We start from the raw sequence: 576,716 nt of genomic DNA, 5'->3' as shown, positions 1-576,716 counted from the left end.
TGTGTGAGTTTGTTCCTCCATTCAGCTGTACGATCAAGAGGTTCCATGTACTTGGAGTGATATTGATTTTTATATTCTATATATTAGCCTTTTCATGGCTTTTTTTAAATACATATGCACTATATCATTTTAATAATTGTATGGAGCAGTATTGTATTGTATGCTTATATGTATTAGGGGACTGTAAATATATATATCTGGTGTGTCCTTTCCTCCCTTGGTCCCCACCCTCCTTAATGCTGGCCACAGATGACCGCGCAGGCGGTCATGTACCTGGTCAAGCCATGTCCCTCCTGGGATGCAGCGGGCCCCTCCACGTCTCTCGGAACTCTCTGGGTCGGCCTGCTCTTCCTCTGCTCGTCCTTAGCTCTCCTTCATTGCCTCGGTCACCTGATCCCAGCCATCTCTCCCTCAGTTCACCTCTTACTTCTCCTTCCTTGTGTCTTGTCCTCCCACCCCACTTTTCATCTACGCGTCCTCTCCTCCTCCTGAAACATCGGCACGCCCTCCTATGCGTGCCGGCAGATCTCTCTGGTTCGTCCCCCTGGGGCATTGGAGGGACAGATTGGGGCTCTTCCGCCCACTTCTGCCCTCTTCCTTCGGTGGCACCCTGGCACATCCACTCTGCTTGAATTCCATAGTCTCTCCTTCCCAACCCTCATCACCTTCAAAACTAGCTGCATCATCTACAAATTCATCAATATTTAGCACCCTTGCCTAATTCGATGAGAAGATTAATCAATCAATCAATCAGGAATTTGTAAAGCGCACTACTCACCTGTGAAAGTATCAAGGCGATAAGAAGGGGAGGGGAGGTGAAGGGGGTGGTGCTGCTACTGCTCGAACAGCCAGGTCTTGAGAAGTTTCCTGAAGGTAAGGAGGTCTTTGGGCTGGCGCAGGTGGGTGGGAAGAGTGTTCCACGTTTTGGTGGCGAGGTGTGAGAATGAGCTACCGCAGGTTGTAGTTCTGCGGATGCGTGGGACGGTTGCGAGGGCGAGGTCGGTGGAGCAGAGATGCCGGGTCGAGGTGTAGAAGGAGAGTCGTCTGCTGAGGTATTCTGGTCTGGTGTTGTGCAGTGCTTTGTGAGCAGGGGTGAGGAGTTTAAAGGTGATTCTCTTGTTGACTTTGACTGGGAGCCAGCGCAGGTTTTTTACGTGGTCTATGATGTGGCAGTGGCGAGGGATGTCCAGGATGAGGCGTGCGGAGGCGTCCTGGATGCGTTGCAGCCTATTCTAGAGTTCGGCCGTGATTCCTGCGTAGAGGACATTGCTGTTGTCCAGCTTGCTGCTTACAAGGGCTTGAGTGACTGTTCTTCTGGTTTTGGTGGGTATCCATTTGTTGAACTTTCGGAGCATGTGGAGGGTGTTGAAGCAGGAGGAGGAGATGGCATTGACTTGCTGGGTCATGGAGAGTGAGGGGTTCAAGATGAATCCTAGGTTGCGTGCGTGGTCAGTGGGAGTCAGAGTGGTTCCGAGAGAGGCAGGACACCAGGAGTCATACCCTGCGGAGGGGATGGAGCCAAAGATGAGGACTTTCATCTTGTCGGATCACTTTCTCAAGTAGCTCTCTGCAATCACTTTCTGATGGAAGATGAACAAGTACAAAAAATAAAAAAGAAGACAAAAGGTTTTTCTTAATGATGCACCAATGATCTAGAGCAATATATCATTATCTATTTGTTCTCCCACAAACCAGCATCTCCAATTTAGGAAATATCTGGATACTCACCCCCTGTAAAGAACGGTTCATCTAGAAACAATAACAATCCACAAACCAGCTTCCCTTTCTATTACAGGTTGCATGAGTCTTTGGCTTTGACCCTGTGCAGCTCTTCAGTGTCTTTTGGCTGGGTTTGCACAATACAAATACCACATACAAAAATACATAATAACAAACTAATCTAGAAACAATTTGTTAACTTTTACTTAAAGATATATACTATGGGGAGACCTTGGCCAAACTATCCCACCCAGTGTTACTAATATGATGTATTTCCACTCAATAGAACATTACATTAATTAGTATTTCATTAGAATTGTTATTTATATATTTTTTTGTTTTGTCATATCCTCAACAGGAAAGTTGATTCTTGCAAAATCACTGCAACATTGCTACAGGATAAATAGTCAGTTCATGGCAGTTCATGTAATGTCACACTGTATGGAAACTAACTGGGCCTCACATATTCTCTTTATGCTTGGGGACCAAAAAATCCTAGAAAAGTCCATGACTGCTAGTTATGAAAGTGAGTGGGAAAAATTGGAGTGATATTTTAAAACTGAAAGGGACCCTAGGGTGGATGTCAGGAGATTTGTAGGAAGACAGAAAGGACTCACGAATGTAACAAGAGTATATATATATGTAGGTTGAAAAATGAACCCTGGAACAAAAAGAAAAGCAGCACAGAGACTAGAAGTACAGCAGAGAAGTAAAATAATACACAGATAGTTGACATTTTGCAGCTAGTGGGCAAAGAGATTGAAAAATGTCCAACTTTTGGGCAAGAGATCAACGAAGGAGGGCCTGAGAAGCAGAAATGTATGCTCGGACTCAATAATCTTTTTTTTAGGGTAACTGCAGCTTTCTGAAGCCAGGTAGACTGTTGTTGTCTCCCATAGACCACCACAATTAGTAGTTGTCATGTACTAGGCTATTTATGTGCAATGGAAGCAACTGCTATTCCTTTCCTGTTTGCCCAGGCCTCTTTCACCATTAAAATTTCATTGAGCAACAACAACAACACACACACACAATCAAAAGACCTAATTGCTATCGAACTTTGGGGTCAGAGCAGACTGTCAATTTAGTTAAGATTTAGTTAAGGGTGATGGAAGGGGGATTAGTATCTACAACACAAAACTCCAAAGATTGAGAATATAGGAGTGATCAGTAGCTGTTATATTTACTGGCTGCCTAAGTTTCCAAAGTGTGGGGGTATTTTATGCCCACAACCTTAGATAAGAGTGGAGGGGATCTTTGGTTTAGCTGTTGGCAGATGGTATGGGTTAAAAATGTTGTGGGTCCACATCACAATCCTATTTTAGGTGAAGTGCAGACGTGGAATTTGCACTGTTTACCAGGAATATATTACTTTGAATGCCCTTACCTGCACAGATTAAGCACTGTGCAGGAGGACGTTTTGATAAACCATGTGTTGGAGGACTTTTGTAGGGTCTTGAGCTCTGCGTGTGGTGCCACTGGCGGGGAGACTCCATCTCCCAGCTCTCCATGCGACCGGAGGCATGAAAACTGCGTGACTGCTAAGTGGGAAGGACTGCCCTCCAGCAAGCAGTCTTAGTGCTGCCGGCTTCCCCACTGCTTGGGACACGCGTGGGCCATGTCCAGGCAAAGCCCGGGCCAAGGGCAGGGCCATCCACACCCTTCAGAGTCTGTAAGAGGCTGGGCTGGGCCACCCCTCTGACATCCTGCTTAAAAAGGTACTGAGAGGCCTTTTGTCTATCTCCTTCTCTCTTTTTATTTTTGTTCCTCTTTTTTTGGGCTCCCTGCACTCCAACCGGTCAAGTAGTAGCACAGGAAAGCGCTTGTTGTTTTCCCCCTCATTGTTCCAATTGAGTCTCATTGTTTGAATAGAAATGGGAAAGAGGAAGGCAGTCGATGAAACCAATGGATCCCACTCTGCAAAAAAAGGCTCCAAAACAGCAGGAGGGAACTGTGTTATGGACAGAATAGATGACCTCCTGGAAGAAATAGAAGAGCTATTAATACAGCTTGTTGACCCTGATTTAATTCCCTCCCCCAAATGGCATCCTTTCCCCGTAAAAAATAAAAGGCAAAAGCAAAAGACGAGGTTCTGGACATGTTTATAAAGAAAATGACTCCAGCTTTACTCTCCCTTAGAACTCCTCCTGGAACATCACAGAACTCATATTCTGTTGATGAGAATAATGGGGATAGCACTGGGTTTGGCCAATCTTGATGTATTATATGGAAATAGGTTTGCCGCTCCCAGCATTCAGGGTGATGGCGAGCCTGAAGGTGAAGAAAGGGCATCTGGTGCCCTTGTTGCACAGACCGGAATGCCCCTAGGCATAGATAAACTTGTAAGGTGATTGAGAGGTTGAGGGACAAGGTTCAGGACCTGAGACTGGTTGTGAAAACTCTGGAAGGGAAAATCAACTAGGCCATAGTACTAAAAAGTGTTTCTAAGATTGTCTGGCCTGCGCAATCCCACGGGGAGAATAAGAACTTAGCACCCCACATGCCTCCTCTAGTGCAGTTGACTATGCCACCCATTTCACCCCTACCAGAACATTAGAAGAATAGACGATTCATCACTCATGCAGCTCTCTCTGTTGGAAAGGAGGTGGGACTCTGGACGGACAGTCATGGCCCAGGCAGGGTTATCCCCAGGAAGTTGTACTTTATGAGGATTGTGTTGAAGATGATAAATCTACAGGCTCTTGTTACCACTCAAAGGGAGGGCTGGAATCCAAAGCACATTAGTCTTGTGGACTCCTATTTTTGAACCAGGGCCAGATTGTACTCTCCGAAGTTCCCAAGTTGCCCAGAGCCCTAGCGAAGATCAGGTTTCCCTTACCAATAAAGTCACCTACCAGCTCTTGAATGTGAAGCAGTGCTGTTCAATTATGGGGAACGATATTTTAAGAGTTGAGCGAACTGAGACCCTGGGCTATTTCTGTGATCTGATAAGAGTGGTTTTGAGGGACAAGACACTAGTTGATGATCTTTAGGACATAGATTCTCATAGAATACATAATGCTAACACCCAAATCTAGATCAAATATAGGGATGGATTGGAAGCTCAATTAGCCCAGGGACCGACGGGGCACTGTTTACTGGGACACGTCAACGACTAAGCATGTAGGAAGCCAGAAATGGAGGGTGGAAAATACAGCAATCAAGGTCTTGGATAGAGCAAGCTCTTGGCTGGTTGGAGCAGGGATAGCTCACCTGACAGGCCATCTAGAGTACACTCACTGGATGGGTGCATCGACCCCCTGTAACCAGGGAGTACACCAAGACTGCACTAAAAAGTTAGTCAAAATTGTACCCTGTAACGTGGCTGGAGTAGAGCTCAAAATGGGGGATGAAGACTGGGGGTAGTTGTTAGATCATCATGACATCTGTCTCCTGAAGGAGACATAGAGTACATTCCTAGTCATTAGAAAAGGGTACTCTTAATTTTTTGTTCAGCCATTTTAGTCACCTAACATAGACCCTCGGGGGGTACTTGGCAATATGGGTAAGGATAGATCTGCCAAGTTCTGTAAGAGTCCTACCAGTCACATCACCAGATGTGCTGGCAGTTAGGGTAGATTTCCATAGCGGCCATTTCTTGGTGTTATTCAATGCGTACAACCAGGAAAGGGGTGGTAACAAGGAAACTAAAGTTATACGTACTGTAGAGGACTTCCTCATAGTTTATAAGGGAAAAGGGGAAGTAATAGTTGCTGATGATTTAAACAGCTGAGCAGGATGCAAAATGGAGAATCCCCTCTTGCCCTCCCCACAGTGAAATGGTCTCTGAGGGCATCTCAGCTATTCACACTAACCTTAAAATTTGACCTCAGAGCAGAAAATGGGAGAACTGTGTCAGACACTGAGGGCAGACATACTTTTAACAGACCAGGCCATACCAGTCATATTGACCAGTTTCTAATCAACTTGAAGGGTGAACCATTTGTCAAGGACATGGTGGTTGTTGAAAGGACTGCTAACGACCACGATGCCCTTACCTTGTCGCTATTGGGTACCCTAGCTAATGTCCCTTATACTCAAAGCTGTCTCCAAGTTGGAGATGTTACCCTTTCTAACATTGGGAAATCCATCAGGTAGGAATGGATTGAAATATATCTGGAGCTGCTAGGATCAGTGGTTGCCATGGTCAAGGAGCAGGCAGAGCTTTTAGATTGACTGTCTCCAGAGGAGAGAAGCCTACCCATGGAAAGGTCCCATGACGTTTACCAACATTAGAGATCTATTTGCACGGGATACCAAGTGAGCTCTGTTGATCCAAAAAGAAGGTCCCTGGTGCACCAAAGCCTGTAGGATGGTTAAAAAAGAGCTCATGATAGCAGCTAAAGCTAAAAACAGGCCCAACATGTGCTGTGTAGGGCAAAATATAAAAAGGAACTGGAAAATGCTGAGAGGGAGTGGAAAAAATGCCCTCGGATGAGCTGTCCTCCGCCATGAGCACTACGGACAATACAAGGCTCTGGTCCATCTTCTCAATGAGAGAAAATGGTGTTAGGAAGGCAGTAGCATTCTTTTTACAACCATGTAACTGGGTTTCCCATTTTAGTAAGTTGTACTCCTGCAGTGGGGCTCCAATATGTATGGGAATTGATCCTTTGTTGGCAGCCAAGCTAAAAGAACACAATACCTTGAAACATGGACAACAGGAGAAAGTACAGTAAATCAGGTCTAGTGCCCCACCAAAAGCACCAGGTTCTGACTGGACCCCAAACAAGCTTTTGAAACCCCATCTGACAGTTTGTGGTCCCTACATGAAACACCTCTCAAAATCCATTCTAAAGGACATGAAGATCCCTACCACTTGGTGCTCCACATAGAGTATTCCAATGTACAAGAAGGGCCAAACTAGTGTGCCAATCAACTATCACCCGATTAGTTTAATAGATGCCTCACAGTAGACCTTTTGAAAGCAGGTTCAAGCACATCATCTGAATTGGATAGAGGGGAACAATGTGATATTCAAACTCCAGGCAGGGTTTTGAAGCAGTGTCAGTACGATAGATCAGATTTTCCATTTTATCTGTCTATTTTGGAAGACTGTAGCAATCAATGGGGGCTGACTTTTTGTTGCTTTCATTGACCTGTTTGTAGCTTTTGATCTAGTCCCCAGTGTAACACTTTGGACAACCATAGATGAGATGGGCATCCTGTCAAACCTGCTGACTATCCTTGTCCGACCCCATGAGGACAACTAAGCAAGGGTCAGATGGGGGGAGAAGGAACAATTCACTGACCCCATAAGAATCTTGTAGGGGGTGAGGCAGGGTCATGTTTTGGCCCTCTCACTGTTCTCACTACACATAAGTGATGTAGTGGAATGTTCGAATAGAGATAGGTGTGATTCTCCCAATGTGGCAGGTAGGAGAGTGCTCACATTACTTTTTGTGGACAACACTCTGCGGATCTCCAAATCACTTAAAAGCCTACAGCAACTTTTGGATGACATTACCAAATTTTACAAGAGTGTGGGTTATAGGTAAATTTTTACAAAACAAAAGTTATGACATTTCAATCACAAACAGTAAAAATATCAAATGTAAGTTGGTTGCTGGAAACAACCCTATCAACCATGTTACCAATTTTGACTCTTTAGAGATAAGATTAACAACTAACCTGGATTGGTCAATGCAGGTAAAAAAATCACACTTCTCCTTGCTTCATTATTTGATAAAATTGCTAAAGATTTATAACAAAACCTGCTGAAAGAGGGTTGTCCTTGCTATTGAGATTTACAATGTGAAGTCTCTAGGAGTCGTCTTGTACTGCTCAGAGATTTAGGGTCATGCTAACTGTAACATCTTAATAATAGCAGAAAATAATTTCCTCAGGTCCCTCCTTCCTCTCCCTAAGAACTCACCTATGACCCCATTGCATCCTTATATGGCCTTTAGGAAAATCTCCAAGAAGATTGACTATAGGCCTTTGCTTGACTGGAATAGACTATGGTCCTTGTCTGCACTGGGAAAGTACAAAGAAGCCTTAAGGGACCTTTTGGTCACACCTGGTGCCCTTAAAGTCCCATGGCTCACGTATATTAGAACTATCCTAAGGACTGTTGGTCTGGAGATGCTCTGGGCAAGGCCGGATGTATCTAATTCCTTTTCTAAAAGGGACTTTAAATTGGCCTACTGGGAATATGTATCTGCAAAAACTATTCACAGTAGTAGAGGCACGCTAACCACATAATTCATTAATCAGAAAATGCTCCCAGCATATGAAAAGACATTTGATTAAATTACACTGCCTTTAGATAGGAAACTGTTCTTACAATTCAGATACCAGTCTCTTCCCACTAAAGCCTTCTGTTCTAAGTGGGCCAATGCACATAATGTGGACGTGTGGACGATGCTTGCCCTATGTGTAGAGGATCTTCGGAAACCATACCCCACATTTAATTATTTTGTCCCTTTTACACCCAACAAAGGAAAAAATGGTTACTCCCTCCGTGTAGGAATCTGGGCACCCAGAGGTTCCTAGAGGTCCTTGGGGTGCTAAGCACAGACTGCTCTAGGTTTGCCATATTAAGATATCTTCTGGCAGTCTGGATTTGGTGTTCAAAGTGTATCTAAACAAATGAATGGGATTTGTTAAGTTAATCACGAGGAAGGTCTCAGTTGAGTACTAGTTATTGTAATAGTGCTGCAATATTTTGCAGACAATCCATTATGAAACATAATTTGTGGTATTGTCACATATTTTACCACAAACCTTAATTACCAAACAAAAGCTTTTAATTGAGTTTTAACACAAATCCAGTGGAATTGTGTCATGTTTGATAAATAGTCCAATCAGAAACTGCACTTTACTCCCTAGGGGACCGCTGCTACCCTCAGCTAAGAGTCTAAATGGTAATTTAGCACATCCTTTTGATTTCAAAAGGCACAACAAGCTGGGGCATTTTGTGGTCACCTCTGTTATTGTGTCTCTATTGTTATTCTTATTAGAGGGTTTACATTTTTACATTTTAAACGTTTTTTTCAGTTTTGCTTAATTTAAACATAGTGGTATTGTGTCTTCATTCCTATGAAGGGTCTAAATGGAAAACTATACCTTAATGTACTATATGATCTTGTACTCTCCTTGAACAGCTATACTGCACTGTGTACAATTGATCCAAGGCCAAGTAGGATGTTTTGTATATAGTGAACTTAGGCCCCACATTACACTGCCTTTTTTGGATGAATAATCAATTTATGCAACTGAATTCTAAGCAATGTTAAATGTAGTAGGCATTGTTTCATTGTGTTATAAGGTTCAGGGCATTGCATAGGATACTCTGTATCAAAAATGCCTAAATTCAAAGTATGTAATATTTGCCCTGATACTTTTCATTTTTACGACACCCATGGATATCGATCAGGATGTTTTAAATCTGTTTTGTATATTTATGATCCTTGGTTGATTGAAATAAAGTCTATAATTAACTGACATTACTTTGAAAGTAAAAAAAAACACAAAAAAGTTACTAGGCTATGGGAACATTTTTAAAATCCCATATAAAAGGGACCTTTTGTCCAAGGATGGTTTAAAAAAAAAATACCCATCAGAACTGACCTCTCATATTACCTGCCAATAGGATCATTCCAAGAATTGAAAGGTACGCCTCACCCACTAAATAGTGGCATGCTTCACGATCAGCTGTCTATCCACACTCCGGTAAGATGATACTACCGGGCGGACTCTAGGAATGATCCTATTGGCTGGTAATTTGAGAGGTCAGTTCTGATGGGTATTTTGTTAAATAGACCTCCTTGGACAAAAGGTCCTGATATAAATGTTTTCTAATAGCCTAGTTACTATTTTGTGGTTTTGTTGTTATATTGGGAGAACATAACTAGGTCTACCCTTACTCTCAAGTTGTGACACCTTAATTTGAAAATACACATGTTAATGTAAAAGCTTGCTTCTCCCTACTTTACCTAATGTCAAAAAGAGTGATTCATGCACCCTACCCTCCCTCACATTGCATAAGGGCAGGGGCGGGCTATTTTCACAATTTGCCTTGCTAAAGTATGGGCAGTATTGGTAGGTGTATGGGTATCTAACAAATAAACTGTGCTCATGGCTGCCTTAGATCCCTGTTTGTTACTGCTGATATTGCAGTGCATTAGCTGTCAGCTACTAGGGCTTCCTTGATCTCCCAAATTGTGCAGGCTACAATAGATTTTAATAGCAGTAATTTGCTAAATTCTGCAGTTTACAATTCCAAATAGGGCACAGGGCACAAGGCACACATCATCTGAGCTTGTCTATTTTCTCCCTCAAGAAAATGAAAGTGACAGAAGTTTGAATCCACTGTCAGTGGGCAAAGCATTCTTTTTACAATTATGAAAAGGGCATTTGCACACAGAGCACAAAGGCAGCTGTCCACTGCACCAGTCCTCTCTGTTTTTTTTCAAGTATAATACTTTCTCCATTTGACAGGATATTCCTGGGGCAAAGTCACATCACTGAATTTCCCATCATCCATCTGCACAGGAAGCAACATCACTGGATTTCCCAAAATCCACCTGCACAGGAAGTGACATCCCTAGTTTCTGGCCCAAGGTACCCTCTGCACCTCCCTTGTCCAAGGACATATTTAAAGGTAGATGCAGCGTGGACACAGAGTGGACACACACAGCAGATGCACTACTGGTGGTCCAAAGGCAAGCCCACCTGAGGCCATCCATGACTGGACCATGCCAATCACCAATATCTTTCTGTGCTCCTCCATGTGCTTAACTCCAGCAGGTGCATGCTGCACTGCTTCCACACTGCACCACCCAACACAGAAGGAGAAATTACTTGCCCCTCATGCAAGTTCACATGCACTCTCCTCCAACCTGCAATCACCATTACGACACCAACAGCATGCAGCACCCAAATCACTCACACTCACAAAAACAAGCCACCCACTTACGATCACACAGGCCAAACATCATTCAAACAACACACCATATTTGTATGCATGTTCCTCAGCACCCGCTTGCTCACCAAGAACAGCACAGAGATATGGGACTTACTACATGTCGATGCTCCAGACCTGCTGTTTCTCACAGAAATATAGCTAAACTCCACATTGGCACTGGGCATTACTACAGCCATCCTGACTGGCTACAATATCATTAGGCAAGACTGTCAGCCCAGGCCCAGAGTGGAGTCACAATCATTTTCAAAGATACCATCAGCACCACCTATGCGGACACCCAACCCACCTCATGTTCAGGAAATGCATCACAGTCAACTTCCCCCTGGATGGAACCCTCGTATACAGACCCCCTGGACCTCACACCAATTATCATCAATGCTAGCACCTTCATCTTCCTCAGAAACCTTTCCTTTAAAGGCTACACTGACCTACATCCTTGGCCCTTCTAGAAAACCTTGCTTCACCCAGCACATTGGCCAACCCTCCCACACTGCTGGTCACCTATTGGACACAATTTTCTCTTCAATCAGCAACATTCACAGTTGACAAACTAGCAACTATGCCTGGCCAGACAAAGTCCTTATCTATTTTAGCATACTCAACCTGCACCATAAGAGACCTACTCCCACCAGAATGGCTTGCTGCAGCTGGAAAAGCATCTCAAAAGAGTAGTGGGATTCCAGCACCTCTAAGTACATGCCTGAGCACACCATTGATTTGCTGAAAACCGCACAAAATCTCAACAGATGTATCACCAAATGCTCCAACACCCTGGCTCCTCTCAAGTGCAACCCAGTGGCAATAGTGTGATCACAGGCCAGCTGGTACACAGAGGAACTCAGCCTGATGAAATGGTACTACAAGCAACAGGAGTGCAAATGGAGAGCAAGGCACTGCAGGTAATGTCATCTTCCAATCAGCCTTAAGATGCTACCACCAGCAGATACAGAACATCAAGCACACAGCTCTTGCAGACTGTATCAATGCCAGCTCTAAAAACATCAAGGAAATCTTTGCCATCATCAAAGATTCCACTGTGTCTCCTGCCACCTCCAGCAAAATTACCCCTCACAGGGCCTTTGCAACAAGCTCTCCGAGTTCTTCAGTTCTATATAGAGCAACTCAACCCTCATCCGGACCCGATCATCATCACAACTCAACTTTCTATCATGGGCAATGAACAAACCCTGAACTTGTGGCCTTCAGTCACCACTGTTGAAATTGCTGATACCATGTATACCGCCCACTGGGGTCTCTATCTGACCCTTGCCCCCACCACACCTTCAACAATGGAGTCCTTCTGATCAGTGAAACACTAACACTCTTTCTCAATGCCTCCATTGACTTAGCCACATTCCTGTGAAACTGGGAACATGCCCCCCATCATGCCCCTGCTCAAGAAATTATCCACAAATCCAGCCATGTTTTCAGACTACAGATGAATATCCTCCTAGCATACCTGGCAAAGGTCGTAGTGAAACAGACACCTCACCAATCACCTCAGAAGCTAGCAGCTCCTTGATGCCATGCAACCCAACCTCAGTACTGAAATAACAATCCTTGCTGCCACAGACAATATCAACATGTTCCTTGACAGAGAAGGCATGCCAGCCCTCATTCTCCTGGACTTCTCTGTAGTAGTTGACATGGTCTCATATTCCGTCCTCATCAGGTACCTTGATCGGATTGGCATTCATTGACCCACTCTCTACTGGATCTGCTCCTTCTCAACGGATAGAACACAAGTTGTCATCCTAACACCTCATTTCTCTGAAGACTACAAAATTATCTGTGGAGTGCCTCAAGGACCATCGCTCAGTCCCTCCCTCTTCAGCTTATACACTCCCCTGGCCAATGTCATCTGTGCACACAATGTCAGCACACTCTCCGAAGCAGATGACATGCAATTATACTTTTCATCTTGACCAAGACCCCCAACACAACAAGCAAGTTCACCACCAGCATCCCCAAAGTTGCTAACTGGATGGAAACTAACTGTTTCAAGCTCAACACAGACAAGACAGAAGTAGTGACCTTCAGCAAAAGCACCTTACCATGGGACTCCTAATGGTGGCCGGCTGAACTTAGATCCACATCCAGCAACCACGCTGGGAACCTAAGAATGGTCATCATCAGCAAACTGGACATGACCACACAAGTCAATGCCATTGCAGCATCCTGTGAAAATACTTTGAAAATGTTGAGGAAGATCTTCAACTGGCTCTCAAACATCATCAAAAAATCCTCACTCATGACCTAGTCAACAACCAGCTGGACTACAGGAACATCCTCTATACTGGGATCATCAAACAACTCACCGAAAGACCACAAAACCATCAAGAACTCTGCAAAATAACATTTTACACAGAACACACACCACACCTCAGGAACCACCACTGATTCCCTATACACAAATGTGCTCATTTCAAACTCCTCACACACACATTCAAGGCAATACACAACTTAGGCACTAACTGCCTGAGCAGTCACATCTCCTTCTGCCAACCATCCAGAAAACTCGGCACCATCTTGCACACATCCCACGCCTACAGAGAATCAGATCAGGAGAACGAGATTTCTCTTACATTTCTCCTAACATGTGGAACAATCTCCCACGCCACATCAGAGCCTCATCATATGATCATTGATGTAATTTGAGTTGTCATCAGTGATGTCATATATGATGTCATAGATTATGTCATGAGGAATGGCATATGTGAGGTCATAAGCAGTTATAGTTAGTGCTCCTAATTAAAATATCTATGTTTTTTTTAGTTAAAAAAATTAACGTTGTCTCTGAGAAATTGACCTAACTATAACGTTCCTTAAACCTTAGTTTTTTCTGTTAATTTCTAAGGATTTTTTTAATGAAAAACATGTATTTTATCACACCTAATTTTAACATTCCTTTAACCTTTGTCTTTGGCAATGAATTTGAAGGTATTTAAAAAAAATATATATATATATAGAATCTAACTACACCAACAATGTTTGCACTGAGAATATTGAGCCTCTTAGTTTTGGTAACTAACATTTTCAGAAGTATTCCTCCCATAGCTTTCTTAGTCTTTGCATCTATATTTAAATAAAAATCATAATTATATTTCAAAAAGACACTGATCCATTTTTCCTAAACTGTAAAGTATGTATTTTTACTATGTACATGCATTTATAAGGTAAGTGGTAGCTCTTGCAAGAGGCTTGCGGGGGTTAGCTGGAGACTTGCGTGATTGTAGAGTTGTACATTTTCTTCTAATCTGTTATACAGAGTTCTTTTTTTCATCTGGTCAGTTATTACTGAATGCTAAGTTTTAACAATAAAGTCTGTACAGTATGTATATTGTAGTAATGATCTTGTTGACAAAAAACAGATCTCGCAAGACTATCGCAGGAGCCAAACACACAATCCCCTGCGTGGACTACGAGCTGGGTGTACTTCTTGTCTGGTTCTCATGAGCCACTTGCGAGATCGTTCATTTGGAACTAAGGTGGTCATTATGAACATGCCGGTAAACACCACACCGATAGTGGTGGCGGTAACTACCGCCAACAGGCTGTCGGTCCGGACCGCCAAATAATGCAGTACATGAGAAACGGGCAGCAGGCCATCCACCCACCACCATTTGGTAGTCCCGTTGACGATGGGGGAGGCCATCTTCAGCCCGGCAGAAAGGCCCTACCTGCCAACCAAATAATGAAGCACCACACAGCCATCAGTTCCGGGGCAGGAACCACTGCCATGCAAAGCTTGGCGGAAACGACCCATGTACAGGGAAACACTCACTGGAGGCAAACAGAACAAGCTGACGCCGCCATGAAGCAAGAGTTGGAAATAATACCAGTGGTTCTCCTTGCCATATTTCTCCAGGACCATGACCAATGACGAAGATTACAACAGTAAGTAACGCAGCCTAGTACACATGGGAGGAAAGGGCACAGTTACTCTAACACCTCAATGCACTCCCAACCCCTCCCAGCATCCAAAGCCATACATACCATAACAAGATGTACTTACCAGACACAAGCCAACAAATACCTGCACCAATGCACACACCTGTGCACACCACCCATCACACAGTGAAATGCCGCACAACGGGTCAATATTGTGATAACAGGATTGCTGGGCACTAACATTTACTCCAACTGGATTAAAAATAAATGTACAAACAAGGCCATAGGCCAGTCCATCTGTACAAGTCCCTGACAGGCAAATATATGCTACACTTGACTTCTACAATGGCAAATGAAACTCCACTGAGAAGGGGCATCTATGGGGCAGCCAGGCACCTCAGTGATCAGGGGCAGAGGCTAGCGGGAGTGGTGAGCCATGTTTGGAAGGGGGGGGCCTTGGGCTTAGGTTTAGGAGGTGGAGAGGGTTTGGGCTTGCCCTTGGAAGGAGGGGGAGTGGGCCTGGACCGGGGGGTGGCAGAGGGACCGGGGGCTACACATGGCTTCTTCCTCCCTGGCAAAGGTGCACGGGAATGGGAAGGGCAGACTGTTGAGGACTTTCAAGAGGAAGGAGGGAGTGGACTGGGCAAGGGCATGGGAATGTGTAGGGACAAGACGAGTTTGGCCAGGGGGTTCAAACAGGTCAACACGGGAGAGGAAAAGCATCTTAGGTGCAGTTGGAGGTGTTTTGGAGCCAGGTCTGGGAGTGGAGGTTGAGGGAGTGGTGGTACGGGGTGTAGGTGTGCTGGATGTGGATGCAGGTGCCTGTTTAGTCTGCTTATGTATGGTGGATGTGTGTGGTGTGGATGAGTGAGAGCGTTTTAGTGTTTTAGGAGGAGGGGGTGGAAACAGTGGGAGAAGACATGCTGCCAGTGTATATGGATGTTGTGTAGGTATCTGCAGGTCTAGTGAGTGTGCTGCAAGTGTCTGTGAATGTAGTCGTGGTGCAGGTGTGGTGTCTGCAGTGCATGACTAAATGTCAGCTGTTGTGGTGACTGCAAGAATGGGGGCAGCAGTAGTGACTGAGGGTGCAGTGCATGTGGGTGTGCATGGTGAGGTGACAGACAGGGAGGTGGAGGAGGTTGACGCAGGGGGCTAGGTGGATGTTGTTGTGTGTGCTTTGGTATGCTGGGTGTGTGCCTGCATGTAGTGGGAAGTGTAGCACTTGTGTTTCTCTGTGTGCTTATTGTGTGTTGCTCTGTGTGCATGGCTGTCTGTATGTGTGCTTGGGGTGGGTGAAGGGAATGGGGTGCTGGAAGGGGTAGAGGTGGTGGGAGGGGGGACGTAAAGACCAGGGACACTGGCTGCCATCAAGGAGGAGGCAAGAGCCTGAATAGATCTCTGTAGGCCAGACATGGCACTGTGAATACCTTCAGGTATGCATTGAATTGCTGCATCTGGGATGCTAGCCCCTGGATGGCATTCACAATGGTTGTCTGCCCTACAGAGATGGTTCTCAGGAGGGCAATAGCCTCCTCTGTGAAGGCAGCAGGGCTGACTGGGGCAGGAGATGAGGTGCCTGGGGCAGAGGAGACAACTACCCTCCTGGGTGAGCGGGCACCGGCAACTTGTTGGGCAGTTACTGGGAGGGCAGTGATGGTATGGGGCTGGCGGGTGGGCCCAGTAGGGTCAGCCACCATGAGGGAGCTGCCATCGGAGGAGGTATGGGAGTCACTACCTCCAGTGGTACTTGCCTCCCCCTTGGTACTCCCCTTGCCCTCCAACCCACTAGTCCCCTTGGCGACGGTGGACTCTGCCACATGGGTCCTGTGGACTGCAGCATCCCGACTCACCGGTGCCTCAGCACCCTTGCCAGATGATGCTAAAGTACACAAGGACACAAGAGCACGGGGTGCACAACAAGAAAGAAGTATGTCAATTCCAGGAAATCTGCATATGTTGGACACCTACACTCCCACCCAGATCAGGCACTAACCCTCAGCAGACACAACACGTCATGAATGTGCCCCTGACTGGTAGGCATGATCCAACAGTACATTACATTCCCATCCTGCCCCACTACTCTGATACACTTTGTAAAATGAACCAACAAGAGACGATTCCAAGCCAGCACATCTGCAAGTCCAGGAGGCTACATTGAATATAATAACCCAAACAGGGGACCCCTCACAGGCCTACATACACAGCCAAAACTACCTAGGACACTATCCCATGCATGTGGAGGGGGGCAGGACTGCAGAGACACACATGTCTATGTGCCTGGCACTACTATGCTTGCACCCCTTAGCACCTAACTACACTCATCATGGTGGCATCACAACTGTGTTGGTACTCACCCCTTGTGGCTGCTATGCTGCCTTCAAGAACCCATCCAAATCCGGATAGGCCACTGCCAGAATGTGGGCCATTGGGGGGGCATCAATAGGCCTTCCCCAGCTGGGCCTCTCCGGTCTTCCTGGCTCAGTGCCTCAGGTCCTCCCACTGCTTCCTGCAGTGGGTGCTCTGCTGATTGTAGACACCCAGGGTCCATACTTCCTTGGCGATAGATTGCCACAGTCCCCTCTTCTGATGGGCGTTGACCTGCATGGGACACACAGAGTTAAGAAACAGATGTCAGTGTGGGTGCCCCATTTACAAATGCCATGCACGTTCAACCTGACATGGCCTATGTCGACATGCATATGGATAATTTTCATGGCAAAAACTGCCAGACACACTAAGGGTGAGCATTCACACAGCAAACAAAAATGCAGACAGGCATCAGCCATATTCACACACATCTAAGGAGGACAAATAGCAACTCACCTGCTCCTCTGGCGCCCATACAGCTTGGTATACAGGGGTAGGACCCCGTCCACCAGCTTCTCCAGCTCCTCCGCGGTGAAGGCCCGGCCCGTTCTGCTGCAACACGTGCCATCTCATGGACCAGAGTCAGGACACAGCAGCACATGCAGTGGAGTTCTTCCCATCTCATAGTGCAGGAGTCAAGTGTCAAGGGCATGTCAAAATGGTGAGAGATACCGCAGCGGTGTGCACCATCATCGCCGGCGGGGATCATGATTGGTCCAGCTTCCCCATTGACAACCATGTTATCCAATGATCAGGTGCACGGTGGTGGACACCGCCTGCCACAATGATGAGTAACGCTAGCAGAATGAAGTCACTTCAACATTACACTACCTATATGGCAGGAGGCTGCCATTTTGCATCCACCAGGCTCCAATAGCCTGGCCAGGGGCCTCATCCATGGCTCCATTCCCTCTCCCCTTCGTCGAGTACTGACATGAGTACTGGTCCTCCACATGTAGTCATGGTGGGAAGTGTGTCTACACTGTGATGCCATTGTGACTGAGACACCCCACCACACAGCCTGACAGGATTACTTCCTTCTTTGTCTGTGTGAGGTATATTTGTGTTGCATTTAAATATGAATTCTGTCACCATGAGATGGAAGTGTATGTCCCAACTCAATGTGTCTTCCTCCCTCCCCCATAGGTTCAGACCCAAGTGGCGAGGGAGAGACCCATCTGTTTACAGATCCCTGGTAGATCTGGTCACCATAGAGGAACGTCACATCATCATAAATTACTGCCTGAATCGAGCTACAATCCTGGAACTCTGTGCAGAAATGGAGCCTGTTCTGAAGCCAGCTAATAGGAATCACTACAACTGTGCAGGTACTATCTGTGCTCCATTTTGTGGCCACAGGCTCATTCCAAGTGACAGTGGGCATGGCTGCTGGGGTATATCAGCCAATGTTCAGCCACAACCTGTCCAATTTCCTGAATGAATTTGTGCAACACCTGCAATGTTATGTCCAGGTTCCCCAAAGGGCTGATCACACCGCCACCAAATCTGGATTTTATGCTTTTGCAAATATCCCCCATGTGATAGGTGCCATTGATGGTAAACACTCCATGAATGTCCAATTGGTGTGTATTACTGATCAGTGCATTTCACATGTTAATGCAAGGTTCCCAGGATCAGTCCATGATTCATTTGTCCTGAGAAACAGCAAGGGGGCACACATGATGGGACAACTACAGGGGGACAGAGCTTGGCTCATAGGTGAGTGTGTATGACACTGGATCAGTTGCATACCTGACAGGCAGACTGTATGAAAGTAGATAGTGTGTCTTTCAACCATCTTTCGCCCACTTTTGCAGGGGATTCTGGCTACCTAAACATGTAATGGCTCCTGGCACCTGTGAGAAATCCCAGGACAGATGCAGAAAGGCATTATAATGAGACACATGGTCAAACTAGGAGGGTGATTGAGCGGACCATAGGACTCCTGAAGGCAATATTGTGTTGCCTGCATCTCTCTGGAAGATCCCTGTGCTATGTCCCTGACAAGATGTGTAAGATAGTGGTGGTCTGCTGCATGCTGCACAACTTGGCTGTGAGAAAAACTATCCCACTTCTGAAAGAGGAGGATGATGTCCAACCAGCTCTGCCACCTCAGAGGAGGGATGAGAGTGATGATGAAGAAGAAGGGAAGACATCAGCTCCAGGACCCAGCTAATCTGGCTATACTTCCAGTGACTCTCAGGTACATTTTCTATGATGCTGATGGCTTCACTGCATTGTTTCAGGATGACTCATGAGGTAAGTGCTGTGGTGTCCCTTACCATGTAATGTAGCAAATTCATGACTGAATTGGCAGATGTGACTTAACACAATGGAGTGTACAGTGTGACATACTTCAGACACTACAGTCTGTTAGACCCCTCCTGCAAAGGAAGAGGCATCATGATGGTAACAGGCTATTGCACACACAATCAAATTTGATTGCTCATAATAAGGACATAGATTTAGGATGCTCAAGTGTATTTATTACAAGTGAAAACATCCATGGGTGATGGGACAGTGGAAGGAAGTGGACACATGGTGAACAACATTCTCAGGTCCATTTGCACAGCTGTTGGAAGCACCGGGGCACAGTCCATAGGGCCATTGGAAGATGGTGAAGTAGCAGTGGCATGTCAACAAGGTTGCTCAGTGACAACCAAGGGAGGCAGTTCAGGGCAGAGTAACTTCCTGGTGGTGTGCTTGGTCTTGGCTGGTGTTTCAGTGGGTTTTCTGGGTCTGAGGCCACATTTGCAAGGGTCAAGCTGGGCTGCAGGGAAGGGGTGCTGGTGTCCTGTGAGTCCTCTGGCAGTGCCACCAGTCCAGTATCTTCTGCAGATGTAGATGGCAGGTCAGTGTCCTGGCTAGTGGAAAGGGCCTGCAGGTAGGTGGAGGAATCAGGCTGGATGTTTGTCTGGCACTGCAGCACCCCTGAAATGGTGGCCATGGTAGGATTGAGCTGTTTCCATTGCTCCATGGACTCCTGGTGGTGTGCTACCTGCAGCCTCTGATTCTCCTCCAATGTGGCCAGGATCTGGTCCATCCTGTACTGGGAATGGTGGTATGCTCCCAGTACTACAGCAATGGCCTCCTGGGCAGCAGCATCCCTCTTGGGGCACCCCCCTGTGCCACTGATACCCTCCCACTGGCCCTAGCCCCCTGTGCCTGTGTCCCCTGCATAGGTCTGTCAGTCCCACTTGCACTGGGCTCTTCATCATCCTGTGTGGTGGTGGGTGGGGACTCAGGTCTCTGTACATGTGGGCAGGCAGTCCGTTGCCTAGGGACACTAGTGTGGGGGTGTTGGGTCAGAGCTGATGGTGGTGGCTTGTTGGTCGGGGTGGTAGTGGTGTCCTGGGTGGTGCTTCCGGAGGGTGACTGTCCAGGGGTGTGGGATGGGCCAGGGATTTCCTCTGTGTCCAGACATCCATCTGTACTCTCCTGGTGGAGGACTGGCACTCCTTAACATCTCTGTCCAGGTGGCCTGGGTGGTGGTACCTATGTGTGAGAGAATTGAGAAGTTGGTGTCCTGCACATTACTGTCATTTGCAGCACTGGTCAGCAGTAATTGGTGGTTGGATTCCCATGAAGTGGCATGCAGGGTCCCTTTGTGTTCTCTTTGATGCATTTATTGTGGGGAGATGGTGCATTGTGGGTGTTGTGGTGCTCCTGAGATTACATGCATTGGTTGGTGACTGTGCACAGATGGTGATTTGTAAGGGGGATTGTGGGCATGCAGGTGACATAGATATGAGTGTGTGGGTGTTGTGGACTGGGTAAGGGATAGGGTCCTGGTAGTAGTGAGAGGGAAGTCCAGTGAGGCCCTCTGGGTACATGATAGCCAAGACCTTATCCTCCCAGTCCGTGTATTCAGGGGAGGAGGGAGGGAGGGGGGACCACCACCAGTCTTCTGTACGGTGATGTTGTGCTTGGATGCCATTGAACGCACCTTCCCCCCTCAGGTCATTCCATCTCTTCCTGATGTCTTTCCTTGTGCATGGATGTTTTCCCACTGCGTTGACCTTGTTGACTATCCTCTGCCATAGCTCCATCTTCCTGGCCAAGGGTGTCTGCTGCACCTGTGCCCCGAATAGTTGTGGTTCAACCCTGAGTATTTCGTCCACCATGGTTCTTAACTCCCTGACAGTGAAGCGGGGGTGCTTAGGGTGTACCATGGTGTGTGTTGTGGGTTGTGTGTTGGTGAAGGTGCTGTTGTGTAGTTGGGTGTGTGGCTTGTGATGGTGGGTGTGCAATGTATGAGTTTTTGTGGTGTTTTTCTGTGTGTGACTTGGGTGATGGTTAGTTCAGTGTATGCGTGTTGTTGTGTCAATATCTGTTGTGCTGTTGGCGGTGCAAATTGATTGTGGGGTGTGTATGTGTGTGTTTTAAAGTTTTGTGGATCTGTGTCAGGAGTGTGCTTTTCAAACTTGCCAATGTGTGCATTTGTTGTTGGCGGGTCCCATTGCTCACTGTGGCGGTCCATACCGCCAATGGTCGTTCGACATTCACTGTCCACTCAGCTGATTTGTGCATCATCATTTGGTGGGTGGGGTATTTGTCTGCATGGCGGTGGCGGGTTGAGGTGTACTGCCTTTCCTCAGTCATTGGCTCTGGCGGTAGGTGGAGGTTGCAACATTTTTGGAGGTTTGTCTTTTTGGCATCATTATACAGTGGTGTGCTGTTCACCGCAACTGGTGCTCTTTTGTTCACCATCAGTAAAGCGGTCAGCAGTGATTGCCGCCAAGTTGATAATGTGGGCCTAAGTTCATAACAGTGTATATTGGTAATTCTGAAGACATGATAAGTGGTGTTTAAAGTAGAAAAACAGTTGTATTTTTGCATTTCAGATGTAAAGAAAATTCTTTGTTTTTACAATCTAACAAAAGGCTTGCGAGACACTGGGGAGGCACCCGGGAGAGGAAGGACATCCCAAGGAAGAATTGTGATTGGTTCATATGAACATCTTCATTTAGCAAAGAAAGATTCCTTCCTTGTTGCTTCATTTGGCTATTGGGTTTTGCTGTGGTTATACCTTTTTGGCAAGCTTTCTGACATTGTTGATTTTCTGTCACCAGAATATCATCCTCTGGTTAAGTTGAAAAAAACACTCCTGCTCCTCTAACTCAGCCAACTCAGCTACCGAAGGAGTCCTTGTTGTGGCAATTTTTTTAAATGAGACCTGGTGGGAACAAAGTATCACTTAAATATGTGCTATGTAAAATATGCAAAAAGGAGTTCAGTAGGGGCAGCAGAGACAAGCAGTACAGCATAAGTACCACTGGGGTGTGACAACATTTGAGGGCTTTGCACCCGCAATGCCTTCCTCGAGCTGAATTTGCCTGTGCACAGAGTTAGGTAAGCCAATAGGGGTATCCACATCTTTTCAATCAGGTGACACTGTACCTTCCCAGGTATTCAACGCTCAAGCAGCTAACACCCTGCTTATTTGAACAAAGCCTGGGTTTCCTGCTTATGCGAGCTGGTCATTATTTTCTTCAGGGACAAGCAGGGCTGCACAGGACAAGATTTTCCCAGGTTCATAAATGCTCACTTGGGCAGTAGTTTGTTTGAACTTTTTCCTAGTTTTTTCTCCACTTTGATTCAAAGAAGATGTTTTTTACTCCCAGTTTCTTGTTGTTGTTGTTGTATCCTTCAGGAAAAAATAGAAAAATGTTAAAAATGTTTAAAAAAAGCCACAAAAACATGCACTTGCTCAAAATTGTTAATTAAAAAAATGTCTTTTCAAAGCTACCCTATACTTTCATTATCTATGATGTTTGTACTATGTTACCCTTTTTTTTCTTATTGATGATTCTCGCGTGACACTTGCAAGCACCAAGATGCTTTTATACATAGCATGGGTGGCTCTAGCGAGCCTCTTGCTAGAGTCAGACATACAGTTCTCCGCATACACTGTGAGAGGACAGTATTTGCTGTATTATGCCCGCAAGCGTCTCATAGGAGCGTACCTTTATAATGAACTTTGCATTGTAACTGAACAAATCCTCTTGTAATATATATATATATATTTATATGCAACTTATTTTAGCTACCTGCCTTTTTTATACAGTCCTGAAGGGTGGAAGTGGTACTCACCTTACATGTAAGATCTCAATATTCCATACTGAGAAGAACAAGTACTAGCCTCCCCACTCAGACCTCTCCCCTGGGAAATAAAAAGAAATATTAGTGCATCGGAATGGATTTCCATGTTCACTCACAGCTGTCCCCAGCATGACAGGCAAATACAGTAGTAGGTAGGGAAACATTGTCTTCGGCACTAACACCTATCTCGAGGACAACTTTGATTTACAGTATGGCATAGTGAACCAATGGACTCTGTCCTTATACCTCTCCTTAGAACAATAGCGATCTGCAGTGCTGTCTGGGAAGAGAGTCATCTCTCTGCTACCACATCTTACCAGGGTAAGAGGTGTTTCTAGTAGGGTTTGAGAGAAATGTATCTCTCTACTCATACCTCGTCTCATGCAGAATAGGCTGTGGGAAGAAACTGTCCTGTTTTCGGACACGTCTCTTACATGATAACTTTGTGTAGTATGGTTGGGGAGAGACTGGCCTATCTCCTGTGATGTGTCTCTTGGATTCTGCTTGTGCAAATTAGGGTATGAAAAGTGGTTTATCTTTCTGATCATACATTTCCCCAATATAATAGAAAGATAAGTGATGTATGGATTTGAATGTACCTTTATTGTCAAAAGTCTTTCTTGCATAATATCTAGAGACTATAATATGAAAACACACCAGCTTCTCAGATGAGACATCTCCCCAGAGTAACATGTGCAAAGTAGGCTGTGGGTAGAAATAGTTATTTCTTCATATTGATGAACGTCCATAGTGGAGTATAAAATGGAGTCTCCTCTCTTTTCAGAATTGTGTCTTTAACCCCTTCGCTGCCAGGCCTTTTCCCCCTCAGGTGCCAGGACTTTTTTTGCCTATTTGGGGCAGGGCGCGCTTAGGCCCTCATAAAGTTTTGTCCACATAAGCTACCCATGCCAAATTTGCGTCCTTTTTTTCCAACATCATAGGGTTTCTAGAGGTACCCAGACGTTGTAGGTTCCCCTGAAGGAGACCAAGAAATTAGCCAAAATACAGTAAAAATTTCGTTTTTTTTTTTAATTTAAAAAAAGGGCTGCAGAAGAAGGCTTGTGGTTTTTTCCCTGAAATTGGCATCAACAAAGGGTTTGCAGTGCTAAAATCACCAGTTTCCCAGCTTTCAGGAACAGGCAGACTTGAATCAGAAAACCCAATTTTTCAACACAATTTTGGCATTTTACTGGGACATACCCCATTTTTACGATTTTTTTGTGCTTTCAGCCTCCTTCCAGTCAGTGACAGAAATTGGTGTGAAACCAATGCTGGATCCCAGAAACCTAAACATTTCTGAAAAGTAGACAAAATTCTGAATTCAGCAATGGGTACTTTGTGTAGATCCTAAAAGGGTTTCCTACAGAAAATAACAACTTAAATAAAAAAAATGTTGAAATTGAAGTGGAAAAAAACAGCCATTTTTCTCAATGTTTTACTCTGTAACTTTTTCCTGCAATGTCAGATTTTTGAAAGCAATATACCGTTACGTTTGATAGACTCTTCTGGTTGTGGGGATATATAGGGCTTGTAGATTTAACAAGAACCCTAGGTACCCAGAGCAAATAAATGAGCTTCACCTTGCAGTGGGTTTTCATTCTATACAGGGTATACAGCAATTAATTTGCTGAAATATAAAGAGTGAAAATTAGGTATCAAGAAAACCTTTGTATTTCCGAAATGGGCACAAGATAGGGTGTTGAGGAGCAGTGGTTATTTGCACATCTCTGAATTCTGGGGTGCCCATACTAGCATGTGAATTACAGGGCATTTCTCAAATAGATGTCTTTTTTACACACTTTCTCATATTTGGAAGGAAAAAATGTAGAGAAAGACAAAGGTAATAACACTTGTTTTGCTATTGTATGTTCCCCCAAGTCTCCCGATACAAATGGTACCTCACTTATGTCGGTAGGCCTAGCGCCCGCGTCAGAAAGTGCCCCAAAACACAACATGAACACATCCAATTTTCCCAAAGAATACAGAGGTGTTTTTTGCAAAGTGCCTACCTGTGGATTTTGGCCTCTAGCTCAGCCGGCACCTAGGGAAACCTACCAAACCTGTATATTTTTGAAAACTAGAGACCAAGGGGAATCCAAGACGGGGTGACTTGTGGGGCTCTCACCTGGTTCTGTTACCCAGAATCCTTTGCAAACCTCAAAATGTGGCTAAAAAAACACTTTTAACTCATATTTCGGTGACAGAAAGTTCTGGAATCTGAGAGGAGCCACAAATTTCCTTCCACCCAGCGTTCCCCCAAGTCTCCCAATAAAAATGTTACCTCAGTTGTGTGGGTAGGCCTAGTGCCCGCAACATGAAATGCCCCAAAACACAAAGTGGACAGATCACATTTTCTCAAAGAAAACAGAGGTGTTTTTTGCAAAGTGCCTACCTGTGGATTTTGGCCTCTAGCTCAGCCGCCACCTAGGAAAACCTGCCAAACCTGTGCATTTTTTTAAACTAGAGACCTAGGGAATCCAAGATGGGGTGACTTGTGGGGCTTTCACCAGGTTCTGTTACCCAGAATCCTTTGAAAACCTCAAAATGTGGCTAAAAAAACACTTTTTCCTCACCTTTCGGTGACAGAAAGTTCTGGAATCTGAGAGGAGCCACAAATTTCCTTCCACCCAGCGTTCCCCTAAGTCTCCCGATAAAAATGGCACCTCACTTGTGTGGGTAGGCCTAGTGCCCGCGACAGGAAATGCCCCAAAACACAGAGTAGACACAACACATTTTCTAAAAGAAAACAGAGGTCTTTTTTGCAAAGTGCCTACCTGTGGATTTTGGCCTCTAGCTCAGCCGCCACCTAGGGAAACCTACCAAACCTGTGCATTTTTTAAAACTAGAGACCTAGGGGAATCGAAGATGGGATGACTTGTGGGGCTCTCACCAGGTTCTGTTACCAAGAATTCTTTGCAAACCTCAAAATGTGTCTAAAAAAACACTTTTTCCTCACATTTTGGTGACAGAGAGTTCTGGAATCTGAGAGGAACCACAAACTTCCTTCCACCCAGTGTTCCCCCAAGTCTCCCGATAAAAATGATACCTCACTTGTGTGGGTAGGCCTTCTGCTCGCAACAGGAAATGCCCCAAAACACTATCTGGACACATCAAAATTATCAAATAGAAAACAATCTGTGTTTGCAGGGGAGGGGGCACCTGCGTTTCTGGTCCTGGGCTCAGCAGCCATCTAGGGAAACCTACTAAACCCAGACATTTCTGAAAACTAGACACCAGAGGGATTTAAGGGAGGTGTGACTTGCGTGGATCCCCCAATGTTTTCTGACCTAGAATCCTCAGCAAACCTCAAATTTAGCTAAAAAAGTCACATTTCTGTGTGGGATCACTGCATCAGGCCACATTTCCTACCACCCAACGTTCCCCTTAGTCTCCCGGTAAAAATGATACCTCACTTGTGTAGGTGGGCCAAGTGTTTGTGACAGGGAAGAGCCAAAACACGTCGAAATTGAGAGGGGACCAAAGTGGGTCCAAAAGGGCAGTTTTAAACAAAACTTTTTTAGGCTGACAAGTGCAGCAGAAGTTTTATGGGTATATATGAGACAATGCTGGGTGATAGGAATTTTGTGGATTCCTGCAGATTCCGGAAGGTTCCATCACAAAAATGTGGGAAAAATGTGTGCTTTCCATCAAAGTTACAGGTTTGCAGGGCACTGTGGGTGAGGAAATGGTTCGGGTTGCATGTGAAGCACACCACCCTGGAATCAACTAGACGTTTAGTTTTCAGATGTGTCTAGGTCTTGTGGATTTTTCTACATGGCAGTGTCTTAAAGTAAAAAAAAAAGTGCAGCCCTCACCATTCAAAGTGGGACGATTTTGAGAGTTACCAAGCTCTCACGGCCCAAATGTAAAACAAAAAAATCAAATGTCCTCTGGCTTGCCATGGGATAAGATGTTTTTGTGTCCAGGGCAGAGCTGAATGACTGTTAGCTCCTTCAGTTTGGGTGAGGGCATAACCAGGCCCATACTGGTTAGTAGCCACCACCCCACTATTTTCTTTTTGTAAATTTCATGGCATCTACTAGACTTTCTGCCCCCCGGGGTGTGGATCGGGGTAATTGCCCCATCTGCCCACTGGTGGGCAGAACAACTTTGGCCCCATTTATTTGGGGTGGGGGTATGGCCATAACCCCACCCTCTTATTTTGAAAAAAAAATCTTTCCTGGTCTCTGGTAAGCCTTCCAAAAATATGCCAATCTGCCCCAAAGGGGCAGATATGGCCAACAGTAATGTGTCCCCATGGGGAGCCACACTTGCCCAAGGGGGCTGCCCTCCAAACAAAACACACACATACACGCACACAATCCCTGGTGTCTAGTGGTTTCTTCTCCCGTTTACGGCAGATTGGCCTAACAAAAATAGGCTGATCTGCCCCCATGGGGGGCAGAAATGGCCTAAATACAATTTGCCCCCCAGGGGAGCGACCCTTGCCTAAGGGGTTGCTCCCCATACATAAAAATATAAAGTAAATAAAAATATATATATATCCCTGCTGTCTAGAGGTTTCTGCCACCCCTGGAGGCAGATCGGCCTAAATATATTAGGCCGATCTGCCTCCAGGGGGGGCAGAAATGGCCTAAAAATAATATGGCCCAATAGGGGGCGACCCTTGCCCAAGGGGCCGCTCCCTTTATTAGAAAACACAAAAAAAAATTCCCTTGTGTCTAGTAGGCATTTCTGCCCCCGCCCGGGGGCAGATCGGCCTAATTATATTAGGCTGATCTTCCCCAGGGGGGGCAGAAATGGCCTAAACACAATTTGGCCCCCCAGGGAGCGACCCTTGTCTAAGGGGTCGCTCCCTGCACATAAAAGAAAAAAAAACAATCCAAAAAAATTCCCTGGTGTCTAGTGGGCCTTTCTGCCCCCCCCCCCGGGGGCAGATCAGCCTAATTATATTAGGGCGATCTGCCCCCAGGGGAGGGCAGAAAGGGCCTAAAAATAATATGGCCCCCTAGGGAGCGACCCTTGCCCAAGGGGCTGCTCCCTTTATGAGAAAACACCAAACAAAAAATCCCTGGCGTCTAGTGGGCATTTCTGCCCCCCCTGGGGGCAGATCGGCCTAATTATATTAGGCTGATGAAATGGCCTAAGCACAATTTGGCCCCCTAGGTAGTGACCCTTGCCTAAGGGGTCGCTCCCCTCATGTAAATAAAAAATAAAAAAAAGTCCCTGGTGTCTAGTGGGCATTTCTGCTGCCCGATCGACATCGCAATCGGGCAGCAGAAATGCTCAGAATGAAATCGAAAGAAAGGAAAAGCCTTTCCTTTTTTCTGTTGTCTCTCCCGCCCCCTCCTCCCGAGCGGAAGAGAAATGCTTAGCATTTCTCTTCCGCATCGAGCTGGAAGCATGCTCCCAGCGCAACGGGAGGCGACCTCTGATGAGGTCAGCATGCGATCGCGTGCTGATGTCATCAGATGTTACTGGGGGGGATGGTGGGTGAAAGCGGAAGCGATTCCTCTTTCATCCTTGATGGGGGGTGGGTGGGGGGCCCACAGGGGGAGCGCTAGCGCTTCCCCCGTGGGCCCGGTGCAGGATGAGGTGGTCTCGTCCCAGGCACACGGGAACCGTATGCTGGGACAAGACCACCTCATCCAAGGCACCGTAGGGGTTAATAACTCAGATCCATATAGACTGTGATCTGACAGGGCATGGCTCATGGAGGGGCCATGACAATGACATCACAAGGTGGAAAATATTACTGTAGTTTGATTCAAACATTTCTTCCTTTATTTGTTGCTAAAGGTCACTGACAAAACATGTTATTAAAGCGTACACCCACATTTAACATTCAGCAAACTGAACATGTACATTTTATATTGCAGTTTCAATGGAAGATGGAAGCCATAAGCATGTTCTGCCTGTAACATTGTTCTTGAGAATATCACAGACTTGTCCTTTATTCTAAATCAGAAATTTCAAAAAGATGCTCATTAAATCCTTCTCCGGTTGTAGATGGGAAAAGAACAGTGGCACACCTGGCTAACCAGATTTTTACTTAGACACCACAAGTTCATCTTCTGCTTGTTGCATTTGATAGCCTTCAATAACATCTCCCAATGCACCTCTAGATTTCAAAGGGTAGGTTATATAGTAAACACCTTTCTTTATGTGTGTCTTTTATTCTTTCTGTCCACTAAATGGAGCATTCACACTTCCAAATGCAGAAAAATATTCTCCATATCTGTCTCTGCAGAATTATGTTCTGCCTTTAGATTTTAGAGTGTACTGTTCATTTTCTCCAGACAAACTAGTTCCTTACACTTTGTTTTTGCTTTTGATTGGCAAACCCTTCACAAGGACAATTGGTTCTAATAAGTGGTTGTCAATACCTAGTGTTTCTATATTTTCTTTCAATTATACCTGCAAGTGAACTACCATTCCTTTGAGACTATTCAATAATTCATTTGGAGGTAATGTTGTGGTCTTTGGATGCATACTGATAACTGTATGAAACCCAATGCACTCTCTTTATTATTATGCATTTGTACTCATTGAGGTCACTTAGGTCTTTTAGTAATGGTTCAATGTCCATGTCATTCAAAATACATCTTGTTTGCACAAAGGTGTCCTTCATTTTGCAAACACAGTGCTTGAATAATACTTGGAAGACACTTATACCAAACCTATATTTGCCCACAAGGCACAATTCTAATTCAAACCACTGACTATCATCATTATTTTCAATCTTTTTATTTAGATCTTGTTTTATTTCTTCTTTACCTTGTGCAAAGACAACATACACAGACATGTATGAGCATTTCTGCACTTTTGATTTGAAACTTATCAATGTGCTTTTGGAACTAGTGCCTTATTAAATAAGCACTGAATGTTTCTACTTTTTATGTTGTCCACTGTGTCTGTATTTCACATAGCTAGCAGCTTGCCAATATATATATTTTGAATCTCTAGAGTTACCTTTTCTATGTCATTAGCAAATCCATTTAGAAGAGGATTACTGAGTACTCAGAGAAACAAAGCTGGAGTAATTTAATTGTACGGTCTATGCTGAAATTTATGCATGAGTTTGTAGAGAACAGAAATCATTCAGATGCAATAAAATGTTCTGTCACACCCTTTTCTATCCGGCTAATGAACAAACCAGCAACTTACTACCTTTTGTTGCTTCGCAAGGGTCTAACTTTTTCAAAGTTGTAATTTTGTGCTTGATGCTTCCAAGTGTGTTTTCTTTCAAACATAGGGGGTCATTATGACCCGACGGTGAGTGATAATGTGGCAGTAGTACAGCCAACAGGCTGGTGGTACATACCGCCACATTATGAGAATGGCAGGTTGGCTGGAGCCAACCCGCCACTTCTCTACTCATACCGCAATGGGGGTATCAACAGCCGGGCTGGAGATATCACCCTCCAGCCCGGCGGCCGGCATTGTACCGCCAGAGGCATTTTGAGCCTTCCCACTCCCATGGGTAGCACCGGCCCGAATACCATGGTGGTAGGCCTTACCGGTGACAGGGAATTCCTTCCCTGTCACCGGTAGGCGGCTCACCCACCCACCAACACACACCTGACACCCCCACCCTCCTTCCATCCAAACTTCTCCCCACCCCCTCCATTCCTCTCACTTCCCTATCCCCTCCTTTCCTCACACTCACCTCACCCCTTCTGATCCTCACACTCACCAACCCCCTCCGATCCTCATGCTCCCCCGCCCCCTCATAAAAGCACACACCCGCAGACTCCCACGACGCATACACCCAATCACTCACACTGGCATACACGCATTCATACACGCATACTTCCAGACATGCTCGCACACATTCTTACACAATCACTCACATGCATACAACCACGCAAACAACACAACACACACAGATGCATTCACACACACTCAACATATTCATGAATACAACCAGACACACACACACACAACACCCCCCACCAACCTCCCCTGTCGGAAGCCCGACTTACCTTGTTCTAGGTGGTCTTCCAACAGGGAAGGGGCTCTGCTTCCACCAGCAGTGCCCGCCATCAGAACACTGCCAGGCTGCATCACAGGTCATGATACAGCTGGCGGCGTTCAACTGGCGTGGTGGTGCTGGTGGTAGCATCGCCACCCTACCACTGTCCGTCAGTATGATCACTGCCGGCTTTCCGCCTTTCTTGTGGTAGAAGTCTGGCAGTGATCATAATATGGCGGACGGTTGGTAGCCGTTGTGACTGTATTTTGGCGGCCGTCACCACGGCAGTAGGCGGTTTTTACTGCCAATGACAAAATGAAGGCCATAGTCTCAATTTTGACCAATGCATTTCATAAAGCAGTGCATTTCCAAAGATAGAACACCTTTGAGCCATCATTGATCAATTGAAAATGTCCTTTGTCACTGATTTTCCATATATTGTTAGATAACCCTGACAATCTGTATCTATGGTGTATCTTGGAACACTTCCCTCTAAATAACTTTCTTCTCCAAAAAAAAACCTCTCTCTTTGAGTTCTGTTTGTATTTTCCTCCAATATTTTGAAAACATGCTTTTACATTTGTCGTATATAAGCATGTATATAGAATTTCTATTGCGTGAACGTAGCCAAAAGGCAGCAGAGCGATGTACATGGTCGAGAGCTTCAAGTTTTGTGACTTGCTTGTCCTTTCAAATAAGACAGTGACAAGTTTATTCATTGTCATTATGAACCACTTTCTTTTTACTAGGAATGTTTAATCAATTACTCCTTCAATATACAGCTTGTGCTTCAATTGTTTTAATCTGTGCTTAGGTTTCATTTCTTTCTTTAGACGATGCTTCATTGCTCCTCACTTGAAAATCTTGGCCTTTATTTGTTGAATTCTGTTTCTGTGTCTTCCTTTTTGATATGTGGAAGTTGTTTTCGGACTCTTGCTTTTCCTATTGTTTTTTGCATGTAGCTGTAGTTCTGTGCTTGCATACGCGGTTATTTTTTTTTTGTTCCTGCTCATGTTGGAACAGAAAAGTACCTCTCATTGTAATGGACGCGTGCCCCTGCCTGGAGTGCCCCTAACTGCAATGATGTCTATATCCCTGGTGCTGATTTTTGTTGTTGTGGACGAACACAGATCATGCATGTGTGTGATGATGTAGATCTGTCTCACAGATTGCAGTCTTTTTGGATCAGGAGGAGCACTCAAAGCGCTACCTTCATAGTGGTGAAAGGCTACAGCCTTTGCCAAGAGTTAAGCAGCACAAGTGCAGTGGTGGCAGCATACTGTATAGTGATCAGTAAAAGTGAACAGCCGTTTTTACTTGTGTCACTGGAGTGAGGAGTAAAGGGTCACTCATGTACAGTTCTACTGCTCTACCCAGTGATGACAGCAACTCAGGAGCTCTGGATCTGGATGAATTCCCTGGCCCATCAGGGACCACTGGTCAGTCGGCTACCCATCCCACAGCCTGTCTACCACAGAGCCCCCCCTCAGAATCTAACACCACAGCAGCCAGCCAACACCCATACACCTCTGTCCCCAGGACATGTCAATCAGTAGTGCGTCCACCTGTACAGGGACCCGAGTCCACACAAAACAGGCAAGACAATGAGGGTCTGGTGTCAGTGGGAGTGGGCACACCATTTAGGGGACACAGGCACAGGGGACCGGGGACAGTCGGAGGACAGCTGTGCACCAGGGGGGAGGACAGGCCCAGGGAATCCACTGCCCAGGAGGCGCTCACAAATGTCCTGTGGGCATACCAACAATCCCTGGGCAGGTTGGGTCAGGTGCTGAAAATCATGCAGGAGAACCAGCAGCTGCAGGGGGAACACCACCAGGAGGTCATGCAATAATTGGAGGCCTTAAATACCACCATGGCCTCCATCGCAGGGGTGATAGGTGACATGGCCAACATCATGCAGGAGTACACAGCACACCAGTGGGCCCCTATCACTAGCCAGTGTACTGACCAGCCCTCCACATCTGGTGCAGCTAGAGGACAGGAAGCCCTGCCACAGGACCAACAGGCCACCAGCAACCCTCCCCCTGCAGAAGGTGACCCACCACACAAATGTTCCCTGTGACCCAGGCTGACACCAGAGACAGTTGCCAAGACCAAGACCACTGCCAGGAAATGAGCCCTTCATGAATGTCCCCCTTGTGTTTCACTGTGTCACCATGTCCACTTTGATCTGCCATTTCTCCCCTTCCGATGGTCCCTTGGACACTGGACCCGTGCAACAAACAAACTGACCCACTATACTGGACTTTTCCAAACCATCACCCCACTCTATTGCACTATGCATTGCATACCTGATTTATCAATAAACACCCTTGGACACAACTTGAGTAATAGCGCTTTATCTGAAGGAAATGTACAATGTATTGAACTGTATTGAACTGCATGATCATGTTCAAATGTCCTGTAATATGTTGATCCATCCTACATATGTCTCTCAGCAGTCTGTACACATCACAGCATTACACTGTTGTAGCCACACCAACATCTGCAATAAGGGAACGCATAGGTGACGGTCAGTTGGGATGCAAAGGTGGTGAGTGGCATTATGCCACAGCCACACAGCACAACACTTAAATGGAGAAATGTATAGTACAACAGTCTAACCTCAGTGTCATTGGAAGTATTGCTGTATCATATGTGACCTGTTGTCCACATTCTCCTCCTCTTCTTCCTCCTCACTGTCCTCACTGTCCACTGCTGCCAAAGGTGCATTGTCACCCCTCTTCTCCTGCAGATAGGGCATGTGGTGTCTAAGGGACACATTGTGCAGCATGCAGCACACAACAACAATCTTGCAGACCTTCTGAGAGGAGTAGCATAGGGATCCACCATTCAGATGGAGACACTGAAAACTGGCCTTCAGAATACTGAAGGTCCTTTCAACAATCCTCCTGGTACGTCCATGAGCATCATTGTACCTATTTCTGTCCCCTGTTCTCGGATTCCCTAACAGGAGTCAAGATCCAGGACAGGTTTTGGTAGAGGCGGTCACCTGCATGAAGTGAGGGACACACACTAGCCATGCACAATGGCATGGGGTGTGACTCCTCAAGCCATAAACTGACATACATTGGGTGGGGACTCACCTATAAGCCATGCTCTGTGCCTCTGTAGTTGGGCCATCAGCTGTGGGATGCTGCTGTTCCTCAGGACAAAGGCATCATGCACTGACCCAGGATACTTGGAAGTGACATGGGAGATGTACTGGTCAGTAAGGCATACCATCTGGACATTGAGTGAGTGGAAACCACTATCTATTCCTGTGCAACTGTTCATTGGCCCTGGGTGTGACTAAGGCAATTTGGGTTCAATCAATGGGCACAATAACATGTAGTATGTGTCCCATTGCATAGAATCAATCAACTAATCAGCAATCAGGAATTTGTAAAGCACACTACTCACCCATGATGGTCTCAAGGCGCTGAGGAGGAGAAAGGGGGAGGGGAGGAGGTGCTGCTACTGCTCGAACAGCCAGGTCTTGAGAAGTTTCCTAAAGGTAAGGAGGTCTTTGGTCTGGCGCCTTCACAGTGGGCACCCATCTACCTGGGGGAATGAGATTTAACTGCACATGTGTTTGACCAAGGCAGTTAAAACCCTTGCAAGCACAATCGAGAACATTGGATGTGACATTCCTGCAGTCAAGCCCACTGTCACTTGGAAAGAGCCTGTTGCCAGGAAATGGAGCACTGATATTACCTGTACAATAGGGGGTATTACTGTGGTGCAACAGATAGCAGGTATCTGATCAGGCTCCAATTGTGCACACAGCTCTGTGATTGAGGCCCTGTCCAGACGATAGGTGAGTGTGATGTGCCTGTCCTCCAGTGTAGCCGTGTCCACATGCGGTCTGTGCACGGGTGCTTGCCTCCTCCTCATATTCCTTCACAGTGGTTGCTACCTAAGGGACCCAAAAGTTGAAAGGGAGTGACAACAGGACCTATGGACACACAACATCAGAGTACACAGAGCATATTTGTATGTTGGACACTGGAATTGTCTAGATGTGTACAATCGACAACAATAATGCACTTTTTAAATCATTACATGTGTTCTAGGAGTAGAATATGGCAACCGTCTGTCCTGTATGCAGGGACAGGTGGAAGTGACCTCACTCCACTGGCGTTGGGCGTCATGGAGGGAAGTGGTCTGCACTGCCTTGCAATTCCTCATTGGCTAACATGGGCCTCTATGGAGTACAGGAACCACAGATAATCAAATCTGGTGGTGACGGTGTTCACCGCCGCGGACGTGACCCCCATTTTCCTGAGACTACTTTACTTGATTCCTAACTTTCCACTGGACTAAATCCCCAATGCATGTGCTGCTGTGTCCTGTGCCTGGTACATGCCATGGCCCGTGTTACAGGGGAAGAGGCCCCAGCCTTCACGTCGGAGGAGTTAGAGAGGCTCGGAGATGGGGTCCTACCCTTGCATGGGCAGTTGTATGGGCCTCCAGACCAACAGGTGAGTACAACATGGGTACGTTGCATGGGACATGGCTGCATGAAGATATGTGTGTGTGCTGGCAGTGTGTCATTGGGGGGTGTTGCTGGTGGCAGTGTTAATGCAGAGGGATGGGTCATGTGTGTGCTTGATGAGGGACAAATGCAGTATGTAGGCCATATGTGTGACAGGCTGGATTGTCCAGTTCATGGTGTCCATCTGTCTGTGTTTCCTCTGCAGGTCAGCTGCCATCCCCAAGGATGTGCGGACCTTGGGGGTCCATAGCCAGCAGAGCACCAGGAAATGGCGGGAGGACCTGAGACGCTGGCCCAGAAGACCACGGAGGCGCAGACTCCCAACAAGTGAGGGGTGCCCATTGGAACTTGACCCCCCCTAAAGGCCCTCATACTGGTGGTGGCCTACCCAGAGCTGGATGGGCGCTAGAGGGCATCAGAGCAGCCACAAGGGGGTAAGAAGAGAGTATGTGATAACCATAATTTGTTGCCTGGCATGGGATTTGGGTGCAGGGTTCTAGTCAGTGGATGCCCCAATATGCCAGTTTAGACATTGCTGCGTGGTCCAGCTTAGGTATTTTGGGTGTAATGCATATTTTTGATAAGCTAGGTAGGTGGCTTTCCATGTCAGACAGGGCTTAGTTGGTCCCAGTAGGTGTGCAGATGGCAGTGTTTGGGTCCTACCTGCTGTAGTACCTAGCCAATGGTATGCCAGTGTGGTCTCTGTGTCTTTGTCTCTGTGAGTGATAGTGATGTGTATGCCATCTGTGCTGTTGGTGCTGTGATTGACCCTGACCTCACTTTCTTTCCCCCCCCTCTCCTTTTGTCATCCTGTCCATGTGTGCATTAGAATCATCTGGCGAAGGAGCAGGGGCATCAGCGAGTGAGGGAGCTGCAGCTCATGGGTCCCAGAAGGCTGAGTCCACCGAGGGAAATAGTGGTAAAGAGAGCGAGGGGAGCACCACGGGTGGGACAGGAGCTGATGCAACTGACTCTGATTCCTCCTCTGATGGGAGATCCCTGGTGGTGGCAGACCCCTTTTCAGACCACCCCAGCTACAGAATCTTTCTTCACCCCGGTACCAGACCCACCCTCCCAGTAGCCTCCCACCCAGGATCCCGTGCCCGCTCACACAGGAGGGTCGGCATCTCCTTAACACCAGGCACCTCAGGCCCTGCCGCAGTCAGCCCTGCTGCCCTCAGTGAGAAGGCTATTGACCTCCTGAGATCCATCTCTGTAGAGCAGTCAACCATGGTGAATGCCATCCAGGGGCTGGCATCCCAGATGCAGCACTGCAATGCCTTCCTGGAAGGCATTTACAGTGACTTGGCAGCCCTACAGAGATCGTTTCAGGCTCTGGCCTCCTCTTGTACTGCAGCCAATGTCTCTGTTTCCTCCGTCCTACCTCCAGCTACCACTTCCCAGTCCCAGTCTCCTCTCCCCAAACCCATCCCATGCACACATTCTGACAAGCATGCACCCAAAACAACGGACAAGACTTGCACAGACAAACACAGGCACTTCAGTCCACAAGCACTCACACAGCCAACACACAGATGCACACATAACATAATCCACTATCTCCACTGTCTCCCCCTCCTCCTCCTCCTTCACAGTCACATCAGCACTCACTCCTGCATGCACTGCATCAACAGTCCCAGAACCTGCCACCTGCACAGCCTTGCTTACAGTCACCAAAACAGCAGACCCGCATTCATGCACTCCACACACCACATGCGCAGTCACCACCACCACCATCACCACCTCATGCAGCACACCCACCTTACTTGCAGACACCACTACAACATCCATCCACACGTCTTGTTTGACGTCCCTCACCCTGTCTGCCCCCCTCCAAAGACACACAAACGCTCACACTCAGACCCCCAACGGCTATCCATCTCACACATGCATACTGTCCATGTATCTGCACCCAAGTCCAGCACACTTCCTCCTCCTACAACCACTCCCTCTACCTCCACTCCTATACCTCCTCCCACTGCCCACCCCACTGGTCCTAAGAAGCTTTTCCTTTCCTGCCTTGACCTCTTCCATACCCCTCCCTCATCCTGCCCATAGGAGGAAAGTCCCACTCCTCCAGCACAGTACCTCCATCACAAATCTAGCCCTGTTCCACCCCCTAAGACTTAAGCTGCCACTAAGGGGCACTTGAGTGGCACTCCGGCCCCCCACCCCAAGCCAGCACCTCAGCCCCAAAACTGAAGGATAAAGACCCACCCCCTCCCAAACCCAATCCCAAGGACCCCCCTCCCAAAAAGGAGCTCCCCCTCCCCCCTGAGGTGCCTGCCTATATCCAACATGATGTTCCCGCACAATGGGGTCTCAGTGTTGTCAGGAGTCAAGTCGGGCCTTGGACTTTTCCCTGTGGGCATTTTCAGACTTTAAACTGGCCAATGGCCCTGCATGTAAATGTGTATTTTTGTATTATTTTGGATTTGGGCTCTTCATCCTACTGGATTACAATGGTTGGGACAGAGGTATGTGTCCTGGCTTTCTTTGCTCCCGGGTCCTGTTACTGTCAATTTACTCTGCAGATAGTTCTGGGTGTGTGGTATGTGTGTATGGTGTGTGTTTTGCATGTGTGTATCACTTTCCCCTCCCTCTCCCTTGTGTGCTAGGAGACTATACTCACCATCATCGTCTTCGTCGGCGGTGGTGCTCCAGAATGGCCATCGGGTGGTACATTATCGGAAAGACTTCCAGTTCTGGTTCCATGGTGGACGCTGACTCCTCTGTGTCCCTGGAGGTGAGTGTCTCCTTTTATATGATGGATTTCCGCCTGGCTGTTTGTGGCGTTGGTACCACCCCAGAAATCCTGGCGGTGTGCTATGTCATAATATGGTAGGTGGCTCCTTTTCTTCCGCCTGCCTCGAGATTGCTACTGCTGTGTTCAGTAGTCATACCACACTGGCGGTTTGGGTGGTACATTAGCTATCTATTGGAGGGATCACTGCCATGGTCATAATTTGGCAGTCATTCCGCCATCACCGTCATAGGAGTCACCTGACCACCAATGTCATAATGACAATCTAAGTGGCTAAGGCAGGAAAATGCCAATTTTCTAAAAGTGTAATTTTCAAAACTGTAATTTAAAATCCAACTTTACAATCAAATAGGGTTTTTCATTACAATTCCAAATACACCAAACATGATACAGCTACCTGCTCCCAATTGGAAATTACAGCCTAGTAAATTTAAGAAGAAATCCACAATGTTATTTTATGGGTGGGGTAGGCCTCACAATAGTGAAACAATTAATTTAGGATTTTTTTAGTGTCAGAACATATGAAACATAAAAGTACATGTCCAACTTTTTAATTACACAGTACCCTGCCCTATTGGCTCCCGAGGGCCTACCTTAGGGGTGACTTATATGTAGTAAGAGGGGAATTTAAGGCTTGGTAAGGGGGTTTTAATGCCAAGTCAATATGGCAATTTAAAACTGCATTCCGGCTGTAGTAGCAGCCCTGGGTCATTTTTAAGGTGCTACTTGAGTGTGCATATGAAGTGCCACTCTATTAGGGGCTTACAATGAAATTTAATATGCCAATTGGGGATAGGCCAATGTTACCATGTTTCAAGGAGGGAGTACATGCACCTTAACAATGATTAGTAGTGGTAAAGTGTGCATAATCCTAAAGCCAGCAAAAATGAGATTGGCAAAAAACAATGGAGGAGAAAGGCATAAAGCATGGGGGAAGACCACCCCAAGTCTAAGTTCTAACACTTGGATAAACTAAAACTTACTTGTAATTAAAACTGACATTGAAAATTAGCAAACAATGAACAAAAACACTCTCCAACTTCTATATATTTATATGTACTCAATAAAAGGAAATATTCAAATTTACAGAAAGTGCTAACCTGGTGAAAAACAACATTAATCACAAACCAGAAAAAGATATAAAAATGCAAATGTATGTACATTATTACATAATAAAAACTCAGAGGAAATGTCTTCAACCTTTACAAACTAACAACAGATAAATATTGAAAATGAAACTAACACTTTCATTTTTGTCCAACAAAAAAGAAAGCACCTGCTCCAAATTACACGGAAAAGCTGCAAAAAAGTGTGAAACACCTAAGAAGAACATACATGAAAGTTTAAATAACAAAACTATTAGCATACTTTTATTTGTAAATAATAAATTTGTAATACTTTATACCATTACACTATTTTCGAATATAATGACAGAAAGAGCAACATACATAACATCCCAGAAAGCAAAACCATTAATAAGTCACATGGATTACACCTAAAAATAAGACAGTACATTGATGGAAAATGTGAAATGTGAATATGCCAAATATTCATCTAATGCTATGGGGGTGCAATACAAAAGCTGACAGTAAGAACACAAACCTGCCTGTGTCATTAAGCTCAACAGATCATTGCGCCATCATCCACATGATATGGGGGTCACACTATGGGTACCAAGTACATGGGTCATTGTGTCACAGTCAGTCATTCACAAAGAAGGACACATTCACAGCTACTACATAGCCCCTTTGGGCAGGTCACTTACACTGCACAGCCACACTCCACAATAATACAAGTCTGCCAATCTCAGACACAGGGACAATGAAGTGTACAGAACATTGGGTCATACAACAGCAATACCACACCAACATCACACATACTTCAAATGACACCCACAAATTGATCACATGCCATGGACTGTCTTTTGACTGAAGATACATATGTAAGGATTTGTCATTTAACACAAACACTCATCCCATGAAACAGCCCTACAATGGACCCACACCTCACCCATATGGCAACATAATGGTAGGTCAATTGGATGCACAAATATCCAAAGCTGACAATGCAAACAGTACCTGCACAATAGGTTTGGGGCATCAGTAGCACTCATGGAAGGATGCTGCTCTGGGATACATTACACTTTGCACATGCCCCTAAAACAACATTCGCACAGGAACTGGCCCTCTGTGTATCTCAGGGAAAAACAATTGTAGAGCCAAGTGACATGCCTAGCTGTATAATGTATAAGTGCAAATCGAGAAAGCACAGACAACAGCAACAGCATAGGCTATGCATCTAGATGAAGTAGTTGGAAGATACACACATCAAAACGGGTACATGCTCAGTGCAATGCAAAGGAAGCTAGCACAATTTAACACCCTCCATGTTTGGACAAACAAAACTTGAGCTTCCACACATGAGACAAATGTACATTCCATATCAGGGGGACACATCTAACACAGTATAAGCTGACATTGGACAACACAAGATGGAATATTTACCATACCAAACATAACACAGTGCAATGCCACCCCAATTGCATTAACACCTACATATCCATGCAGCCAACATCTACCTTCATCTTGGGTGACACCAGCACTGCCCACAAAGTCAGATATTGTAAACAACAGCAAAGGGTTCAGCAATCATAGTGAAACATACACAACTGTAGGCATATCATACAAGTTTCTCAGGAACAGCATAAAGGTAGAAAAGTAATTGTAGTACAAATGTGTACCCAAAAAGACACCAACTTGGGTTTATTCAATCCAAAGGATTTAGAACAAAGGCCATTGGTCAATCCATAGTGTCCATGCACATTACTGTGCCCACACTTGATGCCAATGACTGCCAGGTAACCTCCACAGGAAGGGGTATCAAGTGGGCAGGCATGAACCTCAGGGATCATCCTTTGGTGAGGTGGGGTCAGATTTGGGATGATTAGGTTTTGGATGGTGGTCTTTTTCTTTGGAGAGGTGGGCGTCTTCTTGGTGGAGGGGTATGAGTGCTTGCGGGGAGGAGGTGTGACAATGGAGGGCTTGGATGTGGAAGGGAGTTGGGATGTAGGTGGGGGCCTATTGGGTTTGGGAGGGGGTTTGGAGGAAACAGGGAAAAGGGCAAGCTCAAAAAGAAAACTCTCTTTGGGAAAACAGGTAGGGTCATCAGAAGGGATTAGGGATTTGGAAAATGAGGGAGTGGTCATCTTGCATGTGTGTGTGTGAGGTATGCTTCTGTTTGGGTGGTGTCTGTTGTAAGTGTAAGTGTGGGTGTTTGTGTGTCTTAAGAACTGGGAGGTGGAGGTGCTGGCTGATGTGGGAGTGGTGGATGTGTGTGTTTCTGTTAGGGTGGTGTCTGAGGGTATGCTGGATATGGTGGATGGGTCTATGTGTGTTGGTGTGGTGTCTGCGGGTATGGCTTATGTGGTGGATGTGTCTGTGTGTGTTGGGATGGTGTCTGTGGGTATGGTGGATATGGGGGATGTGTATGTGAGTGCTGTGCTGGTGTTCAGGGTCATGGTGTCTGAGGTGTGTAAGTCCATGGGTCCTGAGCTGTTATCTGGCTGTAAGGTGGGTGTGGTGGAAGTGTCACTGGCTGTGTTGTCGGTGCCCATGGGTATGCTGGATGTGGTGTGTGGCTCAGTGGGGGTGTCTGGTGAAGAGGTGGCTGATGTGGTGTTCGTGGTTGACTATTTGGTGTCTACATGCCGCTGTGTCTTGTGGTGTTGGTGTCGATCTGTGCTGCTTAAATGTGTTGCAATGGGTGCATGTGGATGTGTCTGTGTGCTTCGGACTGGTGGGTGAATAGGGGATTTGGATAGAGAAGTGGAGATGGGGTGGAATGTGGGGTATGACTGGCTTCTGTCAGTGAGGAAGCCAGAGCCCGAAAATATCTCTGGATGCCAGAAATGGCACTATGAATGCCTTCCAGGAAATCACTGGTCTGCTGATGTTAGCTGAACAACCCCAGGATGACATTCACAAAGGCAGTCTTTGCCACACATACACTCCTCAGGAGGTCAATAGCCTCCTCACTCATGGCAGCAGGGGTAACAGGGGCCGGGTCTGAGGTACCTGTGGCATAGGAGATGCCCACCCTCTTGGGTGAGTGGGCACAGCTAAGTGGGTGGGGAGTAACAGGGAGTGTGGCGATGGAATTGGGGGTGGTGAACAAAGATGGTACAGGAGCAGGTCCTGATGGGTCCACCACTACTAAGGACTGGCCACTGTAGTTAGAATCTGATGATGATGATGACATTGATCCTGTCTCCTCTGGTGGCACTACCCTCATCCTCTGGGCCACTGGGTCCCTCTGTGTCGGTGGTGTCATGACTGGAGGTACCATGGCCAGATAATTCCCCACTTGGTTGTGGCCTGTCTCCCTTGCTTGCCTGGGTTGATGCTGCAAATACAAAAAGGATATTAAAGGATACATGTTCATGATCACGTTTTAACAACAGCTGTGATAAGCAGACATTACCATGATGTCAAGTAGGCCCCAGCAACAAACTACATCAAAGTGCCTTCTACATGTACCATGTGCATGCATGCCATCTGAACTTTCGACGGTTGCCCTCAGGATCTCAGACAACCACATTTGCTTGCCTGAAGTTGTGCTATCACAGTAACTATTGAGCAAGTAGGAGACCACATCACCTTCAAAGTTTTGCCTCATGGAGCATACCTCAGCTACCTGTTGTCATACAATAGTAGACCAATGCTAATTTCATTCCCACAGATCCCACACAAGATCATGCAGACATCTATTTGGCACATATACAATAACCCAACAATGGGAAATGATGCTCCAAAAACCTGACATGTTGCTGACAGCAGTTCAGTAGCCTGAAGAAGGAGACATGGAAATACTCATGTTATATTGGAAACATAAGTACAATGCACACTTTGCCATATGTAATTTGTCCTAATGAAGTCATGGAAATAGTACTAATGTTGCTCAGATATGCTACACATTTAGCATGGAAATGTGCACTGTAGACAACATGTGCAAATTGTTGGGGAGATATGTCTCTAAAATCCATAAAACAATGAATCTGCAAGCCCCAGGGAAATCACCACTAATGTCTGGCACCCCTTACAATTACATACTCTTATTGCATCAGTAGATGCCATTAGTCCTTTGTATGTCGGAGAGGCTCAGAAAATTGCAAGTAATTGTAGAAGGCCCCCAATATGTTTCCCAATTGGAAGCCACATCACTGTCTCCATTTTGGTCCTGCATACCCAGATGTCTATGGATGAATGGCTGCACCCAACCATGTGATTCCAACATAACTGCAACTCACTCCATGATGCATGCCAATGGTCAGGTAACAAACCTTTCCCATGACACATATGCAGTGCACTTTTCCATATGATGCCACATTAGTGGCTTGGAAGTGCACATTGCGTGTGAAAACTCTAGTCCTATCGTCATGTCAGTCTTTGCTACTGTATTTGTACATGCCAAATGACATGCTATGACTGGAGACAGTAAGTGTGAGTCAACAATCAATCGTGACACACTCCTGTCTGGGGCACGACATAGAAGGTAGCCCCATAGTAAATGTCCTACTCCAGACACAGGTTGGCATGCACATATATGTGAGGGAATACAGAGATAATCCCATGTACATATGTAGAACATGCATGAAACAGCAGTGTATACATTTTGTCAAACGAGAAGGGACACATGCTAACATGTAGGCAAAAGGAATGTTGACAACAGTGATGGCACATAAATCATTTCAATGGACATTCCCCACTTACCAAGGGAAAGTTTTAATCCATAGCTGCAGCCAAAGAACAATGTGTGCTCTGTCACATGTATGATGGCCACCTTCACATGACAAACAGTAGTAAGGCACCAGAACTCATCACACACTGAAGACAAATAGCATCTGGGTGGCAGATGCCAATTTACTGATTTGACCGGAGACATGGCTGAGGGCAGTGATCTATCACTTCTTTTTCTATGCGTTGTAACCCTGAGGAGTAGTGGTCTGTAGCATAGAATTTATACCCACTACAACAACAAACATTACTTGATTGATCAATGTACACAGTCATGTGTTGTCCATGGAGAGCAAATTGTTTGTGGATTGTACACAGTTGTGTCCTAGGTCCCTGGGCCAATAGGTAAGGCACATCATTATGCAGCCCATTACATATTTAAACAAGCAGATACTCATCTACTGTGGAATACATGGCCCATTACTATTTGTCAGGGGGAGCCGTCAGAACCTAACTCATCTACTTGGCAATGTGACAGGCAGAAATATGCCTTGTACTCACCCCCTTGTGCCTGCTGTGCTCCCCTCAAATGCCTGTAAGAGTCTGGGTTCGCCAGCCCCAGGATTCAACTCATTAATGTGGCCATGGTTTGACATGTTGGGATGACAACCCCAGCTGGACCTCTGCGATCTTCCAGGCCTACCGTCTCAGGTCCTCCCACCTCTTGGGACAGTGGGCGCTTCGCCGGCTGTGGACCCCCAGGATCTGCACCTTCCGGGCAATGGCTGTCCAAATCTCCTTCTTCTGATGGATGTTTACCTGTAAAGATGCAAGAGACAAATCAAGTGATTACAATCACAAGTTTTTGCCCTAATAGTTGTGTCACACACATGTAAGAAACAACGAGCAAAAAATGGTCAGTTTGTCAACACACCACAAGTGTAAAACACATATGCCAATAAGTACGGGGGCATGACTACACACTTTTGTATCCATCTGCAGACCAACCCACTACCATGCTCATGGCTGACAATGACTGAGCAAGCCTACTCACATGGGGTAGTCCAGGATCAAGCAACCCTAGAGGATCTATGACCCCAAAAACAAATCACACAACACAATGTGAATGGACACAACATGTAGTACTGGTAAACAATACCCACACAATGTACATCCAATTGATACATTCAGACTGCAACAACAGGCACATAAGCAGTCTGACTGGCACACAGGGGCACATTGTAGCCTATGAGGAGGGAAAGGATGGGGTTGAACAGAGTCAACGTGCCAATGAGGTTCTTATCTGCTCCTTTGGTGATCCATAGAGCTGTCCATGCAGGGGAAGGACCTCATGCACAAGCCTCTCCAGATTCTCTGAATAGAAGGCAGAGGCCTTTTCCCCTGCTGGGCGTGACATGATTGCTCCCAGATGTGGCCTACGGCAGCTGAGGTGCTGGAGGTGTTGCTGGGAGCAGTGTCAGGAGTCAAGTGACTGATTTTGCACAATGGGTGTACACGTACGCCATGTACGCGGTGATCACCGCCGACAGACAGAGCCATTAAGCTGTGATCGCCGCAGGCACGAACGTTAGCCTATGGTTGTGTGTGCCGCAGTTGGAAGCGCCTACCGCATGGACCATTTACACTGGCCAACACTGGTGTTTCCTGACGTCCAGTGGAGTAGGTCAAGCATCTGCCATTGTAGTGACTTGAAATGCTGCATAAGGCCTGTAAAATGTGCCACAACAACAATATAAGTTTCATAACATTAGAAACATCCTAAATCTATCTTGTTGTGTAGGTCACACTACATAATCTCCAGTGTAGTGTGTTGCAGGGCACAGATAGTATGTGACGGTGGTGCATGGTCCACCACTGCAAATGGTATTTTTGGTGGTCAGAAAGTACAGTCACATTTCAGGGGGAAAATGTGTAGCAGATAGTTGGGTGATGCCTGAATCCATGTTGTAGACATGTGTTAACAACCATGGGGCTCACATTGAACCCTTGGCTCTGTTGCCAGCTGTGATGTGTACTGGGTGTGATGTCTATCCAGTCAAGGATGCTTTGTCACATGATAACCATGGCATGCCTCTTGTATGTTTCTGTGGACACACAGACTAATATTACAAATTATGTCATTTCACACATGGGTACCCTGGGAGAGGGAGGCTGCAACAACCTCCTGTCTACTGTCCACTGCCAGTCATTCAGGTCACGGAGGAGTGCCACACCATCCAATTATACCGTTTGAAAAGGCAAACATTAATGGACCTTTGCCATCAGTTGGAGCCACTTCTGATGTCGGCTAAGAGTAATCCAACCTGTGTACTACGCATTGTACAAGTAAAGTCCATGGTTCCTGAATAATACAGAACATCGCCATACCCCAGCTAATGTCACAACTGCAACCAGAAAGGGCTTGGCTGGTTGGTAAGTCATGACTGTCCTGATAGTGTGTGAGCAATGTCAGGTGCTACAATCATTAAGTAAGTGACTCACTTTTTCACATATGTCCCATTACTTAAAAGGAGACTCACCATAACCAAACCCTCCTTGGTTGTTGACGCTGCTGAGGAATCCAATTACACTGAGGGAAATCCGCTTCAATGAGGCCCATGGATGAACACAGCAGCCAGTGGAGTGGGCTTTTGAGTTCCTGAAGCCAGATTTCGCTGTCACCCGGGAAAGTGTGTCAGATCACTGTGGCACGCTGCATGCTCCACAATATCGCCCTGTGGAGGAATATCCCTTACATCATAGAGGAGAGGGGAGCCTGCAGTGCCACCTGGTGAGAATCCTGACATGCCAACTGAGGATGACAGTGGTGAAGAGGAAGGAACTAAATTGCAAGAAGATCTCACCCACAGCTACTTTTTATGAGTGTAAGTATGTCATGTGATGTTATGACTGTGACTGTACAGTGAACTGTAATTGTGATAATCTGTGGAGTAGAATTTTTGGAAACAGCTAGGGAGCTGATATCCTACAATAATCAAGCAGCCAAAGGTTGCTTGATTACATAGCTTTTGACACATCCCTAACTTGATGATGTTGCTTTGTTTGTGTCAGTTTCCTTGAAATGTACTTTGTTTTCCAGATACCTGCTAAATGACCTGTGTCAGATGTGTGGTTTCAAGCCTATACTCCTAGTTTTGTTTGTTGTAAGTGTCCCTTCACCATCACATCTTCATGTGGGCATTTCAGAGTTGTGACATTGGCAGGTTTGTGATGCTGTTCTGCTATACAAAGTGGACATGGATTCTTCCATGTAATGTAAGTCACAGAGTTTAGGTATATGAGTCCTGTGTCAAGACAGGACAGTGCACAGTGTTTAGGTGAAAGGTCAGAAGTGCCCATTGGACTTCTTTTGTGTACTGTGAAGGGCCTGACACATCATGTGTGTTATCATGTGGTCATAAAATATGTAGTCCTAGACCACAACCCAGTCATTTTCCCTTCACATTGGCTATCAACTCTTTTTGTATGACCTGTATATAGCTGTAGATATATTTTTCCATTGTAGGCCACAGTGCCTGCGCCACAGCACTAACATATGTTTGTGTCATACCACCAGATGCATGATGCATTGTAGTGGACCATGATCAGGGACTGATGTACTGCCACCTGTCTGTATCTTGGATTATGTGCTGTTGAACAACTTTGGTGTGGTATGTGATAAGGCTCAAGCCGGTGAAATTAGCCTCTTCAGTCTACAAGCCTATGTCTGACAAATCCCTTCCTTTTGTTGTCTGAAAGACTGTACCTATAAATATGTTCATTTACTCAGTATGAGTCAATCGGTTATGATTTCAAATAGTTGAGACATGATGACAGCCTATGTGCTGCACAGATCTTAAAATGTTTACTTTGATCAGACACTTGTATGAATGTGTTTGTGTTGGGTGGTTGTAATCCTGAGCTGGACACTGTGTACATGCAACATATCCCATCTTGATAGTAGGGTTCACATGGTCTGACACATCTGGCTAAATATATCAAAATCAACACATAATGAGTCAGTAAAGGGTGATTTTATTGTGAAGTTAAAACTAACAGAAAATTTGTGACATGACTCAAAAACAAATTCACATGTGAAGGGGTCAGTCATCTTGAATGAAATCATTTGAATAGATGCCGCACCACTGAGTCCAGAGTACTACTCCTATTGGATATTGTAGATGGTTCAGTATCAGTCCAGAGTGAATGAGTAACACACAAAGGAGGTCGTTAGGGATGAGGGTTCCGGCTGACAGTGGTGGATGTCTTGCCATCCGCACCTCCTGGATTCTTTGCTGGACATTCTCACTTGTGGGGGGATCAACTGCTACAGAGGCAGGGGTGTCTACGGATTGTTGTTCCTCTGGCAGGGCCTCCCTGCCTGTGGCTGGTGCCGATATTGATGGGTCTGCTGTTGATAAGCCAAAGGAAGGGGCAGACTGGATTTGATAAGCCTTGCTCACGGTGGTATGTATGTCCCTCAACACCCCTGTTAGGGAGGCAATGTTGGAATTTTGGCCATCCATCTGTTCACACATGTCCCTATGCATGTCCCCCTGTATCTGCTTGGTTTCCCTGAGTTTGGTCAACACCTGGCCCATCACACCTTGAGACTCCTGATAGACCCCCAAGACATGGCTGATGGTGCCCTGGCCAAGAGCAGTCCCAGGGGTCTCACCCTGCTGGCCCACAGCATCCCTCCCACGCACCCTACCACAACGGGCCCGTGCCCCTGCAACAGGGTTCCCTCTCCAACTTACTCCTGGACCCTCATTTCATAGTGTTGTGCTGCAACTTGGGATCCAGGACTGGGAGGCACAGGATTGTAGACACTGTGCTAGGGACACAGGTTGGGGGGCGAATACTTGCCTGGAATGTGGAAGCAACAGTGTTAGGAGGTGACGTCGTGGGTACAGTGAGACTCAATGTTGCCGTCTGACCAGGTTGCCCAGATGGGCCAGGACTATTCTCTACATCCAGATGTCCAGTAGTATCATCATCACTGAGGGCTTCATCCAGGGGGGTAGTGGTAGTCGGTTCTGTGGCCTCTATGTGCCCAGTGGCAGATCCACCAGTTTATGTAAAACATACATTGTTACTGGTTGTTTTGTGACATTTACCTCCAAAGGTTTTGTGTTATACAAAGCAGAGACCTTGGACAAAGTTAAGTTGTAGGTAATCCATTTGTGCCAAGCAGCTATGGTATTGGGTGATTTGAGATGCCATGTGTGAAGCATGACAACCCAATTTGCCTCAAGCAGCTCAGCTAATGATGTGCAGATCAGTTGCACTTTGGAGGATGGCCTGCCAATGACATTTTACCACCAGTGCAGCCAACACAGTGGAGAAGCAAGATATGGCTTTGACAATTTAGAGGCCTCGTTGCGTAGGAGTAAGGCAGACCCAGGGCTTTGTTGTGTATGTGACTGGAGTCATCATGTGCACAGTGCTGTGTCATTGTGTCTGCCGCTGCTGCTACAAACCTGGTGATTCATCTTGAGGCCTTAGAAATACTTGTTGTAGACATTTGGTAAGGTGTCATTTCTGTTGTCCATAGTTTAATCTTGGGTTAGCAGGTCAAGGTGAAGCTAGGTAGATGATCTGTGCTTGATCACTCCCAGGTGAGTAAACTTTATTTGGGAGTTGACAAATAGGGGTCTTTGAACAAGAGAACACTTGACTAGTGGTTGGAGTTCTTGAAACAGGACCTGCTGGAAGTTGCAGTCAGGTCACTCTCTTTACCACACACACTATACAAATGTTATCCTCCAAGGTGAGTACACTTCAATTGAGAGTTACGAAACAGGGGTATTTGTACAAGAGAGAACTGGGCTGGTGGTTGGAGTTTAAGAAACAGTGCCTCCTAGGAGTTGCGGTCAGGCCACTCTTTTTACTACACACACTTGACAAATGTTATCCCTCCAGGTGTATAAACATAATTTGGGAGTTGACAAACAGGGGTCTTTGGACAAGAGAACACTAGGATGGTGTTTGGAGTTACAGAAACAGGACTTGCTGGGAGTTACATTCAGGTCACTCCTTCTACTCCCCAACACTTGACAACTGTTGTGTATTACATATGTGTATGCAGGCTTCATTTAGTTTGAGCATACATTTATATTTTGGGACATACCATGGATCCTGGAATCTGTTTTTATTATTGTGAGATTTCCAGGCACCATTTGGACATAGGGCATGTGATGGGCATTTGTAACCGTGATGTTGGGGCCAACCATACAGATTGACAGTGTTGACACTCATATACTCTGGGTATTGGATGTTGGTGAAGTACATGAACAAGACAGTGGCAAAAGGTGAACTGTGAGCATGCATGACATTGCATTTTTGTGACAGTTTTTGTGTTGTAACTTACCAGACTCCACTCCCGCAGGTATTCCTGTCAAGCCCTCAGGATGCAGGATGGCCAAGGCCTTCTTCTCCCAGCAAAGGAGATGTTAAGGGGGTACTGGGAGGGCCACTGCCAGTCTTCTCGGCCTGCAACTAGTACCTGAAGACCAGGGAACAGAACTTGCTCCTGAGGTGGTTTGAGTTAAAGAAACAGTGCCTTCTGAGAGTTGCAGTCAGGTCACTGTCTCTACTGCACACACTTGACAAATGGTATCCCTCTAGCTGTGTAAACGTCATTTGGGAGTGGACAAACAAGGGTCTTTGGACAAGAGAACACTGGGCTGGTGGTTGGAGTTACAGAAACAGCGTCTGCTGGGAGTTGCATTCAGGTCACTCCCTCTACTCCCCAACACTTGACAACTGTTGTGCATTACATATCTGTATGCAGGCTGCATTTGGCTTTGAGCATACCTTTACATTTGGGACATACCATGGATTACAGATTGACAGTTTTGACACTCATATACTCTGGGTATTGGGTGTTGCTGAGGTACATGAACAAGACAATGGCAAAAGGTGAATTGTGAGCATGCATGACATTGCATTTTTGTGGCAGTTTTTGTGTTGTAACTGACCAGACTTCACTCCCCTGGGTATTCCTGTCAATTCCTCAGGATGCAGGCTGGCCAATACCTTCCCTGGCAGCAAACAGTATTAATATGGTATCATGAGGACCAATGCCAGTCTTATTGGCTTGCAGCTAGTGCCTGGAGACCAGGAAACAGAACTTGCCCGTGAGGCCATTCCACCTCTTCCTAATGTCCTCCTTTGTGCAGAGGGTGGTGCCTATAGCATTCATTCTGTCGACAATCCTGTCCCGCATTTCAATTTTCTTACTGAAAGGAGTATTCTAGACATGTTCTCCAAACAATTGTGACTCTACTGTTATGATTTCATCCACCATGACTCTTAACTCATCTTCAGAGAAACGGGGATTTTTTACACATGACATAGTGGATGAAAGAAGAGGGTGACAGGGACTTACTTAACAGGGGAAGTGCAATGGGGTGAATGCACAAAAGTGTGTGCAGGGTGTACTATGGGGTAGTGAAAAAGGGGTGCCTAATCTATGTAACAATTGATATGTGTTGACCGTAGTTGTTTGGCTACGCGTGGCAATGCAAAGGATTGTGGTTTGTGAAGGGGTGTGTTTTATAGTGTACTTTGCAGGTGTGTCCTCTTGGCCAATGTGTGTCAACAGTGTTGTTTTTTAATTCATCCCATGTGTACTTGTGTGTTACTTAGTTAACCGCGAACCACTGTGGTCAACTGCTATTGGCCACGATGGGCCTGCCACAGTGACTGTGTGATTATAATGTGCTCGGTGGTTGGCCGCGGTGCTGACAGCACTGGAGGCTGGACCACCTATATCGAAACTGCTGCACCACTGGCAGTCTGCCTTTTTTGCTTGGATGTCAGCTTTCCTGCTTGTATAGCTCGTAGTATGGTGGTCTGGGGGACCGCCAGTGTGGTGGTCTTTTCTGGACTGTCAACATGACGGTCTGCTGGCCCTACTGCTAAACTCATATTGAGGCCCTAAGTGTAGAATATGCTAACCACTACCATTTACTAATAGAAAGCCCTTTCTGCCAACAAGACTAACACAAACTAAGCCCCCGCCAATAGATTATTTTGTAGGTACTTTAGTTGGCAAACTACATCACTCTGACACCAAAGTCAACCCAAATTTAAAAAATGATAGTGGAATGTCTATGACAGCACCTTGGTACAGATACCCAAAACAAGCCACACAGTAGAAGGATGGCACAGTGTCTTCTAGTTTGCACTAGGGAGAACCCAACCTACTTTATAAATGTATAGAAGCATTACAAAAAAAGAAAGAAGCTATCAACAAGTAGGAGTGGATCAATCTGTAATCCAAATTGTACCTAAACTTACCAAACAAACCAAAAGAACGCATGAGATCCCTAAATTTAAGTTAAAACTCTTCACAAACATCAAAGGAGTAGATTCCATAGAAATAATGGCCTAAAGCATATAATTAAACAAATACTATCCTACAAAACACCCCAAAAGTATAACATAATCTCAGCTAACATGACAAATCAGTTCTTTACATAAATATTAAGTATAATATTTTATTACATAAATCAAAACATAAAATAAAACTCCAATCTTAAATAGGAATTATTTATATTAAAAATCTAAACATCACCTACCAAAAAGCACAAACAACAAACTCAATCCATTTTGTAAAATTATTACAGCACATAAAATAAACATTTTCAAATAACAATCACACAGTACTTATATAGATAATAAAGTATATCATTTCCCACACACAACCAATACATTAAATATGACTTACTGTTCTGTAGTTGTGGATCATCATCTTTATCTATGAAGTCAAAAAGTGTAATCTACCAAAAATTGGAAAATATTTTCATAAAAGCCCACCCAAAAATAAAAAATAAATCCAATAGACATCCATCAAAGCAATCTAAAGTATCTATGAACCATAAAAATATTGGTTTATTATGAAACAAAAGAGGTTTCCTTTAAAGAAAAGTAAATCTAAATGCCCATAGGACAAGTTTGTAGAAAAAACTTGCAGAGGAAAACAGAAAACCCACCTGCAATACATTACATTGCCAAACATTTATATACATTGCACTTAGTCATCACAAAGAAAGTAACATAGCACAATATAACATAACAAATTGATACATTACTAAAAAAGTGGACATATACCCAAACCAACACACTAGTTAAAAACAATACAATTATTACAGCTAAATACGCAAAAAAGCACGAACAATGCTAAAATTAACCTCTAGACCTCTCCCTTCATCCTTCCTATGTTCAAAACCCCCACAAAACTTTCAAAAGGTATTAACTTCTACAGGTTACTGCAACATGGATACCAGAAATAGACTAAAAATGAGACCAATAATAGACTACAAAATAGAAGTTAGCTGTAAAAAAAATGCATTTTAAATACAATAAATACTATGGCCACCATTACGAGTGTGGCGGTCTAAGTACTGCCAACCCCGTGGTGGTGGTCGGCCATCTGTACTCCTGGTGGTCCGACCTCCAGAGGGGACCACCGCTACCACCAGGATCATGGATCCCAGCAGGGAGGTGGCGGACGGAGTCGTGGTCAGCCACGGCAGTAATGAGTTCAGCACCGCCATGCTGATCACAAGAACTGTTTCTGCAAGCTGTTTAATGGCATGGTCTCTGCCATGAAAAGGCTGGTAGAAATGTAGTGCTGAGGTCAACAAAGAGCCACCTGTACTGCCCATGACCATGTCATAGTCAGTGAAGGGGCCCCCCTGCCCAGCACCTCATAATGAGAATTGTGAGGGTGCTGGGGCCCCCCTCTGTGCGACGGCATTGGCCTCAACTCCATTAGGAGCAGAGGCCAATTCAGTTGCACTGTTTCCACTAGGCTGACTGGTGGAAACCTCCTAATATGGAGGTTTCCGCTGGTCAGACCGGTGAAAACATTGTAATTGGGCCGGAGGGAGGCAGCCAGCTCAGAAGCGGTCTTCTCTCCATGGGTCTGGCGGGCTGGAGGTTGGCCTGCCAGTACCCATAATGAGGCCCTATGCCCCCATAGAAATGAAGTGAATAATAAGTAATAAACTGCTGAATATATGTATTAAGAAATGTGGAAAAAATAATAAACATGCAAAACGTAAAAATATTTTGTAAAAATGTTTAAACAATTGTGAAGTATAAATTAAATAATAGTATAAAAAGTATACAATTATTTTATGTATACTGAAAAAACATTACAATATGTTAGGAACATGAAACAATTTAGTAAATGTTTAAAAAATGTTGAACAGTAGATAAGACAACTGGAAAATGTACAACATACAATGCTATTTAAATGTGTTTTTCATTGTTTAAAAATAAAACTTCATTAAATGTACAAATATACGTAAAATAAGATTTGTCAAAATAAATGAAAATTGAAAAATGTGTTATGAAAATATGTAAATAACAATGTTTAAAATAAATATGCAACTATCAACTTTTTAAATAGTCTTCTAAACACCAACAAAAATAATTATATGACATGAACGACTCCTACATAGAAATGCAACTTAACAAAGGTAGTTCACACTAAAATAGCTAAAATAAATATTCATGCTCCAATGTAAACCATTTTGAAGAAAGTGTTAGACACCATTGGGGTGACATTTACTAGTCACACTCCAATCTATACCAATTTGAGTAAGGCGCTGGACACTATAGGGGTGACATTTACTATTCCGACTTTGCTCTAAACCAATTCGGAGAAGCTATTGGATACTAAAGGGATGAGATTTACTTGTCCCAGATCAATCTATATCAATTTAGGGAAGGTTTTGGACACTAAGGTCCTCATTATGAGTTTGCCGTTCTGAGGACCGCAATGTTGGTGATGGTGGTCAGACCACCAGCAGGCTGGCGGAAAGGACCACAAAATTATGAGTTTGGCAGTAAAGACAACAGAATGAAGCCAAAGCAACACTGGCACCCCCAGTGCAGTCAGCCCACCACAGACGATTGGAGCCACCAGCAGTCTGGCAGAGACCATGTTTCCATCTGACTCATTACGAGGTTGCATAATGCCAACATTTCCGCTGCGGTCAGACCATCACAGAAACCCAGGTGGAAGCGCACTGTATAAAGGGGATACTCACTTCCAGGAAGCCATACTCATCGGGAGCCTCCATAGAACCAAAACTAAAAGTCATACCATTGCTCCTGCTCACTGAAAGACAATAGGATAATCGCTGACGACGTCAGCAATCATAAGTATACACACTTACCTGTAACATTTGTATGTTGGCAAATTTTGCATAGTCACAGAACATATCATGGGGAGGCGGGTGCGAGGGCTATACACACACACGTGGCAGTACAGAAACATGCACAATCACATACAGCAACAAATACTCCCACACATACAAAGCACACACATTGTAGTCAGCACACACACACACCACACGTTAATAGCACACAGTTACGCACAGCAACACAGCACAGGCCCAGTCTCACACAATCCCATACAACGTACCACTCAGAACCAACACTGGCCAGGAACTCATCACACATACAACAAAATGTACCACCAACTGGGAATGAACACACACATTTACACCATCATACAACTTAGCTATCAACATACACACAGCATATTGTATCTATCATACAATGCACAATACACGCAGATCCGCACAGTCAAAGTACCAAAGTCATACACTACAACAACAAACACATGTGAACACAAAAATGACACAATACCATGACAACAACATGTCCGTAACATACACATGCCCATCACACAACACACACCCTATCCCTGGGGGACAAAAGCACTACACACACCCTCACATCCTGCTCAAACAATACAGGAGGCACAAGCCCACACACACACACACACTCAAACACTGGCACACAACTAATGTGAGCCAGGAACAACTCAAGCCTAGGAAAGGAGATGCAGGACAAAGATGTAACAAGAAAACCAACAACTGGTTGGTCTAAATATATTAATTCTCAACTTGAATATTACAAGTCTAAGGCCATTGGCCAGTCTACATATACAAATAAATTGTCACCAAAGGCACAAAATGGTGCCCGACTGACTGGCAAGTTAACCCCACAGGCAGGGGCATCAAGGGGGCAGGCAGGTACCACAGGGGTTCTTGGGGAGGTTGGGGGAGGGGGATTGGGCCTAGGCTGGGGAGTTTTTTTTTGGCTTAGACTTGGTTTTGGCTTGGCGGAGGGTTGGGACTTCTTGCAAGGGGTTGACCTCTTGGTGGGAGAGGGGCATTGGTACTGGCAGGCGGGTAGTGGATGCCTTCGAGGTAGAAGAGATGTCCTTGGGGAGGGAAACAGATCTTTTAGGGGTGTCATGGGGGAACGGTAGGGAAAAGGTTAAACTCAGAGAGAAAGGCTTTCTTAGACACATGGGGATGGCCATAACAAAAGGGTTTGAGTGTGGAGGGAGAGGGAGTAGATGTAAGAGGTGCTGCTGTGGATGCCTTTGGTGTGTGTTTGTGCGATGTATGTTTGTGGGTGGTGGGTGTCTGCTGGGTGGGTGAGTGAGGGAGTTTATGTGTCTTGGGCTGAGAGGTGTAGAGGTGCTGGGGGAGGTGTTGGTGGGTGGCTGTCTGTTGGGGTGGTGACTTCAGGTATGGTATATGTGCTGCATGCAAGCATGTCTGTGGTTATGGTTTCTACAGGAGCGGAGACTGGTGTAGATGTCTGAGGGTCGGATCGGATGCTCACTGTGGGTAGGATAGGTGTGGTGGCTGTGTCAATGAATGTTGGTTTGGTGTCCGCAGGTGTGTCAGGTGTTGTGTGTGATGCTAGGGTGGTAGCGGTGTCAGGGCAGGTAGTGACTGTTGCTGTGTATGCAGGAGGATGTTGCTTGTTTGTATGCCAGTGGTATGTCCTGTGGTGCTTATTTTTGTCTGCACTACCCTTGCATGTTGAGGAGGATGCATGCCTGTCTGTTTGTGTGCTTTGACTCGGTAGGTGAAGTGGGGAATCGGATTGGGAAGAGGAAGGTGGAGGGTGGATGCTAGATAAAGGGTGACTGGCTGCTATCAATGTGGAGGCCATAGTCTGAAAATATCTCTGTAGGTCAGCCAGTGTACTGTAAATGGCCTCCAGGAATGGACTACTCTGTTGTATATAAGTTGCCAGTCCCTGGATGGCATTCATGATGGTCGACTGACCCACAGAGATGGACCTAAGGAGGTCAATAGCCTCCTTACTGAAGGCAGCAGGGCTAACAGGGGCTGGGGCAGAGGTGCCTGTGGAAATGGAGACGGCCACCCTCTTGGATGGGTGGGCATGGTCAATTGGGTGGGGAGCTACTAGGAGGGCAGTGAGAGAAAGGGAACTGGCAGACAGAGATGGTGCTGGGGTGGTCCTAGATGGGTCTGCCACTACCAGGGAGTCCTCAATGAAGGAGGAGCCCGATGATGATATACTGGATCCGGACTCCCAGTGGCATTCCCCTTGCCCTACGGGCCACTGGGTTCCTCAGTGTCGGTGTTCTCGTGAATGGAGGTCCTGTGACCAGAAGCTATCCCACTTGGCTGCGCCCCATCTCCTTTGCCTGCTGATGCTGATGTAGCAAAACAAAAAGTGAGGTATGGTCATTACATTCTCTACATATCACTTCTGTCATACTTTACACATCAGTAACATTACATCCTGTTGACCAACACCTCCAGGTAGTACCAGTGTAAGTGCAAACATCATGTCACAACAAGATATAATGTATATCCCTCAATACATACTTTGTTACACACCAGCTTAGCTACCTATCTCACACCTACAATACCATGATGTGAGTAGACCTATCTCAATGATCATTCTACGACAAGGTGACTTTGCCACATGATACAGGGTCCCTAGCCACAGCAACATAGTCAAGCAACAATCAAGCTATAGTCCAGAAATGTAACATTGATTTCCACAAGTCAAATACACAAACTCAACATATACTTATATTTAAGTCTGATGTCATGTACCAAGCAATGAACATATTTTATGGTAAACCCAAGACAGCCTGGTGTACACAAGCCATGCATACTTCATGTCAAATAGTGAACAACATGCACAATGGATATATGCAGTCATCCAACTCCTCTAATTGTCACTGTTTCTGAGATGAAAGAGTCTGAACACATGTCACATGTACCAATAGTGATGTATGAAAGGATTGTACATACATTGTGGAACAAGGCTTCTATGTAATTGTCCTCCTGAAAGCAAAGCATACCTGCCATATTAGGGCCTAATAAGCTCAGAGCATTGACAATCAGATTTAACTCCTCATGCAATTATTCCATCAATAGCCCAATGACTGGATGGCAACATCACTATCTACACATCAGACACGACTAGCCGTGCATCTGTTTATGAACACTTTCTGCAAAAAAATCCCATCTGATGCTACCATGACAAGTACACCCACCATGATGAAAACCAAATGCCTGAATACACCTACCATAATACTCACATCTGTATGTGAATTACGATACCTTTGCCATATTGGTGTCAGTGCAAACAATAGGTTTCCAAACAGCCAGGACTCAGTAAACATTACCTAAATAGCAACACAACATATGTATATGACTCTATAGAATGTGGAATCATGACAGATCCTTTCTAATAATACATGATGTTGCCAAAAAACTGATAAGATTGTAACTGTGAAGTATAAATCTTTGCCTACTTATCATGCCTAATACAGTATGGGTAAGAAAAATGCTGTGTAACCACTTATTACCTACAGAACATGAACATGGTACTAACATTCATAGGCCTGACACCAATGTATGTTGTACAATAGGAGTCTAGGTAAACCTCCATGGTTCCAAACATTTAAGCTGTCCACTCAGATGAGACAGTACAAATTCTATGTACATCCTTCTCTTACCAAGGGGGTTCACCTTGTAACAGGTCTAAAGAAGTCAAGCAAGTATGTCTTGTAAAGTGCCAGATGGACATCACACCCTCACATCATGCTGTCACTCGTTAGAACCCTTTTGAAAAGTAGGAATGACTTCAAATTGTCAGACTTAATGTTGCACGTAAACATGGATCAAGGAACATTACAATGGACAGAGAGCATGGACCTGGACTACTTACCACCATGATATTGGGAGTATTGACCTATAGATGGGAATGAATACCACCATTGTATGAAAAGCATATGACACTGTCACATGTGCACCATCATATGCTTTTGTACAGAGGGGACAACATAGGTGAGTAATATGTCCCTATCCACATTAGAATGTGCACACCTGTGTACCATTTTTGGGGACTGTACATCAATGTGTTGACTGGAGATCTTTGACCCTTTGCACTTACCACATTGTTAGAGCTAACAATATGTCACACCCGACACTAACCTGGTAAAGGGGTGAAATAGTGTTAGGTCTGTACTTCTCCCCTTGTGGCTGCTGTGCTGCCCTCAAACGCCCATCCAACTCCAGGTAGGCCACTGCCAATATGCAGGCGATTAGGGGGGGTCAATGTCTGAAGGGCACCCTGTCCTCCTTGGGAGCACATCCCTAGCTGGGCCTCTGCGATCTTCCGGGCCCAGCGTCTCAGGTCCTCCCCCCTCTTCCTACAGTGGGTGCTCTGCCAGCTCTGGACCCCCAAGGTCCACACTTTCTTGGTGATGGCACACCATATCCCCTTCTTCTGATGGGCGTTTACCTGCACGGATGACACAGATAAGAAGAGAATGTCGTGTCCACATGCACTAAACCAAAACAAGCAGGGTGAAAAACAAGTTAGTGCAATTAGCCACATGCAGACTGTGTTCAACATCCCCTTCAATGATAGATGACATATGTAGTCAGGCCATGTGTGATGCTGAAACAGGCATACAACATGCATATCTAGCAGCAGGTATCAGCTTGTTACATATGACCAGACCACTAGCATATCAGTAAACATGGTATTCCTGGCAAAGTTTGTCATATCACCTTCAGTGATCACGTATTACAGTCAGTAGGTGGGTCAGGGAACATACATCACACACTCTCTACTATGTCTCACGACTCAAAAACTGTCAAAACACATATGCACATGCCCATCTACCCACACATATTACCACAACCCTGCATTCTTCCACATTTCCTAGATATCATCATAAACTTCACCCATCATCCATTGCTTGTCATAACAAATGATAGATGACAAAATATACATATGTGCACATTGTGCAATTACCTCTGGGTACAGAGCTGTGCATACAGGGGTAGCACCTCCTCTACCAGCTTATCAAGCTCCCTTGGGGAGAAGGCAGGGGCCCAGTCACCTGCAGGACATGGCATTTTTTCTCCCAGAGGCAGAACACAGCAGCTCAGGTCATGGAGGTCTTGCTGGCAGCAGGGTCAGGAGTCAATTGAGAGATGAAATATGAGATGGTGGTCACATCCACCATGTAAGAGACCGTCACTGCTGGCGGGAACATTGTCACTGGTGCAAGACTGCCAAAAGCAGCAATGTGTTCCAATGGCAATGTCCACTGCAGTTGTATCTGCCTACCACCATGACAACTTCTGCCATCGGAGTTAGGTCATTTCCTAATGTCCAGCACAGTAGGTCAGAAAGCTGCCATTTTAAGGTTCATAGATGATCAGATGACATTTTGCTCACTGCTGGCTTTCAGCAAACATGTAGGAATATGCAGGTTTAATGTAGAGGTTGTAAAATTGATGACTTATGATAACATTACTTTAGTGGCATAGTCAGCACACCAATGGAAATAAGAAATATGTGAAACATGGTAAGATTGTCAGTATAACAGTGACTTGTATTGAAATTCTTCTCCATCTCAAAATCATGATTGAGGAAAGGGAATGTGATTGTAGTAAGAAGCCATTATTTGCCTAGGTATGTACTGTGTAAAATGTTTCCACATTTTCATATGGCATGCCCGTGCATTATGAGTGACATGTGTTTTTTTGTCATTTATAATGGACAGAATGAGTGATACACATACATCTTGGTTTTATCTCACATAGTTACCCTGGCATGAGAAGAGTGAGAAAACCTCAAGTGTACCATCCACCAGAAGAGCTCCAGACAATAGAGAATGAACATATCATCCAAATCAACTGCACAGATAGGCATACAATTAAGGATCTCTTTCGTCAGTTGGAGCCAGATCTAATGCCTGCCATTCGTAATTCCTATAGCATACCACTCATTGTACAAGTCATGTCAGTGCTGCACTTCGTGGCCATAGGTTCCTTTCAATATACAGTGGCCCTGACTGCAGGGATGTGTTAGTCTATGTTCAGTCTTATTTTGAAGGATGTACTGTCTGCATTGTTGAAACACTTGGACAGCTACATTAGATTTCCAAAGCATGAAGATTTAGCCCATGTGAAGGCTGGTTGTTATGTTTTGGCACACATCCCTCATGTGGTGGGAGCCATTGAAGGCACCCATGTAGCCTTGCTTCCCCCAAATGGCAATGAACAGGTGCATAGGAACAAGAAAATCTTCTACTCCTTAATGCATAAGTAGTCTGTTTTGCTGACCTCTACATTTCACAGGTTTGTGCAAGGTACCCAGGCTCAGTCCATGATGTCTTCATCATACGGAACAGAAATATCCCACTGCTGATGACACAACAGTACACAGAGAGGGCCTGGCTGGTTTGTAAGTCAGATATGTCATGTGTGTCTGTAACTTCTATCTAATAACAAGTGTGTTGATGCCCAAGATGCATGTTTGCATCTTTGTAACTATTCCTTACAGGGGACCCTGGCTACCCTAACTGATCTTGGTTGTTGGTACCTGTCAGGTACCCAACCACTCCAATGGGCGTATACTTCCATGAGGCCCACGGAATGACAAGGTGTGCCATGGAGTGGACTTTTGAGCTCGTAAAGGCACAATTCTGTTGCATGGATAAGTCTGGTGGAGCCCTCCTCTACTCACCTACCAAAGTATGTCAAAATATTGTAGCCTGCTGCATGCTCCACAACTTCGCCCTAAAACAACAAATCCCATTTATACCAGATAAGGGGGGGCCAGCAGTTCCAGTGGGTGAGAATGCAGAATTGCCAAGTATGGATGACAGTGATGAGGATGAAGCCAGAGACATCCAGGCAGATCTCATCAATCAGTACTTCATCTGACTGTAGGTATGTGATATCCTGTAATTTTAGTAACTCAGTTGGGTATTGGGGGATTAGGGATGCTTGATAAGGGTCTTGGTATAACCATCAGGCATAACCATCAACCATAAGTAGCTTCAGAGCACATAGATCAGATGTATATGGACGACAATACATGGAGTAGTATGCAGCTTTTTGATCACCATAGTCTAAGTTTTTCACAATGCACAATCAGAGTTAACATTGTATATAGGACATAACTGTATGATCTTCTACTATTAATACCTGCCTATGCCTTGTGTATGACATGTTTATTGTGCACATTACTTCACAAGGTCATCCTCATTTGTCAATAACCGACAGTGTCACAGGCATGTGGGATTTGCAGATTGACATGTGAAGTGAACATGGATTGAACCAGGTACTCTCAGACATGAGATTTGTGGTGTGTGGGTTCTATGCCCAGACTGTCAGGACAGTGGGATGGTATTGTCCTGTCGCACGCTATAGACCTGTTTGTTATTGGAGGTGTGCCCAATGGTGCCATGTGTGTACTCTTATGTCTCTGACACGTCATCATGTGCAGTCCATAACCTCAATCTTCTTAATGGCTTGATTTTGGTAATACCTTTTTTGTATTGGCTGTCACAGTGTTTCCTCATTTTAGGCCACTGTGCTTGTGTATCATGACTGACATAGGTGTGTAGCCTGCCTATTGATACCTGACCATGGTAAGTGGAATGTTCAGTGACTGGGGGCATTTGTACAGACCTCTGTACTTATTATGGGGCTTGGTCATTAGGGAGGTATGATATGAGTATTTGGTAATGTTTTAGGTGATGATAAGTTGAACTAATCTGTTTGCCTATTTGGATAGTGAAAAACTGACATGTCCCTAACTTCATTGGTCTTTGGTGTGTTAGTAATTCACACCTATGCTGAGTCACTAAAGTGAGCAGCAGTACTTCACTGGGGGATCATTGGCATTTTACCAACCTATATGCTGGAAAGTACAATGAATGTGAATATAAGTTTGTCCTATTAGTATCATCAAATGCAAATTGTACCATGATTAAACAGTACATGTGTGATGGAACTTAACTCAGTTGGTACATTTGTGCATATTTTTTATGTGCAAGAGGAATTACAGTTAACAGTTACATATAGCTGAAAATGACTCTCACGCATGATCTGTGGTTTATTAGTGTTTATTAAGGAGTGCACGTACACATGTGGAAATTGGATCAAATCAAATGCATTTAAACAATGAAGGGTTCAGTCATGGTGGATGCACTCATGAGGGTAGCTGCTGCAACTGTTGGAGTCTCAAGTCCAGTGTTTTTTTTCCACTGGAAAATGGAAACTGGCTGTAGGACAGTCAACAGGGTGTATCAGTGACACACAAGGGGAACCTATCAGTAGAGGTTCACTTCCTGGCAGAGGTTGCAGTCTTGGCATCTGCTCCTCCTGGATGTTTAGGTGGACATCCACGTTTTGCAGGAGAGGTGGAGGGGTTTCATCAGCTACAGAGGCAGGAGTGTCTGAGGCAGTCCTTCCCCTGGCAGGGCCTCCATTACACTGGCTGCCACAGATGTTGAAGGGGCAGATATCACATTGCTAGTGGAATGGGCAGGCTGTTGAGCACATGAACTGCTCAGGGTGGTATTCATGTCTCTCAGCATCCCTGAAATGGAAGCCGAATGGGCATTTTGGGCCTCCCACTGCTGCATCACTTCCTGATGGTTGTCCCTCTGCAGCGACTTAATCGCCTCCATCATGGTAAGTATCTGGCCCATTATGCCTTGGGCTTGTTGGTAAACTCCCAAGACTTGGGAGGTGGTGTCCTGGCCAGTTATATCCCTTCGAGCCTCCATCCTCAGGTTCACACCATTCCTCCTATGCACCCTACCCCATGTGCCTGTGCCCCTGATACTGTTTGCCCACTCCCACTGGTGCCAGGTCTATCATTGTCTAGGTTTATTACTGGTGACTCGGGTACCTGTACTGAAGGGGTACATGATGGTAGATACTGTCCTTGGAATACAGGATTGGGTGTGAATGGTTGCCTGATATGTTGAAGCATCAGGGCTGGGAGGACTCATTGTATGGAGGGTGAGGCTGATAGTTGTTGACTGACCAGGTGTCCCAGATGAGTCAGGGTCATCCTCAATGTCCACACATCCAATGGTGATTCCATCACTGAGGGCTTCATCCAGAGGGGAAGGGTCTGTCTCAGGTGTCCTTTCCATTGTCACAATGGGTAGGTTACCTGTAGAAGAAGTGGAACAACAGTTATTGAAAGTAACAAGTGATATCAAACTTTGACCGGTTGACATGCTATGTGACATGCACACAAAGCCCATATTTGATCCCCTGATATGACAGTGATGCATGCGTCTAAACCTGAGTTAAAGCTAAATAGGAAATTGGGATTTCCTATATCATACCCCTTGCTACAGGATGGAGTATCTTGGTGATTTACTGTCTGTTCATTGACTCATATCTTGTCTGACTTTACATTTGACAGTTATCTCCAAGTTAGGTGTATAGATTAATTGAGTCAACTAACAGCTGCTCAATGTACTATGGAAACACATTGGGCTAACAATATCAGAGTAACCATTATACCTGGGCCGCTGTATGGGTGTACTCCATATACACCCAGTTTTCTATATGTGTGTGCCCCCCAGGGAAGTACATTACATTGTTTGAATGGAGATTTAAAAGCCAGTTTACCAAGGAACATATCTGTAGCTGTGTTTTGGATGGTATTATACTGGCAGATCCCCATTGCATTATTGACATTGCCAGAGACTGTACGATTGTGGAGCGTTCATGTGGGTTGAATTTTTGTTAGTTTGACATGCAAGGCAATTTTGATTGTAGTGTACTGTTATGGTTTTCTTCATGGTGGAATAGTGCATGTTGAGAGTTGTAGTGTATTCAGTCTGTGTATGACTCATGTCATGCCCAGACACTGGGGCAACAGGTGAGTTTAGTTGACATGTGGGATACCAGAGAGTGGTATTTGGACAGTTGGACACGGGGGTGGTAAGTGGGTTGGCTGTTAAGATGCCAAAAGGTGGTCAGTGATCATGCTAGACAAACGTTTAGGGTGACATCATAGGTGTTGTGACTTACACGACTCGACTCCCCACATGTGCTCCTGTCAAGCTCTCAGGATGCAGGATGTCCATGACCTTCTCCTCCCATAATGTGAAAGTAGGTGGAGGAGGTGGAGGCCCATCGCCGGTCTCGAATACTGCCAGCTGGTACCTGGCAGCCATGGAACACACCTCCCCCTGAAGTCATTCCACCTTTTCCTGATGTCCTCCCTTGTGCACGTATAGTTCCTTAAAGAATTTACTCTGTTGACTATTCTTTGCCACATCTCCATTTTCCTGACGATAGATGTTTGCTTGACTTGTGCTCCAAATAGGTGTGGCTCTACTCTGATGATTTCATCCACCATGACACCTCAATTCATCACCTGTGAAACAGGTATATTTTTGTTGGGACATGGTAGTGGGGGTGAGATGGCAAGGTAGTAAAAAGATAGGGAAATAGGAATGGTGGTGCGGTGTCGGTGCTGTGATGTGAGTTGATGACTGGTGATTTTCAATATGTGGGGTACTAATTGCTGTGTTGGGTGTGTTGTGCAGGTGTGTGATATGTGCTATGTGAAGTGTGTGTGTGTGCCTAGTCTATGTGTTCTGATATTTGTCTCTCGGCTTTTTTGAGCTGTGTATGGCGTTCTGGGCGCAAGGGATTGTGGGGTGTGAAGAGGTGTGTTTTATAGTGCAGTGTGTAGGTGTGTCAGATGTGTGGATGTGTGTCAGGTGTAGGGTTTTCAAATTATCCAGTGTGGTGTGGTTTATTACTGTGGTGACCGCTGACCGCCGGGGTTCACACCACCATTGGTCTTCTACCATGGAGGAACCACCATTGTGAATTGTGGGTCGTAACAGGTTTGGTGAATTTTTGGTAGGCTGGCAGTGCTGGTGCTGGAACTGCCTCTTTCCTGCCCTCCCGAGTCCTGGCGATGTAGGAATTTTGGCTGGATTTTGGCAGTCCTGGCTGTGTAACTCATAATACGGTGGTATGCATGACCGCCAACATGGCGGTCTTGTGGCAGCTGCCACCGCAGCAGTCTTACCATCAGACCCCCAAACTCATAATGAGGCCCTAAGGGCCATATTTATAGGCTTTGTGGCACAGGGCAGTGCAGCGAGTCATCTTGTTGCATTGCCCTGTATCACAGGAAAAGGGCAGGAATGCCTCGTATTTAGTCAATATGATGCACTCCCGCCCTTTCCCCCTGTGCTGGCACCCTTGAAGCAGTCTAGCATTAATGTAGGCACCCTTGCACCATGCAGTATTGTTTTTAAGGAGGAAGGGGCACTTTCCTGCACAAAAACAATCCTAAGAGATGTTTTCCTCTTTCTATGTGTTCTGCAGAATGCAGCAAACATAGAAAAGGAAAAAACAAGGCAAAATAAACATATTTCTCTTTGTTGTGCCTCTTCTGGGGAGACATATCTTTTGGCACATTCCCAGGTTTACAAGTTCATGTAAATCTGAGAATGCGTCATAATCCATGGATGATGTATGGAAACACCCACCAAACATCCATGGAAATGCCTCCCTGGCACAGAGTAATGTAACACAGTGATTTGGCCTGCATTACAATGCATTACAATACTTGAGATTTATGCAGCCACACAGGGCTTCATAAATCTCACTTAAGGTTTGTGTCTCTCTTGCACTACATTGCGTGGTGCAACAGCGACCCAAACCAGGTTATAAATATGGCCCTAAATGGGTGATGGTGACTATTCCCACTTTAATCTTAACCAATTTGGGAAAGGTGCAGGACTCTAAAGGGGCTCCGTTTACTATTTCCACTGCAATCAAAAGAATTTTAGGCGAGATGCTGGACATTAGAAAATATATATACACAATGCTCCATTATCACAAATATTTTTGATCTATAAAATGTAATGAAAATTACTTAAAAGACAAAATAACCCAAACTAAAAACCTATATATTTAAATGTAACCATTAACATACAGTATAATATAATTTGTTTATTGTTATTAATATTGAATCTATTTTTATGTATATGTATTGATATTAATACACTTTGAAACAATACATCAAAAAATCTCTATTCAGAAATAAAAATCATTAAAGTGAAAAGACCTATTAAACTAATTTTCCAATTAAATATAACAACTATTCATTATTACATTAAAATTTATACATTTTAGAATATACATTCACCCAAACGAAAATTATTCTAATAATAAACATAATAAAAATGTCATTATTAAAAATGCTGTGTAATACAGTTTTAATAACTAAACGTATAACATATACATATATATGAAAATTTAAATGTATACAATATAAATAACACATATTTGTTTTAGTTTCATAACTGATTTGTACATTTCAACAATTTTTTTAAACAAATATAAATATACATTTTTTAAAATGTTCAAACATTTTATTTATGACATAATAATTTTCCACATTTAAAAGAGAAACACAAAAAAGTTAAACTTAAAAACATTTACTTAAAAATACTAAATATAATGTTTCTACAAAAAGAAATGTACATTTTGACTTTATTAGATCTAAATTTAATACATTTTCATTATCAACATTTCTATAACTTAAATAAATATTTAGTCCAATTATTTTTTACATTTAATATAATGTATGCATACTTTCCAAAATAATTAAAACATATTATTTGGAAAAATTATCAATTTAACAATATTACTTTACATATTTTACAATATTGATAGGGCATACCATTAAATTAATTAACGCTACATTTAAATTAAAATATTCACCTTTTAAAAATCTCCCCACTCAGCCCTTAAAAACCCAACATTCCACTGCTACAAAAAAATTAAAACATTATTTTTACACATCACTACAACAAAAAAGTAAAATTAAAAAAGACATAACTAAATGATCTTATTATACACACAAATAAACAAATATTAATGAGAATCATACTATAATAAAATGCATACAATATAACGCAAAAGATAATATACAAAATGAAATTTTCTAAATCAATATTTTTCACATTAATTTTTAAAACAACACTTGAAAAGTATTCTTACCTTCAATACTACTGTTGTCAATACTTTTAACATCCCAATATTCTTAACACAATATTTTTATATCACAATAATTGTTATTCTTTATATTGTCCAAGAACCATTCATCCAATCTGTCCGATGTAATAGACACAAGGGGCCTAATTCACAAAATGGCCACGCAATTGCAGCGGAGGCCCCGCAGTCATGGTTGGGACCCTCATAGTGGCAGGACTGGTCCCGCAGCTGGGGTGGGACCTCAGCAGTGAAAAAATGCTGTAGAGAGGTCCCGCCATGAATGTGGGACCCCCACCATGACCGTGGGGCCTCCGCAATAACTAAGGGGCCCTTTTGTGACCTAAGCCCACAGGGTATAAAAGGGTTCGTGCTTTCCCTGAGACTGACACCACTTCTTGATCAAGCCTCACCACCTCCATCTCTATATCATGGAGTTCATGTTCTAGCAACATCTTGACTACAATTTGTCATAGAAATTCCCCCGTCAACACGTTGTAAGACTCCCATTCCATTTCCCTAGTATCTGTTGTACTGGGGTTAATTTAAAAAAAAGTGTGTGGTAAAGTCACATATTGGGGACACAGATGAATGATCCATCATTATCTTCACCTTAAATCTCCAAATGGGAATCCTAGGGATTGCTCTCATCTGTTTCAGTGTGAGTACCACTGGGAAGAGGTCGGAGAGGAATCTGTTTAAATTTAAGACTGTACCAAGACCTCTCAAGCAGGTCAGTTTTGTTATAATGTAGTCAAACCTGCTGTACGAGTTATGGATAGATGAATGACATAAAAACTATGTATTCTGATGGGTTCTGAAACCACAAAAGGACCACCATATCCAATTTTAAAAAGATAGCTTTTAGTGCTGCAACCATACCAGGCTTTTCCCTTATCCTAGGAGGGTGTCTGTCCAACACTAATCAAGCGTACAGTTGAAGTCACCCGGCAAAGATATCCTGTATGTATGTGTGGCGTTGCTGGCTGAATAACGTTTTTAAAGAATGCTTTATCATTAATGTTGGGGCCTAGATGTCTATAAACAGGTATTTATGCAATCCAATTAGTCCTGTAAACATACATATTGACCCAGTGGGTCTGAAATAGTTATTTCCATCTGACCCTTGCCTCTATCCAGATCAGCACCCCATCAGCATAGCTTGAGTAGCATGCTGCAGTAATATGTCTCCACCATTTCTTTCACAGTTTATTAATTTCGGGTTTCAGTTAAATATGTCTATGGTAACAATGCAATGCCCCATGTCTTTTAGGATATGGATGTACTCTATATTATTTGGCCTAGTGCTTGAAGCTTCACACATTCCAGGAAATCTATTTTCAGTCGGTCATTCCCTACGTGTTGCTGATTGTTGCATTGGTGTATGAGGCATCAGAGGCTGTGTGACAATACAATATTGGCTTGTATAGTGGATGGTGGTCTCTGATGATTACCAACTAAAAAAACTCTAACCATAGAAACCTAACAAAACAATGATGACAGAGCCTCCCTCTGGCAGACGCTTGAACAAAAAATAAACTAAGCATCCGTTGAATGATTTTATGTGTAGCACCATACCAATAGTGCTGCTCTTATCACAACCTCCCATCTACATTTATTACCTCCCAAAAGTAATTCCTGTTTAGAAAACATAATTGAGAGGATTCAGGGGCATTGCATCTTCCTGTCTCTGACACTTCACGTAACTGAAGGACCCCCATCAAGTCAAACTAGGGTGGGCAGCCCACTTGGGGGCCTCACCTCCTGTGTGGCAAAGATGCATACATCTACTCCAAATCAATTGTCTACAGTATATATGTTTATGTTGCTATTCTCTAAGAAAAAGGACACGACAGTGCTCCCAGGGCCCTCCAGGTCACTGCAACCTCTCTTAAAAATCTTTCAGGCTAAAGACCTCACCATCAGTAAAACTTCAAGGCACACTCATGGGTTCAGCTTGCATTTGTTCAGTTTTCAGTATAGTTTGATCATGTGATCCCAGGTCGGTCTCCGATCAGTCAGTCAACAGGTAAGCAGAAGATGATTCAGGTATATTATTAATTTCCTCCTCTGCAATGGTACCATTGTCTAATACTCAAATTTAGATTTTTCGTTATTATGTTAGGTTAGATCTTGCCTTATGGTTCGTACTCTGGTGCCAGGCTGTGGCCCCACCCGCCCTGTGTGTTTCCTGAAAATCTTATAAATCACATGTTCCCCTGGAGGAACACTATCCTAGCACTCCAACCAGGTCCAAACGTCATCCAGCGTGTCAAAGAAGTGACTTTTTTACATTTACATTTAATATGTACCTTGAGGCAAGCTGGATGTAGGAATATGTACTTCAGGTCGATTGCTTTGCGTTGTGCTTCACTGCAAGGAATGTTTTGGTCTAATCAGTGAAGAGGGCAATGGAGAGATTTTCAAAAGGCCTCTAGTCATGACACTGCGTGAAGTATGTATGGCTTTTCTGTCTTCATAATTAAGAAATCGTACATTGATTCCTCATGCCGAGGTACCCAATGGTGGCCACACCACAGAGTGCACACTCTGTGGGCTCATTCAATGATGAGCAGAGAGGATAGATCCTGGAGTACTTGGATGATCCATTGTTTAAGGAATTCTACTAAAGATGTTCCCTCCGTCCTGTCTGGGAAGCCCAAGAATGGAAGATTATTTATGTGAGCAAGGCCCTCTGCATTCTCATCTCTCTCCTCCAGGGTTGAGGTTTGAGTTGCAAGTGTAGTCATAGTTTTTTTAATCCTTGATACTTCTGTGGGTAACCCTTGGACTTCACCCTCAGTCATGGTAAATCTGTCAACTAATTTCCAAGGGTCTGCTCACAGGATGTTAAATTCAACGGCGGCCTTGTCTATCTTTGTGTCCAAATAACCTGCCGTGTTTTGTATGGCTGCAAGCAAATCTAACATTTTTGGCTCGTGTTGTTGCACAGCGATCCCTACAATGGTCTGTTGAGTTTTCTGCTGCCCTGAGGGCTGGGCAATGGTATATCGTGTACTATAATGTTTTATGTGAGTTAAATAACCTTGTCTTTCCCCCATTTCAGAGGAGAAAATCTCCCTGATTTTGTGCCAAACAAAGTCGCACACATGGTTTCCAGTGTAGTCTATCATGTATTCCACCCTGCAATCCCAACAGTGCTCCCCATTGTCCAGCGTGGGGCAGTTCAACTCCAGGGCACCCCAAAGTCAGCACCCAGCTCAAAGCTGCTAAGGGCCGCAGGGCAGTTTCTTCCTGACCCAGGTCATTGGTTCTCAGCCATTTTGATTTTCAGTTGTTTCCCCTGAATCCATTTCTTTAATAGTCTATCAGGCTCCACACAAGCAACAAGGCCTGCCACCCCTGTGTACCATCCTGGCTACACCTGGCAGCATATCTTCTCACCTCAAGAGCTCAAAGGCTAGTATCAGTACACAAGATCAACTCTGCAGCAAGATCAGCAGTTGGTGACTTTGTAGCCAATTCCACATTGGCCCTGGTACACTAATGTGCAGCTGTTCCCAGCGGTCTTCTCTCTGTGGCCCGACACTCACAGTCGGAGCCCACCTTTTGGCTAGAAGGGAAGGCCAACTGGGGCAGACACTGCATGCCACTAACCCCACCCTTCAGACCCCCGTGAGTCAGTCTGCCCCAGGCAGAGGATATCCACTCCCTGAATCATAAGTGTAGGTGATGGGTCCTCCATTCAGCAGTACCCAACTGTCCCCCTCATTATTGCTGTCAGGCCATTCACTTGGTGTAGACCACTCCTGAGTTGAGGTCAGTGGCATTGCAAGGCACGCCAGGTTTCACATGCCATTGAGCGAAGCAGAAGTGCATTGCCAAGCCAGGCTTCCCACTCACAAATCAATCCGGGGCTCTCCATTTTTCCCATACCCATTTCACGCAGCCTGGGCCCACTTCTCAGCCCAAGGAACAGGCTCTATGGCGTAAATGCTCCTTGGCACCAACCTAGTCCCACAGACCCCCTGGGTCAGCCAGCTCCAATTAGAGAATGTTCTTCGCACCACCAATACAGATGAGGGCACCTGAAGTTGCCACCACCCAAGCAAAGTCTTTCCAAGATCTAAGCCAATGAGGGCCACATCCTGGCTCTCCAACCTCCTCTTGTGTTCCTCAGCTGATTCCAACAGCGCCTCAGAGCTGCCAAGGTCATGATCACACTGCTTTGTAGTGTCCCTTCCATTCCTGCTTTTCTGTTGCCATTGTCTCGAGAATAAGCAGCAGGGTGATGCATTTGTGAAAGGCATGCATAGCTCATGCCTTTTCCGGTGTTTAGCCCACACACACAGCACTGGTAAAGTACCAAAAACATACGAGGCTCGATGTTTTCAGCCTGGAGTCCGGACTACTTTATCTGTTTATTTTCCATGAAGCGCAATCGCGCTGCATTTTACATAGCGCGATCGCGCTGCGTTTTTTTTTTGCTTTACAACACTAATAGCTCTAACTCAAACAAATGCGAGACCCGTCGCATTGAAAATGCTTGTCTATAAGGCCACCATCTTATTGCACACAGACAGCTGGAAGGGAAATACATATGTAAATACGCATAGCACCTGTTTCTAATGTACATCAGCACCACAAACTGCATCAGAAACTGATCTAAATCAGAGCTTAAGAGTGTATTTGGCCTGATTATGAGCACTCCATTAAATTGCCATCGTTGCACAAACATAATTGGACAAAAACAACAATTATAAATGATACCATTTTTATCGCATCTGGTAATTACCAGGTGCCATAAAGTTTGCACCCAGCATTATATTTTGGCAAGTCAAATCTGCTGAAAATTACATGGGAAAGGGAGCGGTTATTACAGGCACATAAGGATTTGGGTTGAAAGAATCAGAATCTGCTTTTTGAGAAATTTAGAACAGATGCTATTTATCACACTCAATACACTCTGAATCCCGTGCTATAGGACTGTCTCCCAAGGCAACTCCTAATCAGGTCCTCAATTCATTGATTAGTAATTTTTCATCTTTGCTTTCCCTTGAAGGAGCAGTTTACTCTACATTTGTAAGTTGTCGCTTTCAAACTAAAGAAGATGGTTTAGAAAAAATGCGTGCCTCGGTTATTTACACAAAAGTGTCAAAAACAATTCAAATGCTAGCATGCTTCCCTGGTCTGGACATCTTTGAACATTGCCTATAATTTTTATCAACTGGTTAGAGACTCACACCTCAAGCACTGCAGCACAGTTTACCAATCTACCTCCTGCTACAGTGAACTCGATACTGCTGAGAAAGGACTTTCCTAGTGCTACTATATATTACAAAGGGTAAAAGGCAACGGCCCATGAACCTATCCCCCGGAGTGCAGTTATTGAAAAGTTATTAACATACAATATCAAACCAAAATTTTGTAGCTGTTCTTTCAAAAGTAATGGCCCTTGCGTTGGGACGTAGGCTTACTGCTCGATAAAATCGGAATATATGGATGCCCCCAATACATGGGCATATGAAACAATCAACAGCTGTTACCTATGAAACTGTAGATTCTTCTACCGGACATGAAAAAGACCAGAAAAAAAATGTAGAATTCATGAAATAGTGAGTTGCAAGGAAGTGCACAATACATTCGCATTAACATCGCTCTACTTTGTCTTGATTAATGACATTACGAAGGCTACAAAATGCATGAGTAATGATTGTCCACTTATTTTTTAAAATACTGTATAATTAAAAAATCATTCTGCGTAAAACATATTTTTACTACCAGAGATATTGGGTGTAGTGGAAAAATATAAAGCAAGATTAATGGTGAGAATACTTTTTCTTTGAGATAAAATGTAAATGAGTAAACTACTGAACTATCTAGATTTAATTTAAAACCCAGGTCATGGAAGCAATCAGCAGTGCCACAACTAGTGCATTAAGACCTGAATAACGTATGTCCTTTCAATGAATTCTGTCCCTGCTTCATCTATTTGTTGTTGCAGAAACAAATCTATGAGATAGCAGGAGATGAAAATGTGCTGCAGCACAACGTGTTAAAAAGCTGGGTGTAAGTTTATAGCGCACATATTGGTGAGATGTCTCAGCCTTTCACCTTTCAGAGGGTAAAATCGTGAGTGTGAAAAATCTATTGTAGCACCTTTTAGATAAATTGAAAACCCCTAGTGGGAATACTGACAACCATAAACTAAGGGCCTCATTACGAGTGTGGTGGTCGGAGGACCGCCACACTCACGTTGATGGTCAGATCGCCGCACTTTGGGCGATCTGACCCCCCAGTTAACACCCTGGCAGACAGACCCACCACAGGACCACCGTCCTAGCCGGGAACATTGTTTCTGATAGGCTCATGGTGGTCTTGGTTGTAGTGAGCTAGGGCGGCTCTGAACTCAGTGCCGCCTGGCTAATTGTAACCTTGTTTTCCACCAGCTTTTTCATGGTGGTTTCCCCACCATGAAAAGGCTGGTGGAGAACAAGTGCAGCGGCCACAGGGGGGACCCTACACTGCGAATGCTCATGGCCTGGGCAGTGCAGTGGTCCCCCTGCCCATCACCATCAGATTGCGCACTGTCTGCTTTGCAGACAGTGCGTATTCCGAGGGTGCTGGTCGGCCCCCTCTGTGCTATGAGATAGCGAGAGCTATCTCATAGAACTGTTTCTGCCAGACTGATGGACAGGAATGCTCTAATAAAATGTACCTGCCAGTTAGACCGGCATAAACATGGTACTAGGGTGGGGGGGTGACACGACTGCCATGGCTGTGGTGTCCTCTTCGCGAGTTAGGTGGTTCTGTTAGGAAGGCCAAACTCGTAATCAGACCACAAGTGTCTGAATTGTTCCTGCACAAATTATAGGGCTTAGTGAGGGATCAGGCTTCTGAAAATATTCAATATAGGCATTAAAAAAAAGCATTGGCCCCAGAGGATTTTGATAATGGTGCATAAGAGGAGATTTTACCACATGGCAGTATATAGCGAAATGAGGACTCTAAGCAACACTAGACCGCATGAAGCTGTAGGAAGATAAACCTATTGCACTGTGCACTATTTCTGTTAATAAAACTGCATAAAACAATTAAACATTGTTCAGTCCTTCTGAAAAAGAAAACTTTGATGTGAGAAATTGGGTTGTCTGTTCACGGGGTGAGTCTTTGTCAACCAACAGACACAATCCCTTGCAAGATGAATCATAAAAAGTCACTAATTAGTCTGTGCTTAACCCTGGGTAGAGTGGCACAAAAAGCAGTCAGGCTTAACTTATAGGCAAGGTGTAAACTATTTATGCAGCACACAAATTGTAATAAAGTGAAAACACAATACTACAAAAAAAACCTACCAACCTAGAAACATGGAGTGCATTTTAATGAATTATTTGACAGTAAAACAACAAATATCAATCAGTAGAATAGTAGTAAAAACTAGGGCTTAAAAGATCAAAACTTTAACTGTGGACATCTAGTCATACAAGCCTGGGATAAAGCAAAAAAATCTGGCAGAACTCAATGGAGTGTGGCCCGGATACAAGAAATGGAATGGGCCAAGTTACAAATGGGGTCTCTAGTTGGCTGTGGTTTGCACTCTGGGACCCTCACTCTAGACAGGGTAGGTGAGTCACACAGCTCAGATAACCCATGCTCAACCTTTTTGGTAGCTTGGCACAATCAGTCAGGCTTATCTCAGTGGCAATGTGTAAAGTATTTGCACACACACTAACACAGTGACAACATCACAAAAGTACTCCACACATGTTTATAAAAATACCCAATATTTATCTTCATAATACAAGACCAAAACAACAAAAATCTACCATACACAAGCAAAGATATGTTTTTAAAAGTTGAGAGGCATATTTACAAGAAAGTGGCACACCAGATCAGATGCGCCACTTTCCTTGCATCGCCCTGCATCCCTCTAATGTCACCACTGTAGCACTGTATTTACTATACAGTACACAATGGGGCATGTTCGCACAATAGCGTCATATTTCATGGTGCTATTGTGGTGCTTTGCTTGATTAGCGCCATAAATGATGGTGCTAGTCCAGCACAGCACAGAGAGGCCCACAGGTTATTATGGGAGTGTCCGTTTAATGCCTGCTCTGAGCAGGTGTTAAAAATGACTGAAAGAATAGCACAGTGAAATCTTGTAAATTTCACTGCACCCTTTATTTGAGCCTCCCTGTGTGGGAATGCCCCCCTTGCATACATTATACCTGGCGCAGGTATAATGTTACGCAAGGGGTTACAAAGTGGCGCAATGCATGCACTGTGCCAATTTGTAAATATGGCGCATGGTGGGGGCCTCCTTAATGCCTCCTTAGTGTAAAAAAAAAGGATTGCTAGGGCACCTCAAGGAGGTGCAAGAAGCTTGTAAATATGCCCCTAAATCGCAGTAAAGCAATTAAAAACACAATAGTTACAACTAGAGTTATCAAGATGTCATGGACGGAGTCATTACCAACAGTCTGGCGCCAGTCACAAGGGAGTGCTGACTGGTCACAGAGTCACATGGACACCAGGTACAGTACCTTTGAAAATGATGAGGAAGTAAAGACATTGTACGGAGTTGGGAAGGAGAGGCGTCGCTGGAGCCTTTGCAGTGTCGGTTGCTTACTGGTACTGTAGAGGTGAGGCATTTGTTTCTTACTGCGAGGCAGGGGAGGTGAGGTGTTGGTTTCTTATGGTTGCAGGGGAGGTGATGTGGTTTCGGCGGCAAGGCATCAGTTCCTTGCAATCTGGTGGGGTCTATCAATTCAGCAGGTCAAGAAGTGAGGTGTCGATTTTGCGGTGTTGCAATCACACCACGGGGCAATAGATGCTGTGGTGGAGTCAGGTGTGCTAGATGTGGGGGACATGGCACTCAGGATTCACACTGTGGTGAGACTTTGTAGGTGCTGCGGCAGCATCAGGCCTGTGGCATCAGCCATTGTCTTTACACTCGATGGGGGGTCACGGCTCCGGTGCAGGCAGCAATGCACAGTAAGACAGTGGCACTGGTTCCAAAGTCGCTCTGGAGTCGATGTACTTGGCTTCTTTTTGGTTTCATCAGAACTCACTCCCAATTGCCCAGGGACTGGACTTGGCACTACTTGGTGAGTCACAGCTCTCAGCAAGAGATACGAGGTGCTGGCAGATGAAGGGGCATATTTATACTCCATTTGCGCCGGAATTGCGTCGTTTTTTTTGACGGAATTTCGACGCAAAACTAACTCCATATTTATACTTTGGCGTTAGACGCGTCTAGCGCCAAAGTCCATGGAGTTAGCGTCATTTTTTTGCGTGGACACCTACTTTGCTTTAATTATATGCAAGGTAGGCGTTCCCGTCTAAAAAATCGACTCCGAAGCACGTGCGTCGGATTTATACTCCCGGGCAAAAATCACGCCCGGGAGTGGGCGGGTCAAAAAAAATGACGTACGGCCGCTTATGCACCGTTTTTAGCGCCTGCAAAAGGCAGGCGTTAAGGGACCTGTGGGCTCTGAAGGAGCCCAGAGGTGCCCCACCATGCCCCCAGGGACACCCCCTGTCACCCATGCCCACCCCGGGAGGACACCCAGGGCTGGAGGGACCCATCCCAGGGACATTAAGGTAAGTTCAGGTAAGTGTTTTTTTTTTTTTTTGTGGCATAGGGGGGCCTGATTTGTGCCCCCCTACATGCCACTATGCCCAATGACCATGGCCAGGGGACAGAAGTCCCCTGGGCATGGCCATTGGGCAAGGGGGCATGACTCCTGTCTTTGCTAAGACAGGAGTCATTTCTATGGGGGTTGGGAGTGAAAAAAAATGGCGCAAATCGGGTTGAGGCGAAAAAATTGCCTCAACCTGACTTGCCCCATTTCTTGACGCCCAAGCCCCATATCCCCCTACGCCGGCGCTGCCTGGTGTACGTCGTTTTTTTTAACGCACACCAGACGGCGCCGGCGGCTAACGCCGGCTAACATCATTCAATAAATACGGCGCCCGCATGGCGCTTCAGAATGGCGTTAGCCGGCGCTAATTTTTTTTACGCAAAACTGCGTTGGCGCAGTTTTGCGTCAAAAAGTATAAATATGGGCCGAAGTCTTTGATATCCCTGAGACTTCTAACAAGAGACAAGCTCAGTCCAAACCCTATGAGATCCTTTTGAAGCAGAAAGCAGAGAGCAAAGTCCAGTTCTTTCACTCTCAGGATAGAAGTAGCAAGCAGTAGGCCAGCACCGCAAAGCAACACGCAGAGTGGCAGTCCCTCCTATGGCTATAAGCTCTTTTTCCTGGCAGAATGTCCTAAGTCCAGAAGGATTCTGAAGTTGTGGTCCTAGAAGTCCAGTACTTGTATTCATTTCTGCCTTTGAAGTACGCAAACGTCAAAGTAAAGTCTTTGTAGTGCAAAAGATCCTGCCTTTCCCCAGAAACACTTCAGGAGGTTGGAGACGGTTTTGTGCAAGGCCTGCACAGCCCTTTTCAGGTGCAAGTGCTAGCTCCTCCCACCACTCTAGCCCAGGAAGACCCATCAGGATATGCAGGGCACACCTCAGCTCCCTTTCTGTGACTGTCTAGAGTAACTTCACAAACAGTCCAACTGTTATCCTGACCCAGAAGGGTATTCCACAGCCAGGCAGAGGCAAAGTATGGCTAAGCAAGAAAATGCCCATTTTCTGAAAGTGGCATTTTCAAACTTACAATTCAAAAACCATCTTCATCAAAAGATGCAATTTTAAATTGTGAGTTCAGAGACCTCAAACTCAATACCTCTATCTGCTCCCAACAGGAAATTACACTTGAAATACATTTCAAGGCAATCCCCATGTTAATGTATGGGTGATATAGGCCTTGCAATAGTGAAAACTGAATTTAGCAGTATTTCACTATCAGGACATGTAAAACATAGAAGTACATGCCCTACCTTTTAAATACACTGCACCCTGCCTATGGGGCTGCCTTGGACTTACCATTGGGTTGATGTACATGTAGTAAAAGGGAAGGTATGGGTCTGGCAAATGTTTGTACCTGCCAGGTCACACTGGCAGAAAAAACTGCACACACAGACACTTCAGTGGCAGGTCTGAGACATGTTTTTCAGGGCCACCCATTTGGGTGGCTCAATCAGTGCTGCAGGCCCACTAGTAGCATTTGATTAACAGGCCCTAGACACACACTGTGTACTATACTAGGGACTTACTAGTAAACCAAATATGCCAACCATGGATAAACTAATCATCAATACCATTTAAACAGGGAGTACTTGAACTTTAGTACTGCTCAGCAGTGGTAAAGTGCTGATTGTACTAAAGCCAGCAAAAACAAAATTCAGCACAGGATCAAACACCGTAGGTCAGAAGCCAAACATACAGGGGAAACATGCCAAGAACTGACATGTCTTACATCCAGATTCATCCAATTCTGCTAAGATAATTTAAGATTAGGATATCTAATAACAGGAGAAGGAAAACTTTGCTTCAAACCTTCAAATATTATATGAGCAGTGGAAGCCCAACCAAATATTTGTCTTTTCTCCAGAAGTCCTGTGATTGGGACTCTTCCCTGTGAAACTTTCTTAATGAAGTGCTTATAAAAATTAGCAAAGCCAAGAAAATATTAGACCTTCTTGATTGTTCGCCACAGGGAAAGGGCAGAAGTGCACCTTATCTACAAGGTACAGTGCATTTCTGTTCTCTCCCCCTGCACTGGTGCCTAATCAATTGAGGGAAATGTCATTTTTCCTCCTAAGAAGACACTAATTATATTTAATAAACTAACCCCAAAGGAAGCCCTCTTAAACTATTTGCAGTTTTACCAGGTTCCCAGAGATATTGAGACACCCACTTATATGGCTGTTCACTTCTGCTGCAATCGGGTCAATCAGAGCTTTTAGTAATACCCCTATTCATGTTTAGTTATTGTGTTTTTGGAACTAATGCTTATCCTTTCTTCTACCTCAAATATTGAACCATGCCTGACAGTAGACACCATATTACAGTGAAAAACCTATTTAACACATTCAACAACTCTTAAGTGGGTGTTCCCTTCTGAAACCACTAGCATCCCCACTAATTATGTGCTCCAGAGTAAATTGACTGATTAGAAAATATTTTTAAAAACACGCTCCAACTAGGCTATACAAGTATTTAATGACAGGGTGTCTTAAATGCAACACAAGAAGGCCCAGAAATAAAAAGACTCCCAAATAATATTTACAGATGATCCTAAACACAGGTGATATTGCAGTTTCATTTAACACTGATGCTCCAGACACTGGAGGGTACTGGGTATCAACAGTGCATTACACATGCTGAAAAAACGAAAAAGGAAATTGAAGAATTAAAAGCAGAAATCTTTGAGAAAATAAGTTTGACTAAAGCAAAGGAAGCAAATAGAGCATTAGACAAATCCATACAAGAATTCTCCAAAAAGATACTGCAGATGAAAATTTTCAAAATCCCGCCAAAGGGCTTCCAAAGATTTGTTATCTTTTTTTAAACTTCAGAAACAAGTGACAGTGCTGTCAGGGGCGTCTCCTCCATTAGGGTGGAGGAGCGTCATCCCCCCTCCACCAGCAGCTGTAAAAACCTTTAAAAGAAAAGGATAATAAACTTTGTTTATTATCCTTTTCTTTTAAAGGGGCGGGGGTGACGAGCAGTGAGGGGGAATGCACAACACTCCCCCTCACTGCGCAAGTATGTTTGGCCGGCCTTCTCGGGCCAGCCAAACATACATACACAGTGTGCTCTCTCCAGCCCAGCAGCATAGTTTCTGGGCTGGAGAGAGCCTGTACAGGCTCCCAGTCTACCTGGGAGTGCCCTGGCTGGGCACTCCCAGCCAGTCCTGATGCTGCTTTGAGAAGAGTCACGATTGGCCACAGGGCAGGCTGAGAGCCTGTGCCTGCAGTGAGACGGAAGAGAGGAGCGCCACAGCGTGGAGCGAGGTAAGTGTTTTTTTTCATGTAATTTATTTTAATGTTCATTCCCTCCCTGCATGCTGCCCCGCCCCTTCCACGCCCCTCGAGTTGCTCCTGAGTGCAGTTGGTATAGACCCCCAGCCAGGTACCAGTGCTAGCACATTACAAGCTTGCTGTCAGTTAGTTACTCATGAATAAGCACTCATTTCTTTTACGACGGGGAAGAGGCAGACACAAAGGATAAGGACGAGGAGAGGTTACCAACAAGACACCTATTAAACAGGAGAAAGGCAAAACATTAATGTAACCAATGAAACCTTATCTGAAACTGGCAACAGTCCCATCTTTAATCTCTCAAGGCATTGACTCATTCCCACCAAGATCTCCATAAAGAGCAGTGAACTGTACTTTGTCATTACGAGAAAACTTGACTTCTTCAATATCAAATCAGAATTACACAGATTTTTTTTAGAAAAGTTAGAGTACATTTCTTTTCCAAACACACAGAACACCTTTCACAAGATAAGACAGATCTATGACTCCCTTCCACTTTCTGTTGCACAGCACATATGAATCCTACAGAAGTGATGCCCTTTAGGAAAATCATTTTAAGTTTTTAAGAGATTTTGACAAAGAGGCAAATAGAAGAGTTATATCAAACTTAACATGAGTAGGGTAAAGAAAGAGCCTTTTCTGTACCATACCAGCAACACTGACATCACTATAAAACTAATAGATAATGGGGAAGCATAGTTACCATGAATACATGTGATTATAAGCCGAACGCTTAGAGACTATCACAAACTCCATCACAATCTGTCAGGAGAAATCGCTAGTCTAATTAGGTACATCACTGACACAGCTAAAGAGCAGGGTTATCTTAGTAGCAATGAACACCCTTTTCTCAATAAAACAGTGCTTAATTTGTGCTTGTTGTTTCCGGTTCAGAGCACCAGCACTTATTTTTGAGGGCCGGGGCTTATTCTTCTGCCTCAAGCATTTACTGCGAGCAAAAGATACAAATTGGAAAGACGGAGGAACGGAAGAATGAAAAAGTGTCACAACGGGAGAAAGCAGAAATCTGCAAGAGTGAGCTAAAGGGGCAGGGAGTGGCTTTAAATGAATTGAAGAGGCCCGAGATGGCTTCAGGATTACGCTGTCTCAGTATTCTGTGTTCCCACATTTTAATTTTTTAATTGCAGCAGCCATGTGTTTAAGAGGAGTGCTGTGGGAACCAGCACATTTTTATTTACAAATTAAGCACTGCAATAAAACATCCATTTACATCCCTGTAATTAACACATTACCAAACATTCACAGTCAGTACTCACCTGAGTGTCTAAGTTTTTCTAGCTATGGATTATTACAAGTTGTTTGTCAATATATTGATCACTTCATAAAACCTTTTGTACCTATTACTCAGTGTCAGTACCAATTTCAATAATAACACTGAGGATAATCCATTTTCCCTTCAAATTAATTGTTGTCACACTATACATTCATTCTTTGTATATGAACATAATTCAGAATCAAGCCATTAAGGTTTTATCCAAGATTCCTGATTCTCGTGCCAATACCAACAGTGTACTCAATTTCATTGTGAAACACTGCGCTTTGGATAATTATGAAAATCTTCACATTTACATTTATAATTGTGACAACTCTTTCCTGTCCAATATATTTCTTTATAAAAATAGAGCAACATTATTTGTTTACCAATTTTTTTGAGTCGTTTAATTATTTGTAGGTTTATATACCACGTAGAAGACCCAGCTGCACCAGAGTACTTTACAAAAAAACAGACATAAAGCATAGATGTGCCAGGAGGAGATATAAGTGCTCAACAAGATGCTGTTGAATGGCAAGGTAATTTAAAATTAGTTTAAGTGGTCAATAACAGCAGCAAGTGTTAGTGTTCAGAAAAAAGTTGGAATTACACAGTAAAATAGCATGTTGCGGTACACCAAAGATTAGTTTAGTAGGTATTTGACAACTAAGAAGTGTTTTAAATTCTTCTTGTTGGCAGCTTTCGAACACTGCAAAGAACAGAAGGAGTTTGTGTGCTTATTAGAGCTTGGTGGTTCAAGGAAGAGAGAATGTCTGCTTTTGAGGAAGCAACTGCATCTGGATAGGACTAATATGTCTGCAAGATATTTTGATGTTTCACAGTGCAAGACTTTGTGAACGATACAGGCAAGTTTAAGAAAGCTTGAAAGTTCACTTGGGAGCCAGTTAAGTAATATCAAAATCAATGTGATATGGGCAATCTGCATGGTTTCCGAGATCATTGGTCCAGACGGAGTACATTGTCAGGTGATGCTTTCAGGTAGAGTTGTATGTCATCAGCGTAAGGGTGAATGTAGAGGTTGAAGAGGGTCATGCAGAGGATGTGTCATTTTGGATAATAGCGAGTTGTTCAGTTTGATTAGTTGAGAGCAGTTGTCAAGGTAAGGGTAGAACCAATTTAGGACAATGTCACTGATCAGTATAGGGAAAGGTGCGGAAGACATTGTGACGCGAAGGGTTAATTAGTTTGAACAGTGTAGATGAGTGTGATGCCTGCTGAAACCTGAAACAACATGGAAAAGTCCACAATGTCATTTTCAAGCTTGTTTTCCAACATTCCATAGATACAATTATCTGCATGTGCATGTGTAAGAAACAGGAAATGTCAGAGAGAGACACGAAGGTCGTTCTAATCCTGAGAAAGGGAGTACAGGAAAAGGACGGAGAAAACAATGGCTAGGAAACAGCAGAGCAGCCAAGGGACATATGCTGATAACATAACTAGAAGATGTGAGAAAGGGATAGACTCCAAGCTTCAGGTTATTTAAGCACTGAAGCGCGGGTGAGGGGATTGAAGCTCGCAGATGGGGTTGTGTAAGCTGCCATCGCCCAGCCCACATCGCTGCCTCCCTGGTTTTGCTGTTCTGAGACCGTGACGCTCGAAGGGGAGAGAGGTCCAAGCAGGCGGTAGAGGGCTTCCCAGCATTTGTGGATAACGTTAAGTTCCACCAAGGGATGAAAGGCCTTTGTTTCTATGCTCTATCATGATTGATTATTATGCTTCCACTATCTTTATGATCTGAAGTATTCTGCTCATTTATATTTTGTTTCCTGAACGTCTCAATGTGAGCATGCTGCAGTAATTGAGATATGCGTTTCGTATACAGTTAACCAATGCATATATCTGTCAATGAACTCTTTGCTCATATATAAATAGATGCTCTTTATTGCTGGTTTTCATTCAACTTCGTTGATGTGCCAAATGCATACATTTTTCTGAAATTCTAGTAAAGCTAAATTGTGTTCATAATTGGCGTGTGGTCCTTCATTGAGCGTCCTTATTGACTTATATCGAAGAGATCAGGTGTCAATCAGTCACCTGTAAAAGACAGTCACTCATTCCCATTTTTTTATTCAGAGTGTGCAGCAGGATATTGTGGTTGACATTATCAAATGCTGCTGATAGGTCATGGTGAACTAGAAGGCATGAGTCTCCTCTGTTCAGGTGACAATGCATTTTCCACAGTTTGTAGCATGGCTATTTCAAGGATGCAGCCCACTCTAAAGCCTGATTGATGGCTTTCAAGTAAGTCATGGCTTTCAATGATTTTTTTCAGCTGGACAGAAACACGCCTTTCCAGGATTCTTGTCAGAAAAGGGAGGTTGGCAGTGGGAGGGAAGTTGTTCAGGTCTTCGGGATCAGTATTAAGATTTTTCAGCCATGTGGTGACTTGTCGCATTTTCAGGCAGTCTGCAACCTCACTGAGTGTGATTGAAGCATTGATTAGATGAGTCCAAAATATGGCGATGTGGCTGTTGACAGATTTTATTAGGGTGGATGGGAGTATGTCAGCAGTGTGAATCTGGTTAGGATTCATAATGATCTCTCTTAGTTCAGAATCAGTAACCATCATGAACTCAGTCCAATTAGCATGACTTTTTGCTTTATATTGTAATTTTTGTCTTCAATAGGATGAGAGTGGTTGTTGAAGTTAATTTGAGTTATTTGTCCTGATTATTGTTTGATGATGTCAAACAGTTTTTTATGGTTTCTGACTTGGTCAGTTGCATTCTGAAAAATGAAGCTTTTGTTTCAAAGAGTTTGTTTTATATTGTCCCCTTCCCTTGATTGATAAAGTAAGAGGAAATTCAAAGCTGACAGGGTTTGTCTCCATTTATGTTCCTGTAGACATACGTGTCCTCTGTTTTCAATTAGTTCAAGGGAAAACAATTTACATTAGTTCTTTATTTTCTGCATCTTAAGCTTTGGGGAGATGGCTCCTCAAATAAAGTAGCCATGGTGATGTTGTAGTGTTGGCCAGTATTGTAGCTGAGTGAATTTGGGTTGGGATTGGAAGATGAACATCACTTTTTTCACATGGGAGTTTATATGCCTTATGTCAATGGTCCATTGTTTTGGTCTAACTGTTTGGCCTTTAGAAGTTGTTCTCCATAAGGACAAGTAGACATGGATGATTTGGTGGTCAGACCAGTCACTGATTATATGGAATTGATATAGATGTTCTTTGTTTCTCCAATCACAGGTTTGACTATTGATCCCTTATTGTGCATTGGTACTTTGTAGAACGGTAAAAGGTGTTCTGGTAAGTTGTCTGGGGATCACTTTGATTGTTCCAGGGTTCACTTTTCCAACAAAGACGGTGAAGCAGGGGATTGGCTTGAGATGAACTCAATTAGTTCTTTGATGAGAGTTTGACTGTCCCCTGTTAGGTGATAGATAACAATAATCTTGTGAGAGTCAGAGTAGGGACCTTGGTGCTCAATATCCAGGGATTCAAATAAAAAGTAGCTCCTAATTTTGAGACAACAGGGCAGGATAGATTTTCTGTAGATGGCAGTGATTCCACCTTTAGGTCTGCTTTCACAGTCCTTGTATAACATGCTCAAGTAAAGGAACCATTTGCCAATAAGCTGGGATATATGTTCAGTGAGCAATGTTCCCATGAGGAAAACAATGTTGGAATCATGTTAGGATACATTCTGCAATCTCTGTGAAATATTTTATAGCAGAATCACAGGTGTGAAATAAAACTTCAGATTTACTTAGTGGAGATAGAGGGGGGCTATATGAAAGTGGATTAGGTTGTTGTGATAGGACCTGGATGATGTCTGGAAGGTGTTCATTTTTCTAAAATTTCCAACTACCTTGATGTTGTATGAGCTTGAGTTAGGGATGAGAAAGAGGAGGTGAGGGAAGAGAGCGAGGAGTGTGAAGGGTGTTTGGGTTGTGTGTGGTAGGTTTGATGGGAGGTTGATATGATGATTGAGTGCTTTGGGAGATTAGGGGCCATTTAGGTTCATTCATCATGTTGGGATCTACAAGTGGTTTTAAGTGTGAAACAGAGGTCTGTTCAGGCTGTGAGTGATAGTTTTCAGAAGAAAAGTTCTGGTAGGACGTTTGGTATAGTCATTTGAGAGGTTACCTGGTGTAAGCAGTTATGAGTGGGTCCCATCTAAGGTAGATTGTGATGTGGCTTATGCATAATTCTGAAGATTAAGGCTAGGATTGGTGTTTTTGATGTGGATAGGTTAAGAAAGTGTAGGTTGAACATTTGATGATTGATGTCAAGGCCTTGGATCATTATGTTACCATTGTTGTAGACTTAGATAGAGACTTCCTTTTTAAGCATAGTTGATGGGCTGTTTGAACATTTGTGACTGTACAGGCTTTCAATGGAGTGAGATATGTCTAGGTGGTTGGTAAAAAAAGTTGTTCCATCAGGTAAGATTGTGATAGAAGAAGATAAACTTGGTTTAAGCATTCTTTATTAGTGCAGAAATATTTGTTGGAAAGGAGGGTTTCTTGGAATTCCTTGAGGAGTCTATGTTTTAATGCCTTGGTGGCATTCTTAAAAAGGTTTGTTGGGTAGATTATTTTGTTGAAGTTTGGAGGTTGGGTTAGTGGACAGATTGGCAAGGATTTCAAGGGTAGGCAGAGAAGTGGGGAGAGGAAAGAAGTGAGAGGGCCGAAGCAGTAGTTTGTCAGAGAGGAGATCCCATATCGGGGTCTCACACTGGGGCTAGAGAGGGGGCAGATGGAAAAATAATCAGTTAGCAAGAGAGATAAGTAAAGAAAGGGTTTGCAAAAACAAAATCAGCATAGTGTACTCTTTAAGGTAGGAGAAAGATGGAACCAAGAATGGAATATTAGTTGATTTTGTGCGTGGGGAGAGCAAGAAAAAAGCATTATTGGTAATGGGGGACACCGTACCCAGGGCAACACATAATGAGTTTAAGTAATGGAAGATGACCGGGGAGAAGCAAAGTTAAGTTGCCGGGGTCTAAGCTAGAGGTGTACTGGATGAAAAGGGATGGTCTATTCATGTAGGTTCAGCTAGTCTGTAGTACAAGTGTAAAAAATGATTGGCCTGAATTTCTAAGGAGGTGGGGCTGAAGCTGTGGTTTAAATGGGCATGTTTTAGACCTCTTTTTATTTTCATTGTTGATGAGATCCTAAATAGGGGCCAGTCAGCTTTGTGTTGGTGAGCTGAGTTGTTAGTCATTCTTTTAAGTCTGTTGGGCTTGTAAAACTGATTCAGTGGGCTAGTCTCCAAGGGCACAATGAGCAAAAATTGCTGCACCTTTGTTAGTGAAGAGGGATAGGAGGCTTTCTATTTAGCTGTGTGCCAATGACTTCAGGAGGTATCCTCTGTGGTGCCTAGCAGAGCCTCAATATCCAGATTAAGGGTGTTGGGACCTGGTCAGGCCAACCAACCAGTTGCGATCCCCAGGTGGCATGACCAGTGCACCTGAGAAGCCCACTGCAGAACTGAGGAACTTCCAGCTTTGTGTTGGGTACAGTGGCCCCACAGAGGCATTCTGTAGCAATAAAATGGCAAGACTCGAAGTAAATCCCCAGGTTCTCTTAAAGTACTCAGATGGAAGTCACCATCACAGGTACTGATGTGCTGAGAAAGCAGTCTCTTTATGGCAGTTGTGGCAAGAGAATGTTGGTTGGAACCTCACTCAGAAGTCCTCCTGCAGAGTCCTGGTGCAGTGGACAGAATCTAGCATTGGTCCTGTGTGCAGTTGCAGGGCTTTCTGTGAAGGTACTTGCAGTGCCCATCCTTGTACGGAGGGATGGTTTACCCAAGCTATGCAGCTCATGGAAGAGGATCCATCATATCAAATATCTTGGGATTGTTTTGACCTCAGTCAACATACCAAGCAATCAACATATTTACGATCTGAACAGAGTGTGTATGAGTGATCAAACATGGGGCATATTTAAGGAAAGTGGAGCTGCACCTATTGCAGCGCCACTTTCCTTGCACCCCTTAGTACCCCCCTCCCACCACCATGTGTGCCTCTAAGATTCGGCACACTATGGCTCAGGGTAGGGGGCAATAGCAACATTTTTATTGACGCTATTGATGTACTCTGCAGGAGTAGCACCAAAATATTGGCACTACTCCTGCAGAGGACATGAAGGCCCATTATAAATAATGGAAGCCCCCTTTTAACGCCTGCTCTAACCATGCGTTAAAAGTACCATAAAAAACTGATGCAAGGAAATCTCTTAGATTTCCTTGCTCCGTCATTTCGGCCCCCCAATGGTGTAACGCCCTTTGCATACATTATGCCTGTTGCAGGCATAATGTAGCGGAAATGGTTACAAAATGGCGCAATGCATTGATTGTGCCACTTTGTAAATATGGTATGATGATTTTTGCCACGTTGGCCCACATTAGCGTAAAAATAAATGACACTAATGTGGCTTATAAATATGTCCCATGGTCTTTAAGCTTTAAAGAAAAGTTGCATAGTCAACTAATATAGCATCACCAGAAGATACAAAGAGAAAAATATGATACAAATGGTATAGCTCAAGTTACACCATTGCCAGAAAAAAAATATTAAGTAGATATCCCCACCATGGACCTGTCAATACTAAATTGGTAAGGATAAGAAGTGAATTTTATAGTACAGGCATTAATTAACGGAATGTTTAGACTGTGGTCATTAGCTGTTTGATGCTGCGCCATTTCAGAGACAGGCAACTCTAACTGTCTTTGGCATTGTAACCTCACAGTAGTAGATCATACTTCCCATTCTTGTTCCTTCTTGTTTGAGGAAGGAGGATACAATTCACTGTTCCCACATGCCACATACATTATCCTGTAGGATGCCTGGGGAAACAAAACAGGGACGCTAAAGAAGATACCAAAAAAATAGTGAAGTGGAGCTACAGAATGGAGCTTCATGCACTAGTATCCTAAGAGAGAAAACACAAATGCGTATAAACCTCTCACAAAAATACACTAGAATTAAAAAATATATATATACTACTCAAAGACTACCTAATACAAAATTACAACACTTCAATATCAACAGCAAAACAATAAAAAGGCAATCAAGAAATCACACACAGAAGAAGGGGAACAAGGTGCTGAGTTGGAAGAGGGAGTGGATTGCTACAAAGATAGAGCTTGCAAGTTGTGATGTAATAGCGGGAGAAAAATACCAGCCTTATTTGACACTGCTGCTGAAGTTGTTTGACATTCCCCTGAAATGCTTCTTAGCCATATTGGATTACTTATATATCCATTACAACAATGGAACCTTCAGAAAGTGTAATATTTCCTTAAACTAGTATGGTTCCTTCTAGCATGGAAGTTCTTATATGATCAGAATGTTCAAAAAACAACTTAAACATAAAGGGGGTTATTCTAACTTTGGAGGAGTGTTAATCCGTCCCAAAAGTGACGGTAAAGTGACGGATATACCACCAGCCGTATTACGAGTTCCATAGGATATAATGGACTCGTAATACGGCTGGTGGTAAATCCGTCACTTTTCTGTCACTTTTGGGATGGATTAACACCTCCTCCAAAGTTAGAATAACCCCCTAAGTTCTGAGACGTTTTCAGTCCTAGCTGTGGTTTGCTCCCTGTGAGTGTCTGAGTACTGTTAGCTTTAAAAGTAGAGGTGGAAGAACTCTAGCTAAAATACCCATGTGTGCTTTCTCTTCCCAGCGTAGGCTGAGGAAAATAAGTATACAACTGCCTTTCTTGTCAGCATTGCACAGAGACATAGAAACATGTCAAGCCCTTACCCTACTGCTGGTTCTCAAGGTACTGTGCCAGGAGCCCTGGCCACTGCCAGTTACAGCCTGTGGTGAGAGACAGAGTTGAAAGGTTGCAAGAAGCGATGCTGCAGTAGAGAGTGGGATTATAACTCTGAACACTGAGAAGCAGGTTGAAGGGGCAAAGCGAGTGGGCTAAAAGTGCAGAGCAGCACCTGCTGATGGGTAGTCAGGCAGTATTAGGGCTCAAGTGATGCGATTAGGTAAAGGACAAATTGAAGTACACTGTTCCAGCTAGGTTAATTCCTCAAGAATCAATTTTATGTTGATGATTAGTTTAAACTAAAACAGAAAATAAAGCTAAAGATTTTGACGAATTCATTGATGACACTGAAAATGCAGAAATTAAAAATGTATCAATCCATCACTGCAGGTACAACAAGAATAAAGGACCATGAGATTACAATTATCATCGACTTTACAGATATGGATCATAATCAAAATACTCAATCATCTTTGCAAATCATTGTGGGCAAGTGGGAGCTAGCTAGCAAGTGATTGCATCTAATTGTTCAAAGCCCAGCAGCTACAAATATTAGTTTAAGAAACAAATGACATCCTTTAAAGGGACCAGGGCAAGGACATTTTTTTTTGTAGGTTTTGCTAAGAGGGTTTCACAATCAACATTTTCAGTTCATAGATTTGTAATAAGGCTAACTATATCTGAACTCAGGCAATCGAACAGTGCTTCTCCCTGCAGCCTCGCCTTCCAGGAACCCCTCTTGGTAAATGTGGGTCTACAATTGTAAAAACTGGGATTTTGGTTGAGGGTGATGTAAGTCCTTCTGAAGCAATTACAACATTTTTTGTCAGTGTACCACAAATGTCACTAAACTAAACTGCGTTTCACCCTCTGGTAGCTTGGCACAAAAGCAGTCAGGCTAAACTTAGAAACACTGTGTTAAGTATTTATGCAGCTCATAAACAGTAATAAAGTGAAAACACAACATTAGCAAAATCCCACACCAACTTAGAAAAACAGAATAAAATGTAATAAATAAAATTAACCAAAACAAATTGTATCTAATCAGTATAACTGAAGTTATGCATTGTTTAAAGTAATAAGTAAAAAATAGTGTCAAAAACATTAAATTGCCTACCGCGGGTATCCAGACAAGCGAGACCAGGGCAAAGTCAAAAGTTATGCATGATTCGGCTACACAAGGTTGATTGGGCCCAGTCTCGGCTTACCTTGAGACTTAGAAGGAATTTCAAAGAAACATTTCTGAGAAGGTGAAGTTCACAGGGGTAAGGCAGCCAAAGCTGTCTGAGAAGGTGGCTTTGTTGTTGGAGAGCCACTGGATGGAGTCATAGTGAAGATTTCTTTGTCAAAAATCTCCAGCAGGACAAGGCTGTAGACTGTAGCTGATAAGCACTCTACCAAGCCGGATTTGTTGCTAAGGAGATAATGTAGCAGGAGCTATGGAGGTGTCAGGCCAACTGGCGATGCACCTAGGGCCGACTGGCAAGCAGGAAGGCCTCTGTCTCCTGTTGGTTCTCAAGCCATGTTTTGGTGACAAATGTTCTATATCCCAAGTTTCAAGTTTTGACAGGAGGAGGACCTTTAGCACCATTTCCAAAGGTCCAGTCCTGTATGGAACCACTTGGGGGCTTAGGACTTACTTAGATAGAGTTAGGGTGAGGGGTTTAAGGTCTCTTGAACTTATTGAGTCCCTGCAACTCACACAGAAGCTCAGTCAGCTAGCCCTTGGAGTCACTCTCATAGTCCTGGGTTCAAGCAGCAAGGAAGTCCTCAAGAGGCAAGGCATCCACTGAGCCTACAAAGCAGGCCTCTGAAGTACAAGGCAGTCCTTCTGAGGGTCCTCCATAGGTCAAGGAGTGTATTGAAGAATTGGTGTGAGGGTCTACTATTTATAAGCAGTGACAGCCTTTGATGTGGGGGAAACATATAGACTACCCTCACAACTAGTTTTGGAGATTTCCTTCCTTCTCCTGCCCAGGCTCCAAGTCGTCTATATTGTCTATGATCTAAACAAGCTAGTATCAGGTACTAATTGCTCTGCCTTAGGGTAAAATTCTTAGACTCTTAGCCAACTGTGAGACAAGAAAGCCTTCATTAATGATGGGCAGCAGCTAGAGTCCTGAATGCTTGGTAGTGAGTAAGGAGTAAGTACCAATATAATGCTGATGGGGCGAGACAGTTATGTCCATTTGCACTTATGAGCAGACACCCTTACTCAGGTATTGCAGTTCTTCTACTGTCAAGAGACAGATTCTGTTAGAACTTGGGTGACAGAAGTGTGCACCCTGTGAGTTTGCTGGAGGCAGCCCTTTGAAATGCTGTGGAACAGGGAAGAGCTCTACCCCAACCATCCTGGCAGGATGGCTCATCCTGCTAATACATACAGTTCTTGGCCTCCCTGTCTGAACACAAAAAGACCAACTGCCAAACGAGTAATAGTCATGTTACACAAAACAAAGGTTGCAAGCACCAAATGGCTAGAAAAAGAAAATGCCAACTTTCTAAAAGTGGCAGTTTCAAAATTGTGACTTTAATTGGACTTCACCATCAAAGAGAATTTTCAATTACAATTCATTTGAGACCAAACATACCATTTCCACCTATTCCCAATCACAAATTAGCAGTTATTAAGTGCCACAAGGTAACCCAAAGTTATGCTATGGGAAGGTCTGCCTGACAGTAGACAACCACAAATTTGGGAGTTTAGCTCTACCTTAGGCGTGACCTATATGTACTAAAAAGGGAGGTTTACGTCTGCCAAAATGTTATTTTGACAGGTCAAATTGGTATTTTAAAACTACACACAGGCTGCAATGACAGTCCTGGCACCTGTTTTAAAGCGCTACGTAAGTTGGTGGCACTAGTGGCAATTAAATTACTCGACTCTTGATAAGGGAGTTATAAGTAAAATGAATCTGCCAATTGAGTGTAAAGCAATTTTACCATGTTGGAAGGAGAGAGCCCAAGCACTTTAGCATTGGTTAGCAGTGGTAAGGTGCACTGTGTCAAAGCCCAGCTCACCTGAGTTCTTGTTCAGTTCTGATGGAGGTTGAAGAGAATCCGACCCCACCCTGAAACTGCTTGTTCCAGCACACTAGTTTTTAAAACAGTGCACTAAGAACAGAAGCTCAAGGGAAGGGGGGAAGTGGATAAAATAAAAAAGAGAGACAACACCGTTCTTGCGTTTCCACTGTTGAAGTGCTGCACAAATCTGCGGCCCTTTCTGACTTCTGTAGAAACTGGAGCCTAATGAAACATAAACAAAGAACAGATAAGTGCAACCTATTCCTAAATGGGTTCCTGACTATCCCTTTATTTATTAGAAATTCTCTTCTAAAAGTACCTCTTGGATCCTGGTCTCTAGTTTCCAGGTTTGGAATGTGTTACTGCTCTGGGATGTGTTTTCTATTACTGTAAAGCTTCTAAAACATTAAACAAATACCGTTATCAGAATTACCAATATCAAACATTCATCATAATATAACTAAAGCCTAAATTCCCAATAGCAGACTCACTTTTCCCATATTTCCAGAATCTTTTATAAAACAAATACTGTACTTTTACATGAAACTACAGCATGTAATTTGTGCAAGTCCTTGATTTACTGTTTGCCTTGCTGTCAATGGCTTCCACTGTTCGATTCTTAAAAGTTCCATGAGAAAAAACAATGTTTGCTTCACGAAGTTCTGCAAAATATTCTTGTAACAAAGAGTTTGAATCACAATGTTCGTGGAAGGTATTTCGTTTCAAATTGTCTATACACGAATCCAGAAATATTTGTCAAAGTTCTTTCAGGTAATAAAAGGTTTTGCACTTACTTGGTGCTGGCAAGAGATACTGATCAGTCTAACCTTGTCTTCTTTCTCTTTTGCAGGTTACTCATAGGAGAGAGGCTGAAGCAAGGAGGAACCGGAAACCGGAAGAAGGAAGAGCCAGAAGCTGCGCCCATTGAAGTCAATGAAAGTCTGTAAAGAGCAGGTGTGCCAGCGCCGAGGGATCTGTTCTCAGGTAAGCGGGAAGTAGACGAGCACAAGCACTGGGTGAGGCTCGGGGGATGCCTTTTATAGACAGGGCTGGGTGTGGTTTGAAGGGCTGGGTGTGGTCCTCACATGCTGCACATGTTCTTGGAAGGTGTGCAGAGATGGGTGTGGTTTGAAGAGCTGGGTGTGGTCCTCACATGCTGCAAATGTTCTTGAAAGGTGTGCAGAGTTTCAGTTATTATACAAATGAGTTGGATTAACACATGGCCTAGGGAGGAGTATTTTAAAGAAGCCTTGGTAAAAGCAAGGCCCAATGTGTAAACAAAACAGCACATTAAACAACATACACAGAAGCCTGGGGGGGGGGGGAAGGTGAGATAACAAGAAAGGCTTTCAATAGTAAGTTTAAAAGGGAGCTATTACAGAACCCACTAGTGCAGTGAGAGGGGACATGCTCTTTGCTGTGTACAAACCCTAACAATTGCCCCCCTCAAAGGCCCTCCCACAGGACGGGGTTTTCCTGGATTTTTTAAATAAAACCGTCTAATCAGCTGTGGGGCATGTACATATGATGCTGGTTCCCATGAATTCTCAGATTCATCATATCCTTTCCATTCTACTAAATAATACAGACGTCCACTAATTCTTTTTGAGTCTTTTATGCTTTTCACTTCATATTCCAGATTTCCCTTAATTGGTATGGGTGGAGGTGGTGGTTCAGGTCGGGTTTTTGAGTTGTACGGCTTAAGCAAGGACACATGGAATGTAGTATGTACTGGATATTCTTTTGGTAAATCTAATTTTACTGTTACCGGGTTTACTATGGCAGTTATACTAAAGGGTCCAATGAAACGTGGTTGCAGCTTTCGGGATCCCTCTATGTTTAGGTTCTTTGTGGAGAGCCATACCTTGTCACCAATTTTATACATTGGGGCCTCAGACCTGTGTTTGTCTGCTTGTCTTTTCATGCTTTCCTTGTACTTTAATAAATGTTTCCTGGCTTTGTCTTGTATGTCACCTAACCCCGTTAGTCTGTCCGTTACTGTAGGCAACAGGGAATCTTCTAACAAAATGGGTATAGCTCTTGGATGATACCCCTGCAAGAAATAGAATGGTGAGCAAAGTAGAGCTGAATGCTCAGTATTATTATAAACAAACTCTGCTACAGGGAGAGCTTCCAACCATTCAGTAGAATAATCAGCCAATAAACAACGTAGCGTTTGAAGTAAGGTTTGGTTCAGTCGTTCAGTCTGTCCATCTGTCTCTGGGTGGAAAGCAGTGGATAAGGCCACATCTATTTTCAGTTTTTCACATAATTGTTTCCAAAATCTGGAGTTGAACTGGCTCCCTCGGTCTGACACCACTTTGCTTGGCAAACCATGTAAACGCACAATTTCCCTTATAAAAATATCGGCAAATTCTGCCGCCGTGGGTAATTTCCGTAATGGTACAAAATGTGCCATTTTAGATAAAAAATCCACTATAACCAACACTGTTGTGAAGGATTTTACAGGTGGTAAACCTACAATAAAGTCTACGCTCACAGTGTGCCAAGGTTGTTTGGGTGTTGGCATTGGTATTAACAAGCCGTCAGGAGCCTTATGAGAAGATTTATGTCTTGCACAAATTGGACAGGTAGTGACAAATTGCTTAATGTCCTTTCTTATAGTGTCCCACCAAAAGTGTTTTTGCACATTTTCCAGGGTTTTTACCCAACCAGGATGACCTGCCAACGGTGAGGCGTGATGCCAAATTATCACCTGTGTTTGTAATTCAGAGGTGGGCACTAACAGCATGTTGTCGTGATACAATAAACCTCGTTGTATTGTGTTATGGGAATCCTTTAACCAATCCTGAGGTGCTATTTGCATGTGTGCATTATATAGATCTGTGATGAAATCCTTCTGTTGTACTGGTGCCAACAACTTTTGGGGAGGAATAATGGGTTCTGCTATTTTATCTTGTTTCATATCTGAGGTATGTCCGTATCTAGATAACACATCAGATTGAATTTGTTGTGCACCTGGTCTATAGGTTATAACAAAGTCAAATGTGCAAAAAAAAATTAACCAGCGCATCTGACGTGGTGTTAGTGCTTTAAGTGATCCAAAAAACTGTAGGTTCTTATGGTCAGAAAAGATTGTAACTGGGTACTTGGCTCCCATTAAATGGTGCCTCCATTCTGAAAAGGCTACTTTGATAGCTAGTAGTTCCCTTTCAGCCACAGTGTAATTTTGTTCAGCTGGCAATAACTTTTTAGAATAGAAGGCTATAGGATGTAACTGGCCATCTACTGCATCTCGTTGAGAGAGAACTCCTCCTAAAGCTACTTGTGAAGCATCCGCTTCAACAAAAAAGGGCAAGTCAGGATCAGGATGTTTCAGAATTGGGGCTGAAGTGAACTTTTGTTTTAGGAGTTGAAAGGCGTGTGCCGCCTCATCAGTCCAAATAAATCGTTGCCCTTTCCGCAACAAGGTAGTTATTGGGGCCGCAATGTCTGCAAAATGTGCAATAAACCTCCTATAAAAATTGGCGAAACCCAGAAATTTCTGAATATCTTTTACAGAGGATGGTTCTGGCCAATCAGCAATAGCACTGATTTTCTTTACATCCATAGTTATTCCTTGAGGTGACAGGCAGTATCCTAAAAAGTCCACCTTGTTGACATTAAAAGTACACTTTTCTAACTTAGCAAAAAGATGATTTTCTTTTAACTTTGATAATACTGCACGAACATGTTGGGTATGTTCTTCTGAGTTCTTAGAGTAAATGAGGATGTCGTCTATGTATACTATGACACAAACGTCCAGGAATTCGTGTAGGACCTCATTTATAAAGAACTGAAAGGCCGCAGGGGCATTACATAACCCAAAGGGCATTACTGTGTACTCAAATAAACCAAACTTTGTCTTGAAAGCTGTCTTCCACTCATCCCCCTCTTTTACTCGGACCAGGTGGTAAGCTCCCCGCAGATCTAGTTTAGTGTATACAGTAGAATGTCTTAATTGATCCAACAACACAGGTATTAGAGGAAGAGGATATTTATTCTTTATTGTAGCCTTATTTAGTACTCTATAATCGATACACGCGCGCAGGGATTTATCCGGCTTCGGGATAAAAAAGAGTGGAGATGACACCGGAGATGTGGAATGACGGATGAACCCAGACTGTAGTAGGTCATCTAGGTAGGTTCTTAAGTATTTGGTTTCTTCGTCAGTCAAAGCGTATACTCTGTTATTAGGTAAAGGGGCCCCTGGGATAAGATCTATACGGCAGTCATAAGACCGATGTGGGGGCAGCACACTAGCCTTTACTGGATCAAAGACGTCTTTAAAGTCAGAATATTCAGGAGGGAGACTTGGTTCATCTTGTGTAACACTAGCACAGTGTAATACTGTGCTCTGTTCTGTACCTGCTTCTTGATAGCAATTGGTTCTACAGAAAGAGGAATCCAAAGTAACAGTTCTATTCACCCAATCAATTTTTGGGTTATGAGTTGTTAACCAGGGTACCCCGAGAATCAAACCAAAATTAGGAGTATCTATCAGATCAAAGCTAATCACCTCTGTGTGCCCGTTCTGACAGACCATAACAAGTGGACTTGTTTGTTTTGTGATTAATCCAGAGGTCAATTCTGACCCATCCACTGCACATACTGCTTCTGGACAAGGCTTTAGGCACACAGGAAGTCCTAAGATTTCAGCTAACTTATTATCCACAAAATTTCCTGTCGCGCCTGAGTCCAGTAGGACAGGGAGAGAATGCCTCACTTGGGTAGTAACAATTAAAACGACCTGAATTATGAAATGTCTAGGTATGTGCGGTACCCTGAAGGCTGCAGCATTAGAGGTTTGATTAAGATGTTTTCTCGAACAAGTAACCTCTCCCCTTGTCGAGCTTAATCGTTTCCCGATTCAGTTGAGGAGGTGGAGGAAACAGCACCCTTTCGTGGAGTTTTAGGCTTTACTGGACATTCTCTGGCAAAGTGACCTGCCCTGCCACAATACAAACATAATTGAAATTTTCTCCTTCTTTCTTTTTCCTCTGATGTGAGTGGACCTCTGAGTGTCCCTATTTGCATAGGCTCTGGTTCAGGGAGTTTATTATCTGTGTCTTTCTTCTCGTGTCTAATAAAAGTTAACCGTGATTCCAGTTTGTATTTATCTCCCTTTCTTTCTCCTAGTCTATGTTCTAATTTCACAACTAAATCTACAAAGTCCGAATAGTCTTTTGGCAAATCAACGATATGAGCCAGCGCGTCTTTTAACTCGTCTCTCAAACCTTTATAAAAAAGGGAGACACGCTTTTCTTCTGGCCACTGTGTCTCGGTGAGTAAACGATTAAAACTAGTGAGATAGGTCAATAAATCCTTGTTACCTTGTTTAAGATTTAAAAGCTCATTATCACTTGCCTGCATGAAAGTGTGTTTTGCAAAAAGGCTGGTCATGGTACGTTTAAATTGATTCCAATTATGGAGGATGGGATCATCTCTATCCACGAAAGGAATTGACCAATTGGCTGCTGTGCCACCCAAATAAGACAAGACGAATGCCACTTTCGTATCATCAGTAGGGAACTGTTGTGGCTTACAAATGAAGTGTAATTGACATTGATTGATAAAAACATGGAATTTGTTACTATCTCCATGAAAACGTTCAGGTGCTGCTAAGGGCACAACATTAGGAACATTAACAGTAACCTCAACTGGGGAAGGCAAAGTTGTATGTTTTGATGGCGCCACTGTCTCTGAGGAGGTTTTAAACAAAGGCGTAGAAGCTGTGTTCCACTGAGATCCCCTAAATTTATACCTGCTTAAATCCTGTTTTAAAGAGGTATTCTCCATCTTTAATCTCTCTATTTCCTCTTGCATATGTTGCAAGATGCCAGACACTGATTCATTATGAGCCAAGTCCTCATTTAGGGCCTGCGCCATATCCGTGACGTCAATGCCCTCTATTTCTTCCCCGGTATTCATCGTCCACCAGAACTGAAATTTTTTAAGGCTTGTGCTTCTGTCAAAGCCCAGCTCACCTGAGTTCTTGTTCAGTTCTGATGGAGGTTGAAGAGAATCCGACCCCACCCTGAAACTGCTTGTTCCAGCACACTAGTTTTTAAAACAGTGCACTAAGAACAGAAGCTCAAGGGAAGGGGGGAAGTGGATAAAATAAAAAAGAGAGACAACACCGTTCTTGCGTTTCCACTGTTGAAGTGCTGCACAAATCTGCGGCCCTTTCTGACTTCTGTAGAAACTGGAGCCTAATGAAACATAAACAAAGAACAGATAAGTGCAACCTATTCCTAAATGGGTTCCTGACTATCCCTTTATTTATTAGAAATTCTCTTCTAAAAGTACCTCTTGGATCCTGGTCTCTAGTTTCCAGGTTTGGAATGTGTTACTGCTCTGGGATGTGTTTTCTATTACTGTAAAGCTTCTAAAACATTAAACAAATACCGTTATCAGAATTACCAATATCAAACATTCATCATAATATAACTAAAGCCTAAATTCCCAATAGCAGACTCACTTTTCCCATATTTCCAGAATCTTTTATAAAACAAATACTGTACTTTTACATCAAACTACAGCATGTAATTTGTGCAAGTCCTTGATTTACTGTTTGCCTTGCTGTCAATGGCTTCCACTGTTCGATTCTTAAAAGTTCCATGAGAAAAAACAATGTTTGCTTCACGAAGTTCTGCAAAATATTCTTGTAACAAAGAGTTTGAATCACAATGTTCGTGGAAGATATTTCGTTTCAAATTGTCTATACACGAATCCAGAAATATTTGTCAAAGTTCTTTCAGGTAATAAAAGGTTTTGCACTTACTTGTTGCTGGCAAGAGATACTGATCAGTCTAACCTTGTCTTCTTTCTCTTTTGCAGGTTACTCATAGGAGAGAGGCTGAAGCAAGGAGGAACCGGAAACCGGAAGAAGGAAGAGCCAGAAGCTGCGCCCATTGAAGTCAATGAAAGTCTGTAAAGAGCAGGTGTGCCAGCGCCGAGGGATCTGTTCTCAGGTAAGCGGGAGGTAGACGAGCACAAGCACTGGGTGAGGCTCGGGGGATGCCTTTTATAGACAGGGCTGGGTGTGGTTTGAAGGGTTGGGTGTGGTCCTCACATGCTGCACATGTTCTTGGAAGGTGTGCAGAGATGGGTGTGGTTTGAAGAGCTGGGTGTGGTCCTCACATGCTGCAAATGTTCTTGAAAGGTGTGCAGAGTTTCAGTTATTATACAAATGAGTTGGATTAACACATGGCCTAGGGAGGAGTATTTTAAAGAAGCCTTGGTAAAAGCAAGGCCCAATGTGTAAACAAAACAGCACATTAAACAACATACACAGAAGCCTGGGGGGGGGGGGAAGGTGAGATAACAAGAAAGGCTTTCAATAGTAAGTTTAAAAGGGAGCTATTACAGAACCCACTAGTGCAGTGAGAGGGGACATGCTCTTTGCTGTGTACAAACCCTAACACACTGAGCCCTAATGCCAATAGAAATGAAGGTGAGAAGGCAAATGGTTTGAGGGAAGACCACACAAAGGATGACAGGTCTAGCATGTGCCTCCTCCTGCTGAAAGTGAGGAGATCTACCTACCATCATCACTATGCCTGGATAGACCATTTGTATTGGAGTGGTCAGTTCTAGAGTGGTGTTCCACTGTAAAGCCCAGTCCATGTAGGGAGAGGTACTGTAGTGTGGTCAGTTTTGCGTATCCTTTGTGCATTAGCTTCAGGCTTTAGGCCTTTGTGCATTTTGCCCTGGATGTATTTTATTCCTTTGCTTGCAGCTTAGAGCCTCTGTGCACTTTGCTCTAAATGCTTTTATTCGGCTTCATACTGTTATTTTTCAAATAGCCAGTTCTACGGTCTTGTTTTATATTTCATATCACACTGTTTAGCCTACTTCAGCGCTGAAGTTCTCCATAACACATTCTGTGCTTCAGTCAAGAATACAGTCTGGTACATTGCCGATAGACGTGGTAGGAGTTTAGTTTTTGGCATTCCTGCGTAGGGACATTTTGTGATCACGCTGACATGTTAGTTATAAAAACACTTCCTTGTCCCAATACACGAGAGAGGGAGATTCCGACCAGGGAACTACAACTAGACGCTGACTGTCTCGTTGCAGATGCTGAACCAGATCACAGGCCTTTGCTCAGGTATGAGGGCTGATGTCTCCCAAGGGATTCAGAAAGGCAAGTTAGAAGCTTAACATGCTGTGCTCGAAATAGAACTAGCTGAGGGAGAGTAGAAATTATTAAACACCATGATAGCGTTGTTCTTATGTTTCACTCTCCTCGTGATTATTTCAATCCTACTGTGTTGTATGGTTCTGGTTATTGCGGCTCACGCCTTATTATCTAAAATGCAGTCGTTTTATTAAAACATTATACAAAACTTATACTGCCTTTGTCATTTGTATATGAGATCATACTGTAAATGAGAGAGTTGGTTTGGATCTGAGTGACCACGATTTCCCTGAGAAGTTCCAAAGATGTCATGCGCTCGGCTGCCCAATCATCTCTTCCTTTTTGGAGAAATGAGGCACTGCTAGTTAGCCGGAGCAAAACCGGGTTTAGGGTGACAGAGGTCCTTCCAAGTGGGTTAGACTCAGTCCCCCACACCGCGAACGATCCTGCTGCCTAGAAATCCAGTAGTCTCATTTAGGATAATGAGAGCCCACGCGACATGGTGCCGCCAACGATTGGTCTGGCTCTAATTTTTGGGTCCGACTGACTCTCTCGGTCTCATATATCTATTGACTCCTCGGTTCCGTAAGCGGAGACGTCCGTGGGGCTGAGGATATCCGCCGCCACGGGATAGGTGCATCCTATTACTTAGTGGTCGGTTATTCAAGCTTGAACTTTGAAAGGAAAACCCCGATATTGGTGTGCCTTCTCTGCCCTAGTACTATTTTATAATGGCGAATCCTCAAGTAGTAAACGTAGCGCTTAATATGCGCCAACCGCTTACGGGACATCTGATAGCACATGGACTGACGGTCCAGGGGGGTCCGGTCACTGCAGCCTATAGAACAGAACTTTTTTATTCTTGGGTCGTATTTCCAGCAGTTGATGGGGGTACAAACACTTTTCAGGAATACACAATTGCGAATGTCCCTGGACAGTACAGGGCTTATGCATACTTAGAGATACCTTTATCTCATCAAGAACACCATAATTAGCTTGATGGTGCCCTCCCACACAGTAGCACAAGTTAGGTTAGGTCCACTGAGTAATAATGGTCCAACCTGGCCTTTATTGGCTACATACACACCATATCCTGCGGTTGCTAACTTGGCAGTGGCTGACGTTCGTCGTTCATATATAGATTTAGCAACTACATACTGGAGACTGGTTCAGTTTGTGATGCAGGCTTTAAATACTAATGCTGCACGTGCTGCTCCGGCTCACCCACAGGCAGTGGTTCCGGGTATTAATCCGGCCACTGTACACTCGGTTATGGGTAAGGTACCGGCTAAACGTGAGGAAACTCCATTTTGGCTGGCGCAAAAAATTAATACGCTGGAAGCAGTGTTTCCCCATACGGGACCTCAGGATAAACATAGAATATTGACGATGTGTTTGCCGTATGGAATGGTTCCCACAGTGGACCATTGTAATACCTGGGGCACGGTATTTGCCGCGCTCTACACTACAGCACACGGTACACCAACATTGGCTAATCTACCGGAAGTGCTTAAACAAATTCAAGATGAATATGGGGCTGCCCCAGCCTTGGATTTAGGCATGCAGTTGATGGGCAATTTTGCTGCAGTTTCTTCTATTATTTTGAGTAATCTCAAGGGAGAAGCAGTGGACTTGGCCGTGCGTATGCGTCTTCGAGACGTTCCGCAGATTAATCAGGAGCGGGAACTCCCGAGAATAATAGCAGAAACATATTCCAGTATTGGTCGAGATAGCTTACAGGCTAGACCACAAAAACGCCAATTACTGGGTAAAAATAATAAAGATAATGCTAAACAACAGCAGCCTGAGGGTACTAAGAAGCGCTGGGAAAAGAAACAACAGACACCTAAGAAAGATGGGGGACAGTCTCCGCAACCGGAGACCCCGCAGAATAGGTATAATCTCAGGAATAGGGATAATTTGAAAACGCCTGATAGATATCAGAATACTGATACACGCCAATCTCGTTTCTTTCAGGACTCCTCGGACAAAAGAAGTGAGAGAGGTGGGCGGTCAGAGCGGAGAACTGAGTACGTGAAACCGAGACAGGAGTCACAACGCTCAACGGAGGTTTCTGTTAAGCAGGAAGAGAAACCGCTCCAACAAAAGCAACAATTTAAAAAGAACAAAATGTGGCAGCAATCTCAGTTAGACATGCCGCTCAAGAAGAGAGTTCTCTTGACGAACAAGACATGGGCGTTAGCACTGTTAGACAGCGCGGCTTAGGTCACAATAGTTCGCCGGAGTCTTCTAGAGCATCTGGAGGTGAAAGCAACTGATGACTTCATACAAGTCGAAACGGCAGATATGCGTGTCTCTGATCCCGATAGAGTATATAAAGTAACTTTGCAATTAGAAGGGGACATTGACCGCATTGTACAGGCCATCTTTTGGGACCATATGGTACAATTGTATGACGTTCTGCTGGACGAACAAGATTGGCCACCTGACTTTGTTCGCAACTGTCCAGTTGGGGAGGAGGTTATTATACCTTCGTTCTCACCACTTGTTCCGAGAGAACTAGTGGAGTCCTATAGTAAATCATGGGCTCTAGCACAGGCCCCCGCCCGATATAGAAATAATGTGGGGTGGGATAGACAATCACCTTATCATGTAATTCCAATAAAGGGCAAACCTCAGCCGCAGCCGCAGTATCCTATCAAATTTGAGGCAAGGGCATCGGTTAGGAATATTCTTACACAATTGGAGTACCAGGGTGTAATTGAACCCTGTGTCTCGCAGATGAATAATCCCTTATTTCCAGTTTCTAAACCGGACCATTCTTATAGGATAGTGGTGGATTACAGACACTTAAATGGACATACACGCACATATGCAATACAGAATTCACACAGGGCAGCACTTACGAATAATATTGTGCGTAAAAAATACAAAACGACATTAGATATCTCGAATGGATTTTTCTGCCAAAATATAGCGCCCGAAAGTCGGGACTATACCAGTTTCAGTGCGTTTGGCTCTCAGAAAAAGTTTTGTCGTTTACCTAAGGGGTATAAGAATAGCCCAGGTCTGTTTTCGGCTCGTGTTACTGAAATTCTGCACGAGTTTGACCCTGAAGCGTTATCATATGTTGATGACATATATTTGACAGACGATGAGATTCTGCAACATCTAAGGCTTGTAGCACGCATTGTTGTGGGGTTAGCTGAAATTGGCTATAAATTTAATTTTAAGAAATCGAAGATTGCCTTCCTTAGCGTCATTTTCCTGGGATATGAGTTGTCGAATGAGGGCAAGAGCTTAGCGCCACATTTTTTGGAGAAATGTGCTCAATTGCAGCCTCCTAATACGGTTCGGAAGCTCCAGTCATTGTTGGGGTTTCTGAATTTTGGCAGAACTTACATTCCTGATTATGCTACGCGTATAAAACCCTTATACGAGTTGATTCGCCCAAATTTTTCGAGTAGACTTTGGACGATTGAGCATACACATATTCTTCGAGATTTACAAACTGATCTCTTAGCAGTTCAACATTTACACACTAGGGACAATAAAACGCATCTGGTCATCAGGGTAATACCTGGTGCCGTTGGGTTTACATATGTCACCTTTAATGAGGGTGAGACGGTCCCGATAGCATACAAGTCCCACTTGTATTCTGCTGCAGAACAACGATTTGCACAAACTGAGAAAATACTCACTGCTGTACAGATGGCTGTGATTAAAGAAAGACCTCTGGCCCAGGGCTAACGCATCATTGTTGTTTCCCCGATTCCGGCCTTAGAGGCTGTTACTAAAGCGAGTGTTCCTAATTCGAAAGCTTTACACCCGCGATGGATACAATGGGCTACGTCTTTGACAGCCACTGATGTAGATTACAAATTTGACCCTAAACTGCAGACTCAAGAATTTCTTCAATATGAAATGGAGTACCCAGTTCCCACTGGCACATTGCCTAATGACCAATATCAGGTGGTCATGTATATTGATGGCTCTGCGCAACCAGCAGTAGGGACTAAACAACAGTATTCTGCTGCATGTGCGGTGGTGAGCGGCACTATGGAGGGGGAAGTGTTCTGCCCCCGACATACTTATACGCAGACCTTGGGTGATTGTACAGCACAGTTGGCTGAGCTCAAAGCTCTATTGTTAGCCTTGGAACACGCGGATCTGGCGATACTAACCTTGCTGGTCTGTGACTCCTACTACTGTGTTCAGTCTTTCAATTAATATTTACACTACTGGAGGTTGAATGGGTTCAGAGATTCTAAAGGCAACACCATTAAACACAAATTGCTGTGGGGGAAGGTTGCGAATCTGAAAGAAACGCTTCCTAAAGTCCATGTTGTACATACACTTGGACACCAGCGCGTTGGGATAAACGTTGCTGGAAATACTTTGGCTGATGAAGCCGCGAAATCAGCAGTGGTGGTTGCCACTGTGGCCGCAGTGACTTCTTCGAGTTCCAAACCGGACACAGAGATTTCGGCTGCCATAAAGGCTACGGCTGATGGCACGCCATTTCCTAAAGGATTCCCTTCTAGATATAGTTACTGCATGGGTGGTATGCTAAATGCTGTGGTTAAAATCCCAGGCGTTGGTGTACGTGAAGTGCCCAATGAAGTTGAGAGACCTCGATTAATATCTGCAGCACATGAGGGGGTGGCATCTGCACATGCTGGTGTGGCTGCCACGATTTCGCTCTTACAGGTTCGTTACTGGTGGCCTGGTCTCTATAAAGAGACAAAGCAGTATGTCCTTTGTTGTGACGTCAAAGTTTCAACGGCTAGACGCCCGCAGCAGACACCCCTTCTGATTTCAAATAAACCTTTACAGTGTGTGTACTTGGATCATTGTGGTCCACTGACGCCAGATAGTGCATACAAATATATATTGGTTGCTGTAGATTCTTGCTCCAGATTTGTGTGGGTCTGGCCACAGCGCTCGGCTGACGCTCGGACTGTTATTAAAGATTTGTGCATCTTTGTCGATACATTTGCAGTTGCGGCTTTTCATTCGGACCAGGGCCCTGCTTTTGCCTCTAAGGCATTCAGGGACACCATGGCTTCGTTGGGGGTCCAACTCCAATTCTCGTCTCCATTTCATCCCGAGGGAAATTCTGTCGTGGAGCGTTTAAATCATGATTTAAAGCAATCCTTAACGGCCAGAGTTATAGGTACGGGTCGTAGTTGGCTAGCCCACCTGTATGGAGTACAGAGAGCACTTAATAACTTGCCTAGAAGGTCCCTGGGGGGTCGTACTTCATATGAGTGCATGTTTGGAACACAAATGTATGTTCCTGATCTACAGTAGATGGTCCTGGTGTGGAGACGGCAGATACGCCCTTTGACATAAATGATCGTGTCACTGTTTTGCTGGATTTACAACATTTCCGTGAAGATAACTCTTCTGCGAGTGCTGCCTCCACAGGAATTAAGGATGAGCCAGTAACGCCTACTGGTTGGATACCCAGGATTGGGGATCTAGTGCGTGAAAAGGTCGCAGTTAAGAAAGAATTTGGTCCTTCTTATCGAGAACCAGTCCCTGTATTAGGGGTTAGCGGCACAAGAACTGTAATTTTACCGCCGCTACACGGGGCCAAAGGAAATCGTTTTGTTTCCATTGATAATGTCAAGTTACAACATGTGCCCGATTCTGCACAGCGGACCAAGAGGGACACCCAGTAGTTCCGGAATCCCTCTCACTACTGGGGAAGAAGTCCCGCTGCAGGTGATTTACACCAATGCTGTTTCCTCTCCGAGCTTGGGGAGGGTGGAAGCTGATCTTGCGATTGTTCCACAGACGACGATTAATTTGGAATCTTTTGATCAAGTTGCTGTACGTTCTACAGATATTTCTGAACATGTGGTTTTTAGCTTGCCAAGGCGAGAACCACCATCTGCTTCTATGTTCACGGTTGCACCTTTTGCAAGAACTGCCTCTGGCTGCTTCAACGACACTGATGATGCTGTGTCAGACTCCTCGTCCTCACTATCTTCAATCCGAGGTCCACGTAAGCTGCTGTGTTGGCTTAAAAACACATATTTTGTTTTTCCTTGGAACTCTTTGTGGCTTTCTATGACTGTAATGACTATTTTCTTGTGGTTGGGATTTGTGGTTACCTTTTTTTTGGTAATACATGGTCATTTTCTTCCTGAACGATCTGACATTGAGCACGTGGAGATGGTGTTTAGACCACATTTTTCGTCTCATATGGTTCGAAGAGACTTGTCCTATGTGAACATTTCTGCAATACTGATTCCGGATGGGATTGTGTGGGATAAAGTGATGTTTGATATATATGGTCCCACTGAATTGATTCAAATACCGTATGTTCTCAAATTATCAATGAATGATATCGTTATACCAGGCATTGTTTCTGATGATTGGGATGTGAAGACAGTAGATTCTATGCTGACAGAATTACAATATTATACTGTCTATGACGATGAAGATGCTTTACTATTTAGAGATAATCATGGTGACATGTTTTGCTGCAATTATTATGGACACCACTTTATTCATAAAGCGAGTAGCCCTAAGTCGATATTTGAATATGTGCAATGGGAACATTGCCCGACTCCTCCACAGGGGAGCTCTAAAACGTATTATGATAAATGTGCATATTTTTCTGGGAATAATCAACAGAATGCTAAGTCTTACTATTTTAAAGTTACTCCATATGCTAATAAGCAACTGTTATTGACCAATACTAAATTACTGTATTCAAATTTGTTTGTATCTAAACTTTCGGTTGAGGGGTATGAATATTGGTCCAAGACTGTTGACTTGAAAAGTGTCTGGGGAACGAAAAATTGGCAAATGCGAGGCAGGGACACTTTATTTAGGGCGTGTATTATTCCTGTCCAAATGATTTTCCTCAATGACACTGTGCAGCAGACTAGCTGTTTGGGCTTAGCAACAATTGGAAATTTGAATTTGCCTGGTATACCTGTCCCTTCCAAATTGAACAATTGGCAGCGATATGTTAATGCCACATTTAGTGAGCTTACACACTGGGTCCAGAATGGTACGCTTAACACTTCATTGATACATCCGGGCGGGTGGTTATTATGGGCCATAGACACTAATGAGTGTCATCAGCGTTTTGTGACCTCTTCAGGGGGGTTCAGGACTAGTAGGGCAGACCCTCACTACATATCACCAGAACATGCTGATATCATTGCTACATACAGCGTGGGGAAGCTTTGTCAGCAATAGTTGAAGTCATCCACGCTGGATGCAGTTAAGTCACATCTCACGTTACTGTCTAATGATACTGACTTACAAGATTTTTTGTCAGGACCACGAATGCCGTGGAAGAAGCGTTTTCTATATGAAGTATAAAATGAGATTTGGAAGCTTTCACAGCAAGAGGCAGCGGCCCGGTTGAGACAAATTGATCAGGAAAATTTGATGCAGGCTTTGTATTTTGTGGATAATGGGATGCATACCCTTTCAGACCCTGTTTACACGATTGACAACATCATTTCCTCTGCTATAGACATTATTAAATCGGATATGTCTTCTTTATATCATGTTCAGAGTCAAACGCGGTCCATCATGCAGCTGGGTGGGACTCTACAGACCTTGAAGGCAGGTTGCGTTCCGTGGCAACACATTTGTGCCAGGGAGATATTTATTTCCTTTAATTTGACTCGTCAACAACAGCTGATGGCTAAAAAGGAAGCAACATATGTTATGTTAAATATTGAAAAACTGGAGAAACTGCCTTTTACGGTTGCTGAGATTCCATCAGCTGAGTGGTTGATTCATGGGGTTATTAATCTGCCTATCTCCACTCTGCAATTTACTTCTTGTTTAAAGCACATTCCGGTGGGTAGATATGAACGGTTGGGAGACAGTTACATACACGAGGTGTGGGAGCTTCCCTTTCGATACAGATGTATTAATGGTTTGAGGGAGGTTTTTCTTAGCGGTAGCGAATGCGAAACTTCTGTCAGCCATTCCATGGTTTGTAAACAGCTGTCCTTGCACGGGGCATGTAATGCCTCGATTGCTAATTTAGCTTGTTATCTGAAGGGAGTTCCAGTCCCAGTAATTAAAAACACTTTCCAGGTGCTTTCAAACGGCAGTTACGTCCTTCTTAACAGTGAACCCTGTTGTGGCCTGCATGCCGGAATAGTTTAGGTGGTCGTTGTCACCAAGGCCCTTACGTGCTGCGGGAATGTGTTGTTTCCCCCACTCAAATTAGGGAGGTAGCAGACATCTGGCCTCATATTGCTACTTCCAAGGTAAATTTCGACAAGTTGAGTCGACTAAAGGCTCTATTGTTTCAAAAGCATGTGGCCCTTACATCTGCTAGCAAGACCTACGCACTTCAGGTGGCAAGGTCATCGGCGGAAAAACAGTCCCTTTTGAATACTAACTTTCCGAGTCACTTTGGTGAACTCGTGGTACGTATATTTAATGCGTCCAGCACTGCTGGAATTGCACATTTTTTCAAAGCCGTTGGTGTTGGTTTTGCTCACACCTTCTCTTCCATATTCGGTTTAATACCTTCGGCTATTCACTCTATTTTCGGAAGCATTTTTGGGGGTTTCCCGATTACTTTGGCTTTATTGGCTGGAGTTTTGCTGTTGCTGCTGTTCTTCCGCAATGGCTGTCCCGCCGCGACGAGATCCTATATTGGCGCTCCCGTCAGCGCAGCTGTGTCGTGAACGCATGATGCAGCATTTTGGAGCGACACTCCTGGGACAATTGGAGCGTGACTGGTCTCTGACATTCCGGCCGGTTTTGGATTGTGTGCAACCCGTGTTTCGGTGCCTCTGGTGCTCATTTGAACATGCACTGGCTCTTTGTCTCTCACTGCAGCGCCCCCCAGTACCACCTCAACAGGTTGGGACCCCTCATTTTCACAACCCATCTGAGGGGACTATGGTCTGTCTGAACCCAGAAGTAAGTTCAAAAGAGGTATGGTCTCAGCTTCTTCAGTGTCCAGACCATAGTAAAAGCTTCCTTTCCAGTACTACTCCACCTCTGTTTCCTGAGCAGCAACCTCCTAATAATGAAGGCTACATGCTGGTTTAGGTCCTCTTCATTCAGCTGTAAGAGCACAGTCCCTATTCCCTGCTATGAACCATGTGTCTGCACTATACACTCCTTGGAGCGGTCAGGCGCTTGAATACGAGTGCTGTACACATGGCATCCTTGAGGGTATCACAAACATTCTAGTAGATCTCTATCCAGATCACCTTTTTGGGCTGCTTCTTGGAAGTCAACTTAGCCAAGAGGGCAAAAATGGCAACATATACTTTGACAAATCTTCTGTTATGGCCAGTGAGGCCCAGGAAGGCCTTCACATCAGTCTGAGTCTTGGTGGAGCTGCAGCTTGAAACTGCCCAGCAGATGTCCCAGATACACCAAGATCCCAGCTATACTTGGCAATTGGTGGCCTGGATAGTCAGGCCTGCCTGCTGTAGGACCTGAAGCATCTCCTGAGGTGGAACTGGTGATCCTCCCAGTTGGAGCTTATGACAGCAATTTAATCTATTCAGGCAGCAACAAAGGCCTCCATCCCAGCCAGGACTCTGTTAGCCAGTCTCTAAAAGCTGGCAAGGGTATTCTTTGATTAAAAGGGTTTCACATTGAATAATAAGTGACCCTCTGGGCTAAATAATCCTAACCTCTCCTTAACCCCCTGGTTACAGTGATTTGCCATTACCCAGAGGTCAAGTCAAAGTGTCTAGGGAACTTGGCAGGCAGGTCTCCCAGGTCAGCAATGTCCTCACCTGTAGCTTCCGGGCCATCACCCTAAGACTCAGCATCCTCCTGAATCATGGGAGTTTCAGCTACTGGGCATTCTTCCCTTAAGAAATGTTTTAGGAGCCTTTAGAGAATGCGAGGTTGTGGGGACTTTGCAGACCACCCATCAAAGCCACCTGCGTACTACATTGTATAGTGCTACAAAGTGTTATACTGATTTCTGGAAGGGCTGTACACAAACCAAAGCAATTACAATTTAAATCCAACTTCACCATAAGTTGTGATTTTTAATTCCAGAGGCATCAAAGGTGAAAAACATGTCTCTTCTAGATTGTGAATTACACATAGGGACTCTCAATGTTATCCCATGGGAGTGATAGGCTTTATTATAGTGAAAAACAGCTTTGAGAGTATTTCACTGCTAGGATATGTAAATCTTCAAAGTACATGTCCTCCTTTTTAAGTACATTTCACCCTGCCCTCTGGGCGGTCCAGGGCCTACATTAGGGGTGACATATGTATAAAAAGCAAAGGTCTGGGCCTGGCAACAGGGTTATTTTCCCAGGTTGACACAGCAGTGTAAACTGAACATACAGGCTCTGTAACGGCATGCCTGAGTCAAAGTTAGAAGGCTACTAAAGTGAGTGCCACAATCAGTGATGCAGGCCCACAAGTAGCATTTAACTTACAGGCCCTCGGCACTTGTAGTGCACTGTACTAGGAAGTTATAAGAAAATTAAATATGCCAACATAGCCATATTTAGGGGAGAGAGCACAAACACTTTAGCACTGGTTAGAAGTCCTAAAGTCATCAAAAACAAGGTAAAAAATGGAGGAGGTAGGCAAAAATGTTGGGGGAAGACCACCATAAGGCTGTCAGGTCTAACAGATTCCAACTATATGAATGAGCACTTCCCATCCAAAATGTTTTTTAGAATATAAATATTAGACTGTCAACAAATATAATTCACTGAAAAAAACAAAGGTTACAGGGTCATTATTACAGTTAGGTATTGAATTTACTAATACAAAACCATAGATATTCAGCAGTTATCGTTAGAGTTCTTTTAAGTAACTATAACTCACACCCTAAGGTGCCCTTGCCATGCAGTTTTCTTATAAATAATTTTATTGGAAATGTGGCAGTGATAATATCAAAGAAGCCATACAAGATCTCATCAATCAATCAATCACGAGCTTGTAGAACGCACTACTCATCCATGTAGTCTCAAGCCGCTGAGGAGCGACCTCAGAGACCATTCAAAGAGCTAGGTCTTGAGGACCTTCCTGAACTGAAGCAGCAATGCCGACTGCCTGAGGTGAGGTGGTAATGTATTCGAGCCTTTTGCCGTGAGGTAAGAAAACGATTTTCCTCCAGCCCAAGAATTCTTTATGTGGGGTTTGTTGGCGAGTGACTATTGGGATGAGTGGAGAGGTCTGGAGGGGGAGTACTAGTTGAAGCAGCTGTTGATTTAGTTGGGTCCATTGTCATGGAGGGCTCTGTAGGCATGTACGAGGACTTTGAAGTTGATCCTCTTCTTGATGGTAAGCAAGTGGCTTTTCTTCAGGTGTTCTGTGATGTGTTCTCGGTGGGGGATGTCCAGGACGAGTCTGGCTGCAGTGTTCTGAATTTGTGGCAGCTGGTTCCAGTTCTTTTTGGAGGTTCCAGCATAGAGGGCATTGCCTTAGTCAAGTCTGCTTTTGATAAGGATGTGTGTCATGGTTTTCTGGCAGTTGGTTGGTATCATTCTGATTATCTTTCATAGGAGTTGAGGGTGTGGAAGCAGGTGGAGGTGATGCAGAGTTGACCTGCCTGGTCATGGTGAGCATTGAGTCGAGAATGACGCCGAGGTTGTGTGCATGATCTGTAGGGATCGGGGTTTTTCCGAGTGTTGAGGGCCACAATGAGTTTTTACAGGCTGACGGTGAGGGTCCCAGGATGAGGATCTCAGTTATGTTGGAGTTCAGCTTGAGTCAACTTTCCCTCCTCCACGTTGATACAGCTTCCATCCCATCTCTAAAATTCTTCTCGGCTGTTGATGGGTTTTCGGTCAGGTAGATGATCAGCTGGGTGTCATCTGCGTAGGAGATGATATTTATCCCATAGTTGCCCACGATGGGGTCGAGTGGGGTCATGTAGATGTTGAAAAGCGTGGGGCTCAGCGACAATCCTTGGAGTACTCCAAAGCTGATGTTGGTTGGTTCTGACCGGTGAGGTGGGAGGCTGACTTTCTGTGTTCTGCCTGTCAGGAAAGGTTGAATCCATTAAAGTGCCTTGCCTTGTCTGCCTACTGCGTGCAGTCTGGCACATAGTGTACTGTGAGATACTGTGTCAAAGGCAGCTGAGAGATCAAGAAGGATGAAGGCTGCTGTACTGTTTGGTTGAGGATGGAGCGTATGTCATCTGTGGCTGTGAGCAGAGCGGTTTCGGTACTGTGGTTGGTTCTGAATTCCGATTGGGAGACATCAAGGATGTTGTTGTCCTTGATGTGTTCGCGTAATTGAGTGTTGATTGATTTCTCTGCGACTGTAGCTGGGAAGGGTAGCAGTGAGATAGAGCAGTAGTTTTTAAGTTCGGTTGGGTCAGCTGTCGGTTTCTTTTGAATTGGGCAAATCTAGGCGTGCTTCCAGTCTTCAGGGTAGGTTGCTGCTTCAAGGAAGCAGTTGATGGTTTTGCAGAGCTCTGGCGCGATATTGTTTCTGGCATTATTGAAGATGTAGTGTGGCCAGGGGTTGGTCGGGGCTCCAGAGTGGATGCTGCTCATGATGGATATGGTGTCGTCTGTCGTGATGGGGGTCCAGGTGTGCAGGAGTCAGGGGGGATTTGGCTGAACCTGATGGGGGTGTTGTTGGAGAGTTCAGAGTCTTGGGGTCCGAAGCTGTCATAAATGTCCTTGTTCTTCCTGTGAAGTAGGTGGCCAGTCTGTCGCAGAGTTCTTGAGATGGAGGGATGTTGGTCGTCTCGGCTTGTGGTTTGGCAAATGTATGGATGATGTTGAATAGTTCTTTAGTGTTGTGGGAGGTGCCAAAGATATAGGCAAGTCAAAAAACGCTTTTCCTGTGGAAACATGGTCCTAACTATAACTACCTAGTAGCGAATATATATATTTCTTCATTTAAAGAAACATAGGTTACAGGGACATTATAGCTAGGCTCACATTTCTCAAGTACACAACCATAGTAATTCAGCAGTTATCATTACCTGAGCTAACCATAACTTTCGTCCCGGCAATGCACTGCTTATGACATATTACATCACTCACGACATGGTCAGTGACTTCACTGATAACATCACTGATGACATCTCAAATGCACCCATCCCACATTCCATCTAATTAGTGCCATGGGGGGATGGTGGGCCTCTGGGCTGTGGGTGGGGCCAGGAGGCCCCCTACATTTTTTAGATTAAGCGCTCTGAGAAGCTGACAGTCCCCAGGGCTGCAGGGGGACCATATCAGACCCCCACATTATTTTGATGAAATGCCCCAGGGAGGTGGCAGTCTCCAGGGCTGCAAGGGGGCCAGGTGCCCCCCCACAATTCTTAAGTGGAGGGGAGGAGGCAACCTTTTGCATAAAAAATGAAACTTTCTCCAGGAGCAGGCCACCCAGGTAGTTATAGTTGTAACCTAATTTCTATATAAAAATAATTTATTTAGCTGCCTATATATTTGGCACCGCTTTATGAATCTTCACAAAACTTTTCAAAACAATTTGCCAGTCCCGTCACCTGCTGCCTGGAAAGTTTTGTGGTGATCCGTCCATGGGGAAAGAGAAAAATGGGGGGTCCCAAAATACGTTTTCCCCATAACTTTTTCCATAAAGATTTTGAACAGCGATAGCACAAAAACTACCGGACATAATTCCTGGTCCAGAAAGAGTGTTTTGAGAAATTAAGGGGAAAACAAATTTGCATATCTAGGGACGCAAAGGATTGGCGACCCCTAACAATCTTGTGCTGAGATCTGATTGGCTGATAACACTTCAGTAACAGAACCTGTTAAAGTGTTGTCCGCCATCTTGGTACTCAGCTGAAGCTGAATCCCAAAAAAGAGTAAAAAAAACAAAAAACGAAAGGGGCCAGGGTACGAGCACCCTGACACCTTAGCTCTGATGATGGAGTCCCAAAAGGACCCCCGAGGGCTAAAAAGCATTTTTTTTTTATTGAACAGAGAGGCGGTTGATCTGCAAATCCGCTCATCTAACAAAGAAAAATAAAGCGCATGGGCTCCCGTGCTTCGTTAGCCGAATTCCCCCGGGTGGGCCAAGTCCCAGGGGATTAAACAAAAGAAAGTGGGGGGCCTTCTGGCCCCCTCGCACTGCCCCAGAGACCGCCACCTCCCTGGGGCGATCTTTTAATTAATGTGGGGGGCCTCTGCCTTCCCACTGCTTCTGGGACCACCACCCCTGGGGCAGCACTATATTTGGATTGGGGGGCCCCATGGCCTCCCCGCTGCCCGAGGAACCACCATCCCCTGGGGCAAATGCTTTAAAAAATAAAGGGGGTCCCTATTTGGCCCCAGGGACCAGCACCTCCGGGGCTCAGTTCTCATTGCCCTCATGAAGCCACAGATGGTCCTGGAGACCACCTTTCCCCATTGCTGGCTCCTGCTACGTCCTGGGGTGCCCACCCCCGGGAAATAGCTGTTTGCTGTGGCTTGCCTGCAGTGCTGTAGCTGCAGCGAAGCCACAGCAAACACTTTGGGTTTTAACAGCAGGACCTTTAAAGCAGGTCCTGCTGTCAAAATTCGAAGTTTTATATGAAATGCTTTGGCAAGCACAGAGCTCCTGTCAAACCAGCTAGGTGCATGCTGAAGCATTGGCACTGCGAGGGAAGCCTTAAGTCTTCCTCTGCAGTGCCAGGTAGCCCATAAGGGCTATGTATTAAAAAACAATTTTTGAAAAGTAGGGACCACTGGGGGAGCCCTTGAGTGCTCCCTCACAGTCCCATAAAGCCCATAAAGGGCCTTCTAATAAAAATGTAAATAAAAATATAAATAAATAAAGTAGGGACCTCAGTGGAGCCACTGAGAGCTCCCTCGCGGTCCCACATAGCCCACAAAGGGCTAAAAAAAAACATAGCTTAGTGTGAAGCTATGAGGGTTCGAGTCCAGCTGGACAACTTTTTTTTTTTAATTAAAAAAATTGTACTTTAAAAAAATATATTAAATACATTGTTTTGTTGAATCCAACAAAAATATCTCATTCTAAGTATATGAGATATTAAAGCCTAAAAAAACCTCTCTCTTTCTCTCTTATTTTCTCTCTTTCTATCTCTCTTTCAATCAATTTCTCCCACTCACATACCCACTTAGACACTAATGCACCCACTCACAGACCCACTCAGACACTCACACACCACTCACAAACCCACTGGCACCCTCATGCAGCCACTCACAGAACCACACACAGACTGACGCACCCACTAAAACACTGATGTATGTACTCTAACACCCAGACAGACAATCTGACAGCCACTCTCACCCCCAGATACACCCTCTCACACCCAGCAAAAGCTGCTGCTAACGCCCGCCGTGCATTGTGAAAAGGCTGTGCACAGCATGGGTTTAGGTAGTTGAGCTGTATTGGCCGCAGGGTCTGGCTGCAGGCCAGGTCTTGCAGTCAATCTTCCCTGCATATGTGTGAAGGACATGCACGGTTGGGTGCTTATATGGCCAGAGGCCAGGGCCTGTGGCTAACTACTGCTGTGCACGGCCTAAGGCCGTGTGCGGTGGTAGTTGGATAAATGTATAGTAATTAAAATTACTATACATTTAAAAAAACATAGAAATTCACTGAAAAAAAGCAAGGTTACAGGGACATCATAGTTACCCGCGCCCTTGCCATGCACTGCAAATTACTCCACAAATTACAGCAATCATGCCATCTGTCATAGCATCATTGATAATATCAATGTAATAATTGCAGTACATTTTTTGACAAAAATATTGTGCATGGCTGGGGTTAGAGTTATAGTTACCTTATGGCAAGAGTTATAGTTACTTGAGGTAACTCTAACTATAACTTATGAATTTCTATGGTTTTGTATGTTTAAAATGTGAGCCTAACTATACCTTCTCTGCAAACTTTGTTTTTTAAGTGAATTTCTATTGTTTTTTATTTATTTTTATTTTGTAACTATATTGTCCCTGTATATATATATATATATATATATATATATATATATATATATATTCACTGGACGTAATAGGTTCTGACTTTACTCTCACAAAACCATAGAACTTCAGCAGTCATAATTACAGTTAACTCAAGTAACTATAACTCGCACCTAAGGTAACTAAAACTTGTGCCCCCTGCCATTAACAGTTTTCTCATCAATAGTTTTATTGCAAATAATGCAGGGACAATATCAATGATGCCATGAAAGTCTCATCAATGATGTAAAATGTGGAGTAATTAGCTTTGCATGGTAAAGGTGTGAGTTATAGTTACCTTAGGGCACAAGTTATAGTTACTTGAGTTAACCATAACTGTAACTGCTGAATTTCCCAGGTTTTGTGTGAGGAAATTCAGAACCTAACTGTAACGTCCCTGTAACCTTTTTTTCAGTAAACTATATTTATTTTAGCAAGCCCTCCGTGTGAGCATGAGGTTGGATGCAGTGGGTGTTTTTTTTTTCAATTTTTCTCTGGATTCGTGGACCCAGCATCCAGATCTGCAGATCAACAGACGGATCTGCAGATTCGTGGATAAGATGAAAAAAATAGGCAATTTTGTGCCCACAAGGGATACCGAAGAGATCCCTCTCAGTGTTCTATGGGGTCAGGATACCTGTATCAGGATCCCTTATGTGTATTTGCACTCTTTTTTTCCCACTCCCCAGCTGATACATCCAGACCCAGGTCCCTGTATATCTATATTTTCAAAACTCCAATATCTCAGAAAATACTGAACAGATTACACCAAATCACAAAAAACATGCTTTATGAACCAAGAGCTAGGTTTCTGTCATATTTGGTGTAATTCCATCCAGCGGTTCAGGTTGTAGTCATGTTCAAATCCCAATGGGAAGATACATGGGTAAAATGCATTTTGGGACATCCTTTTTTCTCTGCCCCTATTTGACAGATCACAAGCAGTAGCTGAACTGACTGACGCATACATTTTGCAAATTTCATCAAGATTTGTCAAGCTGCGCCAAAGTTATTGGCCTAACAAAAACTACTCTTTTAATGGAAACTAGGTCCTAACTATAACTACCTACTGGTAACTGCCTGTCTATACATATATATATATATATATATATATATCCTGATGATTTCACTTGAAATATTGCATTGATATTATCAATGCTGTTATAGGAGATGTCAAATGTGATGTAATATGTGAGACAATTAGGACTGCATGGCGAGGGAGTGAATTATAGTTACCTTAGGGCATGAGTTATAGTTATTTGAAATAGCTGTAAAAAGTTATATAAAAGGTGGGTGGCCCTGTGTCTACCCAGGGCACCCTCCATACTCCTGTTTGGGACAGCCAGGGGAGCCCAAAGGCGTACATGGCCCCAGCCTCCTCCTCACATCCAGCAGAAGCAAACAGTGCTCCCACCAGCAGGGAGCAACTCCGAAAGCTGCGCCCTTAGGGTGGGAGCAATATTTAGATGTAGAGTTAGCTTCAGTGAGCGGGAGCATTTTTGAAGCTCCCGTCTGCTGGGAGCAGACTTGATGTTTGCTCTCTCTTGGAAGGAGATTTGAAAATGCTCCCACCAATCGAAAGCAAACACAGGTATCCATGCCTACCCAGGTGCAGGCGGGGAAACAGCTGTGTCCCAGGGGTTGGCTCCTGAGCCCATTCGTGGCTCAGAGAGGGAGGCTGCTTGGCCCCCCTCCCCATAAAACATGCGGTGGCACCGGGGCTTTACAAATGCAGCTGGGCTATGGGGAATGGGGTCCCTGGGGCAAATGTCAGCCTGGGGAGGAGAACGACGTCCCCACTACCCCTTTACAAATGGAGCCAGGCTTTGGGGGATGCGGTTCCTGGGGTTGAATGCACCCATGGAGATGGGGCGTGTGCCCCTATCCCCCTTTACAAATATGGCTGGGCCCCTGGGGTTGAGGTTCCCGGGGCTGAAAACAACTCGGGAGGCAGATCATGTGCCCCCCTTCCCTCTTTAACAATGAGGCCAGTCCCTGGGTGATGAGGTTCCTGGGACCTAAATCTACCCAGGAAAAGGGTCCATGTACCCCTCTCCTCCAGAAAACTTTGTGGAGATGTGTCAAATGGCACCAAAATTACTAGCAACACCAAAAATGTATTTCCTGTGGGATCTCGATCTTAACTATAACTACCTAGTGAATTATATATATATATATATATATATATATATATATATATATATATATATATATATATGTGTGTATATATATATATATATATATATATATACACACACACACACATATATATTTATATATATATATATATATATATATATATATATATATATATATATATATATATATATATATATATATATATATGTTCAATGTATGTAGATATACTTACATCTCTTTACTATTTTTGGTATTTTCTCCTTTGCATTCCTATACCTCAATATTCCATCTTCGATATTCCTGTTGCACACACACACACACACAGGTCAAATGGAAACATTTTTAGGACATATAATACTAAATAAGGATAAGGGCACTCACAGGGGTATCAGTATATACCAGCTGTTACTTAAAATAGCTCACAGTTGGACATGGTGTCACCTGAAACAAATGGAAATTGCAATTACAAAGTGTATTTGTCCATAGGGGCTGTAACATTTAATCAGTTATGCCTGGCAGAACATTATTTTGCATAAGAGAAACCATTTTAATACTGCAAGCATTCATATTAAGCTATTGTCTTAAGTCTGGATAGTCTCTGTCCCAAGTGATTGGTAATAGATTAATAATACAGGTCCAGATTTATTGTGATTTTGCATAGGGGTTGTGCCATTTTTGTGGTACAGTCTGACGCAAAATAAATGTTTGCTTTTACTGACCCTCCCAAAGCCACTTTGTGTGGCTCTGCGTGGGTTAGTAAATACAAAATCGAGCAAGGCAGGCACAGCACTGGCTTGCTCTACTTTGCATCAAGTAGGAGTTACAAATGTGTTACCATGTATCCACCCATGTATTTTGATGCAAACCCAGATTTACAAAGACTTGTAAACCTGAGTTTTGCACCAAAATTGTGTGCTTTCCTGACAGATGCGTAACGTGGAGAAATATCTTTATTTCTCCTTGTTACTTCCTCTTTCAAATGTGTGCTGCATTCTGCAGGACATATAGAAATAATAATGTTCCTCCAAGGGCTGTTTTTGTGCAGGAAGGTATCCTACCAGTAACACATACACATTTGCAGTATAGTGCAAGGGTGCCTGCTATGATGCTAGGAAGCATATAGTGTGCCAGTGCAAGGCAAAAGCAAAATGTGCCATTTTGTAAATATGGAGCATTTTTGCTGTTTTCCCTTCGCACAACATGGTGCAGCAAGTTCCCTTACTGCTCCGCAATGCATGAAATATTATCAGTAAATGTGCCCCAAAATGTCTTTACAGGGACTATGAGCACTGAAGGGTTATTCTTTATAGGAAAGCATAGACCACCTACCTGTTATTTTACCATCATTCTACAAAAATGTCTATTGGCAACTGCATAAAGCCCTACATGCCTCTTAATGGTTTCATCAAACTGTTCAAAACCTTTAGAAAGGAGGAGTCTGATCAATGAGCCACAAAATATCGATATTCTTCGATAGCGACTTGGATTCCCTGTGCTGCATCTACATCTCATCTATTGATAGCTTTGAAATGTTCCACCTTCGAAAAGATGAAGATACTGCAAATGTAAAACGTTGCTTGGCACAACTGTAGCACGGAAGAGCTAAGGAAGAACCGAAAGCTGTCATAAGTAAGGAAGACCTCTCAAGTTCAGGCAAGCTAAAGATATGCGTTTTCCATCTAGAAAAACTTGTGTTGCAGTCTTGATTCTCATATTGATTTTCAGCGACGTTAAAGCAGTATTGTAACAGGACTCTTGCTTCATTTCATAAGCGCGATGTTGATTGGCACGCACGAAGTAGTCTAGTCAGATCGCCTGTGGGAAAAAGTAATATAAAGCTTTCAGCAATCTTTTGTTAGTGTCTTTTGCTATTCCCAGATTCACAAGGCTACTGGGGCAAACGGCGTATTTTTTAAGACTACCTATAAGAAAGTGAGCCCAGGTAAATGCAATATTTATTAATATTGACAACATGTTCCTGCACTGCGGTTGCCTGCAAAACTTTTCAGTTTGATTTCAGCTGTTCACACTGCAGATGAATTCGACAAGAGAAGAGTGCATAGTCGCACATTGTCCCAGATTTGCAAGAATCTGGCGCATCAGTACTGATGCACCAGATTTCTTGCACCCCCACCGCCACCTGATGACACCATGGGTGCGCTGTATTTACAATACGGCCTGTCCTGGTGCACGTTAGATGACTAGCAGCAACATTTTTATTCTTTTGTGGCACTTTGCTGCACTAGCATCCAAAATGTTGATGCTAGTGCAGCAAAGCGACCCATTGACTTCGATGGGTGCGTTCTTTCAATGCCTGCTTTGAGCAGGCGTTAAAAATGACACCAAAAATGGCGCAATTAAATCTTTTAGATTTCATTGTGTGTCATTTTTGCTGTCATCCTAATGCCTGAACACCCTCCTTGCAAACATAGTGCCTGGCGCAGGCATAATGTGGCAGAGGGGTTCACAAAGTGCCGCAATGCATGCATTGCTCCACTTTGTAAATATGGCGCAGCACTTTTGGCCTCATTGAGCCACATTAGCGTGAACAAAAATACGCTACTGTGGTGCAAGGTGGTGCCAGGGCCTTGTAAATATGGACCATAGCATCCTAAGGGGTGAATTAGCAGCATGTATTATTTTTCTTGTATAAAATGCACACCCTCAGGAACAACAGGTAGGTGGAAGACGGACTGAAAACTGGTATAACGTGGTAATATTTTTAGGATGTGCCTTTCTCAACCCCTATTTCCTAAATGAAAGGGGAAGATCATATGTGACATATTCCTTGTGCGGTAAAGTGTGGTTTACACCGGATTATCCATGCTCTTCTGTTCTACAAAGTTCAAAGCATGGCAGAGAATTCCTTTTATCTCTGTAAGGCGCGTCTCTTTCAGGTTAACCACACCTCAAGATTCACGGTTAATGCACAACTGAAATAACATTATCTGGGACAAGGCTAAAGTTTCTTTTGAAAGAGGACAAAAAGGAAACGTGGATCAGGAAAAAAGACTTAAAAAACGTTTTTAATTACACATTATCTCAGAACAGATTCCCGGGGTAATTGTAATCTTTAAGCATATGAGATACTGAGATTGTTTTACCCAAGGAAGTAAATAATCTAAAAAGCAGTTCCAGCAACTGCATAATGAATTCCCAGACTTTATGTAAAAATGAATCTTGTTTTTAATAACACACGATATTCATTCTAATCTGTTTGTAGTGTATCGTGAATATCAAATCATCAAAATGCCAGGGGCAGCAGAAGTTACAGCACAAGCCATTTGACCTTTACTTTCACTCACACACATGCTTACAAATACACTCACACACACACACACACACACACACACACTCTCTCACATAAACAGATTCTCACATATGCGCTCGACATACATTTAAAATTATTTTTTTCTTACTCCAGCTGCCAGTGAGGGTCATATTCTAGCTAATTGTACTTAATTCTTTATAACACTAAAAGTGAATAAAATATTATTGACTATCAGTGTAATAAAACATTGATAGAAACTAAGGAAAGTGGAGCTCCAACCTAAGGAGAAACTGGCCTTAAGCTGTTCCTGGTATTGATTATGCCACATCTGAGGCCAGGGGTCACAAGGGGCAAAGCAGGGTTCACAGCAGCGACCCCTAAATGACATCCATGTAGTATGTGTGAACTTTTATCACATTCAAAAGAATCATAGTTTCCCAAAAGAAGTGGCAGTCGACTTACTCATTTTTAAAACACCACAGGCAGTCAACAATGCTAATATGTCAACCTATGACACACAGCAGATGCATAAAGGCAAAATAGCTATTTTATAAGCTATCACATCGTAATGTTCATATAATGCTTAATGCACAGCTCCCAAATTTGGAATTTTAAAAGAACAATTGTGACAAATGCACTGTACATTTAAAAGCTAAAATTTATGCAAAAGAGATTAGTTAACTTTAAATAAGAAAATAAAGTGACAGTATATTTGTACATTTTAAGTACAGGAGTCCCATGCTTCTGGTACTAATATTTAAATTTACCTTGCAACAAAATGCAACATGATACGCTATAAGCTTTGTTGGGTCACTCTTTGAAATGGCTCATGGGGTTCATGGCCCTTTCATGCAGCAACTTGGTCCATTTATTTCCCTGCACCACATTATCATGTCTCCCACTGAACATGTTCCCGTGCCTTGCATCTAGTGCTCATCTCTTTCCCACCTCCTGCTTTCCCATGTCTCCTGCACCTCTGCTCACCTGTCTCCTGTCTCCACATCTGGGTCTGCTGGACAGTTAATTTCTCTTTGTTCTCCACTAATCAAGTGTTCATCAGAGACGTTTATCAGTATGTTGACATGCCTCACTGCTCCTGCAGTAATTTTCCTGTCCAGTGCGTTCCGTTTCCCTTTTTTTTCATTGAAGGCTGGTTTATTTACAACATGGTATCCAGGCAACTGCTATTTATTTTCTATGTGATTTCTAAGATGGCTGCCTCACTTGTGACAAATAGGAGCTTCAAACCTAAAACGGTTTATGTTAGGCTTGTTCATGTGATTTGACTGATCTTCTTTATGCTTCAGAAAACATAATTTAGCTTGGTTTCCTTTCGGTGGATAACTCCCTTCTTGCATTTACATCTGTTTCTCTATTTCCTTGCAAGGATGCACCAATGAACCTAAGTGAGCTTAGAATCCACGAATGAAAGAAATAATGTCTCTTAGAAGGCAAAAGGGTAGTAATGCCAATAAATCTACATTACTAGGTTACCGCTGCTGGTAAAATTAGTGTAATTGGTAAATCGAGCTCTCATTATGGTAATTCAGTTACTGCTGGCATTCATAATATTGATGACATTTGCTTTCCAAATTAATATCAGTTCTGAACCGTGTTTTAACACCTAATTCAGGACCAAATACCTTTGCAGGCATTTTGCATACTTTGTTATCTGGTTTTGTATTGTTTTAACTCACAGTTATCCCAAGCTAAGGGCTGGGGATAATTGTAAATCATGGAGCAAGTACAATTTTTCTAAAATGTTTCCCATATTTAAGGCAGATGTTATTGATATTGCAGCATCCCTCAACAACGTCTGATTTTCTTTTCGGACCTATCTATGTTGATCGAGATAGGAGGCCTCAGATATGATTACGTGCTAGTATATTGCCTCTATAGTGTTTGTGAGGACTTGATCTTAGAAATTTGAAAAAACAAATCTGCAATTGAAAGTAGGGGGATACATTGTTCCCTTCTCAAGGGTTAATATTTTAAATGAGAGACCAAGCGCAGCCAATCTGATATATATTTGGGAATTACTATAAAATATTTAGTTAGTGCCACAAACATGGATACAAATACACAAACCCTAAACTTGGCCCATAATCTTTGTCAAGTCACGTTGTCAACGGAATTACTAAAATTCCAGGGCAGACTTTGGAGTGCATTTGTTCACAAGAAATGTACAGAAAAACAGTTGAACATTCTAGAGCGTCCAGCAAGGAAGCCCACTTGGGAACTGCTCAGGACTTTTTAAAGCTCAGCCTTAACCGATTATGGCACCTAGCTAACACTAATAATTATTTGGCATTTGTCTTGAATATGTAAGATGTATTCACGTTGAAATTTACGAATAACATAAAATTTGCTTATTGGCCACCATCCAGTGCGAAACCTTGCACTTTGAAAATAATGTACTAACATTGTATTAGTATTCTTTCTTTTTAGGATGTAAAATTAACAGCTGAAATAATATGAGTATTTCTTGTTTTCTGCTGGGCCTCAAGCAGACAAGGATACAGAGAGAAGTTGTCTATCTGCCAATGTTTTCCTTAAAGAAACATTTAAATGTTCTCATGTCCATTGTAAAACAAACTTCTTCCTTTTAAGTCACAAACTTGTTCTGTGCATGTATTAATGAAATGTATTTCTCTCAAGGAATTAGTGCAACACAAGAATGTTTCCACATCTTTGTAACTACTGTCCAACAACAGCGCATTTGGAATGCTCCGAACAAAAGGGCCTACTGATGGCCGTCGGAAGAAAGACTGGGACAATACATTTAGGGCCAGATGTATGAAATTATTTTGCATTCGCAAACGGTAAAATCGTCCGTTTGCGAGTGCAAAATCGTGGTCTGCGAGGCATGTAATGCATTCGCAGACCACAACTAAGAAATCGCTAAAATAGCGATTTTTTGCATTGAGACCTGGAAATTGCAAGTCGCAATTTGCGATTCGCAATTTCCAGGTTGCAAGGCTATTCAGGAAAAAATCGCAAATTGCGATTTTCCCAAACATGGCATTTTGCACTTGCAAAATACTATGCTTTGCAACCAGGTGGTAACCTGGTGCAAAATTAAAAAATGCAGTTAAACTGCATTTTTAAATTAAACATGTAAAGCACACATGCCCCTTAGGCCCCCAGCACCCTGGCCTTTTGCATTTCCAAAATTGCGATTTCTGGTTCAGAAATCGCAATTTTGGAAATGCAAAAAATTTGCAGCTAATGGCCAACAGGCCCATAGCTGCGAATGGGGCCGGTATCGCAATTTGCGATTCGGTAATAGCATTTGAGATTTTGAAGAAATCCCTATTACCGATTCGCAAATGAAATACATGGCCCTTTGCGAGTCGGTAATAGCGATTTCTTACAAATCGCTATTAACGAATCGCAATGGGCCGTGATCATACATCTGGCCCTTAGTATAGTTTGGAGTAACGTAAATGGAGAAGAACAAATCAACATTTTGCCAATGCAATGCCGATATCCATTGTTTTTGTAATTGGATGTTCTTTCTTCGCATGATGTTTCTGACCAATAGCAAAAGTGTGTGTACTTTAATTTAATGAACTGTTTGCTGAAGGTTTTAGTTGTTGTCTTTGATACTTGCTGACCGATTCTCCTGGTGATCTGTCACTTTGACATTTCATGCTTTACAAGTTAGTCTACTGACATCCTGGTACTTTATTATTTTCTGAGTTTACTATGCCTGTTCAGTACTGAACTAATGCACTGATGGTTCAGTGATTCTATAGTCGAAATTCTAAACCGTTCCCCTTACCCTGCTCCTGCTCTGATGCTGATACTGCTGTCCCCCTGATGTAGATGAAGCTGTACTGCTGACATTCCTTAGGGATAGGTAATAATAAAAGATCTATGCATTGTTATTTGTCTTTTGTTTTTCAGGTACCAACTGTTACTGTTTTAATACTGCTGATGTTTTGATAGCACCATAGTTAGATGTTTTCCAAATTAGTGTTACTAAACTTTTGCATGAAGCCCAACATGCTAATACTAATCCGAAGTTAGTGTGGTGTTCCTTTATGGCTAAGAATTGATGTTAATTATATTATTTCTCTTTCTCAAATATTGCTGCTATTAATGAGTGTTTTCGCTTTTGAAATTATCGTTCTGTTGCATTGTTCAAGTTAGGGTTCTTTAGGCGATTTGGTCAGCCTGTGATGTTTCTTTATCTGTATCATATGGTGTTGAGACAAAATTTTGTGACTTTAGCGTTGCTAATATAGGGAAATAAACATTCTAATTGATACCAAAGGTGTGGTTATTCGCAGTACCAGAGTACCTGCTTGTTTCTGAGAAGTGCCGGAACTCTCTAATTAAAAGTATTACGTTTTTCCAAAGAAGTGCTTTCCCTCTCAAAATAAAAAAAGTGCTGGTACTCAGTACTGGACAGTTATGGCCCATTTAAAGCACTGGTTATTCATGGCCAAATGGGTCATGGTACGTTCTTTGCTAACTCCCTATTGTTTTGAATTGTTTATTATCGATGTGTGTTATAATACGTTACAATAATAATTTAAACGAGTCAAAAGGTTTATCGACCTTTAGCAAGGCTGACTTCTTACTATTACTAACACAAAATAGATGAGCCAAGGCCGCGCTAACATCCCTTATCACTTTTCTCGCAACTACGACTTCACCTCCAGTCTTTCCATGGTCAGTGTACTGGCAGTGTCAAGTGAATACACTAAGCATATAATTTTTGTACCACACAAACACATTTTTAAAAATTGCTCAGAAAGGTGGTTCTTTCAATGAGTTTTTATGAAAAAAAATTCATTTTACCTAATTCTCTGTAATGGAATATTTTTTTCCAGAATGATCAGTATTGCTTGAAAATGTTAAGTTCTGTGGTTCCCTAAACTACAGGCAAATTCTTCTCCAATGTGTGCATTTTAATAAGCAAAACCTTATATATAATCTCTGTTTTTGTGACCATTACTATATATGCCTTAACATTTAGCATAATTGCCAACACCTGCACTATGTTATCAGACTATCGAATTATGGAGTGATTGCTACTATTCTTCTATTATGTCTTGTCCTAATTCTTCTTGAAACATACCACATAAATTTGTTATTTGTGGGAAAAATACTTTCTGATCCATACACGATCTTAAAGTTTCACTGCTATCCCAGTACAATCAATAAATATACATGTTTCTTCTATAACTCTGATATTGGCGGCCGAAAAATCAGCAGGTATTTACCATTCATGAATCTTAGGCCAGTTGATAGTAAAGTAAAAGCCCTTTTATTTAGAATGTCTTTCAAAAGGCAGGTGTCATGATTCCACCAGGTAGTTCAACATGCCCCATTATTAACCCCTACAGTGCCTTGGACGAGGTGATCTCGTCCAAGGCACCGGTTCCCGGGTGCCTTGGACGAGATCACCTTGGCCTGCACCCAGGAACTGGAGGGAGCGCTAGCGCTCCCACCATGGGCTCCCCACCCACTCCCCCCGGTGGTGGATGGAAGAGGAAACCCTTCCCCTTCCAGCCCCAACCCTCCCCACCCCCCCTGTGACGTTAGCGCGCATCGAGCGCTGACAATCACAGAGGGCGATGGAAAGAGAAATGCAAAGCATTTCTCTTTCGATCACGTGGGGGAGGCCCAGAGAGGCTTCAAAGGGAAGGAAAGGAATTTCCTTCCTTTTGAAGTCTCTCTGAGCGTTTCAAAAGCCAGATTGCAAAGCAACCCAGCTTGTGAAACGCCCACTAGACACCAGGGAGTTTGTTTATTTTGAGAAATTAGCATAAGGGAGCGACCCCTTGGGCAAGGCCCAAGGGGGGCAGAAATCACTAGGCACTGGCTTGTTTTTTTTTTTTTACAGGTTGGGAGCGACCCCTTGGGCAAGGGTCGGTGCCCTGGCGGGGAAAATTGTATTTAGGATATTTCTGCTCCCTTTGGTGGCAGATCGGCCGATTTTTGCTGGCCCCCTTTTTGCCAAGGGGGGCAGAAACCACTAGGCAAAGGGGATTTTTTTTTTGCGCCAATATCACGCAGGGGGAGCGACCCCGTAGGCAAGGGTTGCTCCCGGGGGTGGGTTGGAGGGTTGGGGGGGCAAATTTTTTTGGGGCCATTTCTGACCCCCGTGGGGGCAGATCGGCCTATTGTTATTAGGCAGATCTGCCCCCAGGGGGCGCAGAAACTTCTAGGCGTCAGGGCAAATTTTTATTTTGTGTTTTTTTTTTGTTTTTTTTTTTAGAGATGGGGAGCGACCCATTAGGCAAGGGTCGCTCCCCTGGGGAGCAAATTGTATTTAGACCCCCCAGAGGGGGCAGAAACCTCTTGGCGCCTGGGCAATTATTTTTTTTGTGTTTTTTTTTTTGTTTGATTGTTTTTTTAGAGATGGGGAGCGACCATTTAGGCAAGGGTCGCTCCCCTGGGGGGCAAAGTGTATTTCGACCATTTCTGCCCAGCCGAGTTTAGGTCAATCTGCCCCCAACGGGGCAGAAACCACTATGCAACGGGGTTTTTTTTTTTGCGCCAATGTCAAGCAAGGGGAGCGACCCTGTAGGCAAGGGTCGCTCCCGGGGGTGGGTTGGAGGGTTGGGGGGGCAAATATTTTTGGGCCATTTCTGAACCCCGTGGGGGCAGATCGGCCTATTGTTATTAGGCAGATCTGCCCCCAGGGGGCGCAGAAACTTCTAGGCGCCAGGGCAATTTTTTTTTATTTTATTTTTTTTAATTTGTTTTTTTAGAGATGGGGAGCGACCCATTAGGCAAGGGTCGCTCCCCTGGGGGGCAAAGTGTATTTCGACCATTTCTGCCCAGCCGAGTTTAGGTCAATCTGCCCCCAACGGGGCAGAAACCACTATGCAGCGGGGTTTTTTTTTTGCGCCAATGTCAAGCAAGGGGAGCGACCCCGTAGGCAAGGGTCGCTCCCTGGGGTGGGTTGGAGGGTTGGGGGGGCAAATTTTTTTGGGGCCATTTCTGACCCCCGTGGGGGCAGATCGGCCTATTGTTATTAGGCAGATCTGCCCCCAGGGGGCGCAGAAACTTCTAGGCGCCAGGGCAAATTTTTATTTTGTGTTTTTTTTTTTGTTTGTTTTTTTAGAGATGGGGAGCGACCCATTAGGCAAGAGTCGCTCCCCTGGGGGGCAAAGTGTATTTCGACCATTTCTGCCCAGCCGAGTTTAGGTCAATCTGCCCCCAACGGGGCAGAAACCACTATGCAACGGGGTTTTTTTTTTTTGCGCCAATGTCAAGCAAGGGGAGCGACCCCGTAGGCAAGGGTCGCTCCCGGGGGGAGGGTTGGGAGGGCAAATTTATTTTAGGCCCTTTCTGCCCCACCCGGGGCCGGCTGAGCTGGAGGCCAAAATCCACAGGTAGGCACTTTGCAAAAAAAACACCTCTGTTTTCTGTGAAAAAATGTGATGTGTCCACGTTGTGTTTTGGGCCATTTCCTTTCTTGGGCGCTAGGCCTACCCACACAAGTGAGGTACCATTTTTATCGGGAGGCTTGGGGGAATGCTGGGTGGAAGGAAATTTGTGGCTCCTCTCAGATTCCAGAACTTTCTGTCACCGAAATGAGAGGAAAAGTTTTTTTGGGGCCAAATTTTGAGGTTTGCAAAGGATTCTGGGTAACAGAACCTGGTCAGAGCCCCATAAGTCACCCCATCTTGGATTCCTCTAGGTTTCTAGTTTAAAAAAATGCACTGGTTTGATAGGTTTCCCCAGGTGCTGGCTGAGCTAGAGGCCAAAATCCACAGGTAGGCACTGTTTTCTGTGAAAAAATGTGATGTGTCCACGTTGTGTTTTGGGCCATTTCCTTTCGTTCGCGCTAGGCCTACCCACACAAGTGAGGTACCATTTTTATCGGGAGACTTGGGGAAACGCTGGGTGGAAGGAAATTTGTGGCTCCTCTCAGATTCAAGAACTTTCTGTCACCGAAAGCAGTGGAAAACGTGTTTTTTTAGCCAAATGTTGAGGTTTGCAAAGGATTCTGTGTAACAGAACCTGGTCAGAGCCCCACAAGTCACCCCATCTTTGATTCCCCTAGGTTTATAGTTTTATAAAATGCACAGGTTTGGTGAGTTTCCCTATGTGCCGGCTGAGCTAGAGGCCAAAATCCACAGGTAGGCACTTTGCAAAAAACACCTCTGTTTTCTGTCAAAAATTGTGATGTGTCCACGTTGTGTTTTGGGGCACTTCCTGTCGCGGGCGCTAGGCTTACCCACACAAGTGAGGTATCATTTTTATCAGGAGACTTGGAAGAACGCTGGGTGGAAGGAAATTTGTGGCTCCTCTCAGATTCCAGAACTTTATGTCACCGAAATGTGAGGAAAATTTGTTTTTTTAGCCAAATTTTGAGGTTTCCAAAGGATTCTGGGTAACAGAACCTGGCCAGAGCCCCACTAGTCACCCCATTTTGGATTCCCCTAGGTCTCTAGTTTTCAAAAAGGCACAGGTTTGGTAGGTTTCCCTAGGTGCCGGCTGAGCTAGAGGCTAAAATCTACAGGTAGGCACTTTGCAAAAAACACCTCTGTTTTCTGTAAAAAATGTGATGTGGCCACGTTGTGTTTTGGGGCATTTCCTGTCACGGGCGCTAGGCCTACCCACACAAGTGAGGTATCATTTTTATCAGGAGACTTGGGAGAACGCTGGGTGGAAGGAAATTTGTGGCTCCTCTCAGATTCCAGAACTTTATGTCACCGAAATGTGAGGAAAATGTGTTTTTTTAGCCAAATTTTGAGGTTTGCAAAGGATTCTGGGTAACAGAACCTGGCCAGAGCCCCACAAGTCACCCCATTTTGGATTCCCCTAGGTCTCTAGTTTTCAAAAAGGCACAGGTTTGGTAGGTTTCCCTAGGTGCCGGCTGAGCTAGAGGCTAAAATCTACAGGTAGGCACTTTGCAAAAAACACCTCTGTTTTCTGAAAAAATTTGATGTGTCCACGTTGTGTTTTGGGGCATTTCCTGTCACGGGCGCTAGGCCTACCCACACAAGTAAGGTATCATTTTTATCAGGAGACTTGGCAGAACGCTGGGTGGAAGGACATTTGTGGCTCCTCTCAGATTCCAGAACTTTATGTCACCGAAATGTGAGGAAAATATGTTTTTTTAGCCAAATTTTGAGGTTTGCAAAGGATTCTGGGTAACAGAACATGGCCAGAGCCCCACTAGTCACCCTATTTTGGATTCCCCTAGGTCTCTAGTTTTCAAAAAAGGCACAGGTTTGGTAGGTTTCCCTAGGTGCCGGTTGAGCTAGAGGCTAAAATCTACAGGTAGGCACTTTGCAAAAAACACCTCTGTTTTCTGTAAAAAATGTGATGTGTCCACATTTTGTTTTGGGGCATTTCCTGTCACAGGCGCTAGGCCTACCCATACAAGTGATGTATCATTTTTATCGGTAGACTTGGGGGAACACTGGGTGGAAGGAAATTTGTGGCTCCTCTCAGATTCCAGAACTTTCTGTCACTGAAATGTGAGGAAAACGTGTTTTTTTAGCCAAGTTTTGAGGTTTGCAAAAGATTCTGGGCAACAGAACCTGGTCAGAGCCCCACAAGTCACCCCATTTTGGATTCCCCTAGGTCTCTAGTTTTCAAAAAGGCACAGGTTTGCTAGGTTTCTCTAGGTGCCAGCTGAGCTGGAGGCTAAAATCTACAGGTAGGCACTTTGCAAAAAACACCTCTGTTTTCTGTAAAAAATGTGATGTGTCCACGTTGTGTTTTGGGGCATTTCCTGTCACGGGCGCTAGGCCTACCCACACAAGTAAGGTATCATTTTTATTGGGAGACTTTGGAGAACGCTGGGTGGAAGGACATTTGTGGCTCCTCTCAGATTCCAGAACTTTATGTCACCGAAATGTGAGGAAAATGTGTTTTTTTAGCCAAATTTTGAGGTTTGCAAAGGATTCTGGGTAACAGAACCTGGCCAGAGCCCCACAAGTCACCCTATTTTGGATTCCCCTAGGTCTCTAGTTTTCAAAAAGGCACAGGTTTGGTAGGTTTCCCTAGGTGCCGGCTGAGCTAGAGGCTAAAATCTACAGGTAGGCACTTTGCAAAAAACACCTCTGTTTTCTGTAAAAAATGTGATGTGTCCACGTTGTGTTTTGGGGCATTTCCTGTCACGGGCGCTAGGCCTACCCACACAAGTGATGTATCATTTTTATCGGGAGACTTGGGGGAACACTGGGTGGAAGGAAATTTGTGGCTCCTCTCAGATTCCAGAACTTTCTGTCACTGAAATGTGAGGAAAACGTGTTTTTTTAGCCAAGTTTTGAGGTTTGCAAAGGATTCTGGGCAACAGAACCTGGTCAGAGCCCCACAAGTCACCCCATTTTGGATTCCCCTAGGTCTCTAGTTTTCAAAACTGCACAGGTTTGGTAGGTATCCCTAGGTGCCGGCTGAGCTAGAGGCCAAAATCTACAGGTAGGTACTTTGCAAAAAACACGTTTGTTTTCTGTCAAAAAATGTGATGTGTCCACGTTGTGTTTTGGGGCATTTCCTGTCACGGGCGCTAGGGCTACCCACACAAGTGAGGTATCATTTTTATCGGGAGACTTTGGGGAACATAGAATAGCAAAATAAGTGTTATTGCCCCTTGTCTTTCTCTACATTTTTTCCTTCCAAATATAAGAGAGTGTTTAAAAAATATGTCTATTTGCGAAACGCCCTGTAATTCACATGCTAGTATGGTCACCCCGGAATTCAGAGATGTGCAAATAACCACTGCTCCTCAACACCTTATCTTGTGCCCATTTTGGAAATACAAAGGTTTTCTTGATAGCTATTTTTCACTCTTTATATTTCAGCAAATGAATTGCTTTATACCCGTATAGAATGAAAACCCACTGCAGGGTGCAGCTCATTTATTGGCTCTGGGTACCTAGGGTTCTTGATGAACCTACAAGCCCTATATATCCCCACAACCAGAAGAGTCCAACAGACGTAAGGGTATATTTCTTTAAAAGATCTGACATTGAAGGAAAAAGTTACAGAGTAAAACGTAGAGAAAAATTGCTGTTTTTTTCACCTCAATTTCAATATTTTATTTTCAGTTGTTATTTTCTGTAGGAAACCCTTGTGGGATCTACACAAATTACCCCTTGCTGAATTCAGAATTTTGTCTACTTTTCAGAAATGTTTAGGTTTCTGGGATCCAGCATTTGTTTCATGCCCATTTCTGTCACTGACTGGAAGGAGGCTGAAAGCACAAAAAATCATAAAAATGGGGTATGTCCCAGCAAAATGCCAAATTTGTGGTGAAAAATTGGGTTTTCTGATTCAAGTCTGCCTGTTCCTGAAAGCTGGGAAGCTGGTGATTTTAGCACTGCAAACCCTTTGTTGATGCCATTTTCAGGGAAAAAGCCACAAGCCTTCTTCTGCAGTCACTTTTTCAATTTTTTTTGAAAAAAACTAAAATGTCACTGTATTTTGGCTAATTTCCTGCCATACTTCATGGAACCCACAAAGTCTGGGTACCTCTAGAATCCCTAGGATGTTGGAAAAAAAGGACGCAAATTTTGCTTGGCTAGCTTATGTGGTCAAAAAGTTATGAGGGCCTAAGCGCGAACTGCCCCAAATAGCCAAAAAAGGCCTGGCACAGGAGGGGGAAAAGGCCTGGCAGCGAAGGGGTTAATCAGTGAGTTTGTAAGTATGTGTACACAGCAAGTTATAGAAAACCTAGATGGCAAGCAACAGGGCACTGGAAAGAAGGGCAAGAGCCTAAGATATGTTTTAAGAATGTTAAAGATGCGGCACAGAGAAGGGGTAGCTAAATGGTGGGGGGATATTGCTTGTTGAACAGATGAGTCTTATAATGTTTCCTGAATTACAGGGTGGGAGATACGTAGCATGTGAACTGATGATGTTTGGTGAAGAGGTGCAGCTTCAGTTTTATCCTGAATTGCAGGACACTAAGGGCAGTTTTAATGTTAATGGAAATATTGCGCTAGATCCTGGTTGTGTAATGTGACCTCTTATCTTTTACTTGTCTGTAGTTTCTCATATGTAGTCTGTTAGTATCTTGGCACCTAGTGTGGCATTGTTGAACTGTGATGGCTATTTTTCTTGGTCAGGGTTGCTGGGGTTCTGATTGTGGTTACCAGGTAAGTGAGGCTGCTTGTTCTGGAGATTACTTTCCTTGAACTTTGAGCAAGTGAAGTCCCATCATTGTTTTCATAGTCCCTTAGAAGAAAAACCCTTCTCATTCTGTGTATGTGCCTCAATGAAGAGTGAGGTTCACCAGCACCATCATGACTTATTTACCACTAGTAATCTTTGAGATGACTGCAGGGTGCACACCTTTTTTGGAACATTTACGAAATAATGATCAAAATGGATTATGAACACTGATGATCTGTTGAACATGATTGTTTTGCACTAAAAGTGTTTCCCTGAAGAAGCTTTGGCAGGAATGCAAATCACTAGATACGTTTTCAGATGTAATACATCTGTCCACTTGGTTAATAAAATGACAGTAACAAAAATTAATAGATTTGGACACCTGACATGCTGGCATATACTGTAAATCTGAGATCACTTGTGACATCAATTCTATTCTCCTCAGTTCACTTTATCTAGCTTTATCTCAATTTATTCTTCCATCCCCATGTCTCCTAAATGTCCTGTGAACAATATTTGGGGAACGATACACACTGAGGTCAACCCCAAACTTTCCTCTGCAGTCTTGGTGATCTTTATGATATACTGGTACATCCAGATGCTTCAGGGTTGATAAGGGAAAGGCGAGAGAGAGAAAACGAGAGCAGAAGAGAGAGAATGAGAGAGAGAGATCTTGGCATGAACTCATTCTCCCAGACAAGAAGGTTGGGTTTGGCAAGGTTCTTCCTCAGTTTCTGTAGAATGTGGAACATCTTTGCGGGAAAGGTACAGTTTACAATAAGTAAGGAAAAGTATCTTCAATGGTAATATATGAAAGAAGATACAATTACAAGGGCTACTTACCTGACATTCACCCACTGGAGCAGTGTAGATCACCAAAGGTGATTAGAATCCATCCTCCTAGAACCTGAGAGAAACTGCAGTCACCAGCCTCATAGCAAACTATTTTGTATGGAGGGGAGATGAACAGATTATGAAGAATAAACTGTGTAGGAATTCCTAACACCAATGGATGAAACCATCGTAAAATGCAAAATAACAAGAGTGATACACTCAAAGCTTGTTGAAAAATAAATGGTGACAATAGGGAAGCCTTAGCAAATTCAACAGTTGCCAGGCAAAGTCTCAGGGCCTGAGTCACTCACAAATGTAATTTACACTTTTGAGTAAGTTTACACTTTGGAGTAAGTTTACTACTTTTAGTATTCACATTCTCCAAGTGTAACTTACCACAATGTGTTTTCATTTGCCATGAACTGTTTTCTGGATCAACTAAACTGATCAAATTATAGGATTTTAAGAATTTCATCAAAACATTTTGTGGGAAATCAGAGAATGGGGCCATTCATGAGAAGACAGGTGATTTTCATTTATGTGTGCTATCGCCATCTGTGATTATGATCTTAGCTGTGTACTGACTGTCCTTGAGACTGTCCTACTAGGAGCGTTATTTAGCTACTTAAAAGTATTTAAAATCATTGTTAAAAAACTACATAGTAAAAAAAAGTATTTGGGCCTTGTGACCTTGCATCCTATTCTATAATGGGCCTTTTTAAGAGCAAAATTTAGAGAGTGAGGTCTATTAGATGTAAGTCGACCCCCTCCCAAAGCAGATATCTCAAGGTCTGTGATTGACCTACTAAAATGAAAAGCCATGGAGATTGATATCCCCTGTTTGGGAGAAGAGCTACATTTCATTACTAATGTTAAGGTTTTAATCATGGAAATTGATTATTTTAATTAGTCAAGCAGAGCCTGTAGGAGGCTGGACTGGCTTTTAGTGAGTACCAAGGGGTACTTACACCTTGCACCAGGCCCAGGTATCCCTTATTAGTGTATAGGGTGTCTAGCAGCTTAGGCTGATAGATAATGGTAGCTTAGCAGAGCAGCTTAGGCTGAACTAGGAGACGAGTGAAGCTCCTACACTACCACTAGTGTCATATGCTCAATATCATAAGAAAACACAATACACAGATATACTAAAAATAAAGGTACTTTATTTTTATGACAATATGCCAAAGTATCTCAGTGAGTACTCTGAGTATGAGGATAGCAAATATACACAAGATATATGTACACAATACCAAAAATATGCAGTATAGTATTAGAAAACAGTGCAAACAATGTATAGTTACAATAGGATGCAATGGGGACACATAGGGATAGGGGCAACACAAACCATATACTCCAAAAGTGGAATGCGAACCACGAATGGACCCCAAACCTATGTGACCTTGTAGAGGGTCGCTGGGACTGTAAGAAAACAGTGAGGGTTAGAAAAATAGCCCACCCCAAGACCCTGAAAAGTGAGTGCAAAGTGCGCTAAAGTTCCCCAAAGAGCACAGAAGTCGTGATAGGGGAATTCTGCAGGAAAGACACAAACCAGCAATGCAACAATGATGGATTTCCAAACGAGGGTACCTGTGGAACAAGGGGACCAAGTCCAAAAGTCACAAGCAAGTCAGAGATGGGCAGATGCCCAGGAAATGTCAGCTGTGGGTGCAAAGAAGCTGCTACTAGGCAGTAGAAGCTGAGGATTCTGCAGGAACAACAAGGGCTAGAAACTTCCCCTTTGGAGGATGGATGCCCCACGCTGTGGAGAGTCGTACAGAAGTATTTTCCTGAAGAAAGACTGCAAACAAGCCTTGCTACCTGCAAGTCATGCAGTTAAGGTTTTTGGATGCTGCTGTGGCCCAGGACGGACCAGGATGTCGCCAATTGCGTCAGGGGACAGAGGGGGCGCCCAGCAGGATGAGAAGCCCTCTCAGAAGCAGGCAGCACCCGCAGAAGTGCTGGAACAGGCACTACAAAGAGGAGTGAAATGGTGCTCACCCGAAGTTGCACAAAGGATTCCCACGCCGCCGGAGGACAACTCAGGAGGTCGTGCAATGCAGGTTAGAGTGCCGTGGACCCAGGCTTGGCTGTGCACAAAGGATTTCCGCCGGAAGTGCACAGAGGCCGGAGTAGCTGCAAAAGATGCGGTTCCCAGCAATGCAGTCTGGCGTGGGGAGGCAAGGACTTACCTCCACCAAACTTGGACTGAAGAGTCACTGGACTGTGGGAGTCACTTGGACAGAGTTGCTGGATTCAAGGGACCTAGCTCATCGTGCTGAGAGGAGACCTAGGGGACCAGTGATGCAGTTCTTTGGTGCCTGCGGTAGCAGGGGGAAGATTCCGTCGACCCACGGGAGATTTCTTCGGAGCTTCTAGTGCAGAGAGGAGGCAGACTACCCCCACAGCATGCACCACCAGGAAAACAGTCGAGAAGGCGGCAGGATCAGCGTTACAGAGTTGCAGTAGTCGTCTTCGCTACATTGTTGCAGTTATGCAGGTTTCCAGCACGGTCAGCAGTCGATTCCTTGGCAGAAGGTGAAGAGAGAGATGCAGAGGAACTCTGATGAGCTCTTGCATTCGTTATCTAAGGAATTCCCCAAAGCAGAGACCCTAAATAGCCAGAAAAGAGGGTTTGGCTACCTAGGAGAGAGGATAGGATAGCAACACCTGAAGGAGCCTATCAGAAGGAGTCTCTGACGTCACCTGCTGGCACTGGCCACTCAGAGCAGTCCAGTGTGCCAGCAGCACCTCTGTTTCCAAGATGGCAGAGGTCTGGAGCACACTGGAGGAGCTCTGGGCACCTCCCAGGGGAGGCGCAGGTCAGGGGAGTGGTCACTCCCCTTTCCTTTGTCCAGTTTCGTGCCAGAGCAGGGCTGAGGGGTCCCTGAACCGGTGTAGACTGGCTTATGCAGAAATGGGCACCATCTGTGCCCATGAAAGCATTTCCAGAGGATGGGGGAGGCTACTCCTCCCCTGCCTGAACACCTTTTTCCAAAGGGAGAGGGTGTAACACCCTCTCTCTGAGGAAGTCCTTTGTTCTGCCTTCCTGGGCCAAGCCTGGCTGGACCCCAGGAGGGCAGAAACCTGTCTGAGGGGTTGGCAGCAGCAGCAGCTGCAGTGGAACCCCTGAAAAGGCAGTTTGGCAGTACCCGGGTCTGTGCTACAGACCCGTGGGATCATGGGATTGTACCAACAATGCCAGGATGGCATAGAGGGGGCAATTCCATGATCTTAGACATGTTAAATGGCCATATTCGGAGTTACCATTGTGAAGCTACACATAGGTAGTGACCTATATGTAGTGCACGTGTGTAATGGTGTCCCCGCACTCACAAAGTCCGGGGAATTGGCCCTGAACAATGTGGGGGCACCTTGGATAGTGCCAGGGTGCCCACACACTAAGGAGGTTATTACAACTTTGGAGGAGGTGTTAATCCGTCCCAAAAGTGACGGTAAAGTGACGGATATACCACCAGCCGTATTACGAGTCCATTATATCCTATGGAACTTGTAATACGGCTGGTGGTATATCCGTCACTTTACCGTCACTTTTGGGACAGATTAACACCTCCTCCAAAGTTGTAATAACCCCCTAAGTAACTTAGCACCCAACCTTTACCAGGTAAAGGTTAGACATATAGGTGACTTATAAGTTACTTAAGTGCAGTGTAAAATGGCTGTGAAATAACGTGGACGTTATTTCACTCAGGCTGCAGTGGCAGGCCTGTGTAAGAATTGTCAGAGCTCCCTATGGGTGGCAAAAGAAATGCTGCAGCCCATAGGGATCTCCTGGAACCCCAATACCCTGGGTACCTTAGTACCATATACTAGGGAATTATAAGGGTGTTCCAGTATGCCAATGTAAATTGGTAAAATTGGTCACTAGCCTGTTAGTGACAATTTGAAAGAAATGAGAGAGCATAACCACTGAGGTTCTGATTAGCAGAGCCTCAGTGAGACAGTTAGTCATAACACAGGTAACACATACAGGGCACACTTATGAGCATTGGGGCCCTGGCTGGCAGGGTCCCAGTGACACATACAACTAAAACAACATATATAAAGTGAAATATGGGGGTAACATGCCAGGCAAGATGGTACTTTCCTACACAACCCCCCCCCCCAAACGAAGGACAATAAGACTAGCCTTGACCTGATGAGTCTTCATTGTCTAAGTGGAAATATCTGGAGAGTCCATCTGCATTGGAGTGGGTACTCCCAGGTCTATGTTCCACTGTATAGTCCATTCCCTGTAGGGATATAGACCACCTCAACAATTTAGGATTTTCACCTTTCATTTGTTTTAGCCAAAGTAGAGGTTTGTGGTCTGTCTGAACAATGAAGTGAGTGCCAAACAGGTATGGCCTCAACTTCTTCAGTGCCCAGACCACAGCAAAGGCCTCCCTCTCTATGGCAGACCAACGCTTTTCTCTAGGGGTCAACCTCCTGCTGATAAAAGCAACAGGTTGATCCTGGCCCTCAGAATTAAGTTGTGAAAGGACTGCCCCTACCCCTAATTCAGATGCATCAGTTTGGACAATGAATTTTTTGGAGTAACAGGGGCTTTTCAGGACAGGTGCAGAGCACATGGCCTGCTTCAGCTCCTCAAAAGCTTTCTGACAGCTAGCTGTCCACAATACCTTTTTAGGCATTTTCTTGGAGGTGAGGTCATTAAGAGGGGCTGCAATGGAGCCATAGTTCATTATGTACTTCCTGTAATACCCAGTGAGGCCTAAGAAGGCTCTCCCCTGGGTCTGAGTTGTAGGGGGAACCCAATCTATAATAGTTTGGATTTCCCCCTGAAGTGGTGCAATCTGTTCTCCACCTTCCAGGTGTCCCAGATAAACCACCTTCCCCTGCCCTATCTGGCACTTTGAAGCCTTGATAGTGAGGAATGCCTTTTGCAGGGCCTCCAAAACTTTCCATAGGTGGACCAGGTGATCATCCCAACTGGAGCTAAAGACAGCTATATCGTCCAGATATGCTGCACTAAAAGCCTTCAGCCCTTGCAGGACTGTGTTCACCAACCTTTGAAAAGTGGCAAGTGCATTTTTCAATCCAAAAGGCATTACTGTGAATTGGTAATGGCCTCCAATGGTTGAAAATGCAGTTTTTGCTTTTGCATCTTCTGATAATTTGATCTGCCAATACCCTGCAGTCAAGTCAAAAGTGCTTAGATACTTGGCAGATGCCAGTGTATCTATGAGCTCATCTGCCCTGGGTATAGGGTGAGCATCAGTTTTGGTTACTTGGTTGAGACCTCTATAGTCTACACAAAACCGCATTTCCTTCTTTCCATCTTTGGAATGAGGTTTTGGTACAAGTACCACAGGAGAGGCCCATGGACTTTCAGAGTGCTCAACCACTCCTAGTTCAAGCATTTTCTGCACCTCTTGTTTTATGCAGTCTCTGACATGGTCAGGCTGCCTATAGATCTTACTTTTGACAGGCAAGCTGTCTCCAGTATCTATAGTGTGCTCACACCAAGAAGTGGTGCCTGGCACAGTAGAAAAGAGTTCAGAAAACTGACCCAGGAGATTTATGCAGTGGTCTTTCTGCTCAGCACCTTCCACTAGAGCATCTTGTTCTGTGGAAGAGAAGAGATCAGGGAGAGGGTCACACTCTTCTTCCTGTCCCTCATCTGTTGCCATGAGCAGGGTGAGATCAGCCCTGTCATAGTAGGGTTTCAGGCGATTGACATGGAGCACCCTAAGGGGACTCCTGGCAGTGCCTAAGTCAACTAAGCAGGTGACTTCACCCTTTTTCTCAACAATTGTGGGGGGTCCACTCCATTTATCTTGGAGTGCTCTTGGGGCCACAGGCTCCAAGACCCACACTTTCTGCCCTGGTTGGTACTGAACCAAAACAGCCTTCTGGTCATGACATTGCTTTTGGAGCTCTTGGCTGGCCTGAAGGTTTTTACTGGCCTTTTTCATGTACTCAGCCATCCTTGATCTGAGGCCAAGTACATAGTCCACTATGTCTTGCTTTGGAGCTTTTAAAGGTTGTTCCCAACCCTCCTTAACAAGTACTAGAGGACCTCTCACAGGGTGTCCAAATAGGAGTTCAAAGGGGCTGAAGCCCACTCCTTTTTGGGGTACCTCCCTGTAAGCAAAAACGAGTCAAGGTAATAGGATATCCCATCTCCTGCGGAGTTTTTCAGGGAGTCCCATAATCATGCCTTTGAGAGTTTTGTTAAATCTCTCCACCAGTCCATTTGTTAGTGGATGATAGGGTGTGGTGAACTTGTATGTAACACCACACTCCTTCCACATGGCCTTTAAGTAAGCAGACATGAAATTGCTTCCTCTGTCTGATACTACCTCTTTTGGGAAGCCCACCCTGGAAAAGATTCCCAGGAGGGCCTTTGCCACTGCAGGAGCTGTAGTGGTCCTTAGAGGAATTGCTTCAGGATATCTGGTGGCATGGTCCACTACCACCAAGATAAACCTATTGCCTGAAGCAGTAGGAGGGTCAAGGGGGCCAACTATGTCAACCCCTACCTTTTCAAAGGGAACCCCAACCACAGGTAGTGGGATAAGGGGTGCCTTTGGAGTGCCACCTGTCTTGCCACTGGCTTGACAGGTTTCACAGGACTTACAAAATTCCTTGTGTCCTCTGACATTCTAGGCCAATGAAACAAGGGGACAAGCCTGTCCCAAGTTTTCATTTGCCCTAAATGTCCAGCTAGAGGAATGTTGTGGGCTAGAGTTAGGAGGAACTTTCTGTACTCCTGAGGAATCACCAATCTCTTGGCAGCTCCAGGTTTTGGATCCCTTGCTTCAGTGTACAAGAGGTTGTCCTCCCAGTAAACTCTGTGAGAGTCACTGACATCCCCATTTGCTTGTTTGACAGCTTGCTGCCTTAGACCCTCTAGTGTGGGACAGGTTTGCTGTGCCACACTCAGCTCCTCCCAGGCAGGCCCCCCTTCACCCAAAAGCTCAGCAGTGTCTGCTTCCAGCTCCTCTGGTGTAGGTTCTGCACAGGGTGGAAATTCTTCTTCCTCAGAAGAAGAATCCACTGTAGAGGGAGGGATAGTAGGTAGTGCTTTACTTCTACTAGCCCTAGCTTTAGGGAGCACTTGATCCATTCTTCCAGGATCCAAGTCACCCTGTCCTTTTTCCTTTTTGGCCTGAGCCCTTGTCAAAGCAAAAATATGCCCTGGAATGCCCAGCAATGCTGCATGGGCCTCCAACTCCACATCTGACCAAGCTGATGTCTCTAAATAATTTCCAAGTAGACAGTCTACAGGTAAATCTGAGGCAATCACAACTTTCTTTGGACCAGTAATCCCCCCCCCCCAGTTGAGATTTACAACAGCCATGGGGTGGCTAAGTGTGTTGTTGTGAGCATCGGTTACTTGGTACTGGTGACCAAATAGGTGTTGTTCAGGGTGGACCAGTTTCTCTATTACCATTGTAACACTGGCACCTGTGTCCCTGTAGGCCTGAACCTCAACACCATTTATTAGGGGTAGTTGCTTGTACTTATCCATGTTAAGGGGACAAGCAACTAAGGTGGCTAAATCATTAGCCCCCTCAGAGACTAACACAGCCTCTGTGGTCTCCCTAACAAGACCAACCCCAACTAAGTTACCAAAAGTGAGCCCAGCTACTCCCTTGGATTGGCTATTAGTAGGTTTGCTCCCACCACCACTGCTATTAGTAGGGACACTAGGTGTAGCAGTAGGGGTTGTAGTGGTAGGAGGCTTGGTGCTTTTCTTTGGACAACTGGGATCTGTGGTCCAATGGACTTTTATTTTACATAAATAGCACCATGGTTTCTTTTCTTTGTTTTGATTTGAAGAGGATTTGGACCCACCACCCCCACCAGAGTGTTTTTGTGGGCCTGATGAAGACTCATTTTTAGATTTGTCCCCACCCTTGTCAGAAGACTTACCATCCTTCTTCTTGCCATCTTTGTCACCCCCTGTATGAACTTTTCTGTTCACCCTTGTTCTGACCCATTTGTCTGCCTTCTTTCCCAATTCTTGGGGAGAGGTCAGATCAGAGTCCACCAGGTACTGGTGCAACAAATCAGACACACAGTTATTAAGTATATGCTCTCTCAGGATTAAGTTATACAGGCTTTCATAATCAGTAACTTTACTGTCATGTAACCACCCCTTCAAGGCCTTCACTAAATGGTCAACAAAGTCTACCCAGTCTTGTGAAGACTCCTTTTTGGTTTCTCTGAACTTCATCCTGTACTGTTCAGTGGTTAAGCCATAACCATCTAGGAGTGCATTCTTAAGAACTGCAAAATTATTGGCATCACTTTCTTTTACAGTAAGGAGCCTATCCCTACCCTTTGAACTAAATGATAGCCATAGGATAGGAGCCCACTGCCTTTGAGGGACATCCTGTACAACACAGGCCCTCTCAAGTGCAGCAAACCACTTGTTAATGTCATCCCCCTCCTTATAAGGGGGAACTATCTTGTGCAGATTCCTAGAATCATGCTCTTTTGCAGGATGACTATGGGGAATACTGCTGCTGCCACCATGGGTTTCTAAACCCAATTTCTGTCTTTCTATTTCCACTTCTAAGGACTGTCTATCCAAATCCAGCTGTTGCTTCTTGAGCTTCAGTCTGGTTTGTTCCACTCTCAATCTATTGAGCTCCCTTTCTAACACTCTGTCATCAGGGTGGGTGGGTGGATCATTCCTTGAAACAGAAGTATGGTGAGAATGAACAGAAGGAGACCTGTTCCTAACAGATGGCACCCTAACAGCTTGGCTAACAGAAACAGCACTTCTACTATGATGAGAAGGGATACTCTTACTGTGATGTGAGACAACACTATCAGTATGGTGTGACTCTACATCAGTACCAGCTATGCTAGGTGGCTTGCTAGGGGGCAGGCTTCAAATCTTCCCCCCCACATCTTTTGCTAGGGGTGCCCCAGAATCAGAGTGGGAACCATCAGCTAATTTTGCACCAGAAGTGCCACCTCTGGCTTTATCTTGTTCAACAAGCATGTTAACCAACAGTTCTCTAGAGGGATTCTTCCTTACACTTAAACCTCTTTCTATGCAGAGACTCCTTGCTCCTTTCCAGCTAAGGTGATAATAAGCTTGTTTGGACAGATCAACAGTTTGGCCTGTGCCAGACATTTTAGAAAGTGTTTAAGGGATAGAAAAAGGGAGAAAAAAGTTTTTCAGAACTTTTGGAAAGACAGAAAAAAAAACTTTTTTAACTTTTTAAGAACTTTTTAGAAAGTTTAGAGGTACTTTTCAGCACTTTAGAAAAGAAGTGAGAAAAGAAATGCAAAACTTTTTGGTTAGGTGTACATACACTGAACTTGTTTTGTATATTTTTCTCTTATGAAAAGTACAATGACAAAAGTGGTAAGTAGTTACAAAGTACTTATCCCACCGCTGCACAACCAATGTAGGAGGCTGGACTGGCTTGTAGTGAGTACCAAGGGGTACTTACACCTTGCACCAGGCCCAGGTATCCCTTATTAGTGTATAGGGTGTCTAGCAGCTTAGGCTGATAGATAATGGTAGCTTAGCAGAGCAGCTTAGGCTGAACTAGGAGACGAGTGAAGCTCCTACAGTACCACTAGTGTCATATGCACAATATCATAAGAAAACACAATACACAGATATACTAAAAATAAAGGTACTTTATTTTTATGACAATATGCCAAAGTATCTCAGTGAGTACCCTGAGTATGAGGATAGCAAATATACACAAGATATATGTACACAATACCAAAAATATGCAGTATAGTATTAGAAAACAGTGCAAACAATGTATAGTTACAATAGGATGCAATGGGGACACATAGGGATAGGGGCAACACAAACCATATACTCCAAAAGTGGAATGCGAACCACGAATGGACCCCAAACCTATGTGACCTTGTAGAGGGTCGCTGGGACTGTAAGAAAACAGTGAGGGTTAGAAAAATAGCCCACCCCAAGACCCTGAAAAGTGAGTGCAAAGTGCACTAAAGTTCCCCAAAGAGCACAGAAGTCGTGATAGGGGAATTCTGCAGGAAAGACACAAACCAGCAATGCAACAACGATGGATTTCCAAATGAGGGTACCTGTGGAACAAGGGGACCAAGTCCAAAAGTCACAAGCAAGTCGGAGATGGGCAGATGCCCAGGAAATGCCAGCTGTGGGTGCAAAGAAGCTGCTACTAGGCAGTAGAAGCTGAGGATTCTGCAGGAACAACAAGGGCTAGAAACTTCCCCTTTGGAGGATGGATGCACCACGCCGTGGAGAGTCGTGCAGAAGTGTTTTCCTGAAGAAAGACCGCAAACAAGCCTTGCTAGCTGCAAGTCATGCAGTTAAGGTTTTTGGAGGCTGCTGTGGCCCAGGAGGGATCAGGATGTCGCCAATTGCGTCAGGGGACAGAGGGGGCGCCCAACAGTACGACGAGCCCTCTCAAAAGCAGGCAGCCCCTGCAGAAGTGCCAGAACAGGCACTAAGAAGAGGAGTGAAACGGTGCTCACCCAAAGTTGCACAAAGGAGTCCCACGCCACCGGAGGACAACTCAGGAGGTCGTGCAATGCAGGTTAGAGTGCCGTGGACCCAGGCTTGGCTGTGCACAAAGGATTTCCGCCAGAAGTGCACAGAGGCCGGAGTAGCTGCAAAAGACGCGGTTCCCAGCAATGCAGTCTGGCGTGGGGAGGCAAGGACTTACCTCCACCAAACTTGGACTGAAGAGTCACTGGACTATGGGTGTCACTTGGACAGAGTTGCTGGATTCAAGGGGCCTCGCTCATCGTGCTGAGAGGAGACCCAGGGGACCAGTGATGCAGTTCTTTGGTGCCTGCGGTAGCAGGGGGAAGATTCCGTCGACCCACGGGAGATTTCTTCGGAGCTTCTAGTGCAGAGAGGAGGCAGACTACCTCCACAGCATGCACCACCAGGAAAACAGTAAAGAAGGCGGCAGGATCAGCGTTACAGAGTTGCAGTAGTCGTCTTCGCTACTTTGTTGCAGTTTTGCAGGCTTCCAGCGCGGTCAGCAGTCGATTCCTTGGCAGAAGGTGAAGAGAGAGATGCAGAGGAACTCTGATGAGCTCTTGCATTCGTTATCTAAGGAATTCCCCAAAGCAGAGACCCTAAATAGCCAGAAAAGAGGGTTTGGCTACCTAGGAGAGAGGATAGGCTAGCAACACCTGAAGGAGCCTATCAGAAGGAGTGTCTGACGTCACCTGCTGGCACTGGCCACTCAGAGCAGTCCAGTGTGCCAGCAGCACCTCTGTTTCCAAGATGGCAGAGGTCTGGAGCACACTGGAGGAGCTCTGGGCACCTCCCAGGGGAGGTGCAGGTCAGGGGAGTGGTCACTCCCCTTTCCTTTGTCCAGTTTCGTGCCAGAGCAGGGCTGAGGGGTCCCTGAACCAGTGTAGACTGGCTTATGCAGAAATGGGCACCATCTGTGCCCATGAAAGCATTTCCAGAGGCTGGGGGAGGCTACTCCTCCCCTGCCTGAACACCTTTTTCCAAAGGGAGAGGGTGTAACACCCTCTCTCTGAGGAAGTCCTTTGTTCTGCCTTCCTGGGCCAAGCCTGGCTGGACCCCAGGAGGGCAGAAACCTGTCTGAGGGGTTGGCAGCAGCAGCAGCTGCAGTGAAACCCCTGAAAAGGCAGTTTGGCAGTACCCGGGTCTGTGCTACAGACCCGTGGGATCATGGGATTGTACCCACAATGCCAGGATGGCATAGAGGGGGCAATTCCATGATCTTAGACATGTTACATGGCCATATTCGGAGTTACCATTGTGAAGCTACACTAAGGTAGTGACCTATATGTAGTGCACGCGTGTAATGGTGTCCCCGCACTCACAAAGTCCGGGGAATTGGCCCTGAACAATGTGGGGGCACCTTGGCTAGTGCCAGGGTGCCCACACACTAAGTAACTTAGCACCCGACCTTTACCAGGTAAAGGTTAGACATATAGGTGACTTATAAGTTACTTAAGTGCAGTGTAAAATGGCTGTGAAATAATGTGGACGTTATTTCACTCAGGCTGCAGTGGCAGGCCTATGTAAGAATTGTCAGAGCTCCCTATGGGTGGCAAAAGAAATGCTGCAGCCCATAGGGATCTCCTGGAACCCCAACACCCTGGGTACCTTAGTACCATATACTAGGGAATTATAAGGGTGTTCCAGTATGCCAATGTAAATTCGTAAAATTGGTCACTAGCCTGTTAGTGACAATTTGAAAGAAATGAGAGAGCATAACCACTGAGGTTCTGATTAGCAGAGCCTCAGTGAGACAGTTAGTCATAACACAGGTAACACATACAGGGCACACTTATGAGCACTTGGGCCCTGGCTGGCAGGGTCCCAGTGACACATACAACTAAAACAACATATATAAAGTGAAATATGGGGGTAACATGCCAGGCAAGATGGTACTTTCCTACACAACCCCCCCCCAAACGAAGGACAATAAGACTAGCCATGACCTGATGAGTCTTCATTGTCTAAGTGGAAATATCTGGAGAGTCCATCTGCATTGGAGTGGCATCATCAACTCAGAAAGCTATTGTAGCACAGAGTTATGATGAAGCCAGTCAGTGGGAAGGGAATTAGGGAAGGGAACAGTAGGGAGAGAGATCTGAAAAGTAAAGGTTAGAACAAATATGAATTTACTCATTTATCGACTCTTCATAAATGCGTCTCCAAGATATCAAGTGGAGATCTCTTTTGAAATGAGGGCAAAGCCCCTTCTTTGAAACATGGAACAAAAGTAAAAACACGACCTCAGAATCAAGAGATGGCAAGAATTTTGAACTATGATTATACACAGAATATCAATCTTGTTATATCTATGTATTCACAACATAAACCTTTGATCATGACTTAGAAAATCTCAAAGAATTAAATATGCTTTTCACATCTTAAGCTTTTCAAAGAACAATGAAAACTATGATTTGCTTATCTCCAGAAATATCTTCACTTTCACAACCATAAATGTCAAAAGATTTTAATCATTGAACTTAAAACGCTTTACTTAATAATACCAGGAAGCGCTTTTACTCAAGTAACTTGAATCACTTAGATTGTTATGCCAAGAATCTTTTCCTCCTGAGAATTGAAGCGCTTATATCTGTGAACTGAAGCGCCTGAATCATCATGCCCAAAGCACTTTACATCTGTGAACTGAACAGCCTCAATTGTCGTGCCAAGAGCGCTTTACTTCTAAGAACAGAAACACCTTGAATTACTGCGCACCAAAGCGCGTTATATCTGTGAACTGAAACAATTTGAATTACTGTGCCAAAAGAGCGCTTTACATCTGTGAACTGAAACACCTTGAATTACTGTGCTCCAAAGTGCGTTATATCTGTGAACTGAAACGCTTTGAATTACTGTACCAAAAGAGTGCTTTACATCTGTGAACTGAAACACCTTGAATTGCTGTGCAAAAAGCATGTTATATCTGTGAACTGAGACACTTTGAAATACTGTGCCAAAAAAGCGCTTTACATCTGTGAATTAAAACACCTTGAATTACTGTGTACAAAGCGCATTATATCTGTGAACTGAAACGCTTTGAAGTACTGTGCCAAAAGAGCGCTTTACCTCTTGAAAGTAATAACTTCCTCCAAAACTGGGATTCAGCAAGACCTTACAGCTACGAGTACGACCTACTCATTTTTTAATGCACCAGGGACTTTGATTAGACAACACTCTGCCATTCAGGATCTCTGCTCCAGAGAAACCCCCAGGAGGTCTGGCTGCATCGAAGTCTTCAAAATAGTGAGCAACGTGCTTGGGTGTGGCCGGGTATTTATAGGCCTGCCACACCACAAGATGGCTGCTGCCTCTAAAAACATGGGAATTGTAGTCCCTTCATAGAATAGCATTGATAAGTGCATCTTGTCCACCAAAGCCCTGAAACTGCAGGTCTATGAGTTTTGCCACAGGGCAGACGACGCTGATGGTCACCTTTGGAGAAGAGGGGATGACAAGTGGTGCGCATAAAGCGCCGCAGAGTCGCGCAGTGGAATATTGGGCGAGACCTGGACCGCGCCTGGCCTTATTCCTGACAATTGGTTTATGGAACATAATTCAGGTTTGAAGAAGTAGTTCATCAGATTAAAAATCTTAAATGCCAAATTCAGACTTTAGCCATGAATGTTATATGTAGGTAAGGTCTTGCAAATGCAACAAAAAGTGTCTGCTATTGACCCCATAATATTGAATGACAGCAAGGAAAGGGTTAATGCTTATCTTCAAGCAACTACAAGTACTAGACTTTGATTCAGCTCTCGCCCATGGCATTTTCAGTTTTCCTTTGTGCAATGTGGCTACCTTGCCCAAAGAATGATTTGACAGGTAATATCAAAATGATTCCAGAAAGTACCTATATCTATATGAGGGCATGTGACAAGTAATTGTTCTGATGCATTATGTGACTAGTAGCTTAGCTTAATCATTAAATATGCAACAAAATACACATTTCTGATTTGAGATATAGGGGGTCATTACAACTTTGGCGGACGGTGTTAAAGGTGCGGTAATACCGCAAACAGGCCGGTGGACAAAAAAAGGGAATTATGACCCTGGCGGAAACCGCCAACAAAGACAGCCACTTTAACACACCGCCCGCCACGGCGGTACAGACAAGCAGCGCGGCGGTCACCGCCAACAGACAGGCGGAAGACAATGTACCGCCATAGTATCACAACCCGCCAATCCGCCACCTTTTCCGGGGCGGATTCACAGTGGATAAAAACACGGCGGAAACAGCTTTTGCAATGGGAAAACGCTCACCTTAACACATCCCACGAGGAACGAGGACTCCATGGACCCGGAACTCCAAATACTCCCTGCCCTTGTGTTTCTGCTCCTCTACGACCAACATCTACGTAGGCGCCGAAGACAACAGTGAGTACTGCACCTACAACATGGGGGAGGGGGGAGGCAAAAGTTAGGGGGACAACCACCGAACACCCCCACCCCCACCCCCAACCTCGCATAATACAACATACACACCACTGCATTCACAAAAATCACAGTAACCACCCACAGTCCCCCCGGAAGAATGAAAAGACAAAGCGAAATTCGGTCAAACATTGTAATGTGGCAATATACATGTCATACAAAAATATACAGATATATAGGAAAATCAGTCATAATTATATACATTACGAGAAGTAGTGCAGATATGTACATAACAATGTCCGTGCACCAACAGTCCAAAAATGCATGGGCGAGGCCCACAAAGGATACCTGACCACAATCGGAGAGAACACTGCCGGGGCATCAGATAGAAATACTACAGGCACCTCAGGGGGAAGGGAAGGGGGGGGGGGCACCTCAGCCGGATGACTGCAAAGCCAGATCCTCAGACGGGGCTCCATGCCCATTGATGTATCCTGGGGAGTGCAAAGCCACAGTCTCTCAAGTCTCTACAGTGGGTGGCTTGCCCACTGTGCCGTCCTGGGGAGTGCAAAGCCACAGTCTTTCAAGTTACTACAGTGGGTGGGGTGCCCACTGTGCCATCCTGGGGAGTGCAAAGCCACAGTCTCTCAAGTCTCTACAGTGGGTGGCTTTGCCCACTGTGCCATCCTGGGGAGTGCAAAGCCACAGTCTTTCAAGTTACTACAGTGGGTGGGGTGCCCACCGTGCCATCCTGGGGAGTGCAAAGCCACAGTCTCTCAAGTAGATGCAGGTCTCCACTGGTACTGGGGGGGACTGGTGCCCAGAGTGCTTCATCCTGTGCAGGACAGACAGAGTGGATGCAGGTCTCCACTGGTTCAGGAAGAAGACTGTCCCAGCTGCACATGGGATAAGGATGCCTGATGTGGCGTTCTATTCATTCCTACACGGTGCTTGCCCTGTTCAGCAGTGTTTTGCCATGGCGGTCTTTGTCCTGTTCAGCGGTGCTTTGACATGGCGGTTCTGGACTGTTCAGCGGTGCTTTGCCATGGCGGTTCAGGACTGTTCAGCGGTGTTTTGCCATGGCGGTCTTTGCCCTGTTCAGCGGTCTTCACCATGGCGGTGCTTGCCCTGTTCAGCGGTGCTTTGCCATGGCGGTCTTTGCCCTGTTCAGCGGTGCTTTGACATGGCGGTTCTGGTACGGACATTGGTGTGTGGCATGACGTTCCCTACACTGGGCATTGGTGTGTGGCATGACGTTCCATCATAGCCCACCTGGGCTGTGGCAGCCGGGGCCCTCCTGGGCACTGACTCCAGCGGTGGCCTCCTGACCAGTGACAATACTTGGGCCCTCCTGGGCTGTGACTCCGGCGGTGGTCTCCTGACCAGTGACGATACTTGGGCCCTCCTGGGCACTGACTCCGGCGGTCTCCTGACCAGTGACGATATTTGGGCCCTCCTGGGCTGTGACTCCGGCGGTGGTCTCCTGACCAGTGACGATACTTGGGCCCTCCTGGGCTGTGACTCCGGCGGTGGTCTCCTGACCAGTGACAATACTTGGGCCCTCCTGGGCTGTGACTCCGCCGGTGGTCTCCTGACCAGTGACGGTACTTGGGCCCTCCTGGGCACTGACTCCGGCGGTGGTCTCCTGACCAGTGACGATACTTGGGCCCTCCTGGGCTGTGACTCCGGCGGTGGTCTCCTGACCAGTGACAATACTTGGGCCCTCCTGGGCACTGACTCCGGCGGTGGCGGTGGTCTCCTGACCAGTGACGATACTTGGGCCCTCCTGGGCTGTGACTCCGGCGGTGGTCTCCTGACCAGTGATGATACTTGGGCTCTCCTGGGCTGTGACTCCGGCGGTGGTCTCCTGACCAGTGATAATACTTGGGCCCTCCTGGGCTGTGACTCCGGCGGTGGTCTCCTGACCAGTGACGGTGCTTGGGCCCTCCAGGGCACTGACTCCGGCGGTGGCGGTGGTCTCCTGACCAGTGACGATACTTGGGCCCTCCTGGGCTGAGACTCCGGCGGTGGTCTCTGGACCAGTGACGATACTTGGGCCCTCCTGGGCAATGACTCTGGCGGTGGTCTTTGGACCAGTGACGATACTTGGGCCCTCCTGGGCAATGACACTGGCAGTGGTCTCCTGACCAGTGACGATATTTGGGCCCTCCTGGGCTGTGACTCTGGCGGTGGTCTTCTGACCAGTGACGATACTTGGGCCCTCCTGGGCACTGACTCCGGCGGTGGCGGTGGTCTCCTGACCAGTGACGATACTTGGGCCCTCCTGGGCAATGACTCTGGCGGTGGTCTCTGGACTAGTGACGATGGTGCTGGCGGTTGTGTCTCGACCGCCGGAAAGGATGATGCACTTCTCCGCCGTGACACTCACAACAGGCTGGGCAGACTTCCTCTGGCCCTTCCCCACCTTTGGTGGAGTCACAGCTGACTCTCCAATCCCCTTGGAACCCATGTGAGTTGTTTCCCACCAGGAGTCTTCACACGGTCCTGTCATCCACTCTCCAATTTTAGAGCCTTAACAGGGGGTGGGCTGCCAGTGCCTTGGCTCCGGGTCACACTGCCTGCCCTGGTGGCCGGTGCACTCCACAAACCTTGAACAGGCACCACTGGTATTGGAGGCTCTTTGGCTGAGGCGCTACGACGGGACTGATGAATTGGAGGGGGGGGGGGCCAAAAAGGTCAACTTTACAGAGGGACAGTTTCTGACGAACACTGTGATGGGTAGTTGGAGGGGGCCTGGGAGTGGAGGAAGAGGAGGTGGTTGTCGGAGGTGTCACTTTAGGTGTTTTGGGTGCAGGTGCAGGTACTGGAGGCTGTCGTGAGGTGAATGGATGTTGGGTGAGTGATTGCCGGCGTTTGTGTACTTTGGGAGGGGGCGTCACAGACACACTGGGAGAGGACACAGGGGACGTGTAAATGGAAGTGGAGGTGGTGAGTGCAGGTGAGCGGCTTGTGGTGCTGGGTCTCCTTGTGCGATTCATGGTGCCTGTAGATGTGATGCATGCAGGCGTGTGTTTAGACGAGACTGGGAGGGAGGAGGGAGAAGAGGAGGAGGGGGACACAGTGGAGGCAGTGGATGTTGCTGTGTCTGTACGTGGGTGAGGCTTGCGTGAGTGACTGTGGGTTTTGTGGTGCCTATGTTTGCTTGAGCTACCTGTGTGTGCTGACTTGTGTGCATGCTGGTCTGTAGGTGTGCTTGGGATGGGCTGGGGTACAGGAGATTGGGTCTGGGTGGAGGAGGTTGGAGGGGGGAGGCTAGAGACAGGGACAATGGCTGCTATCGGTGCTGAGGCCAGAGATTGCAGGGTTCGCTGAAGGACAGCCTGACCAGAATGAATGCCCTCCAGGAATGCATTATCATGTTGCAAATCTCGTTCTACACCCTGGATGGCATTCACAATGGTAGACTGCCCAACAGTGAGTGACCTGAGGAGGAGGTCAATGGCCTCCTCACTGAGGGCAGCAGGGGTGACTGGGGCAGGGCCTGAGGTGCCTGGGGCGAAGGTGATGCCCACCCTCCTGGGTGAGCGGGCACAGGGCGAACGCTGAGGGGCTGCTTGGAGGGCGGTGCTGGTAGGGGAGGTGGCGGCTGTACCTGTAGAAGTGGGGCGCACAGATGGTGTCGCCACCACAAGGGAGCCCCCATCGGCGAACGAGTCCGTTTCTCTGCTTGGTGATCCGTTGGCCGACGTGAAGCTCCCCTCGCCCTCCGTCCCACTGGTGCATTCAGAGTCCGTGGTGTGGCCCTCCATGGCCATGTGGGATTCAGCTCCCTCGTGCTCTGGTGCCACTGTACCTCGGCCTGATGATGCTGATGTATAAAAGGACAGGGAGAGCAGAAAAAGGGGGGGAGACAGAAGAAAGAGAGTTTTAGTGCATGGCATACCGCTACCGTTGGCGGACAAGACAGACACAGCAGCCGCCTGCATTACGCCGTGCTCCTGCCCTCTGCACATGCAATTTCTGGGATAGGACCTACATGGCAATGGTGGACATCTACGTACATGGATGCCACAGGGGCAACTACACCTCGACTTGGCACTCTGCTGAGGTGGGGTAGAGTGCCACATGGCCTACATTACGGAGGGGCCTGCCTACGGAACTCGCCATGGCCTAGGGACACCCACAGCCCACCTCCCCCACCCAGACACCTCCACTGCACGCAAAGTCCGCAGAATGAGAGTGTACTCACCCCCTTGTGTCTGCTGTGATGCCCTCAAGCGCCCATCCAACTCAGGGTAGGCCACCGCCAGGATCCGGAACATCAGGGGGGTCATGGTGCGACGGGCACCCCTCCCACGTTGGGAGGCCATCCCCAGCGGAGCCTCCGCCGTCTTCTTGCTGCAGCAGCGAATTCCTCCCATCTCTTACAGCAGTGGGTGCCCCGTCTCTGGTGGGCCCCCAGGGTCCGGACCTCCTTGGCGATGGCACGCCAAATGTCCCTCTTCTGGTGGGCGCTGACCTTCATGACATGCACAAGGAAAGAGGAACAGTCATTACCAACTGCACCGTCGTTGTAAGTGGCCCCCTCCCTACTCTGGCCATGTGGCCCATTCATTCCCATGCATTAATGTTCTATGAACTCTGCCCCCTTCCCTCTTCCAACCAGCCCTCTCCACCCAGGCCTAGCCCATACAACGTGCTCCCTGTGTACTAACCTGTTGGTCTGGAGGACCGTAGAGTAGCGTGTACTGGGGGAGACAGAGGTCACAGCAGCACTTGCAGTGTAGGTCCTCTCCTGTCAAAGGCCAGGTATCTAGTGATTGAACAGATAGAAAATGGCGGTGTCGCTCGTGGCGGTGACGTCCGCGGCGGTGCGCATCATCACCGCCGGCGCACCTGTTCATTGGCTCCTGGGACCCATAGGGTCCAATTTTAACCAATGCAGCATTTCGCCGTGGTCTACGACCGCCTACCGCGACGGTGTGCAACGCCAGCGCAGTTACCCCACAATCCCATTGTCCCAGTTTAGAGGTCAGGCAGTCGCCATTTCAGGGGCCCACATGGCTTAATTTACCTCTGCGTCACACATAGCTAGGCCTACACTCAGCACACATACAGGAAGGGTTTTGTGAGTGGTGTAGTCTTGTGTGTAACTGTGGGTACATACCTGGAGGAATAATGACTGATTCGTCGCTGTTGTACTTCGTAGGCACTGTCAGCTAGGACAGTTGAGAAGATGGCGGAATCCTCCGGTGTACCGACCGCTGGTGGACCTGTTGACAATGGAAGAGCGACATGTCATCGTCACCTACCTGTTTGACCGTGCCACAATCCAGGACCTATGTACCCAGTTGGAGCCAGACCTGATGTCACCAATCCGCCATCCCACTGGAATCCCCCCTGACGTGCAGGTGCTGTCAGTGCTCCATTTCCTTGCAAGTGGGTCTTTTCAGACAACAGTGGCCATGGCATCAGGGATGTCCCAGCCTATGTTTTCCAACGTCTTGTCCAAAGTGCTGCCTGCCATGCTGAAACACGTAAGGAGATACATCATTTTCCCTGAGGTGGCAGACTTGCCTACAGTGAAAGGTGACTTTTATGCCCTTGGACATATCCCCAACGTCATAGGTGCCATTGATGGGACCAATGTAGCTCTGGTCCCCCCCAGAGGAGTGAACAGGTGTACAGGAACAGGAAGAGTTATCATTCTATGAATGTCCAGATGGTATGTTTGGCAGACCAGTACATCTCGCAGGAAAATGCTATGTTCCCTGGCTCAGTGCATGACGCCTACATCCTGTGGAATAGCAGCATCCCTGATATGATGGGTCAACTCCAGAGGCACCGTGTATGGCTATTGGGGGACTCTGGTCACCCCAACCTTTCCTGGCTATTGACCCCAGTGAGGAATCCCAGGGCAGAGGAACGGTACAATGAGGCCCATGGGCGGAGTAGGAGGGTGATCGAACGCACCTTCGGCCTCCTGAAGGCCAGGTTCAGATGCCTCCATATGACAGGTGGATCCCTCATCTACTCACCGAAGAAGGTGTGCGAGATCATCATCGCCTGCTCCATGCTCCATAATTTGGCTTTGCGACGCCAGGTGCCTTTTCTGCAGGAGGATGATCCAGATGACGGTGTTGTAGCAGCTGTGGAGCCTGTGGACAGTGATGAGGAGGAATCTGAGGAAGAAGACAATGACAACAGGGAGTCAGTCATACAGCAATATTTCCAGTGACACACAGGTTAGAACATTTTCATGTTTAACATTACATTAACTTTCACACGTCTACCTCTATCCTGTTTGTCGATTTCAATCACTATTTGGTAACTGAGTTGTACCTTTCCATTACGGTTTCACAGGTGTGGTTACCAACGTGTCATCTGCTTGCATACTTCAGGGACTTGTGATGTGTGACATAGGTATGTTAGCCTTACAATGGGAAACGCATTATGACACTGTCATTGATAATACATATTTAGTAAATCACAGACTGACTCAAGATTGTTTTGTGTTTCAAGGGTGTTTATTGAAGTGCTCGGAAATGGGAGGGGGTTGTAAAAAGAGGATGGGTGATGGCGGAGGAATGTCCATGGCAGAGTCCAGTCTATTAGTCTCACAGGTGCACTGCCCATCTGGGCATAGGAAGTGGAGCTGGGGCAGTTTAAGTATGGACAGGGTAACAAAGTCGGACAGTGGGAGGACAATCAGGGTGGTCTCATTTCCTGGCACGGGTCTTGCAATCTTGCTCTGTCCTGTTCCTGGATCTCAGGGACCGCTTGTGTGGTGGTTGTCCATCTGCAGGGGGTGGCGTGCTGGTGTGTTGGTCCTGTGGCGGGGTGTCCTGTCCACTAGCGCCGGCGGAGGTGGTGGGCAGTTCATCATCCTGGCTAGAGTCAGGGGCCCCTTGGAGTGCCACGGTGTCCCTCATGGTCTGCTGTATGTCCTTCAGCACCCCTACGATGGTGCCCAAGGCGGAGCTGATGGTCCTGAGCTCCTCCCTGAACCCCAAATACTGTTCCTCCTGCAGGCGAAGGGTCTCCTGAAACTTGTCCAGGACCGTCGCCATCGTCTCCTGGGAGTGGTGGTATGCTCCCATGATGGAGGATAGGGCCTCGTGGAGAGTGGGTTCCCTTGGCCTGTCCGCCCCCTGTCGCACAGCAGCCCTCTCAGTTCCCCTGTGTTCCTGTGCCTCCGTCCCCTGGACCGTGTGCCCACTACCACTGCCCCCAGGTCCCTGTTGTTGTTGGGGTGGTGGGTCAGCCTGGGTTCCCTGTAGTGGTGGACACACCGCTGATTGACCTGTCCTGGGTAGGGAGGTTTGGGCCCGCTGGGTGGGTGCTGTGCTGGTGTTAACAGAGGGTGGAAGGTCAGTGTTGGGCTGTGCCTGTGCAAGGGGAACCGACTGTCCCGAGGCCCACGATGGTCCGGGCTGGTCATCAGGATCCAGTAGGGCAGAGCTGCTATCGTCACTGTGGGCCTCTTCTGGGGGTGGATTGGTGTTGTCTGGACCCTCTGGTGTTGTGACGGTCCTTCGGGTTCCTGCAGGGGCATAAGAGCATGATTATTGCATGTGTGTGTGTAATGGTGTGCAATGGGTGGGTGTTTGTGTACCCCAGTGCAAGCATTCCTGTGTGTGGGTTTGTGTGATGATGGTTAGGGGGTTGTTCTGGGTATGTGCAGTGAGCATGCTTTAGTGAGGGGTGACCATGCTTAGCTGTGTCATGCAGGGCTTGGTGTTGGGATGGGTGGTTTGTGTTATTAGTACATTAGTGAGGAGTTGTAGTGATAGGGAAGGGTGTGAGGGTGGGGGTGTGTGAGAGCATGCAGGTAGGGTGGGGGATATGATAGTTAAGATTTGACTTACCAGTGTCCCATCCTCCACCGACTCATCCGAGGCCCTCTGGATGCATGATGGTCAAGACTTGCTCCTCCCATGTTGTTAGTTGTGGGGGAGGAGGTGGGGGTCCACCGCCAGTCCGCTGCACCGCGATGTTGTGCCTGGAGACCTTTGAACGCACCTTCCCCCGTAGGTCGTTCCACCTCTTCCTGATGTCCTCCCTATTTCTTGGGTGCTGTCCCACGGCGTTGACCCTGTCCACTATTCTGCGCCATAGCTCCATCTTCCTGGCTATTGATGTGTGCTGTACCTGTGAGCTAAATAGCTGTGGCTCTACCCGGATGATTTCCTCCACCATGACCCTGAGCTCCTCCTCGGAGAAGTGAGGGTGTCTTTGGCGTGACATGGGGTGGTGTGTGTGATGTGTGGGGTGGTGTATGTGTTGATGAGTGTGGTGATGTGTAGTGGTGTGTGGTGTTTGCTGCGTGGATGTTGTGTGGGTGATGGTGTTGTGTGCCTCTGTGTGATGGGGTTGTCTATTCTGTGCTCTCTCTCTGGCCTTCGTTCGTGATTTTATGGTCGTAGGGGTTTGTGGGTGATGTGGGTGTGTGTTTTATATAGTATTGGGTGTGTGGGAGTGGTGTGTGTACGTGTATCAGGTGTGTGTATTTAAAAATGTCCAATGTGGCGGTGTTTTGTAGAAGTGTGTGTATTTTGAGCACAGTGGTGTGTACCGCCAATGGAATACCGCGGATGAAAGACCGCCACATGGATTCATGGGTCGTAATAGCATGGGCATGTTTCTGTTGGCGTGGAGGTGGAGGTTTAGTTATCGCCAGTTTATCACTGACCTTTGGTGTGGCGGACTTGTGTGGGTGTCTGAATTTCGGCGGATTCCGAGCTGTGTGTTATAATAGCTGTGGCGGAAATCCGCGTTACCGGCGGTGTATTGGCGGTCTTCTGCACGGCGGTAAGCGCCTTTTACCGCCAATGTTGTAATGACCACCATAGTGTACTACTTTGGTAGCTTATACTTTATTTATTTTTGATTGATTGATTTGTTATGGAGGTTTACAAAGCATGCAGTATCACCTTTTGGGCTTAGCAGAGAACATACAGCTTGGAGATAGAAGGGGAAGTTGAAGCCCTAGAAGATGGTACAAGAAAATTGAGTTTGTTTTTCACCACTCATGTGCCAATTTTTTTACTGAAATAAAAGGCCAATTTTAATAATTCTGTTTTCTGCTGTTTTCTGAATGACATGTTTTAGAGTACAGATCTGAAGTGCTATTTGAAGACATTCTAGAGCTTGGCCTCTTACGCACCCAGCAATCTGAGTTCATCTTTCATCCTTGTGAATGATTGTTAGGAAATCAAATAGGGGACCTTTCATGCAGAGCTCCAGTTGAGGAATAGCAAGGTGACACTTTCTGCATGTATACAAGACAAGACCTTAAACCTGTAAGCCTTGTGGATGGTGCACAAAACATTAACTAAATCTTGGCATCAAAGGGGAGCCATGGAGTACTTGGGTGCATTTTGGAAGATTTAGGAGATTCTGGCTATATTGCTTTGAGTTCTTTGGAGCCTGACACTGATTGTTATGAAGAAGACAAATTAGATGACATTACAGTAGGCAAGATGAGTCTACACAAGGTACTTATCAGCTCAACTGTGTGGTCAGTGTGAAGAAGTAGACATTGGCTTTTCTGAAGAAGATGAAGCTACATATTACAACTTTTGCCACTTCACTTTGAAAACAAAACTCAGATGGGTGTCAACAATTGTCTTCAGATTGTTAAATAATGTATTCAAAACAGTGTTCATTGACTGGATAGCTTTTTTATGCTACATGAATGCATCAGAGCAGCATTGCACACATTTGTCCCCTTGATGCATTGGCTATTTTACCCAATGTATTATGTGGAAGATGGACAGCAGCATCTTACACTTTTTTTATTCTGAGGCCTTCTGTTGCAAATGCATTGAAGGCTGTTTTCATCAGAATGCCATTCTAAGTGCTGGAGGTGGAGATTTAATGAGATTACCATTGAAACACAATTTACATCTGCAATAACTCCAACAGAAAAGAGTGAATCAGCTTTTAATATGAAATACATATGTACACTTTGTAGATCTGTTGTTCTATTTTATGTGATATATATATGTGTGTATATATATATATAAATATATATATATTATTGAAATATGTTAATGCAGATTATGACTTACGTTTTGCAGTGCCTAAATGTTTAGACCATCATTCTGAGGGATGCAGTAATCTTCCTGCTAAAATTGGCACATATTACTTACTAGAGCTAACGTAAGACGGGGAGTTACTGAAGAAATATTATTGGCACCCTCACTGTCCCCATAGAAAGGAGGAACTGTGTGAAATTACCAGGAACATACGTATTTCTGGGTCCGTTATCTCAGTAATTCCACCTTTCATCCTTGAGTTTCACTTGGAACTTTCGGCTTCTGCATGAAACAAGACAGATAGGGGATGTTTCCTGGAATGTCACACTTTCATTTAGGCAGTAATTTCTGTGACTGGCTCCAGCATAATTAAGAGGGCTCTCATAATGAGGGCCTTAATTGATTCTACACTTATTGCATTTGCTGCAGAACATACAACTTTATTCAAGGGTTTATAAGCTGTAGGACTAAGAGGGGTCTGTTCACATACTGCATTTTGTAGTGTCTTTAGTAGTACTACAGTAGTACTAGTCACATGCTATAAAGTGCTGTTCACTACTCATGTACTAAAAAATAATAGCCACTAACCTACCTACAAAGACTTCACCTCTGTCTCCTCCTTTCTTTTCCTTGCGAAGAAAATAGACACTGTTTGAAGAGAATGATCAACCAGAAGTTTCAGAAAATGGTAACAATGAAAAGACAGGAGGCACCTCAGAAACAGAAAGAGGGAGGATAAAAAAATTATATGATAACCAACTTCTCAATATCAGCAAAACATGTTAAAAAGATAATGCTAATGAATACGAATGTCCTTACAGCTGATGCATCAATTTCAAGTCAGATTGGTGACCATCGCCTTATAAGTTAAAGAAAAGCCAGAAGTCTGAAAAATAAATTGACACACAGTCATTACTGATATGATGGATAAATGGAAAATTAATGGCTGAATCGAAAATGCCTTTGGAAATACATCTATTGCAAGGTGTGCAAAACTGCAAGGAACAAGACACAGGTGGTCATTCCGAGTTTGGCGGTCTTTACCAGTGATGGTGGTGTGAAGACCACCACATTACGAGTCATCCACACAACACCACCCAAAATACAACCAAAAAACGACACAGTTGGCTGAAACGACGGCGTGAAGGAGGCGGCTGCACCACTAACACCTCCACGCAGAGAACATCCCGCCCGGAAAAGTAACGATTCACAAATCAGCACCATGGTCCCAAGACTGTGGCAATCCATTGTCGGTCCGAACCGTCGGGGTAAAAAAACACCACCACCAGAACACTGCACCACATTGGACAATACCGTTACCCAACACCTGAGACACATACACACACTGTGAGAAAACAGGGCTGATTGCAGAGGCCCCCTAACTTTTTACCCCATGTTCCACTTTTTGCTGGTGTTTTCCTGACTCTGATGGTGCCCTGGGTACTGCTAACCAGTCCCAGGGCCTGTGCTCTGTGTAAAATCAATATGCAAATTGGGCTAATTATAATTGGCCAAGTTAACCTACCTATAAGTCCCTAGTGTACGGTAGGGCATGTAGGTTTAGGGACCACAGCATAGGTAGTGCACCAATAGGTGCACTACTGAGGTGCCCAGTGTCATTTTAAAGGCAGGCCTGCCTTGCTGGCTGCTTTTAAATTAAAGTTATCTGCAAATTCGACTTTGGAATTAAAAGTAGTTCCAAAGTCTTAAACTACCTTATTGTTACATATAGGTCACCCCTTAGGTGTGCCCTATGTGCCCCTAGGGCTGGGTGCCATGTAACTATAAGCAGGGACCTTATAAAAGTAGTTTTATAAGCCTTGGTGAGGTAAAAACAGCCAAATTTGTTTTTCCCTCATTGTAGTGAATGGCCTTCAGAGGCTTAACTGGGGAGACTTTATTTTAATTTTTACAAGTCCCCTTAAGTAATGGATACAAAGAGTTTGGTATCAAATTCATTGTTATAATAAATCCCACAACTTCAAGTTGTTGGATTTAATATAACTTGTTCAGGTAAAGAGTTTTAAACTTTACCTGAAAAGTTGCCGGTTTCAGCCCTGCATTGTTTATGCTGCTGTGCTCTGATTGGTCAGGTTCTGGCAGCCTGGCCAGGCTGCCTTGATAAGGTGTGAAGTGGCCTGGCTTCACACAAAGAGATGTGCCTGTGGGAGGGATTTCCCCTCAGCAGATGGTGAGGCAGGAAGGGGGAGGGCTGCCAAACTGGTCTTCCAAGGCAGAGAAGGACAACTGGGGCAACCCAGCAGCACCCCCACATCCTGCAACCCCAGACAACTAGGTCCCCCCTTGATTAGATTAGGAGAGGGCAGGAGAGGGGTGTGTTTATGATTTTTAGCCACACCAGTGGGTGGGCTCAGCCAGATGTAACCTCCAAAAATCAGATTCAGCCATGATGGATTTTTGAAGAATGGTGCCTCCTGGGATTGATTTTTGCCACACTTCCGAGGAAGTGGTCATCACAGGGGGAAGGACCCTGCACCTGATTGGAGAATCAAGACCCCCTGTTTTTCACCCAGGAGCAAGGATAAAACTGGCAGACTTGCACCCACACCTAAGTTCCCTACCACATCCCTATCAAGAAGAACTACATAAGAAGAAAGACTGCCCTGCTGGACCCCTGGTCCGCACCGGCAACCTGCACTCAGAAGGACTGCACCAGCTGCACACTTGGGCTTCACCACAAGAAGGACTTTGCCTGGCTTCAACTGGTTCAAGGAGGGACTCCTTGTTTGCTACAGGTGAAAAATTGCTAACCAGAGTCCCCTGCACCAACTCCTGAAGAAAGCAACCAGCTGACCACTGCCCAGTGGCCAAAAAGGAGTTTGCGCCAGGTGCATTCTGGGAGATGTAGTCCGCAACCCCAAGGATAATCTCAGAGCTTCTCGACCATTGGGGTGAGCTGTGGACCCCAAAAGAACCTTAACAGAACATCTGGGAGAAGGCCAAGAAGTTTGGAGAACTTTTGAAAAAAAGCTCCATAGAGGGACCGACCTGCCGTGGCAACTCTAGCCAGCTTGCCTCAACCACGACCCGGCATGATTTGCAGGTTCGTCCTGGTAAAGAAAATCTCAAAAAAAGAGACTAAGTCCTAAGGTAAAAAGTTGACCGGGACCTCCCAGCCAGCGTATCCGAGGAGGGCTCCAGGGAAGTCGGATCAAGATCCAGGTTTACCCCGGTCGAAGGATTTTCACCTCAAAAAAATGACTACGTCCGAAGGTAAAAATCTCCACTGAGGATTCCCGCGACGCGTATCCGGAGAAGAGTTCCAGGAGGTTGGATTGGACTGGCAGGTATGAGCCGCTGAAGAAAATCTTCAGAAAAGAGACTAAGGGGGTCATTCCGACCCCGGCGGGCAGCAGGCACCGCCCGGCGGGCAGCGGGCACTGCCCGCCGGGAGGAAACCGCCCAAACACCGCACCGTGGTCAAATGACCGCGGCGGTGATCACAACTTTCCCGCTCGGCCGGCGGGCGATCTCAAGCAGATCGCCCGCCATCCCAGCAGGAAAGCCCCAGCAAAGATGAAGCCGGCTCCGAATGGAGCCGTCGGATTTGCTGGGGTGCGACGGGTGCAGTGGCACCTGTCGCGATTTTCAGTGTCTGCTTTGCAGACACTGAAAATCTTAATGGGGTCCTGTTAGGGGGCCCCTGCAGTGCCCATGCTAGTGGCATGGGCACTGCAGGGGCCCCCAGGGGCCCCACGACACCCGTTCCCGCCAGCCTCTTAGGCTGGCGGGAAGGGGGTCGGAATCCCCATGGCGGCGCTGCATGCAGCACCGCCATGGAGGATTCCCTGGGGCAGGGGAAAACCGGCGGGAAACCGCCGGTTCCCCTTTTCTGACTGTGGCTTTACCGCCGCGGTCAGAATTGCCCCGGAAGCACCGCCAGCCTGTTGGCGGTGCTTCCTCTGCCCTCTGCCCTGGCGGTTACAAACCGCCAGGGTCAGAATGAGGGCCTAAGTCCGAAGGTAAACTTTTGACCGAGGCCTCCTGCGAGCTGTAGCCAAGCAGGGCTCAATCGCGGTCGGCCTTAAACTTTGACTTTGCCCCGGTCGAGGTGCAACCAGATGACCTGATTGGCGCTTTTTGTTTCTAGGCGCTAAAAAACAATCATTCTTAAATAATTCATATCTCCGGTTCCCCTTATCCGATTATATTCGTTTTTGTGTCATTTTAAAGATAAAAATATAATCTATATTTATAAATTGATTTTGGATTTTTAAACTGTTTCCTGTGTTTTATTTAATTACTGTTTTGTGATATTTGAATGCTTTACACTCTGTCTCCTAAGTTAAGCCTTGTCGCTCGTTGCCAAGCTACCAAGGGTTGAGCTGGGTTTAATTTACTGAGACCTAACTGGACCTAAGTGGAGGTTAGTGGCCTATTGCTAAGTCTAGGTACCTATCTGCCCTTACCAATAACCCATTTTCCAACACACACCTGTCCACAGAACTACAAAACACACCCCTATACACACCCAGAACCCTTTGCAACCAGAAACTGTGTGAGAGAGAGGCAAGAGCACACTGAAAGGAGGCTCTTCACCTAGATATCACAGGCACTATCACATTGAACACGCATCACACAACACACTACTGCCCACAAACAACACAAACCACACGCACATCCCATTACCCAAACTCACACCAACAAACAGCACACCCAGCATCCCTGCACAACATACACCCCCACCCACAACCCAACTACCATGGCACCACAAAAAAAAACACGATTCACAGATGAGGAGCTGAGTGTAATGGTTGACAAAATCGTCAGAGTGGAGCCATGACTGTTTGGAGCACAGGGCCAACAGACATCCATCCCGGAAGAAAGACTTATGGCAGAGGATAGTCGTTAGGGTGACCTATGGGGGAAGGTACGGCCCATGGCTTCCAGGCACCAAACTGAGGTCATGAGGTCTGGTGGTGGGCTCCCACCGCCTCCCCCAGAATTGTCATCGTGGGAGGAGAAGGTCCTGGCCATACTCATCTAGAAGGGCTGACTGGAATACCCAGTGGACCTGACACTGGTAAGTCAACTGCACTCCCCATGCAAAGCATTTAATCGCACCACCCTCTCACCCCCTCACACCACCCCAATGTGCACAAGCCCACCATGGATCCAATACCAACCCTTGCGTGCCACAGCCTCATACTGACACCATTTCCTCACAGGCCCACCTAGTTCATGGATGCCACACACTGCAGCAAGTACCACAACTACCACAATGCAACACTCCTTACCCTTGAATGACTGCTACATCCACTTCACATCTCTGCAATTGCACGTTAAACCATGTCACTCTCCATCACCAATAAGTATAAGGAATGCACATCAGTACATGGCAATGACAGTAGCAAGACAAACATTAACTATTCTCCAAAATAGGCCCATTGCAACATTCCACTGATGGTAGCACAAACAGTGGACTAGTAACTGTCAATGTCATTACTGCCCTGCAAATCCAGTCAGTCAATAATGGCATACAACCATGTGTGTCACTGCTACAATACCATCATCTGACACAATACATCTCACTCCACAGGTCTCCCAAGTACTGCCACACAGCAGAGGAGGCCAGTGACAGAAAGACCAGCCTAGAAGCAGGTCCAATAGGGGAGGACTCCCCTGGAAGCCTGGATATGGACGACGAACCTGGCCCATCAGGCATGAGTAGTCAGTCCACCACCACCCACCTGACCATGCCCACAACTGAAACCACCTCCCCTGTGGCAGCCAATGCACAGTAGAGCCCACCTTCCCATACCAGTGTCCCAAGGTCACATCAAACATCAGTGTGCTCCACAGGACAGTGGTAGGAGTCAACAGTGCAAACCGAAGACAATGACGGTCCTGATGTCAGTGGGAGGAAGCACACTGCACCAGGGGCACAGCCACAGGGGTCAAGGGCCAATGGGAGGGCAATCGTGGGCCAAAGGACGAGGCACGTACAGGACACAACTGGCCAGGAGGCTGTCTCCAGAGTCCTGGGAGCCTACCAGCAAACACAAAACAAGATGGGCCATGCACTCACCACCTTGCAGGACACCCAAAGGCTGAAGGGGGAATACCACCAGGAGGCCATGCAGCTGTGGCAGGCAGTCAATGCCACCATGGTCTCCATGTTAGGGGAGTACAAGGAATTGAACAATATCCTGCGGGCATCTTCCACCCAACAGCAGGTCCCTTCCAGTAGTCAGGCAACACCACTGGCATCAACATAAACACCTGATACTGGAATGGAGGCCAAGCAGGAGGACCCACAGGCCACCAGCACCCCTACCCCCGCAGCTGAGGGACCCGCCGTAAAATAGGTCACCCATCCAGACATCCTGCAGGACCTAAGGCCAAGACCAATCCCCTCACCAGGAAGTGATCCCTCTTCTAAACTGTCACCCTTGTGTGCCACTGTTACACCCTGTTGGCTGTCCAAAACCAAGTTCACATCATACCGGGCAAATGGATACAGGACCTGTGAGACAAACAGCTGTACCACCTGCTCTGGTCAACACCTAGACCATTACCCCACTCTGTGATGTCATACACTTAATAAACACAAATAAACACAAGTCATGGTTCACGACTCTTCATTGTGTGTAGTGGCAATCCTGTTTCCAAGCAGCAAATATATACACGTTGGCACCACAACAATGTTGAAGTGACAGATGTAGTGGGACACTCCAGGAGGTGTGTAAGTATATCCAAATTGTAATGATATCCAGTGTAAATGATGGCAACAGACAATACAGCAATCAGCTTGCAGACAGAGATGTGACCTGAAGAGGGAAAATTAAATGGAACCAGGCACAATGTTGTAAGGCATGTGAACCACAGTCATACATCCACAGCATTTGAACACATACATAGGATGACTGGCCCACCAGCTATGATACCACATATCTAAGGGCCTGCATAGACATTTACACATGTGTGGGACAGGAAAGATGTAACATAGGTAACATCCTCTATTGTTCACCTCCCTGAGTAGTCAAGAACGGGTACTTGCCACACAGCAGCTGACAATGCAGCATGACATGCCTATGCAGCAGGACAAGACTGATAAGTCCCCCTTACTTTTACCCAAACAGGCAGAATGATAACTCTAAACCTTTGGCAGAACTATAAGGCTGTACCGCAATGGCACCAGCATTCCACACATGTCCATAACAGCAGTGCATTTCCGCTACACCTCTTGGTAAGTCAGCTAACTTTCAGGGTCGGAAACCAAGATGGAATGCTGTAGGCCCCACACACACCTTGATGCATGCAAAAACTGACTACAGACTGGCTTCAACAATACATCTTTCATGTGCAGATGAAATACAAATCACACATACCTGTACACCATTGAAAGTAGTGACAAATCAGGTCAGTCCTGTTGTCATGTGCCTCATCCTCGTCTGCCTACCCCTCAGCATCAGAGTCACCGGCCCCAAACATTTCTCCAGCATCAATGTCCTCCTTCTCTGACAGTGGGATGTGCCTTCTGAGGGCGAGATTATGGAGCATGTATCAATGATCTTGCAGACTTTCTCTGGTCGGTACTGTAGGGCACTCCCGGACACATGGAGGCAACGAAATCTAGCTTTCAAGAGACCAAAAGTCCGCTCAATTGCTCGCCTCCTCCGGCCATGTGCCTCATTGTACCTGTTCTCCCCTGCTGTAGTTGGATGTCTTACAGGTGTCAGGAGCCAGGGCAGGTTGGGGTATCCAGAGTCACCTGGGTGGAAAAGGGAACATGACTATACGTAACAATGCTAGGCAGAGTGCTGATTGTGTTTGCAGGGGTACAAACATCTGACATGGAGCGAAGTACACATACCTATGAGCCAGGCTCTTTCTCCCTGTGGCTATGACATAATTGAATGGACACTGCTGTTCCTCAGGATGTAGGAATCATGTACTGATCCTGGGAAATTGGCGTTCACATGTGTTGTGTACCCTTCTGCAATACACATCACTTGTACATTGAGCAAATATTTAATCTTCCGGCTTCTGTAGACCTGTTCATTGGTGCTTGGAGGTACCAAGGCAATGTGAGTCCCATCAATGGCCTCAATTACATGTGGGACATTTGATATGTTGTAGAAAACTGCTTTTACAGTGGCCAATTTAGGACGTTGTGGGAACCTAATGTACCTGTGCACATGCTTGAGTAGGGCATCCAGCACATCATGTGACGCCTTACTGAACTGGGGCTTTGACAAACCTGTAGCCAGTACCACTGTAACCTGAAAAGAGCCACTCTCCAGAAAATGCAGGACTGACAACACCTGGGCTGTTGGAGTAATGTCACAGGGATCTCTCAAACCCAGCAGGAGGTCTGGCTTCAACTGGGAGACCAGTTCCCTGATGCACGGACGGTTCAGTTGATAGGTCAGGATGATGTGGCACTTGCTATCAAGATCTACGAGTAGCCGGTAAACTGATGCATTCCTCATCACTCCATTGTGGCAATATCTGGGCAGGGACACAAACAACAATCTGGGAACCTCTCACAATGTAGTGTACCAAGTGTGACATACAACAGTCACAAAGTTTTTGTTCATGCAAGTTGGCTGTCATGTTGTGGGAAGACACATAACTCAACAATCCATTCCTAACCAGACGATGGTACATAATCCCTGTGACAATGGACATAAACAGGATATGTAAGCATACACCTTCCATGTGTTCCACTAATACGGATCATATATACTGACAACTGTAGTGAAAAGTGTGGTGATATCACCAGACACTCACTACATATGTCATTATCCACAATGTGTGACCTAATGTATCAATTTGTGATGACATGCAGGTAATTACGGAGTTTGAACAAAGGACGGTCATGTTACAGACTAATATGGCATCCACTTGTCCGGCCAGCGGAAGTCGTCATGGCGGAAGGCGGCCTGAACCACCTTGCAACTCCTCATTGGTTAACATTGACGGCTATGGGAGACTGGGACCAATGACGATCACTGCCGGTGGTGACGGTCATGACTGTTGCGGCTGAAACTGCCATTTTGTATGGGCCAGCTCACTTGTCTACTGGCATTCGGGCAAGACAGACCTCCATATCGTGTGCTGCTGTGAACTGTATCTTGGAGCAACGATGGCACGCACTGCAGGGAATAGGGCCCCCCCACTTCACTACAGGGGATCTTGAGAAACTGTTTAAAGGGGTCCTATCCCTGTATGGGCGGTTGTACGGTACTCTAGGGCAACAGGTCAGTACAACGTCCTTTGTCCCACTTGTCGGGTGGTGTTTGACGATGTATGTGTGTGCACATTGACATGACATGACTGACCTGGTGTTTTGCATGCACATGATCTGTGTGGTATATTGGCAGTATGCATGGTCCGTGTTTATTGTGTGACGGCAAAGGTTTCAGCTGCATTGGTATTAATTACATCATGTTCCCCATTTTCAGAATGTTTCCCATGCAGGCCAGCGCCCACCAGAAAGAAAGGTTATGGAGAGCCATCGCCAAGGAAGTGCAGACTCTGGGGGTCCATAGCCGGCAGAGCACCCACTGCAGGAAGCGGTGGGAGGACCTGAGACGCTGGGCCCAGAGGAGCACAGAGGCCCAGCTGGGAGCAGCCTCCTAATGTGGGAGGGGTGCTTGTCGGACCCTGACCCCCCTAATGTTCAGCATACTTGCGGGGGCAAACCCAGAGTTGGATGGGTACTTGAGGGCAGCACGCAGCCACAAGAGTGTAAGGCCCTCATTCTGACCTTGGCGGTCTTTTCGCGAGACCGCCGAGTTACCGCCGCGGTGAAGACCGCCGACCGCGGCGGTATGCCGCTGTGCGCATTCTGACCGCTGGGAGCGTTCCGCCGGAAAACCGCCAGCAGCCACACTGGCGGTCGGCGGGAAAGTGGAGACTGGTCAACCTCCACCGCCACGCCAGCAGAACACCGCCCACAGAATTACGACCCACATTTCTGTGTGGCGGTCTTTTGTTGGCGGTCTTCTGTTGGCGGTCACCTCCCCATGGCTCCTGTCACCTCCCGGAGGACCAACGCACAAGGTAAGTTGATCGTCCGTGAGGGGAGGGGGTGGGGGGGTGTTGTGTGATGTGTGCGTGCATGGGGGTGTGCGTGTGAGTGTGTAGAGGGGGTGTGTGAGTGCGTGCATGCGGGCGGGGAGTGCTGCTGTGCCTATGGGCAATGTGTGTAGTTCGGCGGGCTCGCATGTCGACATGTATGTGTGCGGGTATGTGTCCCCGTTGTGTATGTGTGTGTGTAGGGGGTGTGTATATGTGCATGTTGGGGGTGTGTGCATGTCGGGGTGCGTGTATGTGCATGTCGGGGTGGGGTGGGGAGGGGGTTCGTACCACCTCTGGGGGGTGGCAGGGGGGTGGAGGGTGTGGGGGGAGGACTCGGGGGGCAGTGGGGGGTGGGGGAGACCCCTATCAGTGCCAGGGAAGGAATTCCCTGGCCCCGATAGTGCCTACCGCCATGGTTCGCATGGCGGGTCCCGAAAGCCAGAAACCGCGGCGGTAAGCAGGGTCATGATACCGTTGGCGGTCTTGGGTCGACCGCCGGACCGGAGTGCGCAGACTCCAGCCCCTCGGTCATGACCGCCGTGGCTGTCGGAGTGGGGAAGTGGCGGTCGGTCGCGGCGGGGACCGCCGCGGTCAGAATGCCATTTTTAATACCGCCGGTCTGTTCGCGGTCCGACCGCCGCCTCTCCGCCGACCGCCAAGGTCAGAATGAGGGCCTAAGTGTTGACTGTTAGGTGACTTCTGCATGGCTGTCTAATGTGACCCTCACTAGATTTGGAATTTACATGGTCAGATGAGATTTATGGAAAATACAGTCCTCATTGTCACACCAATCATCTAGGAGTGTGACAGGTTCGCTATGGTGAGCCATGCAGGAAAAGAAGTGGTGGTACTGTGACACACAGTCACCTGTACATATGGGTCGCTCAAGTATGCTATCATGTCACTGGTTGAATCCTCCATCTCTGCATGTACTGTAGTAGTACAAGGTGATCATATTGGCATTGTATTTGGGTAATGACAGGCATGTTTCGTGAACATAGCAATTGATTTACTTGCTACACCAATGGACCTCTGTACAACATGTACTCCACACATTCCTGTCAGTTAGTTTGTGTGCTCAGCTCCTCTGAGCTCAGATTTGTCACATCCTGTGATGGATGACATGAGGTTTAGTGTGTTCCTGGGCAGGCTTGTTGGATCAGTCATTTAGCTAGTTGATAATCATGTAGTGATCTTCATTCAGGTGTATAGGCTGCAGGATTGAGGTGATCGCTGATGAGTTTGGGTACCGCTTGCATGACTCAATTGTAATTGATTGCAAAATGGTCTCTTGTTTACCTGGCAGGGGCTGAGTATAGTTTGTATTTGAAGTGGATGTGTGCGTTATCACCATTTCCTCCCTTTCTGTTTCTCCCACCTTCCTTCTCTCTCCATCTCTGTTTATGTCTGCATTAGGATAATCTGGCGAAGGAGGAAGGGCACCGGCGAGTGGGGATGCAGCAGCCCACAGGACCCAGGAGACTGGCACCAGCGAAGCCGAGGGGACCAGTGGGATGGAGTGTGAGGGGAGCACCATGGGGGAGACTGGAGCAACCACCACATCTGATACAGATTCCTCCGCCGATGCCAGCTCCCTGGAGGTGGCGGACACATCTGGGACCACCCCAGCACCATCCTTGTCTGCCACCCCCCTTATCTGCACTGCCCTCCCTGCAGCACCCCACCCAGTTGCCTGTGCCCGCTCACCCAGGAGGGTGGGCTTCTCCTTCTCTGCAGGCACCTTTGTCCCTGTCCCCTTCAACCCTGCTTCCCTCAATGAGGAGGTTATTGACCTCCTGAGGTCCATCTCTGCAGGGCAGACCACCATCGTGAATGCCATCCAGGGACTGACATCCCAGATGCAGCAGTCCAATTTGTTCCTGGAAGGCATTCACTGTGCCTTGTCTGTACTACAGAGATTGTTTCAGTCTCAGGCTCTGGCCTCCTCATTGACAGCAGTCAGTGTCCCTTCATCTTCCATCCCCCCCAGCTACCTGTTCCCAATCAACAACCCCTCTCCCTACACCTGTCCGGAGCACACATACAGACCAGCATACACCCACTACAACAGACAAGGTGCACAAAGAAAGACATAGGCATCACAAACATTCCCACAGGCATGCACACACACAACACACATCTCCATACACAACAACAAACACTTCCACCTCCACCTCCTCTCTTACAGTCACATCTCCACACACCTGCCAGCACTGAATCATCACACACTGGTCCTGCTAGCATTCCTGTCATACCGTCAATCAACACAACAGCAGACTCACAGACACACACCCCACACACCACATCCGCATTCACCATGACTACCGTCTCTGCCATCTGCAGTACATCCACCTCATTTGTACACACCACTGCAACATTCCCTCACACATCTCCCATTCCCTCTCCCTGCATCTCTACCCCCTCCTCCCAATGCAAGCACACGCACCCACTCACCCACCTAACATTCACCAACCACACACATGCACAGATTACACACACCAGCATCCATGTGCAGCACACCAACACGTCAGACGAGCACTCCCACTACATCCACTCCCAACCCTTAATCATGTGACTTCCCCGTGTACCTAAGAAAGTTTTCCTTGCCTCCCTTGACCTCTTCTCTACTCCTCTTCAACCCCATGTTCCACGTAAAAGTAGTGTCCCTTGTCCCTCCCAGGCCCTTCCACCTCCCATTCCTTAGGGTCCCCCCTCTGATGTTTTCTCTGCTCCTCCACCCAGCAAAAAATCCACCCCTCCCAATGCCAAAGTAACCCCTTCCAAGCCCAAACCGAAACATGCCCCTTCCAAATCCAAGCCACCCCCACCACCCCACACCCCTGAGGTGCCTGCCTGTTGCATTGATGCCCCTATGACGTGGAGGCCTATTTACTGTCAGGAGTCAAGTTGGGGCCATGATATATGGACATATTGTCCTGCATTTCTGGACATTGGACTTGCCATTTGGCACATATTATATATAGTTTATTTTTATATTTTGTTGTACAATACAACTGCCCACTTTGCTGTGGTGGTGTGACATCTGTGTGAAATGGTGTGTGAGGTCCATGTATGGGTTGTGTCTGTGTTGTTGCATGTACAGGGTAAATTGGTTGTGCCATAGGCATGTTGTAATGTGTCTGACTGCTTGCTTGTGGAATTGTAAGGGGTGTAGTGTGTGTTCGTGTGTATGGTGCTGCATGTGTGGATTTCCTTGATTGTTGGTTGTACATGATGTGTCACCTGTGTCATTGTTTGGATGTGTGTTCGCTGCTATTGATTGTGTGTCATTGCTACATACAGTTGGTGAGCGTGTATGTGAGGTGTTGTACAACATGCCTGTCCATCCCTGCGTTGGGGTGTTTGTGATCTAGTTGTTGTCTGGTTATGGGGTGTGTTGGTGTGCGTTGTGCTGTATGTTTGGCAAGTATCTGCTTGGCTTTGTGTGTGTAGTGGTTACTTGGCATTAACATATTTTGTATGTACTTGTATGTGGCCTTCTCTCTCTGTGCGAGGAATGTGAGTTATGTGTGGGAGTGTATCACTGCCATTTCCTCCACTCTGTGCTAGGCGTACTTATGGTTGTCATCTTCATCATAATTGGTGGCACTGAAGGTGTGTGGTGAGATACAACACTGGGAAGACTAGCAGTTTGTTTGCCATGGTGGCCGCCGACACATCTCTGTGCTTGGAGGTGGGTGTCTCCTTTTATACTTTCTGTTTCCACCGGGTTTTTCATCGCGGCAAACCCGCCCTGGATATCCTGACAGTGTGGTGACTTGGAATATGGTGGGCGGAACATTGGCTTCTGCCAGCCCGAAGTTGGCTTCTGCCACCAGATGCTGCTCGTCGGCGATGGAGGTGCTGGCGGTGAGTTGTCTGTGTTGTGCTGGGTTCAACACCTTACTCATTATGTGGTGGTTTGCACCACCACCCTGGCTGCAGTCAAAACACTGCCACCGGCATGGTGGTCAGGTTACCACCAAACTCAGAATGAGAGCAAGAATTCCTAAATGCAGTGGTACAGACACTATCAGTAATACACCATACAACCTACAAAAGTAAATTTGTGATATAAATCTTGAAATACCCATGTTGTCTCAAATATATTGACAGTACCACTTGCCAACCAAAAAACAGATTTCTGAAAACATTCAATCTAGTGACAGAAGCTTTGCGATTGGTAACAAGCTCAGTACTATGGAATTGACTACATACTGAAATCTGATTGAGGAGATAGGGAGAGGAAACTCCATCAAATGGAGTCAAGATATGTAATTGCTGTGAAAAGCAGAATACCAAGGGGCCTAAATCAAGATGAAGAATTTCATGTACGTTTAACATAGGTGGACTGATGGTAATGAGATGTCAACACTTCCCCAGCAAAGAAACACAGTAAAGAGAGACTGACATACCCTATATGACGCATCTAAGATTGATGAACTGATGACATTGAGATGGCAACATCTAGGGCAACAAAGAAGCATAGGTGAGGATGACTGACACACCCTATGCAGGTACTACGAAATGGCATAAATAAGGAATAATGGGTGAACTCTCCCCGTAGAGAAACATAGCAAAGAGAGAGTAACACAGCCATTTTGGCATATCTAACATAGATGATATGGTGATAATGGGATCTTAGCATCTCCACCAGCAAGGAATCACAGGAAAGGATAGGTGACACACCCCATGCCGTCTTCACCAAACGGCACTAACAAGAAATAAAGTGTGAACTCATGCAGTATGGTCAGGAATGGAAAAAGGGTCCCACTGGTGATCACAATCAGAGGAGATGTGGATATCAGAAATTACACAAATCATATATATTTTATTGAAATCATTGGAATAACAACTTTCTGACCCAACATATTGTGAACAACCATGAGTGCCCAATGATGGATGAAATAATAATATCCAAAATATGATCATGAAGGAAAAATGTTGGGGTGAAAATCGTGTAATTAGTAACTTTGAAAAGATCAACAAGCATGTCTGTTGCAGAGAAAGAGAAGAAAGCTCCACTTCCAGCAAGCAGGAGCATTTTGTCAGCACCCACTTGCTGGAAGCAGAGTGTTTGCTTTTGCTTTGTGGCAGCTGTCAGATCTCCTGACAAGCAAAAGCAAACAGCTACCTCCTGAGGGTGAGTAACTCAGGAGGTAGTAGGAGCAGGCCCTGGGGCGTGGTGGCACTCTGGGCCATATATGGCTCTGGGAGGGGGTGGAACACGGCCTTCTCTTACTTTTCAAAAATCTAACTGGCCCCAGAGAAGTGGTGGTCCCCAGGGCTGGGTGGGTTCTGCACAAATCGTCTCATTCAATTTTATTGTAGCTCAGGAAGGTGGTGGGCCAAATTTGGCATAATTCCATCCAATGGTTCGAGCTGCAGTTGTGTATACATTCCTATGAGAATTAACATGAGAGGTACACTTTTTTGACCCCTTCTTTTTCTTGGCGCCGCTTGAGGGATCACCCTGAAACTTTCCATGCACAACAAGACCCTATCCTAACACTTTTTTGGTGGTTATCAAATGGCGCCAAAGAAATAACCAAGTCAAAAAATGCCTTTTCTATAGAAACAAGGTTCTATATATCTATATATATATATGCAGTGTTGTCTGTGCCATGCCGCCGGGGTGCTGGTCCGGAGAAAGGGCCATGCTTATGAAGAATATATTATATATATATATCAGTTCCACATAGCATATAACAACAGTGATTTCCCAAGGAGAAAGACTGGGATATGGCAAATAGTTGTGTAAAAAACAGAATTGGTGCTTTTGAATTCAATATCCAAAGAGTACGGAATGCGTTTTGGGAGTGAATAATGGAGTGGCTAAGAAGAAAAATGAAATACTTTAGCATTTGAGCAAATAAACTAATCTTTGCCTTTCCATATAACTTATTAATAACATTCATGAGACGCACATATGGCATGAATTTTAAATGGACGAGTATCGGAACTGTTAGGATGAAATAATGACTACAAGTAGCATAATACTTGACAGGACATAAAGGTATGACAATGGAGATCACATGTCTTATAGACTCAGCTACCGTGAACAAGGCCGTAATGGCTGAAAGGCGTTGGTATAATGCTGTTGTCAATTAAATGAATTTGAAAATTTAAAGCCCCCGGGACTGCAGTGTATTAACTTTGGTGTTGCAATCTATTTGGGGAGATTGCCCATATCCCCACCACTGCACCAGCAAAAAGAGCGCACTGTTTTTCATGACCAGTTTTTTTGGAAATATATATATATATCTATATATATATATATATATATATATATATATATATAGATATATATATATATTTTCACTAAAAAACCAAAGGTTGCAGAGACGTTATAGGTAGGTTCAAATCTTACACACACAAAACCATAGAAATCCAGCAGTTATAGTTAGAGTTTTCTCATTTCCTAAGGTAACTATAACTCGTGCCCCTGCTATGCACAGTTTTCTCATCAATAATTTTACAACAAAGTTTGCAGCTGTACTATTAATGATATTATAGAAGATGTTATGAGTGATGTAATAGGTGAGATAATTAGCAGTGCTTGGCGAGGGCACTTAGTTGTAGTTACTTGTGATAACTCTTAATACAGCTGCTGAATTTCTATGTTTTTGTGTGTGTAAAGTCTGAATCTAACTGTAACGTCCTTGCAACCTTTGGTTTTTCATGAATTTCAAAAGTTTTTTAAAATGTTATTTCGTAACTCTAATGACCCCATAGACTTTTTAACAGTGAATTTCTATGGTTCTTTAACGCTATTTCCTTACTGTAACATCCCTGTAACCTTTGTTTTTTCATTGAATTTCGACTTTTTTTTTAACGCAACATAATATTTCATTACCATATGATAATCCAACCGGTGCCTCTCACAACGGGGAGTTGCTGCAGGACCTCGCCTGTGACCAGGTTGTGCGGCCAACCAGTGGTATTCAGCCAACCCAACGCATGGCCTTCTGCTGTGTGAGGTGGCTGGCCAGGCCCTGTGGCTAGCCCCCAAAGACAACCAGCCCAGAGGTCCCCCCTCTGGACTGTTTTTGGCCTTGGCAGCCCTATGTCCTGGAGCCAGGTGTGTTTTTTAGGAAGAGTAAGGCACTGGGACCTGCTCCCCAGGCAGATTTAGTCCAAGGGAACCCCATTTCCCAGAGCCTGGCACTATATTTAATGGGGAGGGCACGCATCCCCGTGCCGATTATGGCCTGAGGAACCCCATCCCCAGGGCCTGGTGCATTGTTTTAGTGAAGAGGGTATGTGAGCCCTCTCCTCTCTCTGTGTTTAACCATGGTGACCCCATCCCCCAGGGCCCATTACTATATTTATGGGGGAAGAGGGAATGCAGCCCCCCTTACCAAGACAATTTCAGACCCAGGGCCCCAATCTACCAGGGCTTGGTCATATTGTAGTAGGGGAGTGGAGTATGCAGCGTGAGATGATTTTGAACTTTGGACCCCAGCCCTTTTTTAAATAGGAAGGGGGCATGCAGCCCCCCTCCCCGGGCCGACATTGGCCTGAGGGACCCATTCAGAAGGGCCCAGCAAATTTCTAATGGAGAAGGGGGGCTGTATGGCCCCTCTCCCGGGTCAAATTCGGTCCTAGAAACACCATTCCTTGGGGCAGAACAAAAAATTAGAGCGGGGGCTACACCCCAGGGACAGCGTCAGATGGGCCCGGTAAACAAAGGACAGGGCACCCATCATGTCATCATTGGGGTCTGGGGGGGATTCCTAATGCCCCCAGAGCCACAGCCAGCTTCCTGCATTCAGCGGAACCTGGCATTGCTCAAGCCCACAGGGAACAGGTAAAAATGCTGCTGCATGCAGGCAGGAGCAATATTCACGTCTGTTCCCCTACCCGCATCACTGAATTTTTAAAGCTGGGACCAGCCTTTGTGTTTGCTGTCACTTGGCAGAAGCTTTAAAATTGTTCCCACCAACCGAGAGCAAACACAGGTTTCCTTGCCCGAGCCGGTGCATGCAGGGAAACAACTATGTCCCAGGGTAGGGAACTGAAACATAGCTGGAGCCAGCCCTGGGGGGTAATGGATCCTGGAAGGGGGCCTCCTCACTGTTTAATGCATGGCCGGACCCCTGACAATGGTACCCCAGGGCCGAATGTGGCCACGCTGCCCCATTCCCCATTTGTGATGATGCCAGGCCCTAGGGGATGCGGCCTCCACTGACCAGGATGAGGGCCACATGGCCTCCTATCCATTTCAAAACCGCCCATGGCCCGGGTGATGTGTCCCCAGGGTCGTAATCAGCCTGGGGATGGGAGCCACATATGCCCCCTCCTCCCAAATCTAATTCCCCCTTTGACATGACCCACCCAGGGGGCATTAATAAATCGAGTGTGAGGAACCACCAATATGTACTTTGCAGGATATGCAGAACCTCTGTGAATCTGCAGCAAACAAAAAAAAAATTCTTTTTGGCTCCAGGTGGGCTCTCTGTGGGTCCCTACCACCAGACCAAGGGGATTAGGGTATTTTTACCCTCCCCCATAGATTTTGTTTTGGCATTTTCTCTTGGGACCCCACTAAGTCTGAGTCCCAGGATGGCTGCCACCACTTCAGTTTGAGATTTGTTGGATCGACAGACCCTCTTCTCCTGTAGATATAGATACATCTTTTTTTTAAATTACTTAAAAACTACTGAACATATTTACACCAACTTACAAAAAGAGATCTTTCTGGACCAAGATCTATCTTTCTGCCAAATTTGGTGTAATTCAGTTCAGAGGATCGGCCTATAGTTGTGTCTAAAATCCGTATGAAAAACTACAGGAGAAAAATGTGTCTTGGGACCCCCCTTTTTCTATGCCCCCACTTGACGAATCACCCTGAAACTTTTCAAACAGTAGCTGGAATGGGTGGCAAGCTAGTTATGAAACTGTTGTGAAGATTCATTAACAGCGCAAAAGTTCTTAGAGAAACAAAAATTACTTTTCGTATGGAAACTAAGTCCTAACTACTGCTTGTAGGTTATATATATATATCTCTATATATATATATATCTCTCTCTATATATATATATATAGAGAGATATGTATATATATATATATTTTATTTTTCTCAGAAAAAAAAAGTTACAGGGACGTTTTAGTTAGGTTCTGAATTTCCTTGCACAAAACTATAGAAATTCAGCAGTTATAGTTATGGTTAACTCAAGTAACTATAACTTGCGCCACACGGTAACTATAACTATCGCGCCCCTGCAATGCAAAGTTTTCTCAGCAATAATTTTACTACAAATGTTGCTGTAATAATATCAATAATGCTATAGAAGGTGTCATCAATGATGTAATATGTGGAGTAATTAGCAGTGCATGCCGAAAGCACACAGTATAGTTACCTTAGGCCGCGTGTTATAGTTATTTGAGCTAACCATAACATTAACTGCTGAATTTCTTTGGTTTTGAGCAAGGAAATTCAGAACCTAACTATAATGTCCCTGTAACCTTTGTATTTTTTAGTGAATTTCTATGGCTTTTTTAGCACGCACACACACAAATGTAACCAGCATTGTTTATGGCCAGGCCTGGCAACCAACCCTCCTGCATGTACTCAAACCTAAGCTGCGCACAGCCTTTGTATTCAATGCAGTGGGTGTCTTTTTAAAATTTTTCTCTGGGTCTGCGGATCCACCCATGGATATACGGATCCACGGATCAGACAAAAAATAAATTGGACTATTTTTTGCCCATGAGAGTCCCTAAGGAAGCACTCTATGTGTCCTATGGGGTCAGGGTGCCAGTAACCTAACCCCTTATGTGTTTTTTTTGTACTCTTCTTTTCCCACCTCCGAGCCGATGCAACAAATAAAATGGCGGCCACAACTTTTCCTTTAGGGTGCAGCCAGCCAATCAGGACCTTGTTTTTCTCTGGGATCCGCATACCCGAATCCGGATTTGCAAATCCGCAGGGGATCCATGGCCCTATACATCTATATTATTTAACCTTTAATATCTCAGAAACTACTGAACAGACTTACATCAAGCTGCTAGATCAAGCACTAGCTTTCTGCCAAATTTGGTGTAATTCCATTCAGGGGTTTGAGCTGTAGTCGTATTAAAAAATTTGAAAAATCCCATTGATGTAGAATATGAAACAAGTTTTTTGGGACACCCCTCCCCTTTTTTCTTGGCCCCCTCTTTACAAATCACCTGAAATCTTTTAAGACAGCAGCTGTACTGACCAAAGTATAAGTATTTGAAAATTACGTGGTGATTCATCAAAAAGTTATTGGCAAAACAAAAAATGCTCCATCTGTGGAAAAAATGGTTCTAACTATAAGTACCTAGTGGCAAACGCCACTAGGTTTTATATATATATATATATATATATATATATATATATATATATATATATATCAGTGTGAAAAATCAAAGGTTACAGGGACATTATAGTTAGGTTCTGTATTTACTTGTACAAAACCATAGAAATTCAGCAGTTATAGCTAGAGTTCTTTCAAGCAACTATAACTCGTGCCCTAAGGTAGCTATAACTCGCACCACTGCCATGCACAGTTTCTCCTTTAATAATTTGAGTGATAATGTTTCATTTATATTTTTAGTGATGTTATAGCAGTTGTCATGAGGGCTGTAATATATGGGGTAATTAGCATTGCATGGCAAGGGCGCAGGTTAGACTTACCTTAGGGCACAAGTTATAGTGAACCTAAATATACCCTCCTTCTAACCTTTGTTTTTTTACTGAATTTCTAAGGATTTTTCAAATTCTATTTCCTAACTATAATGGCCCCGTAATCTTTGTTTTTATCAATTCATTTCTAGGGTTTTTTCAACATTAAGGAATATTTAATTATCTTACGTTAATCCAACCCCCGGTCATGCATTGACTTTGGCCATGAACAGTTAGGGTTGGCAACAGAGCTCTGCACCCAGCCCCCCCACAGACACCCAGCCCCATATTGGGCAACCAGGGAGAGGGGCACAAAGCCCTCCTCCCCGGACCATTTACAGCCCTGGGGACACCATCCCCCAGAGCTACCCAATTATTCAAAGGGGAGAATGACTGTGCGACTCCCTCCCCAGGCTCATTACGCCCCAGGGACCTCATCCCCAGGTCCCAGCCGATTACTGAAAGAGGAGGTGGCCATGAAAACCCTTCCCTCGGTCAATTCTGGCCTCAGGGACCCCATCCCTGGGGCCTGGATAATTTAGAAAAGAAGAGGGGGCAACATGCATCCCTCCCTTGGTTTGATTTTGTCCCCGGGAAACTCATCCCAGGGCCCAGTCAATTAGTGTAAGGGAGGGGACCAGACAGCCCCCTTCTCCAGGTTGATTTTGGCTCCACTTACCCCATCCCCCAGGGCCCAGCCAATTGTTGGAAGGGGAATGGGATCCACACAACCCTCCCTTCCCTGGGCTGATTGTGGCCCTGGGGACCACAACCCTCTATGCCTGGCCTCTTGTTGCTTGGTACCATGGCCCCACCCAGTGTGCACTGTTGGGGACGGGGGGACCTCAGTGCCCCCACTGGCCCTTCTGGTTTCCTGCCTCTAGAAGGAACCAGTATTGCTCCGACATTCAGTGAGCAGCAGAAAATGATGATCCCTGTGTGCAGGATCAATTTTATCATGTGGTTTTCTGCACAGGAAAACAGATGAACAGTCCACTCCCAGTGGACAGGAGCATTTTTTCTGGTCCTGCCCGCTGTCAGCAGACTTACTATATGCTCTTACTTGGTGGGTGCTGGCAAAAGTGAAAACAAACATCTATGTCCTGATTGTGGATACCTCGGGACATAAGGAGCTGACCATTAGGCGTGGTGGTCCTTAGTGCTATTAATGGATACAGGAGGGGGCCGCAGGACCCTCTCTTTGGTTTTTTCCAGTGCCTGCCTCAGGGAGGTGACGATCCCCAGTGCCAAAAGTGGCCAGGAGGTTGTGGTCCATGTGGGTGTAATTGGCCCAGGAGAGTGTTTGCTTGTCCTCCCTCTCATCATAAACATTGGCCTTGTCTTGGGGAGATGATGGTCCCTGGGACCATGAATGATCTTAGGAGGGGGCTGTGTGGTCCCCCTCCACTTTAGAAAATCTTGCCTGCCCCAGGGAGATGGCAGTCCCGGGGGCTGCAATCAGCCATAAGGAGATGGGACGTCTGTGCCCCCCCAACATAATTGTTTAAAACTCCCCCGGGGACCTGGGTCACAACGGGACCAAGGTTAGACAAGCGAGAGAGACCATGTTGTGTTCTTTTTTAATTTGTGCCAGGATCTGTTGATGCTTTTTGGTCATGCGGGGCCCCAACGGGACCCCACCACCAGGCCTTTTCTTTTTTTTTTTTTACTTTTTTTTGGGACTCGGATAAGTCCTGGCCGAAATGCTGGCAGCCAATCAGATCTCAACAACATTTGAATCCACGTCCCCAGATGTACAAATGTATTTTTTCTTTAATAACTCAAAAACTACTGAACATATTTACACCACTTCACAAAAATGACTCTTTCTGGACCAAGAGCTAGCTTTCTGCCAGATTTGGTGTTATTCCATCCATCAGTTCGGACTGTAGTCGTGTCTAAAATCCCTATTGAAAATTCCATGGGATGACATTTTTAGGGACCCCCCCTTTTACTCAGCCCCCACTAAACACATCACCCCAAAAACTTTCAGCACACCAGCTGAACTCAGGTGCATAATAGTTTGGCATATTTTGTGAAGGTTTGTCAAACCGCACCAAAGGTATTAGCATAAAAAAAAATGCTTTTCCTATGGAAAGTAAGTCCTAACTATAACTATATAATATATATATATATATATATATATATATATATAGTACCTAAGTAAAAAACACAACAAAATAAAAATCCAATACCAATTTATAAAACTAGAGAATATTTGTATCTTTGAAGTGACACCAAAACAACAAAAGTCCAATGTAGGGAACCATAGATATGAAATTTCAAACGTTAAATAAAAAATATGCATTCTAGCCCCAAAAATCTTGAAGCACCATTCATGGCCTTCTGGTCATGCTGGACATGAACAAAGTTTTAGGCTGATTGCAATGGAGCGCAGGTCAAATAGGCTGATCCCTGGGTCCCGGTCTAGATTTTACCATCACACTTAGTCACTTTCTTGGAACTTTTCTCTCAATGACAAGCCCTTGGGTTTCTTGGATCCAGAGTTAGCTTCAACAATCCTGGCCTTCTGCAGAGTAGTGCACTGGTGAGCCTCTGGAAGTCTTCATCCTCAACAGCAAGGAGCTCCGGTACTTTCAGTGGGACAAACCAGCATGGTCAGGCCAGATTGTGGTTTGATGATGGTGACTTGACTCTCTTCTGGAACTTTTTACCAAAACTTTGAAAAAAGTTTCCATACTTTCAGAAGATCTTCTGAGTGGTTTCCTTTGTGTTGAAAACTGTCCAACAGCACCAACCAAGAGTTCAGAAGGCCTAGTTTGACTCGGGGTCTGAGACTCAATTGCCCACAGTGCACCTTGTCAGTCCAGGAAAATCCAGCTGTAGCTGGTAGGGTGGAGTTCTCCTCTCTTTGGATGTTGCAGGTGGCTTTTCCAAGCACTTTTCTACTCTTGCTGCCCAGGGAATCTACTCCTTTTCCTCTTGAAGCAGGTACAGTCCTTTCTTTGTGGAGCCTTGAGAGTGCAGCAGGTGCAGTCCTTTTGATTTCAAGCCTTCTGCGGTGCAGTCCAAGGGTCCAGCAGGACAGTCGTTCTTCTAATATTGCTCCAGGTAGTAACTGGAGGTTTCTCATGAAGCTCTGCAACATCTATCCTTCATTCTGGTCTGGCAGAAGGGGGGCACTCCAACCAATGCCAATGAGGAAAACGTTACCTCCCTCATCTTTAACCACTTCATGTGAAGTGCGACATACTGTTGACCCAGAATGCACTGTTCTCACAAAAATAAAAATGGAGACATTCTGTACTTGCAGTGTGTGTATGTGTAACAGAATCCAGAGGTGTGGCTAATGTTTGACTACACTCCCTCTCCAGTTCGACTCCTAATCTAATTAGGGGGACTCCCATCTGGCTGGAGAGCTAGGAAATGGGGTGGGCCTGGGTCCTGTGACCTCTGCTTTTCTGCCTTTGGAGTCAAGCATATCTCCCCAGCCCCCTCCTTCCCCTGCTTCTCTATAAAACAGATATCCTTTCATCAAATGGCTGTGTTGTTTCAGCCCCATGTCTCTTCACACCTACTCAGTGAGCAGCTTGGTTCAGGCTGTAAAAGGCTGACCAATCAGAAGAGGCTGCTTTAGGTAAGGGTAGGATAGTAAATTCTAAAACTACATTCCTGTAATAGTTATAATAAATCTGACCTTGGCAAGTTGTTGAATTTAGTGTGACCATTAATTTGATACTTTGAATGATATTGCTAGCTTACTCCAATTAAAAGTCAGACTTGATTAAAGTTTAATAAAGCTTTCCCATGTTAGCCTATAGGGCTAGCAGTACTACAATAGAAAAACATATTTTCGGCTGTTCTTCCCAAAAATAAGTTTGATATGCCTACCAAGGCATCTACAACATATTTTACGTCGTCCCTGCATTTTATAACATGGCAGCCTACCATTGAAGCCTCTAGGGCTGGCCCTATGCATGACTTATAAATTATTAAAAGGTAATTCCAGTGTCAAATTTGGATACAGATTTATTTTAAAACCTGGCTTTAAAATGACAAAAAACACCACAGCAGTGCACAATTAAGTTCATTAAGACCACTAGGGTACCCAACCCTACGTGTCAAACCATATTCTAGGGACTTACAGGTAGCTTTTCTTGACCAATCAGAATGACACCAATTACCAGTTACTTCTAGAGGAAAAACTCTGGCTCTGGGCCTGGTAAGCAGAGTCCAAGGCACTTTCAGAGTCAGTAACCACCAGCATCAGTCAAAAAATGTGGATGCTCGGGGCAAAAAAAAGACTTTACTATACGTACAGAATGAACACCATATGCAGGATACGCTACCCTGTCATCTATGGTTTATAATCAACATGAATTAGGCTACCCATCAAGTATGTGGTATACGGTCAATGTTGCAAATAACACAAGCTTCCTTTTCCTATGGTGGTATTATGTATGAAAGCACTAAAGATTCTTCATATTATTCTGAGCTATTTTGCTTTTACTTTTATAGCTCTAATGATATACCTGTTTAGAGAGCAATGGGTATAATAGACGTTTGAATGATGTCATCAGTAATGCCATCAGTGATGTCATTTGAGGTGTCATCAGTGATATTATAAATGATGCCTCAGAACATGCCATGAGTGAAGTCATGAGTGAGGTCATAAGCAATGCAAGGCAGGGGTAGTTGTGACTAGTGCTGCTAACTATGAATGGTGAATTTCTGTGTTTTTTCTAATGTTACTTTAGCCTTTGGTTTCTTCAGTACATATATATTCAAACAAAGGAAGGTATTCCGCTCACTCGGCTTGTACAGAATCACCACATGGTTTATTTCAGTATAAAAACACAGCACATTTTGTTCTCCACAGGCCTTGAACACATGACCAACATTTGTGGATTTTCCCCTTTTTACCAAAGGTGATAGTGAAAGAGGAATATACAGAAGTGTGAAAAAAAATGCAAAATTGGCTCCATATTGTATTATTAAACCATTGTTATGATTTAGGTAAAAGGGTCATATAATACATATAGTGCTGTACAAAATGGGGTAAACCAATGTTAAATTAATATATATTAAAAGGCATTATAACATATCCAGAATGGAGTATTAACAGTTATTAAATAGTTCAGGAAGTTTGATCATACTATTACTAAAACGCAATGCAGTGTGTTGAAGATAACCTCATATAGCGAAATAAAGATATTGATCAGCATATATATCTGTTACAATATGTGATAATAACTCCATTGTAGAACATTGTCCCTAATACACTTACCCCATCATATAATATTTAGTATACATAATGCTACTCAGAATAGGGTAAGCAGCTGCCAAATTAAACAGCATTAAAATGCATTATAACATAACTAAGTTGGAATAGCAGTCATCCAACAGACTCAATATATCAGTGGTGCTGCTATAGAAAAGTATTATAATTTGCACTCTTAGATTGTAAAATGAAGATATGGGACTGTATTATAGTATTATATTAAATATCAATAAATCCCTAGTGAAATATTATCTCTAATACAGTTACCACAGTCCTAATTTCATACTCTTGTTGACAATCACCATATTGTTATCTTTATTGTAATCACATATACTGAAATAGTACAAATAACATCATTAGGTAACCCAATATCCAACAGTGATTTATAATACATAATACAAATACAGCCAAAGTGGGCTACTGTTATGCAATTGTCTACCGTGTTACAAGCTGTCTCAATACCCAAGGCATAGTAAAAGATATTTAGATGCAATGCATAATGTAAGAAAAGGGGAACAATATCTTATCTGAGGTAGTGTCCACCAAAGCATGTGCAGAACTGAAGAAAAAGATAGGGAAAACCAGCTCCTTTGGGCCATTGCCACTCCTCACTTGAGATTCCTTACTTCGCTTCCTGTGTGAAAAACAATAAAATACAATTAAAAAGGCATTTAAAAAACAAACTTAGAAACTGTCATAGGCACATTTTCTACATCTACAGTATAAACATCCAAATATTAATTATTATACATCTGCATCAAGATATGATTATTTTCATATTTTTGAATACAAAATAGAATAAAGAAGAAAAAATGGTTGCATGGCAAAGAGTCAGCCCGGTGACTTATCATGAGAGCATCATCTCTCCCCAAGGTGCACTTTGAGTTCTTCTTCTGTGTTCCACCCTCCAGGGCTCTGTTTCCAGGTCTATAATATATCCAGACTTTTTCCTTCTCAGAATGGTGGTTTTATCCCCTCTGCTGATGTTGCAAAGTAAATGTTCTTTGGCACAGTACGCAAGTTTAGGTTTATCACTATAGTGTGATTCTTTGAAATGTCTACCCCTAAGGTAGTGGGGATCATTGTTGTCACTGGTCCGAATGTGTTCAAGTATCCTCTTTAATGGTATGTATAGTACTCCCCAGATATTTTTTATTGCAGGGACATATTAGAAAGTAGATGGCAAATAGCGTACTACAAGTTAAAAACTGTACAATATTGTAAGTGTCATTGCCATGGAGGGAACTTAAAACTTAAAACTACTTCATACTTTTACTGTAGCAGCAAGTCTTGGTGCAAGGGAAAAAGCCTTTAGGTTCTTGGGTTTGGGTATCATCATTATCATCATTATGGACTAAACGGTCGCTGAGTGAGCATCCTTTCCTATATATTTCCTACATGTAACATTATTACTTTTTAGGATATTTTCTAGGGTGGGCTCACATTTTAGTATATACCAGTTGGACTGCAGTATTCTCCTTACTTCCCTGGATTTGTTGGTATAGGTTGTGATTATACGTGTGACCCGATCCTTATCATTTATTTTTTCTGCTCTGGTATCAAACAGAATCTGGTTTCTACTGATAAGTTTAAGCTGTTTAACAGCTTTGTTCTAACCCACCTACGACACCCTCGTTCTTTGAATCTCCTAACCATGTTTTCTTGTGCCTGCAGAAAGTTCTTCTGTGCTACAGTAATGTTTGGCTGATAGGAGTTCCCCAAAAGGGATACTCAGTTTGAGAGTATGGGGATGACTACTACGCACATGAAGCACTGTGTTGCTTGCAGTGTGTTTCCTATGTATACTGGTTTCCAGTATGTTCTCAAAAAACTTGATATTGATCTCTGAGAAGTCAGTATTGTCACTGCTGGTGTAATAAGTGAAGTCTAAATTAAGATCATTCATTTTCAGTTTTTGTACAAATTCTCTAGATGACTTCTCCATAACTCTAATTTCTATATGTGACAAATAGTACAAAAGACGTGCTCTAGGTAAATGTCTACATGCTGAAATACCATAACCATGACCAACAATGGTGTAAAAAAAAACACATCAATAGTTATTGACAAATAAAACCTTACACCACATTAGACCTTGAATACTCCAGTCCTTTAAGTCTTGAATATAAGATTGTAAGCTGGTAACATATTCACATAGGTAAAAATCGATATACTTGGAAGTATTTTGCGGTGCACTCCACACGAGGATACAATTGGCCTACCAGGAGGATTGATGTTGTGTTTATGGATTTTAGGTAGTAAGTATAAAACTAGTAAACAGGGGAATTAATTACGTAAAAACAGTATTCTTCAAATTACAATAGACCTTTGTCTTTCCAGGCCACCAATTTATCCCAGTAATCTGTGATGCTTTTAGTGTAAGTTTGTCTATTAAAGCTTTTATAACAGTTCTTATTACTAAATTGTTTTAGTTGTTTTTCCTTCCTTGACGTACATATCTTTAGGTAATATCCCTATATTTCTACCTCTGCTAGCAGGACGAATGGTTATAGTTTCATCTTTACCTATTGTATCAATAGCTCTGCATGTTAAATTCTCACTTTTAATCCTTTTAAACCTCCTTAATTTTTTTAAATCCTTTATAATTTTATCATGAGAGGTGTCAATTGCACCATAGGCCATTTGGTGTAGAAATTTGGAAATTGGATGAAAATTGCTTCGAGGGGATAAATCATAGATGATACCCAATGTCTCATGGGAGTCTGATAGGGTAGTTTGATCAATCATCTCAATTTCATTAGTGTCTAATTCAAGTAGTGTGATGAGCATATCGATGTCACCTATGTTCAATTTGCTAGCACCTCGTACATTGTGTGGATTCCTACGACGATCAGCAGGAGTATTTTTCATGTAATGCCATTTTTTCAGTTTCAGTTTCCTGATAAGTTTGAATAAATCAATAACTGTTCCTACATAATTAAATCCTGTGCTAGGACAAAAGGATAGACCATAGCTGAGGACTGATTTTTTATGAACAGTTAAATTTCCAGAGGAGAGATTGATGATAGTATTGTTATTATTCTCCCTGCCCATTATTGTTTCCATGACTAGCCCCTTTTGCCTCTTCTTACTGGGGCATGCATCACTCCTCTGTTTTAATTTTTGCCTCTGCCTTAATTGTTTCCTCCTCTATTTGTTCCTCCTCGACCTCTTGTCCTGCTTCCTGTTTCTCCTGGTGCTTGATTTATTGCATTCCAACCCTTTCTTAGTGTCCTTTTAAAAAAAGTAGATGGTTTCTGGGTTGTTGCCATCTCTGATGCCACCACCAAAGTATCTGTTTCATCTCCTGTTTTTGATTGCTTCCAGCAGTGTATTTTCTTGTGGTATTGGTACGAATAATTCTTTCATGTCTGTTCTGTACAACTCATCAAACCTACAACTGTATGTGAGAATCCGCCAGTCTCATAATCCTGGCAATCTCTTAAAAATGAATGTTGTTTCCTTTAAAAATCTACTCTAGTGTCCCACTCATGTGGCCAGTGAGATTTTATCAGGTTGAGCAATTTTTAGCACCTACTGGTCCCTTCAGTGAACTTGAGCTGTAAAGGAACAGGTGTTATGTCCAATTTCAAAATGAATAAGCAATAAAGATGTGTTTAAATTGTGTTTTACCTTGACACATTTGTGTCTGTTCAAGGGCAGAGGTCAAATGTCAGTTTGTTTTTTTACAGAGCACTGCTTATCCTATCCTGAAAAATGGTGTTTATTTTTTTTCTCTTACTACAGGAAGAGGATTCTGTAAACTGAGCTGTCTGACAATCATTCTGAAACAAAAGGCTGAAGAATGTCAGTTTTGTTTCTAAACAACATTTAAACATCTTGTAAATAAACAGTACAAATATTTCAAAATATATCAGGAATTTCAAATGCACTTTTTTTGTAATTCAGAAGTGTGATGCAAATAAGAGCAAAACAAAGCACATGTAGCTATTTCAATGTAAAATTTGTTATTTGGAAATGACAGTACCCTACCACTTCATGCTTTAGTTACATATTCATTAAAAGTGCTAGTTTTGGACCATGATTAGAATAACATTCTTTCCCCGACCTGATGACAATGCTGTTAATGAACTAAGAGCAGGGCCACTGAAATTATGCGGCAGTAAGGTCCATATTATGCAGCTGGGTTGAGAAAAATATGCAGCAAAAAAAGGACAATTATGCATCACAATGTGGCAAACATTTCAATAATACTTCATTATTCTGTCATTTTTAAACTTGTTAAAACTCTGTGGGCATTTGGTGCACATCATTAGTACCAATTTAACATGCAAATATAGCAATAAGCAACAGAAAGGTGAGCAGTCCAGCTTTGCAAAGGGCCTTTCTCTGAGCAGTGTTGTTGCATATTTAGTAACCTTTGAACCATTTGAACTGGCAACACTTTTTTTTGTTAAAATCTGCAGATTATGTGGCAGATAATCGATTAGGTGGCAAATGCAGCAAATCTATAATTATGCGAAAATAGCCACTGCCTCACAATTACATAATTCTAGTGGCCCTGATTAAAAGGTAAGTCAGGGTCATGTATATCCTATAAACTAGATTTGTATTATATATGGAGAAAACATGTAGGGCCTCATTAGTACTTTGCCGGTCTTTTTGCAAGACTGCCACGGTGGCGGCTGCCAAAAGACCTCCATGTTGTTGGTATTCTAACCTCTGTCTTAAGAGTCACACTCTGAAGGCCGCCAAAAAACAGCTATAAATCTGAGACCGCCAGAACACTGGAGGGCAGAAAACAGGCAGTTCTTCTTCTAACACTGCCAGGTTGATAACTTTCCAACCACCAGATTACGACCCACAAATCACCACAGGTGGTTTTACCATGGTGGAAAACCATTGGTGGTCCGAACCGCTGCTCTCAAAAACTCACCTCAGACAGAAGTCAACACCACAGTAGACAGTTTGAATACCCCACACCTGGAAAACACCAGACACACCTACTCACTGCACTGTATAACACCCCCCACACAACCCACAATCCTTTGCAACAAAATCCACATTCAGAAACAGCGAGGACCCAAAAACGTATTACTCAGCACTCATACACCATAGGCACATATACATTTAACACTCAGCACACACAATACAACTGCACGATCAACACTATACACACATCAATACTGCACACAAACACCACAACCAACCAGCACACACAACCAAACACCCCAACCCTACCAAGCACCCTACACTGCACCCTTACACACACAACACTCACCCCACCCACAGCACAAAAACCATGTTCCATCAAAAGCACCCACACTTCACAGACGATGAGTTGAGGGTCATGGTCGATGAAATCGTCAGGGTAGAGCCACAACTATTTGGAGTACAGGTACAGCAAACATCCATTGCCAGGAAAATGTAATTATGGCAGAGAATAGTTGACAGGGTCAACTCAGTGGGCAACCATCCACGCACAATGTAGGACGTCAGGAAGAGGTGGAACAACCTACGGGGAAGGTGCGTTCCATGACATTGAAACACCAAATTGTCGTGCTGAAGACTGGCGGTGGGCCCCCAACTCCTCCCCCAGAGTTCACATCATGGGAAGAGAAGGTCTTGGACATCCTACATCCAGAGGGCCTGACTGGAATACCGGGAGAACTGGACTCTGGTAAGTAACTAACAATCCCCTGGCACAAAATAGTCCGGTCCAACATGCCTCCTCACCACCCAGTCAATCTCCAATTCACCCAATCTTCCACTACACCTCCCACCCAATCACCTAAGTCCTCTCTCCTGCATGCCACACCACCACCTAGACCCAATGTCCACACAGTCCCTGCCAAGTGCACGGACATCACTGACAATCACTACGACTCCCACAATGCACCTGTTCATCACCATCAAAACCTCACATCACATCACATCTCTTGCATGTATGACTATTGCACCAGCTTCATCAAATGGAGGCTTTGACTGAGGACCACTACATGGCAATGACAGCAATGCTATGGTACAACACAGTGCCAAACAATGCCAAACACAGACACAGCCCTGTCACCAAACCTAAGGGGAACTTATCCAGATCAACAACCCTGAAATGGACTGATCATGGGCAAGAAAGTAAGAAGCTATACTCCATGCACAACATGCACATACAGGACAAGCAATCCTGCATACACATGCACCCTCTCTCACTTAGACACCATGCTGCAATGTACAGCCAAACCCACTCACAACTAGTAAGTCTGAATTGCCACCTGCTGACAGGGCACATCTGGCATGTGAACCATCACACAGAAACAGACCACCCACCGAGCTAAAGTTATTATGCCTGACTGACAACAACCCCTATGGAGCATGGTACATATGTCACAATCCATAATCCACAAAGTGTTGCAAGCAGTGCTGTACTTGTGATTGCCATTACTGGGAATCAAGTCGAGCCACTGTATGCATCAGACAAAGACACAACCATTCACACCTCCACCATTTAACCCTCTCTCACTCCATCCACAGGTACCCCATCCAGTGCCACCATAGAGAAGTTAACAGAGACTTCTAGCCCTCCTCAGGATGAAGGCCCCAGTGAAGAAAATGTTGCTTGATGTCTGGACAGTGACGACCTACATCTGGGACCCCTGATCAGTCTACCACTCCCTCCTTTACCCTGTGGACATCAACCCCCCACCACCCTGTGGCACCAACATCACAGCCAACCCTTCATCCCCATACCTGTGTCCCAAGGACTGTTCAAACTACAGTGTGCCCCACACAGCAGGGACCTGAGTCGACCCCTCACACCCAAGACAATGAAGGTCCTGCTGATACTGGGAGTGGGCACACCGTGCCAAGGGCATAGGCACGTGGGGTCAGGGGGCATGGGAGGGAACCTCTTGGCTAGATGACGAGGCACCCAAGGGAGTCACCTGACCAGGAAACCATCTCCCAAGTCTTGGGAGCATATCAACTATCCCAGGACAGGATGGGCCAGATCATTAACATGTTGGTGGAAAACCAAAGGCTGGAGAGGGAATACCACGAGGACACATGCAGCAGTGGCAGGACCACAATGCCACCATGGCCTCCATTGCATGGGTGCTCAGGGACATTAACACCACCCTGCATGCTTCCTCCACCCACCAGCAGGTCCCTTCCACTAGCCACATCACATCAGAGCCTTCAACATCTGCAGCGGCTGGTAGAATGGAGGCCCTGTCAGAGGAACCACAGCCCTCTGGCACCCCTCCCTCTGTAGCTGAAGAACTTCCTCCACAAATGTGGACGTCCTCCCAAACATTCAGCTGGAGCAGATGCCAAGACAAAACCCACTGCCAGGAAGTGACTCTCTCATGATTTTTCTCCCTTGTGTGCCACTGAGACACCCTGTTGACTGTTCAATGACATTTCTCTATTTTCCCTTGGCCCTTGCACACTAGCCCTGTGCTATCTACAGCTGTGCCACTTGCTCTGATGATTTTATCCACCATGACCCCACTCATCACCTGTTGGACAATTAATGCACAATGAACACTGTAGATCTCAACAAATGCATGTGTCTTTATTTGTACATGTACAAATGTTTGCTCAGAAAAATTTTATGTGGGTATGGCCCCCTAAACCAACAGGCAGTGTAATGAACAACAGAGGGAGGCATCCTCTACAGGAGACACAATACAACAGACATGTCCAAAGGCAGATGCAAGGGAGTCACTAGTCCAGCCACACACCAGAGTATATCCACTTGCAAAAAGACCATGACAGAGACTTCCATCAAGATAGTAGGCATTGTGGCACACAAGGTACACATGCAGTTTATAGTTGTCATGCCCAGTGTGGATTGGTAACTAAACAGGGCACAACAGATGTCACTTCTACATCACCAGTCTCAGGAAATACATCACAAAACACTGTAGCTGGCATCAGGCATGGTCAGAACTCTACTCTGTAAACAGTTACCAAAGGCTAATGAACATGAATGTCTCAAGCAATAGGTAGGAGAGGCAAAGATTCACAATACACAGTTACTCACTGAAATGACATTAGAACAGGAGAATACAGGACACACCGCACAATACAGGCCTGTCCATAGGAGACGTGATACTTGCAAGCTGCATAGAGTACACATGTTAGAAATGCGACATTTTAACTCTGCACCTTACATGCAATCAGTCACCTCCCACAACACACATAGGTATAGGACCACATTACACCACCACTGGTGAGCCAAATCAGGAGGACCATTGACACCAATCAATGTGGAAATACAACACTTGCATATACACACACAACATACCTGTATGTTTGTGGAAGTATTGATTGATGAGCTATGTCCTAGAGTAAGCTGCACCTTCTTCCTCTGCTTCCTCATCTATTTCCATGTCTGCATCACCAGCCACTGTTCCAGCTACCTCCTCATCATCAGCTAGTAATGGTATCTGATGTCTCAGGGGTAGATTGTGGAGCATGCAGCAGGCAAGTATGATCTGGCATACCTTTTGGGGACTGTAGAGGCGGGCACCTCCAGTGACCTCCAGTGACCTCCAGGCACCTGAATCTGGCCTGCAGGAGGCCAAATGTCCTTTCAATTCCATGCCTTGTCCTGCCGTGGGCCTCATTGAAATGGAGTTCCCCTTATATGGTAGAGTACCTCACTGGTGTCAACAGCCAGGGAAGGTTAGGATAGACAGAATCACCTGTGTACACAGAAGTGAGGCCTATTACAATACAGGTACATACACAAGGAAGAATGTGATCACAGGTACCATAGTAGAAACACACATCCAAATGCATACATGTCAATGAACCAAATCCTATCTCTCTGTAGACACACGATCATGTAGGGGGCATTGCGGTTCCTCAAAATGTAGGAGTCATGCACAGATCCTGGAAACTTGGCTGTTACTTAGGAGATGTACTGGTCTGCCACACATTACACCTAAACATTGATAGAGTGGTAGTTTTCCTGTTCCTATACACATGTTCATTGGCACTGGGAGGGACCAAAGCTATATGGGTGCTATCTATGGCCCCTATCACATGAGGGATGCATCCCATTTCTTAGAATTCTACCTTCACATAGGCCAAATCTGCACATTGGGAGAACCTGATGTAGCTGTCCAAGTGTGTCAAGAAGACCCACAGTACATTGTTCAAGAAAAGTCTGAACAAGGGCTGTGACATCCCTGCTGCTAAGGCAACTGTATTCTGACAGGAATCTGTGGCAAGAAAGTGTAGCACTGACAGGACTTGGATTGTGGGAGGGATGGCATAGGGATTACGAATGGCAGGCACTAGATCTGGCTCCAACTGGGTACATAGATCCATAATACCTTGCAGTTCAGAGGATAGGTCAGGATGTTATGCCTGTCCTCCAAGGTTGCAAGGTTGAATAGCGGACGATACACTGGTGCATGTCTCAATCTCCTCCTGACAGGGCATCTAGGCTAGGGAGAAGAGAATGTACATATTGAAAGCTGAACATGTCCTTATCATACATACCTAACACTGTAGACATGACTTGCGCTGCTGACACACACTATATTGGGCATGCTGAAGTGGCATTGGCACCTTCCTTGCTGCACAGTGCTGGCCCTAATCAATAATTTGTGACACACATCACATGTTGCAATGTTCCATATGTGGTACACTGAGCTGTCATGCACTGAGCATGTCTGTAGTCATGCTATATACCCATATGGTTACACTGCCTATGAGGCTCTAAGGGGCATATTTATACTCCGTTTGCGCCGAATTAGCGTCGTTTTTTTCGACGCAAATTCGGCGCAAAACTAACGGCATATTTATACTTTGGCGTTAGACGCGTCTAGCGCCAAAGTATGAGGAAAGAGCGTTATTTTTTTGCGTGAACGCCTTCCTTGCGTTAATGAGATGCAAGGTAGGCGTTCCCGTCTAAAAAAATGACTGCGCCGCAAATGCGTCGTATTTATACTCCCGGGCAAAAATGACGCCCGGGAGTGGGCGGGGCAAAAAACCCCACATTTGCGCCGGATTTTAGCGCCTGGGTCAGGGCAGGCGTTAAGGGACCTGTGGGCTCAAAATGAGCCCACAGCTGCCCTCCCATGCCCCCAGGGACCCCCCCTGCCACCCTTGCCCACCCCAGGAGGACACCCAAGGATGGAGGGACCCACCCCAGGGACATTCAGGTAAGTATAATTTTTTTTTTTTTAAATATTTTTTTTTGGCATAGGGGGGCCTGATTTGTGCCCCCCTACATGCCTCAATGCCCAATGACCATGCCCAGGGGACATAAGTCCCCTGGGCATGGCCATTGAGCAAGGGGGCATGACTCCTGTCTTTACTAAGACAGGAGTCATGTAAATGGCGTCTGGGCGTCGTTAAAAATGGCGCAAATCGGGTGGAGGCGATTTTTTGCGTCAACCTGACTTGCACCATTTTTAAGACGCCCTAGCGCCATTTTTCCCAACGCCGGCGCTGCCTGGTGTACGTGGTTTTTTTCCACGCACACCAGGCAGCGCCGGTCTGCTTGCGCCGGCTAACGCCATTCAATAAATACGGCGCCCGCATGGCGCTTCAGAATGCCGTTAGCCGGCGCAAAACTTTTTGACGCTAAACTGCGTTAGCGCAGTTTAGCATCAAAAAGTATAAATACGGGCCTGAGTATCTGGACATGCACATCATCTGACAACTGGCCATATGATGTCACTGTGTTATGCATGTCACATGTATCAGCCTAATCATTCTGGCACAACATAGGCCTGCTCCGCATTCTGCTAAAAAAATGTGTATGGCGCACTTACTTAGCTGCAGCAAGGCATGATATGTGCATAAAATGGCAGCCACCTGTCCTGTAGCACAGGACAGATGGAAGTGACCTACGTCCACCAGCATATGTGGTCATGGCGGAAGGTCGGCGCAACCGCCATGCAACTTTTCATTTGCTAACACTGCTGCCTAAGGGGAACTGGGGCCAATGGCGATCACTGCTGGCTGTGACGGTCCTGTACGCGGCGGCCGTGACCATCAGTTTCTGAAGCCTTGCTCACTTGACACATGTCAAGCAAGACCTCCATGACATGAGCTGCTGTGTACTGTCTCTGGGAACCATCATGCCATATCCTGCAGGTGATAGGGCCCCAGCCTTCACTAAAGAAGAGCTGGAGAAGCTGGTGGAAGGGGTACTACCCCCGTATGAACAGTTGTATGTGGCACCAGAGGAGCAGGTGAGCCCATTGCCACAGTCATGTGTAATAGAGGTGGGTGTGAGGGTGAATGGCGTAAGTGTACCGGTCAAGGAGTACATGCATGCAGGGGGCAAAGAGTTAAGGCATGTGAACCGTCACAATGGGTATGTTTGGTATTTGGTGAGTCTGATGTTTATAGTCCACTGCTGTTGGTATGTTGCCAGTCTACATGACTTTCTCCTTCTGTCTGTGACACCCATGCAGGCCAACGGCCATCAGAAGAAGGGGATATGGCGTGCCATCACCAAGAGAGTGCAGACCCTGGGGGTCCATAGCCAGTGGACCACCCATTGTCGCAAGCAGTGGGAGGACATGAGACGCTGGGCCTGGAGGATCACGGAGGCCCAGCTGCGGATGTCCTCCCAATGAGGGAGGGGTGCCCATCGGATCCTGACCCCCCTAATGGCTAGCATTTTGGTCGTGGCCTACCCTGAGGTGGATGGGCATTCGAGGGCAGCAAAGCAGCCACAAGGAGGTGAGTACTGACTGTATCTTGGAACTTGACTGGCCTTAAATGGGATTGGGTGCTTCACTGCAGGTAAAGTGACATTGTCGTTTATGCTACATGTTTATCGACATTTGGTAATGGGTATTAGGCACCTTGGCAGAGTATCTTTAGTAGATGTGTTTCCCTGCTTTTCTGTAAGTGGATGTACATCTCACATTTCCATACCTCTCCATGTCTGTACTGTTGAGATGCACTGATGACACAGGCATATGTCTGGCCATACAATGGATGTGAGTGTTTGGATAACCCTAAGCATTATGTATGGCCAGCTTCATCCATCAACATTAGTGGCTCTGAGATGTCAGTCCACTACCATCTGTGTAGCCTACCTGTATATGCTCCTTTTATCACTGGGACTATGTATATCATGTACTGTATCTGATATTGACAGATTGTGGGGCTGTGTTAGAAATGGGATTCCTGGTTGGCTAGGCTATGCACCTACGCCAGGCAGAACCCACCCACTCTAGTCAGGGCAAGAGAGTTACATGTCCAAAAAAGACCCTGCTCACCCCCTTGGTAGCTTGACATGAGCAGTCAAGCCTAACCTGGAGGCAATGTGTAAAGCGTTTGCACAACACACATGATGCAATAAATATACCACAAAGGAACGCAACACCAAGTTATGTAAAAATAAACTGTATTGCGCAAACCATAATTAGACCATATGTAACATGTCAGTAATGCCCTGCTACCCAAGCAGTTGACAGAATGTTACACAGTACTATTACTCTGCAGAAATGAGCAGTAGTCACATATACACACAGGTTACTCACTATTCTGCAACATAAGCAGTAGTCAGGAAAGCATTACTAAAGAAACGCACATTTCTTAAAATCATCATAAATGCCCATAAAAAGAACATTAGGAAATACATGGCAAGCAATTCAACATCAAACATAATGCCCATATTAGGAACATCACAAAATATATGGGGCATCAGCAAGATCATACCATATATGTCATGGAAACATATCACCATAAAGGTATGGGTCATAACCAAACATCAAGAATGCATCCATCCTAGTAAAACATATTGTTAGTTATGACAAGGCATCGCTAGGTGAGAGCACAAAGGGAAACACATATGCCTGTATGCAGAAACATAGTCCAGAATACACATGTCTTAGAACCTACCCTTTAATAGCAGGGCTCCATGGTAGAACGTAGGAGCTCCTATACTCCTCCCAAAGAGACCTTTGGTGGTCTCAGGGTGATGGTCTGCTTTACTTCACTGGGGGCCACGACCACAAGAAATACGACCCAAGACTGTGGGGTTCGGGGTGGTGACTCCTGCCAGCCCCATCTCTTCCTGCTGAAGGAGAGAGAGAAATTGCCTGGCACCAACCACCGGTAACCATCCACATCCACACGGACAGCTGCTGGTGCCTCAATTAGGCAGCACCATCAGAATTTTCCCCAGGGCTTCCCCATGGCCATGGCTGACTCCTCTCAGCAGCGGGACAGCTCCTGTCATCTTTTTGGTTCTGCGGGCCCCCTGCCTCCTCCGAGCGAGGCCTTCAGCTCTGGGCTGTGCAGACCAGCTCTCCTGCTCCTCAGGTGGGGGGATTTCCTCTATCCTGCCAGGTCGGCATGCGAAAGGGACTCCCTCCCTGGACTCAGCACACTTCTAGTGGCTGCTTCCAGACCCACCTGGGTCCGGCTTTCACTCCACCAAGAGGTATCTCCTGCTTGTGCCCCAGGGGGCACTGAATTTCTTTAGTCTGCCCGGGTTGAGGCAGTGGGTCTTCTGTGAGGTTAGGGAGAGCGCTCACAATGTGCTAATAACTGAAATGCAAGCACATAAAAGCTAAGCGCTGTCCAGGAGCTTTTGCTCAGACACAGGAGCTCTGAAGCACAGCGCTACCCTAATGCTGAGGAGTCTTGGGGGACAGGGGCCACAGCACTTAGCCTCAGGAGGACACAGAGGGAGCATAGGGCAGCAGGGCCCAACAACAGGCCAGCACAAAGAGAATGCAGTCAGTGGAAGTCTCTCCCAGGGACCCAGCAGGTCACAGGTCAGCACAGCAGCAGCAGTCCAAGACGGTGCCTATTGAGTTTCTCCAGCAGTGTTCTATGTCCAGTGCCATGTATGTTTCTTGTGTCTCCATTGCGTGGAAAAATCCCATGTACTTATGCTTGGTTTGCAAAGCATTTCCAGTCAGGAGGAGAGGAGGTTTCAACCAGTTACAACTGGTTCCAGGAGTGTCCCCTCTTTCCTCCAGCACAGGCTCCAAACATCACTTGGGGGTAAAGTACCACTTTGTGCGAGGTCAGGGCACAGCCTTTACAGATGCATGTGTGCCCTGCCTCTCCCTTCTCTCAACCCAGGAAGGCCATTCAAATTGCAGATGCACCTCTGTGACACCCCCACCCTCCCTGTGCACAGGCTGTCTTAAAAGTATGCACAAAGCCCAACTGCCCGGTCGTGGATTGGAGTCAAGCTGCAAAACACCAGAGTCATAAGCACAGAGAAATGCTCACTTTCAACAAGTGGCATTTCTGTATTAGTAATGAAAAATCCACCTACACCAGTAAGCAGCATTTCTCACTACTATTACAACCATACCAAACATGCTACTTCTCATTAATCAGACAATACCTCCTAGACTTAAAGCAGGGCATTTCTAATGCAATCCTATGAGAAGGCAGCATTCACAGCAGTGAGAAACCAAATAGGCTGTTTGTCACTGCCCGCACAGGCCACGCTACTATGCACATGTCCTGCCTTATACAAAGATAGCACCCTGCCCATAGGGCTAGCTAGGGCCTACCTTATGGGTAAGTTACATTTAATAAAAGGGGAGTTCTGAGCCTGGCAAGTAGATCCCTGTGGCAGCAAAACAAAGCAAGCAGGTCCTGCGCTAGCTGGTCTGAGACAGGTTTGAAAGACTACTCCAGTAGGTGACGCCAGCAGCGTTGCAGGCCCACAAGTAGCATTTAATTTCCAGGCCCTGGGTATTAGGATACCACTGTACATGGAACTTACAGGTAAATTAAATGTGCCAATCAAGTATAAGCCAATCATACCAAGTTTACCAGGGACAGCACATGCACTTTAGCACTGATTAGCAGTGATAAAGTACCCAGAGTAATAACATCAGCCAAAAACGGTAGGAAAAATTACAAGGAGAAGGCAACAAGTTTGGGGAATGACCCTATAGAAAGGGCCAGGTCCAACAGGATGGTGTTACAGTTCCACCACAGAAATGGCCCTCATGAGATTGGAGTATTGCCCAGATAGCTGAATAGGCATATAGAGGTCATATGCTGACTGTGGTGTATGTGTAGATAACCAAACTGGGATACTGAAACATGTGGAATTTATGAGGCCTGATTGTACAAATCACGCATTCCTTGGAGCTATACCTAGGGGGAAGGTGGCCTTTGAACCTATGGGATGTACTAGAGGTCATAACTGCCCTGGGAGATACATTATTTGTCACCATCATGTGTATATGGCATGTATGACAAAGCCCTAGCAATTCCTATGCTTCATTGCTGAGTAACTGCCTACATCATGTCATCATGGATATTTTGGTGCACATCTGATGGCCTGAGAACATTACAGGTTGACTTGGCCAATATTCAGTGGCAGATTAGGAGTGGTTTGGGTATTGCATGACACATGGCGTGTTGATGTGATTGAATATTGGATTCAGTCACCTCAGGCTGCCTTATGTGGTAGTGGGATGTGTAATTGGTGTACAGCCACTAATGAATGCAAACATTTCCCCTGTGAGATTTGTGTTTTATGGGCTTTGTGACAGGTTTTTCAATTTGTGGAATAGTGTGTGTGTGGCTGGAGTTGTCATGGTGTGTGGTCAAACTGGTGTACCTGCATGTGTGGTGGCATTGGAAGTAATCCGTGATGTGAATTGTGTGCTCTAGTGGCACATATGTTGTGACACTGCACAGTGGACGTGTTTGGATGTGTTATATGTGGTGCATGGCCCGTTGTAGATGCATTTAGCAGTATGCTGAGTAGTGATATATATATATATATATATATATATATATATATGTGTATATATATATATATATATATATATATATATATATATATATATATATATATATATATATATATATATATATATATATATATTGGGTGTCAGCTGCACTGGCTCTGTGATAGGGTCTGACTGATCACATGGCTATACCACAGATTCACATAGTACACATCAGATGTGAACTATTTGGGTGTTCGACTTGTATTGGCTAAATTAGAGTTGTTCTCCATAATGGCATCACTGTACTGAGTGGCCAGCCATGTAATATGACAGATTGATGCAGTGTGGTCTGTGAGTGGAGTTGTCTACACTGTGAATGACATGTTACAGATGAAATGGACTAATCAGTTGCTGTTACTATAGAGGCCTGAAGTGTTGTGTTCAGTCAGCTGCACACCCAAAGGGTGAAAGGGGTATGGAAAGGAAAGATGTGTATTTAGGCATACTATTGATACTGCATCCAGAGAATGTTGTACCAGGTAAAAGGGCTTTGGTTGGCATGGTGGGGATGACTCTAGTAGTGCTGTCCTACTTAGGTATTGATGTAAGTGTGAGGGTTTGCATAAAGGTGTGGGTAATAATGATATGTAATGACATGATGTAATGTGTATTGCAAATGCCATTGGCTGGCTATGATATGTATTGTCACAGATTAACATGTTTAGCTGTGTCTATTGGAGGTATATGCTGACCCTTTTCCCTCTATCTGTCTCTCTCACTCTTTGTGTGCATCAGCATCGTCTGGTGCAGGAGAAGTGGCAACGGCAATTGGGGAAGGAGCAGCCCACGTGACCCAGGAAGCTGCTACAAGCGAGAGTGAGAGACCCAGTGGGATGGAAGGCGAGCGGAGTTCCAGGGAGGAGCCTGGATCAACCACCTCTTCTTTGGAATCCTCCTCCGGCGGACACTCCCTGGTGGTGGCAGACCCATCTGGGACCACCCCAACACCACATTTGTCTGCCACTCCCCTTACTACCACCGCCCTCATTGTTGCTCCCCACCCAGTTGCCCATGCCTGCTCACCCAGGAGGGTGGGCATCTCCTTTGCTACAGGCACCTTTGCCCCTGCCCCAGTCAGCCCTGCTGCCCTCAGTGAGGAAGCTATTGAACTCCTGAGGTCCATCTCTGTGGGTCAGTCCACCATTGTTAATGCCATCCAGGGACTGGCAGCTCAAGTGCAACAGAGCAATGCGTTCCTGGAGGGGAATCATTGTGCCATGGCTTCCACTCTGACGGCAGCTGGTCTCCCTTTGTCTCCCATTCCCCCTCCACCTAACTCTTCCCAATCCCAAAACCCTCTTCCCATTCCCATCTAAAGCACACGTACACACAGGCCTGCATCCACCTCAACTGACTGAGGTGCCTGCCTGCCCCCTTGATACCCTTACCCTGTGGAGATCATTTCGCAGTCAGGAGTCAAGTAGGGGCTCAGTGAAGTGCCATTAGTGCATTTGCCACTTTGAACTGTCAACTGGCCAATGGCCTCATTATTGTACATAGTTATTTATTTTTTCCATTTCACATTATTAATACATCTGGACCAACCTGGTGTTGGATTCAATGGGAACATACTTGTCCTGCCTTTCTTTCTAAATGGCTGTTTGGTGTTTATTGGCTTTGGTTTGTGTGTGTGTGACATGTGTGTGTGAGGGTTGTGCTAGCTGTTGTGCCTGGCCTGCATGTGTGTGCGTGGCTCTACCATTTGTCCCGCTTTCATTGCTGTGTATTGTGTGTAGGTTATGTTTGTGTTTTTGTTCTATGCATGTATGTATATGAATTCTGTATTGTTTGTGTAGAGATGTGTAATGGTGGTGTTGTGTGCCCTTGTGTGGTTGTTGTGTGCAGCCGTGTGTGTGGTGGTGGCTATGTCATATGCATTGTGTGTGGTGTGGGCGTAGTGGACATATGCTGTGTTGTATGGCAGTGTGATTGTGTTCATTGGTTGTGTGGTGTTGTTACGTGTTGTTGTAAGTATGTGTTGTCATGTGGAGGTGTGCAGTGAGATAGCTTGCCCTAGCATTTGTGTAGTTGCGGTTGTAGTGTCGCTGTGTGACTCAGTGGAGTTGTATATGATTGTGTTGGACAGTGGCGGTGCTGTGTGTGTGCAGGTTGGTGTGTATATGGCATGTGTGTGTTGGCCGTGGTGTGTGTTGTTTGGGTGTGCATGTGTGTAGTGTGTGTGTGTGTGTAGGTGTGTGTGTTCATATGGGTGTGTAGTTACGTCTGTGTGTGTGTCCGTCGAAAGCCGTATCGGATGTGTGTGTTATAAGTGGGTATATACTAATGCCTTTCCCTCCAGTGTGTGCTAGGTGTGTGTAATCAAGGTTGGTGTCTTTGTCACCTTTGCTGGTTCTGGAGTTGTTGTGCAAGCAGGAGCAGTGGGAGGATTTCGAGTTCAGGCTCCATGATGGGTCCAGGCAGGTATGAGTTCCTGAAGATTAGTATTTACCTTTAAAGAGTTAGTTTCTGCCAGGTTTTCATGGTGATGTAACCGCTGCAGAAACCTTGGTGGTGTGCAGGCTCAAAATGTGCCCGTCGGAAACATGTTCCCCGCCAGTCCGAAGGTGTCTACTGCCGTCCACAGCGGCCTGACCACACTGGCAGAACTGCCAGTAGTTTGGCTGTGTGCTGTTGGGAACAGGCCCATAATTTGACAGCCTTCACTGCCAGGCCATTGGCGGTACGACCGCCGCCGCCAACATGGTGGTCCTGAGACCGCCAAACTCGTAATGACTCCCATAGTCTATTAAACAAGAGTTTTTTGTACATCGGACATGCTGCACTAACATATTTCAAGGTGCTATCATATGTGATAATGAAGAAAATGACAGCTCAGTGAATTAAAATATTTGGCTAGGATTAAATAATTTGAAACCAGATTGTGGGCCAAAGGGCAAGTAGATTATTTAAGTCACTAGACCTATAGGTCTAGTAACAATTGTATGATTTTTAGAGGCCTGCCTTGCCTTTATTTTATCTTCAAGTGCCTCAAGTTTTATTTCCATTTCTCTTAGATTCTTTTCAGTTGTTTCTTTTTCAGGTCTTGATTTTAATTGATCCTGTAAAATGGCGATTTCTTTTACAATTATTTCACAATCAGACTAGGCATATTTTACTAGAATTTCCAGCATAATTTTTTAACTGTTGATGGAGATAGCTGCCCATTTCTCCAACATCATGGGGTTAGGTGACTCGTACTATGGTACAGTGTGTATCTGTAAACCACGTGGTATCATGTTATTCTCCAGAAAGGTCTGCATTGAGGTTCCTTCCCACTACTTTGCTATTTCAGTTTTACTTAATTTCCCCAATTTCCAATTTAGCATATCATGGAAATCATCATATTTGGGACTAGACTATGGCCCTCATTATGAACTTGGTGGCAAACACCGCTGACCGCTGTACTGACGGCCAACAAAAGACCGCCAGTGGTGGGGATTGCATACTGCTGTGTAATGATGCCAAAAAGACAGACCGCCCACAAATTTACAACCTCCACCCACCACCAGGGCCAACAACAGTGGAAACACAGTACACCTCACCCCACCACCACCAGGCATACAAACCCCCTGCCCACCAAACAATGATGCACAAATCAGCACGATGGTCAGTGAATGTAGAACGACCATTGGCGGTACAGATCGCCACGGTCAGCAATGGGACCCGCCAACAAAAAATGCACACATTGACAAATTTGAAAAGCACACACCTGACACACATCTACACACTTCACACACCCACCCACCCACACCACTGTAAAACACACATATGCACACCCCACAGTCCTTTGCAACACCAATAGCACAACAGATATTGACACCTCAACATGCATACACTGAACTAACCATCACACAAGTCACACACACAAAACCACCACCAAAACTTAAACACTGCACACCCACCATCACAAACCACACACCCAGCCACACAACAGCACCGTCACCAACTCACCTACAACATACCACCCAAAGCACACACCATGGCACCCCCTAAGCACCCCCGCTTCACCAACAGGAAGCTAAGGACCATGGTATACGAACTACTCAGGGCCACAGCTATTCGGGGCACAGGTGCAGCAGACACCATTGGACAACAAGATGGAGCTATGACAAAGGGTAGTCAGCAAGGTATATGCTGTGGGAAACCATCCACACACAAGTGGTGACATCAGGAAGAGATGGAACGACCTGCGGGGGAAGGTGCGTTCCATGGTATCATGATACACTATCGCAGTACAGAAGACTGGCGGTGGTCCCCTGCCTCCTTCCCCTGAATGCAACCACTGGGAGGAGAGAGACTTGGCTATCCTGCACCTGGAGGGCATCACTGGACTTCCTGGAGGACTGGACTCATGTAAGTCAACTACAATACCCTAACAGTCCCCACACCTGTAATGCATGTATCACCCCATCCCTCTCACTACCACCATGCCCCAATCCCCTACCCAGCCCACAAAACCCAAACATTCCTATACATGTTTCCTGCATGCCCACAGCCCCCCATACAAATCACTATACAGCCCCCTGTGCACAGTCACCAACCCATGCATGTAATGTCAGGAGCACTACAACACCCCGAATGCACCCCCCTCACTAAATGCATCAAAAAGAACACAAAGGGACCCTGGACGCTTCTACATGGGAATGTCACCACCAATTACTGGTGACCAGTGCTGCAAGGGATATGGCAATGACTGTATAAGGAGCAGTAGACAGGAGACATACAAGTCAAATGCAATCAACCCCCAGACAAATACCCAAACTACCCCTATGAAACCAAGTGACAGTACTGCCAAATCCATATTCCATACAGCACTGCCACTAAACAAACACTCACACCATTATGCACATGAAAGTGCAGGACACCCACATCTCTGTTCTCTCATACACAGGCACCACCACCCATGCCACCTAGATGGAGTCATCAAGGAGTGCCAGTCCTCCACCTGAAGAGGAAGGCCCCACTCAGGAGAGTGCAGAGGGATGTCTGGACACAGAGGAAATCCCTGAGCCATCCCACAGTTCTGGACAGTCACCCTCCAGAAACCCCACCCAGAACACCAGTGACATCCCTACCACTTAGCCACCACCATCAGCTCTGGCCCAACGCCCCCATACCATGTCTCCATGACACAGACTGTCTGCCCACCTGTACAGGGGCCCACGTCTCCACCCACGACCAGGCAGGATGATGAAGTGCCCAGTTTAAGTGGGACTGCCAGACCTGTTCATGGGACACAGGCCCAGGAGGCCATTGCTGAGGTCCTGGGAGCATACCACCATTCCCAGGACAGGATGGCACAGATCCTGGCCATGTTGGAGGAGAATCAGAGGCTGCAGGTAGCACACCACCAGGAGGCCATGGAGCAACGGAAAAAGCTCAATGCTATCATGGCTCCCATTGCAGGGGTGCTTCAGGGCCAGACCAACATCCAGCCTGATTCCTCCACCAACCTGCAGGCCCCTTCCACTAGCCAGGACACTGCCCTGCATCTACATCTACAGCAGCTAGTGGACTGGTGGCACTGCCAGAGGACTCACAGGAAACTAGCACCCCTTCCCCTGCAGCCCATGTTCCCCCTCGCAAACATGGCCTCAGATCCAGACATCCCAGTAAAACACCAGCCAAGACAAAGCCCACCGCAGCAGCTAGTGGACTCACAGGACACTAGCACCCCTTCCCTGCAGCCCATGTTCCCCCTCGCAAACGTGGCCTCAGACCCAGACATCCCAGTGAAACACCAGCCTTTACAAAGCCCACTGCCAGGAAGTAACTCTGCCCTGAACTGTCTACCTTATGTGCCACTGAGCTATCTTGTTGACATGCCACTGCCATTTCACCATCTTCCAATGGCCCCATGGACTCTGCCCCTGTGCTACCAACAGCTGTGGAAATGTACCTGAGTATATAGTTCAGCGTGTGCCCACTCCCTTCCACTGTCCCATCACACGTGTATGTATTTTCTTCAAATAAGTACACTTGCACACACAAAATATCTGTCCTTATTTAACATAATCAATCAAATGTCAATGTGTATGTATTAGTCTGTTTCCATCATAGTGCCACTTTCATTGCAGGAGGGGGTCTAACAGACTGTAGTGTTTGAAATATGTCACACTGTACATTCCATTGCTGTAACACACATCTGTTTCTACATAAAGTTGCCCCATCACTGGTAAGGGACACTACGGCAGCATCTGTCTGCAAGATAAATGTTACAAATCTGTACTGCACTGTCCATACACAATACTTCACAATTCCCATTTCTGATTTACATACACACACTGCACCCATCACCAGACTGTAGACACATGGCAACATGCCAGAAGAATAGTGTACCCCTGCCCAAACAACACTGATGTCTCATAATGACGCATGCAGACCTATTCCAGACAAGTACACTGTATGAGGGATGTTGATTCTAACCACTGTCAACGCTGCAAATAGGTAACTATGAGGTGTCCTTAGTAGCATTTCACACACTACAAAACAGGAATGTGTCCCACGGGTGGTTCCCAAAAAACACCTTAGTGAAACTTACCCAAGGACGCACAGCACTGTGTTGGTACTTAGTCCATAAGTCCCCCTGAAACAATGCAGTAAACCCATTTGCAAAATAGAAAATGTACCTTAGAGTCACTGGAAGTATAGTTGGATTAGCTGGGTTTGGAGTTGATGTCTTCCCCCTCTTCTTCTCCATCACTCTCATCCATCCTCTGAGGTGGCGGGGTGGATGGACAGCATCCTCCTCTTCCAGGAGTGGGATAACTTTCCTCACAGCAAAGTTGTGCAGCATGCAGCAGGCCACCACTATCTGACACACCTTGTCAGGGCCATAGCACAGGGATCCTCCAGAGAGATGCAGGCAACAAAATCTTGCCTTCAGGAGTCCTATGGTCCACTCATTCACCCTCCTACTGTGACCATGTACCTCATTATAACGGATTTCTGCATTTGTCCTGGCATTTCTCACAGGTGTCAGGAGCCACTGCATGTTTGGGTAGCCAAGTGGGTGAAAGAGGGTTAAAACACACACTTTCTACTTGCATACAGCCTGCCTGTCAGGTATGTTACTAATACAGTGTCATACACACTCACATATGAGCCAAGCTCTGTCCCCCTGTAGTTGTCCCATCGTGTGCCACACTGCTGTTTCTCAGGACAAAGGAATCGGGGACTGATCCTGAGAACCTGGTATTGACATGAGAAATGTACTGATCAGCAGGAGACACCAATTAGACATTAATGGAGTGAAAGTTTTTGCCTTTTCTGAACACCTGTTTATTTACTCTTGGGGGTATGAGGGCTATATGGGCACCATCAATGGCACCTATCACATGGGTGGTATTTGCAAAAGGCTAGAATCCTCATTCAATGGTGGTGAGATTAGCCCTTTGGGGAAACTAGACATAACTTTGCAGGTGTTGCACAAATGAATACAAAAAATTAGACAGGATTTGGCTGAACATTGGCTGTAATACACCTGCTGCCATGTCTACTGTCACTTGGAATGAGCCTGTAGCCAGAACATGTAGCACAGATAGTACCTGCACAGTTGTAGGTATGGCATGGCGATGCCTATTAGCTGGCATCAGATCAGACTACATTTGTGCACAGTGTTCCCAGATTGTGGCTCGATTCAGGTGGTAGTTGATAATGATCTGACGTTTCACCATGATGGCCAGATCTACCTGGGGTCTGTAAACAGATGGGGCCCTCCCTCGCCGCACGGGTCTGTAACTTTGGAGGAGGAAGAGGGACACATTGAGTTGGGACATACACTTCCATAACAAGGTTCCTCTATTTATGTTGTATATGCGACACAATTTTCCCTCAAACAGACACAAAGAACATGGTAATCAGGTCAGGGTAATGTGTGGTGAGGTGTGTGTTTTATTGAATCACAGTGTAGGCTCACTTACCACCATGATTCTATGAGGAGGACCAGTAATTGTAACAGGATTTGACAAAGGGGCGAGGGAATGGAGCTATGGACTAGGACCAAGCCCAGACTATGAAGGTGTGGTAGATGCAAAATGACAGCCCCCTGCCTTCAGGTAGTGTAGTGTAGGAAGTGACCTAATTCCACTGGTGTTAGTCATCATGGCGGTAGGCGGTGTTCACTGCCGTGCACCTGATCATGGATAACATCGTTGTCAATGGGGAAGCAGGGCCACTCATGATCACCGCCGGCGGTGACGATGCACACCGCTGCTGTATATACCGCCGTTTTGCCATGCCCTTGCCACTTGGCTCCTGCACCTCAAGTAAGAAATAACTCCACTGCGTGTGCTGCTGTGTCCTGACTCTGGTCTTTGAGATGGCACGTGCTACAGGGGAATGGGCCCCGGCCTTCATACCGAGGAGGTAGAGAAGCTGGTGGACGGGATCCTATTCCTGTATGTAAAGCTGTATGGGTGACCAGAAGACCAGGTGAGTTGCTATTTGTCCTCCTTGAATGTGTGTGAATGTGGCAGATGCTTGCATGCATTTTTGTTGGCTGTGTGAATGCTTACCCATAGTGTGTCTGGCATCTTTTGGTTTGGCTATTGTCTTTATGTATGTCTCCATGGGCTATGGGAGGTTGAACTGGCATGGCATTTGTGTATGGGGCACCCACACTGACATCTGTTTCTTTACTCTATGTGTCCCTTGAAGGGCAGCGCCCATCAGAAGAAATTATTGTGGCAAGCCATTTCCAAGGAAGTGCGGACCCTGGGGGTCTACAACCAGTGGAGGACCCAATGCAGGAAGCCGTGGGAGGACCTGAGGTGCTGGGCCCGGAAGACCGGAAAAGCCCAGCTAGGGATGGCCTCCCACAGAGGGAGGGGTGCCTGTCGGACTCTGACCCCCCTATTGGCCCGCGTTCTGGCAGTGACCTATCTGGATTTGGAAGGGTGCTTGAAGGCAGCACAGCAGCCACAAGGGGGTGAGTACCAACACTGTTGTGATGCTACTATGATGCATGTAGTTAGGTGCTATGGGGTGCATGCATTGTAGGTTTTTTATTAATAGTGCCTGTGTCTCCTTTGCTCTATGGGTTTTGATGGTCTCAGCCATGGTCAAATAATGTATATTATGTGAAAATCAGTGTGTGTTCTACACTAATACTCAAAGATATTGAGTTTGTTCTGCTATAATTCACCAAAGTTGTTAATGGTGAAAAACAAAATATTATGGAAATTTCCATAATTGTACACTATAAGAAGTCAGAATTGAGTAATTAATATTATTGTGTGCACTACTTCCAGAAATAATGCAAACAGTATTGTAATTCTAACTATATCCTAACAGATTCACATATGCCAGGTAACAGGTACATAGAGATGTTTGACTACTTTCCACCTTTGCCCATGGGATCACCTGCCCGTCTTCCAATGCGCTAGGTTAACCAATGGGAAAAGACTTCAAAACACTCTCCTCTATACCTTCTAGTTCACAGGGTCAACCCCTGATAAAAATCTTTAGCTGAAACGCATCAGGTGAAGCCATTAATACATTTTTACTGCTCTTGTAGCAGTCTTGGACTCATTTATATGTGAATACAAAGGACATTTTTGCTAAATCAATCTATCTATCTATCTATCTATCTATCTATCTATCTATCTATCTATCTATCTATCTATCTATCTATCTATCTATCTATCTATATATCTATCTATCTATCTATCTATCTATTTTCATGAAGATTTGTCAAATGGCACCAAATATATAGCAAAGTCAATGGAAAATAGGTCATAAGTATAACTACCCAATGGCCAGTAGACAATAAATATATAGCTCATATCTAGCAGCTTTCCTTTCGGAAAATAAATATATTGCAATCCACAAAAAGAAAGACAGCCAAGGCCACAGTCGTCCTATGACGCAGAAAGATGATTTATTAGTGTGGCAAAAAAAACGGTGTTGCCACACTAATAAATCGTCTTGATGCTTCATAAGACGACTGTGGCCTTGGCTGTCTTCCTTTTTGTGTTTTTGTGAGATATATATATTCTCCAGAAGCTGACATAAAGATTTGATATATATATATATATATATATATATATATATATATATATAGGTGTTCGCCACCAGGTATCTTTAGTTAGGACCCAGTTTCTATAGAAAAAGTGTGTTTTGTTTTGCTATTAACTTTGGCACCATTTGATGAATCTTCACAACATTTTCCAAGAGTATATTACGCTCACTTCAGCATCTGTCTTGGAAGTTTCGGGGTGATCCATCAAGCGGGGCCAAGAAAAAGGGGGGGGTTCCCAAAATGTTTTTTCCCCATGCTTTTTTCCATAGGGATTTTGAACAGCAATAGCTCCTGAACCACTGGACGTTATTACACCAGTTTTAGCAGAAAGGTAGCTCTTGATTCAGAAAGCACCCTTTTTGTTATTTGGTATAAATCCATTCAGTAGTTTTAGTAAAATAACAAAAATTCAAATTTGCATATATTGTGAGGTGAAGGCTCTGTGAACTATCCCAATCTCATGCTGAGATCTGATTGGCTGCCAGCACTTCAACAAGGAAGTATTGGCAGCCATGTTGGGACTTGGCTTCAGCCTAGTCCCAGAAAAAAAGATGAAAAAAAAAGAAAAGGGGCCATAGTAGGGACAACCTGACCCCTTAGCTCTGGTGATGAGGTCCCAGAGGGATCTTCCAGAGCAAAAACACATTTTTTGTTTACATTTTCAGCTGGAGCAATGGCGTATCCATGGATAATTTAAAAAAAAAGTGCGGGCTCTAGTGTTTGTTTAAATGCTTCCCTAGGGTGGGCCAGGTCCCAAGAGTATTAGAATTATCAAAGGCAGGGGGCATCCGGCTCCCTGCAGCTCCAGGCACCAACACCTCCCAGGGGCACTTTAATTTATGAAAAGGCGGCTGGCCACTCGGACCCCCCCCGCAGCCCCGGGAACCGCCAACTCCCTGGAGCACAAATTTGAAATCAAAGTGGGGCTCCCCCCCAAAAATTAATATCTAGGCTGGGCCTTGAAGGGTGAGGTAGTCACGGCTGAGATTGGCCTATGGATGCGCGGCCACGTGTCCCCTCTCCCCAAAATAACAATTAAATATTTAGGACGAGCCCAGAAGTATGAGCTCCTAGGAGCCCAGGTTGACCAGAGGAAGGGGCCTATGTGGCCCCCTTTCTAAAAAAATATTTCAGCCGCACCCTGGGGGATAGGGACCCAGGCCGTGATTGGCCTGGGGAGGGGGAAACAGAACTTTTTTGACCAACCTTTTTCTCAGCCCCCACTAGACAGACTACCTCGAAACTTCCCATGTGCAACAACAATCACCGGCACACCTTTTTTTGGAAACTTTTGTGAAGATTTTTCAAACAGTGCCAAAGATATAGGCAAGTCAAAAAAATAATTTTTATAAGGAAGCTTGGTTCTAACTGTATGTGGCTACAGGCGACCCCTAGAAGGTAATATAGTCATAAAAAAAAAAAGCACTGCACTCCAAGGGATCTTCTTTCAGCAAATTATTCTGCTGCGTGAAACACTACACCACAAACCACCAACACGTTTCAAATATACTAGTCATTGTCACGGTTGGTGAGTCAGTTCTCTATGTTAGCTTATTTAGTTCAGCACTTCATTGCAAACATAAGGCATTATGGGTCATGTAGTCCTTTTTTGTGACCATGATCAGAAATATCAAAGACTTTTATTCTGCACCATGCAATTGTCTGGTGTATTGATAACAGACACATATATTTTACATAAACATTTCAAATATGAATCCGACTACACTTCATTGATATAGCTCAGTTCCATTTATTAGTTTTTACAGAAATAATTGCTTATTGCTGGCACGTTTAGTCTCAGTGCCAATAATATGATTTGTATATGGGCCTCATGCTCCATTTATGTATTCAATATTCAATGTCAGAATGATTTTGTTTCATACAATTATTGTTTAGGTATGTGCTCATGTTTTCTCTATTCTCAGCCCTCTTTTCACCAGTCTTTTTTTAATATTCAGAATGATCTGCTGTATAGTTGGAAACCATGACATCATTGCCTTAATTTGTTCTGCTTAAAGTGCGCCTGTCACCTCCTTATCTCCTGTTTCAGAGGCTCTGTTCCTGGATGCTAGGTTCCAGTTTGTTGTAAGTTTATATTCTAACACAGTACCTACAAATTCGAAAAAGTTCCTCATCCACGTTGAGGCCATGTGGCATGTTAGTACGGAGTCTGATGATGAATTTCGATTTCATTCTGTGGAGTTTTTGAATTCTGTCTTCTCCTCTTTCATCTGTTGGTATACCGTATACTATACCGTAGTAGGGCATCGTTCTTCGATTACCCATGTGATCTTGTGTGTGATCTTGTGTGTAATGTTTTGCTACAGCATAACTGATTTCTTTGTTTCAAACCGTTCTTAGAGGTTCTAAAATACATTTTTAATAGGACAAATGGTGCTCCTCACATATTTAAGTCCACATTTGCATTCCAAAATGTATAGCACAAAGTATGTGTCATACATTTTATTGTTTGTCTTATTAGTATTATTCTGCCCTTGTGTTCTTTATTTCCTTGACGTTTTCACTAATTTTCTATGCTTTACATCGTACAATATGTTGTTTTTCCTGCCAGATTTGATTTGGTTCACTTACAAAGTGACTCTTCACTAATTTGTCTTGAAGTGATGGTACTTTTTTGTACCATCACTTTTATTCGTAATTACAAGATTACAGCTTTGCATCTCCTATTCAAGATAGCCACTTTGATACATCCATAAAAAGTTTGCCATTAATGGGTCTAAAAGCCACTCATACCAATTGTATAAATATATTATGTTCCCATCTATCAGCATCCTTGCCTTGAAAGGCTGGATTGTGAGCAAACCAGGTTTCATTGTAAATATCCAGGTGGCAATCATTAAGTAGAACTCATTACCTTTAGCATTTAGGTCACACCTTACAATAGGTAAATCCCTAGAACATAGTCTAAAAAGTAAGAAATGTCTTTCAACACATGCAATATAATATAATAACATTCAGAGAGCAACCTGGAAAAATGAACAATTTACCATCACACACCCCACCACATTGTCCTCACACCATTCTAACCAGGTTTTCTATTAGTCTTGAGGTTCTGAACCTCTGTGCTAATTCAACTCTCAAAGTCCTGCCTCTTTGCTACTTCTATCTACATTCTCACTCATGAATCATCTTTTTTGATGTGTTAACTTAATTGAACAACCTTAAACACTCGAGTGAGAGAGATTTCCATATCTCCTGCCACCATTAGGCCCTAATTGTACATATATTTCTAAAAGCAACAAATGAAAATGTGAAAGTAAATCAGTAATATCACTGTTGCCTAAGCGTTTTTGTAGATCCCTACCATTCCAATACAACAGATCTAAACTCTTTCCTTCAGAATTATGGGTTCTGGATTGTCTTCTGATAAAGTGAGTTCACTGTGGTAGCCCAGTCATCAAAACTATTATCTAACTCATTGTCTTGACAGAGGTCCAATAACATTTTCTCCTCAGATGGCTACTATCCACTCTCCAAATTCTCTTAATCTGTCATGTTCAGTTTGAGTTTTCATGTTTTGTATGATTTAAATACAATGTAATGTCTATGCCAGAAAGGAAATGCATATGATTCATGTAATGACACCAACTTCACATTGGTTGGAAGAGTAAGCCATCTTGTAAAGATAGATAATATTAGGCTAGGGCCAGTGATAAACTTTGGGTATGTCTCCATGGGACAAGGGGTCCAATTAAAATTTAGTAGTACTTATGAGGGGGAGCGTAGTCCAAGAAGTGTATATGTATATAATACACAAATATGTGTGGCAATAGTAATATTAAATCCCACTAGTTTGGAAGAATATTCCAATACAATATATGGTGACACACATAGACTACGTATCCCGGTAAAGGTGATATGATGGATGAGATAACAAAGATACAAAAGATAAAAAAGTGTTAAGAAGTGGACCCACATGTATCCATGGTGAACAAAGGGGGGAAATATATAGTAAAGAGAACGCAAAGACTATCTAGTAGATGGCCACATTGACAGATTAAGAGAATAATTGTAATTCTAACTGTCAGCTGACATACTTTTAATGAGAAAGCCCTGTATATATAAAATATAAGGTGGGGAAGGATAATATGAACATCAATGTCAGAAAGATATGGGGTACTGCAAGAGTGGTATGCGAAATGGTTTTAGTTGTATTTAGGTTGTATTTTGTTTAGTTGCACTATATTTCCCAGAATGCTGCTTAATGGCAGAGATTGGAAGTACATATAAATAGGCAACATAAACAATGCACTCACTTACCGTGATCTAGACTGTGATAGTCGAAACGCGTTGGTGATAAGGATGGTTGTTCAGAAGAAGAATAAATATTGATACAAAGGGGGTCATTACAACCCTGGCGGACGGTGTTAAAGCGGCGGTAAGACCGCCAACAGGCCGGCGGACAAAAAAAGGGAATTATGACCCTGGCGGAAACCGCCAAAAAAGACAGCCACTTTAACACCCCGACCGCCACGGCGGTACAGACAAGCAGCGCATGGGTCACCGCCAACAGACAGGCGGAAGACAATTGACCGCCCACAGTATTACAACAGGCCAATCCGCCACCTTTTCCGGGGCGGATTCACCGTGGATAAAAACACGGCGGAAACAGTTACTGCAATGGGAAAACGCTCACCTGAACACATCCCACGAGGAACGAGGACTCCATGGAGTCCGATTTACACATTCTACCGGCCCTTGTATTCCAACTCATCTACGAAGACCAACATCGGCGCGGCCGAAGACAACGGTGAGTACTGCACCTATGACATGGGGGAGGCAAAAGGTAGGGGGACACACGCAAACACCCCCACCCCCACCCTCGCATATTACAACATACACACCAATGCATCCACAAAAATCACAGTAACAACCCACAATCCCCACAGAAGAATGCAAAGACAAAGCGAATTCAGTTCAAACATTGTAATGTAGCAATACACATGTCTGTCAAAAATATACGGATCTATAATAATATCAGGCAGAAAATATACATTACGCGAAGTAGTGCAGATATGCACATATCAATGTCCGTGCACCAGTAGTCCAAAAATGCATGGGCGAGGCCCACAAAAGATACCTGTCCACAATCGGAGAGAACACTGCCGGGGCATCAGATAGAAATACTACAGGCACCTCAGGGGGAAGGGAAGGGGGGGCACTTCAGCCGGATGACTGCAAATCCAGATCCACGATGGGGCTCCATGCCCATTGATGTATCCTGGGGAGTGCAAAGCCACAGTCTCTCAAGTCTCTACAGTGGGTGGCTTGCCCACTGTGCCATCCTGGGGAGTGCAAAGCCACAGTCTCTCAAGTCTCTACAGTGGGTGGCTTGCCCACTGTGCCATCCTGGGGAGTGCAAAGCCACAGTCTCTCAAGTCTCTACAGTGGGTGGCTTGCCCACTGTGCCATCCAGGGGAGTGCAAAGCCACAATTTCGCAAGTAGATAACAGCCGCCACTGGCTCTGGAGGGGGACTGGTGCCCAGACTGGATTAGTCTCCCCGTGAAAGTTCCTGTCCTGTCACTGTCCCAGCTGCACATGGGATAACGATGCTTGATGTAGCGGTCTTTTCATTCTTACCCGGTGCATGCCCTGTTCAGCGGTGCTTTGCCATGGCGGTCTCTGGACAGTTCAGCGGTGCTTGCCCTGTTCAGCGGTGCATGCCCTGTTCAGCAGTGCTTTGCCATAGCGGTCTCTGGACAGTTCAGCAGTGCTTGCCCTGTTCAGCGGTGCATGCTCTGTTCAGCGGTGCTTTGCCATGGCGGTCTCTGGACTGTTCAGCGGTGCTTTGCCATGGCAGTTCTGGACAGTTCAGCGGTGCTTGCCCTGTTCAGCGGTGCATGCCCTGTTCAGCGGTGCTTTGCCATGGCGGTCTCTGTTCTGTTCAGCGGTGCTTTGCCATGGCGGTCTCTGGACTGTTCAGCGGTGCTTTCCCATGGCGGTCTCTGGACTGTTCAGCGGTGCTTTGCCATGGCGGTTCTGGACAGTTCAGCGGTGCTTGCCCTGTTCAGCGGTGCATGCCCTGTTCAGCGGTGCTTTGCCATGGCGGTCTCTGGACTGTTCAGCGGTGCTTTGCCATGGTGGTTCTGGACAGTTCAGCGGTGCTTGCCCAGTTCAGCGGTGCATGCCCTGTTCAGCGGTGCTTTGCCATGGCGGTCTCTGGACTGTTCAGCGGTGCTTTGCCATGGCGGTCTCTGGACTGTTCAGTGGTTCTTTGCCATGGCGGTCTCTGGACTGTTCAGCAGTGCTTTGCCATGGCGGTTCACGGTGCTTGCCCTGTTCAGCGGTGCATGCCCTGTTCAACGGTGCTTTCCCTGTTCAGAGGTGCTTTCCCTGTTCAGCGGTGCTTTGCCATGGCAGTCTCTGGACTGTTCAGAGCTGCTTTGCCATGGCGGTTCTGGAACGGGCATTGGTGTGTGGCATGACGTTCCCTAGACTGGGAATTGGTGTGTGGCATGACGTTCCCTAGACTGGGCATTGGTGTGTGGCATGACGTTCCCTCATAGCCCATCTGGGCTGTGACAACCGGGGCCCTCCTGGGCACTGACTCCAGCGGTGGCGGTGGTCTCCTGACCAGTGACGATACTTGGGCCCTCCTGGGCTATGACTCCGGCGGTGGTCTCCTGACCAGTGACGATACTTGGGCCCTCCTGGGCTATGACTCCGGCGGTGGCGGTGGTCTCCTGACCAGTGACGATAATTGGGTCCTCCTGGGCTATGACTCCGGCGGTGGTCTCCTGACCAGTGACTATACTTGGGCCCTCCTGGGCAATGACTCTGGCTGTGGTCTCCTGACCAGTGACGATACTTGGGCCCTCCTGGGCTATGACTCCGGCGGTGGTCTCCTGACCAGTGACGATACTTGGGCCCTCCTGGGCTATGACCAGAATGAATGCCCTCTCCACCCAGGCCTAGCCCATACAACGTGCTCCCTGTGTACTAACCTGTTGGTCTGTAGGACCGTAGAGTAGCGTGTACTGGGGGAGGACCCCGTCTACCAGTTTCTCCAACTCTTGAGCAGTGAAGGCAGGGGCCCTTTCCCCAGACGCAGCAGCCATCGTCGCTTCCAGACCGAGGTCACAGCAGCACTTGCAGTGTAGGTCCTCTCCTGTCGAAGGTCAGGTATCTAGTGATTGAACAGATAGAAAATGGCGGTGATGTCCGCGGCGGTGTGTATCATCACCGCCGGCGCACCTGTTCATTGGCTCCTGGGACCCATAGGGTCCTATGTTAACCAATGCATCATTGCCCCGCGGTCTAAGACCGCCTACCGCGACGGTGTGCAGCGCCAGCGCGGTTACCCCACAATCCCATTGTCCCAGTTTAGAGGTCAGGCAGCCGCCATTTCAGGGGCCCACATGGCTTCATTTACTTCTGCGTCACACATAGCTAGGCCTACACTCAACACACATACAGGAAGGGTTTTGTGTTTGGTGTAGTCTTCTGTGTGACTGTGGGTACATACCTGGAGGACAATTGACTTTATCGTCGCTGTTGTCCTTCATAGCTCCGTCAGCTGGGACATGTGAGAAGATGGCGGAATCCTCCGGTGTACCGACCGCTGGTGTACATGTTGACAATGGAAGAGCGACATGTAATCGTCACCTACAGGTTTGACCGTGCCACAATCCAGGAACTATGTACCCAGTTGGAGCCAGACCTGATGTCACCAATCCGATATCCCGCTGGAATCCCCCCTGACGTGCAGGTGCTGTCATTGCTCCATTTCCTTCCGAGTGGGTCTTTTCAGACAACAGTGGCCATGGCATCAGGGATATCCCAGCCTATGTTTTCCAACGTCTTGTCCAGAGTGTTGTCTGCCCTGCTGAAACACGTAAGGAGAAACATAATTTTCCCTGAGGTGGAAGATTTTCCTACAGTTAAAGGTGACTTCTATGCCCTTGGACATATCCCCAACGTCATAGGTGCCATTGATGGGACCCATGTAGCTCTGGTCCCCCCCCACAGGAGTGAACAGGTGTACAGAAGCAGGAAGAGTTATCATTCCATGATTGTACAGATGGTCTGTTTGGCAGACCAGTACATCTCCCAGGTCAATGCTATGTTCCCTGGCTCAGTGCATGACGCCTACATCCTGCGGAATAGCAGCATCCCTGATATGATGGGGCAACTCCAGAGGCACCGTGTATGGCTATTAGGGGACTCTGGTTACCCCAACCTTTCCTGGCTATTGACCCCAGTGAGGAATCCCAGGACCAGGGCAGAGGAATGGTACAATGAGGCCCATGGGCGGACTAGGAGGGTGATCGAACGTACCTTCGGCCTCCTTAAGGCCAGGTTCAGGTGCCTCCATATGACAGGTGGTTCACTATTCTACTCACCGAAGAAGGTGTCCCAGATCATCATCGCCTGCTCGATGCTTCATAATTTGGCTTTGCGACGCCAGGTGCCTTTTCTGCAGGAGGATGGTCCAGGTGACGGTGTTGTGGCAGCTGTGGAACCTGTGGACAGTGATGAGGAGGAAGCTGAGGAAGAAGACAACGACAACAGGGAGTCAGTCATACAGCAATATTTCCAGTGACACACAGGTGAGAACATTTTCATTTTTGCCATTACATTCACTGTAACACGTGTTCCTCTATCCTGTGTGTAATTTATTGGGATTATATGGTAATTGAGTTGTTTCTTTCCATTACGGTTTCACAGGTGTGGTTACCAATGTGTGTCATCTACTTGCATCCTTCAAGGACTTTTGATGTGTGACATTGGTATGTTGCCTTTACATCTCACAACGCATTTTGACACTGTCATAGATATTACATTTTAACAAATCATAGACTGACTCCAGATTGTTTTGTGTTTCAAGGGTGTTTATTGAAGTGCTCAGAAATGGGAGGGGGTTGTAAAATGAGGATGGGTGATGGCGGAGGAATGTCCATGGCAGAGTCCAGTCTATTAGTCTCACAGGTGCACTGCCCATATGGGCATAGTAAGTGGAGCTGGGGCAGTTCAGGTATGGACAGGGTAACAAAGTGGGACAGTGGGGGGACAATCAGGGTGGTCTCATTTCCTGGTGGGGGTCTTGCCATCTTGCGCTGTCCTGTTCCTGGCTCTCAGGGACCGCTTGCGTGGTGGTTGTCCGTCTGCAGGGGGTGGGGTGCTGGTGTGGTGGTCCTGTGGCGGGGTGTCCTGTCCACTAGCGCCGGCGGAGGTGGTGGGCAGTTCATCGTCCTGGCTAGTGTCAGGGGCCCCTTGGAGTGCCACGGTGTCCCTCGGGGTCTGCTGTATGTCCTTCAGCACCCCTACGATGGTGCCCAAGGCGGAGCTGATGATCCTGAGCTCCTCCCTGAACCCCAAATACTGGTCCTCCTGCAGGCGCTGGGTCTCCTGAAACTTGACCAGGACTGTCGCCATCGTCTCCTGGGAGTGATGGTATGCTCCCATGATGGAGGTGAGGGCCTCGTGGAGAGTGGGTTCCCTTGGCCTGTCCGCCCCCTGTCGCACAGCAGCCCTCCCAGTTACACTGTGTTCCTGTGCCTCTGTCCCCTGGACCGTGTGCCCACTACCACTGCCCCCAGGTCCCTGTTGTTGTTGGGGTGGTGGGTTAGCCTGGGTTCCCTGTAGTGGTGGACACACCCGCTGATTGACCTGTCCTGGGTAGGGAGGTTTGGGCCCGCTGGGTGGGTGCTGGTGTTACCAGAGGGTCGAAGGTCAGTGTTGGACTGTGCCTGTGCAAGGGGAACCGACTGTCCCGAGGCCCACGATGGTCCGGGCTGGTCATCAGGATCCAGTAGGGCAGAGCTGCTATCGTCACTGTGGGCCTCTTCTGGGGGTGTAGTGGTGTTGTCTGGACCCTCTGGTGTGGTGATGGTCCTTCGTGTTCCTGCAGGGGCATAAGAGCATGATTATTGCATGTGTGTGTGTGATGGTGTTCAATGGGTGGGTGTCTGTGTACCCCAGTGCAAGCATTCCTGTATGTGGGCTTGTGTGATGATGGTTAGGGGGTTGTTCTGGGTATGTGCAGTGGGCATGCTTAGGTGATGGGTGTCCATGCTTAGTTGTGTCTTGCAGGGCTTGGTGTTGGGATGTGCAGTTTGTGTTATGAATACATTAGTGAGTAATTGGGGTGATAGGGGAGGGTGTGAGGGTGGGGGTTTGTGATAGCATGCAGGTAGGGTTGGGGATATGATAGTTAAGATTTGACTTACCAGTGTCCCATCCTCCACCGACTCCTCCGAGGCCCTCTGGATGCATGATGGTCAAGACTTGCTCCTCCCATGTTTTTAGTTGTGGTTGAGGAGGTGGGGGTCCGCCGCCAGTCCGCTGAACCGCAAAGTTGTGCCTGGAGACCATTGTACGCACCTTCCCTGTAGGTCGTTCCACCTCTTCCTGATGTCCTCCCTATTTCTTGGGTGCTGTCCCACAGCGTTGACCCTGTCGACTATTCTTCGCCATAGCTCCATCTTCCTGGCTATGGATGTGTGCTGCACCTGTGAGCCAAATAGCTGTGGCTCTACCCGTAGGATTTCCTCCACCATGACCCTGAGCTCCTCCTCGGAAAAGGGGGGGTATCTTTGGCGTGCCATGGGGTGGTGTGTGTGATGTGTGGGGCGGTGTGAGTGTTGATGTGTGTGGTGATGTGTAGTGGTGTGTGGTGTTTTGTGCGTGGATGTTGTGTGGGTGATGGTGTTGTGTGCCTCTGTATGGTGGGGTTGTCTTTGCTGTGCTGTCTCTCTGGCCTTCGTCCGTGAATTGTGGTCTTAGGGGTTTGTGGGTGATGTGGGTGTGTGTTTTATACTGAATTAGGTTTGTGGGAGTGGTGTTTGTATGTGTATCAGGTGTGTGTATTTGGAATTGTCCAATGTGGTGGTGTTTTGGAGATGTGTGTGTATTTTGAGCGCGGCGGTGTGTACCGCCAATGGAATACCGCGGTTGAAAGACCGCCGCGTGGATTCGTGGGTCGTAATAGCATGGGCGTGTTTCTGTTGCCGTGGAGGTGGAGGATTTGTTTTTGCCAGTTTATCACTGACCTTTGGTGTGGCGGACTTGTGTGGGTGTCTGAATTTCGGCAGATTCCGAGATGTGTGTCATAATAGCTGTGGCGGAATTTCGCGGCCGCGGCGGTGTATTGGCGGTCTTCTGTATGGCGGTAAGCGCCTTTTACCGCCAATGTTGTAATGACTCCCAAAGTCTTTTGGAGTGCTGCAAATTATTTTTGGAAGGAATTAATTACAGGGAATTGGTCAATCCCTGACGCAGGCACCAGCCGAGGAGTGCGCCGTGAGAGGGCTTTGCTTCGATATATATATATATATATATATATATATGTATATATATATATATATATATATATATATGTATATTATCTACAGTGGCAGCTGTAAAATGTAAAAGAAAAACACTTACCAGGTCAGGCTGGGTGACGCGTTCATCTCCTCCGTCCTCCTCTTCGTCCAGAACACCCAGGCTTCCAGACTCCTCTCAGCCAATTAGGACGCTGATGTCACTAGCCTGACAGAAGTTCTGTGATTGGTGTGAGTGGCCTGGTTTGGCGCTCACAGAGGGAGATGCACCCTGTGCATTTTCTCCTCCTGACTGCGAAATACAGCCGGGTGGAGAAATGCAAAGAGCGCATGTCTGTTTGGCCCGGCCAACAACGGGAAAGTTTTGGGTGATCTGTTAAGTGACAGCCAAGCAAAAGAAGGGTCCAAAAACACATTTTCCCTGTGCATTTCTTCATAAGAAATTCAGTTACAGCTAAAATCACTCACCAAGTTTACACCAAATTGTTCGAAAAAAAAAAATATATATATATATATATATATATGTATTTCTATATGTATGTGTGTGTGTGTGTGTGTGTGTATATATATATATATATATATATATATATATATATAATTTGTCAATATTTATCATTTAGTTAATCAAAACCGTAACTAATTTATGTGCAAATCATCAGATCATTATGGCCATCATCATCTGTTCAAGACCACCTATTATAGAAAAAACACATAATCATGCTACCAATGAAAATTATTTCTAAAACTCTGAATGCACCTCAGGTACCCCACAATTAAAATTGGTCATAATTAAGTCTTCTAAAGCGCTAAAAGCTAAAATGAGCAAAAATACAAAAAGTGCAGTTATACCAGATACTGGTTTTGTGATTGACTAAGCATTGAAAAGTGCTACATGCGATTAGTGGCCTGTGGTCCATGCAAGCTAAGCTTTCCAAGTATCTAAGTGCAATAGTCACTAATAAGCTTTAGAATATACTTAGTAGGTTGGGAGTCAAAGGTGAGCTCTACGTTATTTGACATATTTACTGCATCTTGAGAGAGATCTTCCATCAGATTGTGAAAAACATATTGAAGAGGCCTCCTGACAATTGCGGGCTCCCTTTGTCAGGAAAACTAGTTTCAGTAAGGACCTCTTTATGGCATTGAGAGAGGGATAGCAGCACAGAAGGTGTAGCCAAGATACGCTCTTGAAGTTACATAGTCTGCAGGCCCCCCCTTTCCTGAATTGACCCATGCCAAATTAAAGTCTGCCACTGGAAGGCCTAGCAGTCGCATAACCATAATATCTCACACGCTTTACTGGGAATGGCCTCCGAAAGCTATGTCTGGGGTCTCCATATCAAATGTGAAGTATTCAGAGGAAGTAGAATGTTTGAGGACTTCAAAGAAGCAGTGTCTTGCTGAAATGAAGCTAAAAGCAGCTGCCTGTTGATTGCCTTTTTCCAAGTTGGAAAGGTGATGGCGTTGATTGTTAGCAGTGATGCTTCTATTTGGAGTGATGTAATTGTATTATGTAGTTGCCAATGCCATGGGTCCCCAGGGCTCTCTAATGTGTCTTTCAAACAAGCTTTGAGTGAGTTGCAAGGTGCTTTTAGTATGTGTATATAGAATTTCAAGATGTCATACTTGCAGGTTAACATTTCAGTTGACAAGCTAAATTCTTAGCGGACCCTGGATCTACAAATATATCTAGGCAGTTGAAATTCTGTCTTGTAACCTAAGGCCTGAGCATGCTTCAAATTAAGAGCACAGGTGCGAGGAAAGATCTGGAGTCCATAGTGTAATGCTGGGAAGAGAGAGGCCTTTATAACTTTAAGGATTTTTGCAGCAGAGGCGCTTTTTAGTTTCTTATTATGGCAGGCAAGACCATGCATGATGGCTGCAGCTTTATGTTTCAGTGAGCCTATGTGGGTCGAGGATTTGGTAATCTTTGTCCCATGTGTCATAAAAGAGATTTCTTATTCTTGTGGCAGCCAAAGACTACGACTTTGGTCTTATCCTGATTGATCATGAGGTAATTCCTTTCATTGTAGGTACGAAGACTACTTAGTGCTTGCCCGCCAGTTTTAGTGTGGTCCAATATAACAATATCATCTGCATATTGAAGAATGTGTAGAGTCATGTGGCAGAGTCGGAGGGGGGAGCAAAGCTTTGCCTAAGTCTGCTGTGTATGGATTGAAAAGCAGGGGTGCAAGTATGCAGCCGTGCTTCAGACCACCTTGAGTGGTAAGTTTGGGCGTGACAGTATGGGGCCCAGTTTTGATGCAGACCCATGTATCTGAGTAAAGAGAAGTTATAGTCCGTAGGAGGTTTGAGGGAATGCCCCACAGAGTTAGTTTCCTCCATAGCTTGGCAAGGTCTACCTTATCAACAACAGCACTGTATTCAATAAAACAGCAGAAGAGTGGAAGCTGTTTTCTTTGGGCTGCTTGATGACTCAGCACAGCAAATGTAGTGATGTTACCTATGGTTGATGCTGCTATCTGGAACTCTGTTTATCTGAATATCTGTTTGAAAGAATAGAAGTTCATCATTGTCCAGAACCCATGCCTCTAACTGTTTGAGCAGTAATCAAGCATAAGCTTTAGCCTTTAGATCTAACAGGGCTATCAAGCAATTATTAGCTGGCTTTGTTGGGTCCCCTTTCTTGAATATGGGGCACAGGATGGAGCCCCTCCATGCTTCTGGGATTTGGGTGGAGAGGAAACGTTGATTGAAAGGAAGAGTTAAAACCTTTGCCCAGGGCGCATTTGCAGAGTCCAGCAGGAAGGCCATTGGGTCCTTCACTCCTTTGTTTTTCATTGTCTTGATGATTTTGCAAACCTGGGTCGGGGTGGCAAGATCCTGCTGCTTCCAAGTGGACTGGTCTGCAGACCCCACTTGTCCATGGGGGCTGGTGCAGCTGGGTGACTAGAGTATTGCGCTGCTACATAAGTTACCCAGGCTTCTTCCGGTACTCCGTGTTTGCTGGTTGAGTTTGGGGCTTTTAGTTTATTGATGTAATTCCAGAAGTGAGCTAAACTTTTTTCCTGGAGCATTTGATGTATCTTTAACCATTCCTTATCTTCTGTGGCTTTGTTTGCTTCCCACGCTACTTTTTTACGTTCCTTGTGCAATTTGGTGATATCCATTGCAGTTTTAACAGTGAGGATAAACTTGTGGTTGCACAGTCTTCTTCTTATCATTCTCCATGTGGTAAGAATGGCCTTGTTTTACTGCCGGTGAGCTGCTCCTTCCCTGTTGCCATTGAAAATTGTGCGCGTCCTCCAGTTGCTAATAAAGTATCCATAGGCTCTGTTGTCAATCTGCCCCACATAATTTGCATGTCACCTCGAGTGATGTTGGGGTCTTTGATCACCTTATGTAGCCACTTAGTCACCATTGAGGTGTCTGTGGCCTTCCAGTTGATCCTTCTGACTAGCTTTGTTGCTTCAGTGCAAAAACCCCACTGTCCGAAGTTTGGCCACATGGGAATTTCTAAGGAGGTTACCACATGCTGACAATCATCTCATTTACTCCTTAGATCACATGCATACACCGTTGCAAGTAAAAAGGCAGCTGCTTTCTATGTGGCAAAGGCACTGTCATGACATTGTGTCACTACCCCTTAGTCCCACATTTTATACCCCAATTACGGAAGACCTTTAAACTCATGTTCCCCCCATGGTCTCCTCCCAGTCCTCTGCAAGTTCACAGTATTCATTGCCTGCACTGGTCCAGTTCCATAATCCCTTGGTCCTACAGCTCAAAATAGCACATGGGCACTGTCAATCAGCATCACCATTCTGACTCTTAGTGGCTTGCAGGTTGGCATTTCCTGTCCAAAAATCAAGGAACCAGTTCACAAACTTTACTGCATGTCTGCAAAATGTGGGATCATGAACTTCGCACAAGAAAGCTGGATTAAGAAACCATCTTCGGCTTGACTACAGTATGTGAGACATGCACCTCCTTGAACATATACTTGCCCCATTGCTCCATCCACTAGGCTCACAAGGAAATTATGGATTTAGGCCTCCATGTATAGCCTGACTGTGAAGTCTCAACCTGCAGGTACACCTGTCCAAATAGCCATTTACTGACAGGAAGGAATGTCATTTTCAAATATTAAGGGCCTCATTACGAGTCTGGCAGTCACTAGACATCCAGACTCCTGGATGCCAGTCGGTCCGCTGCCTATGCGGCGGTTCGAACACCTCATCCCAACCCTGGCGGTCAGGCCACCAGAGATCCCAGTGGTCTGGAGGTGTTGATGGTCCTAATCCACCAGGGCAGTGCTGCAAGCAGCGCTGCTCTGGGGATTATGCCCCCATTCTCTGCCAGCAGTTTCATAGAAGTACCACTGCCATGAAAATGCTGGTGGAGAATGGGTGCAGGGGGGCTCAGGGGGGCACTGAACTGCCCATGCATTTGGCATGGCAGGGCAGGGCCCCTCCTGGCCAGCACCATCACAATGTTCACTGTCTGCTTCCAGCACTCTACAGCATTGCCACCAGAAGATTACGAGCCAGAGACAATGCTGTGGGCTGTTTACCTCTAGGTCAAGGGGCAGAAACTCAGGTTTCCACCCGCTGACCTAATTGGAAACTCAATGGGGCCAGCGTGAAGGTAGCCTGTATGGCAGCAACCTCCCCATCGGAAGTTCGGCGGATGATTTACTCTGTCCGCCAAACTCATAACGATCCCCTAAGTAGGTCACTCCTAACTCCTACTTGTATGTTTGTTAGTACGGCTTGAAGCCCACAAGGAACGTTGCCTAGTGATTGAAAGTGTGACATACTGTATAAGAATTTCATGTTAGCATGTTCCCACAGTGACTAGCTCCCAAAGCTATTTTCACTGTATGCAGTTGTAGCTGTTACTATCAGAAAAACTATAGAACCAATAAAATTATATATTTGCTAGCTTTGGTTTAGAACAAGCTGACAGAAGTCATTCAACTATTGTTTTATATATTTATTTGAAATCCTATTCGATGGTGAACTGACGTCAGACAAACCATTTGTCAGTTCCAGTTGCAATGGGTTCATGGAAATTCTGAGATAGCGTCCTGATGATTTTACTGAGCAGGCTTTTTCTGTATGCTTTTTCTCACTTACTTTCTTAAAGCAAATGAAGAGAGGACCCCTGAAGAGTAGGATTAAAATGTAACTGTTTCCCTACTACTGCTTTCGTAACTAGCTTGCCCAATGTCCAATGGCATTTGTTGTTCTTGAAAAAAGGAAGAGTAATCAAAGGCACTGAAGTCCTTGATGGGTAAGTGGCACAACAGTCTTGAACAAAATACTTGTAACTTGGATCTCAGCACAGGACTGAACGCAAGCAATGGGAGTGTTTCCTTACGCTCCCCTTTATACAGATCAGTCTAAACTGGTCATTGAAATGCCAGGAGTGGAAAGAGTTCACGTGTTAAATGATCAACCTGAGCCTCCCTGGGGAGGAGGGCAATATTTGGTATCTGCTGCTCCACTGATAATCAAAAATACATCAGTGGATTCCAGAGAAACGGGCATAACCACATATCACAAATCATAGACATAGAGTGACACATATGGTCCATGTGAATCGGGCTCCCAGTGTGTGTGTATGTATGGATGTATGGATGTATGTATGTATGTCTATGGTATTTCTACAGTGCAAACCAAGCCAAAAAGGTAGCATTAGTGTATTTATGCATTCACAGATCAGGTACAAAGTGGCTTGGTTCTTAAAACCAGCCTGATTGAGAAAAGGCCTTGCAGGCTTTGACGAGAAATGAAAAACATTAGAGATAAGAGAAGGTCTGTGGAGTGCAACTCCAAATCCTCTTGTTTCCCCCATTGACTGAATCTGTTGTATTCTTAGCCAATCAGAGGATGTGCCATGTTCTTGCTCATCTCAGTGAATAATCCTCATCTATGCTCTGATGGCTTTTTTGGCTTTTACACTGATGATCAATAAAACAAATCAGTCATGCACTGTGTGTGTCTTTAAATGGCTTGCATTTTCAAGCATTTAATTTGGTTCAGAATTGGGTCTTTGATAGAAGTGGCTACACCCCAAATTTCCTAACAAAGCAGCCAACATGATGTGTGAGGATGTTTCTTTTATACTCAGACGGAGCTATTCACAATTTTGATTGTTATACAGAGCCCAACTGCTGTCCAAAGCTTTCTAGGGTTTCTCGTAGTGGTGGCATAGCTTAAAATGTGTTTGTAAGAGCATATAACCTGCATATAGTGCAACCAAGAGTTTGCATCCTCCAATTTCTATTGCCCAGTCGTTCAATTTTGACCACTGCTGGCATGCCAATGCTTTAAATATCCGGGGAAAATGACAGTGGTGATGATGGGCAACACTGTTGTGTGCCCCTTTCTCGTTCCCATTCCATTCTTATTCATGAGAGCGGCTTGGTATATTGCAACTGAACCATAGTTAGAATGCAGGCCCATAATGTATGAGCTCAAATGTCATAAACATATACTGCCATGACACTGTATGAAATGGTTTTCGGTGGCTAAAGACACCAGTGACAGTTTAGCTGCACTATCATTTGTTTTGCCTATAATAAGACATAAGGGTCTAACACTGAGCTCTGTACTTCTGTTTGGTATAAGACTGTGCTGGCCTTTGTGTACTAACTAATGTACTACCTTTTTTTAGTCTTAGCGCTGGTATCTTACTCCTATTTTGTAATTTGTATTTAATAATGAAAGTGGTTGGTAAGCTCTGTCTGTTGGATCCTTCCCTGGCTTCAACAGGATTATACAAATAATTTCAGTTAACATTTTATATAATTCTAGTTCAATTTATTTTTTACTTTTCCCAATAATATACCATAGGGACATCTCCACTCCAGTGGTAGAGCTCTCCATATTGTAAAGTACACTAAGCACCAACATCCATATGTTATTCCCTATAATTTCAAAACGTGCTATTGATGCACCTAATGTGTCGGATTTTATTAACTGTGATAAATATTGAATACCTTTCAAGGGCACCCATAATTAGGGCCTTAGAACCTGATGTTTTGTATTTAATATTTGCAGGTGATCTCTGTTAAGAAAGACATTGAAGTAAATAGGCAAGGATACAAGAAAATGCAATATGCTAATGAAGCAATACCAAGTCCTATAATGTGATGCCTTTGCCTTCTTCACCGAGCACTAATCATAATGTCACCAAAACAGCATGAAACGTCCTAATGATAGCAAAAGCTTGCTGGCTCAAGCTAGACCTAAAATGGTATGGCATTGCATGAGAAGGCATAGATCACTGTGATAGGTTTTCAATGAGCAGTGCATCAGAGTTGGCTCAGTCTTGCTTGCCAGGGCACCTTTATGTTGGAGTTAGCCATAAATATATTCCCTCTGATTATTATTTTCCGTTTCCGGTTACAATATGTCTGATTAGGAATGATAATTATTTACGATGAGCTTTCTTCATAAACAAATGTAGCTCAAGTCAGTGAGGGAACAGGAACTCAAACTACCCATAAGCCTATTCATGATAAAGATACAGGTGGTCATTACAACATTGGCGGTAAAGGCCGCTTACCGCCGTGCAGAAGACCACCAACACACCGCTGCACCCGTGGAAATCTGCCATAGCTATTATGACCCACAGCACGGAATCCGCCAAAATTCAGACACCCACACAAGTCCGCCACACCAAAGGTCAGTGATAAACTGGCGAAAACAAAACCTCCACCGTCATGCCAACAGAAATACGCCCACACTATCACGACACACGAATCCACGTGGTGGTCTTTCAACCGCGGTATTCCATTGGTGGTACACTCCGCCGCGCTCAAAATACACACACATTTACAAAACACAGCCACATTGGACAAATCGAAATACACACACCTGAGACACATACACACACCACTTCCACACACCCAATCCAATATAAAACACACACCCACATCACCCACAAGCCCCTACGACCAGAATCACCGAGAGAAGGCCAGAGAGAGACACCACCATCAAAAAACTAGCATCCACAGGCACACAACACCATCACCCACATAACTTCCATGCACCTCACACTACACACCACTACATATCAGCACACTTATCACCACACACACCACCCCACACACCACCCACACCACCCCATGGCACGGCAAAGACACCCCAGGTTCTCGGAGGACGAGCTCAGGGTCATGGTGAAGGAAATTGTCCGGGTAGAGCCACAGCTATTCGGATCACAGGTGCAGCACACCTCCATTGCTAGGAAGATGGAGCTATGGCGAAGAATAGTGGACAGGGTCAACGCAGTCGGACAGCACCCAAGAAATAGGGATGACATCAGGAAGAGGTGGAACGACCTACGGGGGAAGGTGCGTTCCGTGGTCTCAACCTCCTCCCCCACAACTAACAACATGGGAGGAGCAGGTCTTGGCGATTCTGCATTCTGAGGGCCTCGCAGGAGTAGCAGGAGGAATGGACTCTGGTAAGTCAAATCTCTCACTATTTCATCCCCCACCCAACCTGCATGCCATCACATACCCCCACCCTCACCCTCACCCCCATCACTCCAACTCCTCACAAATGTCCCAATATCACAAACCACACATCCCAACACCAAACCCTGCATGCAACAACAAAGCATGGACAACCAACACCAAAGCATGCCCACTGCACAAACCCATACACCTCCCTAAACCATCCTCACACAAGGTCCCACACATGAATGCAAGTACTGGGAGACACGGTCAACCACCAATTGAATACAATGGCACACACAGATGCAATAATCATGCTTTTACAACCCTGCAGGACCCCTGCCCAACATCACCGCACAGGAGGGTCCAGACATGTCCACACCACCAACAGAAGAAGCCCACAGTGATGACAGCAGCTCTGTCCAACTGGATCTAGATGACCAGCCCAGCCCATCGGGGACCTCAGGACAGTCGGTTCCCATCACACAGTCACAGGCCACTACAGAGCTTCCCCCCTCTGGAAACACAGGCAAAGCACCCACCCAGTGGGTCCATACCTCTGTCCCCAGGACACGTCAATCAGCAGTGTGTCCACCACTACAGGGAACCCAGGCTAACCCACCACCCCAACAACAACAGGGACCTGGGGGCAGTGGTAGTGAGCACACGGTCCAAGAGACAGAGGCCCAGGGAAACAGGGGAACTGGGAGGGCTGCTGTGCGACAGGGGGAGGACAGGCCAAGGGAACCCACTCTCCACGAGGTCCTCTCCAACATCATGGGAGCCTACCTCCACTCCCAGGAGACGATGGCAACGGTACTGGCCAAGTTTCAGGAGACCCAGCGGCTGAAGGATGAACAGTATCTGGGCTTCAGGGAGGAACTCAGAGCCATCAATTCCACCCTGGGCACCATCGTAAGGGTGCTGAAGGAAGTACTCAACACCAGGAGGGACACTGTGGAACAACAAGGGGCGCCTGACACTAGCCTGGACGATGAACTGCCAACCACCTCCGCCGGCGCTAGTGGACATGTGGCACCGCCACAGGACCACCACACCAGCACCCCACCCCCTGCAGAGGGAGAACCAGCCCGCAAACGGTCCCTGAGATCCATGACAAAGACATAGAACGATGCCAAGACCCCCGCCAAGAAATGAGACCACCCTGAATGTCATCTTTCTGTCCCACTTTGTCACCTTGTCCATCCTCAAACTGCCCCAGCTCCACTTCCTATGTCCATTTGGGCAATGCACCTGTGAGACCAATAGACTGGACTCTGCCATTGACATACCTCCACCATCACCCCTCCCCATTTTGCAACCCCCTCCAATATTGAGCACTGAAATAAACACCCTTGAAGCACAAAACAATCTGGAGTCAGTCTGTGATTTCGAATTAGTGTATTATCAATTACTGTGGCAAAAAGGTTTTACAATTGTAATGTCTACATACCTATGTCACAAAGCTCTAGCGCATGAGGAATCAAAGCAGATGTCACACAGTGGGACCCACATCTGTGAAATCGTAAGGGAAAGTGACAACTCAGTGACCATACACTGGTTGAAAACGACAGACAGTAGAGAGGTAGTAATGTTAAAGTACATGTAGTAGGCAGGTTTGTATTCTTACCTGTGTCTCACTGGAAATATTGCAGGATCACCGAGTCCCTGTTGTCGATGTCCTCTTCTTCTGCTTCCTTGTCTTCACTGTCCACAGGCTCCACACGTGCAACAACACCGCCATCTGGACCATCCTCCTGCAGAAAAGGCACCTGTCGTCGCAAAGTTAAGTTGTGAAGCATACAGCAGGCCACGATGATCTGGCACACCTTCTTTGGTGAGTAGAATAGGGATCCAACTGTCATATGAAAGCACCTGAACCTGGCCTTCAGGAGGCCGAAGGTCCACTCGATTATCCGCCGTGTTCGCCCAGGGGCCTCATTGTAGCGTTCCTCTGCCCTTGTCCTGGGATTCCTCACTGGGGTCAGTAGCCATGACAGGTTGGGGTAACCAGAGTCACCTGCAAATGGCGAGGGACAACTGTTAGACCCACACTAACCTGTAGGGATATCCCCAAACCCAGACAACCATTCCCACTGACTTGCTTCCAGGTGCTCACCTAATATCCACACACGATGCCTCTGGAGTTGACCCATCACATAAGGGATGCTGCTATTCCACAGAATGTAGGCATCATGCACTGAGCCAGGGAACTTGGCATTAACATGGGAGATGTACTGGTCGGCCAAACATACCATCTGCACATTCATGGAATGATAACTCTTCCGGTTTCTGTACACCTGTTCACTCCTGTGGGGGGAACCAAAGCCACATGTGTCCCATCAATGGCACCTATCATGTTGGGGATATGTCCCAGGGCATAGAAATCACCTTTCACTATAGGCAAATCCTCCACCTGAGGGAAAACTATGTAGCTCCGCATGTTTTTCAGCAGGGCAGACAATACTCTGGACAACACGTTGGAAAACATAGACTGGGACATCCCTGATGCTATGGCCACTGTAGTTTGAAATGACCCACTTGCAAGGAAATGGAGCACTGACAGCACCGGCACTTGAGGGGGGATTCCTGTGGCATGGAGGATTGCTGACATCAGGTCTGGCTCCAGCTCGGTACACAGTTCATGGATTGTGGCACGGTCAAGCCTGTATGTGATGATCACATGTCTTTCCTCCATTGTCGATAGGTCCACCAGCGGTCTGTTCACCGGAGGATGCCGCCATCTCCTCACATGTCCCAGCGGACGGTGCCTATGAAGGGCAACAGCGAGCACAGAGTCAACCAACTCAGACGTAGGTACCCACAGCTTACACAGAACACGAATCATAATCTGAAAAGTGGCCTGTATGTGTGTTGAGTCTAGGCCTAGGTATGTGTGACGCAGTTACAAATAAAGCCATGTGGGCCCCTGAAATGGCGGCTGCCTGACCTCTAAAGTGGGACAATGGGATGTGAAGTAACTGCACTGGCATTGTACACCGTTGCGGTAGGCGGTCGAAGACCACAGCGCAATGCTGCATTGGTTAACATGGGACCCTATGGGTCCCAGGAGCCAATGACGATGTACGCCGGCGGTGAAGGTAAACACCGCCGTGGACGTGACTGCCATTTTCTATTTGTTCAATCACTCGATACCTGATCTTCGACAGGAGAGGACCTACACTGCAAGTGCTACTGTGACCTCGGTCTGGAAGAGACAATGGCTCGAGTGTCTGGGGAAAGGGCCCCAGCATTCACATCTGAGGAGTTGGAGAAACTCGTGGACGGGGTCCTCCCCCAGTACACGCTACTCTATGGTCCTCCAGACAAACAGGTAAGTACACTGGGAGCATGCTGTATGGGCTATGCCTGTGTGAAGAGGGGTGGATGTAAGAAGGAAGAGGGGAGAGTGTGGCGTGCATGAAACGACGTGAGTGCATGTGCCACATGCCAAGGGTAGGGATGGGGGCCATTGACTGTGACGGTGCAGTTGGTAATACGTTTCTCTTCCTCCTCTACAAATCATGTACTCCCCAGGTCGGCGCCCACCAGAAAAAAGATATTTGGCGTGCCATCGCCAAGGACGTCCGGACCCTGGGGGTCTACCACAGACGGAGCACCCACTGCCGGAAAAGATGGGAGGACATTTGCAGCTGGAACAAGAAGACAGCGGAGGCTCAGCTGGGGATGGCCTCCCAACGTTGGAGGGGTGCCCGTTGCACCATGACCCCCCTGATGTTCAGGATCCTGGCGGTGGCGTACCCGGAGTTGGATGGGCACTTGAGGGCATCGCAGCAGCCACAAAGGAGTGAGTACACTCTCATCCTGCTGATTTAGTGCGCAGTGGAGGTGTCTGGGTGGGGGAGGTGGGCTGTGGGTTTCCCTAGGCCAGGGCGTGTTTAGTAGGCAAGGTCCCTCCGTAAGGCAGGCCATGTGGCACCCCACCCCACCTCTGTAGCGTGCCAAGTACACCTAGTCATGCCCCTGTGTCATCCATGTGTGCAGATGTCGTCCATAGCCTATTAGGCCATGTCCCATGGATTGAACAGTGGAACCCAAGAGCACAGCATAGTGCAGGGGGCTTCTGTGTCGGTCGTGTCTGCCAACGGTAGTGGTAATGCATGCACTCAACATGTGTTTCTTCTGTCGCCCCCCCCCCCTTTTTGTGGTCTCCCTGTTCTTGTGTGCATTAGCATCATCAGGCAGAGGAGCAGTGGCACTGGAGCACAAGGGAGCTGCATCATACATGTCCATGGAAGGCGAAACTACGGACTCGGAGTTCACCAGTGGGACGGAGGGCGAGGGGAGATTCACGGCAGGGACAGGAGCTGACACCAGCGACACAGACTCGTTCTCTGATGGGAGCTCCCTTGTGGTGGCGGCAACATCTGTGCCCCCTGCTTCTATAGGAACAGCCGCCACCCCCCCTACCAGCACTGCCCTCCCAGCAGCCCCTCAGCCTTTGCCCTGTGCCTGCTCACCCAGGAGGGTGGGCATCACCTTTGCCCCAGGCACCTCAGGCCCTGCCCCAGTCACCCCTGCTGCCCTCAGTGAGGAGGCCATTGACCTCCTCAGGTCCCTCACTGTTGGGCAGTCTACCATTTTGAATGCCATCCAGGGTGTAGAAAGGCAGTTGCAACAAACAAATGCATTCCTGGAGGGCATTCATTCTGGTCAGGCGGCCCTTCAGTGAGCTTTTCAGACTCTGGCCTCAGCACTGATGGCAGCCATTGTCCCCGTCTCTAGCCTCCCCCTCCAACTTCCTCCACCCAGACCCAATCCCCCGTACCCCAGCCTATCCCAAGCACATCTTCAGACCAGCATGCACACACGTCAACACACAAGGGAAGCTCAGGCAAACATAAGCACCACACATCCCACAGACACTCACGCAAGCATCATACACATGCAGACACACCAACATCCACTGCCTCCACTGTGCCCCCTCCTCCTCGTCTCCCTCCTCCCTCCCAGTCTCGTCTACACTCACACCTGCATGCACTACATCGACAGCCACTACTGCTATCACCAGCACACACACCACCACACCCCACTCACGTGCAGTCACCACCCCCACTACCATCCACACGTCCCCTGTGTCCTCTCCCAGTGTGTCTGTGACGCCACCTCCCATGATACACAAACGCAGGCACACACCCACCCAACAGCCATCCAGGAGGGTGGGCATCACCTTTGCCCCAGGCACCTCAGGCCCTGCCCCAGTCACCCCTGCTGCCCTCAGTGAGGAGGCCATTGACCTCCTCAGGTCCCTCACTGTTGGGCAGTCTAACATTTTGAATGCCAACTAGGGTGTAGAAAGGCAGTTGCAACAAACAAATGCATTCCTAGAGGGCATTCATTCTGGTCAGGCGCCCCTTCAGTGAGCTTTTCAGACTCTGGCCTCAGCACTGATGGCAGCCATTGTCCCCGTCTCTAGCCTCCCCCTCCAACTTCCTCCACCCAGACCCAATCCCCCGTACCCCAGCCTATCCCAAGCACATCTTCAGACCAGCATGCACACACGTCAACACACAAGGGAAGCTCAGGCAAACATAAGCACCACACATCCCACAGACACTCACGCAAGCATCATACACATGCAGACACACCAACATCCACTGCCTCCACTGTGCCCCCTCCTCCTCGTCTACCTCCTCCCTCCCAGTCTTGTCTACACTCACACCTGCATGCACTACATCTACAGCCACTACTGCCATCACCAGCACACACACCACCACACCCCACTCACGTGCAGTCACCACCACCACTACCATCCACACGTCCCCTGTGTCCTCTCCCAGTGTGTCTGTGACGCCACCTCCCATGATACACAAACGCAGGCACACTCCCACCCAACAGCCATCCAGCTCACGACAGCCTCCAGTGCATGCACCTTCACCCAAAGTCACCAAACGAACACCTCCTACAACCACAACCTCTTCCTCCACTTCCAAACCCCATTCAGCTACCTGTCCCAGTGTCTCCCAAAAACTTTTCCTATCCAACCTTGACCTCTTTCCCACACCTCCCCCACCCCGTCCGTCTCCTAGGTCCCGACTCTCCAGGTCCCAACCTAGCACCTCAGCCACAACATCTCCGGGACCAGTGGTGCCTGTAGTCACCAGAATCTGGAGTGCACCGGCCACCAGGGCAGCCAGTGTGGCACAGAGCCACAGCTCGGACAGTCCCCCACCTGTCAAGCATCAGAAGTTGGCCAGTGCCCGGCGGGAGAGGGGGAAGACTCGAGCCACCAAAGCTGCTCCCAGGCATCCCGGTGGGAGTGTGGAGTCAGCTGTGACACCTTCAAAGGTGGGGAAGGGCCACAAGAAACTCAGCAAGTCTGGGAAGAGCAGCACAGCAGAGGAGACCGCCATCAACCCCGCTGCCCATGAGGCCACCGCCATCATCCCTGCTGCCCAGGAGGCCACCGCCATCATCCCCGCTGCCCAGGAGGCCACCGCCATCATCCCCGCTGGGCTAGAGAGGACCGCCAGCACAAGCCCCGCTGGGCCAGAGAGGACCGCCAGCACAAGCCCCGCTGGGCCAGAGAGGACCGCCAGCACAAGCCCCGCTGGGCTAGAGAGGACCGCCAGCACAAGCCCCGCTGTGCCAGAGAGGACCTCCAGCACAAGCCCCACTGGGCTAGAGAGGACCGCCAGCACAGGCCGCGCTGGGACAGAGAGGACCACCAGCAGCTGAGTCGCTGCAAAGGAGCCCGCCGCCTGATGCACCGCTGAACAGGGCACCGCCGCCTCAAGCACCGCTGAACAGGGCACCGCTGCTCCAAGCACCGCTGATCAGGGCACCGCCGCCTCATGCACTGCTGAACAGGGCACCGCCACCTCATGCACCGCTGAACAGGGCACCGCCGCTCCAAGCACCGCTGCTTTATGCACCGGGCACCGCCGCTTTATGCACCGCTGAACAGGGCACCGCCGCTTTATGCACCGCTGAACAGGGCACCACCGCTCCAAGCACCGCTGAACAGGGCACCGCCGCCTCAAGCACCGCTGAACAGGGCACCGCCGCTCCAAGCACCGCTGAACAGGGCACCGCCACTCCAAGCACCGCTGAACAGGGCACCGCCACCTCATGCACCGCTGAACAGGGCACCGCCGCTCCAGCACCGCTGAACAGGGCACCGCCGCCTCATGCACCGCTGAACAGGGCACCGCCGCTCCAAGCACCGCTGGCCCATCAGCGCCAAGGGCACTGATGCTACTGAGTCAGTCACAAGCAGGATGAAGCACTCTGGGCACCAGGCCTCCTCCAGAACCAGTGGAGAATGTCATCCACTACCTCTGTCCTTAGCAGGATGGAGCACTCTGGGCACCAGGCCCCCTCCAGAACCAGCAGAGACTGTTATCCACTTGAGAGACTGTGGCTTTGCACTGCCCAGGATGGAACAGTGGGCAACCAACCCACTGTATAGACTTAAGAGACTGTGGCTTTGCACTCCCCAGGATTGCACAGTGGGCAACCCACCCACTGTAGAGACTTGAGAGACTGTGGCTTTGCACTCCCCAGGATGGAACAGTGGGCAACCCACCCACTGTATAGACTTGAGAGACTGTGGCTTTGCACTCCCCAGGATTGCACAGTGGGCAACCCACCCACTGTAGAGACTTGAGAGACTGTGGCTTTGCACTCCCCAGGATTGCACAGTGGGCAACCCACCCACTTGTGAGACTTGAGAGACTGTGGCTTTGCACTCCCCAGGATGGAACAGTGGGCAACCCACCCACTGTAGAGACTTGAGAGACTGTGGCTTTGCACTCCCCAGGATGGAACAGTGGGCAGCCCACCCACTGTAGAGACTTGAGAGACTGTGGCTTTGCACTCCCCAGGATGGAACAGTGAGCAACCCACCCACTGTAGAGACTTGAGAGACTGTGGCTTTGCACTTCCAAGTATTGAAAAGTGGGCATGTGGCCCCCTCGTGGATTTGGCATTGTGCACTCAACTGGCTGAGGTGCCCCCCCTTTCCCTCCCCCTGAGGTGCCTGTTTTCTTGCTCTCTGATGCCCCTGCAGTGTTCCCTTCATCATGGTCGGGGATCTTGTGTGGGCCTCGTCCATACCGTGTGGGCCCAGTGTTCCACGGACATCATTGGAGCACTACCTGGACTACTAAGATTGGTGTATATTTTGTTTATGGTGTATATATATATATTTTTGCGTACTTGATTTTAATATATTACAATGGTTACACTAATTTGCTTTTGTCTTTGCATTCTTCCAGAGGGGGTGGGGGTGTGACTATAATGTATAAATATGTATTTGTGTGTGTGTTGTAGTGGGTGAGGGTGGGGGTGGGGGTGGGGGTGTTGCGTGTGTGTGTCCCTGTTTTTTCCCTTCCCCCTCCCCTGTGTCATAGGTGCAGTACTCACCGTGGTCTTCGCCGCCGGCGTTCATGCTCCTGGTAGAGGAGCAAGAAGTTGAGTGCTGGAAAAATGTGCAGCTCTGGTTCCATGGCGTTAGGATTCCTCGTGGGGTGTGTAGAGGTGAGCATTTTCCCTTCGAAGTCCCGTTTCCGCCGTGTTTTTGCCCACGGTGAATCCACCCTGGAAAAGGTGGCAGATTGGTAGGTTGTGATACTGTGGGCGGTACATTGACTTCCGCCTGTCTGTTGGCGGTGACCGCCAAGCTGTTTGTCTGTACCGCCATGGCGGTGTGAGTGTTAAAGTGGCTGTCTTTGTTGGCGGTTTCCGCCACGGTCGTAATTCCCATTTTTTTACTGCCGGCATGTTGTCGGTCTTACCGCCGCTTTATCACCGACCGCCAGGGTTGTAATGACCACCACAGTGTTACCATAAACAGGGCCGCTTTAGCTCTGGGGGGCTCCCAGTGCGACAATCAGTTTTGGCGCCCACCCACCCAATGACATCCTCCTCGTATTCTCTCACTACCACAGGGCAAATGTGCCTTCATATCTCCATAGCCCCTCTCTCAAATACATTTAATTTGTTTTAGAGCACTGGTAAAAGCTGGCTTTACTAATAAAAATGTATATCCAAATGAACTCTTTTTTAGAAACATTAGGAATAGACAATGAAAGACTCGGGCAAAATCGGAATGTACTAACCTATTTTATGTAGTTTGCATGCAGCTCTTTAATGACAGCCCATAACAGTCACTGTTCTTTTTTATGGTTGTATCTTATGAACTGTTAGCAAAAACTCTCTGTGACAAAAGCATTCATCCACTCATCTACCTACATAAGATGTAGATCTGTGATCTGAACAGTGCTCGTTCTTTGCAGCAGGTATATTAACCATGTGCACTACTTTATAGCGAGTCAAAACTGCCACTAGGCAAAACACGGAATATTAATCACAAGAGTTATCTTCAAATGTTTATTGCTGCTTGAAAACTGGACGTACATGGAACTGTTCTTAAATCGTAAGTTATTGCTAATCACAGCGTTCGACCGAGGTAAGCCCCCCTCTCCCCAGGTCAGCGTCCGGTGCAGCGGCACCAGTCACACTGCCCTGAAGCCATTCCTGACCATAAAGCATGCCTCTAGCAGTCATAGGAATATGACGCTTATTTTGCTGGATACATCTTCAGCTGAGAAACGTTTGCATAAATAGAGTGTTTATAAATTATATAAATTGCCAGGCAAAAATGCATTTTGAGAAAAGAGGAAACATTACAGTCAATAAGTGTTATAATTGGCTCCTATAATTGTGTTCATCTCGAAAATGCTCAACAATCATGAACTGTAAAAAAGACATTACATATTTCTTTTTCGCACGTCCCTTAAATTTATTTTGAGAACATCGAGAAACCTGTTCATCATTTGCTGTGCTAGTCTAGCAAAGTTTGCAAGTCTTAAAGAGAAAAATCGATGCTGTCTTGACTGTTTCGACCTTTCAAAACAATGCTATTAATCTGAACAATTTTAATTTAGTTAATTGTAATAATAACAAACATGAAATAAATGCGTATGGAGTTCCGCTACTTAATTCTGCTACTGGCCTAGGTTAAGGTTGAGATGCTGAGTGAATGCGAAGCGTAGCAGGTCACCTATAACATGAGCTAATTCTATGAATAATTTGTTTGCGTCTTTCTTAGGTCAGTCTATAACTAATGTTCTGGTAATCATTTAACCTCTCTTTAATATAGCACTGACAGCATACTATAGGAACAACAGAGGCTAATCATGTTTCCACTGTATCACTCCTAATGATAGTTAGATAGTCTGCTTCAAGTTTTTGTTTATTGTACTACCGGCTGTAGTCCTCGTTCCATCCCCTTTTCTCTCTCTGAAGATGACAATCTGCAATATTTCCACTGCTGTGTGCGAACATTTTTTGCTGTGTACTGATCAACATCTCAAGTTTTATCTCTGTTTCTGGAGAACCTGCTTTGAGATTCTTTTTCTCAAAATGCCATGTCTCCAAGGTCAGAATGGGATAGAGTATGGACCTGAGTACCAAAATAATAGCCTTCCACATTAGCGAATCAGGGGCCACATGTAGGAAAGTATTTGCGACTTTGCAAAAAGCAAAATGGTATGTTCCAATGCCATTTCGGAGTCCCAAATAGTGATACGACCAACTACCGACTCGCAAAAACTGCGACTTGAATTTGCGACTCGCTATTAAGAAATCGCAAATTGCGAGTTCCAAACCGAAGGTACAAGACAGTCACAAATTGCGAGTAGTCGCAAAAAGCCCATTTTGCACACCCAGATTAGCACTGATCCCAAACAGGTGGTAACCAGAACCAAAGTACAAAAGGAGACCCAGAAGGCGTCAGGGTTTCATTCAAAATGGCTGCACTGTACGTGATTGCATGGAGGATACGAGTCCAGGCTGTCCAGCAGAGGAGGAGGAGGCAGAGACAGGAAAGGATATACCGAACCAGGCAGACCCTATTTCAACAACCTGAGGACGAGATTTATGATAAATACAGACTGCGCAGCGAAGTTACCTTAGAGATTATTGAACTGCTGAAACCTCAGCTAGAACGCCAGACAATGGGCGGCTGCTCTATTCCCACACATGTGCAAGTGCTCTACTCACTGCACCTCTTGGCCTCGTGTAGCTACCATGGGGTGATTGCTGTTGCTGGTGGGGTGTCCCAAAGTGCCCTGTCACGATTCTTTAGACGGTTCTTAGATGCCATACTCGCACACATGTCCAGATACATATACCTTCCCAGGAATGAGGAGAAAACTAACAGCACGAAGTTGCACTTCTACAGAATTGCCAACTTCCCCATATAATAGGGTGTGTGGACACATATACCAATTTGCCCACCAGCAAATCTGGAATATGTGTCCCGCAATAGGAAATGTACCCACTCACTAAACATCCACGTGGTATGTGATGCCCATAATGTCATTACTGACATAGTGGCTAAATATCCAGGGAGTACACATGATGCATACATATTCAGGCACAGTGGGATACACTGACGCCTAGAACATGGGGAGTTTGGCGAAGGATATTTATTAGGTACTGTGTAGTACACTCCGATGTCTTAAATACATGTCACTGCATAATCATGTGAAGCCATGCTCATATCTGCTCCTTTGTCACACAGGTGACAGTGCATATGCTCTGAGGCCGTGGTTACTCACCCCATACCTAACACCTGCCAATCTGAATGAGAGGCGCTACAACATAGGACATCGGCGAACCAGAACTATCATTGAGAGGACCTTTGGCTTGTTGAAGTCACGTTTCCGATGCCTGCACAAAAGTGGAGGGACACTCCAGTATGCCCCAGAGCCTTCATGCAAGATTGTGGCAACATGTGCCATCCTCCACAACATCGCCACCAGACGTGAGCTACATCTCACACTTGACTACACAGATTCGGAGGATGAGGAGCAAGAGCTACCACACCGACAGCCTGGGGATGGTAGCATCTCATTGGAGGGCAGACAGAGACAGGACCACATTACAACTCACTACTTTGGCAGGTACGTGGCAACCTTGACAACACTCACAATTGTAAGACACACATAGCCAGGTTGGCAGCACAAAAAATAATCCCTTTAATGTCAGGAGTGTCATAATGAACTGTTGACGTCTAACCAGCAAGAAAAAAGTAAAATGTGATGTCTGACACATTTACATCATGAACCTCAGGCAAATCCCAGATTAGCAAAATCACACACTCCTGCGACTACGGCCACCATGGCCCGATCCTGGTTGGTCCCCTGATCCTTGTCAGGCACTGCTACTCCGCAGGATGCGTGCATCTGAGGCAGAAATGCTGATCACGCTGGAGATGTCCTCACTATCCTGAGGGGTATTGCCAATGCCCCTTGCTGCCTGGGTGGTCTCTATTAGGTCCACTGCATGACTGATGCGCCCTAGTCCCTTTGCTCCATCACCAGCAAAATGCCCAAGTTCCACCTGTTGCTTTACGGTGCGCCTTGACAGGCAGGTAGTAATGGTTGCAAGGCGGCCAATAAACTGACTCAGCCGGTCCAAACGGGCAGCAGTGTTGCGTCCATCACCGGCAAAATGCCCAAGTTCCACCTGTAGGTTTACGGTGCGCCTTGACAGGCAGGTAGTAGTGGTTGCAAGGCAGCCAATAAACTGACTCAGCCGGTCCAAACGGGCAGCAGTGTTGCGTTCTCTGCACCTTGCATGGGCCCTATCTGCCACCATTTCCCTGACCAGGTCATGGATGGAGGTGGTGAGGTTTGCCATGTTGTTGTTCATGGTGGTGAATTGTGTGTCAACACTGGCAAAACCCTGTGAGAGGGTCTGTTGCATTCTTTGCAGGTTCCTGTTCATTAACCGCATATGTTTATTTTGCAGGCGGTGACTGATCAGTAAGGATGCCTCCAGTCCTAGAAATTGTTCAACTGTGACATCCTCCTCACCTCCTGACTGTGTCTGACGTCGCCATCTCCACCCAGACCCAGCTGACCTATGTGGCCGACTCACACTCATCTGTGGCCCCAGTGTTAGGTTGCCTGTCTCAGTGTCCATATCTGTCTCCTCGGTGGTCTCACATGCATGATGGACAATTGGTGTGGTCATGTTACACTGGCTGCCTCGTCTGCTGTGAAGGTGGCAGATTCTTCTTCCTGCACAGTAGGGTCATTGGTGGGTACTTGAGGGAGACCTGTGGGACACAGGGAATACACTGTCAGTGCCTCTCATATGTGTGGTGTACCCAAAAAAATATTCCTCAAAAGTTGGACTACTGTACTACATTGCCCATAAGGCATTGTTCTGTAGGTTGCAATATAGGCATGGAACAAACCTGGAGGATGCATGCTTTTGTGTACTGTGGTTGTGTGCATGCTGCATTGAATGGCGTAAATAAATGATTTTTGCTACGTACTTTTGGATGTTTCCGGTGTAGAACTGTCCAGGTCTACAAATCCTACCACAGCCTCTGGCTCCAGAGTGGTCTCCACATGCTCTCAATGGCTGTAGGAAGTGGTACTGTGAATGGTCCTCCTCCAGTTCCGTGCACCTCTCTCATCTGCTCTGCCACCCTTTCTTTGGTCCTGGACCTGAGGGCGTACCACTTTTTGTGGACCTCATCAATGGTGCGATGGCTGACTCCAATTGCATTGATTTTACTCAGGATGTCCTGCCAGATCTTCTTCTTTTGTGTGTCAGGGACACTCATTGATGCCTTGCCGAACAAGACCTCATGATGCAGGCAGCACTCCTCAGTCAGGACCTCCAGCTCCTTTTCTGAAAAATGTAGTTTCCTCTTCCTCCATGCAGTGGGTGTCTCCTTGTCCTGAGCTGACATAGCTGTAGTTGCTCCTCTCAGCTGGGTGTGCCTCTGCTGTCTGTGCTGGATAGACTCCTCCCTGTTCCATGGGGGGTACTTCCTGGTTCTGATGTCATCATGCAGAACCAGGAAGTGTGTTTTCTCCTATTTTATTTGCACCCTCTCGCAATTTGCGACCCAGTTGCAATTTGCGACTCCGGACCACACCCTTGCGCAATTTGCAGTATCGCAATTTGCGATTTCGCAAATTGCGGTGCGACTCCGCACCGAATCGAAAAAATGGTATTTCGATTTTTACCTACATCCCATTTTGCGAGTTGGAAGTAGCGATTCACAATGAGTCGCTATTTACGACTCGCAATTCTTTAGCTTTGTACATGTGGCCCTAGGTGTTTTGCAAAGTATGGGGGACACCATGTATTTGTGTTTGCCGCAGGCAATGTTTGTGTAAATAGCAAGGAAATCAACAGGAAACACTTACCAACTCGACTATAGAACAGGGTCACAAACAACTGAAAAACACCCTGCACACTGACCCATCTTATCAGTGCTTCTCTCACTCCTGTATTGCTCTACGGGCTAGTCCAATCCTTTATCCACTGTCTTAGACCAATAGTGACAGTGCGTCACATTCACACTTTGTGCATTACCACTTCATCTGCTCCAAGAAAATATACAATTTGTTCTTTAATTATGTTTATTTTTCATTTTGTTGTGTGTATTGCATTGTACTGTTCCTTATGAGAGATGCAATGTCCGCCTTCATTAATTAGAAATCTTGAACCCTCAAAATATCCTACTTGCCTTTACAGTTAAGGGGCCAATTTAAGGCAGTCTAGAGACTGTTAAGAATTGACAAAATGTTCATATGCACTTCTGACGATAGAGACACCCCTTTTAAAGTTCCCTGGACTGGAATTGTCCACAAATAGAGGCTTTTCTGGTTATACTATCTGGTCCAACAATGTTCAGATTTACCTACACAAAACATTGCAAAGAAACACATGTCTGAGTAATGCCCGTTTGGCATCTGTAAGCATTTGTGTTTTGTGATTGATAATTTAACTTGAGTGCAACTAACAATCTGTCTTCATTTCTACAGATACATTTGATATGTGATCGTCATAAGTGGAAAAAAGATATAGGTATCATCAAAAATAGACTGCCACTTAGGACATGGGCTTTGGATCCACAAGGGATGTTTGCTACCAGATAATACTTTTGGCTGACAAATGAAAGACCTGCTTTCAGACATGTTTTGTACATTCCACCTACAATGGTGCGGGTGCTAGCTGATACCACATCTTGATACACTGTCTTTAATTCCCGTTACAGAGAAGAACCGTATCATAAGGTTTAATAATTGTGACCATCCATGCATGTCAGAACATTGCAAGGGGAAAGGGAATGATGACCCAAGGTGACAGTTGCAAACACAGAATCAATTTACTATTGTCAACATCAGGACAGTGAGCCCTCTACAGACGACGAAAATGCAAAAACTCAGCCTTTATGCAAGAGCATAATTCATGCATTGAGTTTATATGCAGTTTGTTAACCTTTTGCATTGCAGACTTTAACCTTGAAGAACACTATTAATGATGTTTGCAATAACTATTCAATTGCAAGGTATTGCTGCAGACTTACTGAGTGTGTTAGGGTGTGGTCCCTTTCTAGGACCTTCTATAAGTTTTCTCTGCAGTGTGACTGGGTGTGGTCTGTGGGCTGGGCCAGACTCTATATAAGGGAGCCAGACCAGCTCCACGTGCTCACTATTCAGAGGTCCCGGTACAGAGCAGCAGCAATTATCTGAGCTCTGGTTCCGGAGGCCTACTTTGAAATTCCAGGCCTGCATGGCATTATCTTGGTAATCCTAGAGCACGGTGGTAAGACGGTGGACGGGCTGGGTCCCCGACCCGCTCTAAAAAGACTCTTGAATTTTTAGGCCTATTCTTGAAAACTTTCAGAGTACGTGAAGCATTGCTTTGATGTGATCTGGTGTTCGGATCAGCAAAGGTTTGCGCGATCATTTCATGGCATTTGCATACTTTGTTAGAATCGGCAGTGCGCGGGATTCATTTCTTGCATGACAAACCTGGTGTACGAATCGGGAAAGGTTTGCGCAATCGTTTCATGGCATTTGCATACTTTGTTAGAATCGGCTGTGGAATGTGTGCAGTGGGCGATTCAGAATAAGATTCATTTGCTAGTTGTGGTCTCATCAGTCATGTCACAGTAGCACTACTGGGTTGAATCCATTTGAAGTCATGAGGGGACGAGCTTCTGTGAGCAAATTGTGTCCTGCATGGATCAGGAAATTTCAACCCCAAATTAATCAGGAGATGAATATGAACAATATCATTAGACTTAAGATTGAAGTGTCCCTGTGTAAATTGAAAAGTCAGCATGATGCTAGACATAGAGTAATAGAACTCACACCTGCATTAAAGATAGGAGATCGGGTCCACATTAAAGACACACGTCACTAAGGGGCTGTCAAAATTCAGAAATCCATTTAGAGTGTAAGATGTGTCTGGAAATGTTGTCCATGTCAAGGGAAATGAAAGGTGAAACTTGGAGAGTGTAGTGAAGACAAAATAGTGTGAAGTCCAATAGTCACATTCAACCCCCAGAGCATCACTTAGATACAAGTAATGAAGTCAGAGAATTATTAGGAAACTAATGGCGTTCTGGGATATTTAATGTACATTGTGTATACTTTTTGTTTTAATAGTTAACAGAATTTTAGGACAGCTATGAGGAATGTATGTTGCTTTAATTTCATGAAAATATGTTTTATGTCTATAGTTATCTGTTTTAATTAGATAGAAGGGAGATGTTGTGGTGATGTTACTTCAACGTTTACTCTTCTTTGTTTCTATGATTCTTTGTATGTGTTGATAGATAGAACATATAGGTGGTCATTACAACGCTGGCGGTCGGTGTTAAAGCAGCGGTAAAACCGACAACAGGCCGGCGGAAAAAAATTTGGAATCACGACCGTGGTGGAAACCGCCAACATAACACTCCGACTGCCAAGGCGGTACAAACAAACACTGCGGCGGTAACTGCCAACAGACAGGCGGGGGACAATGCATCGCCCACAGAATTACAACAGTCCAATCCACCACCTTTTCCGGAACTGGAAATTCAGATTCTCCCTGCCTTTGTCTTCCTGCTCCTCTACCAGGAGCACGAACGCCGGCGGCGAAGACCACAGTGACTACTGCACCTATGACACAGGGGAGAGGGGAAGGAAAAGAGAGTGACACTCACACGCAACACCCCAACCTCCACCCTCACCCACTACAACACACACACTAATACATCATGATACATTACAGTTACACCCCCAACCCCCCTGGAAGAATGCAAGTACAAAAGGAAATGAATCGAATGATTGTAATATATTCAAAGACATGAATCAAAAATATATACATATATAAAGATATTCACACTATACACAAATACATACACCAAGAATACAAGTCCAAGGGATTCCACCATCATAGTCTGTGGACCACTGGGCTCAAAATGCATGGGCGAGGCCCACACAAGATACCTGAACAAGACGGAGAGAACACTGCTGGTGCATCAGATCGAAATAAAACAGGCACCTCAGGGGGAAGGGAAGGGGGGGCACCTCACCCAAATGAGTGCACAACACCATCATGGGGTGTGCCAAGCCACAGTCTCTCAAGTCTCTACAGTGGGCGGTTTGCCCACTGCTGCATCCTGGGGAGTTCAAAGCCACAGTCTCTCAAGTCTCTACAGTGGGTGGGCTGCCCACTGCTTAATCCTGGGGAGTGCAAAGCCACAGTCTCTCAAGTGGATAGCAGTCTCCACTGGTTCTGGAGGGGTCTCTGTGCCCAGAGTGCTTCATCCTGCCAAGGACAGAGGTAGTGGATGTCATTCTCCACTGGTTCTGGAGGGGGCTTTGTGCCCAGAGTGCTTCATCATGTCAAGGACAGAGGTAGTGGATGTATGTCTCTACTGGTTCTGGAGGGGGCATGGTGCCCAGAGTGCTTCATCCTGCCAAGGACTCAGGTAGTGGATGCCTTTCTCCACTGGTTCTGGAGGGGGCTTTGTGCCCATAGTGCTTCATCCTGCCAAGGACTGAGGTAGTGGATGCCTTTCTCCACTGGTTCTGGAGGGGGCTTTGTGCCCAGAGTGCTTCATCCTGCTCGTGGCGGCCTCAGCAGCGCTCACTCGCCGTCAGTGCTTGTTGCAGCGGTGTCCTGTTCAGTGGTGCTGGTGGCGGCGGTGTCCTGTTCAGCGGTGCTGGTGGCGCCAGTGTCCTGTTCAGCGGTGCTGGTGGCGGCGGTGTCCTTGGCAGCGGTGTCCTTTTCAGCGGTGCTGGTGGTGGCTGTGTCCTGTTCAGTGGTGCTGTTGGCGGAGGTGTCCTTGGCAGCGGTGCTGGTGGCGGTGTCCTGTTCAGCGGTGCTGGTGGTGGCACTGTCCTTGGCAGCGGTGCTGGTGGTGGCGGTGTCCTGTTCAGCAGTGCTGGTGGCGGCGGTATCCTTGGCAGCGTTGCTGGTGGCGGCGGTGTCCTTGGGAGCGGTGCTGGTGGCGGTGGTGTACTTGGCAGCGATACTTGTTGCAGTCTTGTCCGCCATGCAGGTTTTCCCAGACTTGCCGGTTTTACTGTGCCCCTTCCCCACCTTGGATGGTGGCGCAGCTGTCTCCACACTCCCAACTGTAACCCTCGGAGTGGCTTTGATGTCAGATTTTTTTCCTCTCTCCCGCCGGGCACCGGCCAACTTTTTCTGCTTTTGAGGTGGGGCACTGTCCGTGCTTTGGCTCCTTGCCACCCTGGCTGCCCTGCTGCCTGGCGTACTCCAGAAGCCGGTTACTACTGGCACCACTGTTCCCGCAGATGTTGTGGCTTAGGCGCTGGGTTGGGACCTGGAGAGGCGGGCCATAGGAGACTGAAGGGGTGGGGGAGGTGAGGGAAAGAGGTCAAGGTTGGACAGTAAAAGTTTTTTGGGAACACTGGGACAGGTAGATGGAGGGGGTTTGGTAGTGGAGGAAGAGGTAGTGGTTGTAGGAGGTGTACGTTTACTGACTTTGGGTGAAGGTGCATGGGCTGGAGGCTGTCATGAGGTGGACGGCTGTTGGGTGTGTGTGTGGCTGCATTTGTGTACCTTGGGAGGTGGGCTCACAGACACACTGGGAGAGGACACAGGGTATGTGTGAATGGTAGTGGGGGTGGTGAGTGCACGTGAGCGGGATGTGGTGGTGGGTGTGCTGGTGATGGAGGTAGTGGCTGACGATGTAGAGCATGCAGGTGTGAGTGGAGATGAGGAGGAGGGAGGAAGGAGGGAGACGAGGAGGAGTGGGACACAGTGGAGGCAGTGAATGTTGGTATGTCTGCATGTGTATGATGCTTGTGTGAGTGCTTGTGGGATGTGTGGTGCTTATGTTTGCCTGAGCTTCCCTTGTGTGTTGAGATGTGTGCGTGCTGGTCTGATGGTGTGCTTGGGATAGGCTGAGGTACAGGGGTTTGGGTCTGGGTGGAGGAAGTTGGAGGGGGGATGCTAGAAACAGGGACAATGGCTGCCATCAGTGCTGAGGCCAGAGTCTGAAAAGCTTGCTGTTGGGCTGCCAGGCCAGAATGAATGCACTCCAGGTATGCATTGGTTTGTTGCAACTGCCTTTCTACACCCTGGATGGCATTCAAAATGGTAGACTGCCCAACAGTGAGGGACCTGAGGTGGTCAATGGCCTACTCACTGAGGGCAGCAGGGGTGACTGGGGCAGGGGCTGAGGTGCCTGGGGTGAAGGAGATGCCCACTCTCCTGGGTGAGCAGCCACGGGGCAAACGCTGAGGGGCTGCTGGGAGGGCAGTGCTGGTAGGGGGGTGGCGGCTGTACCTGTAGATGCGGAGCAGAGATGGGACCGCCACCGCAAGGGAGCTCCCATCAGAGGAGGAGTCCGTATTGCTGGTCTCAGCTCCTGTCCCCGCCATGGAGCTCCCCTCGCCCTCCGTCCCACTCGTGAATTCACACTCCGTTGTGTCGCCCTCAAAAGCCATGTGGGATGCAGCTTCCTCCTGCTCCGGTGCCACTGTTCCTCTGCCAGATGATGCTAATGCACACAAGAAAAGGGAGAACACAAAAAGGGGGGGGGGGCAGAAGAAAGACATGTTGAGTGCATGCAATACCGCTACAGTTGGCGGACACTACAGACACAGCAGCCCTCTGTACTACGCCATGCACTTTGAGGTCCCTAATTGATCACAGGGACATGGGGTACAAGGCCTATGCCCGATTGCTGCACACATGCAAGTCACAGGACCCTGACTAGGTGTAGTTGTCTCTGTACACAGGTGGGGTGGGGTGCCAAAGGGCCTTCCTTCAGAAGGGACCTTGCCTTCTAAACTCGCCCTGGCCTACGGGAACCCGCAGCCCACCTCCCTCACCCAGACACCTACAATGTGTGCTGAATCAGCTGAATGAGAGTGTACTCACCCCCTTGTGGCTGCTGTGATGCCCTCAAGCGCCCATCCAACTCCGGGTACACCACCTCCAGGATCCGGAACATCAGGGGGGTCATGGTGCGATGGGCACCCCTCCCACGTTGGGAGGCCATCCCCAGCTGGGCCTCCGCCGTCTTCTCGCTCCAGCTGCGAATGTCCTCCCATCTTTTCCGGCAGTGGGCGCTCCGTCTGTGGTAGACCCCCTGGGTCTGGACTTCCTTGGCGATGGCACACCAAATATCCTTCTTCTGGTGGGCGCTGATCTACAGGAATAGTACAGGGGAAAAGGAGAAGATATAACCGTCGGCACCGTCACAGTCATTGGCCCGCATCCCTACCCTTGCCATGACGCACATGCACTCACCGTCGTTTCATTCACGCCTCGTTCTCCCCCCATCTTTCATCCACACCACTCCCAACAGCCATTGCCCATACAGCATGCTCACAGTGTACTCACCTGTTTGTCTGGAGGACCGTAGAGTAGCGTGTACTGGGGGAGGACCCCATCCACTAGTTTCTCCAACTCCTCAGTGCTGAAGGCAGGGGCCCTCAGACACACGAGCCATTGTCTCTTCCAGAGGTCACAGCAGCACTTGCAGTGTAGGTCCTCTCCTGTCGAAGATCAGATATCAAGTGATTGAACAGAGAGAAAATGGCGGACACGTCCGCGGCGGTGCTTACCGTCACCTAAGGCGTACATCGTCATTGGCTCCTGGGACCCATAAGGTCCAATGTTAACCAATGCAGGATTGTGCCGCGGTCTTCGACCGCTTACCGCAACGGCGTACAACGCCAGCGCAGTTACTCATATCCCCTTGTCCCACTGTACAGGTCAGGCAGCCGCCATTTCAAGGGCCCACATAGCATTATTTTGGACTGCGTCACACATATCTAGGCCTTGCTTAAACACTAATACAGTCATATGTCGATTTGCAAACATTTTCCGATTAAGTTGCGTTTACGTCCCTCAGAGTTGGTTGACTCTCTGCTCGCTGTTCTCCTCCATAGGCAACGTCCGCTGGGGCAGGTGAGGAGATGGCGGCATCCTCCGGTGTACAGGCCGCTGGTGGACCTGTCGACAATGGAGGAGCGACATGTGATCATCACCTACAGACTTGATCGTACCACAATCCTGGAACTGTGTGCCCATTTGGAGCCAGACCTGATGTCAGCTATCCGCCATCCCACAGGAATCCCCCCTCTAGTGCAGGTGCTGTCAGTACTCCATTTCCTAGCCACTGGGTCTTTTCAAACAACAGTGGCCTTAGCATCAGGGATGTCCCAGCATATGTTTTCCAACTATTTGTCCAGAGTGTTGTCTGCCCTTCTGAAACACATCGGGAGCTAGATCGTTTTCCCTCAGGTGGAGGATTTGCCTACAGTGAAAGGTGACTTCTATGCCCTGGGACATATCCCCAACATCATAGGTGCCATTGATGGGACGCATGTGGCCTTGGTCCCCACACGCAGGAGTGAACAGGTGTACAGAAACCGGAAGAGTTACCATTCGATGAATGTGCAGATGGTGTATTTGGCCGACCAGTACATCTCCCATGTGAACGACAAATTTCCTGGCTCAGTGCATGACGCTTACATTCTGAGGAATAGCAGCATCCCTTATGTGATGGGGCAACTCCAGAGGCACTGTGTGTGGCTATTAGGTGAGGACATGGACCCGATACAGTGTGAATAGGTGTCTGGGTCTGGGGATGTCCCTATGAGTTAGTGTGTGTCTAACAGTTGTCCCTCGCCCTTTGCAGGTGACTCTGGTTACCCCAACCTGTCATGGCTACTGACCCCAGTGATGAATCCCAGGACAAGGGCATAGGAACGCTACAATGAGGCTCATGGGTGAACTAGGAGGATTATAGAGAGGACCTTCGGCCTCATGAAGGCCAGGTTCCGGTGCCACCATATGACAGGTGGTTCCCTATTCTACTCACCAAAGAAGGTGTGCCAGATCATCGTGGCCTGCTGTATGCTTCACAACTTGGCTTTGCGACGTTTCTGCAGGAGGATGGTCCAGATGGAGGTGTTGTGGCAGCTGTGGATCGTGTGGACAGAGAAGACGAGGAAGCAGAAGAAGAGGACATAGACAGTGTGTGTTTTATATTGTATTGGATGTGTGGGAGTGGTGTGTGTATGTGTATCAGGTGTGTGTATTTGGAATTGTCCAGTGTGGTAGTGTTTTGTAAATGTGTGTGTATTTTGAGCGCAGTGGTGTGTACCGTCAATGGAATACCGCGGTTGAAAGACCGCCACGTGGATTCGTGGGTCACGATAGTGTGGGCGTATTCCTGTTGGCGTGACGGTGGAGGTTTTGTTATCGCCAGTTTATCACTGACCTTTGGTGTGGCGGACTTGTGTTGGTGTCTGGATTTGGCGGATTCCGAGCTGTGGGTCATAATGACCGTGGCGGAATTCCAAGGCTGCGGCAGTGTGTTGGCGGTCTTCTGCACGGTGGTAAGCGGCTTTTACCGTCAATGTTGTAATGACTCCCATAATGTTTGGGGGCTTGTTCAACAATTATTCTATTTCTGGTAGTTACTTCTGACAGTGCCTGTGGCTGTGAGTACCGTGTATGTATGGTATTTCTTTATATAAATCACTACAATGATGTTGTGGAACACATATATGGACTAAAATTAAAAATCACATATTTCAGGGTAAGCATACATTTTCATGAAAGGTATACTCTTGTGTGTTATATTGAAGTATATGAATTTTCAGAAAGTGGCAGCTGATGTTCTAGTCAAAGTTGTTGCATTTCTAAAGTTATTGCATTTCTAAAATATAATTAATGTTGATTACTGAGGTAATTCGTGGTAAGGGAATCTTACTGTTGATTATGGTCCCTTGGTATCAGAGGTCACTTACTGCTTTGGATGTTGCTGGTTGACTTGCATTGTGACTATTTCAATACTTATATTTATAACTCTTCCTGTGATAATATCATTACTGTTGTCTAAGACATAGGCACATATGATTGGTGCAAACTATCTGCTGTCTGATCCTGTAATCCTCATTGAATTGAGCACTAGGATTTCTGCATGAACCTGTGTGATTTAACTAACTTTGTTTTCTGTGACTGTGAAATGTATATAACTTTGTCTTGCCCATTCAAGTATATTCTTTTTCACAACATATTGCTGAGAGTTTGGAAAATAAAGTGTAGAAAGATGCTATATACATTTTGAAAAATGATAGCTCATGTAACATTGCCAAATGTGATTTAACTTCCTGCAATACATATGGATATGTGGCCAGTTAATTAGGACATTTTAATGAAAAAACAACTAATGCATTATAAGTGTGCAAGAGTTCTATGGGAAAGATTGTAGGAGGCTGGACTGGCTTGTAGTGAGTACCAAGGGGTACTTACACCTTGCACCAGGCCCAGGTATCCCTTATTAGTGTAGAGGGGTGTCTAGAAGCTTAGGCTGATAGAAAAGGTAGCTTAGCAGAGCAGCTTAGGCTGAACTAGGAGACGAGTGAAGCTCCTACAGTACCACTAATGTCATATGCACAATATCATAAGAAAACACAATACACAGATATACTAAAAATAAAGGTACTTTATTTTTATGACAATATGCCAAAGTATATCAGTGGGTACCCTCAGTATGAGGATAGCAAATATACACAAGATATATGTACACAATACCAAAATATGCAGTAATAGCAATAGAAAACAGTGCAAACAATGTATAGTCACAATAGAACGCAATGGGGGCACATAGGGATAGGGGCAACACAAACCATATACTCTAGAAGTGGAATGCGAACCACGAATGGACCCCAAACCTATGTGACCTTGTAGAAGGTCGCTGGGACTGTAAGAAAACAGTGAGGGTTAGAAAAATAGCCCACCCCAAGACCCTGAAAAGTGGGTGCAAAGTGCACCTAAGTTCCCCAAAGAGCACAGAAGTCGTGATAGGGGAATTCTGCAGGAAAGACCTACACCAGCAAGCCCAAGTCCAAAAGTCACGATCAAGTCGGGATTGGGCAGATGCCCAGGAAATGCCAGCTGTGGGTGCAAAGAAGCTGCCACCGGATAGTAGAAGCTGTGGATTCTGCAAGAACGACAAGGGCTAGAAACTTCCCCTTTGGAGGATGGATGTCCCACGTCATGAAGAGTCGTGCAGAGGTGTTTCCATGCAGAAAGACCTCAAACAAGCCTTGCTAGCTGCAAGGGTCGCGGTTAGGGTTTTTGGATGCTGCTGTGGCCCAGGAGGGACCAGGATGTCGCCAATTGCGTGAGGAGACAGCGGGGCGTCCAGCAAGACAAAGAGCCCACTCAGAAGCAAGCAGCACCCGCATAAGTGCCGGAACAGGCACTACGAAGTGGAGTGAACCAGAGCTCCCCCGAAGTTGCACAAGAGGGTTCCACGAAGCCGGAGGACAACTCAGGAGGTCGTGCAATGCAGGTTAGAGTGCCGGGGACCCAGGCTTGGCTGTGCACAAAGGAAATCCTGGAAGAGTGCACAGGAGCCGGAGTAGCTGCAAAACACGCGGTTCCCAGAAAAGCAGTCTAGCGTGGGGAGGCAAGGACTTACCTCCACCAAACTTGGACTGAAGAGTCACTGGACTGTGGGAGTCACTTGGACAGAGTTGCTGAGTTCAAGGGACCTCGCTCGTCGTGCTGAGAGGAGACCCAGAGGACCGGTGATGCAGTTCTTTGGTGCCTGCGGTTGCAGGGTGAAGATTCCGTCGACCCACGGGAGATTTCTTCGGAGCTTCTAGTGCAGAGAGGAGGCAGACTACCCCCACAGCATGCACCACCAGGAAAACAGTTGAGAAGGCGGCAGGATCAGCATTACAAGGTCGCAGTAGTTGTCTTTGCTACTTTGTTGCAGTTTTGCAGGCTTCCAGCGCGGTCAGCAGTCGATTCCTTGGCAGAAGGTGAAGAGAGAGATTCAGAGGAACTCTGATGAGCTCTTGCATTCGTTATCTAAGGAATTCCCCAAAGCAGAGACCCTAAATAGCCAGCAAAGGAGGTTTGGCTACTTAGGAGAGAGGATAGGCTAGCAACACCTGAAGGAGCCTATCAGAAGGAGTCTCTGACGTCACCTGCTGGCACTGGCCACTCAGAGCAGTCCAGTGTGCCAGCAGCACCTCTGTTTCCAAGATGGCATTCCCCTTTCCTTTGTCCAGTTTCGCACCAGAGCAGGGCTGAGGGATCCCTGAACCGGTGCAGAATGGCTTATGCAGAGATGGGCACCATATGTGCCCATCAAAGCATTTCCAGAGGCTGGGGGAGGCTACTCCTCCCCAGCCCTGACACCTTTTTCCAAAGGGAGAGGGTGTAACACCCTCTCTCTGAGGAAGTCCTCTGTTCTGCCTTCCTGGGCCAAGCCTGGCTGGACCCCAGGAGGGCAGAAACCTGTCTGAGGGGTTGCAGCAGCAGCAGCTGCAGTGAAACCTTGGGAAAGGTAGTTTGGCAGTACCCAGGTCTGAGCTAGAGACTCGGGGGATCATGGAATTGTCTCCCCAATGCCAGAATGGCTTTGGGGTGACAATTCCATGATCCTAGACATGTTACATGGCCATGTTCAGAGTTACCATTGTGACGCTATACATATGTCGTGACATATGTATAGTGCATGCGTGTAATGGTGTCCCCGCACTCACAAGGTCCGGGGAATTTGCCCTGAACAATGTGGGAGCACCTTGGCTAGTGCCAGGGTGCCCACACACTAAGTAACTCAGCTCCCAACCTTTACCAGGTAAAGGTTAGACATATAGGTAACTTATAAGTTACTTAAGTGCAGTGGTAAATGGCTGTGAAATAACGTGGACGTTATTTCACTCAGGCTGCACTGGCAGGCCTGTGTAAGAATTGTCAGATCTCCCTATGGGTGGCACAAGAAATGCTGCAGCCCATAGGGATCTCCTGGAACCCCAATACCCTGGGTATCTCAGTACCATATACTAGGGAATTATAAGGGTGTTCCAGTATGCCAATGTAAATTGGTGAAATTGGTCACTAGCCTGTTAGTGACAATTTGGAAAGAAATGAGAGAGCATAACCACTGAGGTTAGTCATAACACAGGTAACACATACAGGACACACTTATGAGCACTGGGGCCCTGGCTGGCAGGGTCCCAGTGACACTTACAACTAAAACAACATATATACAGTGAAGTAAGGGGGTAACATGCCAGGCAAGATGGTACTTTCCTACAAAGATGAGTCTCATTTGACTTGGAGCTAGTAAGACTTATCCGACACATCCCAAATGTTTTCAAATATTTCATTACTGCCCTCTCAGAGGCTGTAAATTTTAAGTCAATGTATGTAAAAAATGTGTACTGTAAAAGACACTGTGGGGGTCATTCCGACCCTGGCGGTCCATGACCACCAGGGCGGAGGGCAGCGGAAGCACCGCCAACAGGCTGGCGGTGCTTCCTGGGCGATTCTGCCGCGGTCAGAAAAGGGGAGCCGGCGGTTTCCCGCCGGTTTCCCGCCGGTTTCCCGCTGGCCCAGGGAATCCGCCATGGCGCCGCTGCTTGCAGCGCCGCCATGGGGATTCCGACCCCCTTCCCGCCATCCTGTTCCTGGCGGTAATTACCGCCAGGAACAGGATGGCGGGAACGGGTGTCGTGGGGCCCCCTAACAGGGCCCCATAAAGATTTTCAGTGTCTGCTTGGCAGACACTGAAAATCGGGACGGGTGCCACTGCACCCGTCGCACCCCTTCAACTCCGCCGGCTCCATTCGGAGCCGGCTTCATTGTTGAAGGGGCTTTCCCGCTGGGCCGGCCGGCGGTCTTCTGGAGGTCGCCCGCCGGGCCAGCGAGAAAGCCGGAATGGCCGCCGCGGTCTTTCGGCGGGAACTGCTTGGCGGGCGGCGACCGCCGACCGCCGTGGTCAGAATGACCGCCTGTATGTCCTTTGTTTTTCCAATACTTTCAAAAGGATGGGGCCAATTTCAATGTTATTTTTATGTTATAGGACATATTGTTTGATACAAGTTAGCTTAATTATTCATGGACAATGTAATGTACAGCAGCTGCTTCACATTCAAATTCACAATTTATTCACCAGTTTCAGAATGTAACTAAAATACTTTTCAAAGTAAATACTGAACTTTATGACCTTAAGGGACTCAACTATATACCTCTCACATGATCAACATGTGGGATTACTTTATCTATACTTCAGCACAGTCTGGACAATATTATTTGCTTGTGCTTTCAATGATAACTGCTGCTCAGATGGTTTTATATGTTCACGCAGAGGCTAATTCTGTATACCATTATTGATCAATTAATTGAAAGGCTATATTGGTTCATCCATTTTTTTTACTTTGACTGTTCATCTCTGCTTGGCAAACAGTTTACAATGGCCTATTGTCTCTGCTCACGTCCCATCCCTTTAGCCTTTCAAATTGAATACAATGATGAATAACACAGTCTCCCTGAATTTGAACCCTGATATATCATCTTATGCCAAACGACTGATGGGGTTAATGGTCTAATTGCTTTAATGGTGGTGAACAACCATCTTTTTTCTGGCTCCTGCCCAAATTTTGGTGGCAGTTGCCTGAATCAGCTGGTCAAAACACCAAAAATAAGTGATACCCTTCTTATCATTTTTGAACAAACTGCCTAGTCTTGATGGAAAGCTACAGTGACCCAGTACAACCCCATTTCTATAGTTTTTACCTCCACTCTTTAGAGATTAACATGTTGCCTTCTTGGTTATGTCTAAATTGGATCCATTCACACAGTAATATGTCAATTTCTCCACCAACTTTAAATTTGTAGGGTTAAGGTTACATTCTGCATGATATCCCTTATTGAACTTAGCTTTTGTATGCTGATGATTGCACATATAACATTTTTACACCGTTTTACAGATCTTTCAAAGATATGGTGAGTAGAGTTTAAACTTTTTAATCACTCCTCTTTTTTCGAGCATTCTACACACACTATTATGTATAGAGTGGATTTTGTCACATTTTAACAGGTGATAGTCTGACGTGTCTATATTGTACAGATTTGAGATTCAGCCAGCAGCACCTTTTTTGCACTTTTTCTGATCCTTTTTTTTTGCTCTGCACTTTGCTTTTAGTACTAATTTTAGCTTGACTATGGATGTAAATGTCCATGTTGTATATGTAGCCTTTTACAAATAGAAACTAGACAAATTTACAACATCCTTAACAAAGTGGATGTGTTGTCACTAAGGGCCAGATGTATCAAATGATTTTGCACTCGCAAACTGCGAATTCGGCCGTTTGCGAGTGCAAAATTGTGGTCTGCAATGCATCAAAGGCATTCGCAGACCACAAAATGAAAATTGCAAAAATTGCGATTTTCTGCGTTGCGACCTCGATTTTGTGAATCGCAATTTGCGATTCGCAAAATCCAGATCGCAAAGCAATTCTGCAAAAAATTGCAAATTGTGATTTTCCGCAGAATGGTATTTTGCACATGCAAAATACCATTGTCTGCAACCAGGTGGGAACCTGGTGCAAAATTTAAAAATGCAGTAAAACTGCATTTTTAAATTTAATATGTAAAGCACACATACCCTTTTGGCATGTGTGGACTTTACATGTAAAAAAAAAAGATTTTGGGGTGCAGGAGAGGGGGCCTTAGGCCCCCAGCACCCTGGCCTTTTGCATTTCCCAAATTGCGATTTCTGTTTCAGAAATCGCAATTTAGGAAATGCAAAAAATTCACAGCTATGGGCCAACAGGCCCATAGCTGCGAATGGGGCGAGTATTGCAATTTGCGGTTCGGTAATTGCATTTGCGAATTTTAAGAAATCGCAATTACCGAATCGCAAATGTGATACATGGCCCTTTGCGAGTCGGTAATTGCGATTTCTTAAAAATTGCAAATACCGAATCGCAATGGGCCAGATTCATACATCTGGCCCCTAATGCTTTTATTAAAAAGTAAAAATATTTCTTGCTACTTTTAGTTAATTATTTCATAGTAATCCTTTGAACATATTTATGGATGCGTGACCATATGCTGTACAATAATGAACTGAGTTTAATAATCAAATCCTAGAAGGCCACCAAACATATAATTCTCTCATATACCTAGGATCCTATCAGAATAGTGAAAGTGACCTGCTTTACATTTAACATTTCAAGGAAACTATTAATCAATCAATCAATCAATCAGTTTTTGTAAAGAGTGGCTACTCACCCGTGAGGGTCTCAAGGCTCTGGGGGGGAGGGAAGGAGCCTGGTCCAAAGAGACACGCCTTGAGGTTCTTCCTGAAGACGGTGAGCCATGGCCTTTGTCTGAGGTGCAGAGGAAGCTTGTCCCAGCTCTTTGCTTCGATGTAGATGAAGGATCGTCCTCCGGCGAACGTTTTAAAAATTGGGGGGGATGGTGGCCAGTTTCATCTGGGTGGAGCAGAGGGGTCTGGCGGGGGTGTGGAAGGAGATACAGTGGTTCAGGTGGGCTGGTCCTGCATTATGTATGGCTTTGTACATGGGGGTGAGCAGCTTGAAGGTGATTTGTTTCTCGACTGGGAACCAGTTGAGGGTCCTCTGGTGTTTGGGAGATGTGTTCTCGGCATAGGAGGTCCAGGATGAGTCTGGCAGTGACGTTCTGGATGAGTTGTAGTTTTTTTATGTTTTTAGATGAGGTGCTGGTGTAGAGGGCACTGCCGTAGTTGAGCTTGCTTGTGACTAAGGCAAGGGTGACTGTCCTGAGACAGTCTGCTGGGATCCCTCTGAAGATCTTCCAAAGTTTGCAGAGTGTGTGCCAGCAGGAGAAGATGACTGAGTTTACTTGGCGGGTCATGGACAGGGAGGAGTTGAGGATGATGCCTAGGTTGTGGGCATGCTCAGTCAGTGCTGGCAGGCGCTGAGAGATGTGGGCCACCAGGAGTCGTCCCAAGCTGAGGTGGCGTTTCTGAAGATGATGAGCTCAGTCTTGTCGGAGTTGAGCTTGAGGCAGTTTTCTCTCATCCAGGAGGCGACGGCTTCCATTCCTGAGTGGAAGTTTTTGTTGGCCGTGTCCACGTCTTCGGTGAGGAACCTGTGCAGTGAGGGATTCATGCGCTGCCACTTTTAATGGATATTCTAAGTAAGTACATTTTATCACGGTCTCACACTTTTTCTATTTTGCTTGCTGCCACTAGGACTTTGTGTGTCATTACACCCCTAATCTGTGTCACACTGCCTGTGCTTGTATCCTAACTTCTACTTTTACAACTGCTTATTCCTAAATGGCTTATTTAACTTTTCTGTAAGGTCGTGGTATTTTGGCACAGGAAATGTGCCAGTGGTGTGGAAGATAAAGGTAAGTTGTTGACTGTAGCATGTATTTACACCCACATGTATGACTAAAGCGAATGTCTCCAGAAAAAAAACATTGTGCTCTGGCTACGACATAGGTTTAAAACTGCTGTGACACTTGGCATTTTTGCTAGGTCTCCCCTGAAGTGTGCCTTGAAAGGCAAAGGGCTGCATGCTTGATGTGTAAAAGTGGAGCATACAAAATATTAGCGAAAAATATGCCCCTATAGTAAACAACTGCCTAAGGCTGTTTGTTGTTCTGTAGGCCAAACCACATTTTCCGTAAACGGGATTGATTGTGAATAAAAATCTAATTTCATATATGGTAGTGAAATAAATCAAAAATATTTTTCTCTTATCGTTCAGTGATGAAAACATATTTGAAAGTGTAATGGAAAAGAAACATTCAGGATGTGCACCTTGTGCTGACTGAGAGTAAATTGGATTAAAGCCAGCATGCCTGCTAGACTTACTTCAAAGACTGTTATCAACACACCAGAATAGCATTTAAGGACTGGGCTCCTGGAGGATAATGAAGTTGCATCTTGTAACATGAAGGCCGAAGGGGTGTCAAAGTGATCTTCCAGTAAGGATAAGCCATCTGGGATGGGGAAATGAACAGATGGCAACGTAAAACACTTTCACAACAGCTTTTTAATAAAAGTGTAGATACCCTTGAGAAACTGAAACAATCATTCCCAGAGTTTCCTGAAAAATGTGTCTATGTTCCCAGCATGAGAACAAACTTCTTCTAACAAAGTGTTGGGAAAGGTTCCCCTTTTTCAAAAGAGGTGTGTCTGAAAAGTAATATCAGGCTTTTGCAGATTGTAGAAAGCTAGGCCCATGTTGAATAAGGGACTCTGGGAAGGTGTTTAGTATGTTGTGAAGGGATTTGCAGCAAAATGAGTTGGGCTTTCCATGAGAAAATTGACAGAATTGGGAACAGGGATTCTCTTCTAACTGGCTAGTGCAAAAAAGATCAACTCTTCACTACAGTTTCCTCAGTACAGTTCTGCCACTGAAATAACACCAAGAAGTCTCTGCCTAACTGTTGGAGAAAGAAGGTGAATGAAGAATCCATTACTAAAGTCTGCACAGGGACTTCTCTCTAGCAGTCATGCTGTTGGCTGCCTTTTTCTGCTACAGGCAGAGACCCAAAAAACAGAAGGGCTCCCTGCTGTGATGACGACCCAGCTGACCATTTGGTAATGGACCCTAAGGGAGCCTTGCAGGAACAGAGACCTGGTACATGCAAAGCTTCCCTGATGACGGAAGGTTGTAAAAGCGAATTTCCCAGGATTTACCTTTGGCAGATCAGGACAATTTGATGGAGTTATCCCAGTAAACATTTACACTTGGTAAGTAAGACTTCCACATTCATACCGCCTGCAGCTTTTTTCCACAAATAAAAACACTACAGCAGAACCTTGCGGTGAAGGTATCTACCCTCGTGCAGACGAAAAGTAAAGTTTGGAACTGGGTTCTAACATCAAAATTACACCTATAGCACAGTACCTCTGCTACTGCTAAATCGTTATTTCTCCTGCTTGCAGCTTTTAGAAACAAAACTGAAGGTTTCAGCAGGGTGTTTGTGAGGATGTATCTGACCACATGGACCCCCACCTTTTTTCAAGTTACTTCCTTGCTCCACTGGAGAATTTTGAGAAACAAAAAAGTAAAAAAGTCCTTTGACCAGTACGAAACACTTTTTTATTTCTTTCTCTACTTCTCTTTTTTTCTTTCATACTCTTTCTTTCTCAAATGCAAGAGGCTTGCAGCCAATGCCAGAATTAGTGACTTTTTTATATCCGTGTTAGACAAGGCCTTTTCATTTTACTAAAATGTGTATATAGCATAGCTAGAGAACATTCTGCCAGGCTCCTTCCATTGGTCTGTGGTTGGTGTCATTCACATTTATCTCCCACCCACTCAGGCATGCAGTAGTTCACTATGAGTTACATCATTCTGTCCTTCCACAAGGGACACAGCCACACACAAAGTAGTTCCCTTCAGTGCCAGTTGTGCTATAGTAACGTTTGGTATTTTTTTAGATTAAAAAAACAAATATTCACCTGCCACAATTTGACCATATACCCAAGTAAAAAACATGAAAACACAAAACAAGAATTGCCGGAAGCCTGGTGGCTAAGGGTAGACTTAATGGCTATGACAATGCTTGTTGTTTACTTCTACCACAACATTGTCCCTCATGTGCCAATGCATAATACTATAAGCATTTGGGCACACAGGTAACAATGCTTAACATGTCCTCTTCGTTGGATCTGCAATGTTTATGCAGTGGAGGTTTCCTTATGAATCGATTGAAGTGATCGGTAACAACAAAATTGCGATAAAGCATCAGATTAACTCAGAAACTGGGTGAGAGACCTTTCCCTAAAGTCAGATTCAATTGATGTGCTCATAATAATGTTCAAGAAAACAATCAGATAATGAAGTTGTGATACTGGAATATAAAAGGGCATATTTACAAAAAAGTGGTGCATCAGCTCTGATACCCCACTTTTCTTGCATCGCCCTGTGCCCCCTATCATCACCATGGTAGCGCTCTATTTACTATACAGTGACGCTATTGTGGTGCTTTGCTGGACTAGGGTCACACATTTTTCCGCTAGTTCAGCAAACGTCAGGGAAGCTGATCGAATATAGTGGCAGTGTCAATTTATCACCTGCCCTGGGCAGGCGTTAAAAGTAACTGAAAAAATGGTGCAGTGAAATCTTGTAAATTTCACTGCAACATTTTTTTGGGCCTCCCTGCATTGGAACACCCCCCCTTGCATACATTATACCTGGTGCAGGTATAATGTGGTGCAAGGGGTTACAAAGTGGTGCAGTGTATTCAATGTGCCACTTTGTAAATATGGTATACGGTGGAGGCCCCCTTAACGGGTCCCTAGCATAAAAAAATTATGCTAGGGAAGCGCAAGAAGGCACAAGGGGCTTGTAAATATGTAAAGTATGTATTTTAAATAGCAACATGTTTCTAGAAAGCAAGCCCTGGTCAGTGCTACCACTAAAGGTATGTATGTAGAACACTGGGACTCGACAAATGGACCCTTAAAGTGAAGAGTCATACTTCTTGTTTGCTACTGAATATGTATTTATACAGTGTCAGTGTTAGAAATGGGGTATTTGGTTGGCAGTCAGGTTACCCCCTGTCCAAGCAAGAACCCTCACTCTAGTCAGGGTAAGTCACACACAATCCAAATTATCCTGTGCCCACCTTCTGGTACCTTGGCACTGAGCAGTTAGGCTTATCTCAGAAGGCAATGTGTAAAGTATTTGTGAAATAAATCATGCAATAACACAGTAAAACATCACAAAAATACACAACACAGTGTTAAGAAAAATATAGAATGTTTATCTGATTAAATGCAGGTAAAAAATGATCAAAATGTGCTAAGTACACGTTTAAATATCACTTTAGGAAATGATCAAAATAGTCTTAAGTTCTTAAAAGTAACAAGTGTCTCTTGCAAGCACAAAGTACCTGGTTTGCGTCTAAATTATCCAAAAGGGGCCGCAAAGGAGGAAATGCGTGGAAAACGGGGAGGTGTGTGTCAGTTTCTCCAGGAGCACACAGACGATGCGTCAATAATTTTTCACACAGTCAGGGCCTTGCATTGATTTCCGGCATGAACCCTCACTCTAGTCAGGGTAAGTCACACACAATCCAAATTATCCTGTGCCCACCCTCTTGTACCTTGGCACTGAGCAGTTAGGCTTATCTCAGAAGGCAATGTGTAAAGTATTTGTGAAATAAATCATGCAATAACACAGTAAAACATCACAAAAATACACAACACAGTGTTAAGAAAAATATAGAATGTTTATCTGATTAAATGCAGGTAAAAAATGATCAAAATGTGCTAAGTACACGTTGAAATATCACTTTAGGAAATTATAAAAATAGTCTTAAGTTCTTAAAAGTAACAAGTGTCTCTTGCAAGCACAAAGTACCTGGTTTGCGTCTAAATTATCCAAAAGGGGCCGCAAAGGAGGAAATGCGTGGAAAACGGGGAGGTGTGTGTCAGTTTCTCCAGGAGCACACAGACGATGCGTCAATATTTTTTCACACAGTCAGGGCCTTGCATTGATTTCCGGCATGAAGACTTGGATCCTCTTTGGGTTGCAGGGTATTTGGACACCCTGAGGACGATGCAGAGAAATCCTGGGTGTGCAGGATGAAGTCACAGGAGCTGCATTGATCCAGTGGGTGATGCAGGGAAATTTCTGTTGCACGGAAGGTGCTGCATCGATTCTTCTTGCAGGAAGTCGGGCTGCGTCGTTCCATCTCGGTTATGTGTCGATCCAGTGGGCTTTGCGTCGAAGTTTTGGTCACAATGCTGGTGTTGCGTCGATGTCCTCTTGGGGAGCCGAGCCACGTTGTTCCGGTTTGGTGTGCGGTGATGTTCTCACCATGATGCGGGCTATACGTCATTTCTGTCGAATTTTCACCACACAAGGAGTTCTTTACAGGATGAAGTCTTTTTGGCCCTGAGACTTCAAGGAGACTTCAAGCCCTTGGAGAGCCCTTCTCAGCAGATCCAGAGGGGAGCGAGGCAGCAGGGCATCAGCAGGGCAGCAGTCCTTTGCAGAAAAGCAGTCAGGTGAGTCATTTGGGCAGCCAGGCAGCTCCTCTTCTCAGGTTGCAGGGTCTGGTTCCGAGATTCTTCACCAGTGGTACCTTATCCAGAAGTGTTTGAGTTTGTAGGGTCAGAGGCCCTGTTTAAATACTAAAATGTGCCTTTGAAGTGGGGGAGACTTCAAAGAGGGGCTTAGAAGGGCACCAGCTCCCCTTTCAGTTCCATCCGGTCTGCCAGGGTCCCAGTAAAGGGCTTAGCAGTCCATTGTGTGAGGGCAGGCCACTGTCCTTTCAAATTTAAGTGTCAGGCCCTCCACCCTACCAGCCCAGGAAGACCCATTCAGTATGCAGGTGTGTGCAGGTGTGACTGAGCATCCTGTGCTTGGGGCTGTCTGAGTGAAATGCACAAGGGAGCTGTCAACTAATCTAGCCAGACATGGATTGTAAGGCACAGAAGGTTGTAAGTGCAGAAAAATGCACACTTTCTAAAAATATCATTTCTAAAATGGTAATATTAAATCCAACTTCACCAGTCAGCAGGATTTTGTATTACTATTCTGGCCTTACTAAATATGACCTTGTTACTCCTTTCAGATCAGAATCTACCACTCAAACAGTATGTGAGGGTAGACCTAATGTTAGCCTATGAAAGGAGCAGGCCTCACAGCAGTGTAAAATGAATTTAGGAGTTCTACATTACCAGGACATAAAAACTACACAGGTATATGTCCTGCCTTTTGTCTACATAGCACCCTGCCCTAGGTGGTACCTAGGGCCTACCTTAGGTGTGACTTATATGTAGAGAAAGGGGAGTTTAAGGCTTAACAAGTACTTTAAATGCCAAGTCGAATTGGCAGTGAAACTACACACACAGGCCTTGTAATGGCAGGCCTGAGGCATGGTTAAGGGACTACTTATGTGGGTGGCACAATCAGTGCTGCAGGCCTACTAGTAGCATTTAATCTACAGGCCCTGGGCATATGTAGTGCACTTTACTGGGGACTTAGAAGTAGATTAAATAAGCCAATTTGGTAGGAACCAATGTCACCATGTTTTCAGTAAGAGAGCATATGCACCTTAGCACTGGTTAGCAAAAGTAAAGTGCACAGATTCCTAAAACCAGTAAACACAGTGTCCAAAAAGTGGAGGGAGACAGGCAAAACGTTAGGGGTGACCATCCTAAGGCTGTCAAGTCTAACAGTCAGTGTAAGTTGTGGATTCATATTGACCTGTTTAATTTTTGTTAAAAATCTTCAATACAAAGAATTAATGAAAGATTTTAGCCATTGGGTCACAAAGGTGGGCTCTAATTAAGAGTGTGTCATAAAACATCCCAGTAATTCTGCCAGGCCCCAGAATTATTGATACCACAGATACCAGTTTTTCATCATGACTCCAATATTTCACTGGACAATTGCCATGCTATCAGCGGGGAAAGGCCTTGGGGTAAAACACTATACCCATGGTGTTCACGCAGTGATTGTAATCACAATATCTCTGTTAACTCCAGTTACTTATCCCATTAAGATAACCACAGCACTTAGAATGAGGTCCTAAACGTACAAATGGAGTAATTTAAAAAAGTAACAGATGTCGTTCATTGACAAATATGCAAAATAATATGGCTTGCCCACCCAAACTAAGAAAAAAACCCATTAACCCACCACTTCCTTGATGAATCGTGTACATGAGATTCATGGCAACTTTGATTTGTGGGTGTTTTTGTTTTGAAAAACAATATTGAATATTTTACATCATTTTGTTGATTCTGTTGAAGTTGGGGTCAGAGCTATTTCGAGCTCACAAATGGTCCAATTAGCTGGATAGGGCCATTTGCGACTGTTAAAAATATATCTGTCATGTTCCAAATGCAAAGTTGCAATTCGGTGAACTGTTACCGAATCACAATCTGGCATTGCAATTAGGTATTAGGAAGGGGCGTGTTTAGGGTGTTCCTTCTTAAAACTGAATCGCAGTGGTATGATTTAATGTTTTGCAACTGAAATACAGTCACAAAACATTTGCAGGTCACCACCAACTTCAAGTTGGTGGTAACCCATTCGCAAACGAGAAGGAGTCCCCAAGGGACCCCTTCCCCTTTGTGAATGGGTGTAAAAGCATTTTTAAGAGCAGGCAATGGCCCCACGGACCACTGCCTGCTCCAAAAAATTTAAAGTAAAACTTTTCATTTTCTGTTTTTTAAACGCATCCCGTTTTCCTTCAAGGAAAACAGGTCACATTTGAAAAAAAATGATTGCTTTATTTAAAAGCAATCTCAGATATGGTGGTCTGCTGACCCCAGCAGGCCACAAATCCCTGTGATGTTTTGTGATTCCCAGTGGGTTGCAAAGCAAGACCTATCTCATGAATATTCATGAGGTAGGTCTATTTGCGACTCACTGTGAATTGCAAATGAAAATCAGTGGAGTTTTGAACATTTGGAATTGAGATTTCCTAATTGCGATTCACTTCGAATCGCAATTAGGAAGTCACAATTCCAAACGTACGATCATCTGGCCCCTAGGGCCAGATGTATCATTTTATTAAATTGCAATTACCTAATTGAGATTCCCTGTGAATCACAATGAGGTAATTACTATACTAATGTATGAAACTCATGGAGTTCCATTTTGCGTTTCCTTATAGGTGGCAAAGCAACCTACCTCATTAATATTCATGAGTTTGGTCGCAATTTGCGACCCATTAGGAAACGCTAAAACCACAGGGATGGTGGCCTGTTGGGCTCAGGAGACTATCATTATTGTGATTGTATCCCTTGAGGACCCCTTCCCGTTTTCGAATGAGTCACCAACTATTTGAAGTAGGTGATAAGATGCGAATATTTTGTGACCGCATTTCGGTCACAAAACACTGCTGCATACCGCTGCGATTCGGTATTAGGAAAAGACGCCCTTTACACACCCCCTCCAAATACCGAATCGGTGTGTAGGCGCAATTCCAATTTGGGATAGGTAACAAGGTACCCAATCGCAAATTGGAATTCATACATACCAAAATGCATTTTTGCGGTCGCAAACGGCCCGACCTCAAAAATGTATTATACATCTGGCCCTTACCTGTTTGTTTTATCAAAGCTTTCGTTTTCTTTTAAATCGGCGATTCCTAGTTTAGCTCTGTTTTAGGATGTTTTATAACACATTCTGTTGAACGTGGGTGCCTTTTGAGTCCTGTCTTCCAAATTTGTGAACGCCCCAAGCAAGCCTCTGATCCATCTTTACCACGATTATGCAGCCATACTATGCATCAGTCGCTGCGCAAATGAGACTCTAGAAGCGGTTTTCTTTGATAAACAACGTGTTCAGCCATGCTCGATTGATTTTTTCCTGTTGTAATAAAGAACAGATGCCACCATATTGTTCGGTCTTAATTGTGATAAATAATTTGGCGCACAGAACAATCTTATAAGGTGAAACTTGATTCAAAGATCAGAGGAAATAAAAAATACACACTGTCATCTGAGTATACAATTGAAATGTAAAAATAATTATGCAACTCTTTCTACATGATAAATTTTGTTGGTCATAACTGGTAACAAAACAGGTTGTTCACCGACTCCTGTGTTCAGACTGGATTCTCTGCCAATATTCTTGGCAGGAAAAAAGTGCCTTTGATATTAACCTTGTTTACGTTATTGATAGTGTCTGGGAGAACGAGTTTGGACATTGTTCTTCAATCAGACACTCCGAGAGATCACTCGCTTTGTATCAGGTTTTAGCATGGACTAACCATAAAGGAGCGTTGCACGTGCAATTAACTTATTGTTTTTTTTTTTTAGTCAAGTTTTTATTTTCTAAAGGATAAGCGGTGTGGTTAGTTTTGTAGCAGAAATGTTCTTGTCCTAGTGATACATTGTTTATTAGTCACTATATAGACGCTATGCCGGATTTCGGAATACTTCTCTAAAGTAACTGAGAAGCAATCACTGCCAAAGTCAATAGATCTGGTTTGTTTCTGGTGTCTATGATATTTGTTGTAATTGGCCCATGCTCACTTGTGGTATGTTTTATTGCACAAACAGAAAGCAAAAATACTGGAACCCACATTTACACAGAAAAAACTGAGATGTAGGGACATATACAGAAACACTTGCAGACACACAAGTCAAATACGGGCATAGAGACAGATGCAGACATTTGTAGGGTGTAGGATAGATGGAATGATGTCAACAAAGAGAGGGATAGGGAGGTTAAAGGTCCAGTGTACGTTCTCCCAGTAAGACTAATCAACAACAAAAGGTACACTGTTCCATGTATCTAGGGGGACATTTAAAGTTCAGGAGCAAGAGCCCTCACACACCCAGATGGATGTCATGCTTCATCATCGGGAAGCTCCTCGTTAGACCGGCGGTGCAACTCGTAAAGGTCAGACACTAATTATAGCAGGAGAGTAGAAAAATTAAAATTGATTAGTAGCTCCACAGCAATCTACTTTAATTGTTATATCAAGGGGTTGCAATCAAGATTGAAAACGTACAGAAAGTGGAGAATGAGGTTCATGCTCAACCACTTTGAAAATGCCTGGAGATATGGGAAATTGTCACCTGACCCCTAAGGTCTGGTCAACATGTTTCACGTAATGTGGTCATGAAAGATCCTCTAACGCTTCATCAGGACCTACAATCAACTGAACTTCTCCTGACTGTATGGGAAATGAAAGAGACACTATCTATTATGTATATGAAAATGTATAACAGTCACTTACATTTGTGTAAACTGTCTCATCAAAAATTGAATCAAAAAAGGTCGCCCTAGAAAATAATAAATACAATAAGAAAGCAAAATACACGGTTAAATGACCATAACACCCGTGGTAAATCCGTGAGCTAAGTGATGTTCAACTAGTGAATAAAACATCTGCTTACCATCCCTCTTCATGTGGAGGGACCCTTGGGGAATAACACGGTCCAGCCAGTCACTTCTAATGGGGGTTACACATCACAAAATGGGTTAGTGCAATATATGTTGTAAAGAACTCAAGGTGGTGATCAATATGCTGTTTCAGTCAACAGTACATTTTTGTAAAGGCAATCTACATGATTATATAGTACCACAAAAAATGAAAAATGCTCCCCTCCTAATAGCCCTAGCACATACATCATATCCAAAATGCATCGGCAATCAGCTGCCAAACCCTGGGTGTCTGGGTGGGAGATACCCAACCCCCTTACCCCCATGTGTGTAAAGAAGATGGCCTAATTGTCGCTGTTTTTTGAAACATAAATATGCAGCGTTTGCATAGTACCGGCATCTGAAATGTGCATATGACCGAATCACTTAAAGTACAGGCAAACGGAGTGTCGGTCGCCGCGACCTAGGAGAAAAAGTCATGAAGCCAGCATTCAAAATTACAGTATAACCCCTCAAAACTTACTTGGGACTCGGCGGTGTCGGTTAACGTAACCTACCCGCGGCGTGCTCTCCCCGAAATAGAAGTTCGGGAAAGAACTCAAAACATTTAAAGCGTGACGCGGAGGCTACGTTTCTCCGCGTCACATGATGGCTTCGTAGTCGAAATAGAAAGAGGACCAGAAGTCCTGGTTCCAACAATGTTTGAGAAGCAGCTATACCGCATATTGTGGGCGGCCATCTTGGAGTTTATCGCAATGGTAATAAATACAAGAAAAATTAAGACAAGAATGCTCAAGATAAAGGAAAAACCCTGACAGTCTTGGAAAAGAAAATATCACTTGTCATGGTAACAAATATATAACCATGGTGTGGCAGGGCATATGGTCAAAAATACATAAAAATAAAATGTAAAAAAGGGGATGTTCAGTAGAGGTCAAGTTCCAAAAAGGTGCTGGTTATATGGGAAGGGAGGGGGGACCATTGAAACCCCTTCTACAGACCGCGTTAGGTGGAAATGGAAAAACTATAAAAACCCCTGGGACAAGTAAGCATGTACCGTAAAAAGTTAGAGGAGATACGAAGTTATAATAAAAGTAATGTGATGCTGTCATGAGGGGTATTACCGGGATAGTGACACCCAAGGAATGTCATCATTCAAACCATTAATATTGGTGTGAAGTTTGAATACCCATCGTTGTTCAAGTCTGAACAGTGAGTGAGAGGAATCGTTAACAAATCTGGGGGACTCCAAGATCACCCAGCGTAAGTCATCTGGTCTATGGGGTATTTCCAAAAAGTGGGCACATAATTTCGGAGTGACACGTCCACATCTGATGTTGCTTCTATGTTCATTAATCCGTATTTTAAAGGGTCTGGAGGTCATCCCAATATACCGAAGACCACAAGGACATGTAATCATGTAGATGCCGTTCTTGGGATTGCAGTTGGTGTGTCTCGTCAGGTTCCATCGACCTATCGGAGCCAAGTCAAGTGTCTTGACCTGGGAAGTCAAAGAACAAACATTGCACTGTCCACCAGGATAATGCCCTACCACCGGAGGAAGATTCTAGAGTGTCGACTGTGTCTGGACTGTGTTTCTAGGACGTGTGTGTATTATCAAGTCCTTAATGTTCTGTGATCGTTTAAAAGCAAATAAAGGTCTAGGGATTGCATATCCTCCACTAGAAAGGATTGTCCATCTCTTCATAATGAGACTTTTGAGCTTATTTGATAGAGGAGTGAAGGTGGTCACACATGTCAAATCTTGTTGGTGTCCCTGGTATTTGGTGAGAGTAAGGCTTCACGATTATTATTCCTCGCTCTTTTGCGGGCTCGTTTGACAATGTCCTGGGGATAGTTGCGTGCTTACAGTTTAGTTTGAAGATCGTTGGCTTGTGTATTGTATACATGTGTTGAACTGCAATTTCGTCGTAATCTCAAGAATTGGCCAAATGGCAAGTTATCGCGTAAAGATTTAGGGTGATGACTGTCATATGTCAAAAGGCTATTACGATCAGTAGGTTTGTGATATGTACTAGTGGTTAGTTTGCCATTCTGAATAGTGATCAATAAATCCAAGAAACTAATCTCCTTGGTCGACACTGTAGATGTGAATTTCAAAAAGGGATTGAGAGTATTCACCCAATCTGTGAAAACTGCAGCAGTAGTAAGGGAAACCGTGCCATACTACAAAAATGTCATTGATGTAACAATGCCATAGTTTGATGTTGGCAACAAACAGGTTGGTAGACGGTAAAATGAATTGTTTCTCAAAATTGTACATATACAGGCATGCCAAACTGGGAGCAAAAGTGCTTCCCATGCAAGTCCCCCTTATCTGGTGGTAAAATTGATTTTTACCATCTACCAACCCTTTTGTTGCCAACATCAAACTATGGCCTCGTTACATCTATGACATTTTGGTAGTATGGCACGGTTCCCTTACTACTGCTGCAATTTTCACAGATTGGGTGAATACTCTCAATCCCTTTTTGAAATTCACATCTACAGTGTCGACCAAGGAGATTAGTTTCTTGGATTTATTGATCACTATTCAGAATGGCAAACTAACCACTAGTACATATCACAAACCTACTGATCGTAATAGCCTTTTGACATATGACAGTCATCACCCTAAATCTTTACGCGATAACTTGCCATTTGGCCAATTCTTGAGATTACGACGAAATTGCAGTTCAACACATGTATACAATACACAAGCCAACGATCTTCAAACTAAACTGTTAGCACGCTACTATCCCCAGGACATTGTCAAACGAGCCCGCAAAAGAGCGAGGAATAATAATCGTGAAGCCTTACTCTCACCAAATACCAGGGACACCAACAAGATGTTGACATGTGTGACCACCTTCACTCCTCTATCAAATAAGATCAAAAGTCTCATTATTAAGAGATGGACAATCCTTTCTAGCGGAGGATATGCAATCCCTAGACCTTTATTTGCTTTCAAACAATCACAGAACATTAAGGACTTGATAATACACACACATCCTAGTAACACAGTCCAAACACAGTCGACACTTTGGAATCTTCCTCCAGTGGCAGGGCATTATCCTGGTGGACAGTGCAATGTTTGTTCTTTGACTTTCCAGGTCAAGACACTTGACTTGGCTCCGATAGGTCGATGGAACCTGACGAGACACACCAATTGCAATACCAAGAACTGCATCTACATGATTACATGTCCTTGTGGTCTTCGGTATATTGGGATGACCTCCAGACCTGTTAAAATACGGATTAATGAACATAGAAGCAACATCAGATGTGGATGTGTCACTACGCAATTATGTGCCCACTTTTTGGAAATACCCCATAGACCATATGACTTACGCTGGGTGATCTTGGAGTCCCCCAGATTTGTAAACGATTCCTCTCACTCACTGTTCAGACTTGAACAACGATGGGTATTCAAACTTCACACCAATATTAATGGTTTGAATGATGACATTCCTTGGGTGTCACTGTCCCGGTAATACCCCTCATGACAGCATCACCTTACTTTTATTGTAACTTCGTATCTCCTCTAACTTTTCACGGTACATGCTTACTTGTGCCAGGGTTTTTTATAGTTTTTCTATTTCCACCTAACGCGGTCTGTAGAAGGGGTTTCAATGGTCCCCCTCCCTTTCCATATAACCGGCACCTTTTTGGAACTTGACCTCTACTGAACATCCCCTTTTTTAAATTTTATTTTTATGTATTTTTGACCATATGCCCTGCCACACCATGGTTATATATTTGTTACCATGACAAGTGATATTTTCTTTTCCAAGACTGTCAGGGTTTTTCCTTTATCTTGAGCCTTCTTGTCTTCATTTTTCTTGTATTTATTATCATTGCGATAAACTCCAAGATGGCCGCCCGCAATATGCGATATGGCTGCTTCTCAAACATTGTTGGGACCAGGACTTCTGGTCCTCTTTCTATTTCGACTACGAAGCCATCACGTGACGCGGAGAAACATAGCCTCCGCGTTGCGCTTTAAATGTTTTGAGTGCTTTCCCGAACTTCTATTTCGGGGAGAGCACGCCAAGGGTAGGTTACATTAACCGACACCGCCGAGTCCCAAGTAAGTGGTGAGGGGTTATACTGTAATTTTGAATGCTGGCTTCATGACCTTTTCTCCTAGGTCGCGGCGACCGACACTCCGTTTGCCTTTACTTTAAGTAATTCGGTCGTATGCACATTTCAGATGCCGGTACTATGCACACGCTGCATATTTATGTTTCAAAAAACTGTAGACGGCGACAATTAGGCCATCTTCTTTACACGCATGGGGGTAAGGGGGTTGGGTATCTCCCACCCAGACACCCAGGGTTTGGCAGCTGATTGCCGATGCATTTTGGATATGATGTATGTGCTAGGGCTATTAGGAGGGGAGCATTTTTCATTTTTTGTGGTACTATATAATCATGTAGATTGCCTTTACAAAAATGTACTGTCGACTGGAACAGCATATTGATCACCACCTTGAGCTCTTTACAACATATATTGCACTAACCCATTTTGTGATGTGTAACCCCCATTAGAAGTGACTGGCTGGACCGTTTTATTCCCCAAGGGGCCCCCCACATGAAGAGGGATGGTAAGCAGATGTTTTATTCACTAGTTGAATATCACTTAGCTCACGGATTTACCACGGGTGTTATGGTTATTTAACCGTGTATTTTGCTTTCTTATTGTATTTATTATTTTCTAGGGCGACCTTTTTTGATTCAATTTTTGACGAGACAGTTTACACAAATGTAAGTGACTGTTATACATTTTCATATACATAATAGATAGTGTCTCTTTCATTTCCCATACAGTCAGGAGAAGTTCAGTTGATTGTAGGTCCTGATGAAGCGTTAGAGGATCTTTCATGACCACATTACGTGAAACATGTTGAACAGACCTTAGGGGTCAGGTGACAATTTCCCATATCTTCAGGCATTTTCAAAGTGGTTGAGCATGAACCTCATTTTCCACTTTCTGTACGTTTTTAATCTTGTTTGCAACCCCTTGATATAACAATTAAAGTAGATTGCTGTGTGGCTGCTAATCAATTTTAATTTTTCTACTCTCTTGCTATAATGAGTGTCTGGCCTTTACGACCTTAACGGCAGCCACCTCTAAAAGATCTCCGGTAAAGAGCCCCCGAAAGGGGAGCCCGTCAGATATTGCACTGCCAGTCTGACGAGGAGCTTCCCGATGATGAAGCATGACATCCATCTGGGTGTGTGAGGGCTCTTGCTCCTGAACTTTAAATGTCCCCCTAGATACATGGAACAGTGTACCTTTTGTTGTTGATTAGATGGAATGATGGCCATGAAGTATGTAATGTTCAAAAAATGATTGTATGGTTTTGGGTGTATACTTTAGATTGTTGGATGGGGTTGTGTAGGGTGGATGCAAGTATGGATGGATTGCTCAATGCTGGTTGTGGGTTGATGGATGTTGGTGTGTAGATATATACTATAAGGAAACATACTTTTTGCAGATCACCCCCCACACTTTTTGTCCCCATTTGGACTACAAGCTGCTGGTTTTTATATTGTGCACTGAGGCCTGCTAACCAGACCTCAATACCAGCGTTCTGACCCATCACAAATCATGTTAAATTGTCTATGCCCTATTGGCAAGTTCTGACTTACTTATAAGTCTTTAGTATATGGTAACCAGAGTACCCAGGCCATGTAAGTCAGAGGGCCTAGTTTAGATCTCGGGGGATGGAATACTCTGTCACAAATGTAATGGATATCCTTTCTGCCATATTACAATCTCATTAGGATATAATGGGATCATAATATGGCAGGCGGGATATCCATCATGTTTGTGATGAAGTATTCCTCTCTGCCAAGATCTAAATCAGTCCAAGAGTGTCCACCCAGGGCTGCAGCACTGTTTATGCCACCCTGAGTGTGACAAAGGGCAAAATGGCTTCCAGCCTGCCACTGCAGATTGGAAAGGCATCGTTTACACTACTAATTTGACTTTGCCATTTAAACTAGTGGCAAAGCCACTGCAATCCTTAACCTTACATGTAGTTCTTCCCTAAGGAAGGTCTATGGAGCCCTATGTCAGGGAGCTATATATTGTTAATTGAGACATGTATTTTTAATATGTCTTAACAGCAACACTTTAACATTGTCATTTTGCTGGAGAAAAGTCAGTTGCCCCATTGGCTAACACAGGGTTACAGGCTGGCTTCTCAACCTAGCTAACTCCTGAATGGGACCACCTAATGGGGGACTGCAAGGTATAAAATTAATTGTGTAATTAAAGCAGATCTGATAGTCAGATTGCATTTAATGTCACAATTAAAGTTTAGCCCCAGCTGGTCCAGTAACCTCATAAAGGCTCTGGCACACAGATAGCTTTCTACCTACCTTGGGAGATGTGTGAATGACTCCCAGGCTTCAGAACAAAGGCATTTGCTACCAAGTGAGGTTTGCCCGCCTCTCCCAGGATGGCTACTCGGCGTGTTAGTCCAAAAGGTGAGCTTCAAAGGGGAAGCCACCTGTGTTGGGCAAATGGTGATAACACTGCCAAGCAGGCTGCCTTTTGTTGATTTAGGCAAGTTGGAGACGGGGTCAGAGAGGGAACCCAAGTGCCCAAACCAGTATTCCCAGGTTTTTGTTGCCCTCAGGTAACTACACCTCTAGGATGGGCTACCAAGCTCCTGATGACCAAAGAGGGGTGCCAACCTCTTGAGAGTGGCTTGAATAGTACACTCTATGATAGCAAGATGCCACACATTGCAGGAAATATGTTACCAGAAGGGAGTGGACCTAGTAGCCCATTGGCTAGTGACAGCATCATCCCCTCAAGGCATTGTCCTGGGATAAATATGGCACCCCCATCACCCTACCCCTCAGATCAAGTTGGATATGGAGAAAGGACTAAAGAAGGATTGCCAAACTGCCCTTCATTTCTGCACAAAGAGAGACTGCGCCACTAGAAAGACTGCAACTACTGCACTTTGGGCTAGAGAAGTTTGGACTGTGTCTGTGACTCCTGGGAAAAGTTAATTCCTGCTCCCAGATCAAAGCAGTGACTTCAAGGATCAGTTGGCTGATCCCCTGGAACCAGCTCTGGGGACAAAACAGCTGATGGAGCCCAACCCAACAATTTGATAGTCTCTGCAGACGTTTGCTGCTACCAGTTGCAGGGTGCACCAAGAGAAAAATCAGACATAGCCAAAAGTTGCACCCAAGTCTTCTGGACCCGAGATTACTATACAAGTCTGGATTCCTCATCCACAAAGGACACTAGCCCCCAACTAAATGTTTCACCTTAACTGCAGTGCAACGAGACTAGTAGCCCAGCATCAGCTGGCCAATTACAGTAAAGTAGAGGACTTTGAAAGACCCCAACCTCTATTGCCAAAGTTGTCCCACATCACCCATAGCCAAACTAACTCTTTCAAATGTTTCAAGTTTACAAGCTTTTTGTTGACCAATGCTGTTTTTGCGGTTGCATTTAAAAGTATCAATATCTTCTAAAATCCTGTGGATTTTGCTCATCAAGGTCTCTAAAGATTCATAAAAAATATACTCTAGTTTCATATCTTGGTGTCCCTTTTCTTTAGTATTGTGTGACTTTCTTATTCTTTTGTTGGGTAGTGTTAAATGTTTTACACTATGTTCCTGTGTTAAGCTTTGCTGCTCAAAGCAACAACTACCCAGGGTTGAGCTAAAGGTGATACAGACAAGCCTGCCTGGACCCAAGACAGTTTTTGCAAGTAAATTCCACAATAAGGCCCCACAGCTGTATCATAAAATACACCAAATCCGCACATGTACCGAATAAGTCTGAACGATAAGTCCATGGGGTTTAGGAAATACCTGAAAAATGTATAGCTGTGACTAGCTCTGTTTGGATAGGAAGACAAATGTCTGTGGATCGAAGGATAACTGGAGGAATGCATGGGCAGATAAGTGGAGGTAGAAGGGCAAATGGACAGATACTTGGGGTTTGATAAATAGATGCATTTTTGAGAATAGGTGCATGCTTACATGGAATGGGTAATTTATTTCCAGAATGCCAAAAGTGCTCTGATACTTGCTTTAACACAAGTTTGTCACTTGACTACCTGAGCTTTGCCTGAATGGCATTCCAAGCTTTATCACCAGTGGACTAACTGCTCAGTCTTCCAGCTATGTCCTGTGTACTTTCACCTTTCCCACTGACAGCAGGCTGTATTGACATATAAAAAGGTGTTAAAAATTACATGGTGAACTCATAAGATCCACCATCTACTTTCACAAATGAAGATTGTTGTGATTAACTGTCTTCCCATAGTTGGTGATGTTTTGTAAAATACCATGCATATGCACAAGGTGAACTGGGCAAATGGCCCCAATCACCTCCATCTTCTAGAAACTCTGCCCAATCTGCCACAAGAAACTGAGCAGACAAAACTTGTAGTAAGTCCCTTATTAACCCATAAATATTACTTGAGAAATAAGATGAATCCAAACAAACAATCAGAAGTTCAAGACATAGCGAACGACCTATAATTTTCTTTGAAAAAAAAAAGAAACCTTCAACTAGACATGCTGATTGGAGATGCAGGAGCACTTTTCATCCTTCACAGGAATGAAATGCTCACTGATGTCTATTGGTTTTTGGTCCCAGTACAATACAAACCAGATATATTTCACGGTATGGCCAATGTGGCCATACCAGGAAAACTGCAGTCCGAAATCAGGATTAGGGGTTTATTAGAAACTTAGGGGGTCATTCTGACCCTGGCGGTAAAAGGCTCTTACTGCCGGTCAGAAGACCGCCATCATCCCGCCGCGGCCGTGGTAAACCGCCACGGTCATTCTGACCCACAACTGCCAAACCGCCAAAAACCCGACATCTACTGAAGCCCGCCTCATCAGCGGTCAGCGATAAACTGGAGATGACCAAACCTCCACCGTCACGCCAACACAAACACGCCCATGCCATTACGACCCACGAATCCACGCGGCGGTCTTTCAACCGCGGTATTCCATTGGCGGTACACACCGCCGCGCTCAAAATACACACACCTTTGCAAAACACAGCCACATTGGACAATTCGAAATACACACACCTGATACACATACACACACCACACCCACACACCCATCACCATATAAAACACACACCCACATCACCCACAAACCCCCACAAATCGAAATTCAGAGGCAAGGCGCAATACACAGAGAGAGAGCACAGGGAACGCAAACCACAACACACACAGGAACCCAACATCATCACCCACACCACATCTACGCACAAAACACCACACACACCCACACTCATCACCACAAACACCACCCCACACCTCATCCACACCACCCCATGGCACCCCAAAGACACCCCAGGTTCACGGACCAAGAACTCAGGGTCATGGTGGAGGAAATAATCAGGGTAGAGCCCCAGCTCTTCGGCACACAGGTGCAGCACACCACAATATCCAGGAAGGCGGAGCTATGGCAAAGGATCATTGACAGGGTCAACGCTGTGGTACAGCATCCCAGAAATCGGGAAGACATCCGAAAGCGCTGGAACGACCTACGAGGGAAGGTGCGGTTGATGGTGTCAAGATACAACATCGCTGTGCAGAAGACTGGCGGCGGACCCCCACCCACTCCACCTGAATTCACAGCATGGGAGCAAGAGGTCTTGAACATCCTGCATCCTGAGGGCCTCGCTGGAGTAGGCGGAGGAATGGACTCTGGTAAGTCTAATCTCAACTACTACACCCCCCCAACCACCAGCATGCCAACCCACACCCCCACCCTCACCCCTAACCCCCAGCACACATACTCCCTGTTAATGTCTCACCAGCACAACCCACCCAACCCAACCCAAACCCCTGAATGCCAACACAAACCATGGACACCCATCACCTAAGCATGACCACTGCACATACCCATCCCGCCCCCACAAAACACCCTCACAACTCCTCCCACATGGGACTGCCAGCACTGGGGGACAAGGGCACCCACAAATCGCACGCCACGGCACACACAAAATCAATAACCATATTCTTTTACCCCTGCAGGGCCCGAACGCCAACACACCGGCCAGGAGGGTCCAGATTTGTCCATCCCACCCCCAGAACAGGCCCCCAGTGATGACAGCAGCTCTGTCGACCTAGAACCTGATGACCAGCCCGGACCATCGGGGACCTCAGGACAGTCGGTTACCCTCAGTCAGCCCCAGGCCACAGCAGACCTACCCCCCTCAGGAAACACCAGCACAGCACCCACCCAGCGGGCCCATGCTTCTGTCTCCTGGACAGGTCAAGCAGCGGTGTGTCTACCAGTACAGGGCACCCAGGGTAACCCACAACCCCAACAACAACAGGGACCTGGGGGCACTGGTAGTGGGCACACCGTCCAGGGGACAGAGGCCCAGGAACAAAGAGGAACTGGGAGGGCTGCTGTGTGACAGAGGGAGGACAGGCCTAGGGAACCCACTGTCCAAGAGGCCCTCACCACCATCATGGGAGCGTACCACCACTCCCAAGAGACGATGGCGACGGTCCTGGCCAGGTTCCAGGAGATCCAGGCCATGCAGGAGGGCCAGTACATGGGGTTACGGGAAGAACTGCGCAGCATCAGTTCCGCAATGGGTACAATCGTGGTGGCACTCAACCAGATTGTCACCACATTGCGGGACCATGTGGCCCCCCAAAAGGCCCCTGCCACTAGCATGGAGGAAGAACAGCCCACCACCTCCGCCGGCGCTAGTGGTCAGGAGGCCCCGACACAACAGCAACAGCCCTCCCGGACCCCACCCCCTGCAGAACAAGAACCACCCCGCAAGAAAGGCCTGAGATCGAGGAAGAAGACAGAGTAGGATGTCAAGACCCCCGCCATGCACGGAAACCCCCAGATGTCATCCCATTGTCCCACTTGTTTACCCTGTCCAACCTTGAACTGCCCCTGCTCCACCTTCCACAGGCATATGGACAATGGACCTGTAGGAACGACAGTCTGGACACTGCCATGGACATGCCTCCACCATCACCCTTTTTGAACTATACACCTATTTTAAAACTTCAATAACACAATTATTGCACATTAACCAACTGGATTCTGCTATCTATTTATTTAAACCAAATGTATTTGATATAACCAACAAAACATTTCTAGTTACATTGTGATGACAACATACCAGTGTCACACAGCGGTAGTCCATGGGGAAAAAAAACAGAGGGCACTCCGTGGGGATCAGATCACTGAAATAGGAAGTGATATACACAACTAAGTTACCATACATTGGGGTGAAAGGTCAGACAGTAGAGAGCCACTACAGTTACAGATATAATACAATGCAGGAGTAGATTATTACCTGTGTGTCACTGGAAATACTGCAGTATCACTCTGTCCCTGTTGTCTGTGTCATCCTCTTCGTCTTCCTCCTCTTCACTCTCCGCAGGCTCCACAGCGGCCAAAACACCACCATCTGGACCATCCTCCTGCAGGAAAGGCACCTGGCGTCGCAAAGCCAGGTTGTGAAGCATGCAGCAGGCCACGATGATATGACACACCTTCCTTGGTGAGTACATTAGGGATCCACCAGTCATATGCAGGCACCTAAACCTGGCCTTCAGGAGGCCGAAGGTCCGCTCAATCACCCTCCTGGTACGCCCATGGGCCTCATTGTACCGTTCCTCTGCCCTGGTCCTGGGATTCCTCACTGGGGTCAATAGCCAAGGCAGGTTTGGGTAACCAGAGTCACCAATTAGCCACACACGGTGTCTCTGTAGCAGTTCCATCACATAAGGGATGCTGCTATTTCGCATGATGTACGCGTCATGCACTGACCCTGGGAACTTGGCATTTAAATGGGAGATGTACTGGTCAGCCAAACAGACCACCTGGACATTCATCGAATGATAATTTTTTCGGTTCCTGTACACCTGCTCATCGTCTTTTGGGGGAACCAAAGCCACATGGGTACCATCAATGGCACCAATGATATTGGGAATGTGTCCAAGGGCATAGAAATCACCCTTCACTGTAGGCAAGTCACCCACCTCAGGGAAAATGATGTAGCTCCGCATGTATTTCATCAGGGCAGACAACACTCTGGACAACACCTTTGAAAACATAGGCTGAGACATCCCAGATGAAATGGCCACGGTAGTTTGAAATGATCCACTTGCCAAAAAATGCAGTACTGACAGCACCTGCACTAGAGGCGGAATCCCTGTGGGTTGGCGGATGGGTGACATCAGGTCTGGCTCCAGCTGGGCACACAGTTCCTGTATAGTGGCACGGTTGAGTCTGTAGGTGAGTATGACGTGTCTTTCTTCCATTGTCGACAGGTCCACCAGCGGTCTGTACACAGGAAGATTCCTCCGTCTCCTCGCAAGTCCCAGCGGACGATGCCTAGGAAGGACAACATGGAGCACAGAGTCAAGCAACCCAGAGGTAAGTGCCCACAGCATGCCCAGTACACGAATCTCTCGGGATTGAATGGCTAGTATGATTGTCGGTGCAAGGCCTAGCCATGTGTGACGCAGTAGGAATGAAGCCATGTGGGCCCTTGAAATGGCGGCTGCCTGACCTGTGAAGTGTGACAATGTGAAGTGAGGTCATTGCGCAAGCATGGCACACTGTGGCGGTAGGCGGTCGCAGTCTGCGGCGCAAAGCCGCATTGGACAACATTGAACCCTATGGGTTTCAGGAGCCAATGGCGGTGAGCACCGGCGGTCGCGGTACGCACCGCCGCGGTACGCACCACCGCGGCACGCACCGCCGTGGCACGCACCGCCGCGGCCGTAACCGCCATTTTCTCTCTGCTTGATCACACGAGACCTGAGCATCCACAGGAGAGGACCTATGCTGCAAGTGCTGCTGTGACTTCGGTCTGGAAGTGACAATGGCTGCTGCGACTGGGGAAAGGGCCCCCGCCTTCAGTTCCGAGGAGTTGGAGAAGCTCGTGGACGGGGTCCTCCCCCAGTATGCGCTACTCTACGGGCCTCCAGACCAACAGGTGAGTACACGGGGGCAATGCAAAGTGCCCAATGCCTGGGCTGAGTGGGGAGGATGTACGATGGAGGGGAGGGCAGCGAATGACGAATGCATGGCACGACAGATGAGAGCATGTGCCACATGGCAAGGTTGGGGAGGGGGGGCCACTCACATCGAGCATGCAGAAAAGTGATGATGTTTCTCTTTCCCCCTTGTACATGTCACATAGGTCAGCGCCCATCAGAAGATTGACATTTGGCGTGCCATCGCCAAGGACGTCCGGGCCCTGGGGGTCCACACCAGAAGGGGCACCCACTGCCACAAGAGGTGGGAGGACATCCGCCGCGGGAGCAGGAAGACCGCGGAGGCTCTGCTGGGGATGGCCTCCCAATCTTGGAGGGGTGCCAGTCGTACCTTGACCCCCCTGATGTCCCGGATCCTGGCGGTGGCCTACCCCGATTTAGATGGGCGCTTGAGGACATCACTGCAGACACAAGGGGGTGAGTACCAGCACATTCAGCTATTTTGCGCGCAGTGGAGGTGCCTGGGTGGGGGAGGAGGGCTGTGGGTATCCCTAGGCCAAGGCGATTTCTGTAGGATAGGCCCGTCCGTGAGGTATGGTCCTGTGCCCCCGCCCCCCACCTCTGTAGGGTGCCTAGTAACGCGATTCATGGACCAGTGTATACTGTGTGGGCAGTTGTCGCCCATAGGCTTGTAGGGCATGTCCCAGTGAATGAGTAGTGTACCCCAAGTGCGCAGCGTAGTGCAGGGGGCTCCTGTGTCTGTCCTCTCCACCAACGGTGTCCCCAATGCATGCACTCAACTTGTCTTTATGTTTCCACCCCCCCCCCATTTTCTTTGTTTTTCTGTGAATGTGTGCATTAGCATCATCAGGCGGAGGAGAAGTGGCATCGGCGCAAGAGGGAGCTGCATCTATCATGGCCCCGGAGGGCCTTGCAACGGACTCCGACATGACCAGTGAGACGGAGGGCGAGGGGGGCTCCACCACGGGGACCCGTGGAGACGGTAGCGACACCGACACGTCCTCGGAAGGGAGCTCCCTTGCGGTGGCGGCAACATCCGTGCCCACCGATCCTACAGGTACAGCCGCCACCCAGCGCACCAGCTCCGCCCTCCCAGCAGCCCCTCGGCCTTCGGCCCGTGCCCGCAAGGCCAGGAAGCCGGCCATCTCCTTCGCCCCAGGCACCTCAGGCCCTGCCCCAGTCACCCCTGCTGCCCTCAGTGAGGAGGTCATTGACCTCCTGAGGACCATCATTGTTGGGCAGTCTACCCTTTTGAATGCCATCCAGGGTGTGGAGAGGGAGGTGCATCAAAGCAATGCATACCTGGAGGGCCTTCATTCCGGTCAGGTTGCCCATCAATGATCGTTCAACGCTCTGGCCTCAGCACTGACGGCAGCGATTGTCCCTGTCTCCAGCCTCCCTCTTCTGACTCCCTCCACCCAGTCCCACTCCCCTGTTCCTCTGCCTATCCCATCCACACCTACAGACCAGCCTGCACACACCTCAACACCCAAGGGCAGCTCATCCAGACATAAGCACCACAGGACACACAAGCATTCACCCAAGCAACATCCATATGCAGACATGCCAACAGCCACTACCTCCTCTGTGTCCCCCACCTCCTCGTCTCCCTCCTCCCTCCCTGTGACGTCTCCACACACACCTGCAAGCACACCACCATCAGCCATTGCACCCATCACCAGCACACCCTCCAGACCAGTCCGCACACGTGCAGTCACCACCCCCACTGCCATGTACACGTCCCCTGTGTCCTCTCACAGTGTGTCTGTCACCCCCGCTTCCCAACCACACAAGCGCAGGCAGGCACCCAAACAACAGCCATCCACCTCACGTCAGCCTCCTGCCCAAGCACCTGCACCCAAAGACAGCACACTTGACTCTCCTACAACCACATCCTCTTCCTCCACTCCCATACCCACTCCAGCCACCCTTCCCATGGCTCCAAAGAAAATTTTCCTCTCTAAAGTGGACCTCTTTTCCTCACTTGACCCACCCCCTCCATCCCGTAAGAGTTCCACAAACACCTCAGCCACCACCAGCCCAGCAACTCCAAAGAACGTTGTGCCTGGTTTTTGGAGTCCGCCCTTTCCTTGGGCTGGGACATCGTCCAGCAGCAAAGGCACAGCCAGCCCCCCCCCCTGGGAAGAGGACCAAAAAACTGAAGGGCAGGCGCGACAGGCCTGATACGCCTGCCCCCAAGGAGGGTAGCCTTGCACCGTCACCTGCCACATCCGGTAAGGGAGTCAAGGGCCACGGACAGTCTGCCAAGGAGGGCAAGGGCAGCAAGGAGCAAAAGGCAGGGAGCAGCTGACCTGGCCATGAGGGCCCCACCAGCCCCATTCCGGGGGTATCGAAGGAGAGCCCGGGCCCCAGAACTCCATCACAGGAGGGCCCCGCAACGGAAAGGTCCGATGCAGACTGAGCGGCAAGTATTGGCCAGGTGTGGTTCACTGGAAACACAAGACAGGCACCGCTGAACAGGGCCCCGCCGTGAGGAGCACCGCTGAACAGGGCCCCGCCGTGAGGAGCACCGCTGAACAGGGCCCCGCCGTTAGGAGCACCGCTGAACAGGGCCCCGCCGTTAGGAGCACCGCTGAACAGGGCCCCGCCGTGAGAAGCACCGCTGAACAGGGCCCCGCCGTGACCAGAACCACTGAACAGGGCCCCGCCGTGAGAAGCACCGCTGAACAGGGCCCCGCCGTGAGGAGCACCGCTGAACAGGACCCCGCCGTGAGGAGCACCGCTGAACAGGGCCCCGCCGTGAGAAGCACCGCTGAACAGGGCCCCGCCGTGAGAAGCACCACTGAACAGGGCCCCGCCGTGACCAGAATCGCTGAACAGGGCCCCGCCGTGACCAGAACCGCTGAACAGGGCTACGCCGTGAGAAGCACCGCTGAACAGGGCCCCGCCGTGAGGAGCACCGCTGAACAGGGCCCCGCCGTGACCAGAACCGCTGAACAGGGCCCCGCCGTGAAAAGCACCGCTGAAAAGGGCCCTGCCGTGACCAGAACCGCTGAACAGGGCCTGCCGTGACCAGAACCGCTGAACAGGGCCCCGCCGTGAGAAGCACCGCTGAACAGGGCCCCGCCGTGAGGAGCACCGCTGAACAGGGCCCCGCCGTGACCAGAACCGCTGAACAGGGCCCCGCCGTGAGAAGCACCGCTGAACAGGGCCCCACCGTGACCAGAACCGCTGAACAGGGCCCGCCGTGACCAGAACCGCTGAACAGGGCCCCGCCGTGAGAAGCATCGCTGAACAGGGCCCCGCTGTGAGGAGCACCGCTGAACAGGGCCCTTCCTGTCAAGCACCGCTCCGCTGGGCCCTTCCTGTCAAGCACCGCTCCACTGGGCCCTTCCTGTCAAGCACCGCTCCGCTGGGCCCTTCCTGTCAAGCACCACTCCGCTGGGCCCTTCATCTCAAGCACCGCTCCGCTGGGCCCTTCCTGTCAAGCACCGCTCCGCTGGGCCCTTCATCTCAAGCACTGCTCCGCTGGGCCCTTCCTGTCAAGCACCGCTCCGCTGGGCCCTTCCTGTCAAGCGCCGCTCCGCTGGGCCCTTCATCTCAAGCACTGCTCCGCTGGGCCCTTCCTGTCAAGCACCGCTCCGCTGGGCCCTTCCTGTCAAGCACCGCTGGCCCATTGGCAGTCCCGGTTCTGTGTCGGGCAGGCCTTCACGACGCACTCTGCCCACCATGCCTCCTCCATGACCAGTGGTCTCTGTAATCCACCTGATGGACTGTGGCTTTGCACTCCCCAGGATGTAACAGTGGGCAATCCACCCACTGTAGAGACTTGTGAGACTGTGGCTTTGCACTCCCCAGGATGCCACAGTGGGCAATCCACCCACTGTAGAGACTTGTGAGACTGTGGCTTTGCACTCCCCAGTATGGCACCGTGGGCAACCCACCCACTGTAGAGACTTGTGAGACTGTGGCTTTGCACTCCCCAGGATGGCACAGTGGGCAATCCACCCACTGTAGAGACTTTTGAGACTGTGGCTTTGCACTCCCCAGGATGGCACAGTGGGCATGGAGGCCCTTCGTGGATCTGGCGTCGTGGACTCATGTGGCTGAGGTGCCCCCCCTTTCCTTCCCCCTGAGGTGCCTGTCTTTTTATTTTAGTGATGCCCCAGCAGTGTTCTCTCCAATGGACTTGATCTCGTGTGTGGGCTTTGCCCATGTGTTGCTGCACATTGGCCCACGGACATTTGGACTTTGAATGACTGGGCCGGACTTTTGCTACTTGTATGGATAGAGTTCTAGATGTGTATTCATTCTTCATATATTGCTAAGGTCGCTATACTTTATTGTTGCAATAATATGGTTCTACTTTTACATTCATTGCCTTTTGTCTTTGTTTTTTTGGGGGGGGGTTGTGGGTGTCACTCTGACTTTTTTATCTGCATAGGTGTGTAGGTATTTCGGTGGGGGTGAGGGTGGGGGTGGGTGTGTGGCGTATGTGTGTGCCCGTAACCTTTCCTCCTCCCCCCTCCCCTGTGTCATAGGGGCAGTACTCACCGTTGTCGTCTGCGGCGAGGTTCGTGATTCTGGAAGAAGAGCAGGAAGGCAATGGCTGGGAGGATGTGGAGTTCGGGTTCCATGCTGTTCTGATTCCGCGTGGAGTGTGTCGAGGTAAGCGTTTTCCATTGGAGATGTCTGTTTCCGCCGTGTTTTTATCGGCGGGGCTCCCGCCCCGGAAAAGGTGGCGGATTGGTGGGTCGTGATAGGGTGGGCGGTACATTGTCTGCCGCCTGCCTGTTGGCGGTGACCGCCGCGCTGTTTGTTTGTACCGCCGTGGCGGTCGGAGTGTTAAAGCGGCGGCCTGTGTTGGCGGTTCCCACCAGGGTCAGAATTCATATTTTTAGGCCGCCAGCCTGTTGGTGGGTTGGCCGCCGCTTTTACACTGACCGCCAGGGTCAGAATGACCCCCTTAATGCTAAGGACACATTTACAGAAATAAAGAATCACCAAGGGTTGGCCAAGATGGGAGTAAATGCAAACAAAATAACATCAAAATTACAAGACTCTCAATTAAGATCATACACAGCATAAGCAACAAAATCTGTGAATGAGAAAGTAACTATTCCTCATTTCTAAATGCCATTAGTTCAATGTCAAATTACAAAGTCAAAGAACTGAGCATATATGGTAAACCCTACTTCTAACCAAATAAAATAATACATGTGTGGGGACGAACATGTGGGCAAAAGATAAAGAGCACAAAAAGGACAAAAATAATTTTGAAAAAGGTAAGGTCGGTCATCAGATCACTAAGGTTGGCAAAAGATAGGTAAAAAGGGAAGGCTTGAGCATGTCAGAAGCTCAGTCAGGAGTCTTTTGATAGGGCACAAGCGGAAATCTCTCACATCTAGCGGGACATCTCAAGAGCCAAAGGCAGAGGGGAATATACCTCTCCAAGGGACTCAGCAAACATGGTTCTTCATCAGCAATCAGGATCCAAGGGAAGTCTCTCAGGAACTTTTGAGCTTCTTCTTCTTCTTCCTCAAATCCAAAATGCCCATTAATATATCAAAAGGGCCACATTAATCCAATTCATCAAAGCAGTCAAGCAATGTTACCACCCCATGGAATTTGATCACACAACTCCAAAAATGACACTGCCACCTTTTCACATGTATGTCATGAGAACCATGTCTGTCCGTCTAATCCCATGAAAGTTTGCAACAAATGTTTAAACTTTTAGTCCATAGTCCAGGATGTTCTAATTTCAAGGTCAAAACTACACATCTCACTATGTTCAAACAATGCATTATTCTATTACCAACTAGCTTCTCATGGGAATGTTAGACAGCCTTAGGGTGGTCATCCTCCAACTTTTTGTCTGCCTTCCTCCATTTTTCTGACCCTGTTGTTGCTAGTTTTAGGACTCTGCGCACTTTACCACTGCTGACCTGTGCTAAAGTTCATGTGTCCTCTCCCCTAAACATGGTAACATTGGTTCCTACACAATCGGCATAGTTAATGTACTTGTAAGTCCCTAGTAAAGTGCACTAGAGGTACCCAGGGCCTGTAAATTAAGTTCTACTAGTGGGCCTGCAGCACTGATTGTGCCACCCACATAAGTAGCCCCTTAGCCATGTCTCAGGCCTACCATTGCAAGGCCTGTGTGTGCAATTTCACTGCCACTTTGACTTGGCATTTAAAAGTACTTGTCAAGCCTTAAACTCCCCTTTTTCTTCATATACGTTACCCCACAGGTAGGCACTAGGTAACCTAGAGGGCAGGGTGCTATGTAAGTAAAAGACAGGACATGTACTCATCTGTTTTACATGTCCAGGTAGTGAAAAACTCATGAATTCATTCTCCGTTATTGTGAGGCCTGGTCCTCTCATAGACTAGCATTAGAACTTCCCTCATATACTTTTAAGTGGTAGATTCTGATCTGGAAGGAGTAGCATTGTCATGTTTAGTATGGCCAGCATGATCATAGAAAATCCTGCTCACTGGTGAAGTTGGATTTAATATTGCTATTTTAGAAATATCACTTTTAGAAACTGGGCGTTTCTTTGCACTTACTGTCATCTGTGCCTTACATCCCTGTCTCCAATTCACGTCTGGTTTGTGATGGTTGTCAGCTCCCCTTGTGCATTCCTCCCAGCCAGCCATAAAGCACAGGACACTCAGTCACATCTGCATTCATCTACATACTGAATCGATCTCCCTGGGCAGGAAGGTTGGAGGGGCTCGCTCTTACATTTCATAGGCCAGTGGCCTGCCCTCAGACAAAGGACTGATAACTCCCCACAGGGATCCTGGCAGACAGGACTAGTCAGAAAGGGGAGCTTGCGCACTTCAAAACCACTCTGAAGTTTCCCCCGCTTCAAAGGCATTTTGGGGTATATAAACTGCCAGGTCATAAGGAATGAATGGCTCACCACCGACGCCGTACCAGCTCCCTCTGCAATGGGACGGAACCAATGCCTCACCTCCTCTGCCTCCCAGAATGGAACCAGCACCATAAGGGACTGATGCCCCCCGGCTCCAGAGATGTTTCACCTCCAATGTCTCTGTGTGATTTCTTTGTTCCTTCGTTTTCAAAGGTACTGTGCCTAGGGGTCCAAGCGACTCCGTGACCTGCGCCTATGGGGTCAGTTTTTTGGGAACGACTCCATCAACGATGGCGTGATAGCCCCTGTTGGAGCTATTGAGTTTCTAAGCACTTTAGTGAGATTTAATCTTTAAAACTTCATAACTTTGCTTATATGCATTGGATTTTCATTATTTTGACCTTGCTTTAGGCAGATAAAAATTGTCTATTTTTCAAAACATGTGACGTGTAATTTTGTGGTGTTTTCACTGTGTTACTGTATGAGTTATTGCACAAATACTTTACACATTGCCTTCAAATTAAGCCTACCTGCTCAGTGCCAAGCTACCAGAGGGTGGGCACAGGATAATTTAGGTTTCGTTGTGGCTTATTCTGACTAGAATTGTGGTCCCTACTTGGTCAAGTTTGTATACCTCGGCCAACTAGAGACCCAATTTCTAAAGGGAAAGAAAACTAAAAAAAGGTCAGGTTAAACAGAATGACATTGCAATTCCTGCACAATCACAAAATTGAATTAGGCCTCAATTAAGCCAACACAAGAAATAAAATAACACATTTACATTCAATGAAAACATAAATTTTATTATGTGAATTAGACTGTTAACATAAATATGATCTATTAATATTCATGGTACATCAATTCAAAAGGTATTGTTGTTGCTGACACATTTCAATAGGTATGGTGCACTGCTTCATTTTATATGTTTGCACACATAGTTAAAATATAAATCATTAGAAGTTCAAAATCAGTTTCATATATTTCCCCAATGCCACCAAGATTTCTAGTGTTTGGGTAAACATGTGCCCAATTAAATGACTACATGTTGTTAATTCTACATTTCAAACTTATAATTCTACGTCAACCTAATGCATTTTCTACCATGTACAAACGAATGCTATGGCATAAGGGACAATTCAAGCATTTCTGCTTTGTCAAAGACCATCCCATTTTCATTATGACACGCCACGCTGGCGATGGTGATAGTAACATCGCCAGGCTGGGGGTGAAGACCGCCAAACTATGACCATGGCGTTGATCACTCTCATAGACAGCCAATGTACTACCTCAACAGCCAGTGCGGTCTATCCACTGACCACGGCAGTAGCCCCCTTCAGGTATGCGGAAGACAACAACCCACCCACCATTTTATGACATAGCAGACCACCAGGATTTCTGGGGCAGGACTACTGACATCAAGAGTCTGGCGGAAACACATCATATAAAAGGAGACACTCACCTACAGGGACACAGAGGAGTCCCTGGCCGCCATGGAACCTGAGCTGATGCTGTACCATGCAATAGCAGCAACGCCGATGACGACGGTGAGTACAGCTGCCTAGCACACAAGGCAGGGAGGGGAGACTGACACACACATGCTCCACACACACCATACACATACACCACACATCCAGAACAATCTGCAGAGTAAATCAACAGCAACATAAGCTAGAAGTAAAGAAAGCCAGAACACATACCTTTGGTCCAACCTCTGTATTTCTCTAGACCTGCGCCCACAACAACTGAGGCAGCTATATACAAAGGGCCATTGGCCAGTTCAATGTCAGCCATAAGCCACAGGGAAACGTCCAATGCCCAACTTGATTCCTGACAGCCCAGGCACTCCACTGGGTAGGGGAATCATGTTGGAAATAGGCAGGTAACTCAGGGGGTGTTGGGGAGGTTTCTTTTTGGAATGGGGTTCCTTGAGCTTGGGTTTGGGGGGGCAAGTCTTTACCCTTCTGATTAGGACAGAGAAGTGGGCTTGGGGTGGGGGGCCAGAGTGCCACTTTTGTGCCCCTTAGTGGCAATCGTGGTCCTAGGAGGATGGGACAGGAGTTGAATGGGAGGTGGAGGTACTAGGCTGGAAGGAAGGGTTCTTCCTCTTATGGGCAGGATAAGAGGGGAGAGAAGAGGTCAGGGCGGGAAAGGAAAATCTTCTTAGGACCAAGGGGTCAGCTTGTGGGAGGAGGATTGGGAGTGGAGGTAGAGGGAGTGGATGTAGGAGGAGTAGGTGTACTGGACTTGGGTGCAGGTGTATGGACAGTGTGCGTGTGTGAGGTGGATGGCTGTTGGGTGTCTGGGTGGGAGCGTTTATGTGTAATTGGACAGGGGCAGACAGGGTGGGAGAGGACAAGCAGGATGTGTGGTTGTATGTTGTTGTGGTGTCTGCATGTGAGGTGGGTGTGCTGCATGAGGTTGTGACAGTGGTGGTGGTGACTGCGCATGTGGTGTGTGAGATGCATATCTGCGTGTCTACTGTTGTGGTGACTGTGGGCAAGAATGTACAGGTGGCAGGATCTGGCACTGATGATGCAGTGCTTGCAGGTTTAGTTGTTGATGTGACTGTGAGGGAGGAGGAGGAGGGGGAGACAGTGGAGGCAGTGGCTGTTGAAGTATGTGCATGTGTGTGTTGGCTGTGTGTGTGCTTGTGGACTGAAGAGTGGTGCCTGTGTTTTTCTGTACGGGTCCTGTCTGTTGATTTGGGTGCATGCCTGTCAGATTGTGTGCGTGGGATGGGTTGGGGAAGAGGGCTTTGGGACTGGGCACAGGTAGTTGGAGGGGGAATGGAAGAATCAGGGACACTGGCTGCCATCAGAGAGGAGGACAGAGCCAGACATGATCTCTGTAGGCCAGTCAAGCCACCGTGAATGCCCTCTAGGAAGGCATCGCAGTGCTGCTTCTGGGATGCCAGCCCCTGAATGGCATTCACTATTCAGGGCACAAAAATAAAATATTACACAGTCTGTAATCACCCCCTTGTGGCTGCTGTGCTGCCCTCAAGCACCCATCCAACTCAGGATTGGCCCCCGTCAGTATACTGGCCTTTAGGGGTGGTCAGGCTCTGACGGGCACCCCTCCCTCTTTGGGAGGCCGTCCCCAGCTGGGCCTCCACCGTCTTCCGGGCCCAGCGTCTCAGGTCCTCCCATCGTTTCCTGCTGTGGGTGCTACCCCAGGGTCCACACGTCCTTGGTGATGGGACAAAACAACCCTTTCTTTTGATGTGCGCTAACCTGCAGAGGAGACACAGACAGAAGAATACCGTGAACTCAACACTCCATTCTAACACAGGAATGGCTTACAGACTGCATAGAAATCACATTTAGCACACACATTACCCATACCTCTGCATACACATTGAATGCTACCAAACCCCCCCAAATGACACATTGCCAGCACACACATACATCACATGCAGCCATGCAGCATCCAACTTACCCGTGATGTACTCACCTGTTGGTCTGGAAGCCCACACAACTGCCCATACAGGGGTAGGACCCCATCCACAAGCTTCTCCAGCTCCTCTATTGTGAAGGCTGGGACCCTTTCCCCTGTAGCACGGGCCATTGTAGGTTTCAGACAAAGGTCACAGCAGCACAAATAGTGGAGATGTTGATCCAGAGACAGTCAGGAATCAAGTGAAGTGGTACATACAAAATGGCGGTCAGGTCCTTGAGGGTGAACACCGTCACCGCCGGCGTTGATCATCATTGGGCCCTGTACTCCATAGATCTCCATGTTAGCCAATAAGGAGTTCCACGCCCGCCTTCCGCCATGACATCAAGCGCCAGCGGAGGGAGATCACTTCCACCTGTCCCTGAATCCCACTGCTAGAATTCATTAGGGACCAATATATGTGCATCAATGTCATGGATTGTACACACCTATACAATTCCTGTTGCCTACATACATACATGCACTGTGTACTGTGATGTTGTGTGTCCATACTTCCTGTAGTCAAACACATTTTAATTTTGGCTCACTTAGATGCCAACCTCTGTGGAGGATAAGGCTGAGGAGACAAGCACCTGTGTACAGACCCCTAGTGGACTTGGCTACACTAGAGGACTGGCACATCATACTTACCTATCGTCTGGACAGGGCCATAATCACTGAGCTGTGTGCACAATTGGAGCCTGATCTAAATCCTGCTATCCGTAGCACTACAGAAATTCCCCCTGTTGTGCAGGCACTGTCAGTGCTCTATTTCCTGGCAAGTGATTCTTTCCAGGTGACTGTGGGTTTGGCTGCAGGAATGTCACAGCCAATGTTCCTGACTGTGCTTGGAAGGGTTTTGGCTGCCTTGTTCAAACACATGAGCAGCTACATCTCATTCCCCCAGGTTGAAGATTTGCCAACTGTGAGGCTGGAATGTACACCATGGGACACAAACCACATGTGTTTGGTGCCATTGACTGGACCCATATTGCCTTTGTCCCTCCCAGTGCAAATGAGCAGGTCTACAGGAATAGAAAGAGTTACCACTCTCTAAATGCCCAGATGGTGTGCCTTGCTGATCAATACATCCCCCATGTAACTGCCAAGTTTCCTGGATCTGTGCATGATGCCTATGTATTGAGGAATAGCAGTGTCCCACAGGTGATGGCACGACTACAGAGGAACTGAGTATGGCTCATAGGTGAGCTTGAGTCTCCACCCAATGTATGTCAGTGTATGACTACTGGAGTTGTACCCCATGCCATTTACATGGCTAATATGTGTCCCTCACTTCTTCCAGGTGACACTGGCTATCCAAACCTGTCCTGGCTGGTGACCCCTGTTAGGAATCCAAGAAGAGGGGCTAAAAATCGGTACAATGAAGCACATGGCCATACAAGGAGGGTTGTGGAACACACTTTTGGTCTACTAAAAGACAGGTTCAGGTGCCTACGTTTAACAGGAGGATCTCTATGCTATGCCCGTAAGAAGGTCTGCCAGATTGTGGTTGTCTGATGCATGCTGCACAATTTGGCCCTCAGACGCCATGTGCCCTACCTGCAGGAGGAGGAGGGGGTGACAATACACCTGTGGCAGAGGTGGACACTGAGGACAGTGAGGAGGAGGAAACAGAGGAGGATGTGAACAACAGGACACATACCTTTCAGCAGTACTTCCAATTACCCTCTGGTAAGACTGTTGATCTGTTTGTGTCTCCATTTTAGTTGAGTGCTGTCTGCCAGCTGTGTTGTGTCAATCACTACCTTTGCATTACAATTGACTGTCACTTATGCCTTCCCTTTTTGCAGATGCTGGTGTGGTTACAACTGTGTAATAATGTGATGACTACAGAATGCTAAGACACATTTGATGATAGATTGACACATTACAGGATATTTGCACAGGATAATGCAGTTCAATACATTGCACATTTCTGTCTGATGAAGCACTAATACTCCAGTTGTGTTCAAGGGTGTTTATTGAAGTGACAATAATGAAGGTATGGTGCAATAGAATGGGGTGATGGTTGAGGAAAAGTTGAAAGTAGTGGCTTAGGGCCAGATGCAGGAAACGATTAGCGAGTCGCAAACGGCAAAAATTGCCGTTTGCGACTCGCTAATCGCATTTCCCGATGCAGAAATGCATATTTCGAGTCGGGACCCACTTGCAATATGCATTTCAGAATCGCAAATAGGAAGGGGTGTTCCCTTCCTATTTGCGATTCGGAGTGGCATGCAATACCATTTGCAACCGCATATGCGGTCGCATATGGTATCGCAGTTACCATCCACTTCAAGTGGATGGTAACCCACTCGCAAATTGGAAGGGGTCCCCATGGGACCCCTTCCCCTTTGCGAATGGACCCAAAACCATTTTTTCAGGGCAGGTAGTGGTCCAAGGGACCACTACCTGCCCTGAAAAAATACCGAAACTAAATGTTTCGTTTTTTTTTTTAAGTGCAGCTCGTTTTCCTTTAAGGAAAACGGGCTACACTTAAAAAAAAACTGCTTTATTGATAAAGCGGTCACGAACATGGAGGTCCACTGACGACAGCAGGCCTCCATGTTTGCGAGTGCCTAGACTCGCTATGGGGCCGCAATTAGCGACCCACCTCATTAACATTAATGAGGTGGGTCATTGCGACCCCATAGCGACTCGCAGACGGTGTCTGAGACACCGTTCTGCATACCAATTTGCGAGTTGCAAATTGCGAGTCGCAGGGACTCGCAATTTGCAAGTCGCAAATTGTCATTTTCCTACATCTGGCCCTTAGTTTGTTTGTATCACAAGTCCAGTGTCCATGGGGCCGTAGGAAGGGGAGCAATGGCAGTCCAAAATTGAACAAGGTGACTTAGTGGCACACAAGGGGGACATTCTGAAGAGGCTAGTTTCCTGGCATTGGCCTTGGTCTTGGCAACAGTGTCTGGTGTCTCTCTGGGTCACAAGAGAACATTTGTGGGCTGGTTCACCTCTGGAGGAGGGGGTGCTGGTGGCCTGCGGGTCCTGTGGCAGATCCTCCTTTCCACTAGCTGCAGGAGATGTTGTTGGGTGTTGAGTGGACTGGCTAGTGGAAGTAGGCCACTGATGTGCTTTGTTCTTCTGCATGGCATTGGCCACGTCACCCAGCACCCCTTCAATGGAGGCCATGTTGGCATTTAAGTCCTTCAACTGCTGCATGACCTCCTGGTGGTGTACTGCTTACAGCCGCTGGTTCTCCTGCATGATGCTGATCACCTGGCCCATCCTGTCCTGGGATTGTTGGCATGTCCCCAGGACATGTGTGAGTAACTACTGGGCAGTCGGTTCCCTGGCCTGGCCTCCCCCTGGCACACAGCTGTCCTCCCACTGTCCCTGGCCCCCTGTGCCTGTGTTCCCTGAACGGTGTGCCCCCTGTGCCTGTGTTCCCTGAACGGTGTGCCCACTCCCACCTACATCAGGACCTTCATCCCTGTGCCACTGTGTTGTCAACTCTGGTCCCTGTACAGGTGGGCACACTATTGATCAATATGACCTTGAGACAGGGGTCTGGGGACGTTGAGTGGCTCCTGTGGTGTTGGAGCCGGAGGGGGGTGGGCCTGAGGTGGACTGGCTGTGGGATGTGGAAGCCGACTGTCCAGTGGTCCCAGATGGCCCAGGGAGTTCATCCAGCTTGGGACATCCAGAGTTGCTATCATCACTGAGGGCATCTTCTGGTGGAGGATTGGGTTGCTGTGGCTCCTGCTCGCCGCTGACATTGGCAGGGGCACCTGTGGGGATGTAAGTGTAATGTCAGGGTCATTGTCTGTCACACATTATGCATTTCTAGCTTTCCATTTGGGTTTGGTGTTGCCCTGCCACCTTTGGTAGTGTATGGTGATGGATTGTGGGATTGGAAGTTCTACATGCTGTCCTTGCATTGCTGGTGGGTGTGCATGCAGAGCTGGAAGAGACGTGCTTGCAGGGGGTAGGGCATGCAGGGGTAGACATTTAGGTGTGGTCATTAGGGTGGTGCACTGTGTGGGATGGAGTGGGGATAGGGAGTCAGGCCAAGGCAGTGACATACCGTGCAGGTATCGGTGGAGGTAAAGTAGTAATGGTGACTTACCAGTGTCCAGCCCTTCAGTGACTCCAATTGGGCCCTCAGGTTGCAGGATCTCCAAGACATGGTCCTCTCATGTTGTCAACTGTGGCGGAGGAGGGGGGGGTCCACTACCAGTCCTCAAGATGGCGAGCTGGTGCCTTGATGCAATGCAACGCATCTTCCCCCTTTAGGTCGTTCCACCTCTTTCGGATGTTGTCCCTTGTGCAAGGATATTGGAAACATGTAATGAATAAAATCAGTAATGGTCATTTCTATATTTAAGCACTAAAGAAAAGGCCACATGTTCGGAAGCACGTTTTGCCAGTTTTGTTATAGAAGAAGATTCCAAGAGTTACATCTCCAAGTAAAACGGTTTTAGACAAATATTTGTTGCTGTTGCACAGTACTGTATTTTCTAATGTAAAACTAATCCGATGTAAACTGATTTGGAATCTGTTATGTAATAAACGTTATAATTGAACTCTTAACTGCATTTAGACTCTAAAATGAATGTATTCATAGATAAATCCAAAATAAAAATGTAAAAATATATTTAAAACTCCCCACTTAAATGATAGGTATCCTCCATGATATATGTGTTTCTCTGTTTATTATTATGAAATACATTTAAATATATTAAAGCGCAAGCAGGCAGGGAAAAAGCAGTGCAAGTGAACATATGGCTAATATACATGCCTAGCTGACCCTGCCTCCAAAGCCTGCTTTTTGAGCAAAGGGTTCTACAAGGTGTGACCTATTGCATTTGTCGGTGATTGTTTGTGTTAGTCTAGGTTTTATTTGACGTCCAAACCTCTTGCCTGCTGAGTCAGTGGTCCTTATATTTCTTATCTGCTGTTTTTGTGTCCTTTCCACATTTGTGATATTTGTTCAGCTATCCTGTTCTACTTGCTTCTAGAGAAAGGTGTCCAACACAGACCCAGGAGAACTGGATCCATGTCAGGTTTTTCAGGCTATTCGCAAAGATGCATTTACATATAGTGCATTTAAATAGAAATCTTTTGAATAGTCATTAGCTATATTGAAAATTCTCAAAGAATCCATCTCTCCTTGACTTATGTTGGACACCCCTATTCAGGGCCAATTAGGGGGCTGGCAGGAGCTAAGAACATACCTAACAGACTTCATGACATATTTTACTAAATATTTTATTATTATAGCCAAATTCAGTAAGACCTGAGGACTCTACATGTGTGGGAGTAAACTGTGGTATATAACTTTCAGTGGCTTAAAAATATTAGCTGGCTATCTCTTCATGACTTCCATTTTATTTTTTGATTCACACATACACCTGGTTTTTGGTCTTCTACAGGCTTCCTACTAGGTCTCCTTTTGGAATGAAACTGAATAATAAGTGTTTGTGTTCCCCAACTCAATGACACTAATTTTATTGACTTTGGAGAACTTAGCAGACATATAAGGTTTCAAACATACCACCATGGGATCAACCACAGATTCATTGAGGAGTAAAATTGGTTAAGTGATCTGGTCATTGACTGGAGGATTGGTCCATTAAACTACCAGATCCCCTGGTTAAGGTATATTAGATAGGTAGAGAATGACAAAAGGTAAGGAAGAAAACACTAACTGTTAGTTCTAATATGCCACCCACCTCTTTCATGGCCAAAAAAGGTAAAAATACCAAATTGAACACATTTCAAAAAACACATTTACAGAAACTAATAATTATTAGGTAGGCTCAAAATTATTTAAATTAATCTTGATACTATGGGCCTCATTGTGAGTTTGGCAGTCCGTGGACCGCCATGGCTGCACCTCGACCATTGTCAGCTTATCGGTTGGACCACCGTATTAAGATGCAGACAGTTCCATAAAGAAAAGACCCGCCTGGCACCTCCAGGAAGCACAGACTGCCACAATGGCGAGAGAGGCCGATGAGGCTGTCGGAGCCAGTGTTTCCACCAGACACATTATGATGTTGCCTTCCACCAACTTGACTGTGGCAGTCCAACCACCATTTCCTGGCTGGTGGAAATGGAGACCTAAAAGGAAGAAACTTACCTGAAGGCAGCATCACACATCCTGTGTCACCATGGAGCCGATCACACATGTCCTGCCCCTGCTGCTCATGAATGGAGCATAAAATCCGCGCAACCATGGAAGCAACTGAGGGTAAGTCAAAACAGCTATCTGTGTCCCAAAACTCACCAACAGATTGAGGTGCTGTCATTCACCTGGTATGTTGGTTGCTCTATGTGGAACAAGTGCACTTGTCCTTGTGTCCAGGGTCGATGTCGTACACAACGAATGACCCATCCCCAGCCACATGACGCCCCCTTTGGGCAGGTCACTGACATTGCACCTCCACACTCCACAAAAATACATGTATGTTCCTCACCGTTTCAGTGAAGTGTACAGAACATTGTGTCACTCAACAGCTACACCACATCAACATCACACATAATTCAACTGGCACCCTCACATTGATCACATGCTATGGACTATAATGAGATTGAAGACATATATGTAAGGATGTGTCTTTTATCACAAATACCCCTTTCATAAAACATCCCTGTAATGGACCCACTCATATCACCCACATTGTAAGAGAATAGAAGGTAAAGGGGATGCATGATATTTTGAGATACAAACATCCCAAGCTCACAATGAATATAATGCCTGCAAACAGGGATGAGGACATCAGCAGCACTCCTGGGACAAATATCACTTTGCACATGGCTCAAAACACCATTTGCACAGGAAATGGCCCTTTGTGTATCTCAGGGCCAAGCAATAGTATAGTCCAGTGACATGCCTGTCTGCCATTTGTGTATGTGCAAGTCAAGAAAGCAAAACCAGCAGCAACAGCATGGGTCATACATATAGATGGAGTAGATGGAAGATACATACATCAAAATGGACAGTCAGTCAAATGTAAAGGAAGGTAGCACAAGTGAACACTCTTCATGTGTAGACAAACAATACTCAAGCTTGCACACATGAGACAAATGTCCAATCCATACCAGGGGGACAAATGTAACACAATACAGGCTAACATTGGCCAACCCAAGATGAAATTCTTACCATATCAAACAAAACATAATGCAATGGCACCCCAATTGGATTACACCTGCAGATCCATCCAGTGAACTTCTACCCTTGTCCTGGGTAACACAAGCACTGCCCACAAAGTCAGACTTTGACAAACACAACAAATGGTCAGCAATCAGGGCGACGCACACACACACATGTAGGCATACAACACAAATTACTCAGGAACAACAAAAAGGTAGAAAAGTAATGGCGGAACTAAGGTGTACCCAACAAACAACAACTTGGGTTTATTAACAGTAAATACTGAAGAGGAAAGGCAATTGGCCAGCCCAAATTGCAGTCCATGCACATGATTGTGCCCAAGCTTGACTCAAATCAATGCCAGGGAACTGCCAGAGGAAGGGAAATCAAGTGGGCATGCAGGCACCTCAGGGCTCATGCTTGGGTGAGGTGAGGTCAGATTTGGAATGGGGGGTGTTTGAAATGGCCTTTCTGCAGGGCCACCCTCAAACTATTTGCCTCCTTTGTTCTGTTTTTCTGACCTCATTTTTGCTGGCTTTAGGATTCTACTCACTTTACCACTGCTAATCAGTGCTAAAGTGCATGTGCTCTCTCCCTGAAAACATGGTGACATGGGCTTATACCCAATTGGCATATTTAGTTTACTTGTAGGTCCCTAGCAAAGTGCACTACATGTGCCCAGGGCCTGTAAATTAAATAGTACTAGTGGGCCTGCAGCACTGGTTGTGCCACCCATATAAGTAGCCCTTATTCATGTCTCAGGCCTGCCACTGCAAGGCCTGTGTGTGCAGTTTCACTGCCACCTCCGTGTGGCATTTAAAAGTACTTGCCAAGGCTTAAACTCCCCTTTTCCTACATATAAGTTACCCCTAAAATAGGTCCTAAGTAACCTATAGTGCAGGGTGCTATGTAGGTATAAGGCAGGACATGTACCAGTGTCGTTTATATGTCCTGGTAGAGTAATACTCCTAAATGTGTTTTTCACTACTGTGAGGCCTGCTCCTTTCATAGGATAGCATTAGGGATTCCCTCATATACTGTTTGAGTGGTAGATTCTGATCTGAAAGGGGTAACCAGCCCATGTTTATTATGGCCAGAATGCAAATAGAAAATCCTACTTACTGGTGAAGTTGGATTTAATATTGCTATTCTAGAAATGCCACTTTTAGAAAGTGAGCATTTGTCTACACTCAAATCCTTCTGTGCCTTACAGCCTGCCTCCAATCCAGGTCTGGCTGGGCTGGTTGACACCTCCCTTGTGCATTTAACCCAGACACAGGATGTTCAGTCACACCTGCACACATCTGCATACTGAATGGGTCTTCCTGGGCTAGAAGGGTGGAGGGTCTGACACATGTCAAAGGACAATGGCCTGCCCTAACACAATGGACTGCCAAACCCCCATCTTGGACCCTGGCAGACAGGATGGAACTGAAAGGGGATCTTGTGCACTTCTAATCCACTCTTTGAAATCTCCCCCACTACAAAGGCACATTTGGGTATTTAAACTGGGTATCTGACCCTACCAAATCAGACACTTCTTGACAAGATACCGCCTGGGAAAGAAACTCTGAACGAGAACCTGCAACCTGCTGAGAGAAGCTGCCTGGCTTCCCAAATGACTCACCTGGGCTGCTTTGCCGCAAAGAACTGCTGCCTCGATGTTGCCCTGTTGCCTTGCTGGCCTGTGGCTCTGCTAAGAAGTGCTCTTCAAGGGCTTGGATTGAGATTGCCTCCTGTTGCTGAAGTCTCAGGGCCAATAGGACTTCACTTTCTGCAAAGAAATCCTTGTGCACCGAAAATTCGATGCACAGCCTGCTGGATATGATGCACAGCCTGCACAGCAATGAGAAAATCGATGTATCGCTGAACTGGAACGACGCAGCCTGGCTCCCCAAATGGAGATCGACGTAGTGCCAGCACTGCAACCGGAAATTTGATGCACGGCCCACCAAATTGATGCATTGCCGAACTGAAACGACACAGCCTGACTTCCTGCGAGAGAAATCAACCCAGCACCTGCTGTGCGACAGAAATTTCCCTGCATCGCCCACCGGATCGACGCAACTCCTGTGACATGGTCCTGCATGCCCAGGATTTCTCGGCATCGTCCTTGGGGCATCCAAATACCCCGCAACCCGAACAGGATCCAAGCCTGCATGCCGGAAATCATCACAAAGCCCTTGCTGCATAAAAAAGCATTGGTGCCTCGTCTGTGTGTGCCCAGAGAAACCGACACACACTTCCCTGTTTTCCACACAACTCCTCCTCTGCGGTCTTGTGCGGATAATTTAGTCGCAAATCGAGTAATTTGCGCTCACAAGACACCATTGTTGTTTATAAGAACTAAGGACTCTATTTATTATTACAAAAGTGGTATTTCAACTTGTATTTATCAAATCTTGATGATTAGTACCTTAATCCACTCAGATAAATATTCTATATTGTTCTAATCCAGTGTGGATTATTTTTGTGGTGTTATACTGTGTTATTGTATGATTTATTGCACACATACTTTACACACTGCCGTCTAAGTTAAGCCTGACTGCACAGTGCCAAGCTGGCAGAGGGTGGGAACAGGTTTGTTTGGATTGTGTGTGACTTACCCTGACTAGAGTGAGAGTCTTTGCTTGGACAAGGGATAGCCTGACTGCCAACCAAAGTCCCCATTTCTCACAGGGGGTTTTAGAGGCGTTGGCTGTTTCTTTGAAGGGGTCGGCTTTTTCTTTGTCGGGAGGGGTATTGGTGCTTGCAGGGAGCGGGTGTGACAGGGAAGGACTTGGATTTGGAGGGGAAGGGTTGGGATGTGCCTGGGTTTGGGAGGGGTTAGAGGTCATAGGGAAAAGGGCAAGGTCGAAGAGGAAACTTTGCTTGGGAAAACAGGAGAGTTCTTCAGAAGGGATTGGGGTTTTGGGGGTTGAGGGAGTGGTAGTCTTATTTTTGTGTGTTGATTTTGGTGTGTGTGTGTGTATGTGTGAGGTATGCTTGGATTTGGGTGATGTCTGTTGCGTGAGTGTGGGCATTTGCGTGTCTTGGGGCTGTGAGGTGGAGGTGCTGGATGATCTGGGAGTAGTGGATGTGTGTGTGGGTGTTGAGGTGATGTCTGAGGGTATGGTAGATGTGTCACTGGGTGCTGGAGCGGAGTGGAGTGGGGGTTGGATGTCTGAGGTGTGTGGGTCTGTGGATGTGAGGTGTTGTCTTGGGGTATGGTGGATGTGCCACTGGGTGTTGTGGTGGTGTCTGTGCATATGGTGATTGTGGTCTGTATGTCGGTAGGGTAGTGGAGGTGTCTGTGGGAATGGGGGCTGTTGTGATGTCTTGGGTGGGGAAGGGAAATGAACATTTTGGGGGTCATTACAACCTCGGCTGTCTTTTTTGAAGACCGCCGAGGTACCGCCGTGCGGAAGACTGCCAGTAGTGGCGGTTTTCCGCTTGGCCTATTATGACCGTTGGCAGCTCTCCGTCCTTTTACCGACGGAGAGCCGCCAACAGCCATACTGGCGGGAGGCAGGGAAGTGGAGGTTGCTCCACCTCCACCGCCACGCCAACAAAACACTGCCCAGCAAATCACGTCCTGTGATTCGCCGTGGCAGTGTTCTGTTGGCAGTGTGGTGTCGGCGGAGCTGCCCCCATGACTCCCGTCCCCTCCCGGAGGATGGACGGACCAGGTAAGTCGATCGTCCGTTAGGGGAGGGGGTGGGGGGTGTTGTGTGTTGTGTGGGTGCATGGGGGTGTGCGTGTGTGTATGTAGAGGGGGTGTGTGAGTGCGTGTATGCTTGCGGGGGTGTTGTGTGTACGGGAATGAGTTTGTGTATGTCTGTGGGTATGTCTGTATGGATGTGTGCGTGTATGTTTGAATGTGGGTGTGCGTGTCTGACTGTGTGTGTGAATGTTGGCATGTATGTCGGTGTGTGTGCGTGTAAGGGTGTAGGTGGTGCCTGCGTGCGTGTCATGTGGGTATGGGTGATGTGATGTTGGGGGTAGGGGTGGGGAGGGGGGCCCTGCCACCTTTGGGGGGTGGCAGGGGTGGTGGGGGGTGTAGGGGAGGAGTCGGGGTGGGGGTGGGGGGTGGTGGAGACCCCTATCAGTTGATAGCGCTTACAGCCGTGGATTTCATGACGGTTCAAACCGCTGGAAATCCACGGCGGTAAGCCAGGTCCAAATACCGCTGGCGGTCTAGTGATGGCCGCCAGGCTGGAGACCCAGGTCTCCAGCCCAGCGGGCGGAACGGAAAACCGGCAGATGACCATGGCGATAACCGCCATGGTCATAATTCCGCAAAGTAAGACTGCCAGCCTGTTGGCGGTCTTACCGCCGGTTTAACACCGACCGCCAGGGTTGGAATGACCCCTTTTGGGTAAAAACCTGTAGTCCTACCTCTCATGTTCTTCATTGCTACTTTAGTTATACATGCCAAATGATATGCAATGACGGATGAGGGTGTGTGTGAGCAACCAATGAATGGTGACACAGTCCTGTCTGTTGCAAAAAGAACGGTTGATGGACGGAATGCAGAACAACTCAAACATTCACCCCCAGTCACAGATCTGGGTTTAATTCATCATTTTTTTTCCTCACCATTCCATTTTGGACCCAGCCATATTCAAATCAGTCTTTACCCTGTTCCCATGGGAACAGTCCAGCCCGAACTGCCAGACCAGGTCCTCCCTAGACCAGAAACAGACTCCTGTCTGTGGCACCCCATGAAATGTAACCCCATGACATATGTCCTATTCCAAACATATGCTGGCATGCACAAATATGTGAGGGAATCCAGAAATTATCTCATGAAGACAGGTAGACCATTTATGAAACAGCAGTGAAAATTATTTGTTAAAAGTGAAAGGAAGACATGCTAACATGTAGGCACAAGGAATGATGGCAACCGTGATTTCACACAAATCAAGTCTAGGGACATTCCCCACTTACCTTCACATGACAGACAGTAGTGAGGCATCAGCACTCTTGACACACTGAAGACAAGTGGCTTCTGGGGGACAGGTGCCAATATTTTTAAGAAGACACATGGCTGAGGACAGTGATCCAATATGTCATTTTGTTTGGGCTGTCACAATGAAGAGTAGTGGACTGTTGTGTACAGCAACAAACAACATTACCTGATTGATCACTGTTCACACCCAGGTGTTGGCCCTGAAGAGTAAATTGTTTGTGGACTGTACTTGGTTGTGTTCTAGGTCCCTGAGTGAATAGGCAAGGCACAGCAGCATGCACTAACTTCCATTCCTACATAAATAGTTACTCATCTTGTGTGTCACCCATGGTCCATTCTCATTCTTCAGGGAGAGATGGACGAACCGAACACATCAACTTGGTAACGTGACAGGCAGGAATACTCTTGTGGCTGCTGTTCTCCCCTCAAACGCCCATCAAGCTGCAGGAAGGCCACTGCCAGAATGCAGGCCATTAGGGGGGGCCAGTCTCTGGCATGTGCCCTGCCCACATTGGGAGGACAGCCACAGCTAGACCTCTGCCATCTTCTGGGCCCAGAGTCTCAGGTCATCCCACCTCTTTTGACGGTGAAAACTCCACCTGCTATGTACCCCCGGGGCCTGCACCTTTCGGCCAATGGCTCTCCAAATCTTCTTTTTCTGATGGGCATTGACCTGTATGGATGCAAGAGACAAATCAAAATGTTACAAACACAGGTTTTTGCCACAAATGTCACACATGTCAGAAACACTAAGCACAAAAGTTGGAACTTGTCAATACACCACAAGTGTAAAGCACACATGCTCATAAGTACAGGGACATGACTAAACACTTTTTGAGTTATCTGTACACCAACCCACTACCCTGTTCATGGCCTAAACTGACTAAGGAAGACTGCTGACATTATGTAGCCCACGCCCGAGCAACATGTACTGTGATGCGAGTCACAATGAAACTCTACACACCATTGTGGCTTCTGAAGGGTAAATTCCTTGGGCCTGACTGGACTAACACCTTTACACTCTGCAACATCAACTCACTGCATACAGCCCCTACTGGCAATTACTGCAGTACAGACTTTACTCTTAGACTTCAGTGACACTAAAAGGCTTGGCATGATGGGCAGGGAAAGTCTCTTCATTGTGCATGTGTGAACATGTGGGCTACCAAATGCAGACTCGTGTTACTGCAGGGTGGGTTTCTGTGGCAAACCTACAAAGATGGCATCCAACATACAACCTGCAAATGTAACTAAGCTACTGAGACACATGTAATAGTCTCCCTGGAATCTACACACTATTTCCACTGTGGGTTTGTCAATCGTTCAATATGCTTGTACTGGATAAATATGACTTATGTGAAAGTGGAAACATAGCTATGGGAGTAAGGGACCTGTCATGAGTCAAAGGCACAAATTGACAATGATGCAAAATGCACATATGGGCTAGTTCAGAGATTTACCTCAGTACCCAATCCTAATCTAGTCAATGGACTGAGGCATTCAGGACAAGTTTTGCCTTTATAACCTCATATTGGCCACATGACAGGATCTGCAGGTCTACATGGAGTGGGAATGGTGCTACAGTTGCATAGCCACAGAGACTCTCCTATAGCCAGAAGTACTTCCCATACTTGGAGATAAATTTGACAGGACCTGGTCTCTGCAGGCTGAGCATACAGAACTTACACGACACTCATGTTTCCATCACTTTTGTGCATGATAGCACATCATGTGGCCATCATCAATGTGGCTTGTATGGCAACCTGAAGCACACAGAGAGTCATGATATGCCTCTCAAACAGCAGTTTGGCAAGTCCATATGTGGGGCGGAAGATCTGTCATGATATGCCTCTCAAACAGCAGTTTGGCAAGTCCATATGTGGGGCGGAAGATCTGTGGTGCAATACACATTGTTTACAAGATCCTCAAACCACTCAAACAAGATGTTATCTGACATTTATGACCATCATATCTAAAGGTATGACATTGTATGTCAATAAAGTCTTCTTGCCTAGATATATGCTTCCAACACAAGGACGACCTAGGTCTCAAAACACCTTACACCACACAATCTGAATGTCCAAAACACATAGGCCCTTATTACAACCCTGGCGGTTGGTGGAAGAGTGGAGGTATTACCGCCAACAGGCTGGCTGTACCTACGTCCACTATTATGACATTGGCGGTTTGGCCAAAGCCAAACCACCAATGAACCACACCGACCGCCACAGCAGTAATGACCGCCAGGCTGGAGACTACAGTCTCCAGCCCGGCGGCCATCACTAGGCTGCTCATGACATTATGACCCCGTCCACCGCCATGGTTTCAGTGGTTTCTGTACCACCACTGAAACCATGGCGGTAGGTATTATCAGTGCCAGGAAATTCCTTCCCTGGAATTGCCAGCAGCAGGGTCCGCCAGCAAAACACCCCAGGCCGTATCATGGAACATGATACTGTAGGTGGTGTTTTTGGCGCCATAGCTGTCAACAGAATTCCGCCAGCCTTCTGGGGGTATTCCGCCTACAGTCATAATGTCATGGACGGTCGGTAGCCACAGCAACGGTATGTTGGCGGCTGTCGCCATGGCGGTAAGTGGCATTTGCCTCCAATCTCACAATGAGGGCCATAGTACTGTTCTCCAATACCTGCACACTGTACATCCCATTGATGTCACACAAACTGCAACAACAGGCACACAATAAGTCTAACTGGCACACAGGGGCACATTATAGCATGTGAGGAGGTGAATGAAGGTGTTGAACACAGTCAAAGTCAAATGTGCCTATGAGGTTCTTTCCCACTCCTCCTGGGAGCTATAGAGCTGACCATACAGGGGAAGGACCTCATCCTCAAGCTTCTCCAGCTCTTCTGGAGGAAGGCAGATGCCCTTTCACCTGCTGGCCATGGCATGATTGCTCCTAGAGGTGGCACACAGCAGCTGAAGTGGTGGAGGTGTTGATAGCAGCAGTGTCAGGAGTCAAGTGACTTATTTTACAAAATGTGGGATACATGTCTGCCACCTACTCGGTCATCAATGCCGATGGCCACAGCCATTGACCCACAATCATCACAGGCAACATTGTTAGCCTACGGCTGTGTCTGCTGTCGTTGGTCCTGGCCAGAGTGTGGATGACTTCCACCGGTGGCCACGGGCATTTCCTAATGTTCAGTAGAGTAGGTCAGGCATCTGCCATTTTAGCAGTTGGAAATACAGCATATGGCCCTGTTAAATGCATCACAACAACAACATATGTGTGAGATCACCACAAACATCCTAAATCAGTCTTGTTGTGTAGATCCTACTACACAATCACCAGTGTAGTGTGTTGCTGGGCACAGATGGCATATGACAGCAGTGCACTGTCCACCGCTGCGGACAATATTTTTGGCGGTTGGAAAAGGCTGTGAAATTTCAAAGAGCAACAAGAAAAACTTCTATTCTGGTAACATGCAAGTTGTCTGTTAATCTCATCTCTAAATCTCAAACGTCTGTGCCTGTTTCCATGGATCAGCCCATGATTCTTTCATAATGCGGAACAGCACCATACCCCAGCTGATGTCATCACAACTGCAACCAAAGAGGGCCTGGCTGGATGGTAAGTCACATGTGTCTTAATTGTGTGTGAACAATGTCAGGTGTTACAATCATGCAGTGAGTGACTTGTTGTTGCACTTATGTCCCAGTTCTAAACAGTAGACTCAGCATATCCCAACCACTGTTGGTTATTGACGCCACAGAGAAATCCAACTACGCCAGGGAAAGTCTGCTTCAATGAGGCCCATTAAAGAACATGGTGGGTAGTGGAGCATGCACTTTAGCTCCTTAAGGACAGATTTTGAGGTCTGGACAGGAGTGGAGTAACCCTCCTCTACTCACCCTTGAAAGTGTGTCAGATCACTGTGGCATGCTGTATGCTCCACATCACCCTGTGGAGAAATATCTCTTTCATCCTAGAAAAGGGGGAGTCTGCAGTGCTACCGGTAATAATCCTTTAATGCTAAATGAAGATGACAGTGGAAAAGAGGAAGGAACTGGCTTGCAACAAGGTTTCATTGACAGCTTCTTCTTATGAGTATAAGTATGTCATGTGAGGTCATAATTGTGACTGCACTATGTACTGTAGTTGTGAGAATGTGTGGAATTGATTATTTGAAATATTTAGTGAGCTGATAATCAGCCAAAAGTTGTTTGATGAGATAGCTTTTGACACATCCCCACCTTGATAATGTTGCTTTGTTTGTGGCAGATTTATTGCAATGTACTTTGTTTTCCAGATGCTTGCGATGTTGCTTGTGTCATATGTATGGCGTCAAGTCTATACACATTGTTTTGTTTTTATTCAGGTACCTTCACCGTGACATCTTCATGTAGGCATTTCAGAGCTGTAATATGTAGCCATAGGCCACAATCATATCAGTTATCTTTCACATTGGCTAAACAGTATTTTGTATGACCTGTATGTAACTGTTAATATGTTTCATCATTATCGGTCAAAGTGCCTGTGCCAAATCACTGACATATGTTTGTGTCATACCGCCAGATGCATAAGCACTGGATTGTAATAACCCTGTGATCAGACACTGTTGTACTGCCCTCTGTCTGAGTCTTGCATTATACGACATTGGATTACTTTGATGTGGTAGGTAATATGGCTCCAGCTGAAGACATCAACCACTTTAATGTTTGCCTATTCTACAGGACAGTGTCAGACAAATCCCTTCTCTCCATGGTCTGGAGGTCTGTACCTATAAATATGTTCATTTAACCAGTATGATTTAATCATTTAAGATTTGTTGTGTTTCAGACATATTGACAGCCTGTGCGCTGAACAATGTAGTAACATTTCTTCTTTGACAAGACACTTGTATGTATGTCTTTGTATGGAATGCTTGTAATCCTGAGTTGGATTAAATGCAACATATCCCATTGTGAACAAGAACATTGGATCATCATTGTATGGTTCACATGGTCTAACATATCTACATGACTAAATGTGAAATTCAAGACAGCAGACAATGGGGGTCATTCTGACCTTGGCGGTCCATGACCACCATGGCGGAGTGCGGCGGAAGCACCGCCAACAGGCTGGCGGTGCTTCCTTGGCGATTACCGCCGCAGTCGGAAAAGGGGAGCCCGCGGTTTCCCGCCGGTTTCCCGCTGGCCCAGGGAACCCGCCATGGTGGCGCTGCTTGCAGCACCGCCATGGGGATTCCGACCCCCTTACCGCCAGCCTGTTTATGGCGGTGTCCACCGCCGGAACCAGGATGGCGGGAACGGGTGCTGTGGGGCCCCTGGGGGCCCCTGCACTGCCCATGCCACTGGCATGGGCAGTGCAGGGGCCCCCTAACAGGGCCCCACAAAGATTTTCACTGTCTGCTTAGCAGACAGTAAAAATCGCGACGGGTGCCACTGCACCCGTCGCACCCCTTCAACTCCGCCGGCTCCATTCCGAGCCGGCTTCATTGTTGAAGGGGCTGTGCCGCTGGGCCGGCCAGCGGTCTTCTGGCGGTCGCCCGCCGGCCCAGCGGGAAAGCCGGAATGACCGCCGCGGTCTTTTGACCGCGATGCGGTCTTTCGGCGGGAACCGCTTGGCGGGCGGCGAACGCCGACCGCCCATGTGTTTGTGATAAGTGAATTGATTGGGAAGCTAAAACTAACCGAAAATATATGTGACATGACTCACTAAAAATTCAAATGTGAAGGGGACAGTTGTGGTAAATGAAATTACTGGAGTAGATGCTAACCATAGGAAGTCCAAAGTCCAGAGTACTCTCCCTTTGGAAATGGAAAGTGGTTTACGATCAGTCCACAGAGTAAATGTATGACACACAAAGGAGGACATTAAGGAAGAGGACTCTTGCTGCCAATTGTGGGTGTCTTGCCTTCTGCACCTCCTGGATTCTTGCATGGATGTTCCTGCTGGCGGGGGATCAGCTGCTGCAGAGACAGGGGTGTCTGTGGCAGTTTGTTTCCCTGTTAGTGCCTCCCTTCCTGTTTCTGCTACAGATGTAGTTTGGCATGATGTACTTGCCACACAGAAAGGAGAAGATGTCGGGAGTAAAGCCCTGGTCAGTGTGGTATTAATTTCCTGCAGCACACCTCTTAGAGTGTCCATTTCAGTATTATGAGCATCCATTTTGTCAGTCACGACCATCTTCAACTGCTTAGTGTCCCAAGTTCAGTCAACACCTGGCCCATCATGCCTCAGGACTCCTGATAGACCCCCAATAAGTGGCTGATGGTGTCCTGGTCAACAGAAGCCCCAGTGGTCTCACTCTGCTGACTCACAGCATTCCTTCCATTCACTCTACCTGCACAAGCCTGTGCCCTTTTCATAGGGTGCCCCCTCCAACTGGATCCTCGACTCTCCATGTCTGGAGTGTTGAGTTGCATCTCAGGATCTAGGACTGGGGGGCATACTATGGTGGAAACAGTTGGTGGGGTGCATGTGCTGACTGTGATGTTAAAGCAACAGGGTTGAGAGGTGACATTGTGGGCACAGTGAGACTCACTGTTGCCCTCTGACCAGGTTGCCCAAATGGGTCAGGACTTTCCTCCATGTCAAGAAGCCTAGGATAGTAGGGCTTCATCCAGGGGTGTAGTGGTAGCCTATTCTGTGGCCTCCGTGTGCCCAGTAGTAACTACACCTGTTGAAGGAGAACTTACATTGTTACTGGTTGAATTGTGACATCTACCTCCAAAGGTTTTGTGTTTCTGTGAGCAGAGACATTGGGCATACTTACGTTGTAAGTTATCCTATTATGCCAAGTTACCATGGTATTGGGTTATTTGACATGAAATGTGTGAGGCTTGCCTAAACTATTTGACTAAAGCAGTTCATGAGATGTGCAGATCAGTTGCACTTAAGAAGATGGACTGAAAATGACATCTTACCACCAGTGAAGCCAACACAGTGGAGAGGCAATATATGCTTTTGACTAGTTGGAGGCCTAGCTGAGTGGGATGCATGCAAACACAGGACTTTGTTGAATATGTGACTGGAGTCATAATGTGCACAGTGCTGTGTCAATGTGTCTGCTGCCGATATCAATCTGGTGATGCAGCTTGAGGCATTAGGAACACTTGTTGTACCCACTTGGTAAGGTGTCATTCCTGGCCTCAATAGTTTCATCTTGGGTTAGCAGGTCAAGATGGAGCTTCTCTGGACATCTCTGAGTTGAGCATGATCTCCATCTTACTCACTCCCAGGTGAGTAAACGTTAATTGAGAGTTACCAAACAGGGGTATTTGGACAAGTGAACATTGGGCTGGTGTGTGGAGATACAGACTCCAGGCCTCGCAGGAGTTGTAGTCAAGTCATTCTCTGTACTACACACATTATACAAATGTTATACTACCAGGTGAGTTCACTTTAATTGAGAGTTACTAAACAGGGGTATTTGGACAAGTTAACAGGTGGGCTGGTGGTTGGAGTTACAGACACAATACCCCCTGGGAGTTGCAGTCCGGTCATTCCCTCTACTTCCAAACACTTGGCAAATGGCATATTCCCAGGTGAGTGAAGAGCATTACAGAGATGACAAACAGGGGTATATGGACAAGTACCTACTGGGGTGGTGTTTGGAGATACAGACAGAAGGCCTCCTGGGAGTAGCAACCAGGTCACTCTATCTACTACACACACTATACAAATGGTACCCTCTCAGGTCAGGAAAGTTCATTTTGGAGTTACCAAACAGGGGTATTTGGACAAGTGAACACTAGGCTGGTGGTTGGAGTTACAGACACAAAGCCCCCTGGGAGTGGTCATCAAGTCACTCCCTCTACTACACACACTATACAATCCTCCCAGGTGAGAGTCACCAAAGAGGGGTATTTGCACAAGTGAACACTGGGCTGGTGGTTGGAGTTACAGACACAAGGCCTCCTGGGAATTGCAGTCAGGTCACTCCCTCTACTCCCCAAGACTTGACAAATGTTGGGTATTAAATATCTGTATGCTGACCGCATTTATGTTTGAGCATACATTTACGTTTTGGCACGTACCATGTATCCTGGAATAAGTTTTGATATTGTAAGATTTACGGGCACCCTTTGGACAGATGTCACATGATGGGCCTTGGTAGCTGTGATGTTGGGTCCAATAATACACATTAACAGTGTTCCCTGGGTATCGAATGCTAGTGGAGGACATGAACAAGACAGTGGCAAAAACTGAGCTGTGAGCATGCAGAACATTGCAGCTTTGTGACAGTTTTTGTGGTGTAACTTACCAGACTCCACTCCCCCAGGCATTCCTGTCAAGCCCTCAGGATACAAGATGGCTACGACCATCTCCTCCTAGAGAAAGAATCTTAAAGGGCACTAGGAGAGCCACCGTCAGACTTGTTGACCTCCAGCTGCTGCCTGGAGACCAGGAAAAATACCTTGCCCCTGAAGTTATTCCACCTTTTCCTAATGTCCTCCTTTGTGCGCAGGGTGTTGCCAACAGCATTCACTCTGTTTACAACCCTTTGCCACAGTTCCATTTTCCTACTGAGAGGAGTGTGCTGGACTTGGGTTCTAAACAAGTGTGGTTCTACTCTTATGATTCATCCACCATGAGTCTCAACTCGTCAAGTTAAAAACTGATTTTTTGACTGTGACATGGTGAATAACTAAAGTGAGTGACAGGGACTTACTTAACAGGAGACGTGCAATGGGTAGTGAATGGACAAAAGTGTATGCAGGGTGTTCTATAGGATGATGAAAAAGAGGTGCCTAATCTATGTAATATACAAAAAACGGTGGTCGAGGTTCTTTGGCTTCCTGTGGAAATGCAAAGGATTGTGATCTATGAAGGGGTATGTTTTATAGTGGGATTTGTAGGTGTGTCCACTGGACCAATGTGTGTGAGCTATGTTGTTTTTGAATTTATCATGTGCGCTTGACAGTTACTTTGCTGGAAATGTACTGGGTAGTTGACTTCCATTGGCTGCCCGCTGCAAGAAGACTGCCACAGCGACTTTGTGTTTGTAATAGGCTTGTTGGTTGGCCACGGCACTGATGGTGCTGCAGGTCGAACCCCCTAGCTACAAGCTGCTCCATCACTGGCAGTCTGCCTTTTTGCTTGGTGGCCAGCTGCCCTGCCTGTTTGCATCATAATATGGTGGTTCTGGGGACCACTGTCTCAGCAGTCTTTTTAGGACCACCAACATTGTGGTCTGGCAGTCGGACTGACAAACTTGCAATCTGGCTCTATGTTAGGACATGCAACCAAAACCTCTAATGTGAGCCAGCCAAAATTGAATGAACTTTGCAATATTTTTACAGGGACAGCCTGCTACTATTGCTCCCTCAAAATGCAATGAGGCAGCAGATGGCAAAAGTCTGGAAAGTTTGTCCTCTATTGAAAAGTAAAAGAAAACCTGGAGGTTATCATAGATGCTAAATTAAATGAAGTGAGTTGTGCATTCTAGAAGAAACCTCTAGAAGTGTCTTGCTGTACCTTCCTGCACCACTGAGCAAGGGCAGAAATACACCATATCTACAAGATACGGCACATTTCTGTCCTCTCACCCTGTGCTGGCACTCAAATTAGCTGCCTAGCACCAATGCAGGCACCCTTGCACCACTGTGCAAGGGTGCCTGCATTGCAGAGAATGATTGTTTCTGTGCCGAAGGTATGACTTCCTGCACATAAACAATTAGAAATGGTGATTTGTTACTTTTATGTGTGTTGCAGAATGCACCACACATAGAAGTAGCAAACTGTCATTATTTAATGATTGTTTATGTTCAGGAAGGGACACCTTCCTGCTTATAAACAGTCATTAATTGTGTGTTGCTTTTTCTATGTGTGCTGCATTCTGCAGCACACATAGAAAAAGCAAAAGCGAGGAGAAAGAGAAGCATTTCTCCTCATTGCACCACTCTAATGCCACACCAGTCGTGGGGTTAGTTTTTGCCACTGCCTCAGATTTACAATTTCTTGTAAATCTGAGGCTGTGTCAAAAGCAATGGGTTTTGCATGAAAATGCCCACAGCAGCAATCATTGCACACCCCTCTGCTGCAGAAAACTGTGTCAGGGGACGCATATTTACTAGGCTGCGTTAAGCCACGCAAAGTGTCTTAGTGCCAACTTGTAAATGTAGAAATCAGCACAGCGCCACCGTAGCATCGCTGAAAATGGCACTCCTGTGGCACATGTAAATATGGCCCCCCCAATAAAGGTTTCTGTGGCAGAGGGGGCTGCAGTGGGTGTTAAAGTGGGCATTTTTACGCAACAACAATTGCTTTTGACACTTCCCTAGATTTTTGAGAAATTGTAAACCTGAGGCTGCACCAAAAACTAACACCACCCCAGGGGTGGCGTTAGAGTAGCGCAACGAAGAGAACTACTTTTATTTCTCCTCATTTTTGCTTTTTCTATGTGTGCTGCGTTATTCAGCACACATATAAAAAGCAACATGCCATTAATGATTGTTTATGTGCAGGAAGCCGTCCATTCCTGCACATAAACAATCATTAAATAATTACAATTTGCTACTTCTCTGTGTGCTGCATTCTTAGTTGTTCTTCTGGAGAAATGTCCTCATTGACATGGTTGTTGCTGTGTTGAGCTCCAGGCTGGATCCAAGGAGGGGCTCATCAATGTTGTCTAGCAGAAGTGGTAGCCGGAGCTCCAGTGGGAAGTTCAAGAATTTTGAAGTGGAAAGTGGGAAAGGTCAGTGCAGCTGATGTCTTGGTCCAGGAAGGTGTTGGTGGCCAAGTGCTGTGCAGCAACGGTCTCAGTGAAGTTCTCTACGTTTGGATTTGGAAACTTTTCTGGAAGTCAGAATTCTTCCAGCAGTGCAAATCAGGAAATTGAGGAACATATTTATCAAAGGTTTTGTTTGGCTTTGTGCTCCACAAGGAAATGTAGGGTGATGCAGAACCTATAACGAGATTTACCAACCCATGCAATGCCACCTTACACCGCCCTGCGTGGCTTGGTAGCTCTGGAGCAACAAAAGGCAGCGGACGCGTTGTGTGACTTTTTGACAAATCTACCCTTGAGTCCAGCTGCCTCTTCGACGTCAGCAGGTGTGGCTCAGAGACAGTACAGTGCTAGCAGTTTTTTCATTTTGCAAAAACTTCAGAAAACATTCCTCAATGCCCAGTATTGCAATCTTGAAGGGGAAAGAGTACACTCTATCTCCAGCCAAGTGTCCAGGGCCAGCGTTTGTGGCAGTCTGAGTGGATCCTCTAGGTGTGAGTTGCCGTGACCGATCCTGGATGAATGTTTGACTACAGGGCAGCATCTCCCACCAGACATGCATGATTCATGAACTGCCCAATAATAGGGTACTTCTAACTGAAAAGTCTCCTCCAAACCAGGTGAAAGCATTAGGCCTCACAGTTAGGCATGGAGTGCATACTGCTCAGTTATGCATTGAGGGTCGTAGGTCCAGCCATGCTGCACACTCCTTTCCAGGTATTTCTATGTCCTCTGAGTTTCTAGAAGCATGTAAAGATCTCATTCCACATTGTGGTGTCTCTTATCTCTATCCTGTACTGAAGGTCCTTTCTCCTGCCTTAAGTGTAAAGGCATGTTCGGAGCCCTTTAGAGACACTCCTTGTTAGAGCCCTGCCACATGTTGAGAAGTCATTATTAGGTGGCCTCATTAACGCTCATTCTTTGAGCAAACATGCTCAGGAAACCCATGATCTGAAATAAATCTTCAGCTGCACTTTCTCTTCATCACTGAATCCTGGCTGAAATAGTTGTCTAATCCTGACATTGCTCTTGCTGTACCTCCAGAATAAAGCATTCTTAGGCAGGACAGAGTAGCAATGCGAGGAGGTGACCTGGCTATCATTTTTGGGATGCACTTCAACGTAAAGCTTTTGACCTAATCCCCCTGAAAGGGTCAGAAAGCTTGGGTTTTTGTTTTAGGATTAGCCCGTCTCAGTTTTTTGTTGGTGGTTTAATCTACCATCCTCCAGGAATGGGCTGTACTTTCTTAGCCTCCCTGGGAGTAACATTAGCCCCTCTGTTACTCCGTTATACAAATTTGATGATTTTCTGAGATTTCAGTTACCTTCTTGAGTGTATTATTGATCCAAACATAGCCAACTTCATGAAGAATTTAAGTATTGTTGGCCCCCACACACATTGTAGGTCACAGCTTTGATAGGGTGTATTCCAATAACACTAATTTGGAAGTTGATGATCCATTCAGCAGACTTGGTCAGATCATATGCTGATCCCTTTCAGAATTCAGTATGAGTGAGATAGTCCCCTCCCACTCCCTTCAACCATGGGACCCCACACTAAATGAGGCAACTTGTTGACCAACCCCAAACTGTAAGTGTCTATCCACTTCTATTCCCACTCTCACAGGAAATCTGGTGGGAGATCTTGCTTCCTTTAATAATTAGATCACTCACACAGTGAAGAAATGAGCCCCAGAAATTGTCTTCCAGGAGAAGCATAGATCCCAATCTTCTGCCACATGGTTCATTTGGTGATAGCAAATCAGTGCTAGCGCTGTAATCAACTTGAACGGAAATGGTGGAAGGCATACTATCCTGATGACTTTCTTCATTGTAAATCAGCACTGGAACCTTATCATGGGCAGAATAAGGCTGCCAAAAGAGTCTACTTTTCTACTCAGCTCACGAAGCCAAATCCAATCCAGTAAAATGTTTTTAACATTTCCAAATTGTTTTTTTACAACCCAAGGCACTTATAAGGGATATCCCACCCTCTCAAACTTTATGTGATCGAATTTCCCAATTTGTTGATGAGAAAATATGTGCTATCCAATGGGACTTCACAATTAGCTCACCTCAGATGAATGATATTATGGTGAACTCCCTATCAGAAGTAATGACTGAAACCTTGACAGCATTTTGAGGAATCACTTTAGCCCAGTCATATCAGGCCATTTTGTCCTGTAAATTGGGAACCCCTAAGGATCCGTGTCCTCCTACAATTCTGCATAAAGTTGTGGCCATTGACAACCCTGTGATTAATAAAATTCTGAAGACTTCACTAGACAATGTGGAGGTCCCGTCTGATTGGAAATTGGTAGTGGTTAAACCTTAGCAAAAAAAACTCTTATCCAACTCCACAATATATCCAGTCTTCTATTCCATTCTGAGGAAACTGTTTGAAAAAATGGTTAATGGCCAACTAGTCACTTTTGTAGAAGGTTTGAAAATACTCCATTCATTGCAGTCTAGCTCCACCCAAGATACTCTAGAGTCAGCATGTTGAAAGTTGCTGACACGTTGAAATTAGCGTTGGATGCAGGCAAAAATGCATTGTTGACTTTATTAGATTTATCTGCTGCATTATACACCATTTCCCATGACATCCTGCTCCAACGTATCAAAGATTGTGGGATCTGCCAAGATGCCCTGTGTAAGGAAATGCCTCCTTGGCATGGTTGCCCCCTGACTTTTTGCCTTTGCTGATGCTATGTTTACAATTGAAAGTGTTCTGAGGCCTGCTAACCAGGCCCCAGCACCAGTGTTCTTTCCCTAACCTGTACTTTTGTATCCACAATTGGCAGACCCTGGCATCCAGATAAGTCCCTTGTAACTGGTACTTCTAGTACCAAGGGCCCTGATGCCAAGGAAGGTCTCTAAGGGCTGCAGCATGTCTTATGCCACCCTGGAGACCTCTCACTCAGCACAGACACACTGCTTACCAGCTTGTGTGTGCTAGTGAGGACAAAACGAGTAAGTCGACATGGCACTCCCCTCAGGGTGCCATGCCAGCCTCTCACTGCCTATGCAGTATAGGTAAGACACCCCTCTAGCAGGCCTTACAGCCCTAAGGCAGGGGTCACTATACCATAGGTGAGGGTACCAGTGCATGAGCAGGGTACCCCTACAGTGTCTAAACAAAACCTTAGACATTGTAAGTGCAGGGTAGCCATAAGAGTATATGGTCTGGGAGTCTGTCAAACACGAACTCCACAGCACCATAATGGCTACACTGAAAACTGGGAAGTTTGGTATCAAACTTCTCAGCACAATAAATGCACACTGATGCCAGTGTACATTTTATTGTAAAATACACCACAGAGGGCACCTTAGAGGTGCCCCCTGAAACTTAACCGACTATCTGTGTAGGCTGACTAGTTTTAGCAGCCTACCACAAACCGAGACATGTTGCTGGCCCCATGGGGAGAGTGCCTTTGTCACTCTGAGGCCAGTAACAAAGCCTGCACTGGGTGGAGATGCTAACACCTCCCCCAGGCAGGAGCTGTAACACCTGGCGGTGAGCCTCAAAGGCTCACCCCTTTGTCACAGCCCAGCAGGGCACTCCAGCTTAGTGGAGTTGCCCGCCCCCTACGGCCACGGCCCCCACTTTTGGCGGCAAGGCTGGAGGGAACAAAGAAAGCAACAAGGAGGAGTCACTGGCCAGTCAGGACAGCCCCTAAGGTGTCCTGAGCTGAAGTGACTCTAACTTTTAGAAATCCTCCATCTTGCAGATGGAGGATTCCCCCAATAGGGTTAGGATTGTGACCCCCTCCCCTTGGGAGGAGGCACAAAGAGGGTGTACCCACCCTCAGGGCTAGTAGCCATTGGCTACTAACCCCCCAGACCTAAACACGCCCTTAAATTTAGTATTTAAGGGCTACCCTGAACCCTAGAAAATTAGATTCCTGCAACTACAAGAAGAAGGACTGCCTAGCTGAAAAACCCCTGCAGAGGAAGACCAGAAGACGACAACTGCCTTGGCTCCAGAAACTCACCGGCCTGTCTCCTGCCTTCCAAAGATCCTGCTCCAGCGACGCCTTCCAAAGGGACCAGCGACCTCGACATCCTCTGAGGACTGCCCCTGCTTCGAAAAGACAAGAAACTCCCGAGGACAGCGGACCTGCTCCAAGAAAAGCTGCAACTTTGTTTCCAGCAGCTTTAAAGACCCCTGCAAGCTCCCCGCAAGAAGCGTGAGACTTGCAACACTGCACCCGGCGACCCCGACTCGGCTGGTGGCGATCCAACACCTCAGGAGGGACCCCAGGACTACTCTAAGACTGGGAGTACAAAAACCTGTCCCCCCTGAGCCCCCACAGCGCCGCCTGCAGAGGGAATCCCGAGGCTTCCCCTGACCGCGACTCTTTGAACCTAAAGTCCCGACGCCCTTTGAGAGACCCTGCACCCGCAGCCCCCAGGACCTGAAGGACCGGACTTTCACTGGAGGAGTGACCCCCAGGAGTCCCTCTCTCTTGACCAAGTGGAGGTTTCCCCGAGGAACCCCCCCCTTGCCTGCCTGCAGCGCTGAAGAGATCCTTAGATCTCCCATTGACTTCCATTACAAACCCGACGCTTGTTTCTACACTGCACCCGGCCGCCCCCGTGCTGCTGAGGGTGAAATTTCTGTGTGGGCTTGTGTCCCCCCCGGTGCCCTACAAAACCCCCCTGGTCTGCCCTCCGAAGACGCGGGTACTTACCTGCAAGCAGACCGGAACCGGGGCACCCCCTTCTCTCCATTCTAGCCTATGTGTTTTGGGCACCACTTTGAACTCTGCACCTGACCGGCCCTGAGCTGCTGGTGTGGCGACTTTGGGGTTGCTCTGAACCCCCAACGGTGGGCTACCTTGGACCAAGAACTAAGCCCTGTAAGTGTCTTACTTACCTGGTTAACCTAACAAATACTTACCTCCCCTAGGAACTGTGAAAATTGCACTGTGTCCACTTTTAAAACAGCTATTTGTGAATAACTTGAAAAGTATACATGCAATTTTGATGATTTGAAGTTCCTAAAGTACTTACCTGCAATACCTTTCGAATGAGATATTACATGTAGAATTTGAACCTGTGGTTCTTAAAATAAACTAAGAAAAGATATTTTTCTATACAAAAACCTATTGGCTGGATTTGTCTCTGAGTGTGTGTACCTCATTTATTGTCTATGTGTATGTACAACAAATGCTTAACACTACTCCTTGGATAAGCCTACTGCTCGACCACACTACCACAAAATAGAGCATTAGTATTATCTATTTTTACCACTATTTTACCTCTAAGGGGAACCCTTGGACTCTGTGCATGCTATTCCTTACTTTGAAATAGCACATACAGAGCCAACTTCCTACATTGGTGGATCAGCGGTGGGGTACAAGACTTTGCATTTGCTGGACTACTCAGCCAATACCTGATCACACGACAAATTCCAAAATTGTCATTAGAAATTCATTTTTGCAATTTGAAATTTCTCTAAATTCTTAAAAGTCCTGCTAGGGCCTTGTGTGTTAAGTCCCTGTTTAGCATTGTCTTTTAGAGTTTAAAAGTTTGTTTAAAGTTTGAAATTAGATTCTAGAAACAGTTTTAGATTCTTTAAAAAAGTCTTCCAACTCTTAGCAAAATAATGTCTGATACAGAGATGAATGTGGTGGAACTCGACACCACACCTTACCTCCATCTTAAGATGAGGGAGCTAAGGTCTCTCTGTAATATCAAAAAAATAACCATTGGCTCCAGACCTACCAAAATTCAGCTCCAGGAGCTGTTGGCAGAGTTTGAAAAAGCCAACCCCTCTGATGATGACCTCACAGAGGAAGAAATTAGTGACTTGGAGGCCAATGTCCCTCCTCCAGTCCTAAATAGGGAGAACAGGACCACTCAAGTCCTGTCTCCAACTGTGTTAGTCAGAAATAGTGAGTCCCTCACAGGAGGGTCCCACATTTCTGAAATCACTGAGGATGCTCTCAGTGAAGATGACCTCCTGTTAGCCAGGATGGCCAAAAGATTGGCTTTAGAGAGACAGCTCCTAGCCATAGAAAGGGAAAGACAAGAGATGGGCCTAGGACCCATCAATGGTGGCAGCAATATAAATAGGGTCAGAGATTCTCCTGACATGTTAAAAATCCCCAAAGGGATTGTGACAAAATATGAAGATGGTGATGACATCACCAAATGGTTCACAGCTTTTGAGAGGGCTTGTGTAACCAGAAAAGTGAACAGATCTCACTGGGGTGCTCTCCTTTGGGAAATGTTCACTGGAAAGTGTAGGGATAGACTCCTCACACTCTCTGGAAAAGATGCAGAATCTTATGACCTCATGAAGGGTACCCTGATTGAGGGCTTTGGATTCTCCACTGAGGAGTACAGGATTAGGTTCAGGGGGGCTCAAAAATCCTCGAGCCAGACCTGGGTTGACTTTGTTGACTACTCAGTGAAAACACTAGATGGTTGGATTCAAGGCAGTGGTGTAAGTAATTATGATGGGCTGTACAATTTATTTGTGAAAGAACACCTGTTAAGTAATTGTTTCAATGATAAACTGCATCAGCATCTGGTAGACCTAGGACCAATTTCTCCCCAAGAATTGGGAAAGAAGGCGGACCATTGGGTCAAGACAAGGGTGTCCAAGACTTCAACAGGGGGTGACCAAAAGAAAGGGGTCACAAAGACTCCCCAGGGGAAGGGTGATGAGACAACCAAAACTAAAAATAGTAAAGAGTCTTCTACAGGCCCCCAAAAACCTGCTCAGGAGGGTGGGCCCAGAGCCTCTTCACAAAACAATGGGTACAAGGGTAAAAACTTTGATCCCAAAAAGGCCTGGTGTCATAGCTGTAAACAGCATGGACACCAAACTGGAGACAAGGCCTGTCCCAAGAAAGGTTCCACTCCAAACTCCCATCCAGGTAACACTGGTATGGCTAGTCTCCAAGTGGGATCAACAGTGTGCCCAGAGCAAATCAGGGTCCACACTGAAGCTACTCTAGTTTCTGAGGGTGGGGTGGATTTAGCCACACTAGCTGTCTGGCCGCCTAACATGCAAAAATACAGACAGCAACTCTTGATTAATGGGACTAGAATAGAGGGCCTGAGGGATACAGGTGCCAGTGTCACCATGGTGACAGAGAAACTGGTTTCCCCTGGCCAATACCTGACTGGAAAAACTTACACAGTCACCAACGCTGACAATCAGAGAAAAGTACATCCCATGGCAATGGTTACTTTAGAATGGGGAGGGGTCAATGGCCTGAAACAGGTGGTGGTCTCCTCAAATATCCCAGTGGACTGTCTGCTTGGAAATGACCTGGAGTCCTCAGCATGGGCTGAGGTAGAGCTAAAAACCCATGCAGCAATGCTGGGTATCCCTGAACTGGTGTGTGTGAAAACAAGAGCACAGTGCAAGGCACAGGGTGAAAAAGTAGAGCTGGAGTCTGGAAAAATGGCCCAGCCTACCAAGAGAACAGGAAAGTCAGTTGGGAAACCAACTGCAACACAGCAAAAGAAAGGGAACCTCTCTTCTCAGGAAGAAGTTCTGCCCTCTGAGGGAACTGAGCCTTTGGAGCTTGAACCTTATCAGGTTGAGCTCTTAGGCCCAGGGGGACCCTCAAGGGAGGAGCTGTGTAAGGGACAAGAAACCTGTCCCTCTCTTGAAGGCCTTAGGTAGCAAGCTGCTGACGAGTCCAAGGGCAAGAAAACTGGAACCCATAGGGTCTATTGGGAAGATGGACTCCTGTACACTGAGGCCAGAGACCCCAAACCTGGTGCCACTAGGAGAGTGGTAGTGCCTCAGCTGTTCAGAGAGTTCATCCTAACATTGGCCCATGACATTCCCCTTGCTGGACATTTGGGACAAACCAAGACGTGGGAGAGGTTAGTCAACCACTTCTACTGGCCCAATATGTCCAACATGGTTAAGGAGTTTTGCCTCTCCTGCCCCACCTGTCAAGCCAGTGGTAAGACAGGTGGGCACCCAAAGGCCCCCCTCATTCCACTTCCAGTGGTGGGGGTCCCCTTTGAAAGAGTGGGTGTGGACATAGTTGGTCCACTGGAACCTCCCACAGCCTCAGGAAATATGTATATCCTGGTAGTAGTGGATCATGCTACCAGGTATCCTGAAGCTATTCCCCTTAGGTCGACTACTGCCCCTGCAGTAGCCAAGGCCCTCATTGGTATCTTTACCAGAGTGGGTTTCCCTAAGGAGGTGGTGTCTGACAGAGGTACCAACTTCATGTCAGCATACCTAAAGCACATGTGGAATGAGTGTGGGGTGACTTATAAATTCACTACACCATACCATCCACAAACTAATGGCTTAGTTGAGAGATTCAACAAGACATTAAAGGGCATGATCATGGGGCTCCCAGAAAAACTCAAAAGGAGATGGGATGTCCTCTTGCCATGCCTGCTTTTCGCTTACAGAGAGGTGCCACAGAAGGGAGTAGGATTCTCACCCTTTGAACTTCTGTTTGGCCATCCTGTAAGGGGACCACTTGCCCTTGTTAAAGAAGGCTGGGAGAGACCTCTCCATGAGCCTAAACAGGACATAGTGGACTATGTACTTGGCCTTCGCTCTAGAATGGCAGAGTACATGGAAAAGGCAACCAAAAACCTTGAGGCCAGCCAACAGCTCCAGAAGTTTTGGTATGACCAAAAGGCTGCACTGGTTGAGTTCCAACCAGGGCAGAAAGTCTGGGTTCTGGAGCCTGTGGCTCCCAGGGCACTCCAGGACAAATGGAGTGGCCCTTACCCAGTACTAGAGAGGAAGAGTCAGGTCACCTACTTGGTGGACCTGGGCACAAGCAGGAGCCCCAAGAGGGTGATCCATGTAAACCGCCTTAAGCTCTTCCACGACAGGGCTGATGTCAATCTGTTGATGGTAACAGATGAGGATCAGGAGGCAGAGAGTGAACCTCTCCCTGATCTTCTGTCATCAGACCCAAAAGATGGTACAGTAGATGGAGTGATCTACTCAGACACCCTCTCTGGCCAACAGCAAGCTGATTGTAGGAGAGTCCTACAACAGTTTCCTGAACTCTTCTCCTTAACCCCTGGTCAGACACACCTGTGTACCCATGATGTGGACACAGGAGACAGCATGCCTGTCAAGAACAAAATCTTTAGACAATCTGACCATGTTAAGGAAAGCATCAAGGTGGAAGTCCACAAGATGCTGGAATTGGGAGTAATTGAGCGATCTGACAGCCCCTGGGCTAGCCCAGTGGTCTTAGTCCCCAAACCTCACACCAAAGATGGAAAGAAAGAGATGAGGTTTTGTGTGGACTACAGAGGGCTCAATTCTGTCACCAAGACAGATGCTCATCCAATTCCAAGAGCTGATGAGCTCATAGACAAATTAGGTGCTGCCAAATTCTTAAGTACCTTTGACTTGACAGCAGGGTACTGGCAAATAAAAATGGCACCTGGAGCAAAAGAGAAAACAGCATTCTCCACACCTGATGGGCATTATCAGTTTACTGTTATGCCCTTTGGTTTAAAGAATGCCCCTGCCACCTTCCAAAGGTTGGTGAATCAAGTCCTTGCTGGTTTGGAGTCCTTTAGCACAGCTTATCTTGATGATATTGCTGTCTTTAGCTCCACCTGGCAGGATCACCTGGTCCACCTGAAGAAGGTTTTGAAGGCTCTGCAATCTGCAGGCCTCTCTATCAAGGCATCCAAATGCCAGATAGGGCAGGGAACTGTGGTTTACTTGGGCCACCTTGTAGGTGGAGGCCAAGTTCAGCCACTCCAACCCAAGATCCAGACTATTCTGGACTGGGTAGCTCCAAAAACCCAGACTCAAGTCAGGGCATTCCTTGGCTTGACTGGGTATTACAGGAGGTTTGTGAAGGGATATGGATCCATTGTGACAGCCCTCACTGAACTCACCTCCAAGAAAATGCCCAAGAAAGTGAACTGGACTGTGGAATGCCAACAGGCCTTTGACACCCTGAAACAAGCAATGTGCTCAGCACCAGTTCTAAAAGCTCCAGATTATTCTAAGCAGTTCATTGTGCAGACTGATGCCTCTGAACATGGGATAGGGGCAGTTTTGTCCCAAACAAATGATGATGGCCTTGACCAGCCTGTTGCTTTCATTAGCAGGAGGTTACTCCCCAGGGAGCAGCGTTGGAGTGCCATTGAGAGGGAGGCCTTTGCTGTGGTTTGGTCCCTGAAGAAGCTGAGACCATACCTCTTTGGGACTCACTTCCTAGTTCAAACTGACCACAGACCTCTCAAATGGCTGATGCAAATGAAAGGTGAAAATCCTAAACTGTTGAGGTGGTCCATCTCCCTACAGGGAATGGACTTTATAGTGGAACACAGACCTGGGACTGCCCATGCCAATGCAGATGGCCTTTCCAGGTTCTTCCACTTAGAAAATGAAGACTCTCTTGGGAAAGGTTAGTCTCATCCTCTTTCGTTTGGGGGGGGGTTGTGTAAGGAAATGCCTCCTTGGCATGGTTGCCCCCTGACTTTTTGCCTTTGCTGATGCTATGTTTACAATTGAAAGTGTGCTGAGGCCTGCTAACCAGGCCCCAGCACCAGTGTTCTTTCCCTAACCTGTACTTTTGTATCCACAATTGGCAGACCCTGGCATCCAGATAAGTCCCTTGTAACTGGTACTTCTAGTACCAAGGGCCCTGATGCCAAGGAAGGTCTCTAAGGGCTGCAGCATGTCTTATGCCACCCTGGAGACCTCTCACTCAGCACAGACACACTGCTTACCAGCTTGTGTGTGCTAGTGAGGACAAAACGAGTAAGTCGACATGGCACTCCCCTCAGGGTGCCATGCCAGCCTCTCACTGCCTATGCAGTATAGGTAAGACACCCCTCTAGCAGGCCTTACAGCCCTAAGGCAGGGTGCACTATACCATAGGTGAGGGTACCAGTGCATGAGCAGGGTACCCCTACAGTGTCTAAACAAAACCTTAGACATTGTAAGTGCAGGGTAGCCATAAGAGTATATGGTCTGGGAGTCTGTCAAACACGAACTCCACAGCACCATAATGGCTACACTGAAAACTGGGAAGTTTGGTATCAAACTTCTCAGCACAATAAATGCACACTGATGCCAGTGTACATTTTATTGTAAAATACACCACAGAGGGCACCTTAGAGGTGCCCCCTGAAACTTAACCGACTATCTGTGTAGGCTGACTAGTTTTAGCAGCCTACCACAAACCGAGACATGTTGCTGTCCCCATGGGGAGAGTGCCTTTGTCACTCTGAGGCCAGTAACAAAGCCTGCACTGGGTGGAGATGCTAACACCTCCCCCAGGCAGGAGCTGTAACACCTGGCGGTGAGCCTCAAAGGCTCACCCCTTTGTCACAGCCCAGCAGGGCACTCCAGCTTAGTGGAGTTGCCCGCCCCCTACGGCCACGGCCCCCACTTTTGGCGGCAAGGCTGGAGGGAACAAAGAAAGCAACAAGGAGGAGTCACTGGCCAGTCAGGACAGCCCCTAAGGTGTCCTGAGCTGAAGTGACTCTAACTTTTAGAAATCCTCCATCTTGCAGATGGAGGATTCCCCCAATAGGGTTAGGATTGTGACCCCCTCCCCTTGGGAGGAGGCACAAAGAGGGTGTACCCACCCTCAGGGCTAGTAGCCATTGGCTACTAACCCCCCAGACCTAAACACGCCCTTAAATTTAGTATTTAAGGGCTACCCTGAACCCTAGAAAATTAGATTCCTGCAACTACAAGAAGAAGGACTGCCTAGCTGAAAAACCCCTGCAGAGGAAGACCAGAAGACGACAACTGCCTTGGCTCCAGAAACTCACCGGCCTGTCTCCTGCCTTCCAAAGATCCTGCTCCAGCGACGCCTTCCAAAGGGACCAGCGACCTCGACATCCTCTGAGGACTGCCCCTGCTTCGAAAAGACAAGAAACTCCCGAGGACAGCGGACCTGCTCCAAGAAAAGCTGCAACTTTGTTTCCAGCAGCTTTAAAGAACCCTGCAAGCTCCCCGCAAGAAGCGTGAGACTTGCAACACTGCACCCGGCGACCCCGACTCGGCTGGTGGCGATCCAACACCTCAGGAGGGACCCCAGGACTACTCTAAGACTGTGAGTACAAAAACCTGTCCCCCCTGAGCCCCCACAGCGCCGCCTGCAAAGGGAATCCCGAGGCTTCCCCTGACCGCGACTCTTTGAACCTAAAGTCCCGACGCCTGGGAGAGACCCTGCACCCGCAGCCCCCAGGACCTGAAGGACCGGACTTTCACTGGAGGAGTGACCCCCAGGAGTCCCTCTCCCTTGACCAAGTGGAGGTTTCCCCGAGGAACCCCCCCCTTGCCTGCCTGCAGCGCTGAAGAGATCCCTAGATCTCCCATTGACTTCCATTACAAACCCGACGCTTGTTTCTACACTGCACCCGGCCGCCCCCGCGCTGCTGAGGGTGAAATTTCTGTGTGGGCTTGTGTCCCCCCCGGTGCCCTACAAAACCCCCCTGGTCTGCCCTCCGAAGACGCGGGTACTTACCTGCAAGCAGACCGGAACCGGGGCACCCCCTTCTCTCCATTCTAGCCTATGTGTTTTGGGCACCACTTTGAACTCTGCACCTGACCGGCCCTGAGCTGCTGGTGTGGCGACTTTGGGGTTGCTCTGAACCCCCAACGGTGGGCTACCTTGGACCAAGAACTAAGCCCTGTAAGTGTCTTACTTACCTGGTTAACCTAACAAATACTTACCTCCCCTAGGAACTGTGAAAATTGCACTGTGTCCACTTTTAAAACAGCTATTTGTGAATAACTTGAAAAGTATACATGCAATTTTGATGATTTGAAGTTCCTAAAGTACTTACCTGCAATACCTTTCGAATGAGATATTACATGTAGAATTTGAACCTGTGGTTCTTAAAATAAACTAAGAAAAGATATTTTTCTATACAAAAACCTATTGGCTGGATTTGTCTCTGAGTGTGTGTACCTCATTTATTGTCTATGTGTATGTACAACAAATGCTTAACACTACTCCTTGGATAAGCCTACTGCTCGACCACACTACCACAAAATAGAGCATTAGTATTATCTATTTTTACCACTATTTTACCTCTAAGGGGAACCCTTGGACTCTGTGCATGCTATTCCTTACTTTGAAATAGCACATACAGAGCCAACTTCCTACACCCTGGATTAAATCTTTCTTAACAGACCATAGACAATCTCTCTTGTTAGGACCCTTCTTAGCTTCAGAAAGAATTGTGACATCAGGGGTTCCACAGGGCTCATCCCTTAGCCCTGCATTGTTTAATATTTATATGCCCCCCCTGATTTCTTTGATTACATCTTTTGGAATTGAATCCACTTCTTATGTGAATGACATGCAGCTGATACTATCTTTGGACAAAGCATCCTTTGGTTCTGAGCTTAATTCTACAAATTGCCTTAGGAAGTCATCTGGTGGATGCAATTGGATCATTCAAAATGTAATACTGATAAAACTGATATCATACTGCTTGGCAAGTCAAACTGTTTTGCTCCAGTCCATTGCTGGCCTTCCTCAGTGCCACCCCGCCTCCTATTGTTGAGGTGCTAAAAAGTCCAGAGTAAAATGTGATGCTTCCTTGCACCTCCGCCCTCAAGCTCTTGCTGTAGCATGCATGTGTGTTAATCTAATAATATCGCTGAGAATATTTTTTGACCTGCTCCTATTGGCTACAAGGAAGACAGCTGACTTTGTCCTGATAATATTGAGAATGGACTATTGTAACAGCCTGTATGCAGGATCTTCAAAATAAATTATCCCTAAACTCCAGGTTGTGCAACATGTGGCGGCCAGACTTGTATTGCAACTTCCTAGACATGCATCTGCGTTGTATGCTTTGAAAGTACTACTTTAGCTTCCAGTGCATGAATGAATCCTGTTTAAAATTATCCTACTCACATTAAGAGCATATAGGTCTATTGGGCCGAGATAGTTAACACACTACACAACTAAAAAAACTCTGAGATCTTCTTACACCAACCTCCTCAAGCCCCCCTCTTTTAGACTTAAAACCTGAGGAGGTGAATAGTTTTCAGTTCTAGGCACCAAGGAATGGAACCAGCTTCCTGGTGATTTAAGTCTTGTTGATTCTGACGGGTTGTTCAGGAGCCAGCTGAAGACCTGGCTTTTTTCAACCTCCAATGTGTTTTGTTATTCTCTAATTCTTTGATTTAATCTCCTTTTGAGATTTTCTTATGCTTGACCGAGCTGTTTCTTCTGTTTAGCACCAAGATGCTCCTTTGGGAATGGTAGTGTGCTTCACAAGTGCCAGATTCATTCATTCATGTTTAGGTAGGTAGGGATATGTAGACAGCCATGGCAAAGGCCTCAGACCCCTACAGGCTCTTAGTAAGGGCAGAAACATGTTGCCGAATCTGGGGCAATTGAGACATTAGTTCTCAATAAAACCCCATTTTTGTTTTTACTCATACCTTCCGTACCCTGAAATAAAAAGGAATCACCTCAGGGTATACCTGAGGGTATTTTTAGCAGTTTCGTTCTTTCCTAAATCCATGTTTTATCCAGATAAGTACTTCAGATAAGAACTCCAAAATCTGGTTGAGTCCGCCCAGGTGGGAACATCCTACCAGGGTATGGATAAGTGCTGATGATGACGCGTGCCACTATTTAGTGGGTGATGCGTGTAATCCAATTTCTTTTGGATGTCTGAGTTAGACTGTTGAGTGTTTTTTCACCCTTTTTCCTAGTCCCTTCCAGCCTAATTGCCCATTTGAGCAGGAGTCAAGAACCTTTTATCCATTAGTTGGCGGTTATGACTTAAACTGCCATACTTCACCAGCAGGGTCCAGGGCAAATCCAGTTTAAAATGGTGAGCTGGGCTTAGTAGAGATTTGGACTTCTTGCAGCTTTGGTGATCTGGAGCTGAAAGGAAGCTAGCCATTTAACCCTTGGAGTCCACTCTTCTGTCCTGGGTTCCACCTCTTCACAGGTTCAACAAGAGATGCAGTCCTTCATCTGATTTCTACTGTTCCAGAGGTGTTCTGAAGAGGATCCTGGAGGTGCCACACTTATGCTCAGTGCCATCCTGTGGGTGGGGGAAACTCCTGGCCACTCCCTAACCATTGGGGTAAAAGTTCCCAGGGGTACCCCCCCCACTGCTTCAGCACTTCATTTGTATTTTACTATAATCTATCTCACAGTGCTTCTCTGTACCTTAAGCAGGAATGACAGAACCCTTTTTGCCTTGTGCAGAGCTCCTGGTACACCAATGAGGTGTGTTTGGGGAAATATGACAAATCCCACTGAAAACCATCTCTAAACATTTTCCGACGCAATGGTATGTATGCTACTCTGGCTACTTGGACAATGGTAGGAGCAGACCTCAGTGTGAATCATGTCTGCCTTTGACAGGAGAAGCCACTTTGAAGCTTGTGCAGTTGGTGTGTATACCACCTTCCAAGGCCATCTTAGGAAGTCACACACCTCCTCTCAACCAAGCCCTGTTTAATCCCTATCGGGGCAGCCATTCACTCCTCCTTCCAGGGACCCAGCAGGCTGAACAATGAGGAATTCTCATTCCTTAAAGGAAGTATTTAGTATGGGACATGCTAATACAAACACCCACTCACCAGCAAGTAAGATCATTGCTATTCACTTACTGCAATTCTAAGGTACTACAGCCTAAAAGGTCCCAAAGCAGGAGTACATGTTTACTCTAGCTCAGACTTGGAGTAAGCCTAGTGTCACACATGACCACTCACAGGTACTGCAGCTCACTCCCATTGAAAATCATGGAGGGAATGACATAATAATGTACCCCATAATAAATAATATTAAAAAATATATATATATATATATATATTTCAACTATTAAATTAAATAGATATACATTGTTTTAGTGTTACAAGGTTAGATTAAATATAAACAAATTATCTTAAAATAGTGCAAAAGTACATATCTATTAATTACATGTAATGAATATTAATTAAATACTAAGATCCTAGTGAGACTATTTTTATTAATTCTGATTAAAGTAATTATTGTAAATTAAAATAACATACTTTAATTAATTGTTAAACATCTGATTTGATGAAGTAATGTGCCGAAACAATTCTGTGTATTATTTAATGAGTGTTTGTTTGGAACCAGGACATCCTGCGAAGAATACTTACTCCATGAGATTCTTAAGAGATGTCACAGGGATCCCTAAAACCGTAAAACATTGGGGACATTTTTTTGCATTTAAGGTGCCTAAAGTATACATATGACAGAATTTATCTGAGTTAATTCATGAAATACAGAAAATACAAGTCGGAAACTGAGCAGAAATAGCCTATGTTTTTTTCTGACTTGTTCTGTTTAAACTTAATGTAATAACTCAGAGGCATTCCAAATTATTTGAAAACGTCAGACATTTCAAATTCATTAAAAGGTGCTTGACTCGTGCTGACCCAGTGCAACTCTTTATGATATGACTGTGGAGGGGAACATAAGCTCCAGCTAAATGGAACTACTGAAAGAGTATAATGTCAGAGGAAAAGTGGTTAGCTAATTTAATGATAGCCCCACTTTTGAGTTTGTTATTAACGCAGAGATGAGGTATTTCGATTGGAGGCCACTTATGTGAGAGAGGAGTGTAGCTGAACCATAGGGAAAATCACCATTCCTAACAACCAATATACATATGCTTGAAGAGAGGAAACATGAAAGGAAATAACAACATCATGAACAGGAAACCCACTGCCACTGCAGCCTACACCTGCAACCTGAAGCATCAGTTACTCACCCAGGAGCCTGATAGGAACCTAGAAAAGGGGATGTGTCTGTGAGCTCCTTCTCACTCCCATTCCTGAATCAGCATGAGAAGGAATTACCTTTGTGCTAACAATCTCACAACCAAAGTGAGTGCCAACTCATAGCAATAAATGGCCATATTACGTATTGCAAATCTGGGCATACGTTTGTGGACAATATGATTTTTACATCATTTCAGATCTTACAGAAAAAAGGGATTAGTATAGATAATGATAGAAGGATATTTGTGTAGAGTTCACATCCTGCCGCCCTCCTCTGCAAGTTTAGTAGGGAATTCAATAGCACCATCAAATGTTCTTTAGCCACAAGTTAACAGGATGCAGCTTTTGAGGTTTTAGACAGTCATATCTCTTGCAACTCTCACTTCTGGATGATGTAGGATATTGTCCTCCACATGCAGTGTTGGATCATGTCACAGGTGCCTAGGTAAATTCTCCGGTGCCGAGGTAGGATTGGAGATGATGAATGCTGAAGGAGAAGCTTACCCATGCTCTCTTTCCACCTGGAACTCCTCCACAATTAGCCTACAGTGATGTCTCTTTCCATAGAGTACCATCTGTGTTTCAGTTAGGATCTAGTGGATTTTGTCAAAGGCTGGGAGCAGGATGGGATTGCTGATGAATGCTTCATACATTGCATTTATTCTATATATTCCCATGCTGTCTCGGGATTATTGAAGACTGACTTATATTAAATGATTACATTAGACTTTGTAGGGTATAAGAGCATGTAGCATGCACCTGTTGCACATAGTTTATGTTTGACTGTCTCAGGTGACAAATTTTGTGTTTGCACTTGCTGAGTGTAATCTGGAAACACCATGATGTGGTAAGAGTCACAGCATGCTTGATTCATGGTTTGTATTGCCTTTCATGTTTCATCCCAATCTCTGAAGTTGAACAATTAAAAAATTAGCAGTCATAAAATGGAAAGGTGCCTGGTCAGGGAGCTTTTGGATGAGTGTTTAGTGACCTTTGTTAACTAGGTTATGTTATATAATTTGTGGAGTTCACTGTTATTTGAAGGCATCCTGGCAGTAGGTTATCAAAAGGTGAGTAAACAAGTAAAGCAGAACAGATATCAGCATTTAGCAAAAAGCCACATCTCAAGTCCCCTTCCAAAAAGTGAAATTATTAGGCTCAAATTGTGGTCTTAATAGTAGTAGGTTCTACTCCTTTGCTGCCAATAGACTAAAGGATTAACCTCCTACGCTGCCCTTTTTGAAGTGAGGCACCGGAATATGATGAGCTGCGGATGAGCGAAGACGACATAAAGGATGGTACTGGCTGAATTTAACCTGTAAATATATAGGTCCCTGTTGATCCATGGCCCTATAAACAATACAGAGACTTATAAGAATCCTTCCATTAGTACATAGCCAGTTTTGGTGCTTAGGAACTGTGAACTTGTGGGTCCTTTTCGATGGTGACTGTATGGGTTTTGCTGCCAGGTTTTGTACCAGTTGTAGTCTGGCTAATACTTGAGCTGATTCAAGCACAGGCCATTACGATAATCAGATCTAGGAAAGTTGACAGGTTTTATCACACTTTTTTGACTATTGATAAAATGGTAAGATTTTAATGGGAAGCAAGAGGAGATAATTCTATAGATTTGTGAACTAAATGAGAGACATAAACATCAACCCCAATGTTTTGCTTCACACAATGGAATAGGAGAGTTAACAAGTCCTCCTCCAGCCAGTTTCACTAGCCTACCAATTTTGATAATGCTTCAGATCCAGTCCTCAATGTGCAGGTCAGGCTGGGTCCCCTCTACCCCTTCTGTGAACCTAATAAAGTGTGGGTTATTGCGTCAGGAAAAGCAGTCAGCTTCTAAAACAGTCTTCTGAAGTCTTGGATATTATTGTTAGATAATCTACAGATGATTCAAAGGTCCTTTGAATATGTCTTTGAGCTCTGAAATGTGGATATTCACCTTTGTGACCCTGTCTACTGTATTTCCGAGATCTTAGCAGAGAAGCGGTAGGTTCATGCGCACTTCCCTGCTCTTTGGGCCTGATTTAGATATTGGCAGTGTCGGTCCCGCCGTAGACTTCTCGACTGAACACCTGACAGCCGCCGCCATTGTTCACCCTCCATATTTAGATGTTGGTGGTCCCACAGATGAAAGCCCGTATTTGAACTGCTGTCTCCACCAAGAAACACCGCCCACGTCAACTGCACCATAGGGAAAAGTGGCCTACAGTGGAACCGCAGACACATTTCTTGCTGTGCAGATTTGGATGTGCCTTACTGCCAAGAAAAAAGTGGCAGTCCGACAGCCATGCTGGAGTTGACAAAAAACGGACCTTTTTTCCCTATTCCACTCCAGTCTGTGACCGGACACGACTGGACAACACCTGCCATAACTTCAGCCACTAACCCATGGAAAAGACACAATACCTCCATCGCTGGACTCGAAGGTAGGGATGCTGCCAAGGTACATTGGGTGGACATTGCACGGGAGGTCACGACCACTGTAGGCATATACATGTCACAGTAATTTTTTTTATCACTGTGACATGCATATGTCAGGGAGACAATTGTGTCACACATGGCTGGGGACACACTGGCACAACACTCGTATCTCACACATACACATGTCATAGTGGTGTCATTATTAATTACCCAAGTGATTGCTGGCACCATAATTACAGTGCACTCCAACTGGACAAAGGTATCTATGCGTGCACATTGCAAGGGGACCTGTACCGATAGGTTTGTGCTATCCATAGTGCATGTGAGTCAGTATGTGTATGCATGTGTGTGGATTGACTGGTTGGCGTGGAGGGATTTGGAGTGGGTTGTGTCTGTATGTGTGTCACTTCAATGTGAGATCGATGTTGTTGTGTATGTTGTGTTGACCTTTTGACACATTCAGGTGAGTGTTGGTGTGTGGTGGACTTTGCTGTGATAAGTGTAGTTTTCCTTGTGTGTGCTTGTGTAGCTGAGTGTGTAGTTGTGTTGGTTGTTATGGTAGAGTTTTTTTTTAAAGCAATGTCAATGGTGTGTGTGTTTTGTCATGGATGTATGTCAATGTGTGTTTTCAGCATGTAAAGGTTGTGTTGGAATTGTAATGGATGATGGTGTGTATGTGGTGTATTATATAGTGTGTAGTGCAGGAAAACACATGGCTAAGGGACAGTGTTTGTGTGTCACTTACCTCTATTCCATAGCCCCTAACATTGCACAAAGTCCATTAGGTTCCGCCGCCTTCCCCCCCGACAACAATCCGTCGCCAGTCCACTGCTTGCAGAGCTGTAACATCTAAATGCAGCAGGTAGCATACCATTGACTTGACGGTCTTTTCGGGTTCGCTGCTGATGCAGCTTACCAGTAAAATCATCAAGATCTAAACCAGGCCCAAAAGATAAAAAAAATATGTACAATAACTTCAATGCTTTAAACAGATTCAGTACTGAGAGTTCACGAAGAAACAAAAATATATATCACTGCACAGGTTTTGTCTTTGAATATTGACATTTACCCAAGAACAATTTCTCTTGTAATTTAATTCATTTATTGCAAAGGTGTCTGAATCAGAGTTGATAATCTGAATTAAATCTTTTTACAAGAAAACAACTGTTGTCTCCTTCTAACATTTCCTACTCCTAATGCACCCATACATTGATTTATTTTTTTATAACAGAGCAGATGATTATACTTTGCTGTGTCTGAAAGACCAATGCATCTGTTTATCTCGTGCATACAGAATACATCTCATGTCTCTTCAACTCCCAGGATTTCAAAGGCTTTTATTCTGTTTCATATCCTTTGAAGGTAAAGTAATCAAAGAGAAAACATATCAGAGGTACATTTTTGTTTTCCAAACAATGAAACTAACAACGCCTGCCATATGCCTCAGATTTAAAGCCCTTGGAATTACATTTCAGAATCAGAGATGTGTCACACAAATACAACAAACAGTTCTGAAGTATCATATAAATAGACGTGTTTACACAGCGCTATTCAACACAGGCAGCATTTAAATATTAACTGTAGCGTTGAGCATACATAGAACTGCACTGACTTAAAATGTGTGAATATTGTTACTCAATTCACAAAGGAAGACAGGAGAAATCAATCATGGAAGGGCAATGTGCAAAAGTATTAAAAAAATAAATGTTTCCATTATTTGCACCAGGAACTGGATTGTACTTTCGTGCTCATTATCAATCTCATTATCAATATCACTTGACAACCAATGCAGTGATAGGGGGACCACACTTACTAATGTTATCAACTTGTGCGGTTTTACTGCACCATAATGAATTTTTGGCCCTCAGGATCTGGGGTAGCAGAGGAAATTGGTGTTTGCACATTGATTTATGCACGCTTTTCTCTCATTCTTAGTACTTTCCTCCAGGTGTATTCTGCCAACTTTTTACTGGTGAAATATCTCTGGGTTAAATGCAAAATTGTGGATTTTCCAGCAAAACTCGTAATCTTCCTTTTGGACACTAACTTCAGGATTTATGCTAAATAGAGAAATATGGAGTAGCGTATAAATCACATATTTATCGTGTGTGTCTGTGTGTGTGTTTGTGTGTGTGTATGTTTGTGCACGAATGTGCATGCATGTGTGCTTATGAATATATGTATATATATATAAATATATATATATATATAGAGAGAGAGAGAGTATACAATGACTAAAGTTACGTTATTGTTAGGTGTTGCATGAAACACGGGCTAGCATTAAAAATGCACTAAACCACTCAAATGAACCAGTTGTAGTTCAATGAACTAGCTGTAACTTTAGCCGCTATCATGCACTATGTACCGGATCACATATTACATCACTCATAGCATGCACATTTACATCATTTAATGTTCATTGACCTCAACTCCTCCCTTGAATGTTTTGTGGCAATCTATCAAGGGTTTGTTACTAGTATTTTGAGTTCCCAGACAATGTGGGGATAGGGCAGGGAGGAAAGAGATGCCTGACACCTTGGAGGTACTTCCAGAACCTCCAGAACCTATTCCTACTTCAAAGTGGACCGTATGGAAGACCCTGAAGAAGGGCTGCTCTGCTGCAAGAAAGACTGTCACTTTGCTGCCCCACTGTTATGCCCTTCTTCATAAGTGAGAAGGACTGGACCTGCATCTTGAACCCAGGACCACCAGAGTGACTCCAAGTGCCAGTTGGCTGTCCTCCAGATAAGAGCCTCAGGGACAGAACAGGCTCCAGCAACTTTGGACCCAGCAGCTGCACTCTTCTAGCTGTGAGTCCTGCACTACCAAGTGGTGCCGACCCAGTCCTGGACACTTGGAATGTGGCTCGAAGATGCTTTAAAATTCCATTTCTCCAGTTTTACTAATTGGATTTTTGTTGTTTTAGTCTTTAAATATTTACTAGATTTTGCTTTTACTTTCTAAATTGGTTTGGGATTTTTCTTGTGTTGTGTTTCACTTTATTACAGTGTGGATTGTTCCATAAATATTTACACATTGCCTCTAACTTTAGCCTGACTCCTCTAAGCCAAGATACCAGAGGGTTGAGCACAGGTTTATTGTGGGTTTGCTTGTGACTTAACCCTGACAAGGATTGTGGTTAGTGCTTGAGTAGCGATTCACCCCTCTCAATCAGTAACCCAATTTCTTATAATGTCTGAACAGAATTACACCAACTTTGGCAGAAAGTTAACATTTTACTCAGAAAACTCATTTTTTTTGTCATTTAGTGTATATCTGTTTAGCTGTTTTCAAGAAATTGTCAACTGAAGAGGTGCTCAGGCAGTTATGAAGGGGTGTCACCGCCTGGGGCTGATTGTGGTCCCCGGAACCACACCTCCTGGGGGCCAGCCTTACAATTAGAGGGGAGGGGCATGCAGCCCCCCTTGCCAGGCAAATATTGGCACAAGGGTCTCCATCCCCCGGGGCCTGGTCAGTATGTGGAAAAGGAAGGGGGAACACAGTCCCCTTCTGGGCCAATATTTGCCCCGAGGACCCCATCCTCTGGGGCCTACCTAGACACTAAAGGGGGAGGGGACACACAGCCCTCATGCCGTGGGCGTTGGCCACAGGGCTTGGCCCATACTAGTCCATGCAGCCAACCTCTAAAACAACTCAACCCTGCTTGCCCCCCTACCTAAGGCCGCTAGTGGCCCTAGGGAACCCACCCTCTCAGGGCCCATCATAAATATTTATTTTTTTGGGCGAGGGGTGGGCTGCGTGCCCCCCAGGCCCATCTAATCCTCAGGGATCCCATCCCCTGGGACCTTGCCTTATCATTTAAATTTGTTTTTGGTGAGGAGGTCTGCTTGGCCCATCTTGGCCCTGGAGACCCCATTCCTCAGTCTAATTATTTATTTTTTGGGGCAGGGAAGAGGGGGACCACACAGCCCCCCTCCAGACTGATCTAGGCCACAGGGACCCTGTCCCCTGGGTCCCGGCCATGTGTCCTGGGTGCCCCCCAGGGTACATAGTGACAATGTTGGAGAAAGTGGGGGAGCTTGAAGGCCCCCCAAGGCTGCAGTTGGCTCCCCACCTCCTGTGCTGTCACAGAGAACTGGTATAGCATCTCCCTCTCTGTGAGTGCAGGTTCCTCTGTGTTTGTCTGCCTCTTCACAGGTAGGCACACTGAAGAAACCTCTGCTCCAATGAAGGGAGAACTGTTTGACAGCTCTGCCTTCATCTGAGCAGAGTGTTTGCTGTGACTTGGTGGCAGCTGGCAAAGATGCCACCAAGACACAGCAAACAGCTATGTCCCAGGGGTGGGCACCCCGGGACATAGCAGGAGCCACCAGTGGTTCTATGAGGGCCCCCCTCCAACGTGCAGTACCCTGGGTAGGTGATGGTCCCCGGGGCTGCAGGGGGTCTGAAATGGTGGGGCCATGCAACCCTCCCACACACAATGTGATCAATGCCCTGTGGAGATGGTAGTCCCTGGGGCATCCGTTCAGCCCACAATTAAAGAAATGCCCCGGAAAGGTGTTGGTCCCCAGGGCTGCAGGGGGGTCAGGCAGCACCCCTGCATTAACTTTGCTTATTGTCCCGGGACAGTGGCAGTACTTTGAAGCTACAGGGGGGACCATGGGGCCCCCGCACTTAACTAAACAATGCTCCCAGGATATGACCCACCTGGGGGTTCCAAAAAGATGAAGACGTTTTTGTTGGATATGCCGTGAATCATGACAATTTATTTTTTTTAAACGTTTTTTTGCTCTGGAGGGGTCCACCAGAGCTAGGGGGTCAGGGTGACTCTACCCTGGCCCTTTTTGTCTTTTTTTAACACTTTTCGGGACTCGGCCGACACTTCCTTGTTCAAGTGTTGACAGCCAATCAGATCTCAGCACGTGGTCGGAAGACGTTGTGAATCCTTTACATTCATATATATACAAATGTGGGTTTACATCAATTTCTCTAAAACTGTTGAACAGATTTCCACCAAATAACAAAAAGGTCGCTTTCTGAAACAAGAGATACCTTCCTGCCAAATTGGGTGTAATTCCGTTCAATGGTTTAGGTGCTATCACTGTTCAAACTCCCTGTGGAAAACTGTATGGCGAAAATGTGTTTTGGGACCTCCTCTTTTTCTCAGCTTTCTTTTGACAAATCACCCAAAACTTTCCAGAGTTTTGGGGTGATCTATCAATTGGGGGCCAAGAAAGTGGGGGGTCAAAAAAGTTGTGTTTCCCATTTTAATTCACATAGGACCTTTAGAACCAATGGATGGAATTACACCAAATTTGGCAGAAAGCTAGCTTTCAGTATAGAGATTGTGCTTTCACTTATTTGGTTGTAAATCCATCTAGTACTTTTGGAGATATTAAAGGGAAAATAAACTTTTATATATTTGGCCCCAAATCCCACAAAAAAGTGAAAAAAACAACAAGGGGCCAGAGTAAAGTCACACTGATCCTTTAGCTGTGGCACTGTTTTTTTTTTATTTTCACCATGATTCACTGAGCATCCACAGATCTAGTGGAAATAAAAAAAATGAAGTGCAGACTCCCACGCTTCTTTAGTCTGAAGCCCCTGCATGGGTCATTCCATCAAGGAGTCACCTGTGACCTAAATGTTAAGATCACAGACCATCACAGTGACAATTGAAGGTTCTACTCCAGGTGTGTCCATGATCATTTCTCTCCTTTAGTTTGTGTTAAACTTCAAAAGGTTAAGGTTCATAATGAAAGGTGACAAAGGTTACAGGGATGTTATATTTAGGAAATAGAATTAAAAAAACATAGGAATTTACTGAAAAAAAACAAAGGTTACAGAGTTGTTAGGCTCACATTTTAAATGTACAGAACCATAGAATTTCACCTGTTATAGAGTTATCTCAAGTAACTATAACTTGTGCCCTAAGGTAACTATAACTCACAGGAAAAGTGACTACATTGGTGAAATCAACAGGCAACTGTCCGATATTGTGGCTTATCAGAAACTCCACAGGAATCTCATTAGTTTTATTACGAACACCATTAGGGATAATCTTTCCCAATGGCAGGAAGTCTGCCTTATCACAGACTCAGAATACAAATACTTATTCAGCCTCACACAACGGACAACATACATCTCTATTTTGTCAAAAATAAATAAACCTGACCCATTTCCTCCTGGTCGTCCAATTATCGCATCCCCTATGGAACGTATATCTGAATACATAGTTATATTTCTGCAATCTTTTGTATATAATTTGCCATCTTATAAACAAGACACCAAAGACTTACTGATCAAGTTGGAGGACACTGAATGGTCGGACACCTTTCATTTTGTCACTCTGGATGTGGTCTCTTTTTATACTTGTATCCCCATGGAGAGAGGTTTATCTGTTCTAGCTGCTACTTTATATTCCAGAGATGCTAGTTTGGTTGAACACACAGACATGATTGTGGATCTTACTCGATTGGTGCTGGAGAGTAACATATTTCTCCACAATGGTACTTGGTATAAACAGGCACAAGAGGTAGCTATGGGTGCAAAGTTGTTCCCATCATATGCGAACATTTATATGGGCAACTTTGAGAAAGTAAACTTTTTTTTGCTTATTCCTCCTCATCAGACTGAACATGTCCTCTATTGGGGTCTTTACATTGATTATATTTTTTCTTATCTAGACTGATGATACTCTCCTCCTTAATGACTTGTTCACACATCTCAATAACAATGATTACAATCTGAGTTTCACTAGACACACTAATCCTAGAGAGATTGAATTCTTGGACATCATACTATATGTTGAGAACAATAAAATAGCATCCAAACTTTATAAGAAGCCTACGGCATGCAATGCAATTTTGCATGCCCAAGGTGCACATTCGTCCTCCCAAATAAAAGGGATCCCATTGGGTGAAATTACTCGCTTCATAAGGAATTGTAGCAATGATTCAGTGTTTCTAAAAGAACTCTCTGAATTGGAAAATCTCTTCAGGCATAGGGGATACAGTGATGATGTACTTACTACAGCTAGGAAAAGAATTATGACCAAAATTAGGTCATCTCTCCTTACACAATCCAAAAGGAATAAAAAGTTAATGGATAGTAGACTCACGTTAATAGCAACATACACAACACAGAGTTGCAATGTGTATAAAATCTTGAGGCAAAATTGTCAGCTGCTGACATTGGATAGAACCCTTTCTCATCACTTGTCTGAACATCCACGCATTACATATAGTAGAGGAAGGACTTTGAGGGATCAACTGTGTTCCTCACTCTTCTCTGTCAGACCTCCAAACACAAATTGACTCCCCTCAGTCCCAAAGCTTTTTTCAAATGTGTAAAATGTTGTGTCTGTAAATATGCTACAGATCGCATCACTTCTTTCTGTTACAACACCAAAAATTACCGCATACATTGTTTCTTGAATTATGACACTAGATTTGTGGTTTATTGCATCATATGTCAATGTAATATTCATGTGGGCAGTACTACTAGGCCACTTAAGGAAAGGATACACAAGCATATCAGGGCCATTAAAAATCATAATGTCAATTACCCTGTGGCTGTACATTACAATACTCAATACCCACTTTCCGAGATCATCAATATCAGCTTCTATGGCATCTAACTAGCTGAGACTGGACCTCAAGGAGCAAACACACCTTGCTACTGAGAAAAATGGAAACCGGATGGATCATTTACTTACGCGCTGTGGATATGTGACTGAATATTGATAGGGAACTAGGGAACTATGGGCCTGATTCTAACTTTGGAGGACGGTGTTAAACCGTCCCAAAAGTGGCGGATATACCACCTACCGTATTACGAGTCCATTATATCCTATGGAACTCGTAATACGGTAGGTGGTATATCCGCCACTTTTGGGACGGTTTAACACCGTCCTCCAAAGTTAGAATCAGGCCCTATGTGTTTTCCTCACGGAAGGAGATAATAGCACAGATATATTGTGCTGACTAACAGCTTTTAGGGTTGGGTTACTGTGGCTGTTATGGCAGTGTTCCCCACGTGAACTACTTCTAAAATTGGACATGTTAGGTCATATGTCTGAAATATTGGGATCAATATAATGAAAGGACAGTGTTCTCTATAAAATGAGTGAGATACTTAACTTTCAACTGTTTTGTTTATATGTTTGGGTACACATGATTCATGGGTCAGGTCAGAACACCAATGGCAATACGATATATATGTACTTTCCGCTTCTCACTTTGCATGCCATGTACTGTTTCTACCTCATAATGTGTTGGTACCTGTCTCTCTTCATCCTTTTTCTTTTACTTATATCACAATAAGCTTGCCTTAGTATGGATAGTTGCACACTTTGGCCCTCATTCTGACCTTGGCGGGCGGCGGAGGCCGCCCGCCAAAGTCCCGCCGTCAGGTTACCGTTCCGCGGTCGAAAGACCGCGGCGGTAATTCTGACTTTCCCGCTGGGCTGGCGGGCGGTCTCGTTCAGACCGCCAGCCAGCCCAGCGGGAAAGAGGCTTCCACGATGAAGCCGGCTCGGAATCGAGCCGGCGGAGTGGAAGCTGTGCGACGGGTGCAGTTGCACCCGTCGCGTATTTCACTGTCTGCGCAGCAGACAGTGAAATACATGTAGGGGCCCTCTTACGGGGGCCCCTGCAATGCCCATGCCAGTGGCATGGGCACTGCAGGGGCCCCCAGGGGCCCCGCGACCCCCCCTACCGCCATCCGGATCTCGGCGGTCCGACCGCCGGGATCTGGATGGCGGTAGGGGGGGTCAGAATCCCCGCGGCGGTGCAGCAAGCTGCGCCGCCGCGGAGGATTCAATGGGGCCGCGGTACACTGGCGGGACCCCGCCAGTGGTGCCGGTCCGACCGCGGCTTTACCGCCGCGGTCGGAATCCCCATTGAAGCACCGCCGGCTTGTCGGCGGTGCTCCCGCGGTCCTCCGCCCTGGCGGTCAAAGACCGCCAGGGTCAGAATGAGGGCCTTTATGTTGTGGTGGTACCTGTATCTCTTCATCCTTTTTCTTTTACTTATAACAATAAGCTTGTCTCAATGTGGACAGTTGACTTAATCATTGCATGGGTTCTGTTTTCTGTAATATTTTGATATGCTCTTACAGTACGATTCTTTAAAGATATTTTTCTGGTGTTTATGTGGCTGTCCATCTACACCATAATTTGCAGGGGACCACTTGTCCTGGCTTTGTAATTTAGTACAGGTGAGTGTTAGCTAATGTTTCTCTTTACTATTTTTATGTAATATTTTTTTCAGTCCACTTTTGCCGTCTGGGATTTTTTACTATTTTTATCATTCAATGTGGTGGGAGCCTTGAGTTATACTGGCTCCAGGACTCTTGTTTCTCTGACTGTCCTTTTGATATTATGTTGTTCTGTCTAAACATGGCAACTGTTGTAAGTATCTCTAAGTCCATTTTTGCTGTCTGCAACTCCAAATATTTATATCGTATCAATATGGCGGGAGTCTTTGAGCTATACAGACATGTCTCTCCTACATACCAGGTAACCATAGAGCAGTTTCTTCTGCCTTTTGCACATGTAATCACATTTGTCATTGCCCTCTAATATGTTGAACTTTTGTTATTTACAGGGATTGCTTACCAGGGCCTATAAGCAGTAATTGTATGCGGCAATTTGCCTACGCTATTACGGGGTAACACTTTGTTTGTGGTGTAATAGTATGGCTAACAACTAGAACGCTTAGATTTCATCATGCTATACACATGGTTTCACTGGTACTTCTCCATTCTGGGGACCCCGGTAGACGGTTTCATGTTGGATTGGTCTATAGTAGGGATTTGGGGTATTTTTGTGTATTATTAGATCTCATCCTTCAGTATTTTAATAACTGTACACTTTGTACCTCCTTCTTCTTTGGTCACATGCGATAACCAAATGACTCCCTGGTGGCATATTTTGGCTACTACTGCTTTATGGGGATAAGCGATTGTTCTTATGAACACTACGTTTTGTATGAGCCTAACTTAATTGAGCACATGACAAATAGACTATTTGGTGGTTTTGTTCTGGGGATTTTTGTACAGACCTATAATGGCTTTTTTCCAGAATACTTTACCAGTACTTTTCTTTGTGTGTTTAGCTCACACTAAAAAACATTATTTTTGTCATCCTACAGTCTCTACTTTTTGCAGGTATTTTTCACATTTAATAACATTAAGGAAGTGACCCATAGAGACTGTTTAGGTCAGTATCTTGGAGCATAAGTAACCTTATTTGTAACATCTCATACAATTTAATTGTATTCTAAATATATACTCTATGTCTTCCCTTTTTATAATGGGATATGACATCTTTACTGAAATCTTTACTATATTTCATCAGGTCCACAGTGTACGAATAATTCAGACCATGAACCCATTTACTGGCTCTTTAGGCAAGTTTATTTTTTTATACATGGTCTGGGGCTCACGTGGACTTCTTTATATATTCTGGATGGTTTTATTATGTTTCCTCTAATTTCACAAAGTTCTTCTGTCACCTTTTTCTTCTGGGTGTGCATCTGATACACCATTGGCAGAACCATAAACCAAACATTTCCATCACTCCACGCCTTGTGGTGTAACTCAAGTTTTCTCGATCAGGATTAGTTAGGTGAGGGGTCTTCTGTGGTACAATCTTTCATAAAAAAAAATTGTCTGTTCTTGGGCATGTTTATGATAATAATTTGTTAACATGTATATACAAATAATCTTGTTTACAGTCTTGAAAAAGGCATGTTTTCGCGATGAAACACGTGTCGGCTGCTTTGCTCTATTATCATACAACTTTTGGAAATACACAAAGGATTGCACAGCTATGAAATAAATGCCTTTTGTTTGGATATACAACACCCACATATTTGGATCTTTGTATCTATGCTTAATTACTATGTATTTGAACTTGTGTTATGAGTGCTGTGGTATTTTTTGTTTTGATTATTGAGTAGGTTTCTTGGGTAGTAAGGAACTCAATACCATTTTAGCACCTGCATAACAACCTTGTGAATCCTATACTTTGCCCTACACAGCAGACTGATGTGTTTTTTAAACTACTACTATCCTTTTCCATTGTGTGTGTGTGTATATATATATATATATATACATATATATTTATATTTATTTATTTATTTATATCAGGAAACAGAAGACCAATTCTTGGAAGCAACTTGGCATTTAAAGCACTGGTCAAAGAGGCAGCATATTCACCCATCCTGACGCATTTCTGCTGTCATGTTTAGCCTTGATCACAGGTGAGCACGGTCACAGTGAAAAGTACTCGTAAGCTATAACACGTGACTTAATCATACAAGTTCCAGAATGCACCTTAATTATAATCAAATATCTCTCCATGTTGCAATACATTCTAAATCAAGCTGAATAGTGTTTTAAACCCTGCAGTCCTGTTATGTCATCCAATCCAGTGCATATTATTCCCTAAAAATAAAGTGGCCATGTGTATATTTTAAAAATAAATTTGCTGATTTCAAACATCCACGCTCATTTTATGCTGCTAAGAGTGTAATGCCTTCTGAAAGGCCCAGGAGAAGAGATAGGTCCGCCAGTAGTCCAGAATCAATGAGAGAAGGCATATCTGCTGGTAGGTGGGTTTCTGCCAGTCAGCCCAGTGGAAATCTTTAATCGATCTGGGGGGAGACAACCACCTCCATGGTGGTCTCCTCTTCAAAGGGCTGATGGGTTGACAGCCCAACCGCCAACCTCGTAATGAGGCCCTTAGTCATAAATATTTTTAAAATACAATTAAACAAGGTTAAAGCAGCAGTATTAAATCAAATGACTTATTTTGTACCAATGTACTAGAGTAACATTATTAAATCTGAAATATATTTCAACCTGCAGATTCATCAGACGATAAGGAATTCAAAGCTGGAAGTACGTTTCTGCTTCCCATATCTCACAAGTCCCTGGACTCGTTTGAAAGACTGGTTAAGAATATTTTAAAAATGATCAAATATGGCACTCAACATACAAGGAATTTACCAAAGAATTAGTAGAGAATCCTATGAGCTTTGGTGGAAAAGAGAGAAATAACATTTCAACCAGTGGATAAAGGAGGGGCTTTAGCAGTGATCGACACAGAGTTTTATGAAAATTCAGTCAACACTCATGTGAATGATACAAACACATACATGTCTATGTTAGTAAATCCAACTCAGAGTTTTCAGCAAATTCTCAAAGTACTTTTGATGAAGGCATTGGACATGGAATGGATTAATACTATCACTAATAACTACTTATTCACCCAGTATCCACATAGACCAAAGTTCTACATGTTACTTAAAGTGCATAAACATCTCACTAATCCTCTCTTCCAAACTATAGTATCAGCTTGTGGATCCACTCATGAACTCATTGGTTGTTACCTTGATTACTTTCTTCAACTGATTGTTCAAGAATGGCAATTATATATTAAAAGATATTACAGATTTTCTTAATACCATCATTCAATTGTCCAGAGCAGGCATGTCTAAAATGTGGCTGTGCACGACTGATGTCAATTTTTGTAGACATCTATCCCTCACAACAAGGGTAGAGAAGTTGTTGAATGGGCTTTACTTGGGCATGGTGAAATAGGGGCCAACAAAGTGTTTTTGCTTGAATTATGACACTTTTCTTTATTTCACAGTTATTTCCAGTGGCATGAGAAGTTTTTCTTGCAACATAATGGCATATCTATGGGTTTTCCAGGAGCACCATCGGTTGCTAATATTTTCATACCTAGGTTTGAAAATGATTACATGTTTCAGAATATTTGTTAGCAGCAACATTTGATTCTGTACAAACATTTTATTGATGATATTTTTTTTATTTGGAAGTTGCATGTATTACTTTACACATCAGATTCAGTAATATGAAATTGCTTTTTAGAATGTTTTTATTAAGATAAATCAAGAACAAATGACCACTAACGTCTTCACTAAACCAACAAACTGGAATAATTGCTTGAATTATTGCAGCTTTCATCAACCAGCCTTAAAAAAACATTTGCCTTACTCATAGTTCTTCAGACTCAAAAGAATCATTTTGAATCCTCAAGATCTAGCAATTACCAATACAAAATTCAAAAAGAGACTTTAACAGGGGGGTTATCAACTCCCTTTACTGGAAAATACATTAAGCAAAGTGGCACAGAAGATCAGGGAGGCATTGCAAAATGAACCAGATTTTCAGGGCCTATTTGCGGATAAACATATGTTTGTTTACAGCCTTTCTAGGAACACAAGAGATATTTTATTACATAAAAAAGCATCCAAACAAGAAATTCACAAGGGGACATTGTTTTAGCTGCATCCATTGCAATACGTGATTGAAGGCAACACGTTATTGCATCCAACAAAAGATTACATTATTCCTTTAAAGCATTCCTTGTGGGACCTTTATGTAGGAAAAACTGAAAGAAAAGTCAAGATTCGGATTATTGAACATAAAAGCAGTATTCAGAGTCAAGCCACAACTTCAATGGTGGCCATACATTGACTTGAAGCAGGGCACAGTATTGCCCAGCTACACTTCCAAGTACTTGAAGTTATAACCATCTGGCCAGACAGAGATAACCAAAAGAAACTGTCCCAAAGTGAATTCTTCTGGATAATGACATTTGAAACTTTGCATCCATCCGGGATGAATGACAGATTGGAAAATGTCAAGTTTTTTTTATTATATGGTTTACGCATCTTAATTGTTCATTTTATTTTGATTGTTCATGATTCTTTTTTTCATTGTTTTCATGAATTATATCATTTTTTTATGATTGATATTATAATTGTGCTTAATACCATGACATATGGGGGTTGTTAAAAACGTATTTGCACTATACTGATTGTTTTTTATTTATTTTATAAAGGTACTCATAATCTGCAGCAGTACTATAGATTCACCTTCACTATTTTGGGAGCTTTTGACATGACATCACTCCACTTTTGTTGCTAATGCTAAGCGGGGTGGCATTTCACTTTGCAGTATACCTTTAAATCGACGGGTGTCTTTTATTACATCCCACATCAGATTTATAATGATTGGCTCATATAACAGGATATGGAAGTTCAGTAACAAGCGCGTTGTTGAATGTGTTACTGCAAGATTCGGTACACGTTCCTGTTAGTTATCGGCTCGGTTTATTGTTGTATTGGTAAGAAGCACTTGTTTATTTAAAAAAAAAAAAAAACGTTTGGGGTCACACAGGGGCAATGTTCTGGCAAGCATGTGAAGTGTGCACAAGTGTTAGTGTTAACTGTGAACACAGAGATTGCTTTTTAGTTTCTTGCATGTGTTTGCCGGTTTATTCACCTAATAAGCAGTATTTTCACATTTGTGCATGGGTGGCACTATACGGATCGGTTTTATGTTAAGCATGAGGCTCTGGATTCTCACAAGGGTAGTGTAGATCATGGGACTCGCTGAACTGGAATTTTGTTTAGGAGTTTTCTTTTGTGTGCAGAGTTGTCCATTTATACAATACACAAGCTTTTGTTGGTATCAATTCAATTTTGGCTACTAGAGTTATGCTGGGTGTATATGCAGTAAGCAGTAAATACACTGGGACTTGTAGTATGAAATATAGCAAATCATTTTTTTACTGTGCCATTTTTCAGTGCTGATGTAAAGTTTATATTTTCTACAGACTCCTGAAGAAGGGTAAACAGACCCAAAATGCATTGGGTATTTTAATGCAGATGGATATACTGAGTCGTATGGAAGATGTCATGAATGGATTTCATGTTCAATAAAATGGAAGAACCACCAGTGTGTTTTGAGCATTTATACTAACACTTGTACACTGATAAATATAAGGATAAAACAGACTTTTCGAACCACATAATGGAGAAGGAGTAAAAATCAAACAGTTGAAATAGGATCCAAGGGTCTTTAAAGTTATGTGCGACTAGGTGGTAAAGTGAGGATCCACAGCTAACATTAACAAATGATTTGTTTTAACACACTCAAAAACGAATCATATTTAATGGAGACTGAATTTAGGAAATAATGTTGTTAGTATTTCATTAATGTCATTGTAGGTAAACTAGACACATCGCATACGTGCAGGGGTTCGCATTTTACACACTGTTCAGGGGTCCAGCAACTCCTGTTAGTGGGCACTTTGGACATTGCGAGAACTTCTAACAAGGGCCTCACAAAAAAGTTTTCAATAGTAGTAGCAGTGAATGTCAGTGGAGTGATAAGACCCACCTGAGAGTGTCAAAATGAGTGTCAAGGTGTTGTTCAAAATACAAAAAACTTTCTTTAGGTAACCTGAGAAACACATAAGACAGCGGCAAATGTGGTTGATAAAAACAAAGGTCCGATTGTCCGAAATTTTCTATTTTCAGTTCCTAAATAGCAAATCTGAAGAAATCTCTATTTGGGAATCACAAATTGGGATGTACATACATTGTGATTTCCTAATAGCGATTCCCATGGAGTCGCAATCACTATTAAGAAATCGCTATTAAGGAAAAACACAAAATTGTAATTTCCTAAAAGGAAATCACAATCTTGGAAAGACTCCTGGTGAACAATGATGATGTCAGAGTAGGAAGGTTATAAATACATATTTATTTACATTAACTATTTGCGTGCATTTACATAGATCATGGCCAGACTTGTGAGGGCCCATTACAGCCGAAGGTACCTACTGACACTTATGTGGTCATGCAGCACACAACACCACCATCCCCTCCACCCATCACTCCAACTCCTACTGGAAGGAGAGCAACCATCTCACCACTGCCAGATTTTGTGGACAGTGATGAGGGCCAGTCACAGAGCAGGCACACCACAACATCGGAGGCCAGGACATACAGACAGTGCAGAAGACAAAAATCAGCAGTCTGTAATGAGAACATACCCTACAACAGCTTGGATAGTGATCCTGTGTATGATGGGTTGGACAGGTCCATCATCTCTGTGCAGCACCTGCAGAAAAAACAAATACGGACAGCCAGTAGGTAGCTGCAAAGTCTGTCTAAGTCGCTCAGGAACCTGGAGAATGATCAGGGCTATTGGCTAGTGGCAATGGAGTGGGAACAACTTGTGCAGAAAAAGAGGCACAGGCAGTACCTGGCAAATTTTGATTCCTCCCCTTCCCTCAACCGCCTGGCAGTAGCCACAAAACGCTAGCAAGGCGTACTGTGAAAATTCAGACTGACATGGAGCACTGCTGTAAGGACGTTGCATGTGGGCTTGTGCAAGAGCCCACAGACCTATAGAATATCCACACTCACAACCTCTGTGTCCCCAACATCCTGCCCCAACCTGAGAGCGAAGAGGGCTCTAGCCTTAGTGCCACATCCATTCAGGATGCATGCACTACCAGACAGTCACACAAACAAACTTCTGGGACTGACATGTCCCCAGTTCCTCAGTCCAGTGTTGCTGAGAATGCACCCAAACCCAGAAAGACGTGAAGCACTGTACACTAAGAAGAATGAGTTGCCTTTGTTTTGTTTTGCATTTGTTACTTCTGTTGTGCATATATTAACAATTTTACTTACAGCAGGATATGGTCAATCCTTGCATGTTACAATGTTGTTGCTACCTGAATTAAAGGTGGTGTCTTGGTTATGCACCAAGTATTAGCATAATGTGTGATGTGCCATTATTTGATAATCTAATTTATCTTACCTTGTAAATAGTTGTTTGTGTTCTCTGTGCATCATGTACATCCCTCTGCTGCATGTGTTCCCTCCTGCTGCACCTGTAGCGGTGGTAACTCATCATCAGAGTCGATATCTGGCTCTATGGGGATGTCGTGAAGAACCTTCCTCATTGCAGGATTGTACAGTATGACACAAGTGGCAATGAATTTGCAGCATGTATCTGGTCTGTACAACATTGCCCCACCGGTTTTGTGGAGGCAGCGGAAGCAATACTTCAGGAACTGAAAGATCCACTCAATGATGGTGCGCTGTTAGAAGTTGGGTCTCCAGTTGGCAGAAGTTTGCATCCTGTCCAAGTAGGGACCACAATCCTAGTCAGGATATGTGCATTACAGTCTTTAGATTAACCTGTGTTCACTCTCTGGTAGCTTGGCACAGCGAAGTCAGCCTAACTTAAGAGGCCATGTGTAAAGTATTTGTGCAGCACACTTGAAATATAGTAACTCAATGAAAAAAACACAAAAGACTCCACATGAGATTGGAAAAATAGATAGTATTTATCTGATTAAATCAAGACCAAAATGACAACAATCCAATTAATAAGTCACAAGATAGTCACATTTGCATTCATCAAAGCAGTGCTTTAAAAATCAATTGGACTCATATTAAAGGTTTTACAGTAATGTATTTAGACTGACACAGTGAATCGTGTATGTGTTATAGTGGCTCTCTACAGTCTTGAAAGAGACCGAAACATCAATCCCCTTCCTTTACCAATTCCCCAACTTCTCAGGATGTTGGAGGACTGGCAGGGAATCCCACTGACACAGTAAACACAGTACCTGTTGTAGAAAGACTGCCACTGTGTGGCAACCCTGTTCCCGGGGAGAGATGAGGCACACAGTTGTGCGGTTCCACAGAGGCAGTAAAGAGATCACCCATGTCAGTGGCACCCACAGTGAGAAACACCGGTCTTTGGGCACATGGTCGCAGAGAGGCACTCCTCCTTGAGCACTCAGGGGCAAACAGGAGGTTCACATTGACAGCACTGTGCAGGGCTACAATGAAGCACTGCGTTCACTGGGGAAATCCACAAAGGAAGGTCACTCTTGCAGAGCAGTGTGGGGGTTACAATAGAGCACAGCGCTCGCTGGAGAAGTCAGTGAAGGAAGCTAACTCTTGCAGAGTGGTGAGGGGTTACAATGGAGCACCACGCTTGGTGGGGAAATCCACGATGGAAGCTCATTTTTGCAGAGTGTGCAGAAGAGAAATTCATGTTGCTCACAAGGTCTTTGAAGTCCCTGAAACCTCAAAGAAAAATAAAGGGAAAGCAAGCATGCCCTTCGAGTCACTCTGATTGTAGTCTTTAGTTTCTGCTGCAGGAAAGAGGTCATCAGGGCATCTCAAACAGGCAGAACAGCAGTTTCTTGGAACAGTCAAGCCTAGCAAGATGGCAATCCTTCAGCACAGCAGTCTTTACTTCAGTTTAGTTTCATCCAGGTCAGGTTGTCAGAGACCCACTACTTATACCCAAAAGTGTCTTTGCTGTGGGTGATGACTTTATAGGATCTCCCTGAAGTACACAGGTCCCCCTTTCATCCCACCCCTGGCTCCAGACTATCAGTGGGGGGTAATCAGCACTTTGTGTGGGCTCAGGACACTACCCTTTGAAATGTAAATGGGATCCCTTCCCAACCTTCACCCCAGGAAGACCAATCAATATTCAGATTAGTGCAAATGCAGTTGAGTATCCTGTGTTGTGAGTGTCTGAAGGGAATTCATAAATGGAGCTGTCACCCAGCCCCGGCCAGATACTTATTAGACACAGGCTGTCAGGTACACAGAGCAGTAAGGGCAGATAAACACCTGCTTTCTAAAAGTGGTGTTTCTAAAATAGTAATAACAAATCTGTCTTTACCAGTATTGAGGATTTATCACTACCATTCCAATGATATGAAACATGATGCAAATACTCCTATCTGATCAGGAATTACAGCCTATAAGTATATTAAGAAATTTGCAATGCTGGCCTATGAGAGGACATTACACACACCCTGGTGGCCAATGTATACATTGAGTGTGCTAATATCTTACCAAGTAGGAAACCATCACCAAATTCCCACTGTGGCAGTCGGTTGTGGATTCCACTGTTGCAGAACATGAATGAGTTGTGAGTGCTGCCAAGGAATATGGCCTAAAGATCTGTTATGATACAGGCGGTATCACACACTACCTGCACATAAAGTCAGTGTGAGCGTTTCCAGTTCTTGTAGATATTCAGTTGCTGAGGGGGGACATATGGCAATATGTGTACCATCTATATAGCCAATCATTGGGAAACAGTGCTGCCCTCTAGAACAGGAGTTGGTTTGCAGTAATGATTGTGCGTGTAGGGGAACAAGATATATTGGTTGGTCTTGCTCACCATGTTGTCAAGGTACAGGTAAAAAGAATCTCGAAAAGGCACTTTGTGACACCCCCTTGGCCACTTCTATGACCCCCTGGTAACTGCCTAATGCTAGGCACTTTAGGCAACACAGTACCTGCACATGTGGTGGTATTGTGTTGCTTCTGAGTGTTGGGGCCTGTAACTGAGGTTGTAACGCAGCTATTAAATCATGTATTACCTGGCTGCTCAATCTGTACCAAACAATTATCTCATCCTCTGTCTGTTTAAGCAGGGTGACCCTCACCCTAAATATCCTCTCCTGTCCTTGCCTCCTTCTCTGCCTCACTGCCAAAGTATGCGACCGCCTCGCAAAAACATACAGGACCGCCATTGTGAAAAGCCTAGGCATTTTGGGTGCCTTTTTTAAAATTTGCTCCTGGTTACCACCTGCTATAATTCAGTGGTAATAGCATTACCTAAATGTCCATTTCGCAATTAGGAAATGCTACGCACATGCAGTTACGAAAGCACAACTAGGAAACCCCTATTTGCGATTTCCTAATTTGTGAATTGCTAATTGTGATTTCTACTGTGTAGAAATCACATTTTGCGATGCTGTGTAGGCCTTTTGTACATTAGGAAAGGTAATTTTGAATTTCTTAGCAGCCTCCGATTGTGATTCGGTTTGTTAAGAAATGCCAATTCCTTTCGTATATATGGGCCATAATTTTCAACATAGATATTTTTATATTTCGAATAACCAAGCTGGAAATTAAATACAGCTTCTTGTGTTGCAGCTTGTTGTAGTGTTTCCATGGATTAGTCACAAGTAATTCAATATTGCTGAAAGACAAAACAAAGGTGGTGTGTTTCTTCTTCAGAGGAACGCACAAGGAAGGCCTTCCAGTTAATTGAGATTACGTTCGTGTAAAAAACTTAGACCAAATTGCAAGAATTATACAGACTTAAAACATATTTAACTAATATCCAGGACCTTCACAAATTACATTGAGTTTGACTAACTGCTGAAATGCTTTATAGGATTAACACCGAGTACTGCAGGATTATTGTTCTGGAGTTTTTTGGCTGTGTTCTGATTACTAGAAACATGAGGTTAAACAGAGTTTTATTTATGTATTTTAACATTATGTATGGGTATATTCTGGTAAAAGTATCAATGTTTCTGATAGATAAAAGAAAGAGACCATCCAATGACTTTTAAAAAGGTGAATGTCGCTTATTGTCATTAAATGAGAACATCAGGGACGGTCATGGTCGGTTCCAGATAGATATCCCCTGTTGCTCTGTTCCCTTTCATTGCCCCACTCTTCTGCCCTTTCCAGGTGACCACCTACTTGTAGGGCTCAAGGGAAGGACTAGCCACCAAGGCACAAAGGTAGGTACAACATGTGACTGTGGGTATTATTTTGCTGCGTGGTGGCACAGCAGCCATGTGATAGCCTGCTCCACCTCGTAGACGGATCTTCCCCTGTTCTTTGTGCAATGAGCATTGCCTCACTCGCAGGAATATATGGAGAAGGTGACTTCGAACGGACTGTCTGCTCCTTCCTGTCTTTCATTTGTTGAGGCAACTGCCCAATGACTACCTCTTTTTTCAGTTGAAAACCGTCCATATTAGTGCCTGATACACATTTAAAACCAAGTGCCAGATGTTCCAATGGATTTTGTAGTCCAAACCCTGCAATTCTCAAAATCACAGGGTTTGTAACCACAAAATCCTTTCTTATTTACTAAATACATTTTAGGAGACAGTAAAGTTATAACCACCCACAAAATGGTTTTATAATCGCTTAGCTATTCTTCATTTGGAAAGGACATGCTTTTGGGCACCTCTTCCAAACTGCGAGTCAGTACCACATGTCTTAATTATCTGCAACCCTAATTCTGGTTGCAAACTATTGAACTATTTCTAACTCCCTGATTCGGTAGTAAGTTTTCCACACTGTGGAAGAGCTCCACTATGGATCTGTTTTCCTTCACAAATCGGGGTGTCAACTTTGGGGGAATAAGCAGCTCACTGCCAACTTTTACAGACGTTTTCTAAAATTGAAACTTTTTTAAAAAGAAGCAACCATGTTACCTTTAATGAAATCGAGTTGCAATAAAAAAGTTAATTTTCAAATGCAGTCACAGATGTTGGTCTGCTATCCCAGGCCATGTGATTGTATCCAATCAGAGGAAGATGTAAATTGAAACATGTCTAATAAATATGACTTACACTAGGGGTTCTGCGAACCCCTGCAAATGCTCAGTTTGTGAACCCGCCACTTAATACAGAGGTTGGTTCTTCTAATTAAAATATTTACCGCAAAAAGTTAAAGCGCAATTTGCGGAGGATTTCTGTGACTAGATTGTTCTTACATCCGGCCCTAGATTACCTTACTGATTGATATTGGTAACACGTCCCTTTATGATATTTTATTACACATCAGGACTCGTTTTAGGCCAATGAATCTTTTGACCCAGTTGAGAGACACCTTAGGACGAGATAGCTAATCAATATATCAATCAATACATCAATAATGTCATCAATATTTATCACAACAATGCATTTAACTTTAGTCAGTCATTAATCAATTCAAAGACATTACCATGACCTTTCAGCCATGAATAACCACACCTTGTTTAGTACAATTTTATGAATTGTATTCCCTATTAATTATTAATTACAATTTAACAGCAAATGCGTTAATCTCAACACCAAGAAACATAATAGCATAGTCACAATATGACAACTCTGATAAGCTTTCATGTAGGCGAGAATCACAAACATCAGAACATAACATGGCATCAACATAGATCAATTTTAGCAGAGTGTCAATAACACGTCAGTTTCAACAAAGCATAGTTTCGGTTGTTTGTCTATTTGCGTCAGTTTGATGAACACCTGTCCTAACCACTGATTAGCATTCGCATGTTGGGCTTCATGCAAAACAATTTAGAACACTAATTTGGAAAACATCTAGCTAAGGTCTCTGTCAAAAGCAAGCAATTGGTACCTAGAAAGGAAAAGCAAACAGACAAATCACAAATGCATTGTCATAATTACCCTCCAAGGATTAGGGCAGCGCACCGGTTCAGTCTTCATCTTCAGGACATCAGTCGAATCGCCATCAGTCAGAACTCAGCTCTGTGGCAAAAGGGCACTTCCCTCATAAGGAGGTCAAGTGTAAATGGGCAATCTAAGGGCGAGGATGGTTTTAAGTAAACCAAAAAAATCACCAAACAGAGTGACAGAGTTTCTCGATAAAATCAATAGCATTCCCTACCTAATTCTATGACTTCCCGTGACATGGGTTTTTATCCCTTTTTCAATGTACATTCCCCCAAAATTCTATTGGACATTTGCTATACCCCACTATCTTTAACCTACCAAAGTAAGCATTAGGTAATCCTAATCTTCACCCCATATTGTTTTACAAGTTTTTGATTGGTCTTCATAATTGACGTCTTCAGAAGTGGCACGTCCGGTATGATTTCATCTTTTTGTAATTCTTTGCACATCTTTTGGTCAGCAGTTCCATTGTCTTCACCGGTTTGAATGACCTTGTACATTACATTAATCTACACTGTTTCAATTAATTTTAACATTTATTTTGCAAGATGATGAGAAGCGGTGGGAAATGGATTTACATGGTTACATTCATCTTCCAAAAAGAACTTGCAGGGTCATGTACCCTGTAAGTCAGCACACTGAAGAATAGAAAAATGCATTTAATATGAGAACCAAGCAGCTAAACTGCAGTTCATGCTAATTTAAGGCCTATGAGGTTTTCAATACAGATTTAATAACGCAAATGTTAGTATAAGCTCATTTGAATGTAACATAAACATTTTGGTCATCATTATTAGTTTGCGTATACATTGGTGGCCACTCTTCGTGGTCACAATTCAAGCGCACGTCTAAGCAAAATTGCTATTATTATAAAGTCTATGCGGCATCATCATACCTTAATTCATAAACATTTCATGTTAATATAGATTATATAAGCTACGCTCTCTCAGTCCCTCCTCTGATGACGTTTGTCATCACACAAACCTTTCCCTTTGACCTTTCACTTTAAGTTTTCACCTTACGCATAATGCGCATTTCAACATCTTGTCCCTTATGTGAACTTTCCCAAATTCCGTTGAACATTTTCTCCCTTTCACTTTCTTAAATTTTTCCTAGTTCTCTTTGTCCAATTTCTTTTAATTTAATCATTAATTTTGCATGCTCCCCATAATCATAATAGACAGGCCAGAACAATTAATAGACCCCCTAAAATTTTTGCAAGTACCCCATTCCAAATATTGCTAAACCAGCTCCCTACTCTGGCAATTCCTTTTCCAAATTTTTCCCACACTCCAGGTTCCTTCAAATCCTTCAAATCTGTACTATCTCTAGTTAGGTTAGTAAGCATACCTCTAATCTTTTTACTATTATCAAGTATATATGAGCAACAATGACGCTCGTTGAGCATCTTGCAGACTCCCCCACTCTTTGCTAAAAGAATGTCTAAAGCAAGCCGATTTTGAAGAGTCATAGCTTTTTCTGCAGCAAGTTCAGTATCCATCAGAAGTATAGCCCCTGTAAAATTTGTCAGCATGTTATCCACAATAGTAGACAACTTTTGAATCTTCGTGGAGTTTAAGATAACCCCTACTGAAGGAATTATGGCTCCAAATATGTCTCCAACAACAGCAGCCGCTGTCTCGTTTTTGTCTAGCATGTTGAAATTCAGACGTTTTAGGTATTTGCTTTAAGTCATCAATCTGATAAATTTTGGGAAAAACTATTCCCAAATAACATGTCCCATACCATCCCTTAGTGAGACGGTACTAAGCATTGAGTCCACAGATATAATAGATCCCAGGGATCGCTGGATCCTGTCCATTTAACATAAATGTCCATTTACTCTGAAACAAAAACACATGCCTGCATTCACTCGTTCCCACAAATAAAGTGTCTTGCTCAGATTTTGGCCTATATATACAAAGCCGTCCTACATGTAATGCATCTATAGCTAGTTTGCCTTGCGTCTTTACTGCAGTGTAAGCATAATCATCTGCATATGTGCATTTTTCTAACCCTTTTTCTAATCTTTCTTTTAATGCTTTGCATCTATCATCAGTGTGATCTAAGAAGCTTTTCTCTACAGGTGTCAATAAGCAGGTCAGATTGTTGTGGTGTGCATAAGCTGTCCAAAATGTAAGCGTTGGTTCAAAGAAACCTCTCACTAATTTTATACTATGCTCTTTAGCTAGCTTGTTCAGAAACTCAATCACAGGCACAAAAGAAAACACTACATCCAGATTTGAATAAAAGTATTGCACATGCTCTTGATTATAGAATCTTGTTAATAGCAAGCTACAACCTATCCTGTAGGTTAGTGGAAAGCTATGGGAAGTGACCCTTTCTTGTACTGATGAAGGAATCTTTGTGCACACATAACAGTTTTTCGCATCCATGGTCTCAACGTACTCATTCAGCAAGCGATAGAAGACATTAGTAGAAAGTTCCCCTTTGAATTAGTTCTCTCATGCAAGTGTTTTGCATCCTGCTCAAACTTTTCCCACGGTGTTAGTGTTGTAGTCTCAGGTTTTGAAGCAATATTAGTTGCTTTCTGATCCAACCACGACATTCCCACAATCACTCCCACAATTATTATTGCACACACAATACCTCTTATAATACTCAACCAACCACACACTTTACCCTTTTTGTTACTACCTCTATTATAAGCCATGTCTGTAAAGAATCAGATAACAAACAACAATCAATTTGAGGACGATATAAAACTCTTTTGTTTTCTCTTTTTTTTTTCTTTCTTTCTTTGATGCAAAAGTCTCTTTCTCTCTGCGTATATTTACAGCGTTTCACTCACTTCAGGACCCATTTGTCAAATCAGGTTAGCAGTTTGTCATAATCAGGTTCTCAAAGTCAAATCAGGTTGTCAGTGTCTCATCCGGTAATTTATAAGTCTCTTTTCATAAGTTTTCAATTTTCTTTTTAACAAAATCTCTTTCTTTGGATCACTTCAGGTACCGTAGTATTGGCCTGGCACTTCTCGATCACAACAGAATGCTAAGAATTCTTGTTGCCATTCAGATGTTGTTGCATATGCCCATTCAGGACCTGCGTACCTTCTATTTGCGGTTCTCTTTCTTTTCAGTCTGCATTCACCTTGCAATTCTCCTTCACTCAGATCTTCTACTCAGGATGTATCAGTCTCTTCTGTTATTGTTTCACCTGGTACACTCTTTTCTCTTGCAGTCTGTTTTTCTGGCAAGTTATCTCCCTTATGCGTCTTCTTTCTACCTGTTCTTTCAGGACATTGAACAGCACCCTCCTCTTGTACTATGGTGTTTTCTCTTGATGGACCTGCTACTGGCTCAGGGGATGCCGGAGTACTTTGGTCTCTTTCTATTATTTCCCCTTCTTCTTCTTCTTCTTCTTCTGGATCTGTAACAGGTTCAAGTTCTAACCCGTATCCGTCTACTTCTGGGAGAACTTCTCCTTGATTTAGTTCTCCTGCTGCCTCTACTGAGATAGGCACACTGTCACCTCTCTCGAACTCGTTCACTGTTTGAGGAACTAGGCTGTTCTCAGTGGGCTCTCCTGCAGTCTCAGTTCCCTCTTGGCTGTTTTCTGGCGCTGAGACTTCCCTCTCTGGAACTGTTGTGCCGGAAACTTCAGGTTCCTCATCAGTTGGACACGTTACCTTTTTTGTGTGACTGGCATGTATCCAATTTGGAATGCCTGCACATTTCACAGCAGTGGTTGTTGTCAAGATTACTTGATATGGCCCCTTCCAGCACAGCTCCAAACATGACTTTCTCACATGCTTCTTGACAACCACCCAGTCACCAGCTTGTAGGGTGTGACCTGGATCGCCGATCGGTGGCAATGTGTTAGCTTCTACCTGGTGAGAGAAAGAGCGAATCACATCAGCCAAGCCTTTGCAATAGTCCAACACCATATCATCCGTGATATTCACTAGAGCATTTGCAGGTACTGCGGGTAACCTCATAGCTCTGCCCATGAGGATCTCATGGGGTGATAGTCCTGTCTTCTTATCAGGGGTGTTCCTCATTGACATCAGCACTAAAGGTAATGCAACTGGCCATTTCATATTGGTAGCTGCGCACATCTTTGCCATTCTTGATTTCAAGGTACCATTCATTTGCTCTACTAATCCTGATGCTTCAGGGCGGTAGCTACAGTGCAGCTTCTGTCCAATATCTAATGCGGCACACAAGAGGTTAATCTCCAAATTATCGAAGTGTCTGCCCCATATTTGATTCTATAGAGACCGGAAATCCAAACCTAGGTATTAGTTCCCTAAGCAGCAGCTTCGCAACTGTGAGGCTGTCATTTCTACGTGTGGGGTAAGCTTCAATCCAATGGCTGAAAACACACACAATCACCAACACGTATTTTAATCCTCCACAAACAGGCATCTCAATGAAATCCATTTGCATCTTGCTAAATGGACCGCCAGCTCTCCCAATGTGGCTTAGAGTTACCACAGTCCCTTTTCCGGCATTCATCTGTGGGCAGATGATGCACCTGTGACAGGTAACCTTTGCGGCATGTCTGAACTTTGGGTTAAACCAATCGATTTTGAATTACCTGATCATTGCATCTCTCCCGAGGTGAGCCTGTCCATAGTAGAGCCTTGCAAATTGAGATAAAAGACTGGCAAAACTAATTTCCCCTCTTCTGAGGCCCACAAGTCATCAACCCTCTGTATACATTGCATTCTTTGCCAGGAGCGTTTTTCTTCTTTGCTCGCACGACCCTGTAGTGTCCTTAGCTCATCTAGTGTATCGACCACCCTTAATGCAAGGTTCAAGCATGTGTCATTTTCAGTTTGCGGCATCAATTCCCACTGGTCCTTGAACGATATACAGTTCAATGCGCAAAACCTTGCGACTTGATCTGCATAGCCATTTCCCATGGACACAAAGGGGGTTATTCCAACTTTGGAGGAAGTGGTAATCCGTCCCAAAAGTGACGGTAAAGTGACGGATATACCACCAGCCGTATTACAAGTCCATTATATCCTATGGAACTCGTAATACGGCTGGTGGTAAATCCGTCACATTTGGGACGGATTACCACCTCCTCCAAAGTTGGAATAACCCCCAAAGTCTTCTGACTTAACGTGAGCACTGCATTTCACCACGGCAATTTCAAGAGGTAACTGAATCGCATGTAACAAATCCTTAATTTGTTCACCATATTTTACAGGAGAACCAGAAGAGGTCATGAAACCTCTCTGCGACCACAATTGGCCAAATTTATGTACAATTCCAAATCCGTACCTGCTGTCAGTATAGATAGTGACTCTCAAATTTTCAGCTGCGTTGCATGCCTTAGTAAGGGCAATTAGCTCTGCCACTTGTGCGGAATACACTCTCTCGAGCCAGGAAGCTTCAATGATACAGCTATGTTACATACATCGTAACCAGCTCTCAGCATTCCAACTGAGTCTCTCAAACAGGATCCATCAACAAACATAATACAGTCATTTTCTTTTAACTGTGTATCTTGAATATCAGGTCGTGGCTTGACACATAGGTGGTCATTCTGACCTCGGCGGTAAAAGGTGCCTACCGCCGGTCAGAAATCCTCCATAATTCCGCCGCGGTCGCGGTAACCCTCCACGGTCATTCTGACCCGCAGCAGCCAAACCTCCGAAAATCCGACAGCCACAACAGACCGCCAGACCAGCGGTCGGCGGAAAAGTGGAGGTGACCAAACCTCCACCGTCACGCCAACAGAAATACGCCCATGCCATTACGACCCACGAATCCACGCGGTGGTCTTTCAAACGCGGTTTTCCATTGGCGGTACACACCGCCGTGGTCAGAATACACACAAACGAACAAAACTCAGCCACATTGGACGATTTGAATTCCACACACCTGATACACATACACACACCACTCCCACACACACAATACAATATAAAACACACACCCACATCACCCACAAACCCCTACGACAAAAAATTCAGAAAGAAGCACTGAGAGACACATCAGCGATCACAAAATACCATCACACAGAGGCACACTACACCATCACCCACACAATATCCACACACAAAACAACACACACCACCACACTCAACACACTTAACTACACATACTCCACCCCACACATCATACACACCACTCCATGGCACCCCAAAGACACCCCCGCTTCTCAGACGAAGAACTCAGGGTCATGGTGGAGGAAATCGTTCGGGTAGAGACCCAGCTCTTCGGCACACAGGTCCAATACACCAGCATTGCCCGGAGGACGGAGCTATGGCAGAGGATTGTCGACAGGGTCAACGCTGTGGGACAGCACCCCAGAAATCGGGAAGACATCAGGAAGCGATGGAACGACCTACGGGGGAAGGTGCGTTCCATGGTATCCAGGCACAACATCGCCGTGCAGAAGACTGGCGGAGGACCCCCACCTCAACCCCCACAATTTACAACATGGGAGGAGGAAGTCTTAAACATCCTGCATCCTGACGGCCTCGCAGGAGTCGGCGGAGGAATGGACACTGGTAAGTTGAAGCTTCACTACTGCTTCCCCCCCACCTGCATGCCAAATCATACCCCAACCCTCACCCCCATCCTCGAACCCCACCCTCACCCCCACCCCCATCCTCACCCCCACCCTCACCCTCACCCCCACCACCATCCTCAACCCCACCACCATCCTCACCCCCACCACCATCCTCACCCCCACCCCCAGCACACCTATTCCCTGCCAATGTCTCACCATCACAACCCACACATCCCAAAACCTAGGCCTGCATGCGTCCACTAAGCATAGACACCCATCACCAAAGCATGCCCAATGCATATACACATCCCCCCCACAAGCCACCCTCACCAAAGCCCCCACACACGAATGCCAGCACTTGGGGACACGGGAACCCACAGATACACCCATATGCCACACATTGAAACTATAACCATACCTCTATACCCCTGCAGGACCCGACCGTCAACACACCGCCACAGAGGGCCCAGAATTCTCCACACCCCCCACCCAAGAGGCCGTCAGCGATGACAGCAGCTCTGTCGACCTGGACACTGATGACCAGCCCGGACCATCGGGGACCTCTGGACAGTCGGTTCCCCTCACACAGGCACAGGCCACTACAGACCCAAACCCCTCTGGGAACACCAGCACAGCTCCCACCCAGCGAGACCATGACTCTGTCTCCAGGGCGCGTCAATCTGCGGTGTGTCTACCACTACAGGGCACCCAGGATAACCCACCACCCCAACAACAACAGGGACCTGGGGGCAGTGGTAGTGGGCACACCGGCCAGGGGGCAGAGGCCCAGGGAAACAGGGCAACTCGGAGGGCAGCTGTGCGACGGGGGGACGGGCCCAGGGAACCCACTCTCCACGAGGCCCTCACCACCATCATGGGAGCATACAACCGCTCCCAGGAGACGATGGCGACGGTACTGGCCCGGTTCCAGGAGATCCAGGTACTGCAGGAGGAACACTATCGGGGGTACAGGGAGGACATCAGAGCCCTCACCTCCACCCTGGTTACCATGGTAGGGCTGCTGCAGGACCTCATCAACACCAGGACGGACACTCCAAAACAACAAAGGGCCCCTGCCACTAGCCTGGACCAAGAACAGCCAACCACCTCCGCCGGCGCTAGTGGACAGGAGGCCCCCGCACAACAGCAGCCCACCAGACCCCCACCTCCTGCAGGAGAAGAACCACCCCGCAAGAGGGCCCTGAGATCTCGCAAGAAGACAGAGTAGGATGTCAAGACCCCCGCCAGCAAAGGATACCACCTGATGTCATCCCACTGTCCCACATTGTCACCCTGTCCATCCTTGAACTGCCCATGCTCCATCTCTCCACAGGCCTCTGGACAATGCACCTGTGTGACTGTTACTCTGGACTCTGCCATGGACATTCCTTCACCATAGCCCCCACCCACTTGAAACCACCCATCCCATTTTGAGCACTGGAATAAACACCTATTTTGCACAAAACTATCTGGAGTCTGGCTGTGATTTCAAAATATTGTAATTGACATGACAGTGCAAATATGTCCTTGTACATAGTGAAGTCAACAAACAGCTGCCACAAAGCTGTAGTCCATGGGGAAACGAAGCACAGGACTCGTAGTGGGGACCCCAGATCTGAAATAGGGAGGGAAAAGCCACAGCTCGGTCATCATACACTGGGGCAAATAGACAGGCAGCAGAGATGCAGGAGAGTAGTTCACATTTACTAAATTATGTTTGAATTGTTACCTGTGTCCTATTGGAAGTACTGTTCAATGATTCTGTCCCTGTTGTCTGTTTCAGCCCCGTCGTCTTCCTCCTCGTCACTCTCCACAGGTTCCACAGCTGCCACAACACCACCGTCTCGACCATCCTCCTGCAGGAAAGGCACCTGGCGGCGCAAAGCCAGGTTGTGAAGCATGCAGCAGGCCACGATGATGTGACACACCTTCTTAGGTGAGTACATTAGGGATCCACCTGTCATATGCAGGCACCGAAACCTGGCCTTTAGGAGGCCAAAGGTGCGTTCGATCACCCTCCTAGTATGCCCATGGGCCTCATTGTACCGTTCCTCTGCCCTGGTCCGGGGATTCCTTACTGGGGTCAGTAGCCACGACAGGTTGGGGTACCCAGAGCCCCCCAATAGCCATACACGGTGTCTCTCTAGCTGTTCCATCACATAAGGGATGCTGCTATTCCTCAGGATGTAGGCGTCATGCACTGACCCTGGGAATTTGGCATTTACATGCGAGATGTACTGGTCAGCCAAACACACCACCTGGATGTTCATGGAATGGTAACTTTTTCTGTTCCTGTACACCTGCTCCCTGTCTCTTGGGGGAACCAAAGCCACATGTGTCCCATCAATGGCACCAATGACGTTGGGAATATGTCCAAGGGCATAGAAATCACCCTTCACTGTAGCCAATTCGCCCACCTCAGGGAAAATGATGTAGCTCCTCACGTATTTCATCAGGGCAGACAACACTCTGGATAACACCTTCGAAAACATGGGCTGAGACATCCCAGAAGCAATTCCCACTGTTGTCTGAAATGACCCACTTGCCAGGAAATGGAGTACTGACAGGACCTGCACCAGAGGGGGAATCCCTGTGGGTTGGCGGATGGGGGACATCAGGTCGGGCTCCAGCTGGGCACACAGTTCATGTATAGTGGCACGGTCAAGCCGGTAGGACAGGATAATGTGGCGTTCTTCCATTGTCGACAGGTCCACCAGCGGTCGGTACACGCGAGGATTCATCCGTCTCCTCGCCAAACCCAGCGGACGGTGCCTAGGAAGGACAACATGGAGCACAGAGTCAAGCAACCCACAGGTACGTACTCACAGCTTGCACAGTAAACGATTCTCTATGCAGTGAATGGCGTGTCTGAGTGGCTATGCAAGGCCTAGGCCTGTGTGACGCAGTTGAAATTGAGCCATGTGGACCCTCGAAATGGCGGCTGCCTGACCTGTGAAGTGTGACAATGGGATGTGAGGTCAATGCACTGGCGTGGCACACCGCCGCGGTCGGCGGTCGAAGACCGCGGCGCGAAGCCGCATTGGTTAACATTGAAGCCTATGGGTTTCAGGAGCCAATGACGAAGGGCGCCGGCGGTACGCACCGCCGCGGTACGCACTGCCGCGGACGTGACCGCCATTTCCTATCTACTTATCCACTTGCGACTTGAACTTTCACAGGAGAGGACCTATACTGCAAGTGTTGCTGTGACCTCGGTCTGGAAGGGACAATGGCTGCTGCGACTGGGGAAAGGGCCCCTGCCTTCACTGGAGAGGAGTTGGAGAAACTTGTGGATGGGGTCCTCCCCCAGTATGCCCTACTCTACGGTCCTCCAGACCAACAAGTGAGTTTAATTCAATATGGATTTGGGGCCACTGGCTGGCTTGGGGGCCTGGCGGGGGGCCTGGCGGGGATGGGGGGCATGTTGGGGCTGGCGGGGGGCCTGGCGGGGGGCCTGGCGGGGATGGGGGGCATGTTGGGCCTGGCGGGGGGCCTGGCGGGGATGGGGGGCATGTTGGGCCTGGCGGGGGGCCTGGCGGGGGGCCTGGCGGGGATGGGGGGCATGTTGGGCCTGGCGGGGGGCCTGGCGGGGATGGGGGGCATGTTGGGCCTGGCGGGGGGCCTGGCGGGGATGGGGGGCATGTTGGGCCTGGCGGGGGGCCTGGCGGGGGGCCTGGCGGGGATGGGGGGCATGTTGGGCCTGGCGGGGGGCCTGGCGGGGATGGGGGGCATGTTGGGGGGCCTGGCGGGGGGCCTGGCGGGGATGGGGGGCATGTTGGGCCTGGCGGGGGGCCTGGCGGGGGGCCTGGCGGGGATGGGGGGCATGTTGGGCCTGGCGGGGGGCCTGGCGGGGATGGGGGGCATGTTGGGCCTGGCGGGGGCCTGGCGGGGGGCCTGGCGGGGATGGGGGGCGTTGGGCCACTGGCAACGAAAATGCAGACAAACTTGAACGTGGTATTTCTCCCTCCCTGTACGTGTCACATAGGTCCGCGCCCATGAGAAGATCGGGATTTGGCGTGCCATCGCCAAGGAAGTCCGGACCCTGGGGGTCCACCATCGACGGGGCACCCACTGCCGCAAGAGGTGGGAGGACATCCGCCGCGGGACCAAGAAGACCGCCGAGTCTCTGCTGGGGATGGCCTCCCAACGTAGGCGGGGTGCCTGCCGTCAACTGACCCCCCTGATGTTCCGGATCCTGGCGGTGGCCTACCCTGATTTGGATGGGCGCGTGAGGGCAGCACAGCAGACACAAGGGGGTGAGTACAAGCATTATCTACTCTGTTGTCGCGCAGTGGAGGTGTCTGGGTGGGGGAGGAGGGCTGTGGGTCCCCCTAGGCCATGGCGATATCTGTAGGCTGGGCACCCCCGTAAGCCCCTGTGTCCCCAGCCACCACCCTCAGTAGTGTGTCAGTACAGCCATCCCTGGGCCGTGTCATCCATGGGTGCAGTTGTCAACTCTAGGCGTGTAGGGCATGTTCCACGGAATGCGTAGCGGACCCCAAGTGCGCAACTTAGTGCAGGGGGCATCTGTGTCTGTCATGTCCGCTAACTGTACTGGTGATCCATGTACTCAAAATCTCTTTATTTCTCTCTCCCCCCCCCTTTTTGTTTGTCTTTCTGTGCTTGTGTGCATCAGCATCATCAGGCGGAGGAGAAGTGGCATCGGGGCAGGAGGGAGCTGCATCTCACATGGCCCAGGAGGGCCATGCCACAGAGTCTGACTGGACCAGTGAGATGGAGGGCGAGGGGAGCTCCACAACGGGGACGACTGGACCCTGCAGCGACACGGACATGTCCTCGGAAGGGAGCTCCCTTGCGGGGGTGGCACCATCCGTGCCCCCCGCCATTACAGGTACAGCCGCCACCCAGCGCACCATCTCCGCCCTCCCAGCAGCCCCTCAGCGTTCGCCCCGTGCCCGCTCTGCCAGGAAGCCGGGCATCTCCTTCGCCCCAGGCACCTCAGGCCCTGCCCCTGTTACCCCCGCTGCCCTCAGTGAGGAGGTCATTGACCTCCTCCGAACGCTCATTGTTGGGCAGACTTCCCTTTTGAATGCCATCCAGGGGGTGGAGAGGGAGGTTCATCGCAGCAATGCGTACCTGGAGGGCATTCATTCGGGTCAGGCTGCCCATCAGCGATCGTTCCAGGCTCTGGCCTCAGCACTGACGGCAGCCATTGTCCCTGTCTCCTGCCTCCCTCTACTAACTCCCTCCTCCCAGTCTCCTGTTCCTCTGCCTGTCCCACCCACACCATCAGACCAGCCAGCACACACCTCAACACCCAAGAGCAGCTCATCCAAACATAAGCACCACAGATCACGCAGACATTCACACAAGCAACATTCCGATGCAGACATGCCAACAGTCACTACCACCTCTGTGACCCCCACCTCCTCGTCTCCCTCCTCCCTCCCTGTGACGTCTACACTCACACCTTCATTCACCTCACCATCAGCCAGTGTTTCCATCACCAGCATACCCTCCACTCCAGTCCGCACACGTGCAGTCACCACCCCCACTGCCATTTACACGTTCCCTGTGTCCTCTCCCACTGTGTCTGTCACCCCCTCTTCCACACCACACAAACGCAGCCACCCACCCACCCAACAGCCATCCACCTCACGACAGCCTCCCGCTCCTGCACCTGCACCCAAAGACAGCAAAAATGTCTCGCCTACAACCACATCCTCTCCCTCCACTCCCATACCCACTGTACCTACCACTCTCCATTGTCCCAAGAAAATCTATCTCTCTACTGCTACCTTCTTTCCTGACCCTGAGCCCCCCCCCTCCTTCTCGTCCGGGTAAAAAGAGCACCTCAGCCACCACCAGCCCTGCAGCCCCCTTGACAAGGGTGCAGGGGTATTGGAGCCCACCAGCCCGCAGGTCTGGATCTTCGCCCAGCAGCAAGGGGACAGCCAGCCCACCCCCTGGGAAGAGGAGCAGAAGGCGGAAGGGCCGCCGCCGGAGCCCGGATTCGATATCCCCCCAGGACACTAGCCAGCCACCGTCAACAGCCACAGCTCCAAAGGGAGGAAAGGGCCACAGACTCCCGACTAAGGAGGGCAAGGGCAGCAAGGCGGAGAAGTCAGGCAGCAGGCCTGCTGCCCATGGAGGACCCGTCACAGCTGCCCAGGAGGAGCCCGCAACCCCCATAGCCGCTGCCCCGGGAGGAACCGGCACAGCTGCCCCGGGAGAGCCCACCACCCCCATAGCCGCTGCCCAGGGAGGACCCAGCCCAGCTGGCCAGGAGGGCCCCACCACCCACAGCCCAGGTGGGCATTGAAGGAGCACCATCCCCGCTGCCCAGGAGGGCACCACCAGGCAATGAGCAGTTGGCCATAGAATGGCCGCCGTCTCCAGCACCGCTCAGCTGGGGACCGCCGTCTCAAGAACCGCTGAACTGGGCCCTTCAAGGCAAGAACCGCTGAACTGGGCCCCGCCGTCTCCAGCACCGCTCCGCTGGGGACCGCCGTCTCAAGAACCGCTGAACTGGGCCCTTCAAGGCAAGAACCGCTGAACTGGGCCCTTCAAGGCAAGAACCGCTGAACTGGGCCCTTCAAGGCAAGAACCGCTGAACTGAGCCCCGCCGTCTCCAGCACCGCTCCGCTGGGGACCGCCGTCTCAAGAACTGCTGAACTGGGCCCTTCAAGGCAAGAACCGCTGAACTGGGCCCTTCCAAGCAGGAACCGCTGGCCCTTTGGCAGACGTGGCAGGGCAGGATCTGTCTCGGGCAGGGCTGCAGGATGTCCTCTGGCCAACATGCCTCCTCCAGTGGCAGTGGAGTCTGTTATGGACTGTTTGGACTGTGGCTTTGCTCTCCCCAGGATGGCCCAGTGGGCAGGCCACCCACTGTATGGACTGTTTGGACTGTGGCTTTGCTCTCCCCAGGATGGCCCAGTGGGCAGGCCACCCACTGTATGGACTGTTTGGACTGTGGCTTTGCTCTCCCCAGGATGGCCCAGTGGGCAGGCCACCCACTGTATGGACTGTATGGACTGTGGCTTTGCTCTCCCCAGGATGGCCCAGTGGGCAGGCCACCCACTGTATGGACTGTATGGACTGTGGCTTTGCTCTCCCCAGGATGGCCCAGTGGGCAGGCCACCCACTGTATGGACTGTTTGGACTGTGGCTTTGCTCTCCCCAGGATGGCCCAGTGGGCAGGCCACCCACTGTATGGACTGTTTGGACTGTGGCTTTGCTCTCCCCAGGATGGGCCAGTGGTCATGGAGTCCCCTCGTGGATCTGGCGTCGTGTACTCAAGTGGCTGAGGTGCCCCCCCTTCCCTTCCCCATGAGGTGCCTGTCCTTTTTTCTTTCTGATGCCCCTGCAGTGTTCTCTCCGTGGAGTTCTTGTCGTGGGACTGGGCCTTGCCCCTTTGCTCAGGACCCCTGTGGTCCACGGACAGTGGTTGGACTACATTTAGTAGCTGTATATATTTTGTACATAGTTTATTTATTTATTTGGATTACTGCTGTCCATTTTTCAATATATCTGCCCGTTTGAGATCTCTTCTTTTGGTCTTTGCATTATTTCGGAAGGGGGGGGTTTGTGGGTTGTGACAGTGATCTGTGGGAATGCATTGATGTGTGTGTTGTAGTGGGTGTGGGTGGGTGGGTGTGTGCCGGTAATCTTTTCCCTCCCCTGTGTCGTAGGTGCAGTACTCACCGATGTCTTCCGTGCCGCCGGGCGTGCTCCTGGTACAGGAGCAGGTATAGGAGTGCGGGGATGACCTGCAACTCGGGTTCCATACTGCCGGAATCTCGCGTGGTGTATGTGGAGGTGAGCGTTTTCCCGTTCGTAGTCTGTTTCCGCCGTGTTTTTATCGGCGGTGCTCCCGCCCCGGAAAAGGTGGCGGATTGGTGGGTCGTGATAGGGTGGGCGGTACATTGTCTGCCGCCTGGCTGTTGGCGGGGACCGCCGCGCTGTTTGTTTGTTCCGCCGTGGCGGGCGGAGTGTTAATGCGGCGGGCTGTGTTGGCGGTTCCCGCCAGGGTCAGAATTGCATATTTTGGACCACCGGCCTGTTGGCGGGTTGGCCGCCGCTTTATCACCGACCGCCAGGGTCAGAATGAGGGCCATAGTTCTGTTACCTCAAGACAATCATGCTCAACTTCCTCTTCATTATTAACCTCAGTATTCTCACCAGGAAGTAGAGTTGCCGGGTTCAACACAGTACATCGTTCAGCGAAACATTAGGTGACTACAGTATAATTGTCTCATGTTTGGTAAGACAAGCATTTGTCATGTGCTGAGTTTTGGTTCGAGTCAACAAAATTTCAACTGAATGCGGAACCATTACTGTTAGGGGATATCCCATTACTATGCCTTCACACTGCCTGAGGCTCTGACCAACTGCTGCAACTGCGTGCAAAAAACCCAGGAAGGCTGCTGCGACGGGGTCCAAGGTAGCTGAAAAATATGCTACAGGGCGGTTTGCCCCTCCATGGACCTGTGCTAAGACAGACAAAGAACAAGCATCACGTTCATGACAAAACAGTAGAAAAGGCTTTGTGTACTCAGGCAGACCCAAAGCTGGTGCCCTGCACATGCACTCTCTCAATTCCATGAATGACTCAAGCTCTTCCTTGGACAAGGCTATGGTATACGGTTCATCTTTAATCTCTTTATCTGTCAGTTTTATCAAAGGCCTTGAGATAATTGAGAAGTTGGGTATCCACTGGCGGCATTAGCCCACCATTCCCAAAAACATCCTGACATCTCTCTTTGTTGTTGGGGGGGGTTCATTTGCAAAATGGCTGTTATTCTTTCTTTCGATATTCTCCTGGACCCTCTTTCAATTAAGTGCCCTGAGTACTTCACTTCTTTCTGGCAGTACTGCAGCTTGGGTGACACTTTATGTCCATTCTTTCCCAAATGATTCAGTAAAGCAATTGTGTCATACCTACAGTCATCCCTTGTCCTGGATGCAATCAGCAAGTCATCAATGTACTACACTAGAGTCGAGTTAAAAGGCAGTACTAAGGATTCTAAGTCCTTTTTCAATATCTGATGGAAGATGGACGGTGACTCAGAAAACCCTTGAGGAATTCTGCACCAACTGTACACCTTGTCCAGGAATTTGAAACTGAATAAAAACTGACTGTCCTCGTGAAGAGGTATTGAAAAGAAAGCTTGTGACAGGTCTACAACGGTGAACCATTCAGCATCACACGGGACCTGAAACATAATCACTGCTGGATTGGGTACTATGGGGCAACATTTCACCACAATCTCGTTTATTTTTCTTCAATCCTGCACAATTCGAACTTTCCCACAAGGTTTTTTCAGACCAATTATCGGTGAATTACATGGGCTGCTCAACACTTCGTTCAGGACTCCCTGTTTCACAAAGTCTGCAATTATTTGTGACACTTGAATAAGAACATCTTGTGCCATGTGATATTGCAGCACCTGGGGAAACACTGCATTTGGTTTCACTTGTATTTTAACTGGTTCTACTCCTTTTATCAATCCCACTTCTTTTCCTGCCAAATCCCACACTATCTCTGTCACTGTCCCTTGTAATTCAGCAGGTAAGTCGATCACTGTAAGCATCAGGAATAATGTAATCAAAGGGTAATCTTCATTTGCAGTTCCTGTTTCTAACTCTGAGAACTGACCATCATCCCCTTCATCATCACTGTTTGTCTGCACTTCGATTCCATCATTGGAACAGGTAATCGAACATTTTGTCTTGCACAGTAAGTCTCTTTCCAGTAGGGATACCGGACTCCAATCGCAGACTACAAACTTATGCAGTCCCTGGAAGTTGCTGATCTCAACTTGCACTGGATCTGTAATCCGATTTGTCAGGTACTGGTTTGCTACTCCGACCACCCTTATGGTACGCCCCAAAAGGGGTAATTTCGAAACCTCTGCACTTCTGAATGTAGAGCGTGTAGCTCCGGTATCAACCAAGAATGAAACTTTGTGACCCATTACCTTTCCCTCTACATAGGGTCCCCTCTGATCTACCTCTAGGGACGCTGCAAGCCTGCACTCTTCGCTATCTGAGCTGTCATCCGACCACTCCTCATTCATTCCATCTTCACCACGCAATGGGAATTGCTGTACTGTATTATTTTGACTCATCACCTGACCTGTGACCTGCTGAGGAAGCATCACCTGTTGCTGTCCCATCGGAGCCATTGGTAATTGCATTTGCTGTCTAGGTACCACGGGAACCTGCTGTTGTACTTGCTGCACTTGTGCTGGTTGAACGCGCGGCATTTGCATTTGCTGCATGGGCTGTAACCCTTGCATCTGAATCATGTTAGTTTGGAAGTTCGGGTTTTGATTTCTCAATTTTGGACCTTTCATTTTTTTGCAATGTACCGACATTAATGCTTTGTTGAACGACACCATCCTGCACCACATTTGGGCATTCCCGCTTCCAATGCCCCACGCCCCTGCACGCGTGACATGGTGACATCCTTTTCATCCCTTGTGCATCATTTTGAACCACAACAGTATTCAAGTCTGGACCGCGATTCACAAAACCTCGACCTCTCGGTTGTGCCTGAAACACACCATTCCTTTGCAGTTGCTGCTGTATCATCTGTTGAACTCCATTTCCCTGCATACCAGCCTGCGCTGCCCTTATCTGCATCACCATCACTTTCACTTTTAACTTTTTTTGCTTCAGCTCAATTTCGTCACTACAGTAATTCACAAACTGCAACACCTCATCAATCGACTTCGCTTGTCAACAGATCAAAGGATTCTTAATCATCTGGCTAACCTCTGGTCTCAGCCCTTCAACAAATCTGAACATTTGATGGTTCATGTCTTTCGGCTCAATGGTCTCAGTACCACTATAATGTTTGAATGGCTTTAACAACCTCTCATAGTAAGCATGTATTGATTCCTTAACCTCCTGTGAGGTCCGGTCGATTTTCTGCCAGTCAGTCACCTTCTGCGATACTTTCTGCTTCAAAAATTCAATCACTTTATGATAGTACTTCATCACCTCCTCAGAGGGAGCTCCGGTCACCTTATTCCTGGCCGGCTCCTTCGTCGGCCAGTCTACCCCTCTCTTGCACTAGAGCCACAAATCAGGCGGAACAATGATCTCAAACAAGGTATTCAAGTCTTCCCATAGACACTTTGCAAGCTTCACAAACCTATCTGTTTGTTGATACCACTCAATAGGTTTCTCCCTCAATCTGGGATAATCATTTGTAAGGATGTCTCCTCTGGACCACGGCACATGAATTAAAACTCCACCAGCTGTTTCTCTCATGGGTAGTATTTTTACTGATTCCGTATCAGGTGAAGCATTAGCCTGACTTGACCCCGGACTGTCACCTTTCTCCTTATCTCTTTTCTTTGCCCATCTGCCTTCCCACTTTTCTAACGCTCACCAGATTTGCGCACTTTGCAGTATTTCTTTTAAATGCGCTTTCATTCCGGCAGACCTCATATGCTCAAAGTCTTTTGAATCAAAGTCTAACCTGTAACTTCTTTTCAAATGTTTAGTGTTCTCAATATCAATGTTGTACTTGTCTGCCAGGTTCGCTAATCTCTGATGTACCTTGCCTACCTCTTTATTAATTTTAGGACACAGATATCTCAGTTCTGCTTCTGTGTATGACTCTAATCTGTTTACCCCCATTGTTCCATCCACTAGTTCAGCAGCTCCCACCCCCAGTTTCACAAAGTTCAGGTACTCATCTCTCCCCATCCTTTCCGGTTCTACTGCAATCACTGTAGTCTTCTGTGAAGCATAGGTCTTCTCTTACCACTCATTCAACTGTTGTACTGTAAAACCTTGCAGTGAAATGTTCCCTGCATGCATCACTGGTGATTGTGAAGCATTTGTACTTATCGTCTGTGGGGTTAGCACTCCTAGCCCTGCCTGCCTCATTGCCTCCAACGGTGCTTCAGCTGGGCTAATGTTTAACAAGGACCTCGGTTTTTCAACCGCTTGCTCTCCTGGGGCCATTAACTGGGGAGTTCCTAGGAACCCTCCTCTTATTGCATCTTGGGTCATTACTCCCTGATCACATACGCCAGGCTTACCTTGAGCATACAATGGCACTGGTGGACCAACAGTAATTGGTAACGATATTGCAGCGGGTGTCTGGCCTGGTCCCAAACCTCGTGGAGCTGTGACTCCAAAGGTCTGGTCCTCTGAAGCCGGGGCAGGTATTAATGGAGGACCTGCTGCTGGGTTATATCCTGGTATCTGTTGTGGCTGGGGCAGCAATTGTGGAGTTGGCTCAATCTTCACTAACCTCGATTTTGTATATATCGGGTCTTGCGGCACTATCAGGTTTGTAGTAGTCTCTAGCACTGGGACGTCTGGATAGATTCTCTGTATCTGCGGTGGAGGTTGCAACTGTATCTGCATGTCTGGCGCAGTGGGTACACTGACATCATTCTGTATCGAACCCGTATCACTAGTCTGTACCGTATCAGTAACTCCCTTCTCCTGCGTCTGGTTCCCAGGACCCATACTAGTGCTCAGGACATTGTCGCTTGCCACATAAGGTGGCGGGCGATCATGTAATATTCGATCCATAAATTCTTCTTCGTCTGAATCATCTTCTTCTTCCCAAGGTCTCTTAGTTTCTTAGGCTTACTAGAGTCTTTGTCTGTTTTACAGGTGGCTTTCTTTCCCTGCGTCTCTTCTCTCTGTGTTATTGCTGGGAACAATTTCAATCCATCAACTATTCCCCGTCTCCACATTTTGCTCTCATTATCCCACCTAGCTTCTGCATAAGTCTTTTCTGCCCTTTTTATTCTTTGTTGGAATTTTTCGTGTCTCTGTTTAAGAGCCATTAGATCCCAAATCGCTAAAGCCTCATACTGAGCTGGCCTCGGAGGTGGTTTCTGTACACTTAACATCCACCTCAAATTCTCTAGCACCCTCGTATTGAACGTCCCATGTTCTGGGAACGCCAAACATCCCTCTTTCCCTGTTAATTTGCGCCACTGTTTCATCCATAAACAAGGCGCGACACCTTTTTCCTCCATAACCATGTAAGCTGGAGTACCCTCAGGCGGTGTAGGCTCCCCTTCACTCGCCATAATGTATACGTCTCCTTTCAGAGCACTCTTAAAAGCTTTGACAAAATTCATCTCTGCGTCTTTTCTTTTTGTTTGTATTTAATCAGAAAGTGACTTTAATTCCCAGGGCACTCTTCACCCACCTTTCTCAACCTATTGCCCCTCACGGACGGCAGCCAATCCGTGCGCGACCCCTCCCGACAACTGACCTATCTCAGGGCGGCACCACTGACGTCACACTCACACACTGCAGCTGACAAAATCATGCGGCTCGTCCGCCCCTCACTGGATTCACACCTAACTAATGCAAAATGTTACTGCGAGCACCTTAACAACAACACACTACTACTACAGGAAGGGTAACACATCCGCTTCAGACCTTTACAGAGATTTCACTTGAAGCCTCGGCAGCTACTCTCTCCTTTTCAGTTCCCACTTCCGCAAGCAGAATTTGACCCGCAAATCCTACTCTTGACTTGTCAATGGTTCATTCTAGTGCACTTTAGAACTTGTCAAATCTCCATCGAAGGTTTCACACATACATTTCGACTCAAACTCGACTTGTCAACCACGCCCGATTGACCTATTAAACCGCACAGATTACAACATAAACCCAAGTGTCTCCTACACTTGTCAATATACTCCGGAGTCTTAGACCACGACGGGTCCGTACATGAACAACCAACCACGTGGATAATTTTGAGCACAAAGCGCCACACTCATATGAAGTATGCCTACTTCCCTACTCTCATACTGTGGAGTACGCCCACTCCTACTAAAACAACATTTACCTAGCCTAAATACACACAGATTTCACAATCACCTGCAAAAAGGCATAAGCTGAGCAAGCGCAAAACCCTATACCACACACGCTATGACGCTGAGAACATTCCCAACTCACTTAGGCAGGCTCTGAGATCCCGGGAAAGTCATGGTGAATTTAGAAACACATCATACCTCCAATTTGCATTATCTCAGAAAAACAATTTAAACAATGATTCTCCGTCCTAGGGCCCCAAAGGGCCAAACCGTCGCTCTGCTACCAGAACTGGTAACGCGTACCTTTATGATATTTTATTACACATCAGGACTCGTTTTAGGCCAATGAATCTTTTGACCCAGTTGAGAGACACCTTAGGACGAGATAGCTAATCAATATATCAATCAATACATCAATAATGTCATCAGTATTTATCACGACAATGCATTTCACTTTAGTCAGAGTCATTAATCAATTCAAAGACATTACCATGGCCTTTCAGCCATGAATAACCACACCTTGTTTAGTAGAATTTTATGAATTTTATTCCCTATTAATTACAATCTAACAGCAAATGCGTTAATCTCAACACCAAGAAACATAATAGCATAGTCATAATATGGCAACTTTGATAAGCTTTCATGTAGGTGAGAATCACAAACATCAGAACATAACACGGCGTGAACATAGATCAATTTTAATAGAGTGTCAATAACACGTCAGTTTCAACAAAGCATAGTTTTGGTCATTTGTCTATTCGCGTCAGTTTGATGAACACCTGTCCTAACCACTGATTAGTATTCGCATGTTGGGCTTCATGCAAAACAATTTAGAACATTAATTTGGAAAACATCTAGCTAAGGTCTCTGTCAAAAGCAAGTAGTTGGTACCAAGAAAGGAAAAGCAAACAGACAAATCACAAATGCATTGTCATAATTACCCTCCAAGGATTAGGTCAGCGCACCGGTTCAGCCTTCGTCTTCAGGACATCAGTCGAATCGCCATCAGTCAGAACTCAGCTCTGTGTCAAAAGGGCACTTCCCTCATAAGGAGGTAAAGTGTAAATGGGCAATCTAATGGCGAGGATGGTTTTAAGTAAACCAAAAAAGTCACCAAACAGAGTGACAGAGTTTCTGGATAAAATCAATAGCATTCCCTACCTAATTCTATGACTTCCCGTGACATGGGTTTTTATCCCTTTTTCAATGTACATTCCCCCAAAATTCTATTGGACATTTGCTATACCCCACTATCTTTAACCTATCAAAGTAAGCATTAGGTAATCCTAATATTCACCCCATATTGTTTTACAAGTTTTTGATTGTTCTTCGTAATTGACGTCTTCAGAAGTGGCACGTCCGGTATGATTTCATCTTTTTGTAATTCTTTGCACATCTTTTGGTCAGCAGTTCCATTGTCTTCACCGGTTTGAATGACATTGTACATTACATTAATCTACACTGTTTCAATTCATTTTAACATTTATTTTGCAAGACGATGGGAAGCGGTGGGAAACGGATTTACATGGTTACATTCATCTTCCAAAAAGAACTTGCAGGGTCATGTACCCTGTGAGTCAGCACACTGAAGAATAGAAAAATGCATTTAATATGAGAACCAAGCAGCTAAGCTGCAGCTCATGCTAACTTAAGGCCTATGAGGTTTTCAATACAGATTTAATAACGCAAATGTTAGTATAAGCTCATTTGAATGTAACATAAACATTTTGGTCATCATTATTAGTTTGCGTATACATTGGTGGCCACTCTTCGTGGTCACAATTCAAGCGCACGTCTAAGCAAAATTGCTATTATTATAAATTCTATGCAGCATCTTCACACCTTAATTCATAAACATTTCATGTTAATGTAGATTATATAAGCTACGGTCTCTCAATATTAACATAAAAACGAAATATTTGAGAGCATATGACATATAGTTTTGTTGTATATTGAAATCGTTTGCTCCTTAAAGTTACGAGATAGGACAACAGATTGACCTACAAAAAACAAGAGAAAGGAACACAGACCACAATGTATACTGTGGAGGTGCAGCATAGTGAGTGTGGCACAACCTGGATAAACTCAACAGTCACACAAAAGAATGCCGTATCTGTAACATAATAATAGCTATGAATAATGTACCCATTTATAGCTGTGTTCTTCTCTAAGTGATTTGAAGGCCACATTACAGAACAATGGTGAGAAGTCAAATCAAATCCATACAGTTCTAGCTAGACCTCAGCGCATCAATCCGCATTTCTGTCCCTAAAGTAACAAAACCACCTTAAACAAGCATTTGCAATGCAATGGGTGTCGCATTTGTCGGAGTTACAGCTGTTCACAGTTGTAAACTCCCAACCGGATTTTTCTTGCAGTAAAAAAGAGAAAAAAACAGCACGATCGCCCTGCTACAGTTCACTCTAATAATACCTATCGGCAAAAGTGCAATTAACTGAGTAACAAGGTCGACAGTATGCGAAGCGCTGGACTTCTGCCCAGAGAGATTGTGCTGCGAAAACAGAGAAAAAGTAGTCCACAAACCCAGTGAGCCTTGCATGTTTTCTGTACTTGGTCGCTGTGCTCGAGGAGGGCTAACCACCAGAAAAGGCAATGACGTATGTGTGCCTTCCACTAATCATAAGAAGCGGATTCTAACAGGCAAGCCAACTTGCCAATGAAAGACACTGACGTGATGTCGACAGGGCTCCGAGCCCTTTTCTAATACCTAAAGCGTCTCGCTAGCGATACGCATGCGCGAGCACATGCAACGCAGGCTCGACCTTAAAAATGGAGGGTGTGTTTACTTTCGTGCAGAATACTGCATCTACATGTGAATTATGGAAAGTGGACATCTCTTGTGCAGTCTGAACTCTCAATATAATTTCTGGATATGATCCTGACAACGCTGTAAACTTTTACATTCATTGAAAGTGTTTCATAAATAGCTGGTTTATTCTTGCAATGAAGCAATATACATGCTATGACAAAGAGGAAAAACAATCATAGTAAAGTAAAATAAATTAAAATTGAACTCGCAGTAGGACCCAAAAGGAGAGCAAAGGGGCTGTCATTCTTTTCAGAATGTTCGTACATCCAGTTGAATTTCCAGACCATGCAAATTCCAGCAGACCATTTGTTACTGGTTGCTATTAGATCCCATTTGCTGAATTTTGAGCATATACCATCCACTCAGTAACTACGTAGAAAAGTCCAATTGCATCTTCGAGTTGGTTTTAATTGGTGTCAAGTGAAATCTATTGTTTTGAGTTGATATTATGATTTAAACGGTAAAATGTGACTTTTTTCACTAAACACATACATGTGTCCGTTGAAAAGGAATTTCTATTAAAACGTTGCAAAATAGAAGTTGTCTCCTGAAACATTTCGCATATAGATTACTGTGAAGATCAGCGAGCAAGCATTGTGTGCACCCTGGCTTTTGCATTAATACAGAGGAGTATTTGTCTCAGAAGCTGAAAAAATGTGTTCTTAATTCATGAGAATTTCTTTAGAACTGTGTTGAAGTTGTCAGCAAGATAATAATTTCAAATGAGTTTTGCATTAGCTTCCAAGGGATATAAACACTTGTAGAATAATGTGCCGTTAGGTTTATTTACATAGATCTGTCCTATTCGGCGCGCTTTGGTCTATTGTGTTTTACGAGGGCATTCATCTGCTTGATGTGGAACAGTCCATTAATGTTCTTTATTTCGCACCGGAACATTTACAAATGCATCGCAGTGGAAAACCATCTGCTTTTCTTACAGGCCTGACAACTGTAACAGCTCTTTGTAGAACAAAATGCAAGCAAATGAAAAGCGCACGGGTTATGTATCACTTGTATAATTTACACAGAAGATTGTTCCCCCATTATCGAATCCACCTTGAAACCACAAATAGATCAAGGAGCTGAGCAGTAATTAATATCAGTAGAAGAACTCTTTATGCACCATTGGAAGAGCACCAAGAGGCTCCTGAAGATTAAATGAAAACAGACAATATTTTCAATGACTTGTGAGATGAAAGCAAGGGAGGAGGATGGAAGCTGGTTAGAAATATAACCTCAGAGGCACAATCAAACTGTCAGACGTGTAACAACCAACGCCGTCGTGAGAACTTGTTCTTGCATAGTTAGACCCAATAGATAATGTAGTTAGAACAATGTAGGATATATTATAATGAAGGGTTGGTTGCAGGTTTTTGTGGGACCTGGTGTTAAAAAGAGCAGAGCCCACCTAATTTGAATATTATATCACAGGAAGTGAAAACACAGGAAGTATCGTCAGTTGACCTTTCATCCTATTTGGTATCTCTGCATGTGGCATCAGTAAGAAGGATAACAACATAAATAAACGAGAAGGTCATGTAATCATGGCCGGCTTTAGCGCTGGTGGCACCTTGTGCGACAGGCTTTTTTGGCACCACACCCCATAACCAACTCCTCGGATTTACTCACTACCACCGGGCAAATGTGTCACTGATCTCTCCATAGCGCCCCTTTCACATATTTTCATTTGTTTTAAAGCACTTGTGAAGGCTAGCTTTACTAATCCACTCAGCTATCCACATAAAATACAGATCTGTTGTTTGCAGCAGGCACAGCAACCCTCTGCACTACTTTATTGCAAGTCAAAGCTGCCTCTAGACAAAACTCCATCTCTCACTCTAGCAGGAACATTTATCACAAGAAATATCTTGAAATTGTAATTGCTTTCTGAAGTCTGGACGCACAGGAACTCTGCAGCAGGTGCACAAGAAACCCTGCAGCATGTGCTTTAAATCGCAAGTTTCTAAGCTACTGCTGAACGCAGTGACCCCCAGATGCCAGCGCCCCCCCAGTCCAGGTCAGCAACTGGTGCGGCAGCACAGCTTGCACTGCCCTAAAGCTGGCCCTGCATGTAATTAGTACAAGTTGCGATCATTTCAGTCCACGGATCTGATACCCCAGTACTCCCCAAAATGAATATCCTCACTCCAGTGTTTACAAGATGAATGCATGATTAAAAATCTGAGATAAAAGTGTCCAGACACAGTAGTAGAATAAGATTGGTCCCAGATACATAGTATAGGATAAAGTTAATAGAGCAGACGATTTTAGTACAAAAGATTATGAGAGTAAATAAAATGCAGAGGAAAATGCAGCAGTGCAACCTCATTAAATGTCAATAATATATGCAGTGTTTCAAAATATCATGAATGATTGCCAGTTTGACCCCTCCCCCCTTATATATATTTTCATTTCGATAGGCTTCCAACAAAACATTATCATTCTCAACTGCATACACATCCTAAGGTATATTCATTTAAACTAGAAATCATTACCGGCAGGTTACACACAGGCACCTGCACCAGACACTCAACATCATAAGCTATGTTCTGGGGATTGCAGCATGTCACCTCTAGGTGACACGGTGTCTGTAGCTTGAACGTGCTCAATGAACTGATCTAGTGACATGTTTATCATTTATCAAGCTGTTTTAGACAAAACTAAATTAACGAAAGGCTAAACTAGCTTGAGGGGGTTGCTAGAATATTATTCACTTTTTAGAATACAGATATCCATCCTTCCTTTACACTGTTACAGAATCCATAGGCCCTGCCAATGCAACCCTCAGCAAGGCTCTAATCATGCTTCATGGGGATTCCTAGTGCCCCTCATGCCTCCCTCCCTTCTGTCTCCTTTTTTGCTCACATTGTATCCCTTCCCCTTCCCTGTCTCCTGCTCATCAAGAAAAAACTGATGGATACAGGGTTGTGCTGGTGGATAGTGCATTATTTCGACTGATGTTGAGCGCATCACTGCTGGCAATGGAAGATGGCTGGTCAAGAGAAGACAGGAGAGATTCCGAGAGACAGTAAGAGGGTGGAGACTGCTGCATAGGATACACCAGGCACCTGCAGTCATTGCTGGTGAAATTTCAAAGTGGTGTGGTGTAAATATTTGCTTCAAATTCGTCAGGGATGAAAATGACCAACCCTAATTTCCAATAGGGAGACTCAAAAACTGAAGTGTGTCATTGTCAGAATCAAGCAGTATTTTTGTTCTGAAGTGTAAGATTTTAAGTTGTAACAATTACATCCTTGGTCCCCAAACTTTGGTGCACCATCTCTATATAGCATTAACACATGGACCAATCTGTCATTAAATAATTGGGGTGTTCTACATATGGCAGGATATTTCATCACTAATGTAAGAAAATGTATCTACTCACCCAGTGCCAACCTCCTGGCAGAGGAAACTCCTGGCGAATCCCAAACCAATGGGATGAAAGTTTCTGGAGTTCCCCTACCCACTTTTGCAGCAGTTCCCATGTGCTTCATTGTAGGAAATCCAGGTGTGTCCCTCTCTACCTAAAACTAGCATGGCAAAACCTTTCTTCCCCTGCACAGAGCTTCCAATGCCCACCCAAAAGTGTCCCTGGGGATAATTAGAAACTCCCCCTACAAACAAGTTCTGAAATAGGTTTTCCCTGTGCTAGGATTGGTACCTAGACAATGGAAGGGGCAGGTCTAGGTGTGAAGTACATTTGCTGATGACCTTTGAAGCTTGTGCAGTTGGTGGGAAGATTCCGAACCATCAGGTCCGGAGATGGTCACACCTCTTCCAGCCCAAGGCCTTTTTGTTCTGTTTCCTGAGAGTCCTTCATGACTCCTTGCAGGGGGCAAACAGCTTCCTGGTGGTGGTTGAGGATTAACTCTGAAAAGGCTACTAGAGGCTGTAGGCAGCAAAAATTTTAACTTTCTAAAGACGCTATTTCTGAAATAGTTGGAAAAAAGGCAACTTTAGCATTTGATAAAGTTTTATTTAACTATAAAAATGAGTGTTTGAAGTATTTTTTTAGTAAGTACCAATCTGAGGTTAGCTTTATTAAGCGCCTCTTTACGAGCGTGGAGGTCTTAAGACCGCCACACTCGCGGTGGAGGTCAGGACTGCTACTGTTGTAGCGGTCTGACCACCACATTAAAACCCTGGTAGTCAGACCACCAGGAAACTACCAGCACTGCCAGGATCCATGATCCCAGCAGCCTGGCAGTGGCGGAGATTGTAATCAGTCAGGGCAGCACAGCATGCAGCGCCTGCAGATTACAACTTTGTTCTCCGCCAGTCTTTTTATGGTGGTAACATCGCCATGAAAAGGTTGGCGGAGAACAGGCAGCAGGGGGCCACAGGCCGGCCCCTGCACTGCCCATGCAATTTGCAATTTGCATGGGCAGTGCAGGGGCCCCACTGCCCAGCACCATTGCAATGTTCACTCTCTGCTTTGCTGACAGTGAATGTTGAAAGGGTGCTGCTGTATTCTGCAGGCTACAGCATCGCGGCCAGCTCTATTACGAACCGGAGACAATGCAGCATGTTTCCTGCTAGGCTGCCTGACGGAAACTGAGATTTCCGCCTGCCGACCTAGCAGGAAAATCTTAATAACTCCAGAGTGGTGGTCGCCACAAAGGCTTTCCGGTCCGCCAAACTCCTAATAAGGCCCTAAGTGTAATAAAGTAACCTAATGTTTCCTATGGCACAGACAACCTTGCTATAGTTAACAGCCGTTTTGGGGTCTTTTTCTCTGTAAGGACATGTAAAGACATGAAAATGCATACATCCTTCTGCTTAAGTACCATGCAACCTGCCTGAGGGCTAGTAAAGTTTACTTTAGGTGTGACGTATTACTGTTTAAAAGGGAAGGTGTAGGCCTGTAAACAGGGTGATTTTAAAAGGTCAAAAAGTCAGTTTTAAAAATGGTGAACTAGGCTGCTGTGGCAGGCTTAGAATAATGTTTTACATGTTCACTTTAGTGGTGACACAAAACGTGATGCAGTCAACTAGTGACTTTCAACTCACAGGGCCTAGATGCAGAGGGTACCACATTCTAGGGTCTTAAATGTACGTTAAATGTGCCAGTCAGGATTTTAATAAATTTGACAAGTGTTTAGGGATCAGAGCACATGTAATCTGGCCTGATTTGTGGGGTCCCAGTGCACAGAAACAAAAAAACAACATCAGTCCAAACACAAGGTGATGATCATGGAAAAAGAAGCATTTTTATTTTTACTATTGTGCCAGGGGTAGTCACAATTATAGTGCCATAATACGGCACCACAGTGACAGGGTCCCAAGTATGCAGTAGATAGCCACAATTTTCTCAATAACCACCACAAAATGTTAATGAAGCCCCTTGTATGCTAGGTATATCCTCAGTAATTTTATGAACGCATACAAGATTCCACTATAACCAGTATTTCAGAATGAATGTCTATAATCCCTCATCTATAGGGTACTATTAACTGAGTGATAATCAGGAGTGCATATTAAGACCTGGGATATCCCAACTAGAAACCATACATTATAATTATATTGCATCCACTACATTGCTAGGAAGTGTAGGTAAATATAACAAGTGAATACAATAATTAGTAGTCATCGTAAGCTGCACAGTGTCCCAACTAGCCTCACGCATCTGAACAAACAACCTTCTAGACACTCTCCAATAAGGTTTCCGCCAGGGTCACAGTACAGAAACTCAACCATCATGGTGTCCTTTGTATTCTTGAACTATGCATGGGATGTGGAGAAACGGTCCTCAGGTGGTTTTCCTCTTACCTTTTCAACCATTCCCAAATTGTAACTCTTTCTCGAGACCAGTCAGGGTTCACCAAGGCGACTCCCAAGGTTCAATCCGCTCCCTAACACTCTTCAATCTCTACCTAGAACCATTGTGTGTGATTCTCAGAAACTCTTGGATTCTCTTCCACCTCTACGCCAATGATATTCAAATATATTTGAAAATCTGATCCCCAGAAGACAATGCCCAGCTTTAAAATACACTCTTAAAGATTCAAAGCTGGATGTCCAACCATTATTTCAAAATCAACCCAACTAAAACAGGATTTCTTTTGATCCCACCTCTGAAAGCAAAAACGCATGCACAAGAATGGATGGCCAATTTTCCCGCCTACATAGACTGCCTGGAATGGTCACGAGTGCCAGATCACTCAGCATCAACCTGGACAATTGTCTCAATCTTCACAACCACATAGCAGCCATGGCCAACAACACACCAACTTAGGCAGCTTTGGGGCATCAGACAACTGATTCCGGAACAACACCTCAAAAGAGTGGTGCAGTCTCTTGTTCTCTCTAGACTAGACTATGGAATTGCCCTTCAATCAGGCATTTCCAAAGTTCACCTAGGCCCACTGAGAGCAACACTACATGCTGCAGCATGCTTTTTCTTAGGCCTCACGAAATTCAACCACTTTTCCCATGCTATGCTAAACCTCCAATAGCTTCACGTTGAAGCACAGGCCCAATTCAAAATTGCTTGCATCACCCACAGAGCTCTGCACTCCTCCTCACCCTCCTATTTAAACGAGAAGCTGAAAATCTCCAGCTCAAATAGGGGTTCCAGAAATGCCAAATACCTGCTCCTGGAGCTATCCATCTTCTAGCAAGAATGACTCATGAATCAGTCATTCTCTGGCAGCACCACTAACTCTGGAACTCTCTGCCTCCCTCACTCCATCTAACCACCTGCCTAGCAACTTTAAAAAGCATCTCAAGCTCCTCCTTTTTGACAAACATCTTGGTTAATTCACCCTCAACCAAACGTATTTACTTTCTCCAATGACTCCTGATCTGCCTTTGTTTAACTCTTTATGTTCTCTGCCTCTTGTTGTAACTGTCTCTTGTGGTAACTCCTGTATATATACACACTGATGATGTAAACATCCAAGTTCAACTACTGTTCATGTAACCCACTGTAACCCTGTATTCTGTGTGTTGTAAAGCACTCTGATGCCTTCGGCCATGTCTACACTATATATAATTGAAAAAATAACTGGATAAATAAATAAATATGATTGTAGGCCGATATCATAGGCTCTGATGTAGTGTGATGTGAATGAATGCCTACACATTGTTAAGGAGTGGACTCTATTATGGCAAGAATATGCAGAATCTTACGGGAATGGCTACTGTATGATAGAGAATGTCCACTATTTTGCCATGAATAGTCAAAATGATGTTATGAGTACCCAAAATATGTCAGCAATGGGTCCCTAATAAGCTTGGGTGGAAGCGAGAATGTTGCAAGGGCTAGCCGGAATTACACCATGAATTCAACACTATGTTAACAGTGGACACCTTTTATGGTAGAAGATGCGGTAAGAAAATAAAATAGAAACATACAGAGATGAAAGCTTTTTTAATAAAGCCAGAAAAGATTGCCAGTTTATAATGCAACTGTTGCGTAACTAGAACCTCATTCCATTTCCCAGTGCAGTCCTGATTTAGACACAAACTGGTAGGTATGTCCAAATCTGAACTAGAACCTGTATATTATCACACTTGTTTCCCAGCACATTTGCCAGATAAAACCTAGAAGCGAGGAAAAGATGTAGTTTTGCTGAGTTACTCCCAAAAAGAGGAAAACAATGGCCACCCTGTAATTAGGTCCCAAGTGCTGTCGTTATTTAGGGATGTCCCTTAGCAGAGTGGGAGAATACATATAAATGAATCTTGCAAACGCAGAAAGCATCAAACAGCATGCTTGATCTACTTTAAGGAACACTTTTATTGAAAGACTACCTAAGAATGCCCTAAATTAAACCACACCCAAAGTATCTCTCTCTCTCTCTCTCTTCTGGGTTATACTTAATGCCCATTTATATCATTAGTATCAACTTTGTTGACTATTATTGACTCGGATGAAGCTATGTGAAGGACACAAATGCGTTCAATCTTGATATAATGACACATTACATTAATAACGTCGAATGGAAAAGATTATACAAATTCTTATCATTGTACTGTTCAATAACGAAAGATATTGAAGATGACGTTCAGTAATGGAGTTATATGTGTCTGGGTTTTGCGTCCGCTTTCCTACAACTTGCAGCAGGGGCAGTTTTATATAGCAAAATTAATAATAATTGGAAATAGAGGTCTCACATATTCCTGTGTCCAGTAGTTGTAGCTAGACCAGTCCTGTTAATGAAAGAAATAAAACTACTTCTACCAGAGTGAAAAGAATGCAAACAGAAAAAAATGATCCATATTTCTGTGAACTAGTATGTCTCATTGTCTTTTTTTGTGAGACATGTCAATGAATTTGCACGTGCAAGATAGGCTTACTAATGGTTTCCCAGAAAATGATTTGTAAATTAGGTGTGAACATTCAGGCATTCACGCCGCAAATCTTTAGACAGGAGTAAGACAATACTCACAGAAAATAAGCTTTGTGAATAAGGCTTGTGTTGACAGTTATTGGAGTTAGCAATCAGGTAACTGTATTACTAGCCTGGGCATGAGACAGGAACTAAAGAGGGGTGGGGTAAAAGGGGCACAGCTTGCAGACATTGGCACTGATCAAGGAAACATTCCAAACCAATTTGTTAGCATTCTAAGTACTACAGTTACCAGCAAGTATGTCAAATTAGTTGAAGGGGTCCAAGAGAGATCAATTTATAGACAACTCGGACCGTAAATCCCATCCAAGACTTGTCACTACAGCAGGAGCATAGACAGTCACAGCTAGTTGCTAACACAGGCCCATGTTTATGAAGCCTTGCATAGTCCTTACGTCATCCACGCCAACGCAAGGACATCACAGAGGCTTCAGTTCTAATTACAAATCCATACAACGCCTGATTTGCATAGCCGTACATGGCTTTGTAAAGAGTTGTAACACAAGGCAACTGCTTTCAACTTGGGAGGCGTTTCAGGTGTAGAGCATGGACGTTTTCATGCATCCATGGATGGATTTCGGCACAGTCCGAGATTCGCCAAGACTTGTAAATCAAGGAATGTGTCAAAATGCTGCGCCTTCCAAAGTGAGGTTGCTTCAAAGTTTATTAAATGTGCCCCAGCGTGTTAAAGATTACCCACCAACGGAGAAAAAAGGACAATCAAAGACATTCGTTAATGATATCTTTCAATGAACAGTTTCATTCAGAAAGGAGGGACGGGGAAGATAAAACAGAGAGAAGTATCAAACACCACATTAGGGCAAAGGTTGAGGTACACGTTTAGACATAGCATAAGGTACTGGTGCATTTAAAAGCATCAGCCATGAACATACCTTGTGACGCTACAGGGAACGTGATGAAATTGGAAATCAAATGCATATTTTATTATATTCTTCCTACTTTCAAATCAAACATGTTCTGCACTTTCTACCACTTCTTCAGCAAAAGGGTATCAGTGGCATGGTGAGCAAAAGAACAATGGATTTAACCAAGATCTGTGACTGGGGTGAGCGTTTGAAACATTTCAACACTCCGTCCTTCATCCTTTTGTGTTGCTAAAGTTGCCCTAAGTGGGAAGGGTATGCCCAGACGTGGGTCCCTTGCTCACTGTGCCACTGGATTTAAGCTAGCCTGGCTGATGAAGGATGAAAACCTGAAACTGGTCCAAGGATGCTTGTTTCCAGTCCAGGGAAGACCTGGCAGTTTGGGCTGGACTGTTCCCATGGGGAACAGGGTCAAGACTGATTTGCATATGCCTGGGTCCAAACTGGGGTGGCATGGTGAGCAAAAGAACAATGGATTAAACCCAGATCTGTGACTGGAGGTGAGTGTTTGAATACTCAGTCCATCATCCTTTTGTGTTATAAAAATATTAAGAGCACTTATCGATACTGATGAACCGTTTGTTGTCAGAACAGTATATACATTTTAAATTGAATCTGAAATAAAGTGCTAAGCTGCCAATCTGTAGATAATTCCACATTTAAGACAAGGAGTCTGGCAATTGGATCAATGACAATTATAATGCAGGTTAACTGTGTGTGAAATAAATGAAGTAATGTTTTAGACTTTTCTATAATTGGTAAAGTACTCTGAAGTTTATATGGTTTTATTTGAATCTATAATAAAGTCTAGGGGCTTAACACAGGGCTGTGCAGCTTCTTTCCCACCGGTGGAAGCTTTCAGAGGGACCCTATTTAGCCCCAGTGCTATATATAGCTGTGAGAAATAGGAGTGGCAGGGTAAAAACTTACATCTTGAAAGGTTCTTGAACTATACCTAATCCAACAAAGCAAAAAACACCAGGAATAAGACAATTTTAATGATGTTTAGAGAAAATAGCTCTTTTTCTGTGGTCATCCCAATTTATGTGGCTGTTGCTGTGTTTTTTTTTGTTTTTTTTTGCTCAGTGTACTGAGGCACTAACAACCAGGCCCCAGTGCATGTCCTCTGACCCCTAAAACATGTTGAAATTGGCTAAAATTCGAATTAGCACATTTAACTCTGCTATAACGCTGTAGTGTATGGTGCCAAAAGTACACCCATGGCATGGAAAGTTAAGTGTCACCTATGAACTACAGCTTACTGTACCTTCCACTAGTGAGAAAAGACAAGCATGACTCCAGACGTACCATTGGAGCCTGGCTACTGTCGCTTTAAAACTGCAAAACAACCTGGCAACATAAACCCTTTTGACCAGAGAAACCTCCAATTTGTATATTATCAAGTCGCCCTTATGTAGCTTTGTAGCCCACAGGCAGGGCATATGGTCTTAAAAGTAGGACATGTAGTAATTTACCGTTAACATGTCCTTACAGTGAGCAGCACCCAAAAGCTATTTTCAATGTAGGAAGACTAGCTGCCTCATCCAAAAACACTATTAAATATTTATTCTGATCTCTCGGGCTAGGGGCCAGCTCAAAAAATAATCTAAGCCCTGTTTTTAATATTTATTAAAGGCCCAGCTCACCAGATTTGTAATACCTATTAAGGAAAATTGACTTTTAGAAAGTTACCTTTTCCCTGTCCCGAGCTCATAGGGGCTAAATTGTGCTAACCTCCAACTATGACCCAGCTGATTAATGGCCCTCACGATGTGTGAAACTTACTCAGAGCATAGACAATGGTCTGAGTATGGGGAGTTGTTTTGTTCCTCTGCAAGGAAGACCAGTTAGCCAGTACCCAGTACCTGAATATTACTTAAAAGGGGGCTGCCCTGTCACAAGCAGATGTCAGATGACACCTGCACAGGGCTTTATTTTATCCTAACAGTCAGACAGGTATCTCTCTCACTAAATATTGACGGGGCATATTTATATTCTATTTGCGCTGAATTAGTGTAATTTTTTCTTACACTAATTCAGCCAAACCCAACGCCATATTTATATTTTGACGCTAAACCCATCTAACGTCAAAATATTGGTGTTAACATCATTTTTCAGATGTGTGAAACCTCCTTGCATCAATGAGATGCAAGGTAGGCGTTCCAGTCCAAAAAATGACTCTAACACCCTTGCGCCACATTTAACCACCCGGGCAAAAATTACGCACGGGTAGAAGGCGGATCCATAAAATGACATTAATACTGATTTGCGTCAAAATGTAATGCCTGGGTCAGGGCTGTCATTAAAATGAGTCAAACACACTACTACTTAAGGAGACACACAGACGCAACATTACAACCCACAGGAGAAGATGGAGGTAATACTGATACATCTTGCTAGACGGCGCAGAGGACAGCAACAACTCCAGGAATCACCAGCATGACAACGTGGCCCACAAAGGCAAAGCAGAAGTCAGGAGAGGTTCAGAACCAGGACAACCCTCCTTGGCCTCAGGGACCTGGACATTATTAGGACTTACAGACTCAAGAGACAAGCCGTACCTCACCTGCTGCACCACATTGAGCCACAAATTGCAGCCAGCCTGCAGACCTCACACAACATACCACCTATTAAAAATCTGCTCGCTGTCCTGCACATGCTCGCAAGTGGCTCATTCCAAACAATGGGTGCATTGGTTGCTGGTGTCTCACAGCCGTTGTTCTCAGCATTACTGCCAAAGGTGTTAGATGCCATCATCTCCCTGACACCCTGCCACATCAGCTTCCCCAACACCCAGCAAAAGCAGCAGGAGAACAAACAGGGTTTCTATCAAATCCATGGCTTCCCGCAGGTGCTAGGTGCAATTGACTACATCCATGTCGTGCTCGTACCACCTGCAACAACAGAGCACTTATATTGGAATCGCAAGTGCACGCATTCCATTAATGTGCAGGGCATAGTGGATCACCGCAGATTATTAATAAACATTTTGGCCAAGTATCTTGGGAGTGTCCATGATGTCTACATATTTTGGCACAGCACGATCAATGAACAATTCCAGGATGGACAAGTTGGAAATGGCCTACTTGTGGGTAAGTCAACAATTCTAGTAATGTACACACAACACACCAACCCTGTCTGACACACATGACATGCACCACTACAGTTACATATGGCCAGGATTACACACATGTGCAGGTGATATCACATATGCACCATGCTGCAGTACAGCACAATCAGTACACAACACTAATACATACATCCACATGTATGTAACACACCCACAACTTGACAGGCACACCGCAGGAAGACAGGTGCAGACATGTACCCTTAGATAACAGCAAAACTACACAGACCATTACAAGTGCCCTCAGGTTGCCCACTACGTACACATCACACACACTACACCAAAGAAACAACAGCACAGACATGTCAAAGGCATAAACAATGCTCACGTCATGTAATTTCCAAATAGGCACAGATGCCTCAAGTCATGCCGTGCAAATCACTGCCAGAACAAATATCAAACACCACACATCAACTGCATCTCATCAACACGTACCTAACTTACCTGTAGTGTGCACAGACATCTGCCTGACGCATTGGCTCACACACATAGGAATACAAGATCTATGCCTATCACATACCATGTGCCAGATGTATGAGAAGTGGAACCACACTTACTGTAGTGCAACCTCACATGCAACACTCACTGACTCACAGCACCATCATGTTTGTATCAGATACAAGAAATGGCCTAACAGGGGGCAGAGACACAGTCAGATAGTGCAGATCATGGATGTCATAGTGGGATCTAGTAGGAGAAAACAGTACATCACTGAGCACCTCACATGCACTGTGCCATGGGGCACATTTGCTAAGTAGCTGAGCTACATCCCATAGCCTGCATGTGTCGACAGTAGAAATGAACATTAATGTTTTGGAAGACAGGAGAAGCACTGCTAGTTATGTTGATCATCCTGTGACAATGGGATACACACCCTTGAACACCTCATGGCTGACACAAACATTAGCTGCCACTGTGGAACACCAAGGGAACAATGTAATAGCCCACAGTTCCATAGTCATGGCCTGTACTGTATGTAGGTCTTGGCAGATGACCATTTCATCATTACTTGAAGCCACATTGTAAATCGGACACCCTCCCATGCTGTATGTAGTGTGGAAGCGTTGTGCAATGTTTCTCGCTGCAGGTCTGTCACCACAAGATACATAGCATGATGATGCAGACTCACATGTAGCTGTCCCCTAAAACCTGAGGATGTGCCAACAACAAATACCACCCCAGGGGTGCAGTATGCAGGTCGCAAAAAGGAAGTAGACTGTGCTATGAACTCAGATGAATGTGGCACAAATGCATGCTGCACACTGCTGCACACACAGAGTCAATTGGCCATCATAAAAGCATATGTACAGGGCGGTGTATTGTCCTGCACAGATACATCCACCTCCACAAGGCAGCTAGCCAAGTACCCTGGGTGCCAGGTAGGTAGTGTTGGTGCACGGCTACACAAGAGCAACTGGCAAAGGGGACAACTAAGGGTTGCCAAGTAACATGTCAAACATGGGGCATTCTTGAATATTTGAAATGTTGCAGGACACAGCATCCAATTTTGGGGACATGTAGTGCATTCTCACTAACCAATTTCAGAGGCCCTAAGCGTTACACCTCATCTGCAATGACACATGTCAAAAGGGATGGGATGTCCAGGAAGGGGTGCTACCATGTTGCCACCATATCTGACCCCATTGTGTTGTGAGGATGTGTCATTTCCCCTCTAGTGATAGTACACTGATACAAAGGTGCACTACACAACGCATGGTACATACATAATGACCATCAGTGTGGAATCTAAATCATATGTTCCAGGTCCTTCTCCCAAACACAAGATTGTCATGTCCAACAACCTAGTGCTGATGAAAGATCACACAAGGATAGGAACTCAAATCGAACCACAAATACATATGAGCCAAAACCAGCTCTTAATATCAACTGCCATGCCACATGACATACCTGTTGCAAGCCCTAACAACAAATTACTCCTGTAATCTTTTGCAGCGGATCAGGGTTATGGCATACAGCCATGGATAATTACCCCATTTCACAACCCAAGCACAGCAGCAGAGCGTGCATATAATGAGGGACATCGGAGGACATGGACCATTGTGGAGAGATTAATTTGGCACCCTGAACTCCAGATTCAGGTGCGTGGACATCACAGGAGGCAGCCTCCTATATGCCCCACAAATGGTCTGCAAGATCAAATTGACTTGTGCTATCCGGCACAACATATGTGTACGGATGAATGTACCATTATATGAGCAGGTTGATGGCCTGCCTGAGGAGGAGAATGGTGGAGGAGAAAATGAGAGGGAAGACCACAACACAGCTGCTGGGATATGCTGCAGACTGCACATTGTAAAGAACTTCTTCCCATAATAATCACGGAACTCACCTTGTAAATTGTGTCAATAAACACCTCACTGATTCACACAATCTGGTTTTGGTGTCTTCAATATCTTAAACATATTCCTTAGGACTATGAGTCTAACCTCAGGGACCATGTCACAAATACTAATCTGAAGAGTACTGTAGCAACATCACATGTGAAGTGTTAAGTGTGAACTGCTACTATCACACACATCACAATTTGCCTCATCACTTGAATGTGACAACTGAAGGACACAGTTTATGGGGCCACAACATATTAATTACATCCATGTTGCCAACTTGTATAACAGTAGCTCATCACACACAACAACATGTCCATAAATGAGCTAAGTAAGGGGCCCACACGAGGCAGAGGATGTCAAAATAAAGTGAGACTGTAATGTTTGAACAGACCACTAACACAACTCAGCGTGAGAGTTGCAATGGCCGCATGGAGCATGTGTGACAAGGTGGGGACAGCATTTGTGACAATGATCAACATGATTAGCCCAGGTATGACAAGCAATGGGAGAATTGGAGCCTGCACAGTACATTCCTGGAAGTCATTCCTGCCACTGCCATGGGGCCCAATCCTGTCACAGGGTACACATGACCTCACACTTTGCACGGACATGTCTATGGAATGCACGTCAGAATGGATGAGAACATATGCAGCTAGGGTTGCAGGTCCACAACAAAGTAATTTTAATTACAATGCAAAATGTTATGATTTTCAACTGTCTATTGTGTTCAATACATGATGTGGATGGAATGTAGACAGAGTGTGTCAATCACAGTATGTACAAATATGTACACATGTCAGACATATGTGTTGTCCACACACAAGTCATCCATATACTCGAGATAAACATATGGAGACAGTAGTCGGGTAACATTTGCCAGATTGTAATCACCAGCCATCATCAACAATGCCTGAGCTGTGTATGTTTCCTGAAATGTGATGCTATGTAAGACAGTACACACAGCACATAAGTGAACACAATTTACAATCACATACCATGACTCTTGCATAGTACTGACTGCCATACATATGTGGATACACTGTTGTCACACATACATACATATGCATGACGTGTATACATTTGCATGCTGTTGATTCTGTAACACACACATTAGTGTAACAGATCAATCACACACAAATCACAATGTACAATGGACTACTACACGTGGCCATACACAAAATGCAATACTGCAGCCCAGCACATTCAATTTGTGTGTTGATACTGGGTGCATCCATTAACAAATGACAAAATCACACAATCAGGAATAGAGTAAAAAAAGTATGCAAATGTGTTGAAAATATCTGCAAAACGCAAAGTGCATGACCCATGGGCCCTTAGCGTGATTTCCACCTTCGCACTCATCGCAAAGCTGATTTACTGTAAAATCGACGCATAAAGGTAATGCATCAGTATAAATAGATGCACGTAAGTAATGCATCAGAAATACTCACGCAAATATCAGATGCATCAAAAAAATACACGCATAACATAAAACGTGATGCAAGGGCACAGGAAGTGATGTAATAGGATATCATGTCTGCAGGCATGGTACAGTGGGTGTACTTTCACTTTCTGTTTACAGTCTGTGCCTCTTTTGACTGTGCGGTTACGTCTTAGAGTTGGTGGTGACTTCTTGCTCTTTTTTTATCTTGTGGTGTCCCTCCAGTTGTGTTTTCTGTTGTATTTGATTGTTATGTGTCTGTGAATTTGTGTGTCTGCTGCATTTTACCTTGTACCTTTGCTCTGGGGAATCTGTCTGGGTTAGTTCTATAGGTGGGTTAGTTAGGTTAGTGATCTTTTGGGTGTTAAGTTTCCTTTCCTTATTTCTGTTTATTACTACTACTTTTTACTTTTTTCAACCTGTACCCCAGTGCAATGTCTGGCAGGGGGAGGCAGACCAGAATGGGGGAGGACGAGCTTGGAGGCTTCATTTGGCTGGTAGCCCACCACCTCTCATTGATGCTAGAGATGGGTGGCTATGTGATCCAGGGCTACCGTACGGAGGTGAGGCAGCTGCAGTGGGGCAAGGTGCTCCACCACCTGAAGAGGGTGTACCACAGCAGTCACAATGACCACCAGCTCAAGGATCACTGGGCTGATATGGTGGCCAGGGAGCAGGATCTTCAAGACCATCTTGGTGTGGTGATTGGTGGCCCTGTTTGTGAGAACCCACTTGCAAACTAATTACTCCTCACTGCACTTGAATGACTGTAGAAGATGTTTTGTCATGCTGCATGCAATGCTTGTAGACAGGTTTCATTAAACCAGAATGAAGTGTCACTGTGCCAGTATAGACATGGGCTTCACATATCCTACCATTTTACCAATGCAAGTCAAATGTTAGGTGAGTCATACATATCCTCCACTAAGTCACACATTTCAAGGGCCATGGCAACATCTGTGCCTCAGCATTGTTTCATGTATGATATGCCAAGAAATCGCCAGCATACCATATGTAAGTGGATTGTGATAACAAAGTACGACAATCCATGTATGGTGCAACAACATCAGATTTTCACATACCTCATTGCAAACTAACTATTTAGTTGCTTGTCCTCCACAAAGTGCCTCTGTGTGCCTTGCAGGACAAGCCAGAATACCTGAGTCAGTTGTCTTGCAGAGCGCAAGGGTAGTGTCTTTTTTCTGTCACCCAACTCCCCCTCATTTCATAGAGTTCCATCTTCTACAGATTGGCCACAAATGGTTGTTGCAGGGTGTGGCACTAAATGAGTCTCAGACGCAGTGTAAGAGTGCAGATATATGGCTCTCATTCACCTGAGTGTCAGTCTCACTGTGAGTTTGCAGTGTTGTGTCTGTTGCACTGTCCACAACCAGGATAATTACCTCACTCCTCTGAAATAGTACATACTCCCATTTGTTGTTCACTGGTAGTGACAGTGATGTGATATTTACCATGGTTTTCCATCCATATATTTCAGGTGGACCTCCTCCCACGCCATAGTTGAAATGGCCAGATTTGAGGACTCAGATGTGTCCAAGAAGTGTGTTTTTGTCTGTCCTGTGTAGTGTTGAAGTGTTTTTTGTGAGTGAGTCATGAGTTTTGCACCCAATGCTAGAAGTGATGAGTTGTAAAATGATCAGAAAACAAAGTGGGCTGGATGGTGACACTGTATCACATTTAAGTGGTTCCCCACGCTCTTGTAGAGAGTCATATCTTGTGAGGCTGCTGGCGCTCAATGGACAGCATTGTGTAAACAAAGTGATGACAAGCCACATGTAGCTCCATATGTGACTTAGATGTGCACCACTGTGTATATAATGGCACTGGAACACTCCGTCATTCCCAAAACACAGTGATGCACAATTTTGTAGACAAATTTGATGCATCCCTGTATTGTTATGTACATGTAGAATTGGGTGGCCAATCGTCCCCCCTGCATGGTGACACTAGCTTTGTACTCCACTTACGTGACACTTATATGGAATGTAATAGGCATGCATGCAGGTCAAGTCCAATAGTGTTCGGGCATAGTTATGGGTGTTTGAGGAATGGAATTGGCTGATCAGGTATTGATGGGTGTCTACACCTGGACACATGAATGTAGAAGTGATAGACCTATGGATACAACTTCATTTTTGTCATCACCTAACTTATGGTCCACTCCCTGACTCTGTGTATGAGTGGGCATGCATTGGTGGATGACCTGGACAGTTGAGATGTTGATCTGAATGGCTATACTCTCTGAGGCACAGGGAGTGTGAACAACAAATTTGTAGGTAGATGTGATGTTCACAGTGTAGGTGACAGTCATTTTGATCAGGCTTTCATGTGTACCTATCAACACCGAACCCTTATGGTTACCAATAGCATCCCACACTCCCAATAACAGATGAAAGTTTCTGGTGATGTATGTTGGAAAATTTGACACACATGAAGAAGAATAGTGGCCCTGATCAATGTGAATTTGACACTGCCTTAGCACTGTCACACATGGTACAACATTTAAGCAGATCTAATTTGGTTTATTTCCTAATCGTGTTGTGGGTGGCTATTGTGTCAAGGAAATGGTGCTAAGGCAGCATTGTTTTTTCATCCATCAGGGCCATTGTATCATCTGGAATGTGAGTAGGAGTGCATGTGCAAGTCGACATAGATAGTGAGCTAATTTTTAGTACACACTCCACACAATGCTGACACTGATGGTTGCCTGTCTCACTTTAACAGCTGCCAACATGAATAACAAGCAACTCATTGCCTTTCAGAAGAGGGTAGTGCGCTGAAGGCACATATTGGCAGTGGAATCTGGGTTCAGGAGGATGGCACGCCGCTATCGCTCAGCACGATCCACTGGTGAGTGGCGGGAATTCATCCAAGGGGGACCCACACTGCAAACACAGGCTGGACCAAGCACCACAGCTGTGCATGGGCCCACAGCTGCCAACATAAATATTGCTCCAGCTGCTGCACCTTCTAGTGCCATCACACAGCCAACCACATCTGCTGCCATGGACATGAGTGCCATCACAGATTTACAGAGGGATGTACAACAGGTCCTCCAAATGTTTGACTCCATTGAAAAGGAGATGGCAAAGAATACAAAGGCCCTCAAGAACATTAAGAAAAGGCTGAAAAGGGCCAACCTCTGAATGACGTTATGTCACTCCTCACAAATTCACTCCCATTCCTCCTCTTTTTTTATAGGTTTTTTGTGGGTATTAGGTGTTACTTGTAGGTTAGAATAGGTTAGTGTGTTAGTTAGGGTAAGTAGGTTTGGGAGTGGGTTTTATCATTTTTATGTTTTACTAAATAAGTGAGTGGGTATAGGGGTGATGTTGGGGCTTTTATGTGTTTATAAAAAAAATATATACATTTGAAAAAAAAATACTAAAAAAATATATTTTTGTTTAGTCATAGTTAGTAAATGTGTAGTTTAGTGTATGTTGTCCTGCATGTGTCCCGTGATGTAAAGGGGTGGGGATGAATGTTTAGAATGTGTTGTTAAATGTGATAGGTAAGTCTAGCATAGAGTAGTTAGGGTCTTTTGTGGGTTATGCATAGTTAGGATAGGTTAGATTAGGACAGGTGTTAATAATTTGTAAAAATTTATTTGATTATCATAATAAATAATATTGGGTACTCCCTTACTTCATGTGTCATTTGCTTGGGTCTCAGGGTCTTCCCATGGGTGTATAGTGAAAATTGTGTGTTGTCCGGTGTACTCCGTCCTGCATCCAAATCCCTCTCTTTACAAGTTCAACACCTCCTTATAACAGAGCTGTCACATTAGCAGCTACAACACATCTATTTACCTGTGCACCTGCCATTCAGTGTACCCACCACTCACGCTGACTATGTTGACCATGTATAGGAGAGGATAGATGTGGGAATTCAGCTGACATTGTATGGGTTTTGTTTTGGAATGTTGGGCACTGTAGGACATTTTACAACAGCCTACATTTTATTCCTATCCTACTAAATTGATCAGTGGCAAAGTAGATGAGTTTGAGTCCCTCTGTTTCACACCAAAGTGTTCTACTGGTACTCCCAGCTGACAATATTGCCCGATTATGGTTTCACACCCATTCCTGCAGTATGTAGTGGGAGCAGCATACATGTGTTCAACATGTATCACATATTCAGTGAATTGCTTGTAGGGGATGAGGCCAACATCAACATACAACATGTAGGTATCATGTGCATAGATATGTGCCCACATATTCACCCACTCTTGCACTGACACTCTGTGGCTTGAGACATGTTACACACACCACAAATACTAGGCATAGTAGAAGTGTCACAACACACATAAACATGCTGGTTGTGTAGGTGGTGTTTATTAACAAGTGTAATCGTGCTCAATATATACAATGTCCAGGTCTGTGACCCCATTCGTGGAATCCATCCAATTGGGACACAACACAAACCCAGGTTTGAGGGACATGTCATGGGACATGTTTGGGTAAAGTGTGTTTCAGTGCAGGAGAACATAAATTGCCAATTGAAAAGTTAGGGAAAATAGCAGTCCATACCAGAAAGGTCAACAGTGTGTTGAGGAAGAATGCATATCTGTAACAGTGCTGACACTGCATGATGTCAAGCACAGGTCTAAGGAAAACACTACCCATGTGGCATGGGCTGGTGCTACCTGGTACTCTAGGGGTGAAGATGATCTGTTCCACATCTTCATCCTCTGATGTGTGTGGTGTCTCTCTGTCACGTTGTAGATGCTCCTCAGACTCGGCGCGATGCAAATAAGGGTCCGCCTCCTGACTCCACCAAGTCACCTATATAAACCACGGTGCATTGGAGTAATCGGGTGAGGGAAGGAAGGGGAAGGAACAGCAGGGACGGGATATCTGTAAAGAGAGGAATACACAGTGTTAATATCACATTGCCTGTCTACTCTCGCAATGTCTCGCTAAAGTACCAACGACCGTACCTGCCCCTAACTCATGAGGGCAGAACTAGTCCAACACCTATCTGTGCTCCATCTGAATCATAGATGGACGCCCCAAGCCAACAAGTAAATACCGATGATCGCTAATGGGTTGCTCAACACCCACATTTATACAAGATAGTCACGAAATAATGAGGAGACAAAAACGAAGAGAAAGGGAATAAAATTAACGATGATAAGAACATATCTCGTAGTCCTTTCTATGACTCAGTTAATCCACTAAGCCCCATGTCATAGTCACGCAATTTGTAGGAATAACCCGGTGTTATTTCATTACGTATTGAAAAGAAAAATCGTCCCGGCAGTTCAATTCCCGCAAAAATAAACATTAACCCCTTGTCGTAGCCAAACATATAGGTGGTCATTCTGACCCTGGCGGTCTTTGACCGCCTGGGCGGAGGACCGCGGGAGCACCGCCGACAGGCCGGCGGTGCTCCAATGGGGATTCCGACTGCGGCGGTAAAGCCGCGGTCGGACCGGCACCACTGGCGGGGTCCCGCCAGTGTACCGCGGCCCCATTGAATCCTCCGCGGCGGCGCAGCTTGCTGCACCGCCGCGGGGATTCCGACCCCCCCTACCGCCATCCAGATCCCGGCGGTCGGACCGCCGAGATCCGGATGGCGGTAGGGGGGGTCGCGGGGCCCCTGGGGGCCCCTGCAGTGCCCATGCCACTGGCATGGGCATTGCAGGGGCCCCCGTAAGAGGGCCCCTACATGTATTTCACTGTCTGCTGCGCAGACAGTGAAATACGCGACGGGTGCAACTGCACCCGTCGCACAGCTTCCACTCCGCCGGCTCGATTCCGAGCCGGCTTCATCGTGGAAGCCTCTTTCCCGCTGGGCTGGCTGGCGGTCTGAAGGCGACCGCCCGCCAGCCCAGCGGGAAAGTCAGAATTACCGCCGCGGTCTTTCGACCGCGGAACGGTAACTTGACGGCGGGACTTTGGCGGGCGGCCTCCGCCGCCCGCCAAGGTCAGAATGAGGGCCATAATGTTCTCTGGCCCCAAGGATAATCGAGCTTTATTGGTAACTCAAACAAAAGACCGCCGTGCTTCAGAAGTTACCAGTGTCCTTGTCGAACTGAAAAAAGAAAGGCGAGGGATTCCGGCACCAAATCGTCTCACCGCTTACCACCTCTCCTTCGTGGCAGGTTCCCCTGGGAAAATAAACTCGACACTCCCCCTGATAATTGGGAAGGTCCCCGGCTCCACGGAAAACCGGAGGAGGAATTAAACCTCCTAAGCAAACAACTCGACCTCGGAAACGCCGACAGCAAGAGCCCTCGCTGTCCATCCGACTGGTTTCTAGGAAACGAATAACGCACATTACTTCCTGTATGTGCTTGCTTTTTAAGCGACCTCTTCCCCTCTAGGCGTCATGGGATATGTAGTCCAAAAGGACTATGTATCCCGATCGGCAATGTAGGCGCCGTGGCTAACACCTGACAGTACGCCCGCCTCCAAAGCGTCTCTTAGGACCAGGTTTAGAGGGATGATGGGCATGAAACAGCCGTACTGCCCTAGGGGCATGGACATTGCTTTCCGGCTCCCATGAATCGTCCTCAGCATTGTACCCCTTCCATGAAACCAAGTACCACAGCTTACCCCCCCGTCGTTTGGAATCCAACACTCTGCGCACCTCGTACTCCAGCTGCCCATCTCTGACCACCGGAGGCACCGCCTGCCGGGTCGCTGAAAGAGCCGGTTTCAAAAGGCTGCAATGAAATACCGGATGGATCCTTAAGGAAGCAGGTAAGTTGAGACGGTAAGCCACAGGGTTTATCTGGCGTAACACCTCATAGGGACCAATGTAACGAGGATGAAAGACGCTACGCATCTTGAAGCGTATGTACTTGGTGGAAAGCCACACTCTATCACCTGGCTGATATGCCGGCCCCTCACGCCGATGTTCATCACCCCACTTTTTATACTGTTCTTTGGCCTTCTCCAGATTGAGTCGTATCTTCTTTTGCACGGATTGGAGATTCTTAATCATGGTATGAACCGTAGGTTGATCCGTGACTTCCCTAGGTATGTTTATGGGCAACATTTCCGCGTGGAACCCCGTGTTAGCACGAAAAGGAGATTCTCGTATCGAGCTATGCCAAGTATTGTTGTATGATAGTTCTGCCAGCCATAGCAACGAAACCCAGGATTCGTGAGCGTCCTTTGCATAGCACCTCAGATATTTTTTCAGGGTTTGATTGAGGCGCTCCGTCTGGCCATCGGTTTGTGGGTGGAAACTGGTGGACAGTGCGGATTCAATGCGCAGTACCTTGCACCACATACACCAAAACCTAGCAACAAACTGGGGGCCTCTGTCCGAAATAATGGTTCTCGGTAGACCATGTAACCGCACCACTTGAGACAAAATTAGATGGGCGGTTTGACTGGCTGTAGGCAGATTTCTACAAGGAAGAAAATGACCCATCTTGGTAAGGCTATCGATTACCACCATGATAGCGTTGTACCCCTGATCCATTGGTAATCCTACCACAAAATCCACGCTAATGGTTTGCCATGGTTTATCCGGAGTGGGCAAAGGTATCAGTCTGCCCTGGCTCTTCGCGTTTTCTCCCTTGGCCCGTGCACATATCTCACACCGAGCCACCCAGGCCGCAACGTCTTTAGCCCAACCTTCCCACCTGAAATGTCGTCGAACTATTTGCGCCATTTTGGTGTAACCAGGATGACCAGCCGTTACCGCATCATGACACCAATTAAAGGCTTGCACTCGGAGTTCACGTGTTGGCAAATACAAACGATTACCTTGCAACGGTATTCCATGCTTAAGGGTACGGTCCTGACTTAACTCCGCCCATTTCTTCCACTGAGCAGCAGACTTATGCTTAGAAACCTTTTCTAAGAAATGGGAGATATGAAGGGCACAAAGCACTCTTTCAGGTTTGATGATTGCTTCCTCAGGTCTTGAAGCGATGGTTCTCACGTCCTCTTGTCGAGACAGTGAATCTGCCTTGCGATTGTCAACCCCAGGACGGAAGGTCACCACAAACTCGTATTCTGAAAAAAACAGCATCCACCTCATTTGCCGCTGGGTAAGTTGTCTTGCCTCCTTCATATACTGCAGATTTCGGTGATCAGTATATACCGTGACCGGGTGTTGAGCTCCCCATAGGTAGTGTCGCCATTCCTGGAATGCCTTTTTTATGGCTAACAATTCCTTTTCTGCCACCGTATAGTTAAGTTCCGCAGCCGATAGTTTCCTAGATAAAAACGCAACAGGATGAAGCTGTCCGGTGGTTTTGTTTCTTTGTGATAACACGGCCCCTATCGCTATATCCGAGGCATCCGCTTCGACGATAAAAGGGGCATCCGGCTGTGGATGTTGAAGTATAGGTGCGGAGCACAAGGCCTGTTTCAAAAAGCAAAAGGCCTCCTCTGCTTCCTCTGACCAAACAAAAGACACCCCCTTTCTTAGTAACCTTGTTATAGGTGACACAATGTGAGAAAAATGAAAGATGAATCTTCTATAGTAATTGGAAAACCCAAGGAAGCATTGCACGTCTCTCACACTAGTGGGCACTGGCCACTCCTGAACAGCCTGTATTTTTCTTGTCGACATGCAAAACCCTTCAGGGCTTAAATCCACCCCCAAGAACTCAACCTTCCGGACATGGAACTTGCATTTGCTCAGTTTGCAAAAAAGACTATGCTGTCGCAATGCTAGGAGTACTAAGGAAACATGGTCAGAGTGGCGCTCCAGGGATGTGGAATACACCAGAATGTCATCTATATAAACGATCACGAAACGGTCTACGTATTCCTTGAGAACATCGTTCAGAAAATACTGGAATGCCGCCGGGGCGTTACACAACCCGAACGGCATTACCAAGTACTCAAACAGACCATAACGGGTTTTGAACGCCGTTTTCCACTCGTCCCCTTCGCGGATTCTGACCAGATGGTAAGCTCCCTTCAGGTCCAACCTTGTATAGATTACCGCCTCTTTCACCTGTTCCAATAACACCGGAATGAGAGGAAGAGGGTATCTATTCCTCACTGTATTCTTGTTCAGCATTCGATAATCGATGCAGGTTCTCAACTCTTTATTAGCTTTAGCTATGAAAAAGAGTGGAGAGGCTGCCGGAGAACAAGATGGTCTAATGAACCCGATCTCCAGGAAGTGATCCAAGTATTTTCTCAAATGCTTGGTTTCTGGGTCTGATAGAGCATATACCCTACAGGAAGGAAGGAGAGCTCCAGGAATCAGATCTATCTTGCAATCATATACACGATGGGGTGGCAATGTCTCAGCCTGACCTTCGTCGAACACATCCTTGAACTCGGCATAAACAGAGGGCAATATCACTGTTTTCTCCATCACGGTGGCCAACTGTAACCCTTGAGCCAATGCTAACATGGGGGATTCGTCATACAAGAAGCAGTTATTCTCACACCTCGAGGACTGAAAACTAACCGTCTTGGTTTGCCAATCTATAACAGGATTGTGTTTTCTTAACCAGGGCATTCCTAAAATAATTTCATACTGAGGAGCCTCTATTATATCCAGTCTAATTCTTTCTTTATGTTCCGGAGATACCCCATTGAAGATCAACCCAACGTCCTCAGTATGTTCTGTAAGGGGCCCAGATTTCAGCGGTGTACCATCAACCGCCAACACTATTTCGGGGTCCCAATCTCCTAACCACCCCTGCATCTATGAAATTTCCCGTGGCTCCGGAGTCTATCATCGCCCATACTGGAAACTTTCGTTCTTTGGACACCAGCTCCACTGCTAACAAAAGGTGGGACGCCTTTTGCTCCTGTGGAAAAAGGGCTAAGGAAGTTAACCGTAACACCGTTTGGGGTTCTATAACGGGCAATTCCTCTTTCTCCGATGTTTTTCCTGCCGTAACCGCTGCCTTTTGAGTGGGGGAGTAGGAGAATCTCTTACGTGGTTTCTGGGGACACTCTCTTACATAATGACCCTTCCTGCCGCAATACATGCACAACCCCTGTACCCTCCTACTCTCCTTCTCGGACTTCGACAAGGGTGCCCTAACGGCTCCCACGTCCATAGGCTCCCCACCTATATCATTGGGAGTAGAAACAGATCGCACTTCCCTTTCTGGAATGCCTGGTCGCCTATCCCCCGTTCTACGCTCTCCCCTTCTTTCTGCTAATCTGTGATTCAGTCTCAGGGTAAGATTCACAAGATCTGTACAAGTGGAAGGCTGCGGGTCTATTTGAGCGAGTATATCCTTCATGTCGTCTCGTAAACCTTGATAATAGAGAGACATTCTCTTCTCCTCTGGCCACCCTGATTCTGCCACCAATCTATTAAAGGTCGTGAGATAAGAGACCAGATCAGACCTCCCCTGTCTCAACTCCAGTAATTCCCTGTCAGCACTAAAAGTGGTTGTTCTATGATCAAACACCCTCTCGAAAGCCGTCCGAAAGGCATTCCAGTCCGATAACAAGGGGTCATCGTTCCTGACTAATGGTACGGCCCAATTGGCTGCGTCTCCCGAGAGATAAGAAATAGCGAACATTACCCTGGAAAGATTAGAGGGAAAAGACGCGGGTCTACAAGAGAATTGTAGAGACAACTGAGTTAGAAAGTCCTTAACTTTCCTGGGGTCCCCTGAATACCGTTCCGGGCTGGCCAAAGGGATAGGAGGGGAGACATTCACGGTTACCTGTGGTGTGGATGCTGAAGCATCGAAGGGATTCCTAGTAAGCCTTTCTACCTTTTCCTTTAACGCTGCTGCCTCCACCCTAGAATTAGCCAACTCTTGTTGCACTACTACTAACGCCTGTAATACATCATCCATAGACGCCATCTTTGTATCACACCGAGCGGGAGGAGCGTTATTCGTGGGTGCGTTATTCTGTCACGTTGTAGATGCTCCTCAGACTCGGCGCGATGCAAATAAGGGTCCGCCTCCTGACTCCACCAAGTCACCTATATAAACCACGGTGCATTGGAGTAATCGGGTGAGGGAAGGAAGGGGAAGGAACAGCAGGGACGGGATATCTGTAAAGAGAGGAATACACAGTGTTAATATCACATTGCCTGTCTACTCTCGCAATGTCTCGCTAAAGTACCAACGACCGTACCTGCCCCTAACTCATGAGGGCAGAACTAGTTCAACACCTATCTGTGCTCCATCTGAATCATAGATGGACGCCCCAAGCCAACAAGTAAATACCGATGATCGCTAATGGGTTGCTCAACACCCACATTTATACAAGATAGTCACGAAATAATGAGGAGACAAAAACGAAGAGAAAGGGAATAAAATTAACGATGATAAGAACATATCTCGTAGTCCTTTCTATGACTCAGTTAATCCACTAAGCCCCATGTCATAGTCACGCAATTTGTAGGAATAACCCGGTGTTATTTCATTACGTATTGAAAAGAAAAATCGTCCCGGCAGTTTAATTCCCGCAAAAATAAACATTAACCCCTTGTCGTAGCCAAACATATAATATTCTCTGGCCCCAAGGATAATCGAGCTTTATTGGTAACTCAAACAAAAGACCGCCGTGCTTCAGAAGTTACCAGTGTCCTTGTCGAACTGAAAAAAGAAAGGCGAGGGATTCCGGCACCTAATCGTCTCACCGCTTACCACCTCTCCTTCGTGGCAGGTTCCCCTGGGAAAATAAACTCGACACTCCCCCTGATAATTGGGAAGGTCCCCGGCTCCACGGAAAACCGGAGGAGGAATTAAACCTCCTAAGCAAACAACTCAACCTCGGAAACGCCGACAGCAAGAGCCCTCGCTGTCCATCCGACTGGTTTCTAGGAAACGAATAACGCACATTACTTCCTGTATGTGCTTGCTTTTTAAGCGACCTCTTCCCCTCTAGGCGTCATGGGATATGTAGTCCAAAAGGACTATGTATCCCGATCGGCAATGTAGGCGCCGTGGCTAACACCTGACACTCTCTACCTTTGATGGTGGTCAGTGCTGCCAGGTCATATGATTGTGGTGCTAAGTAGGGCCTGTGGGATGTCTGCTACCTCAATACTCCTCCTAGCGACTGGAAGTGGTGTCTGCAGGTTTACAAGGACTTCTTGGAGGGTCTCTTGCCTGATATTTGCCAGCTGGTCATCCAGGTCATCAGGGTACTCTATGACAGGCAGATCCACAGGAGAGCCATCATCCTCTGCAATGAGATGATGTAAAACAAGTCTATCTGTGTTGTGGCAGTTGACAAGTCAGGTCACAGACTTGATATTTGAGGCTCATTGTCATATTAGGCCCATGTTGATGTAAATGTGGTACAGCACGGTGCTGTGCAAAAATAATCAGTGCCGCATTGCGTCACTTTGGTAACACAAGGATGCACCGTATGTAAGTGAATACGGGGCACCCCTATGTTGTCTCCCACACTGGTGCAAGATTCAGCTGCCAGCGTCATCGCAGGCATCCTTGCACCATCGGGCATGGATGTATGCATTGAGGGTTGTGACTGTTTATTTGCATGAAGGTGTCCCTTCCTGCACACTAAGAATCATTAATGGCTGTTTGGCACTTCTGTGTGAGCTGTAGAATGCAGCACACACAGAAGAGACAAATTGCCATTTACATATGGTTGTTTATGTGCATGAAGGAACACCTTCACGCTCATAAACAATAATTTCTGGCATTTTGCTCTTCCTATGCATGCTGCAGAATGCAGCACACATTGGAAAAGCAGAAAAGAAGGAGGTATAAATGTATTCCTCCTCGTTGGACCCTGCTAATGCCACCCCTGGGGCTGGCGTTAGAGTTTGGCCCTACCTCAAGTTTATAATATTCAATTTATGTGAGGCAGCATCAAAATGTAATGGGTGTTGCTGTGGCAAGCCCACAACAACACCTTTTGCACTACCTTCCATGCACAGTCATGATCAGGAGGGCACGTATTTACAAGGTGACATAATGCCACAAAAAGTGGTTTAACGTTACCTTGTCAATATAGCGCAGTGCTTAGCGCCACAGGAGCATCACTGAAAGTGACGCTCCTGTGGCACTAGGGGCCTATGATGTGCTTATTATTTCTAAAGAATTGTTCCAGTACATCATAGCTGCAGTTTAAAGCCCTATGCCCCACCTGCATGTCACATGAATGGAAGCCCAGTTGCCACTATTGGCTGCGTCCTATCTTCTAAGTGTGTTCTTATTTTGTTTTGACTCCCTCTTATCTTGTTCTACCTTCCCTTTGCATCCACTTGCATGGTGAGGCATTGCAATGTGTGTTGCTGTGCTCATGCCACAGCACCACACATTGCTATTTTCAACTATCACAGTCTTACATAGTTCACATACTCCCATGCTGTGCTGAGACCTTTCACTACCCCAGGGATGGCATTTTCGGGACATGGTGCTCTTGTTGCCATTGATGTCTCCTCATGTTGTTGTTTGTGTTTTTGTGCTACTTTGCATAGCACTCATGGACCTGGCAGAGTACTGTTTCAACTCCTGTCCTTGTAGGTTGTTTACCTTACTAAACACCTATGTCATCCCCCTCAATTCAGTCCTCCTTGCACTATGATACATGAGTGCGGCACGGTGCCAGTACAGCTCATCTGACAAAAGCACAGGGTTGAGCCTAAGGATGGGCAGTATGGGTATGAACGTTCTGCTGTGTACATCATTCTGTATGTGACAGTGCCTGATGGTAAATGTGTCTATGTACATAGCCAATTCACAGGAGTTGTACTTAGGTCAGGCCCTGAGGCAAGTTCATATTTCATGTGCATCAGTCCAAGGGGCACATGACTGCCACTGTGTAATCGATCACCCCCTACAGCACAAGTGGTAGTGGAAACTGTTGTCAATGTGTAATGCCCCATAGGCCAGTGGCCTAGACATGGCAGGTTACCAGCAGCTTACAAACTGGCTATGGCATCTGTCCTGTGACACCAGACCAGTGATATGTTCAACACTACCCTCCAGGTATGTTTCCACATTTCCTCTAGCTGTTGCATGGCAGTATAACCCCATGAAATGGTTGTTGGTGAAGTGGTGTGGTGTGCCCCTGGGTGCCCCTACACAGCCCATGCACTTGGGATGGGCAGTGCAGGATGTCCCATACTTTGGCCCTTTGCTCTTTCCACTGCCTGATTTTGCAGGGCTGAGTGCAGCGTGTTCTGTTACACCCAATGCAGGCCACAACTGGCACTGACTCTATTTGATCCATCAATAATGTCTAGTAAGTTCCCCACAGAGCTATCATGTGCAGACATATTTCCAGCCACCATCCCAACGTGTGACTCACACAATGGGTACACTGCACTGGCAGTCTTACCAACACCGTGCTTTCTCATTCACCATCCCCGCCCGTTGATGTGGAATTAACCGCCATTATGTGACATCCATACCCCATGTGTTGTATGTGTGTGTTTATTACCCCATTCCCATGTGTCTCACATGGTTGTGTCCAAATAGTTGTGGGCTCAGCCTGTGACTGTTGTGACCTACTATTTGCTATTTGTGGTACATATTTTCTGTAGTGGCACATTTCAGTTCAGCATCAATATGCGTGGTTGAACACAACTTCAGTTCAGTTGGTCTGAGTAGTGGCATGTTGCCAATAATACTGGTCCAGCCTGCTATTCCCTCAGCACCTGTTGAGCTAATAGGTCCATGCACCCAAGGGACACCCTGACTGCATGATGTAGGGATGGCTGCCTCATGTGGATGTGTTGTCTATGTGTGGTGCAGCACACATGCGTTTGGGCAATGAGGCAAAGCAGTTGCAAAGTGTTACTGCAAGGGACACCACTATGAAGTAACCCCAGGAATTGTGTTGACTGACTACCTGGTCTCTGATGTCTTGGTCGTGTTAGTGGAGTTGATGTGACTACATGCAAGGGATATTGTGATGTCACAACCAGTGGCACAGTGATTATACATGCCATCCATCCTAGGTGCTGCATTTGTACACGTAGGTATTTAGGCCTGGTGTTCTCAATATGTCCAGGTTGTGTTTGTGTCAATGGCACACCTAAGGTGTAGGTACATGTGTAGCTCACGTTGGCATGGTGCAACTTGCTTAATGTGCATTGTATCCCTCTGCACTCCATTGACATGCATCATGTGAGTCCTATGTGCCTCCCCCTTCTTGCACTTGAGAATCCTACCCTGCCAAGTGGTGCCACCCCAGTCCTGGACCCTTGGAAGCAGTTCTTCCCATCACAAGCCCTCATCAACGGGATCCTCAATGATGATGCAAGACAATGAAGCATTGCCTTGGTTATACTCTACATCCTTAAATAGATCCTATCAACTCTCAGCAACCAGTATTTAAGGTACTGTTGTTCAGTGGTCCTAACTGGGCTCCTGTAGCCAGCCTCTTGCTCCATCGCGGTCAGCCTGAACTTGTGACTTTATCCCTGCCCAGCGCAACCAGATTTGCACAGTTGGTGCTTTTGCTTTTTTGTGCTATTTTAACTGGAACATTATAGCCTCCATATCTCTGCATCTACTGATTGGATTTTTGTTTTTATCTTGTTTTATTTATTAAAATCTACTCTCTGTTTCTATTCTGGTCTGTGGTCCAATTAGGGGGGTGTTTTCAGTGTATTACTTTTTGAAGTGCTTCACAAATATTTTACCCATTGCCTCTAAGTTAAGCCTGACTGCTCTGTGTCGAGCTGCCAGAGGATTGAGCACAGGTTATGTTGGGGTTTGCATGTGATTTCACCATGACAAGGTGTGGGGTTGCTGCTTCAGTAGGGTTTTATTCCCCTAAACCAGTAACCAATTTTCTTACACTGGTGATCAGTGGTGTGGATTTGGACTTGTGTTTTTGCAGTGCTATACAGCAATTTTGTTTTATACTACGACCCTATATAAATCATTTGAGATCATTGGGACCCTTTTTTAAATTCTCCCTAGTTTGCTGATTGGCTTTTTTTTATTTTTCTAAATTTAAATTCTCTACCTCTTTGCATCATAGTATCAGAGTGGAGAGGCTCAATGTGGATTACCACAGCAGGGCTGAACTGCTGAAACTTTAGACAAAGAGGATGCTATGGACAGGAAAGAGGGCTACAAAGTTGGTCCTTCAGATAGCCCTCTGCACCTATGAAGAAGTCACTAGGATGCTATCCCTGCCTGAGAATTCTGAGGATGAGAATCCTAATGTGGAGGATTCTGAAGAAGAGGATCTTGATTTGGGACTGTAGGATGACTTGGCTGTGTACTATGAGCAGGAGATTCCGGAGGATGGAGTTCCTCTACCCACTGAGAGTGAGCCCACGGTGAGGCCGCCATTGTTATGTCTTCTACAAACGCATCCCCAGTGGACCTGTCAGACAGGAAAACAGAAAGTTCAGGCTCCAAATGATTGAACTTAAACCAGAGTAAAAAGAAGGTTGAGAGAGGCTTGGCAGACAGAAAACTGCTGCTGGAACTTGAGAGGTGCCTACTAGAACTGGAGATAAAAGCTAGACAAACCACAGAATACAGCATCAGTGGTGCAGTACACTTGTAGAGTGTGAAGTGTCAAGAAGGTCCACACACGCAAATACCTGGTGTCCGGTTCTGTGGTAGGTGATGATATTGACAAATGGCTTGCTGCATTTTTGGTAGCCCTCAAGGTACACAAGATCCCAGAAGAGCACTGGGGGGCGGCTTGTGGAACACATATGCCTACAGTGGGGAGGGATACACTACTCTTATTAGTATTAGGTGACCAGACTAAGGGGCATATTTATACTCCGTCTGCGCCGAATGTGCATCAAAAGTTTTGACGCACATTCGGCGCAAACCTTGCCCCATATTTAAACTTTGACGCCCGAGGCCGCGGCCGTCAAAATCCCGCCGTGTGCGTCATTTTCTGGATGCGGGAAACCGCTTTGCGTTAATGATGTGCAAGGTAGGCGTTCCTGTCCCAAAAATGACTTAAACGCCCATGCGTCGTATTTATGCTATCGGGCAAAAATCCTGCACAGACCGGAGGCGGAGGCGGAAAATGACTCACAGCCCAATATGCGTAAAAAATTAATGCCTGGGTCAGGGCAGGCATTAAAATGGGGCAAACACACCTGTATTTAATCAGAACACACAGAAGCAACAGCAGAGCAGCAAAAGGAAGACATGGAGGTGCTTCTTATCCAGCGTGCACGCAGACGCAGAGCACAGCAACAACAACAGCAGCTTCCACAACACCAGCAGGGACCCCAAAGGCAACGAAGAAGGCAGTAGAGGATTTTCCACTCCAGGACAACCCTTCATGGCCTCAGGGAACATGACATCATCCAGAGGTACAGGTTGAACTGGCAAGCCATTCGGCAGCTGCTGCGCAACATTGAGCCACAGTTGGCACCCAGCTTGCTGACACCCCGCACCATCCCAACAGAAACCAAGCTGTACTACACATGTCGGCAAGTGGCTCCTTTCAAACCACTGGCGCCCTGGTTGCTGGGATCTCACAGCCATCATTCTCCGCCTTCCTGCCCAAGGTACTGGATGCCATCATCACACTCACACCCCGCCACATCTGCTTCCCAAACACACAGCTGAAGCAGCAGGAGACAAAACAGGGGTTTTACCTCATTAATGGATTCCCACACGTCCTTGGTGCCATTGACTGCACACATGTATGCCTTGTGCCAACTGCTGCAACTGAACATCTATACCGCAACAGGAAGAACACACACTCCATCAATGTGCAGGCCATTGTGGATCACCAAGGATTGATCACCAACTTCGTGGCAAAGTATCCTGGGAGTGTCCATGACTCATTCATCTTCCGTCACTGTACCATCAATCAACACTTCCAGGATGGACGATATGCCAATGGACTACTTGTCGGTAAGTACAGAAACCTACTTATATACACACTGCACAGCAAACCTCTAGGACAAACAAAACATACACCACGACAGAACAGGAACACACTGAGGTCGTGACACCGCTAGGCATGTTTGATAGGTCTGCAGTGAACCTGTCACACATCTGAAATTAGTGTACAGTCAAATGTTAAGACGTCAATGATCAAAACGTATGGAGAGGTTTGGCCAATTGTCACCTTGCAAAATGTAAGCGTCTCACTGATGTTTAAATTAATCCATTACATATGTCTAAAAGTATGAGATGTCCAGGGTACATAGATACTAACGTGTTACCACCACTGTCAAATTGAATTTGTGTATGGAACTATGATCTCACCCCCAGTGAAGACACAGGAACACCTGTATTACAAGTCACAATGCAAGGGAGTGCACACTGTACTGCAAATCCCAAAACATACTGCTGACAACCGGTCAGCAGGCAAACACTCATTCAGCCAAGGAAACAACCCAATGCACAATAACACAAAAGAGTCACAGACAACACAAGACAACTACTGCCATGCAAGGTGATATTAATGGGGCAAGCTACAACAACATGATCTCAATAATTTTATCTTTCAGCTGATCAGGGGTATGGGATCCAGCCGTGGATTATGATACCATTTGGCAACCCAAGCATTGCAGCAGAGCGTGCCTACAATGAGGCACATACGAGGACATGCACCATATCCCAGAGTTCCTTTGGCATCCTCAAATCGAGATTCAGGTGCCTCAACATCACTGATGGCAGCCTCCTATACTCACCAGAAATGGTCTGCAAGATCATTTTAAAATGTGCCATCCTGCACAACATTTGTGTACGAAGGAACATTCCCCTATTAGAACCAGAGCCACAAATGCCTGAAGAGGAGGATGCTGGCCTGCAACATGAGGGGGACCAACAAAACACAGCTGCTGGATTGCGTAGGCACCAACATATTGTGAACAATTTCTTTTGAAACAACTCACCATCACCACTGTATCAACATATGTAAATAAACACCTTTAATAATCACCATATCATGGTCTGGGTAATCATTTTCGCTCACCTTTATCTCTAACTATCAGAATAAGAGTGTAGCCTCATGGACCATTGCTGACATACCGATCAGGACACAGAAATTTCCAAAGCAATTGTGATGCGTATTATATAACAGTCACATTAACACACTGTAAATGACATATATCCTGTACATTTCACCTTTAAAGGGCAATAGCAGAGGATCATACCTATTTCACACATACATGATGGCAACATGGTTCATCGCACCATATGGCACACAAGTAAGACACCATCAGTCAATAAGGGAAAAAAAGCCTCATACATGAGGCAGTGGATGTGCTATTGCATTGGTAACAGGAATGTATGACCAGACCTTTGACAGCAGTAAGTCGTACAGCACCTATCTCTGCAAGGACTATCTGTGACTAGAATTCCATCTAAGCAGAACATAGACAGCACGAGTGCCACACCTATGACAAGCATTGCACACATGACATTCCATGTACATGTCAGCCCATGTCCTAAGTCCTGACACACCCATGCTCCTGGTCTCACCCCACCTGTCTTAAGAGGTCCCTGGAATGGTAATATGTGTACCCAGATATTCCCTCCTCTACACACACACAGACTAACAACAGTAATCCATTGTGCTTCACCCTTTAGTATGGTATGCCATAGTCATTGTACATCTGTCCTTATGGACGTCAGGTTAAATTATGCACTGGCTTGTAGTCTCTAAGCCCTGTTCTCACCTGTAGTTTGCTTCCCAAGTGAAAGGTACTGTTGGCCATTTGAACTAGAATTTCACCTACAGGACTTGTGAGAAACTGATGTAGCACACACCTGTGAGCTCCTCCATGCAGACCAGCCATTTGTACATGCACTGCCCTGGCAGATGCTTGGAACAGCATATAAGCTGCCATTTTTTCAATTACACTGTTATGCATTGCTAGAAAAATAAGCTGTGTATCACAGCCCTTGGGTTTATGTGTCACCTTCCAAAACGCAGGACAAACACAGTTTTCCATGTCAACTGTCTTGTTCTTCCTCCGACAAGTCGTAGTCAGACCACCTGACTGGCACCTGTCTGTGTGTTACCCTAAAGGTTCCTTGTGGCTACATATGAATTATACTTGCTTTCCTAACCCTCACATACCTCCAGGGGTATTTTGTCAGGTGGTTCTTCAATGCATACTCAAATACATTGTATAGCATAATCTGCTTATTTATCGTACCATAATTGGGAACTTGTCTCCAAATACCCAAATCATGGCCTATCCCTTGTCTGGGTCTCATGTATGCATGAGCGACAAAGTGTGACAGTGTGCCATGGCCGTATGCAGGGATTGGGTATGGTGCCTCCAGCAGAACCAGCAACGTCAGATAATGTGCATGAAAAGTCCACACGTTAGGACCCTGACAGTTCTCACGCTGATTCACATTGCTCACAACATATTGATGGGCTGTGCGTGCTGAATAGCTGCATGATTAATCAACACAGAGGCTATGATGTTCCCAGATGCAGTGGGAACTTTACAGGCCAACCTTTGTACAAATGTGTGTACAACCTGTGTACAACATTTGTACACAGGTTGGGCTGCTGGAGCAAGACTCCTGAGATATATTCTCACTCAGCACACCAAGATTGCCCTGTTGACAGTCTCATAACAAGTCTGCAGTGACAGGGGGGGACCATCCCCATGTAGGTTCTTATATTCTCATTGGCTTTACTTCCATTGAACTCCGAAGGATACTCAGTAGATACAGGAATAGCCGCCACTGACTCATGATGAGACCTGGACGTAACTGTGACAACATAGACCCCTACAAATATACAGGGTCAACCTTGGACCACACACATGAACCATATGCATTGAGGTATTGTACTTATGTGCGTCACCCTGCTATCCTCTCCTGACGCCAAACATGCCCAATTTGTGCAATACAGATATGCAGGCCACACGTTTGGCCATCTAGTGCGTCAGCCAAGAGTGAAAATCCTGTACATGAAGTAGCGGATCATGGTCCGCAGTAGTATGCTGTTTCACATGTGCCCATACACTGTCATGACTAAAGTGGGTGCAATCAGCCTATCTCAGGTTTGTCACAAATGTAATATAACATTAAAATGGTAAAATGACCCAAACCTAGTTAATGCATGAAAATTTGACGCACACGCGTAAAAAAATGATGCACAAGCGTCAAAAAATGACACTAATGCCCGAAAAACAACGCATAATGCCCTGAAATAACCATTGCCTCTGAGCTGTATCTTCCACACTGTACCTCAGAAAATTGGTTAAGAGTAAAACTAGTTCCAAACATATGGATATGGGCTCTATTCTACTCCTGTGCGTCGAAAAAAATGATGTGCAGAATGTATGCGTCAGAATATTTTGACGCATAACGATAAAAACGCCCGCCATTTTAGGCAGGAAGTGATGTAATAGGATATCCTGTTTACAGATTATGTACAGTGGGTGCACTTTCACTTTCACTTTGCAGTCTGTGATACTTCCTGACTGTGTGGCTGTGTTGAGAGTTTTGTCTGGTCAAATTGTGCTTTTGTCTCCTGTGTGGTATATTTTTTGTCTTTTTGTGAATAAAAACTTGTTGTATCCTGTCTGAGTGTTTTTTGTGTACATTTGTGTTGTAAAGTATTTTCTTTGTTTTGTTGGGAGTCTGTTGTGGGTAGTGTTAGTTTGGGTATAGTTGGGCTGTGTTAGTTGTTTAGTTTAAGTTTTTCCTGTTATACTTTCCCCCTATTCTCCTTTGTTCCCGTTTATCCCCTATTTCTCTGTTGCTGCTAAGATGTTGGGTAGGCCTCGTGTTGGCAAGATGGGTGAGGAGGAGCTGGGTGGATTTATATGGCTGGTGTGCCATTTCCTACCCCTAATGATTGAGGCAGGTGGGCGGGTGATACAGGGGTATCACACTGAGGCACGGAGGCTCAGATGGGGAAAGGTGTTGCATCATCTGCAATGGATTTATTGGACACCAAGGAACGACCACCAGCTGAAGCACCGCTGGAATGACCTTATCTCCAGGGAGCAAGATCTGCTGGACCACCTAGGGATTGTGATTGGTGGCCCTGTTGGTGAGTATAAATCATGTAAATGTGCACGTTTAAATGCTCTGTAGTGACATCAGATGATCTTTACAATATCTGCCGGCAATGTTCTTGAGTGTGTGGAAATTACTGAATACTTTTGCATTATGGAAGTTAGTGCTGCCTTTGTGTCAAACAGCAACATAAATCAGGAGCCAATTACGTATAGATATAGGCCACAGTTGCCTGTGAGGTATAGAAATTTCAAAATAATTACCAACATTTGTTGACGCAACAGCTAGACTGACTTTAGAAACACTACATGAGGCTGAAAATGAGTGCAGGCTTCATGTCAATTGATGAAAGCAATATGGCCCGAACATATGTCTCATGTGTGTCTGGTAAGTGTGTAAGGAAACCCATCACGGAAATTCCAAAAAACGTAGGGATTATTGTGCCCCTCCTTCATTTCGGATACCTGTCTAATCTCGACTTGGACACATAGGGAACAAGTTCTAGCTGCGCTCAGCTAACATCTGAGACTGGTATTTGGAGTTTGTAGTGCCTCATTTCGTTTAGGGATGGCTGGACAAAGGTATGCTCATGGGTTCATATCTCTATGGTTTGTGCAACTCATCATAAGAGGGACACATCAAATGAAGAAACTGTAACAACATGATGGCTAACAATCGTCCCTGGTCCTTGGTACATTGTACCTGTGTGTCATAAATTTGTCATGGTACAATGGCTGGTTGACTGGGAATGCAGTCCTCACGGAAAGTGGCTTTGAATGTCTCTCTTGGATACACATGATGAGACGAATACACTCCAATATTATGTCTGCTCACTAATGAAGGAGCATGTTTGCCACCACATGATAGTTAGGGCCACTGCATGTGTACAGATATGTGTGTAACACTCACTGGAGACCCATGTTATGTACATGTTAGCCGTGTTATATTGGATGCAGTATCATCATGTCTGAGAGGCTTTACTTTCTTATGTAATCTTACACATAGTATTTGTCTTTGGAATTGTTTTACAGTGCACAGACATTGAGCACATTTCTCCCTTCCATGCCTTACAGGTGGACCGGAACCCTACACTGTTGGCGAGGTGGAATATCATTTTATCACCATCTTTGAGTTGGCCAATCCTTTTCCTATTGTCTTATTTAGGGATTCTAGGTCAGTCCTGTAGGCCCCGCAATGTGAATAGGGATGAGTCATGTGGATAACACTTGAATCAGAAAGATTCGCACTGGACCTAATTTGTGATTTAGTCAGTCCGTCAGACCCAAATTCTCCCAGAATGGGGCTGCCAAATGCTTACTCACAGACTTCTGCTTCCCAATTCACTAATGTACTTATTAAACTGTAGGTTGAACTTCCTAGCAGCATGTAGCTCCACATGTAGTGCTACGAGTATGTGGCTCTTGAGTGCAATGGCCTAGGTGTGCATGCAACTTATGGCCAGAGGTGTTTTTGCATCTCTGTGTTTGTTGTAAGTCATGGAGTATTGGTAGTAAATGATGTGGACAAAGGTCTGCATTTCCAAACATGAGTGGCGCTGGGATTGGTCAAGGGTTTGCTGTCTCCTATTTGGAGATCCTCCTTACCTGTGGTGTGTGTGTTGAACCAAACACATGTCCAGCTTTCCTAAGCTTCCTATGTGTCCTTGTTGTTTGAAATTGTTAGTTGCTAGTCCACCCCCCACCCTCAAACACAGGCATAGGTTTGTGAATAAGTGTTTTTTTTTCATAATGTATGTTTTCAATCTCACATACAGTCCTTCCATTTATGATTGGGGACACTGTGTTATGTCTGACTGCAGTCTCATGTCCAAGGAACCCCTTATGAGGTGAGTGGTAGTAAGCTCTCTTGTAGTATAGTGTACATAACTCACATAGATCATTTGTTACACTGTTCAGCATGATTACTTATTTGGATGTAAACTCATACACCTCCATTCATGCAGTTTGGTGACTGTTCGCTTATATTTGTGACCAATGTTACATGTGTTAGTTTTGCATTAAACAACATTTTGTAGGCACCATTTTATGGTATGGATATCCCTGCAGAAGGGTTGATCCGTCCAACACAGCATTATGGTGTATAGTTTATCTTTTCCTCAGACATTACCCTCAAGAAGGGCAGAGTATGGTAGAATCCAGGCCACTGTGCATAGTTATCAGCCCACATTATTTCAGGACAGTTGTAATGACAAGCTATGATATTTGACAGGAGGCAAAATTCAGCGATCTACTGCACGGTTGATGTGTCACATTACACAGAGACAAAGTGGTTGTGTAAGTGCTATTTATTGAAAAGTGCTGTAGTGCTATATGTACATTGTCCATGATTGTGAATCAATTATAGTGACATCTTCCATTGTGATCCTACACAAGTGCAAAAGGACATGTCATTGGACATGCTGGGGTGAAGTGCCAGACAGTGCAGAGGGACAGGATTTGCCAATGAGTTAGTGAGAGATAATCACAGGGCAGGCTGACAAGATAGACAGTGGTTTGCAGAACAGTGCTTGAGTACAGTTGTTGCAAGACTGGCACGTTATGAAGTGCAGGACATTGGTAATAGGTGGCCTTGTGGCAGGGACTAGTGCCTCCGGGTACTTTTCCGTGTGAAGGTGATCTGTTCCTGGTATTCATCTTCTGATATGTGTGTTGCCTCCTCTGCCCTTGTTGGTGGTGGTTGTGAAGGGGCAACACATAGCTCAGTGTGTGTAGACGTGGAGTCAGACATCCCGCTACCTGTGGGGGTCTTAAGGGCAGTACTGCTTCAAGGAGGATCTGCTGGTTCTTAAGAATAGCAGCCACATCACGATGGTAGGCAGCCAGGTCGGCCCTGAGGGGGCTATGAATGCATTCATGCATGCAGTGGAAGGTTTGGGGTGCGAGGTGTTGTGGCAACTCCCTTACTGCAGTGGTGAATTCCTTTACAGTTTGTTGTAGTCCTTGCAGGATGGATGTTAGCGCTTGCATGGCTGCTGCCTGATCTGCAGATGACATCATGCACGAACGCATCCCCTCAAGGCTGGCTGCCATATTTTGCATCCCCACCCGCACCTCCTTGGCCAGCTCCCGCTGTACTCCCACTACAGTTCTCTCCAAGCTGGTGCCTGTGTCGTCAGAGTCCTCAGCTGTATTGGTGCTGGAAGGTTGTACAATTGGTGTGGTGGGTGGATCCTCTGCGATGGCTGCTTGTTCTGTGCTCCTCCTTGTGACTGAATGTGGGGTCTGGAGGGTTCCAAGGACAACTTGGAGGGTCTGCTGACAGATATTTGTCAGCTCATCATCCATGTCATCAGGCTAGTCCTGGACAGGCATATCCGCAGGAGATCCATAGTCCTCTGCAATGAAATAGGGTACAATTAGTGTGTCTGTGTTGTGGCATTTGTGATGTGACATGCCTGCCTTGTGATTATTTCACATTGTGATCTTGGTTCCTGTTCATTGATCCAGTCTTTCAGATGGGCATTCTCCCAGGCCTATGCCCCACCTGCATGACACATGTATTGTGGTCAGTTAGTGGACTTGACAGCATCACATCCTCTAGGTGTTGGTTTTGGCCAAATAGTGAATTGCCGCCTTCTTGTCCTATTCAACTCTCTCCCTAATTCCATTCTCACGGTGAGACCTTTTACTGGCTGTGGGTGCTCTGATGGCACTGGCAGCACACTTAACAATCTGGAACGGCCCCAGTCTCTGATCTTTTACATCTACCTATATGTAGTTGAAATGTAGCATATACTATGCATAGCATTGTAATGGCACGAGATGGATGTCGACATTGGTAATGTGTACAGCTGATGTTGGGGAATGTGGGGTACATTGGATTGCCCTGATTGTCGTAGCGGTGTCCTATTTCCTCCTCTGACTGTGCAGGTGTATTTCAGTGACCAGTTACATGTGTTCTCCCCCTCATTGCTGTTGTCTGAGCAGTATGACATTTGGGATGTTGCATTGTGACACAGGCACAGGGTGGACCCTGACATATGCAGCATGGGTATAACATTAGTGCTGTGTACCTCCTAATGTTGATGACATTGGCTGATGTTTGCGGCAACTATGGGCATTCACATTTGACAGGACTGGAACATTTGTCTTGTTTCAGGGGATTGTTAACGTTGTTATCCTAAACCCTCTAATTTAGGTGTGTATGATCCATGGGGGCGTTACTGCCATTGGCTACTTGACCAGCACACACAGCGGAGGTGGTAGTGGCAACTGTTGTCAATGTTACATTCCAGTTGTCGGTATGGCTAGAGGTTGTTAATTGGGCCCTAGTTAATGTAGGGGGTATAGTGGTTGACGTGTGACGGGATGTCAGTTTGACGTTGTGCCCTTCCCTCCTGGCGTGGCTTTACCTTTGCAACATCGTTGGCATAGCAGCATACCCCCATGGAAAGGTTGTTGGTGTTGTGTTATGGTGTGCCCCAGCTTTTCTCTGAACGGGCCATTCCCCTGTGCCGTACCCGTTTACCGATACCACTCCATGTATATGGTGACTTACATGCATTGTGTAGTAGGTATTCCCCCCAGTTGCAGTTAACATTAGTGCATTTTAGTTTCCCATGCGACTTACCCTGCATGTGCGTTGTCTCCTGGTAGTCTGTGCTGTCCTGTCCTTGAATCCCTGTGACGATCTCCTCAGGGATGACGGCTGCGACCATCTCCTCCATGTGGTCCAGGGGCTTCTGCTGTGCTGGACTCCCACCTCCAGTCTGCAGTGCTGCCTTCCTGTTCCTGGCCATCTTTTCCTTGGTCCTGCGCTTGCAGTCATGCCAGCGTTTCTTGCACTCAATAACTGTTCTGCGTACTTCTGCCACACTGTTAATCTTGTCAACAATTTGTTGCCATATTGCCTCTCTCCTACTGATTGGCAACTTTGAGGTGACAAACAGTTGGTGCTGATGTTCCGTCACCTCTTTAACCAGAATTTCCTGCTCCTCTGCACTGAAGCAACACTTTCTTTTCTTCTTCTCCCTGTCCTAGGTCTTGTGTGGGTCCTCCTGGCTGGTTCCCGGTCTGTTGTCATCTTCCTGGGGGTCTGTACAGGCATCTGGGATCCATTTTGGATCTCCTCTGCTGAAATGGCTGTGTTTGCGGCGATTTTTGATGCTATTGCATCAAAAAACGCTGCATTTCCGGTTTACGGTTCACAGTCATTTCCGCCGCATTAACGTTGTTTCCTTTTACGACGTGACGCTGCGGTGTGCATCAAAAAAATGACTCACACCTGTGGTTTGCGCCGCCGTGCTTCAAAGTATAAATTTGACGCCCGCACGGTGCACAGAAATAGCGTTAGCCGGCGGTAATATTTTTGATGCAAAACTGCATTGCGCAGTTTTGCATCAAAAAGTATATATATAGGCCTAAGTATCTACCCGTGAAAGCCATAATTGTTGCCAAATTTGGTGAGATCCCTGTGAAATACCACCAGAGGTTCAGGGCCAGCCAAACACTCAAACCAGTCTTGAGATTACTCTAGTAAGGTGCTAAATGGCTGGAGGAGGGGACTGCAAAGTTAATGATTATGATGGGATGTACAACCTGATTCTAAAGGAGCACATGCTCAATATTAGTTTTAAAGAGCTGTGCCAGCACCTGGTGGATATCAAACTGATTGATCCCAGGAAGTTTGCTGAGAAGGCAGACATCTGAGTCAGTACCAGAGTGTGCAAGAAGGCCTCCGGGGGGCTCCCAAAAGAGTGGTTAGGGCACCTACCAGAAGAAGCAGGGTGGAGATAATAAGCCCCCCAAAATAGTTTACAGGGGAAAGGCTTCCATTCCCAATCTAGACACCAAAAGAAAGGTTTTATGGACAAAACTACTGGGACATTTGTCCCAAAATACTATGAGTGCTTCCTGAATGGCCACATAAAAGGAGATGTTAATTTTTCCAAAAGGGCACGCCCCTCTCGTTGGTGGGCAGTCCCAGGGATTGGTCACTGCAGCACTTAGGGAGGAGATGGATCCAGTCAATGTGGGGTAGCAGCTAAGGTCACCTTAGTGTCCCTGGGTTATGTAGAGATGGTACCAAAGGTACACATCCTGCCAATACTTCCAAGCATAGGCAGTAAGTCACAATCAATGGGCAGAGTGTGGATGCTCTGAGAGACACAGAAGTCGGCATGACTACTGTCAGGTGTCATCTGATGTTCTCAGAGCAGGTGATACCCAATACTTTCCACCAGGTTGTAGTAATAGAATCCATGAGAGCCACTACTCAGTGGCTCTGGTTTACTTCAAGTGGGGGGGGGTCTAAGATTCTTTTAAGGTAGCTGTGAGTCCTGGCATGCCTGTGGGTTGTTTGCTAGGAAATGACTGGGAGCACACCATCTGGAAGGAAGTGGAGCTCAAGTTGCACCTGGAAATGTTGAGGTTGTCTGAATGCACAACCACTCTGTACATGGCTGCTCAGGAGGAAAGTCAAGAGAGCCTGGAAGAGTGACCCAGACAATGGCAAAAAAAAGGGAAGGGCAGGAGGTGTGGGAATCCAGCCTCCAAATCTCCTGTGATATTGGTGGTTGGGACGCCAGAAGAGGTGTCCCCAGAGCTGACTGGGGAGGACATTGTCCCTCTAGATGACCTGGCTGTGCTTGCTGGGTGGCAAGCTGATGGTGGACTCACCAGGGGGGAGTTGTGCAAGGCAGAGAGAGAGTGCCCAACCCTAGAGGGGTTGAGGCAACAGTCTGAAGTCTAGCCAGCTGGTAACACCTCTGAAGATCACCTGATCTACTGGGAGAACAACTTCCTTTACAGTGAAATAAGGCACATGTGCATGGGGCAGTAGGTGTGCTGGTGGTTCCACAATATTACAGGGCCTTCCTACTTAGTCTGGCTCATGAGTTACCCTTGGCAGGACATTTGGGGCAGTGTAAGCCCTTTGACATGTTTTTCATTCACTCTGATTGGCTCCTAATGAAGGCAGCCGCATATACTTTATGTAGGACTTGTCTTACCAGCCAAGCTAGTGTAAAGGCAGAGAAGATGCTCAAGATGCCCCTCACTTCTATGCCTTTCAATGGCTTCCCCTTCATGATTGTGGGCATACACATTCTTGAGCTCTTGAACCCCAAAACTGCCCTAGACACAGGTTTATCCTGGTTGGTGGACCATGCCATACAGTACCTAGTTGCTAGGGGTATAAATAAAAGTTAGAACGCCTACTGGGGCCAGATATATTGTGATAATCAACACCTACATTAGATTGGTCCCTGTAAACGTCCCCTCCCCCACAATAGTTCATCTCGCTAATACTGTTCAGCGCCTAAAAGGAGGCATCTTAAAACTGATCACAGGTGAATTGGAAAAGGGCAAAGGGAGATAATCTATTTGCAGGATCCCCAAGGTTCTCTGATTGGTTCTGAGGCAGCCGCACAAACAACAGGGAAATTAAGCACTGTAGCTGGCCAACTAGAAGACCTGATCATAGAGAATGGCTTAATAATTGCTAATGGCAATACCTGTTCTGAATATACCCTGCACCCGACCTTTAAGAGAGGCATTCTGAGATCTTACATTGACTACCTCCTGGTCGACCTGGAAATGTGGCCGCTCTTGACAGACATGGCAGTTATCCCTTGAACAGATAGCGATCATGAGGCCTTAAGTGCCTTATTCTCTCCTGCTATATTTACTAGCTGTAATATGCCAGCGGTAGTCCATGCACATCCCCTACGGACAGTTAATAACAGGAGGAACGTGAAATGGGCAGATGTCATGGATAATGCGGAAATTCAAACTAAAATATATGGACTATTTGTGGATAACCTAGTTGAAGTAACACCGTTAAGGGGATATGAGCCCGATATGGTTCTTGTGCATTGTCAATTCATAAACAGCTTAGGCCTCTATTTACTAAAATTATGAAAAGAGGGGCTTCCAACAAAGTTGCCCCAGGATGGTTCACTAAGGACTGTCGGTTGGCCAAGCTCGGTCTCCTAGACGCTCTGAAGCAGAGAATCAAGCCAAAAATAACCATTGCTAGGAATAACTACAAGGCTATCCTAAAAAGCCTAAAGAGAACTGGGAGATGGCCCAATGGGAAGAGCTTACCAATGCACTTAAGAGTAAGAATCAGAAGATCTTTTAGTCACTGGTGGCATCCAGCTCAAAATGAATAGATAACCACCTTGAAGCGGTAGTGCAACCGGGAGCTTGGGTTGAGCACTTCAGATCTCTGCACAGTGATGGGGGATGGAACACGATGGAAGCATTGGGGATGAACTAATTGAGAGGGATTGCTTGGTAGGCCTGGAGTCTTTTCCAACCCTCCTGAGATGGAGGCTAACGTAGAGACCGAGTGCCCATATTTGTCCCAGGCTGAAAGCAGGGTAGCCGTGATGCAAAAAAAGAAAGAGAAAGCCCCTGGCCCAGATGGTATTCCTGGCAATCTTTTCCTCTCACACTCAGATGTCTGGATCCCCTACCTGAATGCACTGAGCAATGCCATAATGAAGGGCATGACCATTCCATCGACCTGGCTAGGAGCTGTTATCGTACTCATATTAAAAAAAGGAAATAGGGACGTTCCCTCTAACTACAGACCCATGAGCCTGTTGTACAATTCTCAAAAAATCTTTTACAGACAAGTTCTGGCTAAACTGCAAGCATGGGTAAAGGACAATCATATCCTTGAGGAGGTTCAGGAGCAAGATCAGCACTGTTGATCAGCACTGTTGATCAGCACTGTTGATCAGGTCTTTCATTTCAAGATGTTATGCTGGAAGTATGTCACCCTAAAAAGGGACCACCTGTATGTTGCCTTTATAGATCTTACGGCAGCCTTCGACCTCATACCTAGGGTTAACTTGTGGGAAATACTTGCAGGATATGGGGTGCCGTTTGACCTAATAAGTATCTAGAGAGCACTCCTCATAAAAACGTATGCCAACATGAGATGGAACACAGGGGGATTTAATAGACCTGATTCCAACTGATCGAGGGGTAAAGCAAGGTTGCGTACTGGCCCCGACACTTTTCAGTCGCTACATTAATGGGGCAGTCAAATGGCTTTCACAACGTACGCATGATGCCCTAAGCTTGCTGGAACCCCTTGTCCGATACTAATGTTCGCCGATGATACCCTGCTCATCTCTAGAACTCCAATGGGCCTTCAAGCAGAACTGGACTCCTTTGTGGCCTTTGGTAATGCAAGGGGTCTTGAAATCAACCCAACAAAAACAAAATCTATGGGGATAAACACCCGCAAGACATTTAGAGGGATGAATGTTAATCAATGAGTCCACAACTGAACAAGTCAAACATTTTGACTATTTAGGGATCCGACTGTCTGAGTCAATGTCTTGGGTCATCAGTTGGTGAAGAGCAAAAATCTTCTCATACAGAAGGCTTACCCAATCAGCAGGAAACAGAAGGAAACAGTGGGGGTGCAGTGTCCCTGGTTCTCCAGCTATTCAAAGCTACTTCCCTCACAGCAGCCACTTATGGGGCGGAGATTTGGGGTTTCACGAATGCTACCTACCGTCCTTCTAACGGCTGAGAACAATTTTCTTAGGAGTTACCTAAGGGCACGCCACCGGTGCCACTGAGGATAGACTTAGCATTAAACCCTATAAATTTGGCGGTGGCTTTAAAACCCTTGTTGTATTGGGTGGGGCTGTGGAAATGTAGGAAACTAACACCTTATAGGGACTCCTTGATTGACCTAATTTCTAGTGACTCACAGGTAATTACACCTTGGCTGAACTACATTAAGTTCCAGTGTGAAAAACTGAAAATGATTTACCTTTGGAAGTCGCCCACAATGGTTGCCAAGGACGTATCCCTGATATTAAAAAGAGCTTACTGGAACTATGCCTTGGAACATACAATGGTCATAAGAACCTGGATGGGCAATTTTTAAATATTAAGGGCTCCCCATCCTATGAAAATTTCCTGGATGAAATCCATACCCCCCTTTGCCAAGCACCTGTACCTACAGCTTAGGTATGGGTCCTTACCACTAAGACATTTAGGCCCTGATTCTAAGCTTGGCGGGTGGCGGTAGCCGCCCGCCCAGCGGGAACCGCCAGAAGACCGTACCGCGGTCAAAAGACCGCGGCGGTCATTCTGGGTTTCCCACTGGGCTGGCGGGCGACCGGCGAAAGTCCGCCCGCCAGCCCAGCGGGAAACACCCTTCCCACGAGGAAGCCGGCTCAGAATGGAGCCGGCGGAGTGGGAAGGTGCGACGGGTGCAGTTGCACCCGTCGCAAATTTCAGTGTCTGCAAAGCAGACACTGAAATTCTTTGTGGGGCCCTCTTACGGGGGCCCCTGCAGTGCCCATGCCATTGGCACAAGAGAAAGTTAAAACATGCCACTTTTGGCAGGAAGGCTAATGACCAAAGAATAGGGCCCTCATTATGACATTGGCAGTAACCCCCGCTTACCGCCATGCCGACTGCAGCCAACATAATGCCGCCATGGCAGACAACCGCCAACCATATCATGAAACACACAAACCAATCCGTCACTATACAGCCACACACACAAGGTCAGTAATAAATTGGTGACATCCAAACCCACACCGTTACGTCAACAGAACAACGCTCATCACATTATGACCCACAAATCACAGTGGCGGACATTCAATTGCGGTAAACCATTGGCAGTACATACTGCCGTGCTCAAAATACACACACACATACAAAACAACACCACATTGGACAATTCAAACTACACACACCTGACACACACACCACACCCACACACCCACAACACTATAAAACACACACTCACACTACCCACAATCCTTAACCTACAAACAATTGCTCCAGAGAGAGATACAGCAAGAGCACCCACACAACCAGAGCCACATAACACCATCACCTATCCACCACCCACAACTCCAACACATCACCCCACGCACCCTCAACCACACCACTCACACTACACCCATGGCACCACAAAGACACCCCAGGTTCTCAGAGGAGGAGCTAAGGGTCATGGTGGAGGAAATAATCCGGGTAGAGCCACAGCTATTTGTATCACAGGTGCAGCAGACATCCATTGCTAGGAAGATGGAGCTCTGGCGGAGGATCGTGGACAGGGTCAATGCCGTGCAACAACACCCCAGAACAAGGGATGACATCAGGTAGAGGTGGAACGGCCTACAGGGGAAGGTGCGTTCCGTGGCACCAAAACACCAGCTCGCAGTACAGAGGACTGGCGTTGGACCCCCACCTCCTTCCCCACAACTAACAACATGGGAGGAGCAAGGCTTGGCAATCAGGAATCCTGAGGGCCTGGCAGGAGTAGGAGGACTGGACTCTGGTAAGTGAAATCTCTGTTACTATTACCCCCCTACCTGCATGCCATCACATACCCCCACCCTTACCCTCACTCACATCACTCCACCCCCTCCCACATGCCCCACCATCACAACCCACTCATCCCAATACCAAGCCCTGCATGCAACACCAATGCATGGACACCCTTCGCAGACCTGCATGGACACCTATCACCACTGCATGCACACTAGAGAGAATAACCTAGCCCACCAAATAACAACTCACACAAGGCAAATCTGCCAGGGCAATAACAACCATAGAGAGCAACACACCAATGCACAATATGTCACACTCAGAAACAATAATGCTGCAAATACATCCCCACAGGTATCATAGCCAATGTCACCGGAAAAGAGGTGCCAGCAACATCCAGTGCCCCCACAGAAAAGGCCCACAGTGATGACAGCAGCTCTGCTCGCCTGGATCTGGATGACCAACCTGGCCCATCAGGGATCTCTGGACAGTCGGTTACCCAGGCACACTCTCACACCACCACACAGCCTCCCCCTTCAGGAAACACCACCACAGCACCCACTCAGCGGCCCCATACCTCTGTCCCTAGGACATGTCAATCAGCAGTGTGTCCACCACTGCAGGGACCCCAGGCCACCCCACAAACACAGGATGATCAGGGACCTGGAGTCAGTGGCAGTGGGCAAACAGTTTAGGGAACAGAGGCACAGGACAACAGGGAAACTGGGAAGACTGCTGTGTGACAGGGGGAGGACAGGCCCAGGGAACCGACTCTCCAGGAGGCACTCACAGTGGTCCTGGGAGCATACCAACATTCCCAGGATAGGCTGGGCCAGATACTGGACAAGTTGCAGGAGAACATGTGGCTGCAGGAGGGACAGTACCTAGGGATCAGGGAGGACTTGAAGGACATCAACACCACCCTGGTCTCCATTGCAGGGGTGCTGACATGGCCAACACTATGAGGGAGGCAGTGGCACACCACCGAGCCCTTGACAGTAGCCAAACCGATGAACAACCCTCCACCTCCGCTGCCACTGTGACAGGGGGCCCCACCACAGGACCAACAGGCCACCAGCACCCCTCCCACTGCAGAAGGAGAACCACCCTGCAAATGTTCCCTGCAATCCAGGCAGAAGCCAGAGACTATTGCCAAGACCCCCGCCAGGAAATAAGACTCTCCTGATTGTCACCCTTGGGTCCCACTCTGTCACCCTGTCCACCTTGAACTGCCATTACTCACCTTCCTATGCCCCCTTGGACAATGCACCTCTGATACAAATAGACTGGACTCTATCCTGGACTTTCCTCCATCATTACCCCAGCCCATTGCACTTCGCCCTCTATTTCTTAGCACTTAAATAAACACCCTTTGAAAAAATACAAGTATGGGGTATGTCAAATGATTTAAGTATGTATTTGTTTATCAAGGTTTAAGCATTGCAATTCAACTGTACAGTAATGTATACATAGGAAAGACCTGTAGTTGTCTGCAATGAACACACCAGTAGCGATAGTGGGGCACCAATATCTGCAAATAGAGATGCCAAAGGGTCCAGTGAGTGGCCATTGAAGTGGGAAAAACAGTCTGCCAGTGACAATCTAAACACAAAATTGTCAAATAAATGTGAAGTTACACTGTCTTACCTGTGTGTCATTGGAAGTATTGACGAATAATTGCACTTCTGTTGTCCTCATCCTCTGCCTAGTCATCTTCACTGTCCACAGCGTTCACTGCTGCCACACGGCCATCTCCAGCCTCCTCCTCCTCCTCCTGTAGAAAAGGCACCTGTCCACGCAAGGCAATGTTGTGCAACATACAGCATGCCACAATGATCTGGCAGACCTTCTTTGGTGAGTAGCACAGGGATCGACCTGTTAGATGGGGGCAGCAAAACCTGGCCTTCAGGAGGCCAAAGGTCCTTTCTATAATTCTTCTTTGCCCATGTACCTCATTGTAACGTTCCTCTGCCCTTGTCTTGGGATTCCTCACATGAGAGGTTGGGGTAACCAGACTCACCTGCAAATATCGAGGGACAACTGTTAGTCACACACTAACTCTTAGGGCCCACACCATACCCATACACCAACAGAGACTGAGGTGGTCATTACAACCTCGGCGGTCTTTTAACAAGACCGCTGAGGGACCGCCGTGCGGAAGACCGCCAGTAATGGCGGTTTGCCGCTCGGCGTATAATGACCGCTGGCTGCCCTCCGTCGTTTTTCCAATGGAGAGCCGCCAACAGCCATACTTGCGGGCGACGGGGAAGTGGAGGTTGCTCCACCTCCACCGCCACGCCAACAGAACACAGCGCAGCTAATCACGTCCTGCGATTTTGCACGGCGGTGTTCTGTTGGCGGTGTGGTGTCGGCGGAGCTGCCCCCATGGCTCCCGTCCCTTCCCGGCGGATCGACGGAACAGGTAAGTCAATCGTCCGTTAGGGGAGGGGGGTGGGGGGGTGTTGTGTGTTGTGTGGGTGCATGGGGGTGTGCATCTGTGTATGTAGAGGGGGTGTGTGAGTGCGTGTATGCTTGCGGGGGTGTTGCGTGTTTTGGGAATGAGTGCGTGTATGTCTGTAGGTATGTCTGTGTGGATGTGTGCGTGAATGTGTGAATGTGGGTGTACGTGTCTGACTGTGTGTGGATGTTGGCATGTATGTCGGTATGTGTGCGTGTATGTGTGTTGGTTCTGCCTGCGTGCGTGTCGGGTGTGTATGTGTAAGGTAATGTTGGGGGTCGGGGTGGGGAGGGGGGCCCTGCCACCTTTGGGGGGTGGAAGGGGTGGTGGGGGGTGTAGGGGAGGGAGTTGGGGTGGGGGTGGGGGGTGGGGGAGACACCTATCAGTGGCAGTGAAGGAATGCCCTGGCACAGATAGTGCTTACCGCCATGGATTTCATGGCGGTTCCTACCGCTGGAAATCCAAGGCGGTAAGCCGGGTCACAATACCGGCGGCGGTATTGTGACGTCCGCCGGGCTGGAGACCCAGGTCTCCAGCCCAGCGGTTGTCTTCGCCCTGGCGCGCAGAACGGAGAAGCGGCGGATGACCATGGCGGAAACCGCCATGGTCATAATGCTCAAAAAAAGACCGCCAGCCTGTTGGCGGTCTTACTGCCGCTTTAACACCGTCCGCCAGGGTTGTAATGACCCCCCAAGTGGTAACAAGGGCTCACATATTAGCCACACCCTGTGCCTCTGGAGTTGAGCCATCACATTTCGGATGCTGCTATTCCTCAGGATAAAGGCATCATGCACAGACCAAGGATACTTTGCATTGACGTGGGAGATGTACTGGTCCACCAGGCACACCATCTGCACATTCATGAAGTGAAAGCTCTTTCATTTTCTGAACACCTGTCCATTTCGCCGGGGAGGACAAATGCAATATGTGTTCCATCAAAAGCCCAAATAATGTTGGGAATATGTCCCATTGCATAGAAATCAGCTTTCACTGTGGCCAATCCTCCACCTGGGGCAAAACAATGTAGCTGCACATGTGTTTAATCAGGGCAGACAATACTCTGGTCAGCACTATTGAGAACATTGGCTGAAACATTCCTGCTGCCAAGCCCACTGTCACTTGGAAGGAGCCAGTTGCCAGAAAATGGAGCACTGATAGCACTTGCACAAGAGGGGCGATCCCAGTGGGGTTGACGGATAGCAGAGATTAGTCAGGCTCCAATTGGGCACACAGATCCGTGATTGTGGCACTGTCAAGTCTATAGGTGAGGATAATGTGCCTGACCTCCATTGTTGCCAAGTCCACCAGGGGTCTGTACACGGGGGATGTCTCCATCTCCTATTCATTTGCAGCAGTAGCAAACTATGGGGTAAAAAAGTGAGCAGCTGGTCATTATCACTACATTCCAACCACTACATTTCAATGCATGTTGTGATTGTTACAGTATTTTTTGGGAGATGTCCAAATGGTGCATTTGTGTACTGTGACGCAGTTAGGATCCATGGCCTGCCCCCCTGAAATGGCGTCTGCCTGTCCTGTATGGAGGGACAGGTGGAAATGAGGTAATTCCACTGATGTTGTGCGCCTTTGCGGAAGGCGGTCGAGAAACACCGTGAAAATCGTAATTCGGTACCATTGGGCCCTATGGGGTACAGTGGCCAATGGTGATGTACGCCTGCGGTGACAGTGCGCACCACCGTGGACGTGACCGCCATTTTCTAGCTATGCACTCACTTGCTACCTGACCTTCAACAAGAGAGGAGCTACACTGCATGTGCTGTTGTGACCTGTGTCTGGCACCGACCATGGCTTGTGTAACTGGGAAATGGCCCCTGCCTTCACCTCAGCGGAATTGGAGCGACTGGTGGGTGGGGTCCTACCCCAGTACTGAATGCTCTATAGGCCTCCAGATCAAAAGGTGAGTACACCGTGAGTACGATGCATGGTGCGTGAATGCATGGAGTCCTGTGTGTGAAGGCCTTGTGTAGAGGGTGGGTGGTAGATGGGCCTTGGGCAGCATGCAGCATGTATGGTGGACCATGTCTGTGTTAATGGTGATGGGAAGGGGAATGGTGGGCCATGAGTGTAACAGGTAGGACGGTCGGACTAATACCGTTCCCTGGGACTATTTCCCTGCAGGTCAGCGCCCATCAAAAGAAGGGTAAATAGCGCGCCATCACCAAGGACGTGCTGACCCTGGGGGTCTAAGGCAGGCGGAGAACCCACTTTTGGAAACGGTAGAGGACCTGAGACGCTGGGCACGGAAGACTACGGAGGTCCAGCTGGGGATGGCCTCCCAACGAGGAAGGGGTGCTCATCGAACCCTGACCCCCCTGATGGCCTGCATACTGGCTGTGGCTTATCCGGAGCTAGATGGGAGCTTGGGGGCATCACAGCAGCCACAAGGGGGTGAGTACAGTGCCCTGATATACAACATGCGCCAGGTGGGGTGGTATCCGGGTGAGGGTGCCCCAGGCCAGGCCTGGCATTGCAGGGTAGGTCCCATGTTGGGCAGGGTTCTGATGTGAAAGTACTCCAACCAAGCTAGTAGGCATCCACTACTGGGCAGGGGTCTGTGGGTCTCAGGTATGCTGCAATTGGAGTTAGGTGTCCCTATCCATGGCCTGGTGACTAGCTGGTAGTGCATTGCCTGGTGCGTACGGCTGTTCCCTGTGTGTGAGTGTGTCATGTACACAAATGGTGGTGTTGTTGGCGCCATTGACCAAGTGTATCCTTTGTGCCTTCCCCCCTGTTTTGTTTTGTCACCCTGTCCTTATGTGCATTAGCATAATCTGGAGGAGGAGCAGAGGCACCGGCGACGGAGGGAGCTGCATCCCACAGGACCCAGGAGGCCGAATCCACCGACGATGAGGGCACCAGTGGGATGGAGGGTGAGGGGAGCACCACAGCGTAGACTGGAGGGGACAGCTTGGACAGTTCGGACAGTGATACCTCCTCCGATGGAAGCTCTCTGTGCCCACCCTAGCTACAGGTACAGCCGCCCCCGTACCAGCACTGCCCTCCCAGCAGACCCTCAGCGAGTTTCCCATGCCCGCTCACCCTGGAGGGTGGGCATCTCCTTCATCCCAGGCACCTCAGGCCCTGCCCCAGTCAGCCCTGCTGCCCTGAGTGAGGAGGCTATTGACCTCCTGAGATCCATCTCTGTTGGGCAGTCAACCATTGTGAATGCCATCCAGGGGCTGGCAGCCCAACTGCAACAGTCCAATGCATTTCTGGAGGGCATTCACACTGGCTTGGCGGCCCAGCAGAGATCAATCCAGGCTCTGGCCTCCTCTTTGATAATAGCCATTGTCACTGTTTCCACCCTCGCCCCTCCAACTTCCTCCACCCAATCACATTTCCCTCAACCCCAACCTATCCCAAGTACACAGGCAGACAAACAGGCACCCAGGACAACACACAAGAGTGGGCATGGCAAATACAAGCACCACACTTCATCCCACAGGCACTCACACAAACACCATCCGATGCAGACATACCAACATCCATTGCCTCTACTGTGTTCCCCTCCTGCTTGTCATCCACCTCCCTCCCAGTTGCATCTCTACTCACACCTGCATGCACTGTATCCTCGTCCACTACCACCATCACGAGCACACTTATCAGTACACACCCCTCACCGGCAGTCACCATCCCCACATCCATGCCCCTGTGTCCTCTCCCACTATGTCTGTGGCCCCTCCTCCCAAAGTACACAAATGCAAGCACTCAGACACCCAACAGCCATCCACCTCACAACAGCATCCAACCCATGCACCTGTACCCAAACACAGCAGACTGACACCTCCTTCAATCACTCCCTCTTCCTCTACTCCCAAACATCTCCCTCTCGCCAACCCAATGTCCCTAAGAAACTTTTCCTCTCCAACATTGACTTCTTCCCTACCTCTCCCCCCATCCTTCACGCCAGGCCAGGGTGGTCAAAACCCAGGCAAGCACCTCAGCCACCCAGTCCACGGGCATACTAGTGTCCCGAGCAACTCAGGGTGGGAAAGGATCCCGGCCACCAGCCAGTAAGCCGGAAGGGGTGCCTGTCCCAAGTGCTGCAGGAAAGAAGGGCAAGGATCCAACCCCAAGTGCTGCAGGAAGGAAGAGCAAGGAGCCAGCCCTAAGTGCTGCAGGAAGCAAGGGCAAGGAGCCAGCCCCAAGTGATGCAGGAAGGATGGTCAAGGAGGCAGCCCCAAGTGCTGCAGGAAGAAAGGGCAAGGAGACAGCCACAAGTGCTGCAGGAAGGAAGGGCAAAGAGCCAGCCCCAAGTGCTATAGGAAGGAATGGCAAGGAGCCAGCCCCAGCTGCTGGCAGCAAGGGCAAGGGGCCTGCACCAGCAGGCAGTGAGGACAAGGGGCCTGGTGCTGGGACACAGTCGGAGCCCCCACCACCAACCATGGTGGTTCAGCTGTTCGAACCTGCAGGGGATGGGCTGGAGCCTCCCCCCACCACTGCAGCACCGCCACCAGCACCGCCAAACATGGCCACCACAACCACCAGCAGCAGCAGCCCCAGTGGGCAGCCTTCTGAGGATGCAGGGGAAGGACTGGAGCCTCCCCCACCACTGCCAGGACCGCCACCAGCACAACTGCCAGCAGCAGCCCCAGTGGGCAGCCATCTGAGGCTGCAGGGGATGGGCTGGAGCCTCCCCCCACCACTGCCAGCACCCCCACCAGTACTACTGCCAGCAGCAGCAGCCCCAGTGGGCAGCCATCGGAGGCTGCAGGGGAAGGGCTGTAGCCTCCACAACCACTGCCAGCAGCAGCAGCCCCAGTGGGCAGCCCTCCGTGGCTGCAGGGGAAGGGCTGGAGCCTCCCCCACCACTGCCGGCACAGCCACCAGCACAACTGCCAGCAGCAGCAGTTCCAGTGTGCAGCAGTATGAGGCTGCAGGGGATGGGCTGGAACCTCCCCCACCACTGCCAGCACTGCCACCAGCACTGCCACCACCAGCCCCAGTGGGCAGCCGTCTGAGGCTGCAGGGGAAGGGCTGGAGCCTCCCCCAACTGACAGCTCCACCAGCAGCACCACCACTGCCACCACTGAGCAGCTGTCCCCGCTGGCAGACAGTGTGTAGTCCTGCGTCCATGGGCTGTTGTGCGGCCTGGCCCGTGCAAATCCTGTGGTTCTGACACCCAGGTGAGAGGCTGTGACCTTGCACTCCCCAAGATCTGCATCACAGGTCACGGTGCCCCCTCCAGAAACAGTCCAAGAAGCCATCCACTCACCCCATCCTCCACAGGATGAAGCTTACTAGATACAATGCCCCCTCCAGAACCACTATAAGAAGCCATCCACTCACCCCGTCCTCCACAGGATGAAGCTCACTGGGCACAATGCCCCCTCCAGAACCAGTGAAGAAGCCATTGACTCACCCCATCCTCCACAGGATGAAGCGCACTGGGCAAAATTCCCCCTCCAGAACCAGTGGAAGAAGCCATCCACTCACCCCATCCTCCACAGGATGAAGCTCACTGGGCACAATGCCCCCTCCAGAATCAATGGATGAAGTCACCCACTTGAGAGACTGTGACCTTGCACTCCCCAGGACCAAGCAGTGGGCAAATCACCCACTTGAAAGACTGTGGCCTTGCACTCCCCAGGACCAAGCAGTGTTCAAATCACCCACTTGAAAGACTGTGGCCTTGCACTCCCCAGGACCAAGCACAGGGCATGTTGCCCCCTCTAGAGCCAGGGGGCAAGTCACTCACTTGACAGACTGTGCCATTGCACTCCCCAGGCCCATGCACAGGGCATGTTGATCCCTCCAGGACCAGTGGCGTTGTACCAACTTCCGGGTGAGGTGCCACCCATTCCCCATCCCCCTGAGGTGCCTGTCTGTTTTTGACCTGATGTCCCTGCAGTGTTCTCTCCGTATTGTTGCAGGAGTAAGGTAGGGCCTTGGACTATGTGATGTGGCACTGTGGCCCACGGACATTGAGGATTGGGCAGTGTCCCTACATTTGTAAATATGTATATACATTTTGATTTGGATGCACGTATTTCTACTATTATATCTTATTGCACTCACTTTAATCAATTCCTTTTGTCCTTGCATTATTCCTGAGGGGTACGGGGTGAATATGTAATGTTGCTGCATCTGGTTATATGTATGCTGTATGGGGTGGGGGTGTTGCGTGTGTGTGTCACTCTCTTTCCCCCCTCCCCTGTGTGCTAGACGGCTGTACTCACCATGGTTGTCTTTGCCGGTTTTGGTGTTCGTAATGGAGCAGAAGGTAGAAGAACATGGGAAACACATGCAACTCGGGCTCCATGGTGGCGAGGTTCTTCCCTGAGTCTTACCGCCAACTTTATCACTGACCGCCAGGGTCATAATGAGGGCCTTAATCTTGGCTTTCCCATTGTTTTGGGTGATGGACACCCAGGTTCCCCCGATGTGTCCGGTTAGGCCCCTTCTTTTTACTCAAATAGCAGATTCCCTTAAAAATTGCCTGCCCCCACTGGTTGATAGGCTTGGTAAGTTGAAGCCAAAGTCGCTAATATTTCTCATTTTTGCCATTCTTGTCCCAGGCCCCCGAATTCTGTGATTCCTACTGCTACTTCTGAGAGCCACCTATGTACCTGACACCAGCACTTCCAGGAACATCTCGGCTTCAGCCAAGAATATCACCCAGACAACTGCTAGTGGGGTTCGCGAGAGGCACCTTACTACAAACTCAATAGCCCATGCTGCAATCTTCCCTGTGTCATATCTGATTCAAATCCTTGTCACAGTAACTCCCTTTTGCACATTAATATAGCCCCTGAAAGATTTCCTTTTATGGCTCTATTGGTGAATGTCCCAAAATTGGAGGAACCTAAAACAGAGTCCCATGATAAACTTAAGGATAAAATATGCCACTGGTTAGCCGATCATTCATGTTTCTCTTTTTGGAACTATCACAACACTTGATGGTTCTAAAAGTGGACTGAATTGGGCGCACTATTAAGACACCCTGTAGAGTCTATGTCATTACTAAGTTTAGATACTTGCTACTCGCTAGCCATGCCCTTTTTCATTAGCAATCTTTACCTGCAGGAGTAAACATAAGTCTGTTACCTTTAGGATTTTGTGACAGGCACTTTCAAGCTAGTGTGGTCCCAACACGTTATGAATTTACAAATTCCACCCCAGGGAATAGATATAGTATCCCCTGTAACAATCGTTTTTCACTCTTGACAGATCCAAATGACATGGACTGGTGACAAAAGTATATTGATGAGCTGAACCCCCAACACAGGGGGCCTGTACACTTTTGGGATTTATCCAAATCTGTTTCTTTGGCAGTGGGGCAGTTTTTTTTAGTTGTTGTTTTTGAGACGTTGCAGCAGAATATATATAGATTGCAGTTCATTATCACAATACAAATCCAGCCGATCAAGTAGTAAATTCAATCGAACATCATTCTTGACTTGATTGTACTAAATTATAATGCAATGCAAATGTCCTCATATAGATTATTCACACCTAATTTTCCCAATTTTCCATTTTTTTGGATTTTAATTGTGGACCCCATTCTTTTTGGGTACACTATTTCGTGATTATGGTCTATTTGCATTTTATTAAACCACTGAGAATCTGACAGGACTATGTCTGATTTCCAGTTCACCAGAATTAGTTATCTTGCCACCAACAGGGAGATAAATAGTAGCTGGTACTGCCCAATTTCACTTATAAAAAGGGAGATCATAATCCCGAACAATGTCCCATACACATCCAGAGGGACATTGCATATCAGTCTATGGCTAATTTCACCAAAGAAGACTCTCCATAAGTTAGTTAAATGGGTACAAGTAAACATCATGTGGAGCCAATCCCTGTTTGTATCATTACATCTGAAGCACCTACATCTCCCCCGGTTACATTCTGTGAATTTTAGCTGTTTAGCAAATCTCCTTAAATTAGCAGCTCATACTACCTTGCAACTAAATTATTTATAGAACTGTCACTGAGAAATATTTAGTCTCCACCATGGTGAAGATTCAATTGACTGTATTAATTCTCAGATCAAGGCCTTGCTTCTTTTGGGGTGCAGTAGCCCATTCTAATTCCATGTACCCTGTATCTCGAAGATGAAGTAAGCTTTACCGAGGTTGGAAGGTAGTGTTCCATCCCCCATTGCAAACCAGAACAAAAATGCTTAATTTATACGTAACTGAAAAATAGAGAGGTGCTAAGTCTAGAGTTCACATTAACCAGCCTTTGATACTGTGAAGATACGTTATTATGATAGAATGAATGAAACCAGGGAGTTTCAAATTTTTCCCAGATCCTATTAAAATGATCCACAATGGTGCAAGGGTCTTATACCTATACCTCTTAGTTATGCCTTGAAATGTTTAAAAAGGGGAAAAGCCCAATTTCAGATGTTTTTGCCATCTGTTCTAGATAGAAAATCCCATCACTTGTGGCATCAGAGGAGGACCTTACCAACCAATCAAGAAACGACGATTGATAATAACTTTTTTTATTGTTAAGCACCACCCAACATTCCTTGAGATCCAGCTAGATAGCATGAATTTTGAGTCTGGATTTCTTTCCCTAACAAATAAAGTTTCAAATTTTGGCATTGACTGATTCAAAGAAAGATTGTTGAATATTAATCATAATGTTTGCAAATAAAAATGTTAGTACTGGAAGAATGCTCATTTTAACCAAGGCAACCTGACCCAAAATTTTCATAGAGAGATGTTACCCTTGATGTAATATCATATGATTTTTTAGTGTTGTTTTAAAATTTAATGCATTAAAGTAAGTAATTTAGAGGTTATATGAAATCCTAAGTAGCTTATAGGCAAGGTAGGGGAGTAATGGATCTGCATTGTAGGTGGCAAAACATCTGGAGAGCAATAAAAAAGAAGGGCCTCTGACTTAGCATGATTAATCTTGTATCCCCCTATCTTTGAGAATTTGATTATTTTAAAAAATACACACAATATATTGGCTTTATCATCTTCTAAGTAAAGGACCATGTCATCAGCAAGAAGTTTCAATTTAGCTGCCCCTACCAAAGGACATTCAATATTGTGTTCTTGACAAATGGCACAAGCTAGTGGTTCAATGAACAAATAAAACAAAACATTAGAATGGTGACAACCTTGACATCTCCCACAGCTTACAGTATAGTAATGCTCCCTGCAGAGCTGCCATTTATGATTATAGCATTTAGGTATAGATTTTATAATACTTGATTAAACCTGGACTGGAAGGCAAATTTTGAGAAGACTGTGAAGAGGACATTCCACCTGGTGGGATCAAATGCTTTCTCTGCATCTAGCATTATAACGGCTGCTTTAGTTCTCTGTACTGTGAAGTAGTCTGTTGCCTGGAATTAATAGTGTGTGTTGGTTGCCATCTTTTAACCTAGTAAAAAGCCATTCTGATTGTTGTGAATAATCAATGAAACTACTATTGCCAGATGAAATGCAAATATTTTAGTGAACAGCTTATAATCACAATTGAGAAGGCTGATCCTGCAGTAAAAATGCACATCCTTCTCTGGTTTGCCCTTCTTCAAGAGGCGTACAACTATGGGTTTCAAGAATAAATTCCGAATTTTGTATCCTATCATGATTCTACTGAATAGTCTAGCATAGAATGTATTCAGTTGTGGAGCGAATAGCTTATATACATCAGGAGGTATCTCGTCACTGCTGCTAGCTTTTACAGTATGGAAACAGTTCACAGCCTGTGCAACGTCTGCTAATGTAATTATATTAAGCAAAACTTCCCCCTGCTCTGGAGCTATTGCAGGTATACTAAGCCCCTCAATGTGAAACAGAGTAAAGCCTTGTATAGTGGCTGTGAAAGGCATCAACTATTTCTTGTGATTAAGTTAGAAGTCTGTCCGAGTTTGGATCTGGAATCTGATCAATGAGACTGATATTGGATCTACGCTTAATTGACCAGGCCAGGTATTTGCCAATATGTTAATTCTCTTTGTATATTTTTTGTAGAAGTGCACTATGGTTTACTAGTTCACTTAAAATTAAATAATCCTGGAGGTTATATCTCGCCTGAACCACTTAAAGTTTGTGAGGGATCCTATATATGCTGCTGTTGCCTGATTTAAAGCTAATTGTGGTTGCTGACATTTATTCTTCTCTATCCACCTCTGTTCTGATAGAAAAACTATCACTTCTCCCCTGAAAAAAGTTTCCAAAGCACTCCAGACTGAAAAATCTGTGGCTGTATCAGTATTCCGCTCTAAGAACGCCTCCAAGGCCTGCCACATTTGGCTAACCCATTGGACATTGACTAAAAGAGGCTTGTCAAAAACTCACCTGAGTTTCTCGCACTGTTGGTCTGGTAGATGAGGATTCACTGTGATTACCAAATGATCTGAGAATGGGTTGGTAATTATCTCTGATGGGCTCTATGAAGCGTATGTGAAAGTAAAAAAAAATCAATACGAGACAACGAGTTAACCTTTTTGAGTGGCAGGTATAAAGCCTGTCCTTGGTATGAGTGATACGTCAAGGGTTGACCAAAGCTGGATCTCATATCAGCTGTTGCAAAAGCTTAACCAATTTTATCTTGTTCTGAAGTTTGTTGGTGCGAGATTAATCTAAAGTGATGTCACAGAGTATATTGAAATTGCCCCCTATCACCAAAGGGCCTGATTCCCCTTTTTCATTACTATATAAGGTTTCAAGAGTCCAAAGTGAGTGCTCAATAGGGCCATAGTAACTCACCAGATTTATTGGATGGCCCAAAACCTTTATTTGCACCCAGATCCATCTGAGTACCAGATCGTTATAGAACTTTAGTGTATCACATGGCAGATATCTGGCATTAAAAATAGCTACTCCCTTAATAGCAGAATTGAAGAAAGCATAGAATGTATGCTGAATATAGCCAGGGCCACTTAATATAGGGGGTTCATTTTTTAGTTGCATCTCTTGAAAAAAAAAAAAATTCGCCTGTAGCCAGGATTGCCCTAGACTCAAATTTAGTATTGAGACCATTGGTGTTCCATGAAATAATTCTCACTCATCCACAGGTCATGATATACAATTAATAATAATAAGCTGTCCTTCCTTTCAACCCCCTGACAAAATCTACTAGTACCTCTGTCACATCTTTTTTTGTGCTTGCCCTACACCTACACACTCACACTTATCACACTAGCACCTCTGCCCCATTCCCCCACTCTCTCCCTTCCCTCTTTCCTCTCCCTCACCCTCAATTCAAGCAGTCTCCCCCAGAGAACCTCACCTGTCTTGGGACCTCAAAAGGGGGCTGCTCTTGCCCTCTCCTTCCCTCCCCTTTGCGGAGTGGCTTGGTATGGTACCCAGAAACCATCTTCCGATGTTGGCTGCCACCTTATAGTGAACTGATCACTGCCAGAGGGTTTATTTTGAAATGTTACTTATGCATACTGTCTTATACGGGAACAAACTGTGAACATCAGCCCAAAGCCATTCTGATTACTTTGACTGCTCATTAATGTGCAGCTGCTGTAGGAATTTGTTGACTGGTTTCACTGACCCCAATACATGACATTGTCCTTCAAGGATAACTTTCAATTTAGACTGTTGCAGTAAAGCAGCTTTAATGCCTTGCTTTTTGAAAAGCTACAACATGGATTTAAATTTTCGTTGACGGGCTGCCGCTGAGGGTATGTCTGAGAAATTATTTAATCAAAACTTCTCAAACATCTGGAATCTCTTCTACTTAATAGCCTCTGATAGAATTCTCTGTTTCATATGAAGTTTCCCAAGTCAACCAGGAATAGGCAGGATATCTGACATTTAATGATTGAGAGGAGGCAACTTGATGGACCTGCACAATGCAGAAATACTCCATCTTAAGTTGACTATAAGGAATCACATATTGCTGAATCAAGTCTGAGATCACTTTTATTGGATCTTGGCCAGTTTCTTGACCTTCTGGAATTCCTGTAAAGTGTAGATTCGAGTGACGGGACCTATTTTCTATTTCTTCAGGCTTCATCTGGATTCTGACATCTTACGTTCGCACTTGGCAATATAGAACTCAGAGCATTTTTGAAAGTCCTCTAGATCTGAAATACGTTGTTTGACTCGCTTTAGTCTTAAATTGAGTTGACACAGGTTATCATTAATTTGTCCCAGCTGATGTACTTCTTTGTGGGCCTTATCTTGAGCAGTCTTCATTTCCCTTATTTCTCCAAGGATCAATTGAAGCATTTCCCTCAGTTGAGTGAAATTTGCTAGCAAGTCTGGGGGCCCTACACCCAGAACAGAGAACACACTGAAAATTGTAAAGCACTCTCTAAGACTTGCATTGGTTGATAGTTGGAGATTCCTGCCAAGCCAATATTTCTTGTGTACCAATCCCCGCTTGTGGTCCTGGATTTGCTTGTGTAGTGTTGGGGTTAACGCCTTTATTTTCTACATGGCCTCCATAGATAGAGGATGAGCTTTGTCCCCACCCCCCAAAGATGATTTCCCAGCTTTGGGACCAAATAAAGGATATGGGGGTTCACAGGTACCTGGGACTTCCTGTGCAGGAGTCGTTACTAACAAGTATAGTGTCCTGTTGTGACTAAGAGCTCACTCTTACAGAATCACTTGTCCCATGAAGCGGTAGTGCATTCAGTGAGGGTGAAAACTGTTCACTAGTGGTCAGGGCATTAAAACCCCCCAACTGAGTCTTATTAAAATCTTCCTTAGTACCCGGGGGCATAGTGGTTTTGAGAGAAAGACCTGAGGTGCTTGAAATGGGTATCAGACTGCAACCTCCCTTTACACCTGGTTGCTGAATATAGTACAGCTGCCTACCCAATACATCCACGTGTTAAAGCCTCTTGTTGTGGACTGATTGTTGCTGACTCCTGAAATTTTAGCAAATTTTGTTGATGTTGTGGGGGTTGCTACTCAATCCACTGACTCCTGAACTGAATGCCGCTTCATAAGAAATACGCCAGGATGGTACATTATCTGTAGTTCTGGTTAGAAGAGCCAGGGTCCACTCACCCTAAAAATACTGATGACTACTCTTGCTTGAAGTACTTATGCGCCCTTTCTATCTCTCTTAGGTTCCATGTAGAATGTAGTGGGCCACTTTGTCACCTTGGACTTCACTACTAGTGCTTTTGCAGGTGAGTTGCTGCCAAATGAGTTCTCATCAGGTCAGTTGATGTGAGCAGCATGGTGTGGCTCTTAAGTGGCCAGATACAGAGGAGCTTGATCATGTACGCCCACACCTAGGAGACCTGCTTTTGTGGTCACTCAGGCCCGTACCGCCCTCAGGGGGGGTACATAGCATACCCCTCCAAGGCTGCCAAGTCTGCAGTGTCTGGTTGCAGGGAGAATTGAGAACTAAGTAAAGAAGCACCACCTTGCACAAGCACAGAGTCTCCCCTGCCGCACTGCAAGGTGACCTCCTCACCTTGCCTCTGAAGCGAGGTTGATGCCATGTTGAAACTTGAGTGGCAATTCAGCCAGCTATGCTTTCACTAAAAGCAGATGCACCACAAATGTGCAGGCATAATCGCGCTGGAGAAGATCAGATCCCGCACCGTGCTCCCCTCCACCAGAATACACAGTCCGATGCCTTTTCTCATGGCAGCAGTGACCTCCAGAATCAGCTCCTTAGACACAGAGCATGATGGGAGTTCTACGTGTCCTCACCCAATAATGGGACTGTTGTTTCATCCTTTCCATGCCACAACCCCAATGGGGGCCCAGAGGGAGGCAACTTAACTCCTGCTGCAATTTTGCTCAGATTTGATGAGGGTGTTTGTTTAGATCTTAGGGTGAAACTGATCTGCTGGAACGTGTCTGGTCTAACCTCCTAATTGGAAGACGCAAATTGGCTTTCTTACATTGCTGGATTCGACCTTATCCTGCTACAAGAAACCTGGTGTCTGGACCACCCAGCATGGAAAGGATATCAAAGCTTTTATGTGCCTGCTCATAGAGGGCCAGTGGTGTATAATGGTTTTGGCTCGCACAACATGTAAATTTAAGATATATTCAATACCAATTATTCAAACAGGGATTCAGATTCTGTGCATGGTACTCTCAAGTCAAATAGATTTTTGTCTTATTCATTTTTACAATGCTTTGGGGGCCAATGATTCCTCATGAATTTTAGAGGATTGTTTTAGTGTATAGTGTTTTTGAAGAAGGTTTTTTAATGCTCTTACTCATTTCAATACTCTAATGGGGGGAAATTAACTCCAAGCTGGGCTCAAATCTTTCTGTACTTCAGCATTTCCAGGTGTTTTAGGAGGTTTTCACTCAGGGGAATCTGGATTATGGGATGAAAAGTTGCATACACTTTTACTTGATCTTAGACTGTACAATGAAATGGAAGTAAGTGGGTAGATTGATTCTGATATTCCTATGTTCTACTGTGTGGGGGCAGGGCTTAGTATTGATTATGTTTTGATATCCCCCCTTATCTGGGCCATTGAGGTTGCTATAGTTCTTCCTGGGCCAGTTAACCCTCCAGCTGTGATTGGCCCTACAGATGTTTCTCCACATGATCAAGGGTTGCGGCCTAGGTGGCTGGGTGTTGATTATTCTAAACGTCTCATCTTAGTGATAAAATCCAATTCATCTATAATCATGAAACAGCTGTTGTCAGAAACCCAACCCACTGATGCTATTCTCAAGGATTTTGATTCCCTAAATGCCCAGATTAAAAGTGGTCTTCTGTGTCAAGTGCAAGCTTGAAAAAATCCTGAAACTGGTTGATTTGACAAGGAGTGTAGAGTTGCATATAAGCAGCTATGAGAAGCAATCTTATCTGTCCCTAGGGACAAGGCAAAAGTAGTGGCCTGTCAATCTGCTTATAAAACAGTCATTAGGGACATTAACCGGGCAGTGAAGAAGGACATGATAATTTGGTTGAAGCCACCTTACTTAAAGATACGGGAGTCTTCTGGAAAGTCATCACTTGCCCTAACAATACTGAAAGTCTGACTGAAGTCTTGGGGTCCATTATTAGTGCTGAGCACTGGGTTAATAACTTTTAAGCCATTTTCTCTTATATGCATCCAAGGGATTGTAATTTTGAAGATCTCACTTTTTCCACTGTCAATTTAATTTGAAACAACTGAGGTGTGGGAAACGATTGATGATAGTCCCTTGAGGTAAGCACATAGCCCTGACATGGTCTTGATAGACCTATATGAGGAGAATGTGTAGGTGTGGCCTCCCAGTATTACAAATGTGGCTAACACTGCTGCTCTCAGTGGCTTCCCAAAGTCATTACACATCTGTGATTACCCCTGTATATAAAAAAAGTTTGCAGAAATGTCTACACTGCTACAGGCCAATTCGCCCTAGCAGGACTGATGGCTGGACTAATAAGAACCAGGTAATTTCCCTATGCAGTATGGGTTCAGGGAAGGTCTTGGCACCATAGAACAATGCCCTAACCTTCCTTTAGTCATCAGTAAGTATGCGTTTGCTAAATGGACTCACTGTTCCTCTACTTTATGGATTTAAGCAGTACGTTTGACTAAGTTAAACATGTTAAGCTCTGGGAAATCCTCTCTGAATTAGGACTTCATGAGGACCTGGTTGTTCTTCTACCGGCCTTACATTGTGGGATATGTACATCTGTTATATACGGGCTCCGAGGGGAATGTACTGACCTTTTTGAGATATAATGATGTATCCCCAGGGCTGTGGTTTGGCCCCTATTTTACTTTTACTTGATTTTAATGGTTCAAATGAACAAATTTCAGGGAAGGGCATGCCCATGATCAGGTTAACCACTGTCCTGGATCTGCTTTAAGTAGGTGATGCTGTGCTAATGTCCCACACCCCAAATGACTGAGGTGTTTCAGATTTGGATATTAATATATCCAAAAACAAATATATGGTTTACAGCCCCAGAGCAGGAAAAGAAGGTTAATTTTGGATTGAAGGCAGATGCATTGAACGGGTCACCGATTTTTCATATTTGGGGGTTGTGTTTGATCAGAAATCCTCATGGTCGCCCTGTATAGCCAACCGTTACCCACGCTTTAACCATTGTAAGGGGGAACTGCTTGACTTTGCTAAGAGAGTGTACATCAAACCAGTTTTGCTCCTATGAAAGTTTTTTTCAGCTCAAATGTTTGCCAGTTTTGATGTATAGGTGTCTGGGGTTACCAGAATGTTGTAATGATGTGGTGTTAGAAATTTGGTCTCTTGCAGGCAGAGGTATGCACCCTGTCCAAGTAGGGGCCACAGTCCTAGTTGGGGTAAGCCAGATACACATCCTAAATTAACCTGTGATAACCCTCTGGTAGCTTAGCATAGAGCAGTCAGGCTTAACTTAAGAGGCAATATGTAAAGTATTTGTGCAACACTTAATTACATTAAAGCAGTGAAAACAAAAGAGAATGCTTGGATGAGTAAAACAAGATCACAATGACACAAATCCAATCAGTAGAAGTCAAGCCAATCCGTAGAAGTCGACATACAAACTTTTAAAGATTAAGGACATGATTTGCCGGACAGGTTACTCCATCACAAATGTGACAGATATCCTGTCCGCTGTATTACGATTCCCATAGGCTATAATGGGATACTAATACAGCGGACTGGATATCTGTCATGTTTGTGATGGGGTATCCCCATCCACCAAACTCTAAATCAGGTCCTAAATGTGAAAACAGAAATCACACGCAGTCAAAACGTTACTTGACATTGCGAGGGATCTGTGCATATTCAAAATCCAGGCCAACCACAATATAGGGCGTAGGTCGGCTACGGAGCCCACACTAGGCCCACTGAAACAGTACCTTTGATAGAGCAAAGCATTGAGGCAAAGGGCACAAAGCATTGGTATTTTTCATGCAGTCTTGTCACTGCTTGGTTGTCGGGCTCCGGTGAAATGAATACAATCTGTTGTCATCAAGCCACGCAGGCTGTGAATCTGCTGTCGTCAGGCAGCCACTGTGCTGGTGTTGAAGGAGCAATGCATCCAAATTTCTCCCACACTTGAGGCAATGAACAGGTTTTTGCAGAAATCAGCAGTAGAACTCATATCTGAGGCTCAGAACTGGTAGGTGGCAACTCAGGCAAGGGTAGGACTCACAGATGGCAGATCCAACATCATTGGAAGAGTTGCAGGCAGTCTTTGATGTCCCTAAGACTGCAGGAGAACGGGTCAAGCCAACAAGCCATTGGAGACTCTTGGGTGCAAGGATGCTGAGAACAAGTCCAGTCCTTCTAACTGCATGCAAGAAGCATGAGGCAGCAGGCCAACGCAGCAAAGCAAGTAGCAAATGGCAGTCCAACCTACAGCACAGCACACATCAAGCAGTAGGTGAACACAGCAATGCAGTTGCAGACTGGCAATCCCTCCTGGCAGCACAGCAGTCCTTCTTTCTGGCAGAGTGTCCGGGTTTCCAGTAGTGCTTTGATTTGATGGGGTTTCGGGTCCATACTTACACCCCAAATGTGCCTTTGAAGTGGGCGGGCTTCAGAGGCCCTTGAAGTTCACAGGGGCCCTGCCCTTCCTTCTCTGCCTCCCGATCTCTCCAGGTGTTTATGCAGCCCTTTATGTGAGGAGAGGCACAGCCCTATTCAGGTATAAGTGTCAGCTCCTCACTCCCATCTACCCCTGGAAGACCCATCAGCCTGGGGATGGGCCATCAGTATGCAAATGCCATATCCAAGCTCCCTTTGTGTGTGGCTGCCTAGAGGGAATACACAAAGCCTAGCTGTCATCTACCCGAGATGTGTATTCAGAGACCAGCAAAGGCACAGAATGGTTAAATCAAGAAAATGCCAGCTTTCTAAAAGTGTCATTTTCAGACTTACATTTAAAATCGAACTTCATAGGAGAACTAGGGCCTATGTTAGGGTGGCTTACATGTAAGAAAAAGGTAGTTTGGGCCTGGTAAGTAGTACATTTGTCAGGTCAAAATGGCACTTTAAAACTGCACAGATATTTTCTGTGGTGGCAGGCCTGGGCCATTTTTTAGAGTCTCCTATAGTGGGTGGCACAATCAGTACTGCAAGTCCACTAGTAGCATTTAATTTGCAGGAACTGGGCACATATAGTGCACTTTACTAGGGACTTGCAAAAAAAAATAACATGGCAATTGTGGATAAGCCAATATTACCACATTGTAAGGAGAAAGCACAAGCTTTTTAGGACTGTGTAGCAGTTGTAAAGTACACAGAGTCTTACTGCCAACAAAACAAGGTCAGTAAATGATAAGGAGGAAGGTAAAAAGTCTGGGTATGACCCTGCAGAAGGGGCCATTTCCAACATGCAGGTAGAGGACAATCATTTTTGTTGGCATCTCTTCTGCCTACAACTTTCGACCCTGCACTTTTATATCCATGACGAGTTGGTATTTCTCATGAGTCTGATTTGATTAAGGTGACTCCTTTAGTCCTTTGGATCTCTGTCTGCACAAAGATGTAAACCTCCCCTAATAGGGAGATCATTGCAGACCATCGGAATTGTGAGAAGAGTCTTGCCATTCCCTGGTTGAAATATGTGAGCTCCATGTTGAAAGCTGTTGTCTAAGGGAACTGTTTTCATCTCCACATTCCCTCACTAAAGCTGATATTTCTCGGATCCAACACCTCTTTATAATACATTGCCAGGTAACCATGGGACAAGAGCAGTTGAGGAAACCCCAGCTGTGAGATTATGCTATTATCCAAAAGAAGTACTAATGTCTAGCAATACTTAATCTGGGTCTTGGGCACTTGGGAAAGATCACTTCTAGCCAAATTCCGATGAGGGACTATAAGAACCTTACTTTACTTTCCCCTCGGTCAATGTGATAAGGGTTCTGCCAATGTGACGAGTCGCCTTGCAATTCCTTGAATGTTTTGCTTTTTTTGTATTTACTACAAACTATTAACAAGAACGTTTTTAAAACCTGTTCTCAAATTGTATGGATTTTGCCAAAGGAATCCTGTCTAGTATTTTTTACATATGTTACTAAACATCCAGGTCTGTTTTAACATTGGACGCTTTTTAAAATTATCCTTTTGTAAATGTAAAACTTTGACTGCTTAATCTGTTGTTATTAACAATATGTATTTTTCTCATCCCATTTTATTTGAATGCTAGCATATTTATGTCTGCAATGCTTTTATGATTGTTTTTAAATAATATATGTTTTTAATGGAATTGAATTGAAATGATGTAATTCTATTCAGTGTTGCTTCTGAAGCTATGTTTCCTATGGGAGTTAAAACCAAAAACACTCATTTATTTACCACCACTCTTTTGTATCACACCCAGATGAATCTTTTGAAATGCCAAATCTAAACAAACTCTACTTTTTAGTTGGAAAGTTTCATGCACATTAGTTAAATGGCACCAAAATTGTAAGCATGTCAAAAAAAAAATGTCAATTACATTTAGACAATTGCTAACTGAAAAGGCGTTTTTGGTGATGTTTGACACATTTGCATGAAATTTAGTACACATGTGAATAGTTTTTGGCATATGCATTTTTAATGCAAATCTAGCAAACGCACTATAAAAACTCTGGGGCCCATTCACAAAGGTAATCTTACATGTGAGTATTTCTGTTACTCTTTTGAGTAACTTTAAGTTAGAAATTGGATCTCTAGTTGGCAGAAGCTTGCACTGTGTCCAAGTAGGGACCACAGTACTAGTCAGGACAAGTATGATACACAGTAAGGGGCATATTTATATCATTTGTTTTACGAAAATTCAGCGCAAACTTAACTCTATATTTAAACTTTGGCGCTAGACCTGTCTAGTGTCAAATTTATGAAGTGAGAGTCATTTTTTTACAGTGGAAACCTGCCTTGCATTAATGACATGGAAGGTAGGCGTTCCCGGGCAAAAAATGACTCAAAGGCATTTGCGCCTTATTTATACTCCCATGCAAAAATGATGCACTGGAGGGGGAGGGCCTTAAAAAATTACTCTAAATCATTTTAGCGCAATTTTTTAACGCCTGGGTCAGGACAGGCGTTAAGGGACCTGTGGGCTCATTTCCATGGTGGGAGACCATGGAAGCAGTCCACAGGTGCCCTTCCCTGCCCCCAGAGACACCCCTTGCCACCCTTGCCCACCCCTGGAGGACACCCATGGATGGGGGACCCATCTACAGTAAGTAGAGGTAAATAGAGATAAGTATTTTTTTTTACGTAGAAGTGGCATGGGGGGCCTAACTTAAGCCCCCCTACATGCCACTGTGCCCAATGGCCATGCCCAAGGGACATAGGTCCCCTGGGCATGGCCATTGGACAGGGGGTCATGACTCCTGTCTTTCCTAAGACAGGAGTCATTTCCATGGGGGTTGTGCATCAAAAAATGACGCTAGTCAGGTTAGAGTCAATATTTTGGGCTCTAACCTCACTTGTACCATTCTTTGACGCACAACCCCCAGTCTTCCCTACACCTCTGCTGCCCAGTTAAAGTAATTTATTTTTACGCTAACCAGGCCGCAGTGCCGGCTACCGTCATTCCATAAATATGATGCCTGGCTGGTGCATTGGAATGGTGGTAGCCGCATTGTACTCTTTGACGCAAATCTGCGCTGGCGCAGATTTGCGCCAAAAAGTATAAATATGGGCATAAAGGTTTACCTGTGCTCACCCTCTGGTAGCTTGGCACAGAGCAGTCAGGCTAAACTCAAAAAGCAATGTGTGAAGTATTTCTCCACATACACACACACACACAGTAACACAGTGAAAACACTACAAAAAGTCTCAACACCAGTTTAGAAAAATAGTCAATATTTTTGAGTCAAAGAAGACCAAAACACCAAAAAAACACAAGTTAAGCTATGAATTTTTAAAGGTTCGATCAAAATGCAGTGCTTAGAAGACAATAGCTCCAATTGAAACTATCTGGTCACACTGGACCGAGTTAAAGCCAAAAGTGCAGTCCAACTGCGATGGAGCAAGGGACGGGTACAGGAGTTAGAAAGACCTGCAGGCTGTACCTTTCTTGCACCGATGCTTGACGATGATGCATTGATCTAGAGGAGGAGATGTGTCATGCTATCAGGTGATGCGTTGTTCTGATCAGGCAGCGGCGTTGATGCACTGATGTCCAGAATCGATGAGTACTGGTTCTGATGTGTCGGTGCTGGGCCGGCCAAGCCAAGGCTGTGTTGTAAGTCAGGGTCGTTGCATCTCACAGTCAGCAAGCGGTCTCCGCAGCTTTGGTGCAGGCAGTGGCAAAGCAGTGTTTCTGCAGTGGGATGCATCAGTTCCAAGGGAATCCCCAGTGTCGCTGGCTCAATTCTTGTTTTGCAGCACCACTCTCACCTCCACTGGCTCAGGACTGCATTTGGCACCACTTGGCAGAACAGGATTCACAACAGAGGATCCCAGGTGCTGGTATAAAGATGCAGGTTAAGTCTTTGAAACCCCTTAGGCTTCAGAAGCAAGAGGCAAGCTCAGTCAGTCCCTTGGAGAAACTTTAGATTGCAAGATGTAGAGAGTTAGATCTAGTCCTTTCACTTCCAGGCAAGAAGTAGCAGGCAGCAGGCCACCACAGCAGAGCAAACAGCAAAGTGGCAGTTCTTTCTGATAGCACAAGAGTCCTTCTTCATGGTAGAATGTCCTCAGTCCAGAAGTGTTCTGAGTATACAGTGTCAGAAGTCCAGTATCAAAGGCCTTTGATGTAGGGGTAACTTCAAAAGAATTCTCTGACCTGCACAAGGATCCATTTCAACACAGTCCTTGCTCCAGACTACCAGTGGGGGGTAATCAGCCCTTTGTGTGAGGGCTGGACACAACCTGTTCAAATGTAAGTATAAACTAGCTCTCCTTCTCCCTGCCCAGGATGACTACCAGTATGCAGATGAATGCAGATGGATCTCCTGTGACACCCAGCCCTTCCTCTTTGTGACTGTCTGGAGAGAATGCACAAATAGAGCTGCCACCTAAACCCAGTTGTGGATACAGAGACAGGCTAAGGCACAGAAAGGTTAAAGTAAGAAAAGGCCAGATTTCTTAAAGTGGTATTTTCTGACATGCAATTTAAAAACAACTTTACCCAAATATTTATTTTTAAACTGTGAATCGTGAAACACCATATTCCATGTTCCTATCTTTTTCCAATTGGAAATTACACTTCAAAGATGTGTCAAGGTAACCCCAATGTTAGCCCATGAGAGAGAAAACAAATGTAAGAGTTTTTCATTATCTGGACATGTTAAAATTAAAAGTACATGTCCAGCTTTTTAAATATACTGCACTCTGCCCCTGAGGCTAACTAGGGCCTACCTTAGGGGTGACTTACATGTAATATAAAGGAAGGTCTGGCCCTGGCAGGCATGAGGCATGTTTGAAAGTCTATTGTAGTGGGTGTCACAACCAGTGCTGCAGGCCCAATAGAAGCATTTGACTTACAGGCCCTGGACACACATAGTGCACTCTACGAGGGACTTACCAGTGAATCAAATATGCCAATCATGGAGACGTCAATGTTGCCATGTTTTAGACACAGAGCACATGCAATTTAGCACTGGCCAGCAGTGCAAAAGAACGCAGAGTCCTAAAGCCAACAAAAGCAGGGTCAGAAAAAGAGTGGGATGTTCCTGCAGAAAGGGCCATATCCAACACTTTACTATTAAGGCTATTCACTATTTACAAGTGCAAAGTTACTCAAAAATGTAAACTTAGATGTCCCCATGCTGTGAATTCAGGAGGTGGAACCATAATTTACTAATGTACAGTTACTACTTGTAGCTTTTTACCATAGTCAGAGAGCTCCACCGCACATGCTAAGATCTCCCTATGGTAAATTGTAGGGAAAAGTTAAAAAGTTTATTAAAGTTTAAAAAAACAGAAACATATTTTTGTGGTAAACATTAATGCTAGTTGATATTATATATCGATTGTAAATGTTGAATAATACTAGAAAATACATTTTTGATCCATTTATAAACTACAAAATTAATTACTTTGCATATATTACTTTTAAAATAAAATTATTCTTCTGGCATTTAATTAAAAAACAAATTCCATCTAAAACAAGAAAATAATACTTTTTATTAAGTATTTCAAAATACTAATAGTGATGTAGTGAATGAATTAACAGAAATGGGATTATATGTGATAAATATAAATGTTATATTAAGTTTTACTTTGCAAAAGACTAATACAATATTTATAAATACATTTTATTGTTATAATTTGTTACAAATTAAATACAATATAATTGTATTTTATACAGTTCAAATAATGTAATTTATTTTAACATTTAATCCTGTGGGGTTTTATTTTGAGTCCCACAGTCCATTATTTTCAATAGAATGGTGTTCAAGTACATTTGAGTGTCTGTGGGTGGTGCAAGACATCCTCTCTCTCTGAGCCTGGGTACACTTACACCTGCAGAGCAAAATGGTGGATCCGGTATTTCTCCTACGTTGGGTGTTATGGCCTTGCATGATTGATGCTAAACTGTGATGTGAGCGGTCATCCGCAAACACGCTTCACTTTTTTTACATCTACACTTCATGGTTGGACACGGAAAGTACAGGAAATAAAATGCAATCAACATTTAGGAATACTATTGCATCAGCCGTAATGCAAAACTGACACAAGCACATGTGCACTGTTGTGCCTGCAAGCTGGGTCAGTTTGAGAAATCTGCACTGATGTTACGGGGGGGATGATGTTGAGCAGGTTGCAGGCCCCTTCCAATCACTATATTAGGCATGTGGCAAACAATAAGCATCATCCAGTGAGCCCTTGGTGCCTCTGATAACTGCTTCAAGAGAGAGGATGCTTCTGAGATTAATTTAGTATATACATTAGAGCGTTTAGATCAGGAGGTTAAAATGTCACTACTTGCACGCTATGCAGGTGATGAAATTTACAAACTATTCCTGACCCTACTGAACACAGGTGACGGTTATGGTCTTGAAATTGCACTGAATGTGCTTAATATGGGTATTAAACTATGGACAAACCTGGACTCTAATTGATATTAGAAATGTCAAGATCGGCACAAGTTATGCCAGTGAATTAGAAGAAGTTTTGGTTTATATGATCTTCAAGTGTGAGCTGACTGAACACGTAAAGGTGATCAAACATCACCAATTGTATGGATAATTGTGAGGGGAAACAATTGAAAATTAATGGTCATCTAGATCTTGAAAAGAGTGTGATGACTATGGAGGAGAAGCATCTCATCTAAGTGGGTGTCCTGCAAAAGCTATTTAGCAAAATTATCCCAGATCTTGGAAGGCAACTCTGGGTGGCAGTCTCCTTTTCATTCACTTCCCTACACAGAAGTCGGCTGTTGCAGTCTCCTGTTTGTGTTCTTTATTATCACATGCATTTGGCCTGATGGTCTGCCTTTCCTGACAACATTGGCTCTATTTAAATGCTGAAATGGCATGGGCAAGCCTCAGGTGTGCCAAAGATGCACCTAAGGCAATCCTGTCTATGTCCATCTGTGCATCAACCTGGCACAGGACACTGTTTGTCCTGTTAGCATTGAGGACCTCATCGCCCTTGCACCTTCACAGCGTCTAGCCTTTCCTCACACATGCCCTGATATACAGATAATCACTCACTTAAAAATGTTGGGAATTCATTCTGGCACCATGCCTAATGTCCTGTCATGCCTGACTCCTCTTTCAATTGTGTTTTGTGAGTGTGCATGCTCTTCCAATGTATAATGTTTATGACTTGTCAATTGGTTCTTACCAAGACTGTTTGGTAACCACTGAAATCTGTCTTTCTGAGCATTGTGCTCCTGGCCCTGACCTTAGTCATATAGTCCTCTGGCATCACATGAGAGGACCAGATTTTCCACTAATGTCCTTTTCAATTCTACGCTCCTTTTTGCAAAAGTTACCATATTTAAAAAAAAAAAGTTTCAGCTAGAGCCACTAAATCTACATTCATGCTTTATCATCCTCTGGGCCTGGTGGTTTGTTTTGGTACTGAGCTTGCTGATTTAATTCTACCATATGTCCTCATAGCCTTCTCTTTTATTATGGTAGGCAATTTTTACATCTGGGTCGATGTCCTCAACCACGCAGAATCCAGAACTTGTTTTGAAAGATGTCATTCTTTAGGCCTGTGGCAATTAATTCAAAACCCCAGACATAAGCGGGGCCACACCATGGCCTTCTCTACACATCTAGTGAATCAACTGTGTATGATCCTACTTCACATGATGTCTGACTACTTTGCTATCACTTCACTGATACTACTCCCATCAGTAGTCCTGCTTCCTTCCCTCTGCATCCCCACTAGACCCATAGTCAAATTATAGGACTCTCTCTTCAATAGTCTTTTGCTACACTCAGGCAAGGCCGCCCAGCCTGGAAGACATCATCTAGACTTAAAGACAGTGTATCACTATTGCTCTGGACAACACACCATCTCTTTGCATGGCCACTCAGCACCATAAATACCTTCATGACCCCTGGCAGAGCAGTGAGCTACTAACTTTAAAAAATATGTGTTAATAAGAAAAATATTGACATAAATTCTACGATCTCCAGAAGAGAACCTGCTTCCTATAAGCCAGAACGTGCAATAAATCGGGCTAAAGAAGTTTGCTCTATCTTTTTTATTAATGATCTTATTGCTGCTTCATATATCACCAAGAAACATTCTAGACCATCAAGGAATTATCTCAACCTGAATTAAGTGTATTGAAACATTCTACTCTTCCAACTGCTTTCTTCGTCATTTCTAAAATTGATAAAATTCAAAGGTTCTTCTCCACCAATCCAGCTTCAATGTTACTTCTTCCATAGAAGCCCTCTTGTTCACACAGAGAATAAACCTGGAAATAATTCAGGACCTCTGGACCCCTGCCCTACTTTATTTTGTAATAGATTTCCTACCTGGTTGGAGAAGCTATTAGGGATATCTAGATATCTTGCTTCAAGTGAGATCTAAATTCAATCTGGCCTTGCTCCACTCTTGGAAGCAAGCTCTCATAACATCACTTTTAAAGGAAGCAAATTCTGACTCTTCAAACTATTCCAATTATCACCTGATTTCTCTTCTGTCTATCTGGTCAGGAATACCTGAAGCTGAGGTCAACCACCAGCTTTCAGAGGAGGCACCTCTTGATCCTGGACAGGTAAGTTTCAGTTCTGACAGAGCACACATCTTTCTTGCTGTCTTGAATAATGTATGTCACTAGACCAGAATGAGGTTGCTACTTTGGTCTTTCATCAACTTTACCCAACTTTTGATATCATCCCTGTGTTTTGAATTGATTATATGAGGTGGGGTTAGGGTTGTGGTCCTTACTTGGCTCTACTATTTTGCTCAAGCCAAGCATCAAGCACTGGCTCTTCAACCTATCATTTCTTGTTTCTTTCAGCAGCTCACAATGTCCCTCAAGGTTCAGCCCTAAACCCCACTCTGTTCAATTTCGATGTAATCCCTTTGACATACTTGGCTGGGACTGAGGAGGGCTTTTAGTGCTATGCAGATGACACCCGGCTAACTTTCTAGTTGCATGCTAATCCCCAGCCTACATATGTTGTTGGATGCATCCTAACCAAATTAAATTACAGTCCGACAATGCCTGGATTTTAATCTACCATAATAACTCTATACCTGACCAATCCCTTATTGGTCTGTGATTATTGGCCCTTCATCACCTCCAGTTGTTCAAGCTAGGAATCAATTTTGACTGCAAGCTCTCATTTCAATGCCAAATTGCAGAGCTCACTTCTACCTGCTTTTTTCTTCACAACCCCCTTAAAAGGGTCCTCACTATCTCTCTCTCCATAGCTGTAAATCTGCCATAACAGCTTCAATATCATCACACCTGCACTACTACAATTCAGTCATTTTAGCCTACCCAAAAGCCATCTCTCATCTTCAACCCCGCATAATATGGCTGCCCATTTGATACTAGATATCTTCCACAGCAAACATATACCTGACCACCTTGTCACGTCCACTGGCTTCTTATTACAATAAATAGCTTTTAAGATCTGATGTATCTGTCATAGTTCTTTTTCTGGGTCAGGGCATCTCTTCATTAGGAACAACCTCTCCAGTTATAATCTCTCTCACACCTTTCAAACTGGAAATGTTGCACTTCACATGGTTCCCGAGGGAGGCATGCTGGAGTAAGGGGTTGTTAATTTAGGTATTGTGTGCCTAAACTTTGGAACTCCATCGTCACTTCCATTTCTACTGTTTAGTCTCACTCCACTTTTCAGAAAGTCATCAAGCCCCTGCTCTTCACGTCACCTGATTTTTTCCTTGATCCAAGACAACTGTTTGTTCCTTTATAAATCACAGTGCTGGGATATTGTAGTAAGATTGCTATCTGTGCTACACTAAGAGCCTGATTTACATGTTGCGGTAACGGATCCACCAGCACTTTTTTGATGGAAACCCTGTCTGCCAGCTTGGCGGTTTACCCACCCGATTTCGATGTTGGGGGTCACATAGACTTCAACCTGCCCGAGTCCCACTGACTCCATGAAGAATTTCCAGCCATCTCGATGACAGCATTGGGAATAGGAGCTGGAGGCAGCACCCAAACCACACTTCCTGCAGATTTGGATGTGTCTCACCACCAAGCAAAATGTGGCGGTTCGACCTCCAGTTCTGACTTAGTAGGTTGGGGGTGAAGGGTGAAAACTCACCATTTTACCTGATTCCACTTCTGTTTTTTAGCTGGACATGGCTGGACAACACACTCATTGTTGCTGCCACTGAACCACAAAGAAAACATGACCCCCTCCCCTCCCTAGACACAAAGGTAGGGGACCCGCATTTGCTAAATATGTTGGGTGGTCACAACCCATGAGCTCAGGACCACTGCAGACATATGCATATCACAGTAAAATATTAAAATGACTGTGACATTCAAATGCTGGGTACACAAGTAGGTCTGGCACAGATAGAGACACAGTGGTACACAGCATATATCACACACATACACAAATGTCATTTTGGTGTCAGTATTCATTGTCGAATGAATGCCGGCACCACAATGATGTTATAATCACACCTGACAATTGTATCCATGTGTGCACATTACAAGGTGACCTCTACCTGTCATGATGTGCTTCGAGTTGTGTGTGGGAATCAGTATGTGTTTGTGTGTGCAATGCGATTGGCTAGGTGAGATGGAGGGAACAGGAGAGGGTGATGTGGTTGTTTGAGTGTATATGCCACTTGCATTTGGCATTGATGGTGTTGTGTATGTTGTTTTGTGTGTTATGTTTCTGCGTGCAACACTCACATGAATGTTGTGTGGCGGTTGTTGTGATGTGTGTAGTTGTGATGTTGTGTGAGTGTGTGTGTCGATGAGTGTGTAGTTGTGTTAAATGTTGTAGTTGTGTCATGTTTGAGTGCAGTGTCAATATTGTGTATATGCTGTGTCATGGATGTACGTCAATGTGTGTTTGCAGCATGTATTTTTTGTGTTTGTGGTGGAATGAGAATGGATAATAGTGTGTATGTGATGTGGTGTTTTGTGTGTGATGCGGGGGTCACACATGGCAAAGGTAAAGTGTGAGTGCCTATTCCATTGCCATTGTCAGATGTCCATTAGGTCCAGCGATGTCTTCCCTTCGTCAGCAAACTTCCGCCAGTACACCACCACCAGGTCTACATCTAAATATGGCAGGCGGAATACAGTTGACTTGACGGTCTTCTCAGGTCTGCTGCTGCGGTGGCTTGGTGGTAACATCACCAAGATCTAAATCAGGTCCTAAGTATGCTCATTCATTCACCCACCCTCTACCATGGAACCCACACAACTTTTTGACCATCACAAGGATTAAGAAAGTGGCGGAAGATGAAGCTGACCCAGGTGCAGCTGCCACTGTCCTGGTTCAAGGGTGAAGGGAAGAAGATATTCCTAATGTCCTTCAGGACCGAAGACTAAAAACCAGGTCATCTGAGCTCATGTACCATCTAATAGTGCACCACAGATGTTGCTGCACTCATAGACACAGGATGTCAATTATCAACTAATGTTGACACAAACCCACACTAAGGTAAGTGCATATAATGGCACTTATCCACTTTTCCCTGGAGTATTTGAAACATCTGCGATATATGCATCAGTCCCAGATGGCCCGAAGTCAGTTGTGATTTAGAATGCTTAATTTGCACTCTGTAACAGGGAGCGTGAAAATGAGAAAAACAAAACAATGATTGTGAGTGGACTAGCTTTCATTTTCATTGGGTATATCAGAACACTCCTCCTTTTTCCACCAATGTGCTCCAATGTCCATGCAGATTGGCCAGAAAATCAACATATTCCCTAGTGATCCACACAGACACATTCAGAGTCAGTTCCAAGTAAACTAAGAGTCACCACTACAGGTTCCTATGACACAGTCAGCAGGTGGAGTGACATACTTTGGCTCAAGATCGACATTCTGGTGATAGGTTTTGGATGCCATTTCAGAGTCAACACTCAATTGGAGTGACAAGAAAGGGAACTGCGATCACACCCAAAAGGGATAATTGGCAAGAAATGTGAAATATGTCCATCTTCAAGAGAAGGAGGAAAGGTACAGTCCCTTTCCCGGCCTATAGGACCCTCTACTTTACTAATGCTATCTTTTTTCATTTTTATTATTTTGGGAAGAATGTTACCTCCTCACTTATCTGTCCCTAACCTCCGTTGTAACGGCCACATGCTGAAGAAAAAAAGTCAGTACTCGTGGCAGTAATGTTCTTGTACAAATAAAGCCCAATCTGAACACAAAACGTCTTCATTCAAAAAAGATAAAATGCACAAAGCAGACGCACGTTAAATGTTGTCTTTAACTTAACCTAGTTTTATGCTCGAAAATTAGTTTCAGCCTACCACACCTTCGTGTAATATATATATTACCATTTCTAATTACATAATTGTGTCAGGTAAAAAACGCATAATTCCGTCAGGTAAAAAACTGACTCCTTTACACTGAGACTTATTTATTTCCTAAGATTTGTTGCCAAATAACCTGATGCAAAAGGTACAATCAACGCGTTTCCCCCCGATCATTTCATTGGTCTTGTTTAAAATTAGAAAAAACGAAGGATACCTTTCTAACCCAAAAATAAAACACGGTGGCAAGTGATAAGTGACAGATTCTGGGAGATTTACAGTGGTGTCGATGAGATTGATGCCTTCCCGGTAAGTGGCTTGCATTGATCCCGAAGATCTTCTGCTTTAAGCAGTATTCTTCATGATTATCTAAGTAATGGCCTCGGTGGGATGGTGATAGACCCTGTCACAAATGAAGCATGGGCTATAATAATTCTTATTTTGATCTCAAATGTGTCCATCGCTGATATCTATTTGTAACATCTCCCCGCTCTCCGCGTTTTAGGTGCTTTTTTCATTAACTTGATTGACTGATTTTCGCTGTTTGGCTGATGAAATACATTGTTTTGAACTTCTTTGTGTGGATAAAATGACTGCAAAATGTCATTATCATGTGGATCAGCCTGTCTCCTTAGTCTTGCTTCAAACATTGCATCAGTCTCGCAGAGCCTTGTTGTTTCACCGGCTTTCATCTCTATCTTATTTTCTATTCAAATAGCGAAGAATAACACGACTGCACTCATGGAAATTACCCCTACTCTTTAATAACACAGGAATCAGAAAAATGGAAAAACACCTTCAGGTATAATTTATCTTTCAACGCAAGTTAAGTGTGCTTTTTTGTTCTGGAAAACATTTACTGACATTCTATTTTTGTTTCTATTGTAGAGTTAAGAAAGCAAAGGCACATGTCAGGGAACTATCCTAACAGGTTATATCAATTCAATTACTGTACTGCTACAATGCCTTGCCCCCATTCTGGTAGTATTCAATTTTCTATTAACATAGTCAGATGTTCAACGCATTTTAACATTTGAAAATGCTCCAGCGCGGCCTTTGCGACCGTTAAAATAAATTCTTATATATCATTCCCATTTCGAAGTCGGAAAAGTTTCACTTACTCCTAAAATAGGACTGCAAATGGATACCATTTCGGGATCTGATAGAGCAGTTTTGTTGATGTACCTTCCAAATACTAAGGGGGTCATTGCGACCCCGGTGGTCGGTGTTAGTATGGCGGTAGTACCACCAAAAGGCTGGCAGTACTTACTGCCATACTATGACATTGGTGGTATGACTGGGGCCATACTGCCAATGTACCACACCGATCGCCACGTCGGTAACATGACCCCGCATACTGCCATGGTTTTCGTGGGTTTTTTACCACCTCGAAAACCATGGCGGTAGGCGCAATCAGTGCCAGGGAATTCCTTCCCTGGCACTGAAAGGGGTCTTCCCCAGTGTCCTCCCCCACCCTCCCCCTCCTGACCCCCACAATATACACACATACACACATAGACATACACACTCATACACACATGCATACCCACATTCACCCACGCATGCATACATTCATACTCACTAACATACATCCAGACACACACGCAATCACACAACAAAACATACACGCACACTCACACCCATTCATGCACACACGCATTACACATGCCTCACACCCACATGCGCACATACATAGTCACACCCACACCCACACACACACACACACTACACCACCCTCCCCCTTCCTCTGTCAGAGTATCCACTTACCTGCTTGCAGGGGGTCCTCCAGCAGGAGACGGGACACGGTGCTGCTGCCAGCAGCAGCATCGGCCAGCGGAACACCGCCAGGCCGCATTATGGATCATAATGTGGCAAGCGGCGCTCTTCTGGCATGGAGCTGCTGGTGGCAGCAGCACCACCTTACCACCGTCAGCCACCATGACCATAGCCGGAATTCCACCAGCCTTCTGGCGGAATTCCAGCTATTGTCATAGTATGGTGGATGGTAGGTAGTGACAGTGACGGTCTTTTGCAAGCCGTTGCCGTGGCGGTAGGTGGGATTTCCAGCCACAAAACATTGATATTTTACTTACACAGTGAAAAGAGGTGGTAATGGATTCGCAAAACGGAAGGGGTCTCCTTTGTGAATGTAAAAAAAAAGGTTTGTTGAAGAGTAGGTAGCGCTCCACAAGAAAAGCAAACATTTTGTTTAACAAAGTCATACTTCTTTTATGGGAAATGGGGTATATTAAAAAAGTTTGCTTGTTTAAGAAAGCAACACACACCTTGTCCTTTGCTGATTCGAGCAGGGCACTATCAATGTGATGGTTTGCAATTGTAAAGAGTCCCAATTTCAGACTTATGCATGAAGTGGGTCAGGTTCCAACCTACTATGATTCAGAATTTTAAGAGCTGACCTAATAGTAGATATGTAGCTAGGCTGGCACTTAAAATTCTTTGTGGGTAGTAAATGACACCTACTATTAAGGACCATTAAGCAGTATATCTGGTCCAGAGTGATGTATTTTCAAAAAAATATGCCAATTTTACCGAGCGCCAATGTCATACTGTTTGTGAGGAGTTCATGTTCATTTTTGAACATCTTTGGTAATTAATTAATTCCTCTGTCCTGAAAACCTACTAAGAAAGTAGTAACATAAAAAAGAAAGGTACAAAACTGAATCACAAAGAATAGAAAGGGAAAAAAGCAAAACAATAAGGGATAGATACCAATATCAATTGAATTTCCACTCACTCATACTTGTAATTGTGAGAATGGTAAATACCAATATCGCTGTGTGCGGTATTTACGAGGCACAAAATTACCACACAATTTTGAATGTTATGCCTCACAGTGGTGGCCAATGTCTGAATAGCACATTTCCCCCCTGTTTTAAGGTACACAAACTCGGAATGTGCAGTGTCTTCCTTCACAATTAGCATTAATCGTACAGACAAAAACTGGTAGGAGCCTCAATTGTCATCTGAGTTGTAATTTTGATTTGGGAACAAATAGCAGTTTGCGCCTCAATGGGGATTTGCGCTGGAGAATTAATGAAGGTTAGAATTAGAGAAACAATTGATTTCTTTCTCCTACATTTGAAAATTCCTGAAAAAGATGTAAGAAGGATTTTAGGGAAACATCAGTTTTTTTATTCCCATCCTGTTAAAACATTATCAAATACAATCAAATGTGTGGTTTTCCCAATGGCATTCGCTTGATTTTTCCTTGCTATGTAATATTTATTTGCAATGAAACATCAGCTATGTTACATACATTTGTAATGGTGCATGGCAATTATGCACTGACCGCAAGTGCAAATACAACATTTACATCAATCGAATGATGCAAAATTGTTTTTTTTAATCTGATAGATCATGACATTGTTAACGATTTCTATATGAAACCCCAGGATGCTAAAACAAGTTGGTGTCAGTTATAGGGATGTTCTATACCATCAATAGGCCTTTGTATGAGAATAGTAAGTGTTTGGAAAACTTTGCAGGCATTCACTTTAAAAGTTCCTGGGTAAAAAAAATCAAGTGATTATGACATAAATACTAATATTTCTCATGAAAGGGAAATAGCAATAATAATGTATGAAGAAATAAAGCAGCTTTGCAATCGTAATGTAATGTGCACATAGTTTGCAGAATATGACTGTAGTGACCTAGCAGACATCAGCAAACGTATTTGTATTGAACTACATAAGCAGAGAGTTAGACGTGGACCTCATAGCTGAAATGGTCCCCCTACTTGAACCAACCGTTCCAATGAGTCTTGAATTCCTCGGTGCCTTGTGGGTTATAGGTCTGAGTATCATATACAAAAATGTCACCTGAAATAAATATCATGTCTTCCATATAGTTTGAAAAATATAAACCCATTGTGTGTAGATGTTCTTTTATTATCTTTTTTTTATTATTATTATTTAGGGAAGGATATTTATGTACCAGTATTCTACTACCACATTGTCTGGAGCTTATATATCATAAGCCATACCAGGAATTAAATTGTAAAGAAGTAACAGCCTTGTCTCATCCAGATGTATTCCCTTTTCTATCAGAAGGTGGGTAAGAAAGAGCTACCACGACTTTGCAGCCACTGAAGACAGGGGGGCCCATGTCACAGGCTGACAGGCCCCCAGGACTGGTGCAGGCAGGATTTCGCCAGTATCGACTGGTGGCCAGTGGTGGTCACATCTTTTCAAAAAATATTCAGGCCTTTGCCCCTTAACGCTATTGGATCACCTCAGCAGCTGGCAGGGACGGTCAGATGAGCTAAGTAGGGGGCATATTTACCTGTTGTCTACCCTGCTGCCTGGACTCATCTGACAAGCATCAACACCCCACACTGCCGGCATCACCTGAGCTGCCTTTTGGACAGTACAATAGGGGTTTAAGGTTTAGCAGTTGGGTACTGGTGTGCCTGAGTGGCACTTCACAGGTGACGTTTTTCTGGTTACCCCAGTGGTGTTCAAGGCAATTGGTTTTGAGGTTGGTCAAAACAGTAGGGGTTATGTTTTAGGGGTGGGGTATTTGCCATATTTCTTACATTAAGTATGTAAAGTCATTTAGTAGCCGCCATGCCACCAAAACAGGTAAAGCGGATGTCCAATATGGGGGTCCTCATGGAGTGGCTCGATGCAAGTGACCAAGTATTAGGTTTATGGCAACCAGCACTTGCTGTCTTTGCTGGTACAGAAGGAAGCGGAGCCACAGCCCAGTCCTATGGAGGAGACCAACGCTAATGAAGGGGTAGTTATTGTGCAGCGACCTAAGAGGAAGAGGAGTAGGGTCCCCCTGAAGGCATATTTTCCCCCTGCCTGTAAGCAGCCACGGAAAAGGACATCATAAGCAGTGCCAAGGAAGGCCCGGTTGTCCACAGACACATCTGTTCAGGGCATAGGTTTAGCGGTCATTGGGGATGTAGGCATGGAGGCAGGGCGGCAGGAGGAGGTCTCCAACAACCCAGGTGATGAGATGGTGAATACCTTCGTGTTACCTTGGTTGTCCTAGCTTAGCAATCAAGGAGAGAAGGCTTTGGTGGCTGCCAGTAGCCTGGGGTCACCCCAACATCAACTCAAGGGGATGGCTAATGCCACAAGTGTAGCAAAAGCTCTGCCATTAACAGGTTCTCTTAGTGGGTCAGCAGCATTAGTCCCTCTTACTAACACAGGGACAGGCCCTACCACCACTATCATCACACACATGGCTGAAAATACAGGTGAGGAGACAGTTCAAGCTGGTAGGCATGATAAGGTCCTGTCACCCAGGGACCAGCTGGGTCTGCATCTATCAAATGAGTTGAGGGAAAAAAATAATTATATGTTTGAGCTCACTGTGGTTAGAATTCCAGAGGAGGAAAGCAAGGGTACCAAAGATTGTGTGCACAAAGTGAAGAAACCTAAAGTAGAGAAGTTAATTAATTGGAAAAATATTTTTACCATCTATCAGTAAGTACTCCTCTAGAAATACCCTGATTGTGGCCCTACAAATGGCTTACTACATCAAAAAGATTGTGGGCGTGTAGGAAGAGTTTGGTGGGTTATGCTTGAAAGAGTATGATAAGGCGTTTAGGTTAAAGAAAGCCACAGCCCGAGGACTGTTTTGGTATCAAATGGACATCAAGGCATGGCTATAATGCATGATGCTAAAGAAGCCTTAGGGCAATAGCAAGCCAGCCTTTTGGTCAGCAATGGCTAGAAGTGGGAAAAAAGGCATGTTGGACATTGAATAAAAAGTGATGCTCTAGACCCCAAAGATTTTGCAAATTCAAGTGTATCTGCTCCTTTTGTGTACACCAGGGCATTTTGAGTTCAAGCATTTTAACCGGTTCTGTTCCATTGGATGAGAAGATCTCGTCCAAGGCTACAGTTCCCCTGTGCCTTGGACGAGATCATCTCGTCCTAGGCACAGGGGAACTTGGGGGAGTGCTAGCGCGCCCCCCGTGCACCCCCCTCCCCCCCAGGCAGGGATGGAAGGGGAAGACCTTCCCCTTCCACCCCCGCCCCCCCCACGGCAATCCGATGACGTCAGCGTGCGCACAGCGCGCTGACGTCATCTAGTGTTGCCGGGCGCGCTGGAAGCCATTTGCTTCCAGCACGTCTTCGGAGAAGGACGTCTCAGGTGAGTCCTCTCCGTTTTTGGGGGGCGGGGGGTGGTGAAAACAGACACGGGGGAAAGGAAAGGGTTTTTCCTTTCCCCCTGTGCCTGTTTTGATAAGATTCCTGCTCCACGATCACAGGCAGGGCCCGCGATCGTGGAGCAGGAATCTCCACTTGCCACCAGGGATTTTCTTTTTTGTTTATTTTGGGGGCGACCCCTTGTCAAGGGTCGCCCCCCCCGGGCAATTATTTTTAGTATTTCGCCCCCCCCCCCCTGGGGCAGATCCGCCGATTTTTCGGCGGATCTGCCTCCAGGGGGGAGCGAAAACCACTAGACACCAGGGATATTGTGTTTTATGTTTATTTTGGGGCGAACCCTTGGGCAAGGGTCGCCCCCCCGGGGGCAATTTTTTTGGGTATTTCGCCCCCCCGGGGGCAGATCCGCCGATTTTTTCAGCGGATCTGCCCCCACGGGGGGCGAAAACCACTAGACACCAGGGATTTATTTTTATTGTAAAGTATTTTTTGGGGGCGACCTCTTGGGCAAGGGGCGCCCCACTGGGGGGCTATTTTTTAGTATTTCGCCCCCCCCCCGGGGGCAGATTGCCAATTTTTGGGCTGATCTGCCGCCAGGCGGGAGGGGGGGGGCGAAATCCACTAAACACCAGGGATTTTGTTTTTATTGTTTATTTTGGGGGCAACCCCTTGGGCAAGGTTCTCTCCCCTGGGGAGCTATTTTTTGTTTCTGTTTCGGCCCCCCGATGGCAGACCAGCCATTTTTTGGACGATCTGGCCCCGAGGGGGTGGAAGCACACTAGGCGCCAGGGATTGTGTGGTGTGTGTGTGGTATGTGTTTGGGGGCACCCCTTGGGCAACGGTCGCCCCCCTAAGGTGGGGAAAAATCGTATTGGCCATCTCTGCCCCTAATTTTGTAGGCCCATCTGCCCCCAAGGAGGGCAGAAACCACCAATACGGCAGGGATTTTTTTGTTTTGTGCTGGGGGTGCCCCCTTTGGGAAGGGTCGCCCCCTAAAAGGGGGCACAGAGGTGTTGCCCATTTCTGCCCCCCTTGGGGGCAGATTGGTCAATTTTTTTACGCCCATCTACCCCCGAGGGGGGCAGGATCCACTTAGGTACCAGGGACAACTTCTAAGTTCTTGGTGGTGGGGTGTTTGTCAACTGGCAAAGTATTTGTATTTGTGATGATAACAATTTATTTCTTCTTTTTCTTCTAGTTCAACGCTTTTGCTTCCTTTGCTGTGGATCTTTGCGGGTTTGGCAGTAGTTGTCCTGTGGTTTGCATAGTTGCATGTTTTAGGTAAGTGAAAGCAATTTACTCCAAAGGAGTATTGTTGACATGCATGAATGACATGTTTGTAGGTGGTGTACTAAATGTAGTATTGTGTGTTTGACATTGTCCTTAGATTTGAGCACAGTGATGTTTGTGTTGTCATATGTCTAATTTGCTTTTTTCTTTTTTCTTTTTAGTGGGATATCATTGGTGATTGCTTTGTCTGTGCAGAGTAGTTGCTTGGTGAGTAGCTATTTCAGGCAACTGAGTGGTATAGTTTTTTGTAGTACATAACTCTTTGTGATAAAGCTACACTTTGTTTATTACTTATTTTAGTACTAGTTGTTGTTGGCAATCCATTTGTTGTTAGGATCATGGCTAGCCACAAAGTGACCGCTCAGCAGGTTGTTCGCATGCTCTTTGAGTCGTCTTCAGACCATGATTACGACACTGACTCTGCATCTGAGGCAGAGGAGGAAGCAGAAGATTCTGGAAGTGAGTTTTCTGTCCGAGAGTATTCTTCTGATGAGGAAGCTACTCTCAGTGCAGATGAAGGGCCTGTGTTAGAGGAGGACATTGATGTGCCAAGAGTGCAGCAGCCTGGGGCTGAAGGGTTTCCCATTGGAAGACCTGACACCTGGATTGCCCCAAACATGGAGCAGCCACAGTTACCTGCATTTACTGGTCTCCCAGGGTGTAGAGTTAATACGGAAAACTTTCTGCCTGTCCATTTCTTTCACTTGTTTATGGACGATGTATTTTTGGAAGAGATTGTGGAGCAGACAAATGTGTATGCAGAGCAATATTTGCGGGACAACGCTGCCAGACTTAAGCCTCAGTCTAGAGCTACTCATTGGGTTCCCACATATCTGGAAGAGATGAAAAGGTTTTTAGGTTTGTCTTTTTTGATGGGGTTGATCAGGAAGCCGTCACTGGCTTCATATTGGTCTACTAGTCCCTTGATGGCAACTGCTATATTTCCTGCAACTATGACACGTAATCGGTATTTGCTTCTTCTTCGTATGCTGCATTTTGTAGACAATGCTTTAGCCTTGCCACGAGATCACCCTGATTGTGACCACCTTTTTAAGATTAGGCCTGTCCTTGATCATTTTGTAGATCGGTTTTCAGAGGTCTATGTTCCAGGCAAAGAGATAAGTGTGGACGAGTCTTTGGTCCTTTTCAAGGGGCGTTTAGTTTTTAAGAAGTACATTCCTAGTAAGAGGGTACGGTATGGGATTAAATTGTATCTGCTGTCAGAAAGCAGTACAGGATATGTGTATAATTTCCGGGTCTACACTGGTAGGGATTCCAGTATTGACCCTCCTGGTTATCCGGCCACTTTTGGAGTTAGCGAAAAAATTGTGTGGGAACTTGCTAGACGGCTGTTTAACAAAGGTCACCATTTGTACGTAGATAATTTCTACACTGGAGTGCAGTTGTTCAAGGAGTTGTTTAGGGTGGACACTGTAGCTTGTGGCACAATCCGTTCTAACCGGAAAGGCTATCCAAGGGAGCTTGTCTGTAAAAAACTTGAGAGGGGACAGTGCAGTGCCTTGCGGAATAATGAGCTGCTTGCTCTGAAATTTTCAGACAGGAGGGATGTGTACATGCTATCGACCATCCATGATGAGAGTACTTCCCCTGTGGCTGTTTGGGGTCAAGTTGCGGAAGTGCGCAAACCTGCGTGCATTTTGGACTACAATAGGCACATGGGTGGTGTTGATAGAGTAGATCAGAGGTTGGAACCTTACACTGCTCTTCGTAAGTCTTATGTGTGGTATAAAAAGTTGGCCCTACATTTATTTCATTTGGCAACTTTTAATGCCTTTGTTGTATACAAGGATTGTTCACCTGAGTCAAGGATGACATTTGTTAAATTTCAGGAGTCGGTGATAGAAAGCCTTATTGTGGTTGAACCGGCAAGAGTTCCTAGAGTAGAAGTGGTGGAGGATGTGGCTAGATTGAAAGATCGACACTTTCCAGATCACATTCCTCCCACTCCCAAAAAAGACATGCCCACAAAGAAATGTAGAGTATGTGCCCGGAGATTAATCCGGAGGGAGAGCCGGATGTACTGCCCCGAATGCCCTTCAAAGCCTGGGCTGTGTGTTCCCAGCTGTTACAGAAGTTACCATACCCAAAAAAAATTCTGGGAAATACCTTGAGCGTAAGCTGTCTGTTTTATATTTTCATATGTTTCACGGTTGGCATCTCTGTCATGTATTTAGTTAGAGCTTTTGTGTTTGTAGTTTTGTGCTTATTTTATAATTAGTGGTTTCTTTGTTGTTTAGAAACAAAAAAAGTGATGGTGGTGTGCTTGGGGTGGCGCTTGGCTGGCGGTGTGCTTGGGGTGGCGCTTGGCTGGCGGTGTGCTTGGGGTGGCGCTTGGCTGGCGGTGTGCTTGGGGTGGCGCTTGGCTGGCAGTGTGCGTGGGTGGCGCTTGGCTGGCGGTGTGCTTGGGGTGGCGCTTGGCTGGCGATGTGCGTGGGGTGGCGCTTGGCTGGCGGTGTACGTGGGGTGGCGCTTGGCTGGCGGTATGTGTGGGGTGGCGCTTGGCTGGCGGTGCCAGCCAAACGCCAGTCCACACTCCCATCAGCTGGTGTGATTCTTGTATCAGGCATGTGGGCGTATGTAAGTGATGGGCCCTTAAGTGGCGCGGTCTGTCGATGTGAGTGTTGTAATGTGCTTGGCCCGTGGCTGGCGGTGTGAATGGTCTTGTGCGTGTCATGTATGAAAGGTGTGTGAATGGACTGTAAAGCGGTTGGTGCCTTGTCGCGGCTTTACAGCTCACGAGCTGTGAGTCATTGGTTCTGTTTTTTGCCTTTCAGTTATTAGCAGTGCATTTCATTTTTGTGAAATCTCTTGTTAATAAAATTTGATCCACTGAACCATCACTCACCCTCGTGCCAAATCCAACCAGTATGTGTGGTAAAAATGACAAAACGTGCTCCGCTGTAATCAGGCGTCGCAACACACCTGTGACACGCTAGGTGCCTCGGGTGGGACCCCAATGATGAAGCATGCCACCAACTTGGTTGGTGGGTGAGGGGTCTTCTTCACATAACCTAAGTGTGTTTCTTTTCACAAATTTTAGTGTTTGGCACATCACGGACGTATGTGCACACATCAATATGATATATTACAAAAAATACCTGTTTTTGGGGGGGGGAGGGCCCACCTATGTTTTTGGTCCTGTGTGCGGCCTTCATCTAGGGAAACCTACAAAACCCAGAATTTTTTAAAAACTAGACACCCCAAGGAGTCCAGGGAGGTGTTGCTTGCGTGGCTCCCCCAACATTTTCTTACCCAGACTCCTCTGTAAACCTCAAAATTTGCATAAAAAAGCATATTTTGCTGACTTTTCTTAGTAGGATCACCGCTCCAGCGGAAAATTCCTACTCCCCAGTTTTCCCCTCAGTCTCCCAAGTAAAATGACACCTCACTTATGTGGGTCCCCAAAGCAGAGTCCGTCTAAAGATGTATAAAAGAATATGCCCTTATAAACTCGCTGTGCTATCCCTTCTATCTCTTCAAGTTTTGGGCCTTATTCTGTTGCATGCACCTGGCCCACCCACACAAGTGAGGTATCATTTTTATCGGGAGACTTGGGGGAATGCTGGGTGGAAGGAAATTTGTGGCTCCTCTTAGATTCCAGAACTTTCTGCCACCGAAATGTGAGGAAAATCTGTTTTTTTAGCCAAAGTTTGAGGTTTGCAAAGGATTCTGGGTAACAGAACCTGGTCCGAGCCCCACAAGTCACCCCATCTTGGATTCCCCAAGGTCTTTAGTTTTCAAAAATGCACAGGGTTGGTAGGTTTCCCTAGGTGCCGGCTGAGCTACAGGCCAAAATACACAGGTAGGCACTGTTTTCTTTCAAAAAATGGGATGTGTCCAGGGTGCTTTTTGGGGCATTTCCTGTCGCGGGGGCTAGGCCTACCCACACAAGTGAGGTATCATTTTTATCGGGAGACTTGGGGGAACGCTGGGTGGAAGGAAATTTGTGGCTCCTCTCAGATTCCAGAACTTTCTGCCACAGAAATGTGAGGAACATGTGTTTTTTTAGCCATATTTTGAGGTTTGCAAAGGATTCTGGGTAACAGAACCTGGTCCGAGCCCCGCAAGTCACCCCTCCTTGGATTCCCCTAGGTCTCTAGTTTTCAGAAATGCACAGGTTTGGTAGGTTTCCCTAGGTGCCGGCTGAGCTAGAGGCCAAAATCTACAGGTAGGCACTTCGCAAAAAACACCTCTGTTTTCTTCCAAAATTTTGGATGTGTCCTCGTTGCGCTTTGGGGCATTTCCTGTCGCGGGCGCTAGGCCTACCCACACAAGTGAGGTATCATTTTTATCGGGAGACTTGGGGGAACGCTGGGTGGAAGGAAATTTGTGGCTCCTCTCAGATTCCAGAACTTTCTGCCACAGAAATGTGAGGAACATGTGTTTTTTTAGCCAAATTATGAGGTTTGCAAAGGATTTAGGGTAACAGAACCTGGTCCGAGCCCCGCAAGTCACCCCTCCTTGGATTCCCCTAGGTCTCTAGTTTTCAGAAATGCACAGGTTTGGTAGTTTTCCTAGGTGCTGGCTGAGCTACAGGCCAAAATCTACAGGTAGGCGCTTCGCAAAAAGCACCTCTGTTTTCTTCAAAAATTTTGGATGTGTCCATGTTGCGCTTTGGGTCGTTTCCTGTCGCGGGCGCTAGGCCTACCCACACAAGTGAGGTATCATTTTTATCTGGAGACTTGTGGGAACGCTGGGTGGAAGGAAATTTGTGGCTCCTCTCAGATTCCAGAACTTTCTGCCACAGAAATATGAGGAACATGTGTTTTTTTAGCCAAATTTTGAGGTTTGCAAAGGATTCTGGGTAACAGAACCTGGTCCGAGCCCCGCAAGTCACCCCTCCTTGGATTCCCCTAGGTCTCTAGTTTTCAGAAATGCACAGGTTTGGTAGGTTTCCCTAGGAGCCGGCTGAGCTTGAGGCCAAAATCTACAGGTAGGCGCTTCGCAAAAAGCACCTCTGTTTTCTTCCAAAATTTTGGATGTGTCCACGTTGCGCTTTGGGGCGTTTCCTGTCGCGGGCGCTAGGCCTACCCACACAAGTGAGGTATCATTTTTATCTGGAGACTTGGGGGAACGCTGGGTGGAAGGAAATTTGTGGCTCCTCTCAGATTCCAGAACTTTCTGCCACAGAAATGTGAGGAACATGTGTTTTTTTAGCCAAATTTTGAGGTTTGCAAAGGATTCTGGGTAACAGAACCTGGTCCGAGCCCCGCAAGTCACCCCTCCTTGCGATTCCCCTAGGTCTCTAGTTTTCAGAAATGCACAGGTTTGGTAGGTTTCCCTAGGTGCCGGCTGAGCTAGAGGCCAAAATCTACAGGTAGGCACTTCGCAAAAAACACCTCTGTTTTCTTCCAAAATTTTGGATGTGTCCACGTTGCGCTTTGGGGCGTTTCCTGTCGCGGGCGCTAGACCTAACCACACAAGTGAGGTATCATTTTTATCGGGAGACTTGGGGAAACGCTGGGTGGAAGAAAATTTGTGGCTCCTCTCAGATTCCAGAACTTTCTGCCACAGAAATGTGAGGAACATGTGTTTTTTAGCCAAATTTTGAGGTTTGCAAAGGATTCTGGGTAACAGAACCTGGTCCGAGCCCCGCAAGTCACCCCTCCTTGGATTCCCCTAGGTCTCCAGTTTTCAGAAATGCACAGGTTTGGTAGGTTTCCCTAGGTGCCGGCTGAGCTAGCGGCCAAAATCTACAGGTAGGCACTTCGCAAAAAACACCTCTGTTTTCTTCCATAATTTTGGATGTGTCCACGTTGCGCTTTGGGGTGTTTCCTTTCGCGGGCGCTAGGCCTACCCACACAAGTGAGGTATCATTTTTATCGGGAGACTTGGGGGAACGCTGGGTGGAAGGAAATTTGTGGCTCCTCTCAGATTCCAGAACTTTCTGCCACAGAAATGTGAGGAACATGTGTTTTTTTAGCCAAATTTTGAGGTTTGCAAAGGATTCTGGGTAACAGAACCTGGTCCGAGCCCCGCAAGTCACCCCTCCTTGGATTCCCCTAGGTCTCTAGTTTTCAGAAATGCACAGGTTTTGTAGGTTTCCCTAGGTGCCGGCTGAGCTAGAGGCCAAAATCTACAGGTAGGCACTTCGCAAAAAACACCTCTGTTTTCTTCCAAAATTTTGGATGTGTCCTCGTTGCGCTTTGGGGCGTTTCCTGTCGCGGGCGCTAGGCCTACCCACACAAGTGAGGTATCATTTTTATCGGGAGACTTGGGGGAACGCTGGGTGGAAGGAAATTTTTGTCTCCTCTCAGATTCCAGAACTTTCTGCCACAGAAATGTGAGGAACATGTGTTTTTTAAGCCAAATTTTGAGGTTTGCAAACGATTCTGGGTAACAGAACCTGGTCCGAGCCCCGCAAGTCACTCCTCCTTGGATTCCCCTAGGTCTCTAGTTTTCAGAAATGCACAGGTTTGGTAGGTTTTCCTAGGTGCTGGCTGAGCTAGAGGCCAAAATCTACAGGTAGGTGCTTCGCAAAAAGCACCTCTGTTTTCTTCCAAAATTTTGGATGTGTCCACGTTGCGCTTTGGGGCGTTTCCTGTCGCGGGCGCTAGGCCTACCCACACAAGTGAGGTATCATTTTTATCTGGAGACTTGGGGGAACGCTGGGTGGAAGGAAATTTGTGGCTCCTCTCAGATTCCAGAACTTTCTGCCACAGAAATGTGAGGAACATGTGTTTTTTTTACCCAAATTTTGAGGTTTGCAAAGGATTCTGGGTAACAGAACCTGGTCCGAGCCCTGCAAGTCACCCCTCCTTGGATTCCCCTAGGTCTCTAGTTTTCAGAAATGCACAGGTTTGGTAGATTTCCCTAGGTGCCGGCTGAGCTAGAGGCCAAAATCTACAGGTAGGCACTTCGCAAAAAACACCTCTGTTTTCTTCAAAAATTTTGGATGTGTCCATGTTTCGCTTTGGGTCGTTTCCTGTCGCGGGCGCTAGGCCTACCCACACAAGTGAGGTATCATTTTTATCGGGAGACTTGGGGGAATGCTGGGTGGAAGGAAATTTGTGGCTCCTCTCAGATTCCAGAACTTTCTGCCACAGAAATATGAGGAACATGTGTTTTTTTAGCCAAATTTTGAGGTTTGCAAAGGATTCTGGGTAACAGAACCTGGTCCGAGCCCCGCAAGTCACCCCTCCTTGGATTCCCCTAGGTCTCTAGTTTTCAGAAATGCACAGGTTTGGTAGGTTTCCCTAGGTGCCGGCTGAGCTAGAGGCCATAATCTACAGGTAGGCACTTCGCAAAAAACACCTCTGTTTTCTTTCAAAAAAATGAGATGTGTCCACGTTGCGTTTTGGGGCGTTTCCTGTCGCGGGCGCTAGGCCTACCCACACAAGTGAGGTATCATTTTTATCAGGAGACTTGGGGGAACATAGATTAGCAAAACAAGTGCTATTGCCCCTTGTCTTTCTCTACATTTTTTCCTTCCAAATATAGGAGAGTGTGTAAAAAAGACATCTATTTGAGAAATTCCCTGTAATTCACTTGCTCGTATGGTCACCCCGGAATTCAGAGATGTGCAAATAACCACTGCTCCTCAACACCTTATCTTGTGCCCTTTTTGGAAATGCAAAGGTTTTCTTGATAGCAATTTTTTACTCTTTATATTTCAGCAAATGAATTGCTGTATACCCGGTATAGAATGAAAACGCACTGCAGGGTGCAGCTCATTTATTGGCTCTGGGTTCCTCGGGTTCTTGATGAACCTACAAACCTTATATATCCTCGCAACCAGAGGAGTCCAGCAGACGTAACGGTATATTGCTTTCGATAATCTGTGATTGCAGGGAAAAGTTACAGAGTAAAACGCAGAGAAAAATTGATGTTTTTTTCACCTCAATTTCAATATTTTTCTTTTTCAGCTGTTATTTTCTGTAGGAAACCCTTTTAGGATCTACACAAATGACCCCTTGCTGAATTCAGAATTTTGTCTACTTTTCAGACATGTTTAGGTTTCTGGGATCCAGCATTGGTTTCATGCCCATTCCTGTCACTGACTGGAAGGAGGCTGAAAGCACATAAAATTGCAAAAATGGGGTATGCCCCAGTAAAATGCCAAAATTGTGTTGAAAAATTGGGTTTTCTGATTCAAGTCTGCCTGTTCCTGAAAGCTGGAAAGCTGCTGAGTTTAGCACTGCAAACCCTTTGTTGATGCCATTTTCAGGGGGAAATCCACAAGCCTTCTTCTGCAGCCACTTTTTCCAATTTTTTTGAAAAAAATAAAATTTTCACTGTATTTTGGCCAATTTCTTGGCCTCCTTCAGGGGAACCCACAAAGTCTGGGTACCTCTAGAATCCCTAGGATGTTGGTAAAAAAGGACGCAAATTTGGCTTAGTTAGCTTATGTGGACAAAAAGTTATGAGGGCCTAAGCACAAATTGTCCCAAATAGGCAAAAAAAGGCCTGGCACAGGAGGGGGAAAAGGCCTGGCAGCGAAGGGGTTAAGGAAACTAAAGACAAAGGTGGACAAAAGTGAAAAGGTGTCTTTACTAACATTGAACACTTAGCAGACTTTGTACTCCCATAGTGCTGTTGCTTCCCAGTTTTCTCTGGGTTTAAAAAACCTCCACATGGGCTGCAGCGCCCTGAGTATTGTAGAAATCAGCACTCCTTAATTACAGCCAAGGAGGTGGATGGGAAAATGTTTTGGAAAAAACTAAAGCTAGGTAGGATGGCTGGGCAATTTACTTATCCTCTGTTATCCAGTTTCATATGCTCCCCCCTGGGTTTGGTCCCAAAGAAAGAGAAGAGGGAGTACATACTGATTCACAACCTCTCTGCCCCAAGGGGGGCTTCTTTCAATGATGCCATTGACCCAGCTCTATGCTCAGTGAGGTATGCATCTCTGGATGATGCCTTGGTGTTCTTAAGACAATCCGTATGGGGGTCTCCTGGCAAAGGCAGATATTGAATTTGCCTTTCAGGTGCTCCCGGTCCATCCCATCTGCTTGGTTTCCAGTCTCACGATCAATATTGTCATGAAAGGTGTATGCCCATAGGATGCTCAGTCACCCGTGATTATTTTGAGCAGTTCAGCACCTTTCTGGAATAGGTTTTTACACAGGCATCTGGGCCCGGTTTTGTCATCCACTATTTGGATGACTTCCTGTTCTTGAGTCTGGAAGGTTCAGATTGCCGTGCCCGATCCCTTACTGTCTTCAAGCATGTAATGTCTGAGTTTCAGATTCCCTCAATGCATGAAAATACAACAGGACCTGACACAATCTTGGTATTCTTGGGGACTGAGATTGATCCTGTTGGGGTGGGGGCGATGACTCCCAGCAGATAAGGAAGAGGTGTTTCTGTCCCCCCTTGAATCTTGCTGAGACACAGAAGGTCACCTTGCATCAGTTGCATACTTTGGTAGGTCAGCTCAATTTCACCTTGCTGATAATTCTGATGGGTCACCCATTCTCCCGCTCCATAGCCCAGGTCATGTCTGGCCTGAAGGAGAAGCACCATAGGACTTGCCTCCTGGCAGATCAGAAGCTGGATTTTAAGATCTGGCTGTCCTTCCTTAGTACATTCAATGGTTCAAGGGTATGGCCAGCACCCCTGCTGTCCAGTTCCGAGTTTGGTTGGTTCACGGAAGCAGCAGACAGCCTGAGTTTTGGTACCATTTTGGGAGATAAATGGCGTGCCCAACCATGGCTCCAGCCATGGATGGACTCAGGTCTGGGACGGAATATCACCTTTTTGGAACTTTTTCCAATAGTTGTGGTCCTGAACCTTTGAAATGAGCAGTTCCACAATCAATCAGTAACATGTTGGTCAGATAACATGGCAGTAGTGAAATGCATTAACTCACTGTGGGCAAAGGGCAAGAAAGTTCTCCACTTACTGAAGGAACTAGTGTTGATTTGTCTCAAAAATAATGTTTTGTTTAAAGCTAAGGATGTGCCTGGTGTACTGAATAAAGCAGCTGATGCATTGTCTCGCTTCAAGTTACAGGATTTTCAGCATTTTCACCCAATGGCAGAGGTGGAGCCCATGTATCTCCCGGGAAGTCTATGGAACTGTGGAACCCTGCACTGTCTGAACTGATTTCAGCAAGCCTTGCACTGAAAACTTTGTAAGTATACGAAAGGGCCTTTTTTCACATACATTACTTATGCCAGAGTCAACCACCAGTGGCAGCTCTTCCCGCTTACGATTTCACTGGGCTTTCTTGCGCACTTACGCTTGCAGGGTAGATCAGCGGCATTTACAAGGGGGGACATGACAACACTTGTCTCTTTTGCTAAACTGGGTAGGGGAACTCACCACTCTCATTCCACTCTAGTTAAACAAGCCCTAAAAAGGTGGGAAATATTGAATGGTGTTAGCAATGACCGACGGTGTCCCATCGATATAGACAAACCGGGGATGATCATAGATGTACTGCACAATGTTTGAGTTTCTTCCTTTGAGGTGACATTATACACTGCAGCCTTTTCTCTCCCATTTTATGGTGCCTTCAGGCCATCTGAAATTGTGTGAGGGTCCAAACAGGATCCACATGGTGTGATTTGTCTCTGTCATGTATCATGGGCAGAAGATCTGGTGGTAATCATACCTGGGTTTAACACTGACTAATTGAGAAGGGGGAAGCAAGCAATAGTGAGGAAGTAGAGGGGCTCACAGGGTGTCCGGTGACAGCTGTGCAGGTCTATCTTCAGATACATCCCTGGGGGTCAGCCAACTCCTTGCTCGTTCACATTACTGGGGTGAGGCTGACAAACTTTCAGTTCATCCAGGTCATACGCAAGGCCCTTCAGCTTCAAGCTACATCTTGGGTAGGGTTGGGGCTTACCCAGAGCAGGCTAAAAGTATTGGCAAATGGAAACCAGATTGCTATAAGCACTTTGTGCAATTCAGCATGAGGTAGGTAGGGGCTACTCCCTCAACTCCAAGAGTAATATTACATTTTCACAGTGCTGTTTCTGCAAGCGTGTTGCAGGAATTTATTTTCATTGGGCCGAAAGGGGCGGTCTCCATCTAGACGGCCTACATCAACTGGTCAAGGTATCAATGTGCAGGAGGCTTCCACCACTAGCACTCATCATCCTTTTCATCGGTGGCAGCAATCTGGCAAACCTGGGCACTTTTTGAGGACTTGTTGAGAGAAATCTCTTGGCTGGCCAAGAAATGCCTAGGCGCAGACATTGCATGGTCTGCTGACATGATTATCAGGAGATTCTGGTGGATGGGTCAGTCATCCAAGAGCCTCAATGAGTCAGTGAGGTGTTTGAATAGCAGGACAAACCAGTTGCTGAACACAGTTATCATAAAAACAATTTCCCATGAGGATGGGGTCCACCTGCCTGATCAGGGCAAAAAGATCTTCATTGAGAACTTGATAGCTTTTGTGGTGCAACATTTCTGGCATTCTTAAGTATCAGAGCACGAGGGGAGCCCTGGTTCGTTGGTGAGCCACCCTGGTCTGTGGCTGAAGAGTTGTGCTTGGCTACTAAAGAGGTGGACAACGGTGGCATTTGGTGAAAGTGCATGCAAATCCAGGAGGGAATTGGCCTTAAGCTGATGTTCAAACCTGGGGGGGAGTGGCACAATCTCTAGAGCAGGGCTGGTGATGTCAGTTACAGCAATTGTCTGTAGCTTAACGTAACACTGTCCCATTAGGTGTTGCAGGAATGGGTGGGGCCATGTTTGGTATATTTAAATATTTCCCTTTATTGCTGTATATGGCTATGATACACCCAATGTTTTTCTGTTGTGTTCATGATGTATAATACGTACAGCCTGAGAATGGCATAATTTCTGTAACACAAAAAAATTGTGTGGTGTGTTGGATCTTTTTGTTGATTACAAACTTGCAATGTTAGTATTCAGATTCCATGGAGGTATGACTGGTCTCAATGCGGCCCCTTGCCTGTCCTCCTTAACTCCAGTTGTATCCCTCCTTCTCTCATCTTTCTCTGCCCAATTCCTGTCTCCTCTGAGATGTGCAGTAGAAAATGTTGCCTGATGCGAAGATGAACAGAAGGGGCTGATGTTGACAGTAGGGAATTTACAGCCTCAATTGTCACTGGGCGACAATGATAGCACACATTATAGCCCTTTAGCTGATTATGTGTTCCTCAAACTACTTTCATGTGCTTAAAATCACTAGGGCTTGGTGTTGACAGTGCAATGAGCAAACCTGCTTGGTAATGATGCATGCCTTGGGTTGAAAACATTCCTTCATTTAGGAACACCATCATTTCCAAATTTTAGAGGGTCTAATAATTGAAATGATCTTTTCAGGTTTCTGGGTCTGGCAGTGTCACAGGTGTTTGAAAGCAGCATACATGGTATTCGATACATCATTTCACTGTCCACAATAAAAGTCATTCTCCATCATTGCAAGAGGTGTGAAGATTTGCTTGTTGTATGTGGCTTACATGATTTATCTGTATTTCCCCCAAAATACATTAGACAGATCTGAGTTTCACGCACTAGTAGAAAGGTCTGTGAAGGATTTTATCATGGGAAGATATTATTAAAGGAGGACATTCTTTACAAACATGAGGATGCAGTAACATTTGTAGAGACACACTGCCCTGTTGAAACTTCTTAGACCTGGCAGCTCTTGGCTTGGTTTCCCTGTACTTTTTTGCTTCTAACCTCCTATTTTTGGCACCTGTGCTGTAATTAGTTGTTGCTGGTTTTGATACTTTGGGCACTTTACCACTGCCAACTAGTACTAAAGTGCAAGTATTCTCTGCCTTAAAGATATTGGTAATTGGTTTTCCATTATTGGCACATTTGATTAACTGGCAAGTCCCTAGTATAGTGCACCATGTGTGCCCAGGGCCTGTAAGCCAAATGCTACTAGTGGGCCCGCAGCACTGATTGTGCCACCCACATGAGTAGCCCTGTAAACATGTCTCAGAGCTGCCACTGCAGTGTCTCTGTGTGCAGTTTTGCACTGCCAATTCGACCTGGCAAAGTGTACCTACTTGCCAGTCTTAAACCTTTCCTTTTACTACATGTAAGTCACCTCTAAGGTAGGACCAAGGTAGCCCTATGGGCAGGGTGAGTGTATTTAAAAGGTAGGACATGCACTGTTGTGTTTTACATGTTGTGAAAGTGAAATACTGCCAAATTTGTTTTTCACTATTGAAAGGCCTATCTCTCCCATAAGTTAACTTGGGAATTGTCTTTGAATATCGTTTAAGTGCAGTTTCCCATTGGGAGCAGTTCAAATTTCATTTTAGGGTCTGTGAGATCACAATTTAAAATACATCTTTTGGTAAAGTTGTTTTTAGATTGTCTGTTTAAAAATGTCACTTTTAGGAAGTGAGCATTTTCTTGCTTAACCATTCTGTGCATCTGTTTGGCTGCTGAGTACACATCTGGGTCAGACTGACAGTTGGGCTATTTGTGTATTCACTCTAGACAGCTACACAAGGTGTGTCCTGCATATCCTGATGAGTCTTTGTGGGCTAGAATGGGGGGCGATGAGCTGTCACCTGCACTTGAAAGGGCTATTCCTGCCCTCACACAATACAGACTCCAACCCACTAGAGTGTATCTGGGGCGGGGCAAGGAAGAAGCCGAGGCTTATGCAGTACATAGACTTTCCTTTGAAGTTTGCCTAGGTCAAAGGCAGAAATGAGTATAAGTATTGGAATGCTGACCCCAAAACGTCAGATTACTTCTGGTTCAAAAGGAACCTCTGCCAAGGAGAAGAGCTTGATGCTTGAGGACCTGCCACTCTGCCTGTTGCTTTGCTGCTTCTGCCTGAAGAGAGAAAGGACGGGACTTTGCTTTCTGAAATCCTTCTTGTGAAGTTTATTCAAGGGCTTGGACTGAGCTTGCCAGCTGTTCTGAAGTCTCAGGGACATCAAAGACTTCATCTGTCAGTTCCTGGGTTCTTCTGCGGAGAGTCCTGACTTGCTAATTGGTGCTAAATCCAGTCCCTGGGCCCTTAGAAGTGGAAGATGAAAACCTCCAGAGAAAAATTCAACCACCGCTGTGTGCTTGTCAGAAAAATCGATGCAACACCTGTCCCCTGGCTGAAACTCTTACACAGTGCCTGACTCGCTGCTGGAGAATCAATGTAGTGCCTGTTCTCAACATGGATCCTTCGCACAGGGCATCAGAATTTTCCATGTATCATCAACCCCGGGTGTCAAAATTTTCAACATCACTGCAAGTATCTGAGGCTGTGTGTTTGGAAATCAACGCATCCCTTCCCTGCGAGGAAGAATCAATTAATCGATTTTCCAATGCGTGCAGCTTTATTTTTGATGCTAAAACAACGCATCCATTGATTTCTATGGATTAAGACTCTTTTTGCATTAGAAATTCATATATTTGCTTGAGTATGTTAGGTTTTTGTTATTTTGGTCTTGTTTGATTTAGATAAGTATTGGTTATTTTTAATAAACTGGTGTGGAGTCCTTTTGAGGTGTTTTCTCTGTGTTACTATGTGTGTTTACACAAATACTTTACAGATTGCCTCTGAGATAAGCCTGACTGTTTGTGCCAAGCCATCAAGGGGGTGAACAGGGGTTATCTGTGCTGCAGATCTCTCTTACCCTGATTAGAGTGAGGGTCCCTACCTGGACAGGGTGCAAACTGACTGCCAACTAGAAACCCCATTTGTAACAAAACTGTACACTCTAATGGCAAAGTTTAACATTCAGCAGTGGGTCCAACCAGTGAATGATCAACCCAACTTGATACACAGCTCACAGTCAGAAATATAGCTATTTACCTTAAGGTATAACTATTTCAGTTAAAGCATGGATGCTGATTACCTGCTGGTTTGAATGGTCCACTATTATGCAACCAATGGACCAATATATTTGTGAGGAGATTCTACTGCTTGAACCATTCATGTGGGATGGTAAGCACCATATGTAGCTGTGCAATCTTTTTGGTGTGTGCTCAACTCTGGGCTTCACCCTACAGGGCATTCTACCAGTTTTGCCCCTAAAGAAGATCCTGTCATTGATCTTATCAATAATTATCAATAAAAAGTGGAATTTAGGGGAGTCCCTGATTTCAGCGGCATTTGCCATTCTTGTTAATTTTCTTAAAATGATATGAACTTAAAGGAATTCCAAATGAATAAAACAGAAAATTGATTTGGTGTTGCAGGAAAGATTCAATACATTCATATAACACACATGCCTTTTTTTGATTGATATTGATGGAACTTGAAATTGTCATTTTCATTTTCACCTCCTCATTGAGGCCTCCAATGACATATTCATTTTGGTGAAACATATATCACCATTCTCAGGATGCAGCTCAAAGTAGCATTTGAATAGTGATACACAAATATAGCACAGTGGTAGGTATTTTGCACAGAACGGTGACAAACCTTGAGGCAAACCAGGTTATGTCTTCACTCTAATATTGTTTTAAAAAATAAAAGCTATTACTTTCAACTCTCAGAACAAGCACCAAAATGAAGCATAGAGGTAACAACAGACGTATGCTATTTTGGAAATGACACGCTCTTACCTGACACTTTTTATTTAAAATGCATTTCTTTCTTTAAACATTTTAAACATTGTTTTGATTTCAAGGTAAAATGCAAGTAACCAAATAACTGTTTCATCAATGGCACATAAAAGATATAATCACACTTAGCAAAGTGCATCAGTAAAACAAATATAAATGTAAATATTATTCATAAAACTATATTTATGAATAGACATGGACAAAGTTAGTGAATCTGAGCCTCACTTTTCTTCACAGAACGCTTGCAAGAGCAGCTACAGTACACCATTTCTCTTCTAGAGGGTTTGGGTTTCTTGATAAATGACAAGAAGTTGGCTCTGATTCCCTCCAGACAGACAACCTTTCTGGGGTTTGTCATAGACTCTGTAAACAAGACTCTCAGCCTGTGGTTTTGCAAGGTTGCAAAGATTTGCGGGGAATTAAGGAAGACAATTTCAAGGCCCTCAACATCCCTGCACCAGATTGCACGGATTGTGAGGCTATTAGCTTCTTCCATACAGACGATTTTCCCAGGGCCCCTACACTCAAGGGCTCTACAGCGCCTGAAAGCCTCTCACTTGCGCGAAGGCCTCTCTTACTCGGATCAGGTGTCTCTGACAGAGGAAGCAAGGAACAAAATTAGATGGTGCCTTTCTCAGATGGAGGTCTGGAGGTCTGAGAAATGGTTTTGACACATTTTTGATACAGAAAAAACACTTTTCTATTAATATAAAAATCAATGCAATATACACACATAATACTATCCGTGCTTTATCTTACCTTCAATCCATCTCCAAATGAGGCCCTAAATATGAAACATTTTGGTGATGGCATCTACATTGGCAGTCAATATATAAATAAAGATTAAAAACAAGAAGTAACACATACAAGCTTGAATACAAGTGTTGCAATAATTATGAATGATACATATTTTACATACAGATGCTGCATACCAACAAGATGATCCAAAACTGTGTCAAAATATCCATACCTGTTTCAAAATATCTATTCATACAACATATTTATTTAAAGGAATATCGTAGTCACCTGACTGGAAGTTGTACACTCTGATGGGGAATTGCCAACGTGGAGGATAATGAGGAGACCATTTTTTTAATTATCATTCTTTTGAATTTTGAAAGCAGTCATGGAGAAGGGGTATTTAGATGAAGCAAATTTATACCACAGTTTTTCAAGACATGTTGTGTGGCCTTGTAGATGTGTTAGTTCCCCATCCTAAATGTTACACTTACGGGAGCATAGTTTTAGCCCTTTATGAGTTGGACCCTAAGTATCCACTAAGAAATTAGTAATAATCAGTGGAATCATTAAATGTGGGTATAATTTCTCCTATCATTCTTAATTGTGACCTAGATTTTTTCACAGATCTGCAGTGTTGCCTCAAATCCTATAATGCTGATGAGGCCACTAACTACCATTAATCACCCATCAAAATTAATTGTCCGCACGGAAAGAGAGCTTTTTATGTTCAGAAACATGGGTCAATTAAAAAAAACAATACTAAAGGTAGTAGAGAATTTCAAAATACTACCTGTGCTTTGCTGTCATATTATGCAAATTTGTGGAGCACACTATCACCCGGGAGGGTATCCTGGCACTGACTATTTGTGAGTTTGGCACTAATGGGACTACTCAGAAAGCCAGGTCTTTCATTTATTGGGGAATTCAAGAAGTGAGGAGGAGGCTCTTATACATAGTGGTAGGTTTATGCACTCTTTAGGAGCAATGTAGAAGGTTCGACCACCGGCTCTGATTTTCCACACATGGGATCTGTGTAAGTAGGAGCCCAGATGAATAGAGATGTCTGGAAGGTTTGTGAAAGCACATGTGATTGTTGAGTTATACTGGGCCTGTGTTAGTGTTCCTGCCAATATATGCACATAAACATTTGCCATTCACATATGTTTGATCCCCAAACACCTGCACCTTTTTGCCCCTCAATATGAGAAATGTAATGAAGACCTAATACTGTCATCCATGGGTTAGGGGCCTGATGATATTCTGCCCAAAATGTTAAATTTTTCCTCTTATAGAAAACAGTTTTTTTGTTACATCATCTATTGCTTCATAACACAGTGAATGCTGGCTATGTTCATGCATGTGTCCAAATGCTCTGCATCAGATGCACCTGGTTTAGTTAGGTTTACGTTTTGTGGTGAAGATTAGTTTGGAAAAAGCAGTGTACATGTTTGGCAATACGTAAAAGGTTTAAGTTTGTATGTTCTTTTCATCTCTATGGACCACACCACTGAAACTACTACTGCAAACACTACAGTGTGTGCCACTAAAGACTGTGGGAATTAAACTTTTCAATGTTGACAGAACCTAATCATGTACCATGTAAATGTTCCTATCCTGACTTTGCAAATCTGAAATAAATTTTGTCTGCAAGTGTCCACTATTTAATGTGGATGTCTGACTTACATGCTGGAAAGATTTTGTGAATCTTGCCAATTATACTTAGAGATTATTGAAAGTTGGCTTTGTTTGATGTAAACGTTGTCAATACTTACTGAGGTGATCATGAAATTCAATTAATAACAGAATAAGAATCTTGAAAGAAAAATATTGGTAATGTTTGTAATGCAAAGCCAACATACATACATTTGCAAGTGGAGCACTGCTATTAAAATGAATGTCAGAGTTTTATGAATTGAGATTTGCATCTACCTACCTTTGGATGCCCTGCTGCAAAGTCATTGAGACAGATAATCCTACTAAGGTGCTCTTCTGTATGTTCCATGAGCTCATAGTTGGTCTTCCGGCATTAAACATACACAACCATCTGTTAGACCTGTTAGCCTTAGGGTGGTCTTCCCTAAAATATTTGACTTTACCTCTCCTGTTTTTTGCTGATCTAATTTTTGTTGGCCTTAGGACTCTATGCACTTTACCACTGTTAACCAGCACTAAAGTTACTTATAGACCCCTGGTAAAGTGTTAACCCATGTAACCAGGGCCTGTCACTTAAATGCTATGGGTGGGCCTGCAGCACTGATCGTGCCACCCACTTCAGTAGCCCTGTCAAACATTTACCAGGCCTGCCAGTGCTGCCTGTTTGTGTATGTAAGTCACCCCTAAGGCAGGCCTAAATAGACCAAAAGGGAGGGTGCAGTGTATTATAAAAAACTGGCTATACATTTTTAGGCTGTACATGTCCTGGTAGTGAAACATTCTTAAATTCATTTTTCACTACTACAATGCCTACCTCTCCTACAGGCTAACATAGGGTTCCCGTATTGCATTTAAGTAGCTTTCAATTGGAAGCAGGTAGACAGGTTGAATTTGGTGTATATAGAATTGTAATTAAAAGCTATATTTATGGCAAAGTCAGATTTTAAGTCACAATTCAGAAAATGCACCTTTTGAAAACTTGGCATTTTCTTGTACTAACCATTTGGTGCCTGCAGCCTGTTCCAGGGTCACATGACTGGGTGTAGCTGGCAGTTAGTCGTCTGTATTGCGCTCAGACACTGAGACAAAGGGAGGCTGGGGACTGTCAGGGTGGGCCACTATGACTTAACAAGGGAAGGAGCTGTCCCCTACAACACTTGCACATCACAAAGGCTCTGCTCAAACAAACTCACAAAGGCCTTGTCAGCAATTATTGGTGTCACCAGACAATTTGGGGTTATGGCAGAGAGGGAGGGGATACCTAACCTCTCAGGGTGGTGGATACCTTCACAACCTTCTCGTTCTTCAAAGTGGGCACAAGACATAAATATTGGAACCTCAGACCCAATGCTTCATTACACCTTTGGACCTGTGAAAGACCCAGAAGGACTGCTGTGCTGCTCTGCAAGAGAGACTGCTACTCTGTTGTCCTGCTGCCCAGCTGCTTGCTGCCAGTCTGTCTTGAGTGAAGGACTTGACTCTTATCTTGAACCCAGGACCACCAGAGTGAATCTAAGGGCCAGTTGTCTGGCTTCCTGATCACAGCCTTAGGGACAGAACAGGCTCCAACAACCTTGAATCCAGGAACTGGGCTCTGCCAGCTGTGAGTCCTATCGCACCCCAAGTGGTGCCACTCCAGTTCTGACCCATGTAAGTGGGCCTGAAAATGATCTGCCAGCCAATCGGCATTCCCAGCAGAACTGACGCTCCAAGAGGCATTGCTTCGTAAGACTCTACATCAGTACTTCTGCACAGCACATCCCCAACACAGGACTTCACATCATGGGCCACAGCTACTCAGAACTGCCACTGCGCAATGCACCTCCAAGCGCAGACCTAACATCACTGCTGCAGTTCCTGAGAACTGCCTCTCTGCAATGCACCTACATGCATGAACCACACATCACCCTCACGGTCCCTCAAAACCACCGCTGTGTGACGCATCTTACTCACGGACCTTGCATTGACACTGCAGCTCCCTCAGGACTGTCACTCCATGATGCATCTCCTCACACAGACCTTGCATCGCCGCTGCGGTTCTCTTAGAACCACACAAGGACTTTGCAGCACATCTGCTGCATGATAAATCCTCAATGCAGAACTTTGCATCACTCCGCAGCCAGTATTTAAGGTACTTTTGTTCAGCATCACTAGGTCCCTGTATCCAGCCCACACTCTATTGTGATTGGCCTGAACTTGTGACTTTGTTCCAGTCAGTGGAAAAAAAACAATAGTTGGCACTTTTTACTTTTAAAAACTGCTTTCACTTAAATCTTCAAAATTGCATACCTCTGGTTATACTGACCGGAGTTTTATCATTTTGGTGTTGAAAGATTTATTACATTTTACTCTATTTTTTCTAAATAGGTGCAGGATTTTTCTTGTGTTTTGTTAATCTTTATTATTGTGGGAATTGCGGCAGAAACACTTTACACATTGGTCTAAGTTAAGCGTGACTGCTCTGTGCCAAACTACAAGAGGGTTGAGCACAAGTTAATTCATGGTTTGCGGGTGACTTCACCCTGACAAGGATTATGGTTGCGGCTTGAGTAAGGTTTCATCCCACTCAGCAAATAACCCTGTTTCTTACACCTTCACAATAATTGCATGATCCCTAAGGTCCTTATGTTAGGAGGAGATTGACACATATGGGCCAATATGGATTAATAAGCCTCTCTTTGTAATAATTCACAAATTTGTGGTGCACAGGTCAGCACCTGCATATGTTGGTAGACCTGTTCATTTTTACCAATATACCAGATGCCTGTGATCAGTTACTTAAGATCAATTGTCCATACTCTGAGTGATGCACCAGTGCTTCATACGAGGTACATGTTGTCCATGGCTTCAAACTGTAGAATGCCTTATAAAACACCTACATACTGAAAACACAATTTCTGAAATTCTGAGTATTGACAGACTCTTAATTCCTGTATAAGTCTTGAAACTCATTGTTCTACAACTGCTTATGAAGGCTCTCTTCGCAGTCAAATGTATTCAATGTATCAGTGTTCATGACCTCTTATCCCATCCACTTTGGCCTCTGCTAGGTACTGACCTTGTTAAAACAAGATACAGGCTATGTGTTTCTGTGCTGATGTATATCTCTAATGTTCTTTCTAAACAACAGTGACAGCTATACACCTTGTGCACCATGGTCTCAGCTCAGTGAAATATGAAATGTGTAACAGTAAATGAAGTTAACCTATCTACAGGCATGAAGTTCTAGTTTTTAAAAATAAGTACCGGATGATTTTTTTTTTTTTTTTTAGAATGCTATGATTCTTAAACAAATGTAATACCGAACCCATTTGTGTTGACACTAAATGATACTCTGCCATCTCTTTCTTTAATGTGATATCATGTGTAATATGATTGCAACACTGTGATTTCAATGTAACCAGAGACTGCAAGGGGCTGAGACTTTTGCATTCATTCCATCAATTACCTTTGTGTTTTCGTTAGGTCAGTGATTTAACAGTTTTTCTTATGTTTGGGCAATTTGGCTGCCAGTGAGCAGAATTTTTTTTTTAATTATCTTTGTAAAGATATTTTTCGCAGGATGAAGTTAAAGGAGGCTTATAATTTCCTTTCATTCATAGAAGCAAAAGCTATGCTGTTCACTTACGGACATTTTCACAAAAGGGCTTTGGACATTTTCAGAATAAGTACGAGACTCACTTTAACATTACTCAGTAAATTAGCTTTTTCAACTGGCCAGAAACTGGATGATTTGCTTGTTCATTAGTTCATACATGCAGATGATGTGGCTGTGTTTTCAGAAATGGGTTACCAGTTGTCTAAGTCTATGCCCATCTCCTTTGAAGGGCATGCATATCCTGTGTTTTTGCCATGCACACATCTATATGTGAGTAAAGGTCATTCTGGGTGTAGTCCTTATTTCATGCTTATGCACCTGTTTAGATGTGGAATTGGGCACAGCCTCCTCTGAAATCTTAATTGCTCCATAATCCCCATAATGCACCTGCCACATACATCATTGGGATGATTACTCAATTCCAGAAGCTAATGCACTGTTGTGGCTGCTTCTCACAAAACAGAATAGATAAACACTATTTGGGCCACCCTGTATGCCTCTTGACCGGGGAATGAGGAGGATCCGTGAGATACATATCAGTGTTGGCTTTACATAGAAGTGTGTGGTGGGACCAAGGGAATCTCTTGTGAATTTCTAACATCCCCTTCCCTTCATTCTTCATCTTGTGTTTAGTTGACCTGGTGCTGATAATGAGTGTTACCTCCTCCCACCATTAAGGCGTGGACTTGGCATATAGTAACAGGTGAAGGCACCACACTCATAGAGAAACAGGCCTGCCAGTTGTGTAAGTGCTGTTACACATTGTAAATTCGAGCATGTGCAAATATTATATTTTTAGGAATTTTTCATATCTACATATTTGAAATAAATAATTGCATCATTGGCCTATATACTTCAACAAACCCTTATAGGCTTTACTATTTTAAGACTCTGATAACACTTGTCAGCAGTGAGGTGTGTAATTCCACAATTACCCTCTACGTATTTGTATTTTATTATAGTTTCCCCCAAATGCAATCTAAATTGTGGTGAAATTCTACATACTTACTTATGATGTTTAATGATCTTACTGAGGAAACAACAACTTAATTTACAGTTAAAAAAAGTAATATTTGTAATAATTTGGGGTTTCTTTTGTTAACTAAAAAAATAAGTGAAGCATGCAGCATTAGGGATTTCACCTCTTGCACTGGGAAAATAGTGCAAATTAACTTTTGGTTGAGAAGAAAACTCCCCAAAAATATAATGTAAATTCTCACATAACTTTCACAAACACACACAATGAAGTTATTAGTTGAACAAACTGTATGATATGCACGATGTCTAAAACCTGAAATTACATTCCACAAATTTCTAAAAATTTACCTTGAATTTCAAAGTTAGTCTGTTTGTTAAATTTGTATATTATTGTTAAATTCTTGTTTCAAAACACAGATGGTCCATGCTTGAATTCTGCAATAGACGTTTGCACTATATTGCTGCAATAGCCTTCTTATAAGATAACTTACACATCTATTAACAACTCCAGCTGAAAGAGAATTATAATGATTCTCTTCATCTAAACTGAGGCAATTGGATTATGGGGGTCATTCCAACCTTGGTGTTAAAAGGCAGATACCGCTGTCAGAAGACCGCCAACATACCGCCGCGGCCGCGGTAAACCGCCACGGTCATTCTGACCCACAACACGCAACCCGCCAAAATACAGACATCCACAAAAGTCCGCCACACCAAAGGCCAGCGAGAAACTGGCGATAACCAAACCGACACCGTCACGCCAATAGAAATACACCCACACTATCACGACACATGAATCCACACGGCGGTCTTTCAACCACGGTATTCTATTGGCGGTACACACCGCCGCGCTCAAAATACACACACTTTTACAAAACACAGCCACATTGGACAATTCGAAATACACACACCTGATACACATACACACACCTCTCCCACACACCCAATTAAATATAAAACACACACCCATATCACCCACAAACCTCCACTCCTAGCGAATCGGGACCACGCACAGAGAAATAGAGATCTGAGCACCCAGACGCGCATATTACCATCACCCAGCAATATTACCACGCACTTCACACAACACACCAATACACATCACCACACTTAGCACCACACAATCCACCCCACACATCACCCACACCACCCCATGGCACCGCAAAGACACCCCAGGTTTTCTGAGGATAAACTCAGGGTCATGGTGGAGGAAATCATACGGGTAGAGCCACAGCTCTTCGGAACACAGGTGCAGCACACTTCCATGGCCAGGAAGATGGAGCTATGGAGCAGAATAGTCGACAGGGTCAACGCGGTGGGACAGCACCCAAGAAATATAGATGACATCAGGAAGCGGTGGAACGACCTACGGGGGAAGGTGCGTTCAACGGTATCCAGGTACAACATTGCGGTTCAGCAAACTGGCGGCGGACCACCACCTCCTCCCCCAGAATTTACAACATGGGAGGAGCAGGTCTTGGCGATCCTGCATCCTGAGGGCCTCGCAGGAGTATCTGGAGGAATGGACTCTGATAAGTCTCATCTTCACTACTTCATCCCCCCCAACCCACCAGCATGCCAACTCATACCCCCACCCTCACCCTCACCCCCATCACACCTACTCCTTGCAAATGTCTCACCATTACAACCCACCCATCCCAACCCCAAGCCCTGCATGCGACCACAAAGCATGGACACCCATCACCAAAGCATGTCCACTGCACAGACCCATCCCCCCCAAACCACCGTCACAAAAGCCCCCACACAGGAATGCAAGCACTAGGGTACACGGGCACCCACCCATTGCACACTATGGCACACACAGATTCAATAATCATGGTTTTATACCCCTGCAGGACCCGAACGCCACGTCACCGCGCAGGAGGGTCCACAAATGTCCACTCCACCCCCAGAAGAGGCCCACAGTGATGACAGCACCTCTGTCGACCTGGATCTAGATGACCAGCCCGGCCCATCGGGGACCTCAGGACAGTCGGTTCCCCTCAGACAGCCACAGGCCACCACAGAGCTTCCCCCCTCTGGGAACACCAGCACAGCACCCACCCAGCGGGCCCATCCCTCAGTCCCCAGGACACGTCAATCAGCGGTGTGTCCACCACAACAGGGCACCCAGGTTAACCCACCACCCCAACAACAACAGGGACCTGGGGGCAGTGGTAGTGGGCACACGGTTCAGGGGACAGAGGGCCAGGGAAACAGGGGAACTGGGAGTGCTGCTGTGCGACAGGGGGGGGAGAGGCCCAGGGAACCCACTCTCCACGAGGCCCTATCCTCCATCATGGGAGCCTACCATCATTCCCAGGAGACGATGGCGACGGTACTGGCCAGGTTTCAGGAGATCCAGCTCCTGCAGGAGGAACAGTATTTGGGGTTCAGGGAGGAACTACGAACCATCAGTTCCGCCCTGGGCACCATTGTAGGGGCTCTGAATCTGGTAGTCACCACATTGCGGGACACTGTGGCACCACAAAGGGCCCCTGACACTAGAATGGATCAAGAACTGCCTACCACCTCTGCCGGCGCTAGTGGACAGGAGGCCCCGCCACAGGACCAACAGGCCACCAGCACCCCATCCCCTGCAGAAGGAGAACCACCCCGCAAGCGGTCCCTGAGATCCAGGAAGAAGACAGAGTAAGATGCCAAGACCCCCGCCAGGAAAGGATACCTCCTTGATTGTCATCCCACTGTCCCACATCGTCACCCTGTCCATCCTTAAACTGCCCCTGCTCCACTTTCCACAGGCATTTGGACAATGCACCTGTGATACGAATAGTCTGAACTCTGCCATGGACATTCCTCCACCATCACCCCTCACCGATTTGCAATCCACCCACCAATATAGAGCTCTGTAATAAACACAGTTATTGCACAAAACAATCAGGAGTCTGGCTGTGATTTTGAACAAATGTATTAGACATTACCGTGCCAAAATGCTTATTTACATTGTGATGCCAACATACCAATGTCACACAGCTGTAGTCCATGGAGAAACAAAGCAGATGTCAGACAGTGGGGCCCACATCTATGAAATCGGAAGGGAAAGTCACAACTCAGTTACTATACACTGGGTGAAAAGGACAGACAGTAGAGAGGTAGTAGTGTTTAAGTATATGTAATATGCCGGTGTGTATTCTTACCTGTGTGTCATTGGAAATACTGCTGTATTACTGTGTTCCTGTTGTCTATGTCATCTTCTTCGGCTTGCTCGTCTTCACTCTCCACAGGCTCCACAGCTGCTACAACACCACCATCAGGACCATCCTCCTGCAGAAAAGGCACCTGTCGACGCAAAGCCAGGTTGTGAAGCATACAGCAGGCCACGATGATCTGGCACACCTTCTTTGGTGAGTAGAATAGGGATCCACCTGTCATATGTAGGCAGCGGAACCTGGCCTTCAGGAGGCCGAAGTTCCGCTCGATCACCCTCCTAGTTCGCCCATGGGCCTCATTGTAGCGTTACTCTGGCGTTGTCCTGTGATTCCTCACTGGGGTCAGTAGCCATGACAGGTTGGGGTAACCAGAGTCACCAATTAGCCACGCACGGTGCCTCTGGAGTTGAGCCATCACGTAAGGGATGCTGCTATTCCGCATGATGTACGCGTCATGCACTGAGCCAGGGAACTTGGCATTAACATGGGAGATGTACTGGTCTGCCAAATACACCATCTGCACATTCATCGAATGATAACTCTTCCTGTTTCTGTACACCTGTTCACTCCTGTGGGGGGGAACCAAAGCCACATGGGTCCCATCAATGGCACCTATGATGTTGGGGATATGTCCAAGGGCATAGAAATCACCCTTCACTGTAGGCAAATCCCCCACCTCAGGAAAAACGATGTAGCTGTGCATGTGTTTCAGCAGGACAGACAACACTCTGGACAACAGCTTGGAAAGGAAATGGAGCACTGACGGCACCTGCACTAGAGGGGGATCCCTGTGGGTTGGCAGATTGGTGACATCAGGTCGGGCTCCAGCTGGGCACACAGTTCATGAATAGTGGCTCGGTCAAGCCTGTATGTCAGTATGACATGTCTTTCCTCCATTGTCGACAGGTCCACCAGCGGTCTGTACACCGGAGGATTCCTCCATCTCCTCGCATGTCCCAGCGGACGGTGCCTATGAAGGACAACAGCGAGCACAGAGTCAATCAACCCACAGGTATGTAACCACAGCTTGCACATAACACAATTCTAAATCCATGGAATGGTTTGTATGAGTGTAGATGCAAGGCCTAGGTATGTGTGACGCAGTAAAAAGTAAGCCATGTGGGCCCCTGAAATGGCGGCTGCCTGACCTGTGAAGTGCGACAATGGGATGTGAGGTAAATGTGCTGGCATAGCACACCGTGGCGGTAGGCGGTCGAAGACTGCAGCGCAAAGCAGCATTAGTTAACATTGAACCCTATGGGTCTCAGGAGCCAATGACGATGTGCGCCGGCGGTCGCGGTACGCACCGCCGCGGTACGCACCACCACCATTTTCTATCTGCTTAATCACTCAATACCTGATCTTCGACAGGAGAGGACCTACACTGCAAGTGCTGCTGTGACCTCGGTCTGGAAGAGACAATGGCTCATGCGACTGGGGAAAGGGCCCCTGCCTTCACTGCTCAGGAGTTGGATAAACTTGTGTATGGGGTCCTCCCCCAGTACGCGCTACTCTATGGTCCTCCAGACAAACAGGTAAATACACTGGGAGCATGCTTTATGGGCTATGCCTGTGTTGAGTGGGGTGGATGAAAGATGGTGGGGAGGGGAGCGATTGAGGCATGCATCAAACGACGGTGAGAGCATGTGCCACATGGCAAGGGTAGGGATGAGGGGCCACTCACATTGAGGGTGCAGAAGGTGATGACTATTCTTCTCCCCCTGTACATTTCACATAGGTCAGCGCCCACCAGAAGATCGATATTTGGCGTGCCATCGCCAAGGACGTCCGGACCCTGGGGGTCCACCACAGACGGGGCACCCACTGCCGGAAGAGATGGGAGGACATCCGCCGCTGGAGCAGGAAGACGGCGGAGGCTCAGCTGGGGATGGCCTCCCAACGTGGGAGGGGTGCCAGTCGGACTTTGACCCCCCTGATGTCCCGGATCCTGGCGGTGGCCTACCCCGATTTGGATGGGCGCGTGGGGACATCACAGCAGACACAAGGGGGTGAGTACACTCTCATTCTGTTGACTTTGCGTGCAGTGGAGGTGTCTGGGTGTGGGAGGAGGGCTGTGGGTATCCCTAGGCCAGGGCGATTTCGGTAGGCTAGGCCCCTCCGTAAGGCATGGCCCTGTGCCCCCGCCCCCCACCTCTGTAGGGTGCCAAGTACAGCTATTCATGGCCCTGTGTCATCTATGTGTGCAGATGTCGTCCATAGGCTTGTAGGCCATGTCCCACGGATTGAGTAGTCGACCCCAAGTGCGCGGCGTAGTGCAGGAGGCTTCTGTGTCTGTCCTGTCCGCCAACGGTGTCGCCAATGCATGCACTCAACATGTCTTTATTCTCCCCCCCCTTTTTTGTGGTCTTCCTGTTCATGTGTGCATTAGCATCATCAGGCGGAGGAGAAGTGGCATCGGAGCACGAGGGAGCAGCATCCCACATGGCCATGGAGGGCCACGCAACGGACTCCGAATTCACCAGTGGGACGGAGGGCGAGGGGAGCTCCACAGCGGGGACTCGTGCAGACATCAGTGACACCGACTCGTCCTCTGAGGGGAGCTCCCTTGTGGTGGCGGCAACATCTGTGCCCCCGCAACAACAGGTACAGCCGCCACCCACCGCACCAGCACCGCCCTCCCAGCAGCCCCTCAGCGTTTGGCCCGTGCCCGCTCACCCAGGAAGGTGGGCATCTCCTTCGCCCCAGGCACCTCAGGCCCTGCCCAAGTCACCCCTGCTGCCCTCAGTGAGGAGGTCATTGACCTCCTGAGGACGCTCCCTGTTGGGCAGTCTACCATTTTGAATGCCATCCAGGGTGTAGAAAGGGAGGTGCACCAGAGTAATGCATACCTGGAGGGCATTCATTCTGGTCAGGCTGCCCTTCAGCGATCGTTCCAGACTCTGGCCTCAGCACTGATGGCAGCCATTGTCCCTGTCTCTAGCCTCCCCCCTCCAACTTCCTCCACCCATACCCTATCACCTGTACCTCTGCCTATCCCAGACACACCATCAGACCAGCCTGCACACACCTCAACACCCAAGGGAAGCTCAGCCAGACATAAGCACCACACATCACACAGGCATTCACACAAGCAACATCCACATACAGACATACCAACCCCACTGCCTCCACTGTATCCCCCTCCTCCTCGTCTCCCTCCTCTCTCCCTGTCACGTCTTCACTCACACCTGCATGCACAACATCTTTAGCCACTACGTCCCTCAGCAGCACACACACCAGAACCCCCCGCACACGTGCAGTCACCACCCCCACTGCCATTTACACGTCCCCTGTGTCCTCTCCCAGTGTGTCTTCCAAGATACACAAACGCAGGTAGCCACCCACTCAACAGCCATCCACCTCACGACAGCCTCCAGCCCAAGCACCTGCACCCAAAGACACCAGACTTACAACTCTTACAACCACAACCTCTTCCTCCACTCCCATACCCACTACACCTACCCGTCCCACTGCTCCTAAAAAGCTTTTCCTGTCTAAACTCTACCTCTTTCCACCAAGTCCCCCACCCGTCCATGTCATAGGACTACAGTTAGCACCTCAGCCACGACAAAACCGGCGCCTGTCATCACAGTCTGCCATGGACTGTGGAGTGCACCACGCTCCAGGGCAGCGAGTTTGGTGCGAAGCCAAGGCACGGGCAGCCCACCCCCGGAGAAACACCCCAAGATAGGCAGTGGCCGGCGCGAGAGGGTGAAAACACCAGGGACAAAAACCCCTACCATGGCTCCGGCAGGAAGTGTAGAGACAGCTGGCACACCGCCCAAGGTGGGGAAGGGACACAGGCGATCAGCGAAGGCAGGGAAGGGCAGCACGCACGACAACACCGCCATCAGCCCAGCTGGCCAGGAGGGCCCCGCCAGCCCCATCCCAGGTGGGCAGGAGGCCACCAACAGGCCCGGCACAGCTGCCCAGGAGGGCCCCGCCAGCCACAGGACAGGTGGCAAATGACCTCCCTGCCATGGCCGGAACCGCTGCACTGGGCCCTTCATCTCAAGCACCGCTGCACTGGGCCCTTCATCTCAAGCACCGCTGCACTGGGCACCGCCATCTCAAGCACCGCTGAACTGGGCACCGCCGTCTCAAGCACCGCTGCACTGGGCCCTTCATCTCAAGCACCGCTGCACTGGGCCCTTCATCTCAAGCACCGCTGAACTGGGCACCGCCGTCTCAAGCACTGCTGAACTGGGCCCTTCATCTCGAGCACCGCTGAACTGGGCCCTTCATCTCAAGCACCGCTGCACTGGGGCCTTCATCTCAAGCACCGCTGCACTGAGCCCTTCATCTCAAGCACTGCTGCACTGGGCCCTTCATCTCAAGCACCACTGCACTGGGCCCTTCATCTCAAGCACCGCTGAACTGGGCCCTTCATCTCAAGCACCGCTGAACTGGGCCCTTCATCTCAAGCACCGCTGAACTGGGCACCGCCGTCTCAAGCACCGCTGCACTGGGCCCTTCATCTCAAGCACCACTGAACTGGGCCCTTCATCTCAAGCACCGCTGAACTGGGCCCTTCATCTCAAGCACCGCTGCACTGGGCCCTTCATCTCAAGCACCGCTGCACTGGGCACCCCCGTCTCAAGCACCGCTGAACTGGGCACCGCCGTCTCAAGCACCGCTGGCCCATGAGCGGCAGGGGCTGGCCCGCATCTGTGTTGGGCAGGGCTGCACAGGGCCCTCTGGGCACCAGTCCCCCTCCAGAACCAGTGGAGACTGTTATCCAATTGAGAGACTGTGGCTTTGCACTCCCCAGGATGTAACAGTGGGCAGCCCACCCACTGTCTGGACTTGTGAGACTGTGGCTTTGCACTCCCCAGGATGTAACAGTGGGCAGCCCACCCACTGTCTGGACTTGTGAGACTGTGGCTTTGCACTCCCCAGGATGTAACAGTGGGTAGCCCACCCACTGTCTGGACTTGTGAGACTGTGGCTTTGCACTCCCCAGGATGTAACAGTGGGCAGCCCACCCACTGTCTGGACTTGAGAGACTGTGGCTTTGCACTCCCCAGGATGTAACAGTGGCCATGGAGGCCCCTCGTGGATCTGGCGTCGTGCACTCATCTGGCTCAGGTGCCCCCCTTCCCTTCCCCCTGAGGTGCCTGTAGTTTTGCTATCTGATGCCCCTGCAGTGTTCTCTCCGTTGGAGTCAGGTATCCTGTGTGGGCTTTGCCCATGTGATTTGGGCCCAGTGGTCCACGAACAATGCCTGCTACAATGCTCGGACTTGTACATTTATGTATATAAGAGTTTTTGATGTGTATATATATTTTTTTGCCAGTAATACAATATATTCCAATGTATAGAATCATTTCCTCTTGTATTTGCATTCTTCCGGGGGGTTTGGGGGGGTGTCACTCTGATGTGTTGCTATGCATTAATGTGTGTGTTGTAGTGGGTGAGGGTGAGGGTGGGTGTGTACCCGTAATATTTTCCCCTCCACCCTCCCCTGTGTCGTAGGTGCAGTACTCACCGTTGTCTTCTGCGCCGGCGTTCGTGCTCCTGGTAGAGGAGCAGGAAGACTATCGCTGGGAGTATGTGGAGTTCGGGTTCCATGCTGTCCTGATTCCTCGTGGGGTGTATGGAGGTGAGCGTTTTCCCTTCGAAATGGCTGTTTCCGCCGGGTTTTTATCGGCGGGGCTACCGCCCTGGAAAAGGTGGCGGATTTATAGGTTGTGATACAGTGGGCGGTACATTGTCTCCCACCTGTCTGTTGGTGGTGACCGCCGCGCTGTTTGTTTGTACCGCCGTGGCGGGCGGTGTGTTGCTGTGGCGGTCTCTGTTGGCGGTTTCCGCCAGGGTCGGAATTCCATTTTTTTTCCCGCCAGCCTGTTGGCGGTTTTGCCGCCACTTTAACACCGACCGCCAGGGTTGGAATGACCCCCTATGTGCACTATATGGAAAAAGTCCTGCAGTGGCCCTCATTTCGGCCCTCACTTTGCTGTATTAGGCTATACTTAAAACATGGTTATAGACTGCCTTCTCTTTGTGTGTATTGAGTTTTGTCACCATCCCTTCTTCCTAGAGTAAGTACTTTGTGGTATTTTTGATGAGTCGTTTAATTTGTTCCCTAAATGACTAAAGCTACCTTAATGGTAAATATGCATACATCATAATTTGTGACATTTACAGGAGATCAAAAAATCAATAATATTTCAGTAGGTCCCTTGAATTTCATAGATAATTACGAAAAATTTCCAGTGTCAGATTTTTGAACTTCTCAGGAGGCTGAAGATGTTTAGAGTAGCAAGTGTTTATGCCCTAAGTATTGAGAGCTCTACTACCCTAGATATGTTTAGCCTGTGACCCTGTTGTTGCCCAAAACAGCACAAAGCAGAGAAAATTGCAGAGATGAGGCATCTATGATCACTTCTATTTTGGGGAGGGTTGACAGCTTGTTCCTGTCCTTCAAAAGTAGCTTTTTTAAGTCAGAGCTGTTTTTCAACTGATGGTACCATTGCCTCCTTAGTGAGAAATGTTCAAATCTTCTGGACTAGCTCTTCAAATGGCAGTCTACTTTTGTAAGTTGCGGGAATGATTCTACCACTTTCCTTCCAGGTCTACAAGAACTATGACATTCCAATTAGTATAGTGGAATTATTCCAGGCTGCCAATAGATTCCAATTTCCCAAGACTATCCGCACCTTGCAGCTATTATGTGGTCTATCTGGTTGGCACATACCTATTTTAATACTGTGGGCTAGCACCATCAGTATTAAAGCAAACTGCACTAATGCAGAAGATCAGGAAAGAGCCAGAGACAATGCCCAGTTCAACCCACCTGGCTTCAACGAAATGTTTCACAATGGAGCCAAAACTTGCTCTATGCTTTCTGTTCTGACCACCCTTTCTTCTGAATGGGCAAGGTGCTGCAAGTGTCAATTCTGACTTATACCTATTTGGCAGGCTTCATAGGTTTCCTTCAACCTGCCCTTCGCATTGTGTGGGCGATTCTTCTAAGTAGCTGGAGAAGAAGGAAAACATTAGGTTACACTCAGTGTCACCACAGGCAGACAGATCTATGCAGGTTATTTAAAGTAAGGCAGAGAGGGTACTTCACCACAAACTTTGCATAGTACCCTGTCTGCAAACTGCTGGTTCATCTGACCTATCTAGAGCTGGGCATGCTGTCATGTTTCCACTGGTGAAGTCAAGGTGATTCAAGTGGTACAACACACATCAGGTTGTCAGACTAAGGCCCATGTTTATGAAAAATGGCTCAGTTGTGTGTCATTTTTTTAAATGTGAGCTAACGTCATTCCCCAGCGCCATCCATGTGCCATATTTATAAAATGACGTACAATGGCACTAATGAATGGCTAGCGTCTCAAAAAAAGACGTTAGCCGGTGACAGATGGTGTTAGGGGAAGTGGCGCTAGTGGGTCAAAAATGATGTTAGGCTGATTAGAGGCAAAATATATGCCGCTAGTCTTCCTAGTGTTTTTTTATGCACAAATAGCGAAATAAATGACTCCTGTCTAAGTATACACAGGAGTCATTACCACTACCCCAATGCCCACCACAAGGGGCCAGTGTCCCCAGGCCAAGCCCAAAATACGCAGTTCCAGCCAGAGGGCCAATTTGAAGGGCCCCTCAGTGGCACACCACACACATACACTTACTTGCAACTTACCTGAGATGGGCTCCCTCCTCCTGTAGTGTCCCTGTGGTGTGGGTAGTGGTGATGCTGTGGTGGGCATCTTTGTGCCCATTCCATGGTGTTTCCCCATGGAAATGGGCCGACCTGCACAATAACACCTGGTCTGACCAGGTGTTCAATAATGGCGCTAAGGCAACGATAACCTTCCATAAATAGGGGCCTAAGTGCCCCAGATCACCGCCCTGTTACTTTGGATGTTCTGACATACCTGATTCCTATTCAGGGCTACTATGAAAGGCCCAAAGGTCACAAACAGAAAAACATTTTAAATTACCCTAGTGCCCTGGGAGAAAACTCCCACAGTGTGAGGGTTATATGTTTGTTTTCGAAAAAGTTAGATGAGTGGCCACATCAACAATGGTGGTTAATCGGCAAACCCCCTATGTTTTTTGGAAAGCACTTCAGTCAAGTTTATGCATATTATACTTAACAACTGCGGCTTGCTGATAAATGTTAGATATTAGTAGTATTTAGTCACCACTGGCCTTTACAACACAGATTATCTACATCGTACATATTTGGTTGTAGTAGCACTTTTCAACCAATAGCTATAAATACCTTCTTAACATTATACAGCAAGAAATGGATCCTCCAGCACAGGTTGCTAGGAAATCATGCAAACCATGCATATATCCATTACTCCTAGTTATTAAACTAGTAATCTGTGCAACTGTGTGGCTGTTCTTGTGCATTGTTAGCTGCCTTGTCAGAGTGACAGTTATGACAAGTTAAGAACAAAATACCTATTCTTTAAAACAGTGCACATGAGGCTGGTCCAGTTTAAAAGACACAGACACAGCCACAACAGAGGCCAAAACACCAGATGTTTGTGCCAAAATAAGAAAAAATAAAAACATGGCAACCAGATGGATTTCCTTTCAAAAGTGGTATGGCATTCCAAAGTATATTTTTTTCATTGTGCAGTAGGCTTTTATGTATGTGGAAACATAGGCCTTATTTAGAATTTGGCGTAGGGGTTACTCCATCATAAACATGATGGATATCCCGTCCACCATATGACAAGTTCCATAGGCTATAATGGAATTGTAATACAGCGGATGGGATATCCGTCACATTTGTGACAGCGTAACCCTCTCTGCCAAACTCTAGATCAGACCCTTACTTCTAGCAAATGCATGCATACATTTATTTCTATGGTGGGAAAGAAAAGGAAACACCCCAAAATCAGTGACAGTACAGATTAAGAGATTTTTTCCCGAGAAGGAAAATATTTTCACCTTGGGAAGGAAAAACTGTAACTACACTCATGTGAGATATTTTCACATGTATACTTATAAAGTATGTAAAACTGTCTTTGTGAAAGGAAAGACCCTTCACTTATCACAGTTTTAATCAATCACAGTATCATAATTCTCACATGCTCACAGTTAGCTCCATGCAGCATTGAGTAGATTATGTCACATTCTCCCTCTGTAAGTATTTGTGGCATTGTCAGGTAACACACGATCCTATTGCCTGCATTTTGGTACATCGCAAGCTCCAGGAACCCATATTTTTCAATGTCAATGTGCCATCCCTTACGTTTACCTGCAACTTGCTTTGCCACTTATCTTCCATTGAAACTCTTGAGCACAATCAGCCATTCCATCCACAAATGAAGGAGAGTATGCTAGCCTTGGAGAAAATCTACTGCATCTGCAAGCTGCAGTCTTTTCAACCTTAAACCATGGCTCTTTCACCCTGCAGAATGACACCTCGTAGACAACCTCCCTGCAAACCAGCAATCACTATCAATCAGCAAGCCTCCAGTTTGCAACTGCCCAGACAGCAGAAGAAAACTAAGACTATAGAAGATTGTATTAGTTCTGCAGGACTCACCTCATCCTAACCCCTTGCAGATACCCTGATATTTCGCCTGTTGAGTTGGGCCACCCCACTGCATCTCTGGTCTTTACTCTATCCTGTCAAAGAGAGGAAACTCAAGGCTAGGTTCTCTCCCAGTGAACAATTGCCACACCACAATCTCTCAAGTGTCAACTTTAAATGTGAGGGGGGCGAAAAGGTGGCTGTCAAAAATTGTCATGCATGTTGGGATTGAGAGGGCAAAAGCTGCTCTCTGGAGTGATGAGTTATTTGAACAACATTCTTCTCTATGATGTGCAACCTATAGAACACTGACACCCACCAGCAAGATCTCCCACGTTGATAAAAAGACAGAGCCAGGTTTTTGCAACCCTAGAAAAATGTTTCAAAAATTTCAATAAGTTGCACAGGGAACATCTCCGGGTGACAAGGGATGAGGATGGAAGTTACCATGCCATGGTCATGCAGCTAATTAGGCCCTCTTCTACAGGGGTTAATCTCAGGCTTCAGGGCCATATCAGTCACCTAAGACAACTCAGGATCACTGTACAACTGAAAAGTCCACCACTCCATCAACATGCCTGCTTCAAGGGCACAACCTAATCCTCAAAGGAGGACTGGTGAAGTCAGAGAGTAGCCTCCTCATGTGTGCCTGTGGCCTCTACACAGAAACATTTCTTTAGAGAGAGTGTCTGCTTTTGGATGATCACAATGTTTACCTTCATTGCTGGTATCACTGTCATCCTCCTCCTCACTGGTGGTGTCCTCTGGTACCAGCTCTAAAGCTAAGTTCCTCCAATGCTTTTGTCCTGAATCTAGCTGCTCCCCACCTGCTTCCTCCCTGTCCACTACAAAGAGGCAGAGTAGGAAAGGATCATGAGTGCACATGTTCACTACTTGATTATAATCAAACATCAACATTTTTATTTGGTTATGTAGAATTCTATGCTAGCCTTCCAGGATGACAATGATTATACCTTTAAGCCAATTTGAATGTTTGACATGCAAACTTTAGTCTTAGTCAGGGAACCAAACCAATGCTGTAGAACTGATAGCATACTAGAATGGATGCAAATGACTAGCTCATATATGTTTGTTGACATTATCCGAAACCATTAAAAGAGTATGGCCCTCATTACAACCCTGGCGGTCAGTGATATAGTGGCGGTAATTCTGCCAACAGGCCGGTGGTAATAAATATGAAATTATGACCACGATGGAAACCGCTCAGAAAGATAGCCACTTTAACACACCGACTGTCAGGGTGAAATCAACAGGCACCACGGCGGTAACCCCTTACAGCCCGGCGGAAGACAATGTTCTACACACTGTATAATGACACATCAATCGGCTACCTTTTCCAGGTCGGTACCAACGCCATCAAAAGCCTGGCGGAAACACTGCACAGAAGAGAAACAATATACCTTTGGAGACTCAAGGAAGAACCACGCCACCATGGAGCCCGAGTTGCAAGTGTTCCCCATGCTCTTCTATGTTCTACTCCACTACGAACACCAATGCCGGCGAAGACGACCACAGTGAGTACTGCCGCCTAGCACACAGGGGAGGGGGAGGAAAAAGAGAGTGACACACACAAGCAACACACAACACCCCCACCCCCAACACCATACACACAAGCAGATGCAGTAACATTACATATCCCCCGTACCCCTCAGGAATAATGTAAGGACAACCAAAATAGAGTAAAATGAGTGTAATAAGAGAAATCTATTCGTCATTTGTGCATCCAAATCAAAAAGTATATACACATTCACAAATCAAGGGACACTGCCCAGTCCTCAATGTTCATGGGCCACAGGGCCACATCACAAAGTCCAAGGCCCCACCTCACTTCTGCAACAACACAGAGAGAACACTGCAGAGGCATCAGGTCCAAAATAGCCAGGCACCTCAGGAGGACGGGAAATGGGGGGGCAACTCAGCCGGAAGATGGTACAACGCCACTGGTCCAGGAGAGGGCAGTATGCCCATCGCTCTGTCCTTGGGAGTGCAGGGCCACAGTCTCTCAAGTGGGTGACTTGCCCACATGCTCTGGAGGGGGCAACATGACCTGTGCTTGGTCCTGGAGAGTGTAAGGCCACAGTCCCTCAAGTGGGTGACTTGCCCAAATGCTCTGGAGGGGGCAACATGCCCTGTGTTTGGTTCCGGGGAATGCAAAGTCACAGTCTCTCAAGTGGGTGACTTGCCCACATGCTCTGGAGGGGGCAACATGCCCTGTCCTTGGTGCTGGGGAGTGCAAGGCCAGTCTCTCCAGTGGGTGACTTGCCCACTGGTTCTGGAAGGAGCAATGTGCCCACTGAGCTTCATCCTGGGGAGGATAGGGTGAGTGGATGGCTTCTCCACTGGTTCTGAAGGGGGCATTGTGCCCAGCGAACTTTATCCTGGGCAGGATGGGGTGAGTGGATGACTTCTCCACTGGTTCTGGAGGGGGCATCGTGCACCGTGATGCAGATATTCAGGAGTGCAAGGTCACAGTCTCTCACATGGGTGTTATACCCACAGGATTTGCAGGGGCCAGGCCGCACAACAGCCCATGGATGCAGGACTACACTCTGTCCGCCGGCGGTGACGGCTGCCCAGTGGTGTCAGTGGTGCTGCTGCTGATGGAGCTGGCAGTGGTGGGGAGAGGCTCCAGCCCATCCCCTGCAGGATTGGACATCTGCCCACTGGGGCTGCTGCTGCTGGTGGCGGTGCTGGCAGTGGTGTGGGGGAGGCTCCAGCCCATCCCCTGCAGCCTCGGACGTCTGCCCATTGGGGCTGCTGCTGCTGGTGGTGGTTCTGGTGGTGGTGCTGGCAATGGGGGGAGGAGGCTCCAGCCTATTCCCTGTAGCCACGGACAGCTGCCCACTGAGGCTGCTGCTGGTGGTGCTGGCAGTGGTGGGGGGAGGCTCCAATTCATCCCCTGCAGCCTCTGACGGCTGCCTACTGGGGCTGCTGCTGCTGGTGGCGGTGCTGGCAGTGGTGGGGGGAGGCTCCAGCCCATCCCTTGCAGCCTCGAATGGCTGCCCACTGGGGCTGCTGCTGCTGGTGGCGGTGCTGGTGGTGGTGCTGGCAGTGGTGGGGGGAGGCTCCAGCCCAGCCCCTGCAGCCTCAGACGGCTGCACCACCATAGTTGGTGGTGGGGGATTCGAATGAGTCCCAGCACCAGGCTCCTTGTCTCTATTGCCTGCTGTTGCAGGCCGCTGCCCTTCCTTCCTGCAGCTGGGGCTGTCTCCTTACCCTTCCTTCCAGCAGCTGGGGCTGCCTCCTTTCCCTTCCTTCCAGCAGCTGGGGCTCCCTCCTTGCCCTTCCTTCCTGCAGCTCGGGCTGCATAATTGACCTTCCTTCCTGCAGCTGGGGCTGACTCTTGCCCTTTCTTGACGCACTTGGGGCAGGCACCCTTTCCATCTGGCTGGCTGGTAGCTGGGATCCTTTCCCACCTAGAGTAGCTGGGGACACTACTGTGCCCGTGGACTGGGTAGCTGAGGTGCTTGCCTGGGTTTTGACCACCCTGGCCTGACCTGAGGGACGGGGGGAGGGCTAGGGAAGAGGTCAATGTTGGCGAGGAAAAGCTTCTTAGGGACATTGGGGTGGGAAGAGGGAGATGGTTTGGGAGTGGAGGAAGAGGGAGTGGTGGTAGGAGGTGTCAGTCTACTGTGTTTCGGTGCAGGTGCATGGGCTGGATGCTGTTGTGAGGTGTATGGCTGTTGGGTGTCTGAGTGCTTGCGTTTGTGTACTTTGGGAGGAGGGGGCACAGACACAGTGGGAGAGGACACAGGGGACGTCTGCATGGATGTGGGGGTGGGGACTGCCAGTGAGGAGTGCATACTGATAGGTGTGCTGGTGGTGGTGGTAGTGCATGAGGATGTGGTGCGTGCAGGTGTGAGTGTAGACACAACTGGGAGGGAGGTGGAGGACGAGGAGGAGGGAGACACAGTGGAGGCAGTAGATGTTGGTATGTCCGATTCTGGTTGTTGTTTGTGTGAGTGCCTGTGGGATGAAGTATGGTGCTTGTGTCTGTCATGTTCACTTTTGCGTGTTGCCCTGGGTGCCTGCTCGTCTGCCTGTGTGCTTGGGATAGGTTGGGATTGAGGGGAATGGGATTGGGTGGAGGAAGTTGGAAGGGGGAGGGTGGAAACAGGGACAATGGCTGCCATCAGAGAGGAGGCCAGAGCCTGGATTGACCTCTGTTGCTGCCAAGCCGGTTTGAATACCCTCCAGAAATGCATTGGACTGTTGCATTTGGGCTGCCAGCCCCTGGATGGCATTCACAATGGTTGACTGCCCAACACTCAGGGGCTGCTGGGAGGGCGGTGCTGATATGGGGGGTGGTGGCTGTACCTGTAGCTTGGGTGGGCACAGATGTGTCCACCTCCATCAGAGGAGGAATCTGTGTCCGAACTGTCCTCTCCAGTCTCCGCTGTGGTGCTCCCCTCGCCTTCGTCCCACTGGTACCCTCACTGTCGGTAGATTCGGCCTCTTGGGTCCTGTGGAATGCAGCTCCCTCCGTTGCCAGTACCTCTGCTCCTCCGCCAGATGATGCTAATGCACATAAGGAGAGGGTGACAAAACAAAAGGTGGGGGAGAGACAAAAGATACACTTGGTCAATGGCGGCAACAACACCACTGTTGGTGTACACAACACACATACATAGGGAACAGCCCTATGCATTATGCAATGCACTACCAGTCACAATGCTGGTCACCAGCCCATGGATAGGGACATCTAATGCAAATTGCAGCATATCTGAGACCCACAGACCCCTGCCCAGTTGTGGATGTCTACCAGCTTGGTTAGAGGACTTTCACATCAGAGTCCTGCACAACATGGGACCTACTCTCCAATGCCAGGCCTGGCCTAGGGCACCCACAGGGACCACCCACCCACCCGGATACCACCCCACTGTAAGTTGTAAATGAGGGCACTGTACTCACCCCCTTGTGGTTGCTGTGATGCCCCAAGCACCCATCTAGCTCTGGATAGGCCACCACCAGTATGCAGGCTATCAGGGGGGCCAGGGTTCGATGGGCACCCCTTCCTCATTGGGAGGCCATCCCCAACTGGGCCTCCTGCGTTTTCTGTGCCCAGCGTCTCAGGTCCTCCCACCTTTTCCGACAGTGGGTGCTCCGCCTGCCGTAGACCTCAAGATTCCGCACATCCTTGGCGATGGCACACCATATACCCTTCTTTTGATGGGCACTGACCTGCAGGTAAATAGACACAGGGAAAGGTATTAGTCCGACCGTCCTGCCTGTCACACTCATGGCTCACCATGCCCTTTCTCATCTCCATTAGCACAGACATGGCCCACCATACATGTTCTACGCTGCCCAGGGCCCATCCACCCACCCCCCCAAATGAGGCCTTCATACACAGCACTCCATGGACTCACACCCCATGCATTGTACTCATGGTGTACTCACCTGTTGGTCTGGAGGCCCATACAGCAGTTGGCACTGGGATAGGACCCCATCCACCAGTCGCTCCAACTCTGCTGAGGTGAAGGCAGGGGCCCTTTCCCTAGTAACACGAGCCATGGTCGGTTCCAGACACAGGTCACAGCAGATCTTGCAGTGTAGGTCCTCTCCTTTTGAAGGTCAGGTAGCAAGTGAATGCACAGCAAGAAAATGGCGGTCACGTCCGCGGCGGTGCGTACCGTCAACACCGGCATACATCACCATTGGCCACTTGACCCCATAGGGCCCAATAATAACCAATGAGGAGTTTCACGGCGGTTCTCGATCGCCTCCTGCAACGATGCACAACGTCAACGGAATTACCTCATTTCCACCTGTCCCTCCATACAGGACAGGCAGACGCCATTTCAGGGGGGTTGCAGGCCATGGATCCTAACTGCATCACAGTACACAAATGTAATATTTGGACATCCGCAACAAAATAATGTTACAATCACAATATGCATTGAACTGTAGTGGTTGGAATGTAGAGATAACAACCAGTTGCTCACTCTTTTGCCCATAGATTGCAACCGCTGCAGATGAATAGGAGATGGAGACATCCCCATGTGTACAGCCCCCTGGTGGACTTTGCAACAATGGAGGACAGCCACATTATCCTCACCTATAGACTTGACAGGGCCACAATCACAGAGCTGTGTGCCCAATTGAAGCCTGACCTAATATCTGCTATCTGTCACCCCACCGGGATCCCCCCTCTTGTGCAAATCCTATCAGTGCTCTATTTCCTGGCAAGTGGCTCTTTCCAAGTGACAGTGGGCTTGGCAGCAGGAATGTCACAGCCAATGTTCTCAATAGTGCTGACTAGAGTGTTGTCTGCCCTGATTAAACACATGTGCAGATGGTGTGTCTGGCGGACCAGTGCATCTCCCACGTCAATGCCAAGTATCCTGGGTCTCTGCATGATGCCTTTATCCTGAGCAATAGCAGCATTCCAAATGTGATGGCACAACTCCAGAGGCATAGGGTGTGGCTAATAGGTGAGCCCTGGTTCCCACCTAGTGGGTGTTGGTGTATGGGTATGGTGTGGGCCCTAAGGGTGAGTGTGTGGCTAACAGTTGTCCCTCGATATTTGCAGGTGACACTGGTTACCCCAACCTTTCATAGCTACTAACCCCTGTGAGGAATGCCAGGACAAGGGCAGAGGAACGTTACAATGAGGCACATGGCGAACAAGAAGGATTATACAGAAGACCTTCGGCCTCCTGAAGGCCAGGTTTTGTTGCCTCCATCTAACTGGTGGATCCCTGTGCTGCTCACCCGAGAAGGTCTGCCAGATCATCGTGGCATGGTGTATGTTGCACAACCTTGCCATGTGTTGCCAGGTGCCTTTCCTGCAGGAGGAGGAGGCTGGAGATGGCCGTGTGGCAGCAGTGGATCTTGTGGACAGTGAAGATGAGGAGGCAGAGGATGAGGATGAGGACAACAGAAGTGCAATTATTAATCAATACTTCCAATGAGACACAGGTAAGACAGTGTTAGTACACATTCATTGACAGTTTGATGTATGACATTGTCACTGGCAGGCTGTGTATTCCTACTTCTATGCCCACTCACTGTACCTTTTGGCATCTCTTTTTGCAGATGTTGATGCCCCACTACTGCTCCTGGTGTGGCCAGTGCAGCCACCTACAGGTCTTTCCAATGTAAACATTACTGTACAGTTGAATAGCAATTTTTTAACCTGGTTAAACGAATACATTTTTAAAACATTTGACATACACCATAATTGTATTTTATCAAAGTGTGTTTATTGCAGTGCTCTGAAGAAGAGGGGGTAGTGGAATGGGCTGGGGTTATGATGGAGGAAAGTCCAGGTTAGAGCCCAATCTATTTGTATCACAAGTGCATTGTCCAAGGGGGCATAGGAAGGGGGGCAATGGCAGTTCAAGGTGGACAGGGTGACAGAGTGGGACAGAAGGGTGACAATCAGGAGAGTCTCATTTCCTGGCGGGGGTCTTGGCAATAGTCTCTGGCTTCTGCCTGGATCACAGGAACATTTGCGGGGTGGTTCTCCTTCTGCAGGGGGAGGGCTGCTGGTGGCCTGTTGGTCCTGTGGCAGGTCTCCTGTCCACAAGCAGCAGCGGAGGTGGACGGCTGTTCATCGGTTTGGCTAGTGTCAGAGGCCCAGTGGTGTGCCACTGCCTCCCTCATACTGTTGCCCATGTCTGCCAGCACCCCTGCAATGGAGACCAGGGTGGTGTGGATGGCCTTCAAGTCCTTCCTGATCGCCAGGTACTTTCCCTCCTGCAGCTGCATGTTCTCCTGAAACTTGTCCAGAATCTGGCCCAGCGTATCCTGGGAATGTTGGTATGCTCCCAGGATCATGGTGAGTGCCTCCTGGAGGGTTGGTTCCCTGGGCCTGTCCTGCTCCTGTCGCACAGCAGTCCTCCCAGCTTCCCAGTTATCCTGTGCCTCTGTCCCCTGAACCGTGTGCCCACTGAGCCCAGGTCCTTGATCGTCCTGTATTTGTGGGGTGGTCTGGGTTCCCTGTAGTGGTGGACACACTGCTGATTGATATGCCCTGGGGACAGAAGTATTGGCCTGCCTGGTGGGTACTGTGCTGGTGTTTCCTGAGGGGGGAGGCTTTGTGGTGGTATGGGACTGTGCCTCGGTAACCGGCTGTCCGGAGATGCCTGATGGGCCAGGTTGGTCATCCAGATCCAGGCGTCCAGAGCTGCTGTCATCACTGTAGGCTTCTTCTGGGAGGGGGAACTGGATGTTGCTGGTACCTCTTTGCCTGTGACATTGGCTGGGTTACCTGTGGGGACGTAAATGAAGTGTTATTGTTTCTGTGTGTGACATATTGTGCATGGGTGTGTTGCCCTCTTTTGTTGGATTTGCCCTGTCAGCTTTTCCTTGTGTGAGTTCCTATGTGGTGGGCTAGGTGATTATCCCTAGTGTGCATGCTGTGGTGATAGGTGTCCACGCAGGTCTGTGATTGGTGTCCATGCATTGGTGTTGCATGCAGGGCTTGGCATTGGGATGAGTGGGTTGTGATGGTGGGGTTTATGGGGGTGGTGGATTGATGGGAGTGAGGGTGAGGGTGGGATATGTGATGGCATGCAGGTAGGGAGGTGGTAGTAATAGAGAGTTGACTTACCAGAGTCCAGTCCACCTGCTACTCCGGCCAGGCCCTCAGGATGCAAGATTGCCAAGCCTTGCTCCTCCCATGTTGTTAGTTGTGGGGAGGAGGTAGGGGTCCACCGCCAGTCCTCTGTACAGCTAGTTGGTGTCTTGCTGCAATGGAACGTACCTTCCCCTGTCGGTCATTCCACCTCTTCATGATGTCATCCCTTGTTCTGGGCTCCTGTCCCACCGCGTTGACCCTGTCCACGATCCTCCACCATAGCTCCATCTTCTTAGCAATGGATATCTTCTGCACCTGTGATCCAAATAACTGTGGCTCTATCCGGATGATTTCCTCCACCATGACACTTAGCTCCACCTCAGAGAACCTGGGTGTCGTTATGGTGCCATGAGTGTGGAGTGAGTGGTGTGGGTGAGGGTGTGTAGGGTGATGTGTTGGGGTGTGTGTTGTGAGGTGCGTGGGTGGTGTATAGGTGATGGTGGTATTTGGCTCTGGTTGTGTGGATGCTCTTGCTGTCTCTCTGTTGGCAATGGTTAGTAGTCAAAATGGTCGTGGGTAATGTGGGTGGGTGTTTTATAGTGGTGTGTGTGTGTGTGTGGTGTTTGTATAGATGGCAGGTGTGTGTAGTTTGAATTGACCAATGTACTGTTGTTTTGTTAGGTTGTGTGTATTTTGAGCTCAGTGGTATGTACCGCCAATGGCTTACCACCATTGAATGTCTGCCACAGTGATTTGTGGGTCATAATGTTGTGGGCGTAGTTCTGTTGGCGTAACGGTGTAGGTTTGGATACCTGCAGATTATCACTGACTTTTGGGCTGGCGGACTTATGTGTGTGGCTGTATAGTGACGGAATGGTATGTGTGTGTCATAATATGATTGGCGTATATCCGCCACCGCGGCGGTATGTTTGGCGGCAGTCGGCATGGCGGTAAGTGGGATTATAATGTGGGCCTATGATTTGCAACTGGGGAATAGGAAATAGGGACGTGTTTGAAAATGATATACAGATATACATTGTGCATACACCAAAGAGCACAATCTGGTCCTCTGGGACTTTTGCCTCCCTATGGCTGTATGGTGACTAACAATATATATAAAGTATGACACAAAAGTGCACAGTGGATTTGGCCCCAAAGTTCTCCACACATGAACATGAACAAGTTAACATCTAGCTACACAAGACAAAAGACTTGATGTGCACAAGCGTAAAATCAAACTAATAAAATTTTTACTCACAGGTATGCTATCTCTGTTGTGCCCCCAGCTGAGCATAAAAGGCTGGTTAGTTCTCCCCCAGGAACCCTCATCTTCAGTGGGATAAGCCTAAGTGGCCGGGGTGGAGTTTGAGGAATCTCCCCAACTTTTCCTCATTGTTGATTTGAGCTCAAGGTTAGAAGTTCTCCTAACACTTGCAAACACTCCCTAGCTTTTTCAGTGGCAACTCCCACCTAACGGCACTTCTTGGCAATCTCAGTCTATATTGTCAGGCTTTCTTTGTTGCTCACCTTGGCGTCTAAATCACCACCTCTCTGATTTTTTCATTTAGGTACTTTACTGTGAAAATTGTGAGCCCTCTATGTCTGCTTTGCGGCCATTTTGGGGGCTATAATGATAAATACAGCAGCATCATAGAGGTGGATGGTATTCGTGTGAAAGGATGGATCAGTAATGGCCATTCCCACACTTCTAGTATGTAAACTCTTGTTTGTTGCAGTTGGCAGAAAACTTCACCTCACATACACAGATCTACATAGAAGCAGTGGAGAGAAATATGATTCCACTATGTTGCTACATGAAATGTAGAAATATAAACTAGTATGAAATTACACTCTGGGAAGGTAATATGTGTCAAATTAGTAATTTAATGTATATTGGAATATTCCTACATGTGTTAAGAATATGTATCCGCACACAACATGTGGCATACCCTGACCTAAGGGGAGATTACTAGTGTGGGTGAGTGACATGTAGAGGTGCAAGGTGAAGTATGTCAGAGCAAATCAGCGTAGTGTGTGCACATACATATTACAAGAGGACTTGAATGTGGCTTCTTGGTAGCAAACAGTGGTGTTTCATTATGGAATGTGGGGATGGTATCATAATCCACCTTTGATCATTGACTCAACACTTTCCAACCACTAGCAGGTCAGGTGAACTGTGACAGCACTAATTGGTCATAGCTGTTGGTCACCCTGGAACCAGTATGGATCTGTGGTTCAGGTTTGAGTACTAAATGTATGCCCCATTCCATTGTGAAGTTTTACGACATGCAAAAGACTACAGTGATTTTGTGATTTTGCCATATTGTGAACACATCTGAGGCAAAATATGAGGATGTCACAAATGTGTTTGATGATGGCTTGCATCTCTGTGTGTCCAGTTGTTTCATTGTTAAGGCATGGTGGCCGAATGTTGGAATGTGATGAGGAGATGAAGACAAGGGAAATATCCAGCATCAACAGTAACAAATATGTGTGATATTTGTTTTACAGTTGGTAGAATGGGAATGTTACAAATATGATATCCATATGTTTGATCACTGTTATGATCATGGGTCTATTGAGAAGGGGGAAGTTATTTGTGAATAGCTTTCTGATAACATTCCCCAGGTACACCTTTAGGCCCAGCGTGAATTAGGCACACTTATCTAGTAGTCATATATCACAGAAATCCCCAACAAACAACTAACAGTTGATTGATGGATAATGTAGCTGTCATGTGTTCACCCAGGAAAGGCAGCATACACACCAGTGAAGCAACCACTGGAATCACAGACAGCTTACATGTTTATGGAGTGCTCATGGTGTGTGTTGCAGAAATTCTGTTCCCAGTGGTGTAGTGGCTGACGTGCTATATGGGTGTAATCAAAGGCAAATATGAGGCAAGGGTAGTGAGGAATGACAAGGAAGTGGCTTGCCACTCTTTGCCTTTTCACTAGTAACTCTTGCATGGCAATTTACGAGAGCACTTTCATCTCGGTACCTGGTGCAAGCACTAGGATTGACCCACCTGACAGATGTCCAACATTCCCCAGTGGTTCTCTGGAAAGATCCACTGGTCAGGAAGGGGAGAGTAAACAGCATTTTGACGTGCAATTATAACCAAGGTTGGCGCTACAGGATAAGTGAGATGTTGCTCCAAGTCTGGAAGCATGGTAATGATCACATCTGAAATAAAGCAGAATTTTACAGGATATGCTGAAGATAGGGACCATCTGCCCATACATACTCTCTCCATCCTTAAGTAGTTGTGTCTCTAAATAAGGGGCAAGGTGAAAAAAAACAAAATGGTTAAAAATAGCTTGGTTCTGGCTTTTCTTGTGTGACTAGGACATGTCTGATTGGCTGAGGGTATGGGAGAGTCAAAGGCTGTTGATTCCTGCATCCCCTTGCATTAGCACGCTTAAAAAAAGGTGATGTACAATTGAAGCTATGAGGATTGTCTACTCAGTACGAAGTGAGTATTCTATGTCTGTTTTAATTTGTGTTGTCTTATTTGTGTCTCTTGTGATTATTAGTTTTAATATATTGCTACTTCTGCAAGTGGGTAGTTTTTTTGTTATTGCTGTGTTAAACTTGGAATCCTTGGAGTGGTCTCCCCAAACTTTTTGCCCGTGCTTCCCAGGTTGTTTCTGTGTGATGGTTTCTGTTTTTGCTGTTTTGTTAGCTTTGGACACTTTACCACTGCTGACCAGTGCTAAATTGTGAATGTTCCCTGTATACATTCTATATGTAAGTTGGCTTATCCCTGATTGGCATATTTGATTTACTAGTAAGTCCCTAGTAAAGTGCACAAGAGGTGCCCAGGGCCTGTAAATCAAATGCTACTAGTGGGCCTGCAGCACTGGTTGTGCCACCCACATTAGTAGCCCTGTAAACATGTCCCAGACCGGCCACTGCAGTGTCTGTGTGTGCAGTATAATTTGCCAATTTGACTTGGCAAGTGTACCCACTTGCAGGGCCTAAAACATACCTTTTTATACATGCAAGGCACCCCTAAGGTAGGCCCTAGGTAGCCCCAAGGGCAGGGTGCAGTGCTTGCTAAAGGTGGGACATGTACTGATGTGTTTTACATGTCCTAACATTGAAATACTGCCACATTTAATTTTCACAGTTGCAAGGCCTATCTCTCTCAATGGCTAACATGGGGTCTGCCTTTAAATATCATTAAAGTGAAGATTCCCTTTGGGAGCAGATAGAAATATGGAGTTTAGGGTCTCTGAACTCCCCATTTAAAAATACATCTCTTAGTGAAGATGTTTTTTAGATTGTGTGTTTGAAAATGATACTTTTAGAAAATAGGCAATTTCTTGCTTAAGCCATTCTGTGATGCTGCCTGTTCGTGGATTCCCTGTCTGGTCAGTTTGACAGTTGGGCTGGTTGCACCTCTACTCTAGATAGTGACACAAAGGGAGCTAGGGTGTAGCTTGCATATCCTGATAGGCCATCTGGACTGGAGGGAAGGGGGACTGGTCACTTACACCTGAAAGGGCAGTGCCTGCCCTCACACAATGCAGTCTCCAACCCCCTGGTGTGTGTCTGGGGCCTGGCCTGGGCAAGGAAGGATCTTGAAAACAACAGAGACTTCTCTTTGAAGTAGGCCTACTTCAAAGGCAGAAAGGGGTATAAGAAGAGGACCCAAACCCCCTGAAAATCAGATTACTTCTGGAGCCACGAGGAATCTCAGCCCAGGAAAAGAGCTGGAGAAGCTAGAGGGAGAGTACTGCCCCTTTGCCTTTGCTGGGTTGGCTTGCATTAGCTGCTTCTGCCTGAGAGAGGACAAAGGCTGACTTTTGTGTGACTTCCCACTGGTGAAGAATCTCCAAGGGCTTGACTGAGCTTGCCTCCTGTTGTTGAAGTCTCAGGGACAACAAAGACTTCTCTATGCCAGCACCTGGGCTTTCTGCTGAATGTCCTGCCTGACAAGTGGTACCCTAACCTGTCTCTCAGACCTTGAAAGGTGAATCTGGTGGAAAAGGACAGAAATCCATGCAAAGACCGCAGAGCGATGAATCTTTTGACGCACCACCTGCCCCAAAGCTAATAAATGATGTATAGCTGGCCTCGCAGCTAAAATCGATGCTCCACCTGCATTGCAGCAGGGAGATAGACGCAAAGCAGCTGGAGAAACAATGCACAAAACCCGCAGCTGCTGCTGTTAACGATGCAAGCACTCATGCATCATGGTTTCTTGACACCCTGCGACCGGATTTCAACGCAACATCGCTGGGCGCGGAAAATCAATGCAAAGCCTGCCTGGACCTTAGGTGCCTGTCTGGGATCGACTCATCGCTCTCTTGCAGGGGAGAAGAAACAACACTTGCCAACTCAACAGGAGGGGGAACGACGCATGGTCTCACTTGCGAGTGTCAAATGAATGCATTGCTGGCCTTTGTTTGATGCACACTCGCCCATGAGGCTTTATTTTAACACTACCCTGGTACTTTTGTGCAATAACAGCGTTTTCACTGCAAAGACCGCTGTGCGGAGAAACATTTGAAGCACCACCCACCCCGTGTGCTGATGAATGAAGTGCCACTGGCCTGTCTGCTAAAATCAACTTTTGAGCAATAACAGGGTTCTCACTGTTTTCTAAGGATTAAGACTCTTAGGGGCATATTTATACTCTGTTTGCGCCGGAATTGCGTAGTTTTTTTTAACGCAAATCCGACGCAAAGCTAACTCCATATTTATACTTTGGCGTTAGACCCGTCTAGTGCCAAAGATCTTGGAGTTTGCGTCATTTTTTAGCGTGGACACCTACCTTGCGTTAATGATATGCAAGGTAGGCGTTCCCGTCTAAAAAATGACTCCAAGGCATGTGTGCCTTATTTAAACTCCCGTGCAAAAATGACGCACGGGAGTGGGCAGGTCAAAAAAAATGACATCCAGCCGCTTTTGCGTCATTTTTTAACGCCTGGTCAGGGCAGGCGTTAAGGGACCTGTGGGCTCGGAAGGAGCCCAGAGGTGCCCTCCCATGCCCCCAGGGACACCCCCTGCCACCCTTGCCCACCCCAGGAGGACGCCCAAGGATGGAGGGACCCATCCCAGGGAACTTAAGGTAAGTTCAGGTAAGTATTTTTTTAATTATTTTTTTGTGGCATAGGGGGGCCTGATTTGTGCCCCCCTACATGCCACTATGCCCAATGACCATGCCCAGGGGACATAAGTCCCCTGGGCATGGCCATTGGGCAAGGGGGCATGACTCCTGTCTGTGCTAAGACAGGAGTCATTTCAATGGGGGTTGGGAGTAAAAAAAAATGGCGCAAATCGGGTTGAGGACAATATTTTGCCTCAGACCTGACTTGCCCCATTTTTTGACGCCCAAGCTCCATTTTCCCCTACGCCGGCGCAGCCTGGTGTGGGTCATTTTATTTTACGCACACCAGTCAGCTGCGCCGGCTAACGTCATTCCATAAATAAGGCGCCCGCATGGCGCTTTGGAATGGCGTTAGCCGGCGTTAAAATTTTTGACGCACAACTGCGTTGGCGCAGTTGTGCGTCAAAAAGTATAAATATGGCCCTTATTCTTTTTAAAATTCATATATTGACTTGTGTATGTCGGATTTTTGTTGTTTTGGGTCTTGTTTTGTTTAGATAAATATTACCTATTATTCTAAACCTGTGTGGTGACATTTTGTAGTGTTTTCACTGGGTTACTGTGTGTGTTGGTTCAAATACTTTACACATTGCTTCTGAAGTGAAGCCTGCCTGCTCGTGCCAAGCTTCCAAGGGGGTAAGCGAGGGTTAACTGAGGGTGATTATCCTTTACCCTGACTAGTGTGAGTGTCCTTGCTTGGATGGGGGTAACCTGCTGCCAACCAAAGACCCAATATCTAACATGCTGTTTTCCCTCTGTGCTCCTAGTGTTATTCCCTGGCTTTTGAGTCATCTGCATTGCCTTTGAGTGGTATTGTGTGTGTGATTTATTCCATAGTTTGAATGCAGTAAATTGGAGTTTCTTTGGGGTGTAGAACTACTGATGTAGATGTGAGAGTAAACATTGTGAATTTCAACTTACCCCTTTGAAGCTATGTTTTTGTACTTTGAGGTACATATTGTCCATTTTCCTGCCACTCGGCATGCCACCCCCAAATTTACACCAAAACATGCACATAGCACCTAAGCGTGGCGAGTTCTCCATCTGCACATTAATGAGCTGTATTTGTGAGTATGAAACATAGTTTTACAGCAGCACTACTTCACATACTCAAAAATGCCTTGAAGAAGATCCTGCACAGTTTACAGACATTTTAGGTCTTCATACACATTGTCATCGTTTTCATTTTTAAGGTCATATGTTTCGTATTCACATGTATTGCTGACATATGGATATTTCTTAGAATCTCTGTAAGCATAATCATTCTGTACAGTATGTTAGGATAGAATTAGGAAAACTAGAAGTATTATTTTAATTGTAAATAATTTTGCAATATACATCGTGTTCTACTCTAAGCACTGTCTTCACCCACTACATCGTCATCTAAATGACCATCTTTTCCCAATCCGTCCCTAGCCATTTGCCAATATTCCGTCAAACAACTCCTACATATAAACCACTCACTTTTAAATCAAGTGACGAAAACGTATATCATATGAAGCAATTTACGATGTTCCACTTTGCAGGATCTGCCCTCTGTTGGAAAAACAAACATTTGCGCTGTCCCCTCCCAGCTTCGGCAGTTTAAATTAGGAAAATATGAAAGATTTCGAACTCACAAATCTCCAAGATTTTTTGGGAGAATGGTAGATCATACTTTGAAATCAAAGTGACAAAACATGTAGATTCAGAGAATCGGTATGTTACTTTTTAGGGAGGTGATCACAGGACTATTTAATAAGGCACACATCTAATGTCATTTTGGATTGAGTTATGGGTGAGCATTCTTGATGCCCTCAGATTTTTTTCATAAATAGTAAACTTGTAATATTTCTACAGCTGTTGCTTTAGCTACTTAAAAAAAACTATTGTAATTAATTTGAACAGGTCCTTCCGTGAGCAGGGTGCCACTTACAGAATAGGGTGCTCTTTGCTGGATTACAGCAAGTAATATCTGTAGTCTGTTTCATTCTCTTATCTTAATAGTGAGCATCATTTTGACATTGGCAAGCACAGGTGGTTGGTAATTTGAGCAGACAGGGGGCGGGCGAGCCACACATGCCCACACATACACTCACCCAACTGCATGCACATTCACTCACACCCATACATTCACAAACATATACACATACACCCACCATTCACAAGTGCATACCTCTTCACACACCTATTCACACCACACACTCATAAATACATATACATTCATACCTGCATAAATGCACCCAACATTAAAAAGAACTTACCAGACCACTCGTGGTGACATTGGGTAGTAGGATGGAGGCCACTGGTTCCTGGATGATTGGGACCACTCCATCCATTCGCTGGTTGACCTTGTCACAATGAGAGGGCTGCTTTCTGATGCTCATTACAGAGTGGGATGGGGACCATGAGACTTGTTTACCTCACCCCACTCTGTGATGAGGCATCACTGATGGACAGTCGGCCCTGGGCACTTCAGGGCTTAAATTTGAAGTACCCCGGTCTGAGTGTGCCTGTGAAATGCCCCTTCTGTATGAGCGGTAGGACCTCACAGAGCTTAGCCAGGATGAGGTCACACCCACCGGCCAGTGAAATGTTCAGCCTGGCAAATTTCAGGTCAAGCAGCCAGGTGCCTGCCTGACCTGAACATGAAGAATGTCTGTCAGGCTTTCCCATTGCTTGCTCAGCCAGACAGACAGTTTTTATTTTTGTTAAAATGGTGGGTGGCGGGCCCCTCCACCCTTAACAATGAATAGTGCCTTTTGGCAAGCCTTCCATCATTTGGAAGTTGTGCCTCAAACTAAACACGTTTACCTTCTCAGACTATCAATTAATAGTCTCCAGACCAGGCAAGCTGAACAATACCACCCCATCAAATTCTAATGTGTTAAGTTACCACTGAGTAGCAAAATAAATACCTTAAATACATTCATTACCAGAGTGACATTTGCGCTACCAGTGACACGCCCCACTACAGAAAGAGATACCACTTTATAATGGCGCAATTACCACGGAAATTAACATGAACTTTGATAATGTTATTAAAAAGTTAGAAAACTGAGATAGCTGCCTCTACTAGAAGTGCACCTTAATAATGCTCACAAAGCAGTCGGGTAATCAGTTAAAGGGAATTAATGAAAATGCCTCAGTTTAGGGAAAGAGGTACCGTGCTTCTGGAAGTTATGATTCCGATTAATATCTCCACTTTCCCTCCATAGTGGACTGCATTTTACAGTGTACGTTTTGTGAGTTTTATATAGTTCCATATAATTGAAGCGTGAAACCTTAAATTCGATTTTCTCTTTTCAGCAAAAACGCAAAAAACAGCTCATGTCGATGGCTGCCTTCACAGGTGTGTTCTTAGACTGGCTGTAAACTAACCTTCATATTTGTTTTCATAAATAAAACAATATGAATGTGAAATTAAAAAAAAAACAGGTAGATGTGTGAACAGAGTATGCGCCTTTGTTTCCTTGCCATAACATAAACATAGGTCTGGAGAATAAAGGCAGGAGTCCTTTCATGTCATTAAACATCTTCTCTGTATTTATCGTCTTTGAACCTGTGTTTCTTTTGGCGTGGCCTTCCTTAATTTCTAAAAACAACATGGCAAGGTTCCATTTCTGAGTTCTGTATCTGATGTGAATAATTGTTAGTTACATAACAGCAGCTAAATTGTGTAACTATTTTGATAGATGTCAGGGTCCCTCTTTAATTAAGCAGTTGTTCCCAGGTGCTTCCAGTTGAAACAAAATTAATTGATAGCTTGACATCTTCCATCTTACCTGTCTCTACGCACAAATATTGCTTTCCTTTATATATTATAGTTGCTTAGCATAGTGCATTTTACAGCCTTATTGACCGAAACAATTACAATTTCTTTTCAAAAGCACTACTGCATACACGGTAGATGGCCTTGGAAAATAAAAATAAAATATTTGTTTTGAGTGCTTTCTAGTCATGAACAAACAAATACTGAGTTCGGGGTTAAAACAGCATTAATTTTAGTGGAAATGGTCTCACCAAATAGCAAAGTATAATTTAGTTTGGAACACTGGAAACCATTGTCATACAACCATGGAAGCTTTCATGAACAGAAACAAAAGAACCTGTGACCAGGCATGTGTGTCATTGGGCAGCTAGCTCATCATCATTGGCGTACAGATTGTAGATACATAGCGGGGACCCACAGTCGGTAGGGCCTTAAAGAATGCTATTGTGGTCACACTCACCTGCCAGTCCTGGTGCATGTGGAGTTTTTCCCTTTAGGGAGGGCTGCACTTGCACTGCATTTCCTCTGAACAGAGCTAGCCAGGGCTGACGTTATACTCTGGCTATTATTGGCCGGTTCCTAACAGTGCCACCACAAAGAGCCCCACAATCGTAAAAAAAAATGCAACAACTAGCATATAAGACATTTCTGCTAGTGGAACTGGGGTGAATAAATGGCAAAATAATATTTGACTTGGGACACCGAAAATCCTTATCATTTTCAAGATAGCTAATACTGGTAAAGCCGATACATCAGCCTTTAATGCTACTGCATGCAAATAGCAGTTGTTTGTAATTATGGGCCTGATTTAGATTTCAGAGGACAGGTTACTCCATCACAAGGTGATGGATATCCTATGGGATTTATATTTCGGCTGATTGGATATCCGTCAGCGATGTTTCAGAGTAGCCTGTCTGTCGAAATATAAATCAGGCCCAGTGTTTGCATGTAACACCACATTAAATTCAGACTTACATACTTTTCCTAATCTTGTTAAGTAATTATGAGTGCATTTCTGAATATGTGGCTTACTTTTTTTGATTGACAGGAGTTTTTTCCTATTGACATATGCCCATTAGTCACCCGATCGTGAATATTGCCGCATTATCAACAAATTAATATCTGTCTGCCACCTGAAGAAATTCGATCTGACATGTACTGTCCAGACTTAGGCCCATATTTATACTTTCTTTAGCGCCGCATTTGCGTAATTTTTTGATGCAAAAACGGTGCAAACTTACAAAATACAATTGTATTTTGAAAGTTTGCCCCGTTTTTTATTCAAAAAGCGGCTTAAATGCGGTGCTAAAAAAGTATAAATATGGGCCTTAGTTTGCCTTAATTCTCTCAGCCGCATCCTCCTTACTGAACGACTCCAATGTCATATACACAAGACTACTAAAAAGCAATCTTTCTAAACTTCAAAGAGCCCATACCCAAGTAGCCCAAATGAGATGCAATGATTATATAACACAGTACTTCAAGGCTCAAGACTGGCTTTCTAGGAAAGGTCTCAGTTCAATACTTTGCTCACCATCTACAAAGTGATTTACTGCCACACAGCATGATATCTATCTAGCCTAGTCACTTTACTGGAATCTGAGGTCATCTAACAATATTCTTGCTTATTCCATGTAGATGTAAATAATTTACTGCCAGATTGATCCCTGTGCAAGGAACCTGTTGTGTGTATGTAATAATCCCCCAGGAGAGTGGAGTGAGTAAAAGAGCATTTAATATAGAAAAAAGATATAGGCCCTCATTACAACCCTGGTGGTTGTGATAAAGCGGCGGTAATACCGCCAACAAGCCGGCAATAAAAAAAATGGAATTATGACCATGACGGAAACCGCCAACACAGACAGCCACTTTAACACACTGACCGCCACGGCGGAAGCAACAAACACCGTGGCGGTAACCACCAACAGCCAGGTGGAAGACAATGTACTGCCCAATGTATTACAATAGGCCTATCCACCACCTTTTCCAGGGCGGTACCAACAACAACAAAAGCACAGCAGAAACAGATCTCAGAAGTCAAAGGACTCACCTCTGGAGACTCAGGGAAGAACCATGCCGCCAAGGAGCCAGAACTTCAGGTGCTCCCCATGCTAGTCTACCTCCTCGTACACCAGGAATACCAACACTGGCGACCATTACCACAGTGAGTACTGCCGCCTAGCACACAGGGGAAAGGGGAAGAAAAAGAGAGTGACACACACACACACGCAACATGCAACACCCCCATCCCCACCCCCACCCCCAACAGCATACACACAAACAGATGCAACAACATTACACATCCACCCCGTACCTCTCAGGAATAATGCAAGGACAAAAGGAAGTGATTGAAGTGAGTGTAATAAGATAACATTCTAGAAATATGTCCTCAAATTTCAAAACAGTATTTACATATATACAAATGGAGGGACACTGCCCAGTCCATAATGTCCATGGGCCGAAGGGCCACAATACATAGGACAAGGCCCCACCTTAATCCTGAATCAACACGGAGAGAACACTGCTGGGGCAACAGGTCAAAAATACACAGGCACCTCAGGGGGATGGGGAATGGGGGGGCACCTCAGCCAGAAGATGGAACAAAACTACTTGTCCTAGAGGGGGCAACATGCTTTGTGCGAGGTCCTGGGGAGTGCAAAGCCACAGTCTCTCAATTGGGTGGTCTGCCCACTGCTTGGTCCTGGGAGCACAAAGCCACAGGCTCTAGTGGGTGGTCTACCCACTGCTTGGTCCTGGCGAGTGCAAGGCTACCGTTTCTCTAGTGGATGCCTTCTTCCACTGGTTCTGGAGGGGGCTTTGGGCCCAGTGTGCTTCATCCTGGCAAGAAGGGGGTGAGTGGATGGCTTTTTCCACTGGTTCTGAAGGTCTTTGTCACCAGTGTGCTTCATCCTGGTAAAGAGGGAGTGAGTGGATGCCTTCTTCCACTGGTTCTGGAGGGGGCTTTGTGCCCAGTGTGCTTCATCCTGGCAAGTAGAAAGTGAGTGGATGCCTTCTTCCACTGGTTCTGGAGGGGGCTTTGTGCCCTGTGATGCAGATCTTGGGAAGTGCAAGGTCACAGTCACTCACCTGGGTGTCAGACCCACACGATTTGCAGTGAGTAGGATGCATTACACTCCATGGAGGCAGGACTACACACTGCCCAACGGCGGTGACAGCTGCTCAGTGGTGGCAGTGCCGGTGCTGGTGGCGGTGCTGGCAGTGGTGGGGGAGGCTCCAGCCCATCCCCTGCAGCCTCAGATGGCTGCCCATTGGGGCTGCTGCTGCTGGCAGTGGCGCTGGTGGTGGTGCTGGTGAGGGTGCAGGTGGCGGTGCAGGTGGCGGTACTGATGGCGGTGCTGGTGGCGGTGCCTTGGATGGCTGAAGTGCCATGGTTGGTGTTGGAGGCTCAGATTCAGTCACAGCACCAGGCCTCCTGTCTCTCCTGCCTGAAGGGGCAGGCCCTTTGCCCTTGCCGTCTGGTGGTGCCTCCTTGCCCTTCCCCTTGTAAGCTGGTGGTGCCTCCTTGCCATTGCCGTCTGGGGGTGCCTCCTTGCGCCTGGTGGTGCGTCCTTGCCCTTCCCCTTGTAAGCTGGTGGTGCCTCCTTGCCCTTGGCAGCTGGTGGTACATCCTTGCCCTTCCCCTTGGCAGCTGGTGCAGGTACACTGCCAGTGCTGATGGGTGTTTCCTTGGAGCCTCTCACACCTGCAGTAGCTTCCGAAACTACAGTGGCTGTGGACTGGGTGGCTGAGGTGCTAGCCTGGGTTCTGCCCACCCTGGCCCGACGTGAAGGACGGGGGGAGGGGTATGGAAGTGGTCAACAGCAGAGAGGAAAATCTTCTTATGGACCCTGGGGCGGGAAGAGGGTGAAGGTTTGGGATTGGAGGAAGAGGGAGTGGTTGTAGGAGGTGTCTGTCTGCGTGTTTGGGTGCATGTGCATGGGCTGGATGCTGTTCTGAGGTGGATGGCTGTTGGGTGTCTGACTGCTTGCATTTGTGTACTTTGGGAGGAGGGGGCACAGGCACAGTGGGAGAGGACACAGGGGATCTGTGCATGGATGTGGGGGTGGTGACTGCCAGTGAGGGGCGTGTAGTGATAGGGGTGATATTGATGGAGGCAGTGGGTGTGGATGTAGTGCATGCAGGTGTGAGTGGAGACGCTACTGGGAGGGAGGTGGATGACGAGGTGGAGGGAGACACAGTGGAGGCAGTGGATGTTGTTATGTCAGCATCTGGATGGTGTTTGTGTGAGTTCCTGTGGGATGATGTGTGGTCCTTGTGTTTGCCTCCTGTTTGTTGTCTTGGGTGCATGCTGGTCTGAATGTGTGCTTGGGATAGGTTGGGGTTCAGGGGAATGGGATTGGGTAGAGGAAGTTGGAGGGGGGAGGATAGAGACAGGAACAATGGCTGCCATCAGGGAGGAGGCCAGTGCCTGGAATGATCTCTGTTGGGCCGCCACGCTAGAGTGAATGCTCTCCAGTAATGCATTTGTATTTTGCAAATGCCCTGCCATGCCCTGGATAGCATTCACTATGGTTGACTGCCCAACAGAGTTGGATCGCAGAAGGTCAATAGCCTCCTCACTCAGGGCAGCAAGTCTAACTGGGGCAGGGTCTGAGGTGCCTGGGGCAAAGGAGATGCCCACCCTCCTGGTTGAGCGGGCGCGGGAAACTCGCTGAGGGGCTCCTGGGAGGGCGGTGCTGGTACGGGGGTGTCAGCTGTACTTGTAGTAGGGGTGGCCACAGAGTTGCCCGCCACCAGCAGGGAGCTTCCATCAGAGGAGGTATCACTGTCAGAACTGTCCCCTCCTGTCTCCGCCGTAGTGGTCCCCTCACCCTCCGTCCCACTGGTGCCCTCACCATTGGTGGATTAGGCCTCCTGGGCCATGTGGAATGCAGCTCCCTCCGGTGCCTTTGCTCCTCCACCAGATGATGCTAATGCACATAAGGACAAAACAAAACGAGGGGGAAGAGACAGAGGTACACTTGGTCAATGGCAGCACCAACACCACTGTTGGCATACACAACACACAGGGAACAGCCCTACACAGTAGGCAATGCACTACCAGTCACAATGCTAGTCACCATGCCATGGACAGTAATACCTAACGCCAGTTGCAGCATCCCTGGGACCCACAGAGTCCTGCAGTAGTGGATACCCCCTAGCTTGGATGGAGGTGGAGTTCATCAGCCCCTGCCCAACATGGAACCTACCCTGCAATATCTGCCCTGGCCTTGGGGCACCAACAGGTGGACATCCCTCACCCAGAGACTACCCCACCACGCGCAAGTAGTATATTGAGAACTGTACTCACCCCCTTGTGGCTGCTGTGATGCCCTCAAGCGCCCATCCAGCTCCGGATAGGCCACCGCCAGTATGCGGAACATCAGGGGGGTCAGGGTTCGACGGGCACCCCTTCCTCATTTGGAGGTCATCCCCAGCTGGGCCTCCGGCATCTTTCGTTTCCAGCATCTCAGTGGGTGCTCTGCCTGCTGTAGACCCCCAGGGTACGCACATCCTTGGCGATGGCACGCCATAAATACTTTGTCTGATGGGCGCTGACCTGCAGAGGAAATACACATTGAAAAAGGGTATCAGTCATACCGTCCGGCCTGTTACACTAATGGCCCACCACATCCCTCCCTTCTCCTTAAGCACATACATTGCCCACCATACATGTAGCACGCAGCCCAGCACCCCTCATCCGCCCCCCCTTACATGAGGCCCTTACATACAGCACTCTATGCATTCATGGCCCATGCATCATGCTCACAGTGTACTCACCTGTTGGTCTGGAGGCCCATACAGCATCAGTACTGGGGTAGGACCCCATCCACCAGTCTCTCCAACTCCACAGCGGTGAAGAAAGGAGCTCTTTCCCCAGTTACACGAGCCGTCCTTGGTTCCAGACACAGGTCACAGCAGCACTTGCAGAGTAGGTCCTCTCCTGTTGAAGGCCAGGTAGCAAGTGAGTGAACAGATGGAAAATGGCGGTCACGCCCGCAGCGGTGGGTACCATCACCGCCTGCGTACATCACCATTGGCTACTATAACCCATAGGGCCCAATGGTAACCAATGAGGAGTTGCACAGCGGTACTCGACCGCCCCCGGCAATGGAACACAGCGTCAGCGGCATTACCTCATTTCCACCTGTCCATCCACACAGGACAGGCAGCCGTCATTTCGGGGGGGGGGCAGGCCATGGCGTCACAGCACACATAGGCACCATTTGGGCATATACATCAACATATTGTTTCTGTCACAACATGCAATGCACTGTACATTTAGGAAATGTTGAATACTGGCCAGATGCTCATCGTTTTGCCCCAGAGATTACAACCGCTGAGGATGAACAGAAGATGGAGAAATCCCCCCCGTGTACAGGCCCCTGATGGACTTGGCAACAATGGAGGACAGGCACATTATCCTCACCTACAGACTTGACAGGGCCACAATCCAAGAGCTGTGTGCCCAATTGGAGCCAGACCTGATCTCTGCTATCCGTCACCCCACTGGGATCTCCCCTCTTGTGCAAGTCCTATCTGTGCTCCATTTCTTGGCAAGTGGCTCCTTCCAAGTGACAGTGGGCTTGGCAGCAGGAATGTCTCAGCCAATGTTTTCAATAGTGCTGACCAGAGTGTTGTCTTCCCTGATGAAACACATGCACAGCTACATTGTTTTTCCCCAAGTGGAGGATTTGGCCACGGTGAAAGCTGACTTCTAGGCAATGGGACATGTCCCTAACATTATTGAGGCAATAGATGGTACAGATATTGCCTTTGTCCCCCCCCCCCGGAGAAATGAACAGGTTTTCAGAAATCAAAAGAGCTTTCACTCTATGAATGTGCAGATAGTGTGCCTGGCGGACCAGTACATCTCCCATGTGAATGCAAAGTATCCTGGGTCTGTGCATGATGCCTTTATCCTGAGGAATAGTAGCATCCCATATGTGATGGCTCAACTCCAGAGGCACAGGGTGTGGCTAATAGGTGAGCCCATGGTCCCCACACAGTATATGTTGGTGTATGGGGTTGGCCCTAAGGGTTAGTGTCTGGCTAACAGGTATCCCTTGGTATTTGCAGGTGACAAGGGCAGAGGAATGTTACAAAGAGACACATGGGCAAACAGGAAGAATTATAGAGTGAACCTTTGGCCTCCTGAAGGCCAGGTTTCGGTGCCTCCATCTAACAGGTGGTTTCCTATGCTACTCACCCAAGAAGGTGTGCCAGATCATCGTGGTATGTTGCATGTTATACAACCTTGCCTTACGTCGCTTGGTGCCTTTTCTACAGGAGGATGAGGCTGGAGATGGGCATGTGGCAACGGTGGACCCTGTGGACAGTGACGAAGATGAGGCAGAGAATGAGGATGTGGACAACAAAACAGCAATCATTCGACAGTACTTCCAGTGACACACAGGTAAGACACTGTAACTTCACTTTCCATTGCAGTTTTGTATTGTGAATTTTCACTGGCAGGCTGATATTCCCACTACTATGGCCACTTACTGTACCCTTTGACATGTCTATTTACAGATATCAGTGCCCCGCCCGGGCTCCTGGTGTATTGACTGCAGCAAACTACAGGTCATACCTTAGTATATATTACTGTAAAGTTGAATTGCAATGTCTACAGATTGCGAAATGAATACATTGTTCAATCACTTGACAGACTCAATACTTGTATTTTTTACAAGGATGTTTATTCATGTGCTCATAAGTGGATGGGGTATTGCTATAGGCTGGGGTGGGTGGAGGAGAGTCCAGGATAGAGTCCAGTCTATTTGTATCACAGGTGCATTATCCAGGGGGGCAAAGGAAGTGGAGCAATGGCAGTTCAAGGTGGACAGGGTGACAGAGTGGGACACAAGGGTGACAATCAGGAGAGTCTTATTTCCTGGCGGGGGTCTTGGCAATGTTCTCTGTCCTCTGCCTGGATCGCAGGGACCATTTGCGGGGTGGTTTTCCTTCTGTAGGGGAAGGGGTGCTGGTGGCCTGTTGTTCCTGTGGCGGGTGCTCCTGTCCACTAGCATCAGCGGAGGTGGAGGGCTGTTCATCATTTTGGCTAGTGTCAGGGGCCCGTTGGTGTGCCACCCTCATGGTGTTAGCCATGTGTGCCAGCACCCCTGCAATGGTGACCAGGGTGGTGTGGATGTCCCTCAGGTTCTCCCTGATCCCCAGGTATTGTCCCTCCTGCAGCCCGTTGGGTCTCCTGCAACTTGGCCAGTATCTGGCCCATCGTCTCCTGGGAATGGTGGGATGCTCCCAGGATGTTGGTGAGTGCCTCGTGGAGAGTTGGTTCCCTGGGCCTGTCCTCCCCCATCGTACAGCAGTCCTCCCAGCTTCCCTGTTGTCCTATGCCTCTGTCCCCTGAACCGTGTGCCCACTGCCACTGACCCCAAGTCCCTGATTGTCTTGGGTGCAAGGTGTGGCCTGTAGTGGTGGACACACTGTTGATCGATGTTTCCTGGGGACAGAGGTATGTGCCCGCTGGGTGAGTGCTGTGATGGTGTTTCCTGAGGGGGGAGGCTCTGTGGTAGTACGGGACTGTGCTTGGGTAACCGACTGTCCGGAGGTCCCAGATGGGCCAGGTTGGTCATCCTGATCCAGGTGAGCAGAGCCCCTGTCATCACTGTGGGCCTCTTCTGAGGGGGGACTTGATGATGCTGGCAAATCCTCTCCGGTGATGTTGTGTGGGGGACCTCTGGGGATGTAAATGCAGTGTTATTGTTTCTGCGTGTGACATCTTGTGCATGGGTGTGTTGGCCTCTATGGTTGTGAGTGCCCTGTCAGCTTTGCCTTGTGTGAGTAGTTATTTTGTGGGCTAGGTGATTATCTCTAGTGTGCATGCTGTGGTGATGGGTGTCCATGCAGGGCTGTGAGTGGTGTCCATGCATTGGTGGTGTATGCAGTGCTGGGTACTGGGCTGAGTGGGTTGTGATGGTGGGGTGTATGTGAGGTGGTGGGGTGATGGGGTGAGGGTAGGAGTGGGGGTATGTGATGGCATGCAGGTAGGGGGGTGATAGTAATAGAGATTTGACTTACCAGAGTCCAGTCCACCTGCTACTCCTGCCAGACCGCCAGGATGCAGTATTGCCAATACTTGCTCCTCCCATGTTGTTAGTTGTGGGGGAGGAGGTGGGGGTCCAACGCCTGTCATCTGTACTGCTATCTGGTGTCTTGCTACCACGGAATGCACCTTCCCCCGTAGGTCGTTCCACCTCTTCCTGATGTCATCCCTTGTTCTTGGGTGCTGTCCCACGGCATTGAGCCTGTCCACGATTCTCCACCATAACTCCATCTTCCTAGTGATGGATGCCTGCTGCACCTGTGATCCAAATAGCTGTGGCTCTACCCAGATGATTTCCTCCACCATGACCCTTAGCTCCTCCTCTGAGGACCTGGGGTGTCTTTATGGTGCGTTGGGTGTTGTGTGAGTGGTGTGTGTGGTGATGTGTTGGGGTGTGTGCTGTGAGGTGCATGAATGGTGTATGGGTGATGGTGTTCTGTGGCTCTGGTTCTGTGGATGCTCTTGCTGTATCTCTCTCTTGTGGCAATTTTTGTTAGTTGTAAAGGGATGTGGGTAATGTGGGTGTGTGTTTTATAGTAGTGTGGGTGTGTGTGTGTGGTGTGTGTATGTATGTCAGGTGTGTGTAGTTTGAATTGTCCAATGTGGTGTTGTTTTGTATGTGTGTGTGTATTTTGAGCGCGGCGGTATGTACAGCCAATGGTGTACCGGGGTTGAATGTCCGCCGTGGTGATTCGTGGGTCATAATGCTGTGGGTGTAGTTCTGTTGGCGTAGCCATGTGGGTTTTGGTACCGCCAGTTTATCACTAACCTTTGGGCTGGCGGACTTGTGTGTGTGTGTCTGAATAGTGATGGATTGCTATGTGTGGGTCAAAATATGGGTAGTGGTATACCACCGCGTTTGCGGTATGTTGGCGGCAGTCAGCATGGTGGTAAGCAGAACTTACTGCCATTGTCATAATGAGGGCCATAAAGCACAAAAGACCACAACCACTTCTCTTGCACCCTCGGTGCTCTGTGGTGAACGGAAAAACATTCCACAGAACACCTAGGACAGAGTCAGCAGAATGTGAGTGCCATGTCAAATATACACATTCTTATCATTGTGCCATCACAAAAATGACAATGGTGCTGTCACGAGATAGACAATGCCAACAAACACCAAAAGCAGTAAACTTTATCATCTTTCCATTTACAACAAAAAATAAAAACAATAATAATACATCTTGGAAAAAAACAAACAGTAATTAGAAAAATATCACAGGTACAACCACAATGAAATAAATCACTGCAAATAGTAATATTTGAACTTTAGAGGTAATGAGACATTTCTAACAGGTCTCTCTGACTCCCTTGGTGTGTTTGTATTATAGTCAAAATGATTAGAATTTGTGGACTCTCCAGTGGATAAATAAGTAATCAAGTTGTCAGCATTGTAGCTAAAAGAAGAACCATCAACATTACTATTCACATTCAAGTCAATATTCTCAGTACCGTGAGATATACCATGTTCAGGAAAATGAGAAACTTTCTGATGAGTGACAGCCCCCCAAAAACGTCCTTGTCATTTGACACCGTCAAGATTTCTATTTCAACATCCATAATTTTTTAGCTTGTTCTTGAGATATTTTCACTAAACTTCTTCTGTTCCCCCATCCTTTCCCTTCAAGGAGTAGAGCACCTAGAGACACTTTAACCACTTTAACAGGTAACATAGATTCACCCTTTTTGACTTATTGTTTTTTTTAATAAGATCCCAGTCTCCTTCTTGAAACTCACGCACCTTGGAAATATGTCTATCATTGAGGTACTGTGTAACTGCTTGCTGTATGTTTACTACTTTATGTTTCATATTATTAAAATTATTAAAATTAATTTGCTATTCATTGCTCATAGTCATGTCTTTAACTCAATCTAGGCATAAAGTATCCATCAATCAATCAATCAATCAGTGCTTGGAAAGCGCAACTACTCACCCGTTAGGGTCTCAAGGTGCTGGGGGGGAGTGTAGCGTTCACAGGTGGTTCTTAAAAAAGTCATGTCCTCAGTTCCTTCGTGAAGCTGAGAAAGGAGGTGGTTTGTCTGATGTGGAGAGGAAGGGCGTTCCAGGCGGTGCCTGCGAGGTAGGAAAAGGAGCGTCCTCCTGTTCTAGTTTTCCTGATGCAGGGTACTTCTACAAGAGAAAGCTGGGCTGAGCGTAGGGTCCTGAGCGGTACGTGGAGGTTGAGTCGCTGGTTCAGGTAGGCTGGTCCGGTGTTGTGGAGGGCTTTGTGTGCGTGGGTGAGTGTTAGACCTGACAGCCTTAGGGTGGTCACCCCTAACTTTTTGCCTGCCTCCCTCCACTTTTTGGACGCTGTTTTTGCTGGTTTTATGACTCTGCACACTTTACCACTGCTACCCAGTGTTAAAGTACATATGCTTTCTCCCTTCAAACATAGTAATATTGGTTCACACCCAATTGGCTTATTTAATCTACTTATAAGCCCCCAGTAAAGTGCAATACATGTGCCAGGGCCTGTAGATTAAATGCTACTAGTGGGCCTGCAGCACTGATTGTGCAACCCTCATAAGTAGTCCCTTAACCATGCTTCAGGCCTGCCATTGCAAGGCCTGTGTGTGCAGTTTCACTGCCACTTCGACTTGGCATTCAAAAGTACTTGCCAAGCCTTAAACTCCCCTTTTTTACATATAAGTCACCCCTAAGGTATGTCCTAGGTAACCCATAGGGCAGGGTGCTGTGTAGACAAAAGGCAGAACATGTACCTGTGTAGTTTACATGTCCTGGTAGTGTAAAACTCCTAAATTTGTTTTTACACTGCTGTGAGGCCTGCTCCTTTCATAGGCTAATATTAGGGCTACCCTCATATATTGTTTGAGTGGTAAATTCTGATCTAAAAGGAGTAGGAAGGTAATATTTAGTATGGCCAGAAATGCAATACAAAATCGTGCAGACTGATGAAGTTGGATTTGATATTACTATTTTTGAATTGCCACTTTTAGAAAGTGGGCATTTCTCTGCACTTAAATCCATCTGTGCCTTACAATCCACATTTGGCTAGGCTCAGTGACAGCTCCCTTGTGCATTCACTCAGACACTCCCCAAACACAGGATATTCAGCCTCACTTGCATACATCTGCATTTTGAATGGGTCTTCCTGGGCTGGGACGGTGGAGGGCATGACACTTGCATGTCAAAGGACAGAAGCCTGCCCTCACACAAAGGACTGCAACACCCCCTACTGGGACCCCGGCAGACAGGATTGAGCTGAAAGGGGACCTTGTGCACTTTTGAGCCACTCTTTGAAGTCTCTCCCACTTCAAAGGCACATTTGGATATTTAAACAGGGCCTCTGCCTCTACCAACTCAGACACTTCCTGGAAAAGAGAACCAGAACCTGCATCCTGCCAAGAAGACCTGTCTGGCTGCTCAAAGGACTCACCTGTCTGCTTTCTGTGAAGGACTGCTGCCTTGCTGTTGCCCTGCTGCCTTGCTGCTCTCTGGCAGTGGTGAATAAGTGTCCTCCAAGGGCTTGGGTGGAGCTTGCCTCCTGTTCCCTGAAGTCTCAGGACCAAAAAGACCATCTCTACAAGAAGCACTCCTTGTGTGGCGTAATTCAACGCACAGCCTGCCAGAAATGACGCACAGCCTGCACCACAGTGAAAATGTCACTGCACGCCAAACCGGAACGACACAGCCCGACTCTGCAACAAGATGATCGATGGAGTGCATAGTGACCAGAAATTCTACGCACTGCCTCACCGGATAGATGTACAGCCGACACGGAATGACGCAGCCCGACTTCCAGAGAGGAATCGATGCAGCACCTGCAGTGCAGTAGAAAATTTGATGCAACGCCTACCGGATCGATGCACCTCCTTTGACTTCATCCTGCCAGTGCTGGAAATACAGGCATCGTCCCGAGCATGTCTGAAAACCCTGCAACTCGAAAAGGATCCACGATCGAGCGCCAGAAATCAATGCACAGCCATCCCCGCGTGAAAACTTGGCGCATCGCTGTGTGCGGCCTGAGAAATCGACGTACACCCGTTGTTTCCACGCTTCTCCTCCTCTGGGGTTCTTTGCTGAGGTATACAAGGTACTTTGTGCTTGGAAGAGACTTTGTTTTGCTTTTAAGAGAATTAAGACACTTTATATCACTTTTCAGTTATATCTCAACATATACTTATTGCATTTTAATCATTTTGACCTGCATCTTATCAGATAAATATTATATATTTTTTCTAAAAACTGGGTGGTGTATTTTTGTGGTGCTATATTGTGTTATTGTATGATTTCTTGCACAAATACTTTACACATTGCCTTCTACGTTAAGCCTGACTGTTCAGTGCCAAGCTACCAGAGGGTGGGCACAGGATAATTTGGATTGTGTGTGACTTATCCTGACTAGAGTGAGGGTCCTTGCTTGGACAGGGGGTAACCTGACTGCCAACCAACGACCCAATTTCTAACAGTGAGAATCTTGAAGGTGATTCTTTTCTCTATGGGAAGCCAGTGCAGTGTATGCAGGTGTTGCAAAATGTGGCAGTGTCGAGGTAGGTCGAGGACCAGTCTGGCGGCAGCATTCTGGATGTTTTGTAGTTTGGGGATGAGTTTCTTGTTGATTCCAGCGTGCAGTGCATTGCCATAGTCCAGTCTGCTGGTGATGAGGGAGTGTGTGACTGTCTTTCTATGTTCGAGGGGGATCCATTTGAAGGACTTTCGTAGGAGGCGGAGGGTGCGGAAGCAGAGCGAGGTGACCGAGTTGATTTGATGGTTCATGCTGAGATTGGAGTCCAGGATGATCCTGAGGTTGCGGGCTTGGCAGGTGGGGGTGGAGGCTTTCCGATGGTGGGTGGCCACCAGGAGTCATTGCACCCGTTGGGTTGAGGGCCCATGATGAGTACTTCTGTCTTGTTTGCATTTAGTTCAAGGTAGCTGTTTCTCATTCAGTTGGTGAATGCTTCTATGCATGAGTGGAAGTTGTATCTGGCTTTGTTGGGTTTGTTTGGAGAGAAAGAGGATGAGTTGGGTGTCGTCAGTGTAGGAGATGATGTTGATTCCGTAGCTTCTGATGATGGTGGCTAGCGGGCCGATGTACATGTTAAACAGCATGGGGCTGAAGGAGGATGCCTGGGAAACTCTGCAGGTGGTGGGTGTGGGGTGTGCGAGGAAGGAGGTGAGTCTCACCTGTTGAGTTCTGCCGGAGAGGAATGATTGGATCCAGTCGAGGGCCTTGTCTCTGATGCCGGCTTCGTGGAGTCTTTGTATCAGGGTGTCATGGGAGACTGTGTCGAAGGCCGCAGAGAGTTCTAACAGGATGAGTGCTGCCGTCTCTCCCTTGTCCAGCAGGGAGTGGATGCTGTCTGTTGCGGCCAGGAGGGTTGTTTCAGTGCTATGGTTTTTCCTGAATCCGGATTGGGAGATGTCACAGATGTTGTGGTCTTCTAAAAATGTGGCGAGTTGGCTGTTGACCGCTTTTTCAATTACTTTCGCAGGAAAAGGTAGTAAGGAGATGGGCCTGAAGTTTTTGAGGTTGGTGGGGTCTGCTAAGGGTTTCTTGAGGAGGGAGTTGATCTCGGCGTGTTTCCAGTTGTCATGGAAGCTAGCAGCAGCTAGTGAGTGGTTGATGGTGAGGCAGAGCTTGGGGGCGATGGTGTCTGCAGCTTTGTTGAAAATGTGGTGGGGGCATGGGTCCGTGAGTATGGCCCTGGTGTATGGAGCTCATTGTTCTGAGAGTATCTTCGGTGGTGGGATGTCCAGGTGGTGATTGTTGGTTTGTTGGTGTCGGGTATTGGTAGAGGGGGGTTCTGCATATAGGTTGTCCTTGTTGAAGCTGTCGTAGATGGTCTTGACTTTTTGGTGGAAGTTTGTGTTGAGTCTGTCACAGAGGTCCTGTGAGGATGGGATGTCCGTTGTTTCACTGTCGGGTTGGGCGAACTCCTTGATGATGCTGAAGAGTTCCTTACGGTTGAGTGTCTGTGAGGAGATTCTGTCTTGCATAGCTTTATTTCTGTGGTGTTGAGTTGGTGGTGTGCGGTGGTGGCGGCTCTGAAGGTGCTATGGGCTTCCGTGGTTTTGGTGTTTCTCCAGATTTTCTCGAGGTGGCGACAAATGCGTCTAGATCCTCTAAGTTCTGGGGTGAACCAGCTGGCTTTCTTTGTGTGAGTGCTGTTGTTCTTTTTGAGGGGGGGCTATGGTATTAACCCCTTCGCTGCCAGGGCTTTTCCCCTTCTGTGCTGAGCCTTTTTTTGGCTATTTGGTGCAGTTTGCGCATAGGCACTCATAACGTTTTGTTCACATAAGCTAACCACACCAAATTTGTGGCCTTTTTTTCCAACATCCTAGGGATTCTAGAAGTACCCAGACTTTCTGGGTTCCCCTGAAGGAGACCAAGAAATTAGCCAAAATACAGTGAAAATTTCATTTTTGTTCAACAAAATGGGAAAAAAGGGCTGCAGAAGAAGGCTTGTGGTTTTTCCCCTGAAAATGGTATCATCAAAGGGTTTGCAGTGGTAAGATCACCATCTTCCCAGCTTTCAGGAACAGGCAGACTTGAATTAGAAAACCCCATTTTTCAACACAATTTTGACATTTTACTGGGACATACCCCATTTTTACTATTTTTTGTGCTTTTAGCCTCCTTCCAGTTAGTGACCAAAATGGGTGAGAAACCAATGCTGGATCCCAGAAAGCTAAACATTTCTGAAAAGTAGACAAAATTCAGAATTCAGCAAGGGGTCATTTATGTAGATCCTACAAGTGTTTCCTACAGAAAATAACAGCTGAAATAAAAACATATTGAAATTGAGGTGAAAAAAACAGCCATTTGTCTCCATGTTTTAACTCTGTAACTTTTCCCTGCGATGTCAGATTTTTTAAAGTAATACACCATTACATCAGCTGGACTCTTCTGGTTGTGGGGATGTATAGGGCTTGTAGGTTCATGAAGAACCCTAGGTACCCAGAGCCAATAAATTAGCTGCACCTGGCAATGGGTTTTCATTCTATACCGGGTATACAGCAATTCATTTGCTGAAATATAAAAAGTGAATAATAGGTATCAAGAAAACCTTTAGGGCATATTTATACTCCGTCTGTGCCGAATGTGCATCAAAATGTTTGACGCACAATCGGCCCAAACCTTGCCCCATATTTAAACTTCGACGCCCGAGCCCGCGGATGACAAAATCCCGCTGTGTGCATCATTTTCTGGATGCAGGAAACCGACTTGTGTTAATCATATGCAAGGTAGGCGTTCCTGTCCCAAAAATGACTTAAACGCCCATGCGTCGTATTTATGCTATCGGGCAAAAATCCTGCACAGACCAGAGGCGGAGTCGGAAAATGACTCACAGCCCGATATGCGTCAAAAATTAATGCCTGGGTCAGGGCAGGCATTAAAATGGGGCAAACACACCTGTATTTAATCAGAACACACAGAAGCAACAGCAGAGCAGCAAAAGGGAGACATGGAGGTGCTTCTCATCCAGCGTGCATGCAGATGCAGAGCACAGCAACAACAACAGCAGCTACCACAACACCAGCAGGGACCCCAAAGGCAGCGCAGAAGGCAGGAGAGGATATTCCGCATCAGAACAACCCTTCATGGCCTTAGGGAACATGACATCATCCAGAGGTACAGGTTGAACTGGCAGGCCGTTCAGCAGCTGCTGCGCAACATAGAGCCACAGTTGGCACCCACCTTGCTGACACCCTGCACCATCCCAACAGAAACCAAGCTGCTAGCTATACTTCACATGTTGGCAAGTGGCTCCTTTCAAAGCACTGGCACCCTTGTTGCCAGAATATCACAGCCATCATTCTCTGCCTTCTTGCCCAGAGTACTGGATGCCATCATTGGACTCACACCCCACCACATCTGCTTCCCAAACAAACAGCAGAAGCAGCAAGAGACAAAACAGGGGTTTTACCTCATTAATGGATTCCCACACGTCCTTGGTGCCATTACTGCACACATGTACGCCTTGTGCCACCTGCTGCAACTGAACACCTCTACCGCAACAGGAAGCACACACACTCCATCAATGTGCAGGCCATTGTCGATCACCAAGGACTGATCACCAACATTGTGGCAAAGTATCCTGGGAGTGTCCATGACTCATTCATCTTCCGTCACTCTACCATCAATCAACATTTCCAGGATGGATGATATGGCAATGGACTACTTGTTGTTAAGTACAGAAACCTACTTATATATACACTGCACAGCAACCCTCTAGGACACACAACACATACACCACAACAGCAACATGTGGACAGGAACACACTGAGGTCGTGACACCGCTAGCCATGTTTGATAGGTCTGCAGTGAACCTGTCACACATCTGAAATTAGTGTACAGTCTAATGTCAATACGTCAATGATCACAACACATGGAGAAGTTTGGCTAATTATCACCTTGCAAAATGTAAGCGTCTCACTGATGTTAAAATTAATCCATTGCATATGTCTCAAGGTATGGGATGTCCAGGGTACATAGATGCTAATGTGTTACCACCACTGTTAATTTGAATCTGTGTATGGAACTATCATCTCACCCCCAGCGAAGACACAGGGACACCTGTATCACATGTCACAATGCTAGGGAGTGCACACTGTACTGCAAATCCCAAAACATACTGCTGACAACCGGTCACCAGGCAAACACTCGTTCAGCCAAGGAAACAACCCGATGCAGATGGTACACCCTAGAAGCCTAGAAGCCTAGCAATCAACACAACAACACAAAAAAGTCACAGACAACACAAGACAACTACTGCCATGCAAGGTGATATTAATGGGGCAAGCTACATCAACATGATCCCAATCATTTTCTCTTTCAGCTGATCAGGGGTATGGGATCCAGCCATGGATTATGACACCATTTGGCAAACCAAGCACTGCAGAAGAGCATGCCTACAATGAGGCACATAGGAGGACATGCACTATAGTGGAGAGGACCTTTGGCATCTTCAAGTAGAGATTCAGGTGCCTCGACATCACTGGTGGCAGCCTCCTACATTCACCAGAAATGGTCTGTAAGATCATTTTAACATGACATTTGCATACGAAGGAACATTCCCCTATTAGAACCAGAGCCACAAATGCCTGAAGAGGACGAAGAGGAGGATGCTGGCCTGCAACATGAGGGGGAACAACAAAACACAGCTGCTGGATTGTGTAGGCGCCAACATATTGTGAACAATTTCTTTTAAAACAACTCACCATCACCACTGCAGCAATATATGTAAATAAACACCAATAATAATCACCATATCATGGTCTGGGTAATAATTTTTGCTCACCTTTATCTCTAACTATCAGAATAACAGTGTAGCCTCATGGAGCATTGCTGATATACCGATCAGGACACAGAACATTCTAAAGCAATTGTGATGCGTATTACACAACAGTCACACACAGACACACTGTAAATGACATACATCCTGTACATTTAACCTTTGAAGGGCAATAGCAGAGGACCACACCTATTTCACGCATACATGTTGGCAACATGGTTCATCGCACCGTATGACACACAACTAAGACACCATAAGTCAATAAGGGAAATAAATGCCTCATACATGAGGCAGTGGATGTGCTATTGCATTGGTAACAGGAATGTATGACCAGACCCTTGACAGCAGTACGTCGTACAGCACCTATCTTTGCAAGGACAATCTGTGACTAGAGTTCCATATAAGCAGAACATAGACAGCACAAGTGCCACACCTATGACAAGCATTGCACACATGATATTCCATGTACATGTCAGCCCATTTCCTAACTCCTGACACACCCATGCCCCTGGTCTCACCCCACATGTCTAAAGAGGTCCCTGGAATGGTAATATGTGTACCCAGATATTCCCTCCTCTACACACACAGACTAAAAATAGTAATCCAGTGTGCTTCACCCTTCCCTATGGTATGCCATTGTCATAGTACATCTGACTGCAGGTCAATTAATACACTGGTTTGTAGTTCTAAGCCCTGTTATCACCTGTTGATAGCTTCCCATGTGAAAGGCTCTGTTGGCCATTTGAACTCAAATCTCACCTACATGACTTGTGATAAACTGATGCAGCACACACCTGTGAGCACCTCCATGCAGACCACCCATTTGTACATGCACTGCTCTTGCAGATGCTTGGAACAGCATAGAAGTTGCCATTTTGTCGAATACACTGTTATTCATTGCTAGAAAATAAGCCATGTAACACAGCCCTTGGGTTTATGTGTCACCTTCCAAAACATAGGACAAACACCGTTTCCCATGTCAACTGTCTTGTTCTCCCTCTGACCAGTGTCAGTCAGACCACTGAGAATGTACCTTGTGAAATTTCTGGATCCTGATTGACTCTGCATCCTGTCAGCCTGACTGGCACCTGTCTGTGCATTACCCTAAAGGCTCCTTGTGGCTACATATGTACCACACTTGCTTTCCCAAACCTCACATTCCTCTGGGGGTATTTTGTCAGGTGCTTTCTCAGTGCATACCAAAATACATTGTATAGAATCATCTGCTTTTTAATTGTACCATAATTGTAAAATTGTCTTGGAATACCAAAATCATGGCTGTTGTCTGGGTCTCATGTATGCATGAATGACAAAGTGTGACAGTGTTCCAGGGCCGTGTGCAGGGATTGGGTATGGTGCCTCCAGCAGAACCAGCAACCTCTGATAATGTGCATGAAATGTCCACACATGTTAGGACCCTGACAGTTCACACGTTGAATCAGATTGCTCACAACATATTGATGGCCTGTGCGTGCTGAATAGCTACAAGATTAATCAACACAGAGGCTATGATGTTCCCAGATGCAGTGGGAACTTTACAGGCCAACCTGTGTACAAATGTTGTAATGACACCTGCCGGAACATGACTCCTGAGATATGATCTCACTCAGCACACCAAGGTTGCCCTGTAGACAGTCTCATAACACGTCTGCAGTGACAGGGTGGACCATCCCCATGTAGGTTCTCATGTCCCCATTGGCTTTACTTCCATTGATCTTCGAAGGATACTCAGTAGATACAGGAATAGCCGCCACTGACTCATGATGAGACCTGGATGTAACTGTGACAACATAAATCCCTAAAAATATACAGGATCAACATTGGACCACACACATGAACCAGACACCTCTGTGCAATTGATCACTGGAAATATGTGGCCATGTGCTGCCTCGTCTGCTGGTCCACCACTGCCACAGGAGAGTTGTGGCTCAGTCATATGACCACAACTGTGGGGGGAAATTACAGTTGTGGGTCACCTTTGGCTTTCCATGTCAATAACATGGTACCCACTTAGTCTGTACATGTGCCTGACTCACAGTGGGTTCACCAACAAGTGCCTAGGAAGCAGTTTCCAAATTTCCTGGACATGTGATGAGCAACTTTTGGATCATTGACATGAACAAGTGACTGCCATCTATCCGGTGCATGCTTTGTCATTTGTGGTGTCTACATTACCCAAAATCTTGGAAGTGCACACAACAGATGTTGCTACATGTATGACTAAGCCATGTCCTCTCACATTTCCACACTGACTTGCATCTAAGGTTAGGACACATTGACTTCACATTCATACAAGCATATTTTCAATAATGCATCTTGTGATGCACACAAACTGGGTCAACAACTACAGTAGTAGCCAATGCACACACATTGAGCCATAGGCATTGAGGTATTGTACTTATGTGTGTCACCTTGCTATCCTCTCCTGACGCCAAACATGCCTAATTTGTGCAATACATTTATGGAGGCCACACATATGGCCATCTAGTGCGTCAGCTAAGAGTTAAAATCATGTTAAGGAAGTAGCGGATTATGGTCCGCAGCAGTATGATGTCTCACATGTGCCCATACACCATCAAGACCAAAGTGGGTGCAATCAGCCTATCTCAGTTGTGTCACAAATGAAACATTACATTAAAATGGTAAAATGACCCAAACCCAGTTAATGCCCTGAAATTTTTACACATATGCGGCAAAAAATGACACACAAGCGTAAACAAATGACGCTTATGCCTGAAAAACGACACATTATGCCCTGAAAATTGGTTAAGTGTTAGACTAGTTCAAAATATATGCACGCAGCCTCATTTTTACTCCTGTGCATCGAAAACAATGACGCCCAGACTGTATGTGTAATTTTTTTTTGACGCATAACGATAAAAACGGCGGCCGTTTTATGCAGGAAGTGATGTAATAGGATATCCTGTTTACAGATTATGTACAGTGGGTGTACTTTTACTTACACTTTGCAGCCTGTGATTCTTCTAGACTGTGTGGCTGTGTTCAGAGTTTTGTCTAGTCAGATTGTGCTTTTGTCTCCTGTGCGTGCGGTCCATTACTTGTCAGTTTGTGAATAAAATATTGTTTTTGTATCCTGTCTGAGTGTTTATTGTGTACTATTGTCAAGTATTGTGTTGTCTTGGTTGTTTTTGGGAGTCTGTTGTGGGTAGTGATAGTTTGGGGATAGTTTGGCTCTTTTAGTTGTTTAGTTTACATTTTTCTAATTCTACTTTCCCCCTATTCTCCTTTGTTCTCCTTTATCCCCTATTACCCTTTTTTGTGCTAAGATGTTGGGTAGGCCACGTCTTGGCAAGATGGGTGAGGAGGAGCTTGGGGGGTTCATATGGCTGGTGTGCCATTTCCTCCCCCTTATGATTGAGGCAGGTGGGCGGGTGATACAGGGGCATCACACCGAGGCACTGAGGCTCCGGTGGGGAAAGGTTCTGCATCACTTGCAACGCGTATATCGCAGCCAGAGGAATGACCACCAGCTGAAGCACCGCTGGGCTGACCTCATCTCCAGGGAGCAAGATCTGCTGGACCACCAGGGAATTGTGATTGGTGACCCTGTTGGTGAGTACAAATCATGTAAATGTGCACGATTAAATGCTCTGTAGTGACATCAGATGATTTGTACAATATCTGCCGGCAATGTTGTTGAGTGTATGGAATGCTTTGGAAACATACAGGGTCATTGATGGACTATGTTACGGACCACAATTGCTAGCTGTCAGGAAGCAAGTGCTCTGCAAACTTACTGAATACTTTTTCCTTAATGTAAGTGGGTGCCACCTTTGTGTCAAACAGCAACACAAATCAGAAGCCAATTATGTATATATATGACACATTTGCCTGTGAGGTATAGATTTTAAAAATCATTACCAATATTTGTTGACGCAACAGTTAGAGTGACTTTCGAAACACTACATGATGCTGAAAATGAGTGCAGGCTTCATGTCAATAGATGATAGCAATGTGGCCCAAACACATGTCTCATGTGTGTCTGTTGAGTGTGTAAGGCAAGAGATCACAGAAGATCTATATATGTTACGGATTATTGTGGTCCTTCGTCATTTCGGATACATGTCAGATCTGGATTTGGAGACATAGGGAAAAAGTGCAAGGTGCCCTCAGCTAACATCTTAGACTGGTATTTGGTGTTTGTTGTGCCACCTTTCGTGTAGAGATGGCTGGCCAAAGGTATGCACATAGGTTCATATCTCTATGGTTGGAGCAACTCATCATAGCTGGGCCACATCAAATGAAGAAACTGTAACAACATGAGGCTTACAACTGTCCCTGCCCCTCTGTACATTGTACCTGTGTGTCATAAATGTTCATGGCCACAATGGCTGGTTGAATGGTAATGCACTCCTCGAGGAAAGTGGCTTTGGATGTCTCTCTTGGATACACATGATGAGATGAATACACTCCATTATAATGTCTGCTCACTAATGAAGGAGCATGTTTGCCAACACATGATAGTTAGGGCCACTGCATGTGTGCAGATATGTGTGTAAATTTCACAGGAGACCCATGGTATGTACATGTTAGCCGTGCTATATCGGATGCAGTATCATCATGTCTGAGTGGCTTTACTTACTTATGTAATCTTACACATAGTATTTGTCTTTGGAATTGTTGGACAGTGCACAAAATTTGAGCACATTTCTCCTTTCCATGCCTTACAGGTGGACCCACACCCTACCTGTGGGCGAGGTGGCTTCATTCAAGGGTCCCGACAACTCCTGTAAGTGTTGATATGTCTGTTATGTGTTGTGTTTGCTGGTGATGTGTGATGGACTTCTGTGTGTTGAACAAATAGCAAGGTGTGATGCGCTGGCCCATCATTTGTCTTGTTCCATTAGTGGGATTTCATTTTCTCAGCATTTTAGAGTTGGCCAATGCTTATCCTATTGTCTTATTTAGGGATTCTAGGTCAGTCCTGTAGGCCCGCAATGTGAATGGGGATGACTCATGTGGATAACACTTGTATCAGCAAGAGTTGCACTGGACCTAATGTGTGATTTAGTCAGCCTGTCAGACCCACATTCTCCCAGAATGGGGCTGCAAAATACTTACCAACGGAATTCTGCTTCCCTATTCACTAATGTACTAGTTAAACTGTAGGTTGAACTTCCTAGCAGCATGTAGCTCCACATGTAGTGCTAGGAGTATGTGGCACTTGAGTGCAATGGCCTAGGTGTGCATGCAAATCATGGCCAGGGGTGTTCTTGCATCTCTGCATTAGTTGTATGTCATGGCTTACTGGAAGTATATAATGTGGACAAAGGTCTGCATTACCAGACATGTGTGGGGCTGGGATTGGTCAAGGGTTTGCTGTCTCCTATTTGTAGATACACCTTACCTGTGGTGTGTGTGCTGAGCCAAACACCTGTCCTGCTTTCATAAGCTTCCTGGGTGTCCATGTTGTTTGAAATTGTTAGCTGTTTCTCCACCCCTCCCCCCTCAAACACAGGCATGGGTTTGTGAATTGTGAACCTAGGCCTGATGATACAAGTTTGGTACACAGACATGTAAATCAGTGAATCTTTTGTCTGAACCTAGTATACACACTCATGTTTAGCACATGAGTACTATACTAGCAAGTCCATTTACAACTTGCAGATCATGTGGCCCTAGATTTCCATCCCGTACAATTACATTTGTAACCCTGGCATTGGCAGAGGATGTGCTGCATGATTGTTAGCTGACGACTGGCAGAACTCTGATGCCAAAATCATGGCTGTTGTTACCCATCTTGTAGGGTTTGGATGTGCTATGTGTGATACAACCTTTGTAGGCTGGCCTGCCATGTACTTCCTCAGGGACGTTCAATGATCTGTATGATGATATGAGCTGTTACAACTACAGTAGATGTATTGTCTGATTTACTTCTTGTGCCATTTCACACATTACAGTTCCTAATGTAATTTTTTTTTCATTTGTCTTCACAGCTGCTAATATGACGCCCATCCAGGTGCGGAAATTCCAAAGGCGGGCAATGCGGTACCAGCATATACTGCAGGTAGAGTAGGGGTACCGAAGAATGGCCCGCAGATACCGAAATGAACGGGCCTCCGGAGCCTGGAGGGCATTCCCACAGGGTGGCCCTTCTTTGCCCACCACAGCCACCACCAGCACCACCACCACTACCACCCAGGTGGCACCACCAACAGCTGTGCCCGTTGTGGCAACAACATCTGCAAGTGCTCCAGGACCTAGCACAGGACCACCTACCGGGCAGCCCACAGATATTGACCCTACACGGCCCCACACTTCCTCAGCTGGCACACAGACCACCCCAGCTACAGCTATTGAACCTGCTGCTTTTGTGGACATGCAGCGTAAAATGGACCGTGTCCTCAGAAAAATGAGTCGCCTGCGGCAGGAAGTTCGCCATATCGACCGGCGGGTGCGGTCCATTAAGCGGACCCTCCGGAGGGCCAACCTCTAGACATTTTGATGGACATGATTCCCTCCCCTCCCTCCTCTTTCCTTATTCTTATACTTTGTGGGTTTAGGGGGCTTAGTGTTAGGTTAGTATAGGCTGTTAGTTTAGTTAGTGTAAGTGGGTGGAGGTGGGGGGTCCTGATTGTTTCTACTGTTTCTTTTGGAGTGTGTGCATGGGTGTGTGTTGGCAATGTTGGGGTTCTTGTGTGTTTTAAAGAATTTTTTAAAAATAAAAATGATAAAATAAAAAATAATATATATATATATATATATATATATATATATATATATATATATATATATATTTGTTTAGTATAGGATAGTATGTGTTAAGGTTAGTATCTGTTGTCCTCCATGTGTCCAGATGTTTAGAACATTTCGGGACATGTGATAAGTACGTTTAGCTTAGGTTAGTTAGGGACAGTTGTGGGTAATGAGTAGTTAGGGTAGATTAGGGTAGGTAAGGCTTTTCCCCGAGTTATCTCTTCTGTTTTTACAGTTTAATAAATATGTAGTAAACCCTTTACAGTATATGTGAAATGCTTGTAGATTAGGGCCTTGGCATGAGTGTACATGATTTCTTTTGTATTACATTTGTGTCCTATGCTACAAACAAATTACAAATTAGCTGTAACATTAGCAGCTACCATGCAAAGATTTGACAATTCATTGCAACCACCAATCAGAGTTACTATGGATACCAACATGTTTTTTTCAATAAGTATGTTTTCAATGTCACATACTGTGCTTCCAGATTTGGTATTGGGGACACTGTGTTATGTCTGACTGCAGTGTGATGTTCAAGGAACCCTTATAAGGTGAGTGGTAGTATGCACTCTTGTAGTATCGTGATCATGACTCACCTAGATCATTTGTGACACTGTTCAGCATTATTACTTATTTGGAGGTAAACTCAGACACCTTCATTCATGCAGTTTGTTGACTGTTTGCTTAGATTTGTGGGCAATGTTATATGTGTTAGTATTGTATGGAGGCAACATTTTGCTGCCACTATTTAATGGCTTAGATATCCCTTGAGGAAGCATTATTCTGTCCAACACAGCATTATGGTGTATGGTTTCTCTTTTCATCAGTTATTACCCTCAGGAAGGGCAGAGTATGGTGCAATGCAGGCCACTGTGCATAGTTAGCAAACTACATTATTTCAGGACAGTTGTATTGACAAGCTATGTAATTTGACAGGAGGCAAAATTCAGTGATCTACTGCACAGTTGATGTGTCACATTACACAGAGACAAAGTGGTTGTGAAAGTGCTATTTATTGAAAATGCTGTAGTGCTATATGTGCATTGTCCATGATTGTGAGTCCATTATGGTCACATCTTCCATTGTGATCCTACACAAGTGCTACAGGAAAATGCTTTTGACATGTTGGGTTGATGTGTCAGACAGTGCAGAGGGACAGGATTTGCCAAAGAGTAAGTGAGAGACAATCACTGGGCAGGCTGACAATATATACAGTGGTTTGTAGAACATCCATTGAGTACAGTTGTTGCAAGACTGGCATGTTACAAAGCGCAGGACCTTGGTATTAGGTGGCCATGTGGCAGGGACTAGTGCTTCCGGGTACTTTTATGTGTGAAGGTGATCTGTTCCATGTCTTCTTCTTCTGATGCGTATGTTGCCTCCTCTGTCCTTGGTGGTGGTAGTTGTGAAGGGGCAACACACACCTAGTGTTTTAAGACTTAGAGTCAGACATCCCGATCGCTGCTACCTGTGAGGGTCTTAAGGGCAGTACTGCTGCAAGGAGGATCTGCTTGTTCTTAAGAATAGCAGCCACATCACGATGGTAGGCAGCCAGGTTGGCCCTGGAAGGTTTGGGGTGCAAAGTGCTGTGGCAACTCCCTTACTGCAGTGTCGAATTCCTTTACAGTTTGTTGAAGTCCTTGCAGGATGGATGTTAGCGCTTGCATGGCTGCTGCCTGATCTGCAGATGACATCATGCACGAATGCACCCCCTGTAGGCTGGCTGCCATAGTTTGCATCCCCACACCCACCTCATTGGCCAGCTCCCACTGTACTCTGACTGCAGTTCTCTCAAAGCTGGTGCCTGTGTCATCTGAGTCCTCAGCTGTATTGGAGCTGGCCGGTCTTACAATTGGGGTTGTGGGTGAGTCCTCTGTGATGGCTGCTTGTTCTGTGCTCCTCCTTGTGACTGAAGGTGGGGTCTGGAGGGTTCCAAGGACATCTTGGAGGGTCTGGTGGCTGATATTTGTCAGCTCGTCATCCATGTCATCAGAGTAGTCCTGGACAGGCATAGCCACAGGAGATCCATCGTCCTCTGCATTGAAATAGGGTACAATTAGTGTATCTGTTTTGTGGCATTTGTGATGTGACATGCCTGCCTTGTGATGATTTTCACATTGTGATCTTGGTTCCTGTTCATTGCTCCAGTCTTTCAGATGGGCATTCTCCTAGGCCTATGCCCCACCTGCACGTCACATGTATTGTGGTAAGTTTTTTGAATTGTCAGCATCATCTCCTCTAGGTGTTGGTTTAGGCCAAATAGTGAATTGCCACCTTCTTGTCCTACTCAAACCTCTGTCTACATCCATTCTCATGGTGAGACCTTTCACTGGCTGTGGGTGCTCTGATGGCACTAGCAGCACACTTAAATTTGGACCTGCCGCAGTCTCTGATATTTCACATCCACTTATATGTAGTTGAAATGTAGCGTATACTATGCATAGCATTGTTATGGAACGATATGGATGTCGACATTGGTAATGTGTACAGCTGATGTTGGGGAATGTGGGGTACATTGGATTGCCCTAATTGTCGTAGCAGTGTCCTATTTCCTCCTCTGACTGTGCAGGTATATTTCAGTGACCAGTTACATGTGTCCTCCCCCTCATTGCTGTTGTCTGAGCAGTATGACATTTGGGATGTTGCATTGTGACACAGGCACAGGGTGTACCCTGACATATGCAGCATGGGTATGACATTAGTACAGTGTACCTCCTAATGTTGATGACATTGGCTGATGTTTGCGGCAACTATGGGCATTCACATTTGACAGGACTGGAACATTTGTCTTGTTTCAGGGTATTGTTAAAGTTGTCATCCTCAACCCACTAATTTAGGTGTGTATGATCCATGGGGACGTTACTGCCATTGGCTACTTGAGCTGCACACACAGCGGAGGTGGTAGAGGCAACTGTTGTCACTGTTACATTCCAGTCGTCGGTATGGCTAGAGGTTGTTAATTGGGCCCTAGTTAATGTAGGGGGTATAGTGGCTGACGTGTGACAGGATGTCAGTTTGACGTTGTGCCCTTCCCTCCTGGCGTGGCTTTACCTTTGCTACATCGTTGGCATGGCAGCATGCCCCCATGGAACTGTTGTTGGTATTGTGCTATGGTGTGCCTCAGCTTCTCTCTGTACAGGTCATGCCTCCATGCCGTACCCCTTTACCCATGCCACTCTGTGTATATGATGACTTCCATGCATTTTGTAGTCGGTATCCACCCCCCCCCGGTTGTAGTTGACATTAGTGCATTTTAATTCCCCATGCAACTTACCCTGCATGTGTGTTGTCTCCCAGTAGTCTGAGCTGTCCTGTCCATGAATCCCTGTGACGATCTCCTCAGGGATGACAGCTGCCACCATCTCCTCCATGCGGTCTAGGGCCTCCTGGTGTGCTGGACTTCCACCTCCAGTCTGCAGTGCTGCCTTCCTGTTCCTGGCCATCTTTTCCTTGGTCCTGCGCTTGCAGTCATGCCAGCGTTTCTTGCATTCGATGACTGTTCTGCGCACTTCTGCCACACTGTTAATCTTGTCAACAGTTTGTTGCCATATTGCCTCTCTCCTACTGATTGGCAACTTTGAGGTGACAAACAGTTGGTGCTGGCCACCTCTTTCACCAGAATTTCCTGTTCCTCTGCACTAAAGCGACACTTTCTTTTCTTCTTAAAAGTGTCCTGGTTGTTGTTTGGGTCCTCCTGGCTGGTTCCTGGTCTGTTATCATCTTCCTGGGGTCTGTAGAGGCATCTGGGATCCATTTTGGCTCTCCTCTGCTGAAATGGCTGTGTTTGCGGGGAATTTTGACGCTATTGAGTCAAAAAACGCCACATATCCGGTTTGCGGTGTCGTACATCGACTCTCAGTCATTTCCGCCGCGTTAACGTCATTTTCCTTTACTATGTGATGCTGCGGTGTGCGTAAAAAAAAAATTACTTACACCTGTGGTTTACGCCGCCGTGTGTCAAAGTATAAATTTGACAACCGCACGGCGCACCAAAATGGCGTTAGCCGGCGGTAATATTTTTGACGCAAAACTGCACCGGCGCAGTTTTGCATCAAAAAGTATAAATACGGGCTTTTGTATTTCCAAAATGGCCACAAGATAGGGTGTTGAGAAGTAGAGGTTATTTGCACATCTCTGAATTTCGGGGTGGCCATAACAGCATGTGAGTTACAGGGCATTTCTCAAATAGACATCTTTTTTACACACTGTCTTACATTTGGAAGGAAAAAATGTAGAGAAAGACAAGGGTCAATAATATTAGTTTTGCTATTCTGTCTTCCCCTGTGTCTCCCGATAAAAATAGTACCTCACTTGTGTGGAAAGGCCTAGCGCCCGCGACAGGAACTGCCCCAAAAAACAACGTGGACACAACACATTTTCACAAAGAAAACAGAACTGTTTTTTGCAAAGTGCCTAGCTGTGGATTTTGCCCTCTACCTCAGCCGGCACCTAGGGAAACTTAGCAAATCCAGCGCAGTTTTGAAAACTAGACATCTAGGGGAATCCAAGATGGGGTGACTTGTGGGGCTCTGACCAGGTTCTGTTACCTAGAATCGTTTGCAAACCTCAAAATTTGGCCACAAAAACACTTTTTACTCTCATTTCGGTGACAGAAAGTTCTGGAATCAGAGAGGAGCCACACATTTCCTTCCACCCAGTGTTCCCCTAAGTCTTTGGATAAATATGGTACCTCACTTGTAGGGGTAGGCATAGCGCCCACGACAGGAAAAGCCCCAAAACAGAACGCGGACACATCACATTTTCACAAAGAAAACAGAGCTGTTTTTTGCAAAGTGTCTAGCTGTGGATTTTGTCCTCTAGCTCAGCCGGCACCAAGGGGAACCTACCAAACCTGTGCATTTTTTAAAACTAGACACCTAGGGGAATCCAAGATGGGGTAACTTGTGGGGCTCTGACCAGGGTCTGTTACCCAGAATCCTTTACAAACCTCAAAATTTGGCCAAAAAAACACTTTTTCCTCTCATTTCGGTGACAGAAAGTTCTGGAATAAGAGATGAGCCACAAATTTCCTTCCACCCAGTGTTCGCCCAAGTCTCCCGATACAAATGGTTCCTCACTTGTGGGGGTAGGCCTAGTGTCCACAACAGGAAAAGACCGAAAACACAACCTGGACAAATCACATTTTCACAAAGAAAACAAAGCTGTTTTTTGCAAAGTGCCTAGCTGTGGATTTTGGCCTCTAGCTCAGCCGGCACCTAGGGAAACATAGCAAACCTGCACAGTTTTGAAAAGTAGACACCTAGGGCAATCCAAGATGGGGTGACTTGTGGGGCTCTAACCAGGATCTGTTACCCAGAATCCTTTGCAAACCTCAAAATTTGGCCAAAAAATACTTTTTCCTCTCATTTCGGTGCCAGAAAGTTCTGAAATCTGAGAGGAGCCACGAATTTCCTTCCACCCAGCGTTCCCCCAAGTCTCCTAATAAAAATGGTACTTCACTTGTGGGGTTTGGCCTAGCACCTGCGACAGGAAATGCCCCACAACACAACGTGGAAACATCACATTTTCACAAAGAAAACAGAGCTGTTTTTTGCAAAGTGCCTAGCTGTGGATTTTGGCCTCTAGCTCAGCCGGCACCTAGGGAAACATAGCAAACCTGCGCAGTTTTGAAAACTAGACACCTAGGGGAATCCAAGATGAGGTAACTTGTGGGGCTCTATCCAGGGGCTGTTACCCAGAATCCTTTGCAAACCTCAAAATTTGGCCAAAAAAACACTTTTTACTCTCATTTCGGTGACAGAAAGTTCTGGAATCAGAGAGGAGCCACAAATTACCTTCCACCCAGAGTTCCCCCAAGTCTCCAGATAAGAATGGTACCTCACTTGCGGGAGTAGTCCTCGCGCCCGTGACAGGAAAAGCCCCAAAACACAATGTGTACACTCCACATTTTCACAAAGAAAGAAGAGCTGTTTTTTGCAAAGTGCCAAGCTGTGGATTCTGGCCTCTAGCTCAGCCGGCACCTAGGAAACCTAGCAAACGTCCGCACTTTTGAAAACTAGGCACTTAGGGGAATCCAAGATGGTGTGTACTTGTGGGGCTCTGACCAGAATCTGTTACCCAGAATCCTTTGCAAACCTCAAAATTTGACCAAAAAACACTTCTTACTCTCATTTCCGTGACAGAAAATTCTGGAATCTGAGAGGAGCCACGAATTTCCTTCAACCCAGCGTTCCCCCAAGTCTCCAGATAAAAGTGGTACCTCACTTGTGTGGGTTGGCCTAGCGCCCGCAAAAGGAAATGCCCCAAAACACAACGTGGACACATCACATTTTTCCACAGAAAACAGAGCTGTTTTTTACAAAGTGCCTACCTGTGGATTTTGGCCTCCAGCTCAGCCGGCAACTGGGGAAACCTAGCAAACCAGCACATTTCTAAAAACTAGACACCTAGGGGAATCCACAATGGGGAGACTTGTGGGGCTCTGACCAGGTTCTGGTACCCAGAATCCTTTTCAAACCTCAAAATTTGGCCAACAAAAACACGTTTTCCTCTCATTTCAGTGACAGAAAGGTCTGGAATCAGAGGGGAGCCACAAATTTCCTTCCACCCAGTGCTCCCTCAAGTCTGACGATAAGAAATGATACCTCACATGTGTGCCTGCAACAGAAAAAGTCCAAAAACATGTAGAGATTGAGGGGATGGCACAGTGAGTTGATAAGCACCTATTTTTCTTGTATACATCTTTTAGGCTGACTCTGCTTTGGGGACCCATGCAAATGAGGTATCATTTTACTTGGGGGACTGAGGGAAATGCTGGGTGGTAGGAAATTTGTGCCGCAGCCGTGATCCTACAAAGTAAAGTGAGAAAAATATGTGTTTTTAATGCACATTTTGAGGTTTGCAGAGGAGTCTGGGTAACAAAATGTTGGGGGATTCAGACAAGCCACACCTCCTTGGACTCCTTGGGGTGTCCATTTTTAAAACATGTCTGGGTTTGGTAGGTTTCCCTAGATGAAGGCCGCATCCGGGACCAAAAACATAGGTGCCCCCCCAAAACACAGGTAGTTTTGCAATGGAACATTTTGGTGTGTCCACATACTTATGTGATGTTCCAAACACTCAGGGGCATATTTATACTCCGTCTGCGCCAAATGTGCGTCAAAAATTTGGACACACATTCAGCGCAAACCTTGCCCCATATTTAAACTTTGACGCCCGCGGACGTCAAAATTCCACAGTGTGCGTCATTTTTTGGATGCGGCAACCCGCCTTGCGTGAATCATATGCAAGGTAGGCGTTCCCGTCCAAAAAATGACTTAAACGGCCATGCGTTGTATTTATGCTTTCGGCCAAAAATGATGCACGGCCGGAAGGCGGAGCCAGAAAATGACGCACAGCCCGATTTGCGTCACAATTTAACGCCTGGGTCAGGGCAGGCGTTAAAATGGGGCAAACACACCTGTATTTAATCAGAACACACAGAAGCAACAGCAGAGCAGAAGAGCAGCAAAAGGGAGACATGGAGGTGCTTCTCATCCAGCGTGCACGCAGGGCCCAGCAGCAACAACAGCAGCTACCACAACACCAGCACCCCAAAGGCAGCGCACAATGCAGGAGAGAATATTCCGCACCAGAACAACCCTTCATGGCCTCAGGGAACATGACATCATCCAGAGGTAAAGGTTGAACTGGCAGGCCATTCAGCAGCTGCTGCGAAACATTGAGCCACAGTTGGCACCCACCTTGCTGACACCCCGCACCATCCCGCCAGAAACCAAGCTGCTTGCCGAACTTCACATGCTGGCAAGTGGCTCTTTTCAAACAACTGGTGCCCTGTTGCCAGAATATCACAGCCATCATTCTCTGCCTTTTTGCCCAAAGTACTGGATGCCATCATTGGACTCACACCCCACCACATCTGCTTCCCTAACACACTGCAGAAGCAGCAGGAAACAAATCAGGGGTTCTACCTCATTAGAGGCTTCCCACACGTCCTTGGTGCAATCGACTGCATACATGTATGCCTTGTGCCACCTGCTGCAACTGAACAGCTCTACCGCAACAGGAAGCACACACATTCCATCAATGTGCAGGCCATTGTCAATCACCAAGGATTGATCACCAACATCGTGGCAAAATATCCTGGGAAGTGTACATGACTCATTCATCTTCCGTCACAGCACCATCAATCAACACTTCCAGGATGGACGGTATGGCAATAGACTACTTGTTGGTAAGTAGAAAAACCTACTTATATATACACTGCACAGCAACCCTCTAGGACACACAACACATACACCACAACAGCAACATCTCAACAGGAACACACTGAGGTTGTGACATCGCTAGCCATGTTTCATAGGTCACCATTGAACCCGTCACACATCTGAAATTACTGTACAGCCTAATGTTAAGATGTCAATTATCACAACATTTGGAGTGTGTTGCATGTTGCATAAATCTAAAGGTATGTAATGTCCAGGGTACATTGATATGAACGTGTTAACAACACTGTCAATTTTAACCTGTGTATGGAACTATCATCTCACCCCCAGTGAAGACACAGGGACACCTGTATCACAAGTCACAATGCTAGGGAGGGCACACTATACTGCAAATCGCAAAACATACTGCTGACAACCGGTCAGCAGCCAAACACTCGTTCAGCCAAGGAAACAACACAATGCAGATGGTACATCCTACAAGCCTAGGATGCAACACAATAACACAAAAGAGTCACAGACAACACAAGACAACTACTGCCATGCAAGCTGATATAAATGGGGCAAGCTACATCAACATGATCCCATTCATTTTCTCTTTCAGCTGATTAGGGGTATGGAATCCAGCCATGGATTATGACACCTATTGGCAACCCAAGTACTGCAGCAGAGCGTGCCCACAATGACGCACATAGGAGGACATGCAGCATAGTCGAGAGGACCTTCGGCATCCTCAAGTCAAGATTCAGGTGCCTCAACATCACTGGTGGTAGCCTCCTATATTCCCCTGAAATGGTCTGTAAGATAATTCTAACATGTGCCATCCTGCACAACATTTGCATAAGAAGGAACATTCCCCTCCTGGAACCAGAGCCACACATGCCTGAAGAGGAGGAAGAGGAGGATGGTGGCATGCAACATGAGGGGGAACAACAAAACACGGCCGCTGGATTGCGTGGGTGCCAACATATCGTGAACAATTTCTTTGAAATATAATCACCATCACCACTTTATGAACTCATGTAAATAAACACCGATAATAATCACCAAATCATGGTCTGGCTAATCATTTGTGCTCACCTTTATCTCTAACTATCAGAATAAGAGTGTTGCCTCATGGAGCATTGCTGATATACCGATCATGACACAGAAAATCCCAGAGCAATTGTGATGGGTATCATACAACGGTCACATACACACACACTGTAAATGACATAGATCCTGTACATTTCACCTTTGAAGGGCAATAGCAGAGGACCACACTTATTTCACACATACATGTTGGAAACATGGTTCATCGCAGCATATGGCACACAACTATGACACCATCACTCAATAAGGGGAAAACAAGCCTCATACATGAGGCAGTTGATGTGCTTTTGCATCAGTAACAGGAATATATGACCAGACCCTTGACAGCAGTAAGTCCAACTGCATCCAATCTTTGCAAGGACTATCTGTGACTAGAGTTCCATATAAGCAGAACATTGACAGCACAAGTGCCACACATATGACAAACATTGCACACATGACATTCCATGTACATGTCAGGCCATTTCCTAACTCATGACACACCCATGCACCTGGTCACAACCCACCTGTCTGAAGATGTCCCTGGAATAGTAATATGTGTACCCCGATATTCCCTCCTCTACACACACAGACTAACAATAGTAATCCAGTGTGCTACACCCTTTCCTATGGCATACCGTTGTCATAGTACATCTGACGGCATGGACGTCAGGTCAATTAATACACTGGCTTGTAGTTTCTAAGCCCTGTTATCACCTGTAGATTGCTTCCTGTGTGAAAGGTACTGTTGGACATTTGAATGCAAATCTCACCTACAGGACTTGTGAGAAACTGATGCAGCCCACACCTGTGATCACCTCCATGCACATCACCCATTTCAACATGCACTGCCCCTGCTGATGCCTGGAACAGCATAGAAGTTGCCATTTTGTCAAATACACCGTTATGCATTGCTAGTAATGAAGCTGTGTAACACAGCCCTTGGGTTCATGTGTCACCTTCAAAAACACAGGACATACACAGTTTTACATGTCAACTGTCTAGTTCTTCCTCCGACCAGTCTTAGTCAGACCACTGATTATGTAACTTGTGAAATTGCTGAATCCTGATTGACCCTGCATCCTGTCAGCCTGACTGGCACCTGTCTGTGCGTCACCCTAAAGATTCCCTGTGGCTACATATGTACCACACTTGCTTCACCAAACCACTCATTCCTCAGAGGGTATTTTGTCATGTGCTTCATCAATGCATACCCAAATACATTGTATAGCATCATCTGCCTTTTAATTGTACCATATTTGTAAAATTGTCTTTGAATACCAAAATCATGGCCCATCCCTTGTCTGGGTCTCATTTATGCATTAACGACAAAGTGTGACAGTGTCCCAAGGCCATATGCAGGGATTGGGTACGGTGCCTCCTGCAGAACCAGCAACCTCTGATAATGTCCATGAAAAGTCCACACATGTTAGGACCCTGACAGTTCACATGCTGAATTACATTGCTCACAACATATTGATGGGACATGTGTGGTGAATAGCTGTGAACATAATCAGCACAGAGGCTATGATGTCCCCAGATGCAGTGGGAATTTCAGAGGCCAACCTGTGTACAAATGTTGTATTGACACCTGCCGGAACATGACACCTGAGACATGATCTCACTCAGCACACCAAGGTTGCCCTGTTGACAGTCTCATTACACGTCTTCAGTGACAGGGTGGGACCATCCCCATGTAGGTTCTCATGTCCTCATTGACTTTACTCACATTGATCTCCGAAGGATACTCAGTAGATACAGGAATAGCTGCCACTGACTCATGATGAGACCTGGACGTAACTGTGACAACATACACCCCTAAAAATACACAGGATCAACATTGGATCACACACATGAACAAGACACCTCTGTGCAATTGACCACTGGAAATATGTGGACACGTGCTGCCTCGTATACTGGTCCACCACAGCCACTGGAGAGTTGTGGCTCAGTTATATGACCTCAACTGTGGCGTCATAATACATTTGTGGTTCACCTTTGGTTGTCTGGGCCAATTACATGGTACCCACTTCGTCAATGCGTGTGCCTGACTCACTGTGGGATTCACCAACAAGTGCCTAGCAAGCAGTTACCAAAATTCTAGGACATGGGATGGTGAAGTTGTGGACCATCGACATGAACAAGTGTCTGCCATCTATCTGGTGCATGCTTTGTCATTTGGGGTGTCTACGTTACCCAAAATCTTGGAAGTGCACACAACGGATGTTGGTACATGTATGACTAACACATGTCCTCTCTCATTTCCACAATGACCTGCATCTAAGGTTTGGACACATTGACTTCACATTCATACAAGCATATTTTCAATAATGCATCTTGTGATGCACACACACTGGGTCAACAACTACATTAGTTGCCACTTCACACACATTGAGCCATAGGCATTGAGGTATTGTACTTATGTACGTCACCTTGCTATCCTCTCCTGATGCCAAACATGCCCAAATTGTGCAATATGTAGGCCACACATATGGCCACCTAGTGCGTCAGCCAACCGTCAAAATCCTGTTAAGGAAGTAGCGGGTCATGGTCCGCTGCAGTATGATGTCGCACATGTGAACATACACCATCAACACCAAAGTGGGTGCAAACAGCCTATCTCAGTTGTGTCCCAAATGTAACATAACATAAAATTTGAAAAAATCCCCAAAACCAGTTCATGCACTGAAATTTTGACATTTTTAGCATTATGCGTCATTTTTTTTACACCAATACAGATTGTGCGTCATATTTTTCGATGCACAGGAGTGAAAATTAGGCCACATCCAAATAATTGTAAAGGCAATTTACTATAATTTGGATGCGGCCTAATTTTCACTCCTGTGTGTAGAAAAATATGACGCACATTCTGTATGCATGAAAAAATATGACGCATAACGATAAAAACGGTGGCCATTTTATACAGGATGTGATGTAATAGGTTATCCTGTTTACAAATTATGTACAGTGGGTGTACTTTCACTTTCACTTTGCAGTCTGTGAATCTTTTAGACTGTGTGGCTGTGTTCAGAGTGTTGTCCAGTGATTTTGTGCTTTGGTGTCCTGTGTGCTATCTTACTTGTTACTGTGTGAAATAAATATTGTTGTTGTATACTGTCTGAGTGTGTTTTATTTACAATTGTCCAATATTGTAGTGTATTTGTTGTTTGTGGGAGTCTGTTGTGGGTAGTGCTAGTTTGGGAATAGTTGGGCTCTTTTAGTTGTTAAGTTTACTTTTTTTTTCGTACTCCTACTTTCCCCCTTTTCTCCTTTCTTCTTCTTTCTCCCCTATTACCCTTTTCAGGGTTGAGATGTTGGGTAGGCCACGTCTCGTCAGGATGGGTGAGGAGGAGTTGGGGGGGTTTATATGGCTGGTGTGCCATTACCTCCCACTCATGATGGAGGCAGAGGGCAGGGTGATACAGGGGTATCACACTGAGGCGCGAAGAATCCAGTGGGGAAAGGTGCTGCATCACTTGCAGCGCGTGTATGGGAGCCAGAGGAATGACCACCAGCTGAAGCACCGCTGGGCTGACCTCATCACCAGGGAGCAAGATCTGCTGGACCACCTGGGAATAGTGATTGGTGGCCCTGTTGGTGAGGTCAAATCATGTAAATGTGCACATTTAAAAGCTCTGTAGTGACATCAGATGATTTGTACAATATCTGCCAGCTAAGTTGCTGACTGTGTGTAATGCTGCGGAAACATACAGGGTAATTGATGCTCTATGTGAAGGATCACAATTGCTAGCTGTCAGGAAGCACGTGCTCTGCAAACTTACAGGATACTTTTGCTTAATGTAATTTGGTGCCACCTTTGTGTCAGACAACAAAACAAAATAGGAGCCAATCATGTCTATATAGGTCACATTTGCCAGTGAAGTATAGATGTACTAAAATATTGGCAAACTTTGTTGACGCAATAGCTAGACTGACTTTAGAAACACTAAATGATGCAGAAAATGAGTGCTGGCTTCATGTCAATTGATGATAGCAATGTGGCCCAGACATGTGTGTCTGGTGAGTGTGTAAGGAAAGCGTTCACGGAAGTTCTATGAATGTTAGGGATTATTGTGGTCCTTCATCTTTTTGGATACATGTCAGATCTGGATTTGAAAACATCGGGAAAAGGTGTAAGGTGCCCTCAGCTAACATCTTAGACTGGTATTTGGAGTTTGCTGTGCCACATTCCAATTAGGGATGGCAGTCCAAAGGTATGCACATGGCTTCATATCTCTATGTTTGGTGCAAATCACCATTGCTGGGCCACATCAAATGAAGAAACTGTAACAACATGAGGGCTTACAAAAGTCCCTGTCCCTCTGTACATTGTACCTATGTGTCATAAATGTGTCATGGCCACATAGGCTGTTTGACTGGTAATGCAGTCCTCAAGTAACCAGGCTTTGGATGTCTCTCTTGGATGCACATGATGAGACAATTGCACACCATTATTATTTCTGCTCACTAATGAAGGAGCATGGTTGCCACCACATGATAATTAGGGCCACTGCATGTGTGTAGATATGTGTGTAACTGTCACAGGAGACCCATGCTATGTACATGTTGGCCGTGATATATCAGATGCAGTATCATCATGTCTGAATGGCTTTCATTACTTATGTCAGCTTACACATTGTTTTTGTCTTTGAAATTGTTAGTCAGTGCACAGATTCTGAGCACATTTCTTCCTTCCCTGCCTTACAGGTGGACCGGCACCCTACACTGTGGGAGAGGTGGCTACATTTGAGGACCCCGACCACTCCAGTAAGTGTTGATATGTCTGTTATGTGTTGTGTTTGCTGGTGATGTGTGATGGACTCCTGTGTGTTTAACACATAGCAAGGTGTGATGCACTGGCCAATCATTTGTCTTGTTCCATGAGTGGGATTTCAGTTTCTCAAAATTTTTGAGTTGGCCAATGTTTATCCTATTGTATTATCTAGGGATTGTAGGTAATTCCTGTAGGCCCCGCAATGAGAACTGGGGTGAGTCATGTGGATAACACTTGTATCAACAAGAGTCACACAGGAACTCATCTCAGATTTAGTCTGCCTGTCAGACCCACATTCTCCCAGATTGGTACTGCAAATCGCTTTCCAACAGACTTCTGCTTCCCTGTTCACCAAAGTACTTATTAAACTGTAGGTTGAACTTCCTAGCAGCATGTACTTCTACATGTAGTGCTACAAGTATGTGGAACTTGAGTGCAATGGCCTAGTTGTGCATGCAAATCATGATCATGGGAGTTCTTGCAACTCAGTGTCTGTTGTAAGTCATGCCTTACTGGAAGTATATGATGTGGACCAAGGTCTGCACTTCCTGACATGTGTGGCGCTAGGATTGGTCAAGGGTTTGCTGACTCCTAATTGTTGATAGACCTTATCTGTGGTGTGTGTGTAGAGCCAAACATGTGTTGAGCTTTCTATACACTCTTGGGTGTCCATGTTGTTTGGAATTGTTCGTTGTTTCTCCACCCCTCCCCCCCAAACACAGGCATGGGTTTGTGAATGGGGTACCTAGGACTGATGCTACCAGTATGTTACACATACATGTGAATAAGTGAATGTTTGGTCGGAACCTAGTATACACACTCAGGTATGGCACATGAGTACTGTACTAGCAAGTCCAATTATAACTTGCAGACCATGTGGCTTTAGATTTCCATCCCGTACACTGACAACTGTAGCTCAGGCATTGGTGGAGGATGTGCAGCATGATTGTTAGCTGACAACTGGCAGAACTCAGATGGCAAGTTAATGCCAGTTGTTACCCATCTTGTAGGTTTTGGATGTGTGATATGACCTTTGTAGGCTGGCCTGCCATGTACTTCCTCAGGGACATTCAATGATCTGTATGATGATATGAGCTGTTACAAGTACAGTAGATGTATTGTCTGATTTATTTCTTGTGCCATTTCACACAATGCAGTTCCTAATGTAAATTGTTTGCCTTTGTCTTCACAGCTGCGAACATGACACCCGTCCAGGTCCGTGAGTTCCAGAGGTGGGCCATGAGATACCAACATATCCTGCTGGTAGAGTCGGGGTTCAGGAGGATGGCCCATAGATACCGGAATGAACGGGCCTCCGGAGCATGGAGGGCTTTCCCAAAGGGTGGCCCTACTTTGCCAACCACAGCCACCACCAGCACAACCACCAGTTCCACCCAGGTGGCACCACCCACAGCTGGGACTGTTGTCCCAACGTCTGCAGTTGTTCCAGGCCCCAGCAGTGCAACACCTTCAGGGCAGCCCACAGGCATTGGCTCTACACACCCACAAACCTCCTCCACCGGTACCCAGACTGCCCCAGCTGCTACAGTTGACCCTGCAGCTTTCCAGGCAATGGAACGTAAAATGGATCATGTGCTATGGAAAATTAGTCATCTGAGCCGGGATGTTCGCCATATGAACAGGCGTGTGCGGTCCATAAAGTGGACCCTCCGGAGGGCCAACCTCTAGACTTTTGTATATGGACATGATTCCCTCCCCACCCTCCTCTTTCCTTGTTATCATACTTAGTGGGCTTAGGGGGCTTAGTGTTAAGTTAGTATAGGCTGTTAGTTTAGTTAGTGTTAGTGGGTGGGGGGTCCTGAATCTTTCTATTTTTACTTATTAAGTGTGTTTGGATGGGAGGCTATGTTGGGGTTCTTGTGTGTTTAAAAAAAATAAAAAAACATCTAAAATATCAAAAAGTAAAAAAATATATATATTTGTTTAGGATAGTATAGTATGTGTTTAGGTTAGTATCTGTTGTCCTCCATGTGTCCGTCTCATAAGAGGGGTGGGGGGTTGATGTTTAGAACATTTCTTTACATGTAATAAGTAAGTTTAGGTTAGGTTTGTTAGGGACAGTTGTGGGTAATGAGTAGTCAGGGTAGATTAGGGTAGGCAAGACTTTTCCCTCAGTTTCCTCTTCTGAGATTACCATTTAATAAATATATAGTGAACCCTTTACAGTATGTGTTAAATACTTGTTGATCATGGCCTTGGCATTAGGGTACATTAATTTTGTACTATTACATTTGTGTCCTATGCTACGAACAAATCCCAACTGAGCTGTAAGATTGGCAGCTCCCCCAGAGCTACCTTGCAAAGATTCCACCATTCTTTGCAACCACCAATCACAGTTAATATGGATCCCAACGTGTTTTTGTTATTAAGTATGTTTTCTAAGTCACAAACAGTGCTTCCAGATTTGGTACTGGGGGAACAGTTTTAGGTCTGACTGCAGCGTGATGTTCAAGGACACCCTTATAACATGAGTTATCATAAGCACTCTTGTAGTATCGTCTTCATGACTCACATAGATCATTTGTGACACTGTTCAGCATGATTACCTATTTGGATGTAAACTCAGACACCTTCATTCATGCAGTTTTTGGAGTGTTTGCTTAGATTTGTGTGCACTGTTATATGTGTTAGTATTGCATGGTGACAACATTTTGCTGCCACTATTTGATGACTTAGATATCCTTTGAGGAAGCATTATTCAGTCCAACATAGCATGATGGTGTATGGTTTCTCACTTCATCAGATATTACCCTCAGGAAGGGCAGAGTATGATGCAATCCTGGTCACTGTGCAGATGTATATGACTACATAATTTCAGGACAGTTGTATTGACAAGCTACGTTATTTGACAGGAGGCACATTTCAGTTATCTACTGCACAGTTGATGTGTGACATTACCCAGAGACAGATTTGTTGTGTAAGTGCTATTTATTGAAAAGTGCTGTAGTGCTATATGTACATTGTCCATGATTGTGAGTCAATTATAGTGACATCTTCCATTGTGGTCCTACACAAGGGGTAAAGGAAAATGCTTTTGACATGCTGGGGTGATGTTTCAGACAGTGCAGAGGGACAGGATTTGCCAATGAGTAAGAGAGAGACAAGCACTTGGCAGGCTGACAAGATATACAGTGGTTAGCAGAACAGTCATTGAGTACAGTTGTTGTAAGACTGGCATGTTACAAAACGCAGGACCTTGGTAATAGTTGGCCAAGTGGCAGGGACTTGTGCTTCCGGGTACTTTTCTGTGTGAATGTGATCTGTTCCATGTCTTCTTCTTCTGATGTGTGTGTTGCCTCCTCTGTCCTTGGTGGTGGTGGTTGTGAAGGGCCAACACACACCTCAGTGTTAGAAGACGTGGAGTCAGACATCCCAGTCACTGCTACCTGTGAAGGTCTTAAGGGCAGTACTGCAGCAAGGAGGATCTGCTGATTCTTCAGAGTCGGCCCTGAGTCGGCCCTGAGGGGGTCATGATTGCATTTGTGCATGCAGTGGAAGGTTTGGGGTGCGAGGTGTTGTGGCAACTCCCTTACTGCAGTGGTGAATTCCTTGACAGTTTCTTGTAGTCCTTGCAGGATGGATGTTAGGGCTTGCATGGCTGCTGCCTGTCTGCAGATGACATCATGCACAAATGCCCCCCCTCTAGGCTGGCTACCATAGTTTGCATCCCACCAGCACCTCATTGGCCAGCTCCCGCTGTACCCCAACTACAGTTCTCTCAAAGCTGGTGCCTGTGTCGTCTGAGTCATCAGCTGTATTGGAGCTGGCAGGTCTTACAATTGGGGTGGTGGGCGGATCCTCTGCGATGGCTGCTTGTTCTGTGCTCCTCCTTGTGACTGAAGGTGGGGTCTGGAGGGTTCCAAGGACATCTTGGATAGTCTGCTGGGGAATGTTTGTCAGCTCATCATCCATGTCATCAGGGTATTCTGGGACAGGCATATCCGCAGGAGATCCATTGTCCTCTGAAATGAAATGGGGTACAATTAGTGTGTGTGTGTTTTGGCTTTTGTGATGTGACATGCCTGCCTTGTGATGATTTCACATTGAGATCTTGTTTCCTGTTCATTGCTCCAGTCTTTCAGATGGGCATCCTCCCAGGCCTATGCCCCACCTGCATGTCAGATGTATTGTGGTAAGTTATTAGACTTGTCGGCATCATCTCTTCTAGGTGTTGGTTTAGGCCAAATAGTGAATTGCCACCTTCTTGTCCTACTCAACCCTCTGCCTACATACATTCTCACGGTGAGACCTTTCACTGGCTGTGGGTGCTCTGATGGCACTAGCAGCACACTTAACAGTCTGGACCTGCCCCAGTCTCTGATCTTTCACATCCACTTGTATGTAGTTGACATGTAGCGTATCCTATGCATAGCATTGTTATGGCACGATATGGATGTTGGCATTGGTAATGTGTACAGCTGATGTTAGGGAATGTGTGGTACATTGGATTGCCCTGATAGTCATAGCAGTGTCCTATTTCCTCCTCTGACTGTGCAGGTGTATTTCATTGACCAGTTACATGTGTCCTCCACCTCAATGCTGCTGTCTGAGCAGTATTCCATTTGGGATGTTACATTGTGACCCAGGCACAGGATGGACCCTGACATATGCAGCATGGGTGTGACCTTAGTGCTGTGTAGCTCCTAATGTTGATGACATTGGCTGATGTTTGCGACAACTATGGGCATTGACATTTGACAGGACTGGAGCCTTTGTCTTGTTTCAGGGGATTATTGGAGTTGTCATCCTCAACCCTCTAATTTAGGTGTATATGATGCATGGGGAAGTTACTGCCGTTGGCTACTTGAGCAGCACACCGAGCGGACGTGGTAGTGGCAACTGGTGTCACTGTTACATTCCAGTTGTCGGTATGACTAGAGGTTGTTAATTGGGCCCTAGTTAATGTAGGGGGTATAGTGGCTGACGTGCGCCAGGATGTCAGTTTGACATTGTGGCCTTCCCTCCTGGTGTGGCTTTACCTTTGCTCCATCGTTGGCATGGCAGTATGCCCCCATTGGACTGTTGTTGGTGTAGTGTTATGGTGTGCGCCAGCTTCTCTCTATGCAGGCCATGCCCCCATGCCATACCCGTTTACCCATGCCACTCCATGTATATGATGACTTCCATACATTTGGAGGTAGGTATCCCCCCCCTGCTTACAGTTGACATCAGTGCATTATAATTCCCCATGCGACTTACCCTGCATGTGCGTTGTCTCCCAGTAGTCTGCTCTGTCCTGTCCTTAAATCCCTGTGACGATCTCCTCAGGGATGACAGCTGCGACCATCTCCTCCATGTGGTCCAGGCCCTCCTGGTGTACTGGACTCCCACCTCCAGTCTGCAGTGCTGCCTTCCTGTTCCTGGCCATCTTTTCCTTGGTCCTGCGCTTGCAGTCATGCCAGCGTTTCTTGCACTCGATGACTGTTCTGCGTACTTCTGCCACACTGTTGATCTTTTCAACAATTTGTTGCCATATTGCCTCTCTCCTACTGATTGGCAACTTTGAGGTGACAAACAGTTGGTGCTGGTGTTCCGTTACCTCTTTAACCAGAATTTCCTGTTCCTCTGCACTGAAGCAACACTTTCTTTTCTTCTTAAAAGTGTCCTAGTTCTTGTGTGGGTCCTCCTGGCTGGTTCCTGGTCTGTTATCATCTTCCTGGGGTCTGTACAGGCATCTGGGATCCATTTTGGCTCTCCTCTGCTGAAATGGCTGTGTTTGCGGGGAATTTTGACGCTACTGTGTCAAAAAACGCCGCATATCCGGTGTGCAGTGTCGCAAATCGACCCACAATAATTTCTGCTGCGTTAACATCGTTTTGCTTTACGACTTGACGCTGCGGTGTGCATCCTAAAAAATTACTTACAACCAGTGGTTTGCTCCGCCAGTCGTCAAAGTATAAATTTGTCGTCCGCAAAGCGCACCAAAATGGTGTTAGCCGGCGGTAATAATTTTGATGCAAAACTGCGCCAGCACAGTTTTGCATCAAAAAGTATAAATATGGGCCTAAAATTGTGAAAAGAAATGCACTTAGGTTATGTTAAAAAGACCCCTCACCCACCAACCAAGTTGGTGGCATGCTTCATCATTGGGGTCCCACCCGAGACACCTAGAGTGTCACAGGTGTGCTGCGACACCTGATTACAGTGGAGCAGGCTTTGTCATTTTTACCACACATACTGGTTGGATTTGGCATGAGGGTGAGTGATGGTTCAGTGGATCAAATTTTATTAACAAGAGATTTCACAAAAATGAAATGCACTGTTAATAACTGAAAGGCCAAAAAACTGAAACAATGACTCACAGCTTGTGAGCTGTAAAGCCACGGCAAGGCACCAACCGCTTTACAGTTCATTCACACACCTTTCATACATGGCATGCACAAGACCATTCACGCCGCCAGCCATAGGCCCAGCACATTACAACACTTGCTTCAACAGACAGCGCCACTCAAGGGTCCATCACTTCCATACGCCCACATGCCTGATACAGCAATCACACCAGCTGATGGGAGTGTGTGGACTGGCGTTTGGCTGGCAGTGTGTTGCAGTAGCCAACAGCAAGTCAATAGGTACACAGTCAGCCAAGCGCCACTCCACACACAATGGCATCACTTTTTTTTTTTTTTTTTAAACAAAGAAACCACTAACTAATTAGAAATAATTACAAAACTACAAACACAAAAGCTCTAACTAAGTACATGACAGAAATGCCAACCATGAAACTGAACACATGAAAATACAAAACAGGCAGTTTACACTCATGGATGTTCCCAGTAATTCTTCTGGGTGTGGTAATTCTTCAAACATACACCCACACACATCCCAGGCTTTGAAGGGCAATCTGGGAAGGTACATTCGAGTCTCCCTCCGGATACCTCTTCGAGCACACTCTGCATTTCTTAGCTGGAAAGTCTTTTTTGGGTGTGGTCGGAATGTGCTCAGCAAAGTGGCGATCTTTCAATCTAGCCACATCCTCCACCTCTGCTTCTCTAGGAACTCTGGCCTGTTCCACCACAATAAGGCTCATTATCACTGACTCCTGAAATTTCACAAATTTCATCTTTGACTCTGGAGACCTATCCTTAAACACAATACAAGTATTAAAAGTTGCTAAGTGGAAGAGGTGAATTGCTAACTTCTTATACCAAACGTAAGACTTACGATTAGCAGTATAAGGTTCCAACCTTTGATCAACTCTATCTACACCTCCCATGTGCTTATTATAATCTAAAATGCACACAGGTTTGAACACTACAGCAACCTGGCCCCAAACAGTCACAGGGGAAGTTCTCTCATCATGGATGGTACTTAGCATGTAGACATCCCTCCTGTCTGAAAATTTTAAAGCTGGCAGCTCATCATTCCGCAAGGCACTGCACTGTCCCCTCTCAAGCTTTTTACAGACAAGCTCCCTTGGATATCCTTTCCGGTTATAATGAATTGTGCCACAAGCAACAGTGTCCACTCTAAACAATTCCTTGAACAACTGAACTACAGTGTAGAAGTTATCTACATACAAAAGGTGACCTTTTTATTGAACAGTCGTCTACCAAGTTCCCACACAATTTTCTCAGTAACTCCAAAAGTGGGAGGACAACCAGGGGGGTCAATACTGGAATCCCTACCAGTGTAGACACAGAAACTATACACATATCCTATACTACTTTCAGACAGCATATACAATTTAATTCCATATCGTGCCCTCTTGCTAGGAATGTACTGCCTAAAAACCAAACGTCCCTTGAAGAGGACCAAAGACTCGTCCACAGCTATTTCTTTGCCTGGAACATAGACCTCTGAAAACCGATCTACAAAATGATCAAGGACAGGCCTAATCTTAAAAAGACGGTCAGAATCAGGGTGATCTTGTGGCAAGGCTAATGCATTGTCAACAAAATGCAGCATCCTAAGAAGAAGCAAATATCAATTATGACTCATGGTTGCCGGAAATATAGCTGTTGCCATAAAGGGGCTAGTAGACCAATAAGAAGCCAGTGACGGCTTCCTTATCAACCCCATCAAAAGAGTCAAACCCAAAAACTTTTCATCTCCTCCAATTTTTTGGGAATCCACTGGGTAGCTCTAGAGTGTGGCCTAAGTCTAGCAGCGTTGTCCCTCAAATACTGCTCCACATACAAATTAGTCTACTCAGCAATCTCTTCCAAAAACACATCATCCACAAATAACTCAAAGAAATTGACAGGCAAAAAGTTCTCTGTATTGACTCGAAACCCCAGGAGACCAGTAAAGGCAAGCAACTCTGGCTGCTCCATGTTTGGGGCAACTAAGAGTTCAGGTCCTCTAACGGGAAACCTTTCAGCCCCAGGTTGCTGCACTAATGGCACATCAGTGTCCTCCTCTATAACAGGCCCTTCATCTGCACTGAGTGTGGCTTCCTCATCAGAAGATTCCTCTCTGAAGAAACTTCACTGCCAGAATCTCTCACTTCCTCCTCTGCCTCAGATGCAGAGTCCGTCTCATAATCATGATCAGACAATGACTCAAAAAGCATACCAACCACCTGCTGAGCAGTCATCCTGCGGCTAGCAATGGTCTTTCCTAAGAAACTTAACTGGACAAATGCACCACAAACAACCAGCACTGGGTAAGATAAGTAATAAAGTGTAGCTTTATCAGTAAGAGTTATAAACTCAAAAACTATACCGCTCACTTGCCTAAGAAAGCTTGACTCACCAGCAACTACTCTGCACAGACCCAGCAATAACCAATGATATCCAACTAAAAAGAAACAAAGAAAAGCAAATTAGAAATAAGACAACACAAATATCATTGTGCACAAATCTAAGGACAATTTCACACACAAACCTGCATTTAGTAAACCACCTACAAACATGCAACTATGCAAACCACAGGTCAACCACCGCCAAAACCACAAGGAGCCACAGCAAAAAAAGCAAAAGATTTGAACTAGAACAAAAAAGAGATTTTTTTTAATCACAAATGCAAATAATTTGTCAATTGACAAACAACCAACCATCAAGCATTTAGAAATTGGTGCCTAAGTGGATTCTGCCATAAGGGCAGATGGGCCTACTAACAAATAGGCCTATCTGCCCCAAGGAGGGCAGAAAATACATTTAGTAGTGTGTCCCCATGGGGAGTGACCCTTGCCCAAGAAATTATCTTCCTTCCCAAACAATAAAATGTATCAATAAAGTAGTCCATCATGTCTATATCTTGTTCCCCAAAAGCTTTTGGGTGAATTTCTGTTTCTGTTAACAATGTAGAAATCCACGTCTCCTTTAAGCGTGCCTGAGATAATGGTGATGAGTGCACCTGAGTCTGCCATCATGTCAAGATATGTGCCCAATAAGTGCTTTGCATCAAAGACTTTTCACTGCTATGGTTCCTTTTTGATCAGTGGATACAGTAGGTGTCACATTGGATAGAACTTCTGAGCAGTCATTCAAATCCACATCAACTGCGCTAACCATAACCAGGTTCTTGGAACGCCTATAAACAGACTGGAAATTTCATCACATTTGTAGCACCATTTGTTAGTGTTAGAAATGGGTTCTTTGGTTGGCAGTCAGGTTACCCCCTGTCCAAGCAAGGACCCGTACTCTAGTCAGGGTAAAGGAGAATCACCCTCAGCTAACCCCCGCTCACCCCTATGGTAGCTTGGCACCAGCAAGCAGGCTTAACTTCAGAGTGCTAGGTGTAAAGTATTTGTACCAACACAACAGTAACAATGAAAACACTACAAAATGACACAACACAGGTTAAGAAAAATAGAAAATAATTATCTAAACAGAACAGGACCAAAACAACAAAAATCCACAATGCACAAATCAAGTTATCACAAAAAATACAAAAAAAGTCTTCACGGAATTTTAAACACACACTAACGCTGTTAGCATGACATTGTACTGTGGGTGCATCAAAAATAACCCCACACGGGCGAGTGTGCATCACAAAAGGTTTGTGATGCGCCTATATCACTCACTCACGAGACCTTGCGTCATTTCTCCTTTAGTCGGATTGGCATGTGTCATTTCTTCTCACCACAGGAGAGCGATGCGTCGATCCGGTCAGCACTCTCGGGTCCGGGCAGGCCTTGCATCGTTTTTACATGCCCAGCGGTGTTTGCGATCTCACCAGCCTCTGTCAGCGATGCTGTGCGTCGTTTCTCCAGCCCTGAGCATCGATCTTCGGGTCGTGTTGCAGGCGAGCGTCGATTTTCAGCCGTGAAGCTGGCGGCGCATTGATTTTTCAGCCACAGTTCAGAGTTACATCGATCTTTCCCCCCGCACGGAGTTCTATGCGTGGATTTCTCACTCTTGGGCTGCCAGCTTCTCCTTTCAGGGTCCCAGGAACCGGATGGGCACCATTTGGCAGGGTAGGAGTCTTTCCAGAGACTCCAGGTGCTGGCAGAGAGAAGTCTTTGCTGTCACTGAGACTTCAAACAACAGGAGGCAAGCTCTAAATCAAGCCCTTGGAGAGTTCTTCACAAGAATGAAGGCAACACAAAGTCCAGTCTTTGTCCTCTAGCACAGGCAGAAGCAGCAACTGCAGGATAACTCCACAAAGCACAGTCACAGGCAGGGCAGCTCTTCTTCCTCAACTCTTCAGCTCTTCTCCAGGCAGAGGTTCCTCTTGGTTTCCATAAGTGATCTAAAGTCTGTGGTTTTGGGTGCCCTTCTTATACCCATTTTGTCCTTTGAAGTAGGCCTACTTCTAAGGAAAGTCTCTCTTGAGTGTGAAATCCTGCCTTGCCCAGGCCAGACCCCAGCACTCACCAGGGGGTTGGAGACTGCATTGTGTGAGGGCAGGCACATCCCTTTTAGGTGTGAGTGACCACTCTTCCCCTCCCTCCTAGCACAGATGGCTCATCAGGAAATGCAGACTACACCCCAGCTCCCTTTGTGTCACTGTCTAGTGAGAGGTGCAACCAGCCCAACTGCCAAACTGACCCAGGCAGGGAATCCACAAACAGGCAGAGTCACAGAAATGGTTGAAGCAAGAAAATGCCCACTTTGTAAAAGTGGCATTTTGAAACACACAATCTATAATCAACTTCACTAAAAGATGTATTTTTAAATTGTGAGTTCAGAGACCCCAAACTCCACATGTCTATCCACTCCCAAAGGGAATCTACACTTTAATCATATTTAAAGGTAGCCCCCATGTTAACCTATGAGAGGGACAGGCCTTGCAACTGTGAAAAATGAATTTAGCAGTATTTCACTGTCAGGACATATACAACACATTACTATTTGTCCTACCTTAACCATACACTGCACCCTGCCCTTAGGGCTACCTGGGGCCTACCTTAGGGGCGTCTTACATGTAAAAAAAGGGAAGGTGTAGGCCTGGCAAGTGGGTGCACTTGCCAATTCGAATTTACAGTTAAATACTCAACACACAGACACTGCAGTGGAAGGTCTGAGACAGAGCTACTAATGTGGGTGGCACAACCAGTGCTGCAGGCCCACTAGTAACATTTGATTTACAGGCCCTGGACTCCTCTGAAATGGAATGTATTCTTTGACTGACTCTTCTATGTTTTAATTCCTCCTAAAGAAATTAAACATTCTATTGACACATTTGGTTCCTCTGAAAGTTTCTTGATGAGCCTCGCTACAGCTTCCGTGTATACATTCCAAGGCTCTACCCAACCAGGTGGTATGTCTAGTTTAGGGAGATTATCAAAAATGTGTCGACCTTCATGGCCATGACACCCAAATAATAATGTAACTTTCCTTTTTGGATCAAATAGCGTGGCATCAATTTCAACTAAATAATTTTCAAAAGATCTGAACCAATGCTTACACGAAAATGGAGGTTTGCCAGGATTTTGCAGGAAATAAAGAATTTGAAGAAATTGAGTATTGGTGGCCATAGTACGAGGAATAGATCAGAAAGCAATATCAAAAAACAATGTAAACACTTCAAATATACAGACCTCACAGAAACAGGTTACTGTTAAAAGTAATGTCAGTATAAATAAATGTCAAGAACACCTTAGATTAGGTGTGTTTGTCACCGATGAGTGCTACGTCAATATAGGCAAACAATTCTGCTTACCTATGTGCCTGGCTTCAACATGACAGGCAGTGAAACCAGCTGCTTAGTGATGTGTCTATTATGGACTTGACAGGCATCGTGATGACATCGCAGTTAGTGGTGCGACAAATGCATGCGACCTCATGTGCATGCTCTTTTCACAGTGTAAGTCAGTGCGTGCGCTCTTAGACCTAGCGCAAGGCAGTGCACAAAGGGTGTGTTGAAGAAATGTGCCAAACCTGGGATCCACTCCAATGTTAAAGCAACCACTGCGTTGCACTCCCAAACAGCAAGCTGTAAGTTGTGTGCAGTGCCGGATGCGATGGCAAACTCGGGGAGGTGAGCAGCGGCTGGATTCAATATTTCAAAATGCCAATTTTTGCTTGAAAGTCGGTGGGCTCTGAAGGAGTGTCCCATCATTGCCAATATGTTATCTGTGTGTAATAACCCTCCAGGAGAGTGGCTTGAGTAAAAAAGCATTTACTAGAGATAAAAGATGCAGAGCGTAAAGGCCCATAGCCACTTCTCTTGCTTCCTCGGTGATCTGTAGTGAAGGGAAAACCATTCCACAGAACACCCAGGACAAAGTGAGCACAACGTGAGTGCCATGTCAAATATACACATTCTTATCAACGTGCCGTCGCGAGATTGACAATGGTGCTCTCATGAGATAGACAATAGCACTAAACACCAAAAGCAGTATACAACAGAACCGTATTGTGAAACAATTGGCCTGCACACCTAAGAGCTGGAAAACAATTTCTGATGTGCCAGGGAAGCCAAAAGACTTCCATCTTCCGCTCTATGAATCATGCACCCGTTGAGACACTTCTTAATACCTACACCACATCTGATCGTGTGCCTAAGTCTATATGGCCCTAATGTCATCCGTAGTAGTTCATGTCTTACTTCATTCTTTTGCACGTCTTTTCCATTTCATCTTCTGTGGCTGCTGGGAGAATCATTAATGCATTTTATTAGGGAAGAGTTCGGTTTTATCCTAATACCTACTTCCTGTTTTTGGTGGAAATTACTCCTTAACGTTCAGCCCTGATTTGTAAATAGTTTTCTGTGATTGGTTGAGGCTTGCTTGAGATGTAGATGTTAACTGAGTTGGGAATGTACGATTGTGGCAGGGTCGGCAGAGGGTATACTAAAGATGTCAAAGAGGAGAAGAGAAATGGTTCTTACTGGATAACTTTCTTCGTTCAAGAATCATGAAAC

Source organism: Pleurodeles waltl, chromosome 8 (assembly GCF_031143425.1).
Source record: "Pleurodeles waltl isolate 20211129_DDA chromosome 8, aPleWal1.hap1.20221129, whole genome shotgun sequence".
Lineage (NCBI taxonomy): Eukaryota > Metazoa > Chordata > Amphibia > Caudata > Salamandridae > Pleurodeles > Pleurodeles waltl.
The sequence above is the reverse complement of the archived record's forward strand: the minus strand, read 5'-3'. Positions refer to the sequence as shown.